At 40.1% G+C, this 576,716-nt stretch overlaps 13 protein-coding genes and 4 long non-coding RNA genes across 39 annotated transcripts; 8 read left to right on the forward strand and 9 right to left on the reverse strand.

Annotated features, from left to right (window-relative positions):
• Nucleotides 1-3,752: 3,752 nt before the first annotated feature.
• Nucleotides 3,753-11,104, reverse strand: LOC127535106 (uncharacterized). Its single transcript, XR_007943772.1, has 2 exons — nucleotides 10,937-11,104; nucleotides 3,753-3,979 (listed from the first exon to the last, which is right to left on the reverse strand). It is a non-coding gene; the product is annotated as an uncharacterized LOC127535106 (long non-coding RNA).
• A 71,413-nt stretch (nucleotides 11,105-82,517) lies between these two features.
• Nucleotides 82,518-84,067, forward strand: LOC127536224 (uncharacterized). Its single transcript, XR_007945226.1, has 2 exons — nucleotides 82,518-82,942; nucleotides 83,261-84,067. It is a non-coding gene; the product is annotated as an uncharacterized LOC127536224 (long non-coding RNA).
• Nucleotides 84,023-87,722, reverse strand: LOC127536223 (uncharacterized). The gene is made up of 5 exons (XR_007945225.1): nucleotides 87,373-87,722; nucleotides 86,444-86,541; nucleotides 86,036-86,180; nucleotides 85,722-85,842; nucleotides 84,023-84,701 (listed from the first exon to the last, which is right to left on the reverse strand). It is a non-coding gene; the product is annotated as an uncharacterized LOC127536223 (long non-coding RNA).
• An 89,175-nt stretch (nucleotides 87,723-176,897) lies between these two features.
• On the reverse strand, nucleotides 176,898-193,118 carry il17rel (interleukin 17 receptor E-like). 2 transcript variants are annotated; one of them, XM_022197664.2, is made up of 18 exons: nucleotides 192,809-193,118; nucleotides 190,062-190,089; nucleotides 189,237-189,386; nucleotides 187,368-187,474; nucleotides 186,871-186,985; nucleotides 186,582-186,626; nucleotides 185,595-185,734; nucleotides 184,938-185,009; nucleotides 184,770-184,824; nucleotides 184,501-184,664; nucleotides 183,558-183,602; nucleotides 180,922-180,979; nucleotides 180,621-180,766; nucleotides 179,968-180,027; nucleotides 179,107-179,164; nucleotides 178,342-178,470; nucleotides 177,954-178,010; nucleotides 176,898-177,324 (listed from the first exon to the last, which is right to left on the reverse strand). In XM_022197664.2, exons 1-18 carry the CDS (start codon nucleotides 192,914-192,916, stop codon nucleotides 177,203-177,205), a joined length of 1,659 nt encoding a protein of 552 aa, XP_022053356.2. In that variant the 5' UTR covers nucleotides 192,917-193,118; the 3' UTR covers nucleotides 176,898-177,202. The 2 variants fall into 2 exon arrangements, with proteins under 2 accessions (XP_022053356.2, XP_022053355.2); XM_022197663.2 differs by having other exon boundaries at nucleotides 189,237-189,389.
• An 8,489-nt stretch (nucleotides 193,119-201,607) lies between these two features.
• LOC110953580 (protein phosphatase 1H-like) lies at nucleotides 201,608-251,141 on the forward strand. The gene is made up of 10 exons (XM_022197665.2): nucleotides 201,608-202,505; nucleotides 218,192-218,381; nucleotides 223,694-224,065; nucleotides 226,065-226,177; nucleotides 226,387-226,471; nucleotides 230,105-230,223; nucleotides 237,021-237,084; nucleotides 238,758-238,865; nucleotides 241,569-241,720; nucleotides 243,615-251,141. The coding sequence occupies exons 1-10, from the start codon at nucleotides 202,270-202,272 to the stop codon at nucleotides 243,760-243,762; spliced, it is 1,587 nt and encodes a 528-aa protein (XP_022053357.1). The 5' UTR covers nucleotides 201,608-202,269; the 3' UTR covers nucleotides 243,763-251,141.
• Nucleotides 251,142-254,905: 3,764 nt separating this feature from the next.
• Nucleotides 254,906-290,169, reverse strand: LOC110953581 (ubiquitin carboxyl-terminal hydrolase 15). 3 transcript variants are annotated; one of them, XM_022197667.2, is made up of 22 exons: nucleotides 290,035-290,169; nucleotides 289,223-289,350; nucleotides 288,791-288,921; nucleotides 286,522-286,648; nucleotides 285,549-285,694; nucleotides 283,648-283,709; nucleotides 282,491-282,580; nucleotides 273,196-273,343; nucleotides 271,710-271,883; nucleotides 269,578-269,736; nucleotides 269,260-269,484; nucleotides 269,084-269,167; nucleotides 268,608-268,702; nucleotides 268,056-268,244; nucleotides 267,747-267,865; nucleotides 267,346-267,627; nucleotides 267,190-267,260; nucleotides 265,774-265,889; nucleotides 265,515-265,664; nucleotides 264,137-264,240; nucleotides 259,824-259,912; nucleotides 254,906-257,624 (listed from the first exon to the last, which is right to left on the reverse strand). In XM_022197667.2, exons 1-22 carry the CDS (start codon nucleotides 290,121-290,123, stop codon nucleotides 257,253-257,255), a joined length of 3,150 nt encoding a protein of 1,049 aa, XP_022053359.2. In that variant the 5' UTR covers nucleotides 290,124-290,169; the 3' UTR covers nucleotides 254,906-257,252. The 3 variants fall into 3 exon arrangements, with proteins under 3 accessions (XP_022053359.2, XP_022053360.2, XP_022053361.2); XM_022197668.2 differs by lacking the exon at nucleotides 282,491-282,580; XM_022197669.2 differs by lacking the exons at nucleotides 282,491-282,580; nucleotides 283,648-283,709; nucleotides 285,549-285,694; ... (2 more) ...; nucleotides 289,223-289,350; nucleotides 290,035-290,169 and adding an exon at nucleotides 273,629-274,362.
• A 2,070-nt stretch (nucleotides 290,170-292,239) lies between these two features.
• Nucleotides 292,240-303,543, reverse strand: LOC110953582 (sodium- and chloride-dependent GABA transporter 2-like). Its single transcript, XM_022197670.2, has 15 exons — nucleotides 303,414-303,543; nucleotides 303,038-303,229; nucleotides 300,907-301,041; nucleotides 300,682-300,822; nucleotides 300,511-300,598; nucleotides 300,291-300,423; nucleotides 300,000-300,134; nucleotides 297,792-297,895; nucleotides 297,213-297,337; nucleotides 297,001-297,113; nucleotides 295,950-296,087; nucleotides 293,688-293,790; nucleotides 293,507-293,607; nucleotides 293,230-293,400; nucleotides 292,240-293,057 (listed from the first exon to the last, which is right to left on the reverse strand). The coding sequence occupies exons 1-15, from the start codon at nucleotides 303,418-303,420 to the stop codon at nucleotides 292,908-292,910; spliced, it is 1,836 nt and encodes a 611-aa protein (XP_022053362.1). The 5' UTR covers nucleotides 303,421-303,543; the 3' UTR covers nucleotides 292,240-292,907.
• Nucleotides 303,544-304,668: 1,125 nt separating this feature from the next.
• kdm5a (lysine (K)-specific demethylase 5A) lies at nucleotides 304,669-325,243 on the reverse strand. Of its 2 annotated transcripts, none has more exons than XM_022197672.2 (28): nucleotides 324,061-325,243; nucleotides 323,303-323,380; nucleotides 321,981-322,103; nucleotides 321,494-321,664; nucleotides 320,341-320,526; nucleotides 319,887-319,965; nucleotides 319,701-319,792; nucleotides 319,428-319,586; nucleotides 319,112-319,231; nucleotides 317,932-318,090; nucleotides 317,355-317,536; nucleotides 317,077-317,239; nucleotides 316,865-316,984; nucleotides 316,570-316,764; nucleotides 316,264-316,445; nucleotides 315,514-315,638; nucleotides 315,234-315,384; nucleotides 314,929-315,049; nucleotides 314,520-314,696; nucleotides 314,044-314,222; nucleotides 312,837-313,155; nucleotides 312,170-312,730; nucleotides 311,885-312,043; nucleotides 310,153-310,281; nucleotides 309,908-310,055; nucleotides 309,489-309,709; nucleotides 308,827-309,300; nucleotides 304,669-305,519 (listed from the first exon to the last, which is right to left on the reverse strand). In XM_022197672.2, the coding sequence occupies exons 1-28, from the start codon at nucleotides 324,205-324,207 to the stop codon at nucleotides 305,202-305,204; spliced, it is 5,238 nt and encodes a 1,745-aa protein (XP_022053364.1). In that variant the 5' UTR covers nucleotides 324,208-325,243; the 3' UTR covers nucleotides 304,669-305,201. The 2 variants fall into 2 exon arrangements, with proteins under 2 accessions (XP_022053364.1, XP_022053363.1); XM_022197671.2 differs by having other exon boundaries at nucleotides 320,293-320,526.
• A 3,867-nt stretch (nucleotides 325,244-329,110) lies between these two features.
• LOC110953585 (aldo-keto reductase family 1 member D1-like) lies at nucleotides 329,111-332,746 on the reverse strand. The gene is made up of 9 exons (XM_022197678.2): nucleotides 332,559-332,746; nucleotides 332,233-332,400; nucleotides 331,999-332,115; nucleotides 331,807-331,884; nucleotides 331,370-331,492; nucleotides 329,988-330,097; nucleotides 329,652-329,817; nucleotides 329,451-329,533; nucleotides 329,111-329,358 (listed from the first exon to the last, which is right to left on the reverse strand). Exons 1-9 carry the CDS (start codon nucleotides 332,649-332,651, stop codon nucleotides 329,316-329,318), a joined length of 981 nt encoding a protein of 326 aa, XP_022053370.1. The 5' UTR covers nucleotides 332,652-332,746; the 3' UTR covers nucleotides 329,111-329,315.
• A 284-nt stretch (nucleotides 332,747-333,030) lies between these two features.
• Nucleotides 333,031-357,188, forward strand: trim24 (tripartite motif containing 24). Of its 4 annotated transcripts, none has more exons than XM_022197673.2 (19): nucleotides 333,031-333,780; nucleotides 338,125-338,243; nucleotides 338,347-338,494; nucleotides 340,219-340,351; nucleotides 340,698-340,814; nucleotides 341,027-341,141; nucleotides 341,222-341,368; nucleotides 341,464-341,578; nucleotides 342,860-342,999; nucleotides 343,199-343,453; nucleotides 344,775-344,897; nucleotides 344,992-345,139; nucleotides 345,247-345,304; nucleotides 350,159-350,285; nucleotides 351,477-351,769; nucleotides 352,834-352,945; nucleotides 353,110-353,184; nucleotides 353,371-353,532; nucleotides 355,004-357,188. In XM_022197673.2, the coding sequence occupies exons 1-19, from the start codon at nucleotides 333,507-333,509 to the stop codon at nucleotides 355,595-355,597; spliced, it is 3,255 nt and encodes a 1,084-aa protein (XP_022053365.1). In that variant the 5' UTR covers nucleotides 333,031-333,506; the 3' UTR covers nucleotides 355,598-357,188. The 4 variants fall into 4 exon arrangements, with proteins under 4 accessions (XP_022053365.1, XP_022053369.1, XP_022053366.1 ...); XM_022197677.2 differs by having other exon boundaries at nucleotides 344,835-344,897; XM_022197674.2 differs by having other exon boundaries at nucleotides 343,217-343,453.
• A 1,652-nt stretch (nucleotides 357,189-358,840) lies between these two features.
• LOC110947732 (fibulin-1-like) lies at nucleotides 358,841-383,741 on the forward strand. 7 transcript variants are annotated; one of them, XM_051956764.1, is made up of 22 exons: nucleotides 358,841-360,022; nucleotides 360,203-360,308; nucleotides 361,327-361,462; nucleotides 364,171-364,324; nucleotides 365,944-365,991; nucleotides 366,154-366,243; nucleotides 367,278-367,400; nucleotides 368,542-368,679; nucleotides 368,830-368,967; nucleotides 369,037-369,180; nucleotides 369,267-369,389; nucleotides 370,199-370,324; nucleotides 370,888-371,025; nucleotides 371,095-371,238; nucleotides 371,323-371,445; nucleotides 372,216-372,341; nucleotides 372,925-373,044; nucleotides 373,174-373,299; nucleotides 374,337-374,460; nucleotides 380,478-380,620; nucleotides 380,945-381,079; nucleotides 381,209-383,738. In XM_051956764.1, exons 1-22 carry the CDS (start codon nucleotides 359,947-359,949, stop codon nucleotides 381,346-381,348), a joined length of 2,721 nt encoding a protein of 906 aa, XP_051812724.1. In that variant the 5' UTR covers nucleotides 358,841-359,946; the 3' UTR covers nucleotides 381,349-383,738. The 7 variants fall into 7 exon arrangements, with proteins under 7 accessions (XP_051812724.1, XP_051812740.1, XP_051812744.1 ...); XM_051956767.1 differs by lacking the exons at nucleotides 358,841-360,022; nucleotides 360,203-360,308; nucleotides 361,327-361,462; nucleotides 364,171-364,324 and adding an exon at nucleotides 365,532-365,831 and having other exon boundaries at nucleotides 381,209-383,736; XM_051956780.1 differs by lacking the exons at nucleotides 370,199-370,324; nucleotides 370,888-371,025; nucleotides 371,095-371,238; nucleotides 371,323-371,445 and having other exon boundaries at nucleotides 381,209-383,741.
• A 3,609-nt stretch (nucleotides 383,742-387,350) lies between these two features.
• atxn10 (ataxin 10) lies at nucleotides 387,351-398,749 on the forward strand. Of its 2 annotated transcripts, none has more exons than XM_022197679.2 (11): nucleotides 387,351-387,532; nucleotides 388,273-388,464; nucleotides 388,876-388,961; nucleotides 389,048-389,144; nucleotides 389,344-389,508; nucleotides 390,070-390,150; nucleotides 390,310-390,466; nucleotides 390,718-390,838; nucleotides 391,884-392,068; nucleotides 396,011-396,074; nucleotides 397,511-398,749. In XM_022197679.2, the coding sequence occupies exons 1-11, from the start codon at nucleotides 387,402-387,404 to the stop codon at nucleotides 397,693-397,695; spliced, it is 1,464 nt and encodes a 487-aa protein (XP_022053371.1). In that variant the 5' UTR covers nucleotides 387,351-387,401; the 3' UTR covers nucleotides 397,696-398,749. The 2 variants fall into 2 exon arrangements, with proteins under 2 accessions (XP_022053371.1, XP_022053372.1); XM_022197680.2 differs by having other exon boundaries at nucleotides 390,721-390,838.
• Nucleotides 398,750-399,503: 754 nt separating this feature from the next.
• wnt7ba (wingless-type MMTV integration site family, member 7Ba) lies at nucleotides 399,504-410,935 on the reverse strand. The gene is made up of 4 exons (XM_022197681.2): nucleotides 410,126-410,935; nucleotides 408,883-409,109; nucleotides 404,167-404,438; nucleotides 399,504-401,760 (listed from the first exon to the last, which is right to left on the reverse strand). Exons 1-4 carry the CDS (start codon nucleotides 410,206-410,208, stop codon nucleotides 401,281-401,283), a joined length of 1,062 nt encoding a protein of 353 aa, XP_022053373.1. The 5' UTR covers nucleotides 410,209-410,935; the 3' UTR covers nucleotides 399,504-401,280.
• A 4,071-nt stretch (nucleotides 410,936-415,006) lies between these two features.
• Nucleotides 415,007-418,050, reverse strand: LOC127536670 (uncharacterized). Of its 6 annotated transcripts, XR_007945766.1 has the most exons (9): nucleotides 417,855-418,050; nucleotides 417,140-417,226; nucleotides 417,001-417,064; nucleotides 416,344-416,404; nucleotides 415,912-415,973; nucleotides 415,730-415,787; nucleotides 415,596-415,643; nucleotides 415,403-415,438; nucleotides 415,007-415,311 (listed from the first exon to the last, which is right to left on the reverse strand). It is a non-coding gene; the product is annotated as an uncharacterized LOC127536670 (long non-coding RNA). The 6 variants fall into 6 exon arrangements; XR_007945763.1 differs by having other exon boundaries at nucleotides 415,596-415,787; XR_007945765.1 differs by lacking the exon at nucleotides 415,007-415,311 and having other exon boundaries at nucleotides 415,368-415,438; nucleotides 415,596-415,656.
• A 21,955-nt stretch (nucleotides 418,051-440,005) lies between these two features.
• On the forward strand, nucleotides 440,006-493,069 carry LOC110953589 (peroxisome proliferator-activated receptor alpha-like). Of its 4 annotated transcripts, XM_051958093.1 has the most exons (13): nucleotides 440,006-440,278; nucleotides 444,550-444,613; nucleotides 446,869-446,950; nucleotides 464,796-464,925; nucleotides 468,858-468,901; nucleotides 472,244-472,308; nucleotides 482,903-483,138; nucleotides 485,181-485,335; nucleotides 489,654-489,792; nucleotides 490,577-490,776; nucleotides 490,859-491,128; nucleotides 491,594-491,837; nucleotides 491,950-493,069. In XM_051958093.1, exons 7-13 carry the CDS (start codon nucleotides 482,943-482,945, stop codon nucleotides 492,192-492,194), a joined length of 1,449 nt encoding a protein of 482 aa, XP_051814053.1. In that variant the 5' UTR covers nucleotides 440,006-440,278; nucleotides 444,550-444,613; nucleotides 446,869-446,950; nucleotides 464,796-464,925; nucleotides 468,858-468,901; nucleotides 472,244-472,308; nucleotides 482,903-482,942; the 3' UTR covers nucleotides 492,195-493,069. The 4 variants fall into 4 exon arrangements, with proteins under 4 accessions (XP_051814053.1, XP_022053374.1, XP_022053376.1 ...); XM_022197682.2 differs by lacking the exons at nucleotides 440,006-440,278; nucleotides 444,550-444,613; nucleotides 446,869-446,950; ... (1 more) ...; nucleotides 468,858-468,901; nucleotides 472,244-472,308 and adding an exon at nucleotides 478,422-478,797; XM_022197684.2 differs by lacking the exons at nucleotides 440,006-440,278; nucleotides 444,550-444,613; nucleotides 446,869-446,950; ... (1 more) ...; nucleotides 468,858-468,901; nucleotides 472,244-472,308 and adding an exon at nucleotides 478,426-478,797 and having other exon boundaries at nucleotides 490,862-491,128.
• A 3,546-nt stretch (nucleotides 493,070-496,615) lies between these two features.
• cdpf1 (cysteine rich DPF motif domain containing 1) lies at nucleotides 496,616-500,015 on the forward strand. Its single transcript, XM_022197688.2, has 3 exons — nucleotides 496,616-496,873; nucleotides 498,024-498,135; nucleotides 499,148-500,015. Exons 1-3 carry the CDS (start codon nucleotides 496,764-496,766, stop codon nucleotides 499,274-499,276), a joined length of 351 nt encoding a protein of 116 aa, XP_022053380.1. The 5' UTR covers nucleotides 496,616-496,763; the 3' UTR covers nucleotides 499,277-500,015.
• A 780-nt stretch (nucleotides 500,016-500,795) lies between these two features.
• cdkn1ba (cyclin-dependent kinase inhibitor 1Ba) lies at nucleotides 500,796-504,058 on the forward strand. The gene is made up of 3 exons (XM_022197685.2): nucleotides 500,796-502,019; nucleotides 502,309-502,461; nucleotides 502,722-504,058. Exons 1-2 carry the CDS (start codon nucleotides 501,590-501,592, stop codon nucleotides 502,452-502,454), a joined length of 576 nt encoding a protein of 191 aa, XP_022053377.1. The 5' UTR covers nucleotides 500,796-501,589; the 3' UTR covers nucleotides 502,455-502,461; nucleotides 502,722-504,058.
• Nucleotides 504,059-576,716: the final 72,658 nt, after the last annotated feature.

Consider the following 576,716-nt stretch of genomic DNA (forward strand, 5'->3'; position numbering starts at 1 on the left):
GTTTAGGGATCAAAACTATATTGGTTCTGTTCAGGAATATATGGTTTTTGGAGTAAAAATACAACCCCATGACAGCCCGTTCGTCCTACATTTTCTGGCTTTCAGGATTAGCTGAAAAAGAGCAAGAATAAAGCAATAAAATAAATGTATGTGAATATAAAACATGTTTGATATGCTTCAAAAACAAATGTAATGCTTCAAGGAATACGCTTCACTCAAATCATAACTACACATGCAGTGTAGTAGTATAGGAACCTAATATTTGGGAGACTGGGTTGAAAATTGTCTCCACAAAACTGTCTTCTGTTCCTATTCAATTAAATTGTATTTTCAATTACATTTTGAGGAAAACAGATTTCTGCTAGATTATGTTTGAAACTTATCACAACTACATTTCCATCCTTGCCGTTTATTTTACGGTGTCACTGTCACTTCTTTTCCGGCAGTCAATTATATGGTAGACATGGTGGGACTTGTCACCCGGCTAAACCAGAAAATGGAGGAAACACTTCAGATGTGCAGTGAGAAGGTCATATTTTAACCTAAACTATGATATTTTTCCAAACCTTTACCAAGTAACTTCGTTGCTCAACTTTAACCAAGCTTGCAATACATACGTAGAAGCGTCAAACAAAAGGTGAAATTGTCCTACACGTGAGCAGGTAATCAGAAAGAAAAGTGAAAATAAACAATGACATAGAATGAAACTTAATTCTGAGACTGAGTTTCTCAACTTTCACTCAAGGATCAAGGCTATTTATTGTCATCACATTTTTACAATGAAATTTTGTTGGCAATTTCAAAAAACAGCACAGTGTAGAGGTGAGGTGCAATATCTGTTTTACAGTTTATTGGACGTAAACCGTGATGTTCTGGGTGAAAGTCCATCTTTAGTTTCGGCCAACATCTTCCCATCCTTCCTACTAACATGGACTTTGTTGTTCTTTCAAACTGGCCGTCTTTTTCACCTCATAACAGCTCACAAAAATATGATTATTTCAACAGAAAATCCCCTCAAAACTTAACTGAGAATGCAGGTGAGTTGCACAGGAATGTAAAGTTGTGGAGACTGGGTTTGACGTATCACTTTCAAACGTGGCACAAATCTGAACTGCGTGTAGTCGCATTAACAGCTGAACACACAACAATATTATGACACACTGACAGAGTCATGGATGTTGCTACAGGAGACGCGACTGCATGTGTTACATACCACTTAATGTACAGTCACTTTAACAGATTGAAGCCAGCAATGTTATGAATTCCACGTCTGACAGGGGCTTTACTGTAAGAATGTTCAAAACGCAGACATATGCAAACACACTTTCCAGCTTTTCCATTTGGGACTCTCTTGTCTTCTTCTCCTGGCAGCGAGGAGAAACAGTCCAAAACCTAATAAAACTGGAATCTGTTCAAGCAGACCCCAGCAGAAGTTTATCCAAACATTACCCGAGCTAAATTCTCTTTCCAGGAATTTGCAGAGGTTCGAGGGTTTGCTGTTGCTGCTGCTGCTGGGAGGCCAAACGCTGGTGAGGTGGAACCATCCATCCCCAAACTGGGCCCCTCTCCTCCAGCAGTCCTCCTCTGTTATTGTTTTGACTGAGGTGGAGGGGTGAGGGGGTGAGGGGGTGAGGGGATGAGGGGCCTGCCTATTATGTCTGGGCGTCTTGGAATCTAGGTCACTACTAGACCTCATCTTCTTCTTCCCTCCCCTCTACTCTCCACTTTGACCGCTGCCAAAAAAAAAAAAAACAACCCTCTGCTCTTTTAATCCCTGCTGCCTTTTTCACTCCTCGTCGTCTCGATCGATGCCGCCGCGGCCATCGGACTCCCCTCCTCCATCTCCCCCCTTCTTTCTCTCGCCGTGCCAAATGCCAGGCGTTTATCAGGGATAAGCAGCTGTCCCCTTTGCTCGGGGGAGTAGAAGAAGCAAAAACAGACAGAGAGTGGAGGCTGGAGGAAGAAAAAGAAATGGAGGAATATTTGTGGAGAGCAGTGAGAAGACTGCTGCTTTTACATTTCAGACATTAAACCGAGCTGCATTTATTTGAGGCATCTCACGGTTGGCGTCACATTAATCTTGAATGCCTGATATCGATGTGAGCACATTAGGGAGTGGCAGAGTTGAAGGCTAAAAAGCTGCCGCAGAGGCGTCACAGCTCGATTGAAAACAAAAGCAGATATGGAACTACAACCTTCACTTCGAGCTTCCGGGGCAAAGTATCACAAGGTGCCGACAAGAAGGCAAACATTAACTTTGTACAGTGAGAGGTGACAAATAAGAATCACGTGAAAACACAACTTAAAAGTTGCCTCGTGGAATTACAAGCGTCAGCACAAGTGTGAGATTTTATCTTTATTGGAATTGTTCTGTGATAAGGTGACAAATTAACTGCCAATTGACCTTTGATATTACCTGGAAGTTGACCTTGGTGCTGATATTACCGTGTTAAATGATAAATGAGTCTTATTTTCACGGTTTTGGTCATCGTTTTCTATCAGTTACGATATCAGTGTACGAAGAAGTTGCTGAGAGCTGAGAACACAAAGAACTTGCTGAACAGCAGGAACACATGGGTTGCAAATAGGCATACATTTTAGACGGATCATCTAAACCAAGATGTTTTGGGGTAAAACTGAACATAATTTCACCTTTTCCACATAAGGTTGGATATTTTTCTTGGAAGTGGCATCAACCAACTCCTACACTTTCTTCCGACAGCCAACTGTCCCTTTTAGTCCAAAAAGTGAGCACTGCTATCCCTTATTTGAGTGATTCATCACGTTTCTTCTCTCTGTGCTCTAAAAATAATGGTCCACCATGGGACACAAATCTCAGTCTCCTGCATTAAAGTGTTGAACTTCTTCTTCCACCCCAAACCTATTAAGGTGGACCTAATGGCTCTTAGATGAGAAGCACTCTCCTACCTAAAAGGCAAGCTGCTATTAGCTTAGCATAAACATTGGAAATGGCTAGCTTGCATCCATCTTTCATTATTTTTCTGTACAAACTAATAAAACTACACAAAAATGTAAAGAAGTTGTGGATATGTAGGACTTTGCAGTGACTACCTACTAAATTTTCGTCATCCTCAATTTCACCATATCTTCATAAATTTGGGTATTTTCAATCAAAGTGGCGCTGACAATTGCCTGCACTTTCTTCACATAGGCACCTCTGTCACTTTTATTTTGCACATCCAGCAGCATCAGTGATTCAACACAATCAAAGACAAGATTTCCAAAAGTGAGCTCTCCCGCCCCTATTTGTGCGATTTATCATGCTTCTTCTCTCTGTGGCGTCAGGCTATTTGCTCGACGCTTTCCAAACTACTCTGCAACTTGGCTTTGTTGTAAGACATGCAAAAATAATTCATATTTCCTCTTGCATGTGGCTCATTTTGCAAAAAAAAAAAAAATAGAACAAAAAAACCTCAAGGATAAACCCTTTAATCTCTTGATTTCACACATTTAAAAACTAAAACAACCACTATAGGGTACAACAGCGCACTGGAAGCATCTTATCTTTATTGTGTAATGTTCATAGTAGGCTCCCGCCGTCTGATTGGAATTTAGCGAGGGTATGCTGCGTGTCAGATCAGAAATGCCACACCTTATCTGTCAGCTTCATCGTAATGCATCTGATATCTCACAAGAGACTGTCTGTCTGTCAAAGCTTCATTCTTTGTATGCCACAGTGTGCATGTGTGTCTGCAACAGCCAGTGGCAATGGAGAGGATATTTCCTTCAAAAAAAAAAAAAAAAAAAACCGCCTCTGAGCTGATTCAGAGTCTGCTATCATGCGTCTACATCGAGGGGAGGTTCCCTTGCCATTTAGCCGAGGTGACGTGAAGGTTGAGGGATGAACCAGTATGTCTGAGGGCCACGTACATAATGATGCCGCTGATCTGTGTATGGAGATGGAGGAAGGTTGGCACATCCATGCATTTCCTCCAGCTGGGAAATCCTCAGCAGACCCCTGAGAGAAGAAAGAAAGTCTGTCAGTCCACTGCCTTCCTTTCCGAGCTCTTTTACTTGGCTTTTTTTTGCATGCATCTCACTGCATATACCCTCCACACCCGTCATGCAGCCCCAGTAGCTGATGGGCACGACTCGAGCAGCCGTGCTGGTTAGGAGGAAGCATGGGAATCATTGTTACGACCCAACTATCACAACTTATCATGTCGAGGAGTGCATTGGTGCGGCCACCAGGCTCACTTATTTATTCATGTTTGTTAGGGGATGGTGGGAGTCATATATAGTGATGTGGCTTGTGTGCGTGCCTCAATAGGGAAGTAATAATGCAAGTTTCATGTGATGGGATTTATTCTTTCATAGCCAGGTTTATTTTATACTCAAGGTATGTTATATACTTCAGGCCAAAGCAACTGAACGCAATTTCCAGCCTTCTAGGATGAAATCTAGCTCCAAGTCCTCGTCTCAAAACTACATTATTAACTCAACTGCCGCCATTTCTGACCAAATCCAATCCCCGGCAGGATTATACGGACACATCCTGCATGTAACTCGATATGTGATATAATCTGCCGAGGTCAGAGGTTGACCTGAGCACTTTGGCCAAAGACAGAAGATGTGCCGATAGCGCAGCAAAGGATAATCAACTCCCGTGGACCAATTAGAAGACAGGAAGTCGCTATGACTAAACCCGTTATCTCTATCCAACGCTAAGTAAACACACAGAGGAAATAATAAAAGGCTGTATAATACGGTTGTGAAGAATACCTGAGGGTAGTAAAAGATATGCACACCCACACAAAAATTTGTCTAACTATATTTGTGTAAAATGGAATTCGCAAGCTCATATAAAGGCAATATTCATTCACATGCATTGACCTGTAATCCGTCCTGTTGTGAAGTTTAAATGACTGCATATCACCATATATGCTAAAATTTGATTTAATTAGCTTGAGTTGCTGTGAGACATCCTTGTCAGATCGTTCACAACACTCATAAAAGTCTCATTTTTAATTATGACTTTGATGCTTATGTGAATGTTGTTAATGAGTTAGAATCAGGAAATTAAGGTAAAGGGGATTTGACAGGAACATACTGGTGGATGTTTGGGGGGTTTATTCATAACAAAATGTCAAAATACACTCAACAAAAATATAAATGCAACTCTTGTTTTTGCTCCCATTTTTTATGGGATGAACTCAAAGATCTAAAACTTTTTCCACATACACAATATGGCCATTTCTCTCAAATATTGTTCACAAATCTGTGATAGTGAGCACTTTTCCTTTGCTGAGATAATCCATCCCACCTCACAGGTGTGCCATATCAAGATGCTGATTAGACACCATGATTAGTGCACAGGTGTGCCTTAGACTGCCCACAATAAAAGGCCACTCTGAAAGGTGCAGTTTTATCACAGCACAATGCCACAAATGTGGCAAGATTTGTGGGAGCGTGTAACTGGCATGCTGACAGCAGGAATGTCAACCAGAGCTGTTGATCGTATATTGAATGTTCATTTCTCTACCATAAGCCGTCTCCAAAGACGTTTTGGAGAATTTGGCAGTACATCCAACCAGCCTCACAACTGCAGACCACATGTAACCACACCAGCCCAGGACCTCCACGTCCAGCATGTTCACCTCCAAGATCGTCTGAGACCAGCCACTTGGACAGCTGCATCGGTTTGCATAACCAAAGAATTTCTGCACAAACTATCAGAAACCGTCTCAGGGAAGCTCATCTGCATGCTCGTCGTCCTCATCGGGGTCTCCACCTGACTCCAGTTCATCGTCGTAACCGACTTGAGTGGGCAAATTCTCACATTCGATGGCGTCTGTCAAGTTGGAGAGGTGTTCTCTTCACGGATGAATCCCGGTTTACACTGTTCAGGGCAGATGGCAGACAGCGTGTGTGGCGTTGCGTGGGTGAGCAGTTTTCTAATGTCAATGTTGTGGATGGAGTGGCCCATGGTGGCGGTGGGATTATGGTATGGGGAGGCGTCTGTTATGGACGAAGAACACAGGTGCATTTTATTGATGGCATTTTGAATGCACAGAGATACCGTGACGAGATCCTGAGGCCCATTGTTGTGCCATACATCCAAGAACATCACCTCATGTTGCAGCAGGATAATGCACGGCCCCATGTTGCAAGGATCTGTGCACAATTCTTGGAAGCTGAAAACGTCCCAGTTCTTGCATGGCCAGCATACTCACCGGACATGTCACCCATTGAGCATGTTTGGGATGCTCTGGATCAGCGTATACGACAGCGTGTACCAGTTCCCGCCAATATCCAGCAACTTCGCACAGCCATTGAAGAGGAGTGGCCCCACCCCACCACACCCCACCACCACACCCCACCACCACCACTAAAACAAAAACTGAGTGGCCTTTTATTGTGGGCAGTCTAAGGCACACCTGTGCACTAATCATGGTGTCTAATCAGCATCTTGATAAGGCACACCTGTGAGGTGGGATGGATTATCTCAGCAAAGGAGAAGTGCTCACTATCACAGATTTAGACAGATTTGTGAACAATATTTGAGAGAAATGGTGATATTGCATATGTGGAAAAAATTTTTAGATCTTTGAGTTCATCTCATAAAAAGAGGGAGCAAAAACGAAAGTATTGCATTTATTTTTTTGTTGAGTGTAAAATAGATGGTTCAAATCCACAGGTAGAGATAAATAATGTGATGAGCAGTTTAAAAAGTATAAATAGCATGGATAGTATAAACTGTATGAACAGCATAGACAGTATGAACAGTGTAAACAGTATTAATGATAGTAAAATTTATGTTTTCAGTGCATTTTCTGCATCACCAGCTGATTGCATGCAGACTTCCATGATAAAATTTGCATCTGCTTGGCTTTATTAAGTGATTTTACAAACATACAGCTTAACAGTTTTGCAGATATTACATATTCCTTCAGCATATAAATACCAACCACAGGTGGTGCTTCTTACAGCTTTTTTTAATGCCAGACTCTGAACAGAACCTCCTCAAGATCTAGCCAGGCCAAAAGAAAAAAAAAAGAAAAAAAAAAGCCTAATTGGAGAAATGGAAGACTCTGGATTTAGCCTCAACATACCACGCTAACCCATTAATCCTGGTACGTCACATTTGACCTAATTTGCAATAAATTTAGTGCGTAATTCTGACTGGAATGTGTTTATCAGTTTTAAGAGCAAAACACTAGTTGTAAAGATTTCTGCAAAAAACGCTCAATGTCAGGGTCTTCTGCATCACACGAGGCTATCAGGCAAACTGGTTGTATATTATAAATAGAAGAAAATGTGCAAAGTATTACATAATGCTGCTAAAAGTCATTTTTAATCCTCCGCCTGAAATGACTTTGTCTTTAAAGCAAACAACAGCCAGTTCATCTTCACACACAAATACACTCTCTCCCCCAAACAGCCCTTTTAATCATTTCAATCATGCACTAATCATCTAATCACCATTTACTGTGAGTGAAGAGGAAAAAACCTAACACCGACAATAGTTTGTTTTGTTATCCAACAGATGCTGCCCAGTTGTTTCTTTTCCCCATGCTGCACTCATTTCCATAATTCATCCCTTGACTTATTAAGAAGATAATCCTCTTGTTATACAGTTGCCACCGCGGAATTCAGGGGGGAATTGTGCGCTTTATTGTTTGTGTGTTGAGGGGGTGTGGTCATACTTGAACCCGAATGAACCCTGACACCCCTTTCTTCTCCTTGCCCTCCTTCTCCTCCTTGCTTCCCCTATGTCGGCTGCTTGTAGATGCTAATGATTAATTGCTTATTTGCTTGGACGGGGCTTGATTGGCGTGTGTGCGGAGTGGACTTGACGAGCTGCCAAAGCTGTCAGACGGGGCTTGATGCGGGCCAACACAGAGTCCGATGGTAAAGAGTGGGCAAGATCAGAGCCATCTGATCTCATTAATGCCTTTGCTACACATTGCACTGCACAGCACATATGCATACAGTGCATGCACAAATCTCAGTGCAATCCATTAACATTAGCGTCTGCAAACCTCTCTGAACGCACTCACTGTAATTACACATATAGTCCAGACACTGAGTGCAAATGTGCATGTAGAGTCTCATTGGCTTGCACAGACGCACACACTGAATGACATTGTTGTGTCAATCATCTGACTGTATGGCAACTGTAGCGGACTGCATTTTAATCAACATTAGAGGCAGGGGTTCATCAGAGATCACTACCTATCAAATTACAAGCAGTCTGCAGTATAAAATGACCGATTGCATACATCAACATCAATGAAAACAACCATCTGAGAAAGATGGCTCTGATTGGTCATTAAATATGCATTCCCATGTTTCATCTAAACAAACAGTATGCGCCTCTTTCCATTCAATTAAGTCATTTCAATTATCTGCTTCGTCCATGGATGGAAGTTCTATGCAGAAATCAAACCGTGTGATAATTGTAAAATCATTTTTGACTTTATTTGTCATCATTTTTAAATGAACAACCCAATAGTTGTCGGTAACTATGTTCACATGGCCCCTGATAATCAGAAAAATTGTGAATTCAGGACAAAATTTCCTCGGCTTGAATGAAGGACATTTTCCGATAAATTGGAAAATATTAGCATCTATTAGCCATGTAAAAGCTGAATCTGAAGAGTCTTTTGTGGGATATTTGCCTCATGTTCTTCAGATTTTGATTTACTGACTCCGAGAAGACGACACCAAATGTTTTGTCGTTGAGCTATAAAGGGTTGTCTTGCACTGTTGAAATATTGCAGGAGAGTTGTGTTTTTTGGGATGGTTGCTTAAAAGGAAAGAACTGTAGATATGCAAACTGGTTGCTGTACAGGATGAATTTTCGCAATAAAGTTTAAACAAAAAACCTTTTTTGTTCTTCTTTTGCTATATTTCTGGCACTTCAGATGCTTGACAGCAGGAGCAATCAGGTAAGTAATGTTAGAAATTTATTTATTTTTATGCTTTAGGGGTATGTAAATGCACATCTTATTGGATTATTTTATTTAGCAGTAATGTTAAACACTTTCAAACAGAAGTACTTTTAGCCTATCTGCAGCTAATGTTGCCCTACTCTCTATTAGCAGTCAAGTGTAGATTTTTCGGACTAAAATTAACTGAGTCAAATTTTCCCATTTTCTTGTCGTTTAGTTGATGTTTTTATCTGTGATGTTTAGCAAAACATGTTAGATCTGTTAAGGCCTGTGAAGATGCGGGTATGCTGATTGGTCTATCAATCCGTCTCTGACCTCTTTCACATGAGACTTCTGTCAGAGGTCATCACCTTTTGCAGAAGCTCAAGTCTGTGCCTATAACTCCATTCATCATTCGTCATCCATCTATGCATCCATCCATCCATCCATCCTTCGATCCAGGGTCAGGCCATGGAGGCATCAGATTATGCAGGCTATTCCAGACATTCTGCTTCCCAGGAACAATTTCTAACTCTTCCTGGGGGAACCGAAGGACTTCCCAGAGGAGTTCTAGGTATATTCCAGGGTCTCTTTGTTGCTGGGTACACCTGAAACACCTTCAAAGTAAGGTGTTCAGGAGGCATCCCATTACATGAGCGAACCACCTCAGCTGATTTCCTTTGAGACAAAAAAGCAGCATTGCCACTTTGAGAATGTAAGAAAAATGTGGTGCAACTATAACTTGAGTTTGCCAGAAATATCAGGCTCCATTAAATGACAATCAAGGAGTTCTAAAACATGATTGTTTGACTGATTATGTCATTACGATTATGTTTTATTAGATTTGCTTGATAATATAGTGTACTAGTAGTGTTGATCCATTCTTTTTCTTGAATTTATCCAGAGTTGGGTCACAGTTGCAGCAGATGGGTCATTCCAGAAGTCCGTCAACTGCAACATTTTCTAGCTTCATCTGCAGGATCCTAAGATGTGCTTTGACAAGATGAGATATCTCACCACTTCAGTGAGTTTTGGGTCTACCCTGGGGTTTACTCCCAGGTAGAAACCCCCAAAAGGAAGGCACCCAGAAGGTCCCATTCAATATGAAGGATGCAACGGAGCAGCAACTCCACTCCGAGCTTCCTCTGGGTGTCCAAGCTCCTTACCCTATCTCTGGGAGAAAACCTATTTTGACCACTTGTATGTTATTATTTCGGTCTCTACTCAGAGCTCATGAAAGAGTTGGAAAGTAATTTGACTGGTACATTGAGAGCTTTGCCTTCTGACCGAATTCCATCTTCAGCAAATCAGTGACGAACGACTTCTGAATTGCTGCTGAAGCTGCACCAATCCATCTGTCGATCCCAAACTCCATTTTCCCATTACTCGTACACAGGATCCCTAAATATTTAAACTCCTTAATTTGGGGCAAACAACTCACCTCCAACCCAGAGGGGGCAATCTACCAGTTTCCAGCAGAGAATTACAGCCTAAGACCAATTTGACTCACATTATTGCTTAACCATAGATTCTGATAACTAGTATTGATCACCTTATTGCTGTAAGACAGATGAGAAGATTGATGCCACTCCCATGTTTGTACGTTTAGTTCCACACTGAAGCTAGGATACAGACTAAAGACTGGAATAACACCATCTTTTTTGATATTGTGTGATTGTCATTATCGCCAATTCGGTACAAGTCATTTTAAAACAAGGCCTAGGCTTGGTTTTGTACATTCAGCATGAGAGATATTTGGCACTCACTTCTAGCAATTATCCATATACAACACAGACATCTACTTCTCTCTACCGGCAACCACAAGATTTCCTCTGGTGTTTCAATATTTCCAGTTGTGGATGCCCCCAGCAGCGTCCTAAACCCTGCACCACATCCAAGATAAATGATACCAATTTCATAAACAGCATTTTTGCCCACTCTCACTTGTGCCACATGCACCTGAACACACACATTCGGCAAGTGCACACACAAGCGGAAATGGGAAAATCACATTAGCGCACGTAGAAAGCACACATACATACATACAAAAGGCAGGCCGACAGCTTTTGATCCATAGTGTTGTGAGCCATGTTGCTTTTCCTCTGCTGTCGCGACCACGCTCCAGGCTGAGTAATTGGTGCACACCACCATGATAGCTACCACTGCGAGAAACAATATTGATAACATGCTGCACTTGCACGTGTGTGTGTGTGTGAGAGAGAGAGAGAGAGAGAGAGAGAGTGTATGTTTGCTGCATAAATGGTTCCCCAGGGAATACATTACACCTTGCAGGTTGTTCAGCTCAGTGCATCTCCTCCTTCCCTTTCCATTTGTCCTTTTATTTACCCGTCTCCCTCTCTGTCCGTCTTATGTCTCCCCCGCCATCCTCTCATTTTCTCTGTTTTTCCCTTTTTCTTTATCTCTCAAGTCCAAATCAAACACCAGTGTGAATTCCCAAAAGGACTCATAATGTGATGTTCGTCAGCCCACCTTTGCTCGACGCACAAACTCCACCAATCCTCAGACAATTCAGCATATCATTTAGCATCTGTGGCAACCTGACATTGTAAGAGACCTGCAGAAAGTAATCATGCAACTCATCTTTCATTCCTGTCTTGCTGTTGGTCATTCTGGTTTCATTTTCTCCTTGTGGATTCTTAAATGTACCCCAAGAAAAAAAAAAGTTTGTTGAAAGATGGTTCCATATGTACAGTTTCTTCCATTTTGTATAAAGACAGTGACTCGCAACTGAAGAAATTCCAAGAAATCTCCGCTGATTTATCAGAATAAATGATAGGAAACTGCATCAGGAAATAGCTGGTTATTTGATAAATAGTTGAGACAAAGCCTGTGTAGTGACAAAATGTATGAATGGTAATCAAGTACTCCCCAATGAACATAATGGCAATTAAACATCCAATTAGTTAACTCCTTAAACCAAAAGGCAAATTTTTTGAAATCGAAATTTTGATTTTCCTGTGATCAAAAATTCTAAATTTTAGGGTGAATAATGCTCACTGAACCATAACAAGATATAAAGATAAACAAATCCTCTGTGATTTCCCAAACAATTTTTAAGCTCAGTGTGGTGACTCTGGCCAGCACCATCTGGTCAGACTTTAACTCACTGACTGACAAAAATTAGCAGAGAGGTTGAACCTGAGTGGAACTGAAGTGGATTGTGCAAAAATCTCAGGATCGTGGACGGCACCCAGCTATCATTCAAAGCAGCCACGTCCTTAATTATTCACAATTGTAAAACTTAAACACAACTTCTAAAAACAGTGGATAATTGTCATGTATCAAGATATTAGCTGAAGAGACAAATGTCTTTCTTATACTGGGCTGTAGACATGCTTTAAAGCTCGTGTCCGGAGTTTCCGTTTGTTTTCAATTTATGTATCATTGTTTAACAAAGCTTAAATGTGTTAGTCTAGTTCGATACTATAATATAATGTTAGTATGAAGCGATATGAAAATTTATTCATGAGCTCCGCCTTCCTCTCATAGACCCCCATGTTATTCCAAAAAGCGCCGGTTGCTGCCGACCAATCAAGTTCGAGCTTCAGCTTTGTCATGCTGTCAATCAACGGTTACGCGCACAGCAAGCAAGCCCATGCAGAGGTGGGCGAGCTACGTACTATGCAACCGCGCGCACATTTGTTTTGCTTGTGGAGGAGAGAGCATCAGGGATCAGCAACTTCCAGAAAAGTTACCAATCCCACGGCTTGTCAGGCCAAGAGACTGCAGGACGTTTTTTGGCTCGGGGTGCTCGCGTCGCTCCCCGACCACGGCCTCCATAGCCCGCCTGACGGCTTCATTTAGCTGCCCGACCTCTGGAGGAAGATGTTGGGGCGTCTGGGACATACTCTTCGTCAGAGGAGTCATGCAATTCTGAACTCTAGATAGAAATAAATAAACAATGCAACACATATACACACGTAAATGCACTAAGTTTGATAAACAACGTCATCGAGAGCGATACACGAGTGTAATCACATATTGAAACTTTACTCGTTCGTCCTAGCAGATTCATGTTATTTTGGTATTAGGACAAGTTAGACTCAATACAGAATTCTAATGTAATTCCTTTATTATTTACTAAATGTAGAGGAGTGGAAAACAGCAAGATGCTGCAGCACTCCGGGCACTCCTCTCTGGTACTGCGCGCGTGCACAAATAAAGGGGCAAAATCAGAGGGAGGGTGGGACCAACAGTGTTTTGGGAGACGCTGCGATTCAAACTCCGGACACGAGCTTTAAGGTTTAACAGTTTTAACATTGGTGTCAATGGGGACTGATACGCTTAAGTGGCCATTGGAGAAAGTGTAGATTTCAGTATTTCTGCTTCATTCTGAACCTGTGCAATTAAACTATCTAACTTTACGGACTTAACAGAAATGAAGCACAGCAATGCTACATCCGTTTTAGTCATAGTACTGGAGTCACGTGCCTTGAGACACATTTAGAAAGCTTTTCAGACTGGTAGTACCAAATAGTTCCCGATACAAGGCCCTCCAGTGGGGTGCAGCTTGAATTATTGTACACTGTTAATTGTGAGTGGAAGTTAAGGATTGCACTTTATGAAAATTGACAAACATTTAACAAAATGAGTTCATCAAAGTGTCTTATTTGCATCGTCTATGCAACAACGGCTTATATGACAGATGTCAGAAGGTAGCTCTTCCAACTTTTTGATCTGAATGCAAGAAGGGTTTATAACAGTTTAGAGTCAATAACTTTTTCACCTGACTGCATTACTCCTCTAGTACTAGCAGTACGAGGGTGGCTGGACTCAGCTTAAGAGGTAGAGTGCATCAAAAGAAGACAGTTCAGTGGTTTGGGGCATTTGATGAGGATGCCTCCTAGGTATCATGCTTTGGAGGTTTCCTGGCTTGCCAAGCTGGGACGGCTAGATTAAGAACTCACCGGAGGATTTATATATCTCATCTGACCTGGGAACATCTTGGGATCGCCCAGGAGGATCTTTCAAATGTTGTCTAATGAGACGCCTGGAATGACCTGGTGTTTATCGCCACTGAAACCCAACCCCAGGAAAATGGAAGACAGTGGATGCACAGACACTACTAGTACACTATATTATCGGGAAAATCTAATGGGGTCACCCCACTACGTCAAAAATCAATCAAACCCCTCATGTTTTAGAAGTCTTTGGTTGCGATTGATAGGAGCTTAGCACTTCTGACAAACACAAAAATCAGTCTATGTGGCCACTTATTCCCTTCATCCTCCAATCATTTATGCAAAGCAGGTTCATGCAAACATTTTGTTCTCATTCAGTCTGAATACAACAGCTCTGATCTCTGCATCCTCACTGCTGGCTTCACCCCAGCCTCCTCTTATCTCAGCTGCTGTCAGTCTGCGTCAGGCTTGATCAGACCGGTTTCCAGTGCATCACATTTGCACAGCCACGCCGCCCAAACTAAACTGCGTATTGTTGCATACTGAACACAAGTTAATGTGACATTTTGTGCAAATTTCATTCACTCTTTATTGTTTATTTTGTGGTGGCTAAATGTACTATGCTTCATCAAAGCTTTTTTTTTTTGTGAGAATCAGAGTTCCTCTCTTCCCCCTGTTACACTCCGTCTGCCTGTCTGTTTGTTTCTCCCCGTTACCCCCCACCTCTTCTGTCAGCTGACCCCTCTCTTGGGTTCTTCTGTCAAGAAGATGCCAAATACCGGTCGGTGCCAACAGGCGCAGTCATGCCTAAATATACACCTGCGTGAGAGCAGCACCCGATTTATCCCATCAGTCGTACATGTGAGTGCACGTGTGAGAATCTGTAACGCCTCGAACACCGTGTCAATGCACCAAAATATGCACGAACACGACCACCTTCCCTGCGATTGACTCTTTTCACACCTTGGTGCTAGGGCCTATTTTCTGCTGCGTGCAATCTCACCACTCTGTGCTGGTGTAATAATGGTGAGGAAGAGGAACAGCCCCTCTTCTTCTGCTTTTTCTGGAGCCCAGATGTGAGATGACGGCGGCTATGCAGAGCAGCTCGGCATTACTATGCTGCAGACACAAAAGAAAAAGAGGAGGGGAGCTGAGCAAGGGGAGCTAAAATCATAAGCCAGGTGAGGAGAGGGGAAAGGAGGAGGAAGATGAGCATCGACTGCAGGGCATCGGGTACACCGTGTCCTTAAAAAGCCTCAGTGGAAGTGGAGGGAGAGGCAGAGATGAGAGGGGAGGATGAGCAGTGCGGCGTGGCTGAGAAAGAGGTTAGTAAACCAGTTGAAATTGGATAACAGTCTCCCTATGTCGCCAGTTTCACATTACGAGAGCTCAGTGAATGAAAATAGGAGATTAACCGAGATATGGCTGAGGACAGATGGCGACGATTTAATCTGGTGTGTCTGTGCAAATCCAGCGCATATGATGGTTTTAGCGAATAGACATACATGAAGTGTGTAGTGTTCGTTCCAACATATGAGCAGGCTTTATGAGCCAATTAGAAAATCCTTTATTAGGGTTCAATTCAGTTCACCAGAGAAGATGCAAAGTAAGACAATCACAAAAAAGGAGGGGAAGCAAAACAAAACGCTATATGTTTCAGGAGCATTTCTGCAGTTTGCTGCTGCAGTGTCACCCTGCCTCTCTTTTGCCTCTTTGTTGATTTTTTGGAACAATTTTTCCTCACAGGAAAATGTCACGCTACCCTGTCAGCTCCACCCCCCACTCCCACCCCCATGCCACCCACCATCTCTTTCTCTTCCTCTATTTCTCTTCTTTCCTCTCAGTTTTCATCTGTGACATGAAGAGTTTCTTCCCTCCCCTCTTTTCACATCTTATCATGTCCTTCTTCCTCCCCCCTTCCTCCCTTCTCCTCTCCTTCCTCACCCTCCCCTGCGAGCCTGAGACTGAGTAGTACAGCGAGTTCTGTGGAACACAATGTTCAACGTTTTTACACAGTGAATATATTATTGGATGAACTGATTCACATGGTCAACCGCACGCCACAGGAGGGGATCAGAGATAAAACTGATCTTCTTACATCACACCGATCAGTCACAACACTGAAACCACTGACCGGTGAATAACGCCGATCGTCTTGTTAAAGCGGCACCTGTTAGGCAACAAGTGAATCATGAGTTGATGAAGCTGGTGTGTCTGAAGTGTAAAAATGATCAAACATCTCCAAAAACAGCAAATCTTGAACGGCGTACCATCTATGCAGTGGTTAGTTTCTGCTAAAAGTGGTCCATAGAAGGACAACCGTCAAGTAGCAGAGTCAAGGCTCTTTGAAGCACATCCAGTCTGACCAAAGGAGATACTGTAGTACATATTGCTTTAGAACACAATGTTTATCATAGCTTGGTGTTTATGGGACTGTAGAGCTTCATGCGCCAGTTCCTCCCCATCACTAAAAGCACCTACAGTGGGCACATGATTGTCCAAACTGGATCATGAAGCAATGGAAGTGTGGACGGCTGGCTGCATGGATGTGTCTTTTACCTTGGGACGACATTGCAACAGAATGCATTAAGGAAAGAAGGTAAGATGTTGGAGGCAGTTTGATACTCTGTTCACAACCATGAGTTCTGCATTCATGTGAACGTTAGTTTGACACCTACCTAATCGCAGATCACGTTCATCCCTTTAATACCAGCAGTCTTCCTTGATGGCAGTGGCCTCTTTTAGCAGGATTATGTAATAAAAATATCTGGCTGTCTGTTGTTCATCAGCTGAGTGCTCTAGATTGCATCCAAAATAGATGCATATACAACCTTTTTTTTCAAGAATGTGCAGGTTAGCATTTTACTTTTAAGTGCATGATGATCATTAGACTGATTTGGAGACACTATGTTCAGCACAGGTAGCTGCTGCATTAGCCACAGTGGTGGAAAGTTGACCAAAGGCCACACCATGTGCTCGGTAAACCAACTGAGAAAGTTGGTAGCACCAATGCTAGCAGTAAAAAAGTTAGTCTGGAGCCCCACAGCTAATTGTCATTTGTGTCCTGTGTGAAAACAGTTTTCTGGTACTTATCAGAAATTATGAAATGAGGTTGAAGCAAAACATTATAATTACAGAGCTAAACGATTAGCTGAAAGTTGCATAAATGGTTTGGTATAGCCCAAAGGAGCTTCATGTGCTTTTGGATTATTTTACTGAATGGATTTAGTCCTGTCAATTGCAAAACCCACCATCAAGATTAAACGGCATGTTTGAAATAATAACAATTTTAAAATGTCAGAAATGGCAAAACCTGAAAAAAAAAAGTTTGAATGTTCAAATCTAGGATTAAATTGTCAAAATTTCGTTAAAATCATTAATTTTATTTTATTAAAAGTCTGAATTGACCAGACTCTGGAAAAAGAATTTAAAAAATTAAACTAGTAAAATAAAAAATAAAATAAAATTGTGCACTCCTCCATGCAACTTTAAAGCCATTAGCGACTCTGTTGTGACCAACAATCACATCACAACAATTCTGAGACTTTTCGGCTGAACTGCAGGCTGTGTTTACACATAGCAGACAGAGGTATGGAGACATATATAAAAAGTCAAAATATTTACAGTTATGCAGAGCCACCATTCCCCCCCCCCCCCCCCCACCCCCATAGTATTAGTAGCACCTGTGGGCCCTTGGAAAAATGTTTTGCAATTTTTCTAAAAAAAAAAAAAAAAAAAAAAAATATTCAAAGGAATTCAACTTTTTTTTTCTTTGTTTACGATTTATGGTATTAAAACTGCACTATACTGCAAAAAAAGACACTTGAGTTCTCTCTATTTCTAACCATTCTTATGCTGTTTTCATGGAGGTGCAGGACTTTATATTGCTGTCAAAGAAGTGAAGAAAACTGTTACAGAAGCTAAAAAACAGCCAGAAACATGGAGTTCAGAGGGTTCATATCACCATTTGTCATTATAAAAGTATTATTAGTATCACTGTAGTGCTTATCCAGGTTCACTGCAATCACAAACATTTATCCACTACTTAAAGATTTGTTCATTACTTTAAGCATTTCTAACCATTTATCATCACATGGCTAACTAGTAGAACTTGTTTTTTCATTATTTTATTACTTTTAGATTTTCACTTTTCAATTTCTCTCAACCAGTGTGCGATATATTGGGCATTTTATGTCAAAATATGCGCTTTTCCCTCAAACTGGCTGAGTTGATTTGCTCGTGTGCAACCTCTTCATGCAGACATGCCTTTTGAAATATGTCGCTTGGTTAGGAATCACCGGCGAGGACACAAAGACAGAGACGCACATTGACAGCTGCACCAGACATCAAAGCTTAGCTCAATCTGTCCCTCATAGTCCATAAATCATCCAGCTAACAACACACAGAGTATAAGGTTACGCCTCTGAAAGCAGAAACCCTTCCTCACATGCTGCCTCAATCACTGCGGACAAATTTAAACACAAAGTCTTTCTGCGTGACATCATACTTAGATATTTACATTCACATTTCACACACATACACACACACACGAAATCCATCCATTTCTTTTGCCTCACAGCCGTATGCGCCCAAGATAAATCTGATATAAAAAGCAGCGGCCGCATTCATGAAGCCGGCTGAGATGGTTTGGTAAAACTGAAATTGTTGAAGAATATTTCGGCGGGATTCCTGCCTTCATTTCCAAATGGTTTCTCAGCCCCCCCCCCTTTGGCTTCATCTCCACTCGACCACCTGTGGCCCTGCTTTCCCTCCTGTCAGGCCCCCCTCACCCTCTCCCCCCATCACCTCACCCATTCCTGCCATTGCACTTGTGTCTCATGACCACTGCTGTGCGTCATGAGGCTTTACTCAACCTACCGGTCCCCCCCCTTTAAAAGCCATAAACCAACCACACACACACACACACACACACACACACACACACACACACACACACACACACGCTAATAAACGCAGGTCATGCTCCGTCCAGGCACGTGAATATCAAAGCAGAGGACGGAGATAAATGCACTCCTGCACAGACCCATACACACTCGCTCTGGATTTCCACGCCATTCATGGAAGTGCTACTGTGTCAGGGCTACTAAAGCGGCTATTTATAGTGATGACTAAGTTTTGCAGCAGAGCCATTTATGTATCTTTACGGCCCAGACTGACAAGAGCGGCCGTGTGTCGGGTAAGATATTGCTGACACGTACAGTAAATGTTTGCGAGTGGAGGGCTCATATTTCTGGATGATCCTGGCTAAAGACACGGTGACTGAGTGAGTAAAGCTGTGCACATAAAAAGAGGCCTGATGTGCCATCTCCTGTGTGGGTGTGTGCTCGCTGTCTGCAATGTGTAAGAACCACGCTCTTGTCGGTGCTCTCCGACACTGCAGTGGTCGCTGTTGAGGCTTGTGGAGCAAGAAAAGGCAACAAACTTTTGTCTGCACTGTACATGTACAGTTTAATTTGCATTTATATGATGGATATCTGCTTATGAATGCGTTTAAAGCAGCCGCACATTTTGAGAGACAAAAATCAGAACTTCCCTTCTGCAACGCCAACAAATCTCAGTAGTATGAAATATCTCAGTATGTATTTAATGTAATGGCCAAACACCACAATCGTGCGATAGTTCGCACCAAATCACCGGTTTTGGTGCGAGCCATTGCGCGATTTCGGAACGAGATTTGCTTTCTCGCGTCTCAAGATTTGGATACAGACCACAACAAATAGCGATCGCCAAGTAATGTGGAGGTTTTCGTTCACTTCTCATCTCTAGTATGTTGTGGGACACTCGTTGAGACTATCCGAGCCGGTGAGTGTGGGGGGAAAAAAGCACGTTAGGGCGGAGTTTGACGCGGGGGGAGCAAGTTGCCCCATACTTTTCGCTAGCTGAGCTGCTAGCTGAGCTGCGAAGCTGCCTGCCTAGCTAAATACTGGAGCTATGTCGAAAATTAATTTCTCCATCACTCACATGTATGAAATGACATATGAAAACAGACCCCAGGTTGAAAAAAAACGAAGTTCCCCTTTAAACAGGAGAGGTAGTGAACGGTCCTGAGGAGTTTAATGAAGGTATGTTGAGTATAAATCCAGAGGTTTTAGTGTCATGAAGGTGGTTCTCCTTTAATCTGCTAGATCACGCTTATGAAGGTGCTTCAAAAAAAGTTCAAGGGATACAACTTCCATTTTGGAACACACAATGTATACTATAAAACCTTACATTATGGTCCACAAAATGCAAATGTTTGTTTCTTTGCAGATGAAACCCTTTAAAAATCAGTAGGTGAGGGGGAAGCCTGAAGAAGAGATTCCATTCAGAATTTTGGATTTAAATACTTGGAAGAAGAGTCTCCCTTTCACCAATTTATTTGTCGACAATTCTCTATCAGCAAAACAGGTTCTAAGCTGAGGGTATATGCTATATCTGCAAGCGTGTTGAGCTGCTAATCCCACTGACTGATGCCGTGCAGGTACAGTCTTGTACACTGTATGTGTTGCATTGACAGGAATCTACATGCATTCAGTTGGTGATGCAGAAAATGTTTTAATAGGTTTGTACATTTTGTCCTGATTTACACTATTGGTACAGCAGCTAATAAAACTGAGACTAGAAAATTGATTCAAATAACATTAATTTTATTTGAATTTGGCCAAAATGATTTCCAAATATCCTTCATTATAGGACAATGTCAGATTAAAGAAATTTCAAGTTTAGCAAGTCACAACACTGATCAGCAAAATAATAGATTCTCATGTGATTAACTGTTTTCTACCTGCATTTTTTTTAAATATTTGCATTAGCAATTAGTAATATTTCTCATAGTTCTACACAGCCTGGCATCAAAAAGAGGCGTGTTCATGGAAATGCATTATTTGCATTTAGTGTTTCATTGTACACCATGTAGTTGGGAGGAAAGCCAGCCCTTTTGCCATCTTGTGTTAAAATATCTTAAAATGACATGCAAAAAGCTTAAAATGCATGAAAATGGCACATAAACTGTGTGACAAGTACCATTTATACGCAATTTCACGATATCATTTAGCTCTCCATTACTATCACATTCCCTTGACTGAAGTAGCTTTTGTTTTTTGTGCTGAAGAAGAACCACATGATGTGTTAAATGTCCTCCTTTATGCTAACATGCACAAAGTCTGAAGCAGAAAATGTGGTAAACAAAGGACACTGATCACCACCATCGTGACATCTGTTATCTCTGACTCAAGCTTTAGGTTTTGTTGACCCAGCTAATACAAAAAAATAAGCCTGTCTATGTTGAACTTTCATGAAGAGAAGCAAAGAAAAGTCAAGCAAGCAACATGAGGCAGAGCCTTCTGCTCCACAATCTGAAAAGAATGACTGGAGAAGTGGAGTCTTTATAGTGTGAGTGTGAGTGTGTGTGTGTGTGTGTGTGTGGGGGGGGGTGATTGGTGGATCTGGATCAGGTGGGTTTGAGAGCTGAATGCGGCACAGGTGAGGAGGCAGCAGGAAGAGTGACGAGATTGGAGATGGAGAGAAGAAAAAGACACAAAACACTACAGATACAGCCGTCCCTGAAGCCACCATATTAAAACTACATCAATGCTGATGTTACCATTTAGCTAAAGCATCACTGGACCAATGTACTGCATACATCAAACCTTAGAAGCTGCATAAACTAACAAACTTAAATGCTAATTTTGTGCATTATTGCAACTCAATGTATGATTTGCATTCCCACAAATAGCCCTAAAATGCATCCTGTGGGCAAGTTTAAATAAAAAAATATGGCATCTGAGAGTGAAAAGAGGAACTTTTAGTAAACAAAACATTTGATAGTGATCACATAAAAAGTGAAAGAACATGCTCCTCAGGTTCAAACGGAAGACATGATGAAAGGAAGGTGGCAATAGTAGATAAATGAGAGAAGATGCTATATTATAGCTGATAAATTGTGGCAGTAAAGGCAGCAAAGGATGACTTCTTGAACTCTGTGTAAGTAATACAATTTATGCTGAATTGTAAAAGTTTTCATACAAATATTACCTTAAAGCCCTTCTTTCACTAAGTTTTGATGAAACTCTCTGTACTTGACACATTTCATTGAGTCTTGTAATGAAATCTCTTTGTGTACGTGGCTTTAAAGCCCAATCAGCTTTACACAATCACAGGTATTCAATAAACGCTGTGCACTATGAAATCTCCCTCTACTTGAATTTAACATTTTTCTACCGGAGACACAAACTCTGAATACCTTTCTTGATCTTAAGACCTCTGCTTGTTCTAAGTGAAGATAAAAGATGCCATTCATTCATTCATGCCTGCACCATTCAATCAATTGAGCTTAATTATCCTTGAAATGCACTTTTCGACAAACTTCCTTACTTCCAGGTCACATGCGTTTCCTGACAACAAAAACCGCCGCATTCTTTGATAATGATCTGTTTAAATGCGAAATATTTCAGGAATGTGAGTGCGCGTGGGCACGTATTAGCTCAACTTTGTCATGTGAGTGTGCTTACAACACACACACAAAAGCACACACATGTGCACGCTCCCACGTGCACTGCTCAGAGAATGGGATAAGCCATTGTTAGGCAAAGCAGGCAGCTAAGACGGTACACGCCTAAGCACCTTAAGAATGTAAATATCATGGCTATTTGAGGTGGACACAGGTGAGTAACACTGTGTAACATGGAAAACCGCATCCCAGAATGCATTGCATGAAAACTACTTAAACATGGAGGGAACTGTAATACACATGTACACTTATGTGTGCAGACAGAGCTGTGGGAGTGGCATCTACAGTCGTAAACAAACATTTTCCACACACTTGTAAAGACTCCCGTAACTCTGAATTTTCTATCCAAATAAATTGTCTTAGAAGAGTCACCAGCTGTAGTCAATTGTAATCACTTAAAGAAGAGGGCACTCCACTCAAAAAATGTCATGAACACAACTTTCTACAGCACCAACACTGATGATTCAAGTTGCTGTATGTTTTATGTTTTTGACCCATCACATTTTGTCATATTTCCAGAAGACCTATAAAATATTTTTAAGATATATTTTGTCTTTAAAAGTGCATGGAAATTTTCGTTCACGACTGTATCCTCTGATCTTCAGCATGAATGTGAACATACAGTTTTTAATTGTGTTTTTAAACAATTTTCTACTATTTTGAGATTTTATCTGTTTTGTAAATCAGACATAATATCTAATAAAAGCCCAGATACTCAAAAACCAAAAAAAAAATAAAAATAAAAAATCATGTCAATTGTTTGTATTTTTAACAAAAGGGGAATTTCTTTCTTTTACAATGATTGTCTCCAAATTCACAGTATTTTACTGTATATAAATTTAGCAAATTAAAAATATGTTTACAGAAATTTGTTTTTTAGAAGAAAGAAATCTTTATATTAAGACCTAAAAAAGGTAAATATTTTTCAACTGATATTTTTCAGTAGTATTTTCCTCACATGCTTAAGCTCTTCTTTAGTCTGTGAATTCCTTATTTGTTTGCATCGACACATCACATTTCCATCCACATTTAGGTTCCACCCATATTTATTATGTTAATGTGATGCTAAATAAAATGCTGATACCTCGTCTACAAAACGTGTTCCTTGTTCATCCAGAAAAGACAAAACATTGGGATTAATTCTTCACTTAAAGGCTTCCTTTTCACCCACGAGGATTTGCCCCCCCAGGGAATCCCTCCAACCCTAACCCTGTGAAGTGAATCACAGCAAATTGTGCAGGAAGTTTCAGCCTCCAGGGCTAAAGCTCAACGCTGTTAACACCTGGGGACATTTTTTTTTACAGTTACACAGCATTATGTAAAGGTTGGTTAAATTTACAAGAGCAGAAATTATATGAAATTAAAAAATTGGATCTTCTTTCCACCACTAACCCCAGCTAGCTCTGATAGGAGCCACATGTGATTTCTACAGTTAGGTCATTATATAATTGCAGGACTTTTTGTATCATAGTTGACATTTTTGCTGCTTTCAAGCCTAAAATCAACATGGCCGCCTATAACCAAACACCACATGGCATTTTTAGAGAAAGATTCTAAATATTATATGTACAATTGAGTAAATTTTTATTTTACACGTCAACCAGTAAAAAAAAACAAAAAACAGCAACTAGAAATTATAAAAAATATCCACATCAAAAAAATCTGTATTTTTAAAAAATATTAATTTATTCCTTTACAATGTATTTTAATCCAAACCATGGTGTCATATCCTAACCACAACCGCACAGTTTTGGTGCCTAAACAAGTTTCCAGCAAGTATTTATTGTTGTGAAAGTGTCAGCCAAAGTGTGACTTTTTCCTCAACCTATTTCTTTCTAAACATAGAAGAGGATGCAGCTTAGTTAGGAGCGTAATTCGGTGGACACAGGGTTGCATTTCTATGCAAAAACCAGCCTGGGACAAGGTCAAAGTCATCAAACAGGTGTAAGTCAGGGAAGTCCAAGGAGATCATTCGCTGTGACACCAAAGGCCATGGCCAAGTTTACAACCTCCAATACATACGGGCAGCCGTTAGAGCCAGCAGACAACTCCATTCACTGAAGAAGGAAGAAGTATGCCTGAAAATGATGCGGCATAAAATATGAATAGTTATGAAGATATTTAAACAAGATTTAGCTTTTTTTCTGGCTTTTTTTAATGCCTAATTGAAATCTGAGGCTATATTTGACTGACGATATCTCGGGAACAATTAAAAATAAAACCCTGTAATTTTCACATTTATTTATATCTATTGTGAGAACCATTTAGTAACTTTATCTACTTGGATCAGGCTATTTTTGTGGTACAGATATGTGCTCAGTAAGTTGTGAAAGTTCAACTAAACTAACATTTTATTTTTGTGACCAAGTAAAAGTATTTTATGTGTTTAGTTTTGTATTATTGTGGCACGCAGTTACAAAAAATTCAGGAAATATCAAGTTGAATTCTGTGTAATTAATTTTGTTGTCAGTGTTTGCTCAAAGATTTCATTAATATTTTTGATATTTCAACTCACCCATAACCAGAAACTATCTGATCTACTTGTTTGAGATTGTAGATTCTGATTTAATGACCTGATGAGAATTAACAGTGAAAGTTTCAGGCTTTTATCTTTAATATTTTCTGAGATAATGTTGTTCAAACATAACCTCAAATTTCAAGATGCAAAAACAAACATGCTCAAAGTGGGTCAACATGCAGTTTTAAAAACGTTATTTCAGAAAGTGTTTGATATATCAGGCTGAAATTTTGCAAATATCTTCGTAAATAAAACTATTTTATGATAACAAAAGATTCAAGCAAATCAGAAATGTGGATGGAAGAAAACCTATTGTACATCTATGGAAGCAATAATGAGCATCTGAGGGGTCAACTGAGGCCTCATCCTCATCATCTTCATCATCCTCTCAATACGACTGCAACATCAGCCTCCCAGCTTCAAGCCTCTGCAACCCTAAAGCCACTGTGTGCGGCTAAGACGTATTAGCGGTGTGTGTCTGATAGTATTTAGAGACGTACACGTTGTACCATCTTAAGCGACACAGTGGATTGTGTAAAGCTTAGAGAGCTGAGACTTCAGGTTAGGAGCTGCAATAACACAACAGCTTAAAGTCTATTATTGAGAATGGTGGGTTTCCTCTTTCATAACCGGCGTGTGTCTGAAAAAACGACGGAAATATTGTGTTTGTGTGCAGAGTTTGACCACAACACCAGCCACATTTTCCTTACCTTTGCTCTCCAACTGTGACTCAGCATTTCTGCTGTTCGGCTGCATGTATGTGTGTGTGTGTGTGTGTGTGTGTGTGTGTGTGTGTGTGTGTGTGTGTGTGTGTGTGTGTGTTATCTTTAGCCACCTCACTCCAACCACTGACCTTTCTAAAGGTCTCACTGTCCAGTTGTCCAAACACAGACATGCAGACCGGCTGACTGACCTACTGAAGAATGTTTTAATTTGTAGCTGCAAGGGGAAAAAAAATAGAGGCAAAAGTCAGAATCTATATCCATCTAGAAACTTGTGTTGGTTCTGAGTGAAGCTACAAGCGGCTCTTATCAGTCGTTGCATGTCAAGGATACAGATTAGCCTTGAAATGAGTGGCATGTCTTCGAAAACACAATCCACCTCCACTGATACCGGCAGCTTTGCAGTGCTTTTGCTCGAGAGACACTTCGACTAAACATTCAAAGAGTTATGTATAATCAGATTTATGTGTGGCTTTGATCCAGAAACGATGCAATAAATGAAAAAGGAAAGTGAACGTTGATGCCTGACATCCATTAAAATTAATTCCTATTCTTCCATTTATTTTGTATCTTTCAAAAAATCTTCAAAATTACACCTTTTAGCAAAGTCAGAAACTATAAAAACAGAGAAAATTGTCGAATTTTCAGCTTTCTCACAGTTCTTGGAGTAATCATGTGTTATGTGACATTTTTGTAACAAAATCTAACCAAATTTAGGCTTAAAATTGTGTTATTCCAGCAAAGATGATTTTATTCCATGTTTCATTTAAAAATTCTCCAAAAAATAAGGTTACCGGATTCTGTAAAAAAAATAATTCTGCACTCTTCAATGCAAATGGGAAGTTATTAGTGACTTATCTGAGACTAACAGACATGTGACAAAAGTTCAGGGAGTTTTTGGCTGAACCGCAGGCAGTGAATAGACAGGTGACAAGTATGAAAGGCTATAAAAGTAGCAAAGTATGTATATTATTTTGTATGTATAAAACATATTTTCCATGTATTGATAACACATGTAGGCACTTGGAAAAATGTTGTAATTGTAAATTCTGTGTTTTTTCCCTCGTTTTTTGCAAAATAAATATTCACTGACATTCATCTTTGGCTTTTTGGCTTTTTTTCCCCCACAGAGTTTTTTCATTATAACTTTGTCAAACTGTATAAATGACATTTTTGACTTATCTCTACTTGTAGTCATGGTTGTGTTGTTTCCACCGAGGTGCAGGTCTTTATACTGCAGTGAAAAATGAGCATACACTGAGTTAAAATGTGACAGGAGCAAAAAGCACCAATACTACATGCTGATTTTGGCTGAGTTTGTGTATGAGGCTAGCCTAGCCGCGCTAGACAACCCACGGCAACAAATTTAATTCTCTGCCCGGGTGGCTCTAGTTACCCTCCATAAGGCTCGAGGCTGGATTCTCCTAAAACTGGCCGGACCAATCACCATGAAGTGTAGAGTCAGAAGGCGGGCGTAACGAAGTGACGACAGAGGCACTACGATTCTGACAGAAACAACCGGAAACAACTAGCCTAGCGCGCTAGACAACCCACGGCAACGGATTTAATTCTCTGCCAGGGTTGACAACAAAAACGATAACAGTCGTTGAGCTCCATTAGCACCGACTCTGAATAATCTTTCTGTTAACATGTCTGTAATATACTTGAGCTTCACCCATTGACTGAATAAATAAGGCTTCACCGAACTACCGCATCCTCTGATTTCCGGCGCTCTAGGAACCTATTCGTTGCGCTGATTGGTTGTATATCGACCCAATTGCTGCAGAGTGATTTGATAGACAACCTTTTAGCCCGCCTCCCTCCCTGTCGAGCGTGCCTAGACCCTTGTGCCTTCAGAACATGGGTCTAGCTAGGCTAGTATGAGGCATATTTATGCACAGAAAAACTGACAAATCTAAATACTTAATGTCAGGAATATTGTAAAATTACAGTTTTTAAGTGTTTGCGCCTGTAAGGCAAATCCATTGACCTCATATAAAACTAAATTTCATTAGGCAGGTGTCAATAAATAGTATTCTTTTGCATATTACAAATAGAGTCAAGAGTAGCATTCAGCGTTTACAATGTTTCATTCATCTCTCCAGTGTTCACTTCCAAAGTATTCACTGACACTCAAGCTGCTTCTCATAATCTGCCTCATAGGATTTGAATGCTCAACCCTTCACAACAATTTCCAGTTTGTTCATTTTATCTCTGGTATTAAAGGCAATTTGAATTTTTTTTTGCATTTCCTCATTTGATCTCTTTGCTGTTACATGAGTTCAGTTTCTGGCACCTCCAGTCTGTCAAACCCGTTTTTTTTGTTTTGTTTTGGGTTTTTTTAATCTGTGAACAGGGCCGGAGTGGGACTCATTTTCAGCCCTGGACTTTCATGCCTCAGACCGGCCCACTTTAGATCATGACCTATTACTATTAAAATCATTTAATTCTAGCCTTGTCTTGTAATTCAGTGTGTTTTTCTAAAATATTTCCAATTCAGTGCAAGTAAGGGTTGCTTCACAATGACAATTTATTCCAACATGAGTGTACATCTCCAACATTATTCTTTATAATAATATCAGAATCTATATTCTGTTCAAATAAGTGTTCAAGGATATCAAACCTTGAAAATGAAACAAAAGAAGAAATAAAAATCTTACATTTAAAAAATAAAAGGTGTTGCACTTTCTAATAACACTATCATCTCTTTTTCCTCTGTAAGGAAACAGTTCCATTACAACTTACATTTCACAAATATGAGAACATCAGTTAAAGGGCCAATCTCCAGTACTATTCTTTACAAAATCACAGTGTGATTTTGATTTGATTAGATATCTGTTCACAGATATCTAATCCTCATGAAAAAAAGAATAATTATTGCACTGTTGTCTGCAAGTTTGTTATTCACAGTATAACATAAATTGCGAATGAATTTTTAAAAAATGCTTTGATTTTCATTTTATATTTACAATAACAAGAAAATAAAATCAGTAAGAGGCAGAAATGAAAAAAAGGTCCATTTTTTAATTTTCTGAGACCCGAAGTGGTCATCAGCAAGTATGGAGCCAAACAGAGTAAGATGCATAGACTGTATGTAATTTTTTTTTCGTTAGTTGTCATGGTCAAAATGAGAGATCAGGGGCCTGCTTCACGAAGCAGGTTCATTGAAAACTCTGAGTTTCTTAACCCTGAAATGTGGGAAACTCAGAGTTTTCCATTTCACTAAGCGAGGTAACTTAACCCTGAGACAGAGGGGTAACTTAAACTCTCGGTCAGTTACCAGTTAGCAGTAACAGACTCTGTGAGTTGAACCTGGTCAGCAGCAGGTTTATCTGAGAAAACCTCGAGTTTCTCTCGGTCGCCGCCCTCTTTCAGCCACACACGCTGTTTCGTTTCCTCATTCATTCAGTCAGTAAGCGAGCGAGTTTTGGCGTAGAACAGCTTTTATTAATGATCCAGTGGATAAAGGAGCACCATTACTGCACAGATAATTAAATATTCATCAGTAGATTGTTATCAGACCGCGCATAAATGTTCTCGCATTTCCGGACAATTATCGGTTTGAGCGGTAATGTTTTGTAATCATTTCAAGTCCATAATCTACATAAACAACCTAATCCGTCCTTACATTTACATTACCAACCAGTCATGCTCTCACATCCAGCAGATATTGTGTGTCGCGTTGCGGTTCTTTGCAAATGGAAGTTTTTATATAATGTCGGAGATGCAGAGTAAGGCAACTGTATGGAGGACATTCAGAAAAGTGTTCCTGATCCCGAAACGACTTTTACCATCATTGTAGCATTCCCTGGCCATAAACCTGTCAGAGCATCAAGGAGGAGTTCCACAGGATTGCAGGTGAATGATGGAGAGATCTGTTAAATTCATTTTAAATCATATTCTGTTCATGACATTGTGCTGCAGCCTCAGACTGGGATTAGTCATTTTAATTTCTTTTAGGATTTCCCAGTGTGATTGGCTGCATAGATGCACACACATCCCCATCACAGCTCCCTCACATCATGAACAGGAAGTCCATTCACAGCATAAATGTGCAGGTAGGCTACAGGTAGACTGACTACTGTTTCTAAATGTTAAAGACTGCATCATAGTTCAACATCTGTCATTCTCTGCACTGTCCAGATCATATGTGATGCTGCATACATCATTTCTAATGTGGAGGCCACGTGGTCTGGGTCTGTTCATGACTCCAGGATTTATGGAGAGTCCAGCCTGAGCAACAGACTGCAGCGTGGTCAGCAGCCTAAAGATTTTCACAATAGAATTCTCTTGTCTCTCTCCTTTAATATACTCTGATGTATCCACTATACATTACAGGAGAGTTTGATGGCCTTCTGCTGGGTGACAGGGGTTACCATGCCAACCCAGGCTGTTGACCTCATACCCTGACCCTGAACCAGGCCCCCAACAGAACTTCAACCGGGCTCACTGCAGGACCAGAGCCCGGGTGGAGATGACCATAGGCCTGCTGAAAGCCCGTTTCCAGAGCCTACGTCTCCTCAGGGTGACCCCTGAGAGGGCCTGTGATATTACTGTGGCATGTGTTGTTCTTCATAATATTACCACTATTAGAGGAGAGCAACACCCTGCCCTACAAACTGAAGACCCAGATGATGAGCCCATCCACCTGCAGCTATCCAGGACAGCAGAGCAGTCAGAGACACCGTATACAATAATCACTTTAGAGTTTAAGTCACCATCATCACCACCACAGCAAATAAAGACATGATGCACATTTCATTTGGTCTTCTTTATTCCCTACAAATAAAAGAGATAGTTCAGTTCATGTTCCAGTAGTTAACATAATTCACCTGTGACCATCACCCACCTCTAACTTGTGCTCCACTATTTCAATTTCCAGATCTGCCCTCCTAATCTGTTTTTTGGATTTTTCTCAGCAAATGCAGTTTGTAAATCTTTTTTACTGATAACTGGGAATACATAGAGGACATTAAATTATACAGTTGCACATGAATTCCACAGAATGAACCTTTGGTGTTTCCTGAACATCCATCTCACTGCAGTGGAAGCTGAGGAACCATCCTGCTGCTGTCCAGCCATGCTCTGTTAAAAAAGATGAGAATGTGCAACACTTCAGTGTAGGCTAAATGTCACACTCTATATTCCACCCAAAATGTGAATGAGAAGAGACCTATCAGTAACATACCTCTGTATGTCTTTCTGGATCCCCCTCTGTAAAGGCAGCAGACACAGTTTCATCCTCTTCATCCTCGATCAGTGGCATGTTTCAGTACATTTAAACTATCATTTGGATAAATCTTTGGAGTGTTGCCTACTTAAAATTACAAGGTCTGTCGTGGTGTGAAGGGGCCAAAAGACAAAAAAAGACACAAAAGAGAACTAAATAATCATATATATATATATATATATATGCATCCATGACCTTTTATACCACCATTTTACAGGCATCTGCTTTCTTTCTGTTGGCTGAGCAGAAGTCTGTGTTAGTTTAAATAGGCTTAATTATTTAACAGAACATGATATGGATGCAGACATTTAGGCTATGTGTGGATAAAACAACTGCACAGTCAAACAGCCACTTAATATTTAGGCTACTTTACAATGTAAAACATGATCAACATGAAGTACCTCCATGAAGTAATGCCGAGGTCTGACCTGTTTGAACAATGTTTTTATATTTCATCTTAAGCTGCTGCCCCGTGCGCTTCTCCCCCGCGAGATTTCACCTAAATGAAATAACTTACTAGGCTGCCATTCTGACAGTTTTTCCCTGTAATATTATTACGATTACAAAGGACTACATTTAAACTTACGCATTGATCCGGGCAGCAGTGTTCTCTACGCCGTCTCTCTCTCTTTTGCAGCTGCAGCGGTGTTGCAGTTCTTTCTAAAAACGTGTTCAAACTCGCCATATGAGCGCGTTAAAAACTTCCAGTTCAAAAACGCAGCCTTTCGCTTCCCCGTTTCCATGGTGACTCGTCGAATCGGGGTTCCATTGATGCTGTCTTTTCAGAGTTGCGGTGCACGCGCTTGACTCCGGGTCAAATTACTCCGAGTTAATTAAACCAACTCAAACCAGCTGTTGTGAAACCGAAAGTTTTCTATCTCAGAGTAGATCAACTCAGAGTTGCGGAAGAAACTCAGAGTTTCTTGAACCTGCTTCGTGAAACAGGCCCCTGGTGGCCGATCTTATAGAGCAGGGGTCGGCAAGTAGATGTGGCTTCGGGCCAAAATGTTTGTAAACAATCGAACAGCGGGCCAACCTGCGGGGAGGTGCGCTCCGATTCCGCGAGCGTGTGGGGGGGCGATACCGCGAGCAGCGGAGCTTCTGCAGCTGATCGCTGCTGCTTGGGACACACGTCTCAATTCTGATCACAGATGTATTAAAAATGACTCCTGAGACACACACATGTTTTGCACACACTGTTGCTCAGTGAAATCTGGCTGGTACAACTGTGTCCGACCAGTAGCGCAAACGCGGAAATGCCCGGCAGCAGCCGACCACGTGAGTTTCGTGTTGCGGTGACGGAATGGCTTGGCTCTGTGCCAAATCAAATTTTAAAAATCATCTGGCGGGCCAGATATTATTCCTGGCGGGCCAGTTTTGGCCCGCGGGCCGTCAGTTGCCAACCACTGTTATAGAGCGTTAAAGTTTTGCAAAGCCAGAGGGCGGGGCTACTTGATTGACAGTCTGGTCTGGAATAATTGACAGGTCCTATGGAGGAGACAGCCCAGACTCTGCTCTCCTTGTTTGGATTAATTCTGATATAATAACTGTTGGTTCATTTATTTATTTGTTTGTTTTTCTTTGATTTTGTTTAAAGCAGATGACATGGCTGAATGTCAGAGTAGAGCTTCCTACGAGTTGCTTTTTTGTTTATCTGTAAAACAAGGCGATTCGGTGATCCAAAAGTTACCAAATATCCCCCAGATATGTTTGCAGCAATATAAATACCTACAAATATAACTACCATTATTGTCAGTGTATGTTCACCTAAAATCACAACATAATGGCAAGAGAAGCAGAACGTAGGTGTAGAAAGGTCAAAGCAACAGATGGTATTTAGTTCAACAGGATTTATCATCTCTTGTTGTTGCATTTGTTACTGTAATGATTTTATCACAGTGTGTGTGTATCACTAAGTGTTCTTGGAAAGACAAATGTTTTAGTTTTTTTTAAATTATGAGCTCCAGTCACTTCAGATTACATCCAGGCATATCTACACACAGAGTGTAACTTTAGCTTCAACTGCACACTGATTGAATACACTTTCTGCAGTGAATGAATGAACATGGTAGGCATGAAGTTGGAAAGATATTCACAGATACGGACTCCCGGCATCAATAATTCATTAAATATACGTTGTCAAAACATAAACAATGCCTCTTTCAAATTGTTGAAAGGTAGACAATGTGCTATAAACCCAAAAGTCGCTGTCTTTAACCTACTAAAACTTAAACGTTCTGTAAGTGTGCTCTTACAGGTGAGCAGGGTTACGGTACGACATTAAAGCTTCTATATGCAGCATTTAGAACCACTGGATCTCCTCAGGCCTTCGGCATCTCCAAACAAAACAAACCTCCACTTTCCCTTCATATTTTATTTATGTTAAGAAAGGTTATATACGCAAGACACAACAAAACATAATCCAGCTACAACCAATAGCTCATGCTAGCATTATAAAATACGAATAATATTAATGAGTTGTTGTCAACTTCTTCACTGTCTTCACCGATCTCTCCGTTTCTCAGCTTGTTTCTATAAAAACAGTTTCCAACAGTTTCAAAGGGAGGGACTCACATGCATTAACCCCATAGAGCCCAGCGTAGCGCCTCGACTGCATTTTCATTTTTGATTGGCGGTAGATTTGAAACCAGATCAGATAGATCCATCATTCTTTTTGCATATAAAATCTGGGCAGTTAGACTAACATTTCACACATTCACCAGGGCTCAGAGCACTTTTTGGTTGCTGTGATGGGTTTGTTAAAATCGCAATAAAGTAAATAACAAAAGTCTTTATAAACCAGACCATGGGATGTTGTGCAACTTTTTCACTAATTTGAGGGATACAGCTATGCAGTTTCTTTCTTCTTTCTTTCTTTCTTGCAATTTATTGTAGCAGTTAAGACATAAGTCAATACATATTATTAAAACTTGGGATATAAGGGTTATATTGATGTAAAGCAAATTTAGTTTAAAGTTGAAGCAGAAAGTTAACAAAGTTGAAAACCACCTTCTGATACCTGAAATCTCTGAGTTTTCACACATAGAACACCTGAACATGTCAAACTGGTTCCATAGTCGAACCTTCACTGTAAAAACATCATAGTATGGTGTGTTGCTCAAAAACATTATGACCGGCTGTCTAGGCTCGCCGAGGAACAACACGAAAACAAGACAAATGCTGGTTTCTGGGGGGTTGAAAGAGTAAGTTTACAACAACACAACATATAAGCAGAAAAATCACAAAGTCTGTCTTTAGTTCAGCTGAAAATATTAGTTTTTGGTTTTTTTATTGACCAAACTTTTCAGGAAGTAGATGAAGAATAACTGAAGCTCTCATGTAGAAGTCCAACTTATTTTGGATCCTTGTGGAGAGTTTAGTCTTCATGCTTCATACCAACATTTAATAAACCTAAAGCTTCCCTGTTGGCTCATTGGTGGAGTTTGTTACTGAGTATCTGAACCTAAATTCAAGTGAGAGGACCGTCTTCAGTCAGAGAACTTCAAGACCTTCCATTGGCTGGACCAGATGTGGCATCAGCTCCCTCTGAACATCTGGATGACAGGAGAAAAGACAGATCAAACACAGATCACACAAATACAATTTATTCACTTTCATCATTTTATAAAAGTAGCATGAACTTTATTAAAACTGGAAAACATCAGTAATGAAAGTAAATGTTTTTATCTCATCCTATTCCCTTTCAATTGTGAACTTTGCATATTTACTATCTTTTAATGGTTAAAAATAAAATGATTCACTGCTATCGTTTGGGCATAGAAAGTATTGGAACTAATGCTTGCTTGTTCACTCTGTTCCAACAGCTCACCTGTTCCTTCCATACTGACAGCAGTAATCCCCTCATCACTACTGGCTCTGCCTCTGACACTAAATCACATTTTTAAAATGGTCAAAATTCTCAGCACAAATCTCACCTTTTTACAAAGCTGTCAGGTCAGTTTAATTAATGTAGAGCTGAATCATCTTCTCATATAGAGCAGATCTGCACCAAACTCTTCATTATATTCATTCTAATAATATTCACTCAATGAACAATCCTACCTCCCACTCTGGACTTGTAGCTCTTGGCTGCTGCTTGGTGCTGGATCTTTCTTCTGACTCTGAGGGGCTACAGGACAAAGTTTCCCAGTTATGTGGTCGCATCATACTATTATTTAAATTATATAACGTTATGTTTTACGCCACAATGACGCACAATTAATTGACTTGATAATTAACTTGAACGATGGTTTGCAAAGTTCAACAAAGTCTGTATCCGTTTCCTCGTCCTCATTTGTCGTTTCAAACTGCGAGCTTTAGTGAAAAAGTTTCCAATTTCTGCACATTCAGCTGCGTCTGTTTCCAGAGCTTTCCTCTTTTTAATTCTTGCCTTCTCCGCACCATCCTTGCTCTTCCTGTTTTCATCTTTCAAACACCTCTGACCGTGTGCACGGACATGTTACGTCACAGTGCGTCTGCAAAAAAAAAAAAAAATTATAAAATGAACTGTCAGTGGAGGCGGCCCAGGAACAGCGGCAGCAGCATAATGATCAACCAGTGCCATGACTGAACACCGGCCCTCACGACCTAAACATCAGACCGGCCCACCAGGAATTGTCCCGGTCCTCCCGATTAGCCACCCCGGGCCTGTCTGTGAAGCTCGAGTGGAAACATTTCCAGTCAATACTCTCACTGCTGGCCTTGTGTTGAGGCCTTGAGGAAAGCCTGAGGAGGGGGTGGAGGTGCTTTGGACCGAGGCATGAGTCCCTAATGACTCAGTTATTCCTGCGACAACACGCTATTCACTGCCGGCATAGTATCATCAGCCATTAGTGTGCACTAAATCCAAAACCGTGAGCGTCTCGTGCAGTAGCAAAATGAATGAAACCCGAAGGCTGAGCTCATCCGTAGAGATGTTTTCTTTTTCCTATCTCCTCTTTCTGATTGCTTTTCTTTCTTGGTGAATTTACGATAAACTGAGAAGTTCTGGCGGCTCACCAAGTTTACAAAAGTATGACGTTGCAATCAGTCCTTGCGGTTTGAGTGAGAAGAATCATTTGTGTCTTTTATTTTCTGTTAGCCGGCTGACTCAGACCTTTTTAATCGTCTATCAGGTTGTTGATGGCATAATTATCCAAGTGCAGGCAGCACACTGTACCCATGGCAGTGGTGACGATGTCTGTTTAGCAACATGATAACGGTAATTTACCATGTTTTGGCTAAGACCAAAAGAAGGCTTATTTAACAGGGTGAGATGACTGAGAGCAAATTCACATTTACAGTCTCAGCTTTGGGTGTTTGATGCAGCAGAGGAAAGAAAAGGCTGCAGAAACAAAAGCAAATAGTTAATAACTTTGCTCAAGAATTGTCTTAGTTATTCCTCCAGTTGTTTTTCTTTCATGTATAAGTGTTTAGTGAGACAGAGATTCATTCAAAAGCATTGAATTTGGCATTGTGTAACTAATTTAAAAAGTTAGCTACAGGAAAATTCAAAATGGCGGACATTGGTGTCAGGGTTTTGGATTTTTTCACATATCTTCTAAATCCATTATACAATTTTTACGATATTACCATTGTTTTATGCATTTTTGACACTTCAGAATTCGATTCTGGCAACAAAAACTTCTATAAATGTCCTAAATACAGCAAAATTATTAAAAGTCATAATGGATTGACGATTGGACTAACAAGAGTTAATTCAAACTTGTTGATACTGTCTAGACTGTAAAGAACACTTTGAATTAAGCAGGTACTTTAAATTATAAGAGTTGGAATTAATACAATTTTACTGTAGTTGGAAAACCATATATTAATACTGACACATGCTTATTTATCCTACCAGAATTATTCTAATGGTGTTTACAGGTTGGAGACAGGTTGGAATACACAGAACATGAAAACATCATGTCTTCTCAGCTGACTTCTGAGATATGTTTTGCAGGGAGCATTTTAGTAAATGGAGTTTGCGACCCGTGACAGAATTTGTGATGTCTGGCATTAAACAGGGACTGGACTTTGACCAAGAAGATAAAAGTTTGCATCCTGGGTTGGACAAAACTGAACTGAAAAACTGAATTTCCCTTCAGGAATGAATAAAGTGATTCTGATTCTGATTCTGAAAATACCATCAGTCTTGGACTTCAGTTTTGTTTTCTGTCATTGTGAACTTTCACTTTTCACCTACTTCCGTGTTAGTTTCAGGGACAACAGCTGCGTGATTAGGGCTGGGAAAATGTCACACTTTGTTACACACTTTAACATGTTGGAAGCTTGATGAAGGTTAGGCACCAAAACTACTTGGTTAAGGTTCAGAAATATATCATGGATGGGGTTAAAATACAACCTTTGCTCAATATGTTTGAAGGTTCACCTCCATTTTCTGGGTTTCCAGGGCGACAAGAGCAGCAGTGAAGCAATAAAACAATGCAAAATTAAATGGATTAGAAACATGATACATTTCTGATACTTTACAAACATAATCTGACAGAAAATCCACCGCTTCTTTATGCTTTGATTAACTGACAGTTGTTTTATAGTCCTGTTGATGTTATGTAGTCACATGACACGCGTTGTTTTTATGGTGCAATCAACTCGCCGCTGGCTCACGGTCATAGTAAATAAACAAACATCTTCCTGCCAAACAGGAAATGCTGTGGTTGGTAGCCATTAAGCATCACAGGACACTTTCTCATGGTTGCAATTTGCTAACTAAACATCCACAATGCTCTATACTTGCCATCGTGAAACTGTTGGTAGTTTAAGTGACAGATTCCTCAGGTGACTACAATGTTAAAGTGGAAGACGATCCATCTGGTGGAGCAACTGGCTATTGAAAATAAAACACAAAACATTTTCTAACATGAATGTTGATTAATGATGAATCATTAACATCCTGAATCCACATCAGAGCTAGCTATTAAGGTGTAAGCTGTTGTTTTTGAACATGCTAATTTGTCTTCTACATGCTAAATTGCATATATTATGTGTGAAAATATATTAGAAGTGGTGGCCATCTTGAAAAATTTCTGGCACTAAACTAAAAATCCTCCTACTTTGAACACAGGGCCATTTTTGGTGCTTGTAAGACAAAATGACTGGCATGTTCTGATATTTACAGTTATTTAAAACCCACCAGCTGACTTTCTGTCCACAAGCTTCCATCTTTGACCTTCAGCCTCCCTGTAAAGCTGCCAAACGGCTCTCAAACTATAGCAACATCATAAAGGTCTATTCTTACACCCTCCATCGGTGTATGCGAGGGGCAGATGACAAAAACACTCATACAGGTCGGACCCCTTCCTCCACAACATTCCCGGTGCCAAAACAGGCTCAGCTGTAAGTGACACATGCGGTCAAGGAAGCAAAGCAAAGAGCCAATCGTTTAACTGGCTTCCTGAGAGCAGCAGTTATCACTTTGACCTGACAGGCAGGTATTTTTCCTGTCAACAACACACACTCCCTAAACACAAACTGCTGGTAAAAGAGACACAAACAAACACACATTTCGGCATTGAACACCTTTAAATACATCAAAACCACTGCAAACAAACTCATACTTGCCATGACAGACTAATACACACACATGCAATCTAATCCTATACAAGCTATTTATACTGTAATCACAGAAATGGATTGCTTGCATGTGACTTCCCAGAATGACTCACTTTCTGCACATACCTGCCCAGAAACCACTGAAGCGTCTCTGCTCGGCTCGGCGTGGGAGCGCCATAACATGTGTCGCTCGCTTCTGTTTTATTAGAACTGTCCTGTCGCTGATTTGTCACGACAGAAGAGCAGAAACGAGGCAAAGATATCAGACTGTTATTAAGAAGCGAGGCGAGCCCAGCGGGGTGCGCAGAGCTCAGATGGAGGGGAAAGGTCGCGTCAAGGTTCTTCAGATGCTGTTTTTAATGTTATTTACTGCTGTTTGATTGAAGTCTGACAGAAGTCGCTTTGATTGAAGGAGCGGAAATCGTCAAATCAATAGCATTTTAAAAAAACAAACCTTCCACTGCTGTTTATCACCCATTTTCTTCCTGAAATTTATTTTCTCAGTGCCTTCGTGCATCATCTTTTATCATTAGCGCGTCCTGATGACGAGCCATTAGAGGGAAATTGACCCAGCTCCCCGCCGCTCTCAGCAGGCTGCAGCCTCATCAAGCCAGTTTTCTCCCCGCTGTGACGACGACGGCCGGCCGTTACTATTGGAGGCCGATCGGTGCACCGTAAAATATTTAGCGACGCTCGTCTCGGCTCTTGGGCATTGCGCGCAAACGTGCTCTTGCACAGTCAAGCACATTTATACCAACAGACAAAGACAGTTATTGTGAACGCCAATCATCCGCTCTTCCTGCATGAAGCTGTGTTTTCTGGTGTTTTAGAGAATAACACTGAAGTAAAATGACTATTTACTTAATAGATAAGGACCACTTTGCATTACATTCTAATGGAAGCGGATCCTTCTGCATCATTTCAGAATACCCACAGTAATCCAAAAGATAAAAAAATCCAGAAATGTCAGAAATGGACACCATGAGTCTCTGCTGGTGTCATCGTTGTTGTTCTCATTTCAGGTTTATGTTGTGAAAATGGTGGATCTTAATCCAAACCATGATCTTTTCTGAAGTGGATTTGGTGCCTAAACTCAACCAAACAGTAAGTGAAAATGAGACTTTACCCACAAAAACCTACCAGTGGTTTTGGAAGGCATGCGTGGTGTTTAAAATCACCATAATGACACCAGTTATCCATCAGAAAGTGCAGAAACAGAGAGGATTGTCTTATTTTTCTTCTGTTTTTACGACAGGTAGACCCTGGACTTATCTGCGGCTTTTAATTTTGCCTATTAAAAATAACAAAATCAAGGCTTAAAATCATGATATTTCATTAAAATCACTTCATTCTTGCATGTCTATTTTTTTTTAAAAATCAATGAAAAATATAATTTGTGCCCTAAGTAGATGCTATAAAAACGAAAAATTAGAACCCCTGTGCAGTTACGAAGCTCTGAATGACTCAAATTCATTCAGGAAATTTTGGGTTGAACTGCAGAGTGTGTTAAGTTCCGAAGTAAATATGGAAACAAATAAAACATTTAATTTATAGTATGTTGAGCTACCATTTGTTTCTAGCATTGGTAGCATCTGCAGACACTTGCACTCCCAGTTTTTGTCAATTTTTGTAAAATATATAATTAAACTGCATTTTCATTTTTGATTATTTTGGCTTGATATCTTTGTATATCTACGTCATACTGCACAAAACACATTTCTTAGTTGTATCTTTGTCTAGTCATGCTCATGGTGTTTCCATAGAGGTGCAGGACTTTATAATGCAGTGAAAAATAAACAAGCAGTGAGTAAAAATGAGACAGGAGCAAAATTTGGCCTCAAGGTTAAGTCTTGAAATAAAATGAAACCACCTGAAAAACAATTTTGGTCCCCCACTGGGCACAAGTTTCCGTTTTCTGGGTGAATCTACAATGACTTCCACCACCTCCACCTTTCCAGGTTCCCTATGACGGTCTTTCAAACTGGCAAAACTCCTCAATGTCTGCCAGTGTTGAATATTGACATGGGTGGCACCAAAGGACACCTCCTGCATATCTCTGAGGCGCCAAAGCTTTGACAAAATGCCACAGTTTGACGCCATGAGCATGAAAACATGTTGCAATGAGTCAGGCTTTATTGGATTCATGGAAGTTTGATATATTCCTCATCCAAAAAACCTTTCTCTCATAATGTCAAAAGCAAAAACATATGGGTTGAAAATACAAACAAGTATGCAAGCATAGCAGGCAAATGGGCTTAAGAAAACAACATCTTTATAATATATTTTATAATATTCCATTTGTTTTAGCCCCAGTGGCTCCACACTGAAATAACAAACCAATATTGTTTTCTGTTGTCTGTCCACTACAATCATCATCATAATCTGGGGAAGATGTTGACTTTGAATGCACAATGTTAGCCTTGGTTTTGTATTCCATTAATTTTTATTGCATAATTTCATAGATGTAGCCAGCAAGTGAACTTCAAAAGATTTGTCTTTTAGAAAAAGGGAGCTAAAAGTCACAGATGGGTGTACAACGACTCTTAGAGCTAATATTAGTTGGTGAAATTCAGCAGCAACATGAATGTCTTTTCATCTGGCAAAATCAATAGTCTGAAATCAAAAGCTAACTCAAAAAGTACTGTTACCTGCATGTGTGATACTGAAAAATGGAAACCCTAAAAGAGAATAGAAACTTTCACAAACCAATGCATTTAAATCTGGCTATCCTTAATTGACCCTCTGAACCCTAAGCAGTTTCTGGGTGTTTTCACTTACTGTAGACTCACTTTTTTTCACTGCAATATAAAGTCCTGCATCTCTTTGGGAACAACACAATCTTGACTAGAAGGAGCGAGACCTCGAAAATGTCTTTTGTGCAGTACAATAAAGTTATAACGCCATTAATCATAAAAAAGAAAGCTGTTCCTTTCTTGCTTTGTTTATTTTATTGAATTTGAAATAAAAGGGATGTTACCAATACTGGGGGGAAAACAATGGTGACTCTAAATCCTATTGCCATTTTACTACTTACATATTTGTTTGTATACTTGTCTTGTATGTGTTCTGTTGGTTGCACCTAAGTCACTCATGGCTTCACCTTTGCAGCAATAATTGCAGAATTTTTATTTTTTTTAAAGAATCTGGTCCGTGAAATCGGTTTATTTTTAGCAAATCTTTAAATGACGCATCTATTATAAAGTGATTTTGATAAAATATCACGATTTTGAGATAAGATTCGGTTAAATATTTCAAGTTAAATGACTTCCCGAGAGTTGAAAATCCCAAAATTGGTTCTGTTTTTGCAGTTTCTGGCTCTGACAATTAGTCTAAATTTGGCGATTTTTTTAAAATAAAAAATGCTCTTCAAACTCGCTGGTGGATTTTAGGGTCCTGAAGGTTAAAGGGAGAAAACATATCTGCACCATTAATCCCACTGCTTGATAAAAGATTCAGAGATTGACTGATCATCAGCTTTAAGTGCTGCGAGCATCAGGAGGAAACAGGATCAGCGCTTCCTAAATCCATCACTGAAGATTCATTTATATGCAAACCGTGACCCGTATCACTCATCAGCATGAGCCGGTGTAATTAGCACCGCCAATAACGTGTCGTGTGATCCTATTGACAGTCGCTGATGTGTGTGTGTGGTGTTTACATAACAGAAGCAATAAAAAAGAGGCGTGTCTGGGCTGTGTACATGTGCACAATGTTATCGGTAGTAATAGTAGCAGCTTATTAGTGGTGAACTTTGTTGCCTTCAGGAATGTTTACTGGTTACCCTTGAGGGATAGTTTGTGTGTGTGTGTGTGTGTGTGTGTTTATGGGTGTGTGAAAGAGAAAGAGGATGGGAGGAGGCGTATTACAAGCCCTGCAGACACGTGAATGTGTGACACAAAGATTATTTCAAGCTTGCTTTGATAGCGAGGAAGAGGCAGCGATGCGAGAAGGCACCGGGTTAAAAGATACAGTCATTCGCTCACAACCCGTCATACATTCACACACGTGGCATGTCGACTCCACTATCTCTGGAATATGTCCATAAATATTCATAAGTGTGCTTAGAAAGTCCACTTTCTGCCTAGAAAGCATGTGTGAGTGGTTGTGTGTGTGGTTGTCGGGGCTCAGAGGTCAGGTACTGGACTGTCAGGCTACAAGCGAGAGCTCCCTGGAGGTTTTTCCTTGACAGACTTGCCACTTGTTTTTCTTGTGTGTGTGTGCGTATGTGGGTAAGTGTGTAAAAGCGTCTGTTTCCAGCTTGGTGTGTGGAACGAGATGTGAAAATTTCACTGGCTTCATGTGACTGGTGGACTTAACGTTGGGATTTTCCAAGAATTAACACCTTCTCTTCTAAGGATGAAACACTGCAAATGTACAGTATATTCTTACCCCTTTGGCTACTTTTAGCTTGAAATCATGCCCTTTATTTCCATACTATAAAGCAGAATACTCATGATCATCACATGCAAAAAGAAGTTAATAATATTCCAGCTTCCACGCTGCCATGTAAACAGCCATTAAAGTGACTAAAATGGTGTTTATCAAATCAAAATATGGAAAAATGGGGCTGGAGCTGCCTGTGCCATGTTGCTTTTGCAAAATCATTTTTCTTTTTCACTTCTTTAAAGGTCCCACATGGAGAAAATCAACGTGTATTGTGTTTTGTGGCTGTTATGAACTTGGAGATGTAAAATGAAAAATGTGAGGATATTACCAACAGTCGTCTAGCTCAGTGGAACCAGTAGCATCTGTTAGCTTCTCTCCTGCTCTCTGTGCTCACATAAACTGCACTTCAATACAGCTGACTCCCCAGTAAAGCTGTTCTTATTCACTGATTTTTCTGTTTTTGTTGTCAGACAATGAAACGAGTATGAAATGGTGACTCAAACACAGCTCATTAAGACTACATGTTGATCATCAGTCTCTTCAGAGCCATTTCTAAGCTGCTCTTTGCACCACTAAACCCAGTCATGAGTTGAAAACGATAGCTATGCTGTGAATTTAGTGATATTTCAATGTATAATAACTGATCAGGAGCAATAGAAAGTGCTGGTTGACATGTGGCCAACTGTTTGCTCTGTGCTGTCGATTGCAGATGCAGAGAGAGTCTTCTTCCTGAAGGAGGCATGAACCAAAATTTACAATCCATTTGGAGCAGGGCTAAAACGTGAGGATACACAGTCATGGTGAAACAAACCATCTTTGCGGTATTGTGAGCTGAAAATTTTGGGGGGCACGTGAGACTTATACAAACAAATTATGGTATATTTAAAAATGTCCACTCCTGGCAGCCTTCTTTGATTACTTCAGGCACCTTCTTGAAAAGGTCGACACTGCAGATATCCTAAAGCCTGTTCATATCCAAGTTTTTCATAATGTTTGAAGGTAGGTGTGTGTTCTGTTTCTGAGCAGAAACGTTGACTTTTTTTGAGGGCATATATCTCCACGTCAGCTGTGCAGATGGTTGGAAAAGCTGGTTTGTGCACAGTTGACAGAGCAAACTGTTAGCGGCATGTGTCACAAACTGTAGCACGAGCCCCAACTGAGATGAAAGTTATTAATATGGTGTTTACATGTTCAAAAAATTGGAAGATGCTACATTTGGAGTGTCTGAATTTGGACTTTTAAACCATTGACCTTTCTGAAGTAGTAACCTGTCTGAAAGGTCTTACACCTACAACAATAAACTAAATAAAGTTTCAATAGTTATGGCAGGCAATCCTGTGTTAAACTTTTTAGCTCAAAGACAAACATGCCATTGTTTCCTTGGGGCCATGCGGTATCTTAAAATGATTAGACTTGTAAATATACAACACGTGGTTTTTCAGCTAATCCCTCCGAGATTAAAAACACAAGTCACATGCCTCCATTTATACCATCCCACAGGCAGCTGCCATGGCTTGGCATGTGGGGATCGCAGGGTTTATTTTTAGCCGACGTGCGATTTTGGTGCCCTCTCAACCATCAGATGCTGGTATGGGTGTGAACGGATGTATCGTACAAACCAGGAGTCTCAGGCTCCCTCAGTTAGGCTGCTCTGAATCACAGCGTCTGCTTGAAATGTAAATTCAGAGTGACTCAGTGCGACTGCCCCCGGACTGGACGAGCACCATCCTTTGCCACAGCTGTGACTGTAATGTTTGGAATATGATGAATGAATATACAATGACGGATGTGCTGTATACATGTGGGGTTGATATGTATAGTCTACGTGTATTAAATGTCTTGCAAGACTCCTTCACTGACGGTAACACCATGGTCATTTGTAATAGTATTTTACTAAGGCTAAAAATTTCTGTACATTTATTTTACCTGGCAAGACACCGGACATTGAGGCACTGCGTTCAGCACATGAAGTACTCTTGATCAAGGCCCACCGAGGTCTAAGAGGAAGATTCTTTTCATTCTGCACTGTAGAGAGAAATAAGAATGAAACAATGTATGTTTTTATCCAGTTGCTAAGTGTCTTGCTACTTCAGTGACATGAAATGCATTTATTCCATTTTGTATCAAGAGTTCAATGGGAAGATGAAAACTTCGTCATGTTCAGTTCTTTTATTAATTTGTATTATTTTCTACGTTGTAGATTAATACTAAAGATCAACACTATTTTTGTTTACAACATAATTACATATGAATTCTTTTATAGTTCTGATGTCTTCAATATCAATCTACAATGTAGAAAATATTTAAATAAAAACGACTGAATGAAAAGGTATGTCCAGACTGTTGACTGGTAGTGTATATGTGCTATAAAGTACCTAGCTTTGAATAAAGAATGAAAAGGAAGATTTTAAAAAAATCTAAGCTAATCCTCCAAAATTTCCTGTTTGCTCCAGGCTGACAATAAAACAAGAAGAAATGACTGCACCTAGCCGATTGTGTAGAACAATAATGTGCTGTATACTCATTGCCTGATCTGCAAACGATATATGTCTCTAATGTGATGAAAAACGTCAATGCTAGTGTTAATACTGACAATTCTATTAAATTTATATTTTAAAAATGGCAACACACCATGTACTGTTTAAAGTAGCTGTCTCACAGTCCACCTGGTTTACTATATTTTTTAGAGCTGTTTCTGCTAACTCCAAAATGTCTGTCAGAAGTAAAGTTCGCCAAAAGTTCTATTATGTTGGCTGCAAGAATGAACACAAGAGTCTTCATGCACTCCCAGCGCCTGAGGAACTGAAGATACAGTAGATTGCTTCTATTTTGAATGGAAATCACTTAACAACTATGGAAAGATTTTTACTATTAGTGTGCTGTGTGGCTAATGTGGCAAACATTAGCATTAGCTTTGATCATATGCGCATATGTCAGCGCTCTGTGGAAATTGTAAAGCTGAGGAGGGTGGTAGCTTTAAGAGCCACTTGGAAAGAATTTTAATGTGACCTGTTGTGCTTGAGTGTAAAGTGAAATTAGCCAGTGTTTAAATCTGTTAGCTTCTCTCTTGCTCTCTGGGCTCCCATAAACTACATTTTAATACACCTGAAGTCCCAGTAAAGCTGTTCTCACAAGTTTTTCTGTTTCAGCTGTTACACAACAGAGTATGAAATAATGACTGAAATACAGCGTATTAAGACTACATGCTAACAAGAAATCACTTCATAGCCATTTCCAAGCTGCTAAATAGTAATTTTATAACTGCGACGCCGTCTGATAAACTCACCAAATACACAAGTTAAAAACAATTCCTGTGCTATGAATTCATCAATATTTCCATGTAATATGATCATTTAGAAAGTTAGACACATAGAAAATCTTGATCTCGCAGCAATCCTTTATCCATCACAGAAACAGAGAGAGTTCTCTTCCTGAAGGTTGCTTAGACAGCAGCAACTCATCTCTACAGACAGCTACAGACACCGCTTGGAACACCCAAAATTTTACTTTTGTGTTTAAATGAAGCAAGTTTGGGATTTTTTTGTGCAGAAAATTTGAAAGACACATTCTGAGGGCATGCATGTGAGACTTTGGTTATTTTCTGAAAAGGGACACAATATGAGATCTTTTAAAAAAAAAAAAAAAAGAATTAAACCAATCTCTAATCAGATGTGATTGGCCTTAAGTGGTGGGGCCTGGAGAGGTTGATTTTTTTAAATGCACTTCGATTGTGCGGCATGCTTCAAGAGTTTACACTATGTTCTGCAAAGTCTTTTCTTAGTATTTTAAAATTTTGGCACAGTGGTTCAGACTTATGCTTTTGATGGCTTTAAGGGAACCATTCCTTACAAATAATGTTATGCTACATGCCTTCCGTTTACCTGTTTCCGGTCTTTTTGCTAAGCTAAGCTGATTACACACTGCCTATAGCGTAATACTAAACACAGAGCGAACCAGATAACCAGCCAAGCACTGTGTAACGAGTTGCTATGTTTAGTGGGGCAAAATAAAATGTTCTGAAGTGGACTGGCACGATGAAGACAACACGATCCGGATCCAAGCTTCTATTTCATTATTTAGCTTTTCTCCTCTCAGACCCAGAATTCCCATCACACCGACCTGCTGTTACTATCACTATTTGGCCACGGATCACCATTGAGGTTTGGTCGTCTCTGCAGGCGTCGGGGTGCCAGCTTGGCCCTGCAGAGTTTCTCTACGAGCTCCTGGAACATTCAGACGAAGACCCAAAAGAGGAGGAGGAGGAGGAGGAGGAGGAGGAGGAGGAGGAGGAGGAGGAGGCTTCACAGCATGTCGCTATGAACAGCCGGCCAGTGTGCCCCTTGGCATGGCCGAAACACACATATAAAACACACACAAAAAGCGATGAAGGAGTCAGTGGGACGATATTAAGAGGAGCTGGCCAGGCTGGAGAGTGCCAGCCTGGCCTGGGCAGAGTATCTGTGTGTGGAGGATACATCCTGGGCTGCTGCCAGTCAGAGATGCTGCTAAATATGTCCTCTTTGGAACATGGAGCGGAGCTAACCGGGGTTATTCCAGGACACTCTCCTCCTCCTCCTCTCTCCTCCGTCTCGTCGCTTCCCTCTCAGAGCTTTTTCTTCCTCCCTCTTGCGCTCTAATATAGAGCTCATTTTGTGTCTGTTTCTAGGTGCCAGGCCAGAGGGGGTTGTGTGTGTTTGCGCATGTATGTTGTGTGCCAGCTGAAGCCGCCACCACCGCCGCCGCTGCTGCTGCTGTCTCGACGGCTGCTTTATTTTGGCTCCAGTTGCTATAGCGACCCAGTGGGACTTTCAGTGTGTCTGAACCAGTGATCTGATCAATGCTAACCAACACGAGCAGCAGAGGAGTGTGTGTGCTTTAAATATGAACAGAATGTTCCAAATCACTCAAAATGAGATGTATGTTCTGTGGTTTGAAATTACAACAGCGCCACATGACAGTGACAGAATTACAAAATTCTGCACATTATTTAAGCGTGTCTTCTCGTAAAACTCTTATCAGTTCATACTGCTGACCTCCTACCTTTAGCCCACATGTTTGTCCTGCGAGGAGAACGTTATTCCAGAACACATCAATAGTGGAAAGGCCAACAGTTACACAAGAACTGTATTCCAGTAAAGCTCCCTGCCAAGCATTACTGAGGGTCAAACAGGCCACGAGGGCAGCTTTGGGCAAATCAAAAGAATATCACTCTACAAACAAGTTTGTCAGTTTTGTGTTTTTATTAGTTTTTTTTTGCCACTGTTTACATGACATCTCCGGAACATTTCTGAATATTAAGCTGATGTTTTCAGCCGCATGCAGCTTCGCAGGCACGGAGTCAGTGTCTCGCACAAGGACAGCTTGAACAAAAGAAGAAGCTATTTTTGATGCGCTGCATTCATTCAGTCAGAGCCTCTTGATTGGTGAAGCTGAATGTACAAGGCCCCTTAGTATTGTGCAACTCAGATTAGGTCTAAAATAAGAAACCCAGGCTTTTCATCAGGCGCAGCACCTTCGCTTTAATCACAAGTTGTTCTCACAGAGAACTATGAGTGTGCTGTTTGCAGAAGTCAATGTGCAGTTTGTATTTACTGTTCCCATTTCTCTCATGAGTCACTTTAATTCATAGGAAAGTGACGTCTGCAGACATATGACGATATATTGTGCGCTGAATATACTGCTACACCATCACTGCCCAAGTTTTTCCCTGCAAATGTGCCAAGCTGCCAGAACGGTACAACATAAATGCTGTTTGTGTACATTTGCAGTTTTTACGCGCTAATGAGCACCAGTATAATTAGCTAGCAGGCTTGTGCTTAGCATACTTCTGAAAAAAACCCAGACACAAACCTACAGTGTAAACAGACAAGACAATCACCAACGAGTTTGGAGCGCTTTGCTGCTTTCTTTAATACCAGCACTTTATTATCGACTGCCTCCGAAAGTGGGGGTTATGATGAATTTGATTTTGAGATATAAAATACAATTTAAAAACAATTAGAAATTCAATTTTTGGTGGGGTTATGATTAGCACAAAAGATTTAAAGAACAGTGAATCTGTTTTATACATAGAAATAACCATTACCAATTAATTCTGTTACTTGTCCACATCAAAATACTGTTAGATTATACTGCTTTGTAGCATTTAACCACTTCTATTGATGGTGAATTGTAGTTTGCAAATCTCTGGCGCTCTTATTTGAGGATTCAGAAGTTGAAAAGTTTGGTGGCCCTGCCATAGAGAACACTGCAGACGAGAGCAATATTGTGCTCCAAAAAATAACATCTGTCTATCCTCATATACAATGAATTTAATAGCACCTGCTGTCAACCACTGAGTAGTGTTGTTATGTTGGCTAGAATGTAAGGATGGCAACGTTGATCTAATTGCCACAAAATGTTGGTCAAACTATCATGGAGCAACTTTGGTTCCTCCCTGAGTTCTACTCTCACTGCATGTGATTCACGATTTTCATTTGGTTGGATAGAATCAGTGAAAGACTTTTCAGACCTGGATATACTCTGAAGTATTTGTGATGATCAGATTCTTCAGAATTTTATGAGTTTACAGATGAAGACATTTCCATAAACCTCAGCTGTACTTTGTCTGCAAGCAAAGATTAACTTGTTAGAGTAAGGTGGTTGCAATACCTGATAAATATTCAAATGGTCAAAAAATACTGAATTATCATAACCAGTGTTAGTTTTGTTTGGCACTTTTTTGTTTACTCAGTCAATATAATGACATTTAAGCCTCTGAATGGCCACTTGTTTCCACAAGTACATCCAAGAACAGCCTGATCCCCAAAAACCCACTGAGGGCATGGTCTGTTTTTTTTTTTTTTAAATTGCCAAAATTACACCATTTATAAGAGCCAAACACTGAAAAAAGAGCTTTCCCGTGGCTGTAAAACTGCTCATCTTAAAATTGTGATACTACATCAAAATCACTTTATTCTCATTTAAAATTTCACCTAAACTGAATCCTTTTCTCAAATCAAATTCTGTAAAAATCTAAAAAATTCTCCACTCTTCGGTGCTACCAAAAAAACTCAGCAGTCATGTCACAAAAATTCTGTGACTTTTTGGCTGAACTGTACTTAAACTGATTAGACAATTGACAAGTATGAAAACGAATGAAAAAGGTCATTTTTGTAAAACACAAAGAAATTCAGTTTTTTCTTCTCTTTTTTTATGATTATGCACATTATGACTGTCTCATACTGAACAGAAAGCAGTCTCTCTACTTCCTGCCATTGTTGTGCTGTTTCCATAGAGATGCAGGAATTTATATTGTTGTGAAAACGAGCCCACTATGAGTAAAAATATGATAAGAACAAATCTGAAGAAAAAACAAGATTTCAAAAACTGAAAATAATGCACTATACATATAGTCCTATTACATTTTTACAGGCTTCAGCTATTCTTTATCCACCAAGTCTCTGATTTTAAGTGCTCTTTGCTGCTAAAAGTTGAATAAAAAGAAAAAATAAACACACGTTTGATAATGTCTTTGAATTCAGTTGAATTCCTTTCAGAGTTGTTGCTGCTAAACCTGAACCTCAAGGCCGTTTAAAGACGCTTGTGTCATATTCCATTCACTTTTTCCTTGAATAAGACCACATGAATCGCGTTGACGGCATCGACAGAACGCACCATGAAAGAACCATTCAAACTATCACTGATCACGATTGTTAAAACGCAGATGACCGTGGAATGAGGCGGTGTTTTACATTTGCAAAACGCTAATCTTCTGTTGCATAACCAGGGAAAGTTTGGATGTGACAACACCAGGAAATGTTTACTTCATTAGCGCTGTGTGTTTCCTTGACACCATGTTCCCGAGATCTTAACACTGTTTGTGCTCACAGCTCCATTTACATTTGTGTATTTTTTTAACCAGGCTGCTGAAAGTCATCACACAAGAAGAAAACAGGATGTCAAATGTATCCAAGGTGAACCCTGGACAGAAAGGGAACAAGGCAGGAGTGTGGGGTGTGTGTTTGTGGGCAGGTGGGTGTGTTTGTACTGAACTCTCAGCTGACCTCGGCAGCCTTGTGACCCCTCTCTTTTCGTGAAAACAATAGCGGGCGCTCTAGAAAGTCCGGTGGAATGTGCAGGCTAACGGCAGCCTCTTGCAGCTCGATTAAATGGAGCCGGAACACACAATGTTCATGACAGTATTTACACAAATGTTAGCCCGTTGTTCATCAGTCAATGAGAAGTAAGACTTGTTGTTCTTCTTGTTGTTCAGGAAATGGGGTGGTGTTTTGTTTTTTTTTTCTTCAAGGACTTCCACTTGCTAACTATACCCTCTCCTCGTATCACATCCTCTGAACCCGACTTCATCTACTTGCGGTCCAAATCAGTGTCAGCGGATGATGAACAACACTCCCTGGGCGTGAACTGGAAACTGTTCTGTGTGTTGGCAAACACTCTAATGGGGAAAGACATGAAACAATTCTTGACATCTCAAGAAGCTGCAGATCACCACATGCCCTGTAAACATCACGAGTGTTACTCAAAACAAAGTCCTGCTTCTGAACATACAATTTTCTATGAACAGTATATATGCAGTATGTTGTATTTTTTTAAAAAAACACACACATAAATTAATTATCTGACATTTTTGGAAATAATCTTTTCTGGTTTCAAATGTGTACACTAAATATGAAGCTAGATCTGGCAGCGAGTTAGCTTAGCATTACATAAAGGGTGAAAACAAAGAGTGCTAGCACGTCATTTGGTTAATCTGACTAACAATACCATTAGCTTTATCATATGCCAATAGTTCAGAGTTTTATGAAAACTGTGCAAACTTTAAAACTGATTTGAACAAATTAAGAAGGACCATGAGGGTTACTCTGTTTTTATGTTGCTTATTGTTCTTCAGTGCAGCCAAACTCAGCCAGTTTACATCTGCTTACTTCTCTCCTGCGTTCTGTGCTCTCATGTGCTGCATTTTAATACAGCTAAGATCCCAGTGAAGCTGTTTAACTTTCACATTTTTCTGTTTCTGTTGTTAAGTATGAGCAAGTTTGAAATAATGACTGGAACACAGCCCTTGTATAACTACTTGCTAACATGTTAGCCGTGCACCACTAAAGTACAGATTCAATAGCTACACTGGTTTCTGACAAACTCAGATGAGTTAAAAATTTGATGATACTTCCATGTAAAATGAGCATCTTTGTCAGCTGCCCTGTGGTTAACTGTTTTGCTGTCAATCGAAGATGCAGAGAGAGTTTTCTTCCTGAAGGAAGTGTGGACAGCAACAGATGAGCTGCATTTAAAGCTGCAGACATTGAAACAACCCATTGAAACAAGGCAAAAAACAGTGTTAGATAGCCATCCTTGCAGTTTTTTTAGATAAAATATCTTAGACTTTCATTAATTTGCCTTAAAAATGGGCCAATATGGGACCTTTAGTAGATGAAGTAGTTTGTTGTCTGTTGACAACAGACAAAAAATAAAGAATCACTCTGCCACTTCAGATTTCTGTGCAATTTGTTGGATAACACCGTTTGTTGAAAAAAAAAATACAGCAAAAGCAGCAGGAATTGACCAACAACATAAAAACCAATCACAACATAGAGTCCTTACAGCCAATCTAATTTAGCACCAACCTGAATGCAGGGCAGGATGCATGGAAGATAAATTCAGATTTCATTTTGCTCATCAGTATCTGTTTAAATGCATGCATACAATGGTATATGAGTATACTGTGGTATCCTGGGTACTATTAGCCGTCATACTGAAACAGGCTCTGGGGAAAACAGGAAATGGAGCATGGTGTGAGGTCAGCACACCACTGACTGTCCAACCATGGAGCAGATAAGCCCGAGTGTACATCACACCAGCGTTTCCTCCTGAATGGTTTCGTCCCACAGCAGCTGTGGAGCCTGATGAGCATTCATGCTACATATTGCCTCATTAAAAAGTGTTCATTAAGAAGTGCTTCGTTGTATATGAAACCAGAAGCTGGTTTGATTAGCTTAGCATTAAAAATATAAATATCTTGACTGTTTAATTCATGCAAGAGTTAAAGCGTAAAAATGACAACTGCATATGTTGTTAGTTTTCACAAATTACTGTTTCATTCTCTTTTTAATATTTATGCTAAGCTAATTGAGTACTGACTATAAAAGATCAAATTTACCAGACACATAAAGGTAAAAAAAGAAAGAAAAAAGTACAAATCTATGAAAATGTTGTAGCAATGTTGCCAGAAAAAACTATATTCAAAAATGGTGGAATACTGTAACATTCAAAACTGTCAAAACAGGGAAAATAACAACAAATATCTATAAAAGAAACAAACACCCAAACAAAATTTAAAAAAAGTAAAACATTTTTAGGATGATTTAAATACAGTAAAACAGAGTAATTGTATGATCACACATTGTAAAAGAACAAGTTAGCAGTTATTTAAAAATCTTTTTTGATGTCAATATTATGTACATTTTACCCTGTTTTCTTCTTCTTCTTTTCACAGCAAAATGTACATTAATACTGGGATTTCAATTAATGTTATCTGTAACAAGACAGGCAAAAATAAAATATAACTGTAGACAGGTTTATTTGTTTTTTTTGTTTTTTTAAACCAATTTTCCATTCTTAGTACACATAAAATGTCTTTCAAATAATAGCAAATATTACTAAATAATATATTTTGCTGATTTAAATACAGTTACAAATTATGCAATTTTACAGCTAAAAATTGTAAAAGAATTAATTACCATCTGTAAAAAAAAAAAAAGAAAAAAAAAAGAATTTTATTGTGAACATTATTTTGTTTCTTTTTGTTAATATTTTTAACAAATATTAGACTTTTTTTTACCAGATATTATCTGATCAATTAGTAAAATAACAGCAAATATTACGGTTAAAAAATGTCTTTTTGATTGTGTTCTTTTTATTAAGTTAAGATAATCAGGATAGATATTTCTTTTGTGGCAATACATCAAATTTTATATTGAAAATATAAAAATGCCATGTGGTGTTTGGTTATAGGCGGCCATGTTGATTTTAGGCCTGAAAACAGCCAAAATGTCAACTATGATACCTGTCAATTTTGTTACAAAAAGTCCTGCAATTATATCTGGACCCACTTAGTGCTATTTAGGAGACTGTTTGGATTTAACTTTTAGGTTTGGGCCAGGCGTGAACTAACCGTGACGGACGTCACCCGTTGGTTTCAACGCCGAGAAAATGAAGCCCGGATTTTGCTACTTCCTGGTCGCCATTTTGGATTTTTTGGAGCCAGTGACGTAAAAAGCGTCATCAAACAGGCTGGACCGGAGAGCAACTCAGGGCAGGACTAGTCTATGGGACTGTCAATCAAGTATAGCCACACCCCCTGGCTCTAACAACTTTAACGATGTATTTAAAATTCAGTATTGATTTATTTTAAGATCGGCCACCTGATCTCTCATTTTCACCATGAAAACTAACGGGGAAAAAAATCCTGAGCTGTAGAAAATCAGTCTATCAAATTTTATTTTTTCCAAAAATGAATTGGGGTCTTTGGAGCAAAAGCTTTTTGGAGCCAACCCTAGCGGACGGCGTGATATTGCAAGTTTTTGACACTTCCGGGTTGGCTTCAATTCTGGAGCCAGATGCTACGTCCACTATATATACAGTCTATGGTTTGGGTGTGAACCCAGAATTTACTGTGGAACATTACGACAAATCTGCTCAGTCCTAATGAAGAGGGATGCGGCGTTCTGCTCTGCAGCCTCAGTTTGTGACAAACAGTCGGCCGACAAGATGGTCGTACCTAAAATCTTCACTGTCTATTCAGAGCTCTGGCTGCTAATTAAGCTCAGTGAGTCAGTAAAGGGCAGCAAACAAATACAAACCGTGGTGCTCTGTGAATGAATCACTCACAACATTGACTGAGAGCTGAGTCATGTTATAAAAGACAGAAGGCTTTTTGTGAGTGTGTGTGTTAGTCATTTTTAATTCACTCGATGCAAACGCAGCTTCAGCCTCCAGGCAGAGCAGCCAGAATGATTTCAGTCATGTCTGTTGATGCAGTCACACAACTTGTTAGCTAATAGCGATCACACGAGTAGCACAAGTAGCTACTTCAGTTTTAGTGGGTGCTGCTGCAGGAGCCGCTCCAATAGTAATACTAACAGTTGTAAAAGTCGTAGTACGTTGTACGGCAGCCAGGCATGTTGTCAGAGACACTTTTCTGTGTTGATTGCAGATTGTGTTCATACAATCTGCTCATTTATTGAGGTGATGTAAGTACTTCTGTATCAGGAATTGATGTCTAACAATATTCCAGGTAGTTTTTTGGCATTTATTTACTTAATAATATGATGATTAGCTGTGACAAAAGGAATAAGTGGAGCCGAGTCTCTGTTTTGCCAGTAAACAAGAAAGAAAATTTGTAGAACGTGGCATCGATACAGTCTTTTTCTGCATTTACTTACAAACTCACTTAGAAATGTTTTGTTGTCTTGCTTAAAATGAGAATAAATCAGCCAAATAAAGAAGTCAGTGGCTGTAGTGTTGGATTTTGGGCTGTTTGAAACATGTGAGTCATGAAGCAGAGTCCGAATAAAGTGGCACAGTGCAGGAGAAGTTACAAGAACAGGCCAAGAAACAGGTTATCCGGGTCCTGGCATTATCAGATCATTACAAAATTTAGAAACAAAAAGTGTAAAATGAAAAAAGTGGTCAGACAACAAGACACAATCTACTAAATTTGTCTTCTGAACTCTAAGTGTTTTTCCTCCTGTCACATTTTTACTCACTGTGGCTTCATTTTTCATTTTATTGTGATATAAAGTCCTGCTGCTCTATGGAAACAGCACAACTGTAGCCAGAGGGAGAGAAAAATGTCTCCTCTCTGTAAAGTGACAAAATTCTAACATTGTAAATCATTAAAAACTAAATAAAAGTTAAACTTCTTTGACTTCCTTTTTCTTGTTTTTACAAAAAAATGGAATCAACATGCACAACAATTTCCCAACGCCAATAGGTGTTACTAATAATGATAAATAAAGTAACTTTATATACTGTAGATATTTCCCATTCTTGTCTCCTAGCTGCTCTGTGGAAACACAGCCTGCAGTTCAACCCAGAAGAGCCCAAAAGTACTAGAACTTTTGTTACACAACTGTTGCTTGATTCAGAACTAATTTATTTTGTTTATTTTGTTTATTTTTGGCCTACTATTGAATAAGATGTGAAAAATAAAGAGATTTTGATGAAATATCACAATTTTAAGCTTCGATTTGATGAAGTTACTGTTGTTTTTAACTGAAGTCAGCTCTCTGAGGAGACACTTATTTAAAATCAAACTATGGACAAGTTAACAAATGCATGAATACAATGACTGATTTTAAAAGTAAAAGAAAGGGACTTCCTATTGATTGAATGCTAATGTCTATAGTGTCTTCTTTTAAATCACTTTTTAAAACCCTTTTTTTAAATCAATTTTTGCTCATGTGATGTCACCTTTATTGCTCTCTCTACTCTGTGCTGTTTTTGGTGTTTTTATTATTGCTTTGGTATTCATTTTTTGTCAGTTCTATTCATTTATTTGCATTAAAAATTCTCTATCTTTACTGCATTTCTGTCTTTTTCTCCACTTTTAGCTTCTCTGTCTTTTTATTCATTCTGTTTGGCCTTCTGTTGTATTATTGTTCTCTGAGTGTTCTCCTTTTTGGCTCCATTTTTAAAAGGTTCTACACAAATGAAGCTATTATTACATCTCACTGTGATACAGAAAGCAGAAGCCACAGTTGCTGAAAATGAGTTTTTTCATTGGTTTCTCTCAGAATTCCTCAACCACAAGTGGCCTTCCACAACACAATAACAAGACAGAAGGTGTCAGTGCATGTGTGTGTGTTTACACTGAGCCTTGTGCAGCTCTGGCCCTAATATAGGCTTGTTTATATTGTGACAGACAGGAATTTTCTTCTGAATTTCTCCTTCACCCGCACACACACACACACACACACACACACACACACACACACACACACACACACACACACACACACACACACACACACACACACACACACACACACACACACACACGCATTTACAAAGGAGTCCACTCCTTCCTGTACAACACGGAAACGGCACATGACCAAAATAAACTCTGGCGAGAAAACAGGATGGCGGGAAGACACTTGTGTTAGCGTGAATGTGAAAGTAGTCGTGATAAGAATCCCGCCTCACTACAGAGGAAGCCAGCAGGAAGTCTGAGCCAATTGTTTTTCTGGTTCACCGAGTTCAGCGCCGCCTGTGTCTTCATAACAATGACCAACAGCCGCTGTCGACCCTCGTGTTGTTGGAAAACACTGCAGGGTGGGCGTGTGAGCATGTGCAGGAGCACTCATATAACATGTTACATGTAATGGGATTATGTGTTACATGGACCAGGAGAGGTAAACATAAAATTCAATAAAATAAAAACCACCATATTCATATAGCTCCAAAAAAAGCTGCTCAGTCAAATTAAGGTAAAAGATTTTCAAAATAAATTAGTAAAACAACACCATAAAATAATAAAATGCCACATTAACATAAAAGAGGGAACTAGTGAAGTAAAAGAAAATAGAGGATAAATCCATAAACGTATGACTAAATATTATAAATAGAACAATAAAATAAGGACTACTAGAAATATTAATAGTAAATAAGTAGAATAAATACGTAAATAAATAAATAAAGGACAAACGAAAATAAAATGAACAATGACAAAGTTTTTAAAAAATCAATTAGACAAGAAATAGACAATAAAAATAAAAATATTTATTTGTCCAGAAATAAAGGTGGAATGATGTGGATTCATAATCATAACAATAATAATGATAATAATAATAACTTTATTTATAAAACACCTTATGAAAACAGACATCCAAAAACAACAAAATAAATAAAGTTAAGAAAATAAACTAGCCAACACAAATAGCCAATAAAAATAATAGTAATTTAAAAAATAGAAATATTTATTTCACAAGATAAAAAGGTGAGGTTATGTGGAACCGATGGTGCAATAATAACAACTTTATTTATATAGCACCTTTTGAAAACAGAGGGCAAAAAAGAAAAGGTAAAAAGAAAAAAGAAAAATTGACAATATAATGAATAACTTTAAGAAAATAAATTAGCCAATTCAAATAGACAATAAGATAATAGTAAAAAACAAAACAAAGCTAGAAGTAGACACTCTTGTGAAAGTGGTGATGTTGGTGTATAAATGTGTGTTGAACTGAGATTTTTCCCGACGAGGTCAGTTCATTGGAGCCTCTGCCAGCGCCTGAATAAACATTTAAAAAATATTTGTGTCTGCCTGCGAGTTCGATCTGGCTCGATGTCAATTCAGTTCTGTTTGTCTTTTTACTTCTTCTGTGTTTGCTGAGATGAAAGAGACTGGGGCTAAAGTTTATCGGTCAGTGGAGGGAAGAGCATGAAGAAAGGATGTTCAAATACGGGAAAAGGAAGATAAAAGGACGAAGGGGGAGACGAGGAACAAGGTGTGGGTGGATGACGGGATGAGGTGAAGGTCACCCTAACATCAACAGTGGGGGAGGGCAGGAGCTCCTGACTGGAGGACTCACTGCAGTGTCATCGTGGCCTAGTTTAAATCACCCACAGGTCAGTAACACACACACGCAAACACAAACACAAAGTCAAACAGAGTGGGCCACAAACACACACAGGACTGCAGATTGTTACATATTGTACTCACAGAGGAACAATCTGGCTGGTAAACACTAAAAATCAAAAGTACCAGTTCAGGTAAATTACAGAGAAAAAGTGCAAATAAGTAAGTCGGCACTAAAGTTTCCGCATTAATTGAGTTGTAACTGAATTCAAATTGTAGTAAATTGCTTAATTTGATTTGATAACTTGAGTTCAGGATTTCAAGTCCTTAAAAACTTGTGTTTATGCTACCAGCTATTAGGTAATTGTTCATTTAAAATACCATTGATTGTACACAGTTTGTTGGTTACACAGAATTTGATTAGAAATAGTCAGAACTGAAAAAGACTGATGCAAACTGTTGAGTGTTGTGTTGTTATTTGCTGACAGAACATTTGTTCATCATTTTGAGGTTGTGTTTTTTCCACATTCTATAAAAATTCTTGGAAGTACTCAGCTGAAAATGTTGAAATGAACCAAGAAACTGTGACCAAAAGATTTGATTTCAAGAAAAAGAGTGTTTTTGCCCTTTCACTCTTCTTGAATTGCATGTAAGTTCTGCTAACCTTTAATAAATGCCCATGTGAAAGGTTAATGTCTTTCATTTGCTTCAACTTTATTCTCATTACAGTTACATTCAATTAAACCTATCTCAAGTGCAGCCTACTATAATTAGAGAAAAACTGGCAGCATACTGTAACGTGACAGATGGCGCCCAAGTTCTTGGTGGGAAATAGATCGTCTTCAGCCTCCTCCAGAAACGAATGTTTTGCTATCTTGAATCAGCACTGTTTGCACAAAATTGCATTTCCATACAAAGCAAAATAAACATATTTTCTGTCATGTGACATACAAGTGAAGGCTTCCAGTTTGACATAGTCATGTGAGACCATCATTCCCAAGTTTTATTTTCATTTTGTTTAGGTTTTCACTCACTCTTTTGGTAAGTTTAGGCACAAAACGCACTTGGTTAGCTTTTGGAAAATACAGTGGTCTCGGGCATAATGTCACTCTTTACCAACATTCTTAAAGTTTCCTCCATGATGAGGAACATCCAATCTAGTATCTGACTCAGTCTCAGTAAAATATGAATCAAAGTTTGATCCTGTAGAACTAGAAAGTGGAAGATTTAACTGCTTTACTTTCAAGTAGGGCTGCACCTAACGATGCGTCGACGAGTTGTCTGAGCACGATACGTCATCAAAAGCGGAAGTGAGCGCACAATGCAACAGAAATTCCCTTCCGACCGGAATGCGGAACACAGACAAACGTCAGCGCGGCATCGTGCATATATTATGTATGCACGATGCAGCGCGGACGTCCGCATTTAGATACAGCTGTATAGTAAACGCTGACATCCATGTTTACGATAGAATGTGGACATCCGCGCTGCAGCGTGCATACATAATACATGCACGATGCCGCGCCGACGTTTGTCCGTGTTCCGCGCTCCGGTCGGAAGGGAATTTCTGTTGCATTGCACGCTCACTTCCGCTTTTGATGACGTATCGTGCTCAGACGACTCGTCGACGCGTCGTTAGGTGCAGCCCTACTTTCAAGACATTAAAGCAGCCGAGTTGCAATAATCAGCTGCATCACCAGCGTCATGTTATTTAATCATTTATCTGAACACTTAAGATCTGAAACCCAGGACGTAGATTTGAAAGTGTAGTCTTAGGCCAATCCAACTATTGCCCAGTGCCCATGAGCAAAGGAAAAGAAGGATGCCTTTGAAGGAGGCTTTGGAAGAGGCTCCCCGAAAGAAAAACGAGTCAAAACTGAACTCAATTTTTAACCTAAAATTGATCTTTAAGCACTCAAGGGAAAAAATGAAAATGTGAGTATTTCAGTTGAAACATTCAGGTAAGATAATTTACTGTTGAAGATTGCATGATTAAAACTCCTGAACAGCAACTGATTGGATTTTGTAGTGCGTCAAATTCACAAATTAAGTTTTAATCTTAAATCCATGTTCAAAATTAAAATAAAATCAACATGTCTTCATAACTACTCATCACTTATCTGGTATTATAGCTATTTTTTGGCAATAGACTCTGGCTGCTCCTCTTTAAATTACTTATTTCAGTCAAAAAAACACCATATTTTAGGTGCTACTGCATAAGTATTAATTTTAGGAGGCAGATAGTGTCATTTGGGGAACCTTATAATTAATTTGAGTGAACATTTTATGAAAAGTTGCCCCCCTGATAGCAGCTGGGCTTGATAGCAATCTGTGCTCATTGACGATATAATAGCTGCGTTTGCTTGTGTGTGTGAGAGTGAGTGTGTGTGTGTGGGTAATTACACACGCCTTCTGTGTTTGAACGTGTGTGTCCCTAAACAATCAGGCCCTCTCAGCATTTAAACTTGATTTCCTCAGCAGTGGAAACCAAACAAGCAAGCTGGGACCTGAACGCACCACTGGAGTGCGTTTGTGTGCATTAATAGGTTTTTGTGCATTTTTTAAGAAGCACATGTGCATCTGAAACATCTCGGCTCCCTTCTGTTTGTAGATCCTATAGGTAGTAAACACACCGAGAGAGTAAACATCCACTGCACGTGCTCAGTAGCGTTTTCCACCACTCCCTCACCGCCGGGAAGCAACAGAGAGCAGCCGAGCACAAACACTCGGAAAGTGGAAATATCAACAAACTTGCACCTCACGTTCAAATGCTTGTGTGTTGTGTCAATGTGTGTGAGTGTGTATATAAGGATATCCCCTCTTCACACCCCGGAACAACCAAGGAGGAGAATGGGAAAATACTGACCCTCCCTCTAGATCCACTATGAGTCATATGAGCAGCATCTCAACAGCAGTTTGCATTAGAACAATAACACTGTGGGTGTTTCTCCGTCTAACAAACTGTTAATTTGGCTCCAAATGTGTAAAATGTGAAACAGAAAAAAGATGCCTGATGTTTAGTTAGCTGATGTTAATTAAGTTGTCTATAGTGTTTGTACCCTTTTAGACATTGTATATGTAATATTGTTGACTTTGTCCATCTGTTCAAGTTATGCAAATATAGGAGTTGAGCCATCCCATAGATATGTGAGCCAAACATCTATGAGATGTATTGTATGTGTTGCATGACAGGGAGCAGTGTCAGTGCCAGAAAACAGCAAAAAAAAAAAAAAAAAAAAAGCGTTCATATAAAACTGCATAAGTATAGTTTCTTTATCGACCCGCTGCAGAGCGATGAGGACTTTTAACATTTAATTTGGCGTTGTCTTTTCATCTATTACCTTAATGTATTATCATTTAATCGATTCATTTTGTTTTAGTCTGCTGCCTACCTTAGAATACACATGAAAGAAAAAATAAGACTCTGTAATGAAAATTGCTGGACAGGGTGTCAACAGGAAGGCGTCTCTTGGGAACCTCAGCGTTGTGTTTTCGTTCTTTGCAGATGGTGTTGCTCTTTGGGCTTCATTAGGTCATGACCTTCAGTGCACACTGGGGTAATTTGCAGCCTCAAGTAGTTGGAAAGAGAGTCAGCATCTTCAAGTCTGAGTTCGTGGCTCTTTGTTGGAAACCGATAGGTTTCTCCCTCTGTGTTTGGTGAGTTGCTCTGGGTAGTAACCAAAACAAATCAAGTGGCCAAAACAGATTTTATGCATAGGATTGCTGGGCTCAGCCTTAGACATAGAGTGAAGAGCTAAGACATTCGTAGGAAGCTGAATGCATCCTTGGTACCTTCCTATGGAGGTTTTCCAGGGAACTGTTAGGTGAATCTGGGGTAGATACAGAACTCAACAGTATATTATATATCTCATCTGCCCTGGGAACTCCTTTGGATACTAAAAGGAACTAGAAAACATTACGATGGATGGATGGATGGATGGATGAGATGGGATGTCCTTCTTATCCTAATGCCATCGTGATCAAAATCTGGATAGAGGGACGAAAATGTATGGATGGATCCTTGTCAACTTCAAACTGTTGCATCACAGAAAAAAGCTGCACCGACAGCCACTGTATATCGGGGGGCTTTGAGAATCTGAGACAGTATTTACAAGGGTTAAATGCCAGCATCAGCATGCTAACATACTGACATGCTAATATGCTCATCTTTTAGCATGCATAGTGTTTCACATGTTCAGTATTGTGAGGACATTAGGGGAATATAAATGTGTGACAATTTTTTGAGGACTTCTACTGTAGCTGTTGAGAATTTTCTCTCAAAATCAAATCAAAGTCAAAAGAATTCCAAAAAATCTCAGGGTTTATCCTCAGGAGAGCTTGAATGTCTGGGCAGACGTGAGACGGATGTGTAAAACTACATTTTGGTAAAAACAAAAAATATATAGATAGATATATAAAATAAAGATGTGAGACACTTAACGTAGAAGACACTGAGTTCATGCTGAGTTTAAACAGTCCCCACAGTTTTCTGCTCCTCGTTGTTTGTATCCTGTCCTTTGTGGCTGCTGTAGCTTCAGAGAAAGAAATCAATAAGTGATGATGTGTCTTAGCTGACTTCAAGAATGAGTTGTGTGATAGAGAATGTGTACTGGCTGCGACCCCTGAGAACTGTTTTGTGTGCTTTCAGTCATTGCGTGTGAGTCAGTGATTTTTGATGATTGATGGTTTAATTTGGAACTGCGAAAAACACAAAAACATATTTGCTTTTACTGCTAACACATTGGGATGTGTTCCTGGGAATAATTAAGGGTTTATCCGAACAAAATTGATATAAAGTTGAGAATCAGTTTCTCCAATCTAAGTTTTTCGACCCAGAAAAAGATCACTGAATACATTAAAGGGAATTTTTTCCAATACACTTTTTCTCTTATATATTTTTGTAGAGGTGCTTTCTGGTGAAAATATTAAATCTTTTCCCAGGATCCCCCTCCATCCTCTTCTCTACAGTTCATTAATGAGCACCACAAAGCGAAGCACCTCCTCACATGTTTTCTCTTCTCCATCAATCATTGTAACCAAACTGTTTCTGTCACTGCAAAGATTTTCCACTTAGCACTTTCTGTTTACTAATTAATCCCACATACTGCCACAGCAGCACTTTGGATGGGCAGAATAAGGGGGAATAGACGGAGAGAAAGCAGAAAAACAGAGAGGTAATGATTTGCAGTCGCTGCCTGGAAGACGCTGACGAGGGAAAGTGGGCATTAGCAAAAGTCGAGGCGTTTGATTTGTCTGTGTCAACCGAGTCTGGACCTGTAAGACGCTGACAAAAACATAAATTTGACTGATACTTGTATCCAAGCTTGTGCATAAATTCACAAATCCAAAGGCGTCAAAGTTGACACAAAAACATATACAAAACTTCACACACTTTGAAGCCAAAACACAGAAGGAGCATCTACTATTGGTCTGATGTATTGATCCCAAGACTCTGTCACTGCACTCCCAGCAGCCAATAATTCACTGAAGCTGAGGGAGGCCCAGACTGTAGACCGATCTCTGTGGATGATGACTAAGACTCATCCATCACCCAGCAGAACAACGAAGACAGAGACAGACTGAGGGAGTACATGATACACACCCCATTTACACAATTATCACATGACCAGACAGACGTTACACAAACAAATGTAGAAATGCATTTCAGAGGCGCTCACCAATTTGGATACTAGTTAACCAAATGTAAAAGCTTTTTCAAGACAGAGACTTTTTGCTGCTAAAAGTATACATGCCTGCAGTATAATAACCAAACGACAGCCTCAGATAATACTAATATACTTCATCCAGAGGCGAGAAGACAAATTCTTCTAACAACAAATAATGTGGTTCAAAGATTGAACTATAGTCATGTCTGTCGTGGCTAAAATCCACTGTTCAACAATGGTACTTCAATGAAAAGTCTTGGGACATGAGAAAAACACCGTAAAATAATCAATAAAATAACTATTTCATAAGAACAGAGGTATGTTTCATCATAAAGAGACACCTTCTGGCCATAATTTTACATGAGATTGTGCATTTTCTGTCTTTTTATTTAGTAAAGGATATTTATACAAGTAAAAACAATAAAATTAGCAATGAACATGGTTGATTAATGCTAGAATGCAAAAAGTCACACCCAATCCTGCAGAAAAGTGGCATTATTTATTGGATTTTATTATATAATTTCATGAAAAATAAAATCTTCTGAAAGTCAAAGTACAGATGTGAAATTAGGTGTTCAATTTCAAACAAGTATCTCCTGTTCATTTTATTTTAAATCAAGTGTAAGATGAGGTTTTACTCATAACGTCACATTAAAAAAATATATAAATTTAACAGATTTTTATGGTTTAAAAAGCATTTCCATCTTTAGAATCAATGACCTTTTAGAAACTGTAAGCCAGTATGTAAGAGCCACTTACATATATTTCAGATATTTCAAATTTAATAGTGAATTTCCCAAATCTTGTGCACTAAACAACAGAAACGCTGTCGAATTCAGCCTGAACTTAATTCATTTACACTGGCCAGAAGTCATTAGCCGCTACAGAAGTCTTTATCATTGTGGTCAGTATTTCATTTTTAGAAATATATTTACAGCATTAAGCTTAAATTTAACAGTTTAAATTGTTAACTAAAAAAGAAATATGTGAAAAAAAACTACATTTTATTTTTTTTAAATGTATGGGTATTCATTTATTTTACATTATACGTGTAAATTCACAGTTTTGTTTTGTTGTGTTGTTTTTTTACAGAAAACATCTGTAAAATAAAAATGAATTCCAGAGCACATTCTGTTTAGTGGTTCCAGGCCATGACCCTGCTGATGTGGATTACTGGAACAAAATGAAACATAGCCATCATAAACAACATTAGTTCCACCTGTGCCTCTCCTACCATGGCAAGTCAGAATGTTTGCAGTGGTCTATAGCACCTACTGGAGCGTGTTAGCTCCATTTATGATTGTCTAGTTGCAATGCTACAGCACAACAAAGAACGCAAAGCCGTGTTAGTGTGTTTCAGGTTATCATTAAATAAGGTAAAGCATGCAGATCTGCATGCTTAAGCAAAAATTTGGGTGCAGTCTGTGGAGAGACATTCTTGAGCCAAGATGTAAATACTGGAAGGAATTTCATCAGTACACACTGTTATAAGAGTACAAAGTTCAGTACACAATACTTGTCAGAAAATCACAGTAGTCCTGAGACAATTCGTCAATTAATGGATTTTACAATCAACAAAATGTTCCAACACAGTGTCTACAAACACCAAACAGCTGTATTTACATCAGCTGTCTCTGATTTATATGTATCCACTGTTTCTGTCAAAGCAGTCTCCTTGTGCACTGATCCACTGCTCCCAGCACTCCTGCAACACTTTTGAAGCTCCATGGGGATCCCTGTATGTAAACATGTCAAGCACTATCTGCAATGGTGCTGAATCTCCAAAGCAAACAACTCATGCTGCCTCAAAATTCTGTTTTCTTTATTGCAAAATTGAATTTTCAATCATTTTGAAAGAAACAATTTATGAAACAATCATAGTTTTCTTGGACTTTTCACTTCTTGTTGGGTTAGGTCTCGTTTAATCAAAATCATAAGATTTAGTAAAAGATCATGGTTTGGGATAAAATAGGAACCTTTTGTTGGCATGTTGGTAGCTTCTTCCCCATCTAATTTATGACTGGTTGGCTGCACAGGCTGGCATTAAAGCAATACAAAATGTAAGAGATATAGATCCATCCATCCATTATCTATACACCCCCCAATCCTCATTAGGGTAGCTGGGGAGCTGGAGCCTATCCCAGCTAACTCAGGGCAAAGGCAGAAGACGCCCTGGACAGGTCGCCAGTCTGTCACATTGCTACACAAACAGACAAACATTCACACCTACGGACAATTTAAAATAATCGGTTAACCTCAGCATTTTTTTTGGACTGTGGGAGGAAGCCGGAGTGCCCGGAGAAAACCCACACATGCACAGAGAGAACATGCAAACTCCATGCAGAAAGATCCCGGAAAGGCCAGTACGTGAAGCAGGGATCTTCTTGCTGTAAGGCAAAAGTGCTAACCACTACGACACTGTGCAGCCAATGGCAAAGATATGTTGATGTGAAATATATATGTAACACATCACAAACACAATCCCTCAAAACTTTACTGAGAAAGCAATTTAGTTGTATAGTAACACATTTTTTTTGGAAAGCTAGGCTGCCCGTCTTTCTCAAAAAAAGGTAACCATTTAACTTAAATTTCTTTAAGGAAGAAGAAAAATCCAGTAAGTAGGGCGAGTGGGGAGCTACCTATCTTTATTCACTGCACACAAAACATTGAAACAACCAGATGCCATCGCCTCACAGTTCAAGTCATTTGCTTGAATTGTTACAGTACAACTCAGCATTTACACTCAGACCCAAAGAGACGAATATGAGGTGGACAACCACATGAATGCTAAAGACATCAACAGCCTTGTTCCTGGTTGTTGACTCTTGATGTGACACGCCTAAAACCATACACTCTTCAACATCCAAAATACTTGTTTCTTCTCATAATTGTGCAGACCCACCTCTTGTCAACAGAGATGATCTTCCACATTAAATTTGTCTCTTCCCGTCTTCCGTCAGGCACGGAATTTCTACCGTTTGTAGTCCATGGAGAGATCTCTAGTGGCCTCAAAACTGTGTGAGAAACAGGTCCCGTTGCTGATAATGCAGTGTTATGTGGAGCCCTGTCTTGTGGAAGTTACTGCTTGCACAGTCCCAGAATTTTTTGATTGCACCAGCAAAGTTATCACGCAAAAAGCTTCTTATATGTGAGGATTTCTAGTTTTCCCTGCTTTTAATTTGTATATTAAGAAATGGTGCTTAAAGTTGCGGTGAAAAAAGGCCATTTTGTGGATTTAGTATTTGTCGTTTTCCACTTTTGCTGGCAATTTTAAGAAGTCACCTTGGATTGTGGACTCTTTGTTATGTCCATATGTCTATATAGATACAAATGTTCTCATTGTAGTAGAGAAAAGACTACTGAGTGGACCTTATTTTGTAAGAGATATGGAAAAATAGGATTAATTGTTAATGAAAATGACCATTTCTTTCATTACTGAATCACACAAAGCAAACAGTTTAACACGACAGATCTTCCTGACAGAGTAATGCAGTTGGACTTAACGCATGTTTTTGCATACATTGCATCCCTGTCTGTGTTGTACTGGTCAACAACAAATTTGTTGTCTGCGTTTTTTCAGCTGATTTAGGACAAATCTGATGCGCTGAATCCAAAAATTACATTGGTTTTGCTCAATCAGGTCAAGTTTTTGAGCTATGGCCACATGTCGTTTTTTACGTTTTTGTTCACATGTACGCATATGTGGAGCATTTTAGTAGAATTTGGTGGGGGTAAAATGCCATGTCGAATAATTGTTTTGATTGGAAATGATTATTTTAATGACAAGAAGTATTCAAGTCCGATAGTTATGGGTGATTATGTCCGGGGATTATGTCGAAAAGGGATCTCCATCTGACCTGATGGAGAGAAACGGATGCCATTTCCTGATTCAGCAGTGCAAAAATACCCTAAATCAATTGTAGAAATCTAAACAACATTCAAAAAGTAAAAAATTGTTGCCCAGTGATCAGTCAGTTTAGATTCACACCTCTGTATCTGTTAAGCCCTCAAGCTCTTCCTCGCATTCATCCAACATACGAAAGCGCTGACAAACGAACCCGCCGCTTATTCCCCATCCATCGCTGTTATATATTCAGTCTCTATCAAAAATGTTTAACATGCAATGCAAAGACAAAAGATTATTCCTCCCACCTTCCACTTGGGGTGGACTGAAGGGAGTAAATCTCAGAAATTTCATACATGTTTGCATCATGTTTCATTAGGTTTCCTATTTTCTGGAAGCTGTGCATCTCTATAGTGCACATTGTGAAAGACAGCTGGATTACTATAACATACTATGTGGGATAAATGGGTCTTTTCACTGGAATGGTGTTCTCTCATGGGTTTAGAGAAATCATTTTTCTGCCTGGGATGGCTCTGATGGAACAAAGCATTAATGCAAATTGGCTACACTTCAGTGTAAGCATGAAGCTGTAATGAGTGTTAAATGATCACATGGCACATTAGAGGGTGATGAGCATAAAAAGGACATTATTGTCCGTTTTTCTGTAATATCTCAGGGTCTTATTTCAATTTTTACAGTATGTTTTGTCTGTTTAATATGAAAAGTTTAAAATGTCCAAGATGTTATCTGACTTCACAGCATGTACCTCCTTCTAAAACCACAAATGGTGAATTTTGTGTTTCTGTTTATGTGGAGATTAAACAAATGAGATGCAGTTGGTGAATTAGTAAACCTTTAAAGTACTCATGGGTGTAGATTTCATACTTTGAGCCACGTTAGCTCCCCTGGTTTCTGTCTGTATGCTAAGCTAAGATAAACCCCTTCAGCACCACACTTTATAGACAGACATGAGCGATGTTGCTCCTTTCGTCTGTCGCACAGAAAAGGAAGAGATACATTTTCCAAAAACAATTCTTGTAAAAATTCTTTACCTTAAGTGGTGTATATGTAGAATGTATGAATTCTTGAGAATTTATTTCTTACGCATTTTGAAGTGGGCAAGTTCATACAATGATAAGGTGTTCCTACATTATCTCACACTCTACTTTGGAAGGAAAAGGAATAAAAATAAAGAAATACATTTTTAAAAAAAATACACTGTAAAAAACACAATGAAACACGAAAAAAGTTTCGTAAATACAAATGAACTTCTCATAATTAAAATACATTTTCTAGCATTCATTTTACATGAGAACATGTGTATGTTGTTAATGTTTAAGATAGTTGTGTTTAAAACTATGAAATTACCATAACTTATACAATATTATGACAGATTACACAGATGACGAACACTTTTACAGTGAAAACTTTTGTAATTATCCAAAAATATTTCTCATTAAAAAGACAAATATGTGCACACTTACAAAAATAATACTTCTTTTTCTGTTTATTGTCACAACTTGTATCTAAGTTTAAACTTAAATATCTGTTAAATAATCACATTTACAGTATTATTTGAAATAAGACATGTAAATTCACTCTTTTTGCAATGTAATGATATTTTAGTGTATTTCAAACAGAAAATTATTTGTACAAGATAAAGGAAAAAAAATCGGCAAAATTACAGATTTTTCTTAAGCAGTGTAACTTAATTGTTGAAAAAAGGACGTTTTAGGGACTTTTTAAAAAAAAAAGAACAAAAGATATACTATTTTCTACATAAAGACATACAAAAAAAATCCAAACCAATGCCACAATCACATCCACAATGTACTGTAGCTACTATGCTGTTATAAGGTTTGCCAGTGCTGCCTTTTTGATGCTTTTACCTGCCTCTTCTCTCATCATTGAAAACAAAAATTGCTTGGTTGAAGAGAAGAAATAAGTCAGAGAAGAGCTACAAAGGTGTGCTGAAAGCTGTGCGTCTGCGCTGTGTAATATTGACCAGATATAGTGAAAAAAATCAAGCATCATGGGCAACTTATCATCTGTCATAGAATATGCATGTGTCCTTTCTACTCTGTGTTTATGTGCATTTGGTTTTCTATCTCTGTATTTTTGCATTTTTATAGTTTTTGTTGTTCGCTTTGTGCAGGTGTGAGCACGTGATTGCAGATCTGCATGCGTTTAGGGGCACATTGCAGTGTCAGTGTGGCTTCTATAGGGGCTGTGTGTGCATCAGCAGGTATATTCCGAGGGTTGACAGGGATCAATAGTGCATTAGGCCCCATCACAGCTGCTTGCCCAGGAGACAGACAAGCAGAGGGGGACAGAAGGCTGATAATGCTCTCCAAAAGGCCCGAAAAGGGAGGAGACAGAAAGAAAGAAGCTGTCAGCTGGAAAGACAGGCTGGGAAAGATGGAGTGAAAGACATATTGATTAAGAGTGGAGAAATCGAGGTAAAGAATGGGGGTGGGGAAACTCAAGGAAATTTGATTGAAAGGGCAAAGACAGAAGAAAAGAAAGAAATGAATGCAAACAACGGGAAGAGACAAGAGTGCAGATAAGAAGCAAATAAAGCAATGAGAGAAAGCGGAGCAGGAGGGTAGGGGTCTGACGGAAGATATGGAAGGAGAAGACTGCTGGGCTCTGAAGTGGAGAACTGGAGCAGATGAGGAATTTCATTTCTAATAGAGCAGGTGACTGTACATCAGCCTTTCATTGTCTCATCACAGCCTTTAATAGAGATATTTCATATCTGACAGACAGACCAACAAAATGACAGATCTATAACACCGACGTGAAACATCTATTGCCTCTACACACCTATCAACACAACCTCCAGTGTGACTTGTGCTCACGCGACAATCCTGTAAATGCTCACAGTCTCTCACACACAATACAGAAACACACTCCAACTGCTGCCCAAGACGATACATCAACTATATGGAGCGGCCAGTGACAGAAATGAGAGCATATGTCCAATCTAGTGGAGCCTGCCAGAGGAGCAGCGGCCAGCTGTTTGGCTGGGGAATTATCTGGGTTAAGATGTTTAGTCCCATTTTCTCCTTTAAGCCCTGCTCTGGAGAGACCTACGATGGCTCTTTTCCTTTTTTCCCCGTCTGTCACAGACACTGTAGCATCACATTTCTACTTGCAAGCACACAGCTGTAAAAATAAGGTCTTGGAGTTGTTTTGAAGGGTGCAGGGCTTGGAAAATGATGTCTTGTGGTGGTCCTGGTTCGTGGAAAGATTGTGAAATGTTTTCAGTACTGCAGCAAATATCAAAATGGTTTATTAAAACACCAAACACCAAGCAGTTTTTTGTTTTGTTTTGTTTTTTTTTTTTTTTTAGCATTTTTTGGTTTCTGTCACGTTTTCGTCACTATGGGCTCATTTCTTCACTGTCATATAAAGTCCTGAACCTCAATGGAAACAGAATAATCATGACTAGCAGTAGAAAATTAAACATGTTTTATGTGCAGCAAAACAAAGATTAAAATGCCATAAGTCATAAAAAGGGGGATGACAGTGGAGTTAGTGCCCATAAGTTTTACAAATCCTGGAACAAGCATTCTGACTCTACTACTTACTACTACCTACATTTTAATTTTGTTTCCATGTTTGTTTCCAATCTGCATTAAGTCGACACTTCCTGCAGTTCAGCCGAGGACAATCAAATAGAGACTGTCCTGACTTTGCTGTTGTAACAATTAGTGCAGAATATTTAGTTTTCTACAGAATTCAGTCAGTTCACACAGCTTATCTTCTGCAAATTTTAAAATAAGATGTAGAATAAAGTCATTTTCATGAAATATCACAGTCTTAAGCTTAGATTTGCTTAATTTTTATAATGAAATGCATGATAATCCCACAAGATTAGTTCTTTAGCCGTTAGAAAAATATCATTTTTATTTTAAATGTAATGAATTTGACAAAAATCTTAAGTTAAATGAAATTTATGGCATCATTTTTTCCCAGCATATCTCACTAATATCTCTTGTGTGATTTCTTTCAGCCACGATAATTGTGCAGTGAGAAACTGATATTGTTACAACCCAATACTGGATTCTATTCAGATTTAATTTCCTGCTTGCAGTCTATTCATCACCCTATTTATCTAAGCGGTATAAGGCAGATTTTTCTGGCTTGTTTGCTTGTAATTGCAGTCTCAATTACTTGACCTGAATGGCACTTGGATAGAACAGAGCTGCTGCTAATAGTAGTGCTTATTCTACTCGCAAAGCAAATGTACAATCTCCTTTAGTTCAAGGCTTACAACGGAAGACTGCAAGCAAAGATCTGATTTATTCTAAAAATACTTCTTAAAACTCACAAATGTGTGCTGGAGACACACTATGCAGATTGTCAAAAGGTAAAATCTTAAAAGCTGCAGTTACAGTTATTAGATAATAATGAAAACAAATATTTGTCACAATTCAAGGACAAGAGGATAGAACCATTTTATTAACAGGTTTAATGAATTAAGATTGCAGACAAAGATAGCAAGAATATCTACTAAAAGTCCATGACACCTGCATTCATGTAAATATATGCATGCATGTACACCCACACATAAACATGTATCCCCACTGTGCTGTACATATTACTGTAGGTTTCAGGAGTGGTGAGAGTTGGGGGCAGGGCTGGGACTGTATAGCTGTAGGGGACTCTAGGAAGCTTTCTGAGGCCATTTCCAGCTCGGCGTAAAGAGCAGCACCATCTGTGACTGGCTCTCTAAGGAGCAGTGTAATAGGTTTGAAACCATGTGGTTTCCTCTATATGTCTCCACATGTGTGTATGTGTCGATCACACACATGCAGATGCTGACATCAGTTCTGGAAACACCAGCTTGTATGCGCATGTAAAGTGCATGTTTCTCCCATTGTCACCCAATTTCTGCCTCTTGCTCCTTTTCTTCTCACACAGATTGTTGTGCTTCCATCACTTTGGAGGTCATTATAGTTACTTAAAATGTAATTATTTGCATTTTTTTTTTTTTTTTTTGCTTTTTTGCATTTCGTCCCCAAAAGGTAGGGATGTCCCCATAGCGTCAAGCAGAAGCATGTCACCACAACACAAGGTATAGAAGTACACACACACACATACACGGGCAGATGTCATTCCTTGGGGTGCAGGCATCACCAATCTGATTCCTTGCTAATAGTTTTATGGGACCCTGGGTGCAGTTCTCACATCACAATGTTATGTGGATGCTAATATCCTGTGATACGGTGCAATTTGAAGTGAGCGCCGTCGTCCCCCGTGCTCATCTCCGGTTATTGTACAGTACACATTTATTGGTCTAATAATAAATTATACAGCACGCTTATATTGGCCCACAAGGATGATAAACTTAGCTCTTTGCCGGCTCGGAGGCACTGAGTGCTTGCTGATTTTTATTGAAATGTAAATATTGCATCATGCTGCAGCACTGAAATGGAGAGGACATGCATGGCAGACATGTTGTGTTCTTGCACGCTTTGCATAAAATTGCCCCTTTTTCAAAATATTGCCTCTTCGTTCATTTCAAGACCAGCACAATATGAAGACATCCCTCAAAAAAATTTAACTGGAAAATTACGCAAAAGCGTGCATCCGACAGATCTTGTGTAGCAGCTGTAATGATATGCTTTAGTTTCATCTTAATTGACAGTTTCCAGCCTTTGCCAGACATAAATCAGAGAAATTCCTGTAGATAGAGTCGTAATTTATGTATGAACATCAGCAGGGAGGAGAAACAAAGCTGATAAATTGCAGCTCAAAGGAAAAAAAAAACAAGCGATAACAGTAAATGTTATCTCAATGTATGTAAAGAAAATAGGATTGAAAAATGAAATATGTGTAATATATTACTGGGAGGTGAGCAGAAATAGGATCCGACAAAAAGAACAAAGGGCATTTTACATCTGTTACACTCTAAAGGAAAAGCAATTAGATTATCGAGGATAAATACCAAAACAAACCATGATAAAACCAATGAGAGAAAAGGATGTGGTTACTCGTGTTTAAATGGTGGTGAAAAATGTAATTTCACAGTTTTTAGACTCGTGAGTTAGTGATTGCTATGGTTCAACAGTCAAGCTCACATTGGCAGACTAAGGTCAGTGGAATTCCAGATTATTTTCTGTTAGCTAGCAACCAATACACACATAATAACGACCACAAAATTAAAAATGATTAGAAAATAGGATGAACCCTCTAAGCCCCAAAACATGCAAGTAGAATTGAAAAGCAAAAACACTAAAATTACACAATTTAAAGCCCTAGAACTACTCATACATGATGTTTCTTTCTTGAAGAAAAGCAGCGAAATCCAAGTCCAAAATTGTGATATTTCCTCTAAATGTCTTGTATAAAATAATATCAAAAATAAAATCATCATCAACTAAATCCTGTAAAATATTTCTTATTTTCAGCACAGCTCTGACCCCATGACCAACTCAGCTGCTACCAACAGTCATGTGACAAAAATTCAGAGACTTTTCCGCTAAACTGGGTTGAACTGCAGGCTGTGTATACACAGACCAGCAAATTAAAAGCATAAGTATCGAAATATTGTAGGACGTCAAGTTAGCATTATTATTCCAATATTGCAACACCTGTGGTTACTTGGAAAACTATTGTACATGGTTTTTTTTGGGGGGGGGGTTCCATTTCTTCTCTCTATTTATAGTGGTTGGGCTGTTTCCATAGAGGTTCAGGACTTAATTTTAACATAATAAAAAAAAACAAGCCCACAATGAGTAAAAATGTAACAAGAGCCCCCCAAAAAAATGTCCAGAAAAATGAACTAACATCTAAATTATTACACAGTGTGATTGTATAATCTCTTTGTTTTTTTATTTTACTAAATCCACCAGAAGAACATATTATTAGCATGTCTCCAGAGTAGAGAACTCTTCACAATCATCTTGCTGACATATTTAGCTCAGCCTCTCGCTGTTTGTAATTCATCAGCTGAATAAATTAACATAGTACACCGCTCTGTTCAGGTTAGTGGATCTGGCTAATTACTGCTTTCCCATTGTTTTTGTAATGAATTCTGTTTATTAGCATCTACAAAGAAGCTCCATGCTGTCACAAGGCACTGTGTAAAACCATTTAATGAACCGGTAGCGACAATTAGCGCAAGGTCGGTTATACTCCTCGCTAGAGGCTCCTGTTAGTAGAATCAAATTGGTGTAATTAATTGTGTGATTTTTTTCCTTTTTGTCTGGTTTGGTGTTTCTGTCTTTGTGCTTTGCTGGGTGTAACAATAGAGACAAGATTTTTCCCCTAAGTTCTTATTGCTTCTTTATTCCTTTTACTGCTTTTTTCTAATCTATGTGTCCCTGCTGAATGATATTAGATTAGTAGTTGATATAACCCAATCTGCCCCTGGGGATCATTACTGATTCATCTTACATTTCCGTCTTTGTGGCTTTTCAACCCACCTTCCTTCACTCGACCGCTCCACACATTAGTTTTGTCACTGTATCCGACGTGCGCCGTTTTGTTAAACCAGCATATTTGCAACCCAGCTGGGGCCTGTCAGCTTTTGTTTCCACCCAGATTTAGTACACTAAGTATGAACAAGAGACAAAAAAAAATGCCCCTTGCAAAGTGGCAAAGACAGATCAAGAGAAAAAAGGGGGGTAAGACAGGGGAGGTAGAGGGATGAGGGGCTTGTATGCCTGCTAATGGTGAAGATCCGGTGGGAAACAGGGTTAATGTGATGTCTGTGATGAATGCATTGTCAGGATGGATGTGTGTTCATGTGAGTGGGACACACTGGAGGAGGCCCCCCCAACTCGTCTCTGGGGCCTTGTGTACATTATTTGGTCCCCGTTTGCACTCGGCTGCAATATTTTAAGCGCACACATGCACACACACGGGGGAAAAGGCATTTTTGTGGTTGTCACATCGGACAGATTAACAAGAGCAATCAGGACCATAACATTAAAAGGACCTCCGCTTGACTTGTTCCGTCAAGGATCTTTGGAGGCATGGATGGATGGATGGGTGTGTGCGTGCATGAGTGTGTGTCTGTGAGGCATTGTGAGCGCACAGTCAACACTGGAGGTTGCATCAGTGTTGCTTGTTTTATCCGCGGCATGAGTTTCCACAGCTCAAGTGCAGGAGGATCTGTTTGCATCAGCATTAACTCGTCTTGCCTCAACATGTTGTACAGACGGAGCAATGCAAGCGCTGCGCAATGCACAGTGTCAATATGTGTGGAAAGGAAAACACCGCGACAATAGGCTGCCATCCAGACTCGCACGGAGAGAGATGATGGGATTGCATGGGTGATGAAACCCGCAGTTTAATGCAAATGTCATGACATGGGTATGAAGAACTTAATGTCAACACCTGCACAGAATGCACAAGAAAAACATGATGCAGAATACCAGGAAGGTTCTGCAAGAGGGGCTCTTCTGAAATTTTGAAGTTGTTAGAAAACAGAAAGCTAAACACAGCAACACATCTTGACTGACAAAGATTTGGAAGCGTTCTCCTGTCAGATCTGGGAAATGAGTGGTATGAATGCACACAGAACATACAGAAAGGTCATGCTTTCTTAAAGGTGTTTGTACAGTGTGATGCTGAGAGCCGTTAAAACCAACATCAAATCACATTCACGTCAGGGTTTAATCCAGTCTTAGATCACCAGTTTGCATTTATTCATCGGATTGCTTTAACCTCATCTCAACCTTTAAATGTACATCGGTATGCTGAAGAATCCAACTCTGAGTGAATGTTGTCTTACATAGAGTTTAGTGACATGTTTAGATTGGGATTGACTTGTATTGAAGCTAGCAGCAGTTTGCAAATACTGTGTGAGCATTTTTAAAGATAGAAATTTATTATTTGTGGAAGAACAGATGCAGATCACAGATTTTTACTCTTTTAAGCTACTGAGTTGCACGCTTACAGAAAGTGACTGTGGTCTCATTTTGTAGATTGTAAATATACAAGTGCAAGTGGAATCTGCACTAAATAAAAACTGAGACTCAAAATCAAGAGATTCAGAAGTTTGTCACATGCTCATATAGGACAGATGGTGAAATTACAACAAGACATGACAAAAACAGTTAGAAAAATAATAGATAAGTGGAGTTGCTGTAATTGTAGAATTAAAGCTGAGATTAAAGTTCAGTCCTTACACCAGGAGGGATAAAGCTCTTCTGGCCAAAGTGTAGCCTCTCAAAACATTTGTTGTTGGGGTGGTGGAGGTCTTCCATGCGGAGCTTTCCAACTGTGTTTTTTTTAAAGATATGATTTGTGACATTAAATAAGTAAAAATACTCTAAACTGATATGTGTACCCCTGCAAAAACAGGGATGCAATAAACGAGTCTCAACTTGGCCCATGTGGTACCATTATTCCTAGACTAACCTTTAGTTTTCACTTGCTACCTTATGATTTTCATGCACTTTTTGCTTAGATTAAGGCACCAAAATGTGGTTGGATTTAGGCAAATATCATGCTTTAGTGAACACTTTAACACCAAGAAATATAAGGTAGAAGCCAAGTTAAGTTTAGGCATCAAAATCACTTAGTTACTTTAGGAAAAATGTCATGATTTAAGCTTTTCCTCCATTTTATAGGGCACTCAGGTGGTGTGTCCCACACCATCTAATCTGTAACTGATTTACTATAAAGATGCAACAGTAAATCAATAAAATGTTGATTGTAGCTATTTTATACATCAGAAACCAATGTAATCTGGCAGAAAATGTAATTGAAATGGCAGTTTAGTTGTATCGATGCCTAAACTGAAGAGTGAGTTTGTCAGATATACACCACATTACAATTCTTATATTTAGAGTTTGCATTTTATATCCAGGTATTCTGGTAGAAAAGATTAGTTTTTTTTAAATCTCAGGCTTAATTTTTTTAAAATTTACATTTATGTATTCAGTATACAACGTTTAGGCCTCAATCAGTTCAAATTCCCTCAACAGTAGAATCAAAAGGTTTTTTTTATCATTGCAAATGTGAGTGGTCACAGACTTGGTATAGAGCATTGCCTCAAGTGTTCAATTGTTAATTCTCCATTCAAAGGTAGAGTTTCTCCACATTCAATAGGTGATCTGTTCATACTTCCATTAAGACCTGCTGACTTAATGAAAATATTGTTTGAGAGGCTGTTAGTGGAAAGTTTCAGGTTTAGGATTACCCTTCTGGGTTATATGTGGTATTATGTGAGCAGCAAACAGACTTTGTTGAACACCAACCCTTTGTGTTGTCGAGGCTGTTAGCAATTAAGCTGACCACTTTAAATGTTCTGTGCTCCGGTTCAGTTCAAACACTATGGGCTGTCAAGAGTCAAAGTCAAGGCATCATGTGAAAAACTTGCAGGTCGAATGCATAATTTCATGCATGCATAAAGCATTTTATGGGTTTGACACTGTGCCTTCACATAAAGCCCAACCTATAAATGAAACTAACTCCGCTAAAGTAGAAAAAGCATCAAATTCATGGTGCGCTTTCAACACACATGATGTGAACTGTGCCTAATACATTTTGCTCGCCGCATGAAAAACAAAACAAAACATGCAATTACCAGAGTTCCAAAATATTTCTGAGGGGGTAAAAGCAACACACAGAGACGGTGAGACAGTGTTTGTTGCACACTGTAGGTGTGTCATGAGTGAGTCCCCGTGTTGCTCACAGCCCCCCTGGGACTGACTTTAATCAATGCCAATCACAAACAAATAAGCCTCGCTTTAACGCACCGCCTCCCCCCATCCTCGCTGACTACACAAGTTTCTCCCCCTCAGCCATGCACATCAGAGACACATGGAAGCTGCTCATACAGCCATCTAGATATACGTGTGCAAAAGGCGCGGCTGCATTCAAGTTGTGCATCAAAGGCAGGAAAAACAATTGGAGAGCATGGAGCGGATACATTCCATGAAAGGCGAGGAGTATTTCCATGTTGAGATACCCAGGAAAGGTGCCTATTTTCAGAAAACCATTTTCATGTGTGTTTTCACATGAGCTATTTGCAGAATTTGCATGGTGCTGTATTATATTCCGAATAAAATAACTGTATTCCTCAACAAAGCCCTTCTATATGTACACTGCTGCACATCTGAGGGTAACACCAGAATACAAATGTAAAGCTACCGGCTGTCTGTACGGGAGGATCTGTGCGGGAGGTGTTTAAACAGTTAAGAACAGGGATTACATAAGTTTACAGTAGCTTATGCTAACACCAGAGAAGCAGCTAATTGCAGGGAAGTGTCAATGTGCTATGTGATTGTGCGTCTGCCTGCATGTGTGGAGGAGCGACAGCAGAACCTCAGGGCTTATATGTACAATACGCACTGTGGGCCTCGGTCTACTCAAGTGTGTTTGTGGGGAGTATAAACCAATAAACCAACACACATCCATGTGGAAAGTGGCATGAACACACATTCTGCACCACTTACGCATGTACAGGGTGCATATAGAGACACACACCATAACACAAACTGACATGTGCACACACTTACAGCACACACACCCTCATTCCCATCATATGTTACACATGTGGACATCCAATTTTTCCATCCTCCTCAAGTCCGACTGCTAAAACCACGCAACGTTTTTTTTGACTGCTGTCTGCTTACATCTGTGCGTGTGATATTGGATCCATTGATTTAGGCTTACTGGGTTGTATTTGTGCAGGGGTGGCCGCCTGCAATCTTCCTTCTTGTCGGCCACAGCAGATTTATAGCGAGCCCCAGACAGCGATCAATGGGTGGAGACCAGAGGAGAGAAAGCAAGAAGGCGCATTTTTGTCACTGTCCCTTCCAGCATGTAACCTGGAGGAGTGTGCGAACACGTGTGGGCACGTGAAGAATTTTTATTTGTGGTATTAGTATATGACCATGCTTCTGTATGTGGGCTGCAGCTATACACTGTTTGCATAAAACACAGACCTGCACATACACACGTGCACAAAATTGTTGGTACCCCTCAGTTAAAGAAGGAAAAACCCACAATTCTCACTGAAATCACTTGAAACTCACAAAAGTAACAATAAATAAAAATTTATTGAAAATTAAATAATCAAAATCAGCCATCACTTTTGAATTGTTGATTAACATAATTATTTAAAAAAAACAAACTAATGAAATAGGGCTGGACAAAAATGATGGTACCCATAACTTAATATTTTGTTGCACAACCTTTTGAGGCAATCACTGCAATTAAACGATTTCTGTATTTGTCAATGAGCGTTCTGCAGCTGTCAACAGGTATTTTGGCCCACTCCTCATGAGCAAACAGCTCCAGTTGTCTCAGGTTTGATGGGTGTCTTCTCCAAATGGCATGTTTCAGCTCCTTCCACATATGTTTAATGGGATTCAGATCTGGGCTCATAGAAGGCCACTTTAGAATAGTCCAACGCTTTTCTCTCAGCCATTCTTGGGTGTTTTTGGCTGTGTGTTTTGGATCGTTGTCCTGTTGGAAGACCCATGACCTGCGACTGAGACCAAGCTTTCTGACACTAGGCAGCACATTTCTCTCCAGAATGCCTTGATAGTCTTCAGATTTCATCGTACCTTGCACACTTTCAAGACACCCTGTGCCAGATGCAGCAAAGCAGCCCCAAAACATTACTGAGCCTCCTCCATGTTTCACCGTAGGGACAGTGTTCTTTTCTTCGTATGCTCGGTTTTTGAGTCTATGAACATAGAGTTGATGTGCCTTACCAAAAAGCTCCAGTTTGGTCTCATCTGTCCAAAGGACATTCTCCCAGAAGCTTTGTGGCTTGTCAACATGCATTTTTGCAAATTCCAGTCTGGCTTTTTTATGAGTTTTTTTCAGCAGTGGTGTCCTCCTTGGTCGTCTCCCATGAAGTCCACTTTGGCTCAAACAACGACGAATGGTGCGATCTGACACTGATGTACCTTGGCCTTGGAGTTCACCTTTAATTTCTTTGGAGGTTGCTCTGGGCTCTTTGGATACAATTTCCAACGATCCGTCTCTTCAATTTGTCATCAATTTTCCTCTTGCGGCCACGTCCAGGGAGGTTGGCTACTGTCCCGTGGGTCTTGAACTTCTGAATAATATGAGCCACTGTTGTCACAGGAACTTCAAGCTGTTTAGAGATGGTCTTATAGCCTTTACCTTTAAGATGTTTGTCTATCATTTTTTTTCGAATGTCCTGGGACAATTCTCTCCTTCACTTTCTGTTGTCCATGTTCAGTGTGGTACACACCTTTTCACCAAACAGCAGGGTGACTACTTGTCTCCCTTTAAATAGGCAGACTGACTGATTATGAGTTTGGAAACACCTGTGATGTCAATTAAATGACACACCTGAGTTAATCATGTCACTCTGGTCAAATAGTTTTCAATCTTTTATAGAGGTACCATCATTTTTGTCCAGGCCTGTTTCATTAGTTTCTTTTTTTAAATAATTATGTTAATCAACAATTCAAAAGTAATGGCTGTTTTTGATTATTTAATTTTCAATACATTTTTATTTATTGTTACTTTTGTGAGTTTCAAGTGATTTCAGTGAGAATTGTGGGTTTTTCCTTCTTTAACTGAGGGGTACCAACAATTTTGTCCACGTGTGTATTACGGTGTTTCTGGGTACCTTGTGTTCATTTATTACCTCCGCCAGGAGGTTATGTAATCACCGGAGTTTGTCCGTTTGTCTGTTAACAGCATAACTCAAAAAGTCATGGACGGATTTTCACCAAAGTTTTTCACCGCCAGGCCATCTCTCAATTGTACAGAGTCCTTCAAAAAAATCCTGAATCCAGACGGTGATCCGGATCACCTCCAAAATCTAATCGATTGTTACTTTTGCTCTTCTGGACATTCTGTAAAAATTTGGTGAAAATCCGTCCATAACTTTTTGAGTTATGCTGTTAACAGACAGACAGACAGATGGCCTGGCGGAGGTATGCGCTCTCCGAGTGCTTTTCTAGTTATAGTTATGCCACCATGATGATTTAGTTTCTTTATACGCAACTTTGCATTACATTCACACGTCCTAAGACAGGAGTTGAGAACAATGTGTTTCAATTTGTCACTGTTATGGTCTTTGTTAGTTATACAGTGTATTCATATTGAAGAATTTTCAGTCTTGATTTGACACAGCAGTTTGCATTATCAGAGTTTTATTCTGCACTGATGACAGACAAATATGAAAAAGCAGCTCCATCCCTAGAATAAACCCCAGACATGGGGAGAAATTTGGCTTCAGCAAAAAGGAGTGCAAGTTAGTTAATTTTTTTATATAATTATTCTATATGCAACAGGGACAGCATAGGTTGGAAAAATGCATGTTTTTAGAAGTGAAACAAGTAGGATATGACAGAGTTACTGCAGTGTATCTCAAGAAAGTTGTGCATTCCTATCAGGTTTTTCCACCGTTTGCAACATAATATTACTGCTTTTGAATAGCATCTCCCCAATACAAGTTGTTTTGCAGCTATAGGAAGGCAAAAAATAAAAAAAATATCACAGCACAAACTGACATGTGCAAACACTTACAGTACACACAACCTCATTGTTATGTTACACTTACAGTATAGGAGGAAAAAATATATACAGTGAACCCTCGCTATAATGCGGTTCACCTTTCACGGCTTCGCCGTTTCACGGATTTTTTTAGGGCAGTTTTTTTATGCTTTTTTTCGACAGCGCATTGTGTTCTGCATCCTGATTGGCTAAGGGACTGACCAACGTGAACAGTCTCCGTGTATGGAATTAGATTTGTGCCAAAAATAATTAAACAAAAATAAATAAATTGCAAACAAAAAATAAAAATTTGAGAGATATAATCTTACTCAAGCAAAAAAATAATACTTGCAATCAAAATATTTGTGTGACTGTGTAAATATTTAGCCTTTTACTTTTCCAATCATCACTTCTTTTGTTTACAGTTCTGTCTTTTTTTCCCTCACTGATCAGAATTTTGTTTTCAATGCCAGCTTTCTCATTTGCGCTGCCTGACATTTTGCTTGCGATTTTTGGCACAAACCTCTCGGGTGGGCGGGCCTTGTGAGGAATGCGTACTCATTGGCTGAATAGTTTTTGAGTGACACCCCGTGCCCCGGATGTTGTTCTGTACAGCGGGGGAATTCGGATGTATGGGATGTACTGTGGTAAGCTACTTTAACGTAAAGAAGTGTAAGTATCTGTCATATGTGTTGTCTGTGTTGAAGTAGCCGTTTTGATGTTGTAGCATCATGCTAATAACATGTTGGAAGCACAGCCAGCTACAGTATATCAACAACAATTTAGCAGCTACACGTTGGCTAACAGAACTTGCTAATGTTATCAAGCGGTGGGGATGGGGTGGAGGGGCATATGTTAAACAGCTCGGTACTCTTAGAAAAAGGAAACAGCTTACTCATTTCTCTGGCTCCCTGTGTTTTAACCCTGGCTTCAAGCCTAGGTATGTTTGAACAGTTTGCACTAGTGTAATTTAACTTCACTGTCTTTCAGCGTATGGAGCTTCTTCTCCAGGATTGCAGCACTGATGGTGACCAAGATGATAGGGTGGTGGTGTCAGACATCCCTTGCCCCCTGTCTGACCATAACTTTGGTATCCTTCAGGGACTAATAGATCCCATCACATCAACTCTGTGTGATCAGGATCTCTATATTCAGACACTTGAGCTTGTGAGGAAACTGAGCGAAGTCTAAAATTCAACAACTGAAATGTTGAACTATCTGCCATTCAGAAGAAGCTTGCTGAAATGCTTCTATGTGGAATGAAATGTACACACATCTAATATTTACCCGTGTGAAGAAATGTTGTGTTTACATTTATATGTAATTAATAATAAAATGTTTCGTCCTGAATTTTTCTGGGTCACCCAGCAAAGACTTAGTCTACACAAAAAAAAAAAAAAAAAAAAAAAGAGATTCTGCTTACAGTTCTGGTCAACTATAAAGCCCAGCTCTTTCATTAATTCTCTATTAAGTTCATTGCAAAGTACATTTTAGACCTTTAAAATATTATATTTTGTAGGAACTTACTGGTTTGCATGATTCCAAATTGTTTCAAGTACTGTCAACTTTCAATATTTTATTTGGAAGTAAATTGTTGTTCGTTCAGTACCTTATTTTGTATGCAAAGTGATGAAACTGCAATAGCAAGTCCATATATTGTGTTTTGTGTTGAAATTGACTAAATACTCTATCCAGCTACACATGAACCTGTAGGGTACTGCTGAAAATAGACTTGGAATTAAAGACAATTCATGAATTGCACATTTTTTTATTTTGCTATTAAATATATTAAACACATTTGTGTATTTTTACTTTTTTATCAGCTGATCTTAACTGGTCCATTTTCAGGAACCACCACAAACTCTGCCAAGAATATCACAACCAATCAAAGTATTAACTAATTCTCAGACAGTAAAAAACTTTTCAGAGAATAAACAAGGATGTGGAACCAACAAATGCTAAATCCACGATCCACTGAAAATAGCTCTGTAAACAACTTTTGGGTTCTCACCACCTGTTGAGAACCACTGTTTTATGTAACAAACATTTGTGCACTGTAGAGGCACATAACAACTAATATGCAGATAAACATGAAAATGACACAACAGAATCTTAAGTGTTCTGGCACCATTTGAACCAAACTACACCCTGTAAAATCCTGCACCACATCTCATTGCTGTTAACATGTTTTTCTTGAACTCATCATAATTCACACAGTGTGCAGTTGGAAATGTGATCGTTTCTGTGCATGCGCTGACAAGTGGATAGCAGATCTTGTGGTCTGGCATCCGTTCCAAACACCCATGGTCAAAACAGACAGTTATCTTAAAATTTTGTCTGTCTGCAGTTAGAAGATGCCGGTGCGACTGTCCAGTCAACCACTGCATCACTCCAGGGACATCAAGCGGATCTTCATCCTCAACTGTTCCATCTGGGGAAATTTTAAAAAAAAGGCAATTAAAATAGATTATTAGAATTGGACAAAACCAGACAGACATGATAATACTTTACAGTAAGTCAGATCTGTCCATTTGGTCTTAGTTGATCTTGATTTTGTATGTCAAATGATTAATTATTATGCATGGGTCTGAGTCAAAGTACTGATAAACTGATCAAAGTCGTTTAGCGCAAAATATAAATTAATTCAAAGGGAAAACACATTTAATAGAATTACTAACCCAATGTTGAAATAAACTCTCAGTTTATAGTATGAAAGGAAAAAGTGTCAATAAATTTATTTAGTACCTCTTTTTGCAAATCACAGAACAGTCATTTATTAGGTTATGGAGGTCATGTTTCTGCCTGCATTTGTTTGTTAGCAACATAACTCAAAAACTTAAGGATGGATTTTGATGAAATTGTCAGGAAATGTCTGAACTGGTAAAAGGAACAAATGGAGATTTTGGGAATGATCCGGATTGCCGTCTGGGACATACAGCTATCACAGCCTGAGCTGCGTTGGCAGAGGGCTGCGCTCTCCAGGTGCTTTTCTAGGTGAACAATTGGCCTGTCTAATGTCTGACCCACGGCACCATCTGATGGAAAAAGCTCGGTGTTGTAACTGGACCCTTGGTTTCTCAGCAGACTCTCCTAAAATTGTCAGAAACATCCCAGTCCTCCACAACTCACAGTTACAGCAGCATTACTGTGAGCCCATTAACATTATAGAAACATGGAGGCAGCTCTGCTCACTCACAGTCCCTTCAGGCTGGACACATCACCCACTGGAGGCACCATGGTGCACACAATAATCACACTTCATGCAGATTGGCATTTATCATTCCACAATATGCATATAAAATAAATATAGGACAATGTAACTGAGCTGCTTGACAGAGGTCTGCACTGTCTAAGTGCTTTTCAATTAATATCTGTGTTACCTTCTGTGAGGTTTACCCCTAGTAGATCTCAGAAGACCGAATACTTTAAAAGTATATCTCGGTTCACTTACCCTCAAGCTCTTGCAGGAAATCCTAGAAGTTGTTTAGGATTTGTGCTTCCCTTGTGTGCTTTTGTGTACCATTTTCGCTCATCTCTGGGGCCAAGTGCGACACAATGTAGTGTGAGTCCACCTGAAAAACATATGACAGAAAAATATTTGTCTAAGATAACATGGCAATGATCAAGAATTTTGTATATACCACCTTCTTTTAATTACTCAAAAACCAAAAAAGAAATATCAGCTGTATTAAGAGTTTATGACATCATATGTAGCATCACAGAGGATCTAACATGTTTCTGCTTCAGGAGATCATAGGAGCTTACTTTATCAGCATCAGCAGCCACAAAGAGGCCATGGCAAAGCTTTCTGTTCCTTTCCATGACATCTATGAGGCTGTAAAGTTGTAGTCCCTCTCGAAGTTGCCTGAGCATGGTTGTTCGCCTTGCAGCAGAGTGCAGCAGGATTGCCCTTTCACAACAGAAAAACAGCTGTCATGTGCATGTTTCCCACATTTATTTGTCAAGTAATCAAAAACAAATTAGGTCATTATATTTGATTACATGATTATTTTAAATAACTGAATGCATGGCAATAGATTTTAATATTTCTTTGGAGGTAATTATTGAATGGACAAACCGATAAGGTAATCCTCACACCAAGGCTGCTCATAGGGTTTCATTAATACTTGCTCATAAAGTGAAGTTAAACAGTTTAACACAATAAATACAAACCGTGCTATTTTGTCTTTGTTGTCATCATTTATAGGTCCTGTGTAGCCACAGTTGAGAATTTGTTCAGTGCATGATGATAAGTCTGATGTTTCTTCAACCTAGGGGAAATTAAGAAAATTCAAGATTCTCCACACTAAAATAACATTAATATCTAAACTAAAACAGTCAATAAATAACAAGAGCCACAGGTCCTTTTCCTATTCTATTTATTTATACAATTGTAACACTGTTATTTCTGTCTTGTTACCATGAAATGACAGGACTTTGGCGTCTTGGTGGTGCTAAAGGTATGGTCACAAGTTCAAATTCAAAAGGATTCTCCTATTCTCTAAATTAAATTTGCACAGTTGCTGTGAGTTACTTAAGGTAAAAAACTACAGTAGTAACTATTCTTACCAAATATCCGAAAACAGATAGCTATTTAACATAATCCAACGTCCCGTTTATCCGCAAATAGGTTCCACGCTATCCCAGCAGAGAGATCCATGGCCTTTGCTGTTCAGAATGACACAGAATCTCAATGACAGATTGGATCCACCGGAGTGAAGCTCTGAGGCCATCTCCACGACAGGACTCTCCTAACTTGTTTGTAGCGGAGCGTACCCCAGCGGATCTAATCTGGCGTCTTGCGGCTAAGTTGCCCAGGCCAAGAATCCCTCTAACTGCTGGAAAAGTGTTTATTTTTTGACAAACGGAACGTCAATGAGTAAGCTGTTTCCTTTTTCTAAGAGTACCGAGCTGTTTAACATATGCCCCTCCACCCCACCCCCACCGCTTGATAACATTAGCAAGTTCTGTTAGCCAACGTGTAGCTGCTAAATTGTTGTTGATATACTGTAGCTGGCTGTGCTTCCAACATGTTATTAGCATGATGCTACAACATCAAAACGGCTACTTCAACACAGACAACACATATGACAGATACTTACACTTCTTTACGTTAAAGTAGCTTACCACAGTACATCCCATACATCCGAATTCACCCGCTGTACAGAACAACATCCGGGGCACGGGGTGTCACTCAAAAACTATTCAGCCAATGAGTACGCATTCCTCACAAGGCCCGCCCACCCGAGAGGTTTGTGCCAAAAATCACAAGCAAAATGTCAGGCAGCGCAAATGAGAAAGCTGGCATTGAAAACAAAAGTCTGATCAGTGAGGGAAAAAAAGACAGAACTGTAAACAAAAGAAGTGATGATTGGAAAAGTAAAAGGCTAAATATTTACACAGTCACACAAATATTTTGATTGCAAGTATTATTTTTTTGCTTGAGTAAGATTATATCTCTCAAATTTTTATTTTTTGTTTGCAATTTATTTATTTTTGTTTAATTATTTTTGGCACAAATCTAATTCCATATCCGTGCCTGGTCTCCTCTGCCATACAGGCCAGCGCTGCCTGCTGTGGAGCGCTGGATCATTTCTCTCCTTGTAGTGAGACACCCTGAAAGACGGAGCCGACAGAGCAGCCTTCTTTTCCCCCGCCTTCAACCGGACAGTGGACGTGGTCCCCAGCCATCTCTGGCCACCGCAGCCGCGCTCCCCAGGAGAAGAGCACTGGCGCGAGCCTTCCCCACCCCCGACTGCTCCGATTGATTCAGCCGGCCCGCTCTCTGAGGCAAGAGTACCGCTGCGGCGTCCACCTGGCTGCAGCTGCAGCGCTCCCCCAAGTGCAGTATTGTATAATAACTGTAAAAAATAAAGCTGACTACTTCACGGATTTCACCTATCGCAGGTTCTTTTTGGAACGTAACCCCCGTGATAAACGAGGGTTCACTGTATAACAGAAAGTTCAAGTGTTGGTACACACACAAATGGAAAAATTCAAATCCCCATCAAGCAACAAAAACAACATTAATTATAATGTAAAGTAAAAATGGAGTCTGCAATTTTGGAGAAAGACCTGTAATATATTTAGCTAGTTAGCATACTTAGTTAGCATGGGATAGAAACCCAGATGCCAAACACAAAACCACAGACCAACAGCTGCAGTCAAAGGGGAATTTATCAGTAACAGAATACCCAGTGCAAAAGTGCACAATAATGAATCATAATTAAACAATATAACCTGACTGTAATGGGGCACAGTGCAGAGTAAACAGGGAGTGAGGTTAGCTACAAGCTAGTAGACTGAAGCCTGAACTCCTACAGCAAGTCGTGCTTACAGCTTATCACACATTAGTTGGATCAAACTAGCAAAATATTCTGTCAAAACTGCTCACGGGGTAAAAGATACTAGTCTGGGCCTGGTCAGAGGAATCAGAATCATAAGCAGGGACAGCAAGTGTTCAGAATTTCAGGTTTCTGAAAAAGGAGCCAGGTATGGAATCTACATTGAACTGGTCCAGGAGTCTAATAACGGCTAAAATTGACTCAAAATTAGGCTGATGGGATTTGAGGGCAGCACGAAGCAGTTCAGGGAAAATATGGTACTGAGTCAGTGGTCTGGTGGAGAATGAAGATCTGAGCCTGTTTTTTTATAGAAGAGTGAGACAATTGAAGTCAGCTGTCCTCACTTGTGCAATTAGCACTGAAGCACTCACACTCAGAGAGAGGAAGCTGCCAGCGAAGCACAGGTGGAGGCAGAGGCCCTGACACTTCCATAATCAGGTCTACAAACTCCAATGAACACAAGATACACTGAAATAGAGTTGTGAGGATCAGCTGAAACCACTTTATTCCCCATTCACAGAGCCAAGTAGAAATGTAAGGACATATTGACAAAATCTGACCAAAAACGCATTGGATTAAAATCACTTTTGTTAAAGCAAAGACTATTTTGAATCATGATGTTCGTTACGTCAGTTGGTGCCGTCCTCGCTTTGGGGTATCCGTGCATTACCTTTTTCAAAATCCATTTTACTTCATGAAACAGATACAACCTTCAAGCAGCAAACTACCGCAGTGAAAACTTCATATTTTGTAGAGGATCTGGATCGTGCAACAATGCACCCTTGATAGTTTTACAGTAGATTATTTATTTTAATGATTGCTTGTCTCCACAAAAACGATCCTCCTGTTGTTATTTTAAAGGGACCATTCTCTTACTCTGCCTAACATGATTGTGACTGATTTAAAGGGATACCAACAACCCAGGGAGGGTTTGTTATTATTATTCCAAAAATGCAAGTTGATGGAGTCAGTGTGATACTTTGAACATAGTTTTTGGGTTCCTTGGGTTTTTACATGTGGATGTTACTTTGATATGAACCACCTCCCTAAATGTTGTTGTACGCCATGTTTACCCCTTCATGGCAGCAATGTTCTTTGATGGCAGTAGCCCCCCTCAGCAGGATAATGTGCTCTACCACAATGAAAAAAAAACAGTTTAAGAATGATTTAAGGAATTCCGGACGTGGTGTCTAAATTCTCACAATCTCAATCCAATCAAGATTCTATGAGATGGACTTTAAAAGTGTCATGCATTAATGTTTTACCTCTTATCTTTCAGGGCTTCAAGGATCCATTTGGTGCTGAATACCACAGGACACCTTTAAAGGTCTTGTGGAGTCCATGCCTCAACAATCTCAAAGCTGTTTTAACATCAAGAGTGGGGCCTATGCTATATTAGCCAAATGGTTTTAATTTTGTTCCAGGATTTATAAGTGGAAAGCAGAGTTTCATTAGCAAAAAACAAAAGAAAAAAGACATGCAACCAACTTGAAAGATGACATGAAGACAAACCAAAAAATTAACTAAGCTCAAAATTGAATGTTTGAGCAAGTCTATAGATATAGAGATGGTGCAAACAACGGGAAGAAATTCTCTCATGAAGTATATAAAGTAAATAACTGGATGGCACTGCACTAAAGTAATAAAGCCTGGCTTTTATATTTTGTCCTTGGCGTTACCATCGTTCTTTTGTGGATCCATTTTCCTTCAGGACACACTTGCAGGACGCAGATCAAAGGGACCTCTGTGTTTTTCACCCTTTTCACTACTGCTGATGCTCTAATTGAGAGCTGCAAATGTCAAGCAACGAGAGTGTTAAACATTCAGTCACACCCCCCGAATCTCATTAAGACTCCCTGACTGACTGCGCTGTTCACACATGCAAAAACACAGAGCTGCATACTTAAATCGAATCCAGCACAATTATTGCTCCTTATCCAGCTGACACCGTAGTCAAATAATGACACCCGCTCTGCATCTCCTTCACTGTTATTTGATCATTTTGCATGTTACGCTAAATGGGGATTGCAAATGAAAGAGAAAGGAAAGAGAAGGGAATCAAGAAAGGACATGTTTGACAAAAAAAGGCAGAATGTGGGGTAAAATTGGAGATAGGACGATAAAAAATGACAAAACATGCAGGAAGGAAGAAAAAAAAGAAATGAATGAATGTGTCGGAAAGACAAAGATAAAAAGAGCCTGGTGTTTGTATCTCCGCATTAAATGGTGAGATCTAGAGCTTGCTCTCTGGCGACCAATCAGTCTTACTGTGTCCACAGGGGAGGTGGGGATGGGGGGTGTTGTTAACCGGTTCACACCAGGCTGACACAAACTCAGTGCCCTCGCCCAGACCACTGACCACCCAGACAACACTCAGGTACATTCTGGCATGGAAAGCTCCAGAGAAACAATGGGGTTTTTGACGTAACGCACCCATTATTAAAGCTCACCTATGCACACGCGAGATGTAAATTTCCGCACAATCACACACACTTCTTCTACATATCGTATTCTTGGCCCGTCGTCTGCCCTTCCTCTCCTCTCTGACACAGTGAGCTTCAACCGGAAGCTAAGCTCCCTTTCTGGAGAAAGAGGAGCTTTTGTCTCCAGAACACAGAGGCCTCTTTCTCTAAGCTTGGCACTGTGTGTGAGCGAGAAAGTGTGTGTGTGTGTGCTGTGGGGGTAACAAGTGAAGATAAAATTTAAGAGTAATCGAGAAAAGAAAAGAAGAAAAAAAACAGGGAGGGACGGAAGAGGAAGGGGGAAGAAAAAAGCATGAGAAAAACCAACCGGGGTCTTTGTCTGGAGGAATTTGGAAGCGATTTTAAAAGATGCTGTCAGCCTTAAACAAAATGCAAATAAGAGCTGCTGTTTTCTTGGCGGCGCCGAGGTGACATCACCACGTGTGAGTGAAATATAAAGTTGAGCTTTATTTTTTCTCACCGTGTTCTACTGGATGGAGAAAAGGAGGCTTGTTGCCGGTGTCTAGACACCGAGGCCGCTAACATGGCGCCCGGCTGTCTCTCTTTTTTTGTGGGAGCTGAACAAGTGGCATCTTTCTTGCTGACAGGATTCAGAGGAAGAAAAGGGAGGATAGTTTTGTCCTGGCACTTCAGAGATGAGAGCCGGCTGCACGAAGAGTAGCAATTTTTTGAGAAAGTGGTTGATTTTTATGTCCGAAAGTGGCCATCACTCTTGTTTTTCAAGTGCCATAGCTGTGCTGTGCGGGGTCTGCTTTGTAGAACTGAAGGTCAGTGTTAGTGCTGGACGCCTGAGGTCAGTTTAAGTTCAGTCGACTCAATTAAAATTGTAAATAGAAGGTAAATTTACATATTTGTGGCAGAGAGTTTTTCTCACAGATGGAACAGAGGAGCATTGTAATACCAGGAGATTTATAGCCTTTAATAAAAATCCTCCTAAATCAAAGGAGTCAAAAGAAGCTCAAGTGGCCCACACACTCTAAATAAAAGAGATTTAAGAGCTTTACTGTTCATTTGCCATTTAGTTGTGACTGCAAAGTTTTAGAAGACAATCTCAATGTAATTTTTTAACACTTTAGCATTTATAATTTATGAATACGATTGTGGTCACAGTGTTATGGGGTAAACAAAATGTTTGAAGGAGACAACAAAAGGCTCAAAACTTGGAAAAAGACGAGTCAACATGCTGCGAAAACCATCCTTTCACAAGGAAAATGTCTCAACCAGGCAGTCTTTTGCCAGTATCATTTTCATTTACAATGCTGGAGGCTCAACAGTTCAGAGACGTTCGCTGTCATCACTCTCATTCAGAGGGGAACAACCACCCAGACGTCGGGTTTCAAGACTTGAACTTTCACCTTCTTGCTTAACTCCACCAGACTACTCTGAGCAACCCGCTGTAATCTCTGTTGTTTCCGGTCGTCCCTGCCCTGTTAACCAGACTGCAAGTGACCTCTGACCTCCATAACTTGTTGCTATTCCTGCTCTCCAGCACTCTCTCTGCATCTTTAAGCAAAATCAGCTCCCTGTGTACTCCAGGTTGTAAGGAAAAAGCTCATGTGGCGTCAGCTCTGGCCCAGAATTAAAGTCAAGGGAACACAGAGATAAGATACACGTATGTTTGAGATTCACTGGCGCAGATGTATGAGCACATGTGGTTAACAACAGTCCATTTTTTCTCTCTTTGTGCTTTGTTTTTATATATTTATTTATGCAGATTTTTCCCAGACACAGTGTGTCTGGTTAGACGTCTGCTGTTGTCAGTTTGAATTGCTAAATGACTGCAATATGACTAGATTTCAGTTGATCAAAGGTTGACTGTGTTCAAAACAAATGGGGAAAAGGTTTCGAGACTGACTCTCTTTGGGATTAACTTCTGAAAGAACTTGCAGTGGAGCTCTTCACGTGCCGTTAGCTGTTTATTTGATAGGATTGCGCTTTCAACTTCTGAGGAAATAGCTTCTGATCCAATTGAGTTAGCACTTCATTTCACACATGCTAAGTTTTTTAGGGATTCAGAATGTTGAGGAAAAACCAAACCTCTATATTCATAATCACAGAAGTTTCTTTTTGCTTGTTGTCCATGCCCCCATCAGGAAGAAAATCTTCTCTGCAACTATGATTGACAATTTAAATGGGATCTTTGTTTTTTTAATTCACAGAACAGCCATTGTTTTTATGGTGTTTTAGCAAGGCAAAGAAGAAAACGGGTGTAAACACTTGTCAAGCTCATGTTGTACTGAAGCACAACAGGCAACAGGAAGGCACAGTAACTCACCCAAACATTGTTTATTGGTTTAAAATTGCTCTTACAGTTTCCACAGAGATCATTAGGAACATTAACCCTCTAACATGCCAAGACTAAGGATTTTCCTATTGACGTGGCAACATCGCCAGCAAATTAAAACTGCGTCTTCAGTTCCTCCGATGCTAGGAGTGCATGAAGACTCTTGTTTTCACTCTTGTAGTTGATGGCAGAACGTTTGGTGAGCTTTGCTTGTAGCTGAGACATTTAGAGTTATCAGAAAAAGCCCTAGAAACTAAATAAATGTGCAGACTGTGAGGCAACTTATCATGCTTTACTTTGCAACCATCAGGCAGTGTACAAAGTTTGAGCTTGATGACTACTGGTTCGAGAGTTGGTACATAGCAGCTCCATGGAATTCCTACTGGCTTGTAAAACTGAAAAGATATTTATTACAACTATGAAACACAATAAATATTGATTTTGACCATTTAGGACTTTGAATACACAATCAAACTGTAGGCGCAAATGTACCAGGGGCTTTAACCATTAAATATTCACAACTTTTTGGCTATAGAAGGCTAAAAGGTTGGAAGCAAATTTGTTTGTTAGACACTCAGAGTAAAAGTAGTGACTCAAGAAGTACGTGCCTCCATAGACCATAGAGGTAAGAAAGTTTTACATGAGTCATAACAAAGTAAGGAGTTAGTGTTGCCGCTGCTATTGTTGTTGTGATAGTGATACCTTAAAGGACTTTTAACTGTACAGTACAATTTAATTTAGAAAAGATAACATTCAAAATACATCAGATTAAGAGATGTATATCTTTTACAGATTTGTATTCTAAAAGCAAAGCCTTCAAGTACTGCATGCTTGCACGTACAGACAAACACAGTACAGAAGCACAATAAAGAGACACTATTCACTGCAAGAACGGCTGTTCTTACAATCTGCAGACAAACATGTGGCACGTGGACCTACATCCACATGCAGGATATTCAAGCGTGCACGCATGCATGTGCTACCCATGCGCTCGCACACAATAACACCGCATGCACTGGCATATCCACCCACGCCTGAAATGGCCTGGCAAAGATCAGAAAACATTGTTGACCCTTAGCTCGGCATTCAGCTCTCAAAGCCCTGCATTCATCATGACTGGCTACTTTTCGGCGTGACGCTGTCGCAGCTTATTGCTAAAGAGTTTACAAACAGATTGGACTGCAGTTCATTGTGATTTATTTTTAGCACTCAGTAGCTCATTCATCTCATTAATGCCACTGATTTCAAGAGATTTTCTGTTATATGAGGCGGTGTTAGTCATACGCATGGATGTAATGCTGCACGGCAAACAGTAGCAGAACACACACGTACAGTAAATAGTGACTGTCTGTCTCCTACCATCAGGATTATCATATCTTTCCAAAGGATATCCTCCATGGTTTGACATGCATAATTTAACAGGAGGATGAACGCTGATTGCAGCTGCATAATCAATAACCTGTGAGCTGTATTGAGCTGCCATGACACAGCACATATGCAGAGCTGAGGCTGCGATTCGTCGATTGCAAGTTCGTAAAAATCTTTCTGTCGCTGCTGTCCTGGGGTGCAGTGTGATTTTAATCCCGTGAAGCAATAGTCAGAGGTGCTGTGCATGTCTGAGTATTTTACACATGCGTGTCCACAGCATACCAGCTGCTCTGTGGACGGCAAACATGCTTTCACATACAGTAGACTACACCCACACGCTCCCCACCAGCCTGCAATAGTCTTCCCCGCATTACCCCGGGGATGTGACTCAGGCCACTTGTACAGTAAAAGCAGTCTCTTATGTGGCAAGAAACAGACACACACATACACACTAAACACTTTGCCATCTGGGACTCATTTCCCCCCATCTAGAACAGCTGTGGCCGAAGCTTTCATGTGTTGCGGTGGGCAGGCAGAGGAATGCTGGGCCAACGGCCCGACAGCAGGCAAATTACAGGGAGCCACATCGCGCCATAACTCAGGAGAAAACGCAGTGGCCGCTTTGGAGTTTGCGGCCGACGTCTGCATTGAATCCCTTTCGGGTTTGACATTTCTTTCACTGCTGGTTCGGACCGACAGATGTGCCGAGAGAGTGTGTATGTGCATCACTTAGCCACAAGTGATATGGACTAAGTTTCTATTTGCATTTCGAGGTTTATGTTTTTGTTTGATTGTCTTCAAATGTTTTTGCCAAGTTATCCTTCATACTACAGTTAAAGATGAGAAGAAAGTGTTCATGGCGCTTCACAAATGAAGAGCTCCAACGCAAAATGCAAAACAACAAGTGACAAATCTAGATCTTGTTTTGCTGAAATTGTAACTTTTTTAAGAAGGGAAGATGTTTAAAGTTTAAAGTTCTGCACACTGACCTAACTGGAAGAACTGACAAACCAGCGCTGCTCCCAATAAACCAAATATGTAGAAACTGATATCTTTAGCTCTGGTGCAACGTCAACACATTCCACCTGTGCATTATGGATATTCTTATATTCAAGAACTATTTGCAATGTCAGTTTTCCTACACATACAATATTCTGTGCAATATTAATTTTTCTACATACAGAAAATGTGTGAAATAGAGATAAAAATCAATGCAATATCAATATTTCAACTTGTGAAACAATCAATGCAATATCACCGATATGTGCAACATTGATATTTTTCACCACAATATCTAAATGACCACACATGGAACAATCAGTACTTTGAACCATGAGTGTTTCTTCTATGTTTGCACTACCTCCTTTAGCTGCTGTAACACTAAATTTTCCTGCTGTGGGAATAGTAAAGATGTAACTTATCTTGCTGTCATGCAAGTGGCTTGTCCACCACTTCAGTCCAGTCTGATTTATCCAATCTTGTCTCTTACAAATTACATCCCTACACAACTAAACTGCTGTCCCACTTGTGGTAGCAAAGCAATACTTGACTGGATTAGACTCAGAGTCAACATTTTGTTTCCCTTGAAAGAAGTGCTACATTTATCATTTGTATGGGAGCAATAGGAGGTGATTGGGGTGGATGGTGGGCGTACAAAGCTCTAGACTCTCACACCAGAGACAGAGGTTTGCATCTGTGGTTAGGTTTAGACTTAAAAAGCATTTTGGTTAAGTTTAAGAAAAGTTCACGGTTTGAGTTAAATGTAAATAAAAGTATAGTGTCTGACTTTTCCTATATTAAACCAGATTATGATCTTTCCTCAACTTTCATTGCTTGAAGTGGTTAAGCCTAACCATAGAGCAATTTAATACTGTCCGCACTATAAATGGAAGCAAGATTGTATATTTTGTCTGGAAAAAAATGGTGTCAGTGAAGTGTATTTCAGAAGGTTTCAGCGATGAGGTTTCCTCAGTATCTTCTCAGTTTCTCTCTGGTCATTAATTAAACTAGAAAAGCTCATCTCCATTATTTAAAGTTGCATTTTTAGAAGTTTTTCTCTGTGAAAACAATTCCTTCCTGTCTTGAAATAGCTCAGATGCAACTCTACCCTAATGCTTCCTCTAGAATGTGCAGATATTAAGTCCCACTTCTATCTCCACCCACTCCCTTACAACTTGCTGCAGCTGGAGCACACCAGATCACCCTTTACCATGATCATACAGTATAGAACTACTGTGGAACTTTGCAATATTGGAAGATTCTGAAGATTAATTATACAGAGAGTCAAACCCTGCACATTGATTGGATTAGCTCTTTAATTTTGCTTCGTACGAAACTCTGGCTGAGACTGCAGCCTCAAAGTGGAATTGATCAGCCTTGTTGGCTCGTTATGTGGCTCATGATGCCCGTTTTAGCATATACAAAGCACCATATGGTCATGCTAGAAAGGTAAAAAAAAATACTTGAGTTTAACAGATGTTGGTTTTCAGTCGAAAACATACTTGGGTTGCAGTTACCTTTCTTTGAAACATATTTTCTTTTGCAGTTTCATTATATAGGAAACATCATTTCAAGGCTTAAAATATGTCAGAAATTGTCCGACAGATTGCTATGAAATCCTGTTCCCCAGAAGATGAACTCTACTAACTTTGATGAGACCTTTACTTTATCTCTAGCATCCTCATCAATGACATTCATTCCTATCAGCCTGAGCTGCTTTGTTTTCATGGCTATTTAGCAAATGCTAGAATTGTAACTGTAAAAACACTAGTAAACCTGCTAAACATAAGTATGTCGGTCTACAGTACAGCCTCATATTGTCATCAGTATGGCTGCTATCCCGGCTTTGCTGTTTTGATTTCCAGTATTAATACAAATCCTTACTTACTATAACAGAAACTCTTTCTACAATTGCTAACCCACCTAAAATACTTTGGTTTGAAAGTGTTCCAGTGCACTTTAGTACCTCTTATGAGCCTTTAAATGTTGCTCTTGTTGCTGCACGCTGCCAAGAATAAAGTCTGCGGGAAACATTAAATCCATGTAATTTACGGCTGTGAAAATTGTCCGATTTAAATATAAACTGAATATTGACTATCGGCCGCTTCGCAGCACAGCGTGTCTGTGAGTAAGAAAGCAAAAATGCAGCCAAACACACGTGTAGAAGCTGAAAACCGGCTATTAGCATGTCAGGGGCTCCACAGCACCACTCAATGCACACAGGCAATCACACACTTGAACTCTTTCACACACACACACACATACACTTTTCTTTTTACTGAACCCAGAAGGGGAACAATAAAATGTCAGCAATGAAAAGGTCGCCAAGGGACAACAGACGAGATTCCACATGTCTCCTCCTCTTTGCAGCGCCGCATTTGTTGTCTGCGATCAAAAGAGGCAGAGTAAGCGGGGCGTCTTCATTCCAGATCGCAGAAACATCAGTCAAACGGCAACCAGAGCGTCGAGCAGTCAGACGCTGTAAGTTGAGCTCGGCGACGCAGAGCTGCGAACTCGATGGGTGTTCCGAAAAAGAGAAACATGAGTTTTTAGCAAACGAATCACAAAATCCCTGCTTAGTGTACAGTTCAAAAGCGGTAACATTATCTCCTTGTCTCTCTTGTTCCCTTGTCTCTTTCTTCTTCTTGATTTTTGTCAAATCGAGTGAAATGCTTACACTTTCGCTTTCTTGCCTCTTCTTTCTATATTTTCTTTTGTGCTTACGTCTCTGAATTCCCTTTTTCCCGGTCGTGGAATATACATAAGTAACATTTTTAGCTGCTTCACACTTGTGGCCAAAACATCTTGTACTTTTCACTCCACTATATTTAGGTCCAGATAACAAATGGAGTTGCTGTTTACTTAAAACGTGCAAAACACATAATTGTTTTTTAAAATAGGACACACTGTTACGTAAAAAAGCCACACAACTTAATATAGATATGTTAAAATCAACTCTATCTCCACAAGCTGCAGTGGTGCTTAAAAGTTTCTCTATTTTAGTAGCATAAAAATGGATTTTCTTTTTATTAATTTATCATACTTAAATGCAGTTGCTGGTCTATTTGGCACTGCATTTATTTTCATATCATTCCAAATTTCTCCTTTAACAATATCTGGCACATGAGTTTCCCCTCAGGATTATTAAAGTTCTATCTTATCTTACAGTGGTGTTTAAAAGTTTGTGAATCCTCTGTTTTCTGTTTTTCTGCATAAATATGGCCTAAAAACATCATAAGAATTTTATTTTTAAAAAAGTTCTAAAACAAGATAGAGAAAACCCTGTAAAACAAATGAGACAGAGATACATTTTTGCTGAGGAAAATGATCCAACATTGCATATCTGTGTGTGTGGAAAAGTGAGTGAACCTCTAGGACTGGCAGGTAAACTGAAGGTGAAATCAGACTCTGGTGTTTCCCATCAGTGGGATGACAGTCAGGTGTGAGTGGGTGATGTGTTTATTTAAAGAGCATGGAAAAACTGATTCTCAAGTCTGATCTCCAAAGTACGATTTGTGGGAGGCTGCCAGGAGAGTTGTTTGTGCACATCAAGCAGGAAGAGGTTACAAAACCTTCTCTCAAGAGTTTGGATTCATAGTCAGATTGTGTACAAATTTAGGAAAATTCAGAACCACTGGTAATTTCTTTAGGAGTGTTTGACCAACAAGAACCATTCGGCCTTTCTCACTTTGATTAATGTTGAAGTTGTGAGTCAGGACAACAGTGGAGTGCATGGAGGAACAACCGGAAAACTGCCATTGTTCTTCAAATAGATCATTTCTGCCCATCTACAGTTTGCTAAGAATCACATAAACAAGCCACAAGGCCAATAATCATGGTTTTGTGGACAGATATGATCAAAATTTGTTGTTTAAATGGGAAGCTTTGTTTGGCAAAAGTCAAAGCATTGCACAAGAATCTGCCAAACCTGGTGGTAGCATCAGAGTTAGGACCTGTTTTGTTGCATCTTAGCCATAATTGGTGGCATTTCAACAATGAATTCTGAGCTATACCACCAAATTGTAAAGTTAAATGCCAGATCATCTGTCCATGAACTGAATCCAAGGAGAAAGTGGGCCATGCAGTACGATAACAGTCTATAAGATACTGACGTCAAAGGCTGACATACTTCGTCCATAATACTGAGCAGTTTCCTCAGCATCGTCCAGTAAGGACTCCAGCTTCTCTCAGAACAAAACTGGCTTTCCTTGTGAGCTTGTTTAGTCTGAAATTCACCATCACAATAACAGATGTACAAGCAGCAGTACTTGATGTTGTGTGAAGTGATTTGGGGAAGACATTTCCCACATTACAACACTAATATTTGTGGGAAAAAACATCAGAGAACACTTAAGACAGAGTTTGTGCACCAAACATGCTTATAACAGTTTTTTTTCCCATTAATTTTAATTTTAAATTTTAAGCTAAAATATCCACAATAAGAAAACTTTACCGCAGTGCAAACAGACACTTACAGCTTAGATTAACCAAAAATAAATGTATTGCGGTTAATTTTACCCCAATGGACATTAACAGATGCTGAAGTTTAGTTTGTTCGTTCCAGGTGATTTTACTTCCCCCTGACTTTATTAAATATCCATCGCAGCAAGATCAATGTGAGCATCCACAAATCAAAAAAGATGTTTGCATTTACACACAGCACAACAACTAAATTAAACAGTTTTTTGTCCTAGATGAATATTTGTGCTAGATGGATATTTGTCCCCTTTGGGGAAATTCAAGATATCCAGTGGCAAGCATATGTTACATTTAAGAAAAATAATCAAACAAACTTGCAAAAAAATATATAAATCATGCTGGTAGAATAAAAGCGTTGCAAAATTGTGTTGGTATTTTACCAAAAAAAATCAATTAAAAAGTCTAAGTATAGTACAAAAATAGAAATATTAAGCATATACCAACTTGATATGCGGCAATTGGTTTTGATTCAGTCTTTTGTTTCTTTAATGCATTATACATCACTTCTGTTCTGTCTAAAGTCACATGTCCAGCAGGCGAAGACTGAAAGCAACATGTCAGAGCCACTCCAAAGGTGTACCTCAGGACTCCATCCTGGGCCCAACCTTACTCTCCATCCACTTCAGTGACGTAGGCAGTTCCATGATCCACCTGTACGCCGATGACACCATTGTGTATTCATGTGGTTTTTCTCCCCACTCATGGCATGCACCCTTCAAATCAGCCTCAACCTCTTGTAGAGCAATCTTTCCGTAATCGCCACCTCAGCCTTAACACCAGGAAGAGTAAAGACATGCATTGTGTCTTGTGCATTTCTGTTCTATGTATATTTATATACATATGTTTTTTTGTAATTTGATGCGTTTATTCCTACTGGGGCGTCTTGGCCAGGTCATGTTTGTAAATGACATCTGGTTCTCACACATTTTTACCTGGTTAAAGAAAGGTAAGAAAAATAAATAAATAAATGAAACAACAGAAGCACTCAGAGCACAGTATTCCGCCAAGGCTGTTAATTCCCCCAGTATGGCATTGGCAGCATTTTTTTTTTTAAATGCAGCATTTGTTTATTAGTTATTGATGATCAGAAATCACAGCAACATAGATTACGGCTATTTAATATTGATCTACCCACAAATAAAATGACGTTTAGCTGAGCACAAGCGTGTGTTATGCATGTGTATGTTATGTACGGATACCGAATCGCGTGACCTAAATATGTAGCGGGCGGTGGAAAATGAGGGAACTCAAACACCCCTACAAATTAATCAGTTGTTCTTTGTATCTTTTCCGACAGATAAGTCCACGGTGGTCGATTTGTAATAGGATCACAATGATGCGATTGTCAGTAGGCAGCTGACGTAGTTTTCACTTGTTGTCATGGTTACAGTGATGCCGTGTCGCTACCACGCAATGATACAGAAATCTTTAACAAATTAGTGGATCCAGACTATGAGCCAAATCACTGCCAAAATCTACTGAGGTGGTCCTTGTGTCATTTCTGGCCTTCCCTGAAAATGTCATCCAAATCGGTTTGTCTGTTTTTGAGTAATGGTGCGAACAGACGGACAGATGGACAGACAGACAGACAAACCAGTGGCGATCATCGCATACCTCTCGTGCTGTAATAAAACATGCATACTTTGGCACTCTTCCTCACTGTAGGGGAGTTTGTCTAAGTAAAGCAGTTATGAACATTAATGGAAAAATGACCAAATCACCAATTAAAAAAAGTTTTATAAAGATCTGTTAAGCTCACTTCTTTCTAACTTCTCGCTTGCACATTATTTTCATTTTCTCCACCTCCAGCCAGTGCTGACTGAGGTAAAAATCTGCAGAGCTCCCTTTTAAGTAAAGAATATAAATATTCCCCTTTTCATCTCCCAGCTTTACCTCCCTCTCAACCTCCTTCTCCCTAAATGACCTCCCCTCCTCCCCCTCCTTCTATTCCATCTTAGGCCCACATCTCATGTCAGGTGGCTGCCCTGCTATAATCCACACAATTGCAGCTACCAGAGGTCTAATCTGTCAGCTTGTCGTTCCTTCTGACGTGCGCCATTTTATTTTTTCAATCCGCACCAACGAGTCTCCTAATCCCTGTTTATTAGCCCAGTTAACCTATATATAGCCCCAACACACACACACACACACGCGCAAGACCACCGCAAACACACACAAAAAGCAAAGCAACGACTGCTGTATTAATATTAAGCAGCTTAGCTTGTGTAAGGGCCAGTGTCTTTTTAAAATACCACAGGGGACTCAGAGGGGATTAGATCGACCAAACTGAATTTTTCTATTTGTTATCCTGCAGGGAGTTAGGAGGTAAAAGAAGGAGAGAAAAGGGTGCAGGGGTCCATCTAAATGTCACTTACAGCAAGTTTTGTGGCTTTTTTTCTAACTGAACCTGCAGGGAAGGAGCATTTGCACAAACAAAAGCCATGCTACCTTTGTTTTCTTTATTTGTGTGTGTGTGTGTGTGTGTGTGTGTGTGTGTGTGTGTGTGTGTGTGTGTGTGTGTGTGTGTGCAGGAGCTGTCATGATGAAGGCGTTGCCATGAGAAATGACGGCCACATCAGAGCAGTAATTGAGCTGCTTGGGGAATCATATGCACTCGGATGAAAGAAGCGTGTTGTTTGATCTCTTTGGAGCATTTGCTGCTGCGGAATGGTTGCGTTTACAAATTGGAAGCAGATTACAATGTCACAAATGGGTGGGAAAATGCATACGTTCACACTGTAAATCTTCTTTAAAATTCCAGAAATGCTTCATGTGGTGAGTCCACTCAACTTGATTAATATGTGGCCTTTTTTTTTTCTGCAAATGTGTTCATTTTCGGGACAGCGTGTGTGCGCATGGAGTGCTCCGAGCCTTGTAAAATGGTGCAGTAGAGCAGGGCCCCTCTGTGATGTGAGTGTAGTGTAGTATCCTACGCAGCATTTGGCGAGAGAGAAATTTGACAGAGTGCCAAGCCGACCTCGTTTCACCCGCTCACTCAGAGTGTGTGTGTGTGTGTGTGATGCAGTCGCAGCAGTACTGTAGCTGCACTAGCCAGCTTGGCTCACTTCACAGCTCCCGGATCTCCACCCCACACTTTATACATGTAACTGAATCCCCGCTGCTGCACAACGTTACACAACGGCCCTCGTCGATACCAGCAACCCCCCGCCTCCTCCAACACTACCTGCCTGGGAACATGCATGCTCACATAAGCTGGATTTTTTTAGCAGACTTTTGCTCTCTGGTTGAGGGTCTTGTGAGGTAAAGCGGCTTCAGTGACATTCTCAACGACTCAGACAGTGATATTTACAGTACATGCTCTGTACATGCTGTGCTCAGGTTAGAGGTGTGTGAATATGCTTCATCCCAAGTCACTCCAGAGCTGCACCAAGTCAGACACACTGCTCTGAAAATATTCCAGGTAATAATAAGACTACTGAATGTGTTGTCGCACTGCTCTTTACAGTGTGTGTGTGTGTGTGTGTGTGTGTGTGTGTGTGTGTGTGTGTGTGTGTGTGTGTGTGTGCTACATGTACGCATCCCTTGGCACCCAGCCTGACTGTTCGGCTCACCACAAGGAACTCATTGACCTGAATCGGTGCAGAGCCGCGCCCCTCCTCAGGGCTGCTGCAGAAACTCCAGGGAGCCTCTGGTGGCAAAAACCTGAACTGCAGCCTGAAACCTAAAGGGACACAATCAGACAGCTGACTGACTGACTGACTGGTGCTGAAGGAGAGTTGTCACCACAAGTGGAAGCTCTACATTCAAAATCCTGATTAAATGGGGGTGAAAGATGCTTTGTTAAAAAATCTTAATCTGCACGCAGTTTTTGGCCATTTCTATTCACTGTGAGCTCATTTTTCAATGCAATATAAAGTTCTGCACCCCCATGGAAACAGCACAACCATGACAAGAAGACAGAAATGCAAAAAAATATTTAGTGCTGTATGGCAGCTATAATACCATAAATCACAAAAAAGAAAAAGCAAAAACTCAAATTTTGTTGATTATTAATTACACACAAAATCAAAAAAAAATCAGGAGTGTGGAAAGGTGCTACAAATGCTGGAAAACAAATAGGGACTTTACATATTATAGATATTTTACTGCTGACATCTTTCTGTGCAAACATAGCCTGCAGTTCAACCGAGTTAAACCAGATCATTTCAGATTTTTTTCCAGACAGCGTCCTCCTCTGAAGAGTCTCCATAGCAACAGCGAGGAGATCCAGGACGACTTCAACTGGGACTCTCTGCTGGTCTGAAAGCCACAAACCAAGCAGGTATGACTATTGGTCACAGCTGAGTCATACCCTATCGCGTCACAGTTGGATTAGGGAGCACTGAAGTTTTTGTTTTTTTGCAGAATCTGGTTACCGCAAAGTGTTTATTTTTGGCAAAATTTTAAATGAAACATGTAGAATAACATGATTTTGATGAACTACTCACAAATTTGAGCTTAAATTTAGTAAATTGAACAGTATTACACACAGTGGCGGCTGGTGGTGAAATTTGTTGGGTGGGCTAACAAATGCATAATACCGATTAAATGGTTAACAGCTGCAAAAGCAACATCACCTATGATGCACACAGTTACATCAATTACAGGTACACTATACTTTTTTTAGTGCTCTACATCAACACTCTCTCTCACTCACTCACTCTCTCACTCACACACACACACACACACACCACTACAAAACGTGTTCCAACTGCAACGACTAACCACAGATAGCCTGCTGCAACTGTCTTATTACAACTGTTTGGCGACATGTAGTGCAAAACACACCTTCAGTACAACAGATGACCTCAGCAAAACCAAGGTGTCACAGTCCTTTAACAGGTCAACATGGGCCTACCTTATTTGAAAAGAAGCTCACATCGATGGCCGATGTGATCCCAGTCTCTTAACTTCCAGCTTTTCCTCCAAAGACATTGAGGAAAATGGACATGAAAGCAAATAATCCACCTCGTTCATGCTAACGCCCACCATAGCTTAACCTTTTCTCGCTGCGTCAAAGGCCTGTGGGCTGACCGAAGTTAGCCCAAATGATCAGAAAATCACGGGGGCGGGACATAACACCTGTAAATCACTTACAAGAACGAAACGAATGAAAGCGGACTGTATCTGCTGGGGCTGTAAACAAAATAAGCCCATTTAGAGATATTCTATGTTTTTCTTTTGACTGATTGGTGCTGTTGCTGCCTTTGGTTTCACCTAAACTTAAAACAATCTGTTGTAAGTTATTTAAAAAAATAATTTTCTCATCTTTTTTGTGTTGGCCTGAGAGGGCTTAGCCCTGTTAGCCCATTTATACCAGCCATCCCTGATTACACATGATTAAATAGTGAGAAAATTGAAAACCCAAAGATTATTTCTGCTTTTGCATGCTCTGGCTTCGATACATGGTATAATTTGGGTTTTTTTCTATATCTTTTTCTTGAAAGATAGTATTCTTTTGGGATGCAGATGGTTAATCTGTCATATATATATATATATATATATATATATATATATATATATATGACGAGGTAAAAAGCAACATATTAATTGGAAATATGGTCCAGTTAAAGTATAAATTAGCAGACAAACCCTTTATAAAATATTTGTCATTAGTTAGCAGTTCAAAGTTTCGCTCCAAAGCTGGATCCATCTAGTTCTGCCTCCTCATTAGACTCATGGCCTATAACGTCAAGTACAAAGTGTTTATTCCTGTGAGAGCCTGTGTGTGACTGTCCCGGGATGCAGTGGGTTAATCTGTCAAGCCTTGGATGAACTTCAGTGTTTAATGGATTAACCTTTCGCTGGCTAACTGGTGGACAGACTATGAGGATTACATTTTCTTGCCATATTGCAGCAGTGTTGGACGGAGCTCTGGTATGTCTGACTGCTTTAGTCCCTCTGGAGGGTCTGAGGTCAAGATTTATTTCCTCTTTACTGTCTCAAACACAAGTCATGTCTCAGAGAGAATCTGGCTGATAAACTATAAAAAGGCAGGACATCAGAGCAACTGTCTTTTCAAGGAATACACAGAAAATAAAACAGAAGCCAACATTCCTTTAAATGACAGCTGAAACGTCTATTTCAGTCTTGCTTTTTTGGGTTTGTTTTTTTTTTGTTTTTTTTGTCATGCCACCACTTTGCTACACAGCGGCTGTCAGCTGGTGACAGAAAGCTCTCTAATCATATTCTTTACACAGACACAGCCATCTTTGAAGTGCTACCTTTCACACTTCTGCTGCATTCATGTTCATTCACCAGCATTTCTGATTGTTGGTCAAAAAAAACATGAAAAATGGGATTCATGTGAGCTTCTGCCCATCACCAGAAAGACATTCTGACTTTACAGGTACATGTGTGGCAAGAATTCTTCTTTTGTGGTGGAAAAATCACAATGCAATTAATAACAGTCATCCAGACGATTTTAATTTATTATTTTATTTATTATTTTTTACACTTTCACAATGTTTTATTGCACAGCCTTGAGAAACAATCGCTTTGTATGTCACTGCAAATGTTGTATGAGCGTGTGGCAAATAAAAACACTCAAATCTTGAATCACGAACCATTTTTCTTCTACGTTCCAATGCCCAGTGAGCAGCAGTGAGTCAATTTCTTGTTGAAAATTGGAGGATATTTGGTGTAAAAACCTATTTTTGCATGTCAGAAAACACTAATTTGTTTAATCATTTTGATAATTGTTCAGATGTAGGTTGAAGGAGAGATAATATTAGATTCAATGGTACTGTCATTACACAGAATATAAGCTGTAAGACAACGAAATGCAGTTCAACATTTGACCAGAAGTGCAAAAGCACCAACAATTCCATTATATACAATATTACTGATTAATGTGATGGTGTTTCCCCGTGTAAATGTGATATGCGTGTAATGTTTCATATAAAATGTCATTAATATGGAACTATATAGGGTGTGTGAAGTCAACAAGAAGCTTCCAGAACATTAAAATTAGTGCAGCTGCATTAATGTGAAGTCAGAAATTGCGCCTCTTGTAACATTTATACACAAAATGCAGAGGTTACAGCTTAGACTACTCCAGTTTGCATACACGATGGATAATGAATTTTTTCACTTTTGCAAATTCTACTGTCTAAATATGAACTTTCAATTATCTTCTTTAGGTAGAGTCAGCATCTTGCAATCAGAAAAAAAAAACAATTTTGGATGAATAAAATATTAATCTAGGTGAAAATTGTCTGGAAAAAAAATCTTGTATTTTGTGTGCTTGTCCATTTTTTTGGACATGAAAGATGTGATATTGGGTATTACATAATGAAATTAACTGGATGGACATGCAGGGGAGGGCTGCACAGTGGAGTAGTGGTTTGCACTTTCGCCTTGCAGCAAGAAGATCCCTGGTTAGAGTCCCGGCCTGAGCCCGGGATCTTTCTGCATGGAGTTTGCATGTTCTCCCTGTTCATGCGTGGGTTTTCTCTGGGTACTCCGGCTTCTTCCCACAGTCCAAAAATATGCTGAGGTTAATTGATGACTCTAAATTGCCCATAGGTGTGAATGTGAGTGTGATTGTTTGTCTGTATATGTAGCCCTGTGACAGACTGGCGACCTGTCCAGGGTGTCCCCTGCCTTCGCCCGAGTCAGCAGGGATAGACTCCAGCACCCCCACGACCCTAGTGAGAATAAAGCGGTGTATAGAGAATAGATGGATGGACATGTTGGGGAGAAAAGGCATCAAGATGGTTGGTTAGCGCAAACATCCTCATTAACGATGAAAGAAAAGTTGCTTTTCATACATGTTTTCCACTATTTGCTGACAGCTTCCTTTTCAGCAGCATCCATGTTAATCTCATTCTCACTTTCAAGCCCACATTCTGCTCTTATCGTTGACTGCAGTTGCCATGGAGTGAAAGCACCTCATCAAGGTCACCTTGACTTCAGCTGTGGAGGGTGCAAGCATTACTAAATTTCATCCCCGAGCACAAAGCTGCTCCTTTATCCTTGACCGTTGCACTTTTTTTTTAAGACACAATTTGAAGTAAGAGCGGATTCTCTAAAAAAGAGCCTCTAAGAGCGACTGTTAAGTTTTCTCAGTCTATTATGGACTGAAACGCCATGTATGATTGGCTAAGACTTCTTAATAATTGGTGCATTTATCTGTGGTTCTTTCAACCTTTAGCCTTGAGCTGACCTGAAAGGTGGAGAGGAAATGGAGAAAAGTCTCTTTACAGAACACCAGCTGATGGTACAAAGCATTGATTTGGGTTATTTTGTCTAAAATCACCAGTTCTTCTGCTCAATCATGATTTGCTTTAAAGTTTATTAAATCATGAACAAAGGATATTCAAAATAATATCTTATTAAAATCTTACATTCATATATAAAGTGCTTTCTGAGAATTTTTAATAAAATCGCCCATATTTCATGCATGAACATTTGTAGATGAAAAAAAAACGTGGTTATGGGTGACTTGAACAATTAAAGTCCCATCTTGGAGCATATATTAACAAAACATTGATGATGCAGAAGCCAACTAGTGATATTTTATGACTCATATGTATTTGCATATCACAATAATACAAGTCAAGATGAATAAATTATGACAACTTGCAGCATATAAACACAAACATCATTAAATAGCCTAGTTAGCATATTCTAAAATCAATGGCATGATAAACAATAGTGAAGTTTTTTTTTATCTCAATTGGTTTCCTGAAAAATCCTGATTTGATATATCCTATTTGATATATGAAGGTAAAATCTCACAAATATCTTTGTAAATATTATGGTTTACTGCTATAAAATTTTCAGGTAAATCTGACATGATTGAGCAGAAATTGTTCTCAAAATTCAGTGATTTGAAAATGAATGATTTGCATTCCAGTGATTGCTCACTGTTTGTTTGTGGCAGTAACTTCAGGTACAACTTATGCGTTTACACATGACGTGTATATTTGTGGGTCTATCTGAAAAAACATATGTTCATTTGCATGTGTGATTTCATCCATTTCAAGATTAGCATATTACTGGGCATCTTTAGGATGTTTGTTTGGATTGCTTTTGAAAAATTTCACTTGACTTTTTCTCAGTTTCAGATATTTTCTATTGTGCTGATGGACCCGACTGTTCTACACCTGACAAATTCTGATGGTTGAAGTCAACCAAACCTCGTAATGGTGAAATGATTAGTTGAGTAATTGATTAATCAATTACTCAGCACAAAACATGACTAGTAGTGTGTACAAAGAGGGTGTTTCAGCTGCATTTCATCTATCTTAAGTACATGGCAGAACAAATACACTCCTATTTAATCAATCCAGCTGTCTACATAGGTTTTGCAACAGCTAAACTTTAAGTGTTCTGTTATGGTCAAGTCTATTTCCTGTGTTTTGTACGCATAACTAGAGAGTCCGTGTGTTGGACTCTGAGTTTCACCAAAATACAGATGACTTTTAGGCCCCGTCCACACGAAGACAAAACGCTTAACAGTTTCAAAAACGATCGCCATAAAGACGAAGGCGTCTCAGAAAATGTGTGCGTCTAATGAATGCACTCGATATGCATGGAAACGCTGTAAAACACATGCCAGACCTCTAGGGGCGCTGTAATGATATGACGGAAACGCGCAAACAAAAGAAAAAACAGTGGGCATGTGCACTTGCGGCAAAAGTTGTAAACAGAGACCAAGCCGGGAAGTAAATAAAGTGCCGTAATGTGTCCTAGATAATTGTTTGTTCAACTCAGTGGTGATTCAGAAGAAGGAGATTTTGCTGCAACAGGGATAGTAGGGTCACTAGCTTCGTTGCTGCGTGTGGCGCATGCGTGTCAATGAAGATATGAAACTATGACGCAAGCGTATCTGAAAAGTAGCGGATAGCCAGTAAACACGGAGCTGCGTATACAGTGTTTCAAAATCTTTCCAATCTGGAACCTGGTTTCAAAAATGATCGTTTACAGACCCCCAAAACGCCGTCTTCGTGTGGATGATACGCAGATTCGGCAAGAAACTTATGTGTTTGGACCTCGTTTTGTCTTCGTGTGGATGGGGCCTTAAACTGTCCCTGTAAAGGTTGTTATGGGCTCAATCTGCTGCACTTGTGTGATTGAGCTTGGCTGTGTGTTGTTGCCAATCAGCTGGGCGGGATAGAAGGAGGGATCTCCCAGCTGCTCAGTTGGGTGTGGGCAGGCAACCTGGAAGGTTTGACACTATCAGTCAGCCTTCTTTTCAGAAACCAAAGTGTCTTTGTGTTGTTAATGCGCAGAACTCAGCAGTTCTTTCTTTTTGTTTTGGGGAATGTTATTTTCTTTTGAGGGGTTTCAGTTTTTGTTTTTTATCTACCACTTTTGGTAGATTTAGTGGGGGATAGTGGTATTTAACCATACCCTATCCCCTTTTAGACCACAGATCCCATTTTCTGTTTGTTTGTGCAGTTTTTTGTTCGTTTCACCCGTGAATAACCTTAGTTTATTTAATTTGTCTGAGACCGGGGGGGTGAAATGTAACAAGGTCCCATATTTCACTGCTTTTAAGGAAATTAATTGTTTAGCTCATACTACAAAGATGGTTGATTTCACAATGACTGTATAACTCGTCTTGTTCTTATTAGGCTTTTTCAGTGTCTGCAGCTTTAAATGTAGCTGAGCTGCTGCTGTCCACACCCCTATCAGGAAGAAAATTCTCTCTACTATGATTGACAGTGCAGAGCAATACAGTGGCCCAAATGGCAGCTGACAGAAGCTGCGCTTTCATTACCCTTAGATATGCGCAAAATGTAAATGGTGCAATAAAAAACTGGTAATGGAAACACCTGAATTTCAAAAAAGGACTAAAATATTGCTAAAAAGTTTTTACGCTCTCATGAGGTGGTTTGTCAGACGTTTCGATATTGAAAAATATCGCAAAAGCGCAATGGAAACACTTTTTCCGCAATTATACATCACCGGACGTTACGTACCTGGTCACATGACCAGTTCTCTCGGAGTAAACATGGCGCGGTACGTGTAGACAGAAGAGGAGACCGAGACTTTTCTTGCCATTATTTTTGAGAAAAACACCACTGCCATACTAGACAGCAAACGGCAGAGGCAACCGCAGTCGATGTAAACATAACAACACCTACACGCAACAGGTTTTGGGCGTCATCTTCCTGCAGTGAAATCTCGTGGGATGATATTTTACGAGAGTTACGATGCTTCTGCCCAGAGCAGCCTTCAATGGAAACCCGTTCAAAGCGCAAATATACTTTGTCGAAATTTTAGAAATATCGCTTTTATTTTGCGAAAAACTGTAATGGAAACCCAACTATAGATGTCAACGAGTGTGCAAGATCAGGACTTTCTATCTCCTAACTTTCTTTCTTGTGACTATTTTACAAAGAAATGTTGTTGAATTTACAGCACAATTACTGCTTTTAACTTATGTGTTTGAATTTGGTAGACAAGGTTGGGGTTATGTAATCTGGACTTTAGTGTTGATTAGCAGCAACTACAAAGTGACTGGTTTTTAACATATAATCTTAATAGGCTGCTTTTCAGTCACTTTTACAACAGAAATGGAAATAAGAACAACTTTACTGTATTAAAATGCAGTATATGTGAGCACAGAGAGCAGGAGAGAAGTAAACAGGTGACATGAAAATACAGGAACCCACTAAGACCTCATTTACTGGTTTCAAAGTGGCTGTGCAATTTTAGTCATTTCTGATTGTCTCTCAGCTTCACAGTTTCCGCAAAGCTCTGACCTGTGGATATACACTACAGTTCAAATGTTTTCCATGAAAACTCACACTTGTATTCATGTGCTAACTTAATTGCACAAGGGTTTTGTTAATCATCAATGAGCCTTTCAACACCTTTAGCTAACACAATGTAGCATTAGAACACAGGAGTGATGGTTGCTGGAAATGTTCCTCTGTACCCTCATGGAGATATTAAATTAAAAATCAGCTGTTTTCAGCGAGAATAGTCATTTACCACACTAACAATGGCTAGACTGTATTTCTGATGAATTTCATGCTAACTTCACTGAAAAAAATGCTTTTCTTTCAAAAATGAGGACATTTCAAACTGACCCCAAACTTTTGAACGGTAGTGTATAATCAAAGCTAACAGTAAAATTAGCCACATTAGTTGCACAACATGCTAAAACTAAGGATTTTACGATTATTGTGGTGAAAAATCCAGCAGATCTTCAGGTCCTCAGATGCTGGGAGTGCATGAAGACTCTTGTGTTCACTCTTGCACAGGGGTGAAAATGGTTTTAAATTCTTGCCAGAACTATTAGTAATAGTTCTGGACCGTTCCGGCTTACTTTCACCACTGAATGTCCGTCAGTGCTAACCATTGTAAATCCTGTTGAAAGTTTTTCAGCCAATCACAAGAACGTGTGGAATTTCAGGTGTAATTTATTGCTCGCCCCGTCCTGGCGCAAGTGGCGCTTATTGACGTCTATTGACTAGTTGTGGAAAATGTCCCAGTGCAATAAATCAAGCGCACCTATTTGCTATTTGCTGCTACTAGCCATAACAATCGCTGTGTTAGACACGCATGCGCACTCACGTACTGCTGAGTGAACTCCCATATGTGAACTCCAGTCGATAGCAGGCAGCCGGACGGCATATATCTATGGGCATACCCATAGATACCGGTGGAAGAGCGGCGTTCCGCCACCAGATCTTTTGCCGGTACACAGTTCCGGACCATTCCGGCTTACTTTCGCCCCTGCTCTTGCAGCCAATAGCAGAACATTTAGTGTGCGTTAGTTGTGGCTGAGACATTTTAAAGTTAGCAGATGCAGCTGACCAGGCATTGTTAACAGGTACAATAATTACCATCCTCAGCATCTTAGTTTTGTATTCAAGAAGGTTTTCATGACAGTTCATCCAGTAAGTAATCAAGATATTTCCCTCACATCTGTAAATGTCAACCTCCTGATGGCATTAGAGGAAAAGTCATTGAATCGTCGTCAGCAGACTCAGTTTATCATGAAAGTCTGTACAAAATTCATGGAAAACCGTCCAGTCATTGTTGAGATATTACAGTCTGGACCAAAGTGCACGTTGGACCAACTGACCGACTGATATTGGCCTCAATAGAGCCACGCTGCTTTCCCAAATGTGACAGTTTTGTTTCTCTCGGTTTGGATAAAAGTAGTAATTTGACTTGAGTGCATTCTTTGATGGCCTTTCTTTTTTAGCCATTTTCTTAAATGTAGCGCATTAATAAGCAATAAATTAGGAAATAACCAAGCAATTATTCAGAAATTGGAAGAACTGGTTGCTTTTCTTCCCAGCAGACCTGATTACTTCATCAGTAAGTGCTGATTTTATTCCACTGGTATAAAAAGTTTGAATTGCTTGTGGCTGCTCAACATGTATGAACCATATGTGGCTCCAGCTCACATGTGGAATAAAAAACAGATTACTTTTTCTCCACATCCCCTGCAAGGCATCCAGTTCCTTCCCAAACCCAAATCCGGACAGGATCAAACTGCAATGGCATCCAGGAGGTGTCTCATTTCTTTCCCACAGTACAATGATTTTCTATTCTCTGCCCATGTGATGCGTCTGAGCGAGACAGAACATTCTAGCACTCTGTGTACCCAAAACCTGCAGGTCTGCCAGATTATGCTCTTATTTTGGGCTGTGTGTGCTTCATATTACTGTGCTTTGTATAAGTGTTGATCAGTCACAAGAGTGTGATTTTTTTATTTTTTATTTTTTTAATCTTCTGCAACAGTGTCACAAAAACACAACTGCAGTTGGAGGAGTCGGGCTTGTTTTGTGATTCTGTGTGTTTTTGGGGGGACAGTTGTGTAACCTCATTAACACCAGGGCTCTGCATGTGGGAAATGTGTCAGAGAGCAAAGCAGTGCCGCCATTGGCTCAGACGACACACTCCCCCGCCGCTCGACCCCGCCCACCGCCTCCAAAGTGGGAGTGCTCAGACACTCGGGTGTGGTGTCCATGGCAACTGCCACTTCAGGAGGGTCGCTCATGTAAATATCCCTTTTTTCCCCTCTTTACTACTCATCTCCTATTTTCTCGCTTCTCTTCTTGCTTCATTTTCTCTTTTTTTTGAGGTGTCTTATGCCATTTTGGTCCTCTGTAAGAAGCCAAACGTACCCTTTTTAGGGCCGATCCACATCTCGTGGATGTAAAAGATAAGCAGCAAGGTTTATTTTCACTGGCTGTTCCTCACCTTGTGATTTCTCTCTCTTGTTGTCAGGACTGCCTGGAGCCTGTTCCCAAATTTATATCCCTCCATCTGAGCTCTGCTGCCCATTTCAGGCTATACATACAACACGAAGAGCAGCCATAACTCATCAAACATACACAGAACGTGTTTCAAACCTCAGGACCACCCACTCTTACCGTGATATACTGCAGACAGGCTCAGTAATTTTGTGCTCAAGTGAGGGTAATTTATTCTTTTCACCTTTTAAATCCACTTTAGGTGACGATGTAGAGAACTTCCCACATTAGGATTATGGAAGACTCTAATAAATCACATGCAGTGAGTGAATATTTATATATTACAACATTGATAGGCCAAATCGCCGGGGAGATTCACGTCATATTTTTCGGGAATCGCACTTTTTCAAGCCAGGCCATGTCAGAAACTCACACTCTTCCTGTAAAGCAGGTGAAATGTGCATGTTGTTATGGATTATCAGTGAAATGTCAGGCAGATTCTTGGAAAGCTCAGCCTGCATGCGCTTCCTGGCTGCTGAACGGTCATCACGTTGCTCCCGACTGACCGTCCACTCCGTGACTCACTCCTTCCGACACTCTCCCAACCCTCCCTCGCATCTCCGGATCATAAATCAGTAGTAACGGAAAATGTGAGAGGGGGTGATGGAGGTGTGTGGCTGCGAGGCTGGGAGGGGTAGAGGGAGAGCCCTGTGTTTGTGTGAGAGACACCCAGAATCCCCCTGTAAAACGAGCTGCAGAATATTAAACACTGAAGGGGATCTCTCTCCTCTTTTAACTCTTTCTTTTCCCCACACACGCTTAAATATCTGCTCCATCAATTATCCAAAATAAGGAGAGAAATGAAAGCTAAAAAAATTCATCAATTTTTCTTCCTCCCCCCCCCCCAACCTGACTCTGGAGGAAAGAGTGTAGGAAGGAGGGATGATGCAGAGGGGAGGAGGAGAGGGGGAAAACCTGCAGTGCAACACGGTCTGAATTATTCATCGACGTCTGAGTGGGTCGCAGCAGACGAAAGGAGGTGGGAAGAGACGGAGGGGAAGACAAAGAGGGGACGGGGAAGAGAGGGTGGAAGGAGGAGAGAGCGCAGGGAGATGGAACGAGGGTGGAAGTGATGGAAGATGGAGGGACGGAGAGGAGGAGGAAGAAGAGGAGGAAGGATGCAAGAATGGAGGGAGATGGGAGACGGGGGAACGAGGGAGGGATGGCGCAGTAGTCTGAACTCTGTGTTCCCGACACTCGAGTCACGTTTGCACTGTCTGCCTCCCTCACACAAACACACACTGGCACTGCCACACACACACTATTAGCACACCTGGGTACAAGTTCCATTGTGAGACTAAACAAAAACCCTAATCTGGCTGACGTCTACATCCAGATGAGGTTACTACAGGGTCCGACTGTGTACGTCACATGCAGACATCAGTAGCTTCACACACTTCAAGCAGCTCCTTCTGAGGCTTTAAAGGAAAAAAGAAAAAGGAAGCATCAAACACACATGCAGACGGACCGAGGGTAAACTACACGCACAATGTGGGAGGATCTGGCATACACTGCCAAGAGATGAAGAGGAAAAAAGTGGGGAAGAGAAGCAGGGAGGTCAAATGAGTAGATGGAAGGAGAACAGCAGGGATGAAAGGAACGGACACGCATGACAAAATGTCAAAGAACACAGACAAAAAAAAGAAAGCAATCACTCCATGCATGTGTGTTGTAGAAGACAGCAGGCGAGTGTCTTTGCAAATTTAGATAAGAATCCACTCTGAGATGCTGCAGAGATGCAAAGGGAGCGTTCAGCGGCGCAACACTTTATATAGCTTAAACCCACAGCTGCACAAGTAGGCTGGCACATGCAGCACAAAATGTACAGACGGTGCATCCAACTGTGTGTGAAAAAGAGAGAGAGGCAGGCTGTGCATCCACAAAATACCAAGAGATCATGTGAGGAGAAGGAAACAGACTTCGCAGGGAAAAACAGTGGAGAGGGATGCTGAGGGCGGGAGGGATGTGAGAGATGGAGATGGACTGGCGAAGGAGATAGACAGCACTGCTGCAGTGTGAACTCTCTGTCCCTGACGCATCTCACACACATAAAAATAGCTATAGCATGCAGAGGGAATGTCACGTCAATGCTAAGAACAAAAGCCAGACAGACAGACAGCTTCACACAAGTCAAAGTTCACTCAAATAATCTGTAAGGAGTTCACTCATGCATTTATACATGCAACGCCGCCGTTGAATTCTTTGTCTCCTCGCAGCCACCTGAAAATCCTAAATCTAATTTGCATGCTGCGCCGCATGCTATGATGCAGTTAATCCTCTCGACAGTTCGCTATTGTCTCAAATGTTCAAAAGCATCTGACAATTGAATGCATCCCAGTGTGGCATCAAATGCTTCGTACTGTACATCAAATGCAGCATAAAAACACACATATGTGCACGCAAACGGAAGAAGAAACACATGCTGACATATGGAGTACGAGACGCGATATATGAATCGGTCATGTCGGGGTTATCTGAGGACAGCAGCGGACGGAAAGAGAAGCTGCAGTTTGCTTTTATGCCATTTCAGTTCACATTAAACAAAAACTCAAGGGCATGATGTGATAGAAAATGAGCCACGTTGGAAATGGTGCGTTTTTATAGTTGCTATACTTGAAGGTGAAAACGCTGTAAAGAATGGCGACAAAGATGCTCAAAAGCCCGGCTCCTGCTCTCACCTCCACACAGCTGGCGGATTTAAAACAAAATGTCAAATAAGGTGAATATTGGTCTGATTCTACTCGCAGCCTGATGTAACCCTGGAGCCGCTCTGATGTCTCAACTGACTCGCATACAGCGGTGCTCCTGCCGGCATGGATATATCTACACGAGAACAGAATGTTGGATTTCATTTCACTATAAATTGAAATCATATGCAGTTTAGCTTAATCTCACTCTCAGCAAGAAAGAAAGAGAAAAAAAATGTTAATGTTCTACTGCCCTCCACCTCCTGTTCTGTTCACCTATTGACATAATTATAGCCTGCACTGGGGTTTTGCTGTGAATATATCATACACATTTAGCCTCCATTTTTCTCTCCAATTGCTAAATTACAGGTTTTCATATTTGTGAAGTTTTCTGTAATAATAAATGTTAAAACTGTCGCAAGTGGCTGCTATCACATTTATACCACAAACTAAAGATTACATAACATGCCTAAAAATAGGCCACATGCTAAATCTCAGGCATTTAACAATTGCTGTTCTTGATAACTTCTAGTATACATTTACCTATAATTCACTTCACAATGTGGCGTAATGAGACAAGAATGTGCAAATGTCATATTTTTATTTGCACACGTGCATTTAAGTATAAGCCAGTCAGGCCACACAAAAGAGTACTACGCAAATAAAGAGTGACAGTGGCAGGAGGATGGAGGATATGAGAAGGCAAAAATGACTGAAACGGAATGAGCATTCAGATTAATCAGTATAATAATCCCTAACCACACATTTTATGCTTGTTTCACTTTAGATATTCTGCAAAGCTTGCACCGCTCCACTGAGCTATGTTTAATAAAGGATGGACAAATGCAGTTTTCAGGTGAAGCAGTGTTGATTCTGGACAAGCTAAAGATTTTTGGAGCATCTATCAAGTTTTGGAGGTCACAACACCTCTGTCCTTTTGCCCAGTAGAGTGGCTTCCCCATTTGGAAATTCGGTAAAAGATTATGCGTAATTTGCAGCAGTGTCAAGGTAGTTGAGATTCGCAGAGAGGACATCCACTTCTGTACCAACTTCTTGTGGAGTCGGATGTTTTTGGACCATTTTGCATTCGAGAACATCCGATGTGTCCACTGAACAAGCTGCAATCGCTGGGGAGGAGGAATGAAGTCAGAAACTTATCTCGTTAATGATGGCTGTACAGGAAGTAAATTTTCATGCAACTCCCTTGATCACATTGTATTCAGGTTTAATGCTGCTATATGTATAAGGCCACTCTGAGTGACAGGTGAGTGCCCCCCTCAGCTTCACCTCTTTGTCCGTTTGTGGATTAGCAGGAATTTTAAACTGCTGTTCAGAAAATCCGTGGGTGACATGCATCTGTATTTACAGTCTATGGCTCTTAGTCCCTTAACCATTTTCCATCCTCCCTTTCTGGTTTTAAATTGTCTGATTCATAAATTGCACAAGTGCTAATTCTATCATTAGTGGCCTTCAGTACATCTTTCTGTTTAAACTCAGCTACATCTCTAAGTTATGTGATCATAATACATACCCGGTCCTGCAGCATGGTGTCTGGGTTTATGCACTGTAACACAAAGACAGCACTTTGGCCAAAAGCTCAAACTGTAAATTACTACATTACTCTTCATAGTTTTTACCAAGCATACTGTTATTCTAAAGCATTACAAATCATGTCAGTCGCAGCACTTAAGGTAAAAACACTGGAAAGATGAAAACATTCTGGCACCAGAACAAAACCAATACTTTTAAGAAATCTAGGGAGTTTAGCTCTTAAATATGAATGTATTAGATTCTGCAAGACACTGTTTTCTTAAACCCCCCTCCTATATACTTATCCAGAGTCCTTCAAAGGAAGTTTCTACTGGCCTTAACTCTTGTGTCAGAAGACTACATGTATTGCTGTGTCTGTGTATAAATGTGCGTACTAATCTACAGGCCGTATAGGTCACTCAGTGATGTGGTACAATATGTATCTTTCAATATTATGATTAAAACTTGGGTACTCAGTACATGAACAGAGGCAGACAGATGTTTGAAAATGAAAAGAAATAGAAAAGATGAGGCACCAAGAGAGATGAAGAGGAAGCACAGTACTTGTGAGTGTGGAAGAGAGATTGAAAGACAAAGTAAGTAAATTATATTTTATTCTGTACGATAAAGAGTGAGCAGATCTTCCTTTACAGAGGCTGGTCAGGGGTCAGAGCTCTGCAATACTTCTTAAAAGACAAAGGCTTGATTTTCCTGCAATATAGAGAAGAATTTCTTAGAGCCCCTACATTATGGAGTGCCTGAGGACTGGTGCTACACACGTGGACAAAATTGTTGGTCCCCCTCAGTTAAAGAAGGAAAAACCCACAATTCTCACTGAAATCACTTGAAACTCACAAAAGTAACAATAAATAAAAATTTATTGAAAATTAAATAATCAAAATCAGCCATCACTTTTGAATTGTTGATTAACATAATTATTTAAAAAAACAAACTAATGAAATAGGGCTGGACAAAAATGATGGTACCCATAACTTAATATTTTGTTGCACAACCTTTTGAGGCAATCACTGCAATTAAACGATTTCTGTATTTGTCAATGAGCGTTCTGCAGCTGTCAACAGGTATTTTGGCCCACTCCTCATGAGCAAACAGCTCCAGTTGTCTCAGGTTTGATGGGTGTCTTCTCCAAATGGCATGTTTCAGCTCCTTCCACATATGTTCAATGGGATTCAGATCTGGGCTCATAGAAGGCCACTTTAGAATAGTCCAACGCTTTTCTCTCAGCCATTCTTGGGTGTTTTTGGCTGTGTGTTTTGGATCGTTGTCCTGTTGGAAGACCCATGACCTGCGACTGAGACCAAGCTTTCTGACACTAGGCAGCACATTTCTCTCCAGAATGCCTTGATAGTCTTCAGATTTCATCGTACCTTGCACACTTTCAAGACACCCTGTGCCAGATGCAGCAAAGCAGCCCCAAAACATTACTGAGCCTCCTCCATGTTTCACCGTAGGGACAGTGTTCTTTTCTTCGTATGCTTGGTTTTTGAGTCTATGAACATAGAGTTGATGTGCCTTACCAAAAAGCTCCAGTTTGGTCTCATCTGTCCAAAGGACATTCTCCCAGAAGCTTTGTGGCTTGTCAACATGCATTTTTGCAAATTCCAGTCTCGCTTTTTTATGAGTTTTTTTCAGCAGTGGTGTCCTCCTTGGTCGTCTCCCATGAAGTCCACTTTGGCTCAAACAACGACGAATGGTGCGATCTGACACTGATGTACCTTGGCCTTGGAGTTCACCTTTAATTTCTTTGGAGGTTGCTCTGGGCTCTTTGGATACAATTCGAACAATCCGTCTCTTCAATTTGTCATCAATTTTCCTCTTGCGGCCACGTCCAGGGAGGTTGGCTACTGTCCCGTGGGTCTTGAACTTCTGAATAATATGAGCCACTGTTGTCACAGGAACTTCAAGCTGTTTAGAGATGGTCTTATAGCCTTTACCTTTAAGATGTTTGTCTATAATTTTTTTTCGGATGTCCTGGGACAATTCTCTCCTTCGCTTTCTGTTGTCCATGTTCAGTGTGGTACACACCTTTTCACCAAACAGCAGGGTGACTACTTGTCTCCCTTTAAATAGGCAGACTGACTGATTATGAGTTTGGAAACACCTGTGATGTCAATTAAATGACACACCTGAGTTAATCATGTCACTCTGGTCAAATAGTTTTCAATCTTTTATAGAGGTACCATCATTTTTGTCCAGGCCTGTTTCATTAGTTTGTTTTTTTTAATAATTATGTTAATCAACAATTCAAAAGTAATGGCTGTTTTTGATTATTTAATTTTCAATAAATTTTTATTTATTGTTACTTTTGTGAGTTTTAAGTGATTTCAGTGAGAATTGTGGGTTTTTCCTTCTTTAACTGAGGGGTACCAACAATTTTGTCCACGTGTATATCTTCTATTACAGCATATTATTAGAGTTTTACACTCAATTGAGTTCCAATCACAGGAAGGCTTTCAGTGTGAGGTTAGCGGTTAAAATTCAGTGTTTTCCTAGAAGTGAAGACAAGAACCCAACTCAGAGAAATACCCTTTGAATGCTTCACAAGTCCTGGTTATAGCTGTTTAATTCTAAGTGCATAAAAGTGGACTCCACAAAGCAGAATATTTCATAGACAGTATAGACAAAAGGTAATCACAGTTTATGTCCAAGCAAAGGTTTTAGGGATTCATTGGGATAAATATTCTTCAGAACAGCGCTTTATAGATGCATTTCTATTCATGTTGTTGCCTCCAACGTGCCACATGGCCTCCTCCTGAGTCACAGCGGTGCCCTGCGACTGCACTGCCACAGCCAGGAACACTGGTGACATTTCACCAGTGTGGTGGTCACGATTCCTCTCCTCTTTCCCATCTTTCTCTTTTCCACCCCCCCTCTGCCAAATCCTCTCTTTCATGATTACTCGTTTTCTTCCTGGGCTGCCTGCTCTAATAAGAATTTGTACTTCAATGGAGTTGTTTTTAAGGAAAAGGGCTGCATTCAAAAAAAAAAAATCGGAATATTTTAAATTGTGGAAATCAAAGCATTGCATCCTTTTGCGTGATTGTGTGTGCTCACTGAATTAATATTATGTCCACATGAAAGAAGTCTGTAATTCTGTAACTGACATGAGGATTAAAGACAGACACAACTGGATCTGGCTTTTGATGTAGAATATAAAGGCCAATAGATAGAGCTATAAATCCATATTTATATATACACTAAAGCTGATTGTGGCCCTTATGAATACATTGCAGCTGCTTTTTTTATGGTGCCAAGATCAGTTGGCATCCAGACATGGATGCAGTCTGTCAGATACAAATCTGACAGACTGCATCCATGTAACATGTTCAAACATTCATCATCCTTCGCAGTTGTCTTTTAATGTAAGGAATGAGAGAAAATAGTGAAATAAAATAAATAAATATGCTTTCAAAATGAGTTTGCAGAAAAGAGCTGCCAAGACTTGATAATTGCTTTGTGTGCTGCGTGTATAAAGATCAGATAGCTGTTTACATGAAGCTCGGCTGACACCAGCGGTGGCTTTATCTTTGCATAGGTCCATTAGATCAGTGGCATGATCCACGCTTGATGTCCATATAAGGGCATCTTAATATTCCATGTCTAAATCTAAGTCATTTCAGTTAAGACTATGATCCATCCATATGAGCCAACACTAATCCAAGCACTGCAGTAGCCACAGTATAGCGTGACTGAGTCGTATTACACTAAACAGCTCCTGTGGAGAGAGTTTATTTACATGTCTGTGTGTGTGTTTTGTACAGATTTGTAAAATGTACAGCATGCAAGGCTCTAAGTTTAATTACACGTATCAAACTGTATGCCTGCATGACTTTTCGCCCGAGGCATGTGCATTTTCAGCATGTAAAATGTTGCATGTTTGCATGCACATGCCGCGCATCCATCTGTGTGGACTGAGTGCACGTGGACCGGCTTCGTTCCAACGTGTGTGTGTGGCTCAAGCCTATTACAGCAGACGACTCCTGCGGTGAAGCTGGCAGGCACCGAGATACGAGTGTCCATCTCTGCTCTTCCTCCTGCCGAGCCGACCAGCCACAGTCTGTCACTTAGTGGCAGAGGATGATTCTGAACCACTGGTCTGCCACAGAGTAGAGGAGAAGGCCCCAAACGTCAGCTGCCACATACAGCGAGGCAGCTTACATTTATTGTATATCATTTTCGAGTTAGGTCTGGGTTTGATTTTAGCTTAATTTGTCACAGAAAACAATTCAGTGAAGATTTAGTGAGCAGATGCATGTACTAAAAAAGTAATCCTGAGGGATAAATTGCCAAATGTGAGAATAATAAAACCTTTTTTCTCTCCCCTTTAACCTCAACCAAACTGGTCGAGGTAGATGGTCGCCGTCCCTGAACCTGGTTCTGCGGCGGTTTCTTCCTGTTCAAAGAGACTTTTTCCGCTTCCCACTGGTTCTAAAGATCTTGCTCAACAGGAACTGTTTGGATTTGGGAATGTGAAGTAAGGTTGTCACTTTACCACGGGAAGTACTTTGAGGTAATGTATGTTCTAAATTGGCACCATATAGATGAAAGTGAATTTTGAATTGAATTATTAAAGCAGGAAAGAAAAAAAATAACAAAATTGCATGGGAAATTACAGTATGTTATCAATTTAGATTCTAAATTTAGGAGACTTCCTTGTTAGTCAAGTGTTGGTTGAGAAGATTCATACTACTCTGATGTCTGTTTACTAAGTACAAAGCAAGAGCCAACAGGCAGCATATTAGAAGAAAGACTTCAAACTCTTACATGTAAAAAACTAGCTTGATTCTGTTTCAAGAAAAAAAAAGAACCATTGCACTCTGAAGCTCACTCTTTTATGCTATATCTCATTTGTTTAATACTGACAAAAAAATAATAAAAAGACAAGGCTAGCTACCTGTTAGCTTCTGTTTCCAGTCTTCAGCTTTAACTAACCCACTCCAGCCATAACATCATATGTCCAGATACAAGAGTGGTATCAACCTTCTTTTCTATCTTGTGGCAAGAAGGGAAATAAATAATTTTGTAAATGTCAAATTACTCCTTGAAGGGAAATCAAGGTTACAAAAAATGTGTCATTTTTGAGTAGAGACTTTAAATTAGGGCAAGTTTTAGCTTCGGGTGTTTGGCATGACTGCTGTTCTGTTATGTTATATAAGCATGAACGGCATGTCCAAACCTGTGTATGTACACAACTGGTTTCACCTCAAATCATAAAGCTATACAATGTGATGTTATAAGAAGCTGACATTTCTTAGCTTTTATGTTCTTGCATGATTTCACCTCAGCTTGAGTGCAGGGTAAAAGGAGATCTATGGTATAGCAGTACGTTCAAGAAGAACAGTTATGTCACTACAAAGCAGGTCAAACTGCTTATACAACCTCTGGCATTGTCGTTCATACATCGACATATTTCATGCTTATACTTTATATGTATTTGCGCAAGAAATTCAAGCCCCTTGTTTGATGTTTTTGACCACAGCATTGATTTTAACTGTGCTTGACAACTTGATCTCCCAGCAGTGACCCAATAGCACACATGTGAACACACAGAGTCAGTAGCCATGAAATGACGTCAACCGCTAAGACAATCAGGGGTCAACTTGATGTTGAAAGGTTGCTATGGTGACTGAGCTGGCTCACATGCACTCACACAGATGATTGGAAATATGCAGAATTCACCAGAGACATTTAAAGTCGTAAAAGATGAGCAGCTACAGTGCATTTGCTGTTATTTTACATCTACCAAATGTCAAACGGCCTGGATGAGAGGCAGCCTAAATCTTGCCCTTGGTTTTTGATTGAATTCACCCAATTTTTTTTGAGTGGGAGCAGCCTTTGTAGCCCATTTAGTCTATGCCGATTCCTCAGAGGTGGTTGAACTTCAAGGATGTCCTCCAACGTGGACGTTAATGAATCGTCCCAGGACTGTATTTTGGGAGAGTGACTATTATTGGCTTGATGGTAGCCTGATTTTTACAAGGGCAGAAGCGAAGACGATACTGTGAGTTTATAGCCGGGGACAGCTGCTTTCAGTCAATCTTCTGCCAGGGTAAAGGTCAACCAAACCATCTCTCCACCCCTCTATCCATCCCTCCTTCCATTTGTCAATGCATTCATCTATTCATCACTTTGTCTTTCCTCTCTGCCGTGCCGAGGATGAGAATGTCACCGGTCGGTGGCATTTACGGCCCATTCGCCACTCTGCTCAGAGGACCTTATTACACCTAAGTCAGAGGTCAGTTTGTGTGTTTGGCATTTGGGGGGGGTCGCACACTTGGCCACACACAACTACGGCGACCTCACCTGATGGTCATGCATCTGATCAATCATGTGCGAAGGTAGCAGTTAGTCTATAGACGCAGATGAGGTCCATCCCATGTGGTTAATCTGCTGTGACATATGAATGTGGGTGCATGTGTGTGAGTGAGCTGGAAGCATTTCATAAATGTATTGATTATATGAATGGCAAGTGTAAACACAGAGGTGCTACTGCATAATGCATAAGCCGAGGTGCTAGTTGTGTGCGCATTCATGCATCAACGTGTGGAAATATGTCAGTGAGCAAACACGTGTGAGCATGATTGCATGTGTCTAAGCATATATGTGCTCATCTACATGCGCTTCTATTTACTGTTTATATATATATGTGCGGGTGTCTCCGTGTCCTAAGTAGCTTAGAAGTGGCAGCTGCAGCAGAGAGCACTGAATACAAAGACCCCCTCTAGACAACCATCCATCAATCAAAACACTCTCTAGGGGGAGTGTGAGTGTGTGTGTGTTAGTTTATTTGTGCTTCTGTCAATCAGTTCGACTGACAGCCCTCCCATCTGTCTGCCCATCCATACATCGGCCACTAGAAACATATGAACAGTCATTACACGTGGTGACAAAATGACTTGATGAGGCTTTTTGTGTTCTTTGGATGCAAACAATCTGACTCCGCAGTTGCTTTTATACATGAAAATCACAATATTGCTCAGCTCAGTTATCCTGGAAGGATAATGGTGAACTAAATGATGGATCTTAGAAGTTATTTTGCAGCTCAATGACCCATTATCTCCCCAGCTTGAGTTCAGAAATTACATTTCAATTGGAGTAGATGCAATGTTTGAGATTCATGGGCTAATTTTTGGCCTCTACCATTCCATCTTTGTCTTCTGGTTATCCTGGGTTATGTCACAGTAGCAGTAAGTGAAGCTGGGCACTACAGATGCACCTCCCATTTCATATGAGAACTGTGCATTTTAATCTGCACATGCAAAGCTGAGACTTTCAGAAATGATGAAACCCATATTTCCTTTCCGATTGGGCCCCATTTTTTTCTATGTTTCATAACACATCACACTTCTATCAGTTTACCAGAAAAAGCCAAACATCAGTCTTGTCTACACAGTTAATTCAACATGGATAAAAAATTCTAGGTGTTTTTGTAGCTTTTGTGCAGTTATGGAAATCGGTAGTCTTCATTTTCATCATTGCTGTTGTTCTTCCATAGTATTTTCAACTAATTAGCAACCAAGCCCATTAAGTTTTACAGCAGCATCTGCATGAACAGTGTACATGAATGGTCATGTGATATATGGTTTTCAGGGATTATTTCAGGCATGATGCTAAAACACTCATCTGTATGGAGATCGATCTGAAAAGGTATTATGGATGTGGCCTTAGATTGCCAGAGATCTAGCTCCAAATGAATACTAATGCTTTTTGTTGCTGCAGAATGAAGTGTACATCAGCATTATGAGACCATAGTACAGCCGAAAAGTTGCACAAAAAATTTGAAAATACAGGTTTTACTTGAGGTCACCTAAAAAAAAAAAAAAAAGATAATATAATAGACCCTTTAATGACCCACGTCATAAATGACGTCACAGCTTTAGCTGGAGGCAAAAGAGAAACCCGTGGCTGTGACCGAAAGGCGAAAGACTGAAGGACTAGGCTCTATTAACTTTTCTAAAATGTCGTCCTGCTGTGTTTTTGGATGCCAGAATAGGAGGAATGACATTGGCGAACGCAAATTAAAGTTTTATAGAATTCCACCGAACACTCGTGCTCAGAGGGATAGAAGACAGTTGTGGTTAAATGCACTGAGGCGAAAATACTGGACAGAGACGATCAGCTGCAGTCAATTCCAGCCATTTTCAGTACAAAAAAAATCGCTAATATTCTATTTGTAAATAAAAAATATGACGAGAAATACAGGGAATATTGGACGCGCATCGCGAGGTGCATTTCCTTGAAAACGACCGATTCGTGGATTATATACCGACTTAGATATGTTTTGGACAAAATAGTTTACTGGCTTGTGTCGTCTGGATGTCCAAGGTTGGATTATGGCCGTTTTTTGTGGAATATTTTCATCTGTGTGTAATAATAAACCCGGAAATGTGAGTCGCACTGTGTACGTTAAAGCCGTGTACAGAGAAAGGATGGATGGATATTCGTTGTTTGTCGGACAAATGTGTTTATATTACCCACTGTGGTAATCACGTCTGAAAGTGGTTTATACCGGCGGATTCATGAGAATCTAAGCTTTCCATCGGCGTATAGTGTATATATAATCGCGTTTGCAGCCTTCGGACATTCTTTAAATTCCTATGCAAATTAGTAAGTGTATCGCCGGCGGGACACTGCAGTTTAATGGGTTAAAAATGCTCGAGTTCGCAGCGCAAACTCCCAGCGCAAACTATATACTACCAGTCCCGCTTGACTTCTCGCTCCGCTTTTGCCTCCAGCATAAGCCCCGCTCACAAAAAACGTCACAATGTTTGGAAACAAATAAAGGGTCTATAGCCTCTTCATGTTTTTTGTGCATTGTGCTCAGTTTTTAGTAAAAAACAACAGAGAAAATGAGAGATAAAATGCTTCAACAAAAAACAGCTAGATTCATACCATGCAATGTTTTCCTGTGCAGGTAGGAAGGGACTGGGTCAGTCCAGGAAGGTGAACTCATTTCAGTAAAGTACATGTGGTTCCATTCACCCGTAAATTAGTCTCCCATTTCCCTGCATACGTCAAATCAGGTGTTTACATCATTTCTCAGCGGTAAACATCTGCACTTTGATAAGTGAAGCATTGTGTAAATGTACTCCAGATCACAACAACAGTAAACAAGTGCGAAAGCAGACCGGCAAGGATTTGAGGCAGAGGGGAACAACAATCTCAGGGTTGGACACAACAATTGAAGCTGGTGAGAAAACAACCTTAATAGCACTAACAAACAACCTTATTCCCACTTACTGTTTGTGCCACTTTTATGTGTTTTTGCTTGGACATATTGGCAAAATATGAAAAGCAACTGACACCAGCGCAGGAAATTACAGCAGCATTTTTAAGTTACAGTGAACAATGAGAGGAACCTATTTGTCATGGCTGTGCATGCTTAATTCAACACTGAATTTTTAGCAGTTTGTGCGTGCACCTGCTTCGATAGACTGTAAACACAGATACAGATGTGTTTGTATATGCTGACATTCAAAGAGACAAATATTTTCACAGTTTATTCCTGTGTTTGTGTCCTTACATGCATGTGTGTTCTGCATGGTTGCTTTATGATGCGTTTGCCGGCATGTGTGTAGATATTGTACTTGTGTGAGGAGGATGAATGCATGCAGATTGTAAGTGTGTGCATCCATTGTAACGTGTGTGTGTGGTGCCTCACGTGGAGGTTTGCCTCCCCTCCGGCTGCCGAGCGGCTCTGTGTGCCAGGACAAAATCGGCATCTCTGCCAAGTTCCACACTCCACTACACTCACCTCACATGGCTCCCAGTGGTTCTCCTACCTCCAGTTTTGGTTATTTAAAAAGTATTTTCCTAAATCGCACTTGGCACTTTGTGTGCAGAGCAAAATCCACAGAGGCTGTGAAAAAAAAAAAGCTCACACTGTGCCGTTTTAAAGACATGCCGGTATCAGTGAACATTGCTTTTTGAAAGCAAACTTGAAATGTTTGGTAATATATGGCACTGAGACATTGTCTATCACTGTTTTTTGACGTTGGAGTTCAAGTACAGAAACACATGAACACACTTTCTGCTTTCTTGACAAGCATTGAATGAAAAAAAATCCACCTTCTTATTTGTCTATTCAGTATTAAGTAGGAGCCTGGACATGGTTAGCGTAGCTTAGCATACAGACTTTGGTGGGACCTTAAAAAAAATCACATCTTGTGTTTTTCTTGTAAAACTTGGCCAGAAGCAGTGACTTATGGATTCATTTTTTGTGTGCTTTAAGGCTGCTGGTAGATGGATTTTGTTTCTTTCAAACAAGTCAGGTTAGCTATTTTCCTCTGTTTATGCTAAGCTAAACTGCTTCTAGATATGAGTTATTTAACTCAGACATGAGTGGTATAAAGTACCCAATAACAGAAACTGATGTTTGTTCTCCTTGTTTAAGCAGGTAGGATCTCAGAGGAAATCTGCTGGACTCGTAAAAGAAGAGCGCTATTCTTCCAGTGCACGTGAGGTGAAAATTTGCAGAGGTTTTCTTGCAGTGGCAGACTGTGGAAAGAGTGAAATGCAAGTGGAAAATGGGAAACCCCAACCCCGTAGCATGTGAAAGAGTTTTAAGAAATACAACCTGCAAAATAAATAAATAAATACCACTGGCATTGGAGAGAAGCTCAAACAAGGTCTCAGTTTTTTCCTTGAATTAAAATTTATGTTTGGTGTTTCAACCCAACCTGAAAATGTTAACCTTTAAAGAACAGTTTGGCATTTTGGAAAAGGATTCTACTCCCCCTTAAAAAAATTTTCTGGAAATATCCCTGTCTCACCAAAGTCTGTTTTTTACTCGGCAGCCATATTGGTAAAGCTGTTTCAGGTTGAAGACACCAGGCTTCGTCTAAATGAAAGGAGAGAAGGCTATAACTATAAATTTCAGTGGTCACTAGGACTTGAAAACTGCATGTATAACCAATCAAATCCGATAAAACTGCTCAAAAAAGGTTTATGATAGTTAGCTTAGCTTTCCTTAAAGACTTGAGCACACAGCTAGCTGGGCTTTATTCGAAGGTAACACAATCCACCTTCCAGTATCTAAAGCTCGCTAATTAACAGCTACTTCACTTATTTTGTACAAAACTAATACATATATTTAGTAAAGACTTAGATAGCTTGAATGGCTGCAGGTTCATCGTGTATTGTATTTTAGCATAGAATGTATAATAAAATGGATGCAAGTCTTGAAAATGAAGCCACATCAGAAGTGCCTTAAACATGAGACCTGGCCCATTCATTTATGTCAATGATAATGGACATTTTGTTCACCTCTATCTTTCTTAAGTATTTGGAGTTACCCTATCAAGCCCTATTGCATTCTGTAGAGGACATCCCGGGCTTTCCAGTGACCTGTCATGTGATGGGTTTGCATGCTGGGAACTTTGTTTTTTTTTCTCTCTATCAAGATGGCCTCCATACAAACAACCACATTTTATGGAAAGAGGAGAGGTAAGTAAAAAATTCTTTATTTGTTGCTATTTTTACCAAGATTATTATATATATTCTTGTTCATTAACATGTAAATAACAATATTTTTACATCTGGAAACAGTTTAATTATTTCTGTTTTGAAATAACAGTAATTAAATGAATGTCAACTGTAGTGGACACCAGGACTATTTTAATGTATTTAATGACTGCACATTGTTGTAGGAGAAAGAAGTGAAGCAGAGAGGATTCTGTACCGGATAATAGAGGGACATTCAGATTTGGAGCTTTCAGGTGAAATTCTTGGACCGGCGCAAGACGGACGAAAGTGAAAGCATTTGCCAAGAATGCTTTCATTAATCTGCTACAAGATTCTTTGGGAGGCAACAGCCAAACATTGATGCTATCTTGAATCAGTCCTGACGAGTCGAACTTGATTTGAATGGTAAAGTCAGTCAGGCAGTATGTGTCAGGTAAGCCAAACCCTACTGGCCTAAAGGTTTTTGTGCTTGCCTCATCAAATAGCCTTGTCCTGGATTTTGAGGTCTATCAGGGCAAGAATACATTCAGGGGCCAAAGACTGGGAGTTGGAGCTGCAGCGGTCTTTCACAACGCCATTTCACAACGATCGATCTCATTGGTGCTTTGCTCTCGAAGGGTCTTCCAGCAACTGGAACCATTATTAAGAACAGGGTTACAAAGCAATGCCAGCTGCCAACAGATAAGCAGCTGAGAAAAGACGGGAGAGGGGCTTCAGTGATGTTGGTCCGGAGGGGGCCTGAGCTGGCAGTGACAAAATGGTTTGATAATAAACCAGTTCTGATGGCCTCCACTGTCTATGGAAAAGATCCAGATGACATCTGTAGCAGATGGTCCAACAAAGACAAAGGACATGTCCAGGTGAGACGCCCAGCAGTAATCAGAGAATATAATGACAACATGGGTGGCGTAGACCTCTGTGACCGAATGCTGAGCTTCTACCAAATGTCAACCAGGACCAAGAAGTGGACATCACGTATGATGACACACTTCTTTGATGTTGCCATCACAAATGCTTGGATCCGGTACAAGTCTAACAGTAAATCACTAAATCGTCCAGCAAAGAACACACAGCAGTACCTGGACTTCAAAATTGCACCTGGCCGAAGAGCTGCTGGATAGTCCTTCATTTGATGACAGCAGTGAAGACAGTGAGGAAGATTATCAGCCACTAACCAAAACAAGAATCCCACAACCAGAGATGATGGGCATCAAACATGCAGAAAGATGCAGGAACAAGGGCTGCAAAGACACTTTTTTCCTTCGGTTCTCAGGCGGATATAGCAGCCTATACTTTAGAGGATAAGACTGACTGATCACTACTCTATAGGTGTGCATAGTGTTCTGGAGGTCTGGAAGTCAGATCTACTTCTTGTTCATCATGTCTGGTCTCATAAGACCAGGATGGCGATGGAAAAGTGCAAAACTTGAGGCTTCAAAATGGTTAACACAAACCAATAGATGACATCACAGTGGAAAAGCCCATCTTTTATATACAGTTTATGGTCCACTATGTTAAACAAAGCTGCAGCTTCATATTTTCTTGTACAGACATAACATCTCCTCATTTAACTCTGCAAGAATGGTACTTAAGTTTGTTTCCCAAAATGTCAGACTAATTCTTTAGAGACATAGACACAGTTTGAGTGAAAAAAATAATAAGTGCTAAATGTTAGAACAACACAGGTGGTCCGAGCTGTACTGAATGTAATATCTGTGACTTGTCCAGTACGGAGAGAACAGCAGGAGGAAATGGAAAAAAAACAAAAGGGAACACATATACAGAGTGTAAGTCTATACACACTCACGAGCCCCTCAAATGTTATTTTCCACTTAGAAGTGAAAATACGCCGTGATGATCATGCAAAGCTTTGAGAACGTGTGAGCATGTGCGCTCTCATCCTACTGTGTGGTCAATATTTCTTCAGGAGAATCATACCAGCCTGTTCCCAGAACAGCCGCCCAGCCTCCAGCCAGAATTATTTGTTATTAATTCCACTATTATGATCTTCTCATCTTCTTCCATTTGCTTCCCCACTGAAGCCTCACTTAGTGTGTATGTGTGAGAGAAAGCCTAAGAGCAACATGTGACAGAAACTCCGTGCACACATGAGAAGAATCAGGTCACGCCAAGGTCAGATTAAAACAATATCAGCCACGCATGCACGTGCAGCGGTCCCCCCCCCCCACCCCACCCACTCATAAACACATCACCTTACTGCGCTTTTCTCGAAAACATGCTCCTTCACATGCAGCTGTCAAAAGTCGGCCTCTTGCAGGGGTTCGCCGCCTTTGTGTTTCCACAGAACAACCTCCTTAACCTGGATCACGTGCCAAAACGGCTCAAAGCCAGGAATTATTCAGCGACAAATTTTGAGTATCTGCACAATTATTCGAGGAGTTTGGGAAAGAGTTGGTGGTTTTCATAACCCCTTATTTGGTGGTAAAATATATTAGCAGCGGTGTCACTAATAGGAAAAATATTACATTTGATGGAAACCTTTTCGGAGGAGGGAGATCCAAGCCACATGCTGAATATCAAAGAGAAGTTTAAAGCGTGAAGTTCTAGTGATATATAACATTCTGAGTGTATAACACAGATTAACTGCCTAAAAAGATATAGTTTTTTTCAAGTAGAGCCCTAACCAGTTGTTTATTGCATATGAGATTCTTCATAAAGTTCATAGCATCAGTCAAAATCCTTGATTGTACACAGATTGCTCGACTTTACCATTCATTTATCAGTGTGAGAAAATGTTACACTCATGGTTTACCCATGAGTAGTCTGACTTACTGAATGCAGATAAAGGATATAAGCTTTCACGCAACTTTCTCACGATTTCCACCATCTACATGTAACCATTTTCTAAAGCCACTTAACGATAAGAAACAACCACCCCTCTCTCGCAACCTACCACACTTTAAATGTTAGTTTTGCATCTTGCACCAAGGCACCCCTGCTGTTTTCTTGTGTTTTTCTGTGAATTTATCCTTCTCTCAACTAGCAAAAGCCTTTTCTTTGCCCTATAGAAGAATGATGATCAAGCCTTAGTGAGACTAGCTGATGAGAGAAGCTGAAACCTGAGATTTAGTGATACTCCTGTTACCGGGGACCCTTTCTCTTTACAACAGATGGCCATGTGGGTCACAGGTCTCTTGTTGAGGGAAGTAGGTGACTCTGGTGTTCAAGGCCACTGCTAAGGCCGATTCATGCTTTGTGCGTCCGTGTGTCTGCAAAGAAACGTCATCCACCCAAGTCCGTGAGGGTTATGTGCCAGGAAAACAAACAGTTCTTAAGGCAAATTTGTTTTATCTCAGCCATTTGTACCTTTATAATTCATCATTAAGGCAGTGTTAGTTGAAGTAGTTGCTACTGGACTTTGGAAGTGCTTCGATTTCTGTGCGTTTTTCCATCGATGGTGGCCAAAGGCAGTGGAAAAGCTCCAAGATCTCCAAAAATCCTGTGCTATGTCCGTCCACTTACATTAATACCACAGCCAAATCTGTAACCACATGAACGTCAACAGGCCATTGTGACCAGTTCGTTAGTTCGACACAGCAGCCCAACATCAGATATGTGGATTTTAAATGTCTTAGAAATATTCAAAATGCTGCACTGAATGGCTGAATCCAATTTGACTGACAAAATATATTTGAAACTACATCATGGCTTTTGAGGGAGCTCACTTATTAGAAATGACAAACGCAGCACTTATGAAGCAGCTAATATATTTCATTTTCCCATCACATTTTGATGGCGGGGGCTGCACAGTGAAGTAGTGGTTAGCACTTTGGCTTTGCAGCAAGAAGATCCCTGGTTCAAAGTCCCGGCCTGGGCCTGAGATCTTTCTGCATGGAGTTTGCATGTTCTCCTAGCCTAGCCGTGCTAGACAACCCACGGCAACGAATTTAATTCTCTGCCAGGGAGGGTCTAGTTACCATCCATAAGGCTCGAGGCTGGATTCTCCTAAAACTGGCCGGACCAATCACCATGAAGTGTGGAGTCAGAAGGCGGGCGTAACTAAGTGACGACAGAGGCGTGACGATTCTGACAGAAACAACCGGCGCACAATAAACAGTATCGACTTTGGCCACAGCCCTTAAAGATTTGAAGCTAAAATTCAACTTGAAAGATAGACAAAGGACGGCACTTAAGTATTTCATTGAGAAGAAAGACGTATTTGGACTTATGCCGACGGGATATGGCAAATCCTTAATATACCAGTTGGCTCCGCGGCTCCACTGGTTAGGAAGCTAATGGGACTTAGCCACAATCCGCCGGTGCTCTCGGAACTACGTCAACCTATTCGTTGCGTTGATTGGTTGTATACCTACCCAATTGCTGCAGAGGGATTTGATAGACAACCTTTTAGCCCGCCTCCCTCCCTGTCGAGCTTCCCTAGACCCTTGTGCCGTCAGAAACATGGGTGTAGCATGGCTAGGCTAATGTTCTCCCTGTGCATGTGTGGGTTTTCTCCGGGCACTCCGGCTACCTCCCACAGTCCAAAAATATGCTGAGGTTAATCGATTATTCTAGATTGCCCGTAGGTGTGAATGTGAGTGTGATTGTTTGTCTGTATATGTAGCCCTGTGACAGACTGGTGACCTGTCCCGGGTGTCCCCTGCCTTTGCCCGAGTCAGCTGGGATAGGCTCCAGCACCCCCCGCGACCCTAGTGAGGATAAAGCGATGTATAGAGAATGGATGGATTTTGATGGTGATGGAAAGAAGAGCGTGCATGCCTGTATCCTTGTGAATTAGTGATTGCAAACTCTTGTGCATCAACAACAGAAACTTTTTTTAAATTTCCCCCCAAAAATTTTCAAAACTTCTTTTCATCGGATCTTCATCTTGCTACCCGTCTTCCTAGTAGCTCTCATCCTGACTTTAATCCAAACACTACAGATGCTTTAAGCAAGTATTTCTGTTTGATATTCAGAGTACCGTTTTTAAATGTATATTTCTTAGTATTTTCTATTCCATTGAAACTTTGTAGCTATATCTACAATTGAAAGTGCATTTGTGAGTAACACACACACTCAACCAACTGCTGCTATTGACAATTTTTTAAGAGCTGATTTAACACAATCAATACTACTTTTGCAGTTAACTTCCAAACATGAAAAGTCTTCTCACTAAGCTCATAATTGGTATTCATGATCCACCAGTGAGTACTTGGATCATCTGTCAGATTGCCACAAAAGCCGAGTGTCCGCTAATAGAGTGAAACTCTCCTGTGCTCTTTGTCCAAAAGCTTCACTTTATCCGCCTTCCATACCCCTGGTTGGATCTGAAGAAATCACCCACTCCTAATAGGATTATGAGGACGCCAGCCCAACTGCAGATCAGTCCAGAGAGGGCTGGATTGGCTTCGGCTTATCCCTGAACTAAGACAAAGGCTACAGATGGCTCCTTTTGTTGCACTGGAGAAAGGTGGTGTAGAGAGACAAACACTGAATGTATGTAGGCTCACACTGTGTTCATCGTCCTTGAGAGCTCATGTGGATGGGAGACCATTCAAAGAATGAAAAACACGAATGAAAACCGATAAATCTTCTTCAGTTGGCAAATGGCAAAAAGATTGCAGCCAGCATCTGGTAAGAAATGACAGGTACTACCAGTTGACTTATTTTAAAGTCTCCTGATTATATTAACAGAAAATCGCCTTCTTTGCTGCCAGATTCACACAGACAGTAACTCCAGCTGTAAAACCTCCATTCAGTTTCCTATTTTTCTTTGGACACCAATGTTGTTTTTCAGTACATCAAATGCACAATGTAGAGCAAGTATGTGATGATCCTGTTGCATTTTACTCACTTACACTGCAAGTCCTGTACCTCTTTCAAAACGGCAAAAACAAGGCTAGAAGCAGAGAGAATATGCATATCCTCTGTGCAGTAGGAGTGTAATAATTCAAAAAGTCATTAAAAAAGAAAAATCTAAAGTTGAATTTCTTTGCTTTTTTATTGGACAAAAACTGAAAAACCTGGAAATATTGTGCACAATTTCCCACAGATTGTCCAAATTCTGGACAAACAGGCTTTTCATACTTTCAGCATTTCCATTTTTAATTTGTTTCCACACTTGTCTCCCCTGGTCTGTATGTACACAGCCTGCAGTTCAGCCAAGCACTCCCTGAATTCTTGTCACATGACAGCTGGTCATAGCTTCTCGGATGCATGGAGGATTGCAGAAGGTTTTTTTTTTTTTTTTTTTTTTCCAGAATGTTGTTAGAACAGTTAATTTTCAAGATATATTATGATTAAGATTAGAAATGGGTAACTTTCCCAAAAGGAACTGCATCAAACTCGTGAAAATGTAGCAATTTTCTCTGTTTTTAAAGTTTCTGGCTCTAATAATTGCTGTCATTTTGCAGATTTTGGTTGGTTTGGTGGTACAGAAGGTTAAAATGATCAACTGACTGCATAGTTCTACATTCTTCCTCCTAATTCCTATGGCTGCCAAAGGTGTCACTTTAACATATAGATATGTCTTCATTCAGTCTCTGCTGGAAACTGATGCAGTTGATTCTCTTGTGAAGACAGTCTCCATATTTGCCAAATCTACAACATTTCCCCCTCTTCATCGCCTTCTACTTACAGTCTTCAACACACTGAACTATCAGCTCCTCTGTAGCTGTGAAGGACACCATGTTCTCTTCCGTTTGTGTCTGCCGCTGATGATCTGAATCCTGCATTCCTCCACCAAGACTGCTGTTAACTCACGAGAGTGTGCATGTCATCCAAGAGAAGAACTTCATTAAATGCCAGCTTGAGAAATGATAAATTAATGAATAACCGCTACTTTTTCGTGCACTTTCAAATCCCGGTCAGCTTTCCTTTTGTTAACCTTGAACACACTATATACCTCTGCAGTGTGACTCTTCTCAAACATCCGCTGACAGTGACCTTCCATCTCAGGATAGCTTCCCCCGCAGCCGATTTCCATACAAATCCAGACTCCCTTCAGACTCACGAGAGAGGAAACGGGGGAAAAAATGGTTTAATTTCACCCTCTCTACTAAAAATCACCGACCGTATTCCTCCTATCTCACCCCCTGGGCACTCGTACATGCGCAAACCTTCTCGATCAAATCTCCTCAGATCGAGTCGACGTGATGCAAAGGTGAGCTGGAAGACAGATGTAGCTGGAGTGACCTACAGAAACCTTTTAATAGCTTTTCACTGCTTTCTTTTTTATCCATTTAATCCACTTAGAATGGAACTCAGGGCCGCTGTAAATGTCTGGAACTCTCTGCAGGAGTTGCAGCTCTCCGAGCCAGAGGAGTGTGATTGGGGTCACGGAGGAAGGGGAGGTCTGGAGGAGCAGAAGAAGAAGAAATCATTTGCATTTTCTCCTCGAGTGACCCTGATGGTTACAAGTCGGAGGGAAGGAAAAAAAAGTATGAAGGAATGAAATATTTGCATGTGCTGCCTGCGTTAAACTGGAATGCACAAGCAGGTAGAGTTGAATTATTAACAGAATTAGGCGTTTTGGGTGTCTGAGCTGCTAATGCTGAATTTAAAAAAAATATATTCCCACGTATATGCTGTTGAAGTGCACAATATTTTAAACAAAACAAGCTACAAAGAACACCAGGAAAGTGTAGAATACACGCTGGTTACTGGCAGGTAACGCTTTTACTGTATTTCACCGTCTAAAGCACATATTACATTAAGTTTGCTATTGTATTCTTTCAGATGACCTTAAATAGAAACTGTTTTTTCCCCAAAAACTGGCTAATTTAATTTCCTTTTCAGCTAAATCCTACTGCTGATCTCCCCGGACTTTGTTGTTGTCATTTTGCTGCATTTATCTTGCTCTTTCCCCCTTTATTTGCACCAGTGTCTATAATAACGCTCATACAATAAAACCTCCTCAAACTTCAGGATCTCTCCGTGTGAATTCTGCATTGTATTCTCTAAACGGAGCCAAAACATGCACACTAAAAAGGTTTCTTTCTTTGCATACTACAATCAAAAGCGAGTACAATCTACTCCGTTATTTTATTGAAACCTTTTTCCTCAAGTGTTGCCATGATAACAGAGACCCTTTCTGACAATAGAGAAGCACTAAACTGGAAACGTCGAGATGACAAATGTCGGCTTCAGCACAAACCCCTGAGCAGATGCCACAGTTTCTGCTGCTGCTGCCTTCAGAGGTCATAAAGATGCCACAGAGTGTCAGGGGAGCCAGCAGCTGTAAATCACCTATTGTCTGCACAGGCTTTAAAGCAATACTCCACCCTGAAGAGTATTAACCACTTTGCACTACAAGGGGCTGTTAAAAGTTTAACCACTCACAAAGACAAGCAACACGTGTAAGGTCGATTTCATACTTGTAGCACTAATTGCAAATTAGTGGGCACCAAATTGTCTTTACCTGAGGGGTAAAAACGGCTTCAGGAGTACACCGTTACCCTGCTTGAAGCTCTATTTGGGGTCCATAGAGGACACTGCAATAACAATTGTGAAGTAAATATTGTTAAAGATGAATTAAATAAATTTCCACCAGTGCTCAAAGCCATGTACGTTGGAGCGTCACATGAATGGACTATTCATGTGACATACCCAGTCGTCATCATCAGTTAGACATGCACTATGTCTAACTGATGATGATGACTGGGTATGTCAAGGACTGTGGTCTAAAATGACTTATTTTTTTGGGGGGGGGGGGAATCAAAAAATGATCTACAAAATGAAACCATGTGAAATACCATGCATATTTTTATAGTGTCCTACAACTTTAGCACTGCATTAGTCAAGTTAATCACCATGATTACCAGTGCTGTGGAGTCTTATTTATATTGGTTATGTTAAGTGCAGTAATAACATATGTAGTCATTGCTATGCTATTGTATCTATCAGGTTATTCTCTGAGTAAAAGCACTGTAGGTTCTTGGCCTTAACATGTGTTATAGTCAGATAAAGAATAATCTGTTGTTGGGTTTCAATCCCTAATACGTCGATTACTAAGGTAAAATCACAGCATGAACTACACTATAAAGGCACAAACCTGATATTTAGACTTTTAGCTACTTCTGTAAGCCCAATCATGGATATTTTTACTTGAAGACACTTTGACACAACAACAATAACTGACTTTAAATGAGCTCTATTTGTTTTTATAAAGAATGACTTGACATGATTCAACAATTTTAACTTGTTATATTGCATGCTAAGGGTCTTATTCAGGTGTTTGAATTAACTTTATTTGCCACAAAATAGACATTTGTTTTATTGTATAGCAGTTGGTAACTGTTTTTCAGAAGGTGCTATACAAATACACCTATTGTTATTTTCATATTCTTTTATAAAAATGGGAGAAATTCAATGTTTTCACACACAAAAAAAAACATTTCAAACCTACATTTGCCTCTTTTCAGGATATAGAAAGTCTTGTGGTAAAAGGTCTAACAGGTATGCTGGTCCACAGCACACACAATGAAGACTAAAATTGTGCGACGCCTGTGTTTTTAAATGGGCATGGTGGCGGCATTATCAACAGGAATTTAAGGCAGTCAATTTGAATTTGACTCCTTTGATAGTCTATCATTTTTTGGTCTTACTTTTAACTCTGGCTCTGTTTTCTTTCCATGTTATGTCACTTTGCTTTTGTCTATGCTGCAAAGCTACTTGGCTAAGTGTATGCACTACTACTTGGTTAGTATTCAGGAAAGATTACAGTTTGGGTAAAACTACACCCATGCAACTGCAACGAAAAAAGTGTTTGCAAGACTGCAGGGATGATGAATCCCAATAGAAGAGTAGCCCCTTTAAAAAAAAAGAAGAGAGAAAAACTAATAATTTTACAGCCTTTATTGTGAAAATATTTCATTTTAGGGTCACAGTAGGCAACAAACATTTAATGCTAAATTCAGCTGGCTATAGATACAAACGCATTTAAATGAGTCCAAAATGTGTTTAACGTGTTGGATATAAACCTTGAAAATGCAAATATGTGAATAAATTCAATAAAAAGTCTGTAGATTTTATATGTCCACCCACACTGCCATATGGCATCGAGGTTTACCGGCATGTCTGCTAATGTCCAGTCTGCATCAACACATGTTTGCAGTGGGAGTAAAAGAGATGGGCAACATTTAGAGTTTCATAAAACAGTTATCAGACGAGCGTTTGAAATCCTTCATAATGAAGAGTCTGTTTCCATAGGATTCGTAGATGATCATGCATGTATTCATGACATATTTTTCCCCTGAAGTTATGTAAAGTTTCCTAGGCCTCTGCCAAATATACACTGTAGGCTTCACAGCTCGCAGCGTGTTACATATACAGCTCTGGGAATAACTACCAGCCATACATAAATGTTTACTTGCTTGGGGAAATAAAAAGGGAAAAAATCCATAATACATTTAAAGTATAGAGCAGCATCTCAGACAGTTACAGAGTGTAATACAGCCTGAAGAAGTTTGCTGAGAATGCAGAGGCCACTTGGATTTGTATGGTAATGCTTTTGGCCCCCAGCCAGAGTTTGGACCCTGAGTTGTTCCACACAGGGACACACACCGAGCCTTCACAGTGGGAAAATAGGGATGCCCTTTACTCTTTTGGATGGAAAAAGAAATATGTTTCAATTAGCAGCTCAGTCCAAACACACCACTGTAAACACTGCGAGCGTGCGCACGCGTGTGATGTCTATGTGTGTGTGTAGCGGCGGGTGAGGAGGAGGGGAGGAGGCTCGTGAATAGGCCCATAGAGTCGCTAACCACAGGCTGGCCATTACACCTAGTTACAGTCACCGCTGGATCGACAAGGAGACAGACAGTCTGCAACACTGACAGGACGCCACTGTGTGTTTGTGTTACCAGAGTGTGTGTGTGTGACTTGTATCAGGTCGGGGATCCCCTGAGCTGCCCCTGTCAGTACCACACGCTTAATAGAAAACGTAAACTCTCCCAAACAGGCAACAAGGGGCAGAAAGAGGGGGGAAAGGCGAGCTTTTCTCTTGCAGCAGAAAGAGTCCTCTGTAACCTGCAGCTTGGAGTCCTGTCTCCCCCCACGTCTGTCTGCAGCGCTGTCAGCGATGAAAGAAGTATTCACATGATTTATGGAGGGACAAGCAGCCGCGCAACAATGTTAAAAGTCCTCCAGTGCATTCAAAAATGGCAGCTACAGAGATCTTACTGGCATAATATGAGCTGATTTTACCAAGAAGTCCCTTGAGATTCAAATCTCTTGATTAATAAGGCACACCTTTATAAAGTTAGAGAATATTAAATAATCAAACATGACACAGGTAACACGAGACAAAAGGAAAACAAATAAAATCCAGCTCAGGAGTAGAAATTGTACTCTTCAGTTCTTTTAATAAAAGCTTCAAACTCTCCAAAAGTGACAATCATGAAGCTTTTGTGTTCTGTAGGATTAAAGTAGCTGGTTATGCAGGTAAAGTGGCCTGTTATTGTTGATGATTATATACATTTTCTGTTTTTTTTATTAAGGGGAATCAAGTGTAATGTAGGTTTTAAACACCTTGGCACCATCTTATTTATCAGAATTTTTACATTGTAATGTCCCATTAAGAGCACTGAGGTCAACCAACCTGGTTCTCTTGGATTTTCTGAGATCTAGACCCAATAGTTGTGATGATAGACCTTTGAAAAGGTTAAGTTGCTACTGAAGACCCACCAATCAGAGCTCGACCCCCGACCTCATCTTTTACTGCATCGTACGTTTAATTTTTTTCTTTATTTTTTGGTGCTTTTATTCAGATTAGTCTTAGTCACTGTGTATTATAGGTTTCTGTTTGAAATTTTACTCAACTTCTGTTTCAAATGTCCTTTATTAATAGATTAGTCTTTACAATAAATTTGCACATACTTCAGTCATTTTATGTTTTTTTCTTGGGTGTTTTACAAAATGGCTCCTCAAAGTTCTGAAATATTCAGTTTAATATTTTACATCAAACGTATATTTTATAATGTAAAAAATTTGTGCATTTCTAAAGTACATTAAAAAAATCTGTAAAATGAGGGAAAAAAATCTGTAAAAATGGCTATTTATTTTTTAAATGGTGTTAATTCAATTAGTTTTTTGGTTATTTTTAAAAGATGAAACTCAGTAACAGCAGATATATGTAATTATCTTTTTAGCTTATTTATATACAGCAAAATGGTGTTATTTTACAGTCACTCATTGGGAAAGAACAAATAATTATTTGGATAAAAATATACATTTGATTTGGACATTATGTACACTTTTGGTCAGTCCACACGTAAAGAATATTTTTGCCTTGTTTTTTAAAAAACAAGCCGCGCAAAATAAATATCTGTGAAATATTTTTTGGATTTAAATACAGTAAAAAAAATTTAAAAAAATTTAAAAATGAAAAAATATAACTGGATTTTAAAAAAGTTTTAACCATACAATCAACTTTTATTAAAAGTAAAGATTTGATGTGGACATCATTTACAGTTGTGTCCTGTTTTTAACACATAAATGAATCCTTATTCTGTCATTTTATTATTTATTTAGATTTAACAAAACAGGAAAAGTCTGAAACAACTTTAAAAAAAAATCTGTCTATAATAGACATACCTTCTTTCAAATAATGTGTGTAAATACAGTTAAAATGTAATTATTTGGTGAAACAAAAGAACAATTTACTATTTTTTTTAAAAAATACAGATTTTTGACGCACAGATTTACAGGTTTGGTTTAATTTCCATTGCAAACATAAATAAATATTTTTTCCTGTCATTTAACACAATTCGCACACAGTTTAACTGAAAATGTGCAATTCAACATTACAATAAATTTTTTTTTATAAAAAGCTCTTAAAATGATTCTCCAATGTAGTTCGGAGGCATATTGTCTGTTTTGGACTTTCTTGTTTACATTGTAAGAAGTGGTACCTACAGACAGTTTTTACCTAAACTTTAGGTATGAGGCTCTGAAATGCACCAAAAACAAGCTTTAAATCCAGTATTTTCTTTCTACTTTGGTACATTCCAGCACTGTTCCTCTGCCCGTGTGACGATGGGTTTGTACACTGTGCTATTATACGGTCTTCAGTCTGTCTCACTTTCTGTCTGCCTCTCTGCTGATACACAATATTACTATTCTCTGTGCTGGCCTTTGCAGCTCTCCGTCTCTATTTATACACAGCCTTACTGTTCCCTCTCTTGGCTCTTTTAAGAGTCTCTCACTCTTGGACGCAGCCTTAAATGGAAAGTCTATACATGCTGTCTGTTTGTGAAGCCCACAGAACTCCATTCAACAGCTGAGCATTTATAATGGTTTGTTTATGTTTTAAAGGGCTTTCCACAGTAAGCCACTGTCATGAGTGGGGCCTGGTTCAAACACACAAATCGCTCAGACACACCGCACGTGCTGCTGCCGAGCATCAGCGATACGGATTTAATTAGTCTTATTATTCTAATCATAGGCTGTACATGACAGGCCGTGCCACTGGGGGAGGAGGGGGTGAGGGAGGAGAGGCTCAGCGGGGGAGAAACGAGGGGAGGGAAGGCAAGGTGGAAAAGAGGACTGGTGCAGCTGATTGCGGAGGTAGTGGGGTTATTACTGCAGCCTGGAAACTCTACGCTCGCACCACCCTTCCAGGAAAAGGCTCAGATTTAATGAATTGATCTGTTAGGAAGCCGGTGGTTTCTGTCCGTGTGCACGTGAGAGTTTTTCCAGGTCACGCATGCATGGCTCTGAAAACGAGGCACAAATAGAGTTGTACACTGTTCAAAAAAAGTTGAAGAAAGAAAAAGCTAAAATTGAAAGGGTGCCAGAAAAAAATGTGTTAAATATGATGGGATGCTGTAACCTTTAAGAAAAAGCATATCCGCGCATAAAAAAAAAGAAGCGTTTTTTGACTGACAAGTGTCGAGCCTCTCTGCACCTGTCTCTGGCATCACTAATGGAGCTGTGAACACAGGAGGTGGGGTAAGTGTGTTGTTCCCCTGGGGGAGATGGGGAGGCAGGTTGATGGAGTGCTGCTCTGTGACAAACACTTGGATGGAGGTAGGTGGGTTTTAAATGAGGGGGGGCATGGGGGTGCCTCCTCCCTGCTCTGCCGTTAATTGCCCCTACTCCATAACCCGCTGAGCCATTGCGGGGGGGGGGGGGGGGGGGGGGGGTTGAGGAAGGGGGGAGGTGGCAGCAGCACAGTCTGCCATCTGCTGTGACTCCTGACCACCCTGCCCCACCCCCCCAACCACCGCTCCACCCTCACCCACAGCAACTTCTCCCGCCTTTTTCCAGCATCCTCAGGGGGAGGATTGTCTCCTTTATCCCGCGGTGAAAAGAAAATCCTCGCACATTTCTGCATGTGTCTACGGCGAACACACCACCCCCTAATTACATTCAGTTTTCCAGCCACAAAACGCGCACACGTGCCTCACTGTATGGTTACTATTGGAAAGAAAAAAAAAAAAAACACACACACAATGCACCGGTGAAAAAAGGAGGCAAAATGAGACTCGAACAATACTCAAGAAACCTCCATGTGCTTGTTGCAAGCAGCTTGTGAGCATAAGGTGGGCATTATAATGATTTAGAGGAGGGAAAATACACAAAGATGCTGCAAAATGCACAGGAAAGAAAAGGAGTTGGGAGGATAAAGGGAGGCAGAATGCTTGGTGAGAGTGGTAACAAGTGTCTGGCTCTTTGTGTCTTGATGTATCGTTCCAGCAGCAGAAGGAGACAGCCTGTCGAGGCTCCTGATTGACAACTAGATGAATTGCGGATCAGCTTTAGAACAGGCTGCCCAGCTGCGCGTGTGTGCGTGCACTCCAAGTACACGTATGTTCCATTACAGCAGCCGCTCATCCATTATTGACACCCGTGTGTCACTGTGACTCGGCTCTAAAGTGCAGAATTTCAGCGAGACTGGAAACAGGATAAAAGATAAGACAGTGTTCCTGAAGAGAATGTCAGACACAAGCTTTGATTGCGTTTGATGCCCCCCCAGGAGGGGCATTACTAACAGAGGCAATTTATTCCTTTAAAGTACACGCAGTTTGTGGTATTGTTCTGAGATAGTTCAGTCCAGAGTGAAATATGTGTCTGATTTCATGGGCTTAGCAGAAGTTCCAAAACAAATACTGCACAAACAATCATGGCTTCAGTGATTACCCAGATTTTTCTTTAACCACAATCATAAGGTTCACAGTTGTATTTTTCCAGTGAAACTCTCCCAACTATTGCGTCTGATTGGGTGTAAACGCACCACAAAAGGATGCGTTCTGATGCGACCTGTGCTTTGTGTATGGGGCCAATTTACTGAAGATTAGCAACATACTAAAGTAAGCTGTTGAAGCAAGGAAGTTAGGATTTACAATCAGACTTTATGTAGCACTTTTGATACAATTAAAATGCAACACAAAGTGCTTTAAAACATTTGAAAACATTAAATTCAAGTTCCCAAATAGAAATTTGCACCCCAATCCTAGCCAATGTTTATCTATTAGCTTCTCTCCTGCTCTCTGTGCTCACATATACAGTATTTTAAAAGGCCCCTTTTTTAAAGCACAGATGTACAGTTAGGAGTATTTATTACTGTGATTTTACAGATTTCATCCATTTTGATAAATTACAGATAAGGATTAAAATGACAAAATAATTTACATATAAACCCTACAAAAACTAGGCCAAAACCAGAAATAACATCCACATGAAAAAAAATTTTGAATCTGTATTTTTACAATTAGTAGTTCGTTATTTTAGAATGCAAAAATTACACTTTAAACTACTTTAATAAAAGGCAGTTTATTCCATCTAAACACACAGTTTGTGGTATTGTTCTGAGATGTTTCAGAGTGAAATATGTGCTCAATTTTATGGACTTGCAGGAAATCCATCCAATTTCAAAATAAATACGCAAACAAATATTGTGTCAGTTACTTCCCCAACTTTTTCCTTGAGCACACTCATGAATTTCATGGTCTTGAGTCAAAATCTCTCAAAATCTCCTGACACAGAATCAGTTCTTATCAGCCTTATGTGTGCCTTGTGTTTGATGACAATTAGCTAATGTTAGCAACATGCTAACCTAAGCGGTTGAAGCTGGAATGTTTCAGTGTTTGCAACCTTTAATGCAGCCAAGTTTCTCCTGATCACACTCATTTCAGGAAGAAGATTCTGAGTGTGTTTGACAGCGGGGAGCTTAAACAGTTGACCCCATAGCAGCCCAAATACTTAAATGTCATCAACAAGCATTGCTAACAAAAACAAAAAAAACGAAAAGGTTTTCTGGAAGGTGTGCATTTTGCTTTTTTGACTGGTTGTACTGGGATGAAGTCAACTGGGGCATGACATTCCCAACTTCAGAGGTGGAACATTGCATAAATGCATTGTACTAAACATCAGCATGCAAAAATTGACATTCTGAGCATTTTAGCATGCTGATGTTGGCATTTGCATTAAATCACCACAAGCATGTGGTGTTACATGGCCTCCTCCCAGAACACAACACAAGATATCTGAGGTCATCAGTGGGGAAACTAACCACTCAAAACGGGGTTAAAAATAAAATGTATCAAAAGTATGAAACAACTGAAAATTATGGCCCGAAGCATAACTTCTGTGGGAGTCACTAGTTCTGTTAAGGGTTGTTTGATAAAAGGGGAAAAACTTTATTCAGACCCTCAAACTCAGTATTCCCAAAGAAAGCCAGCTGACAGTGCTGAACTTTCTGAGCCACCCTCCCCATCTGAGATGCATGCTAAATACCCTCTCTTTATATAGTCTCCCAGCCAGGCTGATTACCAGCAGGACACAGCTGAGCTCTACTTCAGGTGTAGCTGGTCTGCCTGATGAGGAGGGTGAGCTGAGACCTGGGTTTTCTTCAAATAAAAATCAGTTTTTGAAAAAATGCTTTTGTATCAATCCACAACAGTAGTTAGTCTTACATCCGGGTTCAGATAAAAAAAAAAAAAAAAGTAAAGAAATAGCTTCTACAGTGTGTTGTTTGGCCATGTCAGCAATGTAATATTTACACTTCACCAGCCACAGTAAAATTCAGGAAAAATATTGATCAACTCATGAACCTACAACCAGAATTTAAGGCATATTTTGCTCCTTTAACATAATGCTCATTTCTATTGTAATAAAAAATCCTGCAACTCTATGAAAACAGCAAAAAACATGACTTGAAGTAGAGAGAGAGAACTGAAAGATGTCCTTTTTTGCTGCACAACATGACTAAATCGCCATAAATAATTTTTAAAAGCACTGAATTTTATTATGTATTCTACAAGAATTAAAATAATAATAATTTGAATCAACATGGAAAATATTTTCCCCAAAGGTAGCACCAATACTTGAAAAAAATATGATTCTACATACTATAGATATGATTTAATATTTACATTTTAAAATGTACACTGCCTGCAGTTCAAGTCCCTACATTTTGTCATATGACTATTGGTCACTAATGACTCCTTAGTTTTCCTGAGAAGCGTAGAATTTTCAGGGTTTTTGTTTATTTTTGGAACATTTTAAAATGAGAATTGAATTTTTTTTAAATATTCTGTAAATGTTCCCAATTAAACGACACATTACAGAGAAGTAGTTAAACGACCATCGTTAAACTGAAAATATAACAATTCCTATTGTTTATTTACTTATTTATTTGCAGTTTCTGGCTCTGATAAATAGTGTAATGTCTTTTTTTTTTTAAAGATTGCATGCCTTTTAAACCTGCAAGGAGGTTAACACAATACATTTTCAAACAGGCTCGGTAAACCTTCACAAAGTTGGGCTCAATCCTCCACGTGAAAAGTGACAGAAATAGGTCAAGGCTTGACTTCTTTCAACAGTACAGCTACAGCTTTACAAAATTCTCAAACGTAGTTGCCCCAAAACCAACACAAGGGCAAACATATAATGTGTGTCTAGGCAGAGTCTATTTAATGTGGCGATAGAATGAGTTTTGTGAGGCCCAGACGGTACGTTCAGCTCTCCTGAAAATGCCACCTCAGCATCTCTCAGCTGAAGGTGTTTGTTTGTGACCTCTGGCTGCCCCTCCTCCCAGAGCTCCCCTTCTCCAAAATGGCATTTAACAACAGTCCATCAGCGCCGTGGCATTAATGGGCCAGCACCGTGCACCCCGGGGTATTGTAGTATAATTACAGGACATTCACGCTCAGGGTCTGATGTCCACAAAGCCGGGAGTGTCCCCCAAAAGGGACATCACAAAGTGCACAGGGAAGGACTTCTGCTACTGGAAAAGAGGCTTCTTTCAACCCAGCATGGCTCCAAGCTGAATCACACACGTGGGCCACAAGCTTAAACCGTCACAGGCTTTAAGAGCAGTAGAAATACCAGAGGATTCACAGCTGCATACATCACAATGAGTTGTAGGAGTTGTAGCTACGTGCTCTCGGGGGACATGTGCCTTTGAAAGGTCTGAGGGCCAACAGGGCCACATCTGGCCCTAAGGTGACAGGAATAATAAAGGCGCATGGAGAGTGGTGTGTAGTTGGGGGGATGCAAGCATCATTATTACAGTGGAATTGAATTCCCACAGGGGCCCTGCATGTGAGAGGACACAGGCAGGAATATAGGCCATCCATATGGATATGCTGTGATGATGAAAGACATTTCTGTGGAGGTATGCAATGTGCATCCCTCAAGCTAAACAATGCCGCGCTTCTCACCTCTTTTTTTACCATCAGTTGGGCGACTACATAAAGGCCAATGAGTTCATCTGCCATTCCACCGCTGCAGTAATGTAACTGTAGTGTTCGGCGGCTGCCAGGGCAGCCGGCCAGCACCGGATTGTATATCCACATATACAGTACGGACTGGAATGTTGGACACCACCCAAGCTGAGTCACACTCTTGATTTTCCAGCGAGATCATCTGCAGGAGCACAAAAGTCGAGTGAACCTTAAGCTAAAGATTCATAGATGTTTAAATCTGTAATGCTCAAACGCAGCATGTCCATTTAAAGATGTATTGCTGGTTGCAGTCATGAGTTTCCTCCCCGAAGTCGTTTCATTCTCCCTGTATTTGCATCAGTCAGACGGCCGAAGCCTTATTTAGCTGTACCTGACTTTTAAAATGCAAATTACTGCAGAACAAAAACAGTGGATTAAGTCAATCCATCACACACACACACACACACACACACACACACACACACACACACACACACACACACACACACACACACACACACACACACACACATGTTTGTACTTCTATCTTAGTGAGGACATCCATAAGCGTAATGCATTTCCTAGAGCCTTACCCTAACCTTAACTATCACAACTGATCGCCTAACCCTAATCCTTACCCTAACCCTAACCAAACCTCAATTCATACCTGTTCTCTAAAAACAAGTCTTCACCCTCAAACATGGCTGTTTCAAAGTGAGGACCGGCCAAAATGTCCTCACTTTGTAAAAATGTCCTCACTTTGATAGTTAAATGCAGAAAATGGTCCTCACAATGTAGCAAGTACAAGAACACACACACACACACACACACACACACACACACACACACACACACACACACACACACACACACACACACACACACACACACACACACACACACAGAAAATCCATTTAAAATCAGGAAAAATGTGACAGCATATTATAATGTAGAAAAACTATTTAAAAATAATAAAAAGGTAAACTAAGCAGCAAATATCTTTCAAAAAGTATTGTCTTTAGTTGCTTTAAATAGAATAAAATGGTGTAAATTTTGATACAGACATTATTTACAGCATTGACCAATAGTTTGTTTTCTGTTAATTGTCACTAATTGTATCTAACCATCTAAATATATTGTCAGCATTAAACTAAATTCAAACTGTTTCATGTTTTTTTAATGATACATGTGTGAAACTGTGACATATTTATGGCTACATTTCAACAGTCTTTTTATTTATTATTTTTTAAAATTTTGCAGTTATCTCGTGCCATTTTACTTTAGACATGCAAGTTTTTAGAATTTTGTCGGCATTTCTGTGTATTTCAAAAATATGTGAAAAATGTGCAAAATAAAAAAACCCGATGTAAATATTTAAAACATGTACACTGTAAAAAATATCCACACGAAACTGTGGAAATCTGGTAGCAAGGTGCCATGACAAAATCTGTATTTAAAAATACCTGTTAAATACTGTCACATTCAAAACCTTTTGAAGCAATCAATTTAACAGTAAATATCTGTTAAATAATGATATTTCTAATTGATTTAAGTACATAAAAATAGTGACATTTTGAGGAAAAATCATAAATTACTAATTGTAAAAATACAGATTTTTAATGTGGACGATAAATTAATCCATTTTTCTGTGATTTCTCTGGATGTTAACTGTGTGTAGGGAAAAACAAATGAAAAAATGTGACCATTGCATTTTTTTTCAGTCCGATATACATGATCATATCTTTAAAATGTGTATTTTAAGATATTCCCTGATTAAAATAAAATAAAAATAGTGTAATTGTACAGTCAAAGGCTATAAGCAACAAATTCTAGTTTGTAAAAAAAAACATAGATTTCTGACTATTTTAGATTTTTTTCTTTGCATTGCCTGTAAAATAACAATCAATTATTAAAAAATATTGCCTCTATACACTTCATTTTTACAGTGCAGGTCATAATTCAAAACACTTGTGACCCAAAACCAAAAATGTAGCTATGGGCATGCAGTTAGTGTTTGAACACAGACTTCTAAAGATGGAAACTGATACAAACAAGAAATGAAACTCTGATGTTGATCTGAAAAGGAATTTTAACACAAGCCGTCATACCAGGGATTGCTATCAAGACGTGTAATGAGCGGCGCTAACATGTTGGCGCTCTTTCATGGACAAACTATGTCATGTAGAAATTGTTGGCATTCGTACGCTGTAATTTCTAGCTTCTTATCAGCTGACTGAAGACACAGATATGAGCGGTGAAGGCTTCAGTGGACTTTAATAGCAGTGATGGCAGGGGGGAAAAACAATCTGTGTCTGCATGAATGCCATGAATGTCCATATTCTGAGGTATGCAAGAAAAAAAGAATCCATATGGAGGTTTCGGCTCTGGTTTTGGCATTGCCTCTGAGTGTAGCAGTATATCAGTGTGACGGTAAAGAAGCCAGCCGTGCATAGTTGGCCGCTATCTGCGCCATATGTGGATACCAGAGCTGAATTTCTCCATGTGATGTATGTTTCTGACACTGAGGCTGCCTTCTAACAGTTATTTCAGTATGATTTGTTGGATTTTTCACTCCCTACTGCAGCTTATTTTTTCATTTGTTTAATTTTTTCTTCCAGCTCTAATTTAATGTTCCAATGTATAAGCAATGAAGCATAGTTATTGTTATTCCTTATAGGTGTTTTCGGCACCTAACTCGTCGTGCAGCTTTGAGAAAACCTGTATTTATTACTCAGAACGTGGGACTCAATCAGGAATGTTGTGCTATGACATTTGGTAGCGAAGTTTGAACGGCTTCCAAGGATTTTACTGTCATTCATATAAATCTGTGTTTTGATATTTTTAAAGGTTTTTACGCAGTCACAGTTTAACCCTCGTGTTGTCCTTACTAAAAAATGTTGTTGCCTTGTCTGAAAAAAGTCCAGAAATTCAGAAAATATTTCCCCAAATTTCTAAAAATTTGCAAAATCTTCAGGAAGGAAATTCCTGAAAAGTTTCCCTCAAAAGTTTTATTTTTTAACATAAAAAATCCCCAAATTTGACAGTGAAATTCACTGGATTTTGGTTGACGTTTTTTCTGAATGTTCTTAAACATTTTTTGTTTGTTTTTTTTCCACCAAAAAATGTTGAAAATTTTCCTAAAAACATTTTGAAAATGTGGAAGTTTTCACTGTAAATTTTTTTTTTTTTTCCACATTTTTAAAACTTTAAAATGGGTCAATCTGACCCAAAGGATGACAGGAGGGTTAAATCAAATTTTTTCTCAGTTAGACTGAGGTACATCAGGGTTCATAAAACAGCTGGCTTTTCAAAGTAAAATACACTAATATCTTATATATAATGATAGCAGGACATTTCTTTTTTTACAGTCAACGTTTTTGGCAGTGATTTTACAAGATAGGGATGTACATATCATTAATATACTGGGTTTTTTTTCAAATAATGGCAAGTATCTGTACAATAAGGATTATTTTTCTGACTAAAATACAGTTCAGTAATGAGAGGAGCTGCAACAGCAAACTCAAAATTTCTTCTAAAGTTTTCGAGTTATCTATTATTTTCTCAGTTTTTTATCAATAATCCCTTTATCACAGACACTCTGGTCGTTCTTTGATGGACTCCTGCTATCTTCCACAGAATATGACTGGTCTGGTGAGCTGGGCCTGTACCAACAAATGCCATTGTGCATGGGGGGGTTGGCAGATCCCTCTGAAGCCATGCCAGTTCTTCTGCACATGCACACACACTCACACACACACACCTCAGTGATTATCAAGCAAAGCTCGACAAGTGGGGAGCTTATAGAACTGCAGGAAAGGCCTGGCACTCATCCACCCTTGGGCCTCTTACCCCTGCCCCCAACCCATCGCTGCTTAGCACACAGCGGGGGGTCAGTAAACACACACACACAAGCATGCACATCATCCCCCCCTGCAGGAAAAAGAACGCTTCTGTGTAGTGTTTTCGTGTTCCTCTTTTTCTTGCTTTCTTTTTTCTTTCAGCCAATCACAGCTTTACCGGTGAAGACAGGAGGGCTGTGCTTCCACTGAGCTTTCGCTCTAACAAAGACATTTCCACCGGATCAAAGTGTGCGAGATTGACATGAGCAACAACAACATGCAACATACTTCAGCCGTGTTGAATCCCACATCTGTCTGCTTTGCTTAATTTCAGGATGAATTATCTTGAAGTTGAAGTCGGGAATCATAGCATACGAGTGAAAGTCACAAGGATTCTCCACAATTTCAGTCACCACACACAATGAAGGTGTATGAAATTTGATCTGTGTTGCTAATTGCATTGCATTATTACATTTTTATGATTTTTTTCTTTTTTTACCATTTACTTAATAGGAGGTAGTTAAAATTCCAATCCTAGATTGCATTTGTCCACCCATTCATCCATTTTCATCCAGTTTTCCAGTTAATCCTGAGTGAACCCGAAGTATTCCAGCTGGAATACCAGAAGATGCTTTCTTGGCTACATTTGGATGATATCACGTTCTGCTAATCTGCTGAATATGAACCCTCAGCCATCTTCAAGGTGAAAACAGCTGGCAGGAATCAAATATAAGGTGTAAAACTCATTACGTTTAAAATCAGCTACAACAACATTAGCATGGCTGAAGCCCAAGTTAGCTTCATATCTAACTCTCTGAACCTCAAAAACCACCAGCAGGATTGAAAGGTGTGTTTTCCTTTTTAAAAATAACCAACATTAGAAAATATACCGGAGCCTAAAATTGTAAAAAAAAAAAAAAAGTGCTTTTCCATTGGAAATTTATCTAAAATCTACCTAAAAAATTAGGATATATCATGAAAATCACCCTATTCTACATTTCACATTATAATGCACAGAAATTAATCGTTTAACCAGGTTTCGTAAAAAAAATAATAATAATTTTGCGTTCCTCATTGCAAACAAGAATCTACGACTGACTCAGCTGATACCAACAGTCACATCCCAAAAAATTCTGAGATTATTTGGTTGGTGCAGGCAGTGTTTACACAGAGCAGATCAGAAGCAAGTATGGAAACCAGCTGTAAAATAATTGTTTCCAGTACTGATAAACCCTGTGGTCACATAGCAAAATGTTGTACATTGTTTCAAGGTTTTCTAAAATAATCAAATAAATGCAGCTTCTGTTTGTTCTTTTGTATGATTTATAGCATTACTACATTTTAAACTGAACAAAAGACATTTGGTATTCAGGGTTGTTCTAAGAGGTGCAGGATTTTATGTTTCAGTGAAAAATGAGTCCACAGTGACTAAAAATGTGACAGGAGTGAAAAATGTCCTGAAGCTGTTTTGGGCTCAGAAGGTTAATGGACAGATTCACATTTATCACCATCTAACAATTAAATCTCAGAAGAAAAAAAAAGCAAATGAGCATATTTCACAAAAATGTCAAAACGTTGCTTTTAATATTGGTTATGACTGTCTAACAATAATTCATTTTCATGTGTAATCCTTCATTATTGTCTGAAATATTTCACTTTCATGTATAGCATTGTTGATGGAATGTACAATATTTCATTTCTTTACCAACATGACATTTTACTGTCTATTCTAGTCTTATTCTAGCTCACTTACTTTATTTCAGTAATCTATCATACTTATATTTCACTGTTTTCCTACTAATTACCACATTTCCTAAGTTTTGTTATTTTGTTTTTGGTACAAAAATTTTATTTGGTATTATTAAAGTTTTATCTTGAACAAAAAAAATCATATCAGACTTTGTAGACATTTCAATCAATCAATGAATCAATCAAACATTTTTATATAACATTTTTTCATGCTAATGACATGCAACACAAATTTCCTTACAGATGAAAGGAACAAAATGCAATAAAACAGAAAAATGTAAAAAGAAAAAAGAAAAAGACAAAATACAATTAGATAGGTGAAAGGTCAAATAGGAGTCAAAATTCATTAAAGCAGAGTAAGAAAAGAATGGTAGATGGAAAAGATTAAACATGTAAAAAAATGCAGTCTTACATAGCAATCAAGCTAAGTTAAATTCTCAATTTGTGCTTGAACAGGTTGTGAATCTGCATTTGGCGTCACTTTCTACAACAATGTTTGTGCTGAGCGAGCTCACTTCTGTCTTCTTTTTGTGTTTTATTGTCTTTAAATCAGTGCACCGGACCTGCATTCGTGCACACACAGCAGCGTGGAACCTCCACAGCTGGCCGATCGGCACGTGGGGCTGACCTCGGCCGCAGGAGTGTCATGGGTCACAGGTTGCCTTCCAACAGATGGATCCTTGGAGTGCGTGTCGGGGGCTGGTGAGGGCTGATTGTCGGCTTTAACGTGGAAGAGGGAGCAGGCTCGGCGTGTGCCTGGGTCACGACAGGGTAGAGGTCAACGAAGCTGACAAAAGCCCCTCGCCCCTCGGCCCTCTTTACTGCCGCGCTGCCGGTGACCCGGCATTTATGGCGCAATCCCCGATGATTTGACCCCCCAGTCGAAAATGAGCGAGGGTGGCTGCTAATTAAAAAGCTGGAGGTAAATGTAAAGGTTAGATTTAATTATGTGTTACAGGGGGAGGAGGAAGGGGTGGGGGAAAAAAGAAAAACAACTAAATATTTCTGTTGAGTAAAAAACACTGGAAGCAGAAAGGAGGGATCTGGAGAGGGGTGACTGGGAGATAGGAGCCCATGGAAAAGGCCTTGTTTGCCAGCTGGGAGAGGCATGAGATCATAGCCTCGTGCTACTCTGCACCATTATCCCCCTTAAACCCCACACTCCTCCTATTATCCCGCTCAACACACACACATTTACATCTGACTGTTCTGTTTATTGATGACTCAAGCTTGCCGTTTTCTTTTCCGGATACACAGTCAACACTGGAGCTCCGGCACCTCGGGGCCTAATGGACTGATCTCGACTGTTTACAGCTGTGCCCTTTTCTAGAATGACTCACAAAGGAACAAAGAGGCCTCTGTGTGCACGAGAGGAGCTTTTCCTATTCTCATCAACAGGACCCACCAACGTGAGGCTTTTTTTTTCCTTTCTTGGAAATGCCCTCCTTTCTCCTGATAAGTCTCCTCTCCCTGGATCATCCTTTCATTTTCACCTTGTGAGCCGTCACCTTCTTTGCTTATCTCTTTATCTCCTCATTTTTATTTACTCCACCTCTTGGGCAACAAAGAGCTTAAAACTTTAACCTACAAGTGCAAAAACAGCCTCTCCAAGCTTGCTCTTTTTCATCTTCCCATCCCCCTTCTCCTCATTCCTCTTTCACCCTTGAACCTTTCACCTTTGTCCCACTTCCCTCCACTCTCTCCACCGATGTGTGCACATGTGTTTCCGGATATGTGTCTTTCCGTGCATACCTGAGGGCGTGAGTGCCGCTCTCTATGTGCAAACTTGCCCCTGTTTGACATCAAATTTCCACACTGCGGGGTTTTTAAAAAAGGCCCCAGTGTTTGTTTGTTTAGCGCAAAGCCCCGGCGCGAGCGCAGCGTCGGCGCTCACCGATTAGCCGTCCCCGGGAACAACACCCCATCGGAATGTCTGGAATTCTACACAACAAGGATTAGCTCATCCCTGTCTGTTGTCTCTGGTCTCCATGTTTGTCATTCTTTCACCGCTCGGGCTTAGATGGACAGACAGAGATAGAGAAACAGAAATAAAGAGGCGGTGTTGTCATCTGAAGACCTCTAAGTCTGAAAAATGCTTGGATCCTTTTTTTGTTTTAAGGCATTTTAGAAACAAAAGTTGGCTTTTTTTTTTTTATCCCCGCTGATGAAGCTTAGACAGCATGACATCATGTTTTGGATAATTCCGGCACAGCTAGTTTGATTTTTAGTAGATGTTTGAACATGAAAGAGAAACACACCATCGATACAAAAATAGTACATGAGCGTAGCGCAGCTTGGAGATGTGAGTAAAGGGGAGTTTGGATTGTACTAATTTCGGCTCTCAGCTTTGCAATTCTTAGATTGTCTTGGATGTAAAATCTGCAGCTGAATGTGAGCTCTCTGGAGATAATTATTAATAGGTATTCAGGGAAGGTAACTACAGTGAAAGAGGACGAACAAAAGTGGCTATATCAAACAAATGTACATAGACTGACACTGCAGCCTCCTCCAACTTCATCACCAGAAAACAGCATTAAACAGCTCAGACAGTGGACATATCATAGATTAGATTAGATTTTTACCTTCCGGCGTTGTTGTTTTTATTGCTTTTACTTCACAGCCACGCTGCTGAAAACTTGTCTTCATTGTGCTGTGAGATGCTGTTCAGGTTTTGAGGCCTAGCAGCTTCATTTCACTTCATATTTGACCGGCTGTCAGCCACCTGTCACACACTGATTAATAATCAGCTCTAATCATTCAGCTGTGTTAATTTTCTTAGTGATTTCTGCCATTTGTGTGATGAGAATGTTTTCCAGTCATATGCACTACAAGCAGGAAACTACCCATTTCTTGGTAAATGTCTTCACCACAATGGATTTAAGCCTTAGTGAACGTCGCCATCTTGTGGCTACTCTTGTAGTACTGCAAGAAACTAATGTGATGAGCACAGAGGAGCACAAGACACCAGCCTGATATCTAAAGCTTTTCATGTTCTTATACGCTGCCCGGCCAAAAAAAAAGTCGCACAGTCTAATATTTCATTGGACCACCTTTAGCTTTGAGTATGGCACTCATTCACTGCTGCATCGTTTCAATAAGCTTCTGCAAAATCGCAGCATTTATTTCTTTCCATCCATTCTCTATACACCGCCTTATCCTCACTAGGGTCGCGGGGGGTGCTGGAGCCTATCCCAGCTGACTCGGGCGAAGGCAGGGGACACCCTGGACAGGTCGCCAGTCTGTCACAGGGCTACATATACAGACAAACAATCACACTCACATTCACACCTGCGGGCAATTTAGAGTTATCAATTAACCTTAGCATATTTTTGGACTGTGGGAGGAAGCTGGAGTGCCCGGAGAAAACCCATGCATGCACAGGGAGAACATGCAAACTCCACGCAGAAAGATCCCAGGGATTTGAATCGGGGATCTTCTTGCTGCAAGGCCAAAGTGCTAACCACTACTCCACTGTGACTGTGCAGCCCTATTTCTTTCGGGAGATGCATTCATTTTCTCCCAAGGTTTTGTATCGTTGATAGGAGAGTCAGACAAAGTCTTCTCTAGAAGATTCTCAGTGGGGCTGAGGTATGGACTCTGTGGAGGTCAATCCATGTCTGAAAATGACGTCTCATGCTCCCTGAACCACTCCTTCTCAATATCAGCCCCATGAATCCTGGCATTGTCATCTTGGAACATGTCCATGCCATCAGGGAAGAAAAACTCCACTGATGTAAAGACCTGGTTATTCAGTATCTTCAGGTAGTCATTCTTTGGGAACATAACATTGCCAAACCTGACCAACCCCAGATCATAACCCTAACCAACACAGGCTGGTAGGAACTAGCCAGGAGGAAGGCATCAGTTCTTACTGTGATTCCCCCATCACTTTGGAACAGGATAAATCTGGACTCATCAGACCACATTTGTCCTTCAGAGATGATGGTTTACCATTATTGTTTTAGTAATACGTTGGACGGTTCTTAACCTGATTTTAGTGGTTTCTAAAATCTCCTTAGTTGTTTTCTTTGCTTGATGGAGGCCAATAATTTGACCCTTCTGAAACAGATTTACATCCTTTGCATGACCACAGAATGTCTTCCAACACGGTTGTTTAAGAAATGAGAAGCTCCTCACTGCATCAGCTAGAGTTAAATAAGTTGTTGCAGCTGAAACATATTCATCACTGCAGTAATTATCCAATGGAAGGCTCTGAACTATTTGCTTAGTTAAATCCAAGTGGCTGCTTTTTCTTTTTTTTCTTTTTTTTGGACAGGCAGCATATTTCATGGTATTAAAATAATTATGTTTTTTAGCTGTTAAACTGTTCATGGTGGAAATGTTAAGAAAAATAAGTGTATAGTATACCCTACTGTTTTTATGTCTCCTAATATACAAAATAATCTATCTAAGAATAAGCTGTCCCATTGTTTTTATAGACACAGTTGCACATATAATTTTTTTTCTACTTGGTTTTGTATTTGCATGTTTCTTATTGATTTTAAAAATGTCTGATTGTGTGAATGCATTGACAGGATTGCTGCTTAATTATGTTGTACACTGTGTGGAATTCTATTTTATTCTATCTATTTTATTCTAGACTGTATTTTGTTAACATTAGTTTGACTGTCAAACCAGATATAGATGAGTTTATATTTTGCTGGTAACAGCTGATGTCCCAGGAATTATGTCTTGTTTGGTTGTTTTTTTTGTTGTTGTTGTATTTTTGTTCAATGATGAACTGATTAGAATTTGGTGATCAAAGGTCAATGGTCACTGTGGCTCCACAATACATAATTAAGGTCATAACGTAGAAATTCAGGTGCTAATTAGGACAAAATCCGACATAAACACCCAAAAAGATAAAATGTGACGATGTTTTATATCCAAAATGTTCTGCAGAAACACTTTTCTGGCCATTTTAGGGCAGATTGTGACCATAACTCACATTTGGAGTCCACCTATTAAATACCTTCACTACAGATGTTTTATATTAATGTAAACTGCAACTTCACTGACTGACAGAGGTAAACATTTCAGAATGCAATGTTGTTTTATAGGAAGCTAATTCTTCTTCTAATAATTCTTGGGAGACAGAGTTAAACCACAAGCTTGAATTGTAGTTATTATTATAAAAGAAACAAATAAAGTACAATCATTTCTTGCAAGCTCTTTATTCTCAGTGATTCCAAATAATTTGTTCAAAGTGAATCAAGTCTTTCTCTATATGACAGTAGTAGTTTATGAAAACCGTATTGTATCATGCATTGAGGACTGATGTATTCTATGTGCTCTATGTAGCTGGTATTTAAAGATGTTGTATCAAATAATTAAATAGCTGATTTCTGATGCACTTTTTTTCTACAAAAGAAAGAATATAGTCCAGAAAGAGGGCTTTTTTTTCTGTTTTTTTTTTCCTGCCTTTTTGTTTCCCTGTCAGGTCCAGCAAATTTATGTATATTTAACTAATCAACAAGTATTCAAACTAAATAAATTACTGAACATTATCAAGGGGAGTCTTATACTTATAAACTCCCCTTGGAAAAGCAAACTTGTGTGACACAATGCAGCAGCCAGATTCCCATTCTGCCTGCTCTGTTGCTGGACAGGACAAAAAAGAAAAAGAAAAAGAAAGAATATATTTTAATAAATACATTTACATAAATGAATGAATATATTTAAAGAAATCTTTCATGTGGAAAAGCTGTCCTGAAGGTGGCAGTGTTCACCATGTAGTTAGGAGAATGCTGCCTGCTGCATTTTCACAATTTAAAAATAAAGTTATCACCATTTATCATCTGAAATAATCTTCAAGTTGCACGAATTTTGTTTATTACTATTGTGTAGTTAATTTTAAGGGAAAATATCTCGTCAACTAAGACACTTAGATGCTGTTAAAATAATGTTTTCCATGTTTAAAATCAGGCTGCACAGTAGAGTAGTGGTTTGCACTTTTGCCTTGCAGCAAGAAGATCTCTGGTTCAAATCCTGGCCTGGGATCTTTCTGCATGCAGTTTGCATGTTCTCCCTGTGCATGCGTGGGTTTTCTCCGGGCACTCTGGCTTCCTCCCACAGTCCATAAATATGCTGAGGTTAATTGATTATTCTAAATTGTCTGTAGGTGTGAATGTGAGTGTGATTGTTTGTCTGTATATGTAGCCCTGTGACAGACTGGCGACCTGTCCAGGGTGTCCCCTGACTTCGCCCGAGTCAGCTGGGATAGACTCCAGCACCCCCCACTACCCTAGTGAGGATAAAGCGGTGTATAGAGAATGGATGGATGGATGTTCAAAATATATCAGATAAGAATTTTTTCTCATATAAAGAATGTTATCTTGGATCTGAAGCATGACCACCCATACTGGTACAATTTGCCTTTTTGTTGGATCCAAATGGTATCAGATCCCTTTGTCCAGGTGTGGTACCCTCAGATCTTCTGGTTCTTCTGTGAGATTACCAAGGACAAAAGAAAAAGAACACTATGTAGTTCTTCAATTTTCTCTGTGTTTACATGTGCTGTTACAAGTTCTGCTCAGCTTAGGTGTGTCTTGCATTCCTTTTACTGCTTAACTGCTCTTTATGAGGGCTGCACATGTATTGCCTTCACTTGCAAGGCATGCATGTAGTTTGAGAATAGTCTGTAAAAAGTAAGTCAGTAGCATTGCTTCATTCTCTGCAGCTCCCAGCTGCTGTGGAATCCAGGTATCATATGACGGCAGATTCCAAAGGGAATCCCTGCACACTTTGAGCTACATTTAAAGTATGATAGTGAAGTGAATACGATTTTCTCTTTGGTAGCTGAAGTATTTTTTGATGAAGGTACAAGTGCATTTGAGATACTTCACTACATTATCTTATTTTTGCAGGAGGAGACTAAATAACAGAAGGCATTCAAACAGTTTTAGTGGACTGTATTGTTGGACAAATCACAGAATCGCTTGCAGAGTAGAACATTTGAACAAGACCATGCTAGCAGCTCTTGGGCCTATATGTAGGTACAGTGGTACTTGGAGCTAAATGCCAATGCTATTGTTGTAACACACTCACTGTAAATGAATCAACCTTTTTTACCGTCATTCAATGTCAATGGAATCATCAAATTTTGTACATAGGACCCTGTGTTGGACATGAGTGTACAATTAAGACATGCCAAATTTAGATTTAAAGGTTTTTTTTTTTCTCTTTTGGTGTTAGAAGCTTCCTTGCCATCCCTCTTGTCTTCTCCATAGATTCTTGATTGGAGTAAGGTTTGGAGTCTGGCTGGACTGCTCTAAAACTTTAATATTTGCTGTGAACTGTTTCTTGACCACTTTGGTTGTATTTTACAGATCACTCTTCTGCTGGAATGTCCACTGCTGTCCAAGGCCACAGGTTTCCTGCAGACTGCATGTTGTTTTCCTCAGTAATCTCAATGTCATCCTCTTTTCTCGTGATGCTGTTTACTTTGACAGAGCTGTCTGAAAAACAACCCCAATGACTCCTACTCCCTTACTGTTCTTGGACTTGAATATCTTGTCCTTTCTTTCACAAAACAAAACCCAAGTCCCAGTGTCCACAGGACTCCATTTTTGTCTCATTCGACTATACAACTGATTACCTAAAGCTTTTACCTTCATGTGAGCTTCTGTCTGTCCTCCTTGGTCGGTGTCCATGAAGATCAGTCTTCCTCTGTCCTTGCTGGAGTATCTGATTTCCTCACATTCAGGATGGCATTGGCGGTGGTGATCCATACAGCTTGACCTCTCACAGTGCCATTCTGGCAGACTAGACAATAGTTCTGGCAGACAGAAAACATTGCACATTATCACAAACACTCCATGCCCACCATGGGGCATGGTAGTGGCAGCATCATGATGTTGGGATGATTCTTGGCAGCTGCTCCTGGAGGAAAGGTAGATGGTATATGAATGTAGGAAAGTAGTGAGAAATCTAGAAGGAAAATCTGATACTGTCCGTCTGGATCACAATAAACTTTTTTTTTTTTTTTTGACATTTTCTGTAGAAAAAATATATATTGTCACAGTTCATAATGATATCTGAGCATTATCTCAATTCTACAGATTCAAACTAACAAATTCACCTCTCATGCACTGGGCCGATACCGGTTATCCCAAAATGTGGCCAATTTAAAAAATGACCCTCAGTGTTTTAGAATTTTATTTCATTTTATTATTTTTTATTAGGTACACCTCTTCATGCAGTGAAATACAACAGCTGTGCCATAAATTCTGCCTCACTAAGTGTCTGTGTTATAGGTTCAGGGTTGTTGTACTGCATTATAATATGCAATAATGCAATAAATTTGCCAGTAAGTTTGTATGCCCTTGCTAACTGACACTGATTGTGGGAATTGGCTTTCCCTTTCAAGAAGAGTAACTGACAGTAATCAAGTTGGGAATATTTGTGGCCTATGACACCTGATGCAGATGTGGTTTTGCATTGTCACCATGATTTATCTTGATGTTTTACAATCAGCAGCTGGCTGTAAAGGGTAAGTATTTCCTCCTGTGACTAAGTTAAGATAAACAATTATGATCTGATACAGCACTATACAATGGTCACTCAGATTTTTTCAAAACACGTGGGAAATTCAATGATTAAATCAAGACGCCTATTTTGGGAATCCAAAATGACTTTGCCATTTCTTATCTTTCAGTCATCACGTGTGCATGACTTGTCCTGAAGGATGCTTTTCACTTTCCTACTTCCTCTGTTGAGTAGTTTCAATGAAGACATTATTTTGTTCTCTCGCTTTATGTTTGACTCACCAAATGTTTTACATGCTTGCTTGTGGTTCATCCAAAGCCAATCTAACAAGGAAGTGTGTTCGAGCACGCCTAGACCACATCACTGACCCATTTACAGTAACAAAGTTCCTTGTAAAAGCCTGTTGACATTGCATATTTGAACATGCCTGCAGGCCTTTTGCGTATATATCTGCATAGAGAGGCCTCTGTTCTTAGCATCGCCATTTGTCTATGTAAACCAAGCGGAAATGATTCCCGCACAGAGAAAGTTGTGGGTAGCACAGTGACGTCTGAGGGAAAAGGACTGACAGTAAGAGAGGGATGTAAGCGTCTTTGTCTGGAGCTGAAGCATCCCATCATTGCAGGTATCCGGGATGTTTGACGGCTTTCAAGACTACCATAGCTAATTCCAATAATACTGGACTAGAAAATTAATTGGTGTCTGATTAATACTTCTAATATAAGACACCAATGGACCACAGAAGGACATTAGGACTTACATCCCTGTGGCATTCTTGCAAGTGTTGCATCCATCTTGAAGGCCAACTAAGCTGGGCATTCCAGACGTCTCTCTCCCTAGCAACATTTTCCAGTTCCTAATGGCGGCTCCTGACCAGTCCCTAGACCAGATGAGATATGAGACATGAGATATGGAATTCCTCCAGTGATATTTGGTTCTCTCCTAGGGTCTTCTTCAAGTTAAGCATGCCCAGAAAACCTCTTAATGAATGTGCCCAGGAATCATCCTAATCAGATACCCCGAACCACCACAACTGACTCCTTTTGATGCGAAGCAGCAGCGGCTATACTCCGAGTTCCCTACAGATCTCACCCAATCTCTAAGGCTGATCCTTGTCTCCCCACAGAGAAAAGCCATGTTGGCCACTCGTATCTTGTGTGATGTAATTCTTTCAGTCAGCTCAAGACCACAGGTGAGAGTTGGAATGCAGACCGACTGGTAAATCAAAAGCTTTGCCTTCAGGCTCAACTCTTTCTTCACCATTATAGTCTAGTACAACTCCCACATTACCGCTGATGCCACACCTATCCCCCTGTCCATCTTACTCAAGAAGTTCCCATCACTTGTGAACAAGATTCAAAGATATATATTTTCTTCAGGGGTGGAACTTACCCATCCTCAACCCAGAGGGAGCAATCCACTGGTTTCCAACAGAGAACCATGGCCACAGACTGACAGAACCACATCATCTGCAAATGATTTGACATCACGAGGAAAGGTTTTCCAGCAGTTTTGGATGATTTATATCCTGAGTACTTGCTGGTTAGTTTTTTGTTGTTTTTTTAAAAAATATATTTTATTGGAGAAAAAATAACAATAATACAATACTTTCAATCACAAAATACAAGTCACCATATATTTTTTTTAAACATAAACAGTAACAAACCCCCCACCCACTCCCAAGCAGAGCTCAATATGACCAACATACATATTATTGGATATTTATGCAATACAAAAAGAGAACAACAGTCATAGGCATACATTCAATCAGGCAGTACCTCTAAATTAGTGAAATATGAAATAAAGGGTTGCCATATCTGATAAAACTTGGCTGTACATCCTCTCATTATGTATTTAATTTTCTCAAGTTTTAAAAAAAACATGACATCTTTAAGCCACCGAGAAAAAGAAGGATATTTAGCCAACCTCCAATGCAACAATAATAAACGTCTAGCTAGTAGGGATGTAAAAGCAATAATATCCTTTTGTATAGAGCTAAGTGCTAACACAAGGTCAGGAATCCCAAATATAGCAATCAAAGGACATGGTTGGAGGTTTACCTCAAGGACAGTTGACATAGTATTAAAATAACCCGTCCAAAAACCTTTTACATCAGGACAAAGAAAAAACATATGGCTAAGATGACAAGGAGAGCCTTTGCATTTATCACACTTGTCTTCCACTTCAGGATACAGTTCAGAGAGTCTGGATTTAGAGAAATGGACCCTGTATAATACCTTAAATTGAATAAGTCCAAGACGAGCACAAGAGATGGTAGATCGTACCCTCACTAAAGCCTGTTCCCAGGACTCATCATTTATTTGTACCCCCAGTTCTCTTTCCCATGTACACTTGACTTTAACATTTGAGTGGTTGTTGAGTGCCAAAATAAAACCATATAACTTCGAAATGTTACCTCTGTGCTGAGGAATAAATGACAGCATGGTTTCCCACTGCTGCGCTGTTTCGGAGGTAAAAAGGGGAAATTGGGGAAACCTTTAGCAACAAAACTGCGAACTTGGAGATAGCGAAACAGATGAGAGACAGGTAGATTGTAACGAGATGATAAATTGGCAAAATTAGCAAAGACACCATCTATGTACAGATGCTTAAGTTGTGTAATACCCTTAGCTCGCCATACTGAAAATGCTGAATCCGAAATAGATGGAGGTATTAGAGCGATCTTTTTCCCAATAAAAAAGACGCACAGGCTTTTGTTCAGGAAGGTTCAGTCAGACGCGCCCAGCGCTGTCCATGTTACACTCAAATCCAAACGCTTCAGTCCAGAATTTCCATTTCCATAAATCCATTTATTGCATAATCAAAACGACAAAAAACATAGATCTTCTTACCAGCCGCGGCAATCCAAATTGGCCAAATAGTAAAAAGAACAACGCTTACCAACATCAGCGCCAGCGGTCTTAAACTGTGTGGCTGCCAAGAACAAAAAGCCTCCCGGCCCCGTGCGATCGCCCACCTATATCCAGGTGCTGCAGTCACCTGGACATAATGAGTGGGCGGGCACATAGCCACACCAACAACAAAAATAACAACACAAAAGAAAGCATTCTATACAATTAATAGAGTCATTCCATGTCAATTCAACAAATGCTTGTTGCACCACTTTCTCAGATCCTCCCAAAATTTTTTTTGGGCTTTATTTGGGTAATTTTATGAACAAATGCAAAGTATTATGGTTATAAACATACAGTATAAGCAGTAATGATCTAATCTAATACCCATAGTCAGTCCAAACTTAATCCTCGCCTATGATTTTAGGGTTTTAAACTACTAAAAAAAAGCAATTTATACTCCTTTTACATGGTCAGAATTTTTTCCCCTTCCAAAACTTTTACCCTTCTGGTGAGAAAAGTATAGAAATGAATGAAAATAAAAAAATACTGGACTGTGGAATTTCCCAAAATATCCTTATTATTTCATGGGCGACTTTATTTTGGGTTTTTCATGCCTCTATTTTAGGACTTATTCTTGTGAAAAGACATTGAAAGAATGAATTTTCTTCTTTACTAATGAAAGTTGCATAAGGTAAAAGTTTTAAAACATTAAAATAAAGCTTATTTATTGATTTATAGGCTGTTGAACTCAGGTGTAGACCCAAAATAGCCTAACTTTAGGCATTAAAAAGTGCATGTGGGATACATGGTACGCGGTTCAAATTTTTTTTGGAGGAACTAGTATGTGTGAAGTATGTGTGAACTTACTTTCATATTTGTTTCTTGTGCCAAAGATGAGCAACTGCTGAATCAATTTACTATACATTTTGATCCTCGTTTTTGTTTTTAGGAACCATTTACATGGCCAACTAAAGATGAAAGATGAATCTGAAGCATCAGCATCGTAGTATAAGTTACAAAGGGCATATCTGAAGTTAATTATTATATAGACATTGTTTTTTCTTTCATACAGTAACTGAATAAGAAGAAATGGCATCACTCCCAGACTGCATTCTCAGGACAGCCTCGGTATCGTATTTGACTTATCAGCTGAATTTGAAGATTTGCAAGTGAAATTCATGCACCCAAAAGGTCCCAGCAAGAAGTTCACATGGCCTAGAAAGGATGACGTAGTGTGGGTGCCTACAGCCCACATCCTCTGTCCAATCACTGCTCCTTCAACACGCCGTGGTGGACAGTACCACATATCTGGTGCAGATGATGGCCTGATTTCAGAGAAATTCAAGCAGTTCAAAGGACAGAAATAGTGGTGTGATAAGTTGGGGACAAATTACATGTTTTACATGGGACCTAAGGCAATATAACTCATTTTAACTGCAATATATTAGTTAGAATTCCTAAAAAAACGCCTATAAAACATAGTGCATTTCTTGGTTAAATTGGCCATGAAGGATTCAAGAAACAATGTTGATACTTCAGATATCAATTATTCGGATGTTTATTGTTATACAGACAAAGTTTCATGTTTCTACTCCATGTCCCACATTGGTTTCTGTGCCAATATATGTATGGTGTTTTTCAGTCTGTTTCATAAATAGGCATCGTTTTGAGGTCTAAGGAGACTAGCTAGCTCTTGGATATTTTTAGGTTAGAGAGAACTTTTAAGGTACTTTGAGATTTTTATAACATATGAACCTTGTTACTTATTAAAATTTGTGAAAAAAATGCCTAAATTCTTGAAAAATGCCATTTTCGCCAAATTTTTAAATTGCCCTGTACCACAGAGAAATGGGTATATTCATTCCAAATTTTTTTTTCCTGCTCTATTGTTAAGGTGTTTGAACCCTTCAGATCACTTGTAAGTCTATATCATCAGTCAGTTCCCAGTATTATCTTCCTAAATCAAGCCTTTCTACCTAACATATCAATTTCCGAGTGGAAAAATAGGGATTTAAATATTTTATAACTTAGCAAATAGCAATCATATGATGTTAAAACTTTGCAAGTAATCTATTCTTATGTTGGGATAGTTAAAAAAAAAAGTTTGGAGATGATCAGAGGAGGTCATGCAACAAAATTTCCTCAGATTTGTTGAAATGAGATGGAATGACTCAATATTAACTCAGAATAAAAGTTGTCTACTTAACTTACTACTAAACTAAATCAAATTATACACAAATTACCGACTGCACAAACTGCATAAATTTTGGCTCCAACAGGAGGAAATAAATGGTTGTTATTTAGAGGGCCCAAAGGAGACGCAGATGCAAATTTAAAGTGCCGTCTAAATTGATACCAAATCTTGAGTGTGTTAAGAACCACTTGATTGTTAGTATAAAGAGCGGGTTTTATGGGTAAGGAAGAACAAAGCAGGGCAGGTATAGAAGATCCCCTACAGGATGATAGTTCCAATTTACACCAAGAGGATCCGGGAGATTTTAACCAGTAGCAGAGCTTATGAATGTGAGCAGCCCAATAGTAGGCTAAAAAATCGGGTAAAGCAAGACCTCCACTAAGACTGCATCTCTGCAGTAAAGTTTTCCGAATTCTAGGTGACTTCCCACCCCAAATAAAAGAACAAATGATCTTGTCCAGTGAAACAAAAAAATGTTTTGGCAGAAAAAGAGGAATCGACTGGAATAAAAATAAAAATTTGGGTAATATATTCATTTTAACAACATTAATTTTGCCAATTAATGATAGGGGGAGGTTAATATCCGATGTAATCTTAGAAATAAGAGGAGTAAAATTAGCAGATGCGAGGCTAGATAAAGAACGAGTCACGTTAACACCTAGATATTTAAACCCCGAAGGACTAAATTGAAAAGGTAAATCTTCCTGTTGAAGATGACATGCTGTAACATTAATGGGATAGCACACACTTTTCCCTAGGTTTAATTTATAACCTGAAAAGGTGCTAAAATTATCCAAAATACTTAAGACAGCAGGGATAGAATGTAGAGGATCAATTAAATACAATAACAAATCATCTGCAAACAGCGATAATTTATATTCAATTCCTTTACGAGTAATTCCTTTGAATAAGGGGGAAGATCTTAATGTAATAGAAAGAGGCTCAATAGCAATAGCAAATAGCAAAGGTGACAAAGGACAACCTTGGCGACATCCACGTCCAAGGGCAAAGTGATCAGAGTAAACGTCATTAGTATGGACCCTGGCTTTAGGAGATGAATAAAGGAGGTGAGTCCAAGAAATAAATTTATCCCCAAAACCAAATTTCCTCAAAACCGCAAATAGGTACTCCCACTCTACCCTATCAAAAGCCTTTTCAGCATCTAAAGAGATCACCAGTTTAGGAAGTTCAGCCCAGTAAATTATATTAAATAATGTACGAGTATTAAAAAACAACTGACGGCCCTTTATGAAACCATTTTGCTCTTCAGAAATTATTTGAGGAAGCACATTCTCTAAATGAGATGCAATTACTTTAGCCAACACCTTTACATCAGCATTAAGCAGAGATAATGGTCTATAGGAACCACAGTTGGTTGGGTCTTTGTCACTTTTTAGAAGGAGAGCTATAGTAGCGTGAGTTAAAGTTGGTGGTAATGAATGCAAGGTATCAAACGGGAAGTGGCTTGACGCCGTAACTGATGTGCCAATACGACTGGCCTTATCACCATGTTCGTAGTATGAGCCACGACTGCGTAGCAACAAGCGCTCAGCCTCTTTAGTTGAAATGAGATCAAATTCTGCTTGCAAATCTAAGCGCTGCTTCAGTAGTTCTGGAGAAGGATTCAGGGCATATCTTTGATCAAGGTTACTGAGTGCAGATGTAAGTTTATTTATCTTAACAGTATTTTTTTTGTTAGAAAAAGCAGAATAGGAAATTATTTGGCCTCTCAGGTAACATTTGAGTGTCTTCCAAAGCAATGAATATGAGGAGTCATCATTCTGATTGAAAAACAAGAACTCATCAATAGATTTTGAAATGAAATCGCAAAACTCTTTTTCTGCCAAAAGAAGAGAGTTAAATCTCCAAGGAGGTGGGCTGCGCACATGGTTGGAAAACTGAATATCTAACAGCAAAGGTGAATGGTCAGATATCACAATGCCTAAATAGTCAGAGGAACTTACACAAGAATTAAGGGTACTGTCAATAAAAAAATAATCTATCCTAGAGTATGAAAGGTGCACCGGGGAGAAAAATGAAAATTTTTTAATAGAAGGGTTACAACATCTCCACGGATCAATTAAACCATTCTGCTTCATAAAATCAGAGAACGTTTTAGACATAGCAGACTGAGTCAAATTACGAGGGTTAGAACGATCCAAGTTGGGGTCTAAAACACAATTTAAATCTCCTCCCAGGATCAGCAGGTGAGTATCAAGAGAGGAGATATTACTGAGCAGCAGGGCCGGACTGGGAAAGAAGTTCAGGCCGGGAGATTTCCAATCAGTCAGGCCACTTCTGCCACCGCAAGGGTTGTGTCACGTGGGATAATGCACCAAAATTTTGTTTTTTTTCCTTCCAAAAATATGCCTTTTACAGTTATGTTACAACACTACTAAACAGAGAGTAAGTCTATTAAACATAGCCATAACGACAGCTCCATACAGTCCAGTACTTTTCTCTTCTGTAATCTCTTCACTACCCTCACCAATTTTTCCAATGTTTTCCTTTTCCTATTATTTATATAATATGTGGAATTAAAAAAATATATATTATTTTGTCAGCAAATGATTTAGATGTCAGCTGGTCATAGCTAATAGTATATGCAAACACCAGTGTTCATTTTATAACTGAAAATTGTAAGTCAACTGCCTATCCTACCTGAAGAGGGGGTCTCAAACGTTTTCAGGCTTCCTGCAACCCACCTGACACCTGTGGAGCTTATTTGGGCCAGACATTTTTTTATTATATTTTGGCCTTTGAAGTCTGATGACGCATTTGTGAGAAGAACCGACCGTTTGTAAACTTACTTGAAGTAAGGGTGCTCCATAATCTTCGCTCCTTCCACTCTCTCGCCTCACTCTCATATATCACCGCTCTGCAGTGCATGCTTCCCCGTTGTCGCTATGAAGGGGCGGGCCATAAAGCAACTAACCAATCATGGCACGTTTCTTCTAAACAAAAATGTCACTTTGACCAATCCCTATCCTTCTGATTTAGAGCTCAGAGCACTTGCTTTGTGTGAGTGACAGGAGGGTGGGCGTGTACTCTGTAAGGATTCTAGCGCTGCTGTCTCTGGCCTGTCTGCCAAAAAGCCGATCAACTTTTTTTCATTGGCCTGCCAGTCCGTGGCTGGCCTGTCCAGGCAGGCCAATAAGGAGGCAGGCCACCGGGAAAAGTCCCGCCTCTCCCGATTGCCAGTCCGGGCCTGCTGAGCAGTCTGTTGGCAAATTCGGCATCATCGAAGTTTGGGGCATATACATTTACCAACAAAACCTTTTTTTGCATTAGGGTACCAACAACTATAATATATCTGCCATTCCTATCAGCAATAACATCAGTGGAAGAGAACTGAACTTTCTTATTAATTAAAATGGCAACTCCTCTTGCTCTTGAATTAAAATTAGAATGGAAGACTTGGCCTACCCAAGGGCAATGTAATCTATGGTGATCTTTAATGCAAAGGTGAGTCTCCTGTAAAAATACTATATCAGAGTTTAAACGTTCCAAATGTGCGAAAACCTTAGATCTCTTAACAGGGTTACCCATACCTCTAATATTCCAACTAATAAATCTGAGAGGTGTGCCTAACCCAGCTATGCTGGGAACAATATTGCCACTAGTCATTTAAATAAAGAAAACAAAAATCAAAAAAGCAAATGGTCATAGAGAGCCCGATAAACAAACCCCTAGTAACAAACACACTCAAAGTCTCCTCATAACTACAGAACAAAGGAGACAGCAGTGCTTCCCACAAAAACCAAAAGTTGTCCATCATACTGTTGAACAACACGGAGATCGAGCAGAACAAACAGGAAACAAGGGAAGACCCCTGCCAACTTCAACACTATTTAACAATATGCGCGTAATGATAAACAATATGCTGAAAGAGCTCGCATTGAAAAATATTATTTTATCCACAGATATACAATGGCGATTTTAGGGGGTGGCCTGGGGTGGCCGGGGCCACCCCTGAAATCTCATTGGCCACCCCTGCGGCCACCCCAGATCTGATAGGTAGTTGGTCACATGGGCGTAACGGACGCGGGGTACGCGTGGGACATGTCCCCCGCACTTTCCACATCTGTCCCCTCTGTCCCCCCGCACTTTTTTCAGCCGTTACAACAGCTAAACCCGTTATTAGCGTCCAGTAACGTGTTTTCCCGAGCCGTCTTTGAATGCACCATGAGCGCATGCTAACGCAGGTGTTCCACAGGAGACGTGCTGCTGTGCTGAGCAGTGCTGAACGTGCGTCTGGAGTAATGTTTAGCAAACCAGCCAGAGCTAGCAAGAAGCAAAAAACTTTACACAGTTCTTTCCAAACAAACCGTGTAAGTTGTGTGACCTTGTTGGATGCAAACAATGTTAGACTTGTTAGCTAAATGATGACAAGGTAAAACGTGGCAATATATCAATATGTTAAGCTAGTTAACAATAATTTAAATGCTGTTGCCTCCGTTACATTACTGCTTATTAGTTTATTCTTGGAATAAACCCAGTCCTCTTTCATTTCTGGGCAGAAGATGTGCTCACAATTGCTCTCCATGTCAGGGAGGAGAAAAAAGAATAGGCTATCTATGGTATAAAAGTGGTTAAATTTGCAACTATTTTTACTGTTTCTCTTTCAAATTCTATCTCAGAATTTTGATTTTCAGATTTTTTAATGATTATTTCCATAACAAAGAGCAGAGTCAGGCAGGAGATGGACCAGAGGCGGCGGCCAGCAGTAATGTTGACAATGCAGGGTCTGCAGAGGTGAAAAAAATATATAAGTGGCTCAGAAAAAAATATGTATCTATGGGTTAAAGGGATTTTGAGGTTAAATTCTACTGCAATTTTTACTCTTCCTAATGCTATTTCAGAATTTTTCTTACCACATTTTTTATGTTTATTGCCATAACAGAAAGAGCAGAGTCAGGGAGGAGATGGATCAGAGGCCAGCAGCAGGGACAAGGATGTAGGGTCTTTACAGGTAAGGAGAGATTATAACTTCCTGAGAATAAGATATCTATTGCAGGGAGAAACCAGGCAGTACTGATCATTTCATGTTCAGTGTTTGGCACCTTTGGCTACTCGTCCAGTAGATGTTCAAGGGACATTGTTGTCAACTCAACTAGAGTTTGGCAACTAAAACTTTAGATTTTATAGTTTAAAGTTTTATACTTTATAGTTTAAAGAACTAGCCTAGTTGGTCCCCTGGTATTGTACTGTGGCTGTTAGGGATTATGTGGTTCTTTAGCCACTAAGGACGGTGCAATTAAATGTAAGAGAATGATAAATCTCTCTGAAAAATTTGTCCCGCTCACTTCTGAGATGGTGGTTACGCCCATGGTTGGTCAAGTTCGTCAACACGAGAAACAAGAGAAATTCTGTCAATCAATGATAGAAACGTCACACGTGTAGCTACTATGCAAGGTGCTCGGATATTTTTTTACAATGCTGGTTTTGCCACTCAACACTGAGATGCCGGACTTCTGTTCAGCCTATGGATGCTCTAATGAGCGCTGTAAGAAAACAAGAGCTGGTGGGATTACTTTTCACATATAAGATGTATGTAAGGAATAATATATTGTTAGCAGGTTGTCATAGCTAGAGTGAAATAAATGCCGAGAAGACGGATAGAACCCCTCAGCTCCGTGTCTGGCTTCTACTACCCATGATCTAACCAGCTCTCTACATCATCCTGTGTATTACACAGCTGCTTACCGGTGAAATAAATAATCTGAGACAATTTTTTGTTTAAAATTCGATGTTATGAATCTAGCGTTCCTAGCAACTTACTGCAGTAATTGGTACAAGATGGTGCTTCAGTTAGTAAAGCAACAGTACAGGTGACACAGTTGATGAGCTGATGACTGATAATGTTATTCTACAGGATGAGTTGAAAGCAGTTGAATTTTGCTAATCTAATCTAATTTGTGAAGAGATGAGGACTTTAATCCAAGGAAATGGCTCTTAGAAAATTTGTACCCTATCCTGAACATATTTTACTGATTTAGAGTAGTTAAAATAACCAGATATAATTGAGGACTGTAATAATGGGAAATGGAATTTAAAAATAAACCACAATAGACACCTTTATTCAACACTTATGAGACAGGAACTCATGGGAGAAAGAGGGGATGTCACATGCAGCAAAGTACTGGGGTTTGAACTGTGGTCGGCTGCGTACATGGCATTAAACTCCGCTATGCCATAGCCACCCCACACTAGCTTTGTGTCCTATCAAGGCCACCCCGGTAAAAAAGTCCTGGATACGCCACTGCAGATATATATACCAGTAAACACAAAAAGGTGTTCACCATTACATAAGTCAAATTCCCACTCAAATCACGAGTGCAGTAATAAAGTGCGTGGAGATGTAAATGAACAAAAACACAGTAAATCCTGAACAGATAAATACAAAAAAATAATAAAATGAGGTAGTAGTAACCTGTTCCTAAGCACAAAAATACAAAGTATAAAATAGACTTTTAATATAACTGTGTTAAGTAGGAACGTGAAAAAAATGCTTATAAACAGACAATGGTAAGATCAACCCTGTCAGTGTAACAAGTCAGAAAGCCCTCTAAATGCACAAGCTTCTGAGAACATCAACTCCAAACAGTAACAATACACTGACATGAAAAGCTATTATAGCTCACCCAGAAATCAAGGTTTTAACATAATCGTTGGCTTCCTCTGCTGAAACGAAGTCCTTCTCAACACCATTGTATGTGATGCGAAATCTCGCTGGATGCATCAGGCCATATCGAGCACCTTCAATACCACGAAGTTGCCGCCTAACCTCATTGAATGCCGCCCGAGCCCGGGCTATCTTGGCGGTGTGGTCAGGGAAAACAGAGATGATCAAGTCCCTCACTTTAATCTGCCGAAGCTCTCTGGCGCGACGTAAAATGTCCACGCAATCGCTGTAGTAATGAAATCTGCACACAATGGCTCGTGGACGTTCGCCAAGCTTGGGTTTGGGTTGGAGAGTCCGATGGGACCGATCCAAAAGCGGCTCTTTAATCAGACCAAAGGCTTCCTTTAGTAGGGCGGCTACAGCGGTTGTGGTATGGGTGTCAGGGCCCTCTGGTACTCCCAATATCCTGACGTTGTTACGCCGTGCCCTGGACTCCAAGTCTTCACATTTATTTTCCAGCTTGGCAACGCTTGCTGTGAGACACTTGATGGTAGTTTTCATTTCGGCGACATCATCGGAGCACTCGGTGAGAGCGTGCTCCATCTCCCCAACCGTACCTTTTAGCTCGGACATGGTAGCATCGGTAGCAGCTTTGTCATTCGCCAACTGTGTCTTCACTGCCTGCAGGTCGAGCTTAATAGTAGACAGAGCATCCCCGAGAGTATCCTGGAGCTCCTTTTTGAAAATATCAGCGATGTCTTTTCTCAACGAGGCCAGCAGCTCGAGTTTAAGCTTGCTGTCGAGGCGGCCTCTATAGGGGCCCAACAGCTCACTCGAGGACGAAGATGCGGATTGTGCACTAGGCCTCAGCTGCGTCTGAATAGTATTGCGAGTTTTAGAGTTCTTTCCAGCCATCTAATACAATCCAGTGATACACTTCCAAAAGAAAGGTATTAAGAAAAAGGGTAAGACTGTATAAAGTGTACGAAAAGCGCAGAAGAATAACAATTTAATCGTAAATGGCAGGAGCTTCCAAACTCACAACCTACTCCATTAATGCTCAGCAGCGCCCCCCCTTGCTGGTTAGTTTTCTTTGAGTAGGCAGTCCTATGCATCCACAGTGATGGTCTCACTAATCTCAAACTAGATGGGGCAGCATGTTACTGCAGAATGTTGTGGAAGCCATACAGCTGAAACCTTTTAGGTAGGAACCATCCACATGTCAGTCACTTGACCTCCAGGCAACAATTATTTGGGCTCTAAGCTACGGTGCTGTTCACTGGTGATTTCTGAGGCTACAAACTCCAATGAACTTTTCCTCTGTAGTACATTTCTGTCTTTTGTCCAGGGATTGTCCTTGTGAAAACCAGTTTTGTCAGAGTGTTTGATAGTTTTATTCAGCTGCCGTTTCAAAGTTGGTAAAACTTTCCAGTTTTACTAACTTTTTATCTTAAAATAATGATGAACTGCTGTGTCTTTTTATTTAGGAAACCGGCTCTTGCCATAATATGTATGACTACAGTAGTCAAATAGGGCTGTTTGGTGCATATCAACACTACAAAACTTCCAGTAAATTGAATAGCATCAGGTAACACCTCATGAAGCTGGTTTACTTGATGGAAAAGTGTTCAACAGGGACTATGTCCTCTCTTTTACTCTAAAAACAACATGCTGTTTTATCTTTGTTTCATAAGTTCATACATGTTGCTCAACTGTTTGATGCATCCAATACTGAACTGGTACTTGTGTTATTTTAAGAGTAACACTTTTTTAACATTACATCTCGGTATATTATCGATTGTTAATATAAAGACCTCACTTAAAGCAGCTTTCATAATTCACTGTTGCCTGAATAAAGTGTTCATTGTTAAATGTAAAATTCTACAACTTTCAGTAGGCCAACATTGTTTTTTGTCGCTCCATCAGTATTTGTCCGCATGTTAGAAGTGTTACCTGTGGGTGAACTTCCATTTGTAAAAGGATGCAAAGTATGCATGCAATGGGGAAAGTGGTGTTAAACTTAGAAGGAAACACATCAAACTGCCCCCCTGGCTTGTCTTAACAAGTGTGCAAAGTGTTGTGGGAACTGCAAAAACTCCTTTCTGGGAATATGTTGTGTTTAAACGTCAAAAGAGGCGTGCTGCTGGGGGTTATTGGAAGGTCTTTACAGGGCGTTGACAACAAAATGCAAACATCTCACAATAGAGTGGGACAGAAACAGCAGCAAATACCAGTTTGGTAGCCTACCAGTTTTGAATGTGTCGCTGCATTGTGTTTGCAAATGCAGTGCTATTTTGTAACCTTTGGTGACTTTTTCCATTATTATATAATGTTTCGAACAAAATCTCTTGGAAAGAATCGGCTTTTTTTGTTTCATGTTTTGTATTTTTTATTGAAAAAACACACATTTAAATTAGGACGGGAACTCTTTAGCTGCAAGATGAAATAATATTTTAACTTCACATATGTGTTACTGAACAGATAACACCACACAAAATAGATAAACAGCGAATAACTCCAACAAGCATACCAGCCAGCACATCAACAATAAGATACAAACATTTGAAATATCTCAGTAATATATACTTTATGCAGCAGAGAACTTCTTGTTTTTTGTAACATCTTTTTACTGCACAAAAGCAAGTAAGACCATTGCACTGTTGTTTGGTCATTTAGAGATGAGGTTGGCCTTCTCGTTGTTTTTACACTGTGGTGAATCCGGTATAAGGACCCCTTCATGGAGGATAGATTGAGTTTGTAATGCAGAGACAGCACAGTCAGGATCAGGAACTGCAACAACAGAAAAAAAGGAGGCAGGTTTGAGATTTAAGCAAGCTTTGAAATGTAAGTTGGCTCTCTGAAGCCCAGGCAGGGTCTGGGTGTTGTTTGTTTACGTCACATTTTTACTAATACTGGGAAAACGATGACTCTACCTCGGATAAATATTTACTATTTAGATTTTCTGTTTCTGTACTTATGTAATCTCTGCTCTGTGTAAACACAGAGTGCAGTTCAGCCTAAAGTCTCCAAATTGTTGTTGGCTGTCGCTGACTCACTAATGGCTTCACAGTTGTAGCAAGAAGCGCAGAATATTTTGTTCTTTACAGAATCTGGTTAGAGCAAGTGTTTTACTTTTAGAGATCCTTTAAATGTAGAATAATGTGATACAACATCAAAATATTAAGCTTGGATTTGCTTAATTTCCTTGACTGAACCCCAAGTCGCAGATGAGTAGTTAACAGGCTGTTATAAAAGTTTAAAATTGTTTTTTTTTTCTGGATTTGCAGATTGTAGCTCTCATATATGGCATTAATTTGGTGATTTTTAAAAAGATAACCATAGTTTCAAACCTGCTGTTAGCGTTAATCCAGTCAGACCAAATGCAACATATCCATACTTATAACAGATGATCAACTTACCCATTTGCTTTTTGGAAGTACAGGCTCCATTTCTTTTTTGCTTCCTCCTCTGATACACTAAAATAGAACAGGGGAAATCAGATTATTATAATGACAAACTCAGTGGTTGCTTCTCATTCAAATGCACTGACGCACTTGCAATTTTAAGTTACTACAAACCCATTCATACACAGAGGAAGTCAGATTTGTATAACCAGACAACTCAGATATGACGGACAGGGTGACTAAACATTGGTAACGAGTGTTTTGAACACTCATCCAGCCTGGAACTTTTACAGACTGATATCAGCGAGGTGTAACCAAATGCGCGATTTTGCAGGGTGGACGCTGGTGCTTGGCCTAATTCAAGAGCTTCCAAGATAAAACCTGTTATTTATTTTCTGCATACCTGTTAGCATCACATGGAGCACCAGAGTGATGATTATGATGCCAGAGAGGCAAACGCCAACTGGAAGAACAACCCAGGTCAAGTCCAAAGAGGCTTGACTGGCGACGACAGGTCTGGCATGTGGTTGATCTGTGAAAAGAAGTGACAGATCTACTAAGAGACACATTGACAGGATTTAATATGTGGCTTTGAGAGTGCTGAAAGGGGATTTTTTTAAAAACTTTTGGAATGAGTCAGGCTAGTTGTTTCTTGTCTCTATGCGAAGCTTAGCAAGTTGGTTACATACCTATTGAGAATGTTATCAATCTCCTCTGTGTCTTTTGAGTGTAATCAAACCATTTCAATAATCCTGTCTTTCTCAAACACTCAAATTTCCAATGTTGTGTAAAGTGATACTGTAAACGGTGCATCAAAGATGATCTATGTCTTAGGGGTGTTTATGGTTTCATCCATGACTGCACACCAACCTAAATTATGCTGGTACTTTTATTGTTTAAAATGATGCCAAGAAACCACTGTGAGCAAACGTCAGAGGTGCATACATGAATGATAGTAAACAAAAGTCCCATTATGACTTCAAACCACATTTGAAAAAGAAGTACTGGAAACCATTTGCATTTCAAATTGATATATCGCCTCAGGTTTCGACATGTTAGGAAAAAAGGAAGAGGGAAGAGTTGGGTTACATCACACAGGATGGGACCACAAACGAAGAAGAAAAAGGAGTTATCCTCTAGTTTGAAGCAAAAAAAATAATTTACTTACCACACTGCTTAGGACAGTGAATGACTGTGACAGCATGCTTCACATCAACCCTCTTGACCTGTACAAAGACAACAGGGGCATTCAAAATTACAGTCTGGCCTTCAACAAGTATTCACCTCGCTTGCTAGTCTTCTTCTTTAAGTGCTTTTCAACATTGAATGATAGTTTAATTGGGCTGTTTTGGCAACAGTTTGCAACTTTAAGCAGTTGACAGCAGATTAAACGATCAATAATCACTCCTTTAGCCATCAAAGGCAAAATAAACCAATGGAAATCTGAGAAAAAGGCTAGGATAGTCATAGGTATCTTGGTGGACAATACATGTGCCAAGTTTCTTCCATTTCTTATAGATACATTCTCTGACTTGTACTTTCAATAGCCTTTTCACAGAGTTGCTTGGAGTGCTTTTTTTGTCCTCATAGTGGATTTTTAGCCTGAAGTGATTCACCAGTGACTTCACCCTCCAGATACAGGTGTCTTTATACTGCAATCACTTGACCAACATTTCCTGCACTCAGACGATCTCCATTTCACGGAATGGGTGACTTCTAGCCCCAACTAGCTGCACCCGTGTTAAATGAGTTGAGTCATTTTAAAGGGTGCGAATACTTATGCAATCACTTATTTGACCTTCTATATCTTCAGTTAATTTGCATTACTTTTATAGAGATCTGTTTTCACTTTGGCATAAAGAAGCCTTTTTGTCTAAATTCTTGCCCAAAAAAAAGGCTAATTATATTGACTATGATTCAGGGTTGAAAAGAAATACAAAGTGGAAATTTCTAAGGCGGGCCTAGCCTTGAGCTGGTACTTGTAAATGTCAAACAACATGCTGTCACCTCAAATGACCTACAAACATACCTGGAGGCAATAGTCGCACAGTTCCCCTGCCACCTTCAAGTCAACACCTTTGTGTTTCTCCTGAAAAAAAAAAGAAACAACTTAAGATCATGTCCTACAGAAAAGCAGGAAGTTAGAGTGATTTCTGCTACCAAGTGTGTCAATGCTCTGAAGGAGATGACAGATTGATGGTAAAAGAACATATAATAGAGACATGAAAAGACATGTTGCTGCACATTTTATTTGGTTGACGTGTTGGCAGATACCCTGTTATTGCTATAAATGGTCATTTTAAAGGTGTAGTTAACCTCAGTGAATTGCAGATAACAAAAACTGGGTTAAGGTTTCGACACCTTGGAGAAAACTGCTCCTGGCAACAAAAAGGAAATAGATAGCAAACAGCAATCATGTATTACAAGAAGCATATAGGTGTTAACATGTTGCGACATCTCCTTCAAATAACACGCATACAGGAGGTCATTGCATACATGCGATGACCTCCTGTATGCGTGGTATTTGAAGGAGGTCATCGCATATATGCAGCTTTTGGGTTGAAATGGAAAATGATTTTGGCATCTAAACCCATCTGAATCCCAAGTGAGGGATTATCTTTTGGAGTTTGCACTGTCGACAGTGATCCACAGTAGTTTTAGTAACAGGTGTTTGACACTTACTACATGCACAGACTGTGTTTCAGTAGCGTGACACTCAGATGAGCCTTCAGACTTCACACACAGCCCCACAGAAAACGTTGCATTGATCTTTGATGACATCTTCATTTCTCTGTGCCCCTGTTGTGTTGTCACAGAAATCTCCCACGCTGGAAATTATTGTACAGACAACATCACATTATGTTAGAAGCTGTTTTGGTGGCTCTAAAATCACTGACAAACAGATTTGTCTCCACAGACTGATATAACATTGTAATAAAAGAATAAACTGAATTATCTGATAAGCATGAAGATAAAGTGGCACCTTGGAATCTCCCATCAGCAAAAGGGCACCTGGTCCAGGATTGAGAGTCTATAGTAAACTGAAGAAGACATTTCAATTAGATTTTTAAGTGCTCTTAATTCAGCAGTTATACAAAGTACATTAATAACAACCATTGATTCTAAGAAATCTGTGACAATTCTCATTAGAAAGTGAAATAAAGACACAACTTAAGTGAACATAATTAGTGTATAAAGCTGTAGATTACAATACTTCTGCTTTGCTAACTACATTGCTGAAATTAGCAAGAATACAGGAGGATTTCAACAAAGTTTCCTGTTTTTCTTTTTATTGTTACTGTAGTTAACATAACTAACTAATTAAAGAAACCCTTGAACTATTGTGTGATATCTGAGTTGACAAGTAGAGTTTATTGTCTCATAAACCAACAACAAGAGATGCTTTCAAAAAACGATACTGAAAATGCAGGCACCAAAGAAGAAACTCAATGCAACAAAAGTGAAAATAACTGTTATCACTGACACCCAAGTGGACAAATATGTTATCATTGAAACGACACTGTCTCCACCTATTTAACCCTTTAAGCTTCAGTCAATTCCAGCCATTTTCAGTACAAAAAAATCGCTAATATTCTATTTTTAAATAAAAAAATTACGAAAAATACAGGGAATATTGGACGCGCATCGCGAGGTGCATTTCCTTGAAAACGACCGATTCGTGGATTTTATACCTACTTCAGGACATGTTTTGGATAAAATAGTTTACTGGCTTGTGTCATCTGGATGTAAAAGGTTGGATTATGGCCGTTTTTTGTGGAATCTTTTTTTCTGTGTCCAATAATGAACCCGGAAATGTGAGTCGCGCTGTGTGCGTTGAAGCCGTGTATAGAGAACGGATGGATGAATATTTGTTTTTGTCGGACAAATGTGTTTTTCTCACCCGCTGTGGTAATCGCATCTGAAAGTGGTTTATACCGGCGGATTCATGAGAATCTAAGCTTTCCATCAGCGTATAGTGTTTGTATAATCGGGTTTGCAGTCGTCGGACATTCTTGAAATTCCTATGCAAATTAGTAGGTGTACCGCCGGCGGTACACCTACGACGCACTGAAGCGTAAAGGGTTAACCAACCTGTATGATAGTTATAAAAAGAGCTGTATACACCAGAACTTTCCCAGTTTTGGACCTTTGTTCTGTGCCTATCTGTATGCCTTCACATAAAAGAAAAAAAAAGTGCCACAAACCCTCATCCTAACCCTAAAATAATCCGATTGTAAGACTTCACAATTATGGGAAATGATACAGATGCAGCAACAATCAAGAGGTGTAGACCAAGCCATAGTACCACTAATCAGTGCTGAATGGCCATCCTACTAAAATGGTGCTAAAATCGCTACAGACAGTGCACTACTTTCACCATCTACCTCAGACTTGGCACAGGGATCTTCAGTGGAAATTGACGTTTTCGTGATGACTCAGACAGTAAAGAGGGCGGTATATAACATCAAATTCCATGAAAGGCATCCATAAAAACTCACCCTTGCTTGCACTTCGTAACAATACTGCAAGATTAAATCTTCCTAAATACCATGAAAAGAAGCCTGATGAATACTGGTGGAACAGATGACACCAAGATAGATTTGTTCAGTTCAGATTGGTATGTTGGCCATTGACGTGTCCAGAACTACCACAGTGAATGCATAGTCCTGACAATGAAGCGTAGGGGTGTGGTTGCATGAGTACAAAACATGTTTGCTTGATGACATTTGAGATGACACCCTGAATGTGGATATATCAAAACATGGGCTGATGAGATAACTCGCACCCTGCAGAAGCTTGGCAAAAGATGAATATTCCAGCATGATAATGATACAACAGACGCTGCCAAAAAGTGAAAACTATTGCCAGGCCAAGTATGCCATCAGACTTGAATCCAATAGAAGACCTTTAAAGAGAAAAGCAACGCAACACAACCCCCTCAGCAAAGATCAACTGAAATGCAATGCCTCTGAAGATTTGCAGAGTAAGTCAGCTGGAAACTGTTTGCCCAGTAAACTAGGCTAACCAGCTGCTGGCAGGAGCTAACAGCTAGCCTGGCGGAGCTCCAACGTAACAAAATCCATCTACCAGCAAAACTAGGGCTTTTACGAAACACTCAAGGATGTTGCTGGTTCCAGGAAACAGTCATGACACACAAACCTCGATAAAATCACCATGTGACATGTCATACACTTCAGTTTCTGTTCGACTGGACTAATCTAGGCTAGCTGCTAGGCTGAGCTAGTTGGCTTCTAGCAGTAGCTTCATACAAAGAAATTCTATACAGGCATCAATCTTATGGTTATCTCTCAGAAAGTACAGAATTGTATTATTATTGGCATTTGTTAATTGTAATACTATCCCCTGAAAATAGAGATCTGTAACTTGAAGTGACACTAAGTTCTGTTATGATTGCCTTGAGGAAGCTATGAGCGTCTTACTGTAACCAGATACAAGGACAGGATGATTAAGGATTACAGAAAGGAAGAAAAACAAGTGTACTGTAAATGATGAGTAACCTGTATGCTATACAACAGTGGCCATGTTCCAACAATTATTTTAGTCATATTGTTTCTCTATAGAGAACTAAGAGATGAAGGAGGGGAAAGTGACCATTACCTTCACGCATAGTTGAGGGTGTGGATCCACTTTGGAAAATGTTACCTAAAAAGCATTGAGAAATGAAACATTAATTAATAAAATACATTTTTATACATAAAACAGTGTTGAAACCAATAACGTAGATGCCTAGATTGACTACATGCTACTTGTACCATGAGGGTTAAACTGTTTTTTTGGGTCAACTTTATTCAGCTTTCAGGTGTGACGACTGTGCGTCACCGGCTATTTTTAAATCAACAGAGAATTCCCTTCTCAGGTGATGGGCCCCCGGGTTGAAGGCTGAGAACAATATGTATTCGAGACACAATCTCAGTATCATTCAAGGATTCCCAGCTGATCAGGTTCTCCCAGCTGATTAGATACACTTCATAAGCCCAGAAAGCAACTTTTTGTGAAATCCACGTTCGCCTTGAGTCATTTTCAAAGTAACTGCTATGCAGTACAAGGTTAAGTGCAAAAATGACTCTTTGATATGTAAGTTGTGTCATGATTTGTGCAAAATGGGTCTTACAAAGCACCAAAAGACTCCCGTCATTGCCACATTTTTCCTCTTTGTAATGTGAACACAATGCTTAGTCAATGAGGAACACACTGACAGATTTACTTCATACTTGGCTTATTGTGCCAACAGCTGATATCACCAGACATCATTACGTCAGCCAATCATAAGAACTTTTCCATCAATTCCTATCACTTATTACAAACATAGGTAATTTTTCAACGGCAGTGACTAAACTATGAGACGTGATCATTCACCAGTGAGTCTGGTTTTTGAACCCGGTGCCTCTTAAGTTCAATCCTTATTATGTTGTGGATCTGACACGTCTAGGTTGCCTGAAATCCAACTTAACATTTCAAGTGATTTGTGATAAATTACCAGATGCTGAAAGCCCCAAAGGTGAAACACAGCTCACTGTTTCCACATTTTAAAGGCTTATACCTTCTCACTGCTGACATTCTGGGAGGATTGAGGCAGATCCAAGCAGACCCCGTCCTCTCGTTTCTGGCACAATGCAGCCACAGCAGTGATTGGACAAGAAGGGTCCCATAGAAGAGTCTCCTCCAGCGGGTCGAAGGTAATTCCAGACCACAGTTCCTCCAGACCTGGGGCAGATGAGGTCACAACGTTTTGATATGATATGGTATCAGATTTCAAGTACAACCTCATAATGGATTCTTTGAAATGACTTAAAGGATGGGGTGACTTACGGTCTTTGAATGGGCAGAGCTGAACTCTGGGGGCGTCCATCACTGCTGACCAGCCCTGAAAGGAATTCATTAATGAGTGTCTAAAGTTTTTTACCACATTGTCTAATCAGTTACTAGCATAAACAAATCATACATGCTGACAACCAGGAGTGTACATGGAAACTTTACCTCAATGCAGAGGCAGGGCAAAGGTCGAGAGTACGCGAGTGTGACGCTCTTTATGGGCTGCTCCTTCTTTATCTGAAACATGAGCAAGATTTGAAACATTTAAACATCTTTCCTTGGAATGAATATGCCTACTGAGCGATAATTCTTGTAGATGATGTCAATATAAGTGAATCAACACATGAGTACATTTTATTTTACAAATGCAAAGTGAATGACCTTAAGAGTCATTTGGAGAGCACTGTCAAATCAGCAGCGCGACTGGCCATGTTGCTTGGAATTAAAAAGGATGCTTCCCTGTACCTACTTCAAGTGAGCTGTTACATTGCAGTCGAGAATTGACCAGAACCAGTGAGCAAGAAGTGCATACACCGATTAAAAACAATTTAGAGGGTGCCCATGTAGCTCAACAGGTTGACTGGGCAACCTGTGACCATTTGCTGCAGGTCTATCCCCCACTTTTCTCTCCACTGTGCACTACAATAAAGGCAAAAAAAAAAAAAAAAACCCAACTGCAAGCCTACAGACTGTTCAAAACAGATTAGCCAACCTGAACCTCCCATAACAGTGGAAACCCTAATGTGTAGTTTTATTTGTCTTGCACTGTTCATCCACAAAAAGTCATTTTAATTTGCCTTTTCAAAAAATAAAGGGACTAACCAGCGTAGGGGCTCCTGCGCCAATGCAGATGAAGTTCTTATAGCACAAACGGACGTTGTAGTCGTGACCTTCAAGCATGTCTGACACTTTGACGCTCAGCTCTTTCCTCTCCGGGATGTTATTATACGATAGCCTACCAGCTGATTAAAGACAAAATTGAAACAATCAGACAAAAAGAGAGACAATGAGTAGAAAAATATCACTTTTTGACAAAACCTCTGAAGGCCCAAACCCACGGCATCTGGTAAAACAACTAAATCTAAGCTAAAATATTTTATTAGCAAAATGATTGTATTCTTAAGGTGGCATTTAAAAATTAGCCAAATCTAAACCATTTGCTCAAACTAGATTCTGTAAATAAGAAAAAATTTTGGACTCCTCATTGCAACCGTGAAGTCATTAGTGGTTCAGCTGCAACAACAGGCATATGGCAAAAATTAAGGAACTTTTTGGCTGGACCAGGCTGAACTGCAGGCAGTGTTTAAACACAGCAGGCAGGAGACAACCACAGGATCACATTGAAAAAGGAAAGACAAAACATCTATTGTATAAAGAGTTATCTGCTTTCTAATTGGTAACATCTGTGGGCATTTGGGAAAATGTTGTACGTTTTGACGATTTAAGGTTTTTTTTGTAAAATAAATAGTCAAAGAAATAAATTATTTTTTTCTGTGTTTTATGATTTAGGACATAATAACTGTGACATGCTCTCTTTCCTTCTTCATGGTTGTGTTGTTTCCATAGAGGTTCAGGGCTTTACATTGTAGCAAAAAATGAGCCCACAGTGTGTAAAAATGTGACAGGAGCAAAGGAAAAGTTCAGAAAGTTATATTGTTTGTTGACATACACAATCAAGTGTTAGATACAAGAGCAACAAAAAAATGGAACAAATTCCTTATTAAACTGTAAATCCGATGTAACTGTGCATTGCTCAGTCCTGTAAATATAAAAATAAAGATAATAAAAAAAATCTAAATATGTACTTACTGATGCAGTCTGGGACATGTCTTCTCAAATCCTCACTGATGCATCCTGTGGAGACACAATGACTTGGAATAACTCTGCCGCACGTTAGCATAGAAGCCTTACACAACAGTTTTGTCCATGCGAATGATTCACCTTCATGCTAAAGTAGCTGAGACTCAGTGTTTCTGTCAGTTACAAGGAAATGTGTGGTGGGTTGCATAACACCACTTACTGACTTCAGTTACTCCCTAACAGCTCTAAAGTGTTTGTTTGATGCAAGATGACGATGCAAACATGAGTGTATTCTTACCTGGAGCTTGGTAGCTGCCGGTCCAGGTTAAGCCACAGTAGTTTGGTGCAGTTTCCACCGTAACTTGCACTTGTTGACTCGGAAACACTTGAGTGCAGTCATTCTCAACTTCCACCTTCAGGAAAAGGCAAAAGCACATATACTGTCAATATGCCATCAAGGAATCTATTGAAATATTATTTGGATCCATATTAATTAAAGTAGCATCATGACGCAGAGAAAAGTTGATTTCAGATTCAGAAAGTTTTGATATGAAATTAGTGCAGTGTTGGAAATAGACCACCAATCAAAGCAATTTCCAGCTTTTAGGTGAATTGAATTTACAAAAACACACTTGTTATACATTTCACCAAACTGAGGGAGAAGATAGATGAACTAACTTCCTTAAAAATCCATTTTCTTGATTTTATTTCCAGCTTACTTTAACAGAAAAGTCACTCTTGCATCAAACTTTGGATAAAATTTAAACCAGATGTGTCCAGTGCGCCTAACAGTACCTGCAGTCCAGACATTTTTTCTCTTGACGCTTTTGAGAACTTAAACTTTTGGCAGTTTGAAGTCATCCCTGAGGTGACCGTGCAGACAGACACACCATGTATGGACTCTGTGGAGGGAAAAAAAACAAGTTTTATCATCAGAAGCTGTAAGTGACAGGGTGCAGTTGTCAAACAGTAACTGTTAATCTGTCAGCTAACCATTCCAAAACTGTTAATGCGCTTCTGTCGTGTGTTTGCATAACACACACATTATTTTTTACATGAAGAACTGCACTTGTGACAGTTTATGAAGTGGACTACACCCTCATTTAGGATCAAAGGGATTTCCCCTTTGTAGCCCTGACAGGAAGGAAATCTGTAGAGGTCTGATATGGAGATAAAGGCTAAAGCAACATGTGTTTCAACCCAAATCTTAACTTGAAATGTCAGTTGTTGCGGAAGCAGAAGTTTAGTCATGGGCAATGTTTGGTTTTATGAATGAAACTTCCTTCACTTTTAGCCTGAAAATACCTCAGAAAGTGTCATCAGAGATAATGATCTGTAACCATGACTCGTGTCCACGTTGGCTTGACAACTTCCTTATCGAGGCACAGTCACAACTTCTACAGGTGCAAAGGACAGCCTCATTGTAGAGAACATACTTTATTTCTATAAAGTCAAGATGCTGTGGACAAACTTTTAAGAAATTAGTATGCAATATATAAGAAATAGACCTGAATATGACCTTACTCCTACAGTCACCACCAAGCAAGAGTCTATAATTCCGTCAACTTTTAAGCCATGACTCCAGTTGAGAAAGTCACTTGCAAACTACAACCAATTATGCATGACAATTACCGGTAACTCACCACAAAAATTAATTATTTGCATACGTTGTTGTATCAGGCTGCTTTATTTACTCTGCACTACTTCATGTAACCTCAGACTATTCCAGCTACACAGCACCAATATCTGTATTTAATATGTGTGAAAATGGAACACAAGACAGCAATCAGCCATTTAAAGTGTTGCATTCAGCAGCTATCCACAGCTCCCTATGGGAACTACAAATAAAATTTTAAAAAAGTCAGTCTGGAAGTCTTATTCCCATTAGTGAAGTCAAATTTCCCACTAACACAACATAAAAAAAAGATATTTTGGAGTTACAGGGAAGTGTGTGTGTTTCTGCTCTTCGGATGAAGACAAACTCCCTCTTAAACAAAGAAGTTACAGGACAATGTGTCCTCTGAGTGCACAGATGGAACTGATATCAACCCATGTCCTGGTGAGGTATGATTAATGCAATAATCCCTAGCTCTTCACATTGGAGCACCAAATAGGCGGTTCATGCTTATGTATATATATATATATTCTACATATAATCTTGGCTTAAATTAACTTGTAAAACCAAATGCTACAGTACATGGATGTCACAAGAGTCTGTGTTGTATTTTTTTTGCATTAACATGTGGCATTCAGAGATAATTTTTGGGAAATGTATCATCCAAAAAGTCCCAGTTGGACAAACCATCTGGATGGATTTATGATTGAATGTTTCAGAAATGTCTCCTAGTTTTTGTCAGTTGATGATTGGGTATTAGTGATTCCAAAAGCATCTAGCTGACATGGCAACTGTAAATGGTCCAGTAGGGGAAACACTGACCGGATGGAAGCTCAGAAGGTTTTTTACTCTCTGGACGGCAATGTTTGTGCACCATTTGCCTTTTTAGTGAAAAAAATTTGTGTAGAAAAACAGATTTTCAATCATGGTGCATAGATAATGTCTCTGAATGACATCTGGTGCAGACATTTATGTACACTCAACACTGCAATAACCTTAGCTCTGTTGTCTGGATCAGTCATGTATGTTAATCCCCCACATTTACTTACTGGTAAGCTGTAAAACTGTTTTGATCCTGAGGTGCAGCGAGCATTTCTGCCTCCCTTCACACTTCATCACTGTGGAGAAGCTGACATTGTGGAGTACTGAGGTGGTGTTGAGATCTTCAGAAGGGTTCTGACACGGCGGATGAAACCAACCTACTGAGGACAGGAAAGATGTTATTCTCCAGAACAGCTCGCAATGATTGTTTTGGAGAAGGCGTCATTATTGTTGTGTTTCAGACGTGTAATTTGGCTGTCATATGCCCAATAGCATGGCTAAAATGGTGTTGAGTTTAGTGTGGGGTGTGTGTTTTGTTGAGAAAAGAGGCTGACATGCCAACGGAAATCTCAGCATGTGGTTCAAATGGGATGTTTGAGCTGAGCTTTCTTCCCCTCTTTTGTCATTCGTGGAGCCGAAAAAATACACAAGCGTTTCCTCCATCGTTGTCATGCATAGCTTCAGGACTTTTGTTCCTCAGAATCGTGTGTTTCTGATGCATTCTGCTCAGACACAATGAGTGCAGTTCAATGGATTCATTTGGCAGCAACGTGTTGTTTGGCAGGCGTAGGAAAAAATGTCAGGCCTTTGTTTCTATGACATGTAATGCTCTAAAAGTTTCTCATGCTTTATGACAGGTGGGGCACGCTTTTATCTATGTGTATTGAGTTTGACCTTAATGTGGTTTTCAGGACCTTTTCAACCCAGCCTTAAATGCGATTGTGAATGCTGAATCTATTTTCTTCAGCAACACAACAGTAAACAGAAGGGGAGTAAATGCAGACAATATTGACTCTTGTGTAGAAACGTGAGCATGAATGATCAATACTCACTGCTTTGTTTGGCTTTGCACTGAAGTCCCTGCAAAAAAAGACAGAAAAAAGAGGCGTTCAAATTAAATTCTCTTTTGCAACAATTTCAAGGTGGAGTTTAATTGATAAAGGAATTCTTAACAAAGAAAACAGGTGTAGTGGCTCTGCAGGACAGGGAATTCCCAGACAGTGAGTTTTTTTACATCCTCATTGCTCTTTCACCCAATGCCCAGGCTATTTTGCTTATCTACTCATGGTACAATGTCATAACATCATACAATAAATTACTTCACTTATCTTCTCCAATTCTGCAACTGCAACACAGTCATACAGTTGTCTGAGGTAAAAGAGCATGATGTGAAATGACATGTAGAGACACCTCTGATGTCATCAATTATAATTTGTTTAGGCTCACGTCCAAAACTTCCTCAAATGCAGACCTGTTACCAGCTGTGGCGGATCGTATTGTTAGCTTTTTTCTTTTGGCTGAGTCATTGGGTGCGTATGTGTGTGTCGTCATGGCAAAATTTGGTCACAGGATGGTAAATGGTTCGCACCTTTATTGGACCTTAGATTTGACGATGCGCTTTACAGTGTTTTTCTTCTTCACCCATTCAGACACACGCTAATAACACCAAGGCTACAATGAAAGATCCTGGACTCCCATTGGGAGCAACTTGGGGTTGTCAAATGGCCTTGGTTCAAACTGCAAACCTTGAGATTTATGGACAACCTGCTACCACAAAGGCGATTTTTTTTTCTTCCCACTTTGGCCGACTGCTTGCTCATAGGTAATCCAAAGGCAAGTTTGGATTGTAAGGTTCTCTGAGGTGAAGGGAACTCTGGCTTCCTCCCACAGTCCAAAAACAAGCTGAGGTTAATTGGTGATTCTCAATTGCCTGTAGGTGTGAATGTGAGTGTGTTTGTTTGTCTCTCTATGTATCTCTGTGACAGACTGGTGACCTGTCCAGGGTGTCAACTGCCTTCACCCCAAGTCAACTGGGAAAAACTCCAGCCTCCCTGCAACCCTGATGAGGACTGAACGGTGTGTAGGTAATGGATGGATGAATTGAATTGAACTGAATTTAATTTAATTTAATTGAACTGAAGTTGTGATCAGAATAAAGACTGAATCTAAATTTGAGTGTGGTCTGACCCAATAAAGGTCACGTAATAATTTAGTGACTACTCAGTATTCATGGGTTGCAACCATAGACCGGACCAGCCAATGGGTTTATTAAACAGCAGTTGTAAAGCTCAGTGTGTTGGTTCTGGCTGCTGCCATCTTAGCTGCCCGTGACTCCTCCTAGCTCATTGCTAATCCAAAAATTAGCAAAGAGATGAAGTGATAATGCTTAAGAAAAGAGATAATGCATAACTCCGAGCCTTAATACAGCGGAAACGGATGAGTTATATAAAAATTCAGTCACCGTACAGTTGTCATTAATGGGAACTTTAGCTGTTGACACCACAACCTTTTCTGTCCAAGGCTTTAAACATGTTTATTTCTGCTGTGAAGATGGGCATTTTAACATGGGGTTCTATTGTGATTGACTCGCCTTTAGATCCAGCCTCTAGTGGCCATTTCAGGAACAGCAGTTTTCAGCAGCTCCGCATTGGCTTCATTTTTTAGCCCTGGACATTGGCACTCAGTCAGTGTCAGCATGTTAGCGGGCGTCACATTTTGTTATGATGTCTCAAGTTTATTCAGAATAACATTCTGGATATTTGGATGTTTGTTATTCTTGCACCAAATGAGAACTGACAAAGTTAGTATGCGTTTTCACTTGCATGACAAAGAGAATTTAACATTATCACCGGAGGAGTCACAGTTTTCCTGAAAATTGCTTGTATCCGATATCTGTTTCCTAAGAAGCATTATCAGCTTGCCAGAGTTTTTTATTGGACTGTGCGTCGTGTAACCCATGTTACCTCATAGACGTTCTGAATGTCAACACAACTTATGTTTAAATTTCAAACTGTTAGCAGATAGCTGGAGGATATTTTGGGGCATTGTTACCTGCTACAACAAGACAATGATTAATTATTTGGAGCCCATGTGCTTGTAGAAACTTGCAAAAGTGATAAATTGAATAATGGTCCTTATGGTGCACAAGAAAAAAAAAGGTCTAATTAGAATATTATGAGTTCATGTTTGTCTAGGCTGCTGAGTAAGGAGTCAACACAGTGCTCCTTGTCCTCACTCCACCCAGGTAGATTTGCAGTTGTTTCCTCCTTTGATTCCAGTCAGTGATTAAATGATATTACTGCATTTTAAAAAAAAAAAAATAAAAGGCCTGGACACCAGCCTCCTGAAATAAGAAGATGCTTTTTAGGATGTATCCTTTTAAAAATGTCAGTGTGATTCAATTGGTGAGTCATATGATGTCTGAAACTGGCTTTATAGCTTCACTTAAGTTGCTTTAACCTTAATGAAAGTAAACCTGTGCTTGGAGATCCTTCAAGGAAATGTAAACTGGGTGTTTTATTCAGAAACAAATACCGAAACTGGAACTTCAGAGCCAGTGTGCATGCAGCTGCTGCAGTAATAGTTTTAAAGATATTAGAGAAGTTATTATATCACTGAAGTCAATAAGATAACAGCAGCAGTATTAGTAGGTGTAGTAGTAAAAATCATGCAATAATAGCAGCAGTAACAACAACATAAGTAGTAGGTGTTAATACAAAGTGGGACACAACTGAGTAGTACAGTGTAGTTTAAAGGCAGTTTATCTGTGATATTAATGCTGCTGAGGATGCACTTTTACCTGAGAACACCTCGTGTCACATCTGGCAATCCTCTCCAGTTCTGTGCTTTCTGCTGCAGCTAGACTCCAGCAAAAGTGAGACATCAGCAGGGCAGCCAACAGGATCATCTTGAACACACTTCTTCTTCTACTCTGCTTATCCAGGTCTGTCTTCTTCCTTATACTACTTGGTGTTTTCCTTCTTCTTTTCCTGGCTGAGGCTCAGCTGACAGTCTGACAGGCAGCTGGATGATGAGGAGGCTTGTCTTTGGTCAGCCTTTCATCAGTGTGAGGATCCTCAGTGTAGTGAACACACACAGAGTGAATGACTGTGGATTAGCACATATATAGCAGTGGAGGCGGAGCCACAAACAGCTTCTTTTTAACACTTCCACTAACTTTTAAATGTGATGTTCCTAATATACACATCCTTTTTTTTCAGAATTCTTATAGATTGTGTCATTTATGACTCGTCTATATTTGACTTTCGATCAAATGAAATCAGAAATATTACAAAATCCCAGGCACCAAATACACGTGTATTTTTCACTTTCAGAGGATAATAAAATGTCCCTGACACATATTTTTCAGTAAATACAGCATCCTGCAGCTCAACAACTGAGTCAACTTGGCTGATATTTAATATGAGCATCGTGTTCTTTCTCCTCAAACACAATAGAATTTTGAGATGAAGGAAAGCCACTGAAAGGGGAAAAATAATTAAAAGATCATGTTTCTTAACATTTGGTCGGATCACCTGAATTATCGAGTAGTCATAGTGGTGACCACTGACATTTAATTTCCTGAAATAAACTTCCTCTTGGCTCTCAGTTTCACTCCTTACATGGACATACTGCTGTGGTGCTGAAGTTAGCGGGAAGGTCAACACTCTTATGTGGTATTTTAGATTTAGTGCACATGGATGTCTTGCATTTCCTGATTTTTGGGGCCACTGGGCAGCAATGGAAACATTCTGTAAACGCAATGATGACACTGCCACCTTTTAGGCTAACAAGGTGTTAGAATTTAGTTCCCCATTTATAATATCTAGCAACATTTGCAACCATGTAGAGCCATGTTTCTGGCCACATGGCAAATTTAACTGTTCACTCCTGAAACTCTGGATTATAACTGCTTTACATCAATCAACACCATTTTGATCGTCTATTTTAATAATTTTTTTCATATTTTATGTATTTTTTTCCCTCTGTTTAGTATTTATGTCAATCTTTTGACACCCTCTTGCTCATATTTCCCAACACTCTTCATATTCCAAAACATGCATTTCCTGCTAATTCCAAACAACTCCTGAGTCCTGAGGCACATCCACCCCCTCCAGAAACACTCATTATCTATTTCTGATGTACTTTCCTACAAACGTCAAAAGCAGGAATGTTCTGTCAGAGAGGACTCTCTCCAAGACAGCAAAATGTCAATCTGAACTTCCTACAAATCCATTTCTGAGAAGGAGAATCCATTACTCATGTGAATCTGTGTTAATCTCCTTGACTGCAGGAAAGCGCAGCACAATGAAATTTGGGACAACACAGATTTTAAAATATGTTTGGTATGAACCAGCAGCAGTTCTACGAGCTTCACTTTCAGGTGCTGTTCTTGTCAGGCCCTGCACTTCTTTGAAATGCTCCCTTGTGTAATAACAGAGGCAACAGGGCAAGTGGTCTCGATTGCTAGCACGCACCGTTTAACTCCAGATAAGAGTGGCATGACTCATGATGTTCATGGCATTAATGATAGATGCCATCTGTTTGCTGTGTAAACACAGTAGTAGCAGATTCTTCCCAAGGATATACCTTCAGAATGAGCTCAGGTAGGTGTTATTATTCAGTCCCACGGGTGTCTAATAATAGCATCTCCAGACTTGTTGCACCAACCTTCGTGCCAAATCAACATTGGACACATACACATGCCTGGCCAAAGTCTAAGCAATCAGACACAAATAGACACACTTAGTCAGGCTGGTTTAAATAGAGACTCAAACAATAGGCAGCTAACTGGTTTGCATATTTGGCACAAAGCTCTGCCTCTTTGAACTTCCTCATTGAAAATGCTGTTAAGATAAAACAACACTGACATGACCTGGCCCTACAGATCAATGATTTTCAACTGGTTTATTTCCGTGCTTCCTCTTAGGTCTTGTTACTCTTTTACAGATGAGGATTCTAGATGGTCATTATTGCTGCTTAAACTTCTCCATCCACTTCAGTGTAATGGCTCTATCTGCTGGGGTTTGGTGTGCATTACAATGCAACATGCACAGCTGTTGTCTTTTATCGCACTCTACTACTTCTCAGGTTAACAACGGCTTTCTACAGCATCATAATAATGCTGTAGAGTTTCGAAACCTTTAATGCTTAGTTGTGTTTTGTTTTATTATGATTATTATTAATGGGGCCTCGTATGTCCAGTCATAACAGCTGGTGATTCATCGGAAAAGACTCATGAAGTTCTCATTTTATGGACTGTTTTTATTGTGAGTCATTAAAAGGGATTCCTCCACTACACTGTTAAAAAAAAAAAAAAAAGTAGTATTAATGGAAAATAACTGTCTCATAGAAACACAGTAATTTTCCGTATTTGTAACAGATTGTGGCCTTAATTTGACAGTTCATGTGCATTTTGTGTTGTTTTTGATGTTAATTGAAAAATATTTACAGTGAAAACAATGAAATGACTAAAAATATATAATAATAGATGATAAAAATAGAAATCAAACAAATAAATCTGTCAGGATTTGGGGAGTGGAGAACCCAAATGCAGGCAAATAGACAGGCAAGTGGTGGTAATGCAAAAGGGTTTTATTTAACAAAACTCCAAACACACTACTACAAAGACTAGAACTAAGACAGCAGGGCAAGAACTAAACTAACCAACGCTATGGACTCCAAAACACAACTACAGTGGCTAGAACTGAGGCAGAGAGGCAAAAACCAAATTAACTAGTGCTGTGACTCTATATGACTCAAAACAACAAGGCAGAGGGGAAGTACTTACAAAACAGGGGAACTCAAACAAAGGAGCAAACATAAATTGAGGTAATTCAATAGCAGAGTCCAGTGGGGAAATTCCATGAAGGGAAAAAGCAGTAAGGGTCCAAAAACATGCGTAGTCTAGGTGGGGAAACAGAGCTGTGGCAGCATGTGGAGATGGTAAACAATGAACCAGTGAATGCAGAGGGAAACAGAGGGCTTAAATGGCTGAGGAGTGGACCAGGTGAATGAGGTTGAGCTGAGTGCAGCGGCTGAGAGTAATGCAGTAATCAAGTGATAGAGCCAAGGGATGAGCGACAGGGAGAGAGACAGAAGAGGAAGACAACAGACAGAGGGAGACAGAGACACACAAACCAAAACACACAGAGAAGGGCAAAAATCATAGACATATATAGGTAGACGCATCATAGGCTGTCGAGAGACGTGCTTACAGCGCCGCCATCTTGGACCGGGGCCAGCCGAGGCAGCGGTGCATAGAAGTCTATGGAGGAGAGAGGTACTGCTGAATCTAAAAGTGGAATTATTCGCCGAATTTTGAACCGATTGCCAAACTGTTTGATTTTTAGAAACGTCACACGTGTAGCTACTATACAAGGTGCTCGGATATTTTTTTACAATGCTGGTTTTGCCACTCAACACTTAGATGCCGGACTTATGTTCAGCCTTTGGATGCTCTAATGAGCGCTGTAAGGAAACAAGAGCTCGTGGGATTACTTTTCACATGTAAGATGTATGTAAGGAATAATATATTGTTAGCAGGTTGTCATAGCTAGAGTGAAATAAACGCCGAGAAGACGGATAGAACCCCTCAGCTCCGTGTCTGGCTTCTACCCATGATCTAACCAGCTCTCTGCATCATCCTGTGTATTACACAGCTGCTTACCGGTGAAATAACTAATCTGAGGCAATTTTTTGTTTAAAATTCGATGTTATGAATCTAGCGTTCCTAGCAACTTACTGCAGTAATTGGTATACAGCATCTGATTGATCTAATAGCCCTGATTTATGATGGAACTATTTTTGTTGTAGACAATTCTTCATCTCTGGCTACTTTTCTCACATGTTTAAGCTTTCCCAAAGAACGTGATTTATACACGTGATATAATAGTAATAATAACAGTAATAATAATGATAAAAATAATAGTAATAATAGCAGTAATAATAGTAATAATTGATATAATATTAAGAGTAGTAATAATAATTATTATTATTATTAACAGTAGTAATAATAGCAGTATGGCAAAACCTGCATTGTAAAAAAAATATCCGAGCACCTTGTATAGTAGCTACACGTGTGACGTTTCTAAAAATCAAACAGTTTGGCAATCGGTCCAAAATTCGGCGAATAATTCCACTTTTAGATTCAGCAGTACCTCTCTCCTCCATAGATTTCTATGCACCGCTGCCTCGGCTGGCCCCGAAGCAAGATGGCGGCGCTGCAGGCACATCGCTCGAGTGGGCAGCCGCAGTCAATGAGGCGTCTACGTATATATGTCTATGGCAAAAATGAGGAAAGGAAGGAAAAGGGAGGACAAGTGACAAAAGGGAAGAAGCTGGGGCAAATCCTAACAAAATCTATGTGAAAATCAAGAACCAGTGCTTCTTTTGTAGTTAATTGTCATGACTTGTAATTAATTTACACTATTACATGCAAATTAATTGCTCCGTCTGATAAAACAACTAAAATTAAGTCAGTAAATGTACTTTGACAGTCAATTTTAATTTAAAATTTATATGTGGTACAGGTTTTTGAAGGTTATTTTACATTAATCACATAAATTCATAGGCCATTTTTGCAATTCTACTGACATTTTCATCAGCACAACTGTAAAATATATGAGGGAAAATTCCATAAAATTACAGTTCTTTTGTTTGTTTGTAGTTTTTTTCCAGCATGTCTACAGTTGTAAAAGTTAATCAGTTAACAAGTTTTGGTCTCAAGTTTGAAGCAAAGATCTAGAAAATGTTAACATATAACGCATTAGTAAACAGTTTACTGACAGATAATGAAGCCAGTTCAAGCTAGAAAATGTTCCCTTGTGTGGGTTTATACTTTATTAGAAAGTAGATGGTATATCCTCAACCATCAAAGACAATCTTAAGAAAAAAATAAGAAGCAGCGGAAAAAGCATTTTCGTTAAAGTTATATGATGTTTTTTCTTACCAGTTAACGTCGTCTGCAGTTTCTGAAATGAATAAGGTCCTTATTGTCTCGTAGACTAAGTATTTATAGCTTTAAAATGACAGGAGGAGTTACATTTGCATTTCATTTGCGCTCTATTTTTTAAATTGTTTTTTAGAAATTCTCTAGTGGCTATCCTGCCCTAAATAATCAGCATCATCCTACAGCATCACAAAAAGTAGGAGGTCTTTTCTTTTCATGACACGGATATGACGAAATCATTTGTGTGAGAATCAGAGGACGTCCCCAAAGAATCAGAGCTCCGCCAAATGCTTGGGGACTTTTTGAAGCCAAACTCCACATTTCTCAACTTCATTTCTTTCATAATCCAGTCTGGGTTAACAGTCATGTCAGTGGCCAATGAGGTGTAACTACTACAGCGGTTAATTTCAGTTTTTTTAAATAAATTTGACATCACAAAATTGGCTCATGTCGGAGCAGCGAAGTATAAAGGTTCAGGTCAGGTGGCACAGCTGGTTTATTCACGATAAGATAGGACAACTCAACAAATCAGGAATTGCGCTTTAGATAAAACCGTCCTGTAATGTGGATGATGGAGCTAAATCATAAAGTAGCATGTGATGTCTTTTCAGTCTTAATTCTACTCTGTCTCACATTGAAAATGTCTCACGATATCACCTTAAAGGATGAAGAAAATGCAGCAAAGTAGCAGAGTAGAGCTCATAGTGCAGTATGTACGTAAATATATACTCTATAAGTAGTTGTAGAAAGAACTCACCCAGTTGGTCTGTGTTAACAGGTGTTATTCAGACTTTCACATCTCAGCGATACAAGTTTAACCCATTCTTCTTCTGCAAAACTCATCAGTCCCTCTCAGGTTACACTGGGATCTCACATGAACACTCCTTTTCAAGTCCACCCACCAATTCTCAGTTGGATTGAAATCTGGGTTCTGATTTGACAACTCCAGAACATTCACCATGTCGCCGTTAACTCACTCTGAGTAGCTTTGGTGGGTCATTGTCTTGCTTGAGAATTTTTTATTTCCAAATCTCAGTTCTGTTGCAGACTTTGTCAGATTCTCGTCCAGGATTTTGCAATACTTTGCTGTACTAATTTTACCCTCTACCTTGACAAGCCTTCCAGGGCCTGCTGCTAAGGAGCATCCCCACATCATGATGCCGCTACCGCCATGGTTTACATCATGATGCCGCCACCACCGTGCTTCACATCATGATGCTGCCACCACCGTGCTTCACATCATGATGCCGCCACCGCCGTGCTTCACGTCATGATGCCGCCACCGCCGTGCATCACATCATGATGCTGCCACCCCGTGCATTACATCATGATGCTGCCACCGCCATGCTTCACATCATGATGCTGCCACCGCCGTGCTTCACGTCATGATGCCGCCACCGCCGTGCTTCACGTCATGATGCCGCCACCGCCGTGCTTCACATCATGATGCCGCCACCACCATGCTTCACATCATGATGCTGCCACCATGCTTCACAGTGGGAATGGTGTGTTTGTGATGATGTACAGTGTTTGCTGTCTACATTGTTTAGTCTGATGGCCAAAAAGCCAAATTTAGTTCAATTTTGGTGTCATCAGATCAAGGAACCTTCTTCCAGTTGTCCTCAGAGTCTCCCACATGCCCTCTGGCTAACTTTAGTGAAGATTTATCAGAATTTTTTTTCAATAGTTTCATTCTCTTCACCATTCTCCCATAAAGCATTGACTGGTGAAGAACAGGCAGCAATTGTATGCACAGTCTCACAAAATTGGATACATGCACGATGAGACAGATGATATGTACAAAGTACAACATTTAAATTGATTCATAAGTTTACAGTTATGGTGTACGGCTTTGATATTAAATACACTACATATATAGCTGGTAGTAAAATTCAAACAATATGTAGATGAGCATATCAGGTATAGTGAGGGTGATGCAGAGTAGAATCATTTTAAGGATGACTACTCTGGGCAGATTTACACATGCCATATTTGTGCCGTTTCCTAACAATGAATTTAACTACTATGAGGGATATAGTAGTTCCACTCCTCTTCAATGGCTGTGCGAAGTTGCTGGATATTGGCGGGAACTGGTACACGCTGTCGTATACGCCGATCCAGAGCATCCCAAACATGCTCAATGGGTGACATGTCCGGTGAGTATGCTGGCCATGCAAGAACTGGGAAGTTTTCAGCTTCCAAGAATTGTGCACAGATCCCTGCAACATGGGGCCGTGCATTATCCTGCTGCAACATGAGGTGATGTTCTTGGATGTATGGCACAACAATGGGCCTCAGGATCTCGTCACGGTATCTCTGTGCATTCAAAATGCCATCAATAAAATGCACCTGTGTTCTTCGTCCATAACAGACGCCTCCCCATACCATAACCCCACCGCCACCATGGGCCACTCCATCCACAACATTGACATTAGAAAACCGCTCACCCACACGACGCCACACACGCTGTCTGCCATCTGCCCTGAACAGTGTTCATCTGTGAAGAGAACACCTCTCCAAGGTGCCAGACGGCATCGAATGTGAGCATTTGCCAACTCAAGTCGGTTATGACGACGAACTGGAGTCAGGTGGAGACCCCGATGAGGACGACGAGCATGCAGATGAGCTTCCCTGACACAGTTTCTGACAGTTTGTGCAGAAATTCTTTGGTTATGCAAACTGATTGTTTCAGCAGCTGTCCAAGTGGCTGGTCTCAGACCATCTTGGAGGTGAACATGCTGGATGTGGAGGTCCTGGGCTGGTGTGGTTACACGCAGTCTGCAGTTATGAGGCTGGTTGGATGTACTGTCAAATTCTCTGAAACGCCTTTGGAGACGGCTTATGGTAGAGAAATGAACATTCAATACATGAGCAACAGCTCTGGTTGACATTCCTGCTGTCAGCATGCCAATTGCACGCTCCCTCAAATCTTGCCACATCTGTGGCATTGTGCTGTGATAAAACTGCACCTTTCAGAGTGGCCTTTTATTGTGGGCAGTCTAAGGCACACCTGTGCACTAATCATGGTGTCTAATCAGCATCTTGATATGGCACACCTGTGAGGTGGGATGGATTATCTCAGCAAAGGAGAAGTGCTCACTATCACAGATTTAGACAGATTTGTGAACAATATTTGAGAGAAATGGCGATATTGTGTATGTGAAAAAAGTTTTAGATCTTTGAGTTCATCTCATAAAAAATGGGAGCAAAAACAAAAGTGTTGTGTTTATATTGTTGAGTGTAAATTCTTGTGAAAAAGTCAAAATAAATCGACCACGATTCACGATGTTGAAAAGCACTAAAAGGTAAAAAATTCCAAGTAAGCTTCCAGTATAGTCTATACTTTATAAAAGGTGAAAACGTTATTGGGAACAAGTACTGTCAGAAATATGGCATAAATCTGTCTCGAAGCTCCTCATAAGCTGAGTAACCATGCAAGAAAGACACCAGTGAGTGAGGCCACCAAGACAGCTATGACTCCTCTGAATAAATACTCTCCTTAATATGGCTTTCCCTTCAGATTTCCTCAGGGTTTCTATTGCCTGTGGCGGCTGTAAGAGTGATTATAGAGTACCTTTAACCGGCTGGCAACCGCTTTAAGCTGCTCACCCTGCACTGTAAGAAATATCAGTGTCACCAAACAGCTTGGCATCTAGAGCTTTGGCATTTATTTTGTTCTCAGTTCAGACTATATTATTAAACACATCAGGTTATCTTGTTAAAATAAAACAGATATTATCAATTATTCAGCAGATTTTTAGCTGATTTCTAAAATTTTGCTAGAAACTTAATTTGCCATACAGGGACAAAAACAGATCTAGTGTGCATTTTTTGTATATTTGCATTTTTATTCTGCGCATGTGTCATTTCATGCTCATTTATTGCTAGATAGCAGATGAAATCATGGATCCCCTCTCATCCTGGTGTTCATTTTTGTTGTTTTTCTTGCAGTGTACGTCCATGGAGGCATCACATGACCCGTTAATCTTCAGTGTATTTCCGCGTTCACGACGGCCGAGCTCTCATCAATGACTCTCCATGGAGGTGTGCGCGGCTTCACCTAAAGCATCCCCGCCGTCCTGCCTCCCCTCCGTTTGCCGCCGCCGCCGCTGCTGCTGCTGCTGCTGCTGCTTCTTCCTCTCCGAATGAATGAAACCGTGACCGTCTGAGCCTCTCCTCTTCCTCCTTCTCCGCCTCTTCCTTCCTCCATCGAGCCCTTGTCGTCCACCGAGCTGGGGGGGAATCCGGGCAAAGGGAGCCGCGGCGCTGCGCAGCGGCCGACGGACGCCCCGCCGCGACGCGCAACCAACATGCTCACCCGGGTCAAGTCCGCCGTGGCCGGGTTCATGGGTGGAATCATGTCCGGGGGCAGCTCCGGGGGAGGCGGGAATCCTGGTGCCGAAATGCCGCTGAAATTCCCGTATATGAGACCCGAGTTCCTTGGACTGTCCCCGGATGAGATCGAGTGCTCCGCGGACCACATCGCCCGGCCCATACTCATCCTGAAGGAAACCAGGAGATTACCGTGGGCCACCGGATACGCTGAGTAAGTAAACCCACGGTAGCTGGCCTCCACGCAGCTCCCGTTATCTCTCAGCGGCATTTAACGGAAACCACATGATTGCATTGTGGAGGCCCAGTGTGGAGCTTGCAGGTGCACCATGACACTTTATTTCCCTTTAGAATAAACACATACATCCAAAGCATGAACTGGGAGCAGAGCTGCACCTGTTGTGACCCACATTCACATGCTTCTGGATGCATGTATTTGCATCTTTTTGTATGCAGTTTAACTTTCATGCCTTCATAAGTGGATGACAGCACTCATCCAGAGGATCACAGCACCCATTGAGCTGGTTTTCACGTGCGAGAGGATGATGATGCCACGTCTACCAGCAGTATGTGGGGAATTAGTCTACAACAGTGGTCTATTTAAGGCTGCGGGACCTGTGTGTCAGTGTGTGATGGCTTGTCAATAAGCTAAACTGGACCATGTTGCCTCACACAGATGCATTGTCTCACTTCAGTGTCTTTACATGCACTTTGGTGGCTGTTTCTGCCTCCATCAGCACTGTGCAGCACCATCTGTCCTCCTGCAGTCATGTCACATTTTACACAGCAGTGTTGTTTTGGCACATGCGCTCCTCCACAAAGCTGATTTACATCCTCAGAGAGACAAGTATATACAGATTTCCACTGTTTTCACATCATGCATTATATTTACTCTCAGCTTTTTCATCCTGTGCTTTGCTAAAGTCTTTAAGTGTGCACAATATGACTTAATGTAAACTATAAGTGCACAGTCCACAAGAATGGTAATAATGTAGGTTTAAAAATTTCATGTGATGCATCCATTATTTGCAAAACATGCATGAGAAAATAGATATAGACACTCATTTGGGAGGCAGAATTGTGCACCTTTCTTTGGAAAAAAAGTAACCACTCCTAATATGAGGTAGATGTTTGAATCTGGTTAAAGCTCTAAACCCCCCAAAAATGCCCAAAGTCTAACATTTACTTGAGCCAAAAACTGTAAAAACCTTCTTACGTATAGTACCATGCGTAAAATTAAGCGTATAATTGTGATATTTCATGAAAATCACTTTTTTCTACTCGTCATATTAAAGATTTGCAAAAATGAGTCACTTGTGCAGACCACATTCTGTAAAAAAGTAAATATTCTTTGCCACGATTCACTCAGCTGTGACAAACAGTCACTTAAAAATTCAAGGACTATTCGGCTGAACTCCAGGCAGTGTTTACACCGAGTAGAGAGGAGACAACCAGAGAGAGGTGAATAAAATCTAAAACCCAAAAGATCTTTAAAGAATTGATAAATTAGACCATTTTGAACCAAAACTTGATTATTTTACAGTCCTTGAACTAATCACGTATGGTTCCATGTGGAAACTTAACCAAATTTAAGCTTAAAATCATGATATTTCATCTAAATTACATCATCCTACATGTCTCATTTAAAGAATCACTAAAAATGAGTCATTGGTTGCCACCACATTCTGTTAAAAATAAAAAAAATCTGTATCTCAATTCACTCACCTGTGACCAACACTCGCATGACAAAAATCCAGAGAATATTTGACTGAACTGCAGGCAGTGTTTACACTGAGCCGAGATGAGATGACTAGACAGGCCGAGAGAAAAATTACGCGTACTTGATCAACAACATCAATGTAGCATGGCTCAAAAACTATGTACAGATTAGCAAGTTGTCAGTAAGTCGTTGGAAGATGCATTCAGCACAGTGAAACATCTTTTAAAGTGGTGGACAAACCGAAAGATTGTTAAGGTTGTAAAATGTAAGCAGTCATGTATTGTGCTTTTGATTTAGTTTTTTATGATTTCTGGCATTATTAGTTTGTTATGCAACACGGAAAACATTCTTGAGTTCTCTCTACATCAGGGGTGTCAAACTCCGTTCCTGGAGGGCCACTGTCCTGAATGTTTTAGATGTTTCCCTCTTCCAACACGCCTGATTCAAATGATCAGGCTCGTTATCAGGCTTCTGCTGAGCTTGATGATGAGCTGATTATTTGAATCAGGAGCGTTGGAAGAGGGAAACATCTAAAACATGCAGGATAGTGGCCCTCCAGGAACTGAGTTTGACACCCCTGCTCTACATCCTGGTTATGCCGTTTCCATAGAGGTGCAGGACTTTATTTCGCAGTAAAAAATGAACCCACAGTGAGCAAAAAGGACCAGGAAAGACACATACCCCTTTTCGACCAGAAAGAACCCGGTGCTAGTTTAGTGCTGGTGCTTAGTTGGTCCAATCTCATGCCTCCTAAGAACCAGTTTGCTTTTCCATTGTCAAGGAGCTAAGTTAGAGACACGTAATTGTGTCACCGTAAAATGTCAGTAGGTCACTGCTTGTGTAGCCGTTAAACTACGCTCGCACACCGTAACCATGCAAGTGCTGTTTCTGACTTTTCAACCCAGAAACAAATAACTACCTGTCTTGATCGTAGTCATAGGCAACGGTGACTACGTTTGAGAAGACGGGTAATTGTCAGAGAGATTTTGATTCTTAACAGTGTTGTGCTAGTGTTAATTGGATTTGGCGTCCGTTTTACTGTTTTTTAAAAATACTACGACTACTACTACTTGCTCAGCTGTTTAAAAATGGTGGGTCTGGGGCGCCCAGATATCTCAACTGGTTGAGTGGGCGACCCATGAATAGGGGCTAGTCCCCGATGCAACGACCTGGGTTTGTCGGACCTTTACTGCATGTCTTCCCCCCACTCTTCTCTTTACTTTCTTGTCTGCCTCTCAAACTGTACCTATGAAATGAACCCAAAAGGCCAAAAAATAACTTTAAAAAACCAAAATGGTGGGTCTGTGTTTTCACCGTTGATCACCGTAACCAAGCCTGAAAAGCACCAGTTTTTGGAGCCTGGAGCCGGTGCTTAGGCAGTGGCAACACAAAGAATTGGTGCTACGTTCAGGCACTAGTTCCGAACAAGCACTGGAACCAGCTTGGTTGAAAAGGGGCCTGCCAGAAACTCTTCGGGATTAATTAAGAGCTAGATGAGTTCAACATTTGCATGGACAGTCATTAAATACTCCACCTCTGACTTGATTTTCAGCGTTTTGCTCAGGGTGCCCCACAACAGCAGGGATACAAACCTGAACTTTGGACGAACTGACGGGTTCTCCACTAGAAATAATCATCTGGCTGCAACACCCAGCGAAGTTCAATAAACGTGATGGGAGTTGCCTTGTAAATACTGAAGATCATAGCAGCAGCTAATGCTGATACGCTTAAAATGTACAATATGAGGGCGTAGTGCAAATACTCAACATTACACAGCAGTGAGTGTAGCTTCATTATTTCAACACCGCCACACCTCATTGTAGTTGTGTTTTACATTCTTTTGAACCCAGTAACATCACAAGTACCACAACGCTGACACCAGACATCCACCACAGCCTTCTCTTTCCCTCACAATACGTGATGCATTAGGTTTCAGACACTGCAGGATTTTCGAGGAAGAAATTTCAAGTGATGAGCTGCTCTCTGCTGTATCATTCCCTCCCTTTGGTTAATGTTCCACAAAGGTCGATTCCTAGATGTTAATCTCTCACTGCACCCTGATTTGAGCGGTGTGTGTATGTGGTTCACATTTCACGAACACAAGAGCAAATCTGGGAATTAATCAATAGCCGTCACATAAAAGTAGTTCCTGATTGTAGTATCAGTTAACTGAACCGTTGTCTAATATTTGTTTCTAGATGTCTGCCTCCTTATCATATAAATTACAGTTTAATCCCTCCTTAAGTAAAGGATTACATCATACTGTGTTGCTTGTAGAAATGCATCAGTTACTGAATGATTACCATCCAATTACATGCGAGTTATTAATACAATGTGCGTAGTCAGCTCTGAGCCATGTGGCCTTTTTTCCAGCTTTTATTTGAGAACATTTGCACATTTCAAAACATTTGTTTTAGTTTAGTTTGTGTGTTTTCATTCTGAAACATGTCACGTTCTTCTCTCAATGACCACACATTGACAATTAGAAATATTATCTCCCTTTTTCTGCACTGTAACGCAATAGTAACCGAAAAAGTAGGACAAATTTGGAAAATATCGAGTGTGAAACATTCCTTCTACATGCGGTTACTACTTACAATGTGAAGAAAGACAAATGAACCCAAACACGTCATATTACAACTTTTTATGCTGCTTGATACTAAAATAAACTCGCATGGCTCCTATTTCCATGACTAATCTACAGTAGAAATCTGTCTATAACACAATTTGCTCAGATTTACAGGTTCCTAGATAGAATGAGTTGGGTTTTTTTTTCTTACTTAAAAGACACATAGTTTGTTGACATGCAGGTTCCAAATGTGCACACGAGGAACTGGAGAAAAACTTGGAAACGAACGATTTGGTAACGACAAAGAAGCTGATGTTACTTGTGTAGAATATTGAATGGAAAATCACAATAGAATAGAAGATTTTTAGTGCCATTTTTTCTGTATATCCAGGACATACAGAGGAACTGAAACATTTTTGTATTAGCGCCATACATTTTCTATAAAAGGGGATCAAAATACAATATAAATAAAATGCATAAAATTAAATCTAAAAATCAACCCATGAACTGCTGGTAGTGCAATATAGTGACAGCTTATTGAGGTGATAGTGGTGCAAATATTGATTCGCATTCATCATTGTTTTTGCTTCCTCCACTTAATTGAGGTTGATTGATTAAAATATGGATTTCTAAAGTACTCTGCTCATAGAACATCTGAACATAGAGAACAGCTCCTCTTTTTGTTTCAAATTGGCTACATGTCATTTTGAAGTACCCGTTTGATTGCACAGCTGTCTGCACTGCTTTAACTGAGTGGAGACTGGAAGGTTCTCTGAACTAGAAGCCGCTTTGCTCGCTTCCATTGTAGCCTGCATCCGAGGCATTTAGGTAACATCTATGAATTGTACTGTCTATTGATGAGCAGATGTTCAGCAAGTGAGGTATTTTTGGTGGAGTTTGACTTAACCTCCAGAAGATCCATTGAATTCAGGTGAAGAACCAAAGTTTAGGGCGTATTTTGATGCAGATTTGTATATAAGAAATGCATCACAGTGAGGAAGAGAAAGCAGTGCCATGCAGCCCTACATCAGATGTCTTACTACTGGAAGCACTCAGTTTTTGTAGAGCATACAGGAAGCAGGACATCAGCCAGCCACACCGTAAACTCTCCAGACAGTTAGCTGTATTCACACATGACCTCATAAGACTTTACACTGACTTGGTACAAGGGAGCTGTCAGGGTTTAGTGTCCAGTCCAACTGATTCAGACATATACACTCTCACTTAAGCTCCTCCGGGAGTGCCTAGAAGAGCTAAGGTCCGCAGTTCATGTGTGAAAACACAGTGATACTGAGAGCATCCGTGTCTTACGTGGATCAGTGTGGTTAATGAGTTCAGCTCCTATCAGCATTTATCTGTAATTAAAGCCTCCTGTGTTCTCGTTACAGCAGAAGCTTTGGCTCTTGCCACTTCTAGACACTGTGAATTGATGGCTTATTATTACATTTCTCTGGAATAAGAAAGAAAAATCCAAGTCTTTCAGTTAGTTTCATTAGTTGACTGTTTGCTGACCCTTCCCCTTCTCCTTGTTCAAGCTGGATACATGAGGGTTATAGTCATAAAGACAGGAAAGAGCTTATAGGATTGCGTTTCTGTTTAAATAATAACAGAAGAGGAATGTTTTAAGTTTTGTTGTCTTCATTATGTTCGACTTGGATCAAAAACAGTCAAGATTCAGAGATGAATGCATGAAGGAGAGCTGCTTGTGTCTTTAAATCTCTAGCTCTTCATATGGGAATGAAACGTTTTCTAGATTTTGGGTTTCTGCCCCTTACAAAAATTTGAGCTTTCTGGAAGCTGTGGTTAACTTTCTGTAGAATTACCGCAGGTTTGCCAGCAGGGTCATGTTTTTTTTTTTTAGATTTGTGGCAAACGAAGGAGGGACTGGATTTTATCCCAGCTGACTTTTGGCGAGAGGCGGGTACTTCCAGGACTATGACGCCAATGCCAAACGTGTGACAGTAGTAATATTTCTTAACTTATGCATGTTTTTGCAACAATTCAGTTAATCATAACACATTTTTTTCTTCAGAATTGCCATTTAAATGTTGCATCATGACGTCTTGTTGATTCCAGTTACTGGTTGCTACACTCACTGGAACAGTTTTATACACAAACACTGACCGTCTTAGATTGTAATTTCCAAAGAAGTAAAACTATAAAAGAATGGAAATATTTGAAATAACAGAACTAAAAGATAGTTTTACTGTGCAGAGTTTCTGTGACACCACGACACAATGTACACAAGCAGTCACATAAAAATCACTGTATATCTAGTTACTTCTCTCCTGCTCTCTGTGCTCACTTACAATGTAGTTTAGAACAGCTGAATTAGCAATAAAATGTTTTCATTTACATATTTTTATAAATTTCTGTTGTCAAATAATGGAAGTCTGGGCTATGCATATTAGCCTTGTAGCCATGACATTAGCTTTGCTAGCTAACTAGCTAACTTTTCTCGTTGTGTATGAATGAGCAAAACATTGTTTCATAAATTACTGAGAATTTTAAGCTGTGAATTCACCCCAATTATACTCATTATAGCATGTTTCTTGAGATGTTAGAGCTACATATTAAAGAAGAAATCGAAACCCATCCACTGCTGGAGTCTTTTACAACTTTCCAGTTTTGCTGTTGTATTTTCTTATCTCCTACATTCACATGGTTGCTCAGTCCTAGGCAAACTCTGCGTGGAAAAGTACTGAAGTTGGACTATTTTGAACTCGTAGCTGTTGCTGTTATTGTTTCTTTCATGTTTCGAGTTAACTGGAGGCAAAGCTTTGAACCATTGTGCTTCAGCAAATAATTATCACGTCCTCGGGGCCACTGTCTGGCCCAGAATCTGTTGCCAAGGGTAGAGAAACAAAAAGGGCATTAGATGTCTGACAATGGAGGGTAAAATTAGGTTTTGTTCCTAATGGGCGGAAAAACTAATTGTTCCATATGAAACAAAAAAAATTGATTGGCAGGGAAATGAAGTCATTCTTCCTGTAAATGGTGAAATGAGGACTAATGTGAGTGCTTCCAAACACATGCACACAATAGCACCAGCTGCAGCTTTCATGAAGCACTGAAGGATTATTGAATCAAATGTGCCGTAGTTATCGCGGATGATAATTGTTTTGTTAATAGTCTTTACATTCAGGGTTCAAATGCGCACTGACATGTAGTTTTTAATGTGAAACCAGCAGCTCATGATCACTCCACATGCAAACACAGGCCGTACATTACTGCCTTTGTTGACAGCAGATTAGACGAAGCCCCTCATGCGTGGATTTCTGTGTATCAACAAGCTCAAACGTGGTCAATGCGTCAGAGTGTTTTATGACCATAATAACTCAGAGGGCATTTTCCAACCGTGATTATGGGCGCAATGGTAAAGCATTAGGTTTGAAAGCAGAGCTGAGTAATCATGGTGAAGACCAGCCCCCTGGACATGAAGGCTTTTATGCTCAGCATCGCATGGGGAAAAGCACGTTACAGCCTAAGTAGCATCACTTATAGTCAGGAGCTCTCAGTACTGCAAATCAGCATAGCAAACAGGCCCGTTTTTATCATAGTCATGCTAGTTATGGGCTTGATTTGAACAAGTTTTTTAATAAACAAAGCCCCAACCCAAGTTGCAACTATTTGTAGTTGTCCATGTGCTAATACAGGTATCTGAAGAGCAGATATATATATATATATATATATATATATATATACACACACGTGGACAAAATTGTTGGTACCCCTCAGTTAAAGAAGGAAAAACCCACAATTCTCACTGAAATCACTTGAAACTCACAAAAGTAACAATAAATAAAAATTTATTGAAAATTAAATAATCAAAAACAGCCATCACTTTTGAATTGTTGATTAACATAATTATTTAAAAAAACAAACTAATGAAATAGGGCTGGACAAAAATGATGGTACCCATAACTTAATATTTTGTTGCACAACCTTTTGAGGCAATCACTGCAATTAAACGATTTCTGTATTTGTCAATGAGCGTTCTGCAGCTGTCAACAGGTATTTTGGCCCACTCCTCATGAGCAAACAGCTCCAGTTGTCTCAGGTTTGATGGGTGTCTTCTCCAAATGGCATGTTTCAGCTCCTTCCACATATGTTCAATGGGATTCAGATCTGGGCTCATAGAAGGCCACTTTAGAATAGTCCAACGCTTTTCTCTCAGCCATTCTTGGGTGTTTTTGGCTGTGTGTTTTGGATCGTTGTCCTGTTGGAAGACCCATGACCTGCGACTGAGACCAAGCTTTCTGACACTAGGCAGCACATTTCTCTCCAGAATGCCTTGATAGTCTTCAGATTTCATCGTACCTTGCATACTTTCAAGACACCCTGTGCCAGATGCCGCAAAGCAGCCCCAAAACATTACTGAGCCTCCTCCATGTTTCACCGTAGGGACAGTGTTCTTTTCTTCGTATGCTTGGTTTTTGAGTCTATGAACATAGAGTTGATGTGCCTTACCAAAAAGCTCCAGTTTGGTCTCATCTGTCCAAAGGACATTCTCCCAGAAGCTTTGTGGCTTGTCAACATGCATTTTTGCAAATTCCAGTCTCGCTTTTTTATGAGTTTTTTTCAGCAGTGGTGTCCTCCTTGGTCGTCTCCCATGAAGTCCACTTTGGCTCAAACAACGACGAATGGTGCGATCTGACACTGATGTACCTTGGCCTTGGAGTTCACCTTTAATTTCTTTGGAGGTTGCTCTGGGCTCTTTGGATACAATTCCAACGATCCGTCTCTTCAATTTGTCATCAATTTTCCTCTTGCGGCCACGTCCAGGGAGGTTGGCTACTGTCCCGTGGGTCTTGAACTTCTGAATAATATGAGCCACTGTTGTCACAGGAACTTCAAGCTGTTTAGAGATGGTCTTATAGCCTTTACCTTCAAGATGTTTGTCTATAATTTTTTTTCGGATGTCCTGGGACAATTCTCTCCTTCGCTTTCTGTTGTCCATGTTCAGTGTGGTACACACCTTTTCACCAAACAGCAGGGTGACTACTTGTCTCCCTTTAAATAGGCAGACTGACTGATTATGAGTTTGGAAACACCTGTGATGTCAATTAAATGACACACCTGAGTTAATCATGTCACTCTGGTCAAATAGTTTTCAATCTTTTATAGAGGTACCATCATTTTTGTCCAGGCCTGTTTCATTAGTTTGTTTTTTTTAAATAATTATGTTAATCAACAATTCAAAAGTAATGGCTGTTTTTGATTATTTAATTTTCAATAAATTTTTATTTATTGTTACTTTTGTGAGTTTCAAGTGATTTCAGTGAGAATTGTGGGTTTTTCCTTCTTTAACTGAGGGGTACCAACAATTTTGTCCACGTGTGTATATAATTTTGTTTTTGAAGAAAGAGGTTTTGGATTTCAGTCTTGTAGTGTTTCAACAGCTAATATTAACCATTTTCTATAACTGCTTCTTCTAACTCTAAAAGCTCTCAGCCATTTCTGCTGTTGGCTGCAAGAGTGAATACAAGAGTTTTGATGTGCTAATGGAATCTGAGGAACTGAGGATTCTGTGGTTTGCTTTGAATATTTATGGCACTGTCACCACAACAATGGGGAATGTTTTAGTATTTGTGCATGGAGTGGATAATGTGGCTAATGTTAGCATTAGCTAGGATCATATGCCCACAGGTCTGGAAACTGTAAAGCTGAAAGACTTGATTAAAACTTTTAGACTAACTTGTAACTAATGCACTAGGACTGTGTAGGTTACTATGTTTCCATGTCACCTGTTGTGCTTCAGTGCAGCCTAAGATTAGCCGGTGTTAACATCAGTTAGCTTCTCTCCTGCTCTCTGTGCTCACGTATGCTGCATTTTAATACAGCTGAATTTATAATTAGGTTGTTCTCATCTACATATTATTCAATTTGTTTTGTCAGACAACATAACAAGTGTGAAATACTGCATGAAGCAGTCAATTTTTTTTACCTTCACACTGCCAATCACAGATGCAGAGTTTTCTTCCTGAAGGGTGTGTGGACAGCAGCAATATAACTGCATTTAAAGGGACATTCTGTACACCAAAACAGAGCATATAGAGGATAATGCTAAAGCCGAGGTTTATACAGTTATGGTGAAATGAATCATCTTTGGTATGCTTTCAGCTAAAACACTTGAATGACACATTCTGGGAACATGTGACACTTTTATTCAATTTCTGACATCGTATGATATTGGACGTTCTAAAGGAATTACCACAGTCCCAAGAAATTGGTTTGATCTTTAAAAGTTTCTTAAACCCAACCCACCTTCAGAGAGCTTTTTTGTTGATTGATTAATTAATCATTTGAGCAATCATATTTTGCTCTAAAACAATAAAAAGAGAAAATAACTTAATAATATAAAACTTACAGTATACACATGTATGTTTTGAAATGCGTTTGTGGTGGGTCTTCCTTTAATCTGCATGACAGCTGGTTTTCTAACTTCTAACGCTAATCACATATGTTAGTAAGAAATTACCTTGAAAGAGCTTTTTGCAACAAAAGCTGTTTAATCACTGTGAACTATGGAAAGACAAGAACATTCTTTTCCTCAACACTCTCCCTCTACTGTCACCCTTCTCTTCTGAACTCCAGCTTGTGTCCAGACAGGTGTAACAGTCAACCATGCAAGACTTTCAATAGATTTCATGTTGTTTTTCTCCTCGTCTCCCTCTCAAATTATATTTTAAACAAGCATATCAATCAAAACATTGCAGTAGCAGACAATAATCAATCATATGATGAATATGTAGGTGTTAAATGACAGCTGGGTATATTAACAACAGAAATGGCCATACTGTATTCTTAGAATTTACATATACGAACATACATGTACTCTTAGGTTCCCATGACTGTGTCCTCATTGTTCTTTCTATCTGAGATTAACAAGCATTTGTGGCAAAGGACCAGACAAGGATGCTGCTTAGCAGAAAACAACCCACAGTCTGAGTCTATAAATAGACCTGCCAATTTCTCCACTCGCACACATCCAACAACAACAGCCTCCAGAGATGTCTGTCAGACTTGCCAGTTTCATTGGAGCCTTCTTCTTTTTTCTTTCTTTATTGCCATTTATTTGTAGTCCAGTTCCATTAGCTATCACTATCTGTTATTCAGCAGCAATGGTGACCTTTTGAGATGGCCAGTAAAAGATCCATGTTGCACATTAGGTGTTTTACTTTAATGAGAAAAGATGTGGGCTCAGTTTTAGAGTCTAAAAAATTGATTGCATGGTTTTGGATCAATGTGTATATAATCAATTATTCACAACCAATGACTTTATGGATTTGGCTCGGTCTTTATTGCCACATTTTTAGTAGCAAATTGCTGTTTTTGGGAACATAATGGAGCATTTCGCAGTTAAAATATTTCTATCAGGAGTTGGCAGAGCTAGGAGGAGAGTGAGTAATGGACTTTTTTTTTCAGCCAAAAACCCAAAATGCACCACGTCTGTTTGATGGGTAATTGGGCAACATTTTGCTGACACATTAATCAGCTTAAAGAGCCCATATTATGCACATTTACAGGTTTCTAAATGTGTCTTTGGGGTCTACTAGATTATGTTTGCATGCTTTAATGTTCAAAAAACGTGTTTTTCTCATACTGAACATTGTTGCAGCAAACTGAAATGCTACTGTGTCTTAAAGGCCCTCTGTAAAAGCAAGGTCTGCTCTGATTGGTCAGCCAGCCCAATGAATATGGGTTAGAAATCATAGCTGCAAATCTGTAAGCAGAGAAACAGATATAGCTGTAGCGAGGAAATAACAGCAAACTTCTTTGGTTGAGGGCCAAATTAGTGTTACATGATGACATCATTAAGTAACAGATAAAAAACAGACAAGGAATTAGGTGTTTCAGAAAAATAAGCAGCGTTTTCTATGGGAGAAAAAAACTCTGTCTCTGTGCCCTTTGAACTTTGTAAGTTTGCAGACTTTTTACAAGTACAAAAACCCACAATTCAAAATATTGGTTCTTTTAAAAGTCATATGTCAGTAATTGCAGGTTTAAATTGTAACTCTTGTGTAAAACCTCGTTTCTGTTGACCCCACTAGATGCCGCGCTCCAGACACAAGTGACCTTTGTTGGTTTCTTTTCTCTTCTTCTACTGTGCAGCTGCATTGAGCCCATAGACTGTATATAAAGTGGACGTAGCATCTGGCTCCAAAATTGAAGCCCACCCGGAAGTGTCAAAAACTTGCAATATCACGCCGTCCGCTAGGGTTGGCTCCAGAAAGCTTTTGCTCCATAGAACCCAATTCATTTTTGGAAAAAATAAAATTTGATAGACTGATTTTCTACAGCTCTGGATTTTTTTCCTATTAGTTTTCATGGTCAAAATGAGAGATCAGGTGGCTGATTTTAAAATAAATAAATAAATACTGAATTTTAAATAAATCGTTAAAGTTGGCAGGGCGAGGGGGCGTGGCTATACTTGATTTACAGTCCCATAGACTGGTCCTGCCCCTAGTTGCTCTCCGGTCCAACCTTTTTGATGACGCTTTTTACGTCACTGGCTCCAAAAAATCCAAAATGGCGACCAGGAAGTAGCAAAATCCGGGCTTCATTTTCTCGGCGTTGAAACCAATGGGTGACGTCACGGTTAGTTCACGCCTGATTGAGCCCTGCCGTAACAATGAGTGGATCAAAGAAAGGAGAAATTGACAGTGAGTGTCGAGTGTTTCAGAAGGAGTGGACTACTAAATATTTTTTCGCTGAAGTCCGTTCAAAGGCTGTGTGTCTTTTTGCAATGAAACCGTTGCGGTTTTTAAAGAATACAAAATCAGCCGGCACTTTTCCACGAAGCATGCTAACTACGCTAGCAACCAGAACCGACAGCTACGGCTCAGAGGCTGGCAGCCAGTTTACACACTCAGCAAAATACGTTTTTTTCTGCAAACTACGATTCAAGAGTCAAGCACGAAGGCAAGTAATTTGCTAGCATTCAAAATAGAAAAGGCTAGTAAGCCTTTCTCCGAAGTGGAGTTTTTGAAAGAATGCATGGTAGAGACAGCAGGTCTCCTGTGTCCAGAGAGCAAAAACAAATTTGAAAAAAATTAGTTTATCAGCAGGACAGTTACTCGCAGTGTTGAACTAATGGATGAAGACTTAGCCAGCTCACTGAACGAAAAAGCGGAGTCCTTTAAGCTATATTTATTAGCACTGAACGAAAGTAATGACATAAAAGACACTGCTCAGGTTTTAGTTTTTATTAGAGGGATTAATGAACATTTTGAGACAACAGAGGAATTTTTACCATGTAATCCATGAAGGGGAAAACACGTGGAGAGGACTTGTAGGACAGGGTGTCTGGGGTCATCCAGAGGATGAAGCTGCCGTGGTGGAAACTCTCCAATGTCACCACGGATGGATCGCCAAACTCAACAGGAAAAAACGTCAGACTGCTGAAAAGAATCCAGGATAAGGTGAAGGAGGAAAACCCTGAGCTGGGCGTGATTTTCCTACACTGCACAATCCACCAGGAAGCGCTCTGTAAGTCTGTTTTGCATCTTGATCATGTCGTGAAGCCAGTCATAAAACTTGTTAACTTTATATGAGCAGAGAGCTTCAGCATCGTCAGTTCATGAATTTTCTTGAAGAAACTGATGCTGATCACCAGGACTTGCTTTACCACTCTCATGTCCGCTGGTTAAGTTTGGGGAAAGTATGTGAGTGAGTGTGGGAGCTCAAAGGCGAGATTTGCTCATTTTTGGAGTTAATCGGAAAAAAACGGTGATTTTCCTGAGCTGCGCCACAGAGATTGGCTGTGTTTTTGCTTTTGCCATAGAGATACTGACGCACATGAATGAGCTCAACGTGAAGCTGCAAGGGAGAGATCAATTTGTGCACGAAATATACTCAAATGTGACAGCCTTCAAAGCCAAACTGACTTTATTCTCAAGACAAATGTAAAAAAAAAAAAATCCTTTCCATTCCCTTCCATTTCCCTAAACTGGCGACGTTGACAGAGGCCAGTCGATGTGTGATGAAATAGAAGGAATCACTAGACGACGTACACAGAGAATTCTGCTGTTGGTTCTCTGATTTGGAAAAAATTGACATAACACTTCAGCTGGTATCATGTCCTTTGTTACAAGACTCAGAAACAGCACCTCAGGAGTTGCAGTTGGAACTGATCGATCTTCAAAGTGACTCGGTCTTAAAGGAGAAGTTCAGCTCCCTTAAACTGAATGACTTTTATGTTTCACGAAGTGAAGCCAAGTTTCCAAACATTCGGAAGATAGCACAGAGGATGCTGGTGTTGTTCAGATCTACCTATGTGTGGGAGCAGACGTTTAGCGTGATGAACACCAACAAAGCACACCACAGATCCCAGTTAACTGATGAACACCTCAGATCCATCCTGAGAATTGCCACAACCAGATTGACACCAGACTTTAATGCACTGGCAAAAAAGGGTGACCAACAACCCTGTTCCCACTGAAACTGAATGCGAGTATTCTTTACTTTGTCAGTATTGTCTTTAACATGTAATTCATATTAGTTTGCACGATCTCCAACCATCTGATGCTGGTCTGGCCCGTCTGTCGAATTTCAAAAGTCAATGTGGCCCCTGAGCCAAAAAGTTTGCCCACCCCTGCATTAAACCATCATATAGGCAGTGGAGGATTTAGTTAAATAATGAAGATTTGAACTTAGCTAACTTTTACCATATGGCCTGTTCTTAGTAGCTGCTTTTATTTTTTGAATATTATTGTATTTTTTTGTAGAATCTTGCTGTTTTTTAATTTTAGTTGTTTTATCATATTTGCTTTAACTGTAAAGCACGCTGGAACTGACTGTGTTTTGAAAGTTGCTGTACAAATAGTTATTATTATTATGAATGCTGTGGTTAGGACAAAAAACAAAACGGGTCAAAATTCCTGAAGCGTTTTTTGTTTTAGGATATACATGGACTCACGTGGAAACACATAAATGTAATAGGATTTGTTTGTGTTTATTTGTGGGGTCTTGCTGGTGGATAAAAAACTTGCACTGATTCTGACAACACAAACCAGCAACTGTTGCATCAGAAATCTACAAAAACTGAGCTGGAAAAACACACTGATGGTGTGACTGTCCCTAATTGTTCGCAGGCTACATTTTCGTATCATCTCTCTGTGGTCCGCGTGGTTAAGTAAAGCCGAATAAAACACACAAACGGCTTTGTTAATGTATGTACAGTCACACACAAACATCTTGTTCACCCAGAAGCGACCGTCCCAATGCATCAGGACGCTTCCAGCAGAGCAGTGCCACAAATAAGCTCCTCTGTTTGATCTTCATCAAGAACATGAAGCGTACAAACGCGGCCGCTTTCCCTCGGTGTTCGGATGGAAACCGCAGGCTGTGGCTCCGACTAATTGTTACGATCCTGCAGCGAACCGTTATAACCATGAAAGGCTGCGGCACTGTTTCATCCAACAATAAGCATCTGATGTCGGCTTTCGTTTGGCCGCTTGTTCCAGGCCACAGCTGGGGAATCACAGCAAGTGGTGCATCTGTTGCTTGTTGCAAAATCTTAACTGGGAAAAATATGATGCTGGAACTGTGTTGCCAAATGTAATTCTTCTGAATGGGCGTTAAATATGACTCATATGTCCCTCTTCAGGGTGATTAATGCTGGTAAGAGTGCGCTGAACGAGGACCAGGCCTGCTGTGAGGTGGTGGTGGCCAGAAAGAGGCCGATGAGCTACTGCCCCCCCTCAACGCCCAGCAAGACCCCGACTGCCAAGAGACGCAACTCGCTGCCCAACGGAGAAGGTCTGGGCCTGCGAATGGAGCACAGCAAGCTGGGAGAGGTAAGAACATTTACCTCCTGAGCTATCACATTAGTACTTACTAGCCCACAAGGTGTATAGTGTGCAGACGCTGTACTGCTTTTATAAACAGCTTCTGCTCACAGGCAAACACAGGCAGCAGTGAACTCAGTGGAGCTGCTCAGTAGTAAACAACCAGAGCTGAAGTTAAAGCCCCTAAAAATGTCTCTATAAACATGTCCAAGTAAAGGAATATGTAACTCTAGCTGTGGGAATTAATGCTACTATGAAATATGTCTGTGAAATACAACACTAGGACAAGGAGCTAGGTTAGCTTAGCATAAAGGCCAGAAACAATGGTAAACAGGTAGCATAGCTTTGTTTTGAGATGTTTAAAGTCAGTATTAAGTCTTGATTATACATTGATGCATTGCACATACAAACATGCACTGTGTTACTCTTTACTACTTTCCTAGTTGGCTGGAGTTGCATACATGTACAGTAACTTATATCCTCATATTCCACACATACATAGTACTGCCCAACATACATGCTGTTGCCCTTATTACATAGTGTACAGACTGACCCACCAATTAGTCCACATGGACTCTCATGGATTTCTATTCTATTCTATTCTATTCTATTCTATTCTGTGATATGTTGAAGTTTGCACATCCTCATGGACGTCAAAGTATTGCTATTATTATTTATTATTAACCTTTATTTAACCAGGAGAAATCCCATTGAGATTAAGAATGTCTTTTTCAAGGGAGTCCTGGCCAAGATAGGCAGCAGCAAATGCAAAATTACACAGTACTTGCAGTTTGGATTTAAAAGTGCTCAATGGGGTTAACTCAGTTAATTTCCAGTCTTTCTGCAAAATATTCCATGCAAAAGGTACAGAGTAAACAAAAGCCTTTTTACCCAATTCAGTACGGACATATGGAATTGATAGCAAGAAATGATCTTTTGAACAGAGAGAGTAAAGATCAGCACTTTTCTGTGCAGTTAAGGAACAAATGTAGGTGAGTAGTAGTCCAAGTATTGCCTTATATATGAAAGTATACCAATGACAAGTGTAAGATTGATGTTGAACTTGCCACTACATTACATGTTTAATAGTGCACCTGCCTGACAGTAGTGTGAATGTAGTATAAGTGCAACAATTACACTTATGTGGGTATCAAGGTCTAAGGTCTGTTTTTCATGCATACATGATAAATATTATCATCTTGCCAGTTCTGTCAAAAGAGAATCTCTCCAGAACCTTCTGCATGCAGCCTAAAATTCGTGTCCGAGCAGAATCCTACATACAAGAAAAGTAACGTAATAGCAACAACAATAACAACGTCTGTCTGTGTTTGTCCATGTGTGTGCGTCCATACTGGAGTATAATGAGGGCATAACCCTGGTGTTGTACTTTCCAGGAGTCCATCAGGTATGATGTAAATTTTGTCATCTTACCAAGTCTGTGAATATCTGGAAAGACCCCGTCACACATGTTCACGCGCAGCCCAAAATTTGTACGCATGAGGTCGATGTGACAAGGGCAGTAGCATGCATGTAATACATAGATATGATCTGCTGACCATGTATTTCCAAGGGAACCCCTATGGAGTTTAGTAGCCACAGCTGCACTTCCATGGGTACCTACTTAAGGGCTTAAGGTTGGTGTTCTACTTTGTACGTCCACAAGGTGACGAAGGTTTATGAAATTTGTGTCCGTGCAATGACTATGCTGCAAGGGCAGTAGTGCACGTGCACAGATATGACTTACTGTTCAGGTATGCAACGTCTTTTAAGTGGATCGTCATGGACTAAAATGTTAGTAGAGAATAATCGAGGCTTAACACCGGTCTCGCACTTTCTGCATTGGTGAGTCCTCAAGAATCTGCTGGGATAGAAATTTCATCATCTGCCAAGTCTGCCAAAGTCTGAGTGAAACCCCTTTGTGAATGTTGATGTGCTCCCCAAAATTTCCCAAATGTTCACTCCAAGCAAACTCAAAAATGGTATAACAATTACATGTCCATAGAGTTCACAGTTGTCTGTCTGCAAAAGCAGTCTAACATCACCTCTAAAGCTCGCTCATTAACTTATGATTAATCATTCTTAAATTCAGACAAAAACTGAAGCGTGAAAGCAACTTGTGGTTGTAGAAAAGTGTTAATCTATGAGCTGTAGAGGTGCTGATGAGCAGATTTTGGTACCTGGCAAAGACTTGGTCGCTGTTTCTTTCCTGGAAGTCTTTTTCTGAACAGTACGGAGCTTTTTTTCCTACATTGTATTTGACTGTGGCATGCTGAGTAAATCTAATTTTGAAAAGAAAAAGAAAAGTAACGATCATTTAGGGCCATCTATCCATCATACTGACTTTGTTCAGTGTTTCCTATACAATTAGTAACATATATCTGTGAGAATGTCTCTGTTGGGGGAGGCAGTCGAGACGGATTGTCAGTGATGTCATTTGTAACTTGAATTTGTTCATTTGAGCAAATATCAGAGGTTTGATTGTGATGTGTTTTGTTGCTAAGGTGACGCCCTCTGTGCTGTGTGGGAGAGCTTTAATGTGGGCTGATTGCAAATGTCTAGAGACGAGTAAAACTATGGATTTATGCAGGGGGGTTTTCCTACATAGAGGAATTGTCAACGCGAAAAAGGGGTTTTATTCAGCAGTAAAATTATAAGAACTGAGAATAGAAGCAACAGGAGAAATTGCAGAAGCAAAATGGAACTTTATTCGACAAAGAAGGTGTTTTTAGAATCAGGCTATAGCGGTTGTGACAGTTTCTCTGTACAAAGGAGAATGAAGAGACGAGGAGATTTGACCTCTGCAGCTCCCCCACACTGTGGACTGAATGAGTCATGATGTTTTCTCCTGAGTCTTTTCCTCCCCGATGACTCATGGTGCCATAAGTTCAACCAGCAGTGTTAGTCACTGAGCTTTTCTCTTCTGTCAGTGTCACAACTTACATTGTTATCGATTGAGTGTGGTGTAATGACCTGGAGGTTTTTTGCTTGTTTTGTGTCATATTATGGAGATAATTTGTAGGAGTGCAGCTCGTTTCCTGTCTGTGTTATGATTTCCCTCCAGTATTATTTAGACTTACAGCAACAGCTCTTGTGGTTTTAAAGCCATCCAGTGCACGGTCATGTAAGTGGAAGTATTTTCCAGCTGCAGAGAAACGTTGATGTTCTATCATCAGGGTGTGGTTTTATAATGGACAGATGTTTCTGGACAGTAAATGTGAGTCAGGGTTACTACATAACCTTAAAAAGTCTCAAAAAGCACTGAGGTAATCGAGGAATAAGCCCTTAATTGTTACTAAAATGCAGATTTTTTTTCTGAAATTCCATTTTAAAATGTCTATTATGTGTTGTACTTGGCATTAATTCACATAGATCAGGATAAAGGAAGCACCACTTCTATTTTTACGTGGCTGTGATGCTCGCAGCAGATGGAAGTTGACCTTTAAACCAAGATTTCATGGCTTTGGCTGAAACCGGCACCAGGCAGCGTTCCGAGGTGCTTAAGTAGAAAGACTTAACGGATTATCTTGACCTGGATGACTGAGAATCTACACAGACATATTGCAAAGCGATGTGTGCGAGGAGCGGTGTTTTAGGTGTGCTAAGGGTTTCAGATTCGACACAATGAAAATCAAGGCAGCGGAATCCAACATGCAAACACGAACATGCCGAGTCGTGCTGCCAGCAGATGAATTTCACCGTTCAGTTCTACCTTCCACCTGTATCTCCAACAGGAAGTCAAGTAATCGCTGTTTATATACACTGTAAAAAATAAAAGTGGTAAACACCAGGAACAACAGACAATGCTAGAAAAGTACCCTGTCATAGAATTACAGTAATTTTCCATAATAATTTATTCTCATGAGATTATGGGTATTTTTTTTGTCTGTGTCTGATAAAAAAATAGTATTTTCACACATTTCATATGGTTACAGATATTATCCACTAATTGGCCATTCAACGTTGTTGTGTAAAGGTCCGTAAATGAAAAGGATATTTCTCATTTAATAAACAATCTATATAAAATTGCAGAAACAGTAGTTCTTTTTAGTTTAATGCCACTGATTGTATTCAAATACAAATATATTTGACATACTGTATTTTAAGAGTTTCATCTATGAAATAAAAAGAAAATCTTTGTGAAAATATGGTCTTTTTAGGAAAAAAATAATTTTCAAAATATTTATATATATAATTTTTTGTATGTATGATGTATGTATGGTAATTTTATTTACATTAATTGAAATTATTTAAAATGGAATTTATGAGTATATATTTTTTAACAGTATCCGGTTTATTTTTGACACATTTTTAAGTGAAACATGTAGAATAACACGATTTTGATGAAATATCACAATTTTAAGCAGAGGTTTGGTTAAGTTTCTTGGAGGAACAGCCATTCAAGACAAACTTTAAAATTCAGTTCAGTTTAGTTTATTTGAAAGGGACAATACAATTTCATAACAAATGATTACACATGATTAAAAAAGCCAGAATTAGCCAGAAGGCTAGTTTTCATCTGTAGTCCCCTGGCCATGATGTAAAAAAGCAGTAAAATACATCTACAAGAGAAAAACATGGTTAGACACTTGATAGAGGACTATGTAACAAGTAACATATACATGACAAACTGTTAAGACAGCACAGGGCACACAATACCTATACAGTATAATACAAGATACATATTCAAACACTTACTATACATTTAAGAGAGAATGAGACATCACAACATAACATTTGATCACATCAAAACATCCCATCATTTTTTTTTGTAAAGACCTTGTATGTTGTAAGCAGTGTAACTTCCTCAGGTACTGAGTTCCACTCACTGCTGCTCCTCACTGATCAGGCCGACTTACTGAAAGTGCTCCTGCAAAGAGGAACGGAAAAGTCACCTCTGACAGAGCCTCGAGTGACACGCTCTGACCATTCTTTCTGTTTCACAGTTTCTGGCTCTGAAAAACGGTGTCAGTTTAAAGATTTTAAACCGGCTTTTGGGGCTAAGCTGTAGAAACCCTGGTTATATGATGTCTAGAGAAACATATGTCATGATTTCAGTGGAATTTTACGGACTCCAGATGTAAAATGTTGTTGAAGTTTATAACCCCACTGGTGAGTTTGTCCTGATCGACATAAATTTTCTTCATGGAAACGGTGAATCTGTGGATGAGATTCTGATCAGTGGGTGTAAAAGTTTGCATTTTTTCTGATGAAGTAGAGGCTAAAAGATGAAAATCCCTTTATCATTTTATTATGATATCATGTTTTAATGTGATTATGTTTGATCTAGCTCTCTCTAACTTGAGTTTTCCACATTTCTGTAGGATGCTGAAGGCCTCGTCTTCCACTACTGGGCGTTGTTCGACGGTCATGCTGGTTCAGGTGCCGCCGTCGTCGCCGCCCGCCTGCTGCAGCATCACATCGCATGTCAGCTGCAGGCCGTCATCGAGATCTTACGCAACCTGGCCTCCCCTCCTCCCACCGTGATGGGGGAGGAACCCGACATGAATCCCTACCTCCAGGGAAACACTCCCGGCCCTCACCGAGCCCTGACCCGGGCCGCCTCCCTACGAGGGGCCACCGGCGCTCCGGGCTCCCCCTGCAGCACGCCTCCTCCGCCCCGCTTCTTCACCGAGAAGAAGATCCAACACGAGAGCCTGGTGATCGGAGCCATAGAGAACGCCTTCAAAGAGATGGTGAGAGGCAGGTGACGAGCACTCCCTCTGTCAGGACTCATTACTGTCAGGATCCGGGATGCAGAGAAATGAAGTTGCAGAAAGTGTTTGTTATCCTCCTGCAGGGGGTCACTTGTTTTGGCCTCACAGTTCTGGGAAAAACTGTCATCACTCCGCTATCAGCATCTTCACCGCCCACACTCTTCCTTCCTCCGTTCCACCCCAAAGCTATTTACGCTTCTGTAGACTTTTATTTTCCAGCAGACAGCTTGAAATATTACAGCTGCAGAGGAAAAGGTGCAGTTAATAACATTAGTAATTAGCTTTCAGGGACACCATTGTTGATGTTACTAGCGACGCCTCGGCTGTGTTTTCCTGCGATGACAAATCAGCACAGTGAAAGAGTCTTTTGTCCCGTTGAAAATGTGGAAGAAATTTGACAAGTCGGAGCGAGACTGCTTTTTCTTTCCGTGATTTTGATAGCCTGTTGTTCATTCAGGGCGCTCACCTTTTTCAAGAAATCAAGAAAAGACTCTTCATGAGGCACATGTTTGGCACTTCACCATCTGTAAATATACAAAACATAGGATTTTATGATTTCTGTGAACTAAATCAAAGCTTTACATGAAGACGGCACAATGTTAGATCGTGTTCTCAAGTAAAAGTACCAGTAGAAGAATGTGCAAATACTCCATTAGATGTGAAAATCCTGCATGACAAGATTGACTTAAGTAAAAGTACACAAGCATTAGCAGCAAAATGTAAAGTAAAAATGTAAAAGTCCAGGTTTAGTCCCTCTGACTGATATATTATTATGTACGACAACATTAGATTAATAAAGATGAAGCATCAATGTGTCATCGTATGTAGACTCACACACTGATGCTCTGACCTGAGGACAAAAACACACACACAGATGCACTCCAAGATTATTTTAAGACCGTAACCTTTAGCATCTCTGTTTGCAGCTTATTTAGACAAATTGGCATCTGGAGTCAGAGAGTTGGCCTCTGAAACGATGCCTTCTGGGTAAAAAGTTGACAGTTCACATCAGTCTGTTGATTCCTGTTGTAGTTCAAGGGCAGCAATCGATAGAAATGCACCAGATGATTAGCTTTTGAATTAAAGGCCTTTCAAAAATAGTTTACTTTTTAAGATACCAGAGATCTGCAGTTTGTATGTTATTAAACAGAGAACGTACACTTTTAGTTGTGTAATTTATTATCACTGTTTTGTAAAGACGTGTCTTTCATCAGCTAAAGTTTACACAGTTTTACCACTAGATGGCAACGTAAAGCAACTCAAGCTGGACCAGAAATGTAAGGGAAAAAAATCCCTCTTGAGAGCCCCACTACCAACCTTTCCCCCGTGAAAAGCAGCACTCTTACACTTGCTTTCACTTCCTTTGTTGGAGATTATCACTGCATCAGTTAAAGCCGTGGCCTCTGCAGGAAAAAAAAAAGAAAGATCCACCGTTTAAAGCCGGGAGGAAAAAGCTGCTCATCAGGAAGGTCCATCTGCAGAATGTGGAAAAATTCTTGTGTGTTTTTTTCCCCTTGGCAGGCAACGTTTAAAGCGTACAAACATGCGTTTAAATATTGTAAATCCGCATGATGAAATGTACTTAGATTGATTAAATTTCAGCATGTGAAGTCAAGATGCACACACATGTCTGGCTGGCACAACAAGTTCTTGTTTACTGCCACGCGGTCAATAAGAGGTTCAGGTTAAACCGATCAATAATCCAAAGCGGTGCCCACACTTCTCTGAAAAGTTGATCAGATTCTTTCAATCTTGCCTCTTGCTCACTTTCTCATTATTTCCCTCTCCTCTCCTTCTGCCTATGTGGGCTGAATGCAGTGTGGAATTTTAACTCTGTTGACATTTCTTAAATTTAACTGTCACACGTGGGAGGAGGTGGGAGTTTTGTTTTTTTTTTGTTTTTTGTTTTTTTAGAAGTTCTTTCCGATTGTCTTCTTACAGCATGTTAAGATTAACAAAACTGCCTCCTTTTCCTCAGGACGCCCAGATTGAAAGAGAGAAGCAAGTTTATAACGTCACAGGAGGCTGCACGGCTCTCACTGTGGTTTACCTGCTCGGAAAACTCTACGTTGGGAACGCGGGTGACAGCAGGTATGTGTGGTTGTGCTTCAGATTGGAATGTCTATGAGGGAGGGGTTGGTAATTACACTGTAGTAAACCCTGGGGATCCAAATATGTGTAATGGAGGTACATGAACATACTGGGGCAGAGACAGAAGCTTCAACCAACAGAGCTGCATATTCTTTTAAATGTCAGGCTACATGTGCAATGTTTCTCCAACAGTTTGTGTTTGTCTGCAGGGCTATCATTATCAGAAACAATGAGATCATTCCCGTGTCAACAGAGTTCACGCCAGAGTCAGAGCGACAGCGACTTCAGTTTCTGGTAAGAGAACAACGTGCAGTTCATTTTTACTTACGGGATCCAACAAATGTGGTGACTGTGGTTAAGGTAGTTTGTTCGCGGGTTCCTCCTGTGCAAACGGCAGCAACTACAAACAATCACGCTGCATCTTCTCCAGGGATTGCACATACACTTGTACTGGAGGAACCTAACCTAAGAACAAGTTGCAGCGACAGCAATCAAGCTGTGGCCGCTTTCAGCAATCACACTGCAGTTTCTCTAGTTATGAATAAGATCATCATCTCTGTGACGTTTGTTTGTTCTTAAGTTACGTTCCTCCAGTAAAGAGATGGCATCATACATGACAATGAAAAAGATAACGTACATCATTAGATGGAAACATGTTTTTGATGACATCTGGAGACCTTGTATATGTTTTTGAAGCCATGATGCCCGTGATGGTAGTGTGCTTCAGCAGGAGAAGGCCCTGAGGGAGTAGAATGTCCATATGGGGGTGATATAATGTCCTGAGTAGCACCCTCGAATTTTTTTTATTTTATTTTGTTTATTTGGATGGGACAGTGCATATTAATGAACATACAATCTCATGTTTTCATGGGAAGCATGAAATTGTCTGGGTGACCCCAAACTTTTGATCGATACTGTACATATATCTGTCAATAGCATAAAGTCGATTCCATTTGATTCTGTGGCCCATGTTTGAGAGGAGACGATGTATATCCAATAACACAATCAGTAACATTGATACTATCAACTCACAAAATTCTTTCCTTAACTCCAAAAAATAGGAAAATGGAATCACAAACATAAAGTTACTGTAAAGTGCCACATTTTTCATGTTTATGTGCAAAATTATTTTTTAAAATTTGTTAAAGAAACTTTCTTAGCGAACCAGTTACTATAAAATAGAATATAAAACAAAACTGAAAATTTACATTAAAATAGGATTTTTGAGTTAACCTTCGCTGCGTGTTTAAACTATAAATTTCAGGAAAGTCAGAACTTGGTGCAGTTAGAACCAAGTTACTGACATCTAACAAGGTCACCACTCAGTCTATATTTGAAAGTGCAAATGCGAGTCATGTGTCGATGTCTGTCCATCCAGATCGATGCATTTTTACACCTCTAGCATAAACATGGTTGTCCTTCCCACAACAAAATGTACACAAACCGAGCATTGATGGTGTCCATGGGGGGAAATCCACCAGGAAGTTTATGTAAAAGCATCTAGCTGTACACTGTAGTGGTTATTTTTTGCACGTTTGTAGTGCAGCTTGTATTTTTAGTCAAAGACTCACATAGAAGTTACACTTGTTGTGCAGCTTTCCTGACTTTTGGTAGTTTGCTAAAATCTAGAATTGCTGTGATGTCATAAACATAGATAGATAGATCAGTTGAGTAGCTCATCGAACTCCAAATGATACAAGAATCCAAATTCACTTTTTATATAATAATGTGTTTTATATGCCTGTGCGAGCGCTTACAAATGTATATAGTGGTCCCTCGCCATATCGCGGTTCACTTTTCATGGTCCCACGGTATCGCAGATTTTTTGCTACTTCGCAGGATTTTGCAGTAAATATGTATTTTTGCATATCGAGTATTGTGGCGAACTGCATTGAAGAATGCAGGAGCGAGGATATCCGCCTTTAATGCACTCTGCAACTGGTGGATGCTTTTATTTTGAAACACTGAGAGCCACACTATACTTAATGTGGCAGGAAGTCATCAAACACACTGTGCACTCACCATTTCTAGCCTAAAAAATGAAAACAATATAAAGAAGTTATAATTCAAACATATTAAAAGAATATTTAATCTAAATAAAATGCGTAGTATACAGCGTGGGCACTGATTGGCTCAGCGACCGTAGCATCAGACTCCTCTGTCAGCACCTGGCTTTGTCTATTTCACATAGAAGCATTATAAAACCTTAAAATATATATGTAAATAATAAAATAAAATACGTTCAATACTTCGCGGATCATAGGGAGGTCTGGAACATAACATTACAGCTCAGTCAAGTGTGTGAGGGTTTAGTGCTTTGCTAGTCTTGGCTTTAGGCAGGATGTTTGGCGTTTTTGTGTCCTACTCCCACCTCTCACCTACATTCAGCCCCAATACATACATGGATGGATGGAATACAGAAAGTATTTATACACCTTTTTTTGGAAGCATGAAGCTGCATGATGCCGCTAATGTTTAGCTGAAATGCAATCTGAGTCTTGACTGATACACATTCTAAGTTATGCCATACGAAGCCGCCGCATTATCCCGATTCTGTACAAACAGTTGGAGCCACCTGAACTGACCCCACTCACCCTGCGGAGCTGAGAACTGCTGACCGCTGAGTTCACACTACAAGCAGCACAATCAGCAAGACACTTCTGTCCCGTCAGTTTCCTACGGAGGCTGTTGAGCAGAGCAAATCCGCCGACGTGAGGACGCTCAGAGAAGCTCGTCGGCTCAGAATAGCTGCCTGTGATTGACCTTTTTATAGACAATGGCAGCGAGCGGTGACTCATGTTTGCGCGCTTCCACGTCTCATTTTGGCTTGATGAATGAAAGGAATCAATGTGTGTCAAAGGCAAAATTAGAGGAAGCGGTTTCTGTTTTGCACAAGCCATAAAAAGCTCATTGCTGTTGCTTTTTTTTGCTTGCTGCCGAGGAAAGTTGGAGTTTTAGGCGAATGCATGGGTACAGAGTGTATTATCAATCAGTTTCAGCTTATCATAGATACATGGTCTTGGCACTGGAAGTAAGCACCATGAATATGTCATCTTGTGGCTGCCAGAAAACTGAGAGGTTTATTTTCAGCTTGCAACATCCCACCCACTGTGTATCTTCATCTTTGTTAATGTTTTTAAGCTTTTATGCTGTACTTTATGCTATATTTTATGTAAACATTGGCCAGTATGTCTTTATTTAGCTTTAACACAGCTTTAAAATAGGATTATCATTATCCTTTTGCACATCCCAAGCTGTTTACATCACATGCTGTGTAGCCCTGCACATTCTCAGGTGATTAATTTGCACATTGCTGCACACTATAAAGATTTTTGTGAATGTACTTGAAGAAAATATTAGAAATTTTGCTGATATATATATATATATATATATATATATATATATATATATATATATATATATATATATGTAATCACTTTAGATATTTTTAGGATTTTTTTGGAAGATTTTTACTCATATTTTGAAAATATTTACAAGAATTTTCTTGCCACATTTTGGGGATTTTATAAATACAACTTTAAGGGAAACTTTTAAGGAATTATTGGAATTTTCTTCCTGAAGGTTTTACAAATTTTCAGAGATTTGGGGATTTTTTTTTTTTTTTTTTTTGCTGAATTTCTGTTTTTTTTTCAGACAAGGAAACAACATTTTTTGGTGCCCGTAAATGAGGACAACAGGAGAGTTAATTGCACTTGCTACTAATTTGACTTGTAGCACTGCTGCTTATTTGTCTTGTAACGCTTAGTAGCAACACTTTTTTTTAACCTTTATGTTACTGTTGTTTACACAGAGTCGAATTCCTTGCAACCAAACCCTCCGATTCTGACTAAATGGATGAAATTGTCATTTGATCTGCAAATCTGCTGCACATTTACCTGCCTGACTGACTCCAACACTGTCCTCCAGGGCTTCATGCAGCCTCACCTGTTAGGGAATGAGTTCACGCACCTGGAATTCCCCCGGAGAGTTCAGAGGAAAGAGGTGGGCAAGAGGATGCTCTACAGAGACTTCACCATGAACGGATGGTACGTACCTCCCCTCTTGTGTTTTGTCATTATCCGTTTCCACACTCTATTCCACCCCGAGCACTTTAAGACACCTGCATCCCCGAAATGTCCCCATTTCCATGATTTATACCGCCGAAATTCCCATTTGAAATGAAAGCTGCTAATGTTCTGGGATTGCAAACCCCCAGCGCTCTCCAGCTGCATCCATATTAAATAACGCAATAATGTGGGAAAATGTGGGGGGTTTTTCCGCACTGTGGTGTGAGTTTGTGCTCCTGCAAGTCATTCCTTTGCTGCTTCTTATTCTCTTCTATGCAGTGGGGGCTGAAGAGACCAGCAGAGAGCTAATGAGGGAGCAGTCTAAACCTGATATGATATAATGATACAGCAGGGATGGTCCTGTTTGTGCAATGTTATGTGGGTTAGCGAGGCACCATGCTGCTCGACTGTGGCTGCAGTGAAAGCCCGTAATGAGATGTGCTTTTACCGACACTCACTCACTGACACACACAGGCGCATACAGTGCTGTGCCTGTTGTAGTGTGTGATGTATATTTCACAGTGAGGCCGCCCCACAGGAGCAGAAATGTGCCAGCCAGGATGTGCCGCCACTCTTAGCGTTCTCTTCACGGCCAAGAAAAAGAGTCATTTGGAGTCATTTTTTGAATAATTTATCCATCTCTTATGGTTGTTTTCTTGCCGCAGATTGAATAAATAAAACACAGCTATAGTTTTACGTGCCATTGAGACAATTAATTCTGCATTATGTAACTTTTTGCTCACTTGGGGATACCAGGAACAAGAAGCAGCTTTGTTGCCTAATGACCATTTAAGCTGGCAGACTTGTTAGTTGCTTATTTGCACATTTATTAAATGCAGAGCAACATTAGTATTCAAACTGTTTACCTGAATACGTTATATACTTCATTGTCCCATTAGGGACATTTTTCTTGCATTTAACTCTATTGTACATACAGAGTTCAGTATATAGAGTATACAGACATGTGACAGTCAAGTTCCGGTAGTAAAAATTAACCCAGCATAATGAGGTTATACAATCTGTTGCACAACTTGCCCCTCTGACTCCCAATATCCCTCAGCTGGTTTGAAAGAGATTGTTTTGTTTTTTTAATTGCCAAAAATACACCATATCTCAGAGCCAGAAACTGTAAAAACAGAAAGAATTGCTCAGTATTCGCCTTCCCAACTTGCTTTCAGCTAATCATTGAGAGTTTTGAGAAAAGTAACTAAGTCTAACCTTAAAATCATATTTTAATCATGACATCATCACTTCATTTGCCATAGTTGCCAAATATTTCACCATTTTGCTTAAAACAAAAAACTAAAAGTTTTGAGTTCTTCAGGATACCTGTGAAGTCATACCGGTTCAGCTGCGATCAACAGTTACGTGGAAAGGGGTGCCCCCATAGCTCAACTGGTTGAGTGGGCGACCCGTAAACACGGGCTATAATCCCTGACGCAGCGGCCATTAGTTCCGGTCCGACCCATGGCCATTTACTACATGTTCTTCCCCTACTCTCCTCCCCACATTTCCTGTCTCTTTCCACTGTCCTCTATACCAAAGGCTACAAAAGCCCAAAACAATCTTTTTTTAAAAAAAAGTTTTGTGGCAAATATTGTGCAACTTCTCGGCTGAACTGCAAGCTGTGTCTCCATGAAGCAGAAAGCATACAAGGATGGAGACATGACTTAATATTGCAAGACTTAAAAGCAACATGTTGCATGAGTTAGGACAACTTTTCATACCTTGGTCAGCAGCCACTACTGTCCACTGCTATGGCCACTATGACTGAAACTATGGTGGCTTCTGCATCCCTGTGCACAGACAGATGTAGACCTTTACAGCAAACACGGGATGCGCTTGTGGTTCTATTAATAAGTGTGCGTCAGTCTGCTATTCGTACGGTCACATTGTCTTATCAAACTAAACGAAACAACACGCAGGAATCCTGTGGATGTTACTATAAGTATGGCTATGACTTTTTAGAAAACATAGCAGCTGGTTACAAATTGGAGTGTAGCAGACTGGAGTGGGTGGACGTAGCACAGGACATCTGGAGAATTTAGAAGTTCACATTGCATTTGGGCTGTAAATAATGTACAAATTTAGCAGTGACTTCTTCCATTACGACTCCTTTAATAATGACTTTTAAGGGAATTAAAGAGAATCTCTTGTGGTCTGCTCATAACAACTACTTGTTTAGAGCACACCCCAAAGCATTCCCGGATTTTGACAGCTGACGAAATTTACATCACGTGTTCCCTTGTGTACACATGGACATGGAAAGCATAAATATACCTTAACATGTTGATAAAAAAAAAAAAGGCACAAATGAGTTAGTTGCCACTCTCTAGAATGTAGAAGCTGATACTCATAGTGAAGGACATGGGAAGGATCGACTATGTATAAAGACTGGAAAGAAAAAAAGTGTTCTGCCTTTCCTGTGACCTTCATTGCTGTCCTAACAAGACAGACCAGCCTCGATTTTAACTCTCCTGAAAGGTTACCATACCAGGCCTGAATCCCAGACCTGATTAGACTCTCCAAGTTTGAATGATGGAATATAAACATGAATTTCTGGTTATTTCTACAAATTCTCAGCCTTGTCAAAATATGCAGTTGTTGCTATTTCACAGACTGCAAATATGGACAGGTAAACATGTTTTCAATGTGGATACAATGATGCTTACAGGAACAGACATGATTAATCTGATCACCTGTTGCCCTCAAATTTTACTTCACATTTACAATGAGGTAGCTAGCATCACACCAATGTACAAATTCCATGTTTCAGAGTTTTAATATGATGTGTAGTCGGTGGCTTCCAACACTATCTCATTTCAGAAAAGAAGTTATAGTACTCAGAAGTTAGGTTTTGACCAGATTCAGATAGAATATTTAAACACTATTATGAATTGGAGTACAGTAACTTATTTTGTTAACTAAAAAAAGGAATTTGCCATCTTTTAGAATGTGACATTGTTTAAAAAAGTTGTGAAGTTCATATTTGTTCAGATTGATGTTAATTAAGATGAGCTTTGGTCACAAACTGAGGCAGCTGGAGAACTGTATTGATGTTTTTGAGAAAAGCGAGACACATAAGTCTACTTTTGGGTATTATGGCTTGTTTACTCTTAGCAGCTACTGTTGAGGAGCCATTAAGCAAGGCAGCATTCATGTGGAGCTCCTCAAGGGTGAAAACTGCTCATTGCAACCTAACAGACAAAATGTGGTGTCTTCAAATGACTTGTTTTGCTCAACAAAGCTCCACAAAACCAAAAGATATTCACAACTAAGAACTGGAACAAGGTGATATTCAATCAGTTGATAATCGGTGATTTTCTGTTGGTCCGCTAATTATTGATTAGTTGATGAATCAGCTTTAAAAAATACCAAAACATTGAAAGCATAGAAATATATTCATGCATTTAAGAGACATATTAAAGTTTTTGAAGTATTTTTTAAATACTTTTTAGAAACTGGACACAGTGAATGTTTGTGTTTAGCACTAAATATATTAAATGCAAATTGAGACAACACTGAAAATGAACATCCTCATTCAGAAGCTTCCTCACTTTTGAGATAAAACAGTGGGAAGATAAATTAGCATAGTGTGACTCTCTCTAGGAGGTGTTAAGTTTGCAGGCAGGGGTGGGAGGATGATGGCTGATGGATGAAGATGCTGTGTCTTCAGCACAAAGGCACAAAAAGCCAGACAGAAAGAAAGCGCTGTGTTCAGGTCAGGAGAAGTGCACGACTCGCTTTTGAGTCAGATAAATGGGCAGAGGGAAACATTGGGCCGACAGACGGAGCAAACCCTGGTCAGATATGAAGCCGTTTGAAGTTGCTGATATTCTCCTCTGACTGGTGACGCCAAACCCAATCCAGCTCGTTTAAGTACATGAGCGTCAGCCGTGGAGTCTTTTCAACCTGACATCAAAGCCCTGCTTCTAAGTAGACCTTCTCCCTCCATTTGTGCACTTCTGAACTTATGCTTGTTGTTTTCTTGTGTATTCTGAGGTTCCCCTCCGCCAAGCTTTTCTCGCTAAATTTTTCAGCAGCAAAAACACTGGTTATTGCACTCCAGAGAGACACTCTGGTTTTGAGATGCATCTAAATCAAAAGCTTAGAAGAAGAATAGCGATCGCTTTGTTTCTCGCCCATATGTTCATTACTAAACAACAACAGTCTGACAGCTATGATAATGAATAGGAGAGACTCAGATTAACATTTGATTAAACATAAAAACAGCACATGAAATTTGGCGTAGGCCGCACCACTCATCATGGAAAACAAAAAGTTCTGGGGGAGCTTAATGAAGTCTGATATCATCACAGTTATGTTTGTGTGGGCTTGGAGGCCGGATATTTCAAATACAAACTGAAGTGTGGAGTTGGAAAGCCATAGGAACTTACAATGTAGGTATAGTCTAGTGAAGCCACTTTTTAAGATGCATCAACCAGTCTTTTTAAAATTTGGTTATGAAAGCAGCATACTGAACTGTTGAAATATTAATTTAATGATTATTCTTGCAGCCAGACAAGCTATAAACATTTACTGAAGCAGACATGGAGCAACAGAAGAACTCATTTAATAGCATTTCTTTTCAACTGAAGGAAGTTTAGAGATTTCTCTTGTGGGGTGTTCTTTTGTTGTTAAATGTTCCACGGTTTTTACCAGCTAGTCTATGTTGTTTGATTCTGAGATTCAGGTAGTGTATAGTTAATCTGATGCAACATCAGCACTGAGTTGGTTTTGTTTTTTTCCACCTGAAAAATTTGCTTCTTTTAGCTCCATTTTTGGTCTCTACCAATTTGTTAAAAAAAAAAAAAAAAAAAAGTTTTTTTTGTTGTGAAATGCTACACAATGTTCACCAGACTTTGTCAGAGTTGTTTGATTCTGAGATTCTAGTAGCATATTGGTGGACATTCTGATGCAACATTCATTTGGTTGTGTTTCTTTCTACCTGGAAAATTGTTTGTTTTGTCTCCTATTAGCTTAGATTTTGGTGTCCACCAACTCGTAAGAGAAATACATTGCTATGTTGTTATATTTGGTTACAAATTCCTGTTCTGAGATTCGGGCAGTTTTTAGTTGCAACATTGACATTCTTTTAATTGCATTTCTTTCCATCTGACAATTCTTTTTTTTAAATTTTATTTTTATTGGAGAGCTCCTACATAGTCCAACATTCATCCATCTGACAATTCTGACCTCTCTTTTTGCTCAGTTTTTGGTCTCCACCAAGTCGTAAGAGAAATATTTTGTTCTTTTGTTGCAAAATACTACACAATGCTCAAATAACTTTGTCTGTGTTGCTTGCTTATCAGAATTTAGCAGCATATCACCAGTTTATTTAATGCAACATTCCTTTGATTGTGTCTTTCAGCCTGACAGATGTTTATATTCCTTCTCCTTTTAGCTTAGTTTTTGCTCTCCACCATTTTAAAAGAGAAATTCGTTGCTCTTTTGTGAATAATTCTGATTCTGGTAGTGTATAGTGGGTTAAGCTGATGCAACATTCATTTGATTGTCTTTCTTCCCACCTGACAAAGGTTTGTCTGTCATTCTTTCCTCTTTTAGCTCTACATTTTGTTTTAGCTTTTTTGATCTCCACCAACTGCAAAGAGAAATATGTTGTTATGTTGGGTTGCAAAGTCTTATTCTGGGATTCTGGCAGTGTGTAGTCAGTTAATCTGATGCAACATTTGGCGTTCTTTTAATTGTTTCTTTCCATCTGAATATTCTTACCCCTTTTCGCTCGGTTTTTGGTCTCCACTAGCTCGTGAGTGAAATATGTTGCTCTTTTGTTGCGAAATTCTCCACAATGTTCACTTAACTTTGTCTGTGTTGTTTCATTCTGAGAGTCTGGTAGTACATCACTGGGTAATCTGTTGCAGCATTCATTTCATGGTGTTTTTTTTTTTTTAACCTGAAAAATTTGTGTCCGATATTCTTTCTCCTTTTAACTCGGTTTTTGGTCTTCACCAACTCATAAGACGAATATGTTGTTCTTTTGTTTCAAATTCTGATACTGGGATTCTGACAGTGTGCATTCTGTTAATCTGTTGCGATAGAAGTCTTCATTTGGTTGTGTTTTCTGTCATTTTTTCTCCTTTTAGCTTGGTTTTTCCGTCTCCGCCTACTCGTAACAGAACTTCGCTTTTGTTGCTAAACACTCATATATGTTCTGCCTGATGTGAGCTGCAGGTTTAAGTCTACCATTGGCCACACATTTCAAATGGCTTCTTCCTCGTCTTTGCCATCTGCTTGTTACCTCTTTCAAAATCCCCTTCGCTACAGGAAGCAACATTAACAATTCAAGCAGCAACCAAACAAACAGAAAATTCCAAGTTTTGCAGAGGATTTGGATTGTGCAGTAAGGCACCCTGCTAGCTTGTTGCCATGAATAAGCCATTTTAATGATAGTGCTCGCCTCAGTGCTCGCAAATGTTCCACCAAAACAATTCCCTTGTCACTACTTTGAAAACACCATCAGTGCTTCCTATAATTGGTTTGAAGAAATACAAATGCACCACAGCATTTTGGCTCCTATAGAAGACTGATAATGAGGTGCAGTCAGACCATTCTACACAACACTAGTTCACTGTCGAATATGCTGTAGAGTTACACTGAAACAAACCATCTTTGTAGTATTTTGAGCTGAAAAACTGAACGAGACATTCTGGGGACTTGTGAGACTTTAATTAATTTACTAGAAAAGCCTTTTAAAGAGAATGAAAAGAGAAAATTCACTGTTTCGATCTGCTTTTCGTGTCTTTCCTCACACACAGGGCATACAAGACCATCGAGGATGAAGATCTCAAGTTTCCACTAATATACGGTGAAGGGAAAAAGGTAAGTGACTGTAAGAGTCTGTGTGACATCTCCAGACCTGTGCGTCTATTTTGGAATTTGGAACTGCAGAGAAAATCGGTTGCACCAAAATTCTCAGACACTCGCATTGACTGCTTGCCTGCCAACCGCCCAGCGAGTGGGCGAACACTTGATGTGTAACACAGCTTGTGGATGTGTGTGTCAGTCCAGCAGCACAACCGCATCCAACACACTCATTCATTCAGGCAGACGCACAACACTCGGTAGATGACGGTCGTCTCTCAGAGAGGCGAAGTTAATCCCTGCTGGGAGAGCAGGGGAGAGATGAGAAGAAACCGAAAGACACTCCAGCAAATAAATTGCACAAAACGCCTTAAATTCTTAGTCATGTCAATTTGTTTCATATTCTCAATCAATTCGGTTTGGTGCAAAGAGAGACGTAACAAGAGGCTCCATCAGAGAGGAAGACAGCTTCTGACGGCCACACAGTGCCAGTGTTGTCTGATGAATAGCTGCTAAATTCAAAGAGCAGTCACAACAAAGACGTTTCACACAGCGATGAAGCAGAGGAGGACAAGTGCAAAGAGATTTGATAATTGAAAGAATAGTTTAGTTTCAGTTCACTTTTGACACTTTGCTGCATATTACATGTAAACTCCAGCTGCCATTTTCAGTCTAACTTGTATTGAACAAATCCATTAATGCAAGAAAGGAATCAAAACCTTATATGATAGAATTGGAAAAAAATGTGAAAATGGCGACAACTGCTATCATAAGTGCTCTAAACAATTATCATAATAGTTGCAGATTTTTTGGATTTTTATTGATTAATGGACTTTTTGTTTCTACTATGCATGTATGCTTTGTTTGGTTGTTTAATTCATGATGTATCATTGTTTAACATAAAACTTCTTTATATGATTTGTGTACTAAAATGAATTTGTCAAGTGAAATCTTTTTTGTAATATATATAGCACATTTAAAAGAACAGCTGTTGACCCATGGTGTTTTCCAGTTGAAAACTATTAGATTGGCATTATGAATTTGGAAGTACAAGAAGCAGCAGCAGCCTTTATTTGTCACAAATACATTTTTACAGCAGTGTGGAATGTTGTTCTCACATATTTCATTTGGGGTCAGAGCACAGGGTCAGTCATGGTACAGCGCCCCTGGGACAGGAAGGGTTAAGGGCTTTGCTCAAGGGCCTGACAGCGGCCGCATCAGAGTTTGATCCTCTGACCTCCTGATCAGTAGCCCAGAAACTTTACCATTACACCACCAGTCACAAATTTAGCAAATTTCAAAATTGAGATGAAGACCTTACAGTGTTATTTAGGGGGTGAATTTAACTGAGTAACATAAATATTACAGTAAAATCATGTTAATCATGGAGATTACCTTGCCATTGTAGTGCTTAAGTTATGGCCCTACAGAAATATACATGGAAAATGACTAGTAATTAAATATGTTAAATAAATGGATTGTAAAAAATACAAGATTCCCCCTTGTCTAAAGTAGCAAAAACATCAAATTTGTTTTTGGAGAGACTATGTTGTTTATGGTGACTGGAAGGAGGAAACACTGCCACTTTGGTTCAATCACTCAATATGAGACCATGTTCATGCTTTCATTAAGAGTTTTGTAAAACTAAAAAACATGTTTAAAATCTAAAGTAAATCGTCTTTGTTTTCCAGGCGCGGGTGTTGGCCACCATCGGTGTGACCCGTGGACTCGGTGACCACGACCTCAAAGTCCACGACTCCAACATCTACATCAAACCGTTCCTTTCCTGTTGTCCTGAGGTAAGAGCTAACAGCGTTAGCGCTAAAGCAGATAAAGCTGGGTTCAGTAGTGACTTGAAATGTAAATTTATTCACTGTAGTTGTGAGGTATCACAGTTTATCCTGAAGTTGAGGTGAATTTTCTTTTCTTTTTCCAGATAAATGCAAAGATTAAGTGTTCCACTGTGGATTATTTAAACTCCTTTTTCTTCAGCTAAATATGCCATCTAGCCTGTTGAATTGTCTAAAGAATGCATTTTAAAATTTTGTTTTGATGATACATGCTTTTCACAAGACAGTGATGATATTTGAATTTTAGTCATAATAATCGTAATCCTTTAGTTTAACGGGGTTGCCATGATCAAGTTTTTTTTTGCTTCGATCCGATCTGAGTCAAAAAATTTTAGTATTCAATGCTGCCGAGTCCCAATCTAACATCATTTTCCTAGAGAATACACTCTACATGTATTGTAGATTAGCTGTAGTACCTGGTTGTGCCACTTGGTGGATCTTTTTATTGTTTAATACGGTAACGACCAAAGGTGGTGGGTTTTTCTTGATGCCAAGTTGAGCGCATTTCAAGGGTTTACCAATGAAAGGGACACCATGACAGAGTGTTTTGTGAAACTTAATGACCTTCAACTACTATGTTAAACCATGCTAACCTAGGATAGCATTCCTATGTTTCATTTTGTGGCCTGCATCATGTTTCTGTTACTTAAGACAGCAATATAAGCACAAGAGAAATGTTAAAACAGGTGATTTTTGACTGATGATGCTACATTTGTTAAGCTAAATACTTAAATATACAACATCTGTGTGATAGTGGATGCTAACAAAGATCAGGCTTAAATATGTGCACAGGACTGGTTAAAACTGCCCCAACTGAGACATCCTGAGGATATTTTAATAGGATCATTTTGATTGTGCTGAGATGGAGCCTCCTTATTACTAGTATCTTTTAAACCAAATGTGGCATCTCTTGGAATGGTTTCCCAGGAGATAATAGATGCTGGAAGAACCAAAATAATATCTGAATCCTGTCCAAATAATTTAGTTGTTGTAGTACATATCAGATCAATGTGTGGTTGGGCACTGTGAGCTAACGTGTCAGCATCTATTTCTATAAACCTATTAACCCTCAGACTGGGATTGTTCTGTCAATATGAACCAACCTCTCTCTTAACTTTCCGAATCAGATGTTGCACACGTTTCCTTTGGTCTTCCTCGTCTCATGAGTTATGTCCTATATGAAAGGATAAATCCACCACTAGACTTACCCTGCTTCTCCCCCTGTCAGATATATATCACTGCACTACAGTCACCAGAGTTAGCGTTTTTCTGCTTCTGAACAAGGTCCTCTGCTGCTGGCAGAACTTGAGCTCACCTGTCTGACTGTCTGGCACTGGTTTCAAAGTGCTTTCATCTCCTCGTGTAGTTTGTCTTATAGAGTTTTGCATTTTTCCTCCCACAGCTCTCCGCTTGATCTTTAATTCATTAATACCGGGGGTTCATACCAGGTTCACATGGAAGACTTAACTCCTCTCGGCACTTTGTGTGTCTGTCTGCGTCTCGCTCTCATTCTCACACAAACACAACTCTCACCTCTCACCAAAGCCTCTCAAGTGGATTCTCGAGATTCTTCTCTGTAAGGGAAAAGTGTATTGAATTCATTAAGTTATGGAAATGTCATGCACCGTGCTGTGTGAAGGTTAGGGCAGTATAGATTGCAGCATGGCTGAGTAACTCGAGCTGCGTTAGCTGAGTGCACTTGATCTTTGCAGCCACTTAAAGAAATCTTTCACTCTTTGCAAATTTAGTACTCTCAAGTTCTGATGCCTTTGTTATGCTTCCTGAGCTCCCAGCCATCGATGTTTGGAGGATTGAGTGCACTTGGTATCTTGTTTTGAAATTTCTCTCTTAAAAAAAACATCACCAGTCAGTCATTAATGGTAAAAGGCCAAACTGAACCACAATGGGCTTTACAAAAAAGAGGCACTGAGGGTGACTGTTGGAAAAACTCCGGCACAATCTGGCATTCTTACCCTTAATTACAACGTAAAAGAGAGCAAATAGCAGTGACAGTGACTCAGTGACGCTGATGTTATTGAAGCTATTCGGAAAATTTTCAACTGCAATATTTCTGGTGCAATAGCAACGAAATGCAACATGACATCTAGTTTATGTTAGACTATTATGTAACGTGCAGAAACAGAAAAGTACAATCAGGAAAAAAAACAAGAAAAACAACCACATTTACCAAAATAAAAGGAAAAATTCACTTGTGAATTCAGTAACAGAATTTGTTATTTATTGATAGATGTATATCGTATTAGTTTATGTCTGTATATAAACTCAGTATTTTTTAAACACTTCTTCATGGACCACCAGATTGAAATGGTCAACTAACTCTGGATCATTTTCTGTTGATAAATGAGTAATTGAACATCTTCTGCACTTTGAAGGGATAGATTAACTGTAATGATATCCAACAGTTTGGTTGTATTCTTTATCTTTGTATAAGTGTTTTCACATGCATTTCAAATTAATATATTGTTTATTACTTATTGAAGTTTGGGGTGGAGGAAACAATCCAGGTAGTTTCAGGTGTGAACACAAAATTTCATGTCTGCAGTCGGAGCAGATAGATGAATTAAATGGTAAACCTCTTGGGTTAACTGATACAGAATGTCTGACAAAGATGTTGTATGGTTTGTCCAACAGGTGAAGGTGTATAACCTGACACAGTATGAACATGGTGCTGATGACGTCCTGGTGATGGGAACCGATGGCCTGTGGGACGTCCTCTCTAACCAGGAAGTAGCTGAAGCCGTCACCACCTTTCTGGCCAACTGTGACCCTGATGACTTGCACAGGTAGAAACTTTCTCACAGTGAGACAATTTCTAGTACAGAAACTTGTTATGACCGCCCAAACCATCCCTGTAGAATCTAAAACAGGGATGTTTTTGGCAGGTGGAACTCAACCTCGGTTAGTCAAACTCATTGGTTAAACTGCGGTGAAATTTCCATCCATCCTTGAGGAAACACCTTACCTGGCATTGAACACCACAGGGCGTAGTTTGGATATTATACAGACAGGAAGCAAAAATATGTGCCCTTAATGTCACATTTTATGCCATCAGACATCACAGTGGAAACACAAACAGCTGATTAGGGTTTCGTTCCACTTGTCTGTAGGAGACGAAGCTGCATTTTCATGACCACATTTCTAGGACGCTTGTTTTTCACACCACCTACAGAACTGGATAATTTAGGTAGTAGCATGTATTGAAGCAAGGTCCGCGTTTCTTGCCAGGATGGATGAGAATCAGACGATGAGGGCTGAATTGGAATGATGATTTGTTTGTTTAGCTTTAATAGAAATCCTTAAGGTGTCAGTTGGGCAGAAAAATGATCAATAACTTGGGGTGATGTTGCTTTTTGTGTTTGTTATTTTTATCTATTGACTACAAAGACTTTAACATGTAATCCCAGTGTTGTTTCACCTGATGATGACCTTGTTATGCAAATTACACTTAACATGCAGCTGCAGGTTAAACTGCAGGGCAAAAAGTAGTATTTTAGTGGAATACACCTTTAAAACCATAAGCAGTTTGACAGTATTTTGGGTGGAATAAACTTTTAAAAGTCTAATTTGTTAACTAGAAACTAGTATTTGGGTGGAAACAATCACTACTTGGACAGAAATAAGTATTTTGGGTGGAATATACAGGGGTCCTCGACTTACGCCGGAGTTCCGTTCCTACAGTGTGACGTAAGTCGATTTTCATCGCAAGTCGGAACTCTGGTAGAAATGTAATCAAAGCCATGATATTAATCAGTTTACAGTATTTGTACAAGTAAAGTAACTACAAACAATAATTAGCACTGAAGAACAACCCGGTAGGAAAATACCAGCGAAAATGCAAACTGTAAGTCAGACTTGCGCTTCGGAGCCATAATGAAATTAGCAAATGTAGCATAATCCAGTGTGACGACAAAAGTAAACAAAGCCATCTTATAGTGTCGCGTGACTACTGTACATACAATATTCGTCCACTCCGCTAGCCAATTAAGTCCACTGAACCAGTCTGAGATAACGATGAAACACCGCACGTTAAACTGAGGACAGGCCCGTAATCAGTTCTGACATAACGCCGAAACGACACAAGTCGAGGACGTCGTAAACCGAGGACTTTCTGTACTTCTAAAAACATGGGTTGCGCTCTTTAGTAATTGTTGAATTTGGTACGTGGCTTTGCAAAAACGAGCTTCCTGAAAGTGGTTTCCTCAAATTGCAGCCTATTTTGCTGCAAACAAATAATGTTGACCTGTGCTTTCCTTGAGTTCTTGCACTGGAAAGCGCCTTTAGTCTTCTTTAATCTCTGGTTTGTTACCTGGACTCTGCTTGTGCCGTGCTGACCATTTTTACTACATTATTAAATGTGAATTCTGTAAACAGTAGCTCTGTGTTGCATATTTTATTTATTCTGGGAAACACTGCATCCTCGCTCTCAGCATCTTCACACTTTTCCCACCTCGATGCAGAGAGGGTCAAGCATTGCTTCACTTCATTAAAAAACACTCATATGGCAATTTTATGACAATAAAAATGGCAAAATCTAAAAATTACAATACACCCACGCCAATGTCTACATTTTAAGAGGGTGCAATTAAATCTTAATGAGGCTTCAGACGGCTTGAAATGAGGTACAGTTTACAGCAGTTTCATAGAAGGGGCTGTGTTTTTCTTTCTTCCGTTGCTCAGGTACACAATGGCTGCACAGGACCTGGTGATGCGAGCTCGCGGCGTGCTGAGAGATCGAGGCTGGAGGATCACCAACGAACGTCTGGGCTCCGGAGACGACATCTCCGTCTTCATCATACCCCTGATGTACGGCAACCGCCAGCCCTGAGGAGCCACCAGACCAGAGATGCTTCAGTTCAAGGACCTGAAGGGCCTCAACAGGATTTATTAGTCCAGAACTCCGAAAATCCCCCTTTCAGTTTCCTCGGTGCAGTTTGGCAGATTCGTTTGCTCCCTAAGACGAGGGAGGTCAAGTGGAACGCAGATTTGTGGATGCTTCATTTCTCTGTAGCAGTTCAGGATTGGTCAGCTCAGGGGAACTACAGTCAGCACTGCTTCATTGGTTTGTTTTTGCAAAGGCAAGTCAAGAAAAACAGTAGATAATTAAATTGAATTCCTATCATGAATCAAAGCTGTCAAGAATAATTTGGCCTGTAAAATGTTGTGCATGTTGATGTGATGGAGGCGACTTCTCCTGAACTTCTGCAGAGATGATTAAAAAACGTGAAAGCCTCTCCGAAGAACTGAAGAAAAGCACTCTAACTTTATTTTTCTGTCCTTGGCTCCTCCTCTTCCTCGACTCTCTTTTATCCCTCTTTGCTTCTACTATATAGTCAACTTGTTTATTTAAAAAAATACCTCCTTCGTCTCGCAGCACAGACCAAGCTGACAGGTCAGCTGTATTTTCCGTTTTGCCACAGTGTGGCTTTGAAGGATTGCTGAAGAACAATTACATGCTTGATAAACAAGTTGAAGAAATGACAGTATGGGTGTAAAAGAAAAAAGACGAAGAGCTGAAGTTATTCCACCTCAGAGAAGCAAAAATCCCCATTTGAGAAGAACTCATAAGAGGATCTGATCCTGTGTGGAGCAACAGGTGGGACATGGTTTGGCATGAAAAACAGTCTTGTAAACATCTCGGCAACAAGGAGAAAGTCACTGTGACAACTCATTTAATCTAAAATCAAATCCTAAAATGCTTTTAAAGATCAGTTTATGGCATTTATCCTGACTGGATGTTGGATGTACTTACATGGGTCCCTTTCTTTAATAATATACTTGTGACACTTGACTTCCCATATTTTCCAAGGATTAGATGAAAGCAGCTCTTTTGTATCCGTCCATTATAGACAAAGCTACATCCAGAAAATAGTTAGCTTAGTTTAGCTTAGCATAGCGTAAAGACTGGACGCAGATGGAAATGGCTAATGGCTAAAAAATCTCTCTGTTAAGCTTGCTAATTACATAAAGTTAAATCTAAATTCTGAATACAGCAAAGACTGGCAGTTTCCACTCCATTTGGCCTTTGTGGAATTCAGAAACTGTTAGCTTAGCAAATAGTGGCTGGGTTAAATGACTTATGGCTGCAAAGCTCTTGAAAACCTGCAAAGCTTGCAAATTAGATGACGCTAAATCTGTCGTTTGAATACACAAAAGACTAGCTGTTTCTTCTCTATCTGGTCTTTTTGGGAATTCAGAAACCTGTAGCTTAGCATAGCATATGGAAGGAATGGGGAATCGGCTAATGGCTAAAAACCTCTCGAAAACCTGTAAAATATGCTTACTAAAATAAGTTACATTTGTTTTTGAACACTGCAAAGTCTAGCTATTTCTGTTCTATTTGGTATTTATGGGAACTCAGAAGCCATTCGCTTCCCATAAAGACTGCAGGCAGAAGGATACTGCTAATGGCTAAAAAACTAACAAAAATGTGAAAGCTTGCTAACTACATGAAGTTAAAACTGTATTTGGAGTACAGTAGGTCCTAGCTGTTTCTGTTCCAGCTGGTCTTTATGGAATTCAGAAACTGTTCCCTTAGCTTAACATAAAGAATGGGGGTAGGAGGAAATGGCTAATAGCTTAAAAGCCTCTGTCAAACATGTAAAGCATGCTAATTACTTGGACTTAACTTTTAAATATATTTTTTTCTGTTAAATCAGGTCTTTATGGGAACCAAAGGTGTAGCTACGAATTAACAGATACAATGAGAGACTGTAGTAATACTTATAAATTGCATACGGACAACCACAGAATTTGTAGAAACCTAGCAAATTTCCTTAAAACATGGAAGAATAACCATTAATAAAACTCAACATTAGATTAAATGACTTGCACATCAGTTCGCACTTTAGACTAATAACTCACCGAGGAGCCATGATATGGAAGACTGAACAGGTAAATATTCCCTGCAACAGGGAGGATTTAATAAGATGCATAAAAATCATGAAACACAATCAAAGTCAAGCTGATGTAAAAAGAAAACACGGAGGCTTTCTTTTGCTTTTAACATGTTTTGCATGTTTCATAAGCTTGATGCTATGTTCAGAGGGATGGGTTTGGAGGTGAAGTGTGGATGTAGTTACCTTATGTGTCGGTGCATGCAGTGACATGTTCTGGGCCTGGGATTATGAGCAACGGTGCAATGGTCTAAACTGCTGTTTGTTTTATATGGACTGAATTTGTATTTATGTAATGTATCAGAGAACTGGTGATGATGTTATTTGTTTAATGTGCAAAATGAAGAAAAAACATGCATATATTTATAAGGTTGTTTTCCCCCCTCAAGAGATATTAGCATCCCAGATATTTAGCAGAAGGGAGCTAAAGGATGAAATTAAGCATGAATGAAGGGAATGAAAGGACAGTGCTAATGGCCATATGCGAAACCAAATCATGTGCTGTGTTTGCACGATTTTGCCATCTTTTTGAGTTTATTCACTGGACTCTAGAAAGAGCAGTGATGGCAAGAGTTTAGTTGATCAGGTCACATCAGGTTTAGATGCAGGAGATGTGAAGAACTATCAAAAGAAAGATCAAAAGAAAGTTTATTTTTGAGAAGTTTGATTCCAAGATGACGAAAAAAAGCTATTGCAGATGAAACAAACTGCATGTTTTGAAGGAACTGTTGACCTTGACTGAAAAAATACAACAGGGATGTCCTAGAATATTCGATATGTAGGGTTTTAGAGTTATATAGGTTTACTTAAGGCTTGACTGCCAAGTGGGAATATGTCCCAACTTTGTGAAACAAGATATTACGGTGATTAATCGAAGCAAAGAGGTAGCATTGCCAGGATGAGAAAGCCATTGAAGAAAAAGAGGAAATAAAGTTCAATATTCTGGGAATACCTATTCTCGTTCTTTCCCAGAGTTAGATGAAAAAATCGATACCACTCATGTCTTAACGGTGAATAGGAAGCTACAGTTAGCAGCCACCTAGTTTAGCTTAGCACTGAGGAAACAGCTAACCTCACTCTGTTTAAAGAAGCTCCCGAGTAAAGAAAACATCCAATGTAGATACATCCATCCATTCTCTATACACCGCTTTATCCTCACAAGGGTCGCAGGGGGTGCTGGAGTCTATCCCAGCTGACTCGGGCAAAGACACCCTAGACAGGTTGCCGGTCTGTCACAGGGCTACATATACAGACAAACAAGCACACACACATTCACACCTATGGGCAATTTAGAATAGTCACTTAACCTCAGCATATTTTGGGACTGTGGGAGGAAGCCGGAGTGCCCGGAGAAAACCCACGCATGCACAGGGAGAACATGCAAACTGCATGCAGAAAGATTCCAGGCCTGGGCCGGGATTTGAACCGGGGATCTTCTTGCTGCAAGGCAAAAGTGCTAACCACTACGTCACTGTGCAGCCTCTGATGTAGATATATTTAAGCCAATTTTGTATGTATGTGTAAATACATGTTTTTTTGCAATTGTTCTTCAAATCTGTCCAAATTGACAGAAAATTTCACCAGGAATAAGATACTCAGAAATTTGGGTATTTTTTTGGTTTGTCAAAATACCATATTGAAGAAAATATCACTGCTAATGTATAATGGTCACAAACTGTAAATTGTGTTGTGCTACTGCCGAGTCAAGGCATAAAATGGTGCCTCTGCTACAAATGTTCAGGGAAAACTTTATACGTATCCGGTTAAAACTAGACTTTCAGATCTTATCTTTTATGAATACAGTGACTGGAATTGCTTAACAAATTGCCAGTAATGAACTAATAGTGTGTGTAACATTAGCCTAAGTTAGACTGCCATTGTTGTTAAAGGAGCAATGGACTTCATTGCTAACACATTAGCTTCCGCTCAAATGACAAGTTATAAAAATTACATCTCAAATCAACACTCAACAGATTCAGTTCACCACCGCTGATACTAACTTTTTAATCCGCTATGTTACAGACTTTAGTGACAAACTATAGCTACCTATACCACTAACATGGCAAACAGTTGTTGTTTAACTACAAGTTATATTAAAATTATCATTGTAGTAAAATTTGGCAACTATTCCAGCACAGATTAGCTGATTGTCCATCTCTGGTTTTAATGGTAAGCTAAGCTAACAGGCTACTAGCTGTAGCTTTGTATTAACTCAACATACACAAGTGTGGTATCAATCTTCTCATCTGACTCGCCTCCACAACGTGAATATGATCCACAATATGAAACTTTTAATTGTAAGTCACATGATATGTGCCATGGGCTATTGTACCATCATAGCTTGGACTTTTTTTTGCAGTTGACAATTCTTATCTACATTCCTCCTACTTGCAGCAGTCATTTACATTTACCTGAAGTTCATATGGTGCCGTTTTTTTTCCTGTACATTCCATGAAAGACATTTTTTAGTATTCTATTATATAAATGTCATCATTATTTGCTGTTAGCAGGTGTTTCAAATTCAGTTTGTACTCAATAATTTCTCGAAAGCCTGCTTTTATTTTCCTATGAGTGATTTATATTTTCCGTGTGCTTTGCTTTTAGAGTTTTCTGATGCCACCTAAGCTTTGTATTAGCATGTTTTACAAGTTTTTAAACTGTGAACATGTTAAAGCAACATCCAAATGGTGCATCTTTGAATGTTCATCCCTCTACGTGATGCTATATAATGTCATTAAGCCTTTTTCTCTTAGATGAATGTGGAAAAAATGATTATATGATTTTTTTTTCTCATCCTATTGTGCCACCCAGCTGCTGCACATCAACTCAGGTTCAACTATCATGTTTAGAGAAAGGGTTTTCTAAAGGCCGGGAGTCCTCCGTGATGGTTTATTCGTTCCACTACATTTGTAAATACGTGGGAGCGGATTGTAAAAGAAGCTCTTAGACTTGAACGTTTACTTCGTCCTTTCAGCTCGACTGTAGGTTTCTGTTTTTGAAGTATTGTGCGCGTCATCCTTGCTGTTGTGTTTTTTTTCTACTTTAGACTAGAAGGTTTGGGAAAATGTGAAAGCGATGGGAAGGTTGCTTTTTTTCTGCAGCAGAGGAAAATCGGAAGCATTTTTCAGTGATCATTGTGCTACCCTCAACCTCCATGTTTGTGAATGTGAAATGTACATTTTATATACCGAAAAAGATAACTTAAGGAAAGAGTATTTTTAATGTTTCCTTGTGCAACTTTGAGGGATGGTGGGGAACCAATGTTTACCTTCAGTGTTTCTTATCCAGAAATGAAAAAAAAACATGAATAAATGTTCAAGATAAATGTAAAACAAAAAAAAGGAAAAGGGTAGTTTGTCTCATTAAAAAAAAATCTAAAATTGAATGTCAAGTACAACTTATGCTCAACATGTAAGGGCCCAAAATCAATAGTCCCCCCAAATCTTTTCCGGTTTCAGTCCAAATCAATCTCAAGAAGCAAGAAACAAAAGAGAAGCACAGGCGAGCTGATCAATGTTGTTGCTGTCTGTATTCCCTGGGTTCTCCTTGTGGGAAGCAGAAACTAACAAACAGGGTCAACTGGCCTCCAAAAGACTAGTTGGACTTTGTGAGCGGACAGCGGAGGGATTTATTAGTGGAACAACGGCGTACCAGCTGAATCTCAAACATTTTGCAGGGAACACTGACAGAGATGAAGCCTTTCCTACAGCAAACTACAGCACAGTGAATTTCAGAAATAGTTCTTCATGAAGATGAAGTTTTCCTGGTTAACAGCCATTATCCCAAGATAACCTACATTAATCACAGAGGATATGTGAAGAGAAACACATGAACGATGACCAGTCGCTAACGTGATAACTGCCTTAATCCAAAACTACGTTTCCTTTAAGAGACTGAATGAAAACACTGAGTTGGAGCATTGCTGAGGAAAAGCTACACATCATGTTTTATTGTTTGCCTTGGAAAGTTGCCGCTCATTCTCCAAAGTACCTCATTGTAATACATCACATTTGATCGGTACAATTTGGCATTCAAACGAATTTAAAATGGACCCTGTGTATGCAGCCTGGTCAGCCAAAAATTACATTCTACACAACTAATTTGCACCATTAAAGTCATTTGTTTCCCTCTAATAACAGACCACTGTGCCATGGTAGGAAAACCACAAAATCTATGCTTGGAAGGTAGTCTGACACACTTTTTACCCAGGAGTCAGGGTTTGTGTCTTATGTGGGGCCGTTATATTTACTCTTAAGTTTTGTTTTCACCCACTGTTCGAAACGGTTAGCACAGTCTTGCAAAAAAAAAAACACCATTTTACAGCACAGAATGGTCTGACTGCACCTCACCATCATTCTGCTATAGGAGGGGGGGGAAATGCTCATTTATTTAAAGCAAACACAATTATCATGGGTGGAGCAAAGGGAATAGTGTTGAGTGGAATCATTTTGGTGCAACATTTGCACGCATGTAGGCAAGCGCTGTCATTAAAGTAATTCACTGCAGTAAATTAGCAGGGCTACCTTCCTGCAAACTCCAAATCTACATTGTCAGAACTTGAAATTTGCATTATTGCAGGTTGCTGCTCGGAGATCGTTGGTGTTTCCCATGTTGAAGTAGATTTTGAAAATGGTAACATGTAGCCTGGTCTATTTCACCAGTTGTATCCTGCAGGTATCGGTCTGCTATCTATTTTATTGATGGGAAATGACAACATTCTCAGAGCAGCAATCTATACACAAACTTTCCAACGTGCAATAAGGCAGCCTGCTTGGTTGTTTTGGTGAATTAGGCATTTTAATGACAGTACTCGTCTCCTCACGTGCAAAAGTTCTACCAAAACAGTGTCCACTGATACTATTCTGGAGGGACACTATTGTATCCTGGGCTCAGCACCATCCAAGACACTTGTGACTGTTTTAAAGAAATACAAACAAGCCAGAGTTTTTTTTTCCTTTTGTTAAATGTTGCAAAATTTCAATGAGGTACAGCCAGACCATTCTTCAGTACTGAGGATAGCTGTCTTTGCGAAACTAGATTTAGGCCCCAAAACTCCAAGGTTGTATTTGTAAAAATATCCTTCTTTGGGTTAAACTCAATCTTTTCTCATTGTTTACTTCATGTTATAATCTTGGTCAAGTTTAGGCATGAAAATTAATGCTTATGTTCAGGAAAAATATCTTGTGTTGGGTTAAAATATTTCTTTTTTGACATGTTTGAAGCTTTTCCTTAACATTTTTTGTTGCCAGGACAAAAGTCAATATTGGATTGGTTGACAACTGAAAAACAGTACAATAAATGGTAAAGACAGGTTGATTAGAATGTGTGATAGATCACAAACAAATATAATCTGAAAAAAATATGTAGAGGAATGAGATTTATATGCAGGTGGAGTAATACTTGGATGTGGATACTTTACCAAATATTACATCCGTTTACATCCATTTTCTACCCAAGATCACTCCATTTTACATTATAATGTTCTTTATTCTGACTTTTTTGCTTTCTAAACATGCTAAAGAACCCTCCTTCACCATTTTTAAAATATCCGAATAAAATGAATTCTAATCATTTTCACTCTGCCCCTAAATTTATCAGATCCTCCAGTTATTTTGCACAACTCCAACTGAGGTCCAGTACAACTAATATCATCTGCATATGAAATTATTTCTCTAAATCTTATGAGAAGCACTTGTAAGAGGATTCTGTAATTTTAAAAAAAAAAACTTATTTCAGCTAGTGGAGCTTCTGGAAACACCTGACTGATCCTGTACCTTAAACTGAGGCTTGAAACAAAATTAAAGCAACATTTGGACAGAAGAAACACAAATCCACGTGGTTACAATCACTTTATTTCAATAAGTAGCGATACAAAGCAGAGATCTGGCATCATCTTTTAGACATTCTGTCATTTTACGCACAGGTATTAACTTGATTTTTTTTTTTTTGCCATAGCCTGCGCGTCTCCATTCGGTTTACTGTGTTTACTAACAGCTCGGTGGTGTCCTGCCCTTCACGTCCATCCGGTTCGCTTCCTCCGTTGCGAGTCACCAGCGCCGGCAAGGCAGTAGATTGCGCAGTCATCTCCACAAGGGGTAATATGACAACCCGACCAACAGCACAAACTACTACCTCAACCAGCGCTTGGCATCGGGAGCCGCTTCTTTTGTTCTCTTCCTCATTTCTCCGCTCCAGCTGAAGCAGAATCTCTCGGTGTCCCCCGTGCGTAAAAGCGCACGAAAAAATGGCGAGCGCCCACCCCCCACCCCCCAAAAAACGGGGCCGCAATAAAGCAAGACAAAAACCCCACCCAAAGCACAGAAAGGAAGGAAAAAACACACCTTTCCCATAGTTCCTGCACCAGCCGTTCTCCTCAGATGACCTTAGTGAAAATGACATATGGCAGGTAAGGACAGCGAGGCTCTCCGTGGAGAGGCGCAGACATCCGCCGCTCTGCCACAGCACTAAAATGAGACTGTTGCAATAATTTGGTTTTTAAATTAAGGAAAACAATATTCAACAGTCAAACCAGCATTAAGAAAATTAAAAAAACACAATCTGTGCAATTTGTCAATAATCATTAAGCATCCAGATATCAAAAACAATCAATTATGCATGACAAATCTGCACCAGGCACTACAATAATAATCATTTCTAACGAAATAAGACGTACATTTTTCAAAATGTTGCAAGAAAATTCATTAATATTGCAGCCTTTTGTTTGCATAACGGCGACGAGATTAAAAGTAGACAACCTGAACGTCAAAATAAAGTCACAGGTGTGATTCCGCATAAATATCGCCGAGATTTTTCTGGAAAAAATGCGCCCCAAAAAAGAACATCCACATCCTCTCTTGACTCAGTCCTTCACCTTGCAGCTGAACTGCAGCAGCCTGTTTTATAATCTATTGTTGTCTGCTTCAGTCTCTGCGTCGTGGAGCAAAGTTGTCCCGGGTGTCAAATCCACTCGGTTCAAACACACGGAGATGTGGCAAAGATCCGCGAGGACGCGATTTGGGATTTTTATTCGCGCTTTCTCCCCCGCAGAACGCAGCATGTCAGGTTAGTGTGGAAAATGAGTGGATGTGGCGGAGCGGCGTGGATAAAATTCGCGGGGAACGTCAGGACGGGTGTAGGCAGGGGCAAAGATTGGAGAAAAACACGGAGGTCCCACTCTGACTGATTTTTCAGAACGCCAGCAGAGGAAAGAAGCCGTCGGAGTGCGCCATCCGCTGGTTACGCACAGAAAAGCGCACTGGAAAAGACCACCAAGGTTTTTATAGAGTCGTCTGACGGAATTGTTATAATAGAACTTGAGACGGGACGAAAGTCAAAGATCTGGTCAGGGGCGGAAACAGATTAATTTTAGTGGGGGCACAGGGGGGCACAACAGATTTTTTTTTTTTTTTTTTTGGGGGGGGGCACCGAAAGGTTGTAAGAAAAATGAAAGCTGCTACTGACCTCTCGCTTTAGCAAAGTATTTTTCATGAGTATTTTTTGGCTCTTTAACCCAATAGGAAAGCTGTGCATGACCTTTTCATTTTGGACTGTTAACATTCAAATTATGATGGACTTGTTTCCTTATTTGTGTTAATTACAGCATCATCAGCTGCAGCATCTGCCAGTTATGTAAAACTGGTAAGTGTGAAAACTCAGAGATTTCAGGTATCAGAAGGTGGTTTTCAACTTTCTTTGTTAACTTTCTGCTTCAACTTTAAACTACATTTCCTTCACTAAGCCAGCCCTCTGGACTTCCAGTAAGCTGTGTTCCTATTGGCTGTCCAGGTGGCTGCTTGGTGTTATCAGGAACACCTGAGCAGCTCAGTGTCTTCCTGCTTTATGTCTGCAGTCAAACATTTCCTCTGCTTCTCTTCACTGAACCAGGTTTGGCTCCGTTGCTTTAGTTTGTTCTTTAGGTGTTGGCTCGCAGCTTCCAGCAGTAAAATCATCTTTAATGTGTTTCTTGGTGTGTTTTAGGGCTTTGTACTGGACAGTTGTCTTGGTAAATGTGGTTCTTTAGCCACAGTTAGCACATGGTGCTAATGTGTGCAGTGATTAGTTATACATTAGTGATATATAAGCGAATATTATATATAATATTTATTATATAAATATTTTTCATGGTGATGAAGCTTTTTCGAGCTTAAAAAAAGGTCTGTGCATGATGCTGGGTTATTTCAAAAGTTTCATATGAGTTTAAAGCTTTAAGAAATATTCAAAACTATTTTAAATGGTAACCAGTTTTAACTTAACCCTTTGATGCGCAGTATGGGTCAGGAGATACCCATTTTTCATTTGATTTGGGTCACTTTTGACCAATGTTTTGAGTTAAATTAAGGGTTAAATTTTCTATTTTCAACAACTAAACAATAGAAACGTCTAAACGAAATCCGTGGAATCACATGAAAACATCAGCAGAATGTGAGCTTCCTCGAACAGAATTCAAAAAGGAACTCGTGTATTAAATTCACCGAATAGACAAACACAATATTTACACATATAAACTTAAATATTACTGGTTTTAGCACTCTATTCTGCCATTTACTGCACAAACCAGTGAGTAAACCAGCCTGGTTCTTGTTTTTTCTTGAGGAGTGATCCACTCTCTGCACAGACTGAGTCCTCCTTCTGCTTCCTCCTATTGGTCAGAAGGAGGAGCTGTTGTCTGGGGAACCTCCCAGCTGTGAGCAGCCAGAGAACCCCTAAGAACCCGGAGAGAACACCGTGTTCCCCCTCACAGAGCACGCTGGAGGAGGGAAAAATGGAGGGCAAACTGCAAACCTTTGTGTAAAAAAAATGGAACAAATTGTAGCTGGTTCAGAGGGTTAGACACTAGTATTTAATCTATACAATAAATTGAAAAAATTCTCATTTACTGCCGTTGAAATCACCTGAGGTCAATTTGCAGTGACATTGTAAATAATGTGATGACTAGAAACAGCTTTATTTCTATGTACAAGTTAAGAAACGACTCATGAGTGTATCTTTCACTGTTTATGACACGGTAAAACATCAGGGAGAGAAAACGAGACACTCACCAGACGGCAGCAAAGAAAACCAGAGCAGGACCCGCAGGAAGCTTTACACAACTTTATTGAAGATTGTGTATAAATACACATGCACATTTCAAATGTAAACCCAAGTGAACTCAAGTGCAGCCAAACCTGGAAACCCCCAATATGTCATCATGCAAGGATGTCTGGATTATTTTTACAAAAAAGTCCCTAAACAACAGAATCATCCTTTATTTTTTTAAAAATATTCCCTCCCTGACAAGAGCACAGGCAAGACTTTGCAAACTAGTGTGTATGTGTGGGTTCGAGCCACCGACATTTCAGGTCTTGCCAAGGTTTTAAATATATTGTCTGTTTATTATTAAATGCTTACATATAAATAAATAAACTTTATCAAATGTGCACTCACAGAGTGAACTCTTATGTACAGTATTGTATAAGCCTATAGTAGCAATCACATCTCACTCAGTCAGGGTGGGGGTGAGTCGCCCAAAAAGCAAGGCAGAGCAGAGCTGATGAAGCCCACTGGAGTCAAAGCACAGAGATGCTTGTAAAGGCATGGTACACATCTAATATTCTGAGGCAACAACAGGTACGCTAATGCTGTTTTTTTTTACAATGAAAGAACAGGTAGAAAAGGAAAAACTCCACCATGGAGAATAGTTTCATCATGAGTTACGTCGATGGAGGAATATCCTGCAACCATCTGCCACAAAATATTTTCACTGTATCATGATCCCAAAAGCTGAAAAAGGCCTTTTAGGCAGACTCACCCCACTGTTATGTTCAGCTTTCTCCCCCCCTCCCTCAAAGCTCAGGACCACAAAGAAGAAGCATTTCCCCCCCCTCTGGAAAAGGGACCCTTCAGTTCATTCAGCCGGCATCGAAGGCGAAGAGCCCATCACCATCAACATTCAACCAAACCGAGAAAGAGTGTCGTGGAAAGAAAAAAAAAAAAGAAACAAAAAAAGGCATCAGTCACAAACATGTGGTCGTGTTCATTTCATTCAGCGTACATTCTGGCCCTCGTGTGGGGGTTTTAAGATGACGTGGCTGTGAGATAACAAGCAAATAATATGGACGTTTTGTGCACGAGTGAGCGTGTTTGTGGAAAGGAGCCATGAGAGAGGGACGGTGCAATGTGCAAATAAAGGAAAAGGCGACTGGGCCGAGATTAAGAGTTTAAGGCCGAGGTGATTCGAACAAGAGACGACGCATCTGATGTCAGCGAAATCACCCATGTTCCTAATCTCGCAGCGCCTCGAATATGAAGAAAGAAAAATAAAGAGCCACAGTAAAGCTTTAGATGCCACCTATGAACTGAAGAGGGGGAGCTGAAGAGAGGCTTTGAGCTAACTTTAAACAGATATTCACTGCATTCCCTGCACAAGGTTGATTAAGACAGACTTGAACTTCTAAAAAAAAAAATAAATCCTTATTTGTTTTCGCAGCTAAAATACGGACACGTACAATCTGTTTGGTTGTTCTGCAAAGTCAGCCGAGTACGTCTCACTCCTGCTTTGTTTTAGGTTTTAAGAAAGACAAATTACCAGCACAGAGACAGCAAAAGCAAGGACCTTAGAGGCTAATGCTAGTACACCGTCTAAAAGAAATGCGAGATCACAGCAGCAGTAGCAGCAACAGCAGTACAAAGCAGGACATTTTGGCTGTTTGACACTATAAAACCACACGACTACGGCCTTCACTTCTCTACGTAAGTCTAGATTGCAGGCGCGTTTCACCGCTGGCACACTAAAGGCAGCTTCCTAAGCTTTTTTTAAAGTGAGAAAAACCCTCTGAGAGACTAAGTGGTTGTTAAATTGCAGTATATCTGGCATTAATACATTAAAAAAAGAAAAAAAAAAAGGTGGATGGGTTGGTGATTGTGCAAGTTCAAAAATGTTTCAGCGCATCATGAAAACTCAACATAATTCAGTGTTTTAAAATATTTACAAAATCTAAATGGTACTAAAATGATATGCCAACAATGCATTGCTCTCAAAAATATATTTATATAAAAAAAGAAAACAACAAAAAAAGAAGCAGAGGGAGATTCGGAGCGCTACACTGAAGTGCGTCGAAGCCTCAGAATCGATCCCGAGTGTCGTCTTTTATTTTTGTAGCAAATTCTAAACGAATGGACGTGGCAACACACTCACACTTTGCACACAAACACACACACAGTGATCCAACCACAGAGGAGGGCCCTGATTTCTTAGAGTTGCGTACCCCCAGCGGCTCCCCCGACCAAACGTCCCCGCAGTGGCTCCGCCCGTCGAGCGGTTTGAGTCCGAGCCGCTGGGTGGGACTGATGGTGGCGCCGCCGCCATGCCAAGTGTCCATATGGCTTTGGATGGAAAGATCCCGTTCTCTCTCTCTCCGTTTATCCCTGTTCCCCCAGCTTTACCTCAGTTGGTTTTCATGGCGACGTCTTGATTGGCCGCCTGCTCCTCCTCCTCCTCCTCCTCCTCTTCTTCCTCCTCCTCCTCCTCCTCCTCCTCTTCGTCCTCCTGCTCGTTGTCGTTCTTCCGGCGTCGGTTCTCGTTCAGATCCTCCTCGTCGCTTTGAATGGCGGCAGCAGCAGTGGCGGTGGCGGACGAAGCCCCCCGAGTTGACGAGGCGGCCTTCCTCTCCTGCCTCTCCTCGCCCTCGTTCTCGTTCTCCTCCTCCTCGCCCTCCTCCTCCTCTTCTTCGTCCTCCTCCTCGCGGTCGAGGGCGAAGTAGCCGGTGCCTTTCACCGTGTCCTGACGCTGGTAGAACAACACGTATCCTGCTTTGGACTACAGAAACACAGAATAAAACACAGAAAGAGTTCAATTCAAACAGTGCAGCATCTCAGTTTTAATCAAGAATCCCTTTTAAAATATCAACACTTTCGAAAGCTGCAGCTTTTAATATAACATGACTGTTATTCTTTGTTATTCTCTGGAAATGAGTCATATGACAAAAGGACGCTGAACAATCCATTAATTATAGCTCTACTCTGAGGACTCCCCACACATACGAACAAGTAATGACTAAGATGTCTGTCCAGGAAAGTCATCATTATTAAAAAAAAAATGAGCCAAGTCAACAATGAACCGACCATCTGATAGTATAAGTCCATCCTGTCAGTGTCAAACATGCATTACTCCTCTGTAGCATGGTGCCAAAAAACGACTAAAAATAGTGGAACAAACTGCATTGTCAGAGAAGATGGTGTTTCTTATTAACATCAAACACATACTGTAGTTTGTTCAAACTCTAATTCACTGCCAAAATATTCACTTGAACACCAAATGTGCATTAATCCATCCCTGATAATATTTACGACCCAATACACGACATTTTAGGAAACTAATGAACCATTTTTGAAGCTAAAAAGTCAGTTTCATGGTAATAATTTTTAGAGTATGAAGAGCAATTCCTACATACCACTGGCAAGTCTGAAGGGCATGTTACCTTTTTAAAAAACAAGTTCATCAGAGCCAGAAACTTAAAATATAGATTCTGTTTTTCCAAACTTCTGTTCTCGAACTACTCATCTGTGGTGCAAAATGCCAAATCTCAAACTTATATTTCACGAAAAATATTTTCATATTTTAAAAAAATTCAAAAATAACTCAACTGCATGTAACCCTCCTCTTATCTTCATTTATGGCACCAAAAAATATTGTTTCCTTGTCTGAAAAAAATCCAAAAATTCAGCAAAAAAAAAATCCCCAAATTTCTGAAAATTTGCAAAACCTTCAGGAAGAAAATTCCAATAATTCCTTAAACAATTCCTTGAAAGTTTTATTTTAAAACAAATCCCCCAAATTTGGCAAGAAAATTCTTGGAAATATTTTCAAAAAATGAGTAAAAATCTTCCAAAAAAATCCTCAAAATATCTAAAGTGATTACATATATATCAGTAAAACTTCTAATATTTTCTTTAAGAACATTCACAAAAAAATCAACCAAAATCCAGCGAAATTCAAAAATTAATGGTGTTTAAAGTATGAAGCCAGAAACGGAGGGAAGACAGTAACGCAGCATATTCGTATTCCGATGGGGGGAGGGGGCGAATATTCGGATACCAAAATTAATATCCGGATACCGCCGTAGCGAACGAATATTCGGGATATTCGGGTCCAGCCCTATGTGCTAAATAGCTGCTATCCAACAAAAGCAAGAATATAGAATATTTCTGGCTTCATACTTTAAACACCATTAATTTTTGAATAGTAAAAGCTGCAGTCTGATTGAGACACGTGCATTATTGGCTGTATCTTTAAAGAAAAACATCTCATGATTAAATTTAACTGAATTGAAACTATAGTCAAATTCAGAACCTGTAGCACGCAGTATTCATGCAAACAAACATGGCACCAGTGCAGTTTTTAAACAGATACTGAACCAGGCAAATTAATTTAGTCATCATCTAAACTGGAACTGGCAGGAATGAGGAAGCCGTGGCGGAATATTCTGCTAAATATTTCATTCTTGTAAACAGGGAAATGGTTTTCAGGTTATCTGCGGTGAACAGTGATGTGCAAAGCTCCTCCCTGCTTATTGCTTCTACTTCTTTCGACATAATCACATGCAACCAGGACAGTGAAAGTGAAGCTGGTGACCTGTGGGGAACACAAATGCCACTTCTGTGTTTTGAGCTGCCAACATTTAAAAAAAAAAAAAAAAAAAAGGTATATTTTGGCTCTGAGGTGTAAAATCAGTCAGACTTTCTCAATGTTAATACTCAACAACAAGACTTTTCTTCTCTGGCTTCCATCAACCACAGACAAGTCAAAGTCACAACTTTAATAGTACTTTTAGGGACTCTCAGCACAGTTGGACATTAAATTGTTTGGCAATCATATAACTAACGCCCATTAGTCCCATTATTAGATGGACATGACTCTGATGAAACGAATCATTCTACTTTGTGTCCAGTTAAATGAGCCTTTGATGAACGCGCAGTCGGACTGTCGCCTGTGGCTTCTCCAAACCAGGACACTCACCACTATCTGATCTTCGTTGGCAGGAGACACGCTGCTGTCATCAAAGTTGTACCACTTTCCGTCGTCTTTGTTCTTCGCGTACGCAGTATCTGAGAGAAGATTAAAAGAGGCTGTAACAAAAGCTGAAGCAATGCATTGATTACTCATTCAGTCAATAAACAGAATATTAATCTGCAACTGTTCATGGTTTAATCAAATGGAAGCTGAATATTCACTGGTTCCAAATTCTCAATTGTGAGGGTTCGCTGGTTTAACAGTCCAGACATCCAGTGTTTTTTTTGTTGTTGTTGTTTTTTTCAGGCTCTGAATTTATGATAAAATGAAATATCAAAGCACCAAGCCTCAGCTTTAATTTGAATTAATTCCCGAATGAGCTGTGTGGCGGAAAAAGTAGCACCTGAAGTTTAGGATTTCAAACAACGAGAAATAATTCACAATCTTGCGGAAAATCCTTAGAAGCAACCTGAAATACTTTACTACAGGATTAAATAAATTTCCCCATTCCTAGTTGTACTTTTATGTTATTGTTATTATTGTTTCCACTGATTTTCTCACTTCATTTTCATCTTATTCTCTTTAATCCTTTGTTTATTTACTTATTTACTTCTTTTCCCTTCAGGGGTCGCCACAGCGAATCAATTGCCTCCATCTAACCCTGTCTGCTGCATCTTTTTCTCTCACACCAACTACCTTCATGTCCTCTTTAACCACATCCATAAACCTCCTCTTTGGTTTTCCTCTAGGCCTCCTGCCTGGCAGTGGGAAACTCAGCATCCTTCTACCAATATATTCCCTCTCTCTCCTCTGGACATGTCCGAACCATCTCAGTCTGGCCTCTCTGACTTTATCTCCAAAGCCTCTAACATGTGCTGTCCCTCTGATGTACTCATTCCTGATCCTATCCATCCTGGTCACTCCCAAAGAGAACCTCGGCATCTTCAGTTCTGCTACCTCCAGCTCTGCCTCCTGTCTTTTCCTCAGGGACACTGTCTCCAGACCAAACAACATGGCTGGTCTCACCACAGTTTTGTAAACCTTTCCTTTCATTTCAGCTGAAACTCTTATCACACCTGACACTTTTCTCCAGCCGTTCCAGCCTGCCTGTACACGCTTCTTCACCTCTTTTCCACACTCTCCATTGCTCTGGACTGTTGACCCTAAGTACTTAAAATCCTCCACCTTCTTGATCTCTTCTCTCTGTAACCTCACTCTTCCACTTGGGTCCCTCTCATTCACACACAGATACTCCGTCTTGCTGCGGCTAACCTTCATTCCTCTCCTTTCCAGAGCAAACCTCCACGCCTCTAGCTTTTCCTCCACCTGTTCCCTGCTCTCACTACAGATCACAATGTCATCTGCAAACATCATAGTCCATGGAGACTCCTGTCTAACCTCGTCTGTCATCCTGTCCATCACCATAGCAAACAAGAAGGGGCTCAGAGCTGATCCCTGATGTAGTCCCACCTCCACCTTGAACTCCTCTGTCACGCCTACAGCACACCTCACCACTGTCTTACAGTCCTCATACATGTCCTGCACCACTCTAACATACTTCTCTGCCACTCCAGACTTCCTCATACAAAACCACAGTTCCTCTCTGGGCACCCTTTCATAAGCTTTCTCCAGATCTACAAAGACACAATGCAGCTCCTTCTGACTTTCTCTGTACTTCTCTATCAACATCCTCAAAGCAAATATTGCATCTGTTGTACTCTTTCTTGGCATGAAACCATACTGCTGCTCACAGATGTTCACCTCTGCCCTTAGTCTAGCTTCAACTACTCTTTCCCATAGCTTCATCGTGTGGCTCATCAGCTTTATTCCTCTGTAGTTGCCACAACTCTGCACATCTCCCTTGTTCTTAAAGATGGGCACCAGCACACTTCTCCATTCCTCGGGCATCTTCTCACTATCTAAGATCCTGTTGAACAACCCAGTCAGAAACACTACTGCTACCTCTCCAAGACACTTCCATACCTCCACAGGTATATCATCAGGACCAAGTGCCTTTCCACTCTTCATCCTCTTCAATGCCCTCCTCATTTCATCCTTACTAATCTTTGCTACTTCCTGGTCCCCAACAGTCACCTCTTCTACTCTTCATTCTCTCTCATTTTCCTCATTCATCAACTCTTCAAAGTACTCTTTCCATCTTCCCATCACACTATTGGCACCTGTCAACACACTTCCATCCTTATCCTTTATCACCCTAACCTGCTGCACGTCCTTCCCATCTCTGTCTCTCTGCCTTGCCAACCTATACAGGTCAGTCTCTCCCTCCTTACTGTCCAACCTAGCATACAAGTCATCGTAAGCCCCTTGTTTGGCCTTTGCCACCTCTACTTTCACCTTACGCTGCATCTCCCTGTACTCCTGACTACTCTCTTCAGTCCTCTCAGTGTCCCACTTCTTCTTAGCTAACCTCTTTCTCTGGATCCACTCCTGCACCTCCTCATTCCACCACCAAGTCTCCTTATCTCCTTTCCTTCCAGATGACATACCAAGTACTCTCCGACCTGTCTCCCTGATCACATTTGCTGTAGTTGTCCAGTCATCTGGAAACACCTCCTGACCATCCAAAGCCTGTCTCAACTCTTTCCTGAAAGTCATACAACACTCTTCCTTTTTCAGCTTCCACCATTTGGTCCTCTGCTCTGCCTTTGCCCTCTTCATCTTCTTCACCACCAGGGTCATCCTACACACCACCATCCTATGCTGTCTGGCTACACTCTCACCTACCACTACTTTGCAGTCACTGATCTCCTTCAGATTACACCGTCTACACAAGATGTAGTCTACCTGTGTGCTCCTACTTCCACTCTTATAGGTCACCCTATGTTCTTGCCTCTTCTGGAAGAAAGTATGCACTACAGCCATTTCCATCCTTTTTGCAAAGTCAACCACCATCTGTCCTTCTGCGTTCCTCTCCTGGATACCAAACCTGCCCATGACCTCCTCATCATCTCTGTTTCCTGCACCAACATGTCCACTGAAGTCTGGACCAATGACAACTCTCTCACTTCTAGGGATGCTCTGCATCACTTCATCAAGGTCCAACCAGAATTTCTGCTTCTCCTCCAGCTCACATCCTACCTGTGGAGCATACCCACTAACAACATTGAACATCACACCTTCGATTTCTAGCTTCAGGCTCATCACTCGATCCGACACTCTTTTTACCTCCAGGACATTCCTAACAAACTCCTCCTTCAAGATAACTCCTACTCCATTTCTCTTCCTATCTACACCATGATAGAACAACTTGAACCCTGCTCCTAAACTTCTAGCTTTACTACCTTTCCACCTGGTCTCCTGGACACACAGTATGTCCACCTTCCTCCTCTGCATCATGTCAACCAGCTCTCTACCTTTTCCTGTCATAGTTCCAACATTCAAAGTCCCTACTCTCAGTCCTAGACTCTTCGTGTTCCTCTTCTCTCTCTTCCTACGAGCACACTTATTTACTACTGTTTTTTAAAAATAATTTTTAGCTTTGTTTGTGGTTTTACCCACTGTTTCCTTTTATTTTACTCATTCTTTCCCTTACTTGGATGCAGTATTTTATTATTTTATCTGCCGTTGTTGTATTGATTTATTTTGAAAATCTTACACCATGTTTGGACTGACTAGCCTTCTGCTGTTCAGTGTTCTTCCTGAGTATCCTTCTTTTCTTTCTTGCAGTCCGTAAAGCACTTTGTAAACTGTTTTTGAAAGGTGCTATGTAAACAACGTTATCATTACTTTGACGTACTTGTTAGTTTTTACGTTATAAAGTACTTTCTAACTTCATAATGAAGCTGGTTCAGTGACAAAACAGATTTCACTGCCTACAGTTTCTAGTCTGATTAAAATGGTTCTTCATGAATTACACTCCTTTCCCTGAAATCTACTTTGGTGACAAGCATGCTAAAACACTACAATAACGAGTCTGCAAATGATCATAACAACAACACAAGCCAAGCACAACAGGAAACAAGTCGAGCAGACTGTGGAGCAAACTGATTTGTCTTTTAAGAACATGCCAGGCTCCTGCTGAGTGTCTGTGATGAGCCGAGTTTGAAAAGCAGCTCAAACATCACTGGTTATGACTGATGTTAGCATCAAGCTGCATCATTACGGAGTACTACATATCAGACGTGTGAGAAACACCATATCTACACGACTTTTGTGCTGGTAAATAAAGAAACAGCGAGAAGAAAAGGGAGCATGACACAAACATTTGCTGTTTTGTTTGCCAGGACACCTACTAAACTGTAAACCATAAGAAATGATGGTTTAAACTTGAAAGAAGTGATTGTGTGTTTGGGTCTTACAGTGGCCTCCTCCCATCCCGCCGTAGTGGTTGGACACAGCGATGAGGTCGTAGCGACAGGGCCCCGCGTTGGGGTTGATCAGGAACTCCGACATGTCCAGATCTCTGCAGGAGAAACACCCAAACAAGTTGTCATGTGCACATATGCAAGACAGAGATATGAGTGCTGAAGGCATGAAATACCACAGAATGAATACCAGGGGGAAAAAAAAGTCAGTTTTGTTTTAGCAGTTTAAGGCTCTGAACCACAAAACCTGCCAGCAGTTTTGAACATTATCTTCCTAAAAAGACTGTCAAAATTACACCATTTATCACACCCAGAAAATGTCTGATTTTGAACTTTTAAATTATTCCTACACTACTCATTGTGAGACACTGTTCTGTCTGGATAATTATCCAAATATAAGCTGAATATCAGGACTTTACTCCACATGTCTCTTTTAAAGATTCTGTAATATAAAGTGTTTTAACAGATAACGCGGTGTGAAACACAAAAACATCTTCACCCCTCGCCATCAGTGACTCAGCTGTGACCAACAGTCAGGTGACCAAAATTCAGAGGATTATTAGCTGGCCTGGGCTGAACCACAGAGTGTTTACACAGAGCAGAGAGGAGATAAATATAGACAATAAAGCAAGTAGTAAAATATCTAAAGCACGCAGAGCAATTATTTTCTCTTGTCCATTGTTAGCAACGTCTGTGGACACTTGGAAAAAATATTGTCACAGCTGATTCCAGGTAATTGCTGCTTTTTTTCCCCAAGTGTTTATTCTCTGTATTTTTTAATTCGTTGGGCTATATATATTTTTTTAAATCAGGCACAAAAGACTTCTGAGCTCTTTCTACTTCTAGCCATGGTTGAATTTTTTCCATAAAGGTTCAGGACTTCATACTGCAGTGAAAAATGCCCCCACAGTGAGCAAAAATGAAGCAAAAAAATCCTTAAAATATTAATACTGAAAACCTGTACATTTCCTATCGAATCAAAATAAACTTGCTGGTTCCTTAAGAGACAACAGATGCTAGGGTAAATTTCTGCAATAAGAAAAAAAGCCATCTTGTCAGTAGGATTCTGACAACCACGATTATGTGCACCATATTTTACAAATATAGCTTCATACAGACACATAAACACTTCCAGAAATCACGGATCTTGACTATTAATATGCCCCAATAATGAGAGCAAACAGACACTGAGCACATGAAAAATTTTCACACGTAAACAAAGCGTGTAAACACTGCCTGTGCATACTCTACTGTATATGGATGATGCATTGTTGACATTGTGAAAAACAAAAACAATGGACACCCTGCTGAAAACACAATGCTTTGTACCAGAGATAAATAGCTTTTCTTCTGAATGCGTGCGTGTCTGTACCTGAGCGGGAAGTCAACAAGCGAGTCCAGTTTGTCCCTCATGTAGCGACTGTAGGAGAATCGTTTGAGATGGACGACCAGCACCGGTGGCAGAGACCACAGATCCAGCTTCTTAGTGGCCTGTTGGTGCTGCTTACAGTTTGGACAGTACCTGAGAGAGACGAGACACGTGAGCGAATTAAACTTTAAATCAAGCAGCTGGTGTCACAACCTACTTGTAACTGCTTTGTTTGACTGTCAGTGCCATCAGCGTTTCTTACCAAGGGTCCTCTGCTCCCAGTTTCTCCTTTGTGGTGAACAGTTCGATGCAGTCCTTCAGCTTGAAGAAAGCCTTCTTCTGAGGTTTGTACTCCATGCTCTCATGTTTGTCAAAATCCTGCTCACAGTCAAACACACACATTTATACAGCTGTTAGACCAAACGCTGGATTACATATCTGTCCAAAAGGAGGCCAGTTTACTCTGAAAAGGTCTTTTGCGAGTACTGTGCCTTTAGACAGGATAACACACTGACTAATGAAGTGTCTTAAGGTAACTACAGAACCGTTTTGTTTTAACAGGACAGAATTGGTACATGGAAGGAGAGAAAATATTTACAGTTTACTTTAACACAGAACTTACTTATGGATTTGCACTACTAAAATCTAAGTGGTAGAGCACAAAACAATCATCATTTTGCCGGCAAAATGATGAGCTTTTTTACTGTATCTTGTACTGAATATGGTTTGAAAGCTCCCACATTGTGCCCATTTCCAGCTTTGATTATTTAATCAAAGTCTTACATGTCCTCAGAAGGTGTCCTTCAATTTTCAGCTTAAAATACCTCAAAAGACGGCTCGTTTTACCATCACGATATAACCCTGGTTTTAGTCTTGTTCTAAAAAGGCTGTTTCAGTGTCCATAACTGTATATTTATTACTTCTCTTCAGGAAGAAGACTCTCTCTGTGTCTGTGATTGACAGCCCAGAGCACAACAATCAACCACAGTAGCCGAAAAAGATAAGTGTGTGCCATCAGGACTTTCAATAACTACCGTGTGATGATTTTACATGGACATAACAGCAAATTCACAGCACATCTGTTGTAATAAAATCAGTTCAGGGGTGCAGAGTGGCAGCTTGGAAATGTCTCTGACGTGACTGCTGGCTCAGTCTCTAATTTCATACTTGTTCTGTTTCTTGACAGCTGTGAAATATGAAAAGCTTTATTGGGAATTCAGTTGTACTGAAATCCAGTTCATGTGAGCACAAGAGAAGCAAACCGATGTAAAGGACTGACACCAGGTGAGCTTAGGTTGCAGTGAAGCCCCACAGGCGACATCAAAACACATTTATCCACCCAGCTCTTCTATATTGGTTTCACAAGGCTCTTAAATTTTCCACCATCTCAAAATGTCCCTCAGCTTTGCTATTTCCATGTAACTCAGACCTTTGGGCATATGATAGTAGATAATACTATAATTGGACAATGTGCTCATACTAAGGCTTTTCCTGTTGTTGTGATGACATTTCCACCAACAACAAACCTGTGACCTTTCGATTACAAGAATGACTTTAACTTACTACTGCTCCTGTCTGCGTCACATTTCCATATATCATGACCTGATGGCAGAAAGCATTTGTTGCTTCTGCTCTGCAACATTAACACTGTAAAACTAGACTTCTGATATAGTTTTACCTCAGCAACAGTCTCATCAAAATACTTCTTCTTGAGTTCTGGTTCCCAGTCCAAGGAGAGATAAGAGCGATCTGTGAAAAGGAAAAGACAGATTAAATCTTAGCTGCATTTATTATCATCTATCAGTTTAAATTCCTGCTTCAGTCCACTTCCTACCACTAAGTCGGAGGTGTCCCTCGTCAAAGCGGATCTGCCGGGTGTCCTCCTTGATGAGGGAGAAGTCCGTTTTGCCCATGTTATTGAACTGGAATGTAAAAAGTCTCTTTCTGTTGTTCCCGGCTGTCTGCTGGCCTTTGGTGGAGTTCTGCGGACCGACTACGCCGTTCTCCAGTTCGTTGTCTCCGCCCACAGAATCCTCTGACTGGCTGTTGTCATTCTCAGAGGGCAGCTCCTGATCTTGGCTCGACTCGTCATCCTGCTCATCGGTCTCCATCTCACCTGAGAGAGGCCGCAAGAGTTCTTAGAAGCCTTGTAAAGAATAGTGGCTCAAAATAACAAACGCAATGAAGAACGAGGCATTTTAAAAGGTATTTAATATGATGTTTCAGTGCACTCACTTGGTGAACCCTCCTCCAGCAGTCCATTAGTGGCATTTCCATTAACAGTGTGTTGTTTGGATGGTTGTGTCTCTTCACAGTCCTCCTCATCTTCCTCTGCAGAAGATCGCACAAACCGACTGCAAAAACAAAAACCTTCTTATCCACAACAAAAAGCATCAGGGATTCTCATTTTTATACACATTACTGGCTTGTTTACCCGCCAAAGTGGCTTGTAAATTAGACGAACTTAAACGTCAACATCAAAACTGACAGCGGCAATTTCCCCACAGTGACTTTTTGACCAAATACTGCAACGGATGAACCTACCAGAGGCGCAGCAGCAGCATGTTGTAGAGTTTGTCTTCGCTGAGGGTTCTGGGGACGGCAATGAGGAAGGGCTGTCCGAACAGCGGCGTGCTGGTGTGGTTGTAGCCCGACTGTTTGTACTTTTCCCTCAAGTGCACTGGGATCACTACGTGGTCCGTGTCCTCCACTCTGTTCACTGCCACCTCAAAGCTACAAGAACAAGTGTGGTGAGTCCTTCAAAGTCCAGATGAGCTACATGCTGGCACAGGAATGAAAAGTGAAACTGTACCTGGCAAAAAAAAGTGATTTAACACTAACTTACAGTCTGTAATAAAGCAAAAAGCGAAATTTATGAAGCTATCCTTCAAATTAAACTCAACTGAGGCCGTTTTATCCAGACTGAGTGCCACATTTTTACATGAATTACGGCTAGAGCTCCTATTTATATCTCAAACAAAAGCCTAAAACTGGTCTGCAGCATGAATGCAGTCTGGTTGTCATCACAATTTAGATAGCAGGCAGCCGTAATCAGAGCAGAGATAACATGGTTTGTCGGCCAAGTTTGACACTCACACGTAGATATCATCTCTCTCCATAATGCTGCTGAGGTTTTCGTTTGTGGCGAAGATCCGGTGGAAACGGTGGTTGTAGATGTCGGTTACAATCATCTGGAGGATAAGAGGTAGAGAGAAGCACAGTCAGTAGAAAGAAAAAGAAGGAATCTTTTAATAATGGAGGCTAATTGAACTCATATCCGTCTATCCCTGAGGCTGGTATGACAAGGCTGAGATTATGGTCAGTGTAATTTAAATGCAGCAGATAAAACGTTGTGTGGATTTAATTAACTGGTCTGGTCTCTTTGTATTTCTCTTTCTTGATCTAAAAGGGAAAAGATGCAACATATTTCTCCCTGCTAGCTGCTGTAGCTTGCTGGGCAGCGACAGTTAAAAGGGGAACAGACTATTTTGAGCCGTAGCGTCCGTGGTGATGTCAGCGTTATCGTGTGATGGCTAATAACAGGCAGGATTACTGCTGACTAATGTTTATACCTTCTCAGCAGGAACCCCAGACAGGCTGGAGAGGGAGGTACACAGGTCAGAGATGTAGCCCACCTTTGGCACGGTCAGCTTGTACTAAAAGATAAGACGATTACTGTCTACTGCATTCTGATAACTCATTGAGGCGGGCTTATTTTATTGCTCTCCCAGGCTTAGCTGGTTGGTACCTGTGTGGGTTTGGCCAGAGGGTCCAACCTGACTAGATAAACCTCCAGTGTTCGTTCCTTCTTCATGGGCAGCGGCAGAGTCAAGTAGCAGAAAGGATCGAAGGTCACGGACACCTTGGAGCACACAGGACAAACCAAAGTCGACTTGAAAAGGCCATGGAAGATGTCCACAATGATGGAGTCATTCCGCTTAATGTGGTTCTCCCAGGCCTCCTCTGCCACGACCTGGAGCAAAACGAAAATTAGGCGTTAGAACAGACCGTAAAATCACATTTAAAAACGAGACAGAGCTCGGTCATAGTGTGCTGCTGGTGTCACCTTATCGGGCCGTCCGTTAGCGTCCTTGAGCTGGATGTAGGGCTTCTTCCTGATGCGGTTCAGGTCCTCGTGAAGGCCGTCCAGGAGGAAGGCCAGGAGCTCATGGGAGTCCTGCTGCTGGTAGCCCGAGAACTGGGGGGCAAAGCGGCCCACCTGGGTCTGGATGATGGAAACATTCCCATATTGTAAAAAATGACACATGAAGAGAAGCAAAAACACAATTTTCTCCAGAATTTTAGACATCCAACCATCGATTATCTATATACCACTTAATCCTCATTAGGGTCGCAGGAGGGCTGGAGGCTATCCCAGCTGACTAAAGGCTGGGTTATGCTTTAAGCATGAACAAGCCGAAATGAGACGCTTGGAAATCTGCTCTAGAGACTGTGTGCATTTATACTCCGTGTGGCAAACACACATCTACCTAGTCTACTCTAGTACTAGAGTAGAAGCAGTTTGCCATTGTTTACACCACTTACAACACGGCATTTTACCAAAAAGCTGCATTTCAGCAGTTAGTTGTAATTTCACACCATGAATTGTTCATAACCCGGTCGTCACGGTGATCACTGTGTGATGAATCATATAAATGTATTTCTGAACTTCTGCTGCTAGGAGCGCCTGTTCTTCCGCCAGTTTTCCACGTGTCTCCGTCCGCGTAGCTAGAAAAATTTGGAGGTGCACGACATGGAAGTTTTTCACTTGACAAAGGCCGTGTGAGGGGGCGTGGCTGCTAAAATGACGTAATTTGAATGCACGGAGCCGCACGGACCTTGCAGACGCAGCAAACATAAAATAAGGTTTAGGGTGAAGGCAGGGGACACCATGGACAGGTCCCCAGTCTTGCACAGAGAGACAAATAATCACACTCACACCTAAGTTTGGGCACACCTTCTCATTCAGTGGTTATTATTTAATTATTTTCTACATTGTAGATTAATACTGAAGACATCAAAACTATAAAAGAATACACATGGAATTATGTTGCAAACAAAAAGTGTTGATCTTCAGTGTTAATGTACAATGTAGAAAATAATACAAATAAATAAAAAGCATTAAATGAGAAGGTGTGTCTAAACTTTTGACTGGTAGTGTATGTAAAACAAGATATCTGGAGATTTAGGCCACGTCCACACGTATCCGGATATTTTTAAAATCGAATATCCGCCCCCCTCCGTTTAGGAAAAAATCTGCGGCCACACGTCTCCGTTATCTACAAAAATCTCCGTCTACACGTATCCGGATACATGTACGTATATATCAAGCTTATCCAATCAAAATAAGCTTCCGTCTCACGTCGTCACTTCCGCAAAAAACAAAATATGGCGCCAGGCTCGTTTGTGTGGACCAACAAGGAGTCGGAATTGCTTTTAAATGTTGTTTTGGAGTACAAAGGGAATAAAACCCAGCAAAGTATTGACTGGGAATCTTGCCAGAGCAAGTATGCGGACGTGGAATGGTTGTCAGGTGCAAAATAGCGGAAGTCACAGCAGTCCTCCTTCTCCAGTGCTTTTCGAGGTGAAGCAGTAAATGAACTTGTAAGATCAAACAAGCAAAAAGCGCCTGTAGTATTGTTGAAACCAGTACACTTTTGAGCGTGTCCATTCTGCTCCGATTGTCTACAAAGGTCACATGTCTGACGTCGCAGCAGTTTTGCCGCAGGCAGTGACGTCTGTGCTCCTAAAACTCCGGTTATGTCTGTCCACACGTAAACACATACCCAGGGTTTTTCCCAAATCTCCACTTTGGCCGGAGTTTTCACAACCTCCGTTTTCAGAACCAAAAACCTCCGGTTACGTGTGGATGACAGGCCAAATCGGAGAAAAACATATATGCGTTTTCAGACTTATCCGGATACGTGTGGACATGGCCTTAAACATGGTGCTTTGTTCACACGCTGAACTAAATAAATCTATGCAACCACACTAATCAGTTCAAGTCACCAGTAGGTTTAGACACTGGGATGTTAGGCCAGTTTTGCATCTCATACTCTGGGTAATAACAAACCTTTTCATGATAACAAATGGTTCTTTCCAACAATCTTTCAACAGTAATCTGGAAAGAACATTCAAAAATGCTAAGACAATGTTGTTATTGTTTTTCTTCCACACTTCCTTAGTTCAGGAAATCACCTTGAAAGGCCTTGGGGTGACGTAGCTGTATTTTCCCGACCACAGCTGCTTGATGAGCTCGGCGTAGGCTCTGGCGATCTCACCCTTCATACCCAGCGGGTTGTCCTCGTTAAGCTCGTCTGTGTACTTGTCTTTGAGGAAGTACTCCGTCAGTGGAGGGATATTGCTTAAACACTGAGCCACAAAAAGAAGGACACAAAGCAAAAATCAGTCTTTTATGCTGTCACTGCTCTTTTTTCACTAAAACATAAAAATATTTATAATATACAGGGATACAGAGTGCAACCATAAATCTGTCAAGTGGAAACAAACATTGTCATTGCTCGCACTGGTGCACCTGACATTTAGTGTGTATAAGTGTGAGATGTTATTTTTTTTCCCCCATCCACGTTTTGCATTACATCGCACATCAGCGATTGTGTGCTCTGCACATTTCTGTTCCCACTAGATGCTCTATTAAACCGCTGCGCCCTGCACTTTGACTTGCAATTGTTCCTGTAGTTTGTGACAAGTCCACAAGATTGAATCCTTGCAGTTTAGTTGGTGTTCTGTCTAAGCATTTATTCGAGTTTAGCCAAGTTTTATTTACTTTTTCACTGTTTGTCTTATTAGAGACAATACTGAGTTAGAAAATGTGTCTTTTTCTGTGTTTTAATGTCTTTTATGCACTTTATTGGTGCTATTACATCCTCGTGATGCTGTTTACTTTTATTTGCTGCAGTGCTCCGTTTGTTTTCTGGTCTCACACAGTATTATCTCCTCTCATCTGATACAACACTTGTAAACAATGTTGCTGCTGTTTTCATGTCTGAGCAAATTCACATTGGGCGCCAGGTCGTTTTTAGTTTGGCGAGAGGTCAGCAGATTGATTCATTGGGGAGATCAGTAACCCCCAGTAATTAGAAATGCATTGTTGACCGGTCAGTATTAAACCCACTACTGCTGCTGCTTTTAGCCCCACACCCACTGTCCATGCACATTCTCAGCTTTTTTGTAATATTCTCCTGTGGGAGAAGAGCTGCACCGACCAGCTTATTACATTTTCGTTATCATTTGTTACTGTCAGAATAAACGAGGAGAGATCGCGGTGTGCATCTTCTCCATAACAACACAGCGCAGAAGCCCAGCGGTTATATTTATTATAGCAGCAACAAAAAGGTGCAGTGAAAAATTTTGAGTGCACCGAAATGAAAAAGTTAAGCCCATTAAGGCAACCAAGGCAAAAGATTTGATTGCTTGCCAACATAAAATAGTTTAGTATGCTGTTGGGCCACTACAAGGTTTCAAAATAACTCCTCCACATATCTCACAATTTATTTAATGTGCAGCATCTTGGTCTTGGGAGATTTGCCTCTCGGGGCACAAACTGTAGTGCAAAGTGCAGTTATATAAAGTTCTACTAATGACTTGAAAATTAGTATATAATTAGAAAAACTTTTCATCTTCTCCTAGACTGTGAAGAGCTCCCTGGAGGCATACTTGTTACCTGCACAGCAGAGTTCATGAAACAGGTGTTGCCCAGGTTGGAGAGTCCACAGAGGCCTGAGCGCTCACTCTGTCTACTCTGGTCTGAGTAGTCATAGCTGTTGCTGTAGGGGTGGTAGGACGGCAGACTATAGCTTGAATTCTTCACACTGCACGATAAGCATACAGATACACAAACAGACAGGTTATACAGGGCTGGAAAGCTGTTTGCTAAAGTGCTATAAGAGCTATATGAAGTTAATCACATATATGGTGTTTTAAATCAAGCTGAAGTTGTTAATACTCTCAACAAAACACTAAAAAGACTACAGCTTTGGGTTTCACTATCAACTACAAAACTACAAAGACAGCCCTCAAAAAAACACCCTCAAGCATTCTAGAAAAATCAGTAAAAGCTTTAAAATAGGCCTCCCCAACTGCAGCAATCAGCAGACCTCTGAGAGGCCGGTAAAGCAGTGTTGCTCGTTTCTGGCTCCCACTGGTCAAGCGAAACTGCTGTGATGGCGGTGGAGGCAGTGGCCTCACAGTTCAGCACTCGATGGTCCACCCTCCTGCTGTCCAGCTCCACCGCCTCAGGCCTCAGGCACCACCAGCAACACAGGAGCATGACATCTCAGCCCCGCCCCGGCCCACGCCGGCCCACATGTCCGCGCAAAAACTAAACAACCAGCAGCCTGGACGGGGTTCAGTTGGGGTCCGGCGCACGCAAAGCCGGGTTTTTTAGAGGCCGAGAAGAAAAGTCTCCACTGTTCAGTAGTGGTGGTAACTCAGCTCAACCCAGTGCAGCTCCAGTAGCAGTTTGAAAGCAGTCCAGGTGAAGTTTAGGCCCAAATTTGACTTCTTAGTCCAGCGCAGGCCGACAAGTAAACCGAGGAATTTCTAAACACACACAATCACACACTCTAGTCTCTCTTAGAGCCAACTGAGCTGGTCCCGGCTCCTCTCCTCTCCCCTTCTTCTTTTTCGGGCTCGACCGCCTGTCATCTTGTTATCCTCTCCGCCTCGGATCCCTTCGTCCTGTCCTACGCCGTCCTGTCCTGTCCTGTCCTCTGCTCCTCCCTCTGGCCTGCCTGCTGCTCTCTGCCGCTCTACGGCTACCAGCGGATATTTATAGCAGCAGCAGCAGCAGCAGCAAGGATGCTCAAGACTACTGCTACCGATGCTAGAGGTGCACCGAGAGAGAAAGAGGGAGGGGAGGGAGGGAGGGAGAGGGAGGCAGAGAGAATAGGGGGGAGGGGCGGACAGTACAAGGTGGTGGTGATGGTGGTAGTGGTGGTGGGGGGGGGAGGCTGACAGAAGAGAAATGAGATGGGGATGGAGGGAGCAGCTGATCTACTGCATCCAGCTGAGGCTGCAGTATTCACAGGCCTCTCTTAGTATCTCTCTGCCTTAAAAACACAAATACATTCAACACAACATTTATCCCCTTTCCTTCAACTCGACACACTAACACACAAATTCCTCCCTCTCTCGTTGGTAAAACTAGCGCCCCACCTTGAGTAAGTCATACTCTGACACCCCCCCCCACACACACACCTCTTAAATATGCAATGGCTGCGTGCATGAGAGCTTTAAAAGGTGGGAGGGTCTAAATAAATTAACTAAAAGCCAGGGAAAGGGTTGGTTTTATCACCAGGGGCGAGCTGGAGATGAAATGTATTCTGAAGGTCACTTAGACTGCAGAACATGTGCATCGCAATGAGCTCAGGGGAGAGGGGAGGTAAAGAGACACAGGGAGAGAGTGCGGGAGAGAGGAAGGGGGGAGAAAGTGAGACTGGCTGCCAGAATCAGGGGACGACACCTCATAAGGCGGTGACACTTACTGCTGTTGTTGCAGAGCGTCGCTGCTGAGGCTAAAAACCGACCGGGGCCAAAACCGCAAAATCAAAAAGACAAGTGTTATGTAATGTGGGAACACTTCACACGAGGGGAAAAAAAGAAAAGGAAATATATAAAAAAAGAAAAAGGTCCATGCATAATTCAGAGGAAATGACAGCGCTGGCACAAAAGTGAATCAGGGACAGTAGAGCTGCTGGGAGTGAAGATCCAATTTCCCCAAGTCACCCGCTTTGTGCATTCCACAAAAAAAGGATGCCACCGCTATCAAAAAACATAATGCAGAGCTGTGACAACGAGGCCAGAAGTAAAATGTACTGAGATTATCTTGTATTGTGAGTGCAGGAAGAATAAGGCCGACTTCACTTATCAATATTGATTTTTCGGGGAGGCCGAGCTTGTGGCTTTTACTCCCTGCATTCCGACAGCATTGAGAAACACGTCGCACACCAACTATATCTAAGACACACAGGCACACTCCAGCATGCAGTAAATCACACACAATAGGTGGAAAGAGAGGACAGTAGAAGTCCAGGGGACAGCAAAAAGGTAGAAAGCTCCACCCACAGTGGAGCAGTGCTCTCGAGCAAATGGCTGACGGAGCCTCTGGGGTCCTAATTAGCTACAAATCAAATTTAGGCTGCAGTGAAATATTGGGAAAATGAAAACAAAGTGAGCTTGTCGGGCAAACTGAGCTGAGATAATATTTGAGATGTTCTTGAGATTTTAGCTCGTAGCATTTCCAATCATCTCTGTACCTTGCTAAGACAGTACACAATAAAGAGTAATGACTATACAAATTGAGGAGCACTACAGCTGCATGATTGAGCTTAGACTGTGATTTTGTTTTTGAGTAGTTCACACTTAAATTTTGCTTATCAACTTCCACTCCACACAGGTGCTGTTAGACACAGGAAGATCTTTAGCAACTACTGAATATACTTTATAAAGTAAAAAAGTTATGTCTGACAAAGAGCAACCTTAACCCTCCTGTTGTCCTCATTTACGTCCACCAAAAAATGTGCAAAGATTTCCCCAAAATGTTGAACAAGTGTACACTAGAAGTTTCACTGTGAAAATATATTTTTTTCCCACATTTTCAAACTTTAAAACGGGTCAATTTGACCCGAGGGACGACACGAGGGTTAAAGTAGCAATGAAAGGATGTGAAAATATTTTACTTGACTATACTCACTTTTATACTTTTCCTTTTGGGGTTACAGTATTTTGTAAAGTAAAGTCTGTCTCAACCTTGTAGCTACACCTCGAACAAACTGTGGATATTTTATCATTTATTTTAATAGCAGACATAATAAGAGTAAGGCCTCACTCACATTAACCGCAGAATTGAGTTAAAACAGCACAAGGGGCTGTAGGTAATGGTAAGACATGAAATATGATCCAGGATGTTCAGTTCCGGTTACAGATTCATGAATCTCAAGCTCATAAAACACTGAACATCAGTGCGCAATATCCCTATAACTCTAGAAAGTTATGAAGGTAGATCTATTTGTATCATTTGCGGGGGAAAAAAACGCATTCGTGTTACAGATTAATCTACCAGGAACATGCACTTGAATTAATCTGTAGGCCTGCCAAAAATTACAAAAAAGTGGCACTGTGATATCGAGTTTTCCTGCAATACATGTAAACAATACTGAGATTTCACAAAATAACTTGAATAACTAATTATAGAAAGAATTAGAGAGGTGCATCTGCACAATAAACCACAAATATTTTTTTTAAAAAGCTGCATGGAATCTTTCAAAGCCATTCAGAATCGTTTTTTGCTTGGGAAGGCATTCAGATCTGGCTTTGCACCCGTCATTAGGAACACTGCAGAGCCTGGTGTCGCACCAACAATTGTAAAAGATTTTGATGGAAGAGTGCAAACATCATGTTTTCTGCAATCAAAATATCTGTACACAACTGGTGCTGCATTTGTTTTAGCTCCTCTATGTTGCTGATTTTGCTTTGGACATGTGGAGTCTGCATATGAAAATAAAGCAACAAAGAAAACAAAGGGAATCCAAGAACCCTTCAATTGGAGTAAGTTATGCTCCATCACTTTAGATTAGTGCGCTTTTTTGTATCAGGCAGGAGAAAAAGCTGCAGCACGATGTGTTTGAGCTAATTTGCATTATTTCACATCTCACCTCCTGCAATGTGACTATCACGAATGCGTTTTCTAATCCAGTTAAACATTATTCCGGGTATTTTTACTTTCTGAACTCATTTTCTTTGAAGATTTATTCTAGTGTTATACCAGGTAACAGGTGCAGATATTTTGTCCGAAATCTATGTTAGATTTGTCAATGATGCACTAATATTCTACAGCTGGGATGTTGTAATTGATTCCTCTGTAAAAGAAAAGGTAAAGGGAACACCTTGTGGCAGATTGTTAGTGAAAATAATCGTCATATTAACCCGAATCATGCAGCTCGAGCTTTCCGGCTTTATAAATCAGTGTGATCTAAAGCTAGATGTAAATTATTAACTAGTCTAATTAAATGTTGAGTAATGCACCCAGAGGCACCACTGAGCCATTTTCAGAGAGCACTGCTGTCGCTGAAGGAAATTCCAAGAGATCAGCCCCACGTAAGCCCCTTCCTCCTCCCTGCCACCAGTTCTTACAGCTGAAACTGCAGCATCAGGAGGTAGACTTAACACCCAAATCACAGCCAGAGATAGACCGGTACCAAACAAAGAATTTCACAATGGGATGCTGGAAAGAAACGCTTCAGTAAGTATGACTGAATCGTGAAATGAGTGTAAATGGAAGCTGAGAAAACGGAATAGACTGGTTCCATTTTCTAGAAAGTAGACACTCCAAGGCATTTCTCTTCAGCTTATGTCATATTGCTTTTTTTGGTGTATATGGTATGCTTAACTTATTTCATGAATATGACAAGCTAAATTTTGCCTCGGTTGCCCTTGGCAACAGACGTAAAAACATGGCCGACAGATGAAATGCAACTTTAGCGCCCAATGGTATTATGACATATATGTTTTTTTTTCTGTGTGGTATTCTAAAAATGTAAAATTATCATTAAAAAATATGTATCCATGCAACAGCAATAATAGGAAAAGATCTGAGGGAGCTCTAGTGGGAAATGGGTGCGTTCGTACAGGCATTAATTCATTCTAAGTGACAACGGTTGATCACAATGATTTAGCGACCATGGGTTGCAATTTTGCAACATTTATTGAAAGCTGTTTGGCTGCACTTATTTATGACTGAATGTAGACAAACACTACATATCCCAGCACCCCACATTCTGAACTGCAATACTGCAACATTTTTGGCAGGACACTACTGTAAGACATACCACATTCCAAGTTCTAACAACATGGCTGTCTCTCACTGACCCCCCAGCTCTCTCTTTTGGAGTAATTTCAACCATTTCCCAAGTAAGAAGTATTTGACTTGTAGTATTTATTTTCTTCATCCTGAAGATGTTTAGTGACAGAAAACTCAAAGCATTTTTTAAGAGTATAATGCATGTGATTTTGATGGATTTCTTTCACTGGGCTTTAAAGGGTGCTACTTATTTACACAGAAGGCCCCATCACTAAGTCATGGGTAACTTCATCAATTGTGCCATATGTGCCTAACGATACCCATCCCTAAGCAGGAGTGTCATCTTTGGATGTCTTGTCCTGAATCTGTTGTGCCAAATTGTGAATGAACACATATGGAATTATGTAGTAAACTAAAAAGTATGAAATAAGTCAAAACATGTTTTATATTTTAGATTCTTTGCTTTGATTACTGCTTTGCACACTCTTGGCATTCTCTGGATGATCTTCATGAGGTAGTCCATATGTGTTCATTCATAGTTTTGATGTCTTCAGTGAGAATCTACAATAGTCATGAAAATAAAGAAAAAACATTAAAAGAGAAGGTGTGTCCAAACTTTTGACTGGGAGGGTACCTGTTAAGCTTTAACCTTAACCCCCGTAACATACACACACACACATATTTATACATTATATATATATATATATATATATATATATATACACCGGGCTTTGCAAAAGTTCTGTTACACTCGGTTTCATGATCTTTAGAGACGTTTACATGTCGGAGTGAAAAATTCCATTAAACAAACTGAAAGTTCTACCTTATAGGCAGGTGTCATTAACACAAATTTGTTCTCCGGTGAAGTTGTATCAAGATGGAAGTCAAAAGAGTTGAGATATCTGCTCTCCTTCATGGTGGCCACAACAAGTCTGACAGAGTCAAGCAGCTGAACATCAGCCGGATGACCGTCCACAGAGTCGCGGAGAGGCTCAAGAATGGTGAAGATCTTTCAGTGATCTTTCAAGAATGGTGAAGACCTGAAAGATCTTCACCATTCTTTAGCCTCTCCGCGACTCTGTGGACGGTCATCCGGCTGATGTTCAGCACGAAGGAGAGCAGATATCTCAACTCTTTTGACTTCCATCTTGATACAACTTCACCGGAGAAAAAAATTTGTATTAAGGACACCTGCCTATAAGGTAGAACTTTCAGTTTATTTAATGGAATTTTTCACTCCGACATGTAAACATCTCTAAAGATCATTAAACCGAGTGTAACAGAACTTTTGCAAAGCCCGGTGTGTGTATATATATATATATATATATATATATATGTATAAATGTGTGTGTGTGTGTGTGCACACATGTGTGTGTGTATGTTACGGGGGTTAAGGTTAAAGCTTAACAGGTACCCTCCCAGTCAAAAGTTTGGACACACCTTCTCTTTTAATGTTTTTTCTTTATTTTCATGACTATTGTAGATTCTCACTGAAGACATCAAAACTATGAATGAACACATATGGACTACCTCATGAAGATCATCCAGAGAATGCCAAGAGTGTGCAAAGCAGTAATCAAAGCAAAGAATCTAAAATATAAAACATGTTTTGACTTATTTCATACTTTTTAGTTTACTACATCATTCCATATGCGTTCATTCACAATTTGGCACAACAGATTCAGGACAAGACATCCAAAGATGACACTCCTGCTTAGGGATGGGTATCGTTAGGTTTTTCATGAATCCCATTCTGGTTCTGCTTATTGATTCCAGTGCCAAACGATTCCTTAATACGATTATCGTCTCTTTGTTTGTGGAAGAAGATGTTGGTGATAAAGTTGGAGCCCTCGTAGAATGTAACCCAAACTGAAAACTCTGGTGGACCTATATGAAGATGGTGCAGATCCTACTGCTCTTTTCCAGAGCGCAGAGAGAGGGTCTGTGGCAGCTGCACCTCCATGCCTTTGGCTCGATGCTTCCTTACTTCATGTGCTCCAATCACACCAACTACCCAAGGTGGAGAACGGTCTACTTTTACGAGATCCAGCAGCTACTGGATCCAGTCAAACAAGAGTTTGAAGATGGCAACTTCATTGTTAAAAGATCCAACCAACAGTTTAACCGAGCAGATCCTGATCAGAGCCAGGAATGGCTGAACAATTTCAGGAAAAAGAATGACGGCATTGTGGGGATCACCAAGACAAAGTCAGCACTGAGCTATTGGGCGCTCTCCTACAACCTCAGATCACACATTGCCAGCGAGACCAAGCTGGTATACGGGATTGGCAGAGATGATTCATTCATGCATAATGAGTGCAACAAGGCCAGGCAGAAGCTTGACCTGAAAGATGAAGACAGTCTTATCAGGACTCTGGAGGCCTTCAATGTCTTCTGTGACAATGCACCTCACCACCTGCAAAACATTGCAACAGAAGACATCATCACAGAAGACATCAAGGATGATCTGCTGAAAGCATGTAAAAAAGGCCAAGCACAGCTGAACTTGCTTTGCAGAGGAAAGACTGATGCCGGAAGGTAAAGTGGCATTTGCAGGCAAAGTGGACACTTTGCCCAGGAACAAGTACCGTACATTTTTGTCCCTGTATGAAGTGGAATGCAAAGAAGCTCAAACAAGTGCCAAGAAAGTCATTGAGGCTGATAGAAAGTTCCTACAGCGTCTCGTAACAGCCTATAAAGCTGGGAGAAATGTGGACTTGGCAGAAATACTGAAACGCGAACAGCTCCTCCAATTCTTGCAGAAATGACTGGTGAGATTCGATCAGGATCAAAGTCCCTCCTTGCCCCCAGAACCTGCAGGCTGCTGACCTTGGTGAAGAGGCAACGCTCATCATTGATGGCCAGGCTCATGTGATCGCCACTGGAGAACCACCCAAAGCCAAAACATTTGGTGACCTCGCTGACACATTTGTTGAATCTTTTCTTCAAAGTGGAGCCACGTTCCACTGCATTGACATTTTGTTTGACAGATACCGCAAAATGTCTATCAAAGGCTTCACAACAATGAAAAGAAGCAAAGCTGCTCCTGTAAGGAGAGAGATACAGGACAGGGACGTCCCTCTTCCTCAAAATTGGAACAGTTTCATCACACTAGGGGAAAACAAAGCCGATCTTGCAAGATTCCTGTCCCAGCAACTCATTCTGAAAGCTCCACAAAGCAAGACCATTGTTGTCTCAGGCGATTCAGCAATGAAGAGCAAGTTGAGTCGTCTACTCTACCTGGTTCCAGTCCTGATGTCACTACCCTCAGTTCCAAAGTCCTGCATAGCACTGATTTGCTGCAGCTGCACAACACAAAGCAGATGGGCCAAGTACAAGTGTAAGACTGCAAACCTTTCATGTACTAATGCATGTAAATGCAGCAGGAGTAAAAATGAATGCATGAGCAATTAATTTTACATGTTTAGGTGAAATAACTGTTCAAGACAAACTGTAATAAACATCATTTTTTAAATGTACATATCGGTTTTTGCCATTGTGTCTGTCCCCCTCAACCTGCCCGGCCAGCAGGCAGATGGGTCCCCCCACATAAAGAGCCGGGTTCTGCTCAAGGCTTTTTTCCCTGTTAAGAGTGTTTTCTCTGCCACTGTCACCTTAGGGCTTGCTCTGGGGGTCAGGCATATAGGTTCTAAAGTGTCTTGAGACAATTTGACTGGAACTGGCGCTATATAAATAAAATTGAATTGAATTGTTGAGCTTTCAGTTGAAGTATGGACCCATAGCTATTTCAAGGCCAGGGAATCTGTGTGTTTTTGTTTGGATGCAAATAATTTTATTCAGAATTGCTGAATTAATGGGTGGTTCTGTTTGGCTGCACTTATTTATGACTGAAACTATAACTCACAAGCAACACAAAAATTCATCTGTCATATTCCAAAAATGGATTCAGCATACCCAAATCCTTCAGGGACAGACATCGGAACATTGCTGAAGAGAAATGCCTTACACTTTTAAAATAAGCCCTTTTCTGGGAAATGGAACCAGTCTAAAGCAACTTTAGAATGTTTTTCAAGTCACTTCCAGCCAATTCAACTTGAAATTCCAGCTAGATCTGTGCCCAGCAACACCTCAGGCTCCATCTCTGGCTGTTGGCATCCAAACCCACCCCTCAGCTATTCAACCCACAACTAGGCCTTACTTCCTGCTGTTGAAGCTGCTGTTATGATTGTTTGTGAGAGATGAAGGCGAGATCTTTGGCAAAGCAGAGAGATTGGAAGCACCAGATGACCTTCAAAAAGATAAAGAATAGATCATGAGTTAGAGGGAGAAAATAAAGAGCCGCTCCAGAAAAAAAAAGAAAAGGTGCGCGAGTGTCACTCAAATCAAACTGGGATGAATTAAAATAAACTGAGTGGTTATGTGAGCAACAAAAGGTCAGGCGAAAGACTGAGGCAAAGTTATAGAGAGAGGGGAATTTTTGAAGATGATGCGGCGCCGTAGTGACAGAACAGGAAAACTTTAAAGTGGCTACACATTTAAGTTTGTAAAGTCCAAAGAGGAGGCAATGGAAAGGTGTTCTGGGGCATCAGATTACATATTTTCTTCAAAGTGACTACAAACATCCTCCAGAATTCAGTAGAACATCACCTATTTTTAATTAGTGTGTGAATAAGGGACGGACCAACGTGGCTTTTTAAAGGCCGATACCAATTGTTGGTAATCATAGAAAGACCAATAACCGATATTTGGAGACGATACACAATAAATGAGATGCTCTAACAGCATTTGATATCAGGGAACAAGTCATTCATAACTAGGCTTCTTCACTAATAAGGGTGACTATAACTGAATATGTAAAATAGAAATAGAAGTGATTCAATTAGGATGCTCTCCTCTATTTATGTAGATCAACTGAAATCTCTCAGGTTGTCTCTTGCAGTTACATCTTCTATTCTTCTTTGTTTTTTTCATAAATTTCATCGGTCTCTCACTTTTATTACCCACTAAGGTTCATATCTTAAAGCATTATTAGTTAATGTTTTCCAGGCAGGTCATTTGTGGCTGCCTTCTAATTTAGCCGCTAGCCGTTAGCATAGCCGTAGCCACTGTGAGAAGAGCTAATTTCCCTTTTTTTGTGTTCCTTGTTCAGTTTTTGAGGCCTCTGCTTGAGAGACATCATCAGAAGTGGAACATTTAATTCATCAATAATCTGTCAATAAAAACACCACTACTGATAATCTGAAAAATGCAAAATATAGGCCCCAATAATCAGCCAGTTAGGAAATTCCAGTGCTGTGGTAAAACTCCTGAGAGTTGACAGAGAAATATAAGCCAGGCGATGTGCCATTCACTCACTTGGGTGCCGTGGAGCCTCGGGGCCATGTGCCATCCTCATTCTTCTGCTCTATTACGAGAACCTGTGGGAGACAGAAAGAAAAAAAAGAGAGCTCCATCTGCTTCCAAACATTTAAGCTTTTGCCTCCCACACCCCGCTGTGGTTTCACTGAAGTTGAAGATATCCTTGTGTGCCGTATTGATCTGCATTTATCTTTGAGATGCTATCAGATTTGACCAAAATATCAGATTCCTGAAGTAAAAAAGACGTTTTGAAGACAGCAGCAGACAACCCGTCACTGCCATGTCAGTCATGGTGAATGGCAAAGAGACAAGCAGCCAAGATTTTTTGTAAATAATAAACAGAGGAACAGATGTGTTTTTCTGTTCACATACAGCAAACAACCCGTCACTGACATCTTAGTCACAATATTTTTGTTACTAATGGAGAAAGAACCGGATGGATCTCATTCGCTGTTTCACTTAATGAGGATTTGCCTGATGCTGTCCGATCCTGTGCAACAGCTGCTAGTGAATGGGAAAACCCTGAGATCTGAGGTCTGCTGGCTTCATTGTGGCCAGGTGTCTAAATTAAGCTGCGTAGACTCGACTGTCAGGTGGACGCCAGGACATACGTGCATTTAAAGCAGCTTACAGGGAGAGGTGGCTTCTAACAGTGACAGGACAGTCTGTTGCTCTGAAGACCACGTCACCTGCTTCACTTTCAATGTCTCCAGTACTTCTTTACTTTAAGCCTCTGAACTCCAAAAGCCTTCTGCACATTTTTCATTCCTTTTACAATGCAGTACGAAGACATGAACGTCTATGGAAACTCCACAACCAAGCAGAGAGGATTTGAAGTTTTAGTTAGAATGAAGGAAAAAAATAAAAGCAAGCATTGAATTTATTTGATTGTTCATTTTACAAAAATTGGGGAAAAACAGATTCAGCATGTAAAGCATTTTTCCAAGTGCTCACAGGTGTTACAAATACTGGGAAATGCTATAAAAGCTCTCTCTTTACATATATACTATAGATATTTTCTTTTTCAAATTAGCTTCCATACTTTTTGTCTCCTAGCTGCTCTGTAAAAACACAGTCTGTAATTTAGCCGAAAGATTCCAGAAATTTTTTGTCATTTGATGGCTGGTCACAGGTTGTGCTGCAGAATTTTTTTTTTTTTGTTCGTTTTATTGAATCTGGTCAGAGCAAAGCTTTTCTGGGGGGAAAGGTTTAAATGACACAAGTGGAATAAAGTGATTTTGGTAAAATACACCAATTTTAAGCTTGGATTTTGTTGTTTATCCTGATGAAACAAATAGTGACATCTGATTACTTTAAGGACTGTCAGAAAGCTGAAAACCCAACAGTTCTTTCTGTTTTACATTTCTTTTGGTCATCATAACTGGTGTAATTGTGTTGATTTTGTAAAAATAACATGTCTTCAAACCTGCTAAAGGGTCTTGGGGTTTAGAGGGTGAAGAGAGAAACATGGTAGAGACTAGATGAAAAAACACTACCGCCAACAGAGACTTCAAGAGAACATCAAAGAAGAAATTTGTAACAGAACTGCCTGCAGAATATAAATGATTCCATGGTATATTATGAGGAACTAAGTTGAGCAACTGATTTTCACATCTGTTTTTGGTTGTTTGGACAAGTTACTGTGCGTGCCCTGCTGGTCATTATAATCTGATGGGTACAGGTCTTCTATGTGAATTAAAAGCACTGACTGGCAGAAAACAAAATAAAGAAACGCCGTCTTTAAAAAGGTCATAGAAACAACAGCATATTTCACTGAGTTCGTGTCTGCATAGCAAGTCATTTTTGGCCACCTGAGTGTCAATTTTGTCAATCTCCAGGAAAAAAACCTCTCCAAGGCCATTCAAACTGCTCTGAGATGAAATTAAACAAGTTCCTACCTGTCCTTGATAGAGGCCTGCGTCTTGGATGGTGCTGTCAGGTTTGTTGAGAGGCTCGAAGGTGTTGCTCATGTACCTGTTCCACAGCCTGGTCTCCTTCTCATCAGGGATGCTGAACAGCTTCCTCATTTCTTTCTCTATCATGTCTGCAGCAAGATTATCAAGACAAACATAAGAGACAATTATACAGGGGTTTACATTGCACTGTTAAACACAGAAACACATGTGATTCACTCACACACAACTGTAAAGTATAAAGACCAACCACAACCATAGTTCAACCACAACGGAGGAACTATCCTCTGAATTCATCCATTTTCATGTTTGCTTTGAACAGAAGCCTGCATAATTCTTGGGCATGAATGGACACGGTTACAAAATAAAAGGGACTGAAGAGAATGTTTGGATTTATAGACACTACATTGTGCTTCAAGGTAAGCTTTCCTTGTGTTCATTTGGAAGCAACAAGCAGCGGCGAGAATGAGCTTTAATCATCAACAGTCATGTAGTCAAGAAAAACATGACCTGAGTGTGTAATTATTAGTTTTTGTGAGTGTGGATGGCATGTGTGTTTGTCTCAATGTCTGAAACAATGAGGGCGTACGTGTGTTTAGATGTGCTGCACATACTGTGTAACTTAACAAAATGATCACAGTTGTTGCTTTTACATTTACAGGGTTTTGTTAGCATTTTGGTGACAGCATATACGTTTTACCATTTGAATATAGTAAATCAAAGATTTTAAATTGTGAAACTTGACGAAGTTCAAGTCAGCTTGGAGCTCTTCAGAGGTAATTTAGTCAGGACCAGAATCAACTTTATTGGCCAAGTCTGTACGCAAACATGGAATTTGACTCAGAAGAATCTCATCTCTCATTGTACAGTAATCAGAAAAAAACAACAACTAAGTACTAAAAATGGGGTAAAAGTTGAGGAGAGAACAATGACCAGGAGGAGAGACCAGCATGCGTACCTATTGTGTCAGCTTTACTGAAGCGTCTGGTGATCACATTATCCATGTTGCTGTCTTCACAGAGCTTCAGCTCCGTCAGGTACACCTCCACCTTGCAGTGCTTCACGAACATACCCTGTTCCACCACCTGCAAAATAAAACACCGGAGTATTACTGGCTGATACGCCATGATACGTAGACAGTATAACCGCATTAGATTTTACAGTGCAACTAATCAGAGACATCCGTTTTATACAGGACTAATCATTCAGGGATAATTCAAGCTATTTTCAACACTTGTTTTACTATCTGTGTCATGTCTGATGATACAATGCATGATTGGTTGAGCGGATGTGACACCAGGCACATAATCCAAAAACCAAGACAGAGCAGTCAAGCAAAAAGACAAATCCCAGCTGCCACCTTGTATTAGTTCGATGAGTCCCTAAAATGTATGCTCCTGTTTGTCATGATGCAAAACCAGGACTCTTCAGCTTTGACACCTTGCAGTTAAACGCACACAGATTCCAACTAGCAACAAGTGAGCAACTGTGCCAATGAGTGAGGTGCAACGCTGACATCATCTCCATCTTATCTAGTTCCCACAACAATGAAATTAAATTGGTAAACTGTGGTTAGCACTGTTTCTACTAGATAAAGTCGAGTCCGCTGTCCTGGCTGCAACTCATCCGGTGTCCTGATAGGAGCAGAGTCAGAGTGAAGTGCCGAAATTAGCAGCACCTCGTGGAAACAGCTGAGGGGTCCCGGCCTATTTATTTCACCGCTGAGCCCCTCCAACACACACACACACACACACACACACACACACATATAATACACGCAGTACCAACTTCAGAAATGTCCCTGAGAACTGCAATAGTCATGCACACACACAGCTTAGATTCCCCCCTTCTTCTCCCACCCACTACCCAAACCCCGATCTCCCAGTGAGCCAACCCTGCCCCTCAGCACGACACCCATGTGTTTGTAAGCTCGCAGCAAAAGCCCAAGTCTGACAGAATTTCTCAAATCAGAGCCGAGCCAAAACCATTCACTCCACCCACCCACCCCACTCCTCCCGTACTGGTTTTGCCTCTCCACTCAAAAAGCTGCTTCTCAGTGTGACCTCAGCCGGAAAGTCTCCACTTCAAAAAAAAAAGAAAGAAAAGAAACAAGGACACAAGAGAACTCCGCCGGTGTTGACAATCAAACCAGAAGAGGACAGTGGCAGGAACCATAGTGCCAAACCTGCGACTACAATTCTCCTGAATCCTTTTTTTAACTGCTTGCGCTCCCAGATTTTTTTTCAGAAAAAGAAAATAATAATGAACCTCCTGCATGTTGTGTCTCGCAGATCGCTCCATGTAGCTTTTCAGTCATCCAGATCGTTGCCTGAAAATAGAAACCCTGCGGCCACCCGATACGTCCCGCGACATACATGGCAAAAGAGGAGGGTCGATAAAAGGTGGTGGTGGGGGGGAGAAAGAAAGAGAATGGCAGAGATAGAAGGGGAACAAGAGCCTCCAGCAGCAGCCATGATGCCATGACTAGCGAGATTTAAAGTGGGGATTTGATACTGTACGTCCCGTCAAGTTGTAGGGGCCAACATGAAGCATTCCACTGATTAAACACCTGGGGCCACACCAGCAGCTATTCTGTACCTTATCGATGCTTGTATAGATACTTATACCCCCTAAACAACCCTAAGTACATGTCAGAAATGAATGATGGTCTAAGGAAATAAATGAAATACACTGGCATTGTTTCTTCTTTTTTTATGCAACATGAAAATCCAAAATGCTAGTGTTAACTTTTTACTTTAGGGGATCTGTGCAATGCTTATTTTATACATCTAGCAGACCAATCAAGTCAACCACATAATATGCAGTGTGCAGTTTTCATAGGGTTACACTCAGGCCTACATTGCTGCGTTCTAAACTAAATGTTACAACTAAACATATTTTACCATTCTTAAGTAGTGGTAGAGCCATATAAAATAATATGAACAGCTTTAATCCTCAAATATCACTAGCTCATGTCTTTCACTAGTCAGTGATGGGAAACAATCAAGAACTAAATGCTAAGTTTTTTTTGTGTACACGTTTTCCATTTCCGTACTCATTTTGTACATGTTAAACCAACACAGACCACTCTGCAAACCACACCTACTAAACACAACCACTACATTTCAACACAGAAATCCACCTTTTCTCATATATTAGCACCCCGTTGCTTCAATTATCAAGCAGCAGCAGCAGCAGCAGTCTTATACTAATGACTGGACCCTTACCTTGCGAGCGATTGGCTCCTGACCTTCTGTCAGTCCATACCAGCTGACCAGCTTATTCCAGCCTTCGGTGGGGACCAGGATGTAGTCCAGCTCATCAATGAGGTGCTCCTTGATGGCCAACACATCCCCATCTAGAGGGAGGAAGAGAGGGAGGGAAAGGGTGAGAAACAAGCACAAACAGCGGGTTAACACTTACACCACTGACCTTGCACTGACTGTCTCACACAATTGCACAAAGAAAAAGGTATGCTGGAGAGCTTTCTATGAACCCCCCAAAAAGGCTACTCTATAGAGGCGGCAGACAATGTTGTTTTTGTGCCCTTTTCCCTGAACTCTTCCAGAATGGAAGCAGTACTACTATACTGCTCCATTGGAGTATCTATAATAAACTTCCAACAGTGATTTGAGGAAATGAGGTGATGCTTGTCTTACCTCTGAGAAGGCCAGAGTTGTCAACAGGTCCTGGGTAGACGTTCTGGTCTCCCATCTGGTATTTGTCCCAACTGTCAAATCCCACATATTTCTTCCACTGTTTGAACCAGTGACTGTCCACAAGGTACCTGCAGAGAAGGCCACCAGGATTATATCAGCTCTGATAAAGGAAGCTGTGACACTCTTAATCAGGCTTGATGGCTCAAGAGGTTGTATGCAGGTTTTTGCAACAAGCTCTTAGATGAGGGTTTAGCTTCCTACACAAATCTGACTTTGGGAAGCAAACATTATACACACTGATACGTGTAACGGTAGATTTCGTGACGAGGAGTTGAGTTCAGGTTGCTGCAAGCCTGGCCAGCTGGCTCTGTGATTTTGACAGGTGGTTCTTTTCCGACTCCGCCCTGCCGAAGTCGACAGATGAACCCACTGACTGGCGAACCCACTTGGAGCGTCGGTAGACTAGCCGATTAGCAGTTAGCTTGCTAACTAGCCAAATCAGACAAACGACGCGTAGTCTCACTGAGATCATGTCAACGATTAAAAGGCGAAACGGGAATTTGGAAGTGGTGAATATGACCACCGGAGTGCGACAATTAAACGATACGTGCGGTTTATCGTTCTTCACTGGAGTCTCACGGCTGGCGTTAGCTTAGCCGCCGATAGCTGACACACATGAAGCTGACAGGCTGCCGTTACTGTCAACACGGCCCGTCCCCGCCGCTTTCTCCTCCTCCGTGGCCGTGACAGCCTCGGCAGAACCGGCCGACAGCCCCGCGGCGTCCCTAAAAGGATTTCAGCTCGAGTCTTACCAAGTGTCTCCCTTTCTTAGCTGTGTTTTCAACAGTGCCGCGACCTCTCCTCTCTGGGTATCCAGATCAGCCGCTCCTCCTTCCGCCATCTTTCCTCAGACATCACCCGCTGCATGCCGGGAAAGTGGGCGTCACCGAGCTACGTAGAGCGTGACGCACCGTCGCAGCCAATCAGCGACTGAGCCGCGGTGCAGGGGAAGCTTGACACCCAGTGGAAAAATTATTCTAGAAAATGGTTCAAAAGTGCTCCATCATTGTGGCTGCATAGGACTCTGGGTGTCTGGGAAGCTGTAAATAAATATCAAGAATTAATTTATGTTGGTAAATGATGATTAAAATAATTAAAGAGCACTCTTTTTTTAAATCAAACACACTGAAATTTCATCCACCCATCCATCCATTCTCTATACACCGCTTTATCCTCATTAGGGTCACAGAGGGTGCTGGAGCCTATCTCAGCTGACTCAGGTGAAGGCAGGGGACACCCTGGACAGGTCACCACTCTGTCGCAGATCTACATATACAGACAAACAATTACACTCACATTCATACCTACAGACAATTTAGAGTAATCAATTAACCTCGGCATATTTTTGGACTGTGGGAGGAAGCCGGAGTGCCCGGAGAAAACACACGCATGCACAGGGAGAACATGCAAACTCCATGCAGAAAGATCCCAGGCCCAGGCCGGGATTTTAACCAGGGATCTTCTTGCTGCAAGGCAAAAGTGCAGCCCACTGAGATTTCAGGTGCCACAAAATCAAGAGCTGAACCTCTGAAATCATCTATTGTGTCACCTTTTCCTGAGATTTATTGATCAGATGGCATCCATCATTGATCAGCCTCAGGCCAGAACTGCTCTCCAGCCACTTATCAGAGTCATTATTAAATACAAGACAACTATTTGGAAGTAAAAAAGGTTGGTGTTTACCTTGAGTCCAGGGCACTAAAAGTTAACAAAAAGGTCAAAAATCTTAACATAATTGTTGTATTTTATTGATGTAAATCTCAGCAGCAACTTCAAACCTGTAACTAAATCCTTAATCTGGCAACTTTAATGGAAATTGCTGCTAAAATACCAATACCAGTGTTGGATTTTAAGACCTCTGCACAGGTCTCTAATTGAATAGAAATTATAACAACAGAATTTAAGGCACAACTTACTGCCTAGAAGTCTCTGACTGTTAAATAGCTTTTAGTAATTTTGCCCCAAATGTGGCCATTTTTAAAATAAACTCAAGACAGATCTTTTTCTACTGCCTTTCATTATTATACTGCTGCATTTCAAATTTTAAGATATCTTGAGGTATCTTAAGAATGTTTTAATTTATGCATTGTTGCCTTTTTTTAAACAACAAAAAACAGAAAGTGCTTATTGCATAACCTCTTTGTACAATGAGGTCTTATATAAAAAAACATGCTTGCTGAACTGGAACACTGGAGGAGTCAAACCGAAACTGAGTAAATACAGATTTGTTGTTTACAGCTGAGCCACATAGACATGAAGTTGTAGTAGTGGATGTGGAGACAGAGATGCATTTCTTCTTAAAGACAGAAATAACTTTTTAAAAAGTTTGACTTGTTAATCTCCAACTCCACAAAACCACACAACAATCAAACAGCTGCACTAAATGTGACTGTATATCACAGCCTGAGGGACACATAATCACGTGTTTACAGCTTTGCAGCAGATTTGAGGGGCTGATTTTTTAAACAAACTGTCAAATTTGAAGCAGCTTAGGATGGTATCACCAGACTTTTACTCTCTCATATGATCTTCCCATGAACAAACTCCTCTGATGTCTTTTCATTAGCCGTCTCTCCAGTAGGAAGTGATTCTGTAAAACAGTTGAAAGTGCTCTGTTATTGTAGCTGCACAGACTTCTGGACGTCTAAGAAACTGGTATTCTGAATAGAAACTCTTCAGCAATTATATCTGCCTTTTTTTTGCAGTGAGGAGCAACTTTATCATTCGACTTTTTAACATGCTGCATGAGGTCAGTGTGTAATATGTAGAGCTTCATTTCGTAAAGAATTTGCCTATTTTTGTGTGTTTTTTAACTACTAATTGCATATTGGTGAAAAATACAAAGATTCTAAGTTCTCTAGCAATTTTGTGTCACGTTTCCAGAAAGTTCTTTAAACAAAAAGTCCAATTTGAAGCAGCAGCGGTCAAGATACCGAGACTTTTTCACAGTAAAATGGTTCAAGACAACATACAATCTTTATTTAAAACCATACTTACAAGATTCACATTTCTTTGTACAGTCATAGTATGTTACAGTACAAAAATGCAACTACAGTTAGTCCTATAGCTACTGCAGTAAAATCCTATTCTATATATCCATGTGTTTATGGACCTAGCATTACACATTTATCTCATTTCCTGTAAATACAACAGGAAAATCTCCTCAATCATTCATCACAGTACAACAGTATGATACAAATATGACTTAACAGCCGTGAAGTGGGTTCACATGCATAAAGAAACTTCAAGAAGTTGCTGTATCTGTATTTATCCCACCTTTTACTAGCATCCAATGGTTAAGCTATTCCTTTATCACTGATTTTTGCTATATTTGTGTTACATACAAACATCATCCTATATACAGTATATGCCAATTACTTTTGTCCCTGAAAAATGCCCTTGTCCACTCTAAGTAATTCAATAAATGGCAACTGCTTTAGAATTTATTTTGGCTTAATGTACAAAAAGGCCAAACCCAGCACACTGTAGCTCTAATATCTCCTGAGTCCTCCGTATCTGCTGTGTATTAAAGTGTATAATGTGGCACTTCCATGTGTTTTTTTTCTCCACATCCAGATTCCTTTTAAGGGTGCAGCGAGTCAAAGATGAAATCACCGCCGAGGCCTCACAAGTTGGAGTCTGTCTCCGAGACGGGGAAGTAGCCGTTTGTGGATTTGGCGGCGTCTGTCTCGGGAGCGAAAATGGCCAGTAACCTCTCCTGCTCCCTCTTGGTTTTGGGTAAATCATCAGATGGTGTGATGAGCAACTGGATGCGCTGTAAAGAAACAAGAAAAAAACACAGTTAACTGGCTGCAATGTATAGCATCTTTACTGAATAAAATCAAGAATATGCTCAAAAGGGGCACTCATCTTTTAATTTTAAACATTCTGAAACTTAATAATTGGCTCTAAAATAAAATATGCCATCAAAAACAGGATCAACATGCCTCTCTGAGTGTTCCCTGAGTGGTGCTGATCTTGTACGCCATCCAAAGTGGGATGCAGACCATCGAGGAAAGAGCGAGCAGCCAGCCAATCACATAACCCCACCACGGATAAACGTACTCATTGTTGTACTTCAGAGGCGTGTATTTAATGAGGGAGAAGGCGAAGGTACCCTGCAGAGACAAAATAACAAGTGTGGAATAACAAAAAATTGATCTATTTCAATTTCTGCAACTGAAAAGTGGTTTATTGGAGGATGAAGTGAGTGAGGGGCCCTACAATGCAGGTGGCTGGAGTGAAGAACAACCAGCAGTATTTGATGTAAGGTCCGGGGCGGTACCCGATCATGTCCTCGATGTTGTCATAGAAACGATCCGCACCTGGAAAAACACAATAAAAGCATGTCAGACCATGCTGCGACTTCAAATAAGTAGAAAGTCTGACCTTACATTTGGCTCACCGTAGACCCAGGCAATGCAGACAGTCTCAAAGATGGCCATGAAGAGGAGACACATGCCGCTGGCTGCATAATAATCAAAGAGCTGGAAGACGTACATGCCGCCCTGGAGAGAGAGAAAGCATTGAATCGCGATTATGCAAAGAGAATTAACCTGATGAACACAGTTAATTAAAAACTAAGCTATTCTCTGTGTGCTGTCCATCCACACAAGAACAAAAAAGGATATGAAATGTTTTATTAAACCACCTCAAAGGACTCAAATTTTGTGCTGGAGACAATTGTGGTTTTTCTGAGGGAAATAACTATGATAGATTTTGGTCTCTGGCAGCTTTGTAAGATTTAGCAATACATATTTTTCTGACTTTGCATGTCATTAAAGCAAATCTGATGACCTCTAACTTGACTAGCAGGAGTCTGATCAGTATTGGGGGTTGCAAAGTAGCCCGTTAGACTGCTTAGATGACCCTTTTGTTGCAAAATAAAGCTTTAATATTGCAATTCAAGCGGTTTGTTACTGTTAAAAACTTACTCATATAAAACAGAACAAAACCTTTTCTAACTATAGCAAAAAAAATCTGATTCTTAATTTTTTCTCCGAGTCAGATAATGGTCCATTTGCATTCTGTATTTGTATGTTTGATCAGCGTACATTCACTTTCATGCATATTAGTAATTAAAACCTTTTCACAGCAGTTACAGTATTTAATAAGTTGTTGAAAGAATTTGTTTTGAACCCCAGCCTCTTGATTTTAAGGTAATCTTAGCATAAATAAAACACAACTGGCAGCTGTAAAGGTGATATGGCATCTGTTATAGTTTTGTGAGATTACAAAAGTAATGTAACAAGTTATTTTTTTTTAGCACTAACAAGTTACTTTTTACTGGCAGTAATCTTGTAACGCAACAAGTTATTTTTTTCAGAAACTTATATTACCGAACACTGAGTTGGATTTGCGGCCATTAAAAGACCGTTTCAGTCATGCAGCTCAAATATTTATGGTCCTCATGTACAGAACATCCATGTAAACTGACCATATTGATGTGTCGTTTCCAGATTAAGTAAAGGCGATAAGTAGCCTAGCCGCGCTAGACAACCCACGGCAACAAATTTAATTCTCTGCCAGGGAGGGTCTAGTTACCCTCCATAAGGCTCGAGGCTGGATTCTCCTAAAACTGGCCGGACCAATCACCATGAAGTGTAGAGTCAGAAGGCGGGCGTAACGAAGTGACGACAGAGGCGCGACGATTCTGACAGAAACAACCAGCGCACAATAAACAGTTATCTTTCGACTCGGCTTTGGCCACAGCCCTTAAAGATTTGATGCTAAAATTCAACTTGAAAGATAAACAAAGGATGGCACTGAAGTGTTTCATTGAGAAGAAAGACGTATTTGGACTTATGCTGACAGGATATGGCAAATCCTTAATATACCAGTTGGCTCCACTGGTTGGGAAGCTAATGGGACTTAGCCACAATCCGGCGCTCTCGGAACTACGTCAGCCTATTCGTTGCGCTGATTGGTTGTATACCTACCCAATTGATGCAGAGTGATTTGAAAGACCACCTTTTAGCCCGCCTCCCTCCCTGTCGAGCATTCCTAGACCCTTGTGTCTTAAGAGCTGGGTCTAGCGCGGCTAGGCTAGGCAATAAGTGAAGCATGGATAGATCCGTGTGTGCTGAACAGGAAAAGTTATGTTGCCGTGCTACAAAATTTGCTTTAGAAATTGCAAATTGTGTATCTATTGCGCATATAAAAAGATTATACAATGGTTATTTTGCTTAGTTTGTAAGCTCAATAACTTACTAACATACTTCAGCATCACACAACAATGCTTGAGACTTACCTGAGAAGTGTCGCACAAAAGCTTTGCACTTACAAAATGTGGACTTGTTGACACCTCTGCAGAGCATTCATGCTTCCAGCTGTGCAGAGGTGAAACCATGTCAACTATATTGGACTCTTGTTAGGGCTTATTTCAGCAGAAAAACCAACCTACAACCCAGCAACAGCCTGATCTGTTAAATATAAAGCTAATTTGGAATTGGTTTGAACTCCAGTCGTCTTAGTTAACATCACACTATAATGTAAAAACTGTTTAAGGCAATGAGGGAGACACTTCAGATGTTATAAAAGACATTTAAGACATTGAATATACAAAACACTGTCATCTTTACTATGGATATTACAGTGACAGGTGTGTGCATATGTGTTTGTGTATGCATGTTCTGCATCTGTGTGGTCCCAGAGCGTGACCCCTTACCTCCATCAGCATGATGAGGCCCATGAAGAAGGAGAAGAGGACCACGACCAACAGGAAGAGCTCCCTGCGGTTCTTACGTCGGAACACAGCAGGATACATGTCGACGATCGCTGTCACAAGGCTCTCAACACACACAAACTGAGGGGACGGAGGACACAAGTAAAGGGAGGAAAGTCATTAACTGTACTGTAATGGAGGAATGTGTAAGCTTTGTCTGTAGAACAACAACTCTGGTAATCAGCACAGCAGCAAAAACTCATCTTTTTGTCACGTGTCTTCACTGGAAAGTAAAAGCAGGATTCATTAATTATCTCTCTGAATACAAATGCATGTTATGTTTTTGTTTAAAAAATAACCAAGATGACTGCATTTGCCAGGGCAAGAAACTGTAAAAACAAGAAGAGTCATTGGATTTTCAATTTTCTCCGTTAGCTATTCATCTGTGGGGTGTTGTGAGCTTAGTGAAAAAGCTGAAAATCATGATATTTTATCAGTCAATCTGTTCTCATTTAAAAATGTGTCAAAAATGAATAATTTTCCCTAAACAGATCCTGTGAAGAGAGAAAAACTGTGCCATGCTTGGTGCAACTGAGAAGCCATTACTCACTCATCTGTGACCAACAGTCACCAAAGGAAAATTCTGGGACTTTTTAGCTGAACTGCAGGCAGTGTTTACATAAAACATATGGCACCAAAATGGAAACAAATTAAAAATGTAACTGCTAAAATATCTATAGCAATTAGAGCAACCTATCTTGTTTTCAGTGGTGGTCATCTGTGGGCACCATGAAAAATGTTTAACACGTTGATTTCTTTTTTTTTTTTCTTTTTTAAAAAAAATAATCAAAAATTAAACTTCCTTTTTTCCCCCCTTTTTGTGATTTATGTCCTTATAATTGCAACAGAATGGACAGAAGACATCAGAGAGTTCTCTCTACTTCTAGTCATGGTTGTGCTGTTTCCATACAGGTGCAGGACTTTGTTTTGCAGAGAAAAATGAAATGAGCCCACAGTTAGAAAAAGGCCAGAAACTGCTTGTACGGCTTCCTACCTGGCTGTCCAGCCCCAGAAAAACAATCATGATGAAGAAGAGGGCGGCCCACAGAGGAGAGAAAGGCATCATGGACACAGCACGAGGGTAAGCAATGAAGGCCAGTCCAGGACCTGCACAGAGACAAAAGAGACATCTTAAACTGAAAACTTAAACTGATCCGAGGGTAAAAAACTCATTTTTGTCACTCTTCTATTGTTGAACAGACTCACCAGATTCTGCCACTTCTGAGATGGGAACATTCTGTTCATAGGACATGAAACCGAGGATGGAGAAGATCGCAAAGCCTGCAACAAAACTGGTGCCGCTGTTCAGGAAGCATAGAGACAAACAGTCTCTGCAACAGACAGCAGAATATTTTGATTAATGTTCTCTCCAGCAGCAGGTTATCACATTCTAATGCTTTCTGTTACATTCATACTGTTTATACACTTCAAACAGTGAACATTCTGCATATGTCTTATACTGCTTTATTGCTCATATCGCTATTTATTCCTGCCTTTAAATGTTAATTTACACTGCACACTGCATTTTTGCAGCCTCTTATGCACATCTTTCTTAACTGCCTTTCATTGTCTTACTACTTGCACAATAAAATAATAAAGCTGTATCTGATCTAATAACAGCTCAGGATGATGCTCAGGTTGGTTATAAAAGATAATAACTGCTTTAAATCAAAATGATTGCATTTCTAAGTTAAGGCTGGGATTTGCAAAATTACTTTTGCATAATCTTAAGAAGGAAATTTTTGAGCATATAAATAAATCATACATTTTGCATTGCATACAAACCTGTAGCAGTTATTGTTGTATTTGTTGTAGCTGCCCAGAGCAGTCAGAGAGCCCAGACAGATGGCGTAAGAGAAGAAGATCTGGGTGCCAGCGTCCATCCACACCTGACAAAAAGCAAATTTAAAGACTCCTCCAGATGCTTGAGTTATGATCTGTGCTTAGTTTTGCTTTTTCAGCAATGATTTTCAACTACGAGTCAAATCAACAAACTTTAATTGGACTTCTTCTTTTCCTTTCGGCTTTTCCCTTCAGGGGTCGCCACAGCGAATCAATTGCCTCCATCTAACCCTGTCTGCTGCATCCTTTTCTCTCACACCAAACAAACTTTAATTGGACACTATTAAAAAACATAGCTGAGAAAATGTCACTAAGGACAAATAACTAAATAAAATGTAGATTAATGCAAAAATAAATGAGTAAAATGCTTATACCCATTCAAACATTTCCACAACCTTTAGTAGCACTTCAGACATACACTACCACTCAAAGGTTTTCACTGGTAGTGTGTTTATTTCTTTAATTACGAAGAAATGACAAATGATTCCAATATGTAATCAAAAGTCTTTTTTCAATCCTTCAAAATAAAAGCATTTTTCTGTATTGGCATTCAAGAAAGAGTCACTGATTATATGACAAAGATCTTTAAGATCGACCACTGCAGACTTTATCAGGACTTATCCATCCAAAATGACACAAGGAACAAGTGATTAAATATTGGGGGTGTTTCCGAGTCCCAATAATTCCTGCCACTCGCTACATATTTAGGTCACGCGATTCGGTATCCGTACATAACGTACACATGCATAACACACGCCTGTGCTCAGTGCAAGGTCATTTTGTTTGTGGGGACATCTATATTAAATGGCCAAAGGGCCTTCAGTTTTAATAGTTTTGCTTGAATTTTATCATGGTGGTTAAATAATTACAGCATCTTCTGAAAGATACAAAAAGGGTCCAGTAATAATTTAATATATACAGTAAATTACGTTCAAACATACGATGTAGTTAAAGTTTAAACATTTTAAATTCACACAAGGTGACCAAACACTTTTTCTGGAGTCACCATTACTTCGTGCATAAGCTGTATATGTAGAGAGAACAGATAACACAAACTAAATTATGACTCAGCAATGAATAAAAAAAGGAGAACTTCAAGATGTTGAGAAGATGGATATGACAGAGTCGTTGTTTACCAGCTTAGAATCAGCAAAACAGCTGCAAACACAGTACGACTGCAAACACAGTACGACTCCATCAAGAAAGAAGACGGCAGAAAATAGTGATCTAATAGCTATTCGAAAGCTGTATAACAAACATTTTATATATTGCACCCAATACTTCTCCTCACATCTCCACATACACTGAATCAATGTCCCCTTTTCTTGTTTACACTTCGTGTATATTTCTGGGACATTTTCATTAAATTTGAGCCACAATAGCCAAATTAACTGTCTGCATTCACCATTCAAGTACGGGCCTCTAAACGTGACACTAAATTCCATACAGCTAACATATTAGCACACGCTCATGTAGGTCGATGCACAAACTCAAACGTGCCGTATTTACATAATCTAGAGGAATTCACGTGCTACGTTTTTACTTGCATAATCATTGACTGATGCAGTTGCACAGATGTAAACTGTTAGAAGTCTGATCTTGTTGACTCAACATTGATTAACGAACCACGCTTCCATAAATATACAGTGCGTCGGATGTGTAGCGATTAGCCAATTTTTCAGGCGGTGTTTTAGACTGATTTTGACACAGGCGAGAATATAAGCTGGTTTTGAGACAAATTAGGACGACGAAGCCAGACAGAGACAAGACAAGATTCTGAAATATTTTGGGCCTCTCTGGTTTGTAACATTTGTTAATATGAGCTGAACAGAGCCAGTTAAAACCCTCTTGAAGCCTTGTTAGCGATCTGTCTGCAGCTCTGGCCTGGTACAGCTCGTGTTTACAGTCCCAGTGGTGTCCTGGCCCTGTATTTGAACCCTACAGTCCTTTCCTCTTTCAAGGACAGCAGATGGACCCAGCAGAAACTGGGATCCCCAGCGGAGAGCCATGGGATACCTGCACTTGCTGCACCCTCGCCACAGGGGGCAGAACACCAAAAAAGTACCTCACTGAGAATTTGTGTGATGCAATCACATTCCAGATTCATACTGTAGGCAGTAATTGATAGGTTTTCTTGTGGGATGATGGTACCTGCGGGTCTGAGAGTCGGCCTAAGTCGGGGTAAAGGTAGAACTGGATGCCGATTCCAGCACCAGGCAGGGTGAGTCCTCTGATCAACAGCACGATCAGCATCACATAGGGGAAGGTCGCCGTGAAGTAGACCACCTGTATCGACATATTACAGGGGTGTGAAATGTGCAAACATGCAAAATAAATACCAGATGTCATCTTTCATGTGCCCTACAACTGTAATCGGGTTGAACAAATAAACACATTAAAAAAAGAGTCACCTAGTATTTTCAAGACTCCCCTCTCACCCACCTTTCCTGTGGATTTCACACCCTTCCAGATGCAGAAGTAGCACATGACCCAGGCGATGAGCAGACACAAGGCCAGGTCCCAGTTCAGAGAGCCCATGTGGTCGATGCCCGGGGAAATCCTCAGTGCTCTCCTCCTGCAAAAGAGTCGCAGAGGTCATTTACACCATCAAGATTGAAATCGCTGCGTCACGGAGAGATGGTTAGCTGGTGTGAAAACTCACTCCCAGAACTCCATGACAGGAGAGGTGGTGTTGAGGTTGATTGTGTGGTTGATGGAGGTGTTTCTTCTCTGGAACTCCACGCAGTTTTCTAAATAGAAGAACGCATGCTGAAATTAAGCCCTCAAGGGTATAAAAAGCAATAAAAGTTGGATATTGATGTGCACTTGTTACCTGTGTTCCACGTGTTGTTGCAGGAAGACCAGGCCAGATCCCAAGAAAAGGAGAAAGACAAGTAGAAAATCCCCCAGGCCAGAACGATGATGTAGTAGAAGTTCAACAGAGTCACGATCACCTGGGTGCCGTAGCCAAGACCTGCAAAAACAGGGCTTTTCACTAAAACATTCACATTAATCAGCAATAGGACACTAAATTTCCAAATGATTTTCTTCTCTTTACCTTCAAACAAGGGGCTGATTTTCCTCCAGCAGGTGATTCCTCCCTCGCTGGTGAACTGACCCAGCGCTGTCTCCAGGAAGAAGACGGGAACGCCACAGGTGAACAGGAAGATCAGGTATGGGATGAGGAACGCACCTGAGATGAGGAAGAACAGGTTACAATTTATACCTTCTACCATTTATTACTTATTACTTGTTTAAAAAAATGTCAAAAAGTGAAGTAGTTCCTGGAAATAATGAAAGGAAAACACATATTTGACAAGGTTCAGTCTGGCTTTTGAAAGAATCACAGTCCAGAAAAGTCTTATTTTGTTGGTTCTGAGTGCAGTTTTGGACATGGTTAATTACAGTATATCATATTTTGGATTGTTCTGGGTATAATTGCTCTGAACTGGTTTAAATCATATTTATTAAGCAAAGTATTCAAAGTTGTTGTCAACTTAAGTTCTTCAGTTCCCCTTATGTTGTGTGAGGTTCCTCAGGGCTCAATCCTCGGGCCACTTTTTTTCAATTTATATCCGTTTTCTTTATCTTGATATGCACCATGTTATGACGATGATTCCCAGTTTAATGTCTCATTTAAAATCATGACAATCCAGTTTCTCTGCCGTACTGTCTTGAAACAATCAGGGATTGGATGGTATCTGATTTCCTATCATTTAACACAGAAAAAACTGAAGTCCTGGTTATTGATCAGACTACATTTCAAGCAGCATCACTCCCATCTTGGACCACTAACAATGTACTTGAAGTCAGAGTCCGGTTCAGAAATATCGCAAAAGTCAAGCCAGGGCTCCTTAAAAACACTGTTGAAAACTTATCCGCACAGCCATTTTCTCAAATCTGGACGACTTCAACTCACTTTATTCTTGCCTAAATGATGCAACAATTGCCCACTTTAAGTTGATTCAAAACTAATCAGCAAGATTACTCACTTTCACTCAATGCAGGTAAAACGTGATCTAGTCCTGACTGAGTTACACCTGCTCCCTATTGGCTACAGAATTCTCATTATTACTTTTAATCATTACTTTGGCTTCACGCTACAACTGAGAAACTTTAAACCCTTGATCTGCACCAATAACTGTCAAAAAATTCATATTCTTCACTGAAAAGAAATTGTGGACCAAATTTAACCTGTGTTCCTGTAACAAACACATCCTGACTGTCAAAAACTTCTTAAAAATTCACCTCACTTCATGTCTACTGCTTTATTATTGTCTTTTAAATGTTTGACTGTCTTTACTGTTTACTATCTTCTTTTTATTTATTGTTTTAAAAGTTCTGTATATTTTAATGTTCTGTAGAGCACCTTTAATGTTTTGTAGAGCACCTTTTAACTTTTAACAAGAAAAAGTATTGCCTTTTACATGCTTGTTTTTTTCGGATTCCCATTTAATTTGTGTGTTCTACTGTCTGCAATGGAGTAAACCATGCAAGGACAACTGCAGATGATGGACAGTAGTGAACAGTTTGCTAACTATGTGCCTGAATATAGACTGAACTGTATCATGACACTTAATGATTCTTTTTAAATTGAAGTTCATGCGGGAAAGTTGTGATAATTAGTTTTTTTCTTGCAGTTTTGACCAAAGCCACTGCCGCCACTCTTCTTGTTCTTCTTTCAGCGTCTGTATTGACGTCCCGTCGTTTAACTGATGATGTTTGGTGCGCTCAGATTTCCACCTCTCTGCAGGAACAGCTGCTGTGAGCAAGAAGCAACAACAGCTGTCTGACCCCGCTCAGCCCTGAACCCGACGCCCCATGGAGGCAGAACGAGAGGGGCATCCAATTTAGCAGCTACACAAGCAGGTCCAGACGCAAATAAGGGAAAACCCAATTTGGATCAGACTAATTAAAGAATTTTAGTTCTTTCACCTGAGATCCAGTAAGTCTAAGGTCTGAAAATATGTGTTTTATACTATCTAATTTAAAGATCATCAGTCCACTTAGTGCATCTAAAAAAACCTTGTGGTTTGCTGTAAATGCACCAGAATAGTTTGAATTCAGCACAATTTACACTCTATATTCAAATCTTTGTTCTTTCAGGTACACTCTGTTTTGTTGACATCCATGTGTTCATTTACATGAAACTGCTAAGGGGCATAAATGCACATTCCCCTCCCACTCACCTCCTCCGTTCTTGTAGCAGAGGTAAGGGAAGCGCCACATGTTGCCAAGGCCGATGATGGAGCCAGCGACCGACAGGATGAACTCCAACTTGTTGCTCCACTGGCCCCGCTCCTCCATCTTCTCCTCCGAGGGCGGCAGCATGTCTTTAACATGGCTGATGCCGTTGGGGAGGCCTGCTTTGGCAGAGTCTCCTGTAGAAGAGACAGTCAAGAGGATTGCACCAGGTTAGAAAGGGCTGATTGAAGTCATGACAGTTTTAAGCAAAGGCACCAAGGACTTCTACCTGCAGTGTTGAGAGATTTGAGAAATGAAAAATACAGCAAATAATTCACGAGAATTTTCTATTAAAATTTCTAACTGGCATATATGTCTTACTTTTCATTGCAGTGTCACTTGGTCTTCTGTCTGATCTTGTCTCAAAGGCTGAAACTGTTGAGGATTTCTGTATACGCTCAAGTTTTAGTATTTAACCTGACTGGAAAGAGGGGTGGGTGTTTGTAATGCTAAACCAGAGTCCAGCCTCTGTCCGCTCTGTCCCCACGTCCAACCCCCTTCCCAGCAAAGCACATCACCTCCAACCTCCTTCAATCAATCATCTGTCATGTCATGCTGCAGCACACCTCTGCTTAAGAAAGAATGAAATAAATGCAAGAAAAATATGATCACACATATCAATATGTGCTTTCTGTACACAAGCAGCATAAGTGACATTCAGTGTAAACTCAGCTCAAGTGAAGATATGAACAGAATTCACCTTAAAAATACACTTATTGCAACATTAAAGATAAACTGTGACTGACTAGAGTCAAATGTTGTTGTTTATACACTGAATTAAATAGTAGGATTGATTGTATTAATGCTCACATGTGACAGAGAGAATCTGCAGTTTTCAACAAAGGAATAATCACCAAATGCTTATTAGAAACTGAAAGCTGCAGTATCAGAGACACGGTAATACAACGGGTGGTGAAGATGTAATGGCATGCCATTACACTGCAGACGTTGCGTAATTTGTTACATATCCCTGCGTTTTATTATGCCGATGCCTTGCAGCCTTTTGCGACTGCATATTTCTAACTTTCTTTTCTTGTCACAGTGACGGAGGCTGAAGCAGCTGAGGTCAGTTCACGCCGGATCTGACTCGACCGAGCGGACCTCGGCACAACCCCCTGCTCCCACCCACAATCCTGTCATCTCATGTATTTCTGCAACATAACTGCATTCAATTACTGAGAATAATAAAACTTTAAGTGTCGGGCCAAAAAAATGGAATACATTTTGTGTGAAGCAAGCAGATACAAGAGGGAAGAAATGGATTTAAAAAAAAAAACATATATAAAGAAATTCAACACGGTAGTCTTCATAGTGTGACTCACCGACATGCCATCACATCTTTCCTCTAATGGAGCTAATGAGTAACACAGGTAATGCGAAGCTTAACTCACAACTTGGAATTCAGTCAACTTCTCATAAGCCCCTGCTGAGTGTATTGGGTGATTCATGATAAAATTCTAGAAAATTCAGGCAAGATAATGGCACAAAAGCTACAAATTCTTCAGTTTGCCTGCTAATAATCTTCTATATAAGACAAAACAAGGACTTTAAAAAGGGAAAAAAATGCAATTATCAATGATTTGACTAGGAATAGTTTATTAAAGGTGAGAAAACAAAACAAAAAGCCACAATCCATTTGTTTAATCGCTTAAAAGCTATGTACATTATAAATAATTCCACTACATTACAACCATTTGTTTATCCTAGTCTTGAGTCCTACATATTGAGATGTTATTGTCTGAAGGGTCTGGCAGAGGGAAGCAGTTTGCACTGAATACAACAGCTGGAATAAGAGAGTGTCTGACTGTAAGTGAGTGTACCAACACCTTGTTATTGTTCACAGGAGGACTAGGAAATAGCTGGTGGGTGTTTCTAGATCTACAACTGCTGTAGAAGGACTGAGTCGGTGCACATCTTAGTGCTTGGAGAGAGAACATGTCACTGCTGAAGCCACACGGAGGACGTTTTGTCTTGTGCTTTATAATCTGGACAGTTTCTGGTCTCTCTCTTCTGACAAGCACAACCATAAAAATCTTCCTCTCCAAGGTTGACAGACTGGATACTGGGTAGTGTGTGAGGTACTCAGTCCTTGGTACATCGTCTTTAGCGCTAACTGCCCTGCTGAGGCTCTTGCTGCTGCTGATGTGAAGTCGCTGTGTTTAGATGTGAAGCAGAAGACCAGGAGGCCACGACCGAAGACGAGGCCACGCTCTGGACGCCGCCGCCGCCGCCGCACATCGACGTCGACAAAACCACGACGCTCTCTTCAGCCACTTCCTCGACGGTCATCCCACCACCCATGCCGGCTGCCTTCCCAGAGCAGTCCATGCAGATGTAGTCTTCATTCTCAGCCATTTCGCACGACACGCCCACGCAGACCTGGTGGAACCACTCGTCACAGCCGCCGTCGCACTGCACCCAGTCCACCTGGAAACGCAGACAGGGACATAAATTCAGGCGTGAGTGACTGTCAAAGGTTCCAAATGGTGAAAATCTATTGTTGCTGTGTTTTGCAGGTCTCAAAAACTGGGAGGTGTAAAATGAAATCTGTGAGAACATAGAGAACATTCAACAAGATGGCCTCCAAGCATCAAAAGTCAGTCAGTTTTATTCAGCTTCTATGTAGGAACTAATGAACATGCAGTCCTCAGTAGTCCACTCACTATGTTGCCGGGGGGGGGGGGGGGGGGGGCTTCAGAAAGAGCAACTATTCTACCAAGTAATTCACTTTCTAGAGCTTGATCTGAACACACCACATGTTCTGCTGTAAGAGTGAACATAAGGATCTTCATGCACTGCCAGCATCTGAGGAAATGAAGATCCAGTTCATTTTATTTTAGATAGCAATGTCAGACATGTTAGCCTGCTTTGCAGCTACTGTGGCTATTGTTTCCATTAGCTTTAATCGTATGCTCACAGGTCACTCGGCTGAGGGACATTCAGTGAAGCTGGAAACTTCAAGCAGGAATTCAAACCAATAAACAAGAAATTGATGCGGGTCATTGTGTTTTCATGTCACCTGCTGTGCTTCAGGTGCAACCTAAATTAAGGCAGCACTTGAGTTCCCAATGAAGCTGTTCTAATCGAGATATTTTTCTGTTTCAGTTCATAGATGATGGAACAAGTGAATGAAAAAGTGACTGAAACACAGCCCATCAAGATTACATGTGAAGTGTAGAGTCAGGTTTGTGTACGAACACCAGATTTGAATTTGTTTTTCAGCTGACACACAGAATTGACAGCTGATGGACTATGGGCAGATAATAATAATAATAACTGATAATAGTAAATGATATTGAACTACTAACTGTAGACTGAGTGTGTTTGATGAATCGTAGACTCTGGTTTTAAGAGAGACAACAACAGGAAACAATTATAGCACTGATATATAAGGAAAAACGTGTAGTAGCGCCTCATTGAGAAAAGCACAAAATTCTACAGTAACAGAATTCATGTGTAATTTTTAACAGCATATGTCAAAGCTGCAGGTCAGTCATTGTTCGGTTTATCTCATCTACTGGAGCACACAGCCAAAAGGGAACTTTCCAGATCCTTACAGGCTGTCAATAGTCATGGATGCATTTCAATAAAGCTCAGGACTGTTAGCTACGCTACAGCTAATTAAAGAAACAGAAAATATCTTTGGTTTGTCTACAGTCCACATCCTAAACTCCAACTCATCTGCTTCTCTTCATCCACATTTTGTCTTCCAATCAGTAGAAATGATGAAGCAAAAGAAGTGCAAGGAAACATCTGGGTGTTCCACTTTTTTTTTTTACATACAAGTGCATTAAATTGTTTTTCTCACAGTTTTCTCTGCCATTAATAATATGTTACATCTATGTATCTATTTTCAGCTATTTTCTACCCAAGGTGATCTGCTTCAAGGTTGCAGGGAATCCCATCAAGCCCTGGACTCCAGTCAGCGTGAATCCTGTACAAGTCATCACTTTATTGCTCAGATATTAAACGTATGGACCTTCTGAATTAGCACTGGAGGTAACTTGGATGATCTTGGATTCACATATAAAGTACTAACAAATACAACAAAAAAAATGACAAGATTAGTAATTTTGATGTAAATGAGGAGCGGTTGTGAGACAGAAACAGCTGAGAAAATCCTAAAATCTCAAGCTGTTAATCATCCCACATTCAGGTGTTGTCAGTCCAGTTTGGAGCAGCACCTTCATAATTTCATCACATCTATTCTGCTCACAGAGCTGCAGGCCTACCGATTCCTGCGCTCTGATTGGCTGCTCGGTGGAAACACAGACTGGCCACTGGTTAACTTGGTAAGAAAAGTGCCGTTTCCAAAGACGACCACATCAGTGCGGCCTGTTAATACGTTATGTGTAACTCTCTTTAAGGTGTTCCAGTGCTGTTATCAGCTGTTGATATTCAATAAAGTTACATGACGTTCATTTTGAGAAATGTTCGTGATTAACTCTGGTCTAAGAAAACAAAAAAACAGGGTCACTGACAGGAAGACAACAGTTTGTTCCAAGTGTTTAGGATGTTACTAAGATGGGTGAAGTAATGTCTATCCAACAGTTCAAAAAATGAGCCACGTTTAACAGCGCATCATGCTTGGTTTCATTAGGTCAGTCTGCACATTGGGGAATTTCACAATGCAGAATAAACGCATTCACATTAAGCTTCAGAATCTTTAGTGATGCGGCAGGAGTAGCACGTAGAATTTACCTGCGACACTAAAGATACAAAATCTGGCAAACATCTGGGAAAAAAAAAAAAAATCTGTGTTTCATTCCTTTCACAGCATATAATCAGAAAAAGCCAGGAGCGCAAATGTGTTTTTTGACATGTATGAGGCAGCAGACATTAAATGAGAATATCTGAACCTCCTCCAAGGGGCCTACTACTCCAAATCTTTTGATACTACATTCTATAAATAATTCTTTGGGTATTTCTTGCATTTACTAGAAATTAGAGTAGAGAGATGATAAAGGAGAACAAAAAGAGAGGGAATAAGATGCAACAAAGGTCCTGGGTTGGAAACAAACCAAGAACCCAATCTGATGGACCTGTCCACTCTCCATTAAACAAATTTCTCTTAACGTGAAATAAAATGTCAAAATATGGGCGTAAAGGTTCCACTAAATTCCGTCAATATGATATCTATGTGCACACAGTTGTGCTCATAAGTTTACATACCCTGGCCAAATTTGTGAAACATTGTTTTTTTAGCAAATGTGTTTGTTAATGAAAACATTTTTCTTTCATTTAGGGCTGGTGTTCAGAAAAAGCTATTTATTGTCATGCAATTATAATTGCTCTGATCATGTTTTCATTAAAGAATGGAGCACATTTTACAAATTCTGCCAGGGTATGTAAACTTATGAGCACAACTGTATGTATTATAAGTCATTTATTTTGACATAATGATTGGTTTTTAGTATTATTAATTCCATGGAACATTTTAATTTTAAAAAGTCAACATATTCTATAAAGCTGAGATAATTATCACATGGAATCTGTCCATATTCCTTGCATACACATTTCTTTAAAATAATATTCATAAAGTATTATTTTAAGACAACCATGAGTTTTAAGAAGGTCCACAGTCACATGGTCACCTCTGATCCTTGTAAATCGCTAATCTGGAGCGGTGTCTATCAATCATCTATGTCTCATCCCTCGTGCCTCTTTTGCTGCGACACGGGTCCGGATCTGTGGTGCTGAAACTGGACAATAATGCCACGACAAGAGTCCTCACCTTATCTTTACAGGGCCTTTGACAGTTCTTGGCAGCGCACACTGCGTTCTCATCATTGGAGTCCTCAGCTCCAGACCAATCGTACTTTGAAGGAATGTCGAGAATCTTCTTCTCCTTCCTCTTCTCCAGACCCTCTCTGATGGCCTCGGCCTTCGCTGCTGCCTTCTCTTTCCTCTTCTTCTCCTTCTCCTCCTTGGCTAGCCGTTTGGCCAGCTGCTTCATCTCACGGTTCTTGTCCAGATTGAGTTTGAGCTTCTTCTTCTTGGGTTTGCCCCCCAGGCCGAACTCGAGACCGACCCTTTTCAGCTCTTTGGATTTGGTCGGTCGGATTTCTCCCATCACTGAAGCTCCACCGGCAGCAGCGGCGGCCATTAGCATGTGGTGGTGCTCGGCTCTTTCCAGCTTCCGCTTCCTCTTCTTCTCTGAATCTTTAAGTTTGATCTTCAGAGGCTTCTCCATCAGAGAGTCATCAGGCTGCAGAAAAGGAAGACAAAATAAGATAGTCATTTCTATTTTTAATTCTCTACATAGCGCAGGCTTGTTTATCAGAAATGTCACCTGTTTCTAGCTACATCATCAGAACCAATCAAACACAGGCCAAACATTCAGTCACAATCCTGTCCAGCTGTGCAATCAGGTTGCATAATGGATGACCTCCTGACCTCCATGACCTGAAGAAATCTCTCTTCAGAGGGAGGGTGCGTAGCCTGCAGGATCCTCCAGATGTGCTGGGTCTCATCCAGGGACACCTCCAGCAGGTCTCCCAGCATCATCAGCTCCTCCAGCTGGGCCTTAGCCTGCGGTGAAAGCGCGAGCACTGGCGGCTCCAGGCTCCGAGGGACCAGGGGGGTCTTCCTGGGCTGCTTCCTGGGTGTGCCCAGGTCTGAAATGTAAATATTTTTGAGCATGAGATGAGCGTGACTTTTCTTTCAGAGTAAATAATCCAATTAAAAGGTCCATTAGAGTAAAAAGAACACAAAATAAAAGCTGTTCTGAAATGACTTGCGCACAAAAACACCAGATGAGGAAAAGCAGGCGGACTGAAACCAACAGTGATGTCAGTGAGTGAATGTGGCCTCACTTTGCACACAGGACTTGGAGGCTGACGAGTAGGCGTGCTCGGCGCAGAATGAAGGCGTAGCAGCCGGCCACATGTGACTGACGATCTCCTCCGACTTAACAGGAATCTCCTCATCGCAGAAGAGGTAGGGCTTCACCTCACCTGGGTCCTGGAGGCAGAGATGCACAACAACAGGGATAAATTATAAGAAAAAACTCGGGTTGTTAATAGAAGGCTTGAAATCAGACCAATACGGCATCACACACTTTCATGTCATAACCATAAGTCTCCCTGATGTCCTCGTCTGAGTCCGTCTCCTCGTCGTCGTAGTCCACTGACTGGCGAGGTGATGTGGCCCTGCTGAAACCAGACTGCTGGAAAGTTTGGATGTGGCCCTGAGGAACACAAACACACATTATTAAACATCTCTAATGTCCTCAAAGGGAAGGTTTTCTGATTTCATGGTGACTGACGTGGTGTGTACATTTCTTAGCTGCACTTAACCTAAACAAAATTAACACCTAATGCCATCTTATTTTAGCTTTCTGCCGAATAAAAAAGCCAAATGATTTGCTTGAGGTCTTCAGAAGCAGCCAAACTGAAATATAACACATTTAACTTTAACTGAAATTTGGAACGCACTGAGGTATGGAAGCCTCATTTACAATGCAGCGGAGTAAAAAATAAAAAAATGTTGGCAAATTTGAACAAGAACCGCAATAAAAATATTAAAAAGGAACACAAAAATTTAAAAACAAATGAGTCAACTAAAACGAGAACAGCTGGAGGTAAAATATGAAATTAAATTAGAAGCTTAAGGTACACTAAAGATGAAAATGAGTCAAGTTTTAGATTGTTCTGCATGCTATTCCACGTTGCAGCTGCACATGAAGTTAAAGTGGATCTCCAAACAGAGTAAAAACAGTTGGCACCTGCAGTGTAATCTAATCATTTAGGTGTGTTTGTTAAAAGCCACATCCTCTGACCCCAAAACCTGTTGGTAGGTTTGAAATGTGTGTTATCTATTAAAACACTGGCACCATTACACTGATCAGAGCCAAAAAACTGTAAAAACAAGAAGAGAACTGTCAGATTTTCAACAGTCCTTGAACTAATCATTGCTGACATGCTGTTAGGTCTAAAAAGTTACTGATTAAAAGAATGATGCTTCATCAAAAATCACTTTATTCTACATGTCTCGTTTAAACATATACCACAAACATATCATTGCCTTTAACATGACCCTGTGAAAAACAAAAATTCTGAGCTCCTCAGCGCAACAGTGAAGCGATTAGTGACTCAGCTGTGAGCAACAGTCACGCAACAAAAATTCAGGGACTTTTTGGCTGAACTACCGGCTGTGTTTACACAGAGCAGAAAAGAGACAGGTAGGAAAACACATTAAAAACATAAAGCATCTACAAGATGTAGCATCCCCACTTTTCCAGCATTGGTCACATCTGTGGGCACTTGGAAAAATGTACATGTTGAGTCCAAGTTTTCAAAAGTTTAAAAGGAATGTAAAAATATTTTTTAAGACTTATGGCATTGCAGTTTGTTACACTGTACAAAACACATTCTTGAATCTCTTTAGGACTTCAGACTTTGTATTACTGTGAAAATGAGTCCACAGTGAGTGACAATGTGATAGGAGGACAAAACCTGCTTGGAGTTCAGAGGGTTCAAAGGCAGCAGTGAAGTAATGTAATTCAGCCTGACGGTTCAAGAGGACTTCAGCTGCTTTATTACAGCTTTGAAAAATCGGACTTTCATCGGATACCCTGCATTTCATCACATCTTACAACAAGCCCAGCTTTTGCTCTATTTCACGCTTACATTTTAGTGCCCTCTTCTGGAGCGTCCCATAATTACATCCAGAGCTCCCTCTCAACTTTTCCAATCTGTTCCCTTCAAACAGCCATTCTGTAGCCTTACTCAAGCTGAACTGTATTACAAAAGACATTAAAGCAATATGGCATCACTAAAAGTCTGAAGTACCTGTAAGTCAGGGTTGGCTGCGGCTTTCTGGAGCTCAGCGTTGATGATTTTCTCAGTTTTCTCCCTGGCAGCCTGCTCCACCATACGCTGGCTGAGCACAGAAAGCTTTGCCAGAGCTGAAGACAGCTCCTCGGTGGCCAGAGCTTGACGTGCTCGGTCCTGGAGGGACAGTTACAAGAGTGTAAATGTGGGTGTTTAGTAGAGAACAAAAGAAAACCCTGGAAATCAAGTGTTCAAAACAAAGCAGGTGGTAGGTGTCAGTTGTAATCTCATTTCCGTGCATACCTGCCAGCTCATTGCCCTCTCCGTCAAACACTGGAGAGCTTCTCCTTCTGGAAGACGCACCGGCAGCTTCTGCAGTGAAACCAGCAGCGACAGGATGGTCTCTAGCCTCGGCCTCCTCGACCGCTGGCACAATGGACACAAGAATTTGGAGTCTTTGCTATTGCTCTGCCAGCCCACTCCCACTTTCTTCTGAGAGCCCGTCTTCGGCAGAGGAACACAGGCTCCGTGGAACCAGTCCTTACAAAGCTCGCACTGCAGCATGAAGCCGCTGGCCGTCTTTCGACACAGACAGAACTTGACTTCTTCGATTCGGTCCACCATGGCCATCTTGGCTAAATTGGCAGCACGGAGTGAGTGAATGGCCTCAACTTCTTTCTGCTCTTTGGCTTTGAAGGCTGCTGCAACAGTGGAAGGGTCTCGCACCTCCTCAAGACTCTCCTCCAGGTCGCTCAGGGTGTCCGGGTCGAAGCCGCCTCTTTCCTTCTCCATTAGCTCCTTGACACGTTTCCTCTTGCTTTTACTGTTGCCATAAACTCCAATGTCCACACGAGGACTGAGAACCTAAGAGAAGAGAAAAAAAAATCATCTAGTTTACCTTGTCTAAACTGCAAATAAAAGATCGATGCCTCTCATAAGCATCAAATAAGCTCTTCCCCTGATGACCCACCTGCAGCAGTGTGTACGTGGAGTTCTTCTTAAGAAACGTGCGAGCAGTCCTCTCCCTCCAGGCTCGAGCTGCAGCCACCTGAGACTCCACCTGAGCCAGCGGATCCAGCCGAACAGGGATTGAGCGACCCCTGGCCAGCAGGCTCTCCAGCTGCTCCAGGTAAGCGTAGCTGCTGCCACTCTGGATGGCCTCCACCTTAGCAGTCCACTCCTTGGCCTTCTGCAGGGCCTCTCTGAGGGCCAGAATATTTGGCAGATACGCCGGGATGTTCCTCGCCTCCAGCACGATGCTCTCCAGGGTCACCATGCTGTGTCGAGGCCTGAGTTTAAAAGAGGACAAAGTGGACAAACTTCTGTTAAATCAGAGAAACCAGTAAATTTTGCATTCTGCAACTTTTAATGTGATTTGTGATAAAACTTTAGTTTATGGGGATTAACCCTCTGAAGCCCTAGCATTAGCTGGGCATTTTCTTTTGATCCTGTCATATTGTTACTAACTGGGGGACTATTTCTTACTGCAAAATAACATCCTCTATAAAAAAAATAACATCCTCTATAAAAGCAGCATAGCCTTAGTAAGAGGAAGAAAGAACTTAAAATGTCTTTGTGGAGTATTAAAAAGCTATACTGTCATAATTCATAAATAAGAAAAAAGTGAAATATCTTTATTTGTTTTACAAAAAACCTTAACAAGCTGAAATCAACACATACAACATGTTTCCAAGGGTGTACAGATGTTCCTAGCACTGTGAATTATATTATTGGCTCTCCATCCTATGGATATTCTATTATTTAGCATTTTTGTTTTCTTTCCATTCTTGTCCCCAGTGAAAACTGAAATGCCCACAAATTTTCATCATGTGATGGTCGGAGCTCAGTTGGTCATGACTCTCAGTTGAATGAGAATTTTTAGTTTTTCACAGAATCTGGTTACTGCAAATTGTATATTTCTGGCATATTTTTCAACAGAGACATGTAGAATGAAGGGATTTTGATTAAAATCACGATTAGTTGGAGGACTGTTTGACATTAAAAAGCCAACGATTCTTCCTGATTTTACAGTTTCTGGCTCTGACAAACAATGCCATGTATTTGCCAAATACATATCTTTCCAACTCCAGTGGGTACTGGGGCTCAGATGATACAGATACAATTTTTTTTAGATACAATTTTTTTGTCTATTTTTCAGTGCACAAGTGCAACTGTACCTGGCCTGCAAGCAGGCCCGAGCCTTATCCTCCCATCTCTCTGAGACCGTGAGAATCTCTTGCAGTTCTGCCATGGCCTTTTCCACAGCGTGGTGTGGAGCCAGACCCACCCCAGAGTCTATCAGCCTCTTCATCAGCTCCAGAGTGACACGGAGGGGCTCAGCTAGGGTGACACGCACCTGGGATAAAATACAAAGACAAGGTTGCATCTCATGAAAAAATGTTTTACTGTTTATGGTATTTATGATCTTAACTATAATCTTTATCACAACTAGCTATTCAGATATCTACTCCTAATAAAAGCAATACAGTAACTGTGCCATCTAAACAACAACCAAAGAAAAGTCATGATCAGTCTCAGTATCCACATTGCACAGAACTTAAACCCAAGAGGTCTACGTGCAGCTAAATGAGGCCGCAATTATAACAACGCATTTAAATCAGGGAAACAGGTTGTGCATCTAATAAAAGCTCACCTCGTCGAGCCAGCGAGCCTGCTGGAGTTCCTGTTTGAGCCGAGGCAGCTCTGGCAGCTCAACGTCCAGACCGCTGCCCAGGTCCAAAAGTGCCTGCAGCTTGGACGAATCAGGCATCTCATCTGACAGCGCCACCTGGGCTCGCTCATGGAAGTCCTCCACATTCTCCAGTAACTCCTGAGGACATTAGAGGTAAAAGTAAAGAAGGATTAGTATGGCAGAATAGTAGTGATATTGATGAAGCAGGAGGATATAGGACAAGGAGGAATAAGAGAGAACAGTGGGGACAACAAAAGGAGAAAGGAACCAAGGTGGGAATGCACTGAGGAAAGCTTAAATAGCTTTCTTGTTGACTATTAGGTTGAATGTGACCATAACTGAGCTTCATGTATTTAAAAACTGGACTAACCTTAACTTGTCGTGCCTGGCTGATGATGCACGGCAGCCTGTAGAGCTGGTCTACGAAGGCTTTCAGCTCATCTACCGTCAGCTTGGTACGATTGCGACCACTATCAGAACGAAGGCGGCTGCTGTTGACACACATAAAGAAACACTCTTCAGTTAATCCAATGAGCTACAGCTATGCCAGTTTTTAAATGGAATTTGTGTATAATTGCTGGCTAGTGACAACAGGTCAACTAAAATGTGACTAATTGGTACACTGCTCTTGTGTTGAATTAAATGAAGGGTTTATGTGCATCCATACTGGCTGACCTGTGCCTCTGCTTGCGGCTGAGCAGCAGCTGAGCTACAGACGAACACGTCTCTGCCTCTTTGACCATCTCCCTCAGGCGACGGAACAAAGTGTTTTCAGGATACTTTCTGTCTTCTGCGTCCTCTAGCAGCACTTTGAGCTCAATGAGATCTAAGAGAATCACACAAAAACAAGGATGGAGAGGACTAAGATGAGCTTCATACAAACAGAGTATAAACATAACATAAACGAGGCACAAATAACCCCCCCCCCCCATGGCACAAAAACAACCAATTTCACCTTTTTTGTTCTTCTGGTCTGCAGCCAGGGCTTCTGTGACCCTCTTTGCCCAGGTGTCATAGGACTGCGCCCGTGTTTTGACGCCATACAGCATTGAAGGAAATTCCTCCAGATCATAGCGATACCTGAAACATAAGCGTCTCCTTGAGAATCTGGTGCATGTGGACAAGTAAATGTAGAATACAGAACTACCACTCCAAACCCGAAAGATGCTAATAAAGTGTCAGACTTCATTTTAACAAAACACAAAAATTGATTTCTTGACAACGTACTGCACATTCTTTTGCTGTCAGATGTTGTTTGCACATTAATAGTCTGACTGGATGTAGGCTGCAGTTATAAGCCTGCCACCGTCTGCTCATTTCAGGCAGATTTGTCTCTTCCTTCCGTTTACAGCAAGCTACTGTTTTCTCTCTGAGCTGCAACCTATCACACTAGAAAATTCTAGTTTTGCAGAGGATTTGGATCACGCACCAAGACAGTTTTATTCAGCGGATTATCCATTTTAATGACAGCACTTGTCTCCCCGAGTGCAAGTTTTCCACCTGTCACTATTTTAAGTAAACACTGCTGTCACATCCTTCGCTTAGCCTTGCCTAAGATGACTGTGACTGATATAATGTAATAAAAACAAGCCAGTGTGTTTTTACCCCTAAGGCGGAATGATACTGAGGCGCAGCCAGACCATTATGTTCTACAGAATGAGCTGGCATAGTGACATAAGCGCATTACAAAAAGAACATCTCTCACCGAAGACACTTGTTGCCCATTGGACAGTCACAGAGATCTGCTGCGTGGTGAAGACAAACCAGCCGATCGGGGCTGCAGGAGCAGGTCAGCGCAGACAGGAAGCAGGTTGTCTTACACTTGTGGCACTGACGCTCGTCATCTGGGACAAGTTCAAACACCTCCTGCTCTGAAGACAGCACTCCCTGTAAGTAAAAAGGAAAGAGAAATGATGATGCCGTTCCTGAAGGAAAAGCTAAGACACAAAATCAAGGCCAGATTATCTTCTACATGCATGAATTGATTAAAAACAAAAACTGAGGCACTCACCATTTCTTGGATTGCCTGTCTAAGTTTTGTCTCCTCATCCATCATGTCTCCCATTTCTTTGAAGACAGCAGCAGCCAGCTCCACATCAAGGCTCTCTGGGTCAGCTGCCATCTTGCACAACAGCTCTTCATGGGAGAAGACGCAGTAACGGTGGAGCCGCCGGTAATGAGCGACACACTGACGGCCCATCGGTAGCTGAGAGGGTGAACAACGAGCAAATAAATTCCACAATAAATAAATAAATGAATAAATCTCCATTACGTGTTGCAAATTGAAAGAGGAATTTTTCCCTCACCCAGTCAGCGGTGCAGAAGTTGACTGCCTCTGCAAAGTTGTAGCCCTGGTTGAAGCCACTGTGGTAGGCCCTGGGGAAGGTCACCACAAACTCTCCAGCACACTGATTGGTCCTGTACACCTGAGACGAGAAACATACAGATGCATGAGACTTAGAATCACTGCAGACCCCGTAAATATCTAATGAGATCAAACCTGGCCCAGCCCACGTACAGGAACACCGTGCTCCATGAGGATGTTGGGGTTCATGATGGTCACCAGCTGATGGAGGAGGTCGGGCTGGGAGTCAAACAGCTCTGGAGCCAACTTTTTCATGACAGCTTCAAGCTTCTCTGCTGCAGAGGCCGGCACTCCATACCAAGTCTTGGGTTCACCCCTGGAGAAAAACAAGACATTTAATTGTTACTCTTTCCCAATTTGAAGTGCAGATTGAGGTTAGTTTCCATGAGCATGAGTTATTACAATCATGTGCGACGTTTGTGTAGCCTCACCAGTGCAAGAAATTGATGGAGTAACTCCAGTGGTCCTCGATGTGCCAGCAGAACGAAGAGAAGCACATGCCCACATAAAGCCAGGGCACCTTCATGCCCGAGATGTCCACATTAATGTGGGTGAGAACTGATTGCTCCAGAACTGGCATGTTGTTCAGGTTCCAGCCTGAGTTTGCATACTCCTGACAAGGGAGGAAAAGGGGTTTTAAGTCATTCAAGAGCAAATGTCACATTTTTACTAAATGTAACTCCACTTACACAAAACGGAAAATAATTTTTAATGCGGTTGGTTAGATGGCAGTCTGGTGAATAAATATCCTCAATAAAATCCAATGTTTCTCTGACATGAAAAGCAGTTTACTGGTCATAAACCTCTAACAGTAGCGATCAGATGTGAAAAAAATAAACTGTTCACTTAAACAGTTCACATTCAAAATAACAACAGAAAAATCCTGCTTGAGTTCTGACGTCCATTTACCAGTTCTGCATTAACACTGCAGCATTGAATTATTCAACACGTTTGTCAAGTCACATTTGGAAAGTTTATTGACATTTATCTATGTAAGGATCTTCTCACCTCCTCATCTCCTAGCAGTCTCCTCTTGCCATCCCTGACAGGAAATCCGCTGCCCACGTCCTTGGAGCTGATGTCAGCTCCGTATTCTACGATGACGTCCTCCTCGATGCTGCTGACCAGACGCCAGAATTCCTTCTCCACCAACTCAGTGGGAACCATCTGGGGACACAAGTAAGACTTAATGAAGACACCTCCTTTTTCTCATCACTTCCTGGGGTATGAATTTAAAGTGAAGTTTTGAAAAGTTGCAATTAAAGTCTAAAAAGAAGAAAAAATGCAAATTGGACTTGTATCCTGTTGTGCACCTGTCCTATTTTGTGTCCTTTCTGGGTTTTATCCTCTTTGAAGCAGCATATGTATGTCAGAAGCGAGTGTGTTTACAGATGCAATGTGGAGTCTGCTGTTGCCAGCCCACGATTGGTCAACCAGGCTGCAGATGATTGGCCCTGGACTGATGACGGCCGAACAGAATAGGAACCAAGACGGCACTGTCATGGTGCACAGAATCTGCCCATCTGTCTCACCTCCCAGCTGGCCACACTGGCATCCTGGCTTTGTACACGCAGTTCTCTCAGATGGCTGATTTATAGTTACTTGTAGTAGTTTGTGAGAGAGGACGGATCCTTTTATTTAATGGTTTTCTCCTGTTTTTAGAAGGTAAGCTATCGTATTTGGGTTGGTCACCTTTTATTTTGGTTGTTGCTTATGCCTACGTGCTCCCTTGACTCTTCAATCATATAAATAGTGTAAATAAATATCAGAATTCTACCACTTGTGTTCTGTGGCTGCTTAGGACTCTGGGACAACGGGTAAAGTTCATGTTGTGTTTTGGCCACCCTTAGACAAGGCATAATATTTCCATGAACAATTTGAAGCAAATAAACTGGGCCCTGCAGTGTCATCAGAAGGTGGCGGGGCAGATGACATTAAACATGCCATGACAAATAGGGCAGAAGAAGCAGAAATAAACAAAACTTCAGTTATCCACGAGAGAGAAATGGAAGGAAAGTTCTCAGATTGAGATCCCCTCAAACAAACGTGAAAACTTTAGCAAATTTGAAACACTTTGTTTTATCTAATCTAATCTAACATTATAACATGACGACAGAGAAACCTGAGAGCAACACCTCCAGTCTCTAACTGTTCACTTACTTTGGCTTAATAAGAAGGTTATACATACATGAACGGGCATGTTAAAGTAGTCAGACTTGAAGTGATCGGCCATCTCTCCAAAGCTCTGCAGAGTGTATTCCCTCACTGCCTGCTCAAAGCCAAAAGCCTCCCTGGGTTTACTGCACTCCTGTGAAGGAATATCAACAACATATTTATGACAGAATAGACACTGTGCCCAAAATGGGTCAAACATACCAATTCCAGGTGCAAATCCTTCAGGCTTTCAAAATGATTTTTGAGTGTGAATAACCATAAATGATCAAATCATCTATTTAAATCATCTTGGTATTATTTGGAATGGCCAAACAATATCCAATCCTTACCTCAGCAACACATTTAGGGCATCTCCAGTCCCCCTTGGGCACATCCTGCAGAGGTGGGATGAGGCAGAAGGTGTGGTAGCTGTCGTCACAGCCGTCACACAGCAGGAGTCGATCCTCCTCGTCGCCTCGTCCACACACCAAGCAGAGATAGAGGTCAATCTGCGGAGGGATCAATGCCACAGGAGATCCAGAGGTTGTCACGCTTTTCACAAGTCAGTGAGTCACCCAAGAAGCAACAGACATCAATGGCAAACAGAATTAAATGGTACTTACAAAGTTGACCTCCAGTGTCTCCTTCCGTGGCCTCATTTTGATGGCGAAGGCCTGAGCTTTGAGGTGCCGCTGCTTCTTGTTGAATCCATCGTCTGTGTGAAATGAGAAAGCAGAAATACTCACTGTGACTCTGCGGATTGCTTGTGCCATGTGTGAAAAGACAAATCAACCCAAAATGACACTCACCAGCTGGGACGATCTCCAAGCCGACCATCTTGGGACTTGTTCCGAAGATTTTGAGGCCCTTTGGCTCCTTGTTTTCCCTCTAGACAAACAGCGACAACAACAGCAGACTGTGAGACAGAGCGATCCTGCTAAAAGGTCAAATGTTAAGACGGCCTCTGTGGAGCATGCCTGCCACAGCTGGGAGTCAGGACGAGCGCTGGAGAGGGATGCAAAAAGCAAAGCTGCAAATGCTAAAAAGACTAATCTTCATGTGTGAAATGACTGCTCTGCCACTAATTAAAAATGTGTGACCTTTCTGCAGCAAAGATTCTACTCAGTGAAAGGCATTATTAACACAAAACTTAAAGATAAATAACAGCTTGTTACAGAATCAAACATTTTGCAGTGTGACCTGATTCTTGTATACCTGACTAGCACCGACAGTTTTCAGCAAACTTTCTTCAAGGTGTTCTACCTCCGACTTTAGGCGCCTGGAGCGTCTCTCAGGCAGAAGTCGGTCTTTGGTTTGTGTCGCATCTCCCTCCCCGTCTTTCTCCTTATCTTCCTCATCATCTTGCTCCTCTTCCTCCACAGCTTCCTCACCGACTCCCTCATCTACATCTTCTCCGTCATTTCCGTCATCGTACAGCCGGTGGAGGCCCTGATTGGAACAATAAGTGGGGTTCAGAAAGAAATATTACCCTTGTCAAGTACACATTCTTCCAGGTCTAAGAATTGAAAAACGGGTTACACCAAGTCTGCTTTGTGTTGTGCAATATAAAGTGGTCCAAGACTGAAACATGAGAGTGGCACTGGCAGCAGTCAAAACAAATTCATGGCAGAGAATGGGAAACTAAAGAAATGAACTACTAACTAGGAAATTAGTCATTTAATTGTGAATCCACTAATCCCAAATTTTAACAATTGCTGTACAATTTCAAGACTGCACAGTGGCCCGTTGGTTAGCACTGTTGCCTCACAGCTCAAAGATCTCTGGTTCGGTTCGTATCCTGGACTGGGCCTGGGATCTTTCTGAGATCTTTCTTTCTGGGATTTGCAAGAATCCTGTGCATGCATGGGTTTTCTCCAGGTACTCTGGTTTCCTCCCACAGCACAAAAACATGCTGAAGATAATCGGTGATTCTAAAATTGCCCGTAGGTGTGAATGTGAGCGTGACTGTTTGTCTCTACATGCAGCCCTGTGATAGACTGGTGACCAGTCCAGGGTGTCCCCTGCCTTCATTCTAAGTCAGCTGGGATAGGCTCCAACATCCCCCCACAATTCTAATGAGGAGTTATAGAAAATGGATGGATAGATGGATGGATGTACAATTTCAGGTAAAAAAAAGGCCTACTGCATTTCTGACATACAAAGATGCAAAGTTGCTGCATTTCCGAATGCCTGTGCAATACTGTGGTAACATGTATGTGGGTTTTACAACTTCCAGAAAGGCCTTCAAACAGCCCTGAATTTATAAGCCATTCTGTGGAAACTTCACAAGACAAATAATAATAACTTATGATGATCTAAAACCTATTTAACTGGAATTTTCATTTAAATTACAGAATTATGACATCTGCACGTTGCTTACAAGAAGCACAGACAAATTGCAGTGAGCATCACTCACCGTTAACGTCGCTCCAGACTGGAAGAGCTCGTAGGGGTAAAGGATCCTCTCATAGTGAGAACGCAGAAGTGATCCGGTGCCTTTTCCTGGTGGGAATCCCATCCGACTGGCCACTTTGGACCATATCTTCTCTTTACACACCGTCTCAAAGCCGCCCTCAGACGACACAATCTGAAATGCACACAGGAGTCCAATATGAGCACAAAGGACACCATCCACACAATGCAAAAATGTAAATAAGGAAATCTTGTTGCCCACAATAAACTGGTGGACCCACAACTATAAGCAGTCTACACAGGAAGTTAATTATAGCATCCATCAAACGTTTGCTAGTGTTATTCCAGCATCATAAACAAATGAGAAATTGTCATCTTATCACAAGAAATAAAAATCCTCCACATTCACAGCATCTCCCATAAAATCAGTGATACATATTTAAATCGCAGCATGCAATAAAAAAAGCTTTCAAGATTTATCAGGTTTTTACCTTGCTGAGTTGATAGAGGTCTAAGACCTTCCTCTCCACATGAGGGAATCGAATCTTGGATCCCTGCAGCTCCCAGAACTTTGCGATTTGATCCAGAAAGTTGAGCTTCACCCGAGTGAGAGCCTGAACAAGCAGGAGAGAGACGAGAGGACAGATGTCACGCTCAGTGAGCGCCTCAGGTAAAGTTATGTTTAAATGAGTGCCCTTTGATGCACAACCAGACTTCTCGAGTCATGTGAAAACCATAGAACATCTAAACTGAAGCTGTCCCGCTGCCCTGAACTGAAAGAACTCATCCAAATTTCATCAGGTATAAGACAGAAGCCGCTGTAGTGAGGAACAAAAACCTGATGGAGACATACAATGCTTTCCTTTGACAGCACCTGAATGTGTCCGTCTCATGTCAATGAGCACAGTAAACGTTGTGATGACAATCTTACTGGGTCAGACATACTAAAATGTCAATATCACTTTCAAGACAGCACAAGTCTGAACTGCATGCAGACACACTAAACAGATAGGCGTGTATAAGCAATGCACTTTGTCTTATAATAATTTTAGCTACAAAACTGAACCAAAAACATCTTATAGAGCATAAAATACACAGTTTGCAACCAAAAATCTTTTTTTATTCACTTTGCCCTACAATTTCAGTGGATTACAAATGGAAAACTTGCACAGGTTTCATTTTCAAGAATTAATCTTCAAGAAAACTCTGGCTGACAGAACATCACTCTGATTTAAGCCTTCTTGGACACACTGATTCAGATTCAGAAAACTTCATTTGTCCCCAGGGGGCAATTAAAAAGGCACGTAGAGCAGTCAGTGCAACAATGACATAAGAAGAAATAGGGGATAAACATATGTACAAATGTAGAGCAAGTAATAATAAGAATAAAAATTAAAAAGAGAGAAATAGGAACAAACGCAGCTTAATAAATATCTTCTGGTGAGATTCTCTGTACTTTAGAAAGAAAACAGAAAAATCACAGAATGTATTGCAAAAAAAAACTAAATATTGCAGTACCAGTTTTTTTCCAATATTGTGCAACTCTGTTATGTACCCAAAGCCTGCAAAGGGCTCCGGTCTGCATACTCAACTATCATCCAAGTTGCATTAATGAGATAATTAACAACACACCTTGTTGCAGCACATAGATGAACTGTTTCTCTGATTCAAAAGGAGGTTGCAAAAACTTCTACAATATATGCTTGTCAATCAGAGTTCTTAATTTTTTTTCTTCTGAAGCAATGCTTGAAACACATATTTTCTTTGTAATTTCATTTATGGCTGCATGATGCAACTTGTGGGCCAAACTCACCTCAAGTTCATTCAGTCTTTGTACTCTGGGAGTGAAGCGGAAGTTGCGAACATCGCAGGCGAAGGGAGGCTGCCAGTCCTGATAGACAAGAAAAGAGAAGCATTTCCAATTCAACTTTAGCAATGAGGAAACGATAACAAGAACACACATAATCATGCAACTGCACAACTGACACAGATTTAAAAGTCTGAGTAGTCTTTTTCAGGAAAACTGCATAAATTCTAACAATATACAGACTGGTTGAAGATATTATTGGCATCATTTTTCAGAACTATTCTTGGTAGTCACATGGATAGAAAATCCAAAGTCTTAGCAAATTTAAATGCACTTAAAAGCTTGCTGGAATATCAACACAACATATAATTATAGCATAAATATATATTTATAGTGTGACAGGAGCTACAGGCCTGAATGTGGCCCAATGTCGCATCTTCGAAGCTAACATGGTGCCATTATTGTACTGTAACTCAGCTAGCCACCAGGAAAACAAAAACAAAGAAATAATAACCACCACTGTTGAATCTAGTCTCCATTTTTAAGAACTTTCCACCAGAACAAACACAAACCACTGCAACACAGGAATAAAACCGAGTGTGTGCAGCTGAGTGCAAAGAAATTAAGCCTTCTTTGACCTCTATTAGACTAATGGCAACTAGTAACGTCGTTTGCCTTTTGCAAAAACCCACGCAGGCCCAAAGTAAAACCGGGACCATTGAACCCAGGGATTCCTCCAGTGTTTCAAGATACGTGGGGTTTACCTCGGGGGGTCGGATCTTGCAGATGCCCGTTTTCTCTGCAATGGGTCGGATCTTGTTGATGAATCCTAAAGGATCCGAGAAATCCTCCCAACTCGGCTCAAACACCGGGCATTCAGGAGGGGGGACGAACTCAGCAAACGCAGACATGTCGGAGTGTTTCCCAGGAAAGCAGTCTTTGCAGATAAAAATGCGATCCAAAGCTGTTGGACTCAACAGTCCATGATTATTGTTGTTGTTTTTATTATTACAAGAATTGATTATCTTGTTGTGGAACTTCCTCCGCGTCCGTCATGATCCTTTTATTTTTAAAATATGCAGAAAATAACAAATCACTTGAATGACAGTGAAAGTGAAAAATCCATGAAGCAAGCTGCCACCGATGGATGAGCTCCCATCATCCGTAAACAGTGGGCCAGGCTAGGTCGGGGAGTCTCCGGCGCTGCTCCCCTACCTGGGACGGAGGGCAGGGTCACTCCGATGTGTCTCCATTCCTTCCCCGAAACCGACAAAAATCAACTCTGCGGTGAAACCTCGGCCCGCAGGATTCAGAAAGAAGTTCAAACACAACACAAAACAATCTTTTTTTCTGTCACACAGCTGCGATATTAGGTTACGCAAGCTAACGTCGCTGTTGTCTGTGTTCCCGAGCGGTGCATGATTCCTCCGTGATGATGCATTTCCCACAAAGTTAGCTAAGTCCCGTAATGTTCGTTAGCTTGCTCGTCAGGGTTCCTCCTCCCCAAAAATAAAACTCCAGTCCACTTCTGCTGGTGCCAGTCAAGCCGGACCACAACAAGGAGGCGGCTAGCAGGGAGCGTACATTGTAGACTGGTGTCTCCACTCCGCGCATCAGCCCCCATTCATTAGAGCACTTGGATAACTAGCACACGGCTAATTTGCGGGCTAAAAAAAATCAGCTTAGCCGTCCGTTGCGTTGCGCAGCTAACATCGACGTTAGCTGGCGAAGTCGGTCGAGCGCGGCCGTCCGCCTTTGTTTAAGTAGAAGAAATTAAATCCTATCGAACAAAGGCAGTGCTATCTTCGTTTTTAGTTTATCCCGGATGACTTTCCGTGCAATTTAACGTCGTCTGTAGGTGTGGTAGCCGCATTAGCCGACGTGCTAGCTAGGACTAGCAAGGTGGAGAGAGCTGTTATGGTGCCTTCGGGGACCCTCGGAAATGTTGCCTACTTCCGAATTCGCATTGTTATATCAATTTGAAACAGACTGTATCAGAAACAGTGTTTAGTTTTGTTTTTTATGTGTCCTTGAGTTGCAAAAAGTCAAACTTAACTGACTGGTTTCCTCATTGAACAAACTGTGTATTGACGATGCTTTTACTTAAGTGCATCTGTCTGTGTAATTTTGTCTTATTAACTATTCTAAAGATGAATGTATAGCCTTGTAGACCAGGAAAGGAATTTCTAACAGCTTGTGAGAACGCCTTGGTGTCGGATTTCAAACGGTGCATTTCTTGTGGGTTTTCCCCAGAGGCCCGAGAGAGAAAACTTTGCAGGTGTTCAGTGTTGCACACCTGTGATTTCTCTGTCTGTTCCTTTGTGTCTCCACAAAAAGGTGCAAGCCAGCACGTTTCAGTGTGTTTTGTTGTTTTGTGTTGGAAATACAGCGGGAGAGTGTTGTTATATGCTATCAATAAACTTAAAGACCGATAATGGAATTTAGGGATAAATTAAGGATATAGTAGCACCATAATGCTGATGTTTGGTTACATAAGTTGAAAAAATTGTGCAATTTCTATTTCAATGCCACACTGTTTTGCTATCTTTTTTTATAAATTAAAAAAAAAAATTTCTTTCTTTTGCTGCACACATTTTCAACGGCCGTAGCTTTAAAGTTACAGAGTTGTTGTGCCATAAGTAATGAGCTGCCTCCCAAAAACTGATTGGATGCAATTATCCTAGTCTGCATTATTTTTACTGCTCTGTGTCTTACATTATAACCACTCCCGCCATTTTTGTAGTTGAAATAACTTTCAAGGAACAATTTGGCTCATATCCTGCAATTTTCCACCTGCAAAAAAATGATTGCAATGATTACGTTGCTATTAAAATTATGTTAATTCATCAGAATAACTTGATTTCATTCACTGGGGTTATATTTTAAAGGTTATTGTCCATTTTTCTGAGTTCCAAAGACATTTTTCTTGTTACCACTGACATAAAGTTCTGTGTATTTCTGTGTTATGACTGTTTGATCCAGATAAAAGCAGCTGTTGAAATAAAACTGCAAAATTCAGCTTAAACACCAAGACTGCAGCACTTTCTGTGACAGAACACCGCCTACGGCTGCACTAAGTTTGTATGAAAATTAAGCAGAATAAATATGTGATTTAATTTGATGTTTCTGCTAAAATTAAAATGCTATATACATGAATAGCCATTTGACATGGCAATAACGGTTAGTTTTGTTGCTGCAAAAGTTTCTAGTTGAAAATCACCCCGCTTCAATTCCATCTGAGAGAGAAAAACCTTGCAGAATGCCAACAAAAGCAAGGCCTAGAAGTCTGTTTTCCATTTGTCTTTAAATGCCTCACAAGTCTTGCTATAAAAGTGCAATTAAAAATTAAAGCTGCAAGCAGCGATGGACGGGTCCTCGCATCCACGCTGGTCGGCGAATCCATGCACGTTCACCAGGTGGCACTGTGACTGAGAGTGTGTGTCGGCCTCTGAATCACATCTGGACCAGAGTTTAATCACACGTAAAATTTCAGCCAGATTGGAGCATGTTCAGACTAGTTATACAGCATTTCCTGCCCATCCACCACCAGGTGGCGCTGTAACTCAGAGTGTATTTCAAACAGTGGATGTGATGAGGGCTGGACTCTGATCACTCATGAAAAGTTTCAGGCTGATTTGATCATGTAGAGGCCAGTTATACAGCATATATTGTCCCTCCAACAGGTGGCGCTGCAACTGAGAGTGTCTGTTGGCCTGTAGATGTGATCAGGATTGGATTGTGATCACACATGGAAAGTTTGAGGCAGATTGGAGCATGCAGAGGAGAGTTATACAGCAGTTGTTGTTTCATGGCGAAGCATCAAAACTCTAATGGTCGCCATGGCCACGCCATTTGGCTTCTGGTTAAACTTTTGATAACTTTTCCAAACCAAGTCCTGCTGTGTGGACTGACAAAATTTCAGGTCTCCTGGAATTATCCCCTAGGAGGTATTAACTCTCAAAAATGAGAAAAATCATCAAAAATCTCACAATTAATCCAAGATGGCCGACTTCCTGTTGGGTTTAGGACATGGCTCCAAGAGGCTTTTTTGTGCGTCCTAATGTGCTCTATAAGCCTCCCAAATTTCATGGATGTAGGTGAAACGTGCTGGGGGGGCTGTTTGTTAAAAATACTGTAGGGGGCGCTATAGCATGTGCAGTGCCGAGATGCATACAGTGTTGTTCCTTGGGTCAATGGTGATGTGTGTGGTAATTTTTGTGAGCATTGGAGTATTCCTAACCTGTCAGAAAGGGCTTTGTTTTTCATGGCGATATTTGGTTGCTACGGCAACAGCGTTGCATGAAATGTCACACCCTTCACAGTGTGTGATTGTCAAGAGGTGAAGACTCGACTGACCAATTTCCAGCATGATATCACCAAGTTTGGGGCCATTGTACCTGAAAATATAAGGCCTTAAACTTACTATTACCAACAGGTGGCGCTATGACTTTTTCAAAATTTATGAGTGTGGATGTGTTCAGACTGGACCTGGTATCCAGCATGTGAAGTCTGAGGCAGATAGGATGTTGTTCAGCTGAGATATGAATCGTTAAATTTTCATGGCGAAACATCGAAATTGGTTTGGCCGCCACAGACACGCCCTTTGATGACAAGTCACCATTTTCACTGGGATGCATCATCAATGTGTTTAGGCTGTTGTCACTGCATTTGAAGTGAATATGATCAACCGGGTAACAATAGGGCATGAAAGTGTAAAAGATGTCTATTTCCTGAAACCACAAGGTGGCGCTATGACTGTCAATGAATATCCCTATGTGGATGACATCAGGACAGGACTGTCATCATACATGTAAAGTTTCAGGCAGATTGGAGCATGTTGAGAAGAATTAGACACCAATTCCTGTTTCATGGCGAAGGATCAGTTGTTTGAGGCTCCGCCATGGCCACACCTTTTGGCTTCTGGTTGAGTTTTTGATAACTTTTCATCAGAAAGGTCTGGTGCATGTACTGGCCAAATTTCAGTTCTCTCAGACTTATCCACTAGGAGCTATAAATTTTGACAAATGTACAGCAAATTCAAGATGGCCGACTTCCTGTTGGGTTTAGGGTGTGGCTGTGATTGACTTTTTGGTGTGTCCTGATGTGGTGCATATGCCCACCAAATATTGTAGCTGTAAATAAAACATTGTGGAAGTTGGCCTAATGACCACTTTTTCAATTTTGCAGGTGGCGCTATAGAGCCATTTTTCCACACATATGCGCAACTCCCATAAAATATCAAATTTTTCGCCAGTCCTGATGTGCACGCCAAATTTCACGCGTTTTGGTTCATGATAAGGCCGCCAAAAAGGCAAGTCATTTCCCGAGGAGCGATTAAGTTTGAAAAATTTACAGCAAATTGAAGATGGCCGACTTCCTGTTGGGTTTAGGGCGTGGCTGTAATTGACTTTTTGGTGTGTCCAGATGTTCTGCATATGCCCACCAAATATTGTAGCTGTACATGAAACATTGTGGCAGTTGGCCTAATGACTACTTTTTCAAGTTTGCAGGTGGCGCTATAGAGCCATTTTGCCACGCACATGCGCAACTCCCATAAAATATCAAATTTTTCGCCAGTCCTGATGTGCACGCCAAATTTCACGCGTTTTGGAGTATGATAAGGCCGCCAAAAAGCCAATTTACTTTACGGGAGAAAAAAAAAAAAAAAAAAAAAAATAATAATAATAATAATAATAAACCCTAGGGTTTCAATAGGGTCCTTGGCACCGCTGGTGCCTTGGACAGTCGGTGCCCTGGCACCGCCTGTCCTTCGCACCCTCGGTGCTCGGACCCTAAAAAAAACAGTACAAGAAGTTTTCTATTGCTAAATCTGGCCAATAATAGAGAGACTTTATTGAAATAATCAAAATTACTGCTATAATAGTCACGGATCAATAGCATATATAAAAGATATATTTCATAAAATGTATGATAAATGTAGCAAAATAATTTTCAATTTGACATGCATAATGTTGTAAAATCAAGAAGAAATTTAAGTATATCTTGATATCTGGTGGGTCTAGTAGTCATCATGAAACGGGTACTCCGGATGATCAGACCACCTGTCGAGTCAAGCAAAGAGAAATTAAAAATTATGTTCTTATTAGAGAAGTTAAAAAAAAAAAAAACATCACACAGGCTGAACTTTACTCACATGAGAAGCTCCACAAAACGGATGTTCTTGTTCAAGCCTTCAATCGCCGTCATCTCAGCGTCAGAGAGAGAGAAGTCGAAGATCTGCAGGGTTAAAATGAAAGTAACAACATATTTTAGATGTCAAGTCGTTTTTCTGCAGACAATACATAGAAAGTTTAGCTTATTAAAGATTATCGAAACAGATACAACACAAACACACCTCAAAATTCTCCTTAATGCGATCAGGGTTGAAGCTCTTGGGGATGACCACCACTCCTCTCTGCACGTTGAATCTCAGACACACCTGAGCTGTGGTCTTTTTATACTTTTTGGCAATCGAAGCCAGCAGCTCATCTTCCAACAACGGAGGGCATTTCAGGTTTACCCTGTTCAAAAGGTGAGTGCTGTCACTCTGATGCAGCAGCCATTTTTACAGAGAAATGCCCTCATTGAAAGTGCAAGTTTTATGAGAACACATTAATCTGGTGAGTTAGAACATGGTGTCTCTTTTACTAGTTAAACTTGAACTAAATGGGGCATAATTTGTGTCTATTACCAGGATGCGTCTCTAGATGTCCCCAGGGGGCTGTAGCCAACGATGACGATATCTTTCTGCCGGCAATAATCAAGCAACTTTGGCTGAGTGAAATAGGGATGGCACTCAACCTGAGTGAAAAACAACACAAATACAATTTGTGAGTTCATGAAGATGGACCAGGTGCTTTTACAGATGCAGATGTAGTTTCAAAAGGGCTTCCTTCTAGTTCAGCATTACCATATTTATGCTATTTGATGACTCCTCCCACACATGTGAAACATGGAAATTAATAAATTAACTGATTTTAAAGCAAAATGACTACAGATCCACCAAAATATGCTCAAAAAAGGTGATTTGCTGCCCTCAGTGTAGAGTGAGACTTGTCGTGGATCATCAGGTGGACATGATGTTTAGGATAAATACAGGTTATTGATGTATTAGAGGCAGTAATGCTGCTTTTTGCAGTGAGCAAAGCAGTTTTCTAACTTCCGTCTGTCAAAATACAAGCATTAATGTGACTCAGGCAGATGTGAAACATGTGAGGTGCTCTGGGTTTGCAGAAACATTAATAGTCAGATTGAAGTCTTGTTTACTGCCCAAACTGTTTTATTTTTGCACATTTTTTCTGTATTTTTGAAATATGTGAAAATGTCCAAAATTTTTGAAAATAGGCTGTGAATTTACTTGTCTGATGTAAAATTCCATCAAAGCTCTGTAACTGAGTGACCATACATTTTCTTTTTTCTTTTTTTTGGCATAAAAAGACAAAAAAAACATTCACAGATGTTGAATGTTGAATGGATGCATAAGCAATGAGAATCTGACAAAATTCAGTTTTGTATGTATAAATTATCATCATATTTAATGCACATAAAATGTACAATAAAAGATACATTTTGTTGTTCTGAAGTAAATTTGTCTTAGACACATACAGGAACTGCTGTTAAATGCCATATTTTCAGCATCCTTCTTTAAACATTCACAGGCCAAAATAATGCATGATTACATGTAAGATTAAGGTTATAAAATGTATTGTCATTGTTATTGATGCGGAAAAAAATCTTCAAAATTCATTTTTTTCCAGTAATGCCTCATGGAATCATGTGATGAATAGAGAGGAGGATCCTAATTTTATGCTTTTATAGTTTATAATAATAATGATGAGAGGAAGAAGAAGAAGAAGAAGAAGAAGGAGAAGAAGAAGAAGAAGAAGAAGAAGAAGAAGAAGAAGAAGAAGAAGAAGGCAATGAAACAGGAAACATATCAGTCCAGTCCACAGTAACCAGCAGTGGGATTAAGGCTGAGTTATTTTTTAACTAACAGTGTGTATACAGACTGATATTACTTCAAATCCTTGGACTTATTTCCTGAATATTGCTGCAACATTTATGTATTTGTACCTGGTTTGACACAGGTTTGTGTTTCAGTCCAGGTTTGTTAAGGATCAGTTCCAGCTGTCTCTTGTTGAAGTTGGAAACTCCAATAGATTTTACCAGCCCGGCATCTTTGCAGGCTTCCAAAGCCTGTCCAAGACAAAAGAAGAATGTAGCCACAAAGCAATAAACTTTGAACTTTGAACTTAGTTAAATAGCCAGACTGACACAGAAAAAAATGAAAGGTTTATTTACCCGTCAAAGGTTGGATTGCTTTGACTCTTTATACATTTACCACTGAGCTGTAGGCAGTATCGAGTGTGGAACTGCAATATGGTTGTGAATGTTCACTTATTTACATCATCTCGAGAATATTGGGTTAGTTGTAGCCAGTGTTGTGTCGTCCATATGTGAGTGAACAACTCATTTCAACTTTCTTTTCATAAAATGTCAAAAGGTCTCACCTCCCATGTAGCACAGAGGTCTGTTTCATGATAAATGTGCTTTCCATTCTCATCTCTGGGGTAGAATGTGTCTCCTGGCTTCAGAAAATAACAATATTTCACTGATATTTGGTGAGGTAAAATAACTTTTCCGAATCTAAAATTGCTATTATTGCAGTTTCAAAAGGTGTTCTTAATGTGACATGTATATACCTTGAAGGCTATGGGTAGCTCGATGATATAGAGGTCGACGTAATCCAGCTGCAACGTCTGTAAGGTTTTCTCCAAAGCAGGCCGAACCAACTCTGGGGGATGAAATGTGTTCCACAGCTGCAGCATGAGCACAGACCAAAAAAAAAGTAGGATAACATGAAAAAAGTGGCCATGGTTCTGGAGAAAAGTTTAATGGTCAGCACTCGCACAGACAGATCTGCAAACTTTGCAAACCTTTCCGCAGTAGAAGATGTCCTCTCGCTTCACCGTTCCATCAGCAATTTTTTCTCTTATTGCTTGTCCCACCTCATGTTCGTTGAAATAGACCAAAGCTCCATCTATGTGTCTATAACCTTTCTCAATAGCCAGTTTGACTGATTCACATGCAGTTCCTTTAGGGGTCTGTCAACAACAAAACAACCTCCATGACTGAAATATCAGTTTACAAGCAACAGCTACAGCTTGAACACTTAAAATCTTGTGTAACTTGTTTTTTTCAAATGTAGGTCAAGTAGTTATTTATATATTAGGTCCTGCAAGCTTAAACAATGCATCCTTACCTCTTGGGGATTTCCATATGTTCCCAGTCCTATCAGAGGTATAGTGTTTCCATCACTCAGCGGAATGGAGTGATTCTCTGCGGTCAGTTCCATGTTTGTGAAAATGTGTGCTGTGAAATGGCAAACTTTGTCAGTGCTGCAAGCTGAGATCTATTGCATAGACGCTCATGCAGGCTTGGCAGGAGAGACTGTAGCTCTTTGATCATTGACCAAAGACTCCACCTCCCTGTTGCAAAAAATGCAGCTTATCTGGCAGAGACAATGATACAACTCTAAACTCTTAAGCATTCATAAGCAATGATGAGTTATGCCAGTATGCTTAGTAATAATACAATGAAAACAATAATAATATTATGATTACGTTTCTAGTGGAACATTTTTTCCTGGAATGCATTGTGTAAATCAGATCACATGAGAGTCATTTGAATTGCGAAATTGTTTGGTTTATTGCGGCGGCGTAAATTTGGCCTTACACCGGCCGCCGTACCGCAGTGCAGTCTGGGTAATAAATGGTTTGTGTTTTGGGCAAAGAAAGCACAGATGGTCGCCTTTCCCTATGGACGAATGAGCTTCAAAACACTATGTGTGTAGCCTAATTTTTATTCATACTCGACTGTGCGTTTTTAGATTTCGTCTGTTTGAATAAGAAACGCCACAAACCTGTGAATTTACTATTTATTGTCTCTAGACTATGTGCAATTAAAAGCGGCTACGATGCTAATTTAGCTTCTAAACGGGCAGAAATACACCTAAGTAAACTAACGCTGCTGTTCTATTAGCGGCTCATGAAGCAGCCGTTTAATAAACAAACCATGTCTTAAATGCTGATATGAATAATATTTATCTGCCTTCAGTGGTTAAAATTATAAGCTAGACTTTGTGTGCAACCGCTGCGCTAGTTTTATTGATTGCTTGATCGAGAAGCAGCAGCAGAGAGAAGGGGAAAAGATGGACGAAAGTGCCGAAAATGTGGACAACGACGACATTGTCATTATCGTGGAAAACGAGGCGGAAAGTCTGCCGGCAGGAGAAGAAAGGCTGAAGCAGCAAGGCACCTTCGGGCTCATGGACACTTGTCCCATCTGCAAGTTGAGCTTCCACAACAGAGAGCCCAAGCTGCTGCCGTGTCTCCACTCCTTCTGTAAGAGGTGTCTGCCTGCCCCCATCAGGAGCGCAGATCCGAGGCGGGACTCGCAGGGGCACCTTGACAGCAGCAAAACATGTAAGAAAAGTCTATTTACTAATGTGGAAGTCACTTATAAAGTTGTAGTAGCAGTAGCAGTTTTGATCATGTTGATTCTCAGTTATCCAGGTAACCGTGATCCTACATACTTCACTACAAAGCAACTTGACTTCTCTTTTTGGTTCTTGAAGGCATCTCACCTTTAATTCAGTAGTGTTATTCACTTGTAGCTGTAGTCCCACGTGTATATTGATATGCCTAAATCATATAGAATCTCAAGACTGCATTATAAGTACTTGATGAGTGGTGTGTTTAGAGATGGAAGTTCCAATTTGACATAGTTGCCCTCCGTTACTCTTTTCTCAAACCATCAAATCAATTGGGGTTTCTCAGTTTGATAGTGCATCATCCAAGATGCTTCTTCACTTCTAACAGCCTGACTGGGAGTGCCTTGTTGGCATCCGTCAGTCTGTAGACTATGGATAAGCGCCTTGCGAGGTAGTAGATGGGCAGCGTCTCGAGTGACTGTAGAGGCCGATTCTGGATCTGCATACTCTGCTGCAGCTCTCTCATGATCTCCAGTGCGCAAAGCCTGGGCAATTTTATGGAGAGACTGAGTTGCCCGGACAGCAGAATCCCCCTCTCGGTCTCACTAGCAGGTTCCAGAGGAATGGCAAGCCAGTACGTCTGGGGCCAGTTTGACTGCAGCAGTTGGCAGATCAATAGTATGATAGGTATTGACTGCCTAATGGGACTGCACTCCAAATTTTCTGTAGGGGTTGTCTCCCTTAGCCTTTGCAGATCCAACTGCGAACCGCAAGGCAACGGTGGTGCATGATGGCCGGTGGCTCAATTGAGCTCGTACGCCCTTTGACAGGTCTTGTGTTTTGGCCTGCTGGGTGTCATGCCACCCTCCTCACCAGTATGGCGGGGTGGGGGGAGCCGGTTTAAACGCTGACCACCCGTCCATGCCGCAGGTTGTACTGGGTTACAATGTTACCAGTAGCAGACTTGATGTCTGACCTGACCTGGCATCACGTGGGAGTGCCACGTGATATATTATCACCCCTAAATCACATAGAATCCCAAAACTGCATTATAAGCACCCAATAGGTGGTCTCTTTAGATATTGGATGCCTTTCTTGACTCTTTTCTCACACCATCTGTCTCCTGTGTCCCACCAGAACATAAATTCAGTGTTTATTAGTTTGATTATGTACCATTCATGAAGTTTTATTAATTCTAAATAACTGACTTGGGATCCCACATGTACCAAAACCCGTAGGTAAAAAAGCACAAACATCTTTACCATCCAGAAATGCGCAAAGTGCCTCTCGTTGTTCTTCCTTCAAAGAAGCGATAGGAGATTCAGCTAAAACTGACTTAATAGCAGCATCTACACGATCGTTGTCCTCCGTTGCCATGTTTGTTTTGATCTACTGGCGCTTGGTGTCGTCTTCACACTCGGATATCCCGCCCCACACACGAATACTGCTGTGTGATTGGCCCGTGCCAACTTGGCTCTGTACGAACAGTGAATGCGGGAGCGGAGCAAGATGGTTTCTTGAGAGATTTGTGAACTCACAAATATCGCGAGAAATCAACTTACTGGCAAGGTTACATATCACCTCATATCACACAGGAGCTCAAGACTGCACTTTAAGTACCTGTGAAGGGGTCTGTTTAGAGATGGCAGTTCAAGTTCAACATACATGGCTTTCTTTACTTCTTCCTCAAACCGTCTGTCTTCTCTATGCTATCACTGTCTGCAACATAAACTAGGGACTTATCTGTAGGATTTTGTCATCGAAGAGGCTTCTTCACCACAAACTGCCTGATGGAAAGTCCTACATGTATATAGTCAACCCTAAATAAAACAGGAGCTCAAGACTGCATTATAAGTACCAGATAAGTGGCCTGTTTAGAGATGGCTGGTCCAGTTAAACGTAAGTGCCTTCTTTCAATCCCTTATCAAACTATCTGTCTTCTCTGTCCCATCACCCACTGGGACATAAACTAGTGACTTATCTATTTGATTGCATATCCTCTAAGAGGTTTCTTCACTTCTAACTGGCTGATGGGGAGTCCTACATGAATATAATCAACCCTAAATCACATGGGCTCTCAAGACTGCATTTTAAGTGCCTGATAAGTGGTATGTTTAGAGACGACTGTTCCATTTAGAGATGGCTTCCTTCACTCCTTTCTCAAACCATCTGTCTTGTCTGTCTCACCACCCACCTGATCATCAACTGAGGGGTTATCACACCTTTATAACCACTGAGCTGAGAATGTCCCTTACCACAAGAGAAGGATGGGAAAATAAGCACATGCATGTAAAACTTGTGGCCATCCCCACTGAGCCATTGTTAAGTCAACAAAGAGATGTGTGGGGAAAAAAACAGCATCAAACAAGAGAGGAAAAGACGGACAGGTGGAAAAACGTTGTTAGTGATCCTAAAGCCGGCGTGTCTGAGGAAAATCTCAGTGCATTTAAGACCCACCAAGCGCTGTGATGCACAAACTGATTCACTTTAAAGATAAAACACCATCACACAAGCTGAATGACATTGTATATGCAGTTCAATGCACCAAGGAATGCACGGACTTAGATGTAGATGAGACTAAGCATCCAGTCAACAATCGCAAAGCACATCTCAGAAGAACCAGCTTATCGGGACAAGATTTAACATTCCACCTATACCTAAAAGACAAGAGACACTCCTTCGACGAAAGCAGTTTTAGATTCCAGACGGAGAACACTGATGCTTTGAGAGAGGAGTGAGGTGGCTATTTATGCTTAACTGGGCTCGTCATCTTTAAACATAGGAGGAGATCTGCTACACAATTTATCAGAAACCTATATTGCATGCTTGAGAACTCTGTCCTGAGGAAGTTTCACTATCATGAGCACCTTGAGTCATCCCTTACCTGGAAGTTTTACAGTCATTCACACCCCAAGACTTTTGAGTCATTATTGAACCATTATTCATGTCATTTGTGGTGAGAGTATATATCTGGGACTCCCCATCAGTTCTTTGGAATGAGAGATTAAATGTCTTCATGAAGCAAAATGAGAAGTCTAGTAGCCTATTGAAGCTCTTAGGAGAAAGTTTTGATGTTTAGTTTCATCACTGCAGTTTGATTGTGTATCTTCAGGTAGACCTGGACAAAATAAACTCATGTTTCTACCCATTCTGTCAATATTGATGTATTGGAGTCACGCTTAAGCAATGACTTTCTGCTGCCAGAAGCGTGTTACACTGTCAACAAATGATACACAACATTGCTGGCTTCATGAATCTGTTGAAGTAATTGCTTTCTGTCATTCAGACATTGATCACTTTGTTTAGTACAAGTGGTGTATAAGACATAATAATGCACTAATTAACAAAAGATTACACATACAGCAAGCTTTAATAGCTTAGTTTATTTATGATTTTCTGAACATTGAAAACCGTTACTGTGCGATGATAATCCAACTACTGCATTATGAACAATGAAAATATTTCAGCAGCTGTATTAGAACTCAGGAGTCAATCTGAGGACGACTGCTGTGCAACACAGAGTTTAACTGTAGCCTATAAGTTGTGACTCTGTGTGACAGCTGCAACACAATGTGACTTGCTGTTAAATTGGATACTACAGATGGCTGGAATCTACAAACTAGGCTTGTCAGAACCTGCATTACTTTCATTATTACGGAGTATCATTAATCTGACCTGCTTTGTCTCAACTGCAGTAAAGGTTAATTTTCATTGATATTTTAGTCTGTAATAGATTAACTGAATGGGGAAGGTGTTTAGCAATCCTGGCATTTAGATTCTGTCTTTTGCACTCCCTGTGTTGTTTTTGTACCAATATTAATGCCGGAATGTGCCAAAAGTCCTCCAGAAATCGCTTCGTACAACTTGAGCTACATTGCTTATATGTGCGCGCATTCCAGATTTGTGTTACTTTCATGGAAAAGTGACCAGGTTGCTCACTGAGTCATAAAGCCAGCACGTAAAGATACCATCAGTTTACAGAAAAGAGTTTGGACAGAGCTACAGTAGAGTTATTCCAGCAAATATACTGAGCCACTGCTGCAGTTTCAATGTTTTGATTATACTCAATATGCAACCTTTAATATCAGGCAAATTAAAGTTTAATGATGGTTTAAAAAATACCCTGGACTCTAACCACAATGTCACATTTAAAGCCTCCCTTTGTCATGCTCCATGTCTAATATTTGTGTTAAGATCCTCAGTTATTTATAGTGTCATTATTACATCACTGTTATAGAAACATTTCTCCGGGCTCTGTGTCTTTATGGAGGGAATAAATTCATGTAAATGGTTGTTAGTAGATACCTACAGTAATGAATGTTGTGTCTTGCTCCAGCGGGTGGTATTCGATGTCCAGTATGCAGACAGGAATGCTGGGAGAAGGACATATTGGACAATTTCTTTGTCAAGGACTCCGCTGAGGTGCCAAGCAGCACCGTGGAGAAAACCAGCCAGGTTGGTAATCGCGTTAATATCCTAAGCTACTCATCTGACACCACTTTCCTGCACCAACAGCGGTGATTTTTCATTAACTCAGTCTCCTTTTGTGTTTTAACAGGTGTGCATGAGCTGTGATGACAATACAGAGGCAACAGGTTACTGTGTGGAGTGTGTGGAGTTCCTGTGTGTGACGTGCATCGAGGCGCACCAGAGAGTCAAGTTCACCAGAGACCACACCATACGTCAGAAGGAGGAGATGTCTCCAGGTAGTGTGTGTTCTCCAGTAATTACACGACAGTATGTTTAGTCATGCACATGTTAGTGGTTGTGTACTTAAACCACACTGCTGTTTATTAAAAGATAACAATTAATCAAATGATATAATGTGCTCTTGACTGCAGGCTACACTGTGCATTGGTTGAATGCTTTTCACGCAATTACAGAGAAGTAGAATAACCCGTAGACTTAAGAAATACACTCTGAGCAGTTAAATAGTTTACCTTGGAAAAAAGAGGGATGGGACCACTGCAGTTGTTCAGAAAAGATGCTACCAGCTGTTATTTCTAAGTGATGGTTCTCTGCCTGCTAGTATTTCTGACAATCTTTTCTGACAAGATATAATTTGCGATAGTGATGATTTTGACCGTTAAAAAAGCTGCGAAAAATTCAGGAATAGAGTAGAGTCGGCAATGAAAGAAAACAGCAACCCTGTCACATGATCAGACAACATTTTAGATAGGTGAATGGATGGATACTTTATTCATCCCCTTGGGGAACTTCACGGTATCCAGTTGTTCACGCATGTTACATACAGGATAGATAAATGAACAATATACAGAAGAGCATGCGATTGGCATGTAAGGTTATAGAAATGGAAACAGGATTCAAGGATATTTATCGTCATTGCATTTCTGCAACGAAACTTTGTTAGTTCCATCTTTGGGTTGTGCATGTTTTTGGAGGGAGGAAGGTAGTGTAATGGAGGCAACAGCTCTGGGGAAGAAGCTGTTCCTCAGCCTGCTAGTCTGTGTTTTAATGGTAATAAGGTCCCACACAACGCTGATATTTACAAAAATGTGCAATGTGTGTTTACAATAAGGTGCAAAATTAGTGATATTTGCAATAAAAAAGAGTATTGTATAAGTACAAAATGAAATAAAATAAATTATTCTCAAAGTACAAAAACATTAAACTATGAAAACAGTAATAAGGTCATAAGACTGATATAGCTTCATGGTAATAGCTTATTTGGTGTGCTAACCCTCGTGTTGTCCTTACCAAAAAATGTTGTTGCCTTGTCTGAAAAAAGTCCAAATTCAGAAAAAATTTCCCCAAATTTATAAAAAATTTGCAAAATCTTCAGGAAGAAAATTCCTGAAAAGTTTCACTCAAAAGTTTTATTTTTTAAAATAAAAAAAATCCCCAAATTTGACAGCGGAATTCACTGTATTGTGGTTGATTTTTTCTGAATGTTCTTAAACATGTTTTTTAAATTAGTTTTTTCCACCAAAAAATGTTCAAAAATTTCCTAAACAATTTTGAAAATGTGGAAGTTTTCACTGTGGAAAAAAAAAAAAAAAATCCGCATTTTTGAAACTTTAAAAACAGGTCAATTTGACCCGCAGGACGACAGGAGGGTTAAGATTGCCATAAAAATAGTAGCGTAACTGATGTTGCACTTCTGTCTATTGAATATTCCTGGAAATATACAAAAATTCCATGGCTTAAAGTAGTACAAAAAGTGCATACAAGCTGCATGTAAACAAGTTCAATATATGAATAGGAAGTGCATAAAGAAAAAGGTTGACAAATATAAATATATAGACAGTTTATGTAAATGTAAGTCAGGAAATTACTAATATTTAGTGTCAGTGTTTGGCAGAGTTGAGTTCTCTTCTTGCTCTGGGATGGAAGCTGTTTTTCAATATATTTGTCTGGATTTAATGACGTTACGTTTTCTGTTTTTAAACTTACCACTTCTGCATTACAGAAGCTTTAGGAATATCCACGCAGAAGCCCGTATTTTGCGACATCCACAAGCAGGAGCCACTGAAGCTGTTTTGTGAGACGTGCGACCGACTCACCTGTCGAGACTGTCAGCTCCTTAAACACAAGGATCACAAGTACGCTGATTTTCTTCTTCCTACACTGAGAATTGTGTATTTTCTGGTGATTTTCTGTGAGTATTCACAGCAGCTGTCTGTTGCTTTACAGCTGTGATGCAACTTGTTACAGTGTTGCTGATAATTTAGTGGGCCTGATGTGATGTTTGTGGATGTTCTATGTAAAAATGTTAAAAAACAGTTTTACTGCAGGAAAGAATAATGATGTTTTAAAGTGCTGCTACAAGCAAGAATAGCAGAGATTCAGATGATCCACTGACCTGAGATGAAAAAATTGTGCTAAATTGTCTTAAAAACAAGCTTTCATTCGTCCGCTCATTGCTGATTTACATTCTTTGTGTTCTAGCTACCAGTTTTTAGAGGATGCTTACAGAAACCACCGACAGTATCTGGAGAACATGACGCAGCAGTTGCAAGAGAAAAGAAAGGCCATCGAGGACGTGTCCAGCTGTATCAACTCTGGGTAAAGTTATCCTCTGCAGCAGAGTGTCTGTGTCATTTGCATTTCAGATATAAATGGTATTTTATTAATAAAATGTTGATGTGTTGGTTAACAAAGAAAATTAGAACTGGATGCATTCGGGACTTTGAATTTAACCATTTTTTAGTTAAATCTTAAACAACTTGAATATTGAAACTGAATCCAGATTCACGTTTTGTTGCTGACTTTCATAGACTGCAGCAAGTTGAAGAGAATCGAAAAGCTGTAACCAATGAGATAAAGAAGTCCATCTGCAACCTGATCATGGAGATCAACAGGAAGGGGAAGATTCTCGTAAACCAGCTCGAGGTACGTTTAATCTCTGAGATGAATGACTTTTTAAATGCTTTTGCGACATTCAGGATTCCTTTTCTGACATGTACTCCTAGGCTCTGACTAAGGACCATGAAATGGGTTTAAAAAAGCAGCAGGAAGACGTCAACTCTCTAAGCAGACACCTGGATCATGTCATCAGCTTCACCAAATGGGCCACAGCTAGTCACAGTGGAACGGCTCTCCTGTACTGCAAGAGATTGGTGTGTAACGTCAAACAGCAATTCAATTCACAGTTCACAAAATCCTTTAATACTTTTGTGTTCTCAGTGACTTTACGATTCCTTTTGTCTCCTAGATCCTGTATCAGATCCATTATCTGATGAGAGCGAGCTGCAACCCTTCCATCGTTCCTCAGAGCTCCGTTCGTTTCCAATGTCGTTCTGGTTTTTGGGCCACAAACGTCGACCTTGGTAAGACTGTCATCACCTAGAAAGTACACAATATGTCAATCAGTAATGAAACCTGATTGTAGATTAACAAATGTTTCTGAGTGATTTGCAAAAGGTTAATGTATTCTTCAAAAAACATAACCTGCAGGAATCGTAGTTAAACTAGGGCATTCTAATGTCAGATTTGTCTAAAGTGAAACAGTGTTTTTTTTTCTACATGCGCTCTTTTCTGTGAAAGCAGGTCTGCTCTGCATTTCACGAGAATTCCGCATTTTTAAGTGTAAATATCGCATTTCACCGAAGTAAAAAAAGTACTACTTTGCACCACCATGGTCAACACAGTAGCTGTCTGTGCCAGTTAGAGCGACACTAATACAGCTTAATGATCATCGTGCACTCGCACAATGCCACCACTTCAAATTTTAACTGGCACTTTCTCAAAAAAGGGCGCAAATGTGAACATTTTGCTCACAGTCTAGAGCCCTGCTTTATACCCAGAGGAAGGTTTCCTGACCATCTGTTTACGCTCCGACTCTGACACATAAATCTCTCCCTCTCCTCTACTTTCATTATGAATATACTCGTATCAAAATGGTGAAGGCATTTCTCAGATAACACACTTGTACCACAGACAGGAAAATCTGATGATGCCATCTGAAAGACTTTGAGTGTCACCCATGTGGAATTTGAATCTGGAGTCCAGCAGTAGCAGATGGTTCAAGAATAAGAAAATAAAAATATCCCCTAATAAGATTTTACATTAATGAGTACACAGCTGTTTGATGTAGATGCCACCACTTGAAGATTTTACCATATGATATCATATATTTATCTTTATTTGTCATGCTCTCCCATCTATAAACAAGGGATGTTGGTTCTGCATTTGTCTTTCAGTGTGTTAATCACATCTGACCTAAATAACCTGCCAGTCTAAATGTTTTCAGTTCTCTCATTATCATTAACAGTACTAACAGTTTGTCTTGGGAAACACCTTATGGTCTCTGCTTGAATAGTTTTAGATTTTTTTTTCTTGGCTTTTAAATCTTTTACAGGAGAGTTTCTCTTAAAGCAATACTACAGTACCTACAGTAACACTTGTATGCATGTTACTGCTTTACCTCTGTTTTTGCAGACACATTTGAAAGCCTTCTTTCGCTCAGAATGTGTTTCGGTCATTCCTACTTCTTCATAGAGATTTTGATGCTTTATATTTACCGTGCAAGTCGGCCACCCAGCAGAAATGTTAACTATCGGACAGAGATACAGTTGGTCGGTTTTGTTTGTTTGTTTGTTTTCTTGCAGGTTCTCTGGTGGTGGAAAGAGGTCCAGGGAGGCCCCCCATCACCAACCACCTGGCAGGTCCCAGACCAGAAGCACCTCCTGGAGGTCTCTCACTCTCAGCACAGCAGCGACAAAGTACACTGGCTCAGCTCCAGATGCAGGTAGGAGGATTTTTTCTGTAGTTTCAGTGCCTTGACAAGTTCATTTGTCTTAATTAAGAGTGAAGATCTACTTCCTGATAAATGGACACATTTTAGCTACTGCTCAAAGATGGAAAATCTCCAAAAACTGTGCTTTGATTCATAGAATTTGTAATCTAGAAATTCAATTTGACTCTATTAAAACACTTCTCTGTCTAAGGTTGACAAGCTTTCCCAGCAGCCCCACAGGCAGCCTCCTCCCAACCACTGGTCCTGGTACCAGAACGTGAGACTCCCAGGACCTCCAGGACCTCCCGGCCCGCCGCCGCCAACCAGACCCATCCACGGAGGCTCCTCACCCTCCCAAGGTCCCCACAGCTTGGCTCAGCCGGGACGGAGATATGGAGGCTCCCACCCCAACCCCAGAAGCCCCACGTCGTCCATGCTTCACAACACAGGCTTCCAGGCTGCACAGGTCAGTTAGAAGTGGATTCAGGGGTTATTAAGGGAACTTCAAGTTTAGCTCTGGGTTGTCATTGTAACTAATACTGAAGATGTTTGAGATAAGAGCTCAGTATGTATTAAAACTCTTCAGAATAGCCTCACCATTCCTGGAATATCCCATGGAGCTCAGTGCTCAGATAGTCATAGAAGATTACCAGTTTTTCCAGTGATTTAAAAGCCATATCTTAATTTTCTATGTGTCTTTGTAAAGTGATATAATCCCAAAATATAAACTGATTCAAACACCTAAACCTCATATCCTTGTTGGCCTTTCAACATTTGCAGTAAACATATTTAGTGGTTTGAATGCTGTTTCGTATTTGCTCTTGACTTTCTCTCGAGGCCGTTCAGCACCAAGAAGTGGCTGAAAGATAAAGCATATAAATGCCTTACACACCATGCTTAGTGCTTTGAATTATGTTTTTATGTTAATTTTTTACTCGCTCTAAGACCTTTGAACACTGTAGGATGCAGCTGAAAAATAGAACTGTCTTACATGCCAGAAGAATATATCTAAACAGCACATTTATTGAATAGAATATGCAATTTTAATTACAGTCAGTTCTACTGTTGCACTAATAATTTAGCAGTCAGTAACATTCACACCGCCTGCAGTTTTGTCCAGTTTCCCCTCCTGCTTTGGCTGCTGCAGCTGTGTTGTTTATAGTCTGTATTATGTTTTTAAAGTCTTTCTCTGGTATTATAACTTGTTTTTATTTATAAAATATGCCAAATATGGTCATCTGTTGCTGCCTCTCTTATCCACATTTAGAAAACCTCAGCTGGCTCGCCGAGTTGATGACAGCTTCATAAAACGAAACAAAATGATACACTGAGTACGATTCTGCTTTTTAGTACAAGACTCTGGTACACATTTGAGTACATCGTTCTGTGGGGAACATGCCGCTTGTTGTTCGTTGCACAGAACGTTTTTGCAGATGGTGCTTATCACGGACTAATGGCGATACCAGAAAGACTGCTCACAGTTGTGATAACAATGTCCAGCACTGCTCCAGTTTTGTTATCATGAAGATTTCATTCATGCGAGTATTATTCAAATGCTTTTAATAAAATTAGATTATCTTTTGCCTCAAACACTGGGATGGATCAAGTCGGTTTATATACTAGAATAAAATGCATCCTTTCTGCTTTTCCTCTCAGAAATTATAGCAGAAATGGTGAAGTGCAATTATTTAAATGTTTCCACTCCTTCTCCTCTGTCTTAATACACAAATCAGTGGCGTAAATTGACTTGAAGTGATCATTCAGCTTCATATTTTCTCTATTTCTAGTCTCTGAGAGATCTGATCAACAGCTCTGGTTTCCCTCCTAAACCTATGGATATGTCGCAGGGTCCTTCACGCTTCCCCCAACCTCTAACCGCCGGAGCAGCCACACAGACGTCACTACATCAGGTCGGTTGGTAGACGAGGGATAAGAGAATTTCATGCTGACGTGTAGCTGTGATGATGCATTAACCCTGACCTGTTTTGTTTCCGTTTCCGTCAGAGATGCATGCCAGAGTCGTCCTTCCTGAAGAGAAGCGAACCCGGCGGCTCCCTGCCTTCCATCACCATCTCTGTCCCCAAACCCGGCTTCGCACCGAGTCTGACCGCGGCGGCCGCAGACAAAACAAGCGCTGTCAATCATGCCGCAGGTCATTATCTCTGCTCTGATTCGTCCTTTCTTGTGTTAAAATCAACAGAGAGCGTTTCTTTTGTCTTCCAGATCTTGAAATGTAATTTTCTTTTCTCTTTTTTTCAGTTCAAGCAAGACAGAACTCACCGATGGCCAAGCCGTCCTCCACAGACAGGGGCACGGGGTGAGAAAGGATCTTGAAAGACACTTTGTCCTTCTTCCTATTGTTTTCTTTATACACACGTGGACAAAATTGTTGGTACCCCTCAGTTAAAGAAGGAAAAACCCACAATTCTAACTGAAATCACTTGAAACTCACAAAAGTAACAATAAATAAAAATTTATTGAAAATTAAATAATCAAAATCAGCCATCACTTTTGAATTGTTGATTAACATAATTATTTAAAAAAACAAACTAATGAAATAGGGCTGGACAAAAATGATGGTACCCATAACTTAATATTTTGTTGCACAACCTTTTGAGGCAATCACTGCAATTAAATGATTTCTGTATTTGTCAATGAGCGTTCTGCAGCTGTCAACAGGTATTTTGGCCCACTCCTCATGAGCAAACAGCTCCAGTTGTCTCAGGTTTGATGGGTGTCTTCTCCAAATGGCATGTTTCAGCTCCTTCCACATATGTTCAATGGGATTCAGATCTGGGCTCATAGAAGGCCACTTTAGAATAGTCCAACGCTTTTCTCTCAGCCATTCTTGGGTGTTTTTGGCTGTGTGTTTTGGATCGTTGTCCTGTTGGAAGACCCATGACCTGCGACTGAGACCAAGCTTTCTGACACTAGGCAGCACATTTCTCTCCAGAATGCCTTGATAGTCTTCAGATTTCATCGTACCTTGCACACTTTCAAGACACCCTGTGCCAGATGCAGCAAAGCAGCCCCAAAACATTACTGAGCCTCCTCCATGTTTCACCGTAGGGACAGTGTTCTTTTCTTCGTATGCTTGGTTTTTGAGTCTATGAACATAGAGTTGATGTGCCTTACCAAAAAGCTCCAGTTTGGTCTCATCTGTCCAAAGGACATTCTCCCAGAAGCTTTGTGGCTTGTCAACATGCATTTTTGCAAATTCCAGTCTGGCTTTTTTATGAGTTTTTTTCAGCAGTGGTGTCCTCCTTGGTCGTCTCCCATGAAGTCCACTTTGGCTCAAACAACGACGAATGGTGCGATCTGACACTGATGTACCTTGGCCTTGGAGTTCACCTTTAATTTCTTTGGAGGTTGCTCTGGGCTCTTTGGATACAATTCCAACGATCCGTCTCTTCAATTTGTCATCAATTTTCCTCTTGCGGCCACGTCCATGGAGGTTGGCTACTGTCCCGTGGGTCTTGAACTTCTGAATAATATGAGCCACTGTTGTCACAGGAACTTCAAGCTGTTTAGAGATGGTCTTATAGCCTTTACCTTTAAGATGTTTGTCTATAATTTTTTTTCGGATGTCCTGGGACAATTCTCTCCTTCGCTTTCTGTTGTCCATGTTCAGTGTGGTACACACCTTTTCACCAAACAGCAGGGTGACTACTTGTCTCCCTTTAAATAGGCAGACTGACTGATTATGAGTTTGGAAACACCTGTGATGTCAATTAAATGACACACCTGAGTTAATCATGTCACTCTGGTCAAATAGTTTTCAATCTTTTATAGAGGTACCATCATTTTTGTCCAGGCCTGTTTCATTAGTTTGTTTTTTTAAATAATTATGTTAATCAACAATTCAAAAGTGATGGCTGTTTTTGATTATTTAATTTTCAATAAATTTTTATTTATTGTTACTTTTGTGAGTTTCAAGTGATTTCAGTGAGAATTGTGGGTTTTTCCTTCTTTAACTGAGGGGTACCAACAATTTTGTCCACGTGTGTATGCTTGACTGTTGCTGTGAGATCACACATATAGATAAATAAAATAGGGTTGCAGTGAACAGAAGAAAATGTGTTTGACTAAAATCGTAGCTTCAAATCAACAATTGGTTGCATTTCTGTACCTCTGGGTTAACTAAAACTGGCCACAGTGTGTTGAATTCACTCAACCTGACAGCCTGATGAGCCTAAATGGATTACAAATAAACATAAAAACCTAGCATTTGTAGCATGATAAATCATTTTAGCATCATTTTATAATGAAATGATAATAGCAGGCGTCTTTGCACCTGCTCATATTTAGATCATTTCTGAAAATCGAACCATATCAACTCATGATCCCAGCACGAGAACAATGGAAGAATACCGTATCTGTCGCATAGATCTTTGAAAGTTTTTTTCACCCATTCCTCTTATTTACCGAGTGTGGCAGCACTTTAACGCCATGAATTGTTCATAATCCGGTTATCATGGTGGTCCCTGTATGATGAATCGTATTAATGCCTGTTTTTCTGGACTTCTGCTGCGAGGAGCTTCTGTTCTTCCTTAGTGTTTTCCGCGTGTCTCCGTCTGCGTTGTTAGAAAAAATTTGGAGATGTGTGACATGGAAAATTTCCTGCTTGATAAGAGCCACACGAGGGGGCATGGCTGCTAAAATGACTTAACCATTAACCATTAACTTCATGAAGACAAGTTAGCCTAAAGTTTAGGCTAGCCAACTTTGCAAACAGCAGTTTGTTTAGGCCCTAAATGAACTGCTCTTTGCAAAGTTTGCTCTTGACTTTTATTTTTTTATTTCATGAGGGACCATGCAATTAACATAGAAAACATCTGATGTATTGCATATAGAGTGGATAGCATTAAGCTAGTTTTCAACTCCTGAACCTGGTTTGGGCTTTTCTTTTTTTGGCCGATTTGCGACAGCAAAATGCAGCCATGAATGTGACATGGTGTCAGTCACTTTGGAGTCACAGACATGAAGTTAAATCTTGTCTATTTTTGGGTTGGCAGGGTAAAAAGAATGTGAAAATGCAGGAGTGAGGGTTAGGTCACAAGTATTCTCTTCCTACCGCTGCAAAAACTAATGCTTTGATCCAGGAAGACTGTTGATGTGAAGCTTTTCTCCTCATAATTGGAACACCAGCGATTCTCCGACCAATAAGAATTTGGTCGCTTGAATCGCATCGACCAACCAGGAACCAGTCAATCTGTACAATTAGTGCCATGGATTTAAAACTGGACTGTTTATATGCTGCATTTTTGGGAGCATTACATTAAACTACTGTGATTTTGTGTGCCCTAACTATCACTGAATACACCCTGCAATGCTCAGATTGTACCATTGCCGATATCTGTTTTTTTTCATATATATATATACACACGTGGACAAAATTGTTGGTACCCCTCAGTTAAAGAAGGAAAAACCCACAATTCTCACTGAAATCACTTGAAACTCACAAAAGTAACAATAAATAAAAATTTATTGAAAATTAAATAATCAAAAACAGCCATCACTTTTGAATTGTTGATTAACATAATTATTTAAAAAAACAAACTAATGAAACAGGCCTGGACAAAAATGATGGTACCTCTATAAAAGATTGAAAACTATTTGACCAGAGTGACATGATTAACTCAGGTGTGTCATTTAATTGACATCACAGGTGTTTCCAAACTCATAATCAGTCAGTCTGCCTATTTAAAGGGAGACAAGTAGTCACCCTGCTGTTTGGTGAAAAGGTGTGTACCACACTGAACATGGACAACAGAAAGCGAAGGAGAGAATTGTCCCAGGACATCCGAAAAAAAATTATAGACAAACATCTTAAAGGTAAAGGCTATAAGACCATCTCTAAACAGCTTGAAGTTCCTGTGACAACAGTGGCTCATATTATTCAGAAGTTCAAGACCCACGGGACAGTAGCCAACCTCCCTGGACGTGGCCGCAAGAGGAAAATTGATGACAAATTGAAGAGACGGATCGTTGGAATTGTATCCAAAGAGCCCAGAGCAACCTCCAAAGAAATTAAAGGTGAACTCCAAGGCCAAGGTACATCAGTGTCAGATCGCACCATTCGTCGTTGTTTGAGCCAAAGTGGACTTCATGGGAGACGACCAAGGAGGACACCACTGCTGAAAAAAACTCATAAAAAAGCAAGACTGAAATTTGCAAAAATGCATGTTGACAAGCCACAAAGCTTCTGGGAGAATGTCCTTTGGACAGATGAGACCAAACTGGAGCTTTTTGGTAAGGCACATCAACTCTATGTTCATAGACTCAAAAACCAAGCATACGAAGAAAAGAACACTGTCCCTACGGTGAAACATGGAGGAGGCTCAGTAATGTTTTGGGGCTGCTTTGCTGCATCTGGCACAGGGTGTCTTGAAAGTGTGCAAGGTACGATGAAATCTGAAGACTATCAAGGCATTCTGGAGAGAAATGTGCTGCCTAGTGTCAGAAAGCTTGGTCTCAGTCGCAGGTCATGGGTCTTCCAACAGGACAACGATCCAAAACACACAGCCAAAAACACCCAAGAATGGCTGAGAGAAAAGCGTTGGACTATTCTAAAGTGGCCTTCTATGAGCCCAGATCTGAATCCCATTGAACATATGTGGAAGGAGCTGAAACATGCCATTTGGAGAAGACACCCATCAAACCTGAGACAACTGGAGCTGTTTGCTCATGAGGAGTGGGCCAAAATACCTGTTGACAGCTGCAGAACGCTCATTGACAAATACAGAAATCGTTTAATTGCAGTGATTGCCTCAAAAGGTTGTGCAACAAAATATTAAGTTGTGGGTACCATCATTTTTGTCCAGCCCTATTTCATTAGTTTGTTTTTTTAAATAATTATGTTAATCAACAATTCAAAAGTGATGGCTGATTTTGATTATTTAATTTTCAATAAATTTTTATTTATTGTTACTTTTGTGAGTTTCAAGTGATTTCAGTGAGAATTGTGGGTTTTTCCTTCTTTAACTGAGGGGTACCAACAATTTTGTCCACGTGTGTATATATATATATATATATATATATAGCACATAACATTCACGTATTTCAGATGACAAACCTAAAAACACTGTCAAACCAAGATCAAAGTGTCTATTTTTCAGCTATGTCATAATCCTAACCGTTCTTTTCCTCTCTGAAAATCTGTATGTTGAAGGACGACAACTTGGAAACATGCTTCAGAGCCGCCATCCGCCCCCACATCTAAACGAAGAAGAAGGTCGTCCCCAGGACCCGTTATCGTCATCAAGGACGAACCGGAGGATGAGGATGAAGTTCGCTTTGTAAGAGAATACTTACATTACCTCAGTCTAGAGCCTGAAGAAAACGTTTGATTGTCATTGTGTTCTAAATGCAGCGAAAATAAGCTGAATATTATATAATTATAATAACGTCTTTAGTATTTCTGTCTTTTTAAAATACATTAATGACTAATATTTTGTCATGTTATATGGCTTTAGTGCAAGCTCAAAATGGTTCCATCAATGTAAAAAATGTTTAGGGCCTCCTAAATTAACACTTTGTACTAAATAAAAACTGCCAGCAGAGTTGATAGGCATATTATCTATAAAAAAAATGATCAGAATTTCACCATTTATCGAAGCCAGACAGTGTTAAACTGGCCACAATCCTTAATTTTTTTAAACAGAATTGGGGAACTGAACCAAATCTTGTGATATTTTACCAAAATCACTTTATTCTACATGTCATAACAATTAGCTGTAACCAGATTCTGTAAAAAAATAAAATATTTGCACTTTTAGTCACAACATTGAAGCCATTAGTGACTCATCTGAGACTGACTATCACAGGACAGTAATTCAGGGAATGTTTTGGGTGAACCGCAGGCTGCGTTTCTTTGTATTTTGCTGCGCATATGTGTGTGAGTGTGTGACAAATATAAACTCTCGCAGATACTGAGACAACATGGAAACAAAATAACCACCCATGCATTGTCTATACACCGCTTAATCCTCACTAGGGTCGTGGGTGTGCTGGAGCCTGTTCCAGCTGACTTAGGGTGAAGGCAGGGGACACCATGGACAGGTCACCAGTCTGTCAAAATAATAATGTAGGTGGTAAAATATTGTATTAGGGAGAATCACCATTTTTTCCAATGTTGATAACTTCTGTGGGTACTTAGACAAATGTTTTATAGGTTAAAAAAAAAGACAAGTTTTTAAAAAAAAGCAGTTTTTATGAATTCATTCATTACAACCGAATCCTGCTGACATGTTTGAGGTCTCTAGTTCTAGTAGTGGTTGTGCTGTTTCCATAGAGGTACAGGACTTCATATTACAGTGAAAAATGAGCCCACACTGCATAAAAATGTAACCGGAGCAAAAACCTCTTAGGGTTCAAATGGTTAAATGGCTGCTCCTCCTCAATCAGTGCTCACTTTCCCATTATGTGTCTTATATTTCTGTGGCTCATTGTGTCTAACTGCATATATGTCATATTTCTGTTGCCTCCAGGTGCAGTCCAGTGTCGGGTCCAGCCTGCCAGACAGCAGCACTGGGACTCAATCGAAGCCCCGGCAGCAACCGAAAAGTTCTGCACCAGCCCCAGCTCCTACATCAGACTCCAATGACCAGCGTCCTCAGCCGCCATCGCAGCCAGAGTCTGAAAAGAGAGCAGAGGCAGAAGAAGATCCAAACGAGGACTGGTGCGCCGTCTGTCAGAACGGAGGAGAGCTTCTCTGCTGTGACAAATGTCCCAAAGTTTTCCACCTGGCCTGCCACATCCCCACTCTGAATGAGTCCCCCAGGTGAGAGGCAGATCGCCACACAACATCATGTAGTGTTGAATTATCATCAAAATGACACCAACTCAGAGACATGAGCATCCTAGAACATAAAGGAGAGTATTAACCTCAAATCAAACCTGTTTTTCTGCTTTATGGAGCCACTTCTCTGAGTATGAAGACTGTCTACATTTTACCATTGACTTTATTGTCCATAATATTTTAAGTTCATCAACATTTTTTGGAGGTTCTATAATTTAAACCTTCTAACATCTGTGTTAATGCATATTTGCCAAGTCTATGCCTTCACTGTAGATGGTGATGGTGATACAAGAGCTTCCTCTTGGGGTCGCTATTTTTCTTTGCTTTGATTTTCTGAAGCTGAAAACAAACGTCCTCATCTGAGAAGTGCTTTCACCATCTGAACCCACACATTTTACATTTACTGCAGGCTCATTTTTCACTGCACCTTTATGGAAACAACACAACTATGGCTAGAAGTAGAGAAATCAAGAATGTATTCTGTGCGGTATAACACAGGTAAAAAATCATTAAGTTCTAAAAAGAAAAAAGAAAGTACATTTTTTTGGATACTTTATTTTAGAAGAAATAAAAACATCTGGAAAATGTCCACAGGTGTTACTGGGGGAAAAAGTGACTCTACGTACTAGCATTATTTTACGTCGATATTTTATGACTAATGATGTTTCTATAACCACACTGGTGATGGGTTGTTTTTATATTTTTTGAGCTAAAACATGACAGTACATGGTCTAATATCTCAGACACGTTGGTGTTATTTGTACAGTAATTTAAACAATGTAGATCTTTAATTGCAAATTTATGCAAAACTGCTAAAATCTCACAGTCAGTTCTGTCTTACAACGGCAAAGTTTTTATGCCTCAACGCAGCATTTGTTCATGTGTTACCTGCAGATTAATCAGAGGAGAAAATGGTTAAAAATAAGTCTTTTAATGATGTGACTCCATTTAAGCTGTTCTCTCTAAGACTTATCTTGTAAGACGTGAAGTTTTCTCGTTTTTTCATAAGTCCTCACAGCTTTCTCCAACCTTTCATCTCTCCTCAGTGGCGAGTGGTTCTGTTCGTTCTGTCGAGACCTCGTCGCTCCTGAGATGGAGTACGACTGTGACAGCAAAGACGCTCCGGTCTCTGGGGAGTTCCCACCTGTTGACAGACGGGTAAACTCACTCAGCTTGATGTTTTTTTTCCTTCTGTTTATTTAATCTTACTTTACTTTGAAATAAAGGTTCACCTGTATGTTTTTTTTAAGCACCAATGAAATGTGTTTTTCTTGAGGGCAGAAATGTGTAACTTGCTGCTGCTCTTTTTCTTCTTCCTGTAGAGGTGTGAGAGGCTGCTTCTGCGTCTGTTCTGTAATGACTTCAGCACTGACTTCCAGGTGCCTGCTTCTCCATCGGTAAGGCTTTTTCTTTAGTATCTAATCAATATAGACAGACAGAAGCTGCTCAGGAGTCGGCGTGTTAATATAATTACATTCAGTTGTAGCTTAATCTCTGTACAAACATCTTGTTTGATAGTGATTGTTAGTTTTTGAGAGACCGCGTGTACCAGGGGCTTAACTTTCACTGTTCTTCTGCTGCAGGAGACAAGAAGGTACAAAGAACTAATAAAGACTCCAATGGATTTGTCGATAGTGAAGAAGAAGCTGGAGTCAAAGTCAAAGGACAGTGGACATTATGACAATCCTGAGGGGTTTGTCACCGACGTCAGGCTCATATTTTTCAACTGTGCAAAGTACTATAAGGTAAGTGTCAACTTGAATAGTTTGTCCCTTTTCCAAACATAGGAAGTGTTAATGAGAATAATCACCCCCCGGTCACATTTTTATCTATAAATTTGGTGTTGTCTTGATTTTTTTCATCCCCATCCTGCCCTGTTTTCTAAAAAAAAAAACAGGATTAAATAATATCATAAGCAATTATCACTCACTGCAGCACCTGCTGCTTGTTGAGGACAGTAACTGCAGAATGATCCGAGTTTTCCTGTCAGTCTCCAAAACGGCAGAAAAAGTCGCTAGATTTGTGGCTAGTCGCTTTTGACAAAAAAAGTCGCGAGGACGCTTTGGAAAGTCGCTAGATTTAGCGAGAAAGTCGCTAAGTTGGCAACACTGGCGCCGCGCTCCGCATCAGCTCGTGCTTCTAGTGTGTGTGTGTGTGTGTGTGAGAATGCGCGAACTGATGACGTCAGGCCGGGCGTCACTTAAAAACTCACTCACAACTCCATTTATATTGGTTATAGATTTCTCATTTTATTGTGAAATCAAGCAGGACCCACATATTTCTCTTTTTTTTCGTGGAAACGTGAGATTCTTGTGGAAATTATGCGCTGTTTTGTGGGGATTATGCGGCCTTTTGGGAAATAATTGACTCCCACATAATCAGCGGCATTTTGGTGATTAATGCGGGAATTCATGCGATCATATAATCGCATTTTTCTGGAGGGTTTAGTTAGTGTCTGCTAATACCTGACACCATTTCCTTAATAATACACAATATAGGTGCTGTATTTTGATGGCAGTACTTGATTGTGCCACCAGGTGGAGCCTCTTACTACTTAGTATTATAGCAACAAGAGGAGACAGGCAGTTTGGCTTTGACATGGAAAGAGCATTGTGGGAATGTTAGCTCATAAAGGGGCACCATGACAACGTTTTCTGTAAGGCTTAATAACATCTGCACTCTTAAAATCAACTTTAATCAGTTAAGATACATTTCTGTGTACAAATGACACACGTCATGGCTTCTAATGCAGCCTATATCATGTATCCGTCTCCAATAAAAACTGTGATGAACTAATATTGTCAGTTAATCAGTTATTCACTGATATTGCTGCGCAGATCAAGGAAATGATTCAAATTTATAACACTTGTGTGACAGCAGGTGCAAACAAATATCTAAGCTCAGGTTCTTGCTGATAAAAATCTGTTAAAAATGGTTTTAATTGAATCAACATTCCAAACAGATATAATAGAAATAGAAGTAGCATCAGGTCTGTTAACATTGGTTGTATTAAGAAGAAATGGAGCAATAGTAAAAATGAGAACAATATCCAAAGTTATAATCAAAGAAGTGGTTAAGTATCAATACAATACACTGTTTATACCCAATTATATGTATGGTTATTTACATACATACATCAACCTCATCCTACACCAACATTTATCATCGATTACAGCGCTTCATGAACCTTTTAACTGAAACTTCTAACTTTACCAGGCGACCTCGGAGGTTGGGAGCGCCGGCTTGTACCTGGAGGACTATTTTGAGGAGCAGCTGAAGCTCATCTACCCAGACAAGGCCTTCCCCGGAGGCAGGGAGGAACAGATGATCCCTCCTCTAGAGGACGAGATCGACGAAGAAGAAGAGATGATGGAGGAAGGTTTGGCGCCCGTCGAAGATGAGAAGCCACAAAGCCCTGCAGGAGAAGGAATCCCTCCGGTGGAAGAGGACTTGGCTCCTCTGGAAGAAGCCACAGCCCCGGCAGAGGAGGCAAAACCGGAAAAGGAGTCGAGTGAAACGAGCGAAAAGGAGACGGGTGAAGCAGGAGCCGCCACAGATGGAGGTGATCTTCCTGCAGAGGAGGAGGTGAAGCAGGATGAGGTCACTCCTCCTAAAGCGGTGGAAATCCGCCCGGCTGCTGAGAGCGAAACAAAAGACGGAGTGGCTTCCAGCAAAACGAAAGACGGTGAGACTTGCAGCTCACCGAAAACAGAGAATCCTCAGCTGCCTCCAGAAAAACCTGCAGCTCCGCCTGAAGCTCAGGAGGAGAAAGCAGCTCCTGCAGAAACAGCCAAAGAAGAGGAGGGATAAATCGATAAAACCAGAATGGAAGAGAAACTGTAGAAAAGATCTCAGTCTTCCTCAGAAATGGCCCCAGTGGGGACCCACATTTGCTGCAACCAGATAGTTTTTGTCCTGTTATTTGCAATAGGAAAAAGAGGTTCCTGCTGGACTGAATAGGAGCGGATTTTGCTGTAGATGCACAACAAAGGGAGTAAAAAAAGCTCTTTATGTGTTTTTGCTGCGGACAGAGGTTTTATGCTATTGTAACATAAAACGGTTATTTCCTGTGATGATGACACCCAAAAGCACACAAGATATTCTTTGTTATCATCACTTATCTTGCTCATGCCTTGTATATATTAATCCTGCAAATTGAAAGCACAAATGCTGCTGTCAGAATATGAATTTGGGATTAGAAATGCATGCAAGATGTCTTAATAGAAATAATGCCTCCACTTTTGTGTTTGTGCTCACTTGTTCTAGCCGTTTGGCTCATAGAAAGACTGTTTTATTGCAATAGTAGTATTTTTATTATTTTAATATCTCATTAATGCTGTGTAGTTGGCAGATATGGACGCTGTCGTTTCTGTACAGGAGGAACATGTATGTCAGTGCAACTTTCTCTTAAAAAATCTGACATTTGAAACCTCTGTTCTGGGTTGCAACGATCCCAACAAACACTGTTTTATCACAGAGCAGCCTCGTCGTTTTCATCGAGAGAGCAGTTTTATTGACTCCACCGTTATCAGTCGTAGATAATTCCGAGACATGATGATCAGCTTCTGTTTTCCAGAGCGTGTCCTTGCCGCTGTGCGTCACGATTACTCTTGGATAAGTTTAGACTAAAACCTTATCGTCGCAAGGGAAGTGAAGGGAAGAAATCACACGTTTCGTGTATTTTTGAAGCTTAACCCTCCTGCTGTCTTCATTTACGGGCACCAAAAAATATTGTTTCCGTGTCTGAAAAAAATCCAACAAAGAATTCCTCAGATTTATAAAAATTACCAAAATTTTCAGGAAGAAAATTCCAAAAATTCCTTAAAGGTTTCCCGTAAAAGTTCTATTTAAAAAAAAAATTGGCAAGAAATTTAAATTTGCCAAAACTAAAAACTATTGTAAATATTTTCAAAAAATGAGTAAAAATCTTCCAAAAAAATCCTAAAAATATCTAAAGTGATTTCATAAATGTATCAGTAAGAGTTCTAATAGAACATTCGGAAAAAAATCAACCAAAATCCAGCGAAATTCGCTGGATTTTGGTTGATTTTTTTTCCGAATGTTCTTTAAAAAAAAAATTTTTAACTTTGCATTTTTCCAACAAAAAATTTTCAAAAATTCCCCAAAAATGTAGAAAATGTGGAAGTTTTAACTGTGAAAAAATGTTTTTTTTCCCCCACTTTTTCAGACTTTAAAGCGGGTCAGTTTGACCTGCAGGGCAACAGGAGGGTTAAGATGAACAGAGCGACTCCAGAACAGACATTAATACTTTGTCCCATGTTGTCACTTTAATACTAATCGAGAACAAAACCTGTAAATTTATTCTGGATTTACTCTCTACGATGGTGAGCAGAACAAATACCTGCATTTACAATATTTGTAATAAACAGGATTACATGTAGTTATGGTGTGTGCTATGCTTTCTCTGTTTAAAAACACTTTATTGATTCACTCGGGGTTGTTTTGTTGTTGGTTTTTGATTGGTTTTATTTTTCCTTCTGTACTGGTTTTAAATCTGTTGGCTGTCTGCATCATGGCTCCACTTGGAAAAGGATTTCCAGAGGAACTAAAAAAATTGCAATTCGGAGACTTTGCGAAGATAGAAAAGAAAAGAGGAAGAAACAAACACAGTTTGAGCTTTAATCAGGAGGTATCGTCAGAGCAGTAGGACCACTCATCAGAACCGCTAAAATTAGCAACACTAAACGTATGTTACTCGTACGCTCTAGCTCTGGAAAACGGACGTGTTTCAGTTATTCTTTTTTTTAATGTGGACATTATTTGCATTTTTTTTCGAATGTTTATTTTTAATAGTCAACAAGTTGCTATCTGTAATTTAACAAACCCCACAAAATCTTTAAAAGGATTTTTTTAATCGTCAGTATAGCTCATTTTTAATTTAAGTAAAGGCAAATATCTGTGAATATCAATATTTTTTCTGATTGAAATGTAGTAAAAAAAAGATTTAATTTTTGTCAAACTACGTAAAAGAACAAATTGACAGTTTTGCCTGTTTTATTTGACTTTTTACAATCGACCTACTAACCCTCCTGTTGTCCTCATTTACAGGCTCCAAAAATATTGTTTCCTTGTCTGAAAAAAATCCAAAAATTCAGCAAAAAAAATTCCCCAAATTTTCTGAAAATTCGCAAAACTTTCAGGAAGAAAATTCCAATAATTACTTAAAAGTTTTATTTAAAAAAAACCCAAATGTGGCAAGAAAATTCTTGTAAATATTTTTTAAAAATGAGTGAAATTGTTAAAAAAATCCTAAAAATATTTGAAGTGATTACATATATATCAGTATAACTTCTAATATTTCCTTTAAGAACATTCACCAAAAAAATCAGTTGAACATTGAATGTTCTTACACCAAAAAAATGTTCAAAGATTTCCCAAAAATGTGGACATCAGAAGTTTCACTGTGTATATATATATATATATATATATATATATATATATATATATATATATACAGTGCGTACGGAAAGTGTTCAGACCCCTTGAAATTTTTCACTCTGCGTCATTGCAGCCATTTGCCAAAATCAAAAAAGTTCATTTTATTTCTCATTAATGTACACTCAGCACCCCATCTTGACAGACAAAAACTGAAATGTAGAAATTTTTGCAAATCAGAAGGTTTGCTGTGTCTCCCAGCACATTCTCAAGCGCATGGAGGAGATTCCAGGAGACAGGCAGTTAGTCTGGGAGAGCTTGACAGGGCTGTCGAAGGTCCTCAACCGATCAGCAGGACAGGTATCTGCTCCTTTGTGCAAGGAGGAACAGGATGAGCACTGCAGTAGCTCTACAAAATGACCTCAGCAGACCACTGGTGTGAATGTCTCTGATCAAACAATCAGAAAGAGATGTAATGAGAGTGGTCTGAGGGCCCAGCGTCCTCTAGTGCCCGCTGTGCTCGCTGACTGGCACCGTGGAGCTCGGCTGGCATTTGCCATAGAACACAGGAGTTTGCAGGTCCACCACTGGTGCCCTGTGCTTTTCACAGATGAGAGCAGGTTCACCCTGAGCACATGTGACAGACATGAAAGGGTCTGGAGAAGCCGTGGAGAACGTTATGCTGCCTGTAACATTGTTCAGCATGACTGGTTTGGTGGTGGGTCAGTGATGGTGTGGGGAGGCATATCCATGGAGGGACGCACAGACCTCTACAGGCTGGACAATGGCATTCTGACTGCCATTAGGTATCAGGATGGAATCCTTTGACCCATTGTCAGACCCTACATTGGTGCAGTGGTCCTGGATTCCTTGTGGTGCACGACAGTGCCCAGTCTTATGTGGTAAGAGAACTCGTGCAGTTCCTGGAGGATGAAGGAACTGATACCATTAGCTGGCCCCCACGCTCACCTGACCTGAATCCAATAGAACACCTTTGGAACATTATGTTTTGTTCCATCCGACACCATCAGGTTGCTCCTCAGACTGTCCAGGAGCTCAGCGATGTCCTGGTCCAGTTCTGGGAGGAGATACCCCAGGACACCATCCATCGTCTCATTCAGAGTTTGTCCCGACATCGTCAGTCATGCATACAAGCACATGGAGGCCATACAAACTACTGAATACCGTTTTGAGTTGCTGCCAAGGAATTTCAGCAAGATGGACTAGCCTGCCACATCAGTTTTTCACTTTGATTTTGGGGTGTCTTGAATTTATCCCTCCTGGGGGGTTGATCATTTTCATTCCCATCAAACAATGTGGCACTTTTCATTCCTAACACATTATCCAGTCCATATCAATGCTAAGATCCAGTTTGTTTTTTCCCCGTATTGAAATATGTGTTTTCAAAGTGTTCCTTTAATTTTTTTTTGAGCAGTGAATCTAAACTGTTGGTTTTTAAATAAGAGCAAATGAGCCACTGTTCTACATGGAGGTGATGTTTGAAGGTTTCCATGGTTCGTTTATCTTCCAGACAACAACACGCACTTTGGCCTCAAATCATTTGCGTATTAAATAAATCCCATTATCTGCCGTGTTTTAATCAGTGGGAGCCTCTGACCGTGACACCAGGATTCTTCCACCCCGCCCCCAAACCAAACTCAGATGTGCCTCTCCTCCTCCTCCTGCTGCTTCCACTACGTGTTCTCCTACCAGCGCACACCGGCATCTGAAAAAGTCAAGCTTGGACAATTTAAGGATTTAAAATGCTGCATAAACCGAGTCTAATGGCGCAGTGGATGATACCTTTATTGTCTCTTTTCGGAAGTTTACATGGAGAAGGTAAGCCGAAGCTTGGCACTCTGGTGCGCAATTTTTACGCATTTGGAACCTGACTGTGGTTGAAATTACGCACGAGTGTTATTTTGGGAATATTCTCGCCGAAACTTTAAGTAGAAATAAAAAAATGCTAATTTTATGTAAAAATAAAAGAATAACCATGCTTTCATCTTCACATTATAGAATCTATTCTTACTTCTATCCAAAAGTGCTGTCAGAGTGGAAGGGCCCGAGCACTAGATGGACATGACTGCGCAATCCTCCCCTCCGTCCCCACCCACATGTGCAGGTAAGAAACAGCTGGCTTCTCTCCTCTGGAGGGTCTCAGAGTGGGGCCCAGCTACCAGGAGGCCTCCGACTGTCGCTTCACTCGTATTAATGTTTTTATAACTCGTGTTCAACAGCATAAACACAGCTGTTCAGTGGAGGTGTTCAATTGAAAGTATGCAATTTTGAGACATGAGCTGTGAAGCCAGGGTATCTTTAAAGGCAGAAAATACCCCCTAGGGGCTGCAAGCAGGGGAGGAGGGTCACATGATAACTACATAGTAGGTGTTAACAGCAGCCCCCTGGAGCATTTTTTAGCACTAAAAGGGTTGAGTGTAAGAACACGGTGGTGGTGATTGATGAAATGGAGGAACATCTGGTCATCACACTGAGGTCAGGAACAGAGACATTTGCAAGAGTTAAATGCAGCATTTTTAAACCCTCCTGTTGTCCTCATTTACGGGCACCAAAAATATTGTTACCTTGTCTGAAAAAAACTCAAAGTTCTAATAATTCCTTCAAAGTTTTATTTAAAAAAAAACAACCCAAATTTGGCAAGAAAATGCTTGTAAATATTTTCAAAAAATGAGTAAAAATCTTCCAAAAATCCTTAAAATAGCTAAAATGATCACATATATATCAGCAAAACTTCTAATATTTTCTTTTTTTCCACCAAAAAATGTCCAAAGATTTCCCAAAAATGTTGAAAATGTGGAGATCAGAAGTTTCACTGTGAAAATATTTTTTTTCCCACATTTTCAAATTTTAACGGGTCAATTTGACCCGCAGGACAACATGAGGGTTAAGACAAATGCTACAGAAAAGTGACTGAAAATGAAGACGTGTTTTACTGCTGATGTTTTTCAAAGTCAAAAGCAGGTAACTGAGTAAATATGTGAAGTATTACCGTATAAATCCACCCACATTCAGCTGTATCTAATACAAGCAGTACACTTTTCTTCACTTGCTTCTTATCGTTGCTCAGAGTAAAGAGTTCCGTTTGTGTTCTGGATGCTATGTTTGTTCCTTTTTGTTTGCAGCGTTGTTCAGGAGCAGTGCTGTCGATCAGCCGTGATAGACAAATTCTGCTGCACCGGGATCAAGATGGCCAAAGAGCAGGGAGCCTGTGAGAGGCCTTACTTCCAAGGAGACCACTTGGAAACTAAAATATCAAAGGTGGATCTACTTTAGCCTAGCTTTGCTAGACTGTATTCCCGTTATAAGGGATATACGGGAATACGGTCTAGCCCAGGGGTCGGCAACCTTTAACACTCAAAGAGCCATTTCGACCCGTTTCCCACAGAAAAGAAAACACCGGGAGCCGCAAAATCCTTTTGGCATTTAAAATGAAGACAACACTGCATATATGGCTTTTTTACCTCTATACCTTTGTTAATCAGTCGTGATTAATTAATTACAAAGCCTCTAATTAGATAGATTCCTTTTTTTAATTGTGTCCTTCCACTAATATTTATCTTACTTGGTTAATGCCATTTTTGCTCCTGGACCTCATATGTTACGTAATGTTAGCTGGAAATCAATATTTTCTGAATGTCTATTTAACTTGTAAAATCTATTTATCCTAAGCTAATAACTTTTCTCCGGTAAGTCGCTGCCCTATTTTCCAAGACGACACTCTGACTCTCTGACCTGCTGCCGTGTTCTTGCGAGTAACGTGTATTACCCTATCATGAGTACTTTTGACTCAAAGACGTGTCTTTCTTGGAGTGGAGCTTTAATATACAGGCTTGCCATTCTTGAGTACAAAACGATGTGAAACTACAGGTGTTGCTTCTCCAGGAGTAAAATTAAAAAAAAAGGCATGAAACGTCTGGGAATCTGAAGCTCCGTGTTGTTTCTCTGCATCAATTTGCGCTCTCATGTCACAGGGGAAAACCCCAGCAACACATCCGGTGGAGTGACACGGCAAAATAAGAGCGGTAATTTCACAATAAAACTACATTAAAATGCATTGAAACGCGCCTGAAAGGCAGAACAATTTATTTTCCAAAGTTACAGGGAGCCACAACAGAGGGCTGAAAGAGCCGCATGCGGCTCTGGAGCCGCGGGTTGCCGACCCCTGGTCTAGCCCTCCTCCATTGACACATTTTGACAGGTTTTCAAGCTCTGAGCAGATCAGACCGAACCAATCAGAGCACCAGAGGCGGGAGTTAACGATGCGACCGCAACAGAGCGAGGTTTCTCTCGTGCGCTTTCCTCTGTTTTGCACGGGCTGAATTTGTCCTTCAAACCTCAACAAGAAGCAGCTCTTAAAGCTTTTCTTTTCAAAAAGGATGTATTTTTAATTCCGGCAGGCTGTACGATAGAATGCGTAATGCTGCCCTCCACTGTTGAAAGGGAGAGCTTAGATTTTTCCTCAGGACCCCTGTACGGCGAAGGAAGCTGTTAAAACTACAAAACATCATGGCGGAAAGGCAATTGTTAGGTCGCTTAGTGATTGCGTCACACATGTGTTACTGATTGGCTCTCTCCAATTCAAGCTGTGATCGGTAGTCCCGCCTCTGGGCTAGATTTGGTTCAATGGAGCAGTTCCAGACTGACTTTATGTGTATTTGTAATACACAATATAAAGGCTGTCTGGTCCCCAGGCAAGATCTACTTACCCACAGTCTTAACCTTCACACACCTACTGTTGCACCATACAGTAAAAAATCCAACAAAAATTGGGAAAATGTGGGCAGCAAAGTTGCCAGAGAAGTACAATATTGCAACATTCCTAAACTATGAAAATGGTAAAAAAAAAAAAAAAGATTATGTGTAAAATAATATTTTAACCAGATTAAATACAGCCAAAAAACGGTGTAATTTTATTGTCATGTTTTTTAAAGAGCAAAGTGTTTTTTGTAAAAATGCAGAGTTTTTGTGTAAATTCTGAACAGTTTTGGTCTGTTTTCTTAATACAAAACTGATTTAAATACAGTAGAAATAGTGTCATTTCCACAATAAAATCCTGTAAAAATAAATACTTATCATTTCTAAATATATATATATATATATATATATATATATATATATATATATATACTTTGGATATAGACATTATTTGCTGTTTAATAACAATCAGCATGCAAATAATAGTTATTTTCTGTAAATTTTGTCGACATTATTTGTAATTTAACAATTATAAGGACAAGTTAAACCCTTAATATACAGAATTTTTCTTTCAAATCCCAGCAAATATCTATCAAAGTACTTTTTTTTGTTAATTTAAATTTAGTAAAAACAGGGTAATTTTACAGTCAAATATTCTTTTTTTAATGTGGACATTATTTACAGTTTTGGCCTTTTTTTCCCCAAATGTTTATTTTTTTTATAGTCAACAAGTTGCTGTCTGTGATTTAACAATCCCCACAACATCTATAAAAGGTTTTTTCAATCATCAGTGTACCTCATTTTTGTTTAAATAAAGGCAAATATCTGTAAATATTTTTTTTCAAATGATGTAATTTAACGGTCAAACTACGTAAAAGAACAAATTAGTATTGTGAAGAATGTTGACAGTTTGGTCTGTTTTATTTGACTTTTTACAGTCAACCTATTAAAAATCTAAAAAAAAATTATTTACTTGAGATTACCTGTAATGTAATAAAACTAGGAAAAAATGTGCAAAATAACAGAAAATCTTTTGTGCGCATTTAGATACAGTTGGCCTTTTTTTTTTTTTTTTAACAATCTACATACTTTTATTCTGTTATTTTACAAGTTGTTTATAATTTAGCAAAATAGGAAAATCTGCAAAGCAACAGTACACTGCCCGGGAAAAAAACGAGTTAAAAATTGGTAAAAAAAAAAAAAAAAAATCCCTTTATTTAGTAGTTTTTGCTTCATTAGGCATCTGTCTTTGTGTTCCTCTTCCTGTCCAGATGTGCTGCGACTGCTGTGAGCTCGGTCTGCTGGCAGCCAGACACGGTTTGAGCTGCGAGCTTCACAGTCTGCTGCTGCCTCGTCAGTGCAGCTACGCGGCCAAAACCTGCTGCCGCAACAACACGAAAGAGGAGAACAAGCCGGCCGCTGCAGGTAAAAGACCTGAACAATGCCATGCTCTCAGCCTTTTGTCTCGACCAGCTCCTCTCCTTGTGTTAGAATCGCTGCTGCACTCTGAACAATCAATACGCTCGACTGTTTGCACACATTAGGAGCCAGATGTCTTTAAGCACGGATGGGATTTATCACTTTCTACTAATACAGCTTATTTAAATGTCAATTTATACAGTCTCCCTTTGTTCAGGCTGTTTCACCGCTTATTTGCAGAATGATTGCGGCTCAATATCCAGTTATTAAACTCCTCTTGGCATAAATGCAAGCAAAACTCTAATTAATACCTTTTATTGGTGATTTATTAACATTTATAATAACAAACTTGGTTAAGAACATGAGAAAACCAGGAGAATGTATTCGTGGATTAGTAGTGGAGACACAGAATTTGCTCATATTAACAGTTTATAACAATAATATTTATGATTTATTAAAAACCAGTAGTGGAAAGTTGCTAAGTGCATTTACTCTCTATCTAAATCTATTTTAATTTTACTTAATATGTCCATATTTTCCTAGTTTATAAGTCAGCTCCAGGGGAAAATATTATACTTTCGTCTTCACTACATTTATTTCACACTTCTAGTTGCTTTTAAGATGAGAATTTTACACTTTGATTAATATAAGACACCTTTAAAACACATTTTAATCAAGATTAATCCAGCGGTTTTCAACCTTTCTGGCCTCTTATTTAAGCAGGCTCACATTTCAGATGTCAGTAAGTTGTTAACAGCAGCAACAAATAGTGATTTTTCTCTCTAAATTTCTGTTTTATTTCAAGAAATGTTCAAAAATCCCAAATTTCAACAAAAATCGAAGGTAAAAGAAAAAGTGAAAAGCGGATTTGTGAATCAGAACTTTGTTTTTATCTTTCTTAGATGTATCTGCTGTCCCTGTATATAAAACTTTATCTAAAGTAATTAAAAATGTAGCAACTACAACAGTAACGCATGCTGAGACACTCAGACTTCAGTATTAGTAACCTGATAATGTCATATGTAATAATAAAACAGTCAACTCAGGAGTTTAATGTTTGTACTTTACATTTTGCTGCTAATCCTGATGTGCTTTTACTTTTACATTGCTACTTCGATTGAATTTAAGGGTCTGAAATCTTCTTCTGCCACTGCTCCAACTAGTTCCACCACTAATTTACATTCTAAGAAGCGACACTTGATAAAAAACCAGGGGCAAAACCTTGACAACAGTTCCGGTTTTAGTGTCTTGTATCCCAACAACAAGCAGCTTTTCAATCCGAGCAGCTGAGAGTGTTGGATAAATGTCCTTGGTGTGACGTCTGTGGAGCAGATTGCTTCCAGTCAGACAGATCACAGCCCGGGTCGCTCAGCAGGATAATCTGCAGACACCGGACCAAATGGCGACTCAGGGACAACTGGCGCCTTGTCGTGGCTCGTAGCTTTTGTCACCGTGCAGGGTTCAGGTGAAAAACACAAACAGATGGGAAGAACGGAGCTGCAAAAATACTCAAGTAGGTCTGGATGTGGAGTGAAGGCCCAAGTTATAGGAGAGCTAAAGTGTTGACCAATTCCTGTTGATTATAAAGAGGGTTTTTTTTGTTGTTTTCTTTCTCCATTTTCTAGCACCAGTAAAGCCTGAAGTCGTCACAGCTGGATCAAACACCTGCAAAAGTTAGTCGCCTTCATTTCTTAATGTGATCTTCCTGTTATAATGAGAGCTGTAAGAAGCTTAAACACCAGCTGCTTGGTGGTTTTGTCCACCGTCAGCCAGTTGTACGTCTCCTCAGATCCAGGACACACACTGAACACTGCCTTGTCTTGGTGTGTTTTCAGACTCCAACTGCTCCCAGTTGTGTCTCGGTGACGATAAATGCGGCTGCTATGGCGGATTTCAGCTGCGACGGGATGGAGTCAGCTGTGAAGGTGAGGAAATGAAACCACAGAAACACCGACAGTTTAAATGAGAGATTTTTACCCATAGTGGCAGTGTTATTCTGTTGGATGGTCAAAACTAGGGGTTGATGAAATTTCACATTGTATCGCCTCCATGATGAATTGTAACCACACAATCTGAAAGTCTTGTTGGTTCCTGCTTTTGATTTGGCTGTTTGACCACATATTGGTCGAATAATCTTGGCTGAACATCCAGTTTTTAATTTATTTTTTATTTTTATTTTTTTTACCATAACTGCAGCCAAATCCCAATTACTTCCATTTATCAAAGGCTTGCCATCAAACTTGGTTGAAAAAGAAACCAAGAGCTTGCGCTCGTCTGTTTTGTTGGTAACTGATGTTCCTGGGAGCCAGAGGAATCCTTTGGAGATGGAAATATTGCAGGAGAAATTTGCTTTCCTTGTTAAGTGCACAACCCCATTCCTGAAACTATCTACACAAACTAAATGTTTTATCTTCTAAAGCCTAATGATACCAGATTTTTTTAAAAAGTAAAAAATTCCAGTATCAAGACAACAACCAAACCTCCATTTATATCTAGTAATGAGTCAGAAATTGAAGGAAAAAGCAACATTAAGTGTCTTAGTAAGGTGTTGTTCCACCACGCATCACTGAAACAGCTTCAGTGCATTGATTCCTCTGAAACTCTACTGGAGGGATGAAACACCAATTCTTCCAGAATATTTTTCCTCATCTGGTGTTTAGAAAGCTCGATCCTGATGATGGGGGCATTGTCTTCCTAGAATGACTCATCAGGATAGAAATGTTCTACCTCATTATGTCACGGATTATCAGGAAGGGACCTAAATGCAGACACAACAGGCAGGCTGGTGACAATGACAAAGCAACATACGTTGAAAGGTAATTTCAAAATGAAACAGAAAGTAACGGAAAAGGGACATGAAACCCGCTGTGAAGGTCGGCGCTCTCACAGTGTTTCGAATGTCTGCTGTTGAACTAAAACGATGTGTTTCTCCTTCATCGGCCTCTCTGTCGTCTTCCAGATGTGGATGAGTGTCGTACAGGCAACGTCTGTGGCGTCCACGGCTGCGTCAACCTGCTGGGATCGTATCGCTGCGAGTGCAAAGCTGGCTTCAACTTCAACAGCATCACCAAGCTGTGTGAAGGTACGGAAATGTGTATTCTCATGGATGCTGCAGTTTTATTTTTCTTTGCTTTTTTGGATGGAGCATATTGTTCATGGGTTTAAAATGTATATTATCTTTAAAATAATCTGTAAAATTACACCATGATCTACTATAAAAACTGTAAAATGAATTGGATTTTTAACTAAGTGTGCTGTTTCATCAAAACAATTACCCAAATCTAAGCTTATAATCATGATATTAAATCAAAATGGCTTCAGTGTAGATGTTTCATACAAAAAACCACCAAAAATAAATCATTTGCCCTGAGCATTTTTGTTTAAAAAACAAAAGATTCCTCATTTCCTAGTGCAACTGTACAACTATAATTGATTTGGCTGTAGCCAACAGTCATGTGACAAAAATTCAACAACTTTTTGGTTGGTTTAGGCTGAACTGCAGGCAGTGTTTACACTGAGCACATAGGAGAAAATGTAACTAGTAAAATATCCATAGTATGTAGAGCAGCATTTTTTCCCCCAGTATTGGTAACATCTGTGGACACTGCTCGTTCATGTAGATTTCACATTTCACTGAGCTACAATGGCAAAAGCTGTGAAGGTAAAACTCACCCTGAAAAGGCGACTTCTGAAAAATATGTTCTTATACAATCTCGTAATAATAATACATTTTATTTATAGTCGCTTTTTAGAGCACCCAAGGACACTGTGCAAAGTAAACAGAGTTAAAAACATCTTCAAATACACAATATAAAACCTAAAGATGTAAGAAAAAAAAATTGGTGTAGAGGCAGAGCTGGGTGTCGTCCACATCATTTTTTCTACATTTTATTGTCTAAAAAACTGTTTAAAGAAGATGTTTTCACATTGATGCATCTACACCAGTAACATATGTGATATTAGTCAATTTATTTGGGTTCTACTATCTTCAGTGTATTTTTGTAAATATAAATATGCATATTTTCTGTTTATTGTAGTTTTTCTACTGATATTTCAATGTTTGCACCGATCCCCTTTACTGTGGGATTGACAAGGCTTATTGTATCATTTCTTCGCTAAGCTATAATGGCAACCATAGTTAACATAATGCCTGTTAAAAGTTACCACTGAAAATGCTTCATTAAACTGATATTTCTTGTTTTTCTCTGGATGTGTCTCCTCAGACATCAATGAGTGTCTGACCAACAGCCACAACTGCATCTCTGGTCAAGCTTGCATTAACACTGAAGGCTCTTTTCGCTGTCAGAGAGCAACCAGCTGTGGAACTGGATATGAGCTGACAGCCAACAACATCTGCCGAGGTAACAAGTCAGAAGGACAGAAAATATCCACTAAATGTCAAGAAAAGCACAGCAAAATTCTTTCTCAGCCTGCAAGATTTGAGTCTTGATGAACTAAAAAGACATCTATAGCTTAAGATTTGTGCGTGATTTCTTCCTTTCCTGTTGCAGACATTGATGAATGTGCTTTGGGAACCCATAACTGTGGGCCAGACTTCATTTGCACCAACACTGAAGGTTCATTCCGCTGCAGACCAAAGGACAAATGCGGAGACGGTTACATTCAGGACGCCATCGGCAGCTGTATCGGTAAGTTCACGGTCGCACCCATACACAACATTTCAAGTTCTTTATTTGACTGAGTTTCTTTCTAACCAGACATCAATGAGTGTGTGGTCCACCACAACCTCTGCCCACATAGACAGACCTGCATCAACACGGTGGGATCCTACACCTGCCGCAGCGACACGGTCACCTGCGGACAAGGATATCACCTGACTGAGGACAGCAGCCGCTGTGAAGGTCGGCGCTCTCACAGTGTTTCGAATGTCTGCTGTTGAACTAAAACGATGTGTTTCTCCTTCATCGGCCTCTCTGTCGTCTTCCAGATGTGGATGAGTGTCGTACAGGCAACGTCTGTGGCGTCCACGGCTGCGTCAACCTGCTGGGATCGTATCGCTGCGAGTGCAAAGCTGGCTACAACTTCAACAGCATCACCAAGCTGTGTGAAGGTACGGAAATGTGTATTCTCATGGATGCTGCAGTTTTATTTTTCTTTGCTGTTTTGGATGGACCATATTGTTCATGCGTTTCAAAGGTATATTATCTTCAAAATAATCTGCAAAATTACACCATGATCTACTATAAAAACTGTAAGATTAATTGGATTTTTAACTAAGTGTGCTGTTTCATCAAAACAATTACCCAAATCTAAACTTATAATCATGATATTAAATCAAAATGGCTTCAGTGTAGATGTTTCATACAAAAATCACCAAAAATAAATCATTTGCCCTGAGCATTTTTGTTTAAAAAACAAAAAAAATCTTCATTTCCTAGTGCAACTGTACAACTATAATGGATTCGACTGTAACCAACAGTCATGTGACAAAAATTCAACAACTTTTTGGTTGGTTTGGGCTGAACTGCAGGCAGTGTTTACACTGGAGAAAAATATAAAAAGAAATTGCAGAGCAGCATTTTTATTCCCCAGTATTGGTAACATCTGTGGGCATTTCTCGTTCGTGTAGATTTCACATTGTTTATCAATTTTTGTGAAATATTCAAAGAAATTTGATTTTTGTATTTTCTTTTTTATGACTTATTGCACTATGACTATGTCATACTTTACAAAAGACATGTTTGAGTTGTCTCTACTTATAGTTATGGTTGTGCTGTTTCCATAGAGGTGCAGGACTTTATATTGTTGTGAAAAATGAGCGTACAGTGAGTAAAAATGTTACATGTGAGAAATGGCCAGAAACCGCTTTGTGTTCAGGGGATTAGTCTTCTGTTCATCATGTGATCTCTGTGCTTTCAGATATCAATGAGTGCTTGCATTATCCTGGACGACTTTGTGCCCACAAGTGTGAGAACACGGAGGGATCATACAAATGCAGCTGCACATCTGGATTCAAACTGAGCTACAATGGCAAAAGCTGTGAAGGTAAAACTCACCCTGAAAAGGCGACTTCTGGAAAATATGTTCTTATATGATCTAGTAATAATAATACATTTTATTTATAGTCGCCTTTTAGAGCACCCAAGGACACTGTGCAAAGTAAACAGAGTTAAAAACATCTTCAAATACACAATATAAAACCTAAAGATGTAAGAAAAAAAATTTGGTGGAGAGGTAGAGCTGGTTGTCGTCCACATAATTTTTTCTACATTATATTGTCTATAAACTGTTTAAAGAAGATGTTTTCACATTGGTGCATCTACACCAGTAACATATGTGATATTAGTCAATTTATTTGGGCTCTACTATCTTTAAAGTGTATTTTGTAAATATAAATATGCATATTTTCTGTTTATTGTAGTTTTTCTACTGATATTTCAATGTTTGCACCGATCCCCTTTACTGTGGGATTGACAAAGGCTTATTGTATCATTTCCTCGCTAAGCTATAATGGCAACCATAGTTAACGTAATGCCTGTTAAAAGTTACCACTGGAAATGCTTCATTAAACTGATATTTCTTGTTTTTCTCTGGATGTGTCTCCTCAGACATCAATGAGTGTCTGACCAACAGCCACAACTGCATCTCTGGTCAAGTTTGCTTTAACACTGAAGGTTCATTCCGCTGCAGACCAAAGGACAAATGCGAAGACGGTTACATTCAGGACGCCATCGGCAGCTGTATCGGTAAGTTCACGGTCGCACCCATACACAACATTTCAAGTTCTTTATTTGACTGAGTTTCTTTCTAACCAGACATCAATGAGTGTGTGGTCCACCACAACCTCTGCCCGCATGGACAGACCTGCATCAACACGGTGGGATCCTACACCTGCCGCAGCGACACGGTCACCTGCGGACAAGGATATCACCTGACTGAGGACGGCAGCCGCTGTGAAGGTCGGCGCTCGCAGTGTTTCGAATGTCTGCTGTTGAACTAAAACGATGTGTTTCTCCTTCATCGGCCTCTCTGTCGTCTTCCAGATGTGGATGAGTGTCGTACAGGCAACGTCTGTGGCGTCCACGGCTGCGTCAACCTGCTGGGATCGTATCGCTGCGAGTGCAAAGCTGGCTACAACTTCAACAGCATCACCAAGCTGTGTGAAGGTACGGAAATGTGTATTCTCATGGATGCTGCAATTTTATTTTTCTTTGCTGTTTTGGATGGACCATATTGTTCATGCGTTTCAAAGGTATATTATCTTTAAAATAATCTGCAAAATTACACCATGATCTACTATAAAAAACTGTAAGATTAATTGGATTTTTAACTAAGTGTGCTGTTTCATCAAAACAATTACCCAAATCTAAACTTATAATCATGATATTAAATCAAAATGGCTTCAGTGTAGATGTTTCATACAAAAATCACCAAAAATAAATCATTTGCCCAGAGCATTTTTGTTTAAAAAAACAAAAAAATCTTCATTTCCTAGTGCAACTGTACAACTATAATTGATTCGACTGTAACCAACAGTCATGTGACAAAAATTCAACAACTTTTTGGTTGGTTTGGGCTGAACTGCAGGCAGTGTTTACACTGAGCACATAGGAGAAAATGTAACTAGTAAAATATCCATAGTATGTAGAGCAGCATTTTTTCCCCCAGTATTGGTAACATCTGTGGGCACTTCTCGTTCATGTAGATTTCACATTGTTTGTCAGTTTTTGTGAAAGAAAAATTTTTGTATTTTCTTTTTTATGACTTATTGCACTATGACTATATCATATTTTACAAAAGACATGTTTGAATTGTCTCTACTTATAGTTATGGTTGTGCTGTTTCCATAGAGGTGCAGGACTTTATATTGTTGTGAAAAATGAGCGTACAGTGAGTAAAAATGTGACTATTCATCATGTGATCTCTGTGCTTTCAGATATCAATGAGTGCTTGCATTATCCTGGACGACTTTGTGCCCACAAGTGTGAGAACACGGAGGGATCATACAAATGCAGCTGCACATCTGGATTCAAACTGAGCTACGATGGCAAAAGCTGTGAAGGTAAAACTCACCCTGAAAAGGCGACTTCTGGAAAATATGTTCTTATACAATCTCGTAATAATAATACATTTTATTTATAGTCGCCTTTTAGAGCACCCAAGGACACTGTGCAAAGTAAACAGAGTTAAAAACATCTTCAAATAAACAATATAAAACCTAAAGATGTAAAAAAAAAAAAAAAAAATGGTGTAGAGGCAGAGCTGGGTGTCGTCCGCATCGCAGTAAAACTGAATGTTGGTTTTATGGAATATATGGCCGAGGGGGAGAAGGTAACTGATGAAAAGGATGGGACCGAGAACAGAGCCTTGGGGAACACCGGAGGAGAGGGGAGATGGCTGGGATCTAAAAATTTTTAGCTGAATAAACTGAGTGTGGCATGGTAAACTGATTGATGTCTGGAGGAGGATGGAATGAGAGATGGTGTCAAATGCTGCACTCAGGTCGAGAAGAATGAGGATGGATAAAAGTCCAGAGTCTGCTGCCATCAGGAAGTCGTTAGTTATTTGAAGTAGAGCTGTTTCTGTGCTGTCGTGGGGACAGAAACCAGACTGGAATTGTGTGAAATAGTTCTGATTTGTCACAGATGTCAACGAGTGCGAGGCCAAACCTTGCAGCCAGGAGTGTGTCAACTTCTACGGTTCCTACCAGTGCTACTGTCGCCGTGGTTACCAGCTGAGTGACATCGATGGGAAGACTTGTGAAGGTGATTTATGATTGATTGCTTGTTGCTCTTGCTTTAAAGTGCAGGAAAATGATCATTTGGAACATTTCATAGGATCCCTCAGGTGTCTCTGATGTGATTTGTGATACTAATCAGCTTTCCTCCTGTCAGACATCGATGAGTGTGCGACTGGAGGTCACAGCTGCTCCTACCACTGCTTCAACACCCCAGGAAGCTTCAACTGTACCTGCCCACCCAGCGGCTACACACTCGCCAATGACTGGCGAACATGTCAAGGTCAGAAGACAAACACTTACAGATATGTTCAGTTTTCAACATTATTTGTAATTATGAAACATCTTGGGAGTAATTCCTGAAAAATACACCTGTTTAGGATAAAATAGCAATTTAAATATTAATGGTACTGGAAAAAACACAGGCAGGAATTTGAAGTTTACAGTTTGATCACTTTGAAATCTAGTCAGTTACAGCTTATTGGCATTTTTTGCAATTAGTAACATGATCCATTGGATTGCAAAAAAATCTGAAATTGTTGTCCAATCTGACTACTTTAAAACCAAACAATCAAAATTTGCTGAGAGAAATTGTATGCAACTAAGTAAGTAAGCACTTCATTGGAAAAATGTACCAAAGTCTAAGATAAAAATCATGACATTTAATGAAAAAATGTCTTCACTCAACATGTCTCTTTAAGAAATTCACCAAAATTAAACCCTTAAGGGGATTCTGTAAAATAAATAAATAAATGAATGAAAATTCTGCCCTCTGCTGTACAACTGTGAAATTATTAGTGAATGAGGTCTGACTAAATATAACCAATAGATGCATGACAAAAGTTCAGGGACTTTTCGACTGAACTTGGCTGAACTGCAGGCAGTGTAACAGGGCAAATAGTACACAAGTATGGAAGCACATTCAAATTGTAAATAGTAAAATATCTAGTATCTTTAGTATGTATAGCCATCTTTTCCCCCCCAGTTTTTTGTAGCAGCTGTGGACACTTTGAAAAATAAAGTACGTTAATTGCATCCCCCCCCCCATTTTTGTAAAATAAATAGTTGACGAAAGGTAAAATTTTTATCCGTTTTTCCAATTTATAGCATTAGATCTGTCACACTGCACAAAATACCTTCTCTCTACTTCCAGTCATGGTTGCTCTGTTTCCATAGAAGTGCAGGACTTTATGTTGCTTTTAGGAAGGAGCCCAGATTGAGTATACATGTGACAGGAGTCCCGAAGCTGCTTGCGATTCAGAGGTTTAAACTGTGATGTGATAGTTTTACTCAGCTAAACCTTTTTGTTTTCTCTTGCAGACATTGATGAATGTGCTGCAGGAACTCACACCTGTTCAGTCTCTCAGAGCTGCTTTAACGTCCTGGGAGGTTACCGCTGTCTGGCCTTTCAATGTCCTCCAAACTTCCGGCAAGCAGCCAGTGGGTAAGAGCTGACTAGTGGTTTATAAATGAAATGAAATGAAAGGTCTGACTGTCCTCAGCTGGGAAGGATAAATCTTGTGAGCATGAAGTTTGGTTTTAAGACTGTCATGGTTTCGGCCTGCTTGGTTTTGGCCTCGTGTTGACGTTCACCCACAGTTTTTGGGCAGAAACCCTCTAGCTTCCGTTTTCATTCCACCCAATGAGAACCTTCCTTTCATTTTGTCCCTTTCAGCCGTTGCGAACGCGTAACTTGCGAGTTCACGAGGGATCCTGCGTCGTGTTTCTCGCTGCCGTTGAGAATCTCCTTCTACAATGTCAGCTTCCCCACCAACACACCCGTGCCGGCCGACGTTTTCCTGCATGGGACCCTCCAATTCTGTCCCCGGAGACCAAATGCGACTCGATATCGTGTCCGGAGACGAGGACGGATACTTCACGGTGCAGTAGCCGGCTCACGGAGGGGTGGTGTCTCTGAGGAGGGTCTTAACCGAACCGAGGGACTTTTTTCTGACCCTGGAGATGAGTCTGATTCGATACGGGACGACACATCTGTACACGGCCAAGATCGCTGTGTTTGTCACTCATGAACAGATCATTCGACCCTCAAGAACAGTTCCATATTAGAAGTATGTGATGGAAAAAAATAGGAATAGTGACTGTTTTGAGAGAAAATCACAGCTGCAGCTTTCCATCTACGTATCAGTATAGTAACAACAAATCTATAACTCTTGCTGAGTGCAGGAATTCACTACAGCAGTCTGTTATTTTGCTGCATTTTGGAGGGGTTTTTGCTTTAACTTGGGATTGTCCCTTATTATTCATTAAGAATCTGGGCGGTAGATAGAAATTCAGAGTCATGTGATTAAAAATACTCAGTTATTTACTGTTAACTGTGATATATGTGGTGAAAACATTCAAAAATACTACTTTAAAAGATATCTTGGACATTTGTTGACGTTCTTGCTGAGGGTTAAATGAGAAGATCAACGCTAATCTCATGTCTCTACAATGAATATGCAGCTAGAACCAGCAGCTTTCACACAATGGAAAATATAGGAAGCTTTTTGGAACTAACATATTGTTAAAGATCGAGTTTTACTGACTTTTTACAAACAGCAGAGAGTAGTCTAGTTGATATTTCAGATGTCAATGAGTTGCTTAAAGCTCCACCAAATCATGTTTTGTGGTTTCATTTCAGTGAAATGATCCAATATCTCACAAAAATAAAACCGTTAGAAAAAAAATGTATATCATTAGATTATTATTAGTGATGAAATGAAAAAAATAGTTTGACTGTTTGGGAGAAAATCACAGCTGTAGCTTTTAATCTGTCCATTAATGCTGTTAATATCAGTCTATAACTCTTGCGAAGTGGAACAGTTCACTACAGCAGTCTGTTATTTTGATGGATTTTTGACGGATTTTGCATTAACTTGGGATTGTCAAAAGTTTAGAATAAATTTTGGCTTATAAATTCTTTTTTTCAAACTTAATTTGTTTATTTGTTCTATGCTTCCATCTCAGAGCACAATCAAACATTAGCATGCATAATTTCCCAAAAACAAAAAATTGAAAAGTTGAGATGTTCTAAAACTTTTGATCGGTAGTGTGTATATTGTGAGACGTATGTGATTAAAAGAAAGGAATGGTTGGAAGAGAATCACAGCTGCAGCTTTGTATCTCTTTATTCGTGCATTTAGTAACAAATAGTTTCATGCTTTGACTTGGAATTATGCGATTATCCTTATTCATTCAGGATTTGAGCTCTAGATAAAAAAATCCAGGTTTCATGTGATAAAAAGACCAAGATTAACATTAATTTACTATGAAATATATGATAAAATCATTCCATTTTTTTCCTTTAAAAGACGTCCTGGGCATTTATTCACTTATTTTGCTCTGGGATACATGAAAACATCAACAGCCATTTCATGTCTGTACACTAAATATGCAGCTTTCACACAGTGGTTAAGATAAGGAGCTTTTAAGATGGAACATATTGTTAAAGATCTCAACTTCCTGACTTCTTCTCCATCATATTTTAGATGCCTATGAGTTGCTAAACGCTCCACCAAATCAAGGTTTTCGGTAAAATGATCCAATATCTCCCTGAACATCAAACATTACTCAAAAGGTCCAAAAACTGAAAACAGATTTGTGCATCAAAGCTTTATTTTTCATTTGCTCCTCTCCACTTTATCCCATTTATTATGCTCATGACCCCTTAGATTTATCTGCTGTCCATGCATATAAAGCCGATGCACCAGTATTAATGATCCAAGATCTCATAGTATGATAATATATAATTTGAGGGGGACTAAAGCAGGACTTTTACATTAAAACCTGCTTGCTCATGCAGGAATCTTATGTTCTTGTGTTGATCCTTTTGCTTAAATGAAGAATCCAAGTTCATTTTCAATCACTGCCTTCCACATAACCACCTAAATTCTTACATATTTAATAAAAAAAGCACCTTTTGATCAGCGCTGCTGATTGTGGCTTTATATTTAACTTTCAGCATTACAGAAAGACAAAGCTGTTTTTCCTTTTACTCTCAGCAAGAGAAGCAGATAAATGTCAAACTCTTCCCTCAAGATGGAGAAAAAATCTTTCATTTTGAAGCAAATGATTTGTTACTGAACCAAAAATCCACGCTACTAATTGAAGTGCATTTGTTTGTAATGTGGCTTTGGCGCTGCATTTCCACTGAGAGGCACAAAAATCAAGTTTTATTGGATGTCAGCTGCCTTTTTAATGGGTTTTCTGAGATTTAACGTGGCATTAAACGTGGAAACATTGTGCAGAATACCACTAGATGGGGCTTGTTAGTTGCTGAGGACGTCCACACTTTGTCAATATTGTTCATGCGCATCGACGGCAGCTCATCTTACCTCACATCTGTGTGGCAGCTTTTCTTCATGTACTGCTTGAAATTTAAAAAGTGACAGATAAAAATGGCTTTTCTCTGTAATATCTGCACGCACACTCCGGCTTTGGTTTTGCGACTACTCTCCTGCTTCCTCCGCTGTGGTCATTTCTAATGCTGAAAGCAATTTTTTCCACCGTTCGCTTCCAAGCGGCTTCACCAACGGATCAAACAGGCCCTCGCCTTCAGCGGCCTGCAAGAAAAATAAGCGTGGCACTTATTTATGGGCACCTGGGGTCCCGCCAAGAGCTGGGGGCTCAATTAGTGGTGGAGTGAGATTTTAACTCGCATGATGGATGGTGTTTTTAGTGTTGGTATTGGGTGGTTATCAGTTAATTTGTTGTAAATGATACCGAAAAAAGCCAGTAGCTGTGTTGGTCAGCTGGATAAATGCAACCAGACAAATTTTCCACTGTTTCACTTTCCTCCTGGTGGTTTTTGAGGGTTTGGTGCACATAAAGCAAATTGAAAACCCAAAGATATGAAATATATGTCAGAGTAATTCCCCTCCATCTTCGAAATATGGAACCAAAATGCTGAGATAATTGTTTTGTAAATGTAAAATTAGTTATGAAAGTAGTAGTAAGTGGAGTTGTTCTCAGTTTCAGTGGCTGGATCTGTCAGTTTTTTTCCGTCTTCTACAACAAATGAGAGATGACATTCATTCTTACATGCCCTCTTCTGGTTTTTCTTACCAGCCTGTTTTTCCTTGGTGGCGTTGCGCTGGTGTGGAATACCACACAATCATCCCCGTGGTTTGGCCTCGCGCTTGCCGAACAACTTGGACTCACCTGCTTGCTGCTAATTACATGGCTCAGCGCCCTCTGCAGTTTTTGAGGTTGCGTTTGAAAGCACCACTGTCCTCACGTTGGGGGACGCCTCGCAAAACACGAGTCCGGGGTTTGGAATCGGAGGTTTTGGCCTCTTTTTAGGCCTCGGTTAACCATAGAGGTCTATGGGACTATTCAGGTGTTGCCAGGTTCTCCTCGCTCGAGTCGCTTCGGTCAAAGCCGCTTCCTATGAACACTGTTGTGTACTCTATAGATTGAAATGGTAATAAATCCATGCTTTAGATCCACGATGCCAGTTCAAACAAATCTGCTACTCAAACTTTATACCATCTCATAAGGACATAAAGGCCTGTAATTTGCTTCTTTTAAATTCAACTACAGCTAAAGTTCAGCCCTAAACACCTTAGAAATACACTATCTAACCAGAAACCCTCTAAAAAATAAGGTTTCGCCTCAACGATCAGTCTTTTTGAGTTAAGATTACTTAGCAAAGTCTGACCAACAAATTACCTGAAGTTGGAAGAATTAGCTTTTACTTCTCAATCAAAGGTACACGTATTTTTAATTTCTTCTGATTTAATGCTTAGTAACATAAACACAAGTTTTTAAGATGGTTGCTCATAAAATTAAGTTTTTCCACCTGGTATTTCCTCATATCTAGAATGATTTTTAGTGCTATGAGCTTAATTGTCAAGTTTTTAAGTTGACAAATTTAAAAAAAAAAATGAGGTTGCTCTTGTGTTAAGTAGGAGGGGACTTGAAATCTTTCCCTCAAGGTAAAAAAAAATTCAGTCATCCAGCTAGTCTCAGTCTTCTCAACTTGAATTTAATGTTAAATTATGTAACAGAAATTACACGGAATATTAAGTTGATGCAATTACCAACACAATTTCTTCAACACAACTCATCAAAGTAATGTTTGCAACTTAAACAGATTATCTAAAGCAGTGAATTAGATGTTTAATCTTGCAACCATGCATTTAATCAAGTGGCAGGTCTTTTGAATTACTTTCTAGTATCAGTCCAGTCAGAAGTCCACCCTCCCTGAGCCTGGTTCTGCCAGAGGTTTCTTCCTCACAGAAGTTCTTTTTTTCATCCCACTGACACCAAAAAGCTGCTCTAAAACAGAATCGTTAAGATTGGTTGCATGTCCTTCTATAGCAAAATTATGTCAGGATTTCACGTCATAATGTAATGTGCCTTCACATAAGTTGTGAATTAGCTCTATATAAGTAAAGCTAAATTGAACTGAACTGCATTGACTGAATGCATTGGTCTTCCCTTTATCATACTATCCTCTTTTTTCTCCCCATTTTCCATCTATCTTTCTCTTCCCTGTTCATATCTGTACATGTGAAAAGTATACATTTGAGAGTCCATCAAAAAGTTCTTGACCTCACCAGAAACTTCACAGTAGAAAGATTGTTCATGTATTTTTTTCAGCATTGTCACCTTTAATGTCAGTGCACTTGGTCCACCAATGTTCCATCTTCACAAAGGAAGGTCACATCTTGAGCCTTAAAGTTTTGCCCTTTAGTTCCAAGTGAGACCACGGACTTTTTAAACAGTCCCTCCAGGATTTCGTGGGTGTTTTTTGAGATTGTTGCCGCCTAAAATGCCTGAATTCGTGGCAACTTTTCTAAAAAATTGCGATGTAAGTTGCAATGTTTTCAGTGTATATGTTGCAATGAAATTGCGGGAGATAGTGACAATTGCTATGCATTGCATTTTTTCAGCTTTTAGAGCATATTTCAACATTTTAAGTCACACTATTTATTCCGAAACTAATTCTTCAAGACACTCCAACTCCTTTACACAAAAGCTCGAATACAACGGTGGGAAATTAGCACCAGCCAGACACTGGTTTAACATGAAGTGTTTGGTAGATTCAAGGCACAAAATGATATTAAATGAGAGACATTAGAATCGCACATGCCTGGATGTTCAAACCATAAACAAGGAAGTGAATTCGGTGATGTACGAGCATTACGTTTGCACTGGAGACTGCTATGATTGGTGGAACTCGTGGGCGGTGGGCCAAAATTGCACAAAAGTTGTGGTGATTAGACAAAATTGCAAGGTCGCGCAGAATTTGCAGAGATTGGTTGAATTTGTGTGAATTGGTGTGATCGCAACATCGCAAATTACTGGAGGGACTATTTAAAGTACCCTCGTAGTCTTTTGTATTTCTTGTTATGTTTCATTTATATCTAGCTGCTGTAAAGTTTGAATTTACCCGATGATGGTTCAAAAACTTTACCTTAGTGTATCTTTTCAATCACTTACGTCTGTTTCTCTTAGATCCAGAGCAGATGCTTCAGCCACAGTACGTTGTATTAAATCCTGCCAGCCTCATGACATAAACTGTGCCCACCAATTCGTCAGCCTCATCACCCACTCCGCCATCTCTCTGCCAACCTTGAAGGGGAGCACTGAACCACAAGGTAAGATTTCTGCTTTTTTGGTGGCTTTTTATCTATATTTTATCATACGGATACACCTGCATGTATCTATGATGCTCAGAAGAATGTATTTCTTTACTCTGTATCATTGAAGTCAATGTATATTATAAATCTAATAGGAAATTCTAAAAGTATTTGCAGCCTCAGTGAAGTAAAATCCTCCACCCACCATCCAGCCACAGCATATAAGATCCAGTTACTTATCTCAACCCACAGAACAGTAAATATGTGATTGGAAGAACTGAATGTACTCTGTGGTGTTCCTCTATCAGGCTGATAAAAACTTTAAATCCGCCCTTCCAACAGAAATAATTTTGCTGCGGACGACTGTACCAGCTGCACCTCTGCCCAACGCAACGGATGTTTCCTTCGTGATCTTGGGTGCAGAAAACCGGGTCTTCTTTGACGTGGTGCAGCGCTCCGACAATGGCGTGATTTTGGGTAAGAGCAGAGAGTCTGACTTTAAAATGGCAGTCAAGCCTTTATTGTTAATACTAGGAATGCTGCATTTGTTTCTGTAATGCCAACAGTATAGTTTAGTCAATAACCTCAATCCATGTCCTCCCTCAGGCGTAGTCCGGCAGGTGAAGCCCATCTTCGGACCCAGTGACCTTGTATTGGAGGTTTCTATGAACTACGTCAATTCAGAGGGGATTCCTCAAAGCAGTGTCATCATAATTCATGTCTTCATATCCGAATTCTCTTTCTGAGCTAAGCAAAGAACACAATGAAAGTCCAGTAAACTGACAATACAACAGGTAACCTGACGTGTATTTAAATTTAGTTTTAAATATCTGGATGTGCCACATTTACGGTGCCGAATGTACACAAAAGCGCCTCAAAGGTTAATGATGTTTGCAAGATTCACGTTAATTTTCAAGTCAGCTACGGTTGTAGTTTGCAACTTTTTCAAGTCGATAGTCATGTAACACAACATATATTTAGACTCACTTGCCACGAAAATCTAATGCAGTCCATACAATAGCTCTGCCATAAAATCCACTTTCACAAAGCTTCTATACTTTTAGATTGTGTCGATGTTGTGTAAACTCTGCTTCAGTTTTATTACTTGCGTCATAGCAGTTGGTGGTGGTGCACATTACGTTTTAAAGTGCAACTAGTATTTTCCCCTTTCTTGTGTATTAATGTGTTGGATACAGTATTAGGAGTACTTTTAGATGTAATAGGCTCCAATGTGCCGTCAGCAGTAAAATTATTACCGTTTTGTACAACAAGTGAAAATGCAGAAATGACATAAAAACAGAATATGGCAAAGATTTTGTTTTGGATTGCACTGGATTTTACATGTTTCTTAATAAATTGGCTAATGAGTGTGTATACACTGATAAAATAAGAACACATTAGTAGAAAACACTGGACTAAGAGCTTGCAGCCTCTGTGAGGTTGTGCTTATTTACAGGGTTGCTTTCAAACACAATGCTAAGATGCTAACGATAGATAGATTCACTAATTAAACATGCCTAAGGATGATGGAATTGTGTTAGCATTGGTCATATTGGATAAATTAAAGCTTTAACCTGATGGTGCAGTTTGATTAATAGTTGGGGGATTATTAAATTTGACTGAAATTCAACATAAGACGGTATAAATGAGACATTTCACGCAAAATCCACAAATGGCAGGAAACTAATGGGAGCATAAGAGGATCTTTAATGTTACATTTTTACCTTGTTAACATGTCCATATGGTACTTTTTGTATGTTAAATGATATATCATGAGCAAAATCAGCAATAAACGGCAGCATACTGCAAAAAATCTCAAAAATTCAGGTTCAGATTTTTGTAGCTTCACACATAACAAATCTAAGCAACTAATCCTGTCAACTTGCACTGTGGGACTTTCTGTATCACTTTTTTTTCAGAATCGCATCTTAATTCTAGCATGTATGGCTAAATACTCCAATATTGCACCTTGCTATTCAGCGCCTTTACAGTGTTTGAGCAGAGTTTTGGGTGAGCTGGTATGCTTGAGTTGCAGCACGTGGATGGACTTCAAGGCAGGAACTTTTTAGCTCTTGATATTGTAGAGGAAAGAACAGTAAATTGTTACATTTAAACCATTTTGAGGCTGTAATGAGCCAGTGTCATGGATAAACAACTTAAAAATGTGACTTTGATGCACAGAGATGTGTTTTATGGGTATTTGATGGTTTTCTAATCTAAATCGAAGTCATTTTTCATGCCACCGAAGAGACTAATTTTTCTAACTATGTGTTGAAACAGGCATTATACAAGAGTGTAAAAGATTAACACAGTGCAAATAAATATTACTCAGCTACATAACTGCGGTACATTGTGTTGAAGTTCCGTTTAGAATTTGTTGTCATGAGTGCCACTATGTCACACTGTTGCTTAACCCGTAGAAATGTTTGATTTGTGCTCAATTTCATCTGTTTTGACAGACCAAAAACAAAATGCTTCATTTATGGATTTGCTTTCAACAACTTTAATTGTGTGTGTGTGTTTTTTTTTTTACTGGCAGACTCTCCGACCATCTGCGAATAATCAAGACTCTTTGAGATTAATTGTGTTCATGTTTTTAATTCTTACGAGAGCCACCACAGCAGACTAAACTAGCCGTCTTCTAGTTAGCATAACTGAGGTTTCCCCAATCTGATAGGACGTCCTGTTTTTCCTGTAACTCAACCCCTCAGATTCCTCCCGTCACACTCTACCACTTCCAGTTTGTGAGGATATTTCCAGTTATTCCACTCGGAAGATGAAAAATGGGAATTCTATAATGGGAATGTTGGTTTGCTTCTACAAATGCTTCATCCTCAGGCTGACAAATTGCTTGAGGTGGACGCTTCTTACCATACATAATCAACTCTCCTCAGCGTCGAGCTGCCTTTCACCACCGCTGCACCGCTCCTGGCCAGTGGAAACAGAACGGACAGCCATACGGATCTGTAATCTAAAATTTGCCACACTACATGGAAATCACAAAGCTTCATCTTGTGGTTTTTACTGCTGCAGCTGCAACTGTTGACCCACAGCTCGTCCAGACTGAATGAATCGATCATGCTTTACGCGCTGCTCGAGATGAATGGATGTGAGATGTGAATGCAGCTGCAGCTCACAGCAATTTTCAGGTTTAATATGTCATAATAGGCACAAATTGGGTCTAATTTAATAAAATATACAGTATTTGATTGAAGCTTCCCACTAGTCCTAATAACTCTGTTGAAAGTCTCTTCTCAGATCCAGGCTGGATTCAGGCTGAACCACAAATTTGATGTACAATATAAAACATCCTGAAAAGGTTGATAAGGTAATGTACAGGACTACGATATAGACTAAATTCAGTGGAAAAGACAACAAACATGTAGGTCATTCCGTGTGGTTTCACCAGATGGTGGTTGCTGCACCATTTTCAAATTAGTCCTAAATTTGTATGCCATTAGATAGTCACAAAAGTATTTTCTACGCAGAATTGTAGGCCTGTAGCTCAAATAGTTTCTGAGTTGTGGGGGTCTGAAATTTTCAGAATTTGGGCTATAAAAAGCCTCGCCAGCGTTTTTTGCATCTTTAAGTGGTTATTTCTCAGCCTCTAGACCAGTGGTCGGCAACTGGCGGCCCGTGGGCCACAACTGGCCCATCAGGAATAATATCTGGCCCACCAGATGATTTTGAAAATTTGATTTGGCACAGAGCCAAGCCAGTCCGTCACCGCAACACAAAACTCGCGTGGCTGGCTGCTGCCGGGCATTTCCGCGTTTGCGCTACTGGTCGGACACAGTTGTACCAGCCAGATTTCACTGAGCAACAGTGTGTGCAAAACGTGTGTGTGTCTCGGGAGTCATTTTTAATACATCTGTGATCAGAATTGAGACATGTGTCCCAAGCAGTAGCGATCAGCTGTAGAAGCTCCGCTGCTGGCGGTATCGCCCCCCCCGCACCCGCAGGTTGGCCCGCTGTTCAACTGTTTACAAACATTTTGTCCCAAAGCCACATCTACTTGCCGACCCCTGCTCTAAACTGACCAGAGAGCTGTGAGTTGGTAAACAAGGCCTCTGCCTGTAGCTAGTGCCCCACAAACATCCTCAGGTGTTTCCCTACACTCTGCAGGCCACGGGGGCTTGCTAAAAATGCTAAAAATTAAGAGATACTTACTCACAAGTGGGGTTTGGGACCTTAAAAGTACTAGAAATACTGCACAGAAGTGTTCTAACACCCCTGGGTTCCATTCTACACAAACTTGTGTGATAACTTAGCAAACTGGAGCTTTCTTGGTTCCTCAGTTTGGAAAATATGAGCTCCCAAATTTGGACGAGATTTTTAATTGGCTATTTTTGGTGGCAAAAATCTCAATGTGGGACAGGTACCAGAGACCCCAAATTTTTCTACAAGAAAGTTCCATCTGTCTTCTATCACTGTACAAAAAAGCAGCAGGGTTATATTTGTAGTTACTGAGATATTCTTACTCAAAATGGCATGGGTAATGTCAAAATTGTTTTTTTGCTTTTCAGTACTTTAAATTGGGATACCAGTATTAGTAGTCATTCCAATGGTAGTATTATGTATGTTTTGTTCTTTTTGAAATGTTACTTGTTAAAGGTGACTCCCTTCAAAAAGTGTAATGGTATAACTTAGGTATACCTAAGTTATAACTTAGGTATAGGTTCTTTTGCTTGTAACATGACATTGTACAATTAAATTTAACATGTTTAATCCCATTGCACTGATACTGTAAAATTCAACATTATTGCTGTATTTTTAAATTAATCAACCCTGAACTACTACAGAGCTCCCTCAATTCAAGTTAGTACATGTAATTTGTATGTATATGTTATAATTACATGTATGCATTGCAAATGGGTGTCAACATGTCATGATATCTACAGGTATGGCTCTAAACTAGACCTTGTGACACAAAAAGGGCATTACACTTTTTTGCTTTTCAGTACTTTAAATTGGATACAAGTATTAGTAGTCATTCCAATGGTAGTATTATGTATGGTTTGTTCTTTTTGAAATGTTAGTTGTTAAAGGTGACTACCTTCAAAAAGTGTAATGACATGTTGACACCCATTTGCTCCAGAGTGTAGGGAAACACCTGGGAATGTTTGTGGGGCACTAGCTACATGCAGAGGCCTTGTTTACCAACTCACAGCTCTCTGGTATGTCTAGAGCAGGGGTGTCAAACTCAGTTCCTGGAGGTCCACTATCCTGCATGTTTTAGATGTTTCCCTCTTCAACACACCTGATTCAAATGATCAGCTTATCATCAAGCTCAGCAGAAGCCTGATAACGAGCCTGATCATTTGAATCAGGTGTGTTGGAAGCATCTAAAACATGCAGGATAGTGGCCCTCCAGGAACGGATCTTGACACCACTGGTCTAGAGGCTGAGAAATAACCACTTAAAGATGCAAAAAACGCTGGCGAGGCTTTTTATAGCCCAAATTCTGAAAATTTCAGACCCCCACAACTCAGAAACTATTTGAGGTACAGGCCTACATTTTTGCGTAGAAAGTACTTTTGTGACTATCTAATGGCATACAAATTTAGGACTAATTTGAAAATGGTGCAGCAACACCCCCAAGGAATATCTGGTTATTCCACCTGGAATGACCCATGTAGAAAAGAGCTGCTGGTGATGATTTTTTTGTTTAAACATTGATGATTGAGCTGGATGATGCTGGTTGGATTAAAGAAAACACTATTATTAATTATGGAAAATCTACCTCACTAATTAAATATTAAAGTTAAGACCCAACAGAGTAATTTAAAATGTAAATTGAATTGACACAATTCTATATGGAAATTAAAACCTTACAATACTTTTAATTATAATTCAATATTATTTATGAATATGAATAACTAATTAGTAATTCATTATGATTAATTAGTAATATTTAATTATTCATTGATATTATTATTCATCAATTATTAATGAATTAATGCTAATAAATCTAAGAATAATAATGCTAATAATAAGCATAATAATTCAAGCATGTTATCACAATCTGGTTATGTTATAATTTATAAAAACATATATTATACATGTATCATATAACATCCATATTATCAGATTAATAATAATAATAAGTAATAATTGCATATTGTTACTATGTATTACATTATACTATCACTACTACTACTACTAATAATAACGATAATAGTAATAACAACAACAATAAATTATTTAAACATAATCACAAAACTACAATCATATTTATAATATATGCTATTGTTATGACATACTGTTTATCATGACTTTAAAAATAATAATATATCACATTCATCAGACGTATAAGTTATTGTTCTGTTATTTTGGGAAGAGTATAATAATAACAGACTATTACGGCACAATTATTATCAATACAATTTGTTTTTAGCATATTTGTGTTGTTGACATCATTATTAAAAATATAGGTAATATGATTATAAAGTAATTGTGTTAAAATATGATAAGAAATGTGTTCAGATAATTCTGTACTAACAGCAGCAGCATTTTCTTATATTTTTTAAATTAAATTAAATTAAATTAATTTAATCAAATTAACATTTTTTGCACCAAAGCCCCTACATTAATATAAATTAAATTCATAAATAAAATTGTCTTGGTTTTAGTGCTTTTCTACCTCAGTGTCTCTGTTGTCAGTCAGCTGTTCTCTGACTCTCTCTGTTCTGTGCGAAAACAGCAGCACATGCTGTGACTCCGCCCTCATTCCGGATTTGACCAATAAGATTCCAGAGCGTCACCCGGACGTCCCGCCCACACGCATGAAGCAGCAAACATGGCAGCTCCCACCGACATCAGTCTGCAAATCTCAGCGTCTATCGCTGATATTTTGAATGAAAACCACCAACCTCAACACCTGCAGTCTCTGAAAACGTTTACAGCTGAGTTGCGGGAAAAAGAATTCAGGTAAGTCAGAGTAATTTGCTGCTTTTTCCGAGTGGAAATAGAGAGTGTTAGCTTACAGGCTAAGCTAGCGTTAACTTAAAGTCAACTACGTACTGACAAATATAACGGTCTGCTGTCTGCTATGATTGAGACTTATTTATTGCCGTTATAGTGTTGTTAAGCTGTAGGTTTGGGAATTTAATCAGCAGCCTAATGTAACTTAAAAATGTGTTTTTGGTCAAGTTCAGTCAGCGTTGTTAGCTAATGAAAACTGATTTCTGAAGAGTCATCTACAGCTTGAAGTCAGGGGCGTTGTTGGGATCTGGACACATCAGAGGCCCAGAAATCATTAGATTTTAACCTCTTATTAGCCTCATTTTTAAGCTATTTCAGAACACTGTTAACATATATTGTCTTTTCTGCAGCTGCTATTTTACAAAAATGAAAATATTTCCTGAACTGTGTCAATTTGTATTCCTGCTGCAATACCAGTGACTTAACACAAGTAACAAAACACTTGAACTTGTTTTATAGTCCCGATCCAAGTTGTTTTCTCCTGACTAGATCCTTGGTGTGGTGAATCTACCCTACTCTCAAATGTATGTCAATAGCCCAAATTTTAGAAGTTGTAGAAAACGCATGCATACCTTTGTCCCAGTCAGATTCTTCATTTCCGAGAAGCTGTTAACACTGTTATGAGCTACACCTGTTAAATAATTGATGCCTTCCTTATCTTTTGTTGGTAACTTTTCTGTCCTCAGGGATGCTGTGGAGGAGGAGGTGTTCTCCAGCCTCCTGAAAGTCCTGACCAGGCTGTGTGAAGAGCTGCAGGCCGCCAACAGTGACGGTGAAGATCTGCAGTCGTTTACGTTGCAGCTGCAGCTGACTGCTGAGTGCTTCAGGGCCCAAAGGAACTCCTGCGTCCAGAGTACTCGCAACCAAACTCTGCTCAGGTAAGTCCATTTACAGTATGTTATTAGCCAGTTTTTACAGAAATTGTAAACAAAATTGAAGAAATGCTAAAGTTATTACATATATTATATGTATATATGTATTATTTGACTTATAAATAGTTTTATTTGAAAAGTTGACTACTGTTTCCCACTTTTTTTCCTTCTGAAGGCTCTAGTCATGTGTAAAAATCTGTTATGTAGGTGGAAGAGTATAGAAACACAACAAACTATTAAATCAACTCTTTGATATAGTCTCAACAAAACATGATATTACATGTTGCTCCAGAGTCTAAATTAGTTCCAGTGCCATTGTTTTAAATTGCTTTATGTTCAAGTGTTATCGTTAGGCCTATTTATGTAACTTTTTAATAAAGAAACAATTGAACTTACCATGATTCTGTTTTCATCCAGGGAACTTGGTTTCATTGATGTGTCTCTTAAACTGCTGAGCTTACTTCGGCCCTTAAATGTGGAGAGCACGGACGCCATATTTGAGCGTAAGTCTATTAAAAGTCTCATAAAAGGATTCAGCTTTTTATGGAACTTTCTTGATCTTGATCTGTTTTGTGTTTACCATCTTCAGCTCTTCGTTGTGGGATCCAATTCCTCGGTAATTTAGCAGTCGGAAACCAAATGTGTAAAGATGACATTTGGCAACTAAGCTTCCCAGATCTTCTCCTGTAAGTTTTGTGTGTCACAGTCGCACTTACTGTATGCCTTTAATACAGCAAGCAACACTGTTTGTAGCTTTAATTTGGTGCCAGATTTGCTCGTAGCTCACCCACACAAAAAAATCTGCATCAGTGATTTTAAGATATCACAAACTTATGCAGTTGAGTATCTTTTTTTACACTGTTCTATCTAAATGTGTGTGAACAGGCAGCTGCTCAGTGTTGAAGATGAGAAGACGGTGAACTACACCTCCATGGTGCTCCACACATGTCTGGATGAAACCAAAGTGGAGGATTTGTCGAATCCGCAGAACATCCAGCTGGCGCTCAGGGTGATGGAGCTCTGCAATACGCAGCCCGACCTGGACTGGACGTAAGTGTGGGTTTGTGAAGCAAAGATTTAAAGTAATGACAAGAAATGAGTTGGTATATTACTGGCAACAAGTAAGAAAGCCATTATGAGAAAATGGTTAAAAGTGGAACCACAAAAGTTGACATTTTATCAGAAAGTGCAAAAAGAGAAGTTCTGTAAGATCTGGACTGAATGGACTGAGTATGTAAAAGACATTTAGGTAGGATTTTAGTTGAATCTACCCGTAACTTGAGACAATCGGCTCTCTTTGTCTTTACTGTCTCTACTTTATTTTATTTTTTCTCTCAAATGTTGTGAAGATAATTAATAACAAATGGCTCGCTCGCCTGTTCGATTGCACTTCTACAATTAAAAAAAAGAAGAGTGATGTAAAAAATGAAAATCTTGGAAAGATAGAAAAAAGTCTTTGGTGCTTTAAATAAGACATGTTTGGAATCGTAATAATTTGACTTTTCAATTTAATAAAAAGAGAATTACATTTTATTAAAGCTGTGTATGATATTACAAGAAGCAGCTGTTTTTTTTACTTGCATTTCTTTATTGTTCTTTATTAATTCCCAGGGTACTCATTGCAACGCAGCATTTCCTCAGGTCTTCAGTTCTCGTGGAGAGCATGTACTCTGGGATGTCTCACCATGAAAGGTACCAGACAGATCTTTAAAGACAAACAATTCATGCTAATAAGTTATAAAATATTCAGTTCATGTACAAATAAAAGCTCGTAATACCAACACAGAATGCTAATATCTAATACTAAAATGTGCTCTAAGTGTGTCATATAGATGTGCATGTGTTTTCCAGAGTTACGCTGTTGGAGCTGCTCTTTGCCCAGCTCAGAGAGGAGGACTCGGAGGAGTGTGGTGTTCCTCCCAGCGTGGCTCGTTTCCTGGCCAGTTCCTTCCAGCAGGGTTGTGGAGCTGTTCTTACACTCGCTACTGGCTCTGCTTCCAGTGACGAGGTACACACAGAACAGTAATAAACCTCACGCATGTATCGCCCACAGACATCAGAAACGTTAAACGTTCAGCAGTTCTTCAATACTGCCGTCGTTATTCCTTTCATCTTTGTATCATTTTCAGAGCTTTTTCTCAGTTTTAGAGTTCCACCATTGATACTTGACTGAATCCAGCACTGTGTTTTAACCCTTTGCATCTTTTTCCGAGTCATTCTTTCTTTATCAGACTGACACCTGCTGGTTGCATTTCCAAGCAGGTCCTGCAGGAGGCGCTGACAGTGATCAGTCTGCTGGACGTTCTGTGTGAGATGACCTCAGACAACAAGCAGTTCATGTTTCTGCAGGACCATCCTGACCTTGTGGTGACCACTGTTGGTAAATGGAAAAGCACACTCGCACAAACAGAACAGTGCTGTCAGACAGGTAACAGGCTGGGATTCCTGAACACAGCATTTCTCAATGTTGGCAGACAGTAAAATCCACTGCAGAGTTCACTGAGATTGAAGTAAATTGTTTGTTTGGTCCTGAACTGTCTGGACTTTAAATCCCACCACGAGTTTGACAGGCATGTTATCTTTTAAACACTTGGCAAAATAACACCATTTATCAGAGCCAAAAGCTGAAAATATACAAAGAATCATCAGATTTTCAGTGGTTCTTGAACTAATCGTCTGTGACGTGCTGTTTCATTGTAAAACTTAACCAAATGTCAGCCCAAAATTAGGATGTTTGATTAAAATCTCTTTATTTAATATGTCTCATTTAAAATTTTGCCAAAAATAGCCTTTGCCTGAACTAGGTTCTGTAAAAAATTCTAAGCAGCTTAGTAATACAGGGAATCCATTAAATCCATTATTGATTCAGCTGCAACCAGGAGTCAAATGACAAAAATTCAGAGACTTTTTGGCTGAACTGCAGGCAGTGTTTCAACAAACCGAAAGGAAACAAAGTATAAATGTCAGTAATATGTTAAGTTACCATGCTTTTTTCAGTAACAGAAACACCAGTGGGCACTTGGACAAATGTTGTACATGTTGATGCCATTTTTTTGTTAAACTTTTGGTCAAATATATAATGACAGAAATTCAGCTTTGCTTTTTTATGACATGCGATGATTTTCTGATGTTACATCATCATACTGCACAGAGGATGTATTTTAGTTCTCTCTTCTTCTAGCTGTGGTTGTGTTGTTTCCATAGAGGTGCAGGATTATTTTGCAGGGAAAAATGAGATCACAGTGGGTAAAAATGTGATGAGCAAAAACTTTTATTAATTGCTTGGGCTTTCGAGGGTTAGACAAGTAAAGTGAATGTATTAAATATTTAATTTCATGGTTCTTAACCTTGGGGTAAATAAATTGTATGTTTCTTTCTTTCTTCTTCTAGTTTCCCTCTTATCACCTTTTACATTCTCCTCACAGAGCTCCTGCAGCAGGTTCATGCCATCGGGAAGGCCAGTAAGAACATCTTCAGCGCTGCTCAGAACTTCTCCTCCTTCGGGCCCGATGCAGACTTGTCCTCTCATTCTCCTGTCATCAGCTTCAAGGCTCATCTCATCAGGCTCATAGGAAACCTCTGCCACGGCAACGCCAACAACCAGGACAAGGTTTGGATCATATCACGCTGGATTAGACGGATGAATTTAAAAAAAATGAAATGGAAAATAGATGAAAATCTGAAATCTGTCTCTACCAAAACTCTACCTTTAATCATGCAGATAGCACTGGGTTACAATTTGGACTTCTGTCTGCTTTAGTTACCTTTTAGTATTGCAGTTTACGATCCCGATTATCACGTTTTAAGCACTTCTAAGTTCTTCAGTGCTGAAAAGTCTCTTGGATGACAGTTGAAACATCTTCAAAAACCAAAAACAGAAGTGCAATTGCACAATTTTCCAGTAATATACTATGCAGCGGTACGTAAACAAGTTCAGTCATTGATTAGTCACCACACAGACAATTCTCAGTCATCAGTTTTGATGAATTATCATTGACCGTGGAAATCTGTTAACGATTTGTTGCTTAACAAGTCACGATTTCCATGCAAAACAATTATAGAGAGGGGTGACAAATTAAAGGAAAATCCTGGAGTCTTGACCTCTACAGTCAGTCCGTTTAGCTTGGGTGACATTTTTCTGGCATATTTTGTGTCCAATTGTCTCGTTAGAAAAAAGAGTCGCTGCAAATCTACACAAGTTCGTTCTGCGTGATCATTTTTATCCTACGACACAAGATTTCCATCCTGATGGGAGTAGTCCCTTCAGGGATGATTACATCTCCATCCAGGGCACAAAAGGTCACTTAATGGTTTAATTAAAATGATGTGAATCATATTTTATGGCCTTCACAGTCACCAGATCTCAACACCTTTTTGAGATCTTTTACAGACGTGTTAGTCAGCCCTCTTCACCATCATCATCAAAGCATAAAATGGGGGAATATCTCTCAGGAGAATGCTGTTTCATCCCTCCAGTAGACTTCCAGAAACTTACCAAGACACTTTGTTTGTTTTTTTCCCCCTTTAATTTGTCTCTCGTCTGTAGTTCTTCCAGGAAATCTGGGTTTAAAAAAAGGATGTAATTCAAAAAAAGAAAAATTCACAAAATCCCAGATTTTTCTGGCTTGTTAAATTTTCTTTATTTCCTGGTCTGCCCCGTCTACTAATCTCTTTTAAGGTTTAGTGAATACCCTTCATCAGTGTAACACAGTGGGGTCAGAGGTCAAGAGGTATTTGAGAGGTCTGGGAAGCCCCATTGAAAGACCTCTGCACTAAATTAGCATGTTTCAAGTGGCGGTTCTTGTAATAAGCTGTGATCTCTCGAGGACTGAGGACAACTGAGGAGTGCAAATGATGTCTCATGGAGCAGGAGGACTTGTGCGTTCTCTCAACACTATTTGCATTTTCACTTAAATCTGAAAAACATTCCCTCCTTTGCCCGTTCTGGCGGTTTTATCAGTTTCCCCCCATCTCCGCCTGTCAGCGTCTCACCGTTAACATAAAGCACAGAGGAGTAATAAAGCAGACGGGGAGGAGTTTGCCTCTGCAGTATCTATGGCTCATTATGGACTCAGTTGTACTTAATAGAAACAGATTTGTGGAATTCTTGTGGGATGGCCACCCTCAGTTGGCCTCGCTGTAATATTTATGGATGCTGATCTGTGGTCTGTCAGTGGTCAGAAATCACCCCGTATCTGTTTTCACTAAGAACTCTTCCAGTAAACCAAATGTCGTTCTGTTCACCTTTGGGAGAGATTGTAACTTAAGATGTGCATGCAAAGTACTGAACTGCTCGTACCCTGCCGGAGTCGGAGTCCAGTCGCTCGTTATTCACCTCTTTATGGGTTTGGACATAATGTAAGCAACTCTCAGACAATCACTGTGAAAGTGGAAAACGCAGACCTGGGCGCTCGTGCTAGTCAGCGACTGTGTTCCTTTGACAGTTTAAATGACATTTCCCCTTTCTGCAACTCAGCACTCCGTCTTGTTCGGTTGCTCCCAGCAGTATGCTTGGAGGGTAACCACAACGGCAAGTAGAGGGCAACAGAAAGCAGGGACAATAATTAAGCCTATAGAATCAGACACATGAAAAAGAGCAGATCTTCCCGTTGTGGTGGTCTTAGACTAACTCACAACTACACTGCTGCCTTTGCATGGATGTGAGGCTCTGTTAAGGACATCTCCACATTGTTTTTCTCTGTCTGACCTTAAATAGATACTTGAACCTTTAAAACCAGCTTAACAGCTATAATCCCTTTTTTTTTCAAGTTTTACCATTACCTTTAAGTCATTGGCATTGATTTTGAATTGAGAATGTGATCCCTACAAACACAATACTACTATGAAGCTATGCTACAATTTCAATCTAGTGCCTAGACACTGGTCACTATATGCTGTTGTTACGTTAAAAGTCCCACATTGTGCTCCATCTCAACTAACTAATCAAGTCCCACACACTTCTAGAATGTGTCTTTCGAATTTTCCGCTCAAAATATTGCAGACATGTTAAATTTCACCATGAATATACAACCCTGCTTTTAGGGTGTTTCAGTGCTGGCCACGCCCCCTTCAAGAAGAAAACCGTCTCTGTGATTGAATAGCCGCGCAGAGCAAAACAGGTGATGGCACGGCAGCAGACAGAAACAAGAATAAATGTGTGAGATTATTTTGTACTAAAATGTTGCAGAATTCGCAGCACAGCCGTTGATTTTAAGGATAGAATGATAAAATCAGTCGTTTATCTTTGCGGATCAGCAGGTCTAAAGGGACTGCTTGTTAGCATGTGCAATTTAGTCACTATTCATACTGGTTCTGTTGTTTGAAAACAAAAATAGAAAAATATGGAAATGAAAACGGCTTTATTGGGAATTCAGTGGCGTTAAAATGCAGGATATGTGAGCACAGAGAGCAGGAGAGAAGTGAACAGATGTGACTGCTGACACTGACTGAGTTTGGGTTTCTTTGGACATTTTTAGCTCGATGACTCGAGACTGCTGAATATAATTCAGACTGGGTAAAAGCTTGGAGGCTGTCTATTTACAAAAATGTCAGAAGAATGGCAGCAGTATCACAGCTTTTACTTCAATCCTCCCAAGTTTTAAAGACACACAAAATGCACTATACCACAATACTAACTGTGTTCTGTGAATATCTCTTCATGGTCCGCTAGTTTACCATTCTGAGTCTGCGCGGAATAAAAGTCTGGAGTTTGTACGTCATTCTGGCCCTGTTAATGGGAAACAAAGAAAGCGACATGGACCGATCCTCAACAGTATTCCAGTGTGTCCTGTGCATTTGAAATCTGGTAGATGCTAACTAGCTAAATATTGAAAATCTTTCTCCAGAATAGCAGATTACAACATTAATATGTTTAGTCCATAGAAAGAATCGATTTTAGGGTTGTGTGTTGAAAACAAAACTTCAACTTATAGCGTTTTTACAGCAGATATTGTGACTTGCAAAAGTGGAAAAAACACAAGAAAACACTATTGATGAGCCTGTTTTATTGAAGAATCCCAGAAAGGTATCGCAGTGTGACAATTAAGCAGTGGACACGAAAGCAGGACCCTAAAACTGAAGTAACTAAATGAAATTTAGCCATGTTTGCTAGGAATGTGCAATAATATCGGTGGGCCGGTGTTATCTACCCGATATTGGTGTAAAAATGTAATATCGATCGATATCGTTATCATTTTTTTGTGCCTATCATGACATCCGATAAAATAATGCCTGGATTTCACCGGCATTTACTGGCGCACACGTGATGACATCATCAAACTGCGTCGTGAAGCGTGTAAACACAAGTATGGCTGCAGTAACCAGCTTGCTGTGCCTGACTAACAATATGTCTGTGGCTTGGAATTGTTTCCAAGCCCACGTATATCGGTACCGGTTGATATCGGAATCAGAAATTAAGAGTTGGACCTACAAGGAATGTCCTGACCCTTGGCATAATGTAATCAGCATACAAATGACACTCCCTGTGAAATGAGCTTTTGTTGAGCAAAGAAATATTTCTATCCTCCACATCATGCCGAACTTGTTTCCTCAGGTGAGAGAACTGGAAGGAATCCCCCTCATCCTGGACAACTGCAACATCGACAGCAACAATCCTTGTATCCTTTAACAACATGCCAGTTATCTGGAGACACCCACACATCTGTATTTATGTCCATGTGTTTTACATTTTTCTAAATAAGTCTTCGTATTTATGCCAAGAGATCATTTTAGTTGTGTTTTTCTGGCACTTGAAGAATTAAAGTTGGCATGTTTGCGCAGGAAAGTTGGTGGGTTTTGCCCCCAGAAATAAATTCCCTATCAGACTTTTATTGCTGCAGTATGTGCAGGCTGGCAAATCAAAAAACTTCATGTTCACCAGCTTTCACTACATTTTTGCTTGCAGATTGTCAACATTGTGAAATGATGGCTTGTGTTCGGTTTTAGTCGTTGCTTGTTGGTGCAAATTTTCAGTACACGACTAAATTCGACTGCTAAGCTTTGTAAAAGTTCCCAGTTTATTAGGCATGTGCACTTCACTGCAATAACCCTGCTTTATATTGTGTTTTTTAGTGTAGATTACTGTATATTTTTCCGTTTTTCTTGGCATGATAACAGAGAATTCAGCCAGCTATATGGTATTTATTCAGTCCACAGTGGAACATTTTGACAAGCATTTCAAATATTTTCTCACCTGCTATTTATACATACAAGGAAGCAAAATATTATAAACACCTCTAAATATAATGCAGTCTAATGCGACACCGCTATTGACCGTGTACCTAAAAATTGTACTTTAGAAAGCCCCACAAAGGTATGATGTATTAAAGGACTGTAGATTGTGCTTGCCTATGTAAGACAGTGATGTTTCTATACTGTTTACGCTACAGGGAGTGTACATAAAGTGTGCTTTTAGTCCCCCGTTTAACCACCGTTTGCCCTTGAGAACTCACCAGTTTCTACTTTATTTGGAGCATAGTAAGTTGAAGAGCCCTGAGCTCTAAGTCGTTCTCATCTCCACACCCTGCTGGGCGTCCTGCTACCAGTTGATATTAGCTCACTAGAGTCGAGGCACCGTGCCAGGCTGCCTTTTAACCAGGTCAATAGTCTGAGCCGAGCCTTTGTCCCCATGCTGTCCACTCTGTCGACTTTTTTATGTTGTCAGAAGTACTTTCTGTTCATGCTAAGATTGGCAAAGACAAAAAATAGTTGATGTATTTATGTGGGAAACTCGAGAGGAGTGAGGTGAGATGTTTTGTATCAGAAAACGTACATAACAAGTCTGGAAAACTCGTTTGTTTGTTGAGTTTTCGGTGCACTCAGCGACCTGAGGCAAATAGCAGACACTTAGCTTACCACTTTTTAAAACGCCCCCCAAAATTACCATAAGGGATTATTTGCTTTTTACTTGTACTTCTACTTTTTCCCCATTGGTTTTCTTAATTTGATCAACCAACTAGTGCCAGAAAAATACCTGATAACAATATGTGCTTCTAAGTACCTTGAAGAACCGCTGTACGTATTGTTCTGACATTCCTTCACCATTTGCCTCCAGTTATCAGTCAGTGGGCCATCTTTGCCATCAGGAACTTGTTAGAACACAACACGCAGAACCAGGAGCTGGTCGCCGCCTTGGAACGCAGCGGCACCGCCGACTACTCTGCGCTCAGGGAGCTGGGTTTCCTGGTGGAGGAGCGAGATGGAAGATTGCTGCTCAAACCAGTCAGGAAAGATTCCTAAAGACTCTGGAGGAGCAGCGAAGAGAAAGAAGCTTCTCAGCCCGCGAAAAACAGGTTCTCACGCAAAGCAAATGTTAAGAAGGGAAATAAGTACATGTGCACACGTATACTCTGGTGTGAACATGTTGGCTTTTTGTGTTGCAAGCCTCATTAATCAGCTTCTTCTACGGGTTAATAACCTGTACATCATCAAACATGTAACGTCCGTGCCTGTCCAGAATAACTGACAGCCACACTGCCGATAGAGCAAGCAAAAAAAAACACTTTTGAATTTGGTATTTCTACCAGAGAAGTATATATAGCTTACTTTTCTACCTCAGTGATGCTAACACTCAAGGTATTCTTTGTACACAAAAGGCCCATGGGGTCCTGGCTGGTATAGAAGCAGAGGTCAGGATGTCAGCAGCTCCTGCTTTGTCTTGACCTGAGTCTGGGAAATGAAGAGTTTGTGAGAGGTGAGCACATGCTGGTACCTTTTGGCAACGCCGATGCTTTGTGATTTAATCCAAAGACAAAGAGCACCGCAGTGTTCGGGCTTTTTGCTTTTCAGAGACGGTGATGTTACCAGCAGGGGTTGGAGTTTAATCCCAGGCCCATAGTGGCTTCTGCAGTAACCATGAAACAGAGAATGACCAAAACATGATGTAATCTACCCCCTCCCCGCCTCACCTAATTAAACGGTGGCATCTTGGGAAACCACATTATTCCAATGCTTCAAATAGTTGCTCATCTAAACAGATGTATATTTATTAATACGTTGCAGTGCAAAACGCAGTAATACAAAAAATATCCAACTATGCATGTTTTATGATCTAAGAACAAGGCTCGGCGTACACCACAAGCTTGTTTCTCTGCTTGCTTTTGCAATAACAGTAATGAGTCTTGTGGATTTCATGTCTTTCTTCTTCTACTTCCAACCTGATGATAAACAAGAGGGCTTATCGCATGCAGCAAAAAATAATGAACCATCCTAATATTAGTAACATTGAGTCCATGTAAGCTATATTTAACTTTCTTAGATATTTAATAAATACTGTACTTCCGTTTTAGCCGTAGCTGTGTGTTTGTGCGCTTCTTCTTTTTGGTAAACAGTGGATGAGAATATACTGAAAGTGTGCATCTGCAGAGCGAGTGAATAAATGAATGAATGAATGAATGAACGAGTGAGTGAGTGAGTGAGGGGAACCAGACCAGAAGCATTAGTTTGCAGAATGACATCCCTCCGTGCTCCTCCCGCTGCTGGATAAGCTGAACGGTCCTGACAAGCCAACAATGCAGCGCTTTACGGGCCGGCCCACACCCTGCTCCACCCTGTTTGCTCTGCCTCTGATTTTTAATGACAAAATGTATTGAAACAATTGGCTGGATTCTCCGCTCAATCCGCCAGCATAGTGAAGGGAGCTTATGCGGTTCCGGTCCCCAGGATTTCAGACAGCTAACAAAACAGCTGTTACTCGCGCTTGACTGGCTGGCTGCAATGCTTTTCAGCCCCACAGGAAAGAGGCCGTGTAAGTCAGCCGGGCTGAATGAGGTGGCATGGCCGCGGCCGGGCGTTCACCTCCTCACACATTAGCAGCACATCAGTCCAGACCAAAACTTCTTGTTTCCCATATCAGCATTTTACACCACAGGCCTCTACTGTAGTTTGAGACCTTCAAAAACCACCTTGTTCGAGTATAAGCTGCATGTTTGGGTCAGATGAGGAGTTCCCAATGAAGTGTTGTGTGTGTTTGACAAACAGCCTTTTTTTAAAATAATTATTTGAACAAAAAGCGCAAAATTTAACATAAAAAACTCAAGAGGCGTTAGAAGGATGCTCAAATTTTATTGATAAAAAAGGAAAAAAATACAAATGTCCATGTTTGTAAGTGATGCAGACTTTGATTATTTTTTTTGCCACAGAACAAATAAAGAAACTTAAATTAAGCTGTATTTTAAGGTATAATTAAGGAAACTTAGGAAAGAGTGTGTTGCCTCTAGTTTACTAAAAGCGCTATTAAGACAAGTGGAAACACAGAAATCTCCTCGATCTAAAGCTGCGCACTTAGTTTATTTGGCTCCAATGTATTTTCTATCAACAACTTCCATGTATTTGCTCAAGTAGTGGCTTACACAAGATTTCTCAACTTTTCTGAACTACTCTGGATTGTGGAGGATCGTATGAAGGTGGACAAATCTGCTCTGCTTTCGCTAAAACACGTGGAATATTTACAGTTTTTTTTTCTATCAAAGACATAAATTCCAAATAATTTATAGCTTTCAAATCTGAATACACTGACGTTAGAAAACACTTGTAAATAGTGACTCTCTTCTCCATCTATAAATGACATAAAGTGCCACGTTCCTCATATAAAAATATACTCTTCAAATTGTTTTGTAAGTTATATAAAGCCTAAATAAACATTTCTGAATACATTAAGGGTGCTGTCCAAAAATAGCTATGAGGCCTTTGATCCTCTCATACCCCCTTCTGTGTGGTTAGGGCACATGCCATCCACCCAGGCAGGCCTAAACCACGCTGGAAGGCCTTGTGTAAGCAGAGGCCATGATGTGGAATTCCACGTCTCTGCCGCTCATGGGAATGTTGGATGCATCCGAACCTGATTGCACCTCTATGGAGTTCCAATGAGGCTTACATGGTTTTCTCAGAAGTCAAGAGCCCTCCACAAACAAAACAATGAGCGCAGTCAGGATGAAGTGCCGTTCAAACTGACGAGTTGGGTGCTTAAAATACTATGTGTGTGTGTTTTCTGCCTCTTTTGGTTCTTGGCGTGACATAAGGCTCTGGGCCTCCGTGTCTCCATGAGAGAAGATGTGTTGGAACAGCCCCCGTATAACTGATGAAATTAAAAAAAAAAAAGAAAAGAAAATGTGACAGTGTGAGTGCAAAAGAAAAGACTGAATCTATAGCATATGGCACTGATAATGGGTTTAAAACAACAACAAAGCAGAGTAATTTGCTGTTTAGTGGCTGTAAATGTGACTAAAAATAACCTTTACTGCCCGCTTTAAAATGTACCAGTAGCAACTGAGGATTACAAAAGAGAGGAAAAATGTTCGAGCAGTTGAATTTGCTATCCATCCTATAAGGCTTTAAAGTTTGAAAGATATTTTTACATAAATAATCTTGTTTTATTTTCAGTGTTCAAACAGAATACAGTGTGAGTGTACAGTTATTCCGCTGCCATCTTTCAGGCCTCGCTGAGCGTCCGTCGTATTTAATGGCAGTCTAAAGCACGTCGCTCTGGTGGCATTTCCAGTTAAAGAAGATTTCTCCAACGATGGTCCTTTTTCCTCTTGTGCAGAACATCTGTGAGATACATCGTCGTCTTCGTAGTAATGAGGAAAAACGAGAACTTCAGTTCCTTTCACCTGCTAATTCTTTGTCACTTTCCTTTGCAAGCAAATATTTCTTAAAAGTTCCCAATGTTTTTCAAACTTCATATTCCGTTTCTCTCTTTAACGAACTCCAAATAGGATGTCAAAATGTGCAAAATGTAATAAATACCTCCAAGTCCGTTGCTTCCACTTTGTCATGTCCCCTCACCTTCGTCCCTTGTCCCATCCTACCCCAGTGCCCCGTCTCCTACTTGCAAGTAAAAACTTCTGATTTCTCACTGCAGGTGTTGCACTTGACGAAGCAGCACCAGTGGAACTTGCAGTTGCATTGCCAGACCCTTGTGTAGTGGTGCGTGTTGTAACCTCGGCCGCAGCACATCATGTTGCAGCCGTCCGTGTGGCTCGAGGTGCCGTTGCACAGCCGGCCTCTAGTCCCTGTGCTCCCTGTGGCCGTGTCCTCTTCGCAGTAGTTGGGCGAGCGCTCAAGGTACACCAGGTCCGTTTCTGTGGGCTTCTGGTAGCCCCGAGCCTCTTTGAGTCGCAGGAAGGAGGGTTGGCGGAGCCGTGACGCCCTCACCGGCTCTACCTGAACCGCGTCGCTGTAGCGTTCCTTCAGCAGGTAGCCAATCTCTCTGAAATTGGGCAGCGTGATCCAGCAGGTCTTAGTGGTGCAAGAACCAGAGACGCCATGACACTTACACTCCAGCTTCATCCTCTCCTCCAGGATCTGATAACAGAGAGAAGAGATTAGCAAAAAAACATGCACTCACTGTTCACTTCATTAGATACATCTTTTCAACTGCTCTTTAACCTAAATGTCTATTTAGCTAATCACATGGCAGCAACTCAGTACATTTATGCATGTAGACATGGTGAAGATGACCTGCTGAAGTTCAAACTGATCATCAAAATGTTGAAGAAAGGTGATTTAAATGACTTTGAATACGGCCTGGTTGTGTAACAAGACATGTTTAAACAGTAACATCTCTTAAATCCTTAATCTTTAAATCAGTTAATGAAGTAAACTTTCAATTTCACACTGTCACCAACCAAGCGGAGCAACTGGACAAAACCATTCTTAATTCTTTTCTTCCCATTAACTTGAAAGGCCTTGGATTTTTAAAGCATAAAGCAGGATCTCGAATGCAACGCCAATGCATTGTGCACAGCACCACTCACTGCAAAATTCCATCATCTGAGCTCAAACACCGTCTATGGTATTCCTGCTAGCCAGCCAGTAGTGCTCCTGCTTGACCAGAGGAAGCTAATGCTAGTATCTAGTTAGGCCGCTAAGCTAGCAGTAGATAGCGATCCTTTGATTCATCTGAACGTCAACATGAAGGCATGATTGTTGGTGCCAGATGGACTGATCTGAGTATTTCAGAAACCGCTGATCTACTGGGATTTTCACACAAAACCATCTCTAAGGTCTTCAGAGAATGATCTGAAAAGAGAAAATAGTAAGAGGCAGTTCTCTGGGGATAAAGGCCTTTTTGATGCCAGAGGTCAGAGGACAATGGCCAGACTGATTCAAGATGATGTAAAGGCAACAGTAACTCAAATAACAACTCATTACAGCCAAAGTATGCAGAAAAATTAACACACATCACATTGAATCTTAAAGCAGATGAGTTAAAATAGTAGAAGACCATACTGGGTGCCACTCCAGTTAGCTACAATTGACCAGGACTCGCCAAAATTCAAAATTGGACGATAGTAGTTTGGAAAACATTGCCTGGTCTGATGAATCTGAATTTCTGCTGATGGTAGGGTCCGAATTTGATGTAAACAACATGAAAGCATGGATCCATCTTGCCTTATATCAATGCTTCAGGCTGGTGGTGGTGGTGTAATGGTTTAAAGGATATTTTCTTGGCAGACTTTGGTCCCCTTACTACCAATTGACCATTTTTTAACCGCCTACTCAAGTGTTGTTGATGACCGTGTCTATTCCTTTATGACCACAGTGTACCATCTTCTGTTGGGTACGTCCAACAGGATAACACGCCATGTCACAAAGATCATCTTAAACCATCTTCTTGAACATGACAATTAGTTCACTGTACTCCAATGGCCTCCACAGTCTCCAGATCTCAATCCAATAGAGCACCTCAGGGATGCGCACCTGACAAATCTGCAGCAATTGCTTGATCCTATCATGTCAATATAGACTTATAGCTGTGAGAAAGCTTGCTAGCACATTGTTGAATCTATACTATGAAGAATTAAGGCAGTTCTAAAGGCAATAAAGTGGCTGATGAGTTTATTCTGCTGGACAAATGCACAAATGGTCATTTTCAATTTGAAATGGTTAATACCAATCGCACGGCCTTCGAGTCTGTCTCCTTCGGTAAGCTGGGCTTTCTGTGGGCACTTCAACTTTCAGCACAGCGGCAAGAATGCCAACTTTATGTCAAAAATATGGGGAAAATAACTCATAAACCCAAGCTGTAGTCTCTAATTAACTTTACCTTTCTTCAGACCACAGAATGGCGTGACAGCCCGAGAAAACTGACCAGAGCTGTTGTGCAACCGAACACGTGTAGAGTTACATTGTGGTTTGAGCAGCCAGATTTATAATATAATATCATATAAATATTTTCAGATGACAGAATTGACAGGTGACTGTGACCAAGCGTGAAAAAAAAACAACCGTGCCCCCCTTTTCATTTGTGATTTTTGGAGGCACTGGCGCTCATAATTGTAAGTTGTTTGTCCACAGTCAAATCAGCAACTCTGTCTTTCCCGTTGTGGTTATCACATTTTTTTGGATCGGGTTGGTTCAGTGTGTGCGGTGGTGCAGAAGTGTGGTCTTTGGTGCTGCCACTGAGAAAGGAAGAGAGAGAGACTTGCAATAATATCCTCTATTCTCACTTAATGCTTAGCAATTCAATGAATGGACAGTGGGGATGTGGCTCAACTCCATTTGGCAGCGGGATCTGCCAAGTGTTGCATTTTATTTGACACATTCACACTCTTGCATGTGTGTTCATGCGTGCAGGTACACTTGCTTTAAAACCGCCTTGTTTCAATCTCACATACTCACTCTGTGTCAGTCTGTTTGAAAAATTTATTAGATTGGTTTTGATTTTGAGGGTAGTTGTAAAGCTGTGTTTGGTCAGATTGATTTTACCTTCCGCCCTGCCTCATTGTTGTGCAGGTTCATGAGTCTCCGGGCGTTTTTCTTGATCTCGCGGGCGTCAACGAAGCGCCGTGAGAACTCCACGCCATACTTAACATCGGCCGAGCAGCCTCCCCATTTCCAGCCCTCCTCCTGGTCGTGGTAGCCCTGCTTCTCGCGGTCGCAGCCGCACTGGCTCAGGTTGCCTTGGCTGCAGGCTGCCGTCACTGCATGGGCGACTCCAGCTGCGGTGATGGCATAAGTGAACGCTGCTTCCCTGCTGCCTGAAAGAAATAAAAGAGCAGAGTAGGTGTAAAGTTGAGTTAAAATGTAAAGTAAGTAACACAAAAACTGTAAAAAGGAGAGCAAGTAAAGTAGTTTTCCCGATGAATCTCATTAGCTTTCTGGTTAGGCGATGGCTTCTATTAACTTGAAATTATACTTTGTTTCTTGAAACTGGGAATTTAATTTAGATGAAAGTGCTAAAAGTTCACTTGTTTCACATCTGATGTTATTTTTAAAAGTATGAGCATAAATAGCATCACACTGAGTTAAAATACAGAGTAGTTAAAGCCCTGTGTTGTTAAATTAAAGTGCTTTTCTGAATGAACCTCATTTATCTTGTCTGGATTGTCTATGACTTCTATCTAAGCTGGACATTTAATTTAGATAAAATTGCAAAAATTGAGTTCACTCATTTTGCATTACATTTTTAGCAAATGCTTTAGCTGAAAAAACTTCAAGTTAACTTTCATTTACATTAAGTTGCAGCAATGCAAACTGTTTATTTTGAAAGAATTCCAATTATTTAAGTGCATTTAACTCAAACCAGTTTTACTTGTGAGTCTAATTGGGACCAACCTAATTACTCCGTCAAGGAATATGGATTATGTGATGATCGGCGTACGTTTGACGGTCTGTTTGTGCGCAACATTACTCAAAAATGGATGAATAGATTTGAATGAAATTGTCAAGAGAAAGTCAGAAATGGCACAAGGACCACCTGATTAGATTTTGGCAGTGATGTGGCCTATAGTCTGGAACCACGGATTTGTTAAAGATTCACTGCGTCACTATAACTATGACAACAAGTAAACACTATGTCAGCTGCCTGCTGACAATCACATGACGGCGATCCTACTACAAATCCACTGCTGCGGACTTATCGGGACTTATCCATTGGAAATTATTAAACGACTGAGCAGCCTTGGTGGAGTACTGCGTTTAGAGTGCTTTTCTTGTTTGTGTGTTACCAATTGAAATAATTTGTATAAATCGATCCAACAACTCTTGTTTGAGTGTAAATCAGGTACTTTGAGTAACGTAAGGGAGTAGCAGGGATGCAAGACGTTGGCATCCTCATCGCCAATTAAAGTTTTTAAATCAACCTGAAATAAACATTAGCTTGAAGGTAACACTCAAGCTAAAAGTTTACAGTTTTGTTAATTTACATGTGAGTTGAAGCAGTTTTCTTGCTCAGTGAATGTACTTTTAAAAATGATTGTATTTTGTTTCTGCTTTTGTCAGTGGACTATCACAAAAACGGCAGGCTTACCAAATTTAATTTCATTTGTCTGCTGAAGAAACCTGAATTTCTCTATTAGCTCGTAAAAATGTGCATGTGTCAGTATCGGTCTAAAAGATTCAGAAAATATTGGCAACATCCAACATTATGAATCACGACTGAGCAGCTTTCTCTTGAATTTTGACTTTGCAGAAGATTTTTTTTACTCGGAAAGCTAAAAACTGTCATTGTCATAGTTACACTGTTTAAAAAAAAGGATAAGGATTTTGGTTCGTTTTGACCTTCTTTCCTTCTGAATGTTGTTTCGAAAGCCAGTACTTTGAGCAGAAAATCTGTGTTACAATCTTGAAGTGTGGGATTTGAAAGAAGTCAGAATTTACAGGACTGGGGGTCAAATGACAGACATGACTGAGGTGCATTATAGGAGATGTAGGATTCAGCTTTTCTGCACTTTTAGCCACGTTGGAGACTAAAAACCGAGATATTTTAGCTTGTGCTGCTTTGATGTGGACTCTTCTTCTTCCTTAAAAGCTCTGCTGTTTCACTTATTCTCGCTAATGAGTCTTCAGCTTAGCTAGATGTTGAATGAGCCATTAAGAATAAGTGTCATTTCTGAAACCAAAACAAATGCAATCAAACAAATAGTGGACACGCCCACACAGTTCTCAGGCGAGGTGTAATGAAAGGAAACTCCAGTGTGGGTGGACAGTAGATGTGTTGGACCTTTAAAGTATCCCAGTAGCCAAACGGTTAAGGTGCACGACCGCAATATTCACAGTTTCCGGGCCTTTGTTGCATTTCGTGACATTTTCTCTCTTCCCTTGTTTCCAGCTTTCCAGTGGAGGCAGAAAGATTCTCATGTGAGTCCACCAACCTACCAAAGTGCTAACTAGCTGGAGTAGTGCTTTAAGGGAAAAATAGGCACAGCTTTGTTTGACCAGGGAGGAATTGGTTGATTGATTCTCTGCTTTAACTGCTTTCCTGTTTTTATCAAAGTGTAGCATCAGAACTACTTTATGAGGCTGGTTAAAAGTCCATAGATCAAAGTTTAAATGTAAAGAAAGTTGTTTTGAGCATCCGTATGGTCTCGTAACGGCAGTAATTGTGTTTCTTGTTCTGTCTCTGAGCTACACCTGTAGTCTGCGGCTTAACAGCTAATAATCTTCATAGTGAAGAAAACACAAGTGACATCTACTGGCTGCCTCAAGATGTTTTTAGGGTTTCTGTGTCTTAATGTTTTTCATCAATGGAATTTCTCACGCAGCTTAAGTGTCGTTCTGTGTCTGTCTTAGGCGGTCTGCATTATTATAGCAAATGATACTGCTGTGTTGAAATAATCTGTGGCCGGGCTTGACTGAGATGTACCCATTTCCAAGCTTTTGTACAGTATGTCACCATTTGAACTTCAGAATAAACACATTTATATTTATGGGGTGGAGGGGGGAAATGAATTTATTGGCACTCTGGCTGGTAATAGGATATCCTCCCTCTCCAATCAGGATAAGGCTGCGCCTTCGTTCTTCTCAACAGCCCAGAGTATTAATGCGTGGCGTCTCTGGTAGAGGCAATTCTAATGGCTCCCTTCCAAGCTGACAAACTCACTCGCAGAAACCATCAGGCCTGCGGTTCCCCTGGTCCATAACTCAAAACAAACTCTGAAGTCTTCTCTCATCAGGCTAAATCTGCGACCCATTCAGATATATTGTATGGTGAGCATTTCTCAAGGCATCAGGCGCATGCAATAGCCAAACAGTCATCTCTTCGCACTGTGATTTGTTTTGATTGTACAGCAGTGCATGCAGGGTTCCATTGTTGCCATCCAGCTGCTGGAGCTGACTTCAATTAGTGGTTTGCATGAATCTCTCTGGTCTTTCTCAATGCTTAATGAGTTCACGGGCCCAGCAGGTCAATCAAATGAAGTGGTGGATGGTACATTCGCCACACAAGAGGGGGTATGACTTTGGTTTGTGTTTAAATTGTTAAAAATAGCAGAAACTGACAGAATTGGAAGAGGACAGCAGGTCAGTTTACAACAAATCTGGGCATGTTTTACACATATATTTACAACCCTGAAATGAGTTTTTATACACGTCTAATGACATTTTGCCTTAAAGAAAACCTCCCATTTGTTCCTGTAGAGACGACATGAGGAACAGTTTGGTCCAAAGTGTCTCTCCGAGCTCTTTTACGCACCACAAGAGAAAAGAGACATTTCCTCTGACAAAAGAAATAAAGGGATCCAGACGTCTTGTCTGCCTGTCTCCCGTGTAGAAGAAAGTGATTGCTCCCAGAGCTGCTAGATTAAACATGGATCCAAACCCACAGCAAGACCGCAACAAAACATCTCGAACTGAAATACAATTTATATAAGAGGTTCACATTAGGAGCAAACAGGCTTCTGTGAGAAATAAAAACGGGGAAGAATGTCGACTAAAACCAGGAAAAAGTGTTAGTTTCTGTATTTACAGATGGCGCAGGTATGATAGAAATGCTTTTGGAAGATTGCACTGTCTGAGTCCGTGCTGCTTAAATAAGAATTCTTCCAGTTTTGCGACGGTGTGTTGCAGAAACGGTGACGTCCCACACATCGACTGCACATTGAATCTCCTTTGGGGACACGAGGGAGTTGGAATTTTTCTCAGCAAGGCAGAGAATTCATTGTGGTTGTTGCATGTGGAGCTCCAAACAGAAATTCCTTCATTAAAGTTTCACCAGCCCCCCTCGAAGTCAGTTTCATGACTCCTAGTTGGGCCGAGCTGCAGCTTTATTTACTGACGCCACGGTCAGCAGAAGAAGAATGAGAAGATATGAAAGCACATGCAGAGCTCGACTTCACCTGACCTGCTCATCTGCTCAGTAATTTCAACTTCACAGCTCAGTTTGGTTCAGACAGTCCACCTGTTGACTCACATCAGTCTCTACTATGGCCTCAAGTCTAAGATTTCCACTTGTTGGATCGAATTTTGTCTGATTTGACTGTTGTGGTTGACTTTTTATCTTGTCTTTTATCTTGCAAAGGTGAAAAACAAGCACCACGAACTGCAACATCCCCAGTTTTAGCCCAACTGACGACCTTTGTTGCATGTTATTCCCCTTATCTCAAATAAACAGCCCAGAAAAACCTGCTTTTAAACCTCGTCCCGGCTTATTTCATACCTGCATCGAGGTTATAACAGTTTGAAACACTTTTCAAGCAGACTGACCTACTCTCAGCTCTTGTCCAAATACGGTCCTCTCCCCCAGGGCCGAGCAGTTCCAGCGACCATAGCGGAACTGGTACTGACACTCGTTGATGCCCAGCTGGGCGCCTTCGCCGATGACGATGATGGCGTCTGGTCGACTCTGACAGAGGGCTCTCTGACGGGGGGCCAGACCCGGGATCTTGTTACAGATGATATTCGCACCCAGAGCTACCACAGAGGACAACGCCCTAGGCACACAGAAACAGGGATTAATAAAAGGTCCAAAACTGGAAGATCCACAACATGAAAACACAGAAAACTTAGAATTCTGTTCCTTTTTGAACCATACTTGAGCAAAAAGTGACCACATTTGTAACATGTTTCAGGTCTAAAACATCAACATGAGAGAGAACAATGGTTAATTATAGAAATGGCTTCAATTCCAGTTCATTTCTGTCTCAAAACATGAACCACTATTTGGCTATGGCTATTTTAGGTTTCAGGACCTGCCCTTGTTATGAATGAGAGGCATGTATGGTGCAGCAATCATTCTCTTTCTGAGGGTCTTTTAATGCCATAAGAAAGAGCTCATTACACAGGCCTGCGCCTATAAGCAGAGCACCAAGCAGTCCAATATTACTCTTTTCCATATGCTTTCCATGTCTGACGAGGTGCTCCTATGACAAAGTGGTTCTGGTGTAATGTGTAAATCCATAAGAGCAGGTTATCTCATCAGCTGCGCACGTACTCGAGCATGTAAAAAAAGTATCGTAGATTAAATATTGGCTTCATTCAGTCTATATAAAAAGTCATTTTATGACTCAATATTTGAATGAAGTGCTCATATGTTGGAGGGGGGAAAATCCGCAGCTCTTGTTCCATGGCCGTCTGTGAAATAAATTGATTGAACGACACAAGTCACGCATTTCCTACCCATGTTTCCAAAAAATCTGGAATGGATGAATATTACAAGTTACATTTTTTCCAACGTAAATCTCTCTGCCACACTATAACAAAGCGTAACCATAGTAAAGACTGTTTCAGTTAGTGTTTTTAAATAGTAAAAATGTTAAGTGTTGTGCTTTTGTTGTAAGAGATTAATTAGAGCTATCACAGTCTTTACGCGCGGTTCGGTTTTCTGGTGCGTAATTGGACAAATTACGCACAGAATTTGACCAAATTACGCACAAGGAGCCGCTACCTGCTGGTGCAAATAAAACCGGGTGGAGTTTAAATTGAGCAAGTGCATTTATAAGAAACCTACAGGTAGCTACCGCTGGTGAGGATGAGGAAGATCTGTGGGTAGTAGACGGACAGCAGCGCACTGCGAGACGAGACGATAAGCATGGTTGCGCATTGAACACAACTTGATTTGCGCTCTTAACAAAAAAAGATGGGGGAAAAAAACAGAAGTGAGAACAAATATATCCTTTTATCTGGAGTCCAAAGCGAGCAGATGTGTCTTGGTTTTCTTTAGCTAACGGAGCGCTCTGCGGCGGCTCCAAGCTCCGCTGTCCATGTGCTGGAGATGAGAGGCTGCATCCCTCGGCCGATGTGCGCTCCGCCACCTGGACTGAAAGAGGACGAGATGGGAGGAAAAAAAGAAGAGAAAGAAGAGAGGGAGGGTGGGGGCAGATGGGGGTTCCGGATGTCCGATGCGTCCGGCTCACGTCTCCAAAAGTGGGACTGTTGTGGCATTGGGAGGGAGGGGAGACAGTGGCCTCTCCCGGTGCACCAGCCCCCGGGATGAGTCTGCACAGCCCCGCATCCCTCCGCATCCCCTCCCCCTGCACACCTCCTACCCCCCGCACACTTCTCTCTCGGTCTCAGTCACGCTTGCATGCAGTTTTGTGGCGATAAATCCTGAAATAGGTCATTTTCGCTTCTGGAGCAGCACTGATGTGAGATCAAACCCGCCCTCCATGCACCTTAAAACTGAAATTATATTTCCATCACAATGAAAATGTCAACTTTTCTCATTATTTAATATCATCCACCCTTTCTGAATATAAGAATATCAGTGGCACCAAATAACAACATATTGAAGATATTTTTAATCATTGTGGTGATTTTGTTTGGGCATTTTTACCTTCACAAATGTCAGAATTTGCTGCTTTTCCTTGTCTTTTGTGCCAGAAAACTGATTTTTTTTTCTCAGCTTTGCCAGCCTTGAAATTGAATTGCTATTTAATTAAAAAATAAATTAATTAATCAATATAATTACCACCAGACACACTGTCGATGATAGTGATCGTCCTAAAGAGATCACTGTTGGACTTCTTCAATGTCCGCTGAAATGCCACAGATGTTCAGTTTTATCACACTCTGTGGTTCTCCAGCTCAAATATTCTCTGCTGGTGTCTCCCCAACAAAACGCCCTCATGTGGTGGAATGAAGGAAAGGGTTTTGGAGCACATCAGGAGGTGTAGTATGTTTTAAGGTTATGTATTTTTATTTAAAAAAGACAGAATTGATGTAAGAATTTAAAAAGATGTTTTCAAGACTAATTTACTTTTGTGCAGAAGCATGAAAAGCTGCATTTTTGTTAACTATGATGGGTTAAATGTTGATTTTTCTACAGTTTTCTTGCTAAACTGTGTTGCCTTTGAGGTGCAGAGCAAGGACGAACACAAAAAAAGAGTCGAATTTACTTTTAAAGATGCTCTACGGCAAACAGAGCCCCATTCAAACACAGTTCACAGTGGACAGAGGATAAAGTTCATATTTTCTTGACTTGTTGACTTGAAACCGAGACGTTCCAGGCTTGACTTGACCTGAACAAATAACCACAATGAGATAATATTGATAAAAATTCATTCCAAAGCGAGGTATCGATCATCTGAACAAAAGCAAAGCCCGTCTCTGGGAAAAAAAGTGATTGAGGGCAGCGTTGTGGAAGTGAACCTCTTCATTTAAATTCTCACCAAGGCGTTGTGAGAGATAGCAGGGCGTAGGGAAGAGAATACCTTCCATTCTTTGGTTGTTATAAGATTGGCCAGATGCTCGTGCCCACTCAGACTGCGTGTAACTGTAGCTGCTGTCAGATATGTGTGGTGCTGTCGAGCATGAGAGGCGGCTTTTTCCACCAAATCTGAACCATCGCAGGACCCCAATCTGCATTTCAGCAGGCAACACGCAGATGATGTCTCTGGCTTGAGGATAATCGAGGCAGAACCTTTTTGTGTGTGTGTTTTTTTTGTCTTTTACTTTCTTTCTCACTCCCTTTTCCCTCCTCCCTTCTCTCTCTTTCTGTCCAAATAATCCTCCTAAACCACAATTTCCAAAGCCAAGATAGCACTTAAGGCAGCGTGCACTCACTGTCCTGGCTCTTGCCCTGCCAGATCTGTTTCTTTTCATATTCTTGCGTAGAAGTCGAGGTGAACAGGGAGACACGGGAAGGGAGGAATTCTTACGCTGCCGAGGAAAACATCAGATCAGTGATGTCAGCGGCTGTAAGACGAACATCAGTTGTTGTTTTTTTTTTGCTTTTATTTCTGTCACGGCAGCTGGCAGGGCTTTGACAGGAGCAGATTTGATGGCATCATCCGCCGCGGGATGATGAATTGCAGGTCTGGAGACAGGAAGGGAGAAACTGGAGCAGTCACGTAAAGAGGGCTCACGCTGGGAACAGGCCTAAAAAGTCCAGATTAATAATGCTCCCTGTGGGATTCTGGGTCTATCTTGTCCTTGAGCCCAGAATCGAAGCTGTCAGAGAGGCGGTATTGTTGAACGTAATAGTAAACATCTGATAATTCATCACAAGTGACATTTTATTAACAACAGCGCGACTCATAGGCTGATATGCGGGATATAAACGACAATCTCATCCACAGCAAGACACAAATGAGAGGAACTGTTAACCCTCTGAAAACCCCAAAACCTGCTGGTGGGTTTGAAGTTTGCCAAAAATGACAACATTTATCAACACTTTCAGACTAACCTGGCAAATAGCCAGATTAATAATTGTGTAGTACTTGATAGTACTCCACAATATCAATCTGGGACCGCTCCATGTAAATCTGTTCGGAGGAAAGAGGCACGGATTGGACAATGCAACAGTATGTCCCGCCTCTGACAGGTTTGTTTTTAGCCAATCACGGGCTCTTCACAACGAGCGGAGCCAATTGGTAGATTAAACGCTTACCAAAACCCATAGGTAAAAAAGCACAAACATCTTTACCATCCAGAAATGTGCAAAGTGCCTCTCGTTGTTCTTCCTTCAAAGAAGCGATAGGAGATTCAGCTAAAACTGACTTAATAGCAGCATCTACACGATCGTTGTCCTCCGTTGCCATGTTTGTTTTGATCTACTGGCGCTTGGTGTCGTCTTCACACCCGGATATCCCGCCCCACACACGAATACTGCTGTGTGATTGGCCCGTGCCAACTTGGCTCTGTACGAACAGTGAATGCGGGAGCGGAGCAAGAGAGAAGCCCCTGACTGCAGCCCGCAGATCGGGGCGTGGCTCAACGTGGGCGGAGTTAAACGTTGAGCTCCGCCCGCCTTGAGCTAAACGTGGGCGGAGTTAAACGTTGAGCTCCGCCCACATTGAGCTTGACTCATTTATTGTCACCATCTGGTGGCGGAGACTAAATAGCACATTCACAAACGCCAATACAGCTTCTAAATGCTGGCCAAGAAACCGAGCATCTTATGTGATTTACTGTCATGATTAATTTTATATCAGCATTACTATTTATATCAGGATCAGGTCTAGAGCCAAAAAGTAGTTCTTTGGGAAAATATTTTTTTGTAGTATCAAATCCCACAAATACAACATATACAACCCCTGGCAAAAATTATGGAATCACCAGTCTGGGAGGACTTTCGTTCAGTTGTTTAATTTTTTTTAGAAAAAAAGCAGATAACAAACATGACAAAAAACTAAAGTCATTTTAATTTGCAACTTTCTGGCTGTAAGAAACACTAAAAGATATCAAGAGGAAAAATTGTGGTAGTCAGTAACAATCACTTTTTTAGACCAAGAGTGACTGGAAGTTGTTGCTGCAGCACACCAGTTTGCTGATTTCCAACCAAACCAGCTTGTTGCTCATGCAGACTGTGGATTTGGTTGTTGCTGCTGGGCCAAATAAACTTGGTTTTGATGCTGCTGCTGCAATTTTTCTCGTCCCACGTCAGTTTGATGATCATTTGCAGAACCAATCTGGGATATCTCCAACAATTCATGATGATTGACCCTCTTTGAAAAGTCTGATAATCCTCCCCTTTGTTTCAGCTGACATCTCTCATGTTGGAGTCATGATTAATGTCAATCCACTTGGTGCAATATCTCTCAAAGGTGTGATCACTCCTTTTAAACTGCAGACTAACGAGCAGATTTAATCTGATATGGGAGCTAGTTTTGGGAATGAGAATTTATGGGGTGATTCCATCATTTTTTTCCTCAGAATTGATTCCATAATTTTATCCCTGTGCTTGGTCTAAAAAAGTAATTGTTACTGACTACTACAACTTTTCCTCTTGATATCTTTTAGTGTTTCTTACAGCCAGAAAGTTGCAAAATAAAATGACTTCAGTTTTTTGTCATGTTTGTGATCTGCTTTTTTACTACAAATTAAAACAACTGAACGAGTGTCCTCCCAGACTGGTGATTCCATCATTTTTGCCAGGAGTTGTAATACTACAGCCGACAACTTTTTACTTGGGTTCAACTTTCACCTAACTCAAACCCTGTCTAACTAGGGCTCACTGGACTGAAACAGTGAAGTGAAATTTGTGATATACAGCAAACATAGACACATTTGGATTTTTTGTACACTGAATTATATCAGCTACATTAAAGGAGATCAGAGACAGCAGCAATGTCTCTGCCACTGATACCTGACCATGCATGGTTATTCCTGGCTGATAACACAGATTTCCTAAACTTTGCACTAACGACTTTCTTAAAGTGTCACTAATCCACTCAAGGATATAAGACTGAACTGACAGTCAATGCTACATGTCTGTCCTCAAATCAAAGAGGGCTCTTAGCTTGGCCTTCATTCTACATAACTGAAACAAAAACAATCTCTGAATAGAGACTTTCTGTATACGATTATGCCAGACATAATATATCAGAGTCTGTACGACTGACGAACCATGTACATTTGTAGGGGTCAGATGTAATGAATGAAGCTTCAGCACCGTTGAACACAACTTTATTCTTTTCTGTCAAAAGCACAAAACACCTTCATGTTTCTCCTGTCAATGATTTCTTGACAGAATGTCTCATAGTCTTCCTGCAGACTAAAAAGAAAAAGGAACGGTTCTCTGAGATCAGCGGTCTCCTCTTCTTCATGGCCATCACAGACATAAAGGAGTTCCACTGCCTTCACGCGTTGCTCCTTGGCCAGGGTAACAACTTGGGGAAGGGAAATTTTTCCCTTCAAAGTTCTGGTCCCACACCACCGGGCTGCCGCCATTGCATCCCTGACCAAAGGATTCTCCTAAACAAAAATAAAGAAAACAGTTATTTAAGTAGAGGCTCGGAGATTGCAGAAAACACTGAAATGAGACTACCCATCTCAGGCAATATACCCCGTTTCCTGTTCCCAGTCCTGTTCTCAGCCTCATCTAGAAAGGAAACAGATTGTGGTGTCTACAGGCACAATGAAAACGCAAGATTTAAGTGGTTGATTTTAAGTACACAGAGAAATAATGACTGCTCTGTGACATGGAACCTCAACAACCTCAATGGATATGTGTGAGACAATGCTGGCTGGAACAATACCTGATGCTTCAGTGGCAGATTCTGAAAGCCTAAACATTTTCAGGGGGACTTCAGCCACATACTGAAATAAGTGGCGGGGATCAGTCTTTGAGCAATAGTTTCACTATATACCAATTTATCACATGACCTCTCACCTGTAGTTTTTTCTGCTCTCGTTGCCTTTTTCTTTGCTGCAATCTCTCTTCTTCAGATCTTGGTGATTTAATGACAACAAACATTCACAATGAAAACATTCATGCAGGTCAGATGACAGTGAATGCAGTAAAACGTGATTTAAAAGAATCTGGTTTAAAAGTGTGATACTGAGGGCGCTTACAGCATGGGGAAGTTCTGCAGGAGAACAAGACACCACCATCTTCTAATCTGCAGCATGTTTTCCTGTGAAGAAGGAAATGCAGAAGATTAAAATATGTTTCCAAAAATAATACCTTCATCGCTACAGTCAAGCATAACGTGTCACAATTTGCACAAAACCTCACTGAAATCACAACTGGCCCCCATTACAATGTACAGAGATACTGGTTAATATAATGTCATGCACATTCTGTCAGGATACAGTTTTTCAATACAAAGAGTGTGTTTTAAATGCAGAAAAAACATTTTATAGATGTCATCGATATAACATACTGAGTAGTTCTTACCATCAAAACAAACACGCCACAGTTGGTGGAGCATCTTTGCAGTGTTTTAATAAAAGAATGGCAAGAAAATAGCAAATGTTAGCAAATGCAATGTAGTAATGTCTCACCTGAACATCATTCACACCAAGCTGCCTCCAAGGGCCAGGAGATAGGCTGTGAGCAATGTGCCTGGTCAAAGAGTAAATAAAAGTACAATAAACCATTTTAAAGCAACACTTGGAACAAAGTTGGAAGAGGCTGGAACTTCAAATCAAACGTTTTTGTAATGGGCTTGAACAAACAAAACATATGGTTCTGTTTCCATCTGCGTAGAATAATGTAAAAATAAATAAGAATAATGTAACAATTACTTCTATCCCTCGCAAACACTCACTTTTGTTGTTTGTTTTTGTTTGTTTGGAACATCTTAATGCATTCAAATAAAAACAGAAGCATTTATTAAACAAACAAAGGACAAGTGGTTTAAAACAGAACTACCACTGTCCAGGAAGGATCTTGGAAGGTGTCCTAAAAACCTGACTAGATGGACTCTACTCTCATCTCTCCAGCTGCTGCCACAGAGGGGATCTAGAAAGAAAATCTCCCTAGCCTGTGGCCTCAGTATCTGTTAAATGTGTTCAAATATAACCACACACATAAAATTATGGAATGTTACAAAAATACTAACAAAGCTGCCATGCATTTAATATACCAAAAAATGTAAATCAGCAATGAGCAACTTTGTTGTGTAAGGTCATAATAGAGGAAGATATAAATGTATTTACAGAGTATCCAGTGTCCAGGTACAAATACTGGAAGCAGAACCCACTGGAGACTGGCTGCATTGTCCTGTAAAAAGATATCAATAACTGAATATGAAATGCTCAAACTCCACTACAAAAGCAAAACTTTTTAACAAATTACCGGCAGGTGATCCATGGGGTTTGTGGATGATGGTGGAAACCATGTGGCAATGACGTGGCTGTTTGCAGCAAACACGTGCTCTATTCTCTGTAACAGAGATAGATAATTGAACTATACTATCCAATCCATTTGAATTAGTAGTTTTGTAAACCTTTCATTTTAGCTGAAACTCTTCTATCACACATCACACCTGACACTTTTCTCCAGCCGTTCCAGCCTGCCTGTACACACTTCTTGACCTCTTTTCCACACTCTCCATTGCTCTGGACTGTTGACCCTAAGTACTTAAAATCCTCCACCTTCTTGATCTCTTCTCCCTGTAACCTCACTCTTCCACTTGGGTCCCTCTCATTCACACACAGATACTCCGTCTTGCTGCGGCTAACCTTCATTCCTCTCCTTTCCAGGGCAAACCTCCACGCCTCTAGCTTCTCCTCCAATTCCAGTAGATTATTCTGAATATTCTGAATCAGTCTAATTCTAAAAGGAATGGCATCGTTTAAATGTTTTGTTAAACGTCACTTTTCTAATGGGCTTGCTACTTAGCACGTGACAAAATGAATAAGTCTGACGTAAGTCTGAAACTAATGCAAGGAGATAATGCAACTGGAGATAAAATAATATCACTTCCTTCCTTGTCTGTCACAAAATAGCAAAACAGCAACGTTAAAGCACGTTAAAACAGCACATTTAAACAAAAGATAAACGTGCTTACCTCCATTTTGGAAACTTCTTCTTCTTCTCTAATACATTCTTCTTCTTCTTCAACGGTTCAACTGCGCTATGCGGGCGGAGTTAAACGTTTAACTCCGCCCACGTTTAGTTCAAGGTGGGCGGAGCTCAACGTTTAACTCCGCCCACGTTGAGGCACGCCCCGATCTGCGGGCTGCAGTCAGGGGTACTTGGAGCAAGATGGTTTCTTGAGAGATTTGTGAACTCACAAATATCGCGAGAAATCAACTTGCTGGCAAGGTTACTTTCAGACCGCTATGACCTTAAATGTGCCATATGTGACAATCAGATCTAAGCTTCAAATCACAATATTATATCCAGCTCATTTTATTCTACATGTTTTGTTAAATATATATCGTCAGCGGCAACCAGATCCTGTAAAAAGGAAAAAATTCTGTGCTTCTTGATGCCATGGTTAACCTTGTGTTGTCCTGGGAGTCAAAACTGACCCGGTTTAAAATTTGAAAATGTGGAAAAAAATAATAATTTTCACAGTGAAACTTCTGATGTCCACATTTTCAACATTTTTTGGAAATCTTTGAACATTTTTTTGTGGAAAAAAAAGAAATATTAAAAATGTTTCTTATTCTCAAAAAATCAACCAAAATCAAGCGAATTTTGCTTGATTTTGGTTGATTTCTTGTGAATGATCTTCAAGAAAATATTAGAAGTTTTACTGATATACATGTAATCACTTTAGATATTTTTAGGATTTTTTTGGAAAATTTTTACTCATTTTTTGAAAATACTTACAAGAATTTTTTTTTTGCCAAATTTGGGGGATTTTTAAAAAATAGAACTTTAAAGGAACACTTTTAAGAAATTATTAGAATTTTCTTTCTGAAGGTTTTGCAGATTTTCAGAAATTTGGAGATTTTTTGGCAGAATTTTTAGATTTTTTTCAGACAAGGAAACAATATTTTTTGGTGCCGGGAAATGAGGACAACAGGAGGGCTAAAATACAGGCACGTGACAAAAATTCAGAGACTCCTAGATTGAACAGAACAGAGAGGAAACAAGTATGGTAACAATTTTAAAATATAAGGAGTAAAATATGTAAAATATGTCGAGTCAACATTTGTTCTAGAATTGGTAACACCTGATGGACATTTGAACAAACGTTGCGAGAAAAAATAGTCATAGCAATTCAACTTTTTTTTTCTTTCACTGTGATTTATGGCATTATAACTGTATAAAGTTGCATTGCAGACATTTCTGAGTTCTCTGTACTTCTAGTCCTGGTTGTGCTGTTTCCATAGAGGGTAAAAAATCATCAGCTGTTCCATTCAAGCCTCACCGTCAGTGACTCATCCATCAGCTGTGTGGCTACCAGCTGACTTGTGACGTCTAATCTGATTCAAAAAGCTGTACAGCGCGGCGATTATAAGCTTAGACTTCTAGGCATTAATGCACAGTCACATTACAGTCTTACAAATCTCTTCCTCTTCTTTTGAAGGCTGTGTGATGGACAAACACAAGCCTACACTTCCTGTTTCGCTGTGATTTCCAGCCAGCTCTGGCAGACTCGCCGATCAGAGTTCACCTCTGATCTGTTTGAGCGGATCTGCTCAGACGCCCAAAAAAACACGCTGGTGCTCCGACTTTGGAAATGAAATATCTGTGCATGTTTCGCCTTGCTCTTATCGTTTTCATAAAGTAATCAAAATACACTGGACAGAAATCAAAACGCAGCATGCAAATGGTCTTCTGTTCCAACTTGGATTGGAGAAAAGGTAAAAATCTCTTTTCTGTTGTTAAGATTAGACTTAAATGTAGCTAATTGTGCACAAAAAGCTTCTGGGCTGTTCAAGTGGTGACAAATTCTCAACCATTGGGTTGATCCTATTCATCCTATTCTGTTGTTACTTTAAAGGACCAAGATCGGATAGTTTGACCAGACACTACTTTGATTAGGGACTTTAAAGGCCTCCTTAAAATGCAGCTTTGGTCGTATGACGAGATGCCAGAGATGAGGAGATAAAGATAAGAACAAGCTGTTGACTTCTGCTATGTTAGGGCTGTAGTCAGACACTTTTTGTCCTTAAATGTGAGAATTTGTTGCTTTTCTTTATTTTTTATAGCAAAAAAATATATATTTCTTTTGTCTTGGACCTTTGAATAAGCGTTACTGGCCTTAAAATAGGCATTTAAGTCGAGAATTAGTCAGTTTATCACGACTATTAACACCAAAAGCATTGATGATGTTTGTGATCTTCAGATGCTGGTATGTCAGTGGGAACTGTAGTCAGACACTTCAACATTTCCAGCTTTAGTTTATCTTGTTAAGTGCGAGAATCTACTGCTTGTCTTTGTCTTTTCTGGCAAAAAAAAGTACTCTTCTTTTGTCTTGGACCTTAGAATAAGCTTCACTGGCCTTAAAATAAGCATTTATTTGGTATATTGTCAGTTAATCAACCATCATCATCAAAAACATTGGTGATGTTAGTGATCATTAGATGCTGGTATGTCAGTTGGCGCTGTTGTCAGACACTTGGACGTTTCTAGCTTTTTTAAAGCGTCTTAAATGTAAGAATTTGCTGCTTTTCTTTGTCTTTTATGACAAAAAACTACATTTCTTTTGTATTCTACCGTTGAATAAGATTCACTGGGCTTAAAATAAGTGTTTAATTAGATAATAAGTCAATAAATCAAGACTAATAACATCAAACACATTGATGTTGGTGATCATTAGATGGTAGTACGTCAGTTAGAACTGTAGTCAGAAACTTGAACATTTCCAGCTTTTATAAAAATCTTTTTAATGTGAGAAATTGCTGCATGTCTTTGTCTTTTATTACAAAAAAAAACTACACTTCACTTGTCTTGGATCTATGAATAAGCTTCACTGGCCTTAAATAGGTATTTATTTGGTAAATTGTCAAATGATCAAGACTATTATCACCAAAAACATTGATGATGTAGGTGGTTGTAATATGATACTGTGCCATTTGGAGCTGTTGTCAGACACTTGGACTTTCAAATCTTTTTTAGCCTCTTAAATGGGAGAATTTGCTGCATTTCTTTATCTTTTATGGCAGTTATCTACATTTCTTCTGTCTTGAAGCTCTGAATAAGCTTTATTGGCCTTAAAATAAGTGCCGATTACATAATTAGTTAACTAATCAGGCTGTCAACGCCATACTCATTGGTGATGTTGGTGATCTTCAGATTTGGAGCTGTAGTCAGACACTTGGACTTTCAAAGTTTTTTAGCCTCTTAAATGGGAGGATTTGCTGCTTTCTTTGTCTTTCATGGCAACAACTCCATCATTTGTCTTCAAAGGAATAGTTTCAGACATCACTGCATGACCAAGTGTCACCACTCAAGCCCAGGATCGTCACAACCGACTCGTCCATCTGCTAAATCCGTCACAGTCAACAACAAAGACTTTTGATGAAGTTGTGAACAATCAGAGAATATCTGCTCATCCTGCGAGGAATCGCCTGAAGGAAGCTGCCTTGTCCTCTCCTCGACCACACTGAGGCCTTGATCTGACGGCAAAATTGCGTCATAATCGGTTCCAGTGGGCAACCACACAGTTTGATGGACACCAGCAAGACCGACGATGATCCTTTTCACTGGTGAATCTCGTTTTCAGCTGTATGGAGCAGTGGGTCGATGCTGTGTTTGGTTGTTGTGCAGGGAAATGCTTTGGAGAGACGCCCAGGCAAACGGACCGAGAACATATCTGCATTTCATCGATGACAGTGTCAGTGGCCACAATACCAAGATAAAAGCCATGGATATTGCGTTCATTCACCACCATCATTTGACATTTCAGCAACACAATGCTTCCTCATGTTGCCAAAACATTCTATGTCCTTCTAAAGCAGCAGAAATGTTCCAGTCCTACCACAGCCTGCATTCTCCCCAGACATGTAATCCATCAAATATCTGTGGAATTCTCTGGACATACGTATCCAACAATCTGATGCTGTCTGCCAAAATGTCCATCAACTTCACCGAGCCAAAATATTTACTGTTATTTTTCAGATTTTTCCCGTTTTGTGAAATATCAGATTATAACCAGTTAAGGCACAGGGAACAGTATTAATTTCCATATAATCCATAAAATGAAAAGAAAAACAGGCCAAAAAAATGATGTTTTTTATAAACTGTAATTCACTCTTTTAAGATGTTTGACTGTAAAATTCTATTTTCTCCTGTCTTTAAATTTGCAAATTATATTATTTTACAAACATTAGCCATTATTTGAAAGAATTCTTAAGTATGGATGATATGTATATATATATATATATATATATATATACACACAGTGCCTTGTGAAAGTATCCGGCCCCCTTGAACTTTTCAACCTTTCGCCACATTTCAGGCTTCAAACATAAAGCTATAGAATTTTAATTTTTTGTCAAGAATCAACAACAATTGGGACACAATCGTGAAGTGGAATGAAATTTATTGGATATTTTAAACTTTTTTAACAAATAAAAAACTGAAAAGTGGGGTGTGCAATATTATTCGGCCTCTTTACTTTCAGTGCAGCAAACTCACTCCAGAAGTTCAGTGAGGATCTCTGAATGATCCAATGTTGTCCTAAATGACTGATGATGATAAATAGAATCCACCTGTGTGTAATCAAGTCTCCGTATAAATGCACCTGCTCTGTGATAGTCTCAGGGTTCTGTTTAAAGTGCAGAGAGCATCATGAAGACCAAGGAAAACACCAGGCAGGTCCGAGATACTGTTGTGGAGAAGTTTAAAGCTGGATTTGGATACAAAAAGATTTCCCAAGCTTTAAACATCTCAAGGAGCACTGTGCAAGCAATCATATTGAAATGGAAGGAGTATCAGACCACTGCAAATCTACCAAGACCCGGCCGTCCCTCTAAACTTTCACCTCCAACAAGGAGAAGACTGATCAGAGATGCAGCCAAGAGGCCCATGATCACTCTGGATGAACTGCAGAGATCTACAGCTGAGGTGGGAGAGTCTGTCCATAGGACAACAATCAGTCGTACACTGCACAAATCTGGCCTTTATGGAAGAGTGGCAAGAAGAAAGCCATTTCTCAAAGATATCCATAAAAAGTCTCATTTGAAGTTTGCCACAAGCCACCTGGGAGACACACCAAACATGTGGAAGAAGGTGCTCTGGTCAGATGAAACCAAAATGGAACTTTTTGGCCACAATGCAAAACGATATGTTTGGCGTAAAAGCAACACAGCTCATCACCCTGAACACACCATCCCCACTGTCAAACATGGTGGTGGCAGCCTCATGGTTTGGGCCTGCTTTTCTTCAGCAGGGACAGGGAAGATGGTTCAAATTGATGTGAAGATGAATGGAGCCAAATACAGGACCATTCTGGAAGAAAACCTGTTGGAGTCTGCAAAAGACCTGAGACTGGGACGGAGATTTATCTTCCAACAGGACAATGATCCAAAACATAAAGCCAAATCTACAATGGAATGGTTCACAAATAAACGTATCCAGGTGTTAGAATGGCCAAGTCAAAGTCCAGACCTGAATCCAATGGAGAATCTGTGGGCAGAGCTGAAGACTGCTGTTCACAAACGCTCTCCATCCAACCTCACTGAGCTCGAGCTGTTTTGCAAGGAAGAATGGGCAAGAATTTCAGTCTCTCGATGTGCAAAACTGATAGAGACATACCCCAAGCAACGTGCAGCTGTAATTGCTGCAAAAGGTGGCGCTACACAGTATTAATGCAAGGGGGCCGAATAATATTGCACGCCCCACTTTTCAGGTTTTTATTTGTTAAAAAAGTTTAAAATATCCAATAAATTTCATTCCACTTCACGATTGTGTCCCACTTGTTGTTGATTCTTGACAAAAAATTAAAATTTTATATCTTTGTTTGAAGCCTGAAACGTGGCAAAAGGTTGAAAGTTCAAGGGGCCGAATACTTTCACAAGGCACTGTATATGTGTATATATATATATATATATATATATATATATATATATATACCAAATTAAGGTTTGATGTTAAAGATTGAAAGTGAAATAAAAATATAAACTATTATTTTGTTTTGCTAATTTACAGATATTTACTAAACTAAAAAAAATTCTTAATTGAAATGTCCAAAGAAAGAAAGAAAGACAAAACTGAAAATAATGTCAAATCCCAAATCTGTTTTTTTTACAGATAGTTTGTTCTTTAATAATGTGTGAACATAAAATTTCACAGTTTTACTGTATTTAAATCTGCTAAAAAAAAAACAGTCATTAGTTTACAGATATTTGCTGTTTTCTTGAGCATTTTTATAGTTTTTTTTTATTTTTAGTGATTTTTTTTCTGGCAACTTTGACATTAGTTTTTTTTTATTTTCAAATTTTTTTGTTCAGATTTATTTATTGATTTATATTTACAGTGCATTTGTTTGTTTCATGACAAACAACAAATACTTATTCCTCTATGTTAAAAAGTGGCAGTCAGTTCATCTGTTGTCAACTTAGAAATGAATAAATAACCAAAAAAAGTAAAAAACCCTTTAACTCCAGCTCATTAAATATGAATATTTCCATGTGTTTTTCCTTCTCTGTGACAGTAAACTGAATATCTTTGGGTTATGGACGAAACAAGACATTTGAGGACGTCATCTTGGGCTCTCGGGAGCACTGATGAACATCCATCCATCCATTCTCTATACACCACTTTATCCTCACTAGGGTCATGGGGGGTGGTGGAGCCTATCCCAGCTGACTCGGGCGAAGGCAGGGGACACCCTGGACAGGTCGCCAGTCTGTCACAGGGCTACATATACAGACAACAATCACACTCACATTCACACCTACAGACAATTTAGAGTAACCAATTAACCTCAGCATATTTTTGGACTGTGGGAGGAAGCCGGAGTGCCCGGAGAAAACCCACGCATGCACAGGGAGAACATGCAAACTCCATGCAGAAAGATCCCAGGTCCAGGCCGGGATTTGAGCCAGGGATCTTCTTGCTGCAAGGCGAAAGTACTAACCACTACGCCACTGTGCAGCCCACTGATGAATATATTTTCTGAATTTTTATAGACCAAACAACTAAACAATGAATGGATAAAAAGTTAAAGAAATTACTTGACAATGAAAATAATAATCATTTTTCCCCCCAATATTCACATTCCTAACTTAAGATAAAATCAATTAAAGGGTAGATTTGTATAATGTGGCCTTCTAGCAGTAAAAAGCAGAATGATTCCATGTTTAAGACATACTTACAATGTCAGAAACCCTTAAAACATAACAAAATAACGTAATATCATCAAGTACAGTGGGTCTTTTATGTCGCTGAAAGCCAATTTAGATTTCACAGACAAGACCAAAGTAAAAAGCACATGGAATAACAAACTATTAATGAAAGAATACCTAATGTAGCCCCGTCACTGAGACCGTCTCAGAACGTGTAAAAACATGTCAGCCCGCTGCCAGCACATGACTGGCTTAATTATAGCGCCTATAAAAAGGCAGTAAATGACAAAAGAAAGGCAAAAGAGCGGCTGACAATAAGAGAAGAGCAGCATCTTAGCTTTTCTAACAAGACTGATGCTTTCTTTGTGTTTTTACAGATGAATTATTACTGTAGCTCTGCAGCCGCTGGCCCACCTTTAGTGATAACTTTCAGGAGATTCCCTCTGAAAGTCCACAAACACCTGAAATATTGTGACAGTATTTCGTCATAATATTTGCATCTTCTGTTAGTGCAGCTTTATTTTTAAGCCCTTTAAATTGTTGACCAAGAATGATCCACCCTAATCCATCAGAGGGTTTGAAAAGCATGTTAATGTTTTAAACAAAGCCTAAATAACATCTTTTATCAGATCCAGAAACTGTGAAAACAAAATGAATCATCTCAGTTTCAACTTTGCGGTGGTCCTTGAATGAATCATCTGTGACATGTGGTTCTGTCGAGATAAATTAGCTAAGTAAATGCTTTTCTTTTGTGATATTTAATCAAAATCACATCTCTTAATAAACAATTTGCCAAAAATCAACCATTTACTGTAACCCGTTTCTGGAAAAAACAAAAAAATTCTGTGCTTCTCGGCACCACGGAAAAGCCATTAGTGACTGAACTGTGACCAGGAGTCAGTTCACAAAAATTCAGGGACATTTTAGGTAAACCGGGTTGAACTGCAGGCTGTGTTTACACAGAGCAGATGTACACACGTGGACAAAATTGTTGGTACCCCTCAGTTAAAGAAGGAAAAACCCACAATTCTCACTGAAATCACTTGAAACTCACAAAAGTAACAATAAATAAAAATTTATTGAAAATTAAATAATCAAAATCAGCCATCACTTTTGAATTGTTGATTAACATAATTATTTAAAAAAACAAACTAATGAAATAGGGCTGGACAAAAATGATGGTACCCATAACTTAATATTTTGTTGCACAGCCTTTTGAGGCAATCACTGCAATTAAACGATTTCTGTATTTGTCAATGAGCGTTCTGCAGCTGTCAACAGGTATTTTGGCCCACTCCTCATGAGCAAACAGCTCCAGTTGTCTCAGGTTTGATGGGTGTCTTCTCCAAATGGCATGTTTCAGCTCCTTCCACATACTGTATGTTCAATGGGATTCAGATCTGGGCTCATAGAAGGCCACTTTAGAATAGTCCAACGCTTTTCTCTCAGCCATTCTTGGGTGTTTTTGGCTGTGTGTTTTGGATCGTTGTCCTGTTGGAAGACCCATGACCTGCGACTGAGACCAAGCTTTCTGACACTAGGCAGCACATTTCTCTCCAGAATGCCTTGATAGTCTTCAGATTTCATCGTACTTTGCACACTTTCAAGACACCCTGTGCCAGATGCAGCAAAGCAGCCCCAAAACATTACTGAGCCTCCTCCATGTTTCACCGTAGGGACAGTGTTCTTTTCTTCGTATGCTTGGTTTTTGAGTCTATGAACATAGAGTTGATGTGCCTTACCAAAAAGCTCCAGTTTGGTCTCATCTGTCCAAAGGACATTCTCCCAGAAGCCTTGTGGCTTGTCAACATGCATTTTTGCAAATTCCAGTCTCGCTTTTTTATGAGTTTTTTTCAGCAGTGGTGTCCTCCTTGGTCGTCTCCCATGAAGTCCACTTTGGCTCAAACAACGACGAATGGTGCGATCTGACACTGATGTACCTTGGCCTTGGAGTTCACCTTTAATTTCTTTGGAGGTTGCTCTGGGCTCTTTGGATACAATTCGAACGATCCGTCTCTTCAATTTGTCATCAATTTTCCTCTTGCAGCCACGTCCAGGGAGGTTGGCTACTGTCCCGTGGGTCTTGAACTTCTGAATAATATGAGCCACTGTTGTCACAGGAACTTCAAGCTGTTTAGAGATGGTCTTATAGCCTTTACCTTTAAGATGTTTGTCTATCATTTTTTTTCGGATGTCCTGGGACAATTCTCTCCTTCGCTTTCTGTTGTCCATGTTCAGTGTGGTACACACCTTTTCACCAAACAGCAGGGTGACTACTTGTCTCCCTTTAAATAGGCAGACTGACTGATTATGAGTTTGGAAACACCTGTGAAGTCAATTAAATGACACACCTGAGTTAATCATGTCACTCTGGTCAAATAGTTTTCAATCTTTTATAGAGGTACCATCATTTTTGTCCAGGCCTGTTTCATTAGTTTGTTTTTTTAAAATAATTATATTAATCAACAATTCAAAAGTAATGGCTGTTTTTGATTATTTAATTTTCAATAAATTTTTATTTATTGTTACTTTTGTGAGTTTCAAGTGATTTCAGTGAGAATTGTGGGTTTTTCCTTCTTTAACTGAGGGGTACCAACAATTTTGTCCACGTGTGTAAGACACGTATTGAAACACGTGCTAAAATATGTATTATTTATAGAGTTATCATTTTTATCCCAGTATTGGTAACACATGGAGGCACTTGAAAAAAGTTTACACATGTTGATTTCAGATTGTTTAAATTTTTGGAACTTAAATAATCAAAGATAATCAACTTTTTTTTGGTACCAGATTGTGCAAAAGACAAACAATTCTCAATTTCTCGGCACAGCAGTGAAGCCATGAATGACTCGGCTGCAACCACCAGTCACGTGACAAAAATTCTGCAATTTTTTAAAGCTAAACAGGGTTGAACTGCAGGCCGTGTTAACACACAGCAGACAGGAACGTATGGAAACAAATTAAAAATGTAAGTAATAAAATATTTATTGTATGTAGAGTCCCCTTTTTCCAGTATTGATAATGCATACGGGCATTTGAAAAAAAAGTTTAAGCATTGATTACATTTTTTATTTTATTTTTTTGTAAATTAAATATTCAAAGATAATCAACTTTTTTCCAGTACCGGATTGTGCAAAAAAATAAAAAAAATTCTCAACGTCTCAGCACAACAATGAAGCCATGAATGACTCAGCAGCAACCAACAGTCACATGACAAAAATTCTGGGATTTTTCAAATGAACTGCAGGATGTGTAGGAGACAAGTACGGGAACAAACAAAAAATAGTAGCAAAGAGTCGCCATTACTTTATGTACTGGTAAGACATGGAGACACTTAAAATATTTTACATATTAATTTATTTTTGAATGTTACAATTAAATACAACTTTCACTTTTTTCTTTGGGGTTTATGTCATTATAAATATGCTATGCTGCACAAAAGACATTTTTTAGTTTTGTGTTTCCATAGATGTGCAGGACTTTATATTGTTGTGAAAACTGAGCCCACATGAGTAAAAATGTGACAAACAAAAAAAATTACCCAGAAACAGCTTGTGGTTCACAAACAAACCGGCATCTGCACCGTTATCAGTAAGAACATTGGCACTTTAATAAATCTCATACACACACTATCCTGTTGCTAAAATGAATCTGCCGGAGAAAATAATGCCCTATTTTCTCCTGTTTGAGTAGCTTTTGTTAAAACCTGCAGCTGAAATTACTTTAATAAACCATGAAACTCTACATATGTGACCCAGTTTGTGCAGATTTCTGTAGAAACGCGAAGCAGAGTGCTGCAGACAGAACTGAAACTCGCTAACACGGTGTTGGTTTTGGGCTTTTTATGGGATTTGTTGTCAATAAGAGAAATATAGAATAATGCCAGCCTTATCCTTTAAGTAGAACATTGAGCTTTAATTAGACGGGGACAGACAGGCATCAAAGGCCTCGGTTCTGCAGATCGTGTCTGATCTACTAAGACGCCCTGATGGGTTTAATTTGTTTAAGTCAAGTGCATGTGGGCCATTTTGGCATACAGTTACGTGCAACTTGAGCGGCTTTCAAGCTGAACCACCATGTCAGAGGCATTGTTTGGACTCTAATACAGCAAGACAAACACATGGTGCTTATATATGTAATGGGGTATGAAGCATGCTGGAATGCAGAGAAAAATCCGAGTGTGGTTGAAGGAATGAACGTCGCCCCCTGTGCCGTGGAGGGATTTCAGACGTCAGACTTAAAAAACAAAACTACCCTCCGGGGTGAAGGAGGCAGCTGAGTATTTATGACACAACTAGAAGAAACTACTTTGTAATCAAATCTAATTTACACCATTCTGAGTATCCCTGAAAGACGACAGAGCTGACAGGGGGAAATTGTTTCCATGTTTTGAGAAACAACAATCCTACTTTCGAGCAATTACTGCCTTTGAAGCATCTTGAAGCTTCTTTTTTTTCTTCTTTTTTCTCCGAGCAGCAGATGAAGGCCGGGGCCATATTTTTAACAATGCCACGAGGCACGTAAATGTCCTCAGACATGATTCCTTTTATGTGAACAGGATTAATGTTTTCGGTGTAGAAATACAGATTTGGAGTTGTAAACATGTTGCAGATGTTGGTGGGGGAAATGGATACAGGGCATCACCAGAGAGGGCTTTGATTTCGACATCATGAGCAGCTAATGAAGCCAAAGAGGATCAGCTGCGTCCTCGTAAGTTACAAGTTTATAATTCATGTGAGAAACAACAGACCGACCAATGAAAATGCTTCAATAAGTTTATTGTTCATTGGAAAATCTTGGTGGTTTTGTGAATCTCAAAAGCACTTGTGGAAAGACGGTGATAAACCTAAAAGATGTCCTCAAAAAAACAGTTTATTTCGTAACACGAGTGGAGTTCTAGCTATTAATTGATTAGCTGTCAACTATTAAATGAATCACCACGTTTTAATAAGTGATTAATCAGTTTGAGTCATTTTAAAGATGAAAGAAAGTTTTAAAAGTCTTCTTAAATGTAGATATTCTGTGGTTTCTTTCCTCCTATTTGGCAATAAACTGAATTTTTTGTTTGCCTACCACCCCAAAGAAAACAGTTTATTCTATAACATAAACAGAGCTACAAGGATTAATCAATTAGTTGCCAATTATTAAACTAATCACCACCTATTTTAGCAACTGATTTATCAGTTTGAGTCATTCTAAAGAGAAATTCTCTTCCTAAATGTGAATATTTTCTGGTTAATTTCCTCCTTTTGGCAGTAAACTGAATATCTTTTATTAATAAAACAGTTTATTTCATGACATGAGTGGAGCTGCAGGGATTCATTGATTAGTTGTTAACTATTAAACTAATCACTACCTATTTTTGGAGTTGATTATTCAGTTTGAGTCGTTTGCAAAAGTGACACTAGAAGCTGCAAAACTGTTGCTAAAAAATGAATATCTTTCATTGTCCCCCTAAAAAACTTTGCATTTGATAACACTGATTGATTGGTTGATTGAGATATTTACTTTGAATATGTAAAGACCAGTAGCAAGTAAACAAGGACTTAATATTACGTAGACATACATATCCATACACATACATACAAAAGAAAATCATAAAGCAAAAGAAATATTCCACAATTCTGGACCAGATCTACATATCTGAAAAGGAGTGAGAAAAAGTAAATAAACATTTTTTAATCTCACTCCTTTTCCACAAATTATTGATTGATAATTTCCAGTTTTCTAAGTATTATATAATATACAATTTCTGCTTATACATGGAAGATGCAATAAAATATATACAATCATAATGCTACCTATTTATATGTATCTATATACACACACACACATCTATATGAGATATATAACGAGAGACCAATAAGTAGTTCGTACTGACCAATTAAATAAAACGATAAATATTAACTCCTGTAAACACGTGACATACAAACAAAGTTGAGCTATAGCTATTCATTGATTAGCTGTCAACTATTAAACTAATCAGCACCTGTTTTGTAGTTGATTATTAGTTTGAGACATTTTCTCTTCTTAAAAGTGAATTTTTTTTTTCTGTTTTGTTTTCTCCTGTGTACCCATAAACTGAATATCATTTATTGTCCTCCAGAAACTGTTCATTTCATATCATGAGTGGAGCGACAGGAGTAAATTGATTATTTGTCAACTATTAAACTAATCACCACATATTTTAATAACCGATTAATCAGTTTGAGTCATTTTAAGGGGAAAGAAGTCAAAATTCTCTTCTTCAATGTGAATATTCTTAGATTTCATTCCTCCTCAGTGGTAATAAACTAAAAAAATCTTTTGTTTGTGGGCTCAATAAGACATTTGTTGGACTTTGGGAAACACAAATCAACATTTTCCACCATTTTCTTTCATGTTTACACCAAACAATGAATCAGTCAATTGACAATGACAGCATTTGTTCATCAGTGGTTGTTTATTATGAATGCAGTCCTTTGTAGACTGTTTTCTTTACATGTAGCATTCATGCATACATCTTTTTACTGTCAGTTCCATGCTCTATTTAACCATTTTTCCACATACTTTTCAGGATCTTTGCATGTTGCCCCCTCTCTGCGTTTCTTCCGTTCCTGTCTTTCCTCGGCTGTAACTGCAGAGGGAGGCAAAGCACCAGAGAAGGTTTTAGTTCAGGTCAAAGCTCTCCGCTTTGGGTCAAGCACGTCCTCTTCACAGCGAAACCCTCTCACCAAAACTCTTCATGGCAGAAGAATAACAGCTTTTTACCAACCAGACAGCTCCACTGTGTTTTAATCAGTTTAGCAAGGTTTTTGGTATTATATTCCTTTTTTATCACTCGGTCCAGCATTGAAACCCTCATGCATATTGAGTAACAGTTGGCTGAAAGAATTCTCTTTCTGAATCCATTTATTTTTAATAACACGTCTGGTGAACTCTTTGAACCCGATGACACTTGTAATGTATAAAGTGAGTTATTCTAATATCCTCAAGGGGGCTCTTTACTCCTGTGTTTCAACAGTACAGCAGGCAAGCTGTACAACCAGCCGGCCCCCTCCATCAGCCCTCAGTGGTTCCACCATCTTGGTTCCTACCATCGAAATCTCAAAATTTAACCGACACGTTTGTTTGTGTAAATGCCGGACGCGTATCGGTTTTCTCTAAAAATCTCACCACTTTTTAGTCAACATAAATTCAAAATCAAATTCTGTGCGTTGTTGCTGTGTCAAAAAATGCAGTTTTTGCATTAGAAATGATGTTTCTACACTTTATGCTACTATTAGTTTAGGGGTGTTAAGCTCTAGATTCTGCATTTTAGGCAAAAAAAACAAGTGTGTGCAGGATTTTGTAATTTTCTTCTTTATTTTCAGACAGAAACCTGATCCTGTTATTAGTAACCGTCAATGGAGAGCAATCAGTCTGCACAGCAACTACAAAACCAGATTTAATTCGCATTAAGTGCCTTTTAATGCAGAATCCAGTTACACTGCAGCGCCACATTTGTCATTTACACATGATGCTCATTAGTATGAATTACTTAAGTGAGAATCCAGAGTTCTATGTGCAAATTGAAGAAAATAATGTAATATTTGAGGATTTGGGGTGGAGTGTGTGCCGGTCATCAGACCCCTGATCCCCCTGTGTAATCCTGGGTTCAAATCCCATCTGCTGCTTTCTGTGCCGCTACTTTTTGATCAGTTAGTCTGGCATTTCTTTGGAGCTAATTGCAGACGATTTTAATGTTTTCTTTCTAAAAAATTGCCACTTTGGCAAAAATAATAATCTGCAATCTCTCCACTAGCTGCCCTCCTATTTAAAGAGGACATTCATGAGATCTTTCTCCTGTTAAAGAAACTTTGTTAATTATAAAGTAATAGTATTTGTTCATTCACATCACCAGAATCGCTCCGCAGCTGCTGCAATCCTGTACGACTTGATTTGATCTGTTCGTAATTCATATGTGAAGAATTATTGCGCTGGGGCTCTGGGAATCAAACATGTGTTACACTTCTGTAAGTTTCTATTCCCTTCGGAGATACTTGGGCCCTTAATGGGTTGGGCCTTACTGTCGAAACACACTTAAGAACAAAAAAAAGCGCTCCCTCTCTCTTTCTCTTCCTCTCTTGCACACACACAACACACAAATGATACAACCGCAAGCTCTTAACCGGTTTTTAGCAGGCTGCGTTAGCTTGAATCAGAGAAAACACATCTTTTGTAGGAGCCACATCGTGTCAGCGCTGACCTCGCTGATTGAGTTGCTCACAATCACATGGGTCAAGGCCGAGGTCCAGGCCCGTGGATCATTTAGTTTAATGGCTGCTTCCTGCCTGCTCGATGTACGTGCCGCGGTGTAGGAAGCAGGCAGATGTAATGCAGTGCATGTTGTTTAGAGTGCATGATGGGAAAGAAGAAGGAGGGATGCAGTTGTGAGAGCAAAGAAGAGTCGGTGACAAAGCAGAAGGAGAGAGCTCTGCTAATTTTGTGGCCTGTCTGTGTCACCAGCACCCTGTTGGGACGACAGATGTGCAGATGATGTCATGTAGAAAGGGGATAGGGCGGAGGGTGGAGCGATCAGAGCGCGGGAGGGACAGTCGAGAGGCGGAGCCCCCCGATCCGAGACAGGAGAGAGGGAAGAAGGGAGGGAGAGAGCAGGAGCAGGACTGTGGCATCCCTCATTACCCCGCAGTCCACGCAATTATTCAGTTTTCAAAAGATTGACTCAGTGTAGTTTAGACTCCAAAATAGCTGCTCAAAGTGTTTGCACGACGGTTAAGTAGTGTACCAGCTCTGGAAATAAAAACTTCTGTTTGACGTGCCGCCGCCATCGTCGTTTTGCAACAAATGTTGCTGAAACTGGTGGTTTTTTAAGTCGCAGAGACCCTCTCACAAGCACAGCCTCTCCAAACCACACAGGCCATCGCAGCTATAATTTACTTAGTGCAGTCATTGCTGAAGTTTACCCCTCCCATCCCCTGACCGGCCGCAGCATAAGAACCCAATTGTTCTCGTGGTTCGGCTGCGACAATGGCTGTTTGTGGTCATCCTGAGAGAAAAAGAAAAGTGAGAAAGAGAAAGGGATTGAAGCAGGGGGAGAAAGCGGAGCTGGGCGATTCGGTAATTTGTACTGTTCGCTGCTAAAGATATAGTCGGGTCAACCTCGGAGAGAGGAGCCGGGGAGGTCAGCGGGGATCGCCTCAAGGACGAGATTTTCCAACAGCCTGCAGGGCTTTAACCCATCGAACAGTTAGAGCTGTGTGACCGACTTTAGCTTGCTTGCATTTCGGCTTCCAGCCTCCCTCTTGCCCCCACCTGCGCCTTTCAGGCCAATTGTGCTGGCATGGCGGAGGAGAAATTGAATGAATTAGGCGGTCGGATTGGCCCTAATGGTTGTACCGCACAAAATGCAGCCATTCCTGGCATTGTTATGTGTTCGAGTGAGACTGAAGAGGGATTGTGCTCTTCGGTCCGCGTGCAGGAAAGCAGCTAATAAGTGAGGCAACCTGTGGGAAAGAGCAACTCTGAATTTCTGTTTGCTTTCGGAGCTGCTTTTAGACTTGATGGATTGTGACTCGTCGTTCATTGATTCCTGATACGTGGCAGCTCTCGTGTAAAAACTGCAGCAAACTCTGCAGCTCAGATCGCATGAAAACAGCTCGACATCCCGGAGCGTGGCCCTGCCTCCCAACGCAGCACACACAATGTGAACACAATGCTGCTTTTCAGGCAGATAAGAACACTGATAGCCGCAGAGGCCTAGAGTTACAGACGGCAGCTGCAGCCCACTGTTGTCCCGCGCTCTCATGGGGGAAGCGGCTCTGACCGAGTTTGAGGACACCCTGGTAATCATGACCTGTTACCTGTGGCAACCGAGCCACAAATACTGTACAGCCACGGGACCGCTGATAGTACGGCGCCACAGACGGACACACTGCAGTGCAGGCATGTGGGTTCACACTTTTCACTCATATCAGATTCCAAACACCAAACTGTTAGTGGAAAAGTTGTTATCCTGCACTCATTTTCATTGTTTTTTGCTGGCAAAAACACACATGCTCATCCAGCCTTCACTGCATAAACAAAACTTTATTAAAGAAGACTAGGTGCATAGGAGTCAGTTTGGAGGAGAGAAGCTTGGAGGCAGCTTCGATGTAGGAGTTTTCCTTCACTGATTTGATTTCAAATTAAAATATGCACATGTTCATTGAAATAGTTGCACTAAACTCCTCATTATCATCAAATTGGCTTCATTTCTTATGAAAATCAGGCCTGAACGGTTCAGACTGGTGGCTTGCTCAGGAGTTTATTATCAAACTTTATCAAACACACGTCACAAATCTAGAAATTTTACTCTGACAGAAGAAAGGTTGTGATCCTGGTCTGAGCAGTGCAGTCGATTAAGTGTTTTCATGGCACTATGTGGGTGAGGCAGCAGTTTTGCTTCACCGATTTCAATTTCAAATTAAAATCTGTACTCATTTATTAAAACAGTTTGCACTAAAATCTTCGTTCTTTGTCAAATTGGCATAATTTCTTCAGAAAATCGGGTCTAATTTTGATCAATAGCATGATTAGTACAAGTACATTGCATTTCTTAGTGCGTGTGCTGCAGCCAAGGTGACCTGTTCAGGAGTTTATCAAAGTTTTTCCACTTGGCAGTGCAAATTTAGCAGCAGATTTTACTCAGAGCGACTGAAGAAAAGTTTGTGATCCCGACTTGAGCAGCATGACTGATCATGAAGTGCTTTCATGGCACAATGTGGGACGAGACAGCAGTTTTCTTCACCAATTTTGATTTCCATTTAAAATCTATTCGTGTTCACTGTTATTTGTTAAATAAAATAGGGCCTGATACTGATTAATTACATCAAATGCTGCATTATGTTGTCCATTTGGTGCATATGCGGCAGCCAAAGTGACCTGCTCAGGAGTTTATCAAACTTTTTACACTTCGAGTGCAAATCTGGAAGTAGATTTTACTCGTAGCGAATGCGGAAAAAGTCGTGATCCTGGTCTGAGCACCACAATCGATCATGAAGCGTTTTCATGGTGCTATGTGGGGCGTGGCACTGCACTGCAGCATGTTCGAGGGGGAACCAGGCCGGGGTAACCATCCGAGGAGAGGAACGAGGCTGGTGGAGGGGAGAGAGAGACAGACTGGTCCTCAACGAAGCCTCCTCCCACTTTTTTTTTCTCCAACCTCCCTCCTCAGAACTTGCTCCTTCCTCGTCTCTTTCCTCTCCCGGCTGCTGCCTTTGGGTGCTCCACGTAGAATGGTCTGTGTCTGAGAGCAGTGGCCTGAAATAAAACTAAGAGGGCCTTGGGCGGCGGAGAATGCTGCTTTGTCTCAGCTGCCATCCACACTGTCTGGAGACGTGGTAGGGAAAGAGCTCAGAGAGAGGGTCTGATTGCAAATTAGCAGTGCCAGAGCAGTGCCACCTCCATCAGATCCAATCCTCTCGTCACTCCTCCAACATGCTTCAAATCGAGCAAAATAAAAAAAAGAGGGTTTAATGGAGGAGTCAATCCTTACCTCCTGTCGATACTTTTCACTTAATTGATGTGAGCGAGTGATAGATTGCGTGTTCGAATCCGAATCAAATGAAAGATTGATGAGTGCTGAGTGCACAAGTCCATTTAGGTGTAAAGTTTGGATGATGAATGCTTAATACTACATCTGTAATATATCCATCAGTGGCGCAACAATCTTAACCGAAGCCATATTTCACTTTAGTGCAACATTTCGAACGAGCAGCTGCTGCTTGTAGTGTTGAAGTCTTGAATTTTAATACATCCAACTCATTAAAACTGTGAAAAAAAGGCAGAAAGAGAGGGAAGTGTTTAGCTGCTAGACATTTCTTTCATGTCTTTATCATTTAATTTGCCACAATTTAAGCAACAGTTTAAAAAAAACATTGCAAAAGAAGCATATAAGTGGAGAATCTTTCACTAAAATGCTTTGTTGCAAAAAAAATTCACCATAAAATGAAACAAAAACAGAATGTATCTATAAAATTAGCAGAAAAGAAAAACATATACACTTTTGTGCTTGCCAAAATACATCAGGATACTGGTGTGTATGCAATCATATTTAATACATCATTTATATTATATAGAATCACTTATGCTCCATTAGATAACATAAAAATTGACTGTCTATATATTATAAGTCATGGAAATACATTATTAGCTATAATGTGTGCTATTAAAAAACTCTACAGGGCTATAAATATTGCCTTTGAAATATAATCGTTATTACAAATAATAAAGCTGTAAGTAATTACACACTGATTAAAATGTTGCTCTTATTTTGGAGTATTATCCAGAAATGGCTAAATTGAATTAAGAGTGAATTAAAAATAAAATGTACACACAGTTTTTATGTATAAAGCAGTGTTTCTCACACTACTTCTTTTAAAACATGCTAATATATTCACTTGAACACAGAGAAAGTGTAAAAAATGATACAGAGCAGGTAGGAGTGTGTATGTTTGTTGTCTCGACCCACATCAGGGCATCAGTATGAACTTGTGTCACCTCTATCCCTGTAAAGCTATAGCCTACATGCTCAGCCCATAAGCAGTGGAGCTGCAATAATACACACACACACACACACACACACACACACACACACACAGACACGTACACGCTCCCTAATCCTATAGTATGTTTATGTGCTGATGCACGTAGACAAAACTCGGTCACTGAGTGCAACCGTAATATCACTTGTCAATACAGATCCACTCAATGCACTGTGTAGCTTCGACTCCTGTGCACAAAAAAAAAAAAAAAAGAGAGAACAGGCACAGTTGCATAAACAAGCCTAAACCAGATGCTGTAAGAATTACATTTCTGATGTTAAACCTTTTTTTTTTTGCATTTTATTTAAAAAGGGAGAAAAGTTTTTTTTAATGTACTGAACTAAAAGAAAAGAATGACCCTGAGGTTTTTTTTTTTATTAATTTGTTCATTTAATAATTCACCTTTAGTTACTTATTTACTCATTTTACCATATAATATTTCTGGGTGAGGGAGTGTTAAAACATTCAGGGGAGTTAATTTTTACCCATGCCAGGGCCTGAATCTGAAAACCCGATCGCCACTTATTTAACATGCACTTTAATTTGTGTCACTGCATTATTAAACAGTGGCTCTGCAGGAGGCTGTCCTCAGTTTCCCTTTCTATATGCTGTAATGTAGTGTGTGTTTTAAGATAGAAAAAAACAGGTTTGAACAATATAATGCAGAATAATCTACCAACATTAGGAGTTTTCATTTTTTAAATAAATAAATAAAGTGCCAAAATCCAATTCCAGCCTGATGCATTAAACATATTGTCATCTACTTTAATTAAAGCTCATATAAAGCAGCATTAGAGATTAGATTCAGCCCTAATAATCCCACATTGCCCTGTTTTTTGACATTAGGAGTCTTGTTGTAGCAGCTTTTGAGCTTGGGATTGGTCCTTTAGCAGCTGTGAGGTTTGCCTGTCACCTCCTCTGCTGATTAATCAATAAAGTGTCTGTGAGGCAAATTGGGTAAAAACTCAACAAGTCTGAGCTTGTCCACAAAGTCACCTGTGGTCTGAAGTGGATGAATTAGACCTTCATTAATTCACAGGAGCAGAAAACCTCCAGCAAGCTCATTAACACAGCAGAAACAGGTGTGTGAAACTCATATTTGAAGCTACACCCGAGTTTGTTTGTGTGAATTATCATAAAACCTAGCAGCTAAGCTAAAATGTTAGCTAGCAGATATGCAAATTTAAGGAGGTTTAAATTTGCTTTTTGCTGTTAATGGAGCGAAGTTGCACTTGTTTAGAGGAATACACAGCACTTTCAAGGTAATACATATTACATGGTTACTCAGTTATTTACTCGTAATGTTCTTGGTTAATACTGTTTGGAGCTTTAGCCGTAAACGAAAATAATTAGCAGCTAAGCTAAAATTTTAGCTAGCAGTAGATACGATTTAAGAAGGTTTGAATGTGTTTTTTTTTTTTTTTTGCTGTGAGCAAAGCCAAGTGTGACTTGTTGGAGGATAACACAGCACCTCAAGGTAATAAATATCACTTGGTCATGTAGTCATTTACTTATTAATATTCCTAATTAATATAGTTTGTAGCTTTAACATAAAGGAAATAATTAGCAGCCTAAGCTAAAGTTTAAGCTAGCATGAGATGTGAATTGAAGGTTTAAATGTGTTTTTCTTGCTGTGAGAAAACCAAGTGTGACTTGTGGTGGAGGATAACACAGCACCTTTAAGGTAATAAATATCACTTGGTCATATAATCATTCCTTATTTAATATTCCTAAGAAATAATTAGTAGCTAAGCTAAAGTTTAAGCTAGCAGGAGATGTGAATTTAAGGGGTCTAAATGTGCTTTTTTGCTGTAAACAGAGCAAAGTTTCACTTGTGGAGGATAACAGACAAAAAAACAGAAAATAATTTAACATTGCATATATTAAATATATCTGAGTGTTCGGGGTAGTAATGTGCTTTTTTTTTAGCTACTTTGTCGTACTGTTTTATTTTTTTATCATCTCAAACATCAGTGTGTTACTCCTTTAATGCTCCCATGTGATAATCTGCTGCGGTTTATAGTGCCGCGGTGGTAATTTAAGCTCTTTTTAACCGTGATTTTTTAAAAAAGTGAATGACAGATTTACAAAATGTCTTTTTCACAAGCTTGACATCAGGTAACGAGCAAATAGTGCTTTTTTTTTGGAGCCGCGGAGGGGCATGATAGGAGAGAAGGGGAGGGAGTGAGGCAGCTCCATGATAATCAGCGCACACTGGCTGGTTTTTACACATATTTCAGCGTCGATGTGCCTTTTCTCTGTCTGTTTTTTTTTTTTCGGGAGACATTAAATAAGCAGCCCGACGGATCAGCCCCGCTGCACACCGGTCTGGTTGTATAACTAACTGCGTTTCACCTCAGCTGAACTTGACGCATCTGGTTCATCGGCGGCGCAGGACGCACGGCGCAGTCTGAGTGTCCCCGCTGAACCGAGCTGGATGGCCGGCCACGGGGACACACAGAGAGAGGGGTGACGGCGGTGGCGGTGGCGATGGTGGTGGTGCAACACTTTCATGGCCGCCTTTGGACACCGATTCTCAACACTTCTTCTTCTCCAAATATTGCGCTTTTTCCTTATTGTCTGACAGACAATAGAAGACGAGCCACCATAGGAAATATAAAGACTCGGAGTTGGACACCCCCCGGAGGAAGAGATCGTCCAACTTGAACTTGAGAGCATGGGTGCGTATTAACATTTCTCTCTTTGTAGCTTAAAAAAGTGCGTAAAAATGACAGCTGTTTAATAATAATAATAAAAGAAAAACCGCTGCACATCGAGTGGGTTGCAGCGATGTTTTCCCCCCTCAGACTGGGTCAGTGCATGGTGACACTGTTATGACTGAAACGATCCGCGCAGTCCTTTGGGTTAACTTCTCCAGGGTGCCAAAACATTTGTGGACATGTGAATTTGAGACCCAGACGAGCTTTACGCGGAGATGGAAATGGTCGCCAGACTGGCAATACAAGAAAAGAGGTCGCCTTTTTCGTGCCCTAGTTTCTGTTCGCAGAGAGAGAGAGAGAGAGGCATAATCTTCCCCTTTGTTGTCCCCCGATGCAAACACAGATAGGCAGCCGGGCGTCAATCCACCGCTCTGCAAGTGAGCAATTTGTTGGATTTCAGTTTTTTTTTTTTAAAGTGCATTTAATTAGAAAAAAAGCTGCGTCTCCCGAAGCTGCTAGCCCCGAGATAATCAGTGTATGTAAGACATGGGAACATATGGTAGAGCTGTGCGGTTTTCCCCTCATGTGTCACTGTGGTTTCCCCCTCTGAGAAGTTTTTTGATGAAATTAATTCATTGAAATCTGAGAGGAGCTCACTCAGCAGTAGCTCGATGTATTTTTAATGGTTATAAGGCATGTATGGTGCTGCCTGGCTGCTGTTCTCAGGTGCAGACGGGGCTACTTTGACAGAAAAAATCATAAATAAAGAGAAAAGAAAGCTAAAATCCCGTGAGATAGTAGTAGTAGTAGTAGTAGTAGTAATAAAATGTGGATGATGTTGATTTATTTAGTGTTTTATGTGAACGTTTCCTCAGAAAGAATTAACAGGTGCTGCACATTCATCAGGTAGAGAACGGTGGAAATGAGTTTTTAGGTTCATGCAGAGTTCGATTTTAAGCTTCTTCTTGTGGTCGTACATGGTTAATATATAACACTGCACTCTTTTCCCACAAAAAATAATCAATTTGCGTTGTTTTCTTGCTTCAAAGCAAAAATTCAAACAAGCATTTAGAGTTCTAGAAGGATAATTTACAGTAGAATAATTTCTTATTTGCATTTGCATTGAGTGTGTTCTGTTGTACAGCACATTTCAGCTTCGTTTTTTAGTTTAGTTGTCTTGGATCATGGCACAGATTTCCTTCATACCAAAGATAACTTCGGCTTCCAACACCCCAGCAGCGACACCTTACACTTGGCACATTCAAGTTCAAAATGGTAATTTATCAGTTGTTCACCCGTCGTGCACATTGTGGCACATCTGGATGTATATTTTTTGCTTTTTGTGTTGTCAGTTATGGGGCTGACCAGTGGGTAAGATTGTTCTCATCTCTGTGTCCGTTAAAAGTGCAAGGTGTCGTTTTTTTCCCAGGAAATATCTCTGCTAGCTATCAGAAAACACAAGTTGGTGCTGTTACCAAATTCTCCTTCTCTCTTTCGCTGGAAAGAGGGAACCAAGCTCTCAGAACCGAGATACTGAACGGGGTCGGGGTGACCTTTTGCCACCCTTCTGGTCGATTGCAAACACACTGCTTCGTGTATGTATTAATACTCTGACGCTGCATGTTATAAAGCACAATCACGGCTATAAACAGGAAAATGCCATTGTGCCTTCGAGAAAATGGACACGACACAGGTGGCCTCAGACAATGGACTGAGGCTGCATTCTCCACTGTGAGTCAGTGGACACGGAGAAAGCACATGGCTGCGAATGGAAAAATTGGCGTGATTATCTTCTGATTTACTACTGCCACCCCTGCAGCTTAGAAGCGCCGTTGTGGGCCATTGCTGCAGTGGCCAAATGCAGAGACGACAGAGAGGCTTCGGATTCACCCAAAATCCTCTCATTTGCTTCAGGACAGCTTCCCTCCCACTCTCTCTCTCCCTGCTCATATCTCACGCATTGATTGAAACCCTAAACGGCGAGATTGTGCCGAACGCAACCAAGCCTTTCTATGATAGTTGATCGGACGCAATGTGGTGTGTTGTTTCTTTAGGGGCGTTTCAGGTCAGAGGGCGGCGGGGTTGGCGGTGCTGGAGGATTTTCAGCGTCCCGTCCCGTCCTTTAGCTGTGCTGTAAAGGCACCCAGGCTCCTGTCACTCCCTAATCAGGTCATCTGGTGTTTTGAGAGTACATGCACATAGCAGAGCTTTGCCTGCGAGGGGGATTTATAAGGTGCTTTTCTTAGCCGCTTTTTAAATATATCATTTATTTTATTGTGTGTGCCTGAGCCACCGTGTCATGTTCTAATCTGCACAGATGGATGGTGTATTAACAGTAGGTGGGCGTTTGTCACTGATTATTTCTTTGGTATTAATAATGCGGGAAGCCATGAGCTGACAGTACAGGGTGTAGCCGGTGTGGTGTTTTGGAAGTGCAACAGGCGCTGCGTGTTTGTTGCATTCTGCTGTCCCCCAACCAAACACTTCACATTTTTAAATCTCAGTGCAGGGCATTTAAGTGCTTGACCTAATTTCTCTGGCAGCGAAGAATCCACCAGTGAAGGCCTTCGTCTGTCCGTGTGTGCGTATGTGCGCAAGCGCGTGCTGCTCTGGTGTTTCCTCCTTGCCTTCTAACAGGAAGCTGATGTGGAGTTCAACTGAGGACAGGGAAAAGGCCTTTTCTTTCCACTGTGAATCATTTGAGAGCGAGAGAGGGAGAAAAAAAATGAAAAAAAAGTGGAGCGAGAGAAAAAAAAGAAGCAACCAGGCTGCTGCATTGATTCAACCTCTCTCACTCATTCTCCTTTTCCCCTCCTTTCATTCTCTTACCTTATTGTCTGCTTCTTTTTCTCACTCTGTTGTTTTTGCTCCTCTGATGTTGGATAGACAGCGGCGTTCTGGAGGGAATCGGCGGGTTTACGGAGAGTTCACAACTCCTGTGAGAAGATCGGGGAGGTGGGGTGGAAAGCAAATGAAGCAGGGCTCTGTGGGGAGCAGTGCAGGTTCTTCCGGTTCAGTTTGAACATACCCACAGCCAAAACAAAAAAAGAAACTGCCCGCGTTATGTACTTAGGAAGCAAAAAGACCATAAACACCTACACAAACTGCTTTATTAAGGCCAGTGTTGAGGCGCTGCAAAGGATTCTGAAACCTTTTGTATTCCCTAAATCTGGAAAGAACAGAAGTAGCCGTCTGGGTGAGAGATAAATGCCAAACAACAAGGATGATTGGAAAACTGGCACGAAATCCTCAAAACTGCTGCAATCTTTTGGTAGTAATGCGGATTCAGTTGAAGGTCACTGAGTTCAACATTTCATGCTGCATGACACGTTTTCCAAGAGGCGAATCCAGGCCAAGGCAAATGTTAGAAACGTTGAAACAGCATGACCTAAACTGTAATTGTAGATAATCTCATCCTCAAGGTTTTGTGTATATATTGCGGTAAAGTGGGGGGATTTTTAGATATTAAATAAGGCCACATATTCTAACTGAAACCACCTACTCGGCTTCTTTCATGTGTTTGCAAAATCTTTTTGACTGCAAGATGGAAGTAGGAACGTTGTGGGACGCATTGCAGCTGCAGCAAGTCAGAAATATTCATGAATGCATGTTTGACAAGGAACAATGAGGAAGATAGACTCTGGTTTTTAATGAACTGTGCTGTTTGTAGGGTAATGGAGGGCCCTTTTCCTTGACTTCCTTGTTGTGTTTTTGTAACTTTGTGCTAATATACAGAGCTAAAGCATCATAAAGTGTTCCTTGGCAGCGTCAGACTTGTAGCAGTTGCTGACTTTATGCTCCTAAAGGGCAAAATCAGTGAAATACTTTTATTATTTACAGCCTAAATTAGCATATTGCCATCTCAATTCTGCTCAATTCATCGGTGCTTAATGTGAGAAAAGGCATCCTGTGTATCTAAATGTCTTTTTTTTGCAAATTATGTGATCCAGCATGATTAAAAATTATGCCTTATGATTGCAATTAACTAAACTGATTGTGTAATTAAAAACAAAACTTATGTTCGAAAGGAAGAAGTAATAAATTCTTGCTGCTCCTCTGCCCAACAGCAGTGACATGTAGCAGCAGAAATGTTCCAGTGAGAATGTCCTGTTCCCAGCTCGTGTTGGCACGCCGCGAGAGAACGGCGTGCAACAAAACTGTGCACCACACGTCCTAATCAATCACCGATCTCAATAATTATTCGCAGTGCAGGTTGAAACAACAGAGCGGCGATGTTTCGGTGTTGATTTGTGATACGAGCCTCTCTGTGTGTCTTTGATTTTGTGGTGCAGGACGGCCGATCCTATGAGTGAGAGGCAAATGAGGAGCCACGAGGCCTCGGACACGGCGAAGAAGGTGAGCACATGGGATTTTAATAGGAAGATAATGTGTTTTGTGTAATTTCAATGCTTGGTCGCACTTTTCTTAAGCAGAATACAGTGACTTTTGTGGTTTGCTTGAAGGGCAAAGTGACACAACCTCCCGAAAAGTTGCAAAATTACATTTATTATTATTTTAGATAGAAATTTTATGCAATATAATACATCAGTTCAACTATGTTTAGTCTTTTTTATCACTTAAAAATGCAGTTTTAATGTAAAGGTGACCAACCAGGTTGTATAAAGTTTGAAGGATGAAACTGAATTCAATCTCTAGGAAATAAGTATTTCTTAACATTACCTTTCAAAGTTTTCATGTAGAATTTACTCAAAATCTAAATCACACTCTTTCCTCATCACTTGTGAAACTGTGAGTGGTAGCATGATACGGGCTCGATCTGACAGCCACTGTCTAACGTTTCAGTGCAGTATATTTTTAAGAGAACGTAACAAGCAGAATCAGATTTGAGTCGAAGTTTGTCCGGCAACGCAGCCAACAAATCTGACTTTCCCAGTGAAGGAGAAGAGGGGCCTGTGTGTAGTTCTACAGTGACATAATTATGAGGAAAAAATTAGGGGAATTTTATTGTAGTGGACTCTTTGTTACAAGAGTCTCTGGCAATAAATGAACTTTTGGCGTGACAGTTTAGGATTTTTATTTTCCTCCATTAAATTGATCTGAACATCAAGATGTTTTTGTCTCCTCGTAAATCAGAACTTTATGTCACTGTTGTGGAATTGATGCGATTTGAAAATGTGGTTTGAAACAGTAGTAGAAGAAGTATTCAGACTGGAAAGTAAAAGTACTAATTCCACACTGCAAAAATACTTCACTACAAGTAAAAGTCCTGCATTCAAAAGCATACCTAAGCAAAATATTTTAAGTATTATCTAAGTATCACAAGTAAGAGTACTTATTCTGCAGAACAATGTGTTTCTTCTCAGCATTTTGCTTTGAAATATGATGTTTTTGGATTCATTTTGCTGCTGCATTCATGTGTGTGTTGCATTTTGCTGCTTCACGGGTTTAAGATTGAGCTCATTGTTACAACTTTATATACTGTTGGGTAGTTTAATGAACAGTAATGCATCATATTCTGTAAGATCATCATATTCATAGCAGCTGTTAAAAAGTCAGCTTTTTTAACAAGCTTAGAAAAACACCAGAGTTGTGACGATGCATTTTCCAGCTAATCCATGAAGGTTTTTGAACAGTTTATTCAGCTTTAGAAGTAGGACAGTTTTCTTAGTCCCATAAAGGAACACTTAATCCTTCCATTTGTCACAAAAATTCAGAATCACATCTGGAGATGGACGGTTTTCACTGTAAAGAAAGTGTATGAAATACTGTAACTTTAAAATTACTAAAGCTGTCAGACAAATGTAGTGATGCTAAATAAAACAATATTTGCCTCAAAGATGTTGGGCAAAAGTATGATGTTTGTAAAATTGTTGGAAAGTACAACACTTGCATAATTTATATTTGACTATTGAACGAACTGTGCAGGTAATGAGTAACTTTTTACTCCATAAGGAAAAATAATGCGATCCTCAGGCTTGAAAGGGCAAAATCGACATTAACCCTCTGAGTCACAGGCAGTTCAGAGTACTTTTTGATGCTGTCATATTTTTACTCACTGTAATCTCATTTTTTAGTGCAATATAAAGTCCTGCACCTCTATGGAAACAGCACAACCATGGCTAGAAGTAGAGACAACTCAAAAATGTCTTTTGTGCAGAATAACGAAGCTATTGTGCTGTAATTATTAATAATAATAAAGAGACAGAGAAGATAATTTTTGAAATTTATTTTTACAAAAATTGGAGAAACAAATGAATCCGCATGTTACCGATAGTGGGGAAAAAAAAGGTGACTCTATATACTTTAAATATTTACCCATTTGCATCTTCAATTATTTTTTTGCCTTTCCACTATCTGCGTCAACACAGCCTGCAGTTCAGCTGAAAAGTCACTGAATTTTTGTCATGTGATTATTGGTCACAGCTGAGTCACTAGTGGCTTCACAGTTATGCGACAGAGGGCAGAATTTTTTGTTTTTTTACAGAATCTGGTTAGAGCAAGTGGTTTACTTATTGCGATTTCAAAATTAGCAAAGTGATTTTGAGCATATACTTTACACTTAGATTTCCCAATCAAATGGCGTGTTGCACATGATTAGTTCAAAACCTGTTGAAAAATTGAAAATCTGACAATTCTCTCTCTTTTTACAGTTTCCAGCTTCTGCTAAATTGTGCAATTTGACAACAAGCCTTTCAAACCTTCTAATGGACTTTGTGGTTCAACGCATCAAAGGTAGGATTCATTACTTATTTTTCTTTTTTAGAGTAACGTGTGTAATAACAGATGTAAACAACATTCTTGACACCTGCATACTGGAATACCTATCCTCTGCCCTACAGTAGGTGAAATCCTGCTTGCCAGTAGTTTGTCGTGTTTGTTTTAACTTGCACAAAGTACCAGATGGGTGGAGTTTACTAGTGCAGTATAATTCCAGTGCCATGACACTGTAAGTTCACTGAGTTTAAACCGCTTGAGGGTAGATGCTCCTCTTAAACTTGTTTTGTATTTCTTACATGGGAAAACAAGACCCCCCTCGTGACCGTGTGAAGCACATACAGTGTTTAGTGTACATCAGCCACATTATCTCACATGTTTTGAATTAAGTATCCAGACCTCTAAAGTGCTGTCCTTCTGTGGCCCCACCATTACATGAAGTGGAAACAATTTGCATGTTTCTCACATCACTTTATGCCATTGACTCGTAATTCAACATGACACATTTAGTATATTTGGAAACATTAAGAGCTTCATAGAATATGAAATAAAGTTCTGCGGTTTTAAATGAAGCTCAGCTGCAGGACATGTTTGAATTGTAAAGTGGGACAGAGGAGTTTTAAAAATTTCATTTTGTAGTGGAAGCTCAGCCGGACTCGTTCTGTGTCATTCCTCTTTAAAGTGTAGAGGTAAGATTTGGCTCCGGACCAGCGTGTTAGCTCTTTTGTTTTGTGTTGTGGGAAAGGTAGAAACTGTCTAAACACTGAAGCAAACCGACAAGTTTGAAAGACATGTTTTGTAGAAAGAAGTTGTCAAAATTACACCGTTTATCAGAGCTAGAAACTGTAAAAACAGAAGGAATAGTTGTATTTTCAGCTATATGGTTATGTTAAAAAAAACTACTTAAAAATCGGCTTAATGTGGCGATATTTCATCCAGATCACTTCAGTTTACGTTTATTTATCACTAATCAACCGTTGGCACCAGATCCTTCGAAAGACAAAAAAAGCAAGTCCTTGGCACAACTGTGAAGCCATAGATGACAGTCAGGTGGCAAAAATCCTTGAATTTTTCAGCTGAACTGCAGTCTGTGTTTACACAGAGAAGAGGGAAGATAAGTATGGAAACAAATAAAAAAAAATGTGAATAGTAGAATATATATAATAAAACTAGGGTGACCATTGTTTTCTCCAGTGCTGGTGACACCTGAATGCACTTGGAAATAAGTTGTGTGTGTCAGTGTCATTTTTTAAAAATTGTTTTGTAAAATAAAAAGGCAAAATAATTAGACTTTTTTTTTCTTTTTTCAAGAATTTCTGACAGTGCAAAAATTGTAGAGAACATTATATACAGATGATTTTTTTTAATTTATAGACTATATACAAGAGGATGAGGTTTCAGTTATTACACATAAGTAGATAGTTTTGTCATATTGCACAAAGCACACTTTTGAGCTGTCTCTAGCCATGGTTATGCTGTTTCTATAGAGGTGCAGAACTTTTTGTTGCTGTGAAAAATGAGCCTACAATGAGTAAAACTGTGACAGGAGCAAAAACAACAACAAACAAAACAGAAAGTACTCAAGGTTCTGAATGCTAAAGATAGAAAATCCTGATTAAAAAATTAATTAACAGCAAAATATTCAGAAAATGAAATACTTAATTGAAGTGTTATCTCCCTTAATTTGAATCACAGATTGAATAATGTAAATTATTTCTCATAGTTAGGATTATTTTTTTGCTTTTTATGGCTGTATTTTATTGTGACTGGAGAGAGTGGGAGTTGTTTGGGGGGAAAAGAGCAGAGGAATGACATGCAGCAAATAGTCTGGAATCAAATCGGGGAATTTCTCAGGACATTTGTACTTGAACCACATTTCTGTCGGGTCGGCCGGAGTGAAGCAGTTGTTGTCGCTTTTCCAGCTGATCAGGGCGGCACTAGATTTACTGTGTTGGCTAGCAGAAAGCTTCCCAGTGTGTCATTTTGCATTATTTAAAGAATATGTTTCATATGCATCAAAGTAACTGAGAAAGAAAATTTAAAACAGTGAGTGAAAATGATGAAAAATATATTTTAGTGGAATGAAAGTTTAAAGAAAGAAAGCAAATAGGGCAGGAATATCAGATTATGTGGCAATTTAAATGGGAACTGATTAGTTAACTACCATTCAATGCTCATTATATTGTTCTATATCACAAGCTACATCCAAAACAAACATTAGCAGAATAAAAAGTCTTTGTAAATGGCGTTAAAATGAAACCTGATCAGTCATCTCTCTCTGTCTCTCTGGTGTTTTCTCTTCCCTCTTCACTTCCTCGGTTTTTCTCCCTGCAGACTTTTAGCTCATGTGTGACCTCTGCAGGTATCACTCTATAAACAGCAAGTCTAACAGAGCTCAGCTGAATATTTGCATTTCCTATTTACACATAATATTTTCACTCTTTCTCACCACCGGCAAACAAAAAGCAACTCTTTAGTAAAGCTCTGTTACATACATTTATGTAAAAATAGGAAATTATGCAGATTTTTTCATCCTTTTTACACACCCTCTCTGACGTGTAGCTTTTATGACATGGATTTTCATGCTTCTGGCAGTTTCTTTCCACATATTTACAGCATTATATTAATTGTTTATATATGAAAATTAACAATAATGGAATTTTCTTACCAGGTCATTCCCAAAAAGACCGTTTTGATTAAATTCCTTTAACAGAAGAAACTATTTAGAAGCAAATGAGTCTTAGAAATATTCATAAAAGTTGAGAAAGTGTGTTTTCAGCGGTATTTATTATGTGAATTCATTATGCAAAAAAGATGTGATGTTTTACGTATCAAATTAGTGCTGTGAGTTTAGATTTGACACATTTACAGTCTATTGGACTTAAAAGAGAGATACTGTGAGTTGCAGTGGTCAGTCTACGTCCCACTACATCCCTTCTTTGGAGTGAAACCTTTCATTTGATAAATCCAGTTTAGTGGAGGTCCAGTAGGCAGCTTCCCTCAGATCAGGTGCTGTCCAGATGTGCTGGTGAGAGCCTTTCTCAGGCTCCTCCTAATCTCGTATTTGGAGAGAAGGGATGGAACAAGAAAGCTCTATTTGATTTCCAGCATGTTACATTCTTTATAAAAGGCTTATTCTTTGGGTATCAGATGAAGATTTGGCTTATACTTGACCAGCATCCTCGTGACCATAAAAATGAGCCTCAGTCCGACACAGAGAATCCTGTATTTCATTTAAAAGTGATTTGTGAGGCTTTTTTAAAGGTACTTTTTGTTACTTTGTTTAAACATTTAGTATGTGCACCAGAATTAAACGTAGGTAGATAAAATGTGGACACACACACAAGTTGCATTTGTGTAATGAGTAAAAACTGTTACATGGGGAATCGCAAACATTTAACCATCTGAAACTTAAGCAGTTTAATGATTTTTTTATGCTAATGTCACATTTTTACTGACTGTGGGCTCATTTTTCAGTGCGATATGAAGTCCTGCCCTTTTTTGGAAACAGCACAACCAATTATTGAAGTAGAGAGAACTCAAAGATGTATTCTGTGCAGCGTAAGAAATTATAACTCCATAGATTATTAAAAAGAAAAACAAAAATGAAAGTGAAATTTCGTTGAATATTTTTTCCACAATAATGACAACACCTATATTCAACATGTACAACATTTTCCACCTGTGTTACCAGTAATGGAGAAAAACAATAGTGGCTCTACATACTGTAGATATTTAGTATTTAAAGTTTTAATTTGTCCTCTCTAGTCGTTGTAAACGCAGCAAAGACTGTTGATCGCAGCTGAGCCACTAATTGCATCACAGTTTTGCTGGATGGTTTATTTTTTCAAAGCTTAAAATGAGAGATATGCAGTAGAAGAACTATGATGAATTATCACATATTTACCTTAGATTTCATTAAATTTTCCTGATGGAACCATATGTCATGCGTTATACATTCAGTAATCGTGAAAAGGTTGAATATCTACTTATTCTTTCCGCTTTTACAGTTTCTAACTGGTAAATGGTGTAATTTTCTTTCTTTTTAAGGTATCCTGACATTCAACCCACTGACAGGTTTGTGGGTTTAGAGGGTTAAGTGCTATCTTGTAAAATCTTTTACTCCAAAGCCTCCCACGGTGCTTTGTCTGTTTTCATTTTTAGCATCATCGATAATGTTTACATGCAGGATAATTTAGTTTTAGTCACCCAGTTAACCCAGCTGTGGTTTGAGTCATGCAAATCTAATATCTCAGTTTGAAAAGCTCTGATTATGGAGGCCCTCAGTTGACTTTGCTTGGCTTGTTTCCATCACTGTGGCTTGTAAAAACGTTACTCATGCTTTAATTTTTGACCTGAACCAACACTTTCGAATGATTGTGCTCATCATTCCTGCTACAAATGGGGTTATTTGTTTCTCCTGAGTCAAGTGATTAATCAAACTGTTTTAATGTTGCTTTTTATTCATTAATCCCTCCATATGAAATGTATTTTTCAGCCTACTTTATTGAAAATCCCAAACCCAATAGCAGAATTACAAAGCAGGATATGATATTAGCCATAGGGACACTCTTTACAAAAGCTAAGACGAGTTAAGCACCGTGTGATTATCGAGCACGGCTGGTGTCATACCTGATAACAGGAACAGTTCAGGTCCGCTGGCGTCCAATTACAAAGCATTACATACGAGGTAATTATGGGGTAAAGTTCAGGGCAGTGCAACAGTGTTTGGGAGTTACTCAGGGCAGAATTACAGGCGAGGTGTAAGGTAACTTTATCTTGTGTCTGTGTTCATGGAGGAGCAGTAATCAGAGTGGATGATTGCTCTCCACCAGACAACCAGAATGAACTGTGCAGTGGCAAAAAGAATCTCTGTCTCTCCCTCTGTCAGACTGGGGGCTGCCCAGCCTCCACAGAGCGCTCGGCCACTGCTGCATTGTGGCCCGGGGCCTCATTTGAATGGGCCTTTAGTATTTTGTGTGAACAAGTCAGCGCCATTTGCATTTGTTCCAGTCACAAAGGTTTAACAGGTCAATAGGGACTCCCTGGCAGAAAACTAACACGCCAGGGTAACTTTTTTTTCCCTCCCTCCCTCACGTCTCCTCCATCGCTGTGGTTGTCAGGCACCCGGCCGGCTTGTCCTGGTAGTATGCACCCCAAGCATGTGGTGTGTATACATATGTGTTTAAGAGTGTGTCCGTATATGTGTTTTAGGACAAGATTGGTGACAGCAGGGTGCCGGGTCAGAATATGGGAGCTAATACTCTCCAGGCTGCACTCACAAAGGTTTAATTAACATACAACCTATAGCAGCAGCTTGTTTGAGTGACGGAGGGGATTTTGTTTCTGTGTGTTTCCAAGAAAAAAGGAGACTTTCTTTCACACAAACACACGCACACACACACACCAGTACATTTGCGTCTGTAGGCCTGCAGAACTTAATTTCCTGGTCCTGAGTATTTACACTCTTAGCGAAATTTGTAACATGCTGGGGAACAATACACGATGATATGTGGGAGCTAATTGCACCTCGCCAGCTTCACTGCGAGTGTGATGGCAGCATAAATGACCATTGTGCCATTTATAAAGAGATAAAGTAACACATTGTTCGAAGGGCTTTCAGCTTGTTAATTCTCTTCTCTGGGAACTTGACACATTATAGAAAAAAAGTTCATCTGTTTGTCTTTGGAAACAAACAGAAAACTTTGTAGATTTGTTCTTAATAGAAACTGTAAATATGTCAAAATTTGAGTGACTTCAGTGACTGCAACAGCAAAAATCTTTAAAGCAGATTTAATTAATTTTCTAATGTGAACAGTCATATAAAAGCTGTGTCACCATAAATTATTGTCAAACTAAAATGCTTGCGTTCTAGTTTTTATGGAGGTGCTTGCTACAAAAACCATGAACCCTATTAACCCCACTTAACAGATTCTGGGTGTTTTGTTTTTTTATTTGCTCCCATCACATTTTTACTCACTGTAGACTCATTTTTCGCTGCAATATAAAGTCCTGCACCTCTATTTAAACAGCACAACTATAGCTAGAAGTAGGGAGAACTCAAAATGTCTTTGGGCAGCATGATAAAATCATAATGCCATAAAACATTAAAAAAAACTCTAAAGCAAAAGTTAAACTAATTTGTTTTATAAAATTCAAAAAATCAGGGAATATGTCCAACATCTTTTCAAGTGCTGTCAGCTGAAAATTGTTAAAAACAACAGCAGAAAAAATAGTGACTCTACATTCTATAGATAATTTAGGACATAAATTCTTTTTCACATATTTGTTGATCTGCTCTGTGTAAACACAGCCTGCAGTTCAATTGAAAAGTTCTTCATTTTTGGTCATGTTACTGTTTGTTGCAGCTGAGTCATAAAAGATTTCTTAACTTTATCAAGGAACACAGAATTTTAATTTTTTTGCAGAATGTGGTTCCTGCAGGTTATTTTTAATGAGACGTGCTGATTCAAGTGATTTGTTGAAATATCATCATTTTGACATTAGATTGGCTCAAGAATAGTTCCATGACCACCAGATAGTTGAAAATCTGACGATTCTTCTTATTTTTTTACAGTTTGTTGCACTTATAAATTCTATCATTTTTAGCACTTTCCTAAAAATAACATCAATTTTAAAACCACCACTGAGTTTTGGAGCTCAGAGGGTTAAATGCTGTATTGGTCGTGACGTTTTGAAACTGTTGTTTTTGTCCCACTAAACCTATTTGAGGAGAATATCTGCAGAGAACCGAGTGTTGTCTCATCAAAAATTTATTGTGATTTTTGGAAGAATAGCAGAACGGACTCTTTATGGGTCTATTTTTTTTCTGAGCGTAGCTTTTGTCGCTCATGTGGCTCGCTTGGGGTTTTTTTCAGTCCAAGATCAACAGCACAGTGAACAAGTATTTTTGTATCGACTACACGCTTACATGTTCTAAAAGAAAAAAAAAGCTCAAAAGTTGTCTTAGTGGAGGAATGGGCCATGCACTTGAAAGAATAATAGAATAATGCTGGTTCACCGCAGATTTTCCATCCGCTTTATGTGGCATTTAAGTGCCATGAGGGCAGTAGGGTGTCCCAGTCCTCGCAAATATTGTCCTGCATTTAAAATGTCAATACTCCATTCCTCATAACAGCCAGATGTGCTGCTGAAGGGTCCTCAGGCAAGACAGAGACCCCCCGGGGTAAGAGAATACACCTGAGTGCCTCATACGTGAATATACTGTAATACTGCACTGTCACACCTTACACACTGTGGACAGATATGTAATGTTTGCAGAGTCTCACTTAGCTTGATATGATTTTTTTATTTATAATGTGGTTTTCTGGCCTTACAAACAGCATGAAAGATTTTATGTTTATACTATATCATCCAGAATTAATCTCCCTTTTTAAAAATAGGCATAATAATAAACCTGAGTTGTATCCTTGTGGATTTCTATTTTCCTGACTGGTGTATTGTATCTGACTGCAAAAAGCATTAAATCAACCATGGGAAGCTTAAGAAAGAAAAGTATTAGTCTCCAGTGTAGTTTATGCAGGTGTGCAGGTGCAATATACACAACATATAAATGCTGTGTACCACAAATATATATATGAAGATGATTTTTGTCCAAAGCATCGAGGATGGACAAAACATTTTCTTGTTCCAGACATTAACTGGTTTAATCCCTGTGTACACTAACATGTACACTATAAGGAACTTCCGTTAGTGGCTTGGCACTCATGGCATAAGTACAGCAGTCCATGCAGACAGACACATCATGTTGTGCACATCATGCACAACATGAACATTAAAAAATGCACTGGCTGTATTTCTATCAGCACATTACAAGTGTTCTTGGAGACCATCTTATGAGGACGTTTGACAGACAGCAGAGGAGGGACAAGTCAAATATGTCGTGGCAGACCTGAGTGGGAGCCGTGCTTACAATGCTCCTGTCATGCTGATCCGAGCTCAACTGGCTGCAGCACTGTGCTCTGCTGTGCTGTATTTTGTTGCGATTGTTTGTGTTGAGCCGTGTGACCCACTATTTGGACTTCTGTTCCATTATCTTTCAAAAAACTCACTGCACTTGGGTCTCAAGCGAAGAAAAGCAAAGTGAGAGCCCAGCGTCAGGTGCTACAAGCTGCGAGCTAGGCCTGTAGCCAGGCCCAGAGAGCCAGACCTGGCAGCTCCGAGGCTGCGACGTGTGAAACGCTGCACACAAAGGAGCTCACTCCATCTGTATGCACCCTACATAGGCAGGCTTTTGTTGCAGCCGACAGGCACATGACTGCTAGCATCTTAACCCCTGAGAGCCAGCGTCTCTTTTCCCCTCTCACTAGACTGCACACTGCAGTAGACACCACAGTGAGTCAATACTTTTAGGTAAAAACAACACTTGATTTGAAGCAGACGCTTGGGTTTATTTGTGATTTATGTGCTGTTGGTATTTTTGTGGACATTTCTTCTGAGAAAATACATCTAAAAAGAGAAATTTAATACAAATACCTGCGAAGTTTGGAGACAGATAGTTGAAATGTTCAGGCAAAACTTTGCCAAAGTGAAATGAATGCTATACATTGTTTGAAGACAGTGATTTGAGGTTAATATTGAGGTCAGACATGAATAGGAGACCACAGAACAAAACAAAAAAAGTGTTTTCACATGAAATATATGTAAAAATATGCAGACGGATATTTAATGTGCTTCTGTATGGATTTACAAAACAATAAATGTGCAGAGGTCAGATCAGTAGTGTTCACATTTGAGTCTAATTACATTTCCTCTTTTCTGCCATTCTAGCTTTTCTTATTTGTCTGTACATTAAAGTTATAGGCAGAGTTCAGAAACGAGACTGCCAGCCCCCGCTGGGAAACCTCTCTGTAAAAATCCAATTAAAGATAAATGACTAGCATCAAGATTCAACGGCTGCAGCAGTTAGGAGATGCTCTGACCTATTAGCACTCTAATTTTTCAGTTTTTTTCCTGCGATACGATCGTCCTTGAGTACATCGTTAAGTCACGCAGACACACACTCGTTCTCCGTCTGGGAGTGGTTTTCTTATTAGACCTCAGTGAACCACCAATAAAAAACAAAATTATACAAATTATCTTCTAAATCCAGAAGCTTGTGAATTTCTTGCTCACATAAATACATACTGTCGGTTTCATGCAGATATACTTGTGTGCCCTGTTACCTCATGTAACCCAGACAACTCCAGACGTGTGTATGTGTGTGTGTATGTGTGCGTGAAGCAGAGAGCATGTGCGTGCAGACTCATGCTCGATATGAAATCAAACAAACGCTCTATTTGGAGCGTTCCTGAGCCCTTAGTCAGCTGAATTGGATATGGGCGAGTGAAACGGGCATGCTGTCATTCAGTCAAATCAGTGTCTGATTTTTTAGAAATAAGATGGAGAGGGGAGGAAATCACAAGAAGGCCAGAGAGGCTGCAGTTAAAATCTAAAAACATGGCTGCGCATCTTTACCACCTTTCCTTGTATGAATCGTGGGCGTTCGGTCCTGACGGGGGCTGGGGTGCGAAGGGCTCCTATCTGGGCCGAGCTCGGTCACGCAGGCCCATCCAGGCTGCAGTGGCTCAGTGACGTGGCATTAAAGTAGAACCAACAGCAGGTCCGAGTGCTTTAAGAGGTGGTACCACTCCCTGAGAAAGCCCCAGACCTGCATGTGAGCTGATGTTTGATAAGAGCTGCAAAAATAATTATTTATTAATGCGATATGGACCCCCGAAATGTGAGCAGTAAATAGCCAGGAATCAGGAGAGGTGTGTGTGTGTTTCTTTTAAATGTTGTGAGGAGGAGGAGGAGGGGAGAAGAGGGGTAAGTTCAACTGTAAAAAAAGTGTCTAAAAATATAGTTTTCATTTATTTTTTGCCTCTTTGCCTGTTTGTATTTTGTCTGCGTTTTTTGCGTTATTAGTAAAGAGGTATTCCCGAACAGCAGGGCTTACAGAAATGTCCCAAATGGTGTCGGGCTGAAATGTTGCAGCCTTGAGAGCACTTGACTTTGCATTCAGAGCCCCTTTCCTGTGTCATCCAGCACTGCAGAATGTTTTGATAGCTCACAGTGAAAATCTGTTTAATGCAAGCTTGAATAAGACCGAGCAAGCAAGGACTGAAGCATTAGTTTTGTTGTAAATTGAATTTTTTTACCACAGTTGTTGTAGATTACAGGGGGGGGGGAGCTTTTTTTTTAGTCGATGATCAGAATGACATTTCTTTGTTCCCTAAATAAATATGACTCTAATTACATTTTTTAGTGTCCTCAAGATGGGCAATGAATTCTGTTAGCTAAATTAGAAACTAAACTTTTCTAATAAACCAGACAGTTGCAAAATGACCTAGAGAGAGGAGTCTCATGGTTAACTGAAAGTAGGACAAGGATTCTCCCAAAGCTCTGCCCTTACTTTAATGAAGAAGAGCTGCAAGAAGGACAAGCTGTGAATCCTGTCAAAGTGCTGCTTGTGTTGGGATTTATTTGTCTGTTTTAAAAGCTTGTCTCGAGCGAACGCAGGTTCATTCGCTCTCTCCTCTTTTCCAACCTTTGCTCTGCTTTGCTGCCGAATAGGCTCGCTGCGCACAGAGAAGCTCGGTTTGCAGAGGTGAGTGGCTTAATGATTATCAAAGAAATACATTTGAATCAAAGTGCTCAGTTAGTGCCCTTGATAAGTGTGAACTGTGTTTGGAAAACACTTGAGAACTTTTTCTTTTTTCTACCACTTTGTATATTTAGAGTTTCTCTCAGTAGCTTCACCGTTTCAGGCATTTACTGAATAAAGCTTTTAAAAATCACTTTTATGAAGTAAAAAAAATACAAAAACATCTAGTTAATACTTACGCGTTTAATATGATTTAATAAAAACATTTATTTTAGCATGAGATTCAGGAAATTTGCAGTAATGAGCATTTGAAAACCAATGCTTTCTGATCACACATTGAAAATGTCTAAAAGGACTGAAACTCAAGTGGCATTGTACTCGATTGTGGCTGTGACAATAACTCTGTATTTTTAGTTTTGCATCTATTTATATAAAGATTTAAAGTTTCAAAAGTGTTTTGTGGCATCCTGAATAACAGCCTTCTAAATTCACTTTTAATTGCAGCGGCTCAGAGAGAAACTTCTCATGCATTTCAAACCTCAAGTAGTTTGTAAAAATGTCATGTCCTTATTTCGACAATAATAATGTATTTTTTAATATAAATTGCTTCTAATAAAGCCTTGAGTGAAGGAAGCACTGAACTACAAGCTGTTTAAAGTTTAGATTATGAAGAAGTTCCATTTGTTCTCCAGCAGAATGCAGGAAAAGCAAAATGATCCTCTTTTTAATTGTATAAATATGCAGAATCTTTTTTAGGAGAACAATGTGTGTTTTGTTTTACCTTAATAGGTTATATGTAAATGCAGAATTGAATTTTCACACTTTTTTAAAAAAAAAAGGCAGTCACTTTTTAAAAAAAGATGAACATGAATTCATTCAGTTTTTAAAAATAATATCCAGAGCAAAAAGAAATCCCTGATCCCAGAATACATTTGCTTCCTTTTTTACTGCAGTGAATTTTGTCTGTATTAGCTCATAATACAATACCAGTTATTCACAACATAGAATTTATTTATAGTCTTTGCTAATAATATTTTTATAGACGAAGATCAGTATTTATGTATGCGTGGCATATATTTGTTCTCTTTTTTTCTGTTTTTCAAATAGCATGTGCTTATATTCACATTATGCCATGTGTTTGTTTAGGAAGAAATGCTTTAATAGATTAGCCTTTTTTGTTCATTCTGCCAAGAAATGAATAAAATTTCTATATATCGTATGCTTTGAAACAGCGGAAATAAATTTATGGCCCTTCATCATTTCCACAAAAGGAAGAAATCATTAACTATGCTGTCCACAAATCAAGGTGAATAAAAATCTACTATTTCTGAGTTGTTCTTGAGAGGCTGCACAGGGTTAAGCTCAGTGTCTGAGAGGTCTCACAGTGACTGAAGGAATTCATGAAGTCACCACAGGTTTCTGCTTTAGTCTTTGTTTAAAAAAGAAACATTTTTTATATAGTACATGAAGAAATACGTTGTCCAACGTGCAACGTTTTAATGGCGACTTGCCACGTCATGATCTCTGTGAATGGCTGCATCATTCGGGCTGCCATCTTGTCTCCTTCTGTCCTCCATTTTGTGATTTTGTCTCACCTGCTTTATCGAAGTTTGCCAATGTCTCTCTGGCTCTTTGCCTCTAAGTGGAAAAAATCAATTCACTAACTTTCATGTGACTTTCAGAAGTACATTTGTTCATTTTTATTTTATTTTGTTTGCAAGACTTGTCAGACTTTCATTTATTTTATTGCAGGGACAGTCGACCTGATGGCGAATATCTGCCTTTAACCTCCCTGAAAGGCTGAAATCTGCTGACTAATGCAGCAAGTTGAAAGCTGCCTGGACAGGCAAAGCTCCTCAGACGGAGGCCTGAGTCCTCTTTGACAAGGTGTTTATCTTTTAAAACAATTTGTCCATGTAATCAGCGGCACTCAAGTTCGAGGCTGCACGCGACATTGAGTTTTATGGCTCTGCGAACACGAGCGACTGTGACCCATAGCCCCATAATGGCCGCCGGGGGTCACAAAGGTTAATAGAGACTGATGTATGAGGCCCCAGAGTGACATCCCAAAGGGGATGGCCCCTTAATCCTTATTAGGCCTCTGTGTTAGTGATCCTTACCTTTCAAAGCAAACAGCACGCTCCCTTTGCTGTGGGGCCCCGACCTGCCCCCGGCGTTACACTTCTGACCCCGAGGTCGTGGCCTTTGTTCAGAACCCTTCAGAGACTGACCCTAAGGGTCACAGTTGTAATAGAGAAGTTGTTGAGGCGCGTGCTGCTGAGGGGCCCCTCAGTAGACCACCTTGTAGAGGGAGCAGGCCCGCCGCACTGGTCACCGAACAGAGGAGGAAGCGTGTGTGTGTTCGCCGGAGTGTGAATGTATGGACGGCTGCAACTCACAGGCTTTAAATACAACAGGGCTGATCTATGTGAGTTTATATCGTGCAGAAGAATAACTTAAACTTGCAAAAAAGACCTGAAAAATAGTATTTTAAAATGCAAGAAGTAATCTCTTGAGAGGTTTGTTTGACACTGAGAAAACTGTATTTTTGTTAATGAAAGCGATTGTTAATTTTTGTATTTTCCTTTTTTGGTGCCTGTAATGCTGAATTCTTCGGAAAAACATTTGCTTTGTAATTGCAACTCATGTTGTGATTTGCCTGTATTTACGCGGTACTGTATAATTTTTGGCAGTGACCAATAAAAATGAGTATTTGGTTATTTTCTCAGTGTTTGCTGCTCGCCTCGGGGCAGTGCAGCACCGAGCAGTGCGTATGTGCCATAAATTTAATCTGTGTTTGTTAATTGGTCTTGTTTGCAGCAGTGTATTTGCGGGATGATTCATAAGGATGTGAAGGCACTCCGTATCTGATAAGACCACTGAATCAACAACTGCATTGTTTCAGCTCATGAGTGAGCTATAACTCATCTTGACTGCACCGTGCAATATGAGTTGTGTGTCTCTGACACATTTACTGTGTTGTATGATACTAGTTTTGTATTTAATTTGCCTTTTGCATCTTTTTTCGCTTTTTTTCTGATTGTGCAATGAAGCCTCCAGTCGTCTCTGTGGCTTCTCATCTTTCCTCACCTACTGTGAATCGGCTGAAATACGCAGAGCTTTAAAATGACATGCATATCAGCTCTCAGCAATGCAATTTGCTTTTACACACTGATAGTAAATGTAACGTGAGGCAGCTGCATTTAACTTGGAGGTGAAAAGGGCTGATAAAAATGAAAAAAGTAGTGGTCATAGACTCGTGGAGGTGTCCTAAATGAGGTTGTTAATATTGGAGTTTCATCAATGGCAGCATTACGCAGGCCGCTCCTGCAGGGGCGAGGCCGCGCAGAGGGCTACAGTGTCAGAAGTTGGCAGCTGAGCCAAAACCAGAGCCGTATCCTCAAATGAACTCTCCACGACGTACGGTGCAATGGGCTCTGCCAAGTTTTTTGAATTCCTGCCACATGTTAGATGGTAAACAACTGACTCGCAGACACAGTGTCTTAGATAGATGATGAACAGCTCAGGGACTCTTCAGATTGCAGATGAAACATGCGTTTGTTTACACTATTGTTTGATTTATATTCAGCATGCAGTTGTAGTGGCGTTTTGTGCGTGCAGTGATTGCAATTGGTTCAAAGATGTGGCGAGATGTGACGTCACGGGGTTCAATCCGATGACTGTTCTGTGCTCAACCCGTTTTTCTCATCAAGGGGGACACGAGCGAGTTTATATCTTTTGATAAAGCGCACTGAAGTCATCGTTTGCCTCACGTTGAGCCTCCTGGTAGTCTTGTGAGTTCTGTCTCGCTCCTCGTCTTTCACAAGTTTTTGCGCATTTGTGTTGTTATTTTTTGATATGCGGATGGTGCAGCAGAAAACACAGGGAAGCTGAGTTTTATTTGGAGGCTGTGGAAAGCTGAGGAGAGTTTAGGCAAAACAAGTGCACTCATTCGCTGTCTTTTTCTGCCTCTCTCACTCCCTCCGGTCCGTCCTGTGAGGTAGAAACACACACAGAAGCGTAACGCCTTTTCTTTCAGCCTCCAAGACTCAGAGTGAGGAGGTAGGAGAGACTGCAACTAACCAAGTGGCCATATTAGTTTGCTGTTCAGTCGCTCATACTCACTCTTTTCTCAGTCTAAATCGCCCCACACGTGATAAAAAACAGCTTTTATTTGTTTCAATTCGTGCAAGCCCTCTTCAGGCTCTGCATGAGCAATAAAGGCAGATTGAAATTGAGACTCGCTAGCTGTGCTCCATGATGTGAGATCCGTCGTTTTGTTGGACAATTTTCCCTTTTTCCCCTCTCTTTTGTACGGCTCCTACTTTGAGGAGAGAAGAGGGGAAAAAATTTGCCTGTGCTGAGTTTCTGGGTTTCTTTTGGGAAAGGAGAAAGACTGAAGGGGAGGGGAATGGCGTCCAAAAGAGAGGAAGTTGTTTTTTTTTTTTCTGCCACGGGGAATCTGTTGCAAACAGCTACGGGGCCAATACAACAGTTTGGCCACAGAGAAAAGTTTTCGGGGAGGGAAGTCAGGTAGAAACCGGACGGGTGTGAATAACCTTCAGCATGCTGATGCAGGGGTTGGTAGGTGTGCAAGAGGGGAGAGAGAGAGAGAAAAGACAGCAGGGGTGGTATCTGGCACAAAAAAAACTAAAAAAGATCCATCGCATGCAGGCTTAAATTAACACTAGCTGTCCAGAGCGGGGCTGTTTATTACTGTAGGCTATAACAGTGCTACTGAAAGGACAAGAAAGGGTGGGAGACAGAATAGGCTGGACACTGAAGGGGGAGGCGGAGGGGGAAGGAGGGTGCAGGACACGAGCAGAGTCATCAGCAGAGTCCATTTTATCGTTCGGTTACTGCCCGACATTTCTCCTCTCCTTATTCGCACGCAGGACCAATGCTGCTGCTGCTGCTAGTTCTGCAGTTCACAAGCAAAGGCGAGGGTGGCCTAGTAATGGCACATGGCGGGCGCACTGCGGTAAATATTACAGGGTTTTACAGCACGGTTCACTGTTGCAATCATGGTGGGGCAGTCGCACCCAGGTGCTTATCTGGCTTTGATTGCGTGCCAGTGCAGTCCGTGTGGCTTTTCAAGTCATTAACAAGCAAGATGAAGCAGCAATCAAAGCGATATTCATCACCGGGCGAATCCGACCTTCTTTTCTGGGGCCTTTTTGTAAGAGGCGAGCGCCATTGCCGCCTCGAAGTTTTCTGATTAAGGACGTGGAGGTCAAAGACAAAACCGGCTGATATCAAGCCTCAAAGCGGCAGCGGCTGCACAGAGAAAAGATGCATTGCGCTAACGTTGAATCTCAAAGTTTTTGGTGTTGCACGTTGTCCCAGAATCATTTTAATCGTTTGTTTGCAATGACTTCTCCCCTCCACCACCCTACCCCATCCTCCCTGACTCCCACCTCGACTCCCCCCCTCCTTCCCACCCGGCCTCGTGCACGCTCACGTCGCACCGGGCGCACGGTGATGGCAACGCGTAGTGCGCACGTTACTCCCACACGTCCCCGTTTCATCATCAGCTGAGCTCCTTCTCCTCCAGTCACAGCTCGTCTCCCCTCCCTCCCTCTCTCTCTCACCCCCTCCCCTCGCTGCTCCTGCTTCTTTTTCTATCCATCGCTCGCCTCCTCCTCCTCCTCTCTCCCTGGGTCCCGGCCACATGCGAGAGGGTAGACTAGGACTCTGCAGCTCTGAGAAAAAAAAAAAAAGAAAGAGGGGAAAAACGCTCTGCTGCTATTTCTACAGGCAGGCCCTCCCCTTTAGCTAGTCTGTGCCAAAAGAGGGAGGGATTTTTACTACTCCCAGTCCCAGGATTTTAACCCTCTGCCTGCTCTCACTTCTCTCTGCAAGATCTGTTCCTCAATATCATGCAACAAGTGGCTTTTGCTTCTGCTGCTGCTTTCGACGCCGCCACGAAGACATTTTATCGGAGCCCTACTCGTGCATTTCGCTTCTTTTCGGTAGAGATGAACCGGACTGAGCATAATCTTTTTTCTTTCGTTCTTTCTTTTTTGGGGGGTTTTTATGCAAAGGGTTTTTTTTGGAGCACGTATTTCTCGATTGCTCGCCATGCTTCCCCTCCTTGTGAAGCCGAGAATGAAGGTTGTTTTTTAGCACGGAGCAGATGTCTTGTGCACGCGACTTCCGATCATTTCTCATGCGTTTTTCCCCTCTTATCTCCTTTTTGCCCTCCACCTTCCTTAACCCCTTTTCCATCTCTAAACCTGTCCCCTCTTAGGGTTTTTCTGCCCCACCCTCTCTTCCTCACGCTCCCTCTCTCTCTCCTTCTCTTGCCTCTCTTGCCTCCCTCTCTCTCTCTCTCTCTCGTGGGCAGTCTCCAGTGAAAGGGGAGCAGGAGGGCGGAGCGGCGACGGGGCTTTTTCTGGGACAGGTGCCAATTCCAAACAAAAGACACAAAAAACCCCAAAAAAGAGTGAGATAGTTCCCAACCACGGGGTTAGAAGAAAAAAAAAGTGGCATGTTTCAAGAACTGATTTGTAGTAATTACATGTGTGTGCGTCTAACTATTCTCATCTTGCAGGACTTTTTTTTTCTTAATTGCATGAGTGAGTAGCAGCAGAGATCTTGAATTTTTTCCCCCAACGCCGCCTCCTCCTCCTCCTCGCTGCTCTCTTGCTCCCGTGAAGGCATTTGAGTTTCGAGCGGGGAAAAGAAGGAGGGGCGGGTGGAGTTTGGAAGGGGCAGATGGAGGTGGAGCTTTGCCTCCTCTCCTCCCTGCCGAGTCTTCTGCATTATTCATATGCCCGGGCCAGTGCCGCGATCTGACTGGCTGCCTGGCTTAGCATTCATCCGACATTCAGCAGCTCTGTTTGCTAACATTCCTCATTCAAAGCCTTGTTAACTGCCAGACGGGAGGAACACGCGACTCCATGGGAAACCCACATGGCCTCCCCATTGTGGCGGGCCCTGACAGTCTCAGACTAGGAGGTGGCAGACAGGGGAGAGCGACAGGAGCTGGTTTGTAAATATCAGAAAGCAGTTAGCTGAGACTGGGGAGGTTACCCGAGGCTTAGGGACAGGTTTGAGGGTAAGGTGGCCAGATTGTCAGGGTAAATCCCAGACAGACAGGCGGACAGACGCGTAGAAAAGGCGTTGAGGCAGACAGGGAGGCTGGTACTTTCTGGGACTCTGAATGGGTCTCTCGTTGGCGTGCCCGCCTACTCCTTGCAGGGAGTGCAGAGCTGTGTGACTGAATCCGAGCTCCTTCTCTGCCCTTCTTTACAGAGAGGATATGTGGACATACTGTGCAGCGACCGACGGGGGCCCGGGACAATGAGCGGCGGAGATTTCTGCGCTTTATCCCGGATAGGCGATCGCTGTGCCACGGGCCCATTCCGCTTCAAAATCTCAGTGGGTAAGTCAAGAGCAGAGTGTGTGTGTGTGTGGGTGTGGAGGTAAGTGTGTGCACGTATGTGTGTGTGAAGCATGCACACATGCAGGGGGGTTCTTTTTTGGCAAAAAACAAAAAACGGCGAGACATGAAATCAACGCCCGGAGCTGCATCGTTTGACCCGATCTCCATGTTGGTGTGTTTAAACACTGTGTCTGGGTGTTGCTTCCTCCAGGGCTACATGACTATCCAGTGTGAGGAGGCTTAACTAAATATAGGCAAACCAGGGGGGAAACGTGGCATGGGCTTTGAAAATTTCGACGAAACCAAGCTAATCTCCTCTCCGGTGCGCCGCTACCTGTAGTTTTGCACTCAGATCGGCCTTTTTTGTGCGTGAAAGAGAGACAGTTTTGGAGGGAGCAGAGAGGGACTAGTGCTGTAATGTTGGGCTGAGGGCCAGACAAGGCCTGCTACACAAGGCCGAGCCCCACCACAACGCTCTCTCTCTCTCTCTCGCCCTCTCCCCCAGTCTCTCTGTATGCCTCTCTCTCCTTTTCTCTGCTGGTCAGCTATCAGAAAACTATTAACCGCCATTCTCGTGTTTAGCGTTGCCATTAAAACCTCACCTTATCGGAGGTTTATTGTCCATAATCGAAGGTTAAACATCAGAAAATGGGTCGACGCTGACACGTGGCCCCCTAGTAGCTTTAATATCGCTCGAACAGGCCCTTTGGACACCCCTTTTATTATACTCTGATAATACGGGCCAACTTTAAAGTGTTCGTTTTCATTTTTAAAATTTTTCTCAAGAAAATGCTTCCAGGTTATTACCCAAGAGACAATTTCTTCGTTTGTTTGGTTATACAACTTGCAGACTCAATTAAATAGAAAACAATGTAAGCTAAATGCACAGTATTTGGGTCATGCTCGTCGCCCGCAATTGAACGATGACGTTTTTTTAAGAAATTTAAAACATTATATTGTCACTAACATGAGCATCACTGCAGCTTCATCCCTGAGGAGGAATATCAGCTCTAATTTTGTCTGTATTATATCAGATTTTCCACATAATTAAAAAAAAACTCGACCCGCCACACCCCTCGTCAATGCCATCTACCATGGCATCTTTTAATTATCGCCCATAAACCAGTTTTTCAAACGCTTCCTAATTGAAAATCCACACTGATTGTCGACATGGCTTCATGTTCATGAACACCTCAGCACATCAGAGTCGACCATGACCAAAAGGTAGGAGTGGAGGCAGCGTGAGTCATCACAGATAGCTCTAGTCATCCCACCTACATCCTACGTTTGACAGGCCTATTCATCCGCCACTGTCGCTCTACAGGGTCTGGCACGAGCTCCTCCATCACTGTCACCCTGGCAGGAAATCCTGACGTCGCTTCCCGCATTCGGTGCATCCAAACCCTCCTCTGAGACCCTCGGTTAGGGGGAGATTTATGAGTTAAAAAGAGCAGGATTTGGACAAGGAACACGTCATTGTTGGACTCCAGTTGGCTCACAAGGTGCAGCAGTAAAATCTGCAGTAAAGTCAAATGTAGGATATGAGTGACTGTTGGTATTTTTACTTTTATTGTCTATTTCTTAAGCACGTTTTCCATGCAGTGCACATACAGTACTGTACAACCATTTGTGTGATGCTGCATTGCGTAAACGAGGGGAAACGCGCTTTACCGTGCTTTTTGTAACTCGAAAACTGTTGATCGCTTTGTTAACTTTGGAAGAATTTAACAACATTTTGCAGCATTTTTCTCCGTTTCTCATAGCGTCTCTGCATACTTCACAATCTGGTATATCATGTTTATTTATGTAATAAACAAAGTGTACTTCATCAAACTATCAGAAGGCCTGCAAACAATACTGGATCTGGAGAGCACGACATAAACCAACCGGAATTACATATTCTTATGCAAAAACTGTCACTAAGATGTAGTTTGTGAGATTTAATGCAGTACTTGTGGATTCTTAAAGAGGTTCTGTGCTGAGAAAATGAAATCATAGCAATTTTGAATTAGATTTTAACATCTCATCTGCAGGTCTGGTTAATAAAACATGTCGACGCTGCAGAACGTTGCAAAAACAAAAGGTGAAGCAAATGTGAAAATCACACTACGGTTTTGCACCAGACACATAACACACACTCAGACACACACATGCAGGCAAACACCCAGACACATTTGATGCTATGTACCCCACAATGAACCCTAGCTCCTAAGATGAATGGGGTTCCCACGCCTCTCCCAAGGAGTGCAGGGCACAGCCTCCTCCTCTGAGCATTCTCTCTCTCTCTCTCACACACACACACACACACACACACACACGCACACACACACAATGCATGAACTACAGATGGCCACACAGTCCCACACAAACACACACACACACACACACACACACACACACACACGGGTTCATTTGACTATGATACAGAGCCACACGTGTAGTAAAAAGGTGTTATGACACGTTTTAAAAAAAACACAAATACTTAAAGTTATCATCATAAATAATATTCTGAGAGCCTGAAGCCACGACGCCAGTTTCAAAGATGGAGTCGCTCGAGCTCCAACTCGAGGTGCAACCTGCCGAAATAAAAAATAAAAACATATTTTAACAAATCTTAATTTGTTAAGCAGCGATCCAGAGAGGATATGAGGTCAGAGATTTGTTTTGGTTGTTGTGCTTTTTAGTTGCATTTCAGCTTCTTTTTGTTTCGTTGTGTGTGTGTGTGTGTGTGTGTGTGTGTGTGTGTGTGTGTGTGTGTGTGTGTGTGTGTGTGTGTGTGTGTGTGTGTGTGTGTGTGTGTCTGTGTGCGAGAGGAGGCGAATGTGTGTGTGTGCTAAAGTGTTGTTCTGCAGGGAGAATTTAAATGAAGAAGGTTTTCATGGGAGTATTCAGCATTTCGTTATAGAAAGGTTTTAGCAACACTTCGTCCTTGATAAAGAGAGAGGGAGTGTGTGAATGTTTTTGTGTGTGTGTGTGTGTGTGTGTGTGTGTGTGTGTGTGTGTGTGTGTGTGTGTGTGTGTGTGTGTGTGGTGTTCGTGTTTATTTCTGTCCATGGTTTAAATTGTAAATTCTGACTTACGAATTAAAAAAGAAGATTTAGCAGTATTTATTTTAAACTCGCTGCACGTCTCTGTTGCAGTTTAAAATGAATCGTGTTGAATTATTAGAATTCTTTTAATCATGGGAAAAAAGATCGTTTGCAATTCAACAATAGAGTTTAGAGCGTATATTTTTGTTCTTGTATATTCCTGTAATTTTACTGTATAATAGTACTTTATTCTGAAATGTGTGTTTTATATATCGTGTGTGTGTGTGTATGTGTGTGTGTGTGTTACACAGAGGGGGACTCCAGTATTTATATATTTATTTATTGCACAACTAAGCTTACAAATTTAAAATAAATTGTCAGCATAAAAATAAAATAGACGTTTTATGTCAAGATAAAAAAAAAATCTAAACGTTGATTTTCTGTTTCTGGTATATTTTAAATTACAAAGCGCTTTTTTAAAAAATTGCAGTATTTTAATTTTAGACCCTAAAATTGGCCCACAACAAAAGAAACCAAGCCAATAACGTAAAATTCAAATAAATGTTGAACAAAAAGCCGCAGCTTAATTTGTAATTCCACTGACACACGGTAATATAATGCCCACTAATCATTTTCTGGAGTGAAAGCTTTTCTGAGAGCTTCTTCAACTCTGGCCAGTGTATGGTAATATAGTTATCCAGGCTAAATTCGGCTGCAGCGTTCTGACCCTTGATCACTCTAACATATGTTACATCAGCCTTAATGATACACTCAAGTAGCTGCTTGGCAGGTTTATGACCTGAGCTCTACATGGACACCTTGGCGAGTGTGTGCGCATTTGTGGATATATCTGAGCAGCATTGTGTGTAACTATATTTATGTCTGTCTCTCTTTCATTTGCAGACTCATTATTTGCGATTTTTCTTCCTGATCAGATCCATATCAAGGTTGGTTGAACAAATTTTTATTTATTTTCTCTTTTATCTCTTTTTTTGTTACTGAATCCAAGTTTTTATCTACTTAACTCGCTGACGACGCTGACGAATCCTCACTCCCCTTTTCCCTCGGTTTGAATATGTATCGTTTGGCCTCCGCTTTTAGATGCTCGAAGGCATCCAACACAATCCCCACAGTTTGACGTTAGTTTATCGAACACAATCGCTCCGAGCACGTAACGGCGGACGTGGAAGCTCGGAGTGACGCGTCTTGTCAAAACCGGCTCTGGCGTGTTGTGTGTGTCATGTCATCTGAATCAGTGAGTCTGTGCCGCAGCTCAAAGGTAATCTCCTCAAAGGAAATTAGTCAGGAAAAGGGGGAAAGAAAAGCCGTCAGCCTAAAGGTCAAATGAAGATTAGAAGGGAAACAGTACACGAGGGCACCCCGACTGGCACCCCGGAACTGCACAAAGGCCTCATTGTGACGGAAAACCTTCGGCTCTGCACTCGGTCGTCCTGCAGGGTTGTGGAGACCTGACACCTGTTGGCGGCTTTGGTCAACTGCACGCAAAGAAAAGTGACAGGACACCTTCAACAGTGTGCTCAAACTTAAATTAAATTTCATTCCAGGGCGCATGAACACATCAGCAATCAGCAGACTTTCCGAGCAAACGCAGTCACGGGTTTGATTCAGGGTCATGAGTTTTTATCTCATGTTGTTCCCTTTTATCCACCTGGTCTTTCCAGTGACGTGACTGAGAGTGTGCATTGACGTCGACGTGAAAATGACAACGCTAGACGTGAGAGAAATAAAGCCATAACTCGTAATTTATGTCTGCTGATTTTTCAGTTTTATTCCAACCTTGTGCACAGTCGAGGTCCACTCGCTTCACAGAGTGCAGTGGTTAATCTCAAATAATTGTCAGGATCAGTCTTGACAGTTTAACACGGTTTTACGGTTTGTGGCGCCGTGCATCCAAAACGTTGGATCGACATTCTTTTGGAAAGTTTTTAGAGAGTCAACAGCTACAGAGAGTTTCTCAGTTGTGCAGATCCGTCATTTCTAATCTAATTATTTTATATTACAAACTGAATACTAATACTATTTTGAACAAATTAATACAACAATACACTTGGATGTATTTTAATTATGTGTTTTTTAAGTTACTGCAGTGGAGAAAATGCACATTAATCTAACACCTTGCTGGTGTGTAAGTTTGTGATTAAAAGTTTGGATATTCCTGAAAAGAAAGAGTGAGTTCACCCAAACTAATAAAAATGTTGCCAAAAATATTTCACTTATTCTGGTAGTTTGAGGTTAATTTGTTCGAGCTTTGAGATTTCTGTCTCCTCCCAAGATAATGGAGGTTTTTGGTGCATTGAATCAGTTTAATAAGAGCAGATTTCATTAAAGTTTTTAAAGTTACTGCAGTGGAAAGGATACACACGGTGAAAACTGAATGATTTATTTTAACGGCCTGGCTGGTGTGTAAGTTTGTGATAAAAAGTTTGGATGTTGTCCCAGTGTTAAAAGATCAGCTCAGCCAAATTACTTACAAAAGTTACCAAAAATATTTCACTTACCTTCGATAGTTGTGAGTTTATTTGTTCGGGCTTCGAGATTTCAGATGATAGAGGTTTTTGGTGCAATAAATGAGTTTAAAAAGGACATGTTTTATCAAAGGTTTTTTAAAGTTACTGCAGTAGCAAAATATGCAGAATTAAATGAACACCATTCTAGTGTGTAAGCTTAAAAGTTTGTGCGTCATTAAAAGATTATATTACCGAAATTACAAACAAAGCTGAAAAACACAGTTCGCTTGTCTTTGGTAGTTAGAGGTTAATTTGTTCGAGGTTTGAGAGTTCAGCCTCGTCCCAAGATAATAGAACTTTGTGGTGCAATAAATCAGTTCAATAACCACATATTTTATCCGAGTTTTAAAGTTACTGCACTAGAGACGATACAAATGGCAAAGTATGCTGAATTCATTAAACACCCTTCTAGTATGTAAGTTTGTGATTAAAAGTTTGAGCATTGTCCCAGTTTTCAAAGGTTATTTCACCCAAATTACAAAAACAATGTTGCCAAAATTATATCACTTGTCTTTGGTAGTTTTAAGTGAATTTGTTCGGCTTCAGAGTTTCGGCCTCCACCCACAATAGTAAAGATTAGTGGTGCATTAAATCAGTTTTTACTGCCGTAGAACTGATACACAAGGCAGAATACGCAGAATTCATTTTAACCCCAGTATAGTATATGAGTTTGTGTAAAAAGAGTAGCTCAAACAATTTGATATTAAAGTTGCTAAAAACATTTCACTTGCCTTTGAAAGTTTTTGGTAAATTTGTTCGGGCTTTGGGACTTTCACATCCAACCAGGATAATAGAGGTTTGTGGCGCATTGAATCAGTTTAATTACAGATATTTAAGACTAACATGTCATTACAGAAACAGTCACCATTACTCTGAGTAACGGAGGCCTTGTTTTTGGGACGGATATTTAGTTTTAGTGTTATTTCTCAAAGCTGCGAGCACAATAAGTGAAATTCAGTTGCCTTGAGGTGGAGATAAAGACGCAAAACCTTCACTAGTCTGTATAGCTACAAGCCAACAGCGTTAAATGAGAAAATCTGTGTAATTTAACTAACCCTTTAAGTAAAAGGCGTTCTGCTGTGTAAACCTGATCCACACATTAACAGGGTAAGTAAAAGTCGTGCACACAGTCGGCTCTACCTCACAGGCCTGGACATTAAGTAGCTCATGTAGAGGTTTGTGTGGCATTTATGGGATGACCGACTTGCAATAAAACAGCCGCAAACTGGTGCGTGCGTGTGAGGAGTTAAAGCAGTGACTCACTTTTATAAGTTCGACCCCACCTTGCTCCCTCGCGTCTCCCCCGTTGCTCCCCGGCTCGAGGGGAAACCACAGCAGAGCCGCAGCCTCTCGCTCAGGAAACTCCCTTAAACAACCACAACCTGTCGGCTTGACCTTTCAGACAAACACACACACGCTCAGACTTACAAATTTATGCTCATAGGTGCCGACGTTTCCTGTGACATACACAAATAAGGTATAGCTTTTTTTCCTTTGCACTAATAGAGGTCGACAGGTAACGACGCAGATAACAGGCTGAACACTCTCGCTTGTGTGTTTATATGCAGGCATGTGAGCACCTGTACACACCTGCAGCTGTTTACACCCAAACACTGCAGCAGAGGCAGGTAGCTCTCTCTGCCTGCAGATTCCTGAACTGCAGCGCTTCTGCTGTTATGTGATGCTCATGTGTCAGACAAGGAGTGAAAGTTTGACCTTTGAACACCCAGCAGCAGCTCACTCTCTCCTCTCATTTGTCAGGAAACCTGAGAGGAGGCGAGCTGACGGACCGGCGCCACAGAGGAGACGTGAACGGTCGAGCTCAGGTGACGTTCAGGAAGTATTTGGAGAGCACACTCTCTGATTTGTGCTAATTAAGGTATGAAGAAATGATCAGAATTAGAAGTACTTTACTGATAAAGAAGGGGAACTGTTTACTTTACAGTTCTTTCAAAAAACAGTACAAAATATATGGATAAACAGAAAAATCTGTCCTAAAAATACAAACATGGGTAGAAACAGTATAAACATAAATGTAAAATGTGCATTTTCTGTGAAAATCAAATGTTAAATTATGATATCTTGCTGCACAGTTCACTCCGACATGCTTGGACATCATATTGAATGGTCTGTATATGTAGAAAATTAAAAAAAAAAACACAAAATCTAAGATAAAATATAACTTTATTACAAGAGAATAAACCAGTAGTGGTACATATCAAGGGTATAATGGAAAAGATAGAGTTTATTGTCATTTACACGGGTACATTAAAGTAGAGGTACACTGGAATTTTTTGTGATCTGTAAAAAAAATAAAAATAATGGTAAAAGTTAGAGCAGCAGCATAAAAGAAGCTATATATGAATATATATTATAATAATAAAATCAATGCACATTATAAAAAGCACTCTGTATAAAAAATAATGAAAATAACCAATATTTTGAGTAGGTATTGCACATATTATATTGTGTACAGGAACAATACAGTTTAAGCTAACAGCAGTGTCTAAATAGCAGCAAAAATGAGTAAACTAAAGTGAAACTAGAATACAATAGTAAAAGTACCACTTGCAATGATATTATAGTAATAAACTAATACTTTGCATGATAATAAAATACTGCACATGAAAGAAAATGACAAAATTCACTTCAATTTCTTAAATCCACTGAGCTCAACTTACCAAAAACTTCCATTTAGAAAATTATTTTTGGAAAATATACCATCCAGTGTGTTAATGAAGTTTAAAAATGTCCTTTAAACGATGATGAAAGTTGGAGTTTCATCGATATGTCACATCCTGTTGAGTTGATGTGGCTGCAGTGTGACCGTGGTTTTAATTAAGCTCCAAAAGTCACCGAGGCTGGATGGGAGAGTAGTTCAGACCACACGGCTGAGTTTCTGGTTCCACCGTTTGCTGCATGTTTCCCCTGCACTGCTGCTATGTGAAAAAGACATAAAAATGCCCCCCCCCAAAATGATTTAAAACACTTCCTGAGGCTTACGTCTACTTACAGGACTGATGTAATAACGTACGAACACGAACGCTCAGTTTTGGCTTTTAATCATCACTTTAAACATCCACTTACAAGAATTTTCTGACGTTTTCACTGCATCTGACTCCTCTGATCAGCAGATATATACAGTATTCCATCTTTCAGGCCTCAGGAAACGCTCAGCATCAGGGCAGTTTTATGACACTACGCCCGTCTTTTCCCGTTTTTTTAGTTTGTGTTTCAACAGGTCGACCGCCTGATTCGCCTCCCGGAGATAAACTGTCCTTTGGGGTGAGGTAGTAGGTTGTATAGTTTTAGGGTCATTCCCAAGCTGTCAGATGACTATACAACTTACTGTCTTTCCTGAAGCGACTGTGATGGCAGCATCTTCATCATCATCACGGCCACAAATGGAAATATGACTTCTTGGAAAATAAGTGATTTTTGTTGTATTGCTTTTGAAGTTAGACTTTTAAATCTCTTGTTTTGATCTCAGACAGTCGAAAATGTTGTTGACTCTTATTGCTTTTCGTTTTTAAAGCTAAATCAGGTAAGTTAAAGACCAAACTTAGGCTTTTAAGATGTAAAGTAGGTGCTGCAGCATGTACATTTAACTTTGGACTATTCGGTTTTATCATCATTACTGAGTATTTGTGACCTACAGACATTTTCTTTTAACTGTTTGCTTCGTTTTTGGTTGTTAAGCTGTACCTTTAGCTGTTACGTCAGTATTTTTTTTGTGCCGAAACACATTTCAACTCCCGAAGCTCATTATATCCTCTCAACAAAGTCATTTTGTCTCCATCGATGAGCTCTGACGTCCGGCTCGTCTCCCCCGCTGACCCGTCTGGGTGACTCATGGTGTTCGTACAGGGTGAGGTAGTAGGTTGTGTGGTTTCAGGGTTGTGATTTTACCCCATCAGGAGCTAACTATACAACCTACTGCCTTCCCTGGAGGGCAGCAATACGTCACAGGACCGTCCTTTGTCGCCTTTTCTACTTGGACAACGTGGAAAGTCTCATTCGCTGAGTGAATTTGAATTTGAAACTGAACTTTTGTCATGTTTTATTAAGACGTAATGGAAGAGCAAACAATGACTGGAGCCTGTTCTGTGTGATGATAAGAACTGTACTGATCTGCAACAATAAAGTCTGAGTTGGTGGAAAATTTTCTAAAAAGTGTCGCCTTATTCTGAGCTCGTTGTGCACTCAAATGCCCAGTGCTTTCCACCTTTTAGAAGAAGTTTGAAATGCAGAATTTGACCGTTTCTTGGATTTTTTTTCATGTACGATGTCAGAGAGACACTGCAGCAAGTGAAAGTCGAATTTTAGATGACAATTGAAGCTAGAAAAATCTGTTTAATCTTAAATCTATGGAGTCATACGCTGTTCAGTTTACATCCCAAACTTCCCCAAAGCTATTCTCTGGTTCACAGCTAATAAAACCGTCTAATTCAGAAAACATGAGCGCATGTTTTTCTCGCAGATGGAACAGGGAGACCAGGTGCCGAGGTAAAAAAGCTGAAAAAAATAAATGGAAAAAATCATAAATTATCACCCTCCCACTTGTTTGTGTGAGAACACACTGAGTGTTTTGTTGTCTGGATTCACTGTGGAAGTCAACAGGAAAAGATGACAGCCAAAATACCCCAGTGAGTCTCAGGACGGAGGAGACGTGTCGAAACATTGTCATGCAACAATTCGCAGTAGATGGCGCCAGATAGTGCAGGTTGTGTTGGTGCTTTGCTCGGGATGTTGGCAGCTTTTATTCAGTGCACAGTTGTTTGGTTTCTGAAGACTTATGGCACATTAAAGGCCCGTTCTGATGGCTCACATATAGAAGCTAACCTCGAAAGCATTGTGAAGATACATATAAAAATACATATGCTGCAACCAAAAAGTTTATTTTGCTAGAGGTCACATATGCTGCACAGCTTCAAATCACAAAAATATACAGAAACCAACAACAGAAATGTGTTTTATTTCAACTAGTGGCTAATCTAGTAGTATAAGCTACTATTAAGTGCAAATGCTAAATTATTCTTTGAGGAGGATTAGAGTTTGCAGGTAAAAAGTGTACGCCATACTGATGGGATTAACACCAACTGTCAAGGAAAAGATGTAAACCAGCAGAAAAATCTAGATGTGCATGAAGGAGAAGAATCTATCTGAAAGATGCCTGGGATCTTTTTACCTTGGTGTGAAGCGTAAGAGATAAGATTTACTGTTAGCATGAACTCTATTTGAAAACAGTTAGTTGGTTACTGCATTATTTAGTCTAAACTTTCGCTTCTTTGTTAGACCAGTAAAGTCACACATCTTCTACATGTGCTCCAGTACAATACACCAGTTTCAGGTTTACAATAATGTTGAACAAATATGAGCTAAATGGGTCATCACTAAATCTATATTTTAAACATCAGCGCAAGATTTTGTTACACAAGTGATGCTCAGAGAAACATTTTCTGATTCACAGTGAAAATACATCAATTCACGCTGCTTCTAGAATATATTCAGTAATGTGACTGCTATCCCATTTAATAGGAAATTAATCACATATATATATATATATATATATATATATATATATATATATATTTGATTAGTTTAATTCTTATATAATAACACAGGCTCTATCTTACAGTATAGGGAGTGGTGGTGATGGTACTATGGTCATTTTGTTGTGTAAAAAGTGACAATATCGCACAATAAAAAAATAGTAAATTACAAGTAAAAGTAATGAAGTAGAGAAATGTACCGTGAAATGTCAAAAATTAATTCTGGACTATTTTATATACTGAAGACTAGATTAATCTAACATTAATTAGCATAAGATAATTACATTTTTTGTAAAAAAAAAAAATCAAAAAGTTGTTAATCTCTAAAATGACAGCCACTGTTGAGGAAATGCCTTGTAGTGAAATGTACAATATAACTGCTATTTATGTAGCTCATTCAGACCTAGTAAGTTAAATATTATGGTCAAGACCATACAAAGCTGCATAAAATATAAATTTAAATACCAAAATGACTTAAATATTAAGCTCAAGTGCCCTCAGTATTGTTAATGATGGAGATTTACCTACATAATTAGAATTTCAAGTTAAGATCTGACACAGTTATACATAGAAAAGCCAGATAGCAACAGTGTAGAAGAAGAACTCCTTTTAAACAGGAAGAAACCTCCAGCAGAAGCAGATTTGGGGGGAAAACGTGAGACAAACATGATGTAAACACTGGACAGACTGGTGGGACTGGAAACCTATGCAGCTCCAGAACCAGAAATACCTGCAGAGAGGAGTTAAAAACATCATTAGTTTATATGAATCATAGTCTGTGATGTGAATGTGTGGAAGAAATGAGGTGAGAGGTGAAACTAGCAGAGCAAAAGAGGGAAAGCAGAGCAAAATACGGCACACAAAACAGAAAACAATGAGCAGACATGATGATTTGGTTAATTATTGCCCTATATATATTATATATTATTAGAAAGTATTAAAAATGAACTGCAAACATGTTTACTCTGTGTTTGTACATACATAGATATCATTCTGTAAACACTGTATCATACTGCATATTACTTAGGCATCTTGGATATTCATATATGTTTTGTACGTTTTCTATTAGTTGGCATTTTTGTAGAATTTTTCTTCATTTGGGTAAATAATGCTGTACTGTTAATTGACAATAATATAATCCTAATAACCGCTCTGTATAGACGACACACCGCACTGTTTATACCCTCACCGAACCCTACCTTTTTTTTTTATATATATATACTTATTTCTGTTTGTCTTTTTATTGATATTTTTCATATGCTTGTTTGGTACAAATATATATAAATGTGCTGAAATATGCATGTTGATATGCAGGACATTTGAATGTCCAAATATCTAAAATACATGAATCATATATAATAGTATAAATAGTACATGCTGTGGGGGTATTTACAGTATGATGCAGTATTAACACACACACACACACACACACACACACACACATATTCGTGATACTTCAATGCACTATTTATACTGTTCTTACTGCTCATAATGAAGATATTGTAGCACATTCACACTACCCTTAATGCCATTCCACTCAGATATTTATTCATTTTTACAGATTTTCAGTATAAATACTGTGTAAGTATACAAGATATACAAAAATCCAAGATGTATAAGTAATATATTTGTTTCTACTGTTAATAGTGATTATATTGAAGATATTGTAGCACATTCACACTGCCCTTAATGCTATTCCACTCAGATATTTATTCATTTTTACATTTTTTGGGGTATAAATAGTGCATGTAAGTATGCAACATATACAAAAATCCAAGATGCATAAGTACTACATGTAATATATGCCCTGTGAGTATTTACAGTATGATACAGAATTAACCAAATGTTACATAGAACAAAATCATATTATATGTAACTATATCATACTGTATATACCCACACTGCATATATATTATAGATATTACTTTTACACTTACTTATGATTGCATCCTTATATAGACTATTTATATTGGTAATAGAGATTATATTGAAGATATTTTAGCACGTTCACACTACCTTTAATGGCATTCCACTCAGATATTCTTTATTTTTTACAGATTTTTGAGTATAAATACTGCATGTAAGGATTTAAGATATACAAATACTATATCCAAGATGCATACATAATATATATATATATATATATATATATATATATATATATATATATACTACACACACACACACACACACACACACACACAAACACACACACATATATATATAGTATATGCGGCATGATACAGCAGATTTTTATGCACTTACTGATTGCATGTCATTGCCTTGTACTTCGTGCAGGGGCAATAAAGTTCAATAATCAGGTTTTATCTATTGTAATGATGCTGTTGAAGCGGTATTTTATTTTTATATGATTTTATTACATTATTTTCTTATGGCCACCATGAAGTGTGCTGCCAGTAAATAAATAAATCAATCAAAATATACATATATTTAAAAAATATATATACAGAGGGGCGGAGCGCTTTCCGGTCCGCGCCCGCTGATTGGCTGAAACCATAGGTGTGTCGGGAGGTGTATGTGCGTCACGCCGCTGCTCGTCTCCGCGTCGTGACGTCGCCGCGGAGGATGAGGATGGACGTCGGCGTGTGACAGCGGGGAGGGAGGCGACGCTTCGGGGCCGAGCAGAGCTGATCGGGATCCGCGTAGGAGCGTCCCGGGACCATAACACGTCCCCCCGATCCGCGATCAGACAGCGACCGTCCCAGAAACATGACTTGGAAATACTCCGGATAGCAGCCCGAGGTAAGGAGCGACTTTTATTCCCCCAAGTATGGCTGTTATGTAATTGTAAGAAGCTTTAGCTGAGGGTTTAACCAACTTTACTGTTCACATGTGCAGAAACAGGAAAGAGTTTTCAGTAACTTTTCGTTCCTGTATTGTTACTTCCTGACTGAGGCTTCACCTGTTTCTCTGACAAACCACATGGAAGACAAAGTTTTTCTTGCAGCCTCTAAGTTGTGGGTTTCTCTTTGTTTATGCAGCAGCACCTAGGAACAAAGTAAAAGCAAAAGTCAAAATGTGGAAGTCAGTTTGAGATGTGTGTGTATAACTGTTTTTGGGAGATCAGGAAGGTCAAAACTGATTCAGCAGAGGTCAGATTAGGACCAGAACCACATACCAGGCCGGTCCAGGATAACCAGTGATGTCCAAGAGAGTTGGTGTTGTTGTGATTCTCATCTGGTATCACGCTTTGTCCAGTCCAGCTGACGTGTCTCTGGCTCCTGTTTCCTCTTCTAAAGATAGAGCTCACAGTCTGCTATGATAGTTCCTCTGGGATTTAAAACACAATGTCCTCTGAGGAAACATCCACGAAAGGGGAAATAAAGCTGCAGTCAAGAATGTGCTGCTGACCTGTAATTTACTTCAAATGCAGGTTTAGTATCAATTAGGACCTTTAAACCTAAAAATATTTGATATGTTCTGTAAAATTCTCACATTTAACAGCCTTCAGACATCACGTTTGCCATTTCTCTTCCATTATTCTTTGCAAAAAAGTCAATTATTCATTGCAGATTTGGATTTAATCAAGCAGTAGAGTGCAAAATTTAACAGGTTGCTGCAGTTTGTGCAGGGATATGCACAGTAGCTCTTGTCAAGACTGTGTAACAACAATAACACCGTAAAAAAGAACATTTCTTTGAGAAAAAATACAGGAAAACGGGGGGGGGGAAATCGCAATATCATAAGTAGTGAAGTAGTAGAGATCTTAATCCTGTCCACTGAAACTAAAATATGCCTGCAATCATTTCTTACCTCAGTTTAATCAGATTTGGCATTGGAGAAATGCCAATGTAGATGTTTTGAAGCTCTTAAATGTGAGAATTTTACCAAATTTATAGAATATTTGAGGTTTTATTTGATGTTAGTTGAAAAAAACTGCACTTGTCTCCTAATTTGTCACACAGTTTTGCATTTTGCTCATTTCTTAGGCTTTAAATGAGTATAAACAAATTTTTCCTCACAAAAGAAGCACATTTTTGGGTCAGTTAATTACGTAGAAGAGTGCAAAACTTAACAAGATACAGAGATTTGTGCAGTGATATGCAAAGTGGCTGTTCTCAAGGCTGCGCAAGAACGATAAAAGAACCATTCTTTTTAAAAAAAAAGCCACAGAAATAGAAAAAAATCCTCAATAATAAGGAGGTAGAGATTGTAATCCTATTCAATAAAAATATGGCTGCGATCATTTTTACTTCATTTAAAAGCCTAACAAATCAGCAAAATTGCAAAACTATGTGACAAAATGGGAGACAAGTGCAGTTTTTTTCATCAATTTAGAATAGAATAGAATAGAATGCCTTTTATTGTCACTATACACAAGTACAATGAGATTTAGAGCATCTCCATCAGTGCAAGGGCCGGCTAATAGCAGTAAAACATCAAATATTCTCTTTTTTCAGTAAAATTCTCACATTTAAGAGGCTCAAAACATCCATTTTGGCAGTTCTGCAATGCCAAAGCTACTTTAATGAGTATAAACAACTTTTTCCTCAAAAAAGCACATTTTTGGGTTGATTAATCATGCAAAAGAGTGCAACATTTAGCAAGATGCAGAGATTTGTGCAGTGATATGCAAAATATCTGTTTTCAAGGCTGTGCAATAACAAAAAAAGAACAATAACAGAAATAGGGGGAAAATCCTTAATTAGAAGGAGGTAGATATTGTAATCCTATCAAAGAAAACTATCTAAAATAGGCCTGTAATCAATTTTATCTCAGTTTAAAGCCTAAGAAGTTAGCAAAATTAGCAAAAAAAAAAAATCACATCTGGAGGGGGTTTTGTTTGTGTTATGATCAGATTCTACCTCCAAAAACAGTGTAAACACAGTATTTTTGTTGACAAGTACATGGAGCATACATGCCGGGTACAGAAAGCTCAATTGCAGCGTGTGTGAACGTGAAAAACTGATGTTTATTCTGTGTTTTTGGAGATCCACTATCTTACTCCCTGATGGAGAAATCACTGTGTCAGAGGGCGACTTGACAAACCAGTCCGTCAACTGTTGCCTCCGTCTGTCTGGTCCCACGATGTCACTGCAAGACCTTCAGTAAACCAGAGCAGACAGAGGCCACGTACTGCGTTCGCTCTATATGCTGTGGTTGTGATACACATAACCCACATATATCCTGTAGCACATGCCTGTTTACACACAGTCACGTATTACACAAGTCTGGTGAGAGTTCAGGACCTGTCCCCTGCAATACGAACACTAGATCAACAAGATCAAGCACGCTCCGATCAATAACGTCTGTCCCTAGAGTTGACCGAGGACAGCCGGGCAGATAAAGATGACATTTTACGTAAATGACAGAAGATTTAACAGTGAAAGTTAAAGGTGCAGAAGCCTTACAGATGTGTCCAGAAGTTGTTTTGTCATAATAACACTTGTTTTCTTGCCTTCGTCTGACAATTTAGTGTAAAAGCAAGTGAAATCTGTAGCTAAGAATTGCTGGAAGTGGGTTTCAGAACACAAGCTTTGGACACGGTGCTGTTATGTTATGGCTCAAACAGATGTTCTTTACCCCGCTGTGAGCAGCTGGGAACTCCAGCAAACTCCCACCCACACACACCTCAGGATCCACTCTTTAAAGTGGACAGACGAGTAGGTAGATAGTCGAAGTAACAGAGTGTTTAGTATAATGTAAACATAAGATCCCCTGCTGCCTTTAAAAATTTTAGTTAACTGCACTTATTGATGGCTGAATGAAATCAACTAAACTTAAGAAAACAAGTTCAGTAAACTTTAAAATGTTAGATTGAATCGAGTTGTTGCAGACAAACTTTTTTCTGTCTCTTATTCTTTTAACTTACAGTTGCAGGTTAAGAGGCTACTTTATTTTACTTTATGACTTTATTTTTTTCCTTTTTACAATGAGATTTAATACCAGTACTGAACCAACCAGAAGGTACTTTAATTTGTATCAACAACACCAGAAAATTTCCACTGTGTCTGTTTCCTCAAACTACTAAAACAAATAAATACAAAAATAAGCATCCTTAGGAAGTTTGAACTTTTTAGCAATGCATCCTGGGTAGTATGTGCTAATTTAATTCCTTATAAACATCGTCAAGTCAAATTATGAGTTGTGATATTATTAAACGGACGGAGTTAAATCAACTGAACTAAAGAAAACATGTTCAATTAACTAGAAATATTAAATTGAACCGACTACAGTTTATACAGACTTGTTTTTCATTTGCGTTTTCTACATTTCAAGACTTTGTTCTTCATTTCACTTACAGTTGCAGTTAAAGAAGCCATTTTCAAACTTAACTACTTAATTTTTTTTCTTTTAACACGGAGATAAAGTATTAGTCAAAGAAACAACAGACAGAGTCCATCACATCTGTTTTATCGTCAGTCATTTAAACTTTATTCATCTTATAAACATAAATTCTTTTGAGTTAATTGCACTCAGATTAATGAGTTCAAAGTCACTAGCTAAGTTGTGAAATTATAAAAATCCTTAAATTAACTGAACCCAAGGAAACAAATTCATTAAACTTAAAATATTAATTTAAGTCAACTAGTCACAAAGACACTGGCTGCAAACAGATTCTTTCTACAGTTTTAACAATGATTTTGATTGAATTTTAGCTCAGATTTGGTTCTTTTCCCAGTAGAACTGCACATCTTACATGATATGGTCAGAAAACATTGTGAAGTTGAAAATCTAGTAATTATTTCTGTTTTTACAGTTTCTGGCTCTAACAGATTGAGTGATTTTGTAGATTTTTAAACTCAAATGGTGGTTTTTAAAAGAAGACACTGCAAATGTCTTGATACCCAAATTCCAGACTTTTGTTTTGTACTCATCAAGAATCATTCCTCCTTCTGTTCCTCAGAGATTGCTGAGTGACGGTTTTTCCCTCCATCTTCCGGACCATGACCTCCACCATGGCGGGGGACCTGTACAGCCCTCCATCCCCACTGGGAGACTCTCTCCTGGGCAGTCCGCTGTGTGGAGACCTGATGGAGGATCTCCGAGTCATTTCCCAGTCGATAGGAGACGATACGCTGGGGTTCGATTTCCCAGAGTACCAGAGCATCGATTCAGAGTCCAACAGCTCCATCACACTGGGTGAGTGGATTTAATGAGTATCAGTGAACAACCAGGTTAAAATGAGACACCGTAAACCGGTAACTAAGGGCTAACTATTTCCTGTTCTGAGTTTTTTGGTCTTTTGGTGCCAGTTTTCTATTTGTGTGTTTACTGCAGATGCTCATATAAAGCATGTGAGCATTTATGTATGTCTGATAACAGAAGATTCGATTCAGTTCTGTTGAAAACAGAGAAATTTATCCAGACTAATCCAACAGACTTGTTTAAATGTAATTATACATAAATCCGACATGTCAAACAGCTGTTTTAATAGCTGCCATCTCTGTTTGTTGTGTTATTCTATCTATTCCACACTACTGTGCATCTTTTATACATTTTCCTTACGTTCTTAGACCTTTTTTTACTGTGGAAATTTTAAAGGAGGAAAAGTATAGGTGTAAATCATGTCGTTAAAAACAACTGAATTCCATTTAGGTGAGCTGGTTGAAGGATCCTTGTTATTCACTGTGGTGACTGACTGGGGCTGGCAATGAAACTGAGTCACGCTTAATAACATGTTTTTATGTGACAAGTCAAAAAGTCTGGTGTGGAAAATTCTGCTTATGTAGTATCTGTTTTCTTCATCCAGTATGGATTGTTCAGAAGTTGCTTTTATTGGTAGTTTCATTGTGTTCTCAAAGTTACTCTCACAAGCTACAATTTAAGTAAAAAATAACCAAGCTAGCATAAATTTTATCTGGATACCAAACACCTTTGAAACAATGTTATGCTAAACTTTATAGCTCCTCTGTACAGTGAAGTATTGTGGAAAAAAAAGGTTTCTGATTAGCTATTAGCTCAAATATAGCGAGAAGTAGAAGTATTTTGAGGAATCCTGTTTGGCTTCTTACTAAGAGTCTTGTATGTTAGCTATGATGCTAATGCTACAACCAGTAGTCAATTAGCTTAGCTTAGCTTAATATAAAGACTGGAAAAAAATAGCTCAGCTCTTGCCTGTAAAGCGCCATTAAAGTTCACTAATTGGCATGTTACACCTGTTTACTTCTCTCCTGCTCACTGTGCTCACGTAAATTGCATTTTAGTAAAAGTGAGTTCACGGGAAAGCTATTCTTATTCATGTTTTCATTTCTGCTTCTGTTGTCAGACAATGGAACAAGTATGAGACAGAAGCAGAAACGCACTTCAGAGCCATTTCCCAGCTGCTAAATTATTAATTTTATAGCTTCAGCGTTGCTTGATAAAATAATTGTAAATTAAAACCACTGGCTTCGCTGTTAGTTTTTAGTGACATTTACATGTAAAATTATCGCTCAGAGAGAAAGAAGCAGTAGTTAATTTGGTGGTCTCATACATTTGTTTACTTAAGTTGACAGCTGTTTCAGTTAGCGCTGTCAGTCAGTCACAGACACACAGAGAGTCTTCTTCCTGAAGGGGGCGTGGACACCAGCAGCTCAGCTATATTTAAGCTAGAGACACTGGAACAGCCCCTTGGGAAGAATACTTTTTCGCTAAATTATCAAAAGACACATTCTGGAGACATCCATCCATTATCTATACACCGCTTAATCCTCATTAGGGTCATGGGGGGGGGGGGGGGGGTCCTGGAGCCTATCCTTTTTGGACTTTGAGAGGAAGCCAGAGGATCCAGAGAAAACCCACACATGTACAAGAGAACATGCTAGCTAACCACCAAGCCACTGTGCAGCCCATTCTGGAGACATGAAACTTTAATTCATTTGCTGCAAAGAGGCACAATATGGCACCTTTCACATGCTAACAGCACATAATGCATCATCTGTAGGCAAAAACAACCAAGAGAGCTGTCATTGAAAGCATTTAAGTGAACAAATTAGCTTGCAACAGTTTGCTATCTATGGTCTTGAATTACCGTCTGTCTTTTAAAGGTACAGCCTCTGTGCTGTGAATCATTTCTTTAAGAGTCTAGGAGTTTAAGAGTGTTCCAAGAAGTCTATTTTTCTGTGGAAACGGAAGCTTGTTCAAGGGGAAACCCTGTAAAGTCACTCACTGCCATCTACTTTGTGCTGTGTTGTCTGCCGTAGACACCTTGACTCCCGCTTCCAGTCCGTCGTCGGGGGTTTGTGGAGCAGCTCCAGACCCAGACAAGAGCTTCAGCCCCCTCAACCTTGAATGCAAGGTCTGCTCGGATAAAGCTTCTGGCTTCCACTACGGCGTTCATGCATGTGAGGGCTGCAAGGTGAGAAACATGGGACTGCGGTCAGACACAATAGCATTCAGCCTGATTATGTCAAATGGTGCCCCTGCATCTATCTGTGCAACTTTACCAAAGGTGAAAAACATCACACATGCACAAACACTCACCCAAAACAAACACAGAGCCTGGCATGCAGAGGCTCCTGACCCAGAGGCCAGTGGAAAGTTTTCGAGACATGCATGCACTCTTCACATGAGTTTATGGGCACGGTGACTTTGGCTGACTTGTCGCCTCTCCCCTGGTTGGCAAAGAGCCCGACTCAGTGACGTTAGCACAAATACACACTTGTACATGGTTACTGCTACTCGCACAGAGAGCGGCTGTGCTTATCACAAATATTGCCCTCTCACAGCGTCCTCTTTAGGGCTTTACTGATAAGAGAAATGTGATTTGCCTGTATTTTTTAAGGGTTCTCATCAGATTAGAGGTAAACTCTTAAGACTTGAATTAGTTTGGGCCCAGCAGGACATTTCCGTGCCAGCTTTTCTGGGATTTCAGGAGATTTTACAGAGTAGAAAAATGTGACACTGAGAACATTCTGTATCTGAGAGCTCAGTGATATATTGTGTGTTATAAAACCCCCGAGGATCATCGCTGCATAGTTTTTCTAGTCTCACACCTCGCTAAGCTGACCACAGGTTGTTAATCGGAGCCTTTGTTTGCTATTTTTGCCTGACTCTTTAAACTGGTGTCCTTGACCAAGAAGTGCTATGGACATTTTTGAAGTTATTGCAGCTGCAGCGGGTGGAGTTATTGCAGATTTTTACAGTCTTTTGCATTCAATTTAACGCTAATCTGTTGGTTAGGAGGCTAGTGTTTCACCAATTCTATCCCTCTGAGCAACTTTTTCACCAGTTGCACCATGCACATCTGTCCAGCTCTGGTTTATGACTTGCATTTAACGCTCATCGTGCCATTAAAGTGGCTGGATGTCTTCACACATGACCCATCACTGTGTCTCGAGACTGTTGCTGTTCAAATATAGGGACATGAGTACCCTGCACATGTGAGAAGTGTCCTCTATTGGCCCTCTGTTCCTAAATTCTCTGATGATGTTGCAGCATCATGGAAAAAGCCTCCTTGTGATATGCAGTGGTCACAATCCACAGTTTCCATGCTGGGCACCGTCCGTGGATCACTTTCAACACCTCGCTTGAAAGAGAGCCGCACTCAGTGGGGGGAATGTGAATGCAATGAGCTGTGATTCTATGTTGAGAGGGTTTCTACAACTCTGCAGTTTCCTTTAGCAGAAGCTTTTAGCCAAAGCAACGCACATCTGAGAGTAAATACAACACAAACAAGCATCTAGTCAGGAGAAAACAACCTGGATAGGGGCCATAAAAGAAGTTCAAGTGTGATAGTAGGACTTTGGAGCCTGCAGGCAGCAGTTTTTTTTAAGTCTGTCAGTGTAGTGGTGTCAAACATGAGGCCCGCGGGCCAAAACAGGCCTGCCAGAGGGTCCATTCCGGCCCGTGGGATGATTTTGTAAAGAGTAAAAATTACAGAGAAGACATTAACTGCAGAGTGTAAAATAAAATAAAATATTTTCTCGACAAGTTGTTTTGATCATAAAGTGAAATATCATACTGCTCATTGTTCTTTTGTCACTTTGTGTCTCATTTTTCTAATATTGTCTTGTTTTTGTTGTATTTTGTCTGTTTTTGTTTGACTTTTGTCGTTTTGTTTCAGTTTTGTCACGCTTTTTGTCTCATTTTTGTCATTTTGTGTTTCGCTTTATTTATTGCTTTGTGTATTTTTTATGTAGTATTTTGTCTCGTTTTTGTTCATTTTTTTGGTGCTTTTTAACTTTTTTTGCCTAATTTTTTGTCTCTTTTCTGTTTTGTTTCGTGTTGTCTAATTTTTTGCCGTTTTGTTCTCGTTGTTGTCATTTTGTGTCTCATTTTTGTAATATTTTGTCTTGTTTTTTGATGTTTTTGTCTTTTCTTGTCCGACTGTTGTTGTCTTGATCATGACTAAATGTTTTTTGCCTTTGCAGACACTTTGTGATCTGTAAGTTGTAAAGTGTAAATAATGAGCTGAGGCATATTATTGTTGAAATTAAATTAATTTTTCTGAAGGAACTTCAGGTTGTTCATAATGTTTTGTTCTTTAAATGTGAACATTTGAAGAACATACTTTTTTGGACAAACACAAAGGAAAAATTTGGAGTTTTATGGGTTAATATGCTGTAATTTAACTGGTCTGGCCCACTTATGATCAAATTGGGCTGAATGTGGCCATTGAACTAAAATGAGTTTGACACCTCTGGTCTAGTGCAAAGGTGTTCAGTGAAGAGCTGGGAGTAGTAGTGGTGAAGATCTACCTACCAGGCACCTTTTGTTGGTCGAGTGTAGTGGGTTTAAGTATTAGATATGCAAAGGAACGGCCAGTACATACAGACTTAAGTTATGGACGATAAAGAGATGTTAGTCTGATTGTACCTGAATTTAAACTCTTCATCCTGTTTGCCCTAAAGGAAACATTGCACAATAAACTTCTTTGTCATCAGCCTCTTACTCACCTCACATGTCATATACCACGGCACAGTTTCGGCCCGTACACAGACATGCAAAGACACGCAACCCCATAAACACACACATCTGTTGCACATCGCCTTTCTGATCCCTGTCATGTGGCGTCGACTTACACGTCTCGGCCTTCAGAGTTTCTCCTTTAACCGTTTATGTGAAGATTTCACCGAGTTTCCCCCACAAAGCCAGATGTTTTCGGTTAGATATGACAGCAAAAATGATATGCGACACATAATGAGCCGTAATAACAAGGTGCTGTAAGCGCTCTTCCACGCAAACGCAGCCAAAACCTTGTGTAAGATGATGTGTTTCGTGACAGTGCGGCTGCAGATTTAAAAACCGTCCGTATGACAGCGAAGGTTGAGGAACGTTCTGATTGAAATTTCAGGGATGTGCGTGGCCTGTCAAAGGGTCGTATGTTTCGGCTCGTGTGTGACATCCTTTAGCTTGTCTTGGCCTCCTGCCCTGATTCTCACAGTGTGTCGGAGGGCTGCAGGCTGTCTCGTCCAATCAGGGATCCACTCCAGAAAGGCCAAGGTTTAACATTTAAGTGCATCCTCTTAGACAGCACATGTAATTTAACTGTAGCTCAGTCCAGAATGTAATCTAACACCAGAGGTAGAAATGCACAGAATGGATGTAGAAGGTGCTTCAGATATAGACGTCAGACTGAACGAACGCAGGAGATAGCTTTAATGAGTGCTGTTCACATTTATGTTCACATTTCGTGCATAGATACTAGATGTTCACGCATACACCATAGTATTTGAAGTGTCACTTTTTCGATGCGTTTTGGTCTTTCATCGACACAAAAATGTAGCTTTAAGAGTCCCTTACAGGCTGTTTTTGTCTTGTGACATCAAAGTGGGCACCATTATCTGCTTTGTTACCATGAAGTGATTGATAGTTCTGGTGCTAATCTTGCTACAGGTTTTTTACACAAGTTCACACATAAATGCACAGTTTCTCTTCCACTATATTGAGGTTTCAGTCAGTCCATACATATAATTCCCCCTTTTCTCTTTTTGTTATTGTTGGTAACCTTTTTGGAACCAACGTAAGCTTATTTTCAAGATTCTGATTAGCCGTCGTAGTGCTAGGGTTTTATTATATCACCATGCTTTTAGCAGTGCTTTCATTGTGTTTTTTGCATTTTCATATGAGCTTAGAGAGGGAAATGTGTTACCTGTGAACTAGCCCTCAATCCATCTGTTGGCCAAAGGATCCAAAAGTAGCTGTTAATGAGCGTAACGTCAAAAATTTGAATTCTGGGACTAACCATTAAGACAAGTGAATCCACATCTTTTATGAAACATTTAGAAAGGCCATTGGGTCACTTTTGATGTTTGATATTTGATTTGATGATTGTAAAATTAAGAATTTGGCTGGTTGGCAAAAACATTCTGGGTTTCAACCTGCTGGTCGATGGCGGTGGGTTTCCCTGTAGGTGCAAGGAAGGTTTTTTTTGGTTCCAACTTCCTCCCACAATCCAAAGACATGCATGGCAGGTTAATTGGTGATTGTAAATTGAATGAATTGAGTGTAAGCATGCATAATTATAGATGTTTTTGTGATAGCCCTGGGATGAACTGCTAACCGGTCCATGTAGCTGACGGAGAGTTAAGAGCCCCGATAAAGAGAATACACACATTATAATGACACTGGGAAAGTTAATAGAGTTTCATGTGCTGTAACGAACATATTTTGGGCTTTTTTATGAAGAATTTTTTAGGACGACTTTATGTGAAGAGAGTTTCTGTCTCTCTCAGGGTTTCTTTCGGAGGACCATCAGGCTGAAGCTGGTCTATGACAAGTGTGAACGCAGCTGCAAGATCCAAAAGAAGAACCGCAACAAGTGCCAGTACTGCAGATTCCACAAGTGCCTGTCTGTGGGAATGTCCCACAATGGTAATGCTACAAGCTAAACTTCTGTCAGATGCTACAATTCCACAGTAGAGATATCAAAAATTCAGAGACATCAGTTTGACAACAGGGTCTAGCTAACATTGGCGACCATGGAGTAGCTTTTAAAGGTTGATACAAAGCTTAAGAATGTACTTTTAGTTAATTTGTAAGAAGAATATATGTTACACTGTGTGTTTTTTCAATTTCTGTCATTATATTTGTGATAATTTCTACCTGCCAAAGGACTACAGAGACTACAAGTGACTCTTAAATAGAAATACAATGAACTAAAATAATAATTAAATCATGGAAAACATGACATAATAGTCCAATCAACAATCTGTTGTAAAAGCAGTTACATAAAGCTCTGGTCAGAATGTCCTCAGCCAACACTGTAGCATGTGTTTTTTAAAACAGGAAGACTTGTCCTCGTGTGATTTAGCTCCAGTCCAGCATGCTTTACATTGACAGGGTTTTTATAGCAGCGCTCTGCTGGAGCCCGGCCTGACACTGAGAAAACACAAGCCCATATAGCTCGACATCTGGCCTGTCGTCTGTGCTGACTTCTCAGGGGTCACTGGGTTTGTTATGAAGCCCTCCTCCTGCCGCTGACATGCCTCAGAAGAATGAAAATAGAACAAAATGCACTCGAGCCGTGATTGTTTTTGTTTGGAAGAATGCACATTTGCTGCTGAAGCCTTATGCCTCTGTATGTGGATTTAATGTAAAATAAAAAGAAAAAAATACTCATCTTCCTGTTTCTAATGAGGAATGTTTTATTCACCAGCCATCCGGTTCGGTCGAATGCCCCAGGCGGCGAAGCTGAAGCTCAAAGAAGAACGCAAGATGGTAGAGAGAGACGTGGAAAGCCCCATGAAGCCTGACCACAAGATTCTGGTCAGACAGATCCACGAAGCCTACATGAAGAACTTCAGCATGAACAAGGCCAAAGCACGACTCATACTCACAGGAAAAACCAGCAAGCCGGTAAAGAGAAAGATAAACTTACAAAATAAAGTTTGAGAACATTGTCTTTTCCAGCTACAGGCATCTTCTTTGTCTTTCCCAGCAGCCTTTAATCATCCACGACATGGAGACGTTCCAGCTAGCGGAGAGGACGTTAGAGTTCCACATGGTTAACGATGAGTATCCGGAGTCTGAGAGCAGCCTTCGAGCCGGACAGGGGATTCCAATGGAGATGTGTGGGGAGCTCCAGCAGACGGACGCTGAAGCCAGAATCTTCTACCGCTGCCAGAGCACGTCGGTGGAGACGGTCACGGAGCTGACGGAGTTTGCCAAGGCTGTGCCGGGTTTCCAGAACCTGGATTTGAACGATCAGGTGGGTTGAAAGATACTACTATGAGGGTACTTCAAAAAGTTCTCGGGCTCCTCACCAGAAAACATTAAACGTGAATTATTTATAAACACAGTCTCCTTTAATTTCAATGAACTGTGTCTATCAATGTTTCAAGTTTTGCCTTTGTGGAAGAATGTCACATCTTGAGCATTGAGATTCACCTTGTGCACGACCTTTTCATCGCTCTGAAAAAGGGTGAGTGAGGTTGCTGGGGTCTGCTTCTCCTGGAGCACCAGAACTCCAATCATCTGAGTATTTGTGGACAGTGATATAAGGCTGGACAGTGATATAAGGCTTTCTAATACACAGTTACGCCCCACAATTGGAGCTACACCCCTTGTTTCCGCATGAGAACTTTTTGAAGCATCCTTGTATGCCGTTTTTGTATTTAACTTGAACTCAATAGCATGTCCGAGTCATTCTGTGGCCTTTTTACCTACTTTTTAGGTGACCCTCTTGAAGTACGGTGTTTACGAAGCCTTCTTCACCCTCCTGGCCTCCTGCATGAATAAAGACGGGATCTTGGTGGCTCGTGGCGGCGGCTTCGTCACCCGCGAGTTCCTCAAGAGCCTCCGGCGACCATTTAGCGACATGATGGAGCCCAAGTTCCAGTTTGCGAGGCGCTTCAACTCTCTGGAGCTGGACGACAGTGATCTGGCCCTTTTTGTGGCTGCTATTATCTGCTGTGGAGGTAACTGTTGGATAACAGACGATAATATAAGACTGAACTGGTTTAAAATTGAAGAAGTAGTGTCAGTTTGCCCCAAAAAATCCTCTTCTTCATTGTCTTTGCCCCCCTTCAGACCGTCCAGGCCTGGTGGACGTACCTCTGGTGGATCGGCTGCAGGAAAGCATTGTTCAGGCGCTCCGACTCCACCTGGTGGCCAACCACCCGGACAACACCTTCCTCTTTCCCAGACTGCTGCAGAAGCTGGCTGACCTCCGGGAGCTGGTCACGGAGCATGCTCAGTTTGTGCAGGATCTCAAAACGACGGAGGACACATCGCTGCACCCGCTGCTGCAAGAAATATACAGAGACATGTACTGAAAAGGTAGCAAGTGGACATATATCATAATTTTATACCCAAAAGCGGGTATACAGCATTAACTGACACCACTATGCTCATTAATATACTGGATGCAAACTGCTGTGATCATGAGGACTCACTACTACTGGTGCAAAACTAATTTGTTTAGGGGGAAAGGCAGCTGGAAAACAACCATAGATGTGCAGAGATTTTCTTTAAAATCACCCAAATGCGTATATGTAGGTTGTGCAAAGCTGCATAGAAGTCATTCATGCACTGAAACTCTAAGCTAATTCTGCCTGTGACCATAAATGCCTTTGGATGTAGTTTAATGCCGTTTTCATGTCCTTTTATTGTACATTTGTGCCTTATTGAAATCAAACAGCTGCATCAACCACATAACAGAGCCTCAGCCGTACTTCTTCTGGAAGGAACCGCCTGTTGAAAATACTGTAATTCCATGTATTTATACTAATCCTGTGTCATGCCACACAACATGCCAGCTCACTTTTTTTCAGGATTTCCAGTGTTCCAGAGTACAATATGTTTTGTACAAATCCTGCCATTGTGACTTTATTTTTTTTCCTTTGGGCCAGTATTGAGTATTTTCACAATAAGCACAATAATCTGTTGGACTGGTTTATGATGTGTTTTGTAAATATAGCAAGAATGTAGTGACCCCGGTGAAAGGGACATTTGTGTGTCTGCAGATAGTTTAAAAAAAGGCCTCAGAAGGAGGAGCTGATACTTTCTGTGCCTAGAAATCCAAATGAGACGGTTTATATTTTTTATCATGTACAGTATGTTAGATTTCGTAAAAAAAAATATCTTTCCTGTTTCAATGAAAGGAATTGTTTTATGTGGTAGCCTTTAATAAACTAATATGATTACCTCAGTTTTTTTAATGTTGCGATTTATTTACCTGCCCGGTGAAGCCGATATTTGTCTCTTTGCATTGACTGCACTTTAATATTTCCTTTATTCACATGTTAAACCATCTGCTGTGATTATGAAACATTTTTATTGTGAGAAAGACCCATGCTAAGATTTATTCCAGCACCATACATTCATTTAAAACCAAATAAATTAGGAGGAAAAACAGCTTTTACCGTTATATAGATCCAACGTTATTAATGTTTAGAGCAGGATGTTAATTAGTCAGTAAATATAAAAGATATTAACGATATAGCTACAGTTGCAGACTAAATAATTATAATTTTACAAATTATATTTTATTACTGTATTCTTTCCACACTCTTTTGTTTTACTCCTCCAGTCCAATAGGTGGCAGTAAAATTCCAGGAAATGACGAAAAATTGGAGTGAAGGCAGGCATATTAATATTAAACTTTCAAAAATATGGCATCAGAATTGGAAAAGGAACAAAAAATTTGACATCTGCATGAATTATAAAAGAAAACTCAGAGTATTTATGTGTAGGACAAAGTGGGTCACATTCAAAAGGAGAGAAAAACATTTAAAAAAATGATACTGAATAAACCACCAGATCTGATAAACATGTATGACCAAGACCATTAAGAGTTTTATAAACCAACGAAGAGATTTTGAAATCATTTTTGAAACAGAAATTGGTTTAATATCTGCAATTTGTTTGTCTGCAGTTTGTTGCTTTTCACCAATGTCCCTATTTTTTTCAATATCCTACTGCATTAAAACTGCAAAATCACCAACTGTGGGATTAATAAACATCCATGTTATGTCAGTTTAACTTAAATAAGGCCTCTAGTAGTATATTGGCTTATAGTATTGTAGCATGCATTGATTTGAGAGGGAAACAGTCTGGCAGTGTTCTCCAAAAAATAAATATACATTTTTGGTTATGTGGTGTTACCAGCACTGGAAAAAATTAGGACTTTACATAATATAGATATTGAATTTAGATTTCACCAGATTTTTTTCGTATTTTAACAGAATCTGGTGCAAATTTTTTACATAAAATGTGTAGAATAAAATTAAATTTGATTAAATGTGAAGATTTAAGCTTAGATTTGTTTATTTTTGTTGATTAAACTTTAGATCACACATGAGTAGTTCAAGGAATGTCGGAAAACTGCAGCTGAAATAATCATTTTAATGCAACAATCAGATTTACAGGTCGTCTTTACCCTCCTGTTTCCTTCATTTACGGGCACCAAAAAAAAATAAAAATAAAAAACATTGTTTCCTTGTCTGAAAAAAACCCAAACATTCTGCAAAAAAAAAAATTGCCCCAAATTTCTGAAAATTTGCAAAACCTTCAGGAAGAAAATTTCAATAATTCCTTAAAAGTTTCCCTTAAAAGTTTTATTTAAAAAAAATCCCCTGAATTTCACAAGAAAATTCTTGTAAATATTTTCAAAAAATGACTGGAAATTCGTCGGATTTTTGTTGATTTTTTTCTGAATGTTCTTAAAGTAATATTCTTGTAATATTTCTTTTTTTTCACCAAAAAAAGTTCAAAAATTTCTCAAAAATGTTGAAAATGTGGACATCAGAAATTTTACTGTGAGAAAAAAAAAGCATTTTCAGGGACCAAAACTTCAGCTTTGTTCTGACTAAGCTGTAGAAAGTTCAGCTAGAGTCAAAAAGGGCATCGATTTGCTAAATAAAATACTAATAAAACCGAGAGGGAAGAGTCAAGTAATTATACAGAGATTAAGAATTGGTCAGACAAAGTTCTGTCACTGAGGTCTTCATCCTACTATGTGAATTACCCTGAGAAGGCACAAGTGATAAATCTGACATGCATAAATGAAGCTGAACTGAGCTGAAGCTGAGACATCTAACTGGCCATTTTAATCATCCATCTATTCATTATCTATACACTCGTAGAAAACCCACACATGCAGAAGGAGAACATGCAAACTCCACTCAGAAAGATCCCAGTGCTTACCACCGAGCCTCTGTACAGCCCCATTTTAATCAGCATCAAGAAATAAAGAGACAGTGGAGAATTTGTTCTGATTTCATGCTGTTGGAAAGGAGAGCAGCTGGGATAATTATAAACTGTAACAGAACCAGATAATAATTGACCTTTAAAGCTAGAATGAAGCAGTGATGCAGGCAGTAATATAAATAAAGGCTACTTACTGGTCACAAGGGTTCAAACCCCACTAAAAATGAAAGGATTGGGGAAAGTCGCAAAATGAAAAAGGGGAGTTTTTGCACAATCATAACAGATACGATGAAATAACTGATAATTAACGACTGGATTATGAAGCAGACAGTTTAAATCCCAGCTGTTCCACCTCAGTCTTCTATTGATTTCAAAATTTTGGATAATTTTCAGTCAAGTATAGTAAAAAAAAAAGCATTTTATCTCCAGGCTGGTATGAACATGATGATGTGAAATGTGCTAATATTTACATATGGGTCAAAAAATCCAGAGATAACAAACATATCATCTCCCAGAAATAAAAATAACAGCAGATCTCTTTCTTTAATTTAAATTTTTGCTGTATTTGTATGGGTTTCTATGTTGTTTTCTTCGTGTTTTTATTATGGTTTTGCACCAAATATGAGATTTTTGTATTGTCATCACTTTTGTTAGTGCTTGTCTTTGTTTCATCTCGTTTGATTTTCTTTTTCTGTCTCTTTGTTGGTGTCCTATTTTGCCAGATGTGTGTTGTTAAAATTTGGACACCAACAAAGAGCTCTGACTCATTTTAATGCGGAAAAAAATGTTTATGAGGCTCATGAAATACATGTGTGTTGTGTTACAAAGAAATCAAATTTCTAAATCGGATCAAGTACAGTTTTTCCTAAACCTATTATCAAATAGCTCGCCAAAACAAAGAGCTAATATTGGATATATGAATATTTTAGGTAAATGAAAAGTGGGCCAATGTGGCGGATGTGGTAAAAAATAATTTCGAAGCCTTGTCTGGGTTATAAAAAGAAAAGTGGAAGATCAAATGAATAATAAAAACTGAGGTTTCACATCAGTATTTCACTTGTGCTGTTTTAGTTGCATGGTTGTTTGAATATGTTAAAATATTAACATGACTTATCTTCTATAATTTCTGTTTTTGGACAATACAACTATAAAGTGTTTTACTTTTGAAGTAGAAAAAATGTTAAAAACACGTTAAAAAGAAGGTGTATTCAGACCATTTATATTTTTTATTTTTCTAAAGATTTATTCTTAAGTTTTATTCTTTGATATCTTAAAATTGGGAGGTTAATATTTCTAGAATTGCAACAGGTTGGGAGCTGAAGCCTTGTAGTGACACTATATATTGCTCCATGATAAAAAAAAAAAAAAGTATTGGCTAATTCTTACAGCTATTTTTTTAAAAATACTGAAAACATTGTATTCAATTAAAATGTCAAAAAAAAAATCTGTTAAATAAATCACAGCTTCCAAAACAAAGATTGAAGAGCCGTTTACGTCAACAATAGGTGGCGATAGAGCTCCAAGTGGTGGCAGTTTGACATTAAAGACGACGTAGAAGAGGAAACGGACTCCAGTGCAGCAGCAGCAGAAGAAGCAGCCTGGTGGCGGTAAAGCTTCACGGAAAAACATGGCCGAAACACCGGGTTGCAGATGGGCTGAACTCGAACCAAACTACTTGTGAGCAGCTGGAAAAGATGGAACAAACAAATGAAAGCCCACAGAAAACATTTACCTGCCAGCTGTGCGGTCTGTGCAGTCCTTTCACGTACTACGGCCAGAAACCGCCAAACACCAGAGCCATTGTGTGAGTGGAAAAGAAGCAAAGAAAGACGCTCTTTGTAGCTCTGGAGCTAGCTGGGCTAAAGCTAATATTGTTAGCATGTAACGTTATCGGTTGATATTAAAGTCTGTGTACTACAGTCTATGGTTGATACACACAAAAACTAAACCCGTTATTTATATTACAGCGTATTTAAAGCAGAAGCCGGTGAGTCAAAAATAATTTTCAGTACAGAAATAAGATTTAAAATCTAAATATAAAGCTATGGTTATTTTTTATGTGAATTTATCAGAGTAATTTTACATTTTACGGTTAAAACATTATGAAACTTTACAGCTCGTGAAATTACTAAATAACTAAATTGAATGTTAAAAATAACAGCTTGCAAAATTAAATATGCACATTTATATAGCTTATTTTAAGAGACCATAGATTATTATATATAATAGAAAAACAATAATAAAAGCTTGATTGCAGAGATGTATTAATTTGACTGATTAAATTAACTTTTCATTTATAATTTTGTTTTGCTCAGTTGAATCTCCATAATAAATAATGCAGTGCGTTTTTTAACCATGATGTTTATTATTTTATTTCAGCTTACTGTTTTAAACATTTTATGTTTAATGTTGTGTCATACACATGTCTCAAGGCCTTTCTGTTTGGCACTGCATTTATTTTCTTGTTGTGTAATTTTATTTTCTGAGCAATGTCTTTCACAAGAATTTCCTTCTGCATCAGTAAAGTTTACCTTATATTTAAAATAGTAACTGTAATTTCCATAATTAATTGTAGCCTTAATATTTATCATATGGAGGTAAAGTTTTATTTCATATCATTTTTAGGGTCTCAATATTCAAAATATTTAATTATTTGCTGTTGGATCTTACTCATAATTTCGAACTTTTTTTGGTTAATTTGTAGTGCCAATTTTATTCTAAAGCACTTTGGCTGTTGCTCCAAATGCTGTGTATAAATAACTGCGATTTGACCTAACCTACAAATTTTCCTTACCTACTTAGCTGTTAAGGGATTATAAACACTAACAAATAATTATTATAATTATAGATGGAAACCCAACAAACCCAAAGAGTCGCTATGAGCAAGGATGTTGGTAAAAACAGCATACGCCTTGAGAACTTAAGTTTATGTCTTGTTCTCTGTCGTCCATCAGATTGCTTGAGGAGTGTTTTGTGACCAAAGACCCCTTCAGCCCGGATAAGGAAAAGTTTCTAGTTTTGGGATCCACCTGCAGCCTGTGCAGCAAATGTGTCTGCGTTGGATCGGTAAGATTTCTCCACCTTCACAAAATATGGGATCATGTAATTCAGCCTAATGCAGAAATGCCTGTCACTTCTTACTGAGAGACAATATGTTGTAGATAAAGCAACTCAGAATGATTATCTTCAACATAAACTGGAATTATATTAATTTGAAACACACCTCCTGTTACATACTTGACAAAAATATAATCCCAGAACTTGTTTGCTGACTGAGAGAAAAAGTTCAGAACCTTATTTTAGTTGTTTTTGGTCCCAAAAGGGTTAAATTTGAACAACAAACAAAAAATCAAATGATGACAAATTTTCAACCTTTGAGTTAATCTGCATCCTACTGAGGTGTGGCTTTAATAGTATGGCCTTAAAATGCAGCTTTTTTTTTGAAAGACATGATGCCACACATGACGATAGGACGATGAGAGCGTGCTGCTGGATGTTTTATGTCAGTTTTTGCTATAGTCAGGCACTCAAATTTCCACAAATCCATCATGTTTTCGTAAGAAATGGGTTCAGAAAGCTTCAAATGTTTGACAAAGTGATCCTTTCCCCTCAAAATGTCCTCCAATTTAGCCAAACCCTTCAGGAGAGCGGGACAGATAATACTGGACACACTGTTAACTTCTGATTTCTGGTTTATGACTAGTATAATGCATAGTTGCTGGTTACATGATGTCCATTCTGTTACGGAGATGCCATTCCCTTGTGTCAACAATGTAGGATAAGTTTTAGTAAGATATTACATACTGTGTTGATATTATGGTTCCGCAGAGTTCTCCAGCATGACTTGACATTAAACAGGTGCCGTTCTAGTGAAAATCATGCATCTGTGCTTTTAGCATGTGCCTCAGATGACTTTATCATCATGTGCAGACTGAACCTCATGACCGTGAAGCTCTTGGAATTAATTAATGCGCTTTCACAAATAGAAAATCTAAAGAAAAATCTCTCCATCTCGGAATGACTGTGATTCGTCCCACCAGGTTGCTGTGCGCTGACCTTTGCTCTCCTCTCCTGTCAGGACTGCAGCCTCTTCTACACCAAGAGGTTCTGCATGTCGTGCGTGAACAAACACTTGGACCAGTTCCCTCGTCAGATCCGGGCCGAGCTGGCTAAGAAGAAGCAGAACTCCAAAGCTGCCGTCTCGTGACACCAGACAAGAGGTCCATAACCTGCTCACCAGTCTGCAACAAACGTCTTGAGTACATTTAGACATAAATAGACTCAAACATGTGTAGAGGTGTTTTGCCAGAGCTCTTAATGAAAACCACACCGGAGCAAACTGCAAAAACACCACATCGGTGAAACACAACCTCTTGTAGTTTATTGTCGTTGCTCGGGGTTATTATTAAGTTGGCAGGAAATTAACACCACCCACCAGAAAAATGCTATTTTATGCTTGTGGCCGTTATACCGCTTTGTTATCCCACTCTGTGTTATTTATTTATTGTTAAAGGTTTTATGGAAGGAAGCAGCAGGTCTGACTTTCTCGAGGTATTTTTAAGAATGTGACCTTTGCTACTAATAAGCCTTATATTCCCTTTTTTGTTTGAACTAATAATCAGATAGGGATGCACTGTTCATCTATTCTGGCACACAGTTTTAGCGATTTTGCAGCTATAAATATGTGACCCAGACTAGAGTAGTAACTGTGTAACTAGAGCTTGTTGTAGTGACTGAATTATGCAAGGTTGCATCAGCCCACTCAGGTTAAAAATACACACTTTACAGCACGATGTGTGCCTCCCAAGAAACAAAAAATGGTTTAAATAGTACTATACATGCATTTCAATAATACAAATATATGCTGTTAGGATTTCAGTGTTATTACTTTATGGGAAAATCTCAGAAATGTCTTTAGTAAACTGTAATAAAACCAAAAAACTTCATTTTAAGGTTCCACACTTGTTGCTCGTCCTGCCTGTTTTCACTGTGAAGGAAAAGTATTACCGCTTCAGCTCTGGTTCTGCATTCGAGACCTTAACAACATGTTCTCTCGCCTTATTTCTCACTCGCCCGCCTAATCAGTTTGATCAAAATCTGTTTTGGGTTCAGGGATCAGCCTATACAACGCCGTGCACAGTTTGCAGCAGCATAAACACATTATGGATTGAGTGTGATCCCGGCGATAGCATCTATACAACAGATGGCCTCGCTGCAGTTATCACGAGATGTTTGAGTCCTTTTAAGGGTTAACTGAAACAGCATGGCCTTAAAGGCAGGCCCAGTGATTTTTTTTTCTTTTTTTTTCTGGCGAATGCTGCAGCAGAGGAATGTAGATGACACTGTAGAGTTTAAGTTGGGACATTGTGAACTTTGGGCATGTAGCACTCGCTGTTTTTCTTCCATTAGCTCAGAATTCCTATACAGCTCTTGGATGTACAGAAAATAAATCCGATAATCCTCGCTGCGAATGCCAGTTGAATTCTTCTGGCTTTTCCCCCCCTTTCTCTTACAGATGCACACTCAAACCTGCATCCTTCTCTGACTCGTCTGTGTTTCAATTTGAAGTAATTACAACCAGCAGAGCACACAAACCAGCCCCATGGCACTGGTGGCAAAGTCTGACAGCGATAGGCACCGTGCCAACGATGACGGAAGGCTTCTGCTCGAGACCTGATGTCACTGGAGGCAGATTTTTTTTTCCCCCCTTTCTCGTTGTTTTCCTGCATTAAAAACCTCACTCAGTGTCACAGTATCCTCCAGTAACCTCAGAGCTGCAGCTGAATAGATTCACACTGATCGAATCAAGTGTGCGTAAGCTGTTTATGCGGCACCAAATCAAATCAGGCAGCGATATCTGTCAGCACCCATGCAACGATTCGATGACGGATTCATGTGATGGTGCCACCAGCCTGGAGCTACTCCTCACAGATAAATCTTTCTCTGCAATCAGGTGTTGGAGACAATTATCGGTTTGGGTTTGACCCCATTTTTCATGTCTAACCTGATCTTTGCTTTGATAAATCAGCTGCTGAAGGAGACATTATCACAGCTTAATTTGTAACTTCCAACCTCAATCCACTTGGTGTATGTGTTTGACTAACATATTAGTCAATATTCCTGCACAGAGTCTGTGCAGTTGTGTGTTGTTGTTCCCCCTGTTCAACTTTAAGAGCTCTATGGGCGGTCCTAGTGCACAGACCAATGAATCGCCTTCTCTGTTTAAATAGTCCTTGATGTCAACTTTTCTTCTTCACTCATAGCTCCCTCTAACGCCATGTTGGTTGTTATGGCTTGATGTGTTTTCATCTGCCTTACTACGGACTTGACAGGAGTGGCTCTCTTAAACCCCCCTGCGCCGTTTGGAGACGCTTTTTGCACGTAACGGATGATACGCGCGGAGTTATGCATGCGCCATCCCCGTTACTTCACATTTGAGAGGATTACTACTTGGAAATAGCAGTTCGAAACGTTTTTTTTTTGTTGTTATCTCGCCCTGAGTTGTTGCGTTTCTTGTCATATGTGCAACAAAATGTCAGATGTTCGCCTTTCTAATGCGAGCCCGACATTGGAGAGGGTAGATGCGCGGCAGCCGGACAACGTCAGACCTCCGGTGCGCAGAAACCTTTTTGGAAGACCTGACCGAGAGGAAATACGGAGGTACGTGACGGACGCGGTGCGGGAAGATGTGCAGGCTTTCACGGAGAGGTATAACTTCGACCCGGTCACCGAGACGCCGCTCGCTCCGCGCAATTACGACTGGCAGCAGGACAGCGACCCACCGGAATTTTATCTCCGACCGCACCACACCGTCCACCGGCCGCAGCGAGAGGCAGAGTCGCCCACCGGGGACTCGCAGAGCGGGGATGGCGAGGAGGAGGCGAGTGGAAGGCGGTCGCATCGCCAGCGAGACCGAAGAGATTCACGGAAAAGACGCTCGGAGGATTCAGGTGAGGAACTTTGACTTTATTCGAGCTGTCACAGTTTTTTCTTTTTGGCTTTCACCGAACTGTGGAGCCTAGATCCTCCGCAGCCTGGACTCGGTTGTGTTATTTGTTAAATTTGGCACGATTACGCACATTTGTTAAAGACATCTGATGCGCCATATTGCACTTTAGCACACAAATTTGGCAGCCTGTTTAAAAAAAAGTGGAAACCACCTCGACACTAAAATACTCTGACAACTTTTCTGCATCTTTTTTTTTTTTTTTTTTTTTTTTTTTTTTAAATGTCTGCCAGGTTCTTGCTCCGACGAGAGCCAGACTAAAAGGTCGCATACCGACGAAGATGATGATGAAGACCAGTCGGACGGTGCAGGAACTCTGGCGCTAACAGGCGCGCAGGAGCAACCCAGCAGGCCAGAAAACTGCGCGGAGGTCCAATGAAAACCAGGTTAGGAAATAATCCACGTTTATATCATGGTTTAAATGCGCAATAACATATGTACATGCGCAAATTACGCATGCACAACAACTGCTTTCCTGCATGCAACACGTCACCAGCTTTTCAAACTTGCATTTTTTTTTCTTTTCAAAATCCTCCACAAACCCTTGAAGCTATAACTGTTCGTGCGTGTGGAGGGATATCAAGCATGGGCAACTGCTTTTTCAATTGCACCATTCAACAGCCCGTTTCCTCTTTATGTCCCACAGAGCAGAGAGAAGAGACCTGTTGCTGGTGGAATACTGTAGCCTTTCTCATCATCTGACAAGAGTGGAGAGAAAATTTATATTAAAATAAAAAAAAAAAGCAGCCTTATCCTAAAGAAGGGAGGAGGAGAAGGCTGCACAAGCACTGAATATGTACACTATCAAGTTTTGGCACTCATATTAAGCAAATTGCCTCAGAAGCAGCAGACAATGTAGCAGTGTGCAAATGGAGTTTTGCTCAATTTTTCCTTTTTTTTGTTTTTTTGTATCTACTACCTATGTTTAAGATGTAGCACATAAGAAAGCATATTATGCTTTTCATACCTTCTTTTGTTTAAATGTGTTTAAATAAGTGTGTAAATTTGACTCGGGAAGTTGCAGTGCAATTTTCCAGCAGAGAGATATTATTTTGTTATAGTGGTCATTTGTATCATTATTCAGGTAAATTGAGTTAAGTTAAAATAAACAAAAAAATAAAATAAAAAATGCAGATTTCAAAAAGTCAGGGTAATGTGGAAGCAAAATGTCTTCACTTTTTCTGTGGCTTTATATTCCCAGTGTTATATATCTTGTTTTTTGTTTTTTTGTTTTTTTTAGTTTTTTTGAAGGCCCAGATGGCCACACTGTAAGTTGAGGGTCCATCTAACTGGGAGTAACCATGATAAACAAAGTTTACATGCAAATAATGTCCCATTCTTTTTCTTATTTTAAGAGGGTTTGCCAAAGTTTGTGCCTTTTTTTTTAGTTCCTGTGGGTGAGGGGTGGGGTGGGAGGGTGGCTAAACTGCTGAGCAATATCCAACCAAATTAATTATTTTTTTTATTTTTACAGTATTTGCTAATAATCCTAAGAGTTAGCTTTTATTTAAAAATTAGGCAACTTTTTATTCTTGTGACTTTTCAGGTCACATATCCCACCCCCCTTTGTAATAAGTGTGGTCCAGGTTAACATAGAAAAAAAAAGTGTTAAAATCACTGGGCTGTGTTCTATTATTATGCAAATATGTGAATCAAAGAATTGTCTTTGTGGTGTGGAATTCATGACGAACATGTAGTTGCACTATTGTTCATTTCTCGTTATTTTTAGTGAGGGCAGATAAAAAAAAGTGACACCGCCTCACTTGGTGTCAGACTTTGAAGTGTACCTGTGTGCCTGTTCTTTTTTTTTTTTTTTTTTTTGAAAAACACTGAAAAAATTATACTAACTTATTTATGTTGAGCTTTTTTTCTGTGGGTGTATGTACAGCTTCCCAAAGTGACATTTTTGTAAATATATATTTTCATTATTGTTTTTAAGATAAATAAATAAAATTGCAAAACTGAGCCTAATAATCGATTTTATGCCCTGTGTGTGTGTGTGTTTTTTGTAATTTTCTTCAAACTGCCATTTAGTTGTAATAAGTGTATATTCACACTTTTTGCACTGCAGAGCCACTCCACCTTCAACTAACACACTTTAAAGCAGTTTGCACATGTAAGCTGGCACACTGAACATAGTAATTACAAAGTGTTGCACAAAGACTTGAGATAAAACCACTTTAGATGTTTAGTTGTTCCTGCTGTTTGAGGTGATGGATCAACTATAAGTTTGCAAAAGCTGATTAACAGTCTAGCCACTTCACTTAAGAAGTATTTCTCAATCTACAGTGAGCATTTTGCACCAAAATCAGCTGCAAACTTGTTTCTCAAGGAGTTTGGCTATTACGGAATTTGCAAAAAAAAAAAGAACTCTTTTTCCTCCACAGCTGCAAATAGAATAGAAATCAGCCTGAAAATCCGGCACGTCTCGAGTGCAGACACGGCACCAGAGTGCAGGCTGTGACTGTGCAGAATCGCCTAGCTCTGCCTCTGAAGTTGAAAACAACAAGGGTATGTCCTGAGGAAAAGAAGAGGGGGAAAAAAAGTTTTCAGTGATCGACTTTCCCTCTCTCCAATCAGGGCTGAGAGAAGAAAAGCAGACCACTTAGGAGGCAGCCAGTCACAGAGCTGTGGGAGGGAGTTTGGGACAGTACAGGCTGTTCTTTTCATGAGACACACACCACCCAATTAGTTTCATTGGCTGACTCTTTCCTGTTGATACCAGTGTGTAGGAGTCAACTGCAGAGCGAGAGAGAGCTATTCCTATGATATCTCATGCTGCCTCTGAGTGTTTGTAGTAATTATGAGTGAGCTGATGCCCTCTTTGAAACTTTCAGAGATGATCGCAGCAACTTTTAATGTGTTGCTTTTTGCACAGAAAGTGTCAAATGCCAAAAATCGTGTGAAGTGGATCAGCCTTACCACAATGCTGCATTCAAAATTAGCACAAAAACACCATGTCCTAAAGGAAATGCATAATTTATGTCTTGACACTTATACTTTGAGGAAGTTTTCAATCCTTAATGTGTGTTTGCATCTTCTCAGAACTCGCCCCGGGGTTTTTGTTTTTTTTGTTCTGTGTAGGAACATTTCAATCTGATGTAGTGAAAACAAATCATTTTTTTGTGTTTAGCTGGATGTCACGGCACTGCTTGTTGTTTGACGCTTAACATTTCTGTCATGACTGATCTTGGAGAAGTAGAAGCACATAGAGGACTCTATGAGTACAGACCATGCCTATCTACATTTCTTAAACATAGATTTTGCACATTTGAGTGTTTTATGAAGTGATTTTTTACTGTTTTCTGACACAAACTTCTTAAATTTTTTTACACACTTTTTTTCTGTCCCATTGTTTTAGTTGTAATTGAAGTTTATTTGGCATAAACATAATTTGTGAATCCAAAATGATGACTGATGGCTTTACACTATGGATGGAGCAACAGCAACATGGTACATTTAGAGGAAAATATGATATTTACTAGTAGTGTATGCTCATGACATTTTATTATACACATGTACTAATCAATACTGAAACTGAAAATTAATATTGACTCCATTAGTCACCAACAAAAATTTTTCTCTTTGGCTCATCCAGTGTTGTGTGAATCTTTATGTACAGTTGTAGAATACAAAGTGGTTGAGTCAGGAGAAGGGTTAAAGGTTGTAAATGACTTTAAATAGTTTAATCAGTGGTTAAGCGTGTAGTTGGCTTTATCATTGGCTTTGTGCAGCAACTGTATCAACCTTGAAGTGGCTGAATGTACAGCCTGCTCCATAACTGTGCTAAGAAAAGTAGGAATTAAAGTCCAACACCTGATTTCAATGAACATAACAAGTAACAAGTCAGTTGGGGTTTGATCACTTCCATAGAGGTCCATTAAACTTCGCAGAGTCAGGCCAATTCAATGCAGATTCAAGTTGCTGAAATGATTGCAGGTGTGCCTATTTTCAAGTTGATTTTCTGCAAGCTTAATTTTTTTACACTGTAAAAAAGTATTTTTTTTTAAGTTTTTGACTGTTTGGGAAATAATTTGCTGTCTTTTTTTTATTTTTTTTTTTTTACAGATTTTTCTGTTTTGTAAAATTAAAGATCTCGGATAGAAAAACCACAGAAAAGAATTTCAAGTTTACAAAAAACAACTAAAAATCCATTCAAAAGTAAATAATGTCCAAATCAGAAATCAGTATTTTTCCAAATAATTTGCTCTTTAAAAATATTTGACTGTAAAATTACATTATTTTACTGTATTTAAATCACACATATATATATATATATATATATATATATATTTGGGGTAAAAGTGAAAACTTTTTAAACTGTAAATAGTATTCACTGTTTTATTGATTTACAGATAATGTCCAGAAAAATCCCAGGAAAAAAGTTTTAATTTACACGATTTACATATTAACCGTCAAACAAAGAAAAAAAAATCCAAAGCTGTTCATAATATCCAAATCAAAAATCTGTATCGTGATTTCTCCCTTCACATTGTGTCATCACAAAATTACTGTTTTACTGTCTTTATTTTACAGATAGTTTACATTGTTTTTACAGTTTGTTACCGTATCACACACTTTTTAATGCATTTTTTCTGTCACCCTTGTTTATGACAGATTTTCTGTTTTTTATTGCTGGATAATAAAGTCAGTCGGCTCAGTGTTGTCGGAACTCAAGTTACGCTGCAACACATTGCTTAGCCTGTTTAATTTGAAAGCATAAGCTACCAGAGTAGCTGAGCTTTAATTGTGTTGACTTGAAGTCAAACTAACTGGAAGAAGCCTGACTTATTTAGTGAGCTTGTTTAATAGAACTGTCTTTTGGACAAAAAATGTTCCAGCGTAACTCATCCCGAGAATGTCAACATAGTTTAGATGTAGTTTCGTGGCACAAATTAGCATATTATCTTTCCTTGCAAGTTAGACAGAGAATAAAAGTTAATTTAAGAGTAGGCAAAATAAAACTCTGGACAAACAAACAAAAAAGATGCTGAAAACAGTTCTGACCAGTTTGCTAACAGCATCAATTTAACTCCGGTCTTTGATACACATCTTTTGGCCAACTCTACAATTCTAGTCTGACTCACTAGTTAGTTATGATGTATAGAATATGACATGTAGAGTACATTAAATTAAGAAATTACAGCCTTCTCTTGTCTATTTCAATCAAATCTTTCACTTAAAGTCTTTTTACAGTCAGCTGACTCATGACATTTTGCTGATGTTTGTTGCAAGTGACAGTGAGTTCCAGTCACTGACATACTGGTTTCCTCTTTATTCTCTCAGGTTTCCAGTTGCAGTCTAATGCAAATAACACATGAATCAGATGCAGTTTCAAAAAGCCAAAACAACCGGATGCTTAGAAAGATCTACAAGGTTCAATGTGCTTTAAAGGAGTAATTTAATTAACAAGTTAAGGTGTCATTTTAGTGGGCATGAACAACATGTCTTTGTGGTAAGTTAACTTTCTGAACACTACACCACAGCAAAACATAATGTGACCAGAAAGTCCAGCTTCTCAGATTAGGATCCAGTTGTTTGGGCTGATGGGGACCAGAACCTTTTGGTGGTTACAGCGACATTTGCTTGTTGTCGACGTCCTGGCCAAGAGTCCCGGCAGACGTCAAACTGAGTCATAATCAACAGAATCGGAGCTGTGTAAATATTTTTGAAGGTGAAAGCACGAAAGTGAGATTAAAACTTGCAGTATATCCAGATAAAGTGGAAAGAACATCACCGTCAAACCTGGATTTTAAATATACTAGATAAAAATAATAAATGCAGTTGTGTGGGTGAGATTCTAATAGAAAGTGTTGGCTCTTTTGACACATTTGGACAAGCAAACCATCTACAGATAATGTAGATATACTCAGTCAAATGAAACATAAGAAATGAATAACAAAACACTGAGAACAATGAATCTGGGGTTCCAGATTAGATGCTAATGATTAGAACCTCTCTAGGGAGTGACAGGTGGAACCTGTCTTATGTAAATCTCTAACATCTTGGGTCTGGTGTTCTCTGTGCTATTCAAGGGTGTAGAGTCATCATGCCAAGATCTAAAGAGCTCTCTAAAGCCTTCAGAGAAAAGGTCATTGCAAAGGATTTAATAACATCTCCAAATTATGTGGAATAAATCATTCCACCATGAGGAAAATTGTCGACACGGACTCTCCCTGCAAATTCTGGCCACAAGGAGACGGTTTGATGCAAAAAGAAGCCTTCAAGGACCCCAAAAACTCAGAACATCTGGGGTAACTCCTGCAGCTGTTAGTGTCAAAGTGCAATCAGACAGAGATCAAACAAGTTTGACTTTTGTGGGAGCAGAACAAGGCAAAAAGACCTTAGTCTTTTGGTAGAATTTTTGGCCACAGTAACAGCAGACATGTTTCGACCAAAGACAACTTTTCAGGAAAAAAACTTCACCAGCTGTGAAACATGTTGGTTGAAATGTTATGGTTTAGTTTTGCTTCACTGCCTCAGGAACAGGTCAGCTTGAAATCATTGATTCAACTATGAATTCTGCATCATATCAAAGAGAGCTTGAAGTTAATGTCAGATGATCTGTCCAAAAGATGAAGTTGAACCAGAAGTGGACCTTTCAACAGATAATCCTAATGGCACAAGCAAATCCAGCAAGGAATGACTCAAAAAGAAGAAATGGAGGCTTTTGGAATGCCCTAACAAAAGCCTAGATTGGACTTCCCCATTTTACACTACATTTAAATCAGCAGAACGGGCAAGAAAACCTTCAAACATCTTGCAACTTAAGGCATTTGCAAGAATAATGGCAAACAACTTTGGCAAGTCCATGTTGGAGACTGGTGGACAGCTTTACAAAACATCTGCAAGACGTTATTTCTGCTAAAGCTGACCATACTACCTGCTAGTGCCAAGGGTGCAGTTAGTTACTTTTATTAATATTTTTGTTGATTTGGAAGATGATTGAATGTTTCCTTGTCAAAATATGTGGAAAAAAAAGGCAATAATTTCCATGCATGGACACAAATATGATGTAGTCTGAACCCAGCATTTGTGTCGGGATGACTAAGACTTTGATTATTCAGTTTAAGTAGAGATCCAGATAGCTTGAACTAAAATCTGAGTGATACGAACCCTTTAAAATTGCCATTATTGTCTTAGTGGTGCTGTCAGGCTTGTTGCAAGCATGCTGTCAATTTGTTTTCCATGACATATCAATGCTAATGTGAAAATTTTACATTTTGGGGATATCAGAGTGTAAATTTTCAAAAATGTGGGGCTCTAACTCTTAGCTTAGAGCTGGAAAAACACATCTAAGAGAACAAATCACAGCTGAAAGGTTTCTCAGTCCAACGGAGAAAGACCCCAAGAAGGTAGAACAGGAAACGATTCAGTGGTTGGTGCAGTACCCCATGATGCAATATGAAATCACCGCTTTAGAGGATTTTAGAAAGCTGTGCTGGGCATGACCTCAAAACCACGACCAGCAGAGGTGTGGGTGTGTCTATGTATGCTTTTGCATGTGACTGCGTTACCCCAGACTGACCTTTTTCATCATTACACTTGATGAACTAGACACATGCGCACAAAGCTGTACCCTCGTTGACTTCTTTTTTTCTTTTTTTTTTTTACCAGCCTCCTGCACCTTTCAAGATGTATGCGGGGTTTAATCAGTCTCCCGTGGACACCGCTTCACCGTGAGCCGTTCCGAATTTGCTTCCAAGTCAGGAAAGCACTTCCATATTCCCAGCATTAAATTAGCGGGCCCCCAATTATTGCTGCAGATAACGAGAGGAGAAATGGGTCATAAAAGTCTGACATCTTGGAGCTGACACTATTAAGAGATATTCAGCAGAGGGCCTACTAAGTATGAGCTCATAACTTGGCAAACTCCACTGGAGGGGAAATGGAGGTGTGTTTTTTTTCTATTTTTTGTACGAATGTCTTGTTTTATTATGGAAATACAACTTTCCCATCTGTTTCGTGTCATTAATTTTGTCAGATTTTTTTAAAATTTAAACTTCATTTAATTTTCTTTACAAGGGCAGAGCTGCTTGATTTTTTTTCCCCCATTTTGCTTCACGGTCATGTGCTCTTGGCAGCGGTGAGAGATAAAGTAGAGATAGTTAAGGCGGGAAGACAGAGAGAAGAAGAAGGAGGAAGAACCAAAGAGAAAGGAAAGAGAAGGCTAGGGTTAAAGAGAGGAAAAGGAAGACTTGTTATTTGGCTGCGTCTTGCTGCCAAATCACGTCCAGCACAGGATGTAAACAAACTAATCTGCCAATGCGAAGTCTTTACACATTTTGGTTTTGCTCTGGGCTGCGTGACTCATGCAGCCTGGCAGTGTGACCTCAGACGCTGGCTGGCCTGCTGCTGCTTCAGGACTGGAGCTTTAGTTTGCCTTGCAGCAGGGGTCACCAAGACTATGCAGGCCCGCTGTGTTCCCCACTAATGCATACAAATACCCCTCCATAAAGTGGATAGAAAAACAAACTGCTGCCTTTTTCAGTAAAGTTTCAGTGCAGGCTTGCAGGGTTTAACTTTCAGTTTATCAGCACAAACAGACAAGCTCCTTAAAGTTGTCGTACTCAAGATTTCAGCCCTGATTGATTCCAGTTTACAGCGCAGCCAAACAAAACCAAGTTGTTTTTAGTATAGAAGTTGAGTAATGCTTGCAACTGTGATTGGATTTGTGCGCTTCATGCAGCTGCATTGATGAAAACTGCCAAAAAAATGACACATTTTTGATAATGAATTGGAGTTTAGCGCTAATGTTGGCGACCACTGCATTCCTGTTGCTGCTTAACAGTGAAATCCGTCATGTGGTTGGCTGGTTGAATGCCTCTTAAGTGTATTAGCAGTGGTGTAAAATATTTGTAATAGCAGGTACTAATGAAACACAGCTCTGATACAGTAAACAGAGAGGCTAAAATCAGTGGGATTACTGTGGTTTTCTGCAAATTCCTTGTTGTGAAGGCAGTTTAAATCCAATGTAGGAATGGCAAAGAAAGTGCTACTGGATAAATATATCACAGAATGTAAATAAATTCAATTGCAAACTGCAAAGGTTTGTCAGAGAACTAATCTACAGCTATAATTAATCATATTAGCAGCCTTTCAAGCATAAAATGTAAACAGGTACTGGTTTCAGCTTCTCAAATGCGAGTATTTGATGCTTTCCATCATCACAAATGGGACCTCTTTGGGAATATCCTTAGATGTCAGCTTTGGGAACATGCAATAGCCTTTTTTCTCAATTTTCTGTTGTTTTATGGATAAACAAAAAACGATTAGCCCTATGCTGAATTGCAATTGCAGAACCCTGATCATAAACAGGATTTGAATTTGTGAAGATCTTAAGAATTATAACTTTAAATACATTATTTTAGAGGTAGGATAAGATCAGATAATCAGGTTATTTTATCTTTACTGAAAGAAGCCACTGTATTAATGCTGTGGCAACTGTTTGAGACATCAAGGCCAACTGAATGTTCAGTCTCCATGAGGCGCCTTTGATTTCTCTCATCCGACCCCCAGGGCTTTGACGTGCGTTTGAGAGCAGAAGAACACCAGCTCGGTTCAAATAAGGCAACAATCAACTGCTGAGGTGACTCGTGCTTTTGCTAATACCCCGAGGCCATGTCTTTCCCCCGTATACACACGTGGACAAAATTGTTGGTACCCCTCAGTTAAAGAAGGAAAAACCCACAATTCTCACTGAAATCACTTGAAACTCACAAAAGTAACAATAAATAAAAATTTATTGAAAATTAAATAATCAAAAACAGCCATTACTTTTGAATTGTTGATTAACATAATTATTTAAAAAAACAAACTAATGAAACAGGCCTGGACAAAAATGATGGTACCTCTATAAAAGATTGAAAACTATTTGACCAGAGTGACATGATTAACTCAGGTGTGTCATTTAATTGACATCACAGGTGTTTCCAAACTCATAATCAGTCAGTCTGCCTATTTAAAGGGAGACAAGTAGTCACCCTGCTGTTTGGTGAAAAGGTGTGTACCACACTGAACATGGACAACAGAAAGCGAAGGAGAGAATTGTCCCAGGACATCCGAAAAAAAATTATAGACAAACATCTTAAAGGTAAAGGCTATAAGACCATCTCTAAACAGCTTGAAGTTCCTGTGACAACAGTGGCTCATATTATTCAGAAGTTCAAGACCCACGGGACAGTAGCCAACCTCCCTGGACGTGGCCGCAAGAGGAAAATTGATGACAAATTGAAGAGACGGATCGTTGGAATTGTATCCAAAGAGCCCAGAGCAACCTCCAAAGAAATTAAAGGTGAACTCCAAGGCCAAGGTACATCAGTGTCAGATCGCACCATTCGTCGTTGTTTGAACCAAAGTGGACTTCATGGGAGACGACCAAGGAGGACACCACTGCTGAAAAAAACTCATAAAAAAGCGAGACTGGAATTTGCAAAAATGCATGTTGACAAGCCACAAAGCTTCTGGGAGAATGTCCTTTGGACAGATGAGACCAAACTGGAGCTTTTTGGTAAGGCACATCAACTCTATGTTCATAGACTCAAAAACCAAGCATACGAAGAAAAGAACACTGTCCCTACGGTGAAACATGGAGGAGGCTCAGTAATGTTTTGGGGCTGCTTTGCTGCATCTGGCACAGGGTGTCTTGAAAGTGTGCAAGGTACGATGAAATCTGAAGACTATCAAGGCATTCTGGAGAGAAATGTGCTGCCTAGTGTCAGAAAGCTTGGTCTCAGTCGCAGGTCATGGGTCTTCCAACAGGACAACGATCCAAAACACACAGCCAAAAACACCCAAGAATGGCTGAGAGAAAAGCGTTGGACTATTCTAAAGTGGCCTTCTATGAGCCCAGATCTGAATCCCATTGAACATATGTGGAAGGAGCTGAAACATGCCATTTGGAGAAGACACCCATCAAACCTGAGACAACTGGAGCTGTTTGCTCATGAGGAGTGGGCCAAAATACCTGTTGACAGCTGCAGAACGCTCATTGACAAATACAGAAATCGTTTAATTGCAGTGATTGCCTCAAAAGGTTGTGCAACAAAATATTAAGTTATGGGTACCATCATTTTTGTCCAGCCCTATTTCATTAGTTTGTTTTTTTAAATAATTATGTTAATCAACAATTCAAAAGTGATGGCTGATTTTGATTATTTAATTTTAAATAAATTTTTATTTATTGTTACTTTTGTGACTTTCGAGTGATTTCAGTGAGAATTGTGGGTTTTTCCTTCTTTAACTGAGGGGTACCAACAATTTTGTCCACGTGTGTACATCACTGTTCAGGCAGCTGAGGGACGTCAGACCAAGCTCCGTGTTTCCATATGTGCACGACAATCACAGTAAAGTCAAATCTAAAACGCAGCGAGGGTGAATTTTCCTTTAATCAATAACAGGTTTATGTAATTGTGTGTTTGTTTTCATGCTGAGGTGTCTGCAAATGTTTCATGCAACCACATAATTCGGCTAATATGATCGTGTTTTTGTGATTCACTGATCTCAATACCTGCTGCTTATTTTTTTTGACTTATGTAAGAAATATCTGATACAAGATCAGGCTCTGGTTACTGTGATATTTTATTCATGATGTATTTGACAGCTTTTCCAAGCAGCCAAGATAAATTTATGGGTGGATGCCGTGTAACGTATCTGTCAGTGTATCACCTCAACAGCATATTAGTCAGTGTTTGCAGCTTGTTAAAAGCAAAGAAATAAAAACCGGCTCCGATGATGTCTGAGCAGTTGAACCCTCAGTTGGGGTTTTCAGCGGTGAGTAATGTTTGACCCGAGGACAGACGTGTGGCTGCAGGAAGTATCGGCACTCGCAGGATAGGTCGAGGTCATAATGAGCTCCTCTAATGTGTCTGATTGGCGCTATGACTGGCTGAGTTTGGGTTGCGACCCTTCGAGGGGGCAAATGTTAGAGGCTAAGTCTCTACATGAAGGCTGCAGGGAGATTGTTTTATTTCACAGCGGGTCAGAAACAAAGATTCTAGGGAGTTTACAAATCTGGTCACAACTGATGTCTTTTTTAGAGTGAAATATGAGAATACACGGAGAGCATGCTGATCTCCTGTAGTGAAAATTGTTATTTTTTAGGCACTGAGATAAAACATCATCCTCAGAGAAAGTTTAATTTTCAAATCAACCATTTTCCAAAGCATGTTTTAAATTTTAACATGGATTTCTTACTGTTTGTCACCTTTACCATTCACTGAAACTCACTTGTCTTGAAAGGTCACAATGCATTTTCATTGTTTTCAATCTTTTCAAACTTTCTTATTGTTACTTTTTAAGGCAGTTGCAAGAATTCCAAGTCTACATATTGGTGTCTTAAAGGATATTCAACCCCAAAAGACTTGTTAAGATTACAAACACAGAAGAACAATAAGCCAAACTGTCACATATGCATCTACCGCCACAATAATGGTGCTAACATTGTAACGTTTATCATTTAGAATCATGAACTGTGTATAAAAGATGGATGTGACCTCTGAAACATGACGGCAATGATGAACCTGCTTTCCTTCTAACAGCCAGCAGGGGGCATCTGCTCTGGCTGCCAAAAGAAATCAGATTTTATAGAAGTCTATGAGAAAATTACCCTACTTCTTACTTGTTTTATTGCCTCAATAAGCATTTTTCTATTGAATTTATGGTCTCATTTTCTAGTTTCGCTTGTCCTTCAACACAGTATGATGTCATTGTTAAAAATTATGGTCCCATTTAAAATAGACTACACAATAAAGCAGGGTATGGTATTGGCAACGTCCATTGGAAGTACGTAGCGTCCTCAAGTTCCCCAGTCACATCCACCCCTTGCTTGACACATCTGGTTTCCAAAGGCCAAGATGGTGATGGCCAAATTTCAGACTCACAGCTTTAAAACGTATGTCTACAAACAAATCGATGACACTGAGGTAGCTACATCGATCTTTTTTTACATTCAACGATTATAGTCACAGTTTGCGTGAATATTTGCTGATCACCACTAAACAACGTCCATGTCAGGCTGATGGATTTATCTTAAACCAAAATGTCAGATCAGTTTAAATAATAACCTGATGATGGCATTATACAGAAAGTTAAGGTGTTAGAATTCACATCAGATTACCAGATCTGATAACAATTCATCCAACAGTTGGTGAGACTTTGGCCTCATAACCACATCCTCATGGCAGCACTAGCTTTGGTGTTCGTGTTTGGTATTTGGTTTTAAACAGTCATGAAATACATACTGTACTTCACTTGTATTATTGTTAATAGGACAAAATTGTCACACTTTCTAATTTTTAGCAAGTACAAAACTTTGTTGCCTTGAGTTCAGCCCCTAAAATAACTTTCTCTGCCTGCATATTAACTCAGGCCTCACTGCTGTAAGCTTAGCAAGCCAAAACCACAATCATAGCCTTAACAGTAACCCTTACCGCCCTCAATTTTCCCTTGGTACACACTGATGGGATGAAGCCTGCAGATATGACAGATTTTACAATCACCCAAGCCGTCTTGCATTGCCTAATATACAGCACAGTATATGGGTGGTGAGGTTTAGCATGTGACTGTCACCACAGTTTCTGCTGAGGTGGTACAAGAGGGATAGCAGAGGCCGGATATCAGAGCATCTGTGCTGAATGTCAGGTTTTGTGACTAAGAAAGCATGAATGAGCAAAATTAAGCTCAGAGAGATGCTGTGGATTGGCAGGGACTTCATTTAAGAGACGGCACCACTTTGAATGCTGAATTTTTATTTTCTCCAATTACCTTGATTCCTCTTTGTTGCCTCCTCTTGCCCCTACACACAAGTAAAAGCTATGAAGATTTTCTGGTTAATCTCTGCCTTTTTCTTTCTAGACAGAGGTTTGTTGTTACACAGTGCAGGATAGGTGAAAGCCTGTCAGTTTGCAGGGTGGGGGATGGTTTGAGTCTGAACTCGTGGTTGACTCCAGAGAATTGACCTTTTGCAGCAAAGACAAACTTGCCCTGAAGTTGACACCAGTGTGCGATATGACGCTGGATGAAAAGGCATGACCTCAGATGACTTCAGAACTGCTGAAACTGGAAAAACCTTGTTAGGAACTCTGTCTTTGACCTAATTGTAACATATTCATCCTTTGACCAGCTTAATTCAAAAATCCTAGCAAAACTGTGTTGGACCACTAAAAACAGTCAAGTCAAGAGTGAAATCAAAAAGATTGAATCTACAGCCAGCTGGCAGTTCTGTGAGGTTTGTACTTTAGCATCATTGTGTTTTGAGCTAAATGCTAATCAGTAATTTAAGTAGTAATTTTGCAGATGTTTATCAGGTATATGCTAACATTGGCTAAAAAGCACAGAAATCAAAGTAGATCTGAAGCTGGCAGTAATGTCATTGGTAAGTGTTGGACAAATTGGACTTGATTGCAGGACTAGTTGGTTGTAATCTGGTTTTTATCAGAATTAACACTGAAGGAAACGCAAATCTGCTGAATATCATAGCAATCCATGTAATAGTTGGTGAGACAGGTTTGTTTGAAACCACAAATGGCAGCCATGGGGACATTACAGGAGAGTGTCTGTGTTCTGGGCACCATGAATGTCTGTACATACGTAGCTTTCGAGATATCAAGTAGAAACAAGGTTCTCCGCATCTTACAGCAAAAATCAGTTGAAATTGATGCTTCTCAGCTCGACAACAGCAAATTTTCAAATTACAAAGGGGTTCTAGAGGACACTGCTTAATTCACAGCCTTTTATTGTGCAGACAGACTAACATTTCAACACTGCTGTGTCACCATCAGAGTCAAAGTAGATAAATCCACAAGGCAAACATATAACCAGCCTAAACCAGGTGTACAGTTAGATGATGACTTCAATAGTAGGTGTTGCCATAGTCAGTGTCCAAGTGCTAACATGCCCAGCATCATGCCAGAAACAAAGGATTGTCCAATTACCAATTACCAGGCATCCACCACTCATCCAACAACAATTGTACACCTGGTTTTGGTTGTATATATCAGTTTGCCTCATGTCTTTGTCCTCTTTGACTCTAATGAAGACAAAGTAGAGTTGGATCATTAGTCTGTTTGCACAATGAAGGCTTCGACTATAGTCGTATGTTCCAAACCCCCTTTTGTACTTTTGGCATATTCCAATTTGAACAAACGTGGTGACTCTGCCAAATGAAGTTGCCTGGAGGATAGTATAGCTAGAAAAATGTTTACTGGTAACAAAATAAAAATGTTTGTCCATGAGTTTGGCACTTCAGTTAAATAGCTTACACAAGAGTCATTGTTCTTTTGTTCTCAGGCATAACAAAGAAACCCAAAGGTTTAGCGCTGTGTTAAATAGCCGAAGGATGTCTCCTATAAATCTGAACTCCAAACATCTGAGTCTCATACTACATCATCTACATTTGACCACACATCCACAGGAGAACATAAAATTTGTTGTAAACATGACAGCAGGGTGGATTTATCCCTAAAAACCAGACCATAACCTTACACAACATATTAATGATAAGCGAGTCAAGCACATTTCTGGACCGTTTTAGCTCACAGGAAATTTTTGTTACACCCTTGATTGGTAAAGTCAACTCCAATCAGCTCGGTGGAGTGATTGCACATGCACGAAACACAACCCACGTTCAGGCCCGGGAGCTGCCCAGTGCTGCCACAACCACAGTTAGGAGTCCAGTTCATCGAGAGGGAAGCGCATCCCGTTCACTACCGCTGCCCACATTTATCCTGGCTGTCTCAGTTTACCCAGAGAAATGATTTACAGATGTTAAAACCCCACATCTACAGCTACGGCTCTGTGCTGCTGTTGATTTGCATCAGCATTTTGCAGTGAGAAAAGATGAGCATTAGTCACTGCTAAGCTAAGTTGAAAATAGTAATTGTAGGTGTTAACCACAGTAGGAGGTGATATGTACGAATATGTTTGTCTTTATCTCATACTTTTTATATCAGGTATCATATGGTAGCGTCAAACTAGGTTGCAACTTAGAATAGACACTATGCCAACCCAGAGTTTCAACTGTTGTGTCAGTGGTTTTACAAAATGATGCCATCCTGCTTGTGTAGGGGTCACACTTTAGGTTGTATCTCATGTGGTATTTTAAATCCAGACAGTAAATATTGAGCTGACAGTGTCTGTACAAAATTGCTAACTGCAGTTGCAATTTCTGTATGAAAAATTGCAATAAGATGTTCCCCCCTCCCGATTAATTCATGTAGTTCAAGGATGCTTTGATTGAATTTTTACTCTACATGATGCATTTTAGTTACAAGTTTTGCTTAGGTTATTGTTGCTTCTTTGTGTCTTTGAGGCTGAATTGCTGCATTGTGGGAGATGGGTAGACTGTTATAGAAAGGCCGGAGGATTTGTTTTTGGGGGTGTGAGAGAAAATCTAGAGACAGAAAGAAGACAGATGCCTGCGGGCAGTTTTTTTTTCAGAATTTCTGTGGTATCAGGGTCACTGATGGCTCACACATTTGCCAGACGCATGCACTTTCACACTCACGCACACACATGCATGAACACACACCGCCTAAAGCTAGTGCTTCCCACTCACTTTCACTTCATGAGGCTGCTCTTTTATTTGGTTTTTAGTTGGAGACTAACATTTGGAACTAAACAACACATGCAAAAGGGGGACATCAGACGACTTTTGGCATCGATCAGATCAAATGACGGTAAAACCTGCACCCACGCCTGCAATGGTGTACTACTTTGTGTGTGAATACATTTGAGAGAGAGAGAGTGAGAGAGGAGGAAACAGCGAGCTCTAACAGAAAAACAACAAGTCTGTCTCTGGCGCAAACCACAAGCCAAATGTCACATCCAGTGCAGCACAGTTTGAAGGAAAACCGCTGAACCAAGTTCTTTTTCTCACAAATTAACATATATTTTTCTCTCATATCTGTCTATCTATCTATCTATCTATCTATCTATCTGTCTGTCTGTCTGTCTGTCTGTCTGTCTATCTTTTAAAGAACATTTTACCTCTGCAGTGTCACAAGGATTTTACCAGGTGAACCAAAAAAAAGGATCAAGAACATCTGGCTTTAGTAAGACTTGCATGATACTATATCACTTGTCAAGAAAACAAATCAGCATGGTCAGCACCCGCTGCCTATCTCTCCTCTGGATATTAACCATCTGTTCACCATACATGAACACACATGCGAGCACCTGGGCTTCATCCAAAAACAAGGTCCCCTTTTTATGATTGATGATGATGCATTTAGCCTTGTGATAAGCCATAATGTGGCTGTATTGGTTGATTATTAACTGTAATTAAGCTCCAGGATCATCACATAAACTAAACGTATGCCAAGTGCACTGGAACAAAAGGGCAGTGTACACGATTAGCTGACAGATGGATGAAAAATCCAACTAATGTTGATAAGGTGCCAAGTTCAAAGTTCAGCTTTAAATGACGGCAAATGTTTTCCTACCGATAAGCTCTCCAGCACTTTCATTATTCATAAATAACAGGAGCTTCAAAACATAACTGGAAGAATCTTCTTTTGGTTTGCAATTAAAACATTCTCTGGATTTATTAAAACCAAATTAAAACACATTTTTGAGTGGAATTCTAAGTATATTCCTGATTTCCTTAATGTCCTTGAACTATTGATTCATTTTGCATCACAGTATCACATCTGTGCAATGTTAACTTACCCTGCAATTTATTACACGTCTGCTTATCTTTCTGCTTTGGGCTGCCAAGGAGACAAGCATGTATATCTACCAGTAGCAACTTTTTAATCCATGTAAACTAAATTAACTTTTAATGGAGCTCAATGTGAAATCTCTGGTTAATTTTCTAAATTATTGCCTTTAAATAGGGATTGTGAGATTTCTTTGAAATGTTTTACTGTAGGTAAAGATTGTTATGCCCCCACAGTTTGGTGAAGCAGACAGGAACTTAACCACCTTACCCTGCAATCAGACAACCCTTTCTAGTGTGATCTTTAACACCACCAGATTCTGATGAGAAAAATAATGATTTAACCATATAGAATAGAGGAGTTTCTGGTGTCTTTTAAGATGCTAGTTTGCCAAAGCTCAGTGTTAAATGTCTGTTTCAAGTGTTTCAGCCAGGTAGGCCGACTTGCATCATTTGTTGAACAACTGTGATAGCTGGATGCCAAGTAGCTGAGAACATTTGTATCTGTCTTTTCCAATCCAGTGGCTTTGGATGCAATGTGTGCCAACTTGCATAAACATTTTTGCAATGATATCTGAGCAAAGATCAAAGCGTTCATGTTCACTCTGATGTGGTTTTACAGCCTTTTAAATTGCATTTGTTCTTCCCACTGCTCAGTAGAACTGGTTTCTTTTATTTGCATTCAGTGTGTCCAAGGTTACCACACACACGCTTAAGTGGCTACTATAAGCTTTCTGTTCACAAATACATACTTTATTTAAAGCAAACAGTTGGGGAATTAATATCCTTTAAACAGATGAGAACTGTTTTTAGCATGTCACTCAATAAGATAAATAAATTATTGCTGGGGACTATTTTGAGCTGCAGATTTGCTGAGTAGTGAGACTATTGTGTTTATACTCAAGTTTATGAAGGTACATGCCAGCTAGTAAAACAGTAAGGCTTCTTGATTTAATTATTTTTAGATGGTACACAAGCACATCGTCTGCACACATGATGACACTAGACGAACAAAATACGCCCCAGATCAGAGTCGCAAACATCCAGAGTAACAAATTCTGGAGGGAAGCAGGCACAGATGTATTTCAAGCCAGTTTCCTCTCCAGTGAAGTCTCTGGAAATAAATCTCATGACTTTATCTTGTGAGTTTTTGTATTGGCTAAGCCTCTTTCTGCCGTGCCCTCTTTTTCAATAATCTGACAGCGTCTGAATATGTCGGCTACATTTTTGAATAGGTACTCTGGTAACTTTTCCGTAAGACTTACATTGACAATTTAAAGTTTAACCTAGTGACTTTTACATGTCACTTTCAGCACGGCACAAGTCTGATCTAGAAGCAGTTGTATTTAGAGGCTGACAGAAACAAGATTATGATGTACTGACATTGTTTCATATAGTGGGCGCCACTTGATATACTGTTCTTGCTTGGGGAAAAGGCAAATATGTTGCAGGTATTAGCGTATTTCATGCCACATTCTGCATATTACCATTTGACTAAGGGTGCTGTAGCTCCAATTTTGGACTTATTGCCTCCCAAACAATTGCAATTGGTTTAAAGAAATACAAACAATCCTGTGTATTTTTCTCCTGCCTCTTTTACAATCTGACCTCTTTTTTGTAATAGTTTTGAAAGGCACAGACAAGATGATGTTCTCCTGCTTTTAGGGGTAATATTATGTCTTTATGTTTATCTGCATGTGAGGTTTAAACAAAATGCCTTGTTTCTTGCAATCTTAGGCTCAGAACGAGACCGAGTTGTCCACCTGCATCTAAAGGACGAGGAACACCTCTTTAAGAACTGCAATGCTGACCTTCTGGAAAGAGAAGACAGATGGTTTGAGAGAGGAGTGAGGTAAGTAGTCATGTCCCAATCTCAAAGACCAAAGGGCCAAACGAGGTACTTTTTAACTGATTAGTAACGGCACAAACCTAAGTCCAATCATTTGTTTACATAGGATGCAAAATTTTAAATTTTGATAGCGCATATTGACCACAGTGGGCTTTTGTCCAGCACTGGTATAGCTCTTCTAACAAATGGACATATCATATGGGTCTCGAAGACAGCGCTGTAGCATTTATCATTGGGATAAAAGAACACCGCCCCATTTAGTTCCAGCTTGCCTGAATTGCATGAGCTGTATGTAGAGGTCTTTAAGTGTCACAGAAGACTTTGTCATGGTGGCCCTTTATTCACTAAACCTCTACAGTGTTCTCTGTTTGTCAATATGGAATTGCTCATTGTCTGACTGATTGCCTCCTCTGGTCTCTATAGTAATAAACAGAAACACCGATTTAAAAAATAAATAAATAAAAATAAAATAAATAAACAGAAACTGGTGGTGCAACTGGGTATTGTAAGTAATCTGCAACACTTAAAGTGTGTATAATGTAGGAAAATGGTGTTAAATATAGCTGATGCTAAATGTTAAATGACTCGGATTGGATCAGTGGTAAAAGAATAAATAAATAAAACGGAAAAAACTTGATTAGGGCATCCCTGATCAAGGAAGTTGATCAGGGAGGAAGTTGTCTATGTTAAAGTGAAACATTCATCTCTAAGCAGAGGAGGGGTTCAACTAGATCACTTATCAGTTACTTATGATGCATTTTTGATATTTATTCATGGAAAGTTTTAACCACCTGGCTTGACAACTACTCACTACTACAGATATATGAGTCTTAGGACATTTATAGGCCAATAGCAATGAGATTTAGTGGCAGCAATGTACTGTAAATCTGGGATTCCTCATGAGTTAAATAGAACTGAAGAAGCCTCTTTAGATGTGAAATGTTATAAAGAACCATAAAGGAAAAGTTCAGGATTATATCATGTTGTCATAGTATAGTACAGAATTGTGCGGGAAACATTTTGTCTATTCAGGCCACAGTAGTTGGTGAATATGAAAGTTTAACTGCCACTTCCACTATTTTACTGGTTAACCACACAGAATAGAATAGAACCTTCGACTGATAAAGCATTTATATGCCAAACAGATCGTTAGACAAACTCGCAGACCGCAGAAAAAAAATGCAACCAGAGCATGAGTGCCGACTCTTGTTAATTTCCCAACCTGTCTGTCACCCAGGCCATTTTTGCAACTGAGTGCTTTCTGAGCTTCCTCTATGGCTCCAAAGAGGCCTGTAAAATGAGCCATAATTGTTATGTAGATGAGCGATGAGGTTATGTCCTCGGGTGTATAAATATATCTTTATATGAGAGCATGGTAGGTAATGAGCAGTCATTATGATAGGGGCTGCCTTAGATTGCACACTGAGTCACATCCCAAGGGCTCCAACACACACATACACACTAAATGCTGGCAGTTTTCTTTCTGGCCTGCGAAGGGAAGGACTGAAACCAAAACTTTTCACTGGTCCGACAGAGAAAGAGGACGGAGGAGAAAAGACTGAAAGAAACGAAGAAATCCTACTACCTAACGGCAGGAATGTCTTGGCCCTCACAGATATCTTCTACCATCAGTACAGAAAGAGAGGGAGGACTGGTGTGTTTGGCAGCAACACCCTCTAAATCAAACACGCGAGCTGCAGCAGAGGGGAAACCACTGCAAGGAAACCATGAATTTGATTTTGACGTTATCGGTGTCAGCTCCCCTATCTCGTGTTCCACTACTGGAGTTTCTGAGCCGCTTGCAGCAATCTCACATTTAAACACTGTTCTGGAGTCGGATAAAACCGGCGGGCCACCATTATCATCGTCAACACCACACAGCAGCCACGCCTCTCCTTGAATCATCGACCAAACTGACTCTGCAGAGCACACTGTGAACTCTCAACTGCATTTATACTGGAACAAAATACGGAAGATAACTGCATTTTTATTAGCTTGTAGTTTTAATGTATGACTGAAACGGAATTCATGTATTTCAGCATTTTACTGCTGTGCTAAAATCCATGAATGCTCAACACTGCAGCCAAAAAAGGAATTTAAAGCTGCACTAATCAGTATTTTATATTAGCAATAGCTCAATAGCTTTAACTTGAATAAATAAATAGTTACTTGTTAACCACGCCTGACGTACGTCAGCGGGGTTACTGCATTCACTTCGGTATCTGGCTGGCTGGGTAAGTATGTATGTGTGTGGGTGGGTATGTCCGGTCAGATATCTCTGCAACTGCTGAAGTCAGGATAATCAAACTTGGCACTGAAGATCAGTCTAAGGTCCCCTGCTCAGTTATGGAGTTAGAGGTCAGCAGATCAAGTAGGAATGGATATACGTAGGATGATCAAAAATGATACAGAGTATCATGCATGGGTGTGGTTCTGCCCTCTACTGGGGGCTCGTCTAGTTGTCATATACCCACTGAAAATCACCTCATTTGTCAGCGTTTTAGCATCTGTCAGCCTGTTGTTTTGGTTTTACTGGCGTACAACTTCACTGTTTTCAGTCTTACTGCTCTCATCAACAACTTTTCAAGAATGCCTATGCTAAACTGTACAACCTGCCTAGCATGAAGTAAGGCAGTGTAGCAGTTAGCAGCTATAGAAGTCAGATATTTCTGCTCAGTATTTGGTGGAGACCAAAACAGAGCTAAAAGCAAAGTGAACATTGGATATACCTTCATTATGTATTTAGAAACAAGACTCTCAATGAAGTTAATGTGTATCTGTGTTTCAATAAACTTAACACAAGATTCATTATTCACTGAAAAGTACCATTTTACCGCTAGTGATGCTATAAAGCATATCTTTGGGTTAGCAGTTGTCTATTCTGTTTTATTACGATCTTTATTTACATTCCTGCATTGATGTGAGCACTTATATTTTGGCGCTTTTGTGTTTGTGGTGCTCTTTGTGATGCCGCAAACTAGGTTAGCTAATGTTTCTGTGCCAAATTGTTGAGTTTCTTTGTGTACTTCAAATAATGGTGACTGAATGAATAGCGCTAAGAAACGTTTACCAAAAATACTGCCATACAGAAAAGAAAGGCAATGTCTAAACCGATTGTAGAGACAGGAAAATGAAAAAGCAGCACATGACTATGTTGGAAGAATACTGGCTATAGTGTTTGCATTATGACCAAGTCTAGCCTGTTACAGATTACAGCGTAAAATACGCAAAGATACGCGTTATCTTTGCTCAAATCAGTACACTAGGAATACTGCTAACTACAGAAGTCAGAACTGAAAATTAGTTATGCACACAAACCTTAAAGCACCAAAGAAGAACAGGGGATGTGAGGACGTCATCTTACCTGTCGCATGGTTACTCACTGTGATCTCATTTTTCACTGCAATGTAAAGTCCTGCACCTCTATGGAAACAACACAACCCTGGCTAAAAGTAGAGAGAACATAAAAAATACTTGTGTGCAGTATAGCAAAATTATAGTACCACAAATTTTAAAAAACAAGTTGAATTTCATACTATATTTTACCAAAAATATAGAATAAATAAAAAATGAAATATTGCTGCATTTTTCCAAGTTTTCACAAGTGTTGTCACTTCTGAAAAAAAAAAAACTGGTTTGGCGTGCTATGGATAGTTTGCTATTTACGTTATTCATTTGTTTATTTGTTGGGGAGTATTTTAAGCTGCAGATATGGTGAATAGTGAAATCATGGTTTTTATACGCCAGTTTATGAAGGGACAGGCCACCTAGTGAAGCAGCAAGGCTTATTGATGTAATCATTTTTAGATGGAATAGAAGGACATCATCTGCAAACATGATGACACTCGACAAACAAAATTCTCCAGGAATCAAAGCTGCAAACATTCAGAGAAACAAATTCTGGAGGGAAGCATTTTAACACATCAGGCACAGATGTATTTCTAGCCAACAGGGTGAATTTATACTGCATAGATAGGAGACAAGTATAGAAAAACCGAAAAGGTCATATTTTTTTGTTACGTAATTAACTGTAGTCATGCCACTAATGCCTTCACGATTGTGTTGAGGAGAGCAGAATTTTTTCTAGAATCTTTCTGGTAGGAATGAACTATTTTTTCCAATTTTTCAACATGAGACATATACAATGAAATGATTTTGATGAAATACCACAATTTACAGGTTAAATTTGGTAAATTTCTCATGAAGAGCCGGTTATTGGCTCCAATAAATGGTGCAGTTTTGGTGATTCTTAAAAACACGTCATGCATGAGAGAGGAAAGTTGCCAATGCACCCACAAAATGAGAAGAATAGGAAGATACAAGGTACTGTGGTTTACAGATGACACATTTGTTGAAGGAATCTACTGATTTCCAAAGATTCCATTTGTCTTAAGACTAGTCTGAAAGGTGTGTTTGAAATAGGGTTCATGATTCCTGTTGTTTTGAGATGGATGAAGTCAACCCACTATGGCCAGTCATTTGGCACTTTGTCGTTAAACTACCTTTTCATCATGTTATTACCCCTGAAGGAGGCGATTTACTCAAATAGGTCAACAGGGACTGGTTTTATCGCTGTGCTCTCTAATGTCCAGAGTTGTTAAGGAACCTTTCCACCTCCGGCCGGATTGCCACTCAACTTCAAAGCTATTAGAGTAGCACAAGGTCAGCGGTCAATCTGTTTCTGTTCCTCCTGACATGAGTGTAGTCAGCGGGCCGTGGAGAAGGTAGACGGAAAGAAAGATGGGTGGAGATTTTATCGGCTGTTTTTTTTAAAGAGGAACTTAAACTGGCTCGCCATCAAGAAGAAACTGTTTAACCACATAATGATGTCACCCTCATTTAAATAAAAAAAAATCTGTGGAAATTAATCTGCATGACACACACACCTTGTTTCACCGGCCTCATGGGGGTTGCTCATTGATATAATACCTTCCCTGGGCCTTCACCAAAAAGGTTAACCGTCACAAATGAATGCCTAACCGTTACACAAACCTAAATCTAACCTTAGCCTAACCTCAAAACATGCCTTCACCTTACAATCTAATGATTTGTCTTACGTATACTTGTTTTTTGTCCCCATAATTTTATCATGTAAACATATTTAGGTGTAATGCCTGCCTACACACACAGTATCTTCTCTATACATTACAGATGCAAGGTGTTTATTTTAACTTCTACTGATTTTTTCTTCCTTGGTGAAATGTATTTATGCTGAGGTAATGTTTTCTAACATTGGAATCATTAAACATTGTTAATCAACATATACACTAACACTGCAATCTTGCCTTAAAAAAATTATGATATCTAGTAAGTAAATTGAATTTTAATGTATATTTCAAAAGAGGCTAAACATTTTTCCTCACTGAAACTTAGGACTGTGACATAGTAGGAAAAGCCTCCAGTTTGAAAGAGCCACAGTATCTATCAGAAGCTATTTTAATATTTCATAGCTGGACTGGAGATCCATAATTCAATTCTTCCTTGTCAAAAGGAGCATTTGAGATATCCACAATGTCATTCTTCCTTGGATATTCACAATGTGAACTGCAGTTATCTCCAAATGATTTATAATATTTATAAAAATGATAATTAAAGTATCAGATATCTGCAGTTTTATTCTGGCTAGTTGTAACTGTTATTCAAGATATCTTTGTTTTATCCTAAATTCAACACATCTGCATTGTCCTATTTAGATATCCTACAGTAAGTTAGAATGATGTTGTAAATATCTCAAACTTGTTATTACATATTTCAGTATGTAATATTATGACAGATATCTTAAATTAGAGTTTTGATTTGGTGGAACCACAATTCTGATATCTTTAATTACATCAAAAACAGCGGCACGTGGAGCAGCTTGCTGTTCAAACATGCTATGACACTGTTGTCATCACTGCATATGAAGAGACATTTTACTGTCACATCAGAACAGCCTGAAGCCTGTGACCACAAATCTCAAATGAACTAAGCTCTTGTTCCCCACAAACCCCTTGTTGATAAGAGTTTCCTATTTCATGGCTATTTCTACTGATCTTATCCACCACAACAGCTGCCATTACTTCAGCTAACACTGCCTCGAATTAGCGACATCATGCCCAATAATTCGGATTAGTCTTCATGACATATGACATATCTGCAGCTTTTATTTTGACAAATCAAAATTAGAATAATATTTAAAATACATAGTAAAAATTTAGTAGAGTAGAGACAGTGTAATTATGACTAATCCAAAAGACTTATTGATATCTGTAGTTGTAATTTTGGTTAAAAAAAAAAAAAAAGAAGATTAAAGAACTGAGATTCGCGTCCTGTGTTAGAGCATTATTCTTTGACTTAATTATTGTTTTTATTTGTTCCTTACTTTCCATTTTCCTTCACAGTTTTTTAGGTTTAGGCACCAAAACTATATGGTTAGGTTTAAGAAAATAATCCGTTTTGGGTTAAAATATGACCGTTTTGCTACATGTTTAAGGTTTTTCTTCCATTCTCTGGTTTGACAGAATGACAAGTCCCATCCCATTTAACGTTTGATTTTTTTGGCTGAATAGAAGCAACAGTAAAGCAGTAAAATAAATGGAAAATATATATTGATATGAGAATCCAGGAGATAACATGTCTTTAAAACACATTTGGAAAAAAAGTTTTAGCTGGGTAGAAATATATTTTTGGGAAAAAAACTAAACACATTGTGCAATCTTCACTGGCCTGACTTTGTAACCCACCATCTACCTCAACCTCCTCCTGCGGACTCAGATGACATTTGTAAATATAATGTGTCTTTCATTCAAAAACATACAGCCTCCCACACTTTTTCCCCATGAAAATATTCACATTTGCAATACAACAGCCACTTATAGTGACTATGCTGTTTTTAAATGTAACTTTATAAACCCAGCATGAACCCTAACCTCTTCCTGTTGATATATTTGGATCTCATAATTGTGATACTTCCTTCATTCAACAACATACTCACTAACACAGATTTTTTTCCATCAAAGTATACACATTTGCAATACAATTTTCACTTGTAGTGACTCTTTCTAAGCTTAACTTTGTACGCCCACCATCCACCCCAATCTCCTCCTGTGGACTCTGATGAAACTCGTAAATTTGATGCTTCTTTCATTCAAAAATATATTGCCACACATTTTTTTCCACCAAACTGTTCAACTTTGCAAGACAGTATCCACTTGTAGTGACTATGGTGCATTCAAGCTTAGCTTTATACGCCCACCATCCACCCTAGCCTCCTCCTCTGAACTGAGGAGTTTCCTGCTGTTTCCTTCATTTGAAAATATGGCCTCTGAATGTAATCCACAATTGTACTCACCGTATATTTCGCTGTTTTTCTGTCCACCACAGGTGGACGTTGTATTGGATCACATTGGATTTGCTAATGCATGTAAATGTATCTGAATATAATTTCTAATAGAAAGGGCTGCAAAATGTTGTTATGCAAAGGTAGAGAACCAGAGAGAATTTACCTCCTAGATCAAAGGAAACAGCAGACATTGATTTGCCATCTTAGTTAGTAACTAAAATCACCCCTTTTATATTATAGTCATTTGATCCAGTGTTATGACCATTATTCCATGAATTTAACACAAAATTACCTACTATATCCATGTTTCTTGTATGTAATGTACCATATGTATATTTTATTCAGCACTTTATAAATGTAACAATCCCCATGTGCTGCTCAAAAAAAGCAAAAATACAGGGATGAGAACACAACCAGGACATCTATCCTGAGCTGACAATAATATTCATTCAGGGTCAGACCGGGAAAAATGATAAACAACAGATGGAACCTACTGTGCACTCCATGAACAAACCATGAATAAACATGACGACGCTGTATTTTCACCTGCTGGGATTCAAACAAACAAAAACGTAGGCTGTTTCTCATCAGCGCATTGTGCTGAAAAGACAGGTAATGCAATTCCAAAATCATCGACACTAAAACTGCTTTACCACATGTTGATGAGAGGTGGACAAAATGATGGTTGTGCAGATTGGAAACTTATGTTTTGAGAAAATCTAGAGTTGACTGATGAGCTTCAGATAATGTTTCAACCTCAAAACTGACACCCTCAAATTTTTGGAAGTGAACCTCTCGTACGCTCCGACCACCAAGCCATAAGTCATCCCCTGGTAGGAAATCATGGAGAGGATTGGGGCCCGAATTCATTCCTTGTCAAAACAGGACATACTACAGCGGCCATTAAATTGAAAGGAATGTAGGGAGCACGTCTCGTAATTTCTCTCTCTGTCTCTCTTGGCCTCTAGCGTCTACTCGTTTGGAAAACCGAAATGAAAGACAGGCTTCGGTTCGCGTGCTCAGGGTCTCGTTGCTTTAAACCTTGAGGGCAAATGTGTCGGTGGGGGGATACTGGGTGATGATGAAGGGCATATGGAGTGGACAGGGAACATATTTCACAGGCCGGACAGATCAAAGAGTGACGACATGCCTGTTCTCTTTCTCTTGCTGTGTCTTCCTACCTTTCCTCTCTGCTTTTTGGGCAACTAATAAAGTCCACTAATCTCATTAGGGCCTCCTTAAAGGGACCAAGTGGAGCCTCGTGTGCAGAGAAAATATTGTTTTTCTGGACTGTGGTTTGGAAAATCTCCATCTTCAAGGGTGGAGCGGGAAGTTTTTGTACTGTCGCTGCTTCACTTCTCACCTCTTGTCTTTGCCATTCGAGGCTTAACTGAGGACGAGATGCTATCGCTGACAGCTGCCTCAGATGGGTGAGATTTCTCCAGGTCACCTAAAGCTACGTAATAGAAATCACATGAGGTGATCACATAGGAATATACCACTCAAGATGAGAGGCAGGGATTAAAAACCATATGTAAACTAAAGCAGAACTGAAAACGGCTTCAATACACAGAAGCTTTGGAGTTGGTTTTGCATAAGAGAGAATTTGAATTTGAGTTCCTTCCAAAAATATACACACCCAAGAATACTTTCCATATCGAGCAGCCGCATATGGCTGATTAATAACACATATGTCTTCATCTCATTTTCTGTCTGTTAACTAAATCGCCCTTTAGTGAATCACAAACATGTCGAGTCACGATGCTGTCAGCTGTTTAATTATCAGTGTAAAATGGCGAAACTGGCTTTAATAGATAGTCAGCTTGGGTAGATGAGAAACAAGATGTTAAAGATGATAGTATAACACACATTGTTAAGTTGTCACCGCAGTTTTTGCACCAGCAGCTGTTTTTGTGTGTTTGTGTGTGTGTGTGTGTTTGGGTTGCGGTGTAATGATATGTGTGATTTTACTACGACGAGGGTGTGACTGTGCTCGACTTTGCCGCTTACACTTCATACACAAACACACCCGGCCTTAAAGAGGCAGGCCAGTGGAGAATATGTGTTACTCGCTGTGGGAGTTGTTTTGTCGTCTTGTGTCTGTGTTGCAGCTGAAGGCGATAAGGAAATGAGGTGTGGAAATAAAACAATTTCACAATTACTGCATTATGATTAATAACCTCTGTGAAAACAAAAGTAAGATGCAATTTCTCATAAAACCCCAGATTCCTGTAGCAGTGTATTCTTATTCCAATAAGTATACTTTTATGGTACTGTTGGGTTGTTTTTGTGTCAGAAAAAGCAGTATGTTGAGATGTCTGTACAAAAATATACACCTTAGTGCTCAGTTTACTCATATTTGATGACAAAAGCATTACCTAAATCATCATCTTTTGCATTATTTGTTTTGCTAATGTAATATTTTGTCACTTTTTTTCCCACTAAATAATGCTTAGGACTGTTTAAAAGTTAGCTACTAGCTCTAATTTTGCATATGTTGATTTAAGAATCATTTTCTGACTAAATTGCAAAAACCCAGGCAAACAAAAACACGAGAGAAACTATTTTGCTTCTAGGGAAAAAATTCTTTCACAATTACTGCATAATGATTAATTACCTCTGTTGAATCAGCAGTAAGACAGCATTTCTCATAAAACCACAGAGTATTTCAGTATAACCTTGTATTGGAAATGTATTGTAAGAATGTACCTTTCTGTTATGGGGCTGTTTTGTGTCTGAAAAGGCTATATCTTGAGGAATGTGCCAAAAAATATACATATTTGTGTTCAGTTTATTCATTTTTGGTGACAAAGTCATAATCTGAAGCATCGTCTTTTGCATTTTTCACCTTGCTTAAGTGATATTTTGTGTCTTTTTTTCAACTAAGCAATGGTTAGGAGTCTTAAACCTTTTGCCTTCTCCAGTATTAACCAATTCTACAGTTAATTTCCTGGAGATTTAATACTGCCAACTTTGTTTTATGCTTTCAATTTGTAAATGTGACTGAGAAATATGAAATATTCCAACTCGAAATTGCAAAAACACATGTACACTAGCGCTCTAGCGGAACTATTTTACTACTTGCACTGTCAACCAAACCGGTTGGACCAGCAGCTCAACAGGAGCCAAACTATTTCCCTCCAAAACTGCTGGGCGGAGACACAGGTGCAGGAGTGCTGGCATGTTGCCCTCTCTGCTCTGCAGGCGGGGGACATTTCCAAACAGATAGAGGTACTTTTCCAATCCAACCGTAAAGCCTGTCCGGGAGGGTAAACCACCACGGCAGTCTGTGCCAGTGTTTTTCCCCACATTCCTCTACAAGTCATACAGAACTTCAAGTTCTAACAGAGAGGCAGTGATTAAAAAAGAAGTGCCTCAGAGTTTTTATTTTTGCCCGGTGTGACTAAATGAATGCATAAAAACAAGTGAGAAACGTGGTGCATCCAGGAGTCAGAAGTGTCCAGGAACAAGTGTGTATGTAGGGCATTAGTGGGTGTGCATGTGTACCTTAGCACAAAGGTGTGTGTGTGTACAATCCCTGTCACATGGCTAAGTACTAAGAATACATTACACTATCAGTGTGTGTGTGCAAGCCGAGGTAAAGTATTTACAGTACTCATAAATCTAGTCATGCAGGTGGTGATTAAACCTGCATTAAGGGTCATAAACCTCTGGAAAGTGTTTTGCACATTGTGGGAAAACATCACGTACACATTAATGTATTGTAAATAATTGACAAATGTATTCATCTGAGATTGATCAGCAATAATTCTCCTCTGATACCAGCAGATAGGTATTTAATCAAACAGATCATTATTTTACCCCTACCTTTCGCCCAGGTGTTGCTAATGTGTCTGCCTTCCCTTTTAGTATTTAAATCTGCTTTGGCTTCCTTTTTTTATTGTATATTATTTTAACTGGTTCCTCAAATTTTATGACAGTTGAAATTCTCAAAACACCAACAGCCATCACTACATTTTATGCGGCATACACAACACTTTATGTCATCTGCAAAACATAATGCCTCACTCAAAATGTCACGTTCTTGTTTCAAAATCAGGTAAATTGCTTTGTCCAATATGATTACATGTAACATAAAACTACATGTAATGCGAGGTAATTGTGTGTAAGATCATGAAAGCCCACATAAAAGCTGCAGTTGAAGGAGGATTTTTGTATCGTTTAGGTTATTGTTTTTAGTTGTTGTAGGGCAGAATTTGGACACTAATGAGCCACATATTTCTCTCAGGAACTGGTGGAGAACAAAAGAGAGCTAAAAGGAAATGAAATATCAGCCTTATACTTGCTAGTTGACCAGAAATTTGACTCCATGTTAATGCAAATTTCACATTAAATAGGCCACAACATCTATGTAAGTACATAAGAGAATAAAAAAACACTTGTGGAGATGGAACAACGAGACAGCAGACGTGAGAGAGTCGAGGTAGTTTACTAATTTATCTCCACTTCACAGCACATCTGAACTCAACCAACCTGCGTAGTTTTTGCGGGAAAAACAATAACAATCAGCTTAACCCTGGAACCGGAATAACGCACTACATTCACTCCCATCTTAAAGGCACAAGTCCTCTTTGGTGAATGTCTCTCATGTCTCACAAAGTGGGTCCACCACACAGGCCCCCCAGAATTCACCAAAACCAATACCAACAACAGTGCAACCACAGCAACCGTAAAGTGCAAACTCACAATCACATGAACAGACACAAAAGAAACAGTCAACGTTGTGGGGGGCGGACCACCCGGCCGAAACGGCTACGTGTCACCGGAGGGGGGTCGCCCGAGGCCGGGACCCCGACCGCCAACGGGGCCCGGTCCGGAGCAGGAGGGCGCCCCTGCCGCGGGGGCAGGGCCACCCGAACCGGCTCCCCCATGTCCATGTGAGCAGGTTTAAGACGGTCAATCGTGACCCGCTCTGGCCTACCGCCCACGTCCACGACGAAGTTCTTAATGCCTGCCTCTAGGACACGGAAAGGCCCGTCGTAGGGGGGCCTCAGCGGCGTCCGGTGGCTATCGTGTCTGATGAAGACGTACTTCGCAGACGGCAGGTCTTTGGGGATGTAGGACTGGGGAAGGCAGTGGCGAGACGTCGGAACAGGAACGAAGGCGTCGGCGACGCCACGGCCCTCAGCACGGTGGGAGGTGGTTGACCAGGGAGTCGCAGCGTCCGGAAGAAACTCCCCGGGGACCCGCAGAGGCTGACCGTACACCAGCTCGGCGGACGAGGCTTGGAGGTCCTCCTTGGGGGCTGAGCGAAGACCAAGCATGACCCACGGAAGGCGGTCAACCCAGTTACCATCCGTAAGACTGGCCCGAAGAGCGGCTTTCATGTCCCGATGGAAACGCTCACACAGTCCATTGCCCTGCGGATTGTACGCTGTAGTGCGGTGTATCTTCACCCCCAGGTGGTCAGCGACCGCAGTCCAGAGCTCAGACGTGAACTGAGGGCCCCGGTCGCTTGTGATGTCCCCAGGCGTGCCAAACCGGGCCACCCAGCACCCGACGAATGCCCGGGCAACGTCCGCTGCCGTGGTGGAAAAGAGGGGGACAGCTTCCAGCCACCTGGTGGACCTGTCTACCATTGTGAGCAGGTGAGTGTATTCGTGGGAGGCGGGCAGAGGGCCAACCAGGTCCACATTCACATGATCGAATCGCCTCTCAGGAACCACGAAAGGCGCCAAAGGGGCTTTGGTATGTCGGTGCCCCTTGGCACGCTGGCACGGCACACACGAACCAGCCCAGGCCCTAACGTCCTTCCGAAGGCCAGGCCAAACAAACTTAACAACAAACCCGACGGCGCCAGGCAGCAGGCACCAGAGGGCGCGGACGACCGGTGGAGGTGTCGCAGAGGAGGGTTGCGTTGGCCACGTCGAACTTCACGTCGTTCAGCTGCAGGGCCGTAGGGGCTGACCGGTATGCCTGTAAGTCAGAATCCACAGCTTGGTCTGCTGCCATGGCAGCATAATCAAGCCCCAGGTGGACAGAACCAACAACTGCCCGAGAGAGGCAGTCGGCGACAAAGTTGTCCTTGCCGGACAGGTGCTGGATGTCCGTGGTGAACTCTGAGATCGCAGAGAGCTGCCGCTGCTGACGGCCAGACCAAGGCTCCGAGGACTTGGCCATGGAGAAAGTCAGTGGTTTGTGGTCCATGAAGGCAGTGAACTGCCGGCCCTCCAACAGGAATCTAAAGTGTCTGGTGGTGAGGAAAAGAGCCAGCAGTTCCCTGTCGAAGGTATACTTGCGTTCGTTCTCCCGGAGCTGCTTGGAGAAGAAAGCCAGCGGCTGCCAGGCCCCGGCCACCCACTGCTCGCACACCGCCCCCACTGCGTAATCAGAGGCATCCGTTGTGAGTGCGAAGGGGGCCGTGGGAGAGGGGGCCGTGGGAGAGGGGTGCGCCAGCAGAGCAGCGCTGGCCAGTGCGGCCTTGGCAGCGTCGAAAGCTTCGTCCATTTCAGCGGACCAGTCTAACACGTCCTTAGGCGCCTTGCCCCGCAGAGCCTCATAAAGCGGACGCATGAGGTGGGCAGCACGGGGAAGGAAACGGTTGTAAAAGTTCACCATGCCGGTGAATTCCATCAGGGACCGTACTGTGTGGGGGCGGGGGAAATCGGTGACGGCCTCCACCCTGGCAGGAAGGGGGACGGCTCCCTGTGGCGTGACATGGTGTCCGAGAAAGGTGATGGACGACAGGCCAAACTGGCACTTAGCCGGGTTGATGATGAGGCCATGGTCGGTGAGCCGCTCGAACAGACGCCGAAGGTGTGTCATGTGCTCCTCCGGGGAAGCGCTGGCCACAAGAATGTCGTCCAAGTACACAAATAAAAAAGGCATGTCTCGCAGCACAGAGTCCATAAGGCGTTGAAACGTCTGCGCTGCGCCTTTGAGGCCGAACGGCATGCGTAGGAACTCAAAAAATCCAAAGGGCATGATGACAGCCGTTTTCGGCACATCCGCTGGGTGGACCGGCACCTGGTGGTAACCACGAACCAGGTCCACCTTGGAAAAAATGACGGCCCCCGCCAGGTGGGCAGAAAAGTCCTGTATGTGAGGGATGGGGTACCGGTCAGGGGTAGTGGCGTTGTTCAGGCGACGGAAATCGCCACAGGGACGCCACCCACCATCAGCCTTGGTAACCATGTGCAGGGGGAAGCCCACGGGCTGTCCGAGCGGCGCACAATGCCAAGGCGCTCCATGGTCGAAAACTCCTCCCTGGCGATCGCAAGTTTGGCTGAGTCAAGACGTCTGGCCCTGGCGTAGACAGGTGAGCCCACGGTGGTGACATGGTGCTCCACGCCATGCTTAGCAACAGCAGACGAGAAGGTGGGTGTAGTGAGGTCGGGGAACTGGGCAAGCAGGCATTCATACTGGTTGCCGGAGGCAAGTGTGTTCGGCAGGCAGAGTGCTCCCGCTCCCCCAAGCGTGCAGGGGTAAGAAGCAAAGGAGATCGCATCGATCAGGCGGCAGCACTTAACATCCACAAGCAGGTTGAAAGCACAGAGGAAGTCTGCACCCAGGAGCGGTGTGGACACAGCAGCCATAACAAAGTCCCAGCTGAAACGGCGCCCGCCAAAACACACATCCACTGACCTGGTGCCGTATGTACGTATGGGCGTCCCGTTGGCGACGTCCATCTGGGGTCCGTGCTCGCTGGCCAAGGTGTCCGCGGCCTGAGCCGGCAGGATGCTGCGCTGCGCGCCTGAGTCGACCAGCAGCCACCGGCCGGATAATGAGTCTGTGATGAACAGCAGCTTGCAGCCACTGCCGGCGCCCAGAGCTGCTAACGGGCTCCGGCGTTTCCCCGTACCTTGAAACTGCAGGGCTGGCGGCACTGTTTGGCTTTGGCTCCAAATCTGGCATGATAATAACAGAATCCATCGTCTCGGTGGCGTCGAGCTGTCACCGCAGCCGCGGTGTCTGCATAGTCCTCCGTGGGCGGTGTAGGAGCGTCCTGGCGGGGCAGCAGGGCATGGACGAACTGCTGGCGGTTGGCCAGGAAAACCCTGTCCGCTTCTGCAGCTAGGGCACGATAGTTTTTGCCGGAGGATAGAGGGGAACTGGCCAATGCTGTGCGAACAGGCACCGGGAGTTGACGCAGGAAAACGTGTGTGAACAGGAACGAAGGATCAGCCGATCCTAGCACAGCCAACATCTTCTCCATCAAATCCGACGGCTTGCCATCACCGAGGCCATTGAGAGAAAGCAGACGGTCAGCCTTCTCCAACTCCGACAGTTCGTACAGCCCCAGAAGGAATGTCTTTAATGCATCATACTTGCCGGCTGCTGGCGGAGCTTCCAACAGCATCATTGCGCGTGCTGTGGTGGAAGCATCCAACGCCGCTACTACGTGGAAGTACTTGGTTACATCCTGCGTAATTCCCCGCAGCTGGAATTGGGCTTCGATGTGCTGAAACCACGGCCGTGGGTTATGTTGCCAAAAGTCGGGCAGCTTGACTGTCGCAGCATAGATGTTGTTAGCTCCCCCGCTAGCCGCGTCGGTAGCGGCGACTGGTACGGGAGCTACAGAGGCGGCGTCGTTGTCAGACATCGTCCGTACACGTCAGGGTCACCAATGTGGAGATGGAACAACGAGACAGCAGACGTGAGAGAGTCGAGGTAGTTTACTAATTTATCTCCACTTCACAGCACATCTGAACTCAACCAACCTGCGTAGTTTTTGCGGGAAAAACAATAACAATCAGCTTAACCCTGGAACCGGAATAACGCACTACATTCACTCCCATCTTAAAGGCACAAGTCCTCTTTGGTGAATGTCTCTCATGTCTCACAAAGTGGGTCCACCACACACTTATCATTGCTTTAAAAATCCCACATAGAGCTCATATTTGACAAGTAATAAAGTGTCCCATGTTTCCAGAATGTGTATTTTAAGTTGTAGCTCAAAGTACTGTTCAGGACATTAATTCTGCCATGTTTATGCTTGCTCTGGTTGTAGATCTGCTCCAAGCAGCAAGTGCCTAGTGGCGGCCAATGGTATTGCATTTCCTTACTGGCTTAATTTTTCAGAGTCGGTTGCTGCATTTATCTTTCTTACACATTTATAATAATATAAAAACAATTAAAAACAGGCAATTTACATAATATTACCCCTTTAATGAGGCAATCCGACTTTGGTTGCAGCCTTGGCGATAAGTTGCAGTTGTGTTTTTGAATGTCACTTTACAGAGATCCAACCACGTGGCTGTTGTCACCTGTGCAATGCCTTCATAGCAATGAAAAAACTTACATGTAAACAATAATGAAAAAATATCTGTTGATATGAGGTTTAAAAAAAACAGTGTGTTGCTTCACAGATAAGTAGAAGAGTAAGTCTGTCTTATTAGCTCGGCATTCCCTCTCTGGTAGAAAGATGAGGTGATGGGACATGCATCACTGACCAAGCATGGTTTGTGGTTTTTGTGCAGGAATGTCACCCCACATACTCAGTTTGTAACACTTTCATTGTAAGAACTTTACTGTATGATTGGGTCATAGGCTAAAGCACCATTGTGTTACCTCATTTGCCCAAAGATGGCAACTCAACAGATACTTTTTGAATGAAAAGCTTCAAGATTGCCACTTTAAATTGACTGTACATAGAGTAACCTTAAAGCAAATTTCCAGAATTGGTGGAGGGGTTTTTGCCTACAAACAATGGTTTAGCTGTCAGTATTTATTCACAGTATCTGCTCTATTTACACATTGCGTCACCAGTTATTAGTTGACCATCATGTCCCATGAATTTAGTTGTTGGGCTGTCTTTGTTGGTAGGTCTGAGTATGGCTAGCTAGTCCAAAATTAGAGGGACACAATCGGGGGCAGCAGGACTATTGAAAGGTTGGTGTGCTATGAGGTAATTGTGGGAATCTTCTGACTTGTTTGGCAGTGATGATGTGAATCCTGCTACAGGGCATTCATGTTAAGGCGCTCTGTTCTCAAGATTCAAGTTTGTTTGCAGGGAAACCACAGTGCTGGAGGCTATTTTTGATGGAGTCCTTATAGCGTTTCTTTGTCCACTTGTTTCCATGGCTCTGGCAAGCACACCATAGCATGCATGTCCTGTCCATATGAACTAAGTGGGTGGGTGAGAGCTTGATGTTCTTTTTGCTGATCAAACGAGACCTCAGATGACCCAACGACTGTCTGGCTTTGCAGATTGGAGCAGTTATCTCCTCGTCAATGGAACCATCTGAAGAGATAATATTCTGCAGATACTTGACCTGGTCGACTGACTTCAGCTCAGTGCCTTTTGTGTCTATTTGTATTCTTGGAAATGTGCTGTGACGTCTGGAGCAGGTTAATGCAGAACATACACAGTCACAGTAATGTAAAAGTGGAAGCCCATGTAGCAACATCCAGTAGAGAGAAATTTGTCACTATATAACAAAGGAGTGCTGGACCTATTTCTGAAATATCTCCTCACCTATAAAATCCACAGTAAAGGCGTCAGCTCGACTATTCCTGGCTTATGATGAAAAACTTCTCCTCCTCCATGTGCCACTGCGATACACAGGCCACGATAAGATTACTCCCTCACACTCTCTCTATCTGTCCTCCCTCTATCCTCTGCACTTTACCCTTTCTTCCTCCCCCTGTTCTATACCTCACCCATAACTACCTCCATCTCCCTCCACACACATACATACACCCTCCTCCCCTCGGCACGAACTGTACTCTCCGCCTGTTCTGCCTTGTCATCATGAGCTCCATACCTCATCATACTTCTCTTATCTCTTTCTATCTGTTCCTACTCTCTCATCACACCTCTTTTATCTCCCTCCGTCTGGCTTATTCAGGGTTAATGCGTCATCGTGAGCCCACTTGGCCCATGTACGGAACAGACAGAACAAAGAAATCCTGTGTAGAATGATGGTGTGTTTTCACATAATGTAGCCGCAGGATTATAACAGATTTGCTAAAAGATGTCTTGGCTTTAGGAAGAATTCAAGGAGCTTTGCATCTTTTTCACTGAAAGAAAACATAATTTAAGCAACTGAAGATCTGTTTGCAGAGTGTGTGATGGAATCTGGAATGAATTTAAACAATGTGGCATTAACAGGGTTATTTTGATTTTGGTTTTCTTCTCTAAAGCATCTTTGGTGGTTCTTGAAGGCATTTGAGCTGCCTGAAGAATCACTGTGTTGGAAAACTTCTAAATTAAGGCAAAGGAAAAAGGGGAAGTTTTTTTTTCTTCATGTTTGTTGACCATCTGTCAGGGTGCCATGGAAACATTTGGGTTTGGGTGTTTGTGCTCGTAGCCACAGATGTCCAGAGGAGATTGTTTGGTGACCACAGATGACACAGCTTCACTGTCTCCTTTCATCCAGCCTCAAATCAGGTGCACACACAACTATGCGACAACAACAACAGTGACACTGGAACATTAAAGGCAGATCTGGTGTCCTGTAAGCAGCCGTTACCACCATCCAAAACAGGAAATGTTGACAGACGCAGTAAGATGTCATTGTCTCTCAGCCTGGGAAAACGCTTTGGCCTTATCAACCAGTAAACCAAAGCATGGAAAAGAGTCAGTCAAAGGCCTGAAAGGTTGCAGGAATGTAGGCAGCGGCACATTGTAAATAGCAAGCCATAATTCAAAACTGTTTCAGAGTCTGTTAAAAAAAACTTCAATAACAATTTGCCCGCAAGGTGTTCTATGATATTTTTATGTAAATGGGTCATGGACTCATATTCCTAAGAATTTATGATCCGTGACTCGACGCAGTGGAGAGATGCTCAAACAGTGTGCTCTATATTTGCATTATCATTTGAATTACAAATGAGGATAAGACGAAGTGTCTTGCAGAAGAGTTCTCAGTGTCTAACTGAGCACATTAGAGAACGATAATACAGTATCATCTGCATAAAGACGAACCATAAAGGTGAACTTGACAGTCACATATGGAAGAGATGTATCCTTCCACCGTAACAGTAATCTATTTATTGCCCAGATAAGATTCCTCTGGCACTCCCTAAGTAACCTCATTAATTTTTATTTGCTGTCACCACCCTAATACACTTACATCAGTCTGATAAATATGATTAAACCAGTTACAAGTACCTGAAGCTAAGTATAGTAAAATTAGGAGTAAAAAATGATGAACTGTCTCAGTGAGCAAATTCATGGAGGAGGTTCAGAGTGTCTTATTGTCTGAACCCAACTTTAAATGGTTTATAATAACTGTTAGAGTGTGGGCTCCACTGGTATGATTCATCTGCTTATTTCAGGAGATTTTGGATAGATGGGACAACTTGGAAATTGTTAAGTTCATTTCTTTATCCACCTGTGTACAAAGGAACAGCTTTAGCATATTTCTTGTGCTGCAACTGCTATTTGCAGGAAGAATCGATATCATAACAGAATGTCAGTTGAAGCCAATACCCCTCTGACCATGTGTTGTAGCATGAGGTGGGGAATGTAATGATCTTACGTTGTGGATCATTACAATTTGCCATGTAATCTGAAACACTGTACACATCGCATCAGCGTACAACTAAAGAACAGGTCTGTCCAAACTCTCCTACTTGGTCTAAACTAAGCAAAATCACGATTGGTTGTGACACAGGTAGGACACTGACTGAGCGCACTGCACATTTTGGAGGCGTAACTTGCTTTGTAAACAGAAGACAGCCTGGACGAACAATAGGTGTGAGCAGACCAACATTCTCAGTGGAGTAGTTGTGAATTCTCATATGTGCCTGTGTGAACTGTAAATTGTAGATCGATTCTGTTTACACCAGTTGCATACTTAAATCAAGAACTCTGTCTGTAGTGTCATGTTAGCATGCTGTTAAAACTTCTGATTGATTCATTACCTGGTGTTTGTAGAGAAGTCAGGGACCATGCAAGTTTTGTCTTTGGTATTTAGGCTATTTTTGTGGCTAACTGTGTTCTGTTCATGTTCATATGAGGTTTGATCAAAACTTCTGAGACTATTTGAGTGCAGTATGTTCAATCAGTTCAATGAGTCATGATGTCATGTGCCATTGTGCAAGTTCCACGTTTTTGTGACCATTGACAGGTGCATGTGCAAACTAAACAAGAGAAAAAAAACCCATCCCATTCTTCGTTAGTTGACAGCTGGGATGATCCAACTTTCTCATCAAGGATCATCACTGGTGATGAATGGTGGGTGGATCTGCAGCTACCACTGAGAGAGGAAACAGCAGATTTTACATTGGAAGTCTCTAGAGTTTCTAAACCAGACAAGGCCCATCAGGTCAGAAGCATGCTCATTGTGTTCGTCAATACTGTCGTGACTTCACACTGAGCATTAATCCCTCAAGGTCAGGCTGTCACCGTACACTTCTACTGTCATGTCCATTTTAAACAACCTGTGGTATGATGGCATGTGAGTACTCCAGCTAGACCTTGCGCCCAGTTAAAGCATGGCGAGTAGCTCAATGTTTTTTTATTCCTCATCTGCACTACTAATCACATTTGGGATTCCTGTGACTTCTTCCTCTTCACCAAAATGAAATTGAAGTTGAAAGGTTATTGTTTTGACACAGTTTTGGAGATTCAGATAGCACATGACATGTTTACATAACCAGGACTTCCAGGTAACGTTCCAAGCGATTGCTGTAGAAGGAGACTACTTCAATGTGGATGAGCCAAGTTAAATTAGGTATGCTTGTGGATTTTTATAGACACAGTCTTGTAATTTTTTGACCAACCCCTCTACACTGATACATTTTATAATTTACCTTGATGTACAGTAAAATGCATTTAATTTAGTTGTTGTTTCCATGTGTCAGGATAGTTGGGTGAATGCATTTGAAAGTTGCAATTTAGCAATGTCTCCATAGATGTTGCATTTTAAGAGAATTTGATTGGTATGTTCTCTTTGTGGGTCTTAAATTTCAGGAACTCTGCACCTGTGCATCAAACAACCACCTAATTCCATTGTCCATGTGCCTATTCTCCTGAGTAAAGACAAGAAATATCCTTTCATGACTCTGTGCTCTCCGATAGGAGTTCTTCAAAGTGACAGAGATTTGATTCACCACTTCCAGTCAGGACTTTTAGAATGAAATCAAAGCAGAAACAAGATGCAGAGAATTTCTGCAGCCTTCAGGCAACTGTATGCATCATTAATCATGTGATCTTGAGTGTATCTGCAGGGAGAATCATGATTCAGATCGTGATTCTACCCCAAGAGTGTCATATGATCTTTTGACCACGTCACCTGACCCTACAATTTTGCTGCCTTCCTAAAATTTTATGTAAATTCAAGTTGTATCTTGATGTGTCAGCTTTGACTTGATTTGTTCCTCAATTGTTCAGTTAGTTCAAAACCTGAGGCTCGAGCAATCTTTTTGCATTGTGGCACTGTTGGTCACTTCCTCCACATTTCTGGCGAAGACGCAAACTATTGGATGGATTGGCAATAAATTCTGTAGAGATGATTACAGCACCCATATAATTTGCTGTAGCCTAATGGCTTTGGTGAGGCCCTGTCTAGTTTTGTTAAAATACACATACTGTTTATGACAGAAAGGACACAGGGCCACAGTAGTTTCAGTAATAAGAGAGCAGCTTTCTAAGATGACATTTCCCTGGAACAAACCAACAAGAAAAGTTTCCAAAAGATTTTTTCCCGAGAATATTATCAGAAGCAGACATAGTGTCCTCCTTAAGATATTATCTGAAATCAGCAGCAGACTGGAAACCTGGTAACCAAACCAAAGCATATTGTTTGCATTGGTAATAGGTCAAATGTAATGTGAAGTATAGGCCATTTGAAGTTAATAGGCTAAACCATGAAACACAGTCAGCATGCTTATTAAAGCATGAACACCGGGAACCTGAACAGAGCTATAGTTTATCTTTACTCAGCAGAATCGGTTGTGTTCTGCAGGAGAGGCTGACTTCATGAGTATAAATCAGCAGGAGGCCATCCGTTCCTCAGTCAAACTTGATAGCTCGGTTTTGCCAAAACGTCTTTAAAAAATAAAAGGAGAGGGGCAAACTTCAGAATAATTTTAAGCGCTCCAGACTCTGGGGTAAGTCAGCCGACAAATTTATCCCCCATTAATGATAATAATACCCTTTTAGGGCTATTTTCAGCCAACGGTGGTTGCCATCAGATACATTTTTAGCCTGTTTAAATGCTCTGTGCTTTTTTCCAACTCTGAGTTACTGAGGGAAAATAGATGCTGGTGGAGAGACCTCAGACCGCAGCATGGAACTACGTCAGGCCCATTAAAACGCCAGAAGTTCACTAAGTATAGGGAGCACTCTTCAGGTCGCATGCCGTTCCCTCCTCTCCCTCTGCCTCCCTTTAATGTGTGAGTATGTGTGTGGTGGTTATAAAGTCCAAATGTATTTGTCAGGTCAACAGGGAGGCCTGGCGTTTAGGATGATGATGCAAAGTGACTATCATTCAGCTGGCAGACCATTCCTCAGCTGATCCCCAACTATCTATTTTGTGGTCTACATTTAGCCTCGGTAGCAGTCCTGCTCCTGAATCATCGCTATGCTATGCTATGCATACATGCATTTTAGATACAGGATGCCTGCAGTAGCACGTTCCCTGAACAGTATGTCCAATGGGATAACAACTTAAGGAGTCAACCAATGAGTGTGTTACTGTGAAAGGAATTCAATTCAGTTCAGCATTTTTATGGCGCTAATTCACAATATAAGTCATAGCAAGGAATTTCACATGTTATGGTTAAGATATTTCAAAGAGAAATCCGACAAATCCAAACAATTCCCTTTGAGCAACTTTTTAGCAACAGTGGGAGCATAAAACTCCAGCAGAGCCAGGCTGAGGGATGGTGGTCAACTGGTCAACTGGTCAACTGTTGGGTTGGGGACATAGAAAACGGTAGACGATAAAAAATTGGCAAACAATTCATGAAAGAACACTGGGAAGCACTGGGAATGATGGTGAAAACAGTAACCACAGATCAGCAAGGGTCCATTCCAGAGCCTTAGATACTGTATCTGCAGATAAAAGAAAATGGAAAATATTAGAGAAAGAAAGCACAAAGTGACTTGCAATGATGGCACATAAATGTATGGAGAGTGGAGTAGACGTGTTCACTGAATCATGGGAAGTCCCCCAGCAGCCCAGGCCAATAAAAGCATAACTAAGGGATGGTTCAGGGTCACATGAGCCAGCACTATCTGTAAACTTTATCAAAAAGAAAAGATTAAAGCCTCATCTTAAATGTAGAGAGGCTGTCTGCCTCCTGAACCCAAAGTGGGACCTGATTCACCAGAAGAGGAGCTAACGTTTTGAAACACCAAGAACTCCAAGTAAGCCTGCGATCGAGAGCCAGGTGCTTATTTGGGATGTTATGGTACAATAAAGTCTTTATGGCATGATAGAGCTTGGTCATTAAGGGCTTTGTGTGTGAGGAGAAGGATTTCTAAGTTCTATTTTGGATTGTACAGAGCACCAACACTAAGCATGCATGAACAAAATGCATTGTGAAAGTTTAAAGCTGGAGTTGGCAGTACCTTTTTTTGCTTATGTCACCCTTCAGCATATTGGAATTTAAGTAGTGAGAGGAAACTAGACTATTTTGCTTCCACTTGGCTCTGCTTTTGGTCCTTCAGAAAATCTAAACTAACATACACCGAAGTCAGTTAATGGAGTTCCACAGGGTTTTGTACTAGGACCAGTGCTATTCACAATATCAATATTATTCTTGTACATCCTCCGCTTAGGCAATAATATTAGAAAACACAATAATAATAATGATAATAATGGATTAGATTTATATAGCGCTTTTCTAGGCACTCAAAGTGCTTCACAATGGATCCATTATTCATTCACTCACACATTCTCACTCTGGTGGTAAGCTACATTTGTAACCACAGCTGCCCTGGGGCAGACTGACGGAAGCATGGCTGCCAATCCGCGCCTACGGCCCCTCCGACCACCACCAATATTCACACGCATTCATACACCAGTGTGAGAGCAGCACTGGAGGCAAGGCGGGTAAAGTGTCTTGCCCAAGGACACAACAGCACATGACTAGGCGAGAGCGGGAATCGAACCACCGACCCTTCGATCATTGGACGACCTGCTCTACCACCTGATCCACAGCCACCTCAATGCTTACATTTCTGTTGTTTCCAGGCAGTTTGTTTGAAGCCAGATGAAACAAATCAGTTAGTCAAACTTCAGAGAAATCACACTCCTCCCATATTAGCTTCTCTTAATTGGCTCCCTTTAATATCCAGGATAGAATTTAAAATTCTTCTTCTAACATACAAAGCTCCTAATAGCTAAGCGTCATTGAATTTTAAAGAGCTAATTGTGTCATATTATCTTAAAAGAGGACTTCAATGCCAGACTGTGGTCTGTAGAGTTTCCAGAATCAGGATGAAAGGTAGATCCTTCATCTATTATTAGAGAAGCTTTCAGTTTGGGTTGGGAGGCAGACACTCTCTTTACTTCCAAGATTTGGCTCAAAACTTTCTCAGTGAAAAAGTTAGGACTCGCTGAGGGTCACCTATGCGGCTTTAGGCCTAGACTGCTGGGGGATTTCCTATGATGCTCTGAGCACACTATTTAAATACAAATGGATTGGACTGAATTGAATTGCTGTTTGTTTTCTGGACAGGTACCCTGTTCATCTTCATTTTCCTGTAAATGTTTTGCAGTGGTTGGCTCAGTTGTCAAGGCAAATTATCTGTAATAGTTGCCGATGAGGGGTTATGTTGAATGTTGCTAATAGCTTAGGCTTCTGCTAAAGGCTGCAGCTGTGACTGATTCAATTTATTTCATGTTTACATTGAGCTTGTGATGCATGTACACGTGCTATCTGGAGGATGTTTTGGTTTTTTGCTCTTTCCACATTTCTACCTACCTCAGCTTTATTGAATTTGCAATTTGGAGTTGGGTGAAATTAATACATTTATATTTAAAATCTCTGAGGACAGAAATATACAGTAAAGGTAAGCATTTTGAGCCAGTTTCCCCTCACACCATGACTCATGATTGAATTTCCCACTGTTCCCCATTATTATTGCTTTATATATATACATATAGATATTTTTACACAAGCCACAAGGACAGAATACTAAGGAAAATGTTGGCATGTCGACTCACACCCTTTTTAAGTGGCGGAATTGCACCACGAAGTGCCTGACTGTGCCACCATGCACTTCACACTAATGGCACCAGGTTTAGTTCAACCCCAGCCTGTCAGGGCATGAAATCTACACTTGTATTTACTGTGAAAGGCAACTTAGTTCACAAGGGCTGTTTTCAACCTAATCATTGTCAACACCGATACTGGGATTATTACAGTGGTTGCACTTGATCCTGATTAGCCCTTTTCCAGCTGTTACACGACACTGATTACAGTTGTTTTGTTTTGCAGTGAGTGTGGCATTCTGGGGCTGCACAGTGGCGTAGTGGTTAGCACTCTCGCCTTGCAGCAAGAAGATCCCTGGTTCAAATCCCAGGGTGGGCGTGGGATCTTTCTGCATGGAGTTTGCATGTTCTCCCTGTGCATGCGTGGGTTTTCTTCGGGTACTCTGACTTCCTCCCACTGTCCAAAAATATGCTGAGGTTAATTGATAACTCTAAATTGCCCGTAGGTGTGAATGTGAGTGTGATTGTGTGTCTGTATATGTAGCCCTGTGACAGACTGGCGACCTGTCCTGGATGTCCCCTGCCTTCGCCCGAGTCAGCTGGGATAGGCTCCAGCACCCCCCGCGACCCTAGTGAGGATAAAGCAGTGTATAGAGAATGGATGGATGGATGTGGCTTTCTGCTGAACAAAATTAAGTGTAAAAATAATAAGTCTGTTTTCTCCATCATTAGCCCTCATTTATTTGTTTACTCAACCAAAAAAAATTGGCTAAAATCTGAAAGTTTCTATACATGTGCATTTTATGTCAAGATAAGACATCATGTATGAACTACAGCAAAGCTTGAAGAGCCTCAGGATGTACTCGTCCACACAATACACTATAGAACAGATTCCAACCGAAAGGCTTGTGTTAAAAGTAAGACTTCTATATCACGCTGTTTCAACCTTTATGCAGAGATCTCACAGGGCTGACAAGGTCAAGTGGCAACAACATTATCAAGGTCATCATATGAAACTAAGATTTGCACACATGGTTTACTTGCAAGCCAAATGACTGATGGCAAAAGAAATGAAAGGAAAACTAACTTGGTCAGATGACTGGCACAATTGAAAGTACTGCTTGAATTGTGACATATCACATCCTCTGGGAGGGTCACATGTTTTAGATGCCAGCAGCTGTAAACAGGTATCACTTGGTCTTCTTCCTCTGCCAGTTTTGTTTTTACTCAAAGAATTTGTGTTAGGATTATTTCCACTGATTGTTGCAGTGTTGCAGCCTTATCCTATCTGGGGCACAGCTTGACTCTGCACTTAATGTTGTTTGAGGACAAAGTTTATCAGCGAGTTGTGACTGAACTGACAGCACAAGAATGGCTTACATACGATAATAGGTAAAATGTACTTCTAAACACATGCTTTGCGAGATAATGGCCAAAGATTGCTTCAGATGATGAGGTGACTTTAACGTCACAACAAGCGAGAAACAAGACCCAGATGAACTTTGCTCAGACTTCTCTTCGGCTGCAGCATGTGGCCTGGTTTAGTGTGAGCAGGAATAACATGGATTCGTTACAACGTATCTCTGGTTAGGGCATGGACGCCTTAGTAGGAGTGTGTTTTATCCTTTTTAATCCTAGAAGTACAGTAATGGCAAACTAGTGACAGGTGTAAAACCTCAAAGAAATAAGGTTGGGTCTTGGCGAGCAAGAACTGAATTCCTACTAAGAAACTCCTAGATGACCCAGCTTTTTTAGTATGACGAGTCATAGAGTGAACAGTGAATTTTTTTTATGGCTGGGACTTTCCTAGATTAACACTTGTGATAAGTTGCCAAGGGGCAGCGCCAACTTGACTGACTAGAAACTACTGCATGCATTGTTTTGTGGAGAATTTTGTTTGTTGGACAGGTGTGACGGCTCTTGCTTTATTTTTATAGGCCGTGCCCTTAAAAGCCATCAGCTGATGTCATGCACCCTTGGTAGTCTACGCCTCTTGGATGCCGGTAATCGTGAGGAGGTTTCATTTCTAAAGAATGACTTCAACTGCTGTCATATCAGATATCAGAAGACAAGGTGGATTTTTGTGTGTTTTTTTTTTAACTCAGCGAGTTGCAGCTAAAGACAACCAACTACCCCAAGAAATTACTTAATATAAGTTATTTATAGACAAATCCCTCACAAGATCAGTGTCACTGCAAAGTCCCTTTTTGTGGTAAAGCAGAAACTAATAGTGCAAAGGTCATGGCGGTGGATGGATGTTAACAATGTATGAGTTCCATGAGGGATACCAGACTCATACTCAGCAGTCGGTCTATGTTCTAACCCTCACCTGTGTCACAGATATAAATGAGTGAAATTAATTTTCTCTGTAGGGCTGCTGGGCTGAACCTTAGGCCTTACCAAACCCTAGAGATGAGGTAAGAAGCTCAGACATCTGGTGGGAGCTTGGAGTAGACTTAGCTGGCTTGTTTCAATGCAAATAAGTAGTTCTTCCATTGAAATAAGGCAACTTAGGTGGTTCAGGTGTCCTGGGCATCTTCTTGTCGAGGTTTTTCAGCTAAGTCCAACTGAGTAGAGACCTCAGAACCTCTAAGAAGTTGTTGAGTAAATGGATGTCTGGAATGTCCTGCTTAACCAGCTGCCTCCACAGTCCAGCCCTGATTAGCAGTAAATGGAGTTATACAGTACAGAGTGCCCCAGATTTCTTTTATTTACTAATTCAACTCTAATTTTTAATCTTAAGCCTGCATGAACTAATCTAGTGTCCACAGAGGGCAGATGGAATGAGCCCTTTTCACAATACAGTACTGATATCCCCTAATCATATTAGTTAATATAGTAAACATCTGCTTACATTTACTGATGCATTTCCACTTCCAGCAGAAACGGTACAGCATTACCTGTCATATGAAGTCATGTTTCTACCTGTAGAGGCTAAGACAGTACTTGAAACCACCGAGATGCTCCATCTGGATGATCTTTATGACGTGCCGATTGGCACTTTCCATGAACTAAAGTCTAAGAGAAACATGCAATTGATTGCTTGCTCAATTTTTCATCATTCATTCCAACATGTTCCATAATAAATTACATACAAGTACTGACACAACCAGCAGCTATTGTGGCAACCTGACACTTCAACGGTCAAACACACGACTAGACAATCACTGGTTCCTATTTACTGACTCCTACACTGCCCATATAAACTCATTATTACCTTTTTTGGCGTTTGTTTGCCCCCATCAGCTGCCGAGTAGATCAAATGCAGTGAGTTATTTGCTGAAAGTGGACAAGTGAACCAAAACAGACACATGGAAAGCCACAATCTTCTTGCTGTTAGGCAACAGTGCTAATAACTCCACCACTGTACCACCCCGAGGTACATAAGCCTGAGCAGAAATGCAAAGCAGAACACATTCATTGTCTGTAATTTTAGAAAAAAAACAAAACTAGTACATTCATAACGTGTACATGGTTGGTTTTAAATATCTAGTCACTATTTGCATGTCACCAAAGCCATGATAAAATCATCTGTGGTTGCTTTGTTCCGAACATTACTCAGCAGTAGAGTGCAGTTTAAAGGGATGCTGGTCTGTCTAGTTGTGCTAGATAGGGCAGTAAGAAGCAATGCAATCTGGCAGCTTGTTGAGTTCTTTTGTGAAACAAGTTAAGATGAGACAAAAGTGGGCGAGGTCCTGTTTTTATTCTTTGTACCAGTTTAATAGATTCATTTAATAAGAGATTATATGACCAGATGATTGACACTGTGATAGGGAAGGTGTAACTCTGGGGATTATTTGTATTTAAATGTAAAGATGCATTTTTATCCTACAAAACCTAAATTTAAGCAGGTTACTTTATATAGTCATTCCTTTGCCATGACGGACGTTGTTTCCACTACTTGCTGCCTTCTATTACTCTTTCCACCTTTTTTGTTACTTTAGAAATTTTAAATAATTTCATGCCTGTGATTTTGGGATACAGTGAGACTGAGACGCTCATTCATTTCATCCCATTGGTCTCACCAGGCTCTGCTTCCATGGTAATATTCACAATATTGCAGTGTATTCTGTTTATTTAAGCCAAACATGTACTCAGATCCCCGTCGCGGCAGACAGCGAGACATTAACCTTTATTTAGCTACTACAGCCCACTGAAATTGCATCTATGATCAAACATCAAGTTTACCACTGTACAAATATCATCAAAGACCTTCCTCGCCTTTGACAGGCACGTTCCGTAATAACATCATGTCCTGGGGCGAGAAAACTCCTTAGTTACTCCAAACTACACTTTGTTTGCACTTGGCTAAAAATAAAAAAACTGTTCCAGGGAGCAAAAGTATCATATATATGCCTTATATGGTTCAGGCTATTGGGGCCTTTATGGTTGCATATAAAAATAAACAAGCGTGCTGTCATCGCAGAGGCTGTTATATTCTAAAGCCAAGCAATTAAAAATGTGCTGATAGTAGCAGGGCAGCAGCCGAGAACTGAGACGGTGCCAGGGCTCCATATGTGCGAGGGAAGAATGAACTCACAGCTGAGGTCACAGGAAAGAACAGCACATGTGGGTATATTCGGTGGATGGCATTGTGGAGTTGGCTGGTGTTTGCATGCGGAGAATAGGCACGTGACTGTATTTGCTTGATGCGTCAGTATGAAAAACTGTTTGCTCACTGTGTTGTGTGCTAATTGTGTGTGTGTGTTAGCAGCACACCTGCAAGAAAAGACTCCCATTATTGTAGAGATTGTAAGGTAGATTGCAGCGTGACAGCTTAATAGGGTGTGAGCACAGCTGCATTGTTTGGTTTCTACCAGAGTTACTCAGTTGAGATGAATGCCGTCTCGCTCACACTCACACGCAGACTTGCTGGGGATGTGGCGTGCGAGCTGGCTTATGTACTCAATCACTCCTCAGCGTTTAGGGCAGGTTGCACACACACACACACACTTGCAGCTTCACACAAACACCACCTATATGCAGCACTCTTTTCCCAGGAGATCGAGTTCACACTTCACACTCTGTATTCTGCACTCAGGGTGGCCACGTTCTGCAATGGAGGTAAACAGAGGAAAAAAAGAGGAAATTCTATAAAAATCTTATAGGGGGTTTACCTTTTCCACTGCTGTGCCTCCAACTGCTTTAAAAAATTTGTTTGGGAAACTCTGCATGTCAGTTTTGCGTCCGTGCAGGTCTTTTGAGGAGTCGGCTCATGTTGCAAAGCACACAAACATGGTGTAATTTGTGTTTGCACTGTAATCAAAGCTGGAGCTGAGAAAGTCGAGAAGAGCACAGCACTTGCATTGTACCGTGTCGCCCCCCAGGGAGGTCTGATGATTAGATACTTATCCACTCATACATTTTAAAATTAATCTTTTGGGGGGTATTTTCATGCAGGTATTTGGCTTGAAGTCCATTTTTTTCTGCTCTTTTGGGTATTTTTTTCCCCGTCTGTGCCTCTTTGGCAATGCAGTGTATCCCAGTCTCAACAAAGTGACATTTCTATACAACTACACTCCACTTTTATTTAAGTATCTTCTGCTGGATTTGTATCTGACGTGTCACAAATATGATTCAAATCACATATCATTACTACTTGTACTACTTGTCTGATTGCTTTATTAGTGCTCCTTTCCAGCCAATCAGTCATATTATATATTAGATTTGTCACCCTAGCAACCCAGTAAATAAAGGAAAAGCTTCAATCATGTAGATTCTCAGTCATCCAGGTCATGGTCATCCCAGGAGTTTCAGTTAAGAGCAACTGGACTTCTCTTTTTGATTCTCTAAGACCTCTAATCCATAAAGCTTCTTTATTTCTATCATGTAGCCCCACCTATAACAGTTGTGATTGGTTTAAGGGAATGCAGAAAGACAAAGCTTTTTTTTCACTTCCTGGACACAGTGATGATGAAATGCAGACCAGGTTGAAGAGGAAAATCGTCTATGCGAAATTAGCCTAAACCAGAGAGCGAGTAGGCATCAAAATAAACAGCAACTAAAAACAGAGCAAAGAGACAAGTATAGAAACTAAATAAAAAAATGTTAACTGTTAAATATCTAAAGCATGAAAAGTCATCTTTTTTTTCCAGTAGTGGCAGCACCTATTGAAAAATATTGCGGAATCAACACGTACAACGTTTTTCAATAGGTGCTGCCAATACCGATATACTTACCGATATATCATGGTTGTGTTGTCTCCATAGAGAAGTAGGATTTTATCTCACCGTGAAAAACAAGAAAAACACTCAGAGAGCGCAGTACTCCACCAAGGCTGCACAGTCGTATCATTTCCGATGGCTGAAATCTTGAAAAAAAACTTTAGTGGAAATCACCGCCCTATGGAATGTATCTGTTTAATATAGATGTACCCACAAACAAAATGGCCTTGCACTGAGTGCAGACTTGTGTTATGCATGTGTATGTTATGTACCGATACCAAATTGCATGACCAAAATATGTAGTGGATGGCAGGAATTGATGGGACTGGGAAACACTCCCGCAATTTAAACAATTGTTCCTAGTATCATTTTGGACGGAAAAGTTCCAATAAGTCCACAACTTTCGATTTGTAGTAGCATCGCAATCGCGTGATCGTCAGCAGGCAGCTGACGTAGTGTTCACTTGTTGTCATAGTTACAGTGACACCATACTGCTATCTCGCAGTGATACAGAAATCTTTAACAAATCCGTGGATCCAGACTATAAGCTGCATCACTGCCGAAATCTCATCACTTGGTCCTTGTGTCATTTCTGACCTTCCCTGAAAATTTCATCCAGATCAGTTTTTGAGTAATGTTGCTAACAAACAGAGAGACAAACCGACAAACTAATGCCGATTACCACATAACCCCATCAAGGCTCCACCTCCTTGTCGGAGTAATTAGCCAACAATGAGTAAAAATGTGACAGGAGCAAAGAACAGCCAAAAACTGCTTAGGGTTAAGGATTTAGGAATAGTTTGCTATCTTGGGAAATATACCTATTCCTAGAGATGATCACCACCAGGTAGCATAACGTAGCATAAAATCCAGAAATAGAGGAAACCAACTAGATGTTCTCTGTACACAAGGCAACAAAATTCACCTACCAGAAGCTTTAAAACTCACTAATTAACACATTATATCACTGTTTTTCAATCCTTACAAAAACTGAGGTGCAAAAATGACAATCTGCTACTTTATTTGGGGTCATTTGACTTCATCTTGGATGGAAATTTATTTCCCCTATTACAAACCTCTAGGGTGGGGCTGTTAAAGAAGATTTCTAGGAACGAATATGACTGGATCTGCCTTTAACAATGCTTAACACACCTGCCGATAATTTAATATGATGATGATGATAGGTTCTTGCTAACTGCACCATTCTACACGACTGAGAATAAACCCACATTCTCTCTCATACACACACACACACACACACACACACACACACACACACACACACACACACACACGCATACACACACACACACTACTAAATGTAGCCTGCAGCGTTCAGATGAAGACGGGGAGGGAATTCATTCTCTGTCAGCAGCTGAAAAACAAACCCAACATAAGACTTAGTGTGTCTGAGTCCTGGAGTCTACGCAAGCAACAGTCTTGTTTGATAAATGATGTCACCGAAACTTGGACGGAGCAGAGACTCGGGGGCAAACACACACAAAGACACACACGCACACATACACACACACACAGACACAAAGACGCACACACACACAAAGACGCACACACACACACACAAAGATGCACACACACACACGTACACACACTTTGAAACCACTGATGCTCGGGTCAGAATAGTGGTTTGTTTGGCACAAAAGAAGGAAGATGTGGCAAGTTAGCTGAAGCGAAAGAACAAACAGACAAAGACAGGAGTTACACCAAGAGGAACTTTGAACAAAGGGTTAAAAAAAAATAAAGAGGATTATAAATTTTGTTTGCTAAATTCTTACACGTGACTCGGTGTGACATGGTTGTAACGCTATAAATCATACAAAAGGGAAACAAAAGTTGAAATTCTTTGATTATTAATTTTGCAAATATTTTTCAGGTACCCACATATACTGGGAAAAGAATCTTCGTAGTATGGATATTATATAAATTACATTTTTAAATTTGTTTTCTGTACTTGTCCTTTATGGACTCAGCATAAACACACCCTGCAGTTAAGCTAAAAGTCCCAGAATTGTATGACTGTTGGTTGTAGCTGAGTGCTGAATGTCTTCCCTTTTATGCTGAGAAGCGTAGAATTTTTCAGATTTTACAGAATCTGGTTAGTTTGTATACTTTATTTCTGACAAATTTTTAAAATGTAGAATACAGTGATTTGGATGAAATGTCCCAATTTTAGTATCAGAACAATACATCATGCCATAGAGGTAGTAGATAGTAGTTCAAGGTCTGGCAGCAAATTAAAGGGAGAGTAAAGAAGAGCCTGGAACACAGAGAAAGTCATCTCACAGACTGTATTTTTGTGCAACATGTGGTTAAAATTTGCTCTCTGCTTATCTTGTGGGAAACAAAGTCCCATGAAAAGTGTAAAGCCATCATTTTGTCATACTAACAGCCACTTCTGGTGCTGCCACAGCAGAATAAAGACAATTTTTCCGTGCCATATAGCTTCCGTAGACCAAAAACTATTATAAAAACATCAACAAGCTATAGTGTTGTGCTCCTTCATTAAAACATTACAAGGCACTGTGGTTTATTTTGAGTCAATCCCACAACAATTGTTCTGCTGTCGTAAATGCGGACAAAGTCACCAGATGTGTATTATTCATCAACTGAAAGTGGTCCTCAGTAAATGCTGTCTTTGTCCTTATTAGAGTAACAAACTAACATGCCCATTTTCAGAAGCTATTTCACTTTTTTTAAAACAAAAGGATGCATTTAAGAACATTTTTAAAAGGATTTATATTTCTCAGCAGGAGCACTGTGGTTGGATTCAAAGTTGAAGTTCATGGAATTTGTTGACATTGAGCGAAATGAAACACCAGCCTTATCATTTACATTAACCCTCTGAACCCTAAGCACTTTCTGTTTGTTTTTTTATACTCCTGTCACATTTTCTCTCACTGTGGACTAATTTTTATTGCAAAATAAAGTCCTGCAACTATGGAAACAGCACAACCATGACTAGAAGTAGAGAAACTCAGGAAGGTCCTTTGTGCAGCATAACAAAGCAGTAACCTCATAAATCTTGAAATAGAAAAATACGAAGTTGAATTTCTTTGATTACTTATTTTACAGACGTTTAAATAAACTGGAATCAACACGTACCACTTTTTTACTGTGTTGCCAAAAATGGGTAAAAAAAATAGAACTATTTCTAATATCTCTTTCCATACTTGTAGCTTCTCTATGAACACTGCCTGCAGTTCAGTCGAAAAGTCCTTGTGCCTTTCGTGATGTGAAGGTAGATCGCAGTTCATAGTTTCTCGCCTTTACAAAATGCAGACTTTACAAATGCTTCATTTTTGGCAAATTTTTAAGTAGTGCATAGAGACGAAGTGATTTTGTCGAAATGTCACAATTTCCGCTTAGATTTGGTTCATTGTTTTGACAGATTCCTAGTCAATGATGGTCAGAAAGTGAAAAATCAGAGAAATCTGTTTTTACAATTTATAATTTTGATAAATGGTGTCATTTTGCAGATTTTTACTCTGCCAAGGAACGCAGTGGAGTTATGTGACGATCGCCGTACGGTTGTCTGTCTATGCACAAACGGATTTGGATGAAATTTTCAGGGAAGGTCAGAAATGACACAAGGACCAAGTGACAAGATGTTGGCAGTGATACAGCTTATAGTCTGGATCCACGGATTTGTTAAAGATTTCCGTATCATTGCGAAATAGCAGCACTGCATCCCTGTAACTATGACAACAAGTGAACACTACGTCAGCTGCCTGCTGATGATCACATGATTGTGATTCTACTACAAATCTACGGCTGCAAACTAGGGATGTGCGGACTAGTCGTTTAATCGTTTAACCGCCTACTCATTTATTAAACGTTTAGTATTTTACTAGTCAGTTAAACGCTAGTGTGCCCGCCCTGCCCCGCCCCGCCCCCGACCGGGCGCCGCCATGCAGCTCTATGCTCGGGCGGCCGTGGGCCGCACGCTCGTCCCGTCTGGACTACCTGGTTGATCCTGCCAGTAGCATATGCTTGTCTCTTTTTTCAACCCCCGCTATCCCCCTCATCATTAGCGGTGTTTTGACCACTCCAGCTACACCCACCACATCCCTTCCTGCCACTCCGAAGCAAAGCATCGGCTCCAGTATGTGATGCTCGTGGACCCGCTGCCGTTACGCACAGACGCAGCGGCACTTTCTGTCTCAGTGGACGACTGAACATCTTCATCAGAGGGTGAATATTCCTCTTCAGAATATGAGTAAGCCATTACTTGACAAAGCACTTTGTCAGCGTTGACCAGACCTCTCGGTATGGTGAGTTTTCTCACTCTAAAATGTGCCGTCTTGCGCTCTGATACGCTCCGACGGCGATTCTTGTCTCCTCGGTTTTCAAACTCTGTAAACTCCAAAACTTTGAATGAAAACACGCCCACAACTGATGCTCAGATTGAAGTTCCAGATGTCCGCCATCTCCTGGTGTACAGTACATGAGGCACATGAGGCAGTATATTTGAAGCTATGACTTATGTTCAGCAATGTTGCTTGTCGCAATATTGCGACTTTGGAGCTTAAAGGGCTAAATTGCAATTTTAATTAGTCGAAATTCCCATCCCTACTGCAAACTTATCAGGACCTATCAGTCAGAAATCATACAACCACATGAGCAGCCTTGGTGGAGTACTGCGCTCTCTGAGTGCTTTTCTTGTTTGGTTTGTAATGATTGGAAGGCATCTCTGGTACTGCTGGTGTTTAAGATTGTGTGTGAGAAACACATTATAAAGTGCATTGCAGAACTGAACTAATGTTAAAAGGCGCTATGTAAGTGCAGACTATTTACCACCGCCCTTTCATACGTCTGGTGTTGAATTGGTTGCTCTTTTAATATGTAAAGTGAAAGAGTCCTGTAGCTTGTAGTCCTGCTTTGCCTCTTGCTGTTGCTTGTTTTTTATTTCTTTAAACCAATCACAGTCATCGTGGGTGGGGTTAAGTAAAGGATATGACTTTAGTGTTTCCTCACGATCCAAATCCTCTGCATAAGTTGAAATTTAGATGTTGGTGTTGTATCCTATAGCGAAGAAAATGGTAACTTGTAGATAGTGGAAAAGGAAAAAGCAGCATGAAAGTCACACGATGTGGATGCAGTCTTAATAGGAAACAACAGGTTTGAAAACATGAAGGTCTCACAATTTTACAGCATTTATTTCGACCTAGTAACTTTTCATCCAGTGGACCACCATAAATGTCACCCGTTTTGCTGACAGACTGTGTTGAATAGGGAAAAAGTGCAGAATGCATTTACCTGAAGTCATCTCGAGCTTTCCAAATGAGCTGGTAAACTGATCCTGCCATCTGTGGTTTGAGATGTGATGAGAGGAGGAAGGGAGGGAACATAATGTGAAAGACATAATTGACATACTGAGGTGGTTACACTGAATACTGCAGTAGTTCTGAGCATTTTTGTGATTCACTGCCTCACCAGTCATCATCTCTGTTTGTAGCTCTTATTACCTATTTTTGCATTTCACAATAACACTTCTAGGCATTTTGTTATTGCAGTTTCACCTCACTGGAGGAAAAGAAAGGAGTCGCTTTTTTAAATCTAATATTAATCCTGAAGTGTTCTACCAGACTTCTCAGTTTTATGTGTGTAAATGTCTGGTAAACAACTTTAATCACCAGGCAACTGATGACGAACCTCCACCGTTCATCGTCTGTGTTTTTGCTATATTCCTGCTTTTACCTCACCCATCTCATTAACACATACATCCTCCCAAACTCCCCCTTTTTCCTCCGCCGGGCCTGGACCGTCTCCGTTTTATGTGCCCGAGGAGAGGCCTGTACGTCTCGCTGTCTATTTCTTTACCATGTCTGAACCACAGGCGGCACACGCAACTTCCACTCGTCCATTAGTGCCTCTGGATCAGGAACAGGTGGTTAATATAATTCCATTTGAAGGCTTTTCCAATGCTGGCTGTACACTCTGCTCCGCTCTGCTCAGTACAATGATTGCGTGAGGACTTCATCTGGGCCCATTATGGGATTAAACCTAAAGATGCAACAATGCTCTTGGGATTTTTTTTTTTTTTTACGGTTTATAAAAAATGTTGCTGACAGAAGGACATGGGCGTGTTTCTGAATATCACACCTGCAAAACGTCAGTGTGCCGCAGCCAAGAGAGTACAATATGAGTCTTGTTTGAAAAGATGCGTTGAAGTTAATCTCTTCTATTGCAAGCCAATACTCAAGATCTGTGTCAGTGTGATTTCATGTTATGTCTGCATGAAACGGTAAATGTGAACACCTGCTTTCTACTCAATAATGACAAATGTGAAGAGTATGTAAATAAACAGCAACAGGTGAATGTCAAAACTTCACATAAATCACTGCAGAAGAATGCAAGAGTCACATAAAGGTGACTGTGCGTTGAGTTTGTTTATGCTATAGTTATTGTGATGCTAAAGTGGATGCTTCAGCCTGAATGGCAGGCACACTAGCTTTATTATGTTTTGGACAATGTGAGACTCAACATCAGGGTGCTTATTTAACACATATATCATATTGTATCATTTTCGGATCCTGCACTTAAATAAACTACTGCTACCACAGTGTAAAACAAAGTCATTCAAAGTACTAGTAGAGAAGTATTTTTACCCAAATATGCAAGTATTCAACATGAAAGTGCTCATCATGCACCCCATACAGTTGTCTGTCTCATTGTGTATTATCTTTAATGAAATCCTCAAAATACAGAGTAGTTCACTGGAAAGCAAGTTAAACAAATCCAGGATTTCTTCATGTTTATAAAAAATCTAAAACCCAAATCAGAGACAAAGTGTCACAACAGTGGTTATCAGCTTTCTTCGTTGACCAGGCTTTCTTCTCCAGAATTTATACTCATTCATATAAAAGATGGAGTTAGATGCATTATTCTTCCACACAAAATGGACCGATAGCATGCCACCTAATTCAGTCATGAGAAACAGATTGCATATATATATGTATATATATATATATATATATATATATATATATATATATATAGACTGTATATTTATTTTATTACTCAACACACTCCCAATGAAGATGCACAAGAACACCCTTTAAACTTTAAACTTCATTCACTTAAACACGATAATCAGAAAGTGCATTTAGGTCTGATACTGTCCCACAATGAAGGATATGTGTAAATCACTTTAGTTTTTGCTCAAATCAAAGTGAAATTCTTGTTGATTGAATATTACTTGCAACAAACTTGTTATCAGTTTACTCATATGTGCTCTATTAACCTTTTGATGAGCAACATGGGTCAAAAGTGACCCAGATCCACTGGAAAATGGGTATCTCCTGATCCACACTGCGAATCAGAGGGTTAACAGCAATGTTAGCATTGTAACTAGCATCGTAAAACAGACTTGGCTGCAAATCAGGGCCATGCATAATAACATATTTATGCACTTTTGGCATCGCCAATAGGTTACCATGGCAATGTAAATCATACAGTTCGCAGCTTTGTCCAGTGGGATTACTAACACTACAGCTGAACAGGGTTGCAACTATAGCCTCAGCTGAGAGTCTATATTAGTCATAGAGATTGTCAGGCCCCCTACCTCAGCCGCCTACTTAACTGTTAGTCTCTCCGCTTCCTTTCCCTGGTTCAGTTCTTCATTCAAAGCCAGATAGTCAATCTATGTTTCTACCAGTTCACTGCCTTGTACTCCACTTACCATCAAATCTCCTTGGATCAGTCGCTGCTAGTTTCAGTTATAACTCTCATCCAGGACACACCAGTCAGATCACCTGCCTGCTTTAGCCTCCCATGTCTCTGCTCACTTTATTCACCATCTCGCAGACTCTTAACTGCCCTTTTCCAGCTCTGATTTGCCAGCTAAGTTTGCCTAACCTTTAGCCTTGAGTTTCATCAGTGTTGTTTTCCTTCAGTCCTTGTTGTGTCCTTAGCATATTCCTTGTGGCTCTTCATCCCATGTTGTACTTGGACTTGGTTACCTTTTAGTCCTGTCTCCCTGCTTTGCCAGTAGTTAGTTTCTTGTATTGTCCCAAGTTTATTTATTGCCTTGTGTGTTCGTAGTTGTTAACTTTGTGTGTTTAGTTTTTTTCGCTAGCTTCCTGGGAGTTTTGTAACCTTGGCTTTCAGCGTTCAGTTTCCTGTTGTTAACCTAGCCGTTTGTTTGATTAACTTGCCTGTTCACCCTGCCTTGCTCACTTCCCTGGTTAGGCTGGTTTGTCCGTCACTGTACATAGTAGTTCTTGGTGTGGTTTCAATTACTGTAAACAGGAAAAGCATTGAGACAGCGCAGTACTCCACCAAAGTTGCTCAATCGTTGTATGATTTCCGACAGATAAGTCCCGATAAGCGGTGGATTTATAGTAGGATCACAATCAATCATGTGATCGTCAGCAGGTAGCTGGCGTAGCGTTCACTGATACAGAAATCTTTAACAAATCCATGGACCCAGACTGAAAGCTGCATCACTGCCAAAATCTACTGAGGTGGTCCTTGTGTCATTTTTGACATTCCCTGAAAATTTCATCCAAATCCGTAATTTCGTTTTTGTGTGATTTCGCGCACAGATAGACCAACAGACGGACAAACATACACCAATCATCGCGTAACTCCACCACGTTCTGTAGCAGAATAATTAACACCTGTCACTTATTCTCATTAGTATCTGCACCTAAGTTTCCTCGTAAAATAAAACAGAATATGGTCAGGAAAATAACTGGTGAAAGGGAGCTGCTTCTTACAGCCAATTTAAATCCCAAATGTTGAACAGAACCATCTCTAGAGCAGATTAACTAAGCAGCATCAGCTACCATGGCGATCTAGTGGTTAAAAAACTCTTGAATTATCTTGCTAACTCATTAAACTTGCAGGTCAGGAAGGATAAATCGGCTCGAGTCTGCTGTAGTGTAGTTCCAGTTGAGGCTCATTTTCATGACTTTATGCTACTTACTGTTGAGGAGATTAATTGTGTAAATATTGAACGTGTTTAAAAAAATTTGTGTCTGTTCTGTGTGTAAAATCTAGCTGTCAGATAATTAGAAGTATGGCTCAAAAATGCAGAAGCATAGCTGAAAAGTAGCTGACGTTCCAGATAAAAAAGTAACTGAAGTCTACTGAAGAAAGCAATTGAAGACAACAGCATAAATACACCAATTGCCAGGAGGGGGAGAAAAAAGCAATTCACTTTAAATGGTAAAGTTGCATATGTAAAAAAAAAAAAAAAAGTACAAAAACAGAACAACAAGACTGACAAAATGATAAAAAATGTCACTTTCCACCACTGATAATGGTGTTCATCAGACTCTGTTAACGACTAATATGAACCTCAGACGTGACAAAGACGTGTCTTATGAACGCCAGTATTATTTAAAACCGTGTCGTAATTATGAGCACAGTGGTAACATTTGTTTTATTTCAGGATTAAGTCTAAAGTTGATTTTAATCATCTAATAGATATTAATCCTGCACTTACTTACCTACTTACTCCCTGTAAATGTTTTTCCTGTCTGGTCGGTTGGGTGTGTCAGTGGGTGGGAATACCACAGGATGTACCGGGACATTTTTAAAAGCTGCACGTAGAAATATCTCAAAAAAATGACTCACAAACCTGTACGACATGTGCTTTTATTCTGGTCATTTATGTGGTGGAGTAAAAAAATCAGAGTTAATGGTCCTTTAAGATGGTGAGGATACTGCTTAGTGTGGAGGAGTAAAGAAACGACTGGAAGATACGTTAAATAGTAAATCAGCAATGGAGTGTTTACCACTACACCACACTGCACAGCCACTTACTGGGATCATGTTATAGCCAGTAAACCAGCGGAATCAGTGGAAATCAGCAACTGCTCCTCGTCCTTGATGTCTGGATTTCCACAGAAGCAATAATGAGCTGTATGTGATCCACACATTACAGGCTAAACATGGAAAAGCCATCAGACCTGGGTCACCTATGGGTGAAGAAAATCAGACTTTTTTTTTTTTTATTTCCCGTGCGAGTCTATGCAGGCTTATGGAAACCTTCAAACTGAATGAAGTCATGCCAATTACAGTACAATGAAGTTGATGTAATAAACCAACAGGCCGCGTTATTAAAGGACTTTATTTTACAATTTCTAAAAAAAAAAAAAAAGACAAATGACGTTTTGTTTTCACAATAGGTTTAGATTTTCCTTCATTTCTTTGCACATTTTTTGGAGTATTACCACACTTTGACCTCTAGGATGGGACAGAGAGAAGTCAGGCATGTCTGATTGTGATGGAAAAGTGAAGGGAGGAGGCGAGAACGACGCCTGTGCTTTTGTTGGAGGCCGACCAAGACTCAGAGCAGAGAAAACGGGCTGCAGAGACAGTTGGGATATTATCCACTCAGGACATGTACGCTGCAGCTGATTTATAACAGCAGTGAGCGTCAGTATTCAATAGAAAAATCTGTTGTCTGCCTCTGGAGTTGTTCGCTGGGTTGCACTGGCTATTTTCTGGTGTGGGTTTTGTAAGAAATGTGTGGGAGTTTTATTGTTTAAATTGTGTTGTCTGCAGGAAATAGAAAAAAAATAGGTGCTTCTGGCAGCCGAAAACAAAATAAGTGCAAATATCAGACCCAGAAGTGTCTACAGAGACAGGCCACAATACTTCAATATGGAATATGTGCCATTATGTCATTCATGTCATTTCAACGATAGAAACTTTCCAAAAAACGAAGTTATTCCTTTGTTATTGTGGAGCATAATTTGTGATCCGCTGTATGTTGACATTAAAACATTCTATTATCTTTATAGGGATATCAGTGCAAATGAAAAGATTTTTTTGAACACTTGATAAAAACTTATTTTTTTCAAACCAGTAGGTCATGTTATCTAATTTTGTGAAGGAAGGAGAAACAACAAGCCACAGAGGATAGGCCTTGTTTTCTCCTCTTCCCTCATGTTCCCCCTGGTTCTCTCTGGTTGTTCGTGGTTCTGGGTGTGGTTTTCCACTCAGCTCCTCCCTCTGGTTGCATCAGATCACCTGTTCTGTCTCCACCTCCTCCTGGTTTCATCAGCCGACTCACCTGCTCCTCATCATCCCGTCAGTGTGAACTATTTAAACTCTGCTTCTACAGACACACATTCAGGCTGCTGCTGTGGTAGTGTCCCAAATGTGCAGGGTTTTAAGCTTTTTACCGCCCGGCAAAACTGCGTTTGCCGGAAGGTATTGTTTTCACCTGCATGGTCTTGCTTGCTTGCGTGTTTGTCTGTAACACTTTGGTTTCCACGTGATAGCTCCATAAAATATTGATGTAGCCTCACCATATTTGGTACACAGGTGTACCATAATAATACACAGGTCAAATTCGCATTTGGTGACCGTGACCTCATTTTCCAGGTCACAGGGGTCATCTTGGTCGCCGGGCGGTCCAAGTTTGACAAAACTTCTAGTTTCTTTTTTTTTAAAGCCGCTTTCAAGCCTTTTACCTCACAATCGAAGGAGATATTTGATCTGGGATTTTAATCTGGATCATTTTTTGGTCCAGATTATTCACTAATGTTCAGTCTTAAACCTCCCAAACCGGTTAATCTCAAACATTTACTTGCACTAGCTAACATCCATCCATCCATTCTCTATACACCGCTTTATCCTCACTAGGGTCGCAGGGGGTGCTGGAGTCTATCCCAGCTGACTGGGGCGAAGGCAGGGGACACCCTGGACAGGTCGCCAGTCTGTACTAGCTAACATACAGACAGTAAAACTGACAGTGAACTCTCTGAATCCTACACAATTTTTGTGTTTTTTACTGCTCCTGTCACATTTTCACTCACTGTTAGCTCATTTTTCACTGCAGTATTTGTTTGATGATCAAATGTCTAGAAAATCAAACATATTTTTTTGACAATTTTAGAAATAGACCTTTTTGTTTTGTTGTTGTTTTAACCAAATGTTAGATAAGATGATTAAAACAAATCAGTACTTTGATTTTCTGGGTAGATTTTTGTCCCCTATCACATTTTTTCTCACTCTGAGCTCCTTTTTTTTTTTACTGAAATGTAAAGACATGCATCTCAATGGCAACAACACAAGCGCATGTAGAAGTAGAGAGAATTTTAAAATGTCTTATGTGCAGTGGGACATAAGACATTTACTTTAGCAAAAATTTAGCAAAATTAACATGTATAATATCTTTCCAAGTGTCCATAAGTGTTACAAGTAGTAGAAAAACTCTTAATGACTCTTCGTGCTATTTTTACTATTTGCATTTTTAAGTCGTTTCAACACTTGTCTCCTGTCTGATCTGTGTGAACACTGCCTGCAGTTCAGCTGAAAAATCCCTGAATTGTTGTCATGTGACTGTTGGTAACAGCTAAGTCAGGCATGATGTCACGGTTGCATATATTCCCAGACATTTTCGTTCAGCCTTTTCACTGCAAAATAGCTCTTGTTCAAAAGGCAGGTAAAAAAAAAATTAAAAAAATCTGTGACTTCCAGAGACAAGTTGACCCACTCTCAACTTAAAGGTGTGATATAAAATGACTTTATTCTTTACGTCTCATTTTAAAAAATTGCTTAAAAAATGAACATTTACAAATCTGCTTTCCATGGCACAACTGTGAAGCCATTAATGACTGAGCCGTGCTTGAAAATTAAAATTAGATTAAAAGACTGAAGGAAGAAGCACATTCACTTTTGTGGTTTTTGTTTCTTGGATGTGCTTCTATAAGCCTTGCCCCATTCTAGTTAGTATAAATCCCAGTCAGGCACCTGCTACACTCACTGATTGTATCTGGCACCGAAAGAGGCAGTTTGCCAAAACATCAAACCAAACTGCTTTCAGTTTCCTGCAGTTTTTTATGTGTCTACAGATTGTCTTATCTGTTTCCTCTCCAGCGACCAACAGCAACAGAAAATAGGTTCATGTTGGAATCAGTTTTTGTTGATCTTTGCATACATGCTACTTTGACTATACTAAATAGAATACTATGTTTTCTTGGTGAGCGTCAAGCAGTTTGTAGGAATTTTTTTGCTCCTGTCACGCTGCAGTTCAGCTGAAAAAAATCCAGAGGTTTTCTTGGTTGTAGCTGAATCACTCATAGCTTCAAAGTTTTTCCAAAAGAGCACAGAATTTTTTAATTTTCTGCAGAGTTTTGGTTAACTCAGAGTGGCTATTTTTGCTGATTAGGGTTACTGACATGTAGTGATTTTGACAAAATATCACAATTTTCTGGTTTGACTAAGCTAAGGTTCCAGATGAAACACAACACTGGAAATTAGTAGAGATTCTCTCTGTTTTTACAGTTTCTTGCTATATTTTTTAATCCTGGAGGTGGGATTTGGTCCAAAAAGTTCAACCCAGCACCTTGAGATTCATGTTTGGAATTCTTTTAAAGAGCTCAACACAGACATAACATAAGAGCAGTTTTTATTGGATATTACTTATATTCTCCCTCCTGCTCCTCTGAAGCTGCAAACCCACTAATGCGTCTGAACCACTAGACTTTCCTGTAATCAAATGAAGCCCCTGGTTGAGATGTGTGCAGCTTGTTGAGCCAAAACAATGAGTGACTAACAACTGATGAGTGGAAACATCTATAGCATAAATGCAGATTCTGGTGCTGTGTGCTGCCTCCCTCCTCTTCCTTCTTCTTTCCTGTTTTCCCGCCAAGTGAAACGTTCTCATTTCACAGCCTCTCTCTTGCTCTTTCTCTTTCTGTCTCCTTTTTCTTTCTTTTTTCTATCTCCCCTCCGGCAAGTAAACAGGTCTCACGTGAACTCCATCCCTCAGAAAGAGAGAGGGGTCTGGCTGCAGACCTCCACTCTCAGGACCCTTCCTTGCAGACCTTCACTGTGAGGTCTCCTCCACTCTCAAGTTTATTCGAAGCCTTTCAAAATAAAAGCGAGCATGCCGGAAGCACGTATTTAGCATTTTCAATGTGAAGTACGGAGACAACAAAGTGAGTAAAAGTCAAGTAACAACTTTTTGTTATACGAAGAAACAGAAACAGCCTTTATTCACTAGAACATTACGTTGCACACTATACATCGCCCTGTTAAGTTATATTAATTTGAAAGAATCGAGTTTTGGACTTTACGGTAGTTTGTAGCGTTATCGTAGTTAGGCTAATGGTGGCTAGCGCTAACCAGGTTGATTCACTCGGTTGATTAGCTTCTAAAGGCACTCTGTATTATTTAGATATATATGGGATTAGCTTGACATTAGAAGGCTTTCACTGTCGTTTGCAAACAGCATTTGCACAAAAATTATTTTGTCCCGGGCATTTTGATCCATATAAGTGGTTGATAAGTAACGTTATCCATGATCACTACAACGTTAACTGGTTTCCACTGTATAATAACTTGTTGAAGTCGTCTTGTGCACGCGATAGTGCTCACTAAAATGTGCCATTGTCCTGCTAGAAGACCAAAACAACTGAGTCACCATATATATTTTTGTATAATTTTGTTTGACTTATTACGACATAATTTTTCTCTTGCAGATGTATATTTCAGTCCTAACAGCCGGCAGCACGCCCAAAATTGAACGCTGCAAGACATGCTGCAAACAATTCCACTGTCTGCTGTGCCTAAAGTTTAAACCTGCCAAACTGTCCAAGCTGCAGAGCCACTTGGAGGCACACAAAAAAGGTGGCATTTTATTTAAAGGTAAGCATAATGTACTTGTCTGTGTGTTTGTATTCTTAAGTATGAGACAATGCTACTGAAGGTTTTGGTTTGGCTGGTAAAAGGGGAATGATCTACCCTAAACGGTTATAGAGAGTCATTTTCATAAAAGAAAAAGTTAAGAATCAGATTCTCTGCTCTGCAAGTCAAAATTTACGAGAGTTATGTGAGCCAAATGATTAGCAGAAAATGAAAAGTTAAGTGAAAAGTTGAAAACTTTAGAATGTTGCTGAAATGGGGTGTGAGTGTACACCCGCACCCAAAAAGAGAGTATAAACAGTATTTATAGAGTGTACTTGTACATTGGTCCTTAACTAAGATGTTTTTTTTGCACGATTTTATTCTAGATAAAATTATATGCAGATGTGGACTGAACTGCAGGGATCAGGGACACTACCATTGTCCTGTGTGCAGTAAAACTGTTTTGAGAAGGACAGACATGACCAAACACTTGGAGGTTTGCCAGCGTGCCATGACTGCTGCCTCTCCAGAAAAGACCTCTCCTCCCACCCACAAAAATACAGCTGCAGAGTCCACCTCGGTCTTGATGCCAGATCTCTCCCTCTTCCAGTTCACCTTCAGCAGAGCAACAAACCTCAACTGCCACAGCTCTGTCCACACTCCTGCAAGCCACAGTCTCAACCTCTCAAGATTTGCAAGATACAGCTGCAGTGCCCTCCTTGGTTTTACCTGCTGCCACAGAGAAAAGACGTTCAAGATTATCCCTGAAAAAGGATAAATGCCCTCATTGCAACCAAACAATCTACAAAAAAAACATGGTCAAACATATCCAGAGAAAACACAGTGGAAAATCAAAGGACATAAACGTTAAGAATCACTTCATGAGTGTCTGTGTCGATGCCACCAATGGCATTTCTGCAGTGCAGAAAACAAGGCATGGGTTTTCTGTGCCCATACATGTGCAGAACAAAACCTGGGGTCGTGTTCATAAAGTATTGTGCGAGTTAGAGGAATGCAGGCAATATCATCTTGTGTCTTGTGTCATGCTCATTGAAAACTTTGATCTTGGAAGGTAGGACATTACAATTTGATTGACTAATTGATATGCACGTTGTAATGTCATCTGTCTTGTTGTCAGAATTGCCTAAAATTGCCTGGCCCAGACCGTTGCTGGGCAGCACCTGTAAATTTAATTGTTTTACCCTTTTTACCAATTATTATAGCCATGGCAGAATGTTTGCCCATTGGACACACACGTCAAAAGCCCTTCTGACAGGTGAGGTGCCACCAGTTTTTAGACTGAAGCGAAAACTGGATGACATGACTGAGGTCAGTTTGCAGTCCTTTTTTTCTCAGTCTTTATTAGTTGTTTTCAGTCAATCTTATGTCAAGTTTCCCATCCCAGGACATGGTTTCTAAACTGACTTTGTGACCTTTGCTTGTATTTAATGCAAAATAATACTTTTTAGGCTAAGGAGAGGAAGAAAATGTGCCACCAGGTGGAGACAACTGAAGAAGAGGTAGGCCTCTCCAGTTCCATGTTGTTAAATTTTGTGAGATGATCTTTCATGCCTTGACAAAAAGCTGACACTTTTTTTTTCTTTAGATCAGTATGGTGGGCCAAGTTGTGGCCCACTGCAAACAAGCAGCGGAATGGGTGCAGGGGAACCCACAACTGTTTACAGCCAGGGTGGAGATGCCAGAAATTTTAAACATGGACAGCAGATCTATTGAGGAGGCTCAACAGCAACTGGCAAACTTGTTCGATGCCACCCAGGACATTGATGATGATGAGAAAGAATTCATTCTGGAGCCCTTCAAGTTTTTATTTTACAACATTGAGGATATGTTTGTCTTCTGTGAAGAGGTTACATGGCATACTGTGAATTCAAGAACAAATAAAACGTTTGAAAGTTTGTTTTGTGTCTACTGTTTTCTCCTGTAACAGAGGTTATTGGCTCTCTGGGTCATGTAACTAGGTATTCGGTAATTCAGTGAATTGAATACACAAAACTTAATCAAAAAATTAATCAACCCTTACATCCTCCATTGGCAAATCCATGTGGTCTGACAGCACAAGGTAAGAACATAGTACAAACAATATTAAGTAATTATTAAATGAATTATGATGAGAAGAAGATGAATAATTGTAAACACATACTATATACCTATATAAAAGAATGGAGTAAATCAATGTGTAAATGGGTCCAACAGTGCAGGAGGCTACATTTTCAATGATAAATCAACCCGGTCTCACGGGGATTCGTGAAACTGTCACGTAAGTTTTAGTTTCGGTTTCGTGCGCACCAACACGATTTCGTCATGTTTTTCGTGCCGCTCACCACGAAATGTTTTTCGCTGTGGTAATCACATCTGAAAGTGGTTTATACCGGCGAATTCATGACGATCTAAGCTGTCCATCGGCGTATACTGCTTGTGTGATCGCGTTTGCGGCCGCCGGCCGCTGGACATTCTTGAAATTCCTATGCAAATTGGTAAGTGTACCACCGGCTTATGGTTAGGTTATGGTTATGGTTATGGTTAGGGTTATGTTTAGGAACGATGTCATGCAAAATATAGCGTTGGATTCGCCACGGTTTTACATTAAAAATATAATATACACATTCTTTTGAAATACTTTCTGAGTGGCACGAAAAGTCCGCCGTTTAAAATACATTGGTGCGCATTTCGTGGTGAGCGGCACGAAAAACATGACGAAATCGTGTTGGTGCGCACGAAACCGAAACTAAAACTTACGTGACAGTTTCACGAATCCTCGTGAGATCGGGCTGGATAAATAATAGTATGGTAACAAAGAACAGTCAGCAATAGGTTGGAGTCTAGAAGCATTATACCATCACACATTAGGGTGCATTCACACAGATGTATTGTTTCAAAACGAATATGTGGTGCAAACTAAGCTAACAGCTGTCCTTTTAGCCAATTAAATCAAAATACTGTGGCGTAAAATAATGCAGTAATGAGAAATAATGTTTTAAGGGGATCATAACAATAGCTGTACTTCTAGTTTGCATTAATTATCAGCAGAAAAACTGTTGTTGGTCGTGCTGTTTTTGATTTTCTTGCATTTTATCCAGTTTAACTGGAAACATAGTATTTTTTAAATCTTAATCGAACATGAATACACATAAATAATGTTTACATATTTAGACATAAAATAATGCCCACGGAAAACTAGAAAACATGTAGGCTTCTGGTATACTCGCTTTTAAATCATATTTACATTATATACATATAGTATATTCACATGGGAAACGATAAATACGTGCTTCCGGTATACTCGCTTGTATTTTGAAAGGCTTCGAATAAACTTCTGGTCCTGAGAGTGGAGGAGACCTCACAGTGCAGGTCTGCAAGGAAGGGTCCTGAGAGTGGAGGTCTGCAGCCAGACTGTTTTGCAGAAAGAGGACACCGCCCTGTCTGGCCTCCACGGCGACCTGAGAAGCACTGTGATTGGCTGGTTTTGCAGCGCTGTGGCAGACAGACATAGCGTGTCTGAGACAAAAACACAGGGCATCCTGCCAGCTGTTGTCCCCGAGGGGTGAGGACTCGGAGATGGAGAACACAAAGTGAGCGGCTAGCTGTCTGGCTGCAGGACAAGTCAGTGTGGAGGGCTTTGCTGCAACACACTCTACATCTGTTTTGCAAGCACATAGCAGCCACATGTTGAATACATCCAAAGCACAGATGATTAAACCATATTAAACTGAGGGTTTTTTATACTCTTCATGCACAGTCAACCTAAACATCAGCAATATTAGTCCCAGCAGTGGCTCGGTACGAGAAACCGTTTCAGTTTTTATATCAGATTTAGGAATGAAACCCTCTCTCCTCCTGGCTGAGTGATGAAATGACTAGATGCTTGAAACACCTCATGGAAAAACCAACTAAATCTTCTTGTCAGTTTTAAACGAGGTCTGGCAATCAGCGCATTTTCTCAAAGCAACATGAGACGACGAAAGGTCTATTTTTGCCTCATGTTGACAACTCAAATCATCTATTCCCACATCACAGCTGCGTCTGATCAAAAAAGCTGCAAAATGATTTAATATGGTAGAATCAAAGAGTCCTCAAAGACCTGACGAAGGGGAATAGAAGTCACAAACTGAAACTTTTTTCAGATCGTTTTCACAGATTGTCAGTTTTATTTCACTGATGTCTTCATGTTCGGTTTACTATAAGCAGCAAACTGACTCACTGGCAGCCTGACAGACTAAACAGCTTCCTCACCGCTGACTGATTAAGTCTGTAATTAACAGTTTAATAGGCCTGCTGAATGCCTAATTGTTAATTTGACGGGTGGGTGCTAACTGCAGTAATTTGTGCTGAGCAGTGGCATGCTGGGTCATGCAGATGCATTTAGATGGAACCATTGACTGTATATTAAAATGAATAAAACCTCTCTTACGTCAGCCTTTAGTTTCGCTAAAGAATGGCTTTGACACTCGGTAAGGTGGCCATGTTGGCAGTCTTCCTGACTTCCGGCTAATCCAAAAATGATCAAAGAGATGGAGTGTGAGTGGAGTTGATGGAGGTCATGCAACTCTCCGGGCATGGATTGGATTCCCGTAATTCTGCATAACTTTAAGCTAGTACTTAAAAGGGTGAGTTATATGAAAATAAATTGTATATTTTCAAAAATGGGTAAAGTAGTTCTAGAGACTAAAACAACTGTTTGTACCAGACAGTAGGAATGTTTATTTCTGCTTAAAAGTTGACCAGTTATCATTGGGGTCTATGGACGTTGAATGACTTTTAGAGCCAGCATCAAGTGGCCCTTTGAGGAACTGCAGTTTTTGGCACTTCCACTTTGGCTTCATTTTTCAGCCCTGCAATTTTCTGTTGGTGGAAATGTCTCCATTTTATTTCTGTAGTAAAAAATTTAAAGGTGCCATGTCAAAGTTTCTGCACAGTCTCATTACAGCAACAACATAGAGACGAGTATTGGTCTTTTGAAAATCATTCCTCCTTCTAAATGACATACAAAGTGGCAAATACATATCTTCAGGGCTTCAGTCGAAGACAACTCAGCTTCTCTTATTGGTTCTTGAAGACTTTTCACCTCTAGTCCCAGAGGCTTCATCAGTTGTAACTGACGAATGGGAAGTCCCGAATATATAGTATGCCGTCACGCCAAAATCCCACTATCAATGGCCCATTAATGACCCATGACACACGCGACTCGAGCCGTAAGTGGTTGTGAAATTGCAAAATGAGGGATGATTTGAGGTGCTAATTGTGGAGAAATCTCAAAACTGCATCATAAGTACCTGATAAATGGTGTGGTAGATCCCTTCCTCTGTTTAATGATGACTGTTCCAGTTTAACATAGATAGCTTTCTTTACTGTAAACATTGTTTTTCTCATGACTAATAGACATGTTATTTTAAAGTGACAGTATATATCTGGAAGTCTATCAGCCAGTTTGAAATGGAGAAGTCTATTGAATGAGAGATGAACGTTTTTAAGAACCAAAAAGAGAAGCGGAGTTGTTTTTTACTGCAATGCTCTTCAGATTATCATGACCTGAATAACTAAGGATCTATGCAGACATGATGCATATTCTAGTGTTGGATCAGTTGCTTTGGTAAGAAATATTATTTCTGAAGTAAAGATCTCTTCAATAATGATTGGCATCATTTTGCACTTCTACAAAAAGAGGAGGTTTTTGTACCTTCCAACTGTCGCCAAAAGCTTGCTTTTGAAAGCAATTTTGGATTTGTTGGGCCTCTCTGATTAATGCTAATAATAAATAAAATTGAACTGAACTGAACTTAACTGAACTAAGGTGCATTTGCTACGTAAAGAAAGCCACACAGCCCTAGAAGCTGCTAATTCTACAAGAAAAGTCATACAACACCGCTACAAAACAAAGGTCGTCCCATTTAAGAAGATGCAAAGTTGAAATTTTGCATTAGTCTTTGTAAAAGTGATAGAAATCTTAGTAATTATGTGCTGATGTTTTTGTATTTTACATCTCACTACAGAAAGTATATATAGAAACAATGCAAAACATACAACAAGTTAGTTAGCTCAGTGGAGAAGGTGGTGGGCTGGATACGAGCCAAACAGTCAGCACAGGATAAAACAGAAAAGGTGGTGAAAAAACCAGAGATACTCCAAGGACTTTGCAGACATCCCGGTGTCTCAGTCAGTGAGTGTCTCCCTGCCACACCCTAAACCTCTTCCCTCTTCTTCCCCCTTTGACTAATAATCAGTCTTTATGTGTCTGAACCTGCCATGATGAGCTGCTCTGCCTCTTTTAAGCTTGCCTGTGTGTGTCATGCAACTACTGACCGCGATTGAATCACTATCCAGACCTGGAATAGTCTCATTGGGTTGCACCTAATTGCTTAGACAGACCTCTGTTGTGTCAAACCTGAAAATTTCTTGGCCTGTTGGAAGTAGATTTGATTTGAGAAGACATATGGATGGCCGAAACTACTAAAAAAGGACACAAGAGCAACATTTGCTTTTTACTTAAATCAATCCCTTCAGTCTTTTCAGACTCAGGTGTCAGTAGAAGCTTCCTCTTTCACAACCCGCCACCGCCGCCAAGGTGCTGATTAGGCTTTTCACTGTCTCACCTCTAAAAGCATTACAGTGTTACCAAACCATGTCTGGGTTTGAAGTATGTAAGCCATTGAATTAAGGGAGATTTAAGAATGAGATTATATTTCAGAGTGTGAGTCAAAGTGTGTGTGTGGAATGTCAGGTTATGTCAGACCAATGTGTCGTCTTTTATTACAATACCACAAAGTCTGCACTTGAAACACAATACAAGCATTTTTGGTGAAAACCTCACTGGCGTCATTAGTGTCTCTAAAACAAAGAATTTGTTGTGTTTATAGGGCAGATTTGAACTCAGATAATAGTAGGTAGTGGGTGTTTGAAAACAGTCTCTGGCGACTTTCTAGTGCTTCCTGCTTACTCATTTTGAAATGAGAATGTTGTGGAAGGGTTTTAAACAGGCACTTGATGATAGATTATATCTTGCTGAAACACTGGGTCTAAAACTACATGTAGGAGGAAAAAAGTCTGAAGATCCACTTAGATGATATGGAAATAACGAACAGCATTGTTCTTGTTTTGCAGTGTTTAGTTAGTTGTTTAGTCCCACGTATAGCCCTGAAATATGCATAACTTTTAGCCCTAATACAATTTAAACAGGTAACTTATATATATAGTCACACTCGTGCAGTTGCAATGAAGAGGAAAACTAGCTAAACAGACTAAAAACATTATTTGTATTAGGATGTAAACATATTTATTTCTGCTGTAGAACTGGGCATTTTAATATGGAGGTTATGGGAGTTGACTCACTTTTGGAGCCTCAGCCTCAAGTGGCCATTTGAGGAACTGCAGTTGTTGCGTGTTCAGTGTTACCTTCATTTTTCAGCCTTAGAGATCAGCATTTGGTCCCTGGTAGTACAATGAAGAAAATGTAAGGTCACACCACACTAGTATGTTTTTTCTGATTATCTTACAAACATACAATCATTTTTTAACAATGTGTTTCACTTTTATGCTGAATATATGTACATCCTACTGCTAGGAGTCTCTCAATCAAAATAGTAACAACAAAGTGATGTAGCGTGGACTGATGGGAGTTGTTGTTGTTTTCACTGCTATTGCCAAATGCAATTTACTTGACGAGACTCAGGCAAAATTCATGTTCACAGACAAACACATGTATTGGAGCTTAATTCACAGTACATTCAGTCATGTATTACTGTTTTTTCATTTGATGGCATTTTAATAGTAACATTAATGCTTATTTACTGTTGCACTGTAAAATAATTAGATTTTTTCCTCAGTATTTTAAAAAAATACTTGAAGCAATACAACATAGTACGAAGAACAAACAGTGAATTTACAAATCTGCTGTAGAATGACATTAAAATATTTGCTTTTCAAATTACGACTGTTGATATTCATTTATAAATCTGTCAAAATTAAAAACCAATATTGAAAAAAAAATTGTTAAATTCCAATTTAATAGTGTAAATATCTATTTGGAATTGGATACTACTATACTACTGCAGGTAGTGAGCTGGTACACTGGAAATGCTGACCATTATGGTTTACTTTAGAGCACACTTTAGGTTTAATTCATTTCTTTCCATTTTTACTCTTGTGATTCAGGTTTTACAAGGTCTGCCCTGATGATATTTGAATTTAATTACTGTTTGTGAAGTTTAGAAAATGACAATTTACAGTAGAAGTTATGTCTTTAAAGGAAGGTGAACTGGTTCAGATAAAAGTCCAGATAAAATATTATGACCCACATCCATCAGAAAGTTCATTTAAAGTGTTTTGCATGCCGATGCATCATCACAATGACCTTTGCCCGGTGGATTCCTGTATTTTTGGACTTCAAACGAACCCTGAGGAGCCTTCCTAGCATCTCCACAGTTGTTTTTCTGTCACCAGGATATGATGCATGATGATGACACAAGAGTCCTAATAAACAAAGTCTGAAAACTGAACATTCCTGCTGCAGGAATGTGAAGAACGCTCGTCGTCAGCCTTTTTTTTCCAGCCCCGTGGGGTTATCAGGCAGCTATTGGGGCTGACTGAAGTCTTTAGAACAAAACAGAAAATCATCTATCTGTCAGCAAAGTGTCTTTTCAAAAGACTGGCAGGGTAAGAGTGGAGTCAAGGTCAGGTGTGATGTACATGACAAACAGCAGCTCCAGACAATAGGAGGATCTGTAGGAATGAAAGCTTTGTCTGCGAAGTGTGGCTCAGTGATGGCACATGAAAGTGACACTGCTGACACTGAAATCCGCTCTCATGTTACACATTTTGTTTGGTTTGGCTTTTTTGACTGTAAAAGACGCTGGATATTTCTCCTAAAACAAGTTCTTCACGTTGACTTTCAGGCTTGACCTCATTGGACCTTCATGAAACCATTTTGATGCTGGTAGGGAATCATGGTACTTGATG

Source organism: Acanthochromis polyacanthus, chromosome 1 (genome assembly GCF_021347895.1).
Source record: "Acanthochromis polyacanthus isolate Apoly-LR-REF ecotype Palm Island chromosome 1, KAUST_Apoly_ChrSc, whole genome shotgun sequence".
NCBI classification, from domain to species: domain Eukaryota; kingdom Metazoa; phylum Chordata; class Actinopteri; family Pomacentridae; genus Acanthochromis; species Acanthochromis polyacanthus.

Excerpts from the sequence above, each read along its gene's own strand:
- LOC110953580 (XM_022197665.2), top strand. The coding sequence starts at position 202,270 with ATGCTCACCCGGGTCAAGTCCGCCGTGGCCGGGTTCATGGGTGGAATC. Across the intron at positions 202,506-218,191 it reads TGGGCCACCGGATACGCTGA|GGTGATTAATGCTGGTAAGA; the intron begins GTAAGTAAACCC and ends GTCCCTCTTCAG. Across the intron at positions 238,866-241,568 it reads TCCTTTCCTGTTGTCCTGAG|GTGAAGGTGTATAACCTGAC; the intron begins GTAAGAGCTAAC and ends TTTGTCCAACAG.
- LOC110953585 (XM_022197678.2), bottom strand. The coding sequence starts at position 332,651 with ATGGAACTGACCGCAGAGAATCACTCCATTCCGCTGAGTGATGGAAAC. Across the intron at positions 332,401-332,558 it reads CATATGGAAATCCCCAAGAG|ACCCCTAAAGGAACTGCATG; the intron begins GTAAGGATGCAT and ends TGTTGTTGACAG. Across the intron at positions 330,098-331,369 it reads ACAAACCTGTGTCAAACCAG|GTTGAGTGCCATCCCTATTT; the intron begins GTACAAATACAT and ends TTTTTCACTCAG.
- cdpf1 (XM_022197688.2), top strand. The coding sequence starts at position 496,764 with ATGGAACAAACAAATGAAAGCCCACAGAAAACATTTACCTGCCAGCTG. Across the intron at positions 496,874-498,023 it reads CCAAACACCAGAGCCATTGT|ATTGCTTGAGGAGTGTTTTG; the intron begins GTGAGTGGAAAA and ends GTCGTCCATCAG. Across the intron at positions 498,136-499,147 it reads AATGTGTCTGCGTTGGATCG|GACTGCAGCCTCTTCTACAC; the intron begins GTAAGATTTCTC and ends CTCTCCTGTCAG.
- trim24 (XM_022197673.2), top strand. The coding sequence starts at position 333,507 with ATGGACGAAAGTGCCGAAAATGTGGACAACGACGACATTGTCATTATC. Across the intron at positions 341,142-341,221 it reads TTCTCGTAAACCAGCTCGAG|GCTCTGACTAAGGACCATGA; the intron begins GTACGTTTAATC and ends ATGTACTCCTAG. Across the intron at positions 343,454-344,774 it reads CAGGCTTCCAGGCTGCACAG|TCTCTGAGAGATCTGATCAA; the intron begins GTCAGTTAGAAG and ends CTCTATTTCTAG.
- wnt7ba (XM_022197681.2), bottom strand. The coding sequence starts at position 410,208 with ATGCTTATCGTCTCGTCTCGCAGTGCGCTGCTGTCCGTCTACTACCCA. Across the intron at positions 409,110-410,125 it reads CTCACCAGCGGTAGCTACCT|GGCGTTGTCCTCTGTGGTAG; the intron begins GTAGGTTTCTTA and ends CTGTGTGCCTAG. Across the intron at positions 404,439-408,882 it reads TGGACAAGAGCTGAGAGTAG|GCAGCAGGGAAGCAGCGTTC; the intron begins GTCAGTCTGCTT and ends TATTTCTTTCAG.
- kdm5a (XM_022197671.2), bottom strand. The coding sequence starts at position 324,207 with ATGTCTGCGTTTGCTGAGTTCGTCCCCCCTCCTGAATGCCCGGTGTTT. Across the intron at positions 320,527-321,493 it reads AGTCTGGAGCGACGTTAACG|GGCCTCCACCGGCTGTACGA; the intron begins GTGAGTGATGCT and ends TGTTCCAATCAG. Across the intron at positions 305,520-308,826 it reads AAAGGCCCTGTAAAGATAAG|GTGGACTGGGTGCAGTGCGA; the intron begins GTGAGGACTCTT and ends CTGCGTTTCCAG.
- LOC110953582 (XM_022197670.2), bottom strand. Across the intron at positions 300,135-300,290 it reads GTGTGAAATCCACAGGAAAG|GTGGTCTACTTCACGGCGAC; the intron begins GTGGGTGAGAGG and ends ATGTCGATACAG. Across the intron at positions 293,791-295,949 it reads GCCTCATCATGCTGATGGAG|GGCGGCATGTACGTCTTCCA; the intron begins GTAAGGGGTCAC and ends CTCTCTCTCCAG.
- il17rel (XM_022197663.2), bottom strand. The coding sequence starts at position 192,916 with ATGATCCTGTTGGCTGCCCTGCTGATGTCTCACTTTTGCTGGAGTCTA. Across the intron at positions 184,825-184,937 it reads TGCCCTGCCTCTGCATTGAG|GGCTGGTCAGCAGTGATGGA; the intron begins GTAAAGTTTCCA and ends AATTCCTTTCAG. Across the intron at positions 183,603-184,500 it reads AGAATGTCAGCAGTGAGAAG|GTAACATTTTCCAAAGTGGA; the intron begins GTATAAGCCTTT and ends AATGCTTTTTAG.
- LOC110947732 (XM_051956764.1), top strand. The coding sequence starts at position 359,947 with ATGCTGCATAAACCGAGTCTAATGGCGCAGTGGATGATACCTTTATTG. Across the intron at positions 365,992-366,153 it reads TGGATCAAACACCTGCAAAA|ACTCCAACTGCTCCCAGTTG; the intron begins GTTAGTCGCCTT and ends GTGTGTTTTCAG. Across the intron at positions 369,181-369,266 it reads GGACAGCAGCCGCTGTGAAG|ATGTGGATGAGTGTCGTACA; the intron begins GTCGGCGCTCTC and ends GTCGTCTTCCAG.
- cdkn1ba (XM_022197685.2), top strand. The coding sequence starts at position 501,590 with ATGTGCAACAAAATGTCAGATGTTCGCCTTTCTAATGCGAGCCCGACA. Across the intron at positions 502,020-502,308 it reads AAGACGCTCGGAGGATTCAG|GTTCTTGCTCCGACGAGAGC; the intron begins GTGAGGAACTTT and ends AATGTCTGCCAG.
- atxn10 (XM_022197679.2), top strand. The coding sequence starts at position 387,402 with ATGGCAGCTCCCACCGACATCAGTCTGCAAATCTCAGCGTCTATCGCT. Across the intron at positions 389,145-389,343 it reads AGCTTCCCAGATCTTCTCCT|GCAGCTGCTCAGTGTTGAAG; the intron begins GTAAGTTTTGTG and ends GTGTGTGAACAG. Across the intron at positions 390,151-390,309 it reads GGGATGTCTCACCATGAAAG|AGTTACGCTGTTGGAGCTGC; the intron begins GTACCAGACAGA and ends TGTGTTTTCCAG.
- LOC110953581 (XM_022197667.2), bottom strand. The coding sequence starts at position 290,123 with ATGGCGGAAGGAGGAGCGGCTGATCTGGATACCCAGAGAGGAGAGGTC. Across the intron at positions 269,737-271,709 it reads TCACCCCAAGGCCTTTCAAG|ACCCAGGTGGGCCGCTTTGC; the intron begins GTGATTTCCTGA and ends TCCATCATCCAG. Across the intron at positions 265,890-267,189 it reads TTGATGAGACTGTTGCTGAG|GATTTTGACAAACATGAGAG; the intron begins GTAAAACTATAT and ends GACTGTGAGCAG.
- LOC110953589 (XM_051958093.1), top strand. The coding sequence starts at position 482,943 with ATGACCTCCACCATGGCGGGGGACCTGTACAGCCCTCCATCCCCACTG. Across the intron at positions 489,793-490,576 it reads TGTGGGAATGTCCCACAATG|CCATCCGGTTCGGTCGAATG; the intron begins GTAATGCTACAA and ends TTTATTCACCAG. Across the intron at positions 491,129-491,593 it reads ACCTGGATTTGAACGATCAG|GTGACCCTCTTGAAGTACGG; the intron begins GTGGGTTGAAAG and ends CCTACTTTTTAG.